Genomic DNA, 576,716 nt, shown 5'->3' on the forward strand with positions numbered 1-576,716 from the left:
GAGGCGGCAAAGCCAAGAGACACTCCAGAGTGGGGACCCCTGGGCTGTGGCCCACCTGCCTCCCTAAGGGTCCTGTGGGTCGCCCATACCTTCCCTTCTCCCCATCCCCACCCCAGCCTCCTCTGTCCACCTCAATGTTTTCAAACTGGTCCCTTCTCTCTTCAGAACTGAAGAGAATGTTGTTTTCTCCTTTCACCAGACAGACTGCTTCAGGGGTGGGGACAGCCACCCCCAAGGCTAGCCAGGGCTGGAAGCATTTCACGGGAGGCCATGCAGCCCCCTCCGCGGCCTTGTCACGCTGCCCTTGACACCCACTTCTCATGTCCACGTTGGGGGCCTCGGTGTTTTCAAACATTTCATTTTGCAGTCAGACTTATAGTAAAGTTTTGGAAATAATACAAAGAATCCGTGTGTACTCTTCACCCACTTATTCTCACACATGTTACTTCTTTTCCCGAAACATTTGAGAGTAAATTCCAGGCATGCTACTCTCCTTTCCCCTAATAGCTCAGCTTGTATTTCCTAAAAACAAGGACATTCTCTTACATAACCACAGTTCAGTGATCAAAATCAGGAAATTGACATCAATACAGTGACACGATCTAATTTACAGACCTCACTTCGATTTTGCCAGGCTTCCTTTTTAGGTTTCCTCGCCTCAAATGTTCTTTTTAACAAAAGAGAAATAAATTCGAACCCAGGATCGAATCTGTGATCACAAGCTGCTTTAGTTAACGTGTATCTTCAGATGAGTACAAACCATTTATTTTGTAGAACATTCCCCAGCTTGGGTTTGTTCTCTTGTAATTAAATCCCGGCTGCGCATTTTCTGCAAGAATAGTGATGCCGTGGCCTTCTCAGGGAATCATACTGGAGGCCCCTGATGGCTGCTGCACCCTTCATTCCAGGTGATGTTAACTTTGATCAGCTGGTTAAGTGATGTCTGCCACGTTCCTCTGCTGTAAAATCAGCAGCTCGGCTTGTGTAATTTATAAGTCTCCTGTGGGGCAGGGGGGCGGGGATCTCTGAGACTACGCGAATACTGTTTCCTGTCTACCTCTCACCCACTAGTTACAGCATACGTTGGTGATTTGGCACACGCCATTTAAACCCTTGGTCCTGTGCTATGTTCGCTCTACCCTCTTTCACCAGCTCAGTTCTGGGAGAGAGATGAGAAAAGGAGACTGTTCGCCTCTTGTCCTCGGGGCCTTCAGCTGGGGAGGGAGCCCGCCACTCACAGGGCCAGTGAAGTGGAGCCCCCAGAGCGGATGGACCCTGCAGTGAGGACAGGGAGAGTTGGAATGGTCAGAATCTAGAATAATATGAGAATCTGTTTCCATGGGCCATTTTTGAGGGCCCTATCAGACCCTGTCCCAAATGTTTGTCATCCAAGGAAGCCTCAGGGTACTGAGAAGACTGTTCAGATCCCAGGTCAGGGGCAAGGGGGTGCAGAGGGCCTTTGCTGAGAGCGTGCTGGGCCTGGGGTGCTTCAGAAAGGGCTCCTGGGAAGCATTCCGAAGCTCCTTTTGTTCATTCAGCACACATTATTGAGCACCTACTATGTACCAGGCATTGAGTTCAGTGCTGAAGGCACAAATGCTCCTAGTTCTTGGTTCAGTGGGAATGCGTTGGGCCCAGAGGCCCCTTCAGGTCGCCCAGCTCTCAGGCAAGACAGCCAGTGTCCTCTGCCCCCGTGAAGGTGGAAGGAAGGGGTGGGTGAAGCACAGCTGCGTTCTCTCATCCAGGGCACTCTCATCTGGAGTGCTAGGCGGACGGTATCCCTCCGGCTTCTCCCACCTCCACTGCCTTTCCCGGCACTGAGCAGTGAGTCCCCGGGCACGCTCCAGCTGGGCCAAATCTGCAAGACCCAGGGTGCCTGCTCACTCTACAAGGAAGGAAACCAGCAAAGAGGCCTGTGCCTCTCCAGGACAGTCCTATCTCCACTCTGGCCTGTGGTCAGACTGTGTGTCTTTGAGGCTTGAAAAGAGAGTCAGGGAAGAGGCTTCCGAGTGAAGAGGCATTCTACATGACCACCCCTTCCACTGTAATACAGTGGTTACAGGCATGGAACCTGCCATCGAGGGACCTGGGCTCAAACCCCAGCTCTGCCGCACCTCGTGACTTCCAGCACGCCCCTTCAGCTGGTCTATAGAACAGGGTCCAGTGTCGTTGGGGGGGTTAACCGAGATGCTGTGAGTGTCTGGGTGGTCAGTAAGTGGGCCATTTTTAAATGAGACCAGTGTCTTCCTGAGCTTATTCCCTGCCTACCTAAGACATCTGGGGTTCTTCCAAAGGTCTGGGGTCCCTTCTTCCCCCATGCCCCCTTCCCTCAGGCTCTGTTTAGCCCATTCACCCTCCAGTACTTGGCCCTCGTGTCTCCTCGCCCCCAGTCTGGGTTTCGTTGCCTCCCTTGCCAGGGTGTTCCTGGGCCCCCTGCCTAGTTCCACCGCGTGATCCTGTGGTGGTCTTCTGCTTATCGGGGAACTTCTTTTTTTTTTTAATTGAATTTGTTGGGGTGACATTGACATTGGTTAATGAAATTATATAGGTTTCAGTGTGTCTATAATCAGGGAACTTCATATGGCGAATGGGTACAGTTTTAATCTGGGCTCCATTACTTCCTTGCAGTGTGACTTTGGGCAAGTTACTGACCATCCCAAGTCTCTGACTGTTCCTTGCAGAATTACTTCGAGGACTGGAGATAATACCTGCAAGGTACCTGGGGTTGTGTCTGGAAGTTGGCTGCTTGGGCACTGCCTTGGTCACTCCACCCACATCCTCAGCACGTGGCCTGTGCACTCTAAATGTTGGTTGAGCAGCTTAGGGAATACTTATACTCACTCTCCTGGGGTAATTTTCATTAAAAAGCAGAACTAGGTGAGGCCCAAGCCTAACCCAAAGAAAAAGTCCTGACAGCGGGACCCAAGGCCCCAAGCAGGACTGGAGTGCAGTGGGCAGGTGTGTTGGGTTAGCACCGTGGCCCTTGCGTTAGTGCCCGGGGGCTGCCCATGGAGCCAATGTCCTGCAGGGAGAGAGTAAACCAGTGAAGGTGACTACCTTACTCTGCAGCTCTTCTATGGACCCCAAGAGCAGGAGTGGAAGGTTGGCAGCACCTGGGCCCACCGGATGTCCTGCCATCCCAGTGCCCCTAACCCCCTGAGCTGGGCCCCTGGAGGAGGTCGGGAGAGAGGGCCAATGGTGATGATGATTCCATGAAGACTCGAGATGAGGGGAACCTCCATAGCTCACTTGGAGGGGTAACCTTCAGAAATGGTTAGAACTGCCCCTTGGTTTTGGTGATGGAGAACCAGTTTGCAGACCTTAAGAATTTGCTTATAGCTTTCTCCAGATTTCAGTGTTCTGGGGAAACAGAGCTGACACAGCTTGAAAGGTTTGTGAACTTCAGGTAGCTGCATAAAATGTTAATAAGTATTACATTTATTTCCACTGAATTTCCTCTCCTCATTAATAATAAAAGCTAAGCGGGTCTTTGGGTTGCTTCTCTCTCCTTGCATCATCTCCCTTCTGTCCCTATCCCCAGCAGGAGCTACCAGGCAGGGGGAATCCGGGACTCATTAGAAATGAGTTTTGTAACTTGTCACTCACCTTGGAGAAGTTCATTTTCAGCCCAGATGATCAAGGAGAGAAGGGAAGAAAAGGACTGGTACCTAAGTCATATTGGTGATGCCGTTTCTTAAAGGTAAAATTGGAATTGTGCAGAAAAAAAATGTGAGGTGGAGAAGGGAAGGGAAATGGGAGATCTGAGAGAAGGGCTGGAGGGGGCAGCTGTGCTGAGAGCGCACGACCAAGGGGCACAGCGGGTAGAGACGAAGAGCACAGCTCTGCCGCAGCGCTGGGCTGGAGCCGACTCCGTCATCCCAGCAAAGGCTTAACCTCTCCGAGCCTGCTGCCTCATCTGTAAAATCAGATGACGCCTGCCTCAGGCAATTAGTTGAGATTATACTCAAGCAGCTGTCAGCACAGTGTCTAGCTCAGAGCAGGCACCCCATAAGTGACAGCTACCCCCATGCTGATAAGAAAAGAGTCCCAGTGATAAGAGTGTGATGGGAAGGGCCCGATTCCTCTATCCATCCTGTGGGGTCCTGAGCATCCCCGGGCCTGGGCTCATCTCTGGGACCCCCGTGGTCCAGCTGTGGGAGCCTGGGAACGCCACTGCCTGGTGCTGGGTCGCCCTGTTGAAAAAGGATAATGGCTGAGCTCTTCACACCAGCGTACCCTGCATCTGCACATGACAGACCAGGGTAAACAGAACAATGGATAACACACTGGAATGGGTGGCTGGATTTGGAGCTAGAAGAGTTTTTGTTGTACACTTTATCATAGTTTTTGAATTTGGAAATACATGGATATGTTACCTATTCCAAAAAATAGATAACATTTTAAAAATGGGAAGACCACATTGATATGCAACCAGAAGCCATATTGAACCAAGAGGAAGGTGGCTGCAGGCGGTCACAGCCACAGCGGTGCCGGGAATGCTCTTGGGAAAAAGAAATGGCCACGTGAGAGGAAGGGGCATAGGAACATCAGCTAATTGGGGTCCCTGCGAAAGAGTGTGAGCAGTGAGAGACAGGCCTGTGCACCTGCACATGACAGGAATTCTCTGGGAGACTTCCTTAAGTCCACAAGCTGACTGGACTTAAGGAAATGACTTGAAGTGGTCTGGTGTCAAGTTCAAGCTTGCTTCAGTAGGGATGTGAATTGTCAATGGGACGGAACTAAGGAAAGGGAAGAAGGAGGGGACCAGGGCCGGGACTATTCATTCAGAGCATCTGTACTATAAAGGAATTTATAATTCACACAGCCCTTGGGGTGGCATGTAGTTGTATGTGGCTGTATCTGATTTACTCCTCACAACTCTTGGGGTGTGTCTGTGTGTGTGTTATTGTCCTCATTTTAGAGAGAAGGAAACCAAGGCTCAGAGAGGTTAAGTGACTTTTCTGAAGTAGCACAGAAGGTATTTGGGAGCACTCAGATTTGCATCCCAGTCTGCCATCAAAGCCCATGCCTTTTTCTCTCTGATGCACTCATCTCCAGCCTCCTCCTGGTCTGGGCAAATCCTGGTTAGAGCTTCACAGAGGGAGTGAGAGGGTCAAGGTTCCCTGCAGAGATGAGGAGTTAGGCTAGCCTAAGGAAAGGGGAATTGCGGTGACAAGGAGGGAGGGCCCTGGGGTTCCTGTGCTGGCTCTCCAGCCTTCCACCCCCTTACTAGCCAGGCCTGGGGGCATGTGGTGGTGGTGAAGAGCAGGGACTGCGGTGGGGGAGAAGGGCAGGTAACAAGAGGGAGGACGGCTTAGAGAAATAGAGTGACGGGCAGTAGAGACAGGAAGGTGTGCACCTGTTCCGAATGTGCTATTATTACTTCAAAAGCATTTTCAGAAGACCTACCTCTTTGGAACGTGCCTTCAGTTGTCTGTAATTTGTTCTGTCCTTCCTGCCTTAACCCGTTCAGGCAGGCAGTGAACCAGCCCTGACCGAGGATCTGACTGTCAGGGGTGAACAGTCTGTCAGAGGTGGGACATCAGTGGTGACAAATGTTTATTTGGGGTGGATTCCATTTAGGGAGACAGACAAATGGTGTTCACAAGCAAGTCTGATGCTGTCACCTTGGGCAGGGCGGGGCCCCTGAGCTCACTGCCCAGACATCACTCATCCTTACCCCAGGGAGAATGCTCATTGAGGCTCGATCCAGGCGTAATTCCCACGATGGCCCTGCAGACCCCACGTCAGGAGGAGTGCGGAACTGCCTGCAAGGACTTGGGGCCACTCCTGTGTGTGGCGAAGCCCTGGGACAACTGTCTTGCTCCACTGCTGCTCTGGGTGTGGGAGTGACATCCAGCTCAGGATAGGGGAAAAGCCAGACCTTCAGAGAAACCGAGGAGATGGGAGCTATTAACTGAAAGGTCTCCGTAAACAGTTTCTTTTCAGGTGAGCGTCACAGAGGAAGCAGGGGAGAAGGGAGAGGAGAAGAACATGAGAGAAGATGAGCGTGCAAAGGGGGCAGTCGAAAAGCAGAAAGGCCTTTCAAAGTGCCACCCTACGCCAGGCTGGAGGGAACCGGGGCCAGGGCCCACCCTCGGGTAAGGCTGGGAGAGGCTGCAGCTCTCCCGACACTGCCACAGTGAGGGGGCAGCCGCCCCAAGGCCAGAGCCAGCCTGCGGACATCCGTGCGGCAACGAGGCCTTGGAGGGAGACCGAGGTATCTGCCCACGGAATGCCTTCATGCCTGGGATGTGCTTGGGAGGTGCTCATGAGCTGATGATGTGTGTTGACAGTAGGCGGTGAGTACACAAGTTCTGTATGCAAGTATCTCTACTTTTCATTAAGTTTGAGATAAAAGGTTTATGATAAAAAGTCTTTTGAAAATAGGGGAGCTATAAAGAAATTACAGACTGCAGGTAGAGTCACAGCAGAGGGATCTAAGCCATAGAATATAAGCAGAAGTTAATGAGAATTGTGTCTTGGGTTTTCTTAACACTACAAACCAGGGATTCTTAACCCAGGGATGATGGATGAGCCGTGGGGTCCCCTCTCGCCCTGCGACAGTGTGCAGACTAACCTGATGTTTTCCAACAAGTTTTTGAGGAATCTGTGGCTTCCCTCCAGAGGTTATAAGTTGTCTTCTCTCTTAATTGTGCCATGCCTCCATTTGTTATTTTGAATGTGGTTTTTAAATAGAGCATCTATTTTCTAGAACTGACTTAGTCCTGTCTGGGCCCTGTGTTTTCATCCCTTCTCTCAGTCAGCCATGCCTGGATCAAAGCAGAATTTGGTTGACCTGCTTTGCAGCCCGGGCCCCTGGGGGCAGCTCCAGGGACACTGGTGTTGTCCCTGTGCCAGAGGGAACGGTCCACCATGGGGAGGCGAAAACCAAAAACCTGGGGCTGTCTGGGGAGGCCACCGAGGCTCCCTAGGGTCTGGGACAGTGACAGGAGGAGGAGCTGTTGAGGTTGTTATCCTTTGGCAGACTCATTGCCTTTTGGACGCAAATGTCCAATAGGAACCTCAGTTTTGAATAGTAGGAGGCTTAAAACTCAAAAGATTCCTTAAAAAACACCTTTCCATTCCTCACATGGTAGCATGACCCCCAGTCTGACCTCCAGCCCTTTGCAGTGAAATCCTCCAAAAAGTCCAGAGCCGCACAGGCTCCCAGGACGGCGGAGCAGGCTGTCACCTCGGCTTGCTGCCGGGGCCGGGAGGAGTGTGGGCTAGTTTAGGGGACAGGGAGACTCTCACACGCAAACCACCTCCACATTCAAGTCCTGGCTTGAAGGCCGGCCCCATTCCCTGTGAAGGCCTTCTCTGCCCAGGCTAACATTTCACAGGCTAGTGTGAGAAACACGGACTTGGGCCCGGCCCTGGGAAGAGAGGAAAGACGGGACACAGGGCTCCAGGTGTTGCTCTGTAGCTGGGGCTCTGAGCTCAGCTCTCTATCACTCTCCCTCAGAGAAGACAGGTGAGGGCAGAAGCCAGTCCCCACTCTCCCTCGGAAGGGGGCACAGACAGACAGGCAGACAAAGACCTTTGTCTCCCCAACCAGGCGTCTGAAACCACAGGGCTTCCCTGCCCCCTACACAGAGGGAGATGGAGACCCTGGGTGGGAGTCTGCCCATGCCTAGACCAGGCTGCAGGGCTGCAGGCTGGGGGTGGGGAGGGGGTGAGATGGGCCAGGATGGGGCCTGAAGCCGGCTTGTGGCTTCTGTGCATCACCTCCAAAGACGCCATTCCTTCTCCTCCACCTCCCCTCCCCCAGTCCAAGTTCATGACCTTCCTCATCTAGAGCCCCTCATGCTGCATTACCTTCCTTCTCAAACCTCCTCTGGCGTCAGGGTTTGGACATTCTGTCCTGATAGAGAGGTGGGCAGCACCCCAGAAACCTACCTCCTCTGCACTCCCTCCCATCAGAGCCCCAACCCTGTGGGTACCATCCGGAATCCTGGGTTTCCTCTAGCCACACAAACTGGCAACCCAGTGGGAGGTGAGGACCAAAAGCAAAGTGCTTGGTGGCAAGTTTTGGGTCGTGTCCTCATCCTTCTTCCTTAACTGTGGTCCCTGCCTCCACTGCCTCCCTTCCCAATGCCTCCCAGTGCTTTGCCTCCACCTGCCTTCAGGTCAGGTGGCCTCGGTTTCCTCCTGTGAGTGAGGAAAGGTGGACCCTCTGTTGTGTCTGGGCCTTTTGGCCATCCCTGCCAGGGAGCCAAACACATGGGTTTGCTGTGAAGACTTTCAAAGGCACGTCAGTGGAGAGAAATGTTTCTGGAGTGTGGGACAGGACCTCCTCGGATGGCCCCCATCACCCCCCGGGGAAGCCCTCCACATCGCCTGGGCTGGAACCGTGGGTGACAGACAGATTCCACGAAGAGTGGGGCCAAAGCTACTTCCTCGGCCCGCCGTGGCGAGGCACAGCCGGCGAGATTCCCAGAAGCACAGACCACTGAAAAGGAGTCGTCTTCTTTTTTTTTTTTAAACTGTGCTTTATTTAGGGCTAAGCTGGAGAAAGCGTCATCCAATAGTTACAGAAGGTTACAAGGAGTTTTAGGGAGTCGAGTGTGAAAAGAGCAGTTGTACTGAACTGCAGCTGTTGTTTTTTGTTTTTTTTTTACAACATCTGGACATCCTAAAAGGAGCCAAGAGAAAGAAAAAGAAAAATTTTTAAATAATGAACCAACAAACCAGAAAGAAAGGAAAGTCAGGAGGCCTGAGAGGAACCAGGTCATTGTTTTTCTAAAACAAAAAAGGGAAAAAATGGCAGGTCCGCGAGCCCTCTGGCCTCCAGACGAACCGGACCTCAGCGAGAGGAGGGTACCGAGGCAGAACGCCAAAGCAAGTCTTCCCAACGGTGCAAATAAATTATAATAAATATGTTATACTTTAAAATATATGTGTTCTTAAATAAATCAGTGTTTTTTTCTGATTCTGAGTTTTTTTAAGCAATGTCTTTTTTAACTGCTCTAAAGTCATTTACCAAAGATAAATATCGTGCTTTCATTAAATAGTTTTCCTTGTTTTTTTCTCTATCATTACAATTAAAAGTCCTACAAAATATGCAAATTTATTTACAGAAAAACAGAGCCGGCATCATTTAAACATCCCTGTTTTTCAAAATTCCTTGTAAACAGTTTCAGAAATTCTTCAAAGATTGTTTATTTTTCTCTCTCTTGTTTAAGGTTTTTGTGTGTGTGTGTTGTTTCGTTGTTTTAAGATGAAAGTTCCCAGGTCTCCCTTGCCCGGAAAGTCTCTGGAGCAAGCATGGAAGGCGAGTGAAGCAGGAGGTGTCCAGGGCTTGCGGAGAGCGGCGAGCACGCGGCTCCGGAGCGAAGCGAGGCGAGGGCAGCTGCTGCTGCGGCTGCGGCTGCGGCTGGCGGGCCTTCCTGCCCGGGGCGGGGCCTCCAGAGGCGGGGGCAGCCAGGAGCCCGCCGGTCTGGCCGGTCAGCCTGGCCCTCAGGGTCAACGGTGTCGCCATCCCACAGCACTCGCGGGGAGAAGGGATCGATGCTCAGTCTAAACTCTACGAAAGTACAGTCCTACAACATCTGGGATTTTAGCAGTAACGCTAACTTCTATAAGTTTTTTTTTCCTTTTTTATTTTTTTATTTTTTGCTTTCCTCTAATTTTTCTTCTATGATATAGGTATTTTAAACTTCTCCTTTTTAAAATTCTGTACAACTATTATGTTTTTAAGAGGGGGGGAAGAGTTAGAAGCATTTACAGACTTTTCACAACAATTCTCTTGCCTCGTGAGTCCTTTTTTCCCCTCTGTTTTCTCACACTTCAAGGTTAGTGAGTTTTAATATTTTTGTTGCTTTCCCCCAATATCCACCAATTTGTTCGTCTTAACAGCTCCCTCCAGACATACAATACAGAAAACCGTAGGAAAGTGTCTTAGACTTGAATGAGGGTAATCAAAGCGCCTCTCGAAGTATCAAAGAACTATTATCTTGCTGTTTTAAAAGCATTTAAGCATTTTTCTTTTTTTCTGTGTTTTTGTAGTAATTTTTTATTACATTTTTCATAGAATCGCTCTAAGCTGTTTCAAGAACAGCCAGGAGGCAGGAAGGAGGTTCCCCTCCATCCCCCTCTATGTGACGTAGAGCTACACATCTGCAATAAAAAGTTTGGTCCTTTGGTCCCTAAATAGCTAAAGGAATGACAGATAGAGATGCTCAGCGGCGGCTCCCAGCCGCAACCTGGGGACCAGGTCCCGCCACACCGCTGGCCCCAGCCTGCCTCAGGCGCCCACGGGCTGGAAAAGCCCCGGGATCGGATCAGTAAGCAGCGTCTCTTCCAGTTCCCAGCCCTTCAGCCTCCCCATCTGGTCTCAAGTTATTTTGTTTTAAAAGTTGCCTTTTTTGTGTGTTTTTTTCTCATTTTTCTTCATCTTCTTCTTTAAGTCATATGTGTTTTCCCCCAAACACGTGCCCTCTGAACTCCACAGACGCTATACTTTCCTTGAAGAAATGTTACAGTCACCGAGTGTCTGGAGTCCTCAGCTTGATTGATATTGGCTGATATGTCAAAGGTGTCATCCAACAGTTCTCATTTATAAATAGAGAGAGAGAGAGGTTTGTTTTTTAATGTAGCCCGTTCAGCATCCTGCCCTAAAATGAAGAAAATCAGGGCTGATTAAGCCAAGAGAGGAAACACAAAATGCATCCAAACACCAAAAGGAACCTGCCTGGGGGTCGGGGGTGGGGAGCTCTGGGGGATGGTGGGAGGGAGGGGAGAGACCAGTATGAGAATTAGTCATGATCATGATACATAAAGAAGAAATCGACTCTTCTGTTCAGAGTGAGAAACCTCTGGGAGGTCTAGTGGCGGTGGTTGTTGGCTGAGGCTTAGCGCTTGGGAGAGGGGTCTCGATTTGGGTTCCTTTAGAGTTCTGAATTGGGGGATGGCTCGGTCTAGGGGGAGAATTTGGGACTGTGGCATATGAATTCATAATTAAACTGATCTCTGAGGGACTAGCCCAGATACAATATGTATACAGAAGCCTAGCAAACGAGACAGCAAATATCTAGCAACCTGGCCCACCCCTCCCCCACTGAGCAAAAAGAAGAAAGATCCCTGACGTGAATTTTGCTGAATCCTTGCCCGGTTTCCAGCCAACCACTTCTTTCCCAAAGTCAGTAACTATTTGCGAGGCTATGTATATATATGTATATCTGGATATATGTGTAGAATATATTCACCTGCACATATGTGAACACACATGGATATGTGTGTATGTATATGCATAGATACACACATACACACACACACACACAATATTTTTCTCATACATGCCAGGGAATTTAGAGGAAATTCAGAACTTCAAGGGGGAGGACGGGAGATCCTAACAGAAGTTAGAACGGATTTAATCATCAGACTTAGTTCTCGATTTTCTTTTGAATGGTGTCTTTTTGGTGTTTCATTTTGCTTTTAAGGAAAAAAAATCATGATCTGACTAGAATCAGAAGGAGAATGCTTAATCATTGTGAATTAACAAATGAGACTCATCTCCATTCTAGCAAGCAGCTTCCACTTATACATGGGGGTGACTGGTTACACCAAGAGAGTTAGAACTGCCAAGCCCCCAGTCGAGGGGACAACGTCATGCGTATATCAATCCATGCTGGCAGGTTTTTCACACTGTTGATTCAACAAACAGCAAACCGTACACAGCAGTCTAAACAATTACAACACCAAAGAAAATAATAATAAAATCAAAAAACACTTGTCAAGGACCCTTTTTCAGTTGTAAACAAAAAAGTGCATTTTGCTTTTGTCAGGACTGTTTTTTCCAAACCAACCAAAAAACCCTCCCAAAACCCCGGCCCCGGCCTCCCCACCCCATGTTGAATTTAGCAGAAGTGGCTACAATACAAACCTCACAATTGATACCAGGCTCTCTCTCAGAGGCCTCTGGCTTTGTACTCTACTTTTTTGATTTAGAATTTTTTTTATCATTCTGTTACTGTACAGATTTTGTTTTTGTTTTTTGTTTTTGTTTTTCCTTTTGAAGTGAGATTGAAAATGGCCTAACTGGAAAAAGACCAGACCCAGGAAAGTGTCAATTGAAAAAGGCCCCCAAATTTCTAGAAAAAAATAAAATCACAATATTTTCAAGTGCAAGTAAATCAACCACGCATTTTTTAAGATGTTTTCGTTACTTTTAAGAAAAAAAAATAATGGTTTGCACAGTTAAATGATCCCATGTTCGATAATTTAGGAATTCATCTTTATTTTTACTGTTTTTTTTGTGCTTTCGTTTTGTTTTTTTTTTCTCTATGTGACATCTAGAGAAGCATAAAAAACGCTGAACAAGAAAAACCAAACAACAGAAAGTAAAACCACTGCAAGCACCAAGAACGAAACAAAAATGAGCACAGCAAAAAAGGTCGTGGCAGCACAAAGGTCAAGAGAATGCACGTGTGATCATGACTGGCCAATCATCGACTGATACAACATCCAAGAAAAACGCTCCAATCACAGCACCTCCACGAAACTTGACGGCAATTGTCATGCAACCGATTCTTAGCCTTGTTACATGACGCCATCATGTCACACTGTGAACTTTGAGTTGATTTGAACTTACGGATGGGGGACTGTTTTCTCCACTCTCATGTGATTACGTGAACTTTATTCCTAGCTCAGCGCGAGACTGTGGTGGATTTGACTGGCCCTGGTTGGGTTGTTGGAATTTGATTGAATGACAAAAGAAGAAAAGATTTATATATATATTTATATATGTAGAGAGAGAGAAAGAGAGAGAGAGGACAAGAGTGTGGGCAAGGGGGGAGGAAGAGGCGAGGCAGGGCAGGGCGGAGGGGAGAGGGGAGTGTGGGAGGGCAGGGGGAGTTGGGTAGAGGGTAAAGAAGGGCAAGGAAGAAGTTAAAACAAAATTAAAAGGAAAAATACTTATACAGCACCAGACCACAGCATCAATCTAAAAGCTCTGATGAGAGAACAGCAGTCAAATCATAAGAGAACTGAAAAGAACTCAAAGGATGGAGGAAGCCGGCAGACAAACGACATGGGCACATCAACACACACACACGTACACGCACAGCTGTTTATGCAGACACGTGGTACACTGTGAACAGTAGCAGAACCTCACACAGGGCCACTAAGGGCATCCATCATGCGTTGGGGAGGGGGGGGCGTGGGCGGTTTGGCGAGGGGGCCAGAAAAAAATGGAACAGCCCCTCGAACCACCTTGGCCAGCAAGCAGATCAGGGAGCACATCTCTGCTTTTTGTCACCCTTGATTCTTTCTCTCTCCCCTGGGCGCCGAGCTCTCCTCACCTCCCCAGCCTCCTGTGGCTTCAGCCTGTGGACCAGCAGGTGGGGGCTGTCAGGGTGACCCTGATTTGCCAGGTAGGTCAGAGGCTGGCTAAGGTGACTGCTGGATCCATGAGGTCCATCCATGAGGCACTTTGCTGTCACAGTACAGTCCTCACTGGCAGCAACACAGCCCTCCCACCCTTCGGGTCCCTCTTAGCCACTGTCCCCAGAGAAGGGTGTCTCCACTCCAAGAGAACCCACTGCACGATGTTATGATTGTCTGCCCTTTCGCTCTGCCTCAACCCTCTTTCCTCAGAACCTTCAGCAAATGAACATATTTGGCTTTCAGATTTCGAGGAAATCACATCAATGTTCCTAGAAATCTACAAACATGCTCTGGTACTATAGATTTCAATTCACGGTCACCTCATACCCTCTGCTTTGCTCCCAAGGTGGCCCGTGTAGACCAAGTGAGGCTGCTTCTGGGCACATGGGGCCCATAGAGGGCTCTGCAGCGGTGACCCACGGTTAGGTCATACGGAAGACTGCGGGCACCCTGCAGGGTAGGCAAGACAAACCAGGACAGCCCCCCAGAGGGGAGTGCTATGGCCCTGGGTCTCCAGTCTCTGCTGCTGCCACCTTTGCTCTGCTGACCTCCCCTATTCCACCTTCTCCCTCTCCATTCCCCACAGCCCTCCACGTACAGCTTTCTAGGCTGACCCATCTCACAGGCCCTGGCTGCCTTCTTTAATGGTGCAGCGCTAGGTGGCCGAGGCTAGATTCCCTTCTCTATCAAGCATCATCAAATAATCCCACTTTGAGTGGTCTTCTGCACTCCTCACAACTTTACAGTCCTTAGCCCCCAGCCAGGGATCTGGGTGGAGGCAGGCCCCCAGGCCTATCCCCTTGTCAAGGTTGCCCTTGACCTTGCTCCCCTCCCCTTCCACTGCAGCCTTCAGGCACCAGGTTTATCTGCAGGGCTTCCTGGCCTCCAGGCTTCCACATGCAGCTGCAGCCAACTTCCACTCTCAGCTTTGTTTTCCTTCAAGGGAAGGTGGCAGGGAAGCCCAGGATGCTGAAGTGTCAGTGTGGATAAGCTGCAAAGTAGCTGAGAGGTGACTATTTTAAGCCCAAACCCGGCCTCCAGCTCTGCCTTCACAGAAGAGCTCCCAGCCCCTCTTCCTCCCCACACCCCTGCCTGACCTGCCTGGCCAAGCCGGGCCCTCACTCTTCCAGCAGCAGCCCCTGCCTCATGCAGACCAGGGCCCACTGCATGCCCACCGAGTCCTGACATGCCTCCCTCCCCTGCTTTACCAACCCCCCGGAACACAGCCCTTAGACCCACCCAGGATATCCAATTGGCAGGGCCCTTTGGGTGGGAGAAGAGGCCTCAGAATGGAGGAGGGCAGTGCCATCAGGTGTCGGCTATGGCAAGTACAACTAAGGGACTGCTGGGGACCCATCCTTCACCCTCCTCCCAGTCCCGAGCACCTCACAGGCACCCACTCCTCCCCACTCTGCTGTGCTCCTCTGCCTGCCCCCAGCTGTCCCCCACCTGCCCTTCAGTGCCTGGCACTGTGGGTGCTGGGGAGTCTAGCCTGCCTTCCACACAGCCCTTCCTTAACGTTCAACCCAGGAAACTTTCTCATACACTCATCTCTCACACTCACTTGGTCCCAACACACAAACACACTCTCACACTCATTCAACTCACCCCTAGGGAGCCTCCCCGGAGTTCCTTATGTAAACAGCTGACTACTCTCTTCACTGGGGAACAGATGTGCCTCTTCCTGCTGGGGGACCCCTTCCTGGCTACCCTCCTGAAGAGCCTCACAGAGCACAGCCCTGCGGTGGGTCACTGACCGGCATGGGGGAGCCTGAATCAGGCCTGGGACGCTCCAGCTCATGGCCTGGGTGAGGACATGCTGGCCAGGCTGACCCAATTCAGATCCCAGGTCGGGACAAGGGACTTGGGTGTTCTGGCTGATGGCTGTGTAGCCCTGGCCGTGTCCACCATTTGGCCATTTCTCCTGTCTCTGTTTCCTTCCTCTTGGATTTCTGGTAAAGATTTTTTGGAGAAACTCCCACTTAGCACAAAATAATGAGCTCCAGCAACCTGAGGGCCAGGGGCAGCAGGAAGGCCAGGAACCCAAAGGGGAAGGAGATCTACACTCCCCGGAGACCCAACCCCATTCCACCCACCAGAGCCTCACTTCAGGGAACCACAGCCGGACCACACCCCCCCACAGCTACCCAGCTGGGGCTCCCCTCCTTCCCCAGAACCGCCCCATTCTCACTCTGACTTGGCCCCGGGGACCAGGCCTGCTGCACCTTCTGCCTTCCCCACTGCGGCGGCCGACCCTGGCCCGGAAATCTTGACCCTGTCTCCTCTTCACTCTTAGTGAGAGCGCACCCCTTGGTCCCCACTCAGGCCAGCCCTGCCCTTCTGAGCACCTAGGATTTATCATTTGTAAATACCCCTTTCATTAACCTGTAAAATTGTGCAGTTTTTAGCTGCCTTTGCAGCTGTTCCCTCCCTCACTGGCAACTGGACAGCAGTCACTTCCCGCTGGAATCCCTAAGCCTGCCCCCTATCTTAGCCCCCTCCTTCTGTGCCAGCCTCTGACTGCCTTGGGGTGGGAAGCCCAAAAGCACCATGTTAAATGCCATCTACATGGAAATTAAAGGCCCACTTTATTATAGAGTTAGTAGGGAGGAGGTAGTCAGGTGGCTGACCCCTGAGAAGTGGGATGTCTCAACACGTCCCTCTGACATTCAGGACACTCTGTGGTGGGAGGCTGGGGTGACGACAGCAGTGGGGGTTACCATTCTTTCCTTGAAGGGACTAAGAGCACAGCCTCTGGAACGAGGCCCCCCAGCTTCAAATCACGGTGCTACCGCTCAGTAGCTGATGGGAAGGTGACTTCCAGTGATCTCTCTGTAAAGTGGGACTAATAACACTATGTACCTTCTAGATGGTTGCAGCTATAATCTTGTATCTTACAGTTATTCCCTATAGGAATGGAGCCTCATGTGTGATAAGAACCATGGGAAAGTCTGTGGTTCTCACTTTTCTATTCTCTGGTGAAAGAACCCACTTTGCTGTTTTAAGCTACTCTATCCCAAGTATGACTGTCAGCTGGCTCTACCTTGAAGGCCACTTCCGACCTCATGTCCCAAATAACAAATCTGCTTTCCTCATCCCTTCCTCTGGGAATTTCTCCCACCTAAAGGCTCTACTCTTTTTTTTTTTTAAGATTTTATTTATTTATTTTTAGAGAGGGAAGGGAGGGAGAAAGAGAGAGAGAGAAACATCAATGTGTGGTTGCTGGGGGTCATGGCCTGCAACCCAGGCATGTACCCTGACTGGGAATTGAACCTGCGACACTTTGGTTCCCAGCCCGCGCTCAATCCACTGAGCTACGCCAGCCAGGGCAAAGCTCTACTCTTGTTTGGGTTTTTGTTAAATGGAGGTCTAGGAGGCTAAAACAGGCTGCTTTTGGAGAGCCCAGAGGCCCGTCACAACCTTGGGGCACTACCCTAAAGCACACCCCCTCTTTAAAACTCTCTGATGATTCCAAATCCTTGCTTTCATTCCAAGAGGGGAAGCGCCCTGACCCAAGTCATGCCTTAGACTTAGAAAGGGCTGCTTTCTCTGAGCCGCACCGCCCCTCCTCTCCTATGGAAATGCACCCATCTGCTGGCTGTGTCCTGAAGTCTGCATGTGCACAGAGCCAGAGGCTCCTTGTGGGCAGGATGGTGACCCAGCATGGTGCCCAGTGCCTGGCACAGGGAGAGGCCCCCACTCTGAGTGAACATGAGTATCTGTGTCTTCACACAAGCCAGAGATGGGCAGGGAGTGGGAACTCAAGAGGCAAGAGGCGGGTTTGGTTTTCCAGCCTGCAGAGGGTAGAGGCCCAGCCACCCCCTGCAGTAGAAGCTGAGTACTGGTGGCTGCTCCTGGCTGGATGAAGAGTGTGCTGCTGTCAGTGGTGGGATCTGAGGGGAGAATGGGAAACTGCAGGCCTCTAGCTCCAGACTCAGAACCTCCCCTGAAATGTTTAACCCTCACACACCTGATTTGTCTCCCAACCCCTCTTCATTTCCAGGCACGACAACCTGCTCTTTCAGTCACTTGGGCCTAAAGCCAGGTGTCATCCTTGACTCCTCTTTCTCTCACACCCACCCTTCATTCATTACAAACAGCATCCTCGGCTCTGCTTTCCAAGCATGTCTACAACTCGGCTCCCTGTACCACATCAACTGCTGCCTGCTGGGCTGAGCGGTCCAGGCACTAGACCTCTGCTTTGGGCCCTGCAATCTATTAATGCAGCAGTGAGCAGTCCTGCTGAAATGCAGGTTAATCACATCACTCTCCACTCAGAGCTCTCCAGTGGCCCCCCTCCCCCCAGCCCCCCATTTCCGAGGACAGGACTAAATCCATACAGTGGCCTGTGGAATCTCCATGAGGTGGCCCTCCTGACCTCTGGGGCCTACTCTCTCACTGTGCCCCTGTAATTACTCCCCTCCCGCCTGCTGCTGCTCCTTGAACCCACTGCCCTGCCCTCACCAGGCTGGGCCCTCAAAGGGAGGATGCACTCCTGCAGACACTGACAGGGCTCCACGCTTCACGTCTTGAAGTCTTTGCTTGAATGTCTCTTTCTCAACAAGGCCTACCCTAACTCCCTGATTTTAACTGTAGCCAGCAACACCTTGCACAATTTACTCTTTGATCATATGTCATTGTTTATTCTCTCTCTCCCCTGCTTAGGACAAGGATTCTTACTGGTCTGACTCCAGGCTGAGTCCCGAGTACCTGCCTGTACCTGGTGCACAGCACACTGAAGGAATGGAGGGACAGAGGGCTGGGCAGCCTGTCTCTGGCCTGAGAATGAGCTAACCTTGCAGGAGCTCACAGTAGGCTGGAAGTGGACTTCTGATATCCTGGCACAGCTCCCCCCTCCCCGCTTCTTCAGGGAGCCACTTCCCCCAGGGGAACAGGTGGCCTGGAAATCCGGCTGCCAGGCAGGACCCAGACTGAGCACAAGGGGTGATGACTGCCCACTCATCATGGCCTCTGTAGAGCAGGCAGGGTGAGTGGCCCCGGTGCTACACCTTCACCATGCTCTGCTTCTATCCTAGCCAGTTTTGTTCTTTGGTAAGTTTCCCTTTGAAAAGTCCTGTCCTTCCTCTCCAAACTGAGCTATGAGGAACTGGAGAGGTGAGGGAATCAAGTGTCTGAAGACCACCAGCCCTCCCAGCAGGAGAGCTGGGGAAGGGAGAGAGGGATTCTGGGAGAAGGCCCCAGCAGAGGGCTACAGCTTTCTGCAGGGTCTATTCTGCTGCTCCCCAACTCTCCCAGCCCTGAGCTTGCCACCTGGCAAAGAGGATTGCCAATGTGGACCTCGGAGACGCAGGCCCATGCCTAGCCCCACTTTCTTAGAACGCTTCCCTCCAGCTCCTTTTGGCTCTGCAGCCAGGGGATAGCCATGCCCATGTCTCCGGGATGACCACAGCTCTGCACCTGTTCCTAGGCACTGGGAGATGAGTGGGTGGAGACGCGCGCAGCGGGTCCAAGGCACAAGCCCCGAGGCTCCAGCCCACGGAGGTCAGGGAGGCGGCGGGTCCGTGCGGTGTCCCCTCCCTCACCCCCCCCACCCCGTCCCCGCGCCCCGGCCGCCCCCGGTTACCTGTGCGAGTCCTAGTCTCCCCCGGGGGACGCTCCCGCCGGCGCTCAGTACGGGCGATTGGCGTCTTTGGGCCGCTTCAGCTGCACCTTGAGCCTCTTCATGCCGATCTGGAAGCCGTTCATGGCCTGGATGGCGGTCTGCGCGCTGGCCGGGTTGTCGAAGCTCACGAAGCCTGGCGAGACACGAGGGACGAGGGCCTGGGTTTCCACTGGGCCGCGGGGGCCGGGAGGGGTGGGTGGGGAGAAGGTCTGCGGGCCGAGGGCGGCCCCTCCCTGCCCCCACGCCCGCCTGCGGGCAGAGCCGGGGCTCGAAGCTCCGCCCCCAGGGCCCCGCCCCGGCCGACCTCCCCCCTACCCCCTCCAGCCTGCGTGCGCGCGGCCCCTCCCGGGGTGGGAGCTTCCGAGGCTCCGGGCCTCGCCGCCCCGCGGGGCCCGAGTCAGGCCTCCCGGCTCCGCCTCGACTTCGGCGGCGCCCTCTCCCGCGAGCGGGGAGCCCGCGACGCGGCGGGGCTCGGACAGGCGCCCGCCCCCCACCCCGGCCGGCCCCGGCACCTCAGCCCTCTCCGGCGGTGGGGTGGGAGAGGGCGGACACACCTGAGGGTGGAGTTTATTGGACACTGTCCTCCCTGACAGGAGGGGGCCTGGCAGCGGGAGGGCACAGGGTGCCGGCCTGGGGAGAGAGAGGCGTGCGAGGGGGCGGGAGGGAGGCACCGCCGACAGACCTGTTTGGGGCCGCCCCCTTCGCGAGTGCCGCCCGGCGCGGGGGAGGGCGGAGGCGGGCAGTCCTCGCGGCCCCCCTCCCCGCTCCCGGTCCTGGCCGAGGCTGTTCCCCGTCGGGTTCCTGGGGGACAACTGGGGTTCAAGCCAGACCGACTCGAGTTAACCCACCACCTCCTACCCAGGGGCTGTCGGCATCTCCCTCTTGTTGAGCACAATTCCAAGCCCAGGGAGCAGGTGCTCTTGCCCTGGACTAAGCATACGCCAATTATGTGTCCCCTATAATCCCCCCATAACTATAATAATAGCATTATAACAATAATAGTACAAATTAACACTATTAGTAAAAAATCAGTGGAGAACCTGCAGAAGTTTTTTTCACCCTTTCATTCCTCCCAACATTCCAGGATGGGACATAGAGCCATCCGTGGCTCCTGGGCACCTTCTGAAACACCAAGTTTCTGAATGGAGATGGAACAGGTTCCCAGCGTTCATTTAGAAGTCACCTTTCTGAAACTCTGAATGCGTCTCCTCGGAGACTACAAGTTACATCAGCATTTCCCAGAATGGCCCTAGTAGCTGCTCCTTGAGAAAGGGGCTTCCGTGGTCAGGTAAGCTTATAGCCAGGCCCCTCTGGGACAGTTCAAGGCACACATAAAAACACCTACCTCCCACCCCAACTTCTCCAACAAATAAAACTTTATCTCTTTGTTTAACTTAGTATTTCCTGGAATTTATTTGACTTAGAGGCCTTTTCTCCTGTAAAATCTGCCTTTTATTTATTTCTCCTGTAAAATCTCCTTGCAAAATATATGAAACTAAGCTTGGCAAAGTTCCCAGGCCATCCTGCAAACCTGCCTCATTTGGGGTGCTTGTCCCAGAATAGCAGTGGACACATAAGGGATAACCCACCGAAGTAGAAGCTGTCTCCTTGGTTAATTGTCCCTGGTACCTCCCTCACTTTCCCCTGTGGTGGCTGCTTCTCCCTGTTGACCTTGCCCCAGACACTTCCCCATGTGGCTTCTTTTCTCCTCCTTTTGCCTCCTTCCAGCATTTGCTCATATTTGCTCTTGCAGCACCGCACCATCAGAGACGGGGGAGGGGGGGTGTGCACATGCATATGAGTGTACTTGAGAGCGGGTGAGCTCAGATGGAACTGGTCCGAGCTGGTCCCAAAGCAACATAACCAACATCTGTATGAGTCCATATGCCAACATAGATAGGAGAGATTTAGGATTATCCGTAGTTGAAGATTAGTGTGAATAATCCTCCCACCTTCTCTCCTCACCCCCTCCTGGCCCATCTCCTCTGATGGCTAGTCAAGTCTTAGCAGAGCAGACCAGTTTTCAGATGTGTGAAACGTGTCTGTTATACTGCTCTCCCAAACAAAGGAGGGTGGTTGAACTACAGACTCTCTCCCTGAGCGGAGAGGATAGCCTAACTGTGGGTGGCAGTTTACACCCCTCCCTCCTCCTCTGGCCCACCAGCATGACCAGCTGTGACCCTGCCTTGATACCTGATACCCGCACTCGATGGCTGTTTTTGCTGGGGTGGAGACAGGAGAAGGACAAAGGGGGCTGGAGGTGCTGTGGTGTACAGGGAGGGGCAGCCACGGAGTGGGGAAGAAGGGGCACAGGGGTCCTGGAGGAGGGAAGGCCAGACTTGGTGGAAGAATCTAGAGTCTCCAGAGGCCCAGGGATTGGGAAGGACTCCAGGCTCGAGGGAACCTTTCTTCCTCAACTAATTTTGTTAACTGGCCAGCATCTGGGCAGGGAGCTTGCCCATGACTGGCAGGGCCCTTTCCCAGGGTTACTGTCTGCCTTCCCCGGAGTCCCTTCCCCATTCCTCCCACCTTGAGAAAGTGCCTGCCTCCCAGACCATGGGTAGGAGTTCCTCTTGGTGTCTGCGCCCAGCCCTTCTTCATCTTAGCAACAATTTGTGCTGCGCATGTGCTCACAAAAGCCTCGGGAAGATTCCATTTATGTGTATAAAAAGCAAGTGGGAACTTCGAAGGGTTCACTTGAACATAGGACCACATTTACAACAACACGGCCCATCTTTGGGGGAATAGAGAGAGATCTAGCACTTCTTGAGGGTCCACTCTGGCCAAGCCCATCACACACACCACCTCATAGAACTCAGAACTTTCCCCAGGGAAGATGGCTAAGACCCCTGTGTCTCACACTCGGGGACAATGCAGCTCAGAGAGTGACACGACCTGCCTGTGAGTGAGTGCTGGAGTTGGTTCTCACACAAAAGGCCTCTGGGAGAGTTGCCGAAGGCTCAGGTGCAAACCAGAACCCGAGGGGCTTAAGGAGAAACCTCTGGGCTGGGCAAGCATGGTGGATGTATAGCACCAGAAGCTCGTTCAGGAAGAGAGAAGAGAGCCAGAGTAGAGGTATTCAGAAGATTATTTTTTTTTTAAAGCAGGGAAATCCTTGGTCCTGGACAATTTAAATGGGCTAATGGCCAGGTAGTGTTTGGGGAGGCTCGAAGGAAATGCCTTTGAAAAGCTGGGTTGCTCTGACCCAGGGGCAGCCGGGGCAGCACAGATGCACCAAGGGTGTGGCGAGAGAGCAAGCCTGCTCTGCCCTTGGTGCCAGTGCTTTGTGGGCTCGTAGGGGTCTCCTTTGATTTCATGTACCATCGCAGGCTTACTTAAAGAGCAAATGCAAGGATCTCCAGCTTGTTGTTTTTACATACATAATTATGATTCGTCAGAAGAAATACTTCTCAAGCAGGGGGCAGGGGGCAGCCCTGTCGTTTTCTTTGGCTTTGTTTTCCCAATACTCAAAGAGAAATGAGCTACTGAGGCAACTGTATGCCACTGAAGTGCCACAAATTTCCAGGGGAAGGGACAGCGGAGCAAAGATGCTGCCTGACTGCTCTGTCAGACACGCTCTAAGACCTCAAGCCCTTCGTGGTTCTGGCAAGTTGGTCCCCAAATTGGAATTTCCTCAACATGCTCTCCCTGATGCTCCTATGCCCTCACACCTTCTCCCTCCGCCATGTGACCTGGGTTCCCTGGCCAGCACAGGCTCCTGTTCTGTCCTCACAGCCCCTGACTCCAGGGGTCAACCTGGAGGTACTGAGCTCCTGGCAGACTCGGGCTCCATGGGCGGCTCTCTGGGGACCGGACTCCTCACCCGTTGGTGAATCGTGAGTGGCTCGGACCCCAGAAGGAAGGGCTGATGGGGGTGGAAGAGGAGGTGAGAGAGGGACTAAGGAGGAATGGAGGGGGGAGCTGTGGGGCTGAGGTGGGACTTCTGGCCTGAAGCAAATCAAAACACAGGGTGCCCAGTTAAACAGGAATTTTAGATAAACAGTGAATATTTGTTTAGCATAAGTATATCCCAAACAATGTTTGGGCCATATTGACTGTAACACCTGGGACATACGTATACTAAAAATGCATCATTGTTTACCTGAAATTCCAGTATAACTGGGCATCCTGCATTTTATCTGACAACCATAGTCCAAGTCCTCCCAAGTCTTCCCAGCCCCATCTAATACCCTGCCACCAGGAAAATTTCCTGAAGCTGTTTCCTTCTCTTCCTCTCAGCTCAAGGACCTCCCACCATCTCCCACTGCCTGCCACACCACATGAAGCATCATCATCTGAACGGTCAAAACCCTCCCCAGTGCAGACCCTCCCTCGCAGGTGGTCTCCCCTGAGCCCTCCTTTCTGCCCAAAGCCTCCAGCTTCCCCACTCGCTGACCGTGACTTGTCTCATCCCAGCCCCATGCCCTTGTCCATTCCTTCCTTCCTTGATAGCCACCTGCCTTTTTCATTACTCCATTACTTGGTGCCTTGCAGATTTCACTGCTGTTGAGTAGGTGTGATTTCCATCTAAGCTAAGATCTGAGGCTTCCTGAGGGCAGGGACCATTCCTCTTCCTGACTCTTCAACAATGTGGCTCTGGTGGCCTGAGAGGGGTGGGTGGGGGAAAGGCAGTTCATTGGATGGCAGGAGGGGAGCAAAGAGCAGGGTAGACAGAGAAGGGGGGTGGGGGCAGGACACGGAGATGGACGGAGGAAGCCAAGGGGAAGGCAGGGTAGCAGCCTCGGCTGGGCAGCCTTCATCCCCAAGGATCATGGATCGCGCCCAGCGTTCACTCAGGGGCCACTCTGACAGTGGGAGGAGAAGGGCTGCTGGTGGACTCTGCGTGCTGCCCCCTCCCACCGCTGCCCAAGGTGGCTCCTCCCCCTCCTCAGTGGGTGGGAATTAAGACCTGGAGCAGGGAGCAGAACCTATCTCTCGGACTGGGAGGTGGGGGATGGGGTGCGGGGAGCTGGGCGGGGAGTGAGCAGGGAAAGCCAAGAAGCCAGAAGTGGAAGAGAAAGTGAGAGATGGCGGCTGGGGGCTGGGGCGCAGGGAGCACCTGGGCGCGGAGAGCTGTGTGGAGGAGCAGGTTAAAAGCAGTTGGACACCGGTAAGTTGGTGCGAGCACCGCCCTGTCCTAGGTGAAGCTAGTTGGTTTGTTATCTTTACCCACCAAAGCATTTACTTTGGTTAGTCGCCCGATCCACAAACACTTTCGAGGAGATGACATTACCGAAAGGGAGGAACATCTGCATCAGCTCAGCGTCCCCAAACTCCTGGGGCAGATGGTAGATGAACAGGTTACAGCCCTCGGGCCCTGCGGTGAGGGGAGGGGGTGGGGCGGGGAGGAGGGATGGCAGGGTGGGGGAAGAGAGAGACAGAGGAGAGGTGAGCGAGTTAGGCAGCGGCAGCAGGGAGGGGTGGGGGCGAGGTTAGGAAGGGGGGTCTCATCCAAGATCCGAGAAGAGTGGGGGTTGCTGAGCCCAGGGTCTGAGCTCTGGTCTCTGCTCTGCCCTTGGGCAAGTCACTGAACCTCTCTGTGCCTCAGTCGCCTTTTCTGCAAAATGGATCTCTAACAAAGTGCCTGCCCGGTAACTCTGGGCTCCAGGGGCAGAAGTGATGAGTCAAAGCGGCAAACATAGGCCTGATCAGCAATGGAAATCAGCTGCTGAGGAGGGGCGGTGGCAGGGAGAGCTAAGAGGATCTGCTGAGCCTCCCTCCTGCCCAGCCCCCACTCAGGAGAGGAAAGAGGGATTGGGCCAGGGGCAGCCACGCCAGGGATGCTGGTTCAGGTGGGTGAGAAGCTTCACTTCATCTCCTGCACCCACGGGTGGCAGTTCAGCCTGCCCTTCTCCCTGGCCTACAGCCACTCCTTCCCATCTGGTTCCCAATGCCCTCACCTTCCCCTGCCTCAGACTTCTAACTCAGCCCTGGTCTTGAAGGTAGAAATTAAGATTTATCCTGCCTCCTCCAGTGGGCTAGGTGGGCAGGAGGGTCTTCACAGCAGGGCTCCACGATTAGCCAGGGTGCCCATGAGCTTCGTTAAATGAAAGGCTCCCCACTTCATTGCAACAACAGCCCCGCCACTTCTATAGCTTGTCCTCTCCACTTCACAGATGAGAAAACTGAGGCCCAGAGAGGTTAAATCACCTGACAAAAGTCACACAGCTAGTAGGGGGTGGAGCCAGGATACAGACCCAGGCCATCTGACTCTAGCGTCTGTGCTTTCCTCTCTCTCTCCCTCTCTGTCATAAATCTCAGTGCCCCGGAAACTCTGAACACAGCTGAGGACTTTGGGCTCCTGAAATTTCCAAGTAGCTAAAGATTTACATTTTTCTTCTTAAATAACCCAAATGCTCAATTTTAACTCTTTGAGATGGAAATCTCTCCAAGATACTTCATGTTTTCTGCCACCTTAAGCATAGTATGCCACATATGAGTTAACCTTTTAAAGTGTGGTCATTGGAATGGTTTCCAACCCATGAAGGACGTGCAAAGGAATAGCTTCATTTGTCAGATTCGTGTAAGAACTGAGGTTCTCTGATCAGAGGCTGGTGGAAACTAAGCATGAGCTCAAAAGTGAAGGCTGTAAGGCACCGACGTGGTCTGATATGTGGCTTGCAGGGCCGGAACCAACCGTGCTGGTTCTCTGGGAAGGGCCCCGCTGCCAGATAGCCCCGCCCTGGACCAGAGAGCTTTCTCTGGAGTCTCTCTGCCTTCTCTCCCTTCCTCTTTCCTCCCACCTTTCTCCTTCCTCCCTCCCAAGGCTCCTCTGACCACCAAAGCAGCCCTCTGAGCCATGGACCTCCTCGGTCCCTGTCCCCACCCTCACCCCCAGACTGCTGGCTCCCAGGCAGACTGCCAGCTGACGGCGCGTTCAGAACCAGGACCGGCGCGAGCGTGCTCCCTCACCCACTTCCAGAGTTCTGGGTGCAGGACCTCCCAAGCCCTGGTCACCCTCTCCTCGCCCGTTCCCTCTACCCATGTGTGTTCACTAGTTCATGCCCTATGCATGTGTTCCTAGATGGTCCCCAGCTAGATGTGGAGAGTCCCCTGGGGGCAGGAACCAGTTTGAAGGGCCAATCTAAGCCACACCTCCTCTAGGATTCCCACCCAGATACTCCCCACACCCTCTCCCCCTCAGTGCTCCCTGAGTCCATACTCCATACTGTTCAGTCTGAGGCTCTTTTTCCCTTGTGCCCGGTAGGTTTCCTCTCCAGCCAGAGGGGGCACTCTCTAGAGACAGGGCATTTGCCTTCTCCTGTCCTCCTACGGACCTCCTACCACCACCCCCACCTCAACCCCAGTACATGCCTTCTCTTCTCTGCCCTTCCCCATTCTTCAGGGTTTCCCTCTCTACTCCACCCATGCTGACACTTGCTTTGAACTTGGGGCCCGTGCTCCAAGTTCAAGTTCTGCAAGCTGCCTTATGTAGATGTTATGTCTGCTGTCTTTAAAGAGACAAGGAGCCTTTGAGGGCCAGGCACGTAGACTGAGTTCCATCAGCACGCGTGCAGCTGAGCCCTGCCAGTCTCCTGCCCCTTACCCTCGACAGGCAGCCTATGCCTTGTCTTACTCCAGCTGCCCCCGGGCCCTCACTTTAGTCCCTTATTCACAGATCCACAGCCAGCAGGACTTTGGAGATCACTCTGCAGCCCAGCCTTCTGAGAAATGGTGAAATGGAGCTCCAGAGACAGAAAGGGACTACCCCTGGCCACCCAGTGGCTCCTGGCAGAGGCAGGAATGGACCAGCCCTGAGAGTAACCTTGGCCTGTCCATTGGGCAGACAGCCTCTGGGGACTCAGGCCTCTGCTGGTTTTCAGGCTCAGATCAAAGACAAGAAGCTGGAAGGAAAGTCCTCCCCAGCAAACAGTGTGTCCTGGTATTTCAGTGGCATTACACAGGGGTGGTGACCATAATGTGAAGGGGCCATGGCTAGAGGGACACGGCTTTCATTTTCAGCCATGCCTCCTGCAACACTGTGGACACCATTGTGGTCTGGCCCAACCCACCCTCAGCCCGCCCACCCCACATCTCCAGGCTCATCTCATCCTCTGCAACACCTTTGGCTTTGCACCTGCTGTTCCCCCGCCTGGAATGCCTGTCTCCCCATCTCTGCGTGCTGAAGACCTCATGCTTCAGGGCCCCCTAAAGCCTTCCCTGACACCCCTGCCTCCAGCGCCATGAGCTCGCCCTCATATGTAGCATGGCTCTGTTGGTACGTGGGCTTACGTCTTACCCCTCTGCCTGCCCTGCTCCCCAGGGTCGCTTGTCCTGTGCACCACATTCAGGGAGAATTGGGACTATAGTGGTATATCCATTCCCCAAAGGGGAGGCTGCAGTGGTGAATGACTGCAGGAGGTCTGGTGTAGGGAACGAGGCATGGCAGTGGGGAACTGAAGCTGCTCAGATACAGAGAAGGTATGAGAAGGAGTTCAGAGCTAGACATGGAAGGTGGTGTACAGTGTGAGGTGGGTGGGGGCAGGGCAGAGCAGGGGACAGATGGAGGGCCTGAGTTTTATTAGGTCAGTGGCAGGGGCTGCCCTGTGCATTGGTCAGAACAACACCAACCTGCAGCTGTGTGTGTGTTGGTGGGGGATGAGCTTTAGAGACCTCTGAGCCCACAGACCAGAGAGATGCAGGGTGCTGACCACAGGGTGGCAGTGCAGTGACAAAGGCAGTGGTGCCTGTGGGCACAGTTCTCTGTTCTGGGTAACCTATAGCCCACAACCCCGGGACGGTCTGCTGCAAGGGCTCCATGCCAGCCATTTGGAGACCGGTGGAACACCCTGGCCATGTAGGCTGCTGGGGCAGATGTGGCTTTTCATGAGGGTGGGGAGGACAGGACCTTGCTAGGTCTGGGCAGGAAGCACTGAGACTGCTGGACCCCACCCCTTGGAGCTCTGATCTAACTTGGAGTGGTGGGAGGAGAGCAGGGGCATGTAGACTTCAGGGCTACAGCCCAGTGAGGGGACCCCATGGGATAGGCAGGGCTGATGGATGACCCTCCACCCCCACTTCACCGATGATGGCCCCTGTGTCATTCAGGCATGGGCCGGCGGCTTCACTATGGAGGACAACAAGTCTGAGAGGGGAGAGGCTGGCTGAGCTGGAAGTCAGACCAGATGAGTTTGCTTCCAAGACTAAGCTCTCTGTGGTTCAGGCTCTGGGGCCTGGTCAGGGCCGTCCAACCAAAGGGCTTTGGACCAGCAGATCCCCAGGGTCCTTCCCAGGACTAACCTATAGCCCACAACCCCGGGACGGTCTGCTGCAAGGGCTCCGTGCCAGCCATTTGGAGACCAGTGGAACACCCTGGCCATGTAGGCTGCTGGGGCAGATGTGGCTTTTCATGAGGGTGGGGAGGACAGGACCTTGCTAGTGTTCTTGCCCAGCAAACTAGCTCTCGCAAGCCCATGGAATCCCCAAGAGTGGGCCAGTTCATCCAGCCTCTATTGGTCTCTAAGCTCTGGAATGAGAGGACACTGGGGGTCTTCATGAGCCCCAGCCTCCCTGGGCCCAGTGGCCTTGCCTGGCCCACCCTGTTCACACCAGGGCCCCTGGATCTGCCTTTCTAGCGTCTCTTCTGAGACTAGGCCTGCACTGAAGCACCCCCATCCCCTCCCTGCCCACGGACTCCCACCTGCCCTGGGAGCTCTGACTGGCTCTCCCAGTCCCCCAGAGGGTGCAACCTTGGTCCATGAGGAACTGGCCTCCCTATGAGCATTACTACTACCCCCTCTTTCCCCTGGGGCAGAGGGGATTCTTGGACCCTCCCGCCACCGGGGTTTGCAGAGCTGCCCACCAGAAGCCCGCACCCCCCAGCTTGGATTGGAGAGTGCCACATCTCATAACCCTGCCCTCTTCCCTCATACTCAACACGACACACAAACATGGCTGTCTTTCCAACAGAGCACCCAGCCAAAGGCCCAAGAGAGCCTCTTTGGGAAGAGAAAGGGGCAGGGAGGGGCCTGGGAGCCCGCTTGCAGACTCACCTTCTCTCTGTTGCTGGGGGATCATTGGAGGTGGTTGAGGAAAGGCCTGGCTTATCTGACCATAGGCAGCAGGGTAGGCAGCTGCTGGAGAGCCAAAGAGGAGAGGCGAGAGCAAGACACGGTGACAGTGACACGGAGAAAGACAGGGTGAGAGGCAGGAAGAAAGAGAAATTTCAGTGTTGAGCAGTAAAAGCAGACCAGCCAAAAAGTGCATTTCAGCTCAGCCACTTAAGGTAAAGCCAGCTTTCAGGAGAAAGGGTGAAACGGCACAGCAAAGATCAGTGTGTGTTTGTGTGTATGGGTGTGTTTGGGGTGTGTGTGTGTGTCTGTGTGTGTGTGTGTGTGTATTGCCCAGCCCAGGGGTAGGAGTGAGAGGAGCATGACTGACAGCTTGCCTTGGGCTTCCTACAGTGGCTTCCCATTCAGTGACCCAAGGCCACCTACTGGACCTAGGGCTGCCTCTTGTCGCCCCTCCTTTTTTCTGCCTCTGGCTGCCTACCCTCCCTTGTTCCCCGTCATCCTTGCTCACGCCAACTCCTGCTACCTGTGTATCCTGGGGAAGGGGTGCGGGGAGGTGGAAGGTTGGAACTGCTTTCCTTCCAGGGTCGTTCCTTGCCTTGAACCCAGGCATCTAAGCTCCCAGGGCCAGTGACTGTGGACTGCGGTGGGCGGCACCCCAGCTCCAGCCCCACCCCCAGTGCTGCTCTGTGGTTTGGTGCTCCTGGACAAACAGGCTTGGCAGCCCCACAGGAAGAGACATCTAGCCTCAGAGATGAGTAACTGTGTGGCAAGGTCAATGCTTCAGCCTGGCTCACCAACTTGCCTGAAGTTCTGACTGCCTACCACTGCAAGGGCACCCATGGGAAATTCTGCCTGACTGCTAGGGGGCCTGCAGAGGGGAAGGCAACCTGGAGTAGGGGTCTCTGGGAGCAGAGCCCTCCCTCCTTTCAGCAAAGCTCCCCACTACCCCCTTCCCCCTGCTGCCCCCCACACACAGTGCTGGGCCCCAGCCTGGGGTGGGGAGGTTGCCCTGGTGCCCAGGCAGGCGTGGGGAGATGGGCAAAGCTGGGGGAGAGCCACGGGGACGCGCGGGTACTAACGACCTGCATACTGCTGCACTCCGGCGTAGGCCTGCTGCAGGGGGTCCGCGGCGGTGGGGCTCTGCGCTGCAGGGGAGCCAAGGGGGCAGATGTCAGTGATGCCCACCCAAACCAGCCCCTCCCCAACCACCCACATGGAGAAAACACTGTGGCTTTATAGCCCTTCTCAGCCACGGTGGTGTCTGCCCTGGGGCAGATCATCAGAGAGGAACCCTGAGTGCCTGGACCCTGTTGGAGTGCCCCGTTCCCCAGGCCAGGGCCCTTAGTAGGGTGAGGGTTGCCCACCCTGCCTGAGGCACGCAGGCTGCAGTAGGGTGATATGGATGCTTCATGCAGAAGGCTGGGAAGAGCTGGGAAGGAGATGCCGGAGGAAGCTTGGCCAGCAGGGGCTTTGTGGGGACACATGAGGGACTTAGCCCAAGAGAAGTGCTATGGAAAAGTGGGCAAGGGGGCCAGAAGCTGTCAGGAGGGTGGTCTGGTCCTCACTATCCCCAGCATAGTTGGGGCAGAACACAGCTGGGTAAGAGAAAGGGCACAGGAGGCCTCCCACTGCCACTCTGTCCTCCTGAGCCACCCATGCCTACTCAGACAGAGGGAGTTTGCACAGGGCATAGGGGCTTCCATTCCTAGGACTGGCCACACAGGTGAGATCCCATGGGCTAAGAGAGGTGGAGTGCCCACAGCCCCTGGAGAACCAGCACACCAAGGGTCTTCCTCCGACCCAAGTTTGAGACTCTTGGATGCCTGCTGCCCGGTGCAAAAAGAGGACCCTCATGCTGAAACCTCGGCAAGAAACTGGGGCCAGCTGGATTGGGGGAAGTCTTGGTTTCTGCTGTGTCTTCAGAAGCTCAGGCAAAAGCCTGGTGCATGGGCCAAGATGGGCACTGCCTTTAGTGACCATGGCTTGTGGGAGTGGGCTGACCTGGGAGGCCCAGGGAGGTGAGCGGGCACAGATCTAGCCACAGTATATTTAGAGCAAACTGGATAACACAGGGAGGAAGCAAGAAAAGCATCTGAGCTTATCTGCCCGGTGACGTAGGCCAGCCAAGCTAACTGGCAGTGCCAGCCTTAGGGGCCTTGTAGACCAAGAGTTCCCAAAATTCCTTTCTGAGCTGTTGTTCCTGAACCTCAGCAACAGTCCACTAGAACCACAGCCTCTGGGCCTCCAGGGGGCCGAGGGAAATCCTGGGGCAGAGACCCTTACAGGCAGGGTGGGCTGCCGCAGGGGAGCTGGGCCGGGGCACTGCTCGAGAGGGGGGCTGAAGATGGGCCCCCGTCCTATCCCTGTCCTTCTCTCTCCCCCATGGTGGTGGTGAGCAGGACCAGGGGCTCTCAGGGCTGAGGACATGGTATGGGGGCTTGGAGGGGTGTCCTCTCCTTCCTCCTGCTGCTCTCTCTCCTGACCCTCCACCAGCCTCAGCTCTCTGGAGGGAAACCCTCATCCATTCTGTCCCCTTGGTCTCCCCAGCTGCTCCACCACATAGTGCCTTTATGCAAACTGGGAAAAGGTGTCTCTGGGCACATAGTTTGGTGTCCGTGTAAAATAAAACCTACACAACTTACATGACAGTCACCTCCCTGCAACCACCACACAGTGCCAGGATCATAGCAAGTGCTGAGTAAATACCGTGACATAGGAAAGAATGAATGGTATAGCATGTAAAAAAACACCCTTTCAAGGGTGTTATGTGGCAGTAAAGGCCATATTGTGTGTTTCCAACATGATCTTGATGAGCAAGAATGGAGAAAAGAGGAGGCACCTGGGGCTTGGAAGTGGAGAAAAGCTTTCTGAGACCCCTCTCTGCTTCTCTGCGTAATGACCTCATTAGTAACTGCCAAAGAGTGAACATTTTGAAGGATCTCGCTCATTACAGCAGCTTCAAACTCCGCATTTAAAGATGGTAAATTAATTTTTTTAATGCACTACTTTTCTCCTTTCCTTCCCTCCATCCCTCCCTACTGCTCTGGCAGGGAATTGTTTATGTGATGTGGCAGATTGTTACAAATAGGGGAGAGAAACATTTCCAAATTCCACAAGGGAAATAGCTCACAGATGCTGGTGGGGGTGGGGAACAAACAGGTTCGTCAAAATCCACAGCTCCAGATGGGCCTGTGGGCATGGAGGAGGGGGGAGTGAAACCACCCAGATGTGCTGGGGACTGTATCTCCCAGCCCATGAGCCTGAGGCAGGAGGAGCCCAGGAACCTGAGATTGGTGGGCTCTCTCCCACCTCCAGCTTGTCAAGCCCCCACCCTGCCTCCCTTGCCAGCCTAGAGTCTTCATCCTGAAACAACACTCCAGACCCTCTGGGCCCTGCTGCTTCTCTCTCTAGGCTTTCCTGGCCTCTTCTCTATGCACTGAGAGGTGAATTGAGGGGCAAGCACTAGGACAAGACTAAGGACAACTCCAAGTTCAAAGTCAGGACATTCTCCCCTGTTTTTCTCTAGCACAGTAACCTTGTACTCTGCTGCTGCTGCTGCTGCTGGAACTTTTATATTCTCTGAATGTCTGGGCCTCACTCCAGACACTGAAACCACAATCTCTGAGCTTCTGTGGTTTCACAAAGCCACACAGTGGGTTCTGATGGGCAACCAGAGTGGGAAGTATTACTCTGCCCCCCACTGCCAATCTACTCGAGGCTGAACTCTTCTGCCCTAGTTAGGCTAACTTCACCATCCCTGGCCCCTGCGGGCAGGCACCGTCTTCCCGCTGGGCCTCCAGGATAGCTGCTGCATGAAATGCACTCCTTGTTTGTCCTCTCCTCTCCAATGCCTTCCCATTGTTGAAGTCCAACCTGAGCCTCCTGTCAGGACAGCTCCATTGGGATTCTTCAGCCTACAAAACTCTCCCTTTATTTGAATCCTTTAGCACCTCATATTGGAGAACATTCACTCTTGATCACACTCCATTCTGCTTATTGTTTCAACATTCTGTCGATGTCTATTGTGCTCCTGATGGGACATTGACCTCCCAGTTGATACGTTTACATCCTGCCATCTTTCTGGGCCCCCTTTCATCCAGCACAGATTGGGCACTTGTACTTATGGGGACTCTGTAACCTTGACACCTGCCCTCTAGGAAGGAAGACAGCACTCTTCACATCTCTGACACATTGCCTCTTTCTAGTCTACTCTAGGGCTTCGGGTCCAGCTCTCCTGTCCTGTCCATCCTCAAGACCAGAGACAAAATTTGCTTCAAGTCTATTGGACAGTCCCACCATGGAAGAAGTGCTAAGTTTGAGAGAAACGAAGTTAATCAGAAACGGGTCTCCTGGATGTTCTGTGTACCAGAATTCACGAAAGCAGGACCTGGGAGCTGTCCGAGGTTCTGATCCTCTGTCCGAAGTGCTGACCAGGGTTTTGCATGCACAAAGGAACCGAACAGGTATGTACTAGCCATAATGTCAATCTATATATCTGCCCTTCCTTCCTAAAAGACTCTTTTCTTACTTAATACTAAATGTAACTATTCTTTTAGCTTCTATCCCCTTACTTTTTATAGGTCAAATTCACTCTCAATTAATTGGCAGTTACTAGCCTGTACCTGGTTGTACAATTATACCTACTCTTTCTCTCTCTCCCTTTTTGTTTTTACCCTGTAGGAGCCCCAGGAATGCAGTTCCTTCTCACCTCTGGGACTGGTACTTCCAAAAAGATGGGAATTTAGTATCTCCCACCAGAGGTTCCCTGAGGGAAGGCAGGAGGCTGTTCTCCCTGATCAGCTTTGGGGTTCCACCAAGGAGCAGATGGAGGGCAGGAGCCACACATTCCCTGTTATAACAGCAAGGGCAGGGACAGAATGGATGAGGAGTGTGATGCATGGGTAAGAAAGGGCTGCTATATGTGCTTACCTGGATAGGGGTGGATGCCATTGGCAAACACAGCTTCTGCAGCAGGTTGCCCATTGGCCTGTGGGGGGAGCCCAGTGAAGCCATTCACCCCAATGGGGGATGGGATGCTAGGCACAGCTGGTGCAGTGATGCCCGGAGGGGTGCTGCCACCTGGTTTCAGAGATGGAGAGGGGTAGAGGAGGAGGGAAGGCAAGCAGAACAAAGGTGAGGGAGGCCAACCCATGGAGCTCCATCTCCTGTCTTCAAGGTCCTGGGCACAGACTTGGAACTCACACACCAACTCAATCCTATCTGTGAATTACACCTTGGATTATCTCCATGCCTGGAGTGTTCCACTCATCCCAACTGTATTCATCCTTCAAGGCAGAGTCCAAATCCCACCTCCCCCCAAAAGATTTCCCTGACCACTGACCAATCAACCTTGGAACTGCAGCACATAGACTATTCTCAGTGCCCTCGACTTTCATCATACTTGTTCTTCCTTTAGTCTTTTTCTGTGGTCTTGCTCACCCTAGTTAAGTCAGGATGGGCTAGTCCTTGTTTAACCACCACCAGGCTTCTAAGTTGCTGGCTCTGCCTTCTTGTCTGGGTCACTGAGGGGCTCATCTGCCTCCCCAGGAAGGAGTTTTGCTACTCGGATGGAGGAGGTCTTAATTCTGGAATTCCCCTGCAATGAGGGAGAGAGGACTGTGCAGAGTCCAGAATCAGGCCTGTTCACACACAGTTGCCACCTTGGCCTCCTCCAGTTGAGATAATGGTGAGGCTCACTATGGCAAGGGTAAAGCTGGGGTCAGATGATAGTACGCTGTGCCCTCTCTGTGCCAAGTGGGTGCAACCCAAGATGTGGCTGGCACAGTGGTTGTACTGAGGGCTCAAAACTGGGAAGGGCTTTCCTCTTCATGTGGGAATGAGGGTCTCTCTGTGGATGAGAACCTGAGGCTGGCCTGGGCTCAGGAGTGTCTCTAAGTAGGGGTAGTGCTCAAGTTGGGCACAGAGATGGCTCAGACTTTTATGGATATTATCTGGGAAAAGAATAGCTCCTGGGTGTAAGGAAGGCTGCTGCTATGACTCGAGTGTGGAGAGCCAAGGAAGCCTGGTGAATGAAAGCTTGGGCTGTTGGGCCAGCCTTGGGACTAGACAGAGTTTTCTCAACTTTGACACTGTTGTCATTTGTGGTCAGACATTTGCTTGTTGTGGGGCTGTCCTTTGCATTTTTGGATATATAGCAGCATCCCTGGCCTCTTCCTACTAGGACAGAGTGTCACCCCCTTCCCCAAGTTGTGACAACCAAAAAGGTCTCAAGACATTGCCAGATATCCCCAGGTTAGGGGTGGGACATAAGAGTATTGCCCCAGTTGAGAATCACTGAACCAGATAATAACCAAGATTTAATTAAAAACACACTTTGTGAGCTGGGCCGTCTGCAACCCCCTGTCTTGTAATAACTCTGTGGTTCTCCTGCATGTTGTGTAGTTCTCTCAGGAGAAGCCAGTGAGCCTCTGTTGGGTTAAAAGGAAATTTAAAAATCAGCTCCTTCTGTGCTTGGGCCAAGGACCAAACAAGGCCACAGCATGGGCAGGGTTCCTCTCCCCTACGACCTTCAAAGGGAGATGTGTTCATGCCAATTTCTTCCCAAAACAACTTGAGTGAAATTCCTACCACCCTGAAATCACACCATGGACTCCATGAGGCCCACAGCCCATCTTCCCTTGGGTCCCAGGGATTAGAACATTTTCAAGACAAACTGCCAGAGGATGAGGCCTGCTTGGGCCCAGATTCCATGTACTGTTTGCCACAGGATGGCCCTGTGGTGGTAGCTGCTGGCTCACCTGAGGTTGGGGTCATGGGTGCGGCTGCCAAGCCGTTCATGTTGAGGGCCGCCATCTGCTGCATCTGGGCGGCGGCAAAGGCAGCCATGGGGTTCAGGTAGCCACCCTGTGCGACTGATGCCATTAGTGCCGCCTGCTGCTGCATCAGCTGGGGCAGAGGGAGGGGAAAAAATATCATGCGCTTCCAGAGGGGGGCAGCCCTCCCCACCAGGGGTCTCAGTTCCTAGACACAAAATTCCTAGGCCCTGAACCCCACCCCATCCCAAAGAACCCTGATGTCTCCCCCATTCCTGCTCTAGTTCTCAATGGCTATTAGAAACCACTCCCTAAGAGGTGTCTATTCAAAGGTAATGGTAAAGTCTTGCAGACTCTAAACTTGTTGTAAAGGGTAGGGGAAGGGACTGCCCCATGGGTGTTGTTCAGCCCTGTGGGGGCCTGTCATTCACGGAGATGTGACACCCAAAGCTCTAGAAACATGCTGGATGAGGCTTTGTAGAATTAACTTGGAGTGGATTTCTGTCCAGACGTTCTCACAGAGGTGAGTGGAGACTGGGGAGGTTGGTACAACTGGCCAAATGCCAACACTGCTGACGAGTGAGGAGGGGAGCTTGTGTCATTAGAACCAGAACCTGGACTGCCTCAGTGCCGCCCATGTGGGGGTTGTGGCTATGAGCCTGGGGGGCAGCTTGGGAGAGATGCTGGCAGCGGAGGCCCCAAGGTGGAAGACAGAAGTTGGTGGGCCTGGGGCTTGGTGGGGACTGCAGCGGAAGTATTGGTGTGATAGGTTTTGGGGAACCTGACAGACCTCTGCCAGGAGTGACCTGAGGCCTAAGCACACCCTTCCCTGAGTAGGGGTGGGGTAGTGACAACCAAATACCTGACTCTCTCTCACCCCTTCCATTTGGTGCTTTCTGAAATTTGACTAGCAGGGGAGCTTGCTGCCCTGCCTAGAAGCCTTCTCTCCATCTCCTCCCCTTAAGAACCTACCACCTCTTTCTGGCAGTCCCCCTGGACTGAACCAGACTTCTCTCATCCCCCTGTATGTCCTGGATTCATTTCCGACCACTCCTCACTCCCCAAGCTGGAGCAGTAATTTTTGACCAGGAACAGGGCTCCCCTCAGCAAAGTTAGGTGCCCCAGCTCTGGGGCTCTGAGCAGAGTTAGCTGGAGAACCGTTTTTGCAACCTCCCCACCCCCCTCTGCGCCCCCACTTACTGCCTGTGCGTAGGCGCCGTAGGCTCCGAACGGGATGGCCATGGGGTTGAACATGCCCATCTGGCCAGCCATCTGCTGCATTCGCCGCATCGTGCGCTCCTTGTCAGTGTCGGCGAACTTGACCACCAGACTGGATGAGGCTCCCTGCAGCCGGGACTGCACGTGAGGCCCACCTGCCCTAGCTGCTCGCTCCCAGCTGTCCAGCTGTCCATGCCCCTGACCTAGGCCCTCCCTCTCCTCTCCACGAGGCACTACTGTGGGCTGGGGGGTGAATGAGCACAGGTACATGTCCAGGAGTCTGGGGTCTTAACACAACTGCGGGCATTGTCTCTCTGGGAGATTGTGGGCCAGTTCCTTAGACCTCTGGGCCTCAGTGTTCTTGTCTGGGACGTGGGGACAGTGGTAATGCCTTCCAATCTCATAGGGAGGCAGTGAACGTGGCAAGTGTTTCGCCCTGTATGGACTGAGTGCAAGGGTGCGCAGGGGCCCTGCGGTGCTCTGGGTTCACAGGGGTGTCGCCCTTCCTCTGCCCAGGGGTGGCCACACTCACCGGCATGGTCTGGCTGCCATGCAGCGCGTTGATGGCAGCTTGCGCCTCAGCGTGGGAAGAGTACTTCACAAAGGCGCACCCTGCGGGGGACAGGAAAGGCTGAGCCAGGGCCCAGAGAAGGCCAGAGAAACAAGAGGACTGACAGGCGGGGCATAGGAGGGGTCCAGGGGACAACGCGCATCCAAGAAGACAGCAGAATGGGTGTGATAATAAAGACCGAGAGAAAAAGAGAGACACTATGAAACGCACACAAAAGAGAAAGACCTCGTCCCACCTCCACAGTTCCGAGCATCCCTCCCAGGCTTGCCAGTCCCACCAGCTCCCGGTGGGTCAGAACTCCGCCCTCCAGTGGGCGTGGGCCGATGGCCCCGCCCCGACCAGCCCTGCCCCGCCCCACCCAGCCCACCCCCGGCTCACCTTTGCTGTTGCCGTCCGGCCCGCGCAGGATGGTGCACTCTTCAATGTTCCCGAAGGCCTCGAAGAGGCGGCGCACGTCGTCCTCAGACTGCTGCTTGTTGAGCATGCCCACAAAGAGTTTTCTATCTTCTGGAACAAAATTAGGAGATGCTTACCCGGGCCAGGGGCCGGGCGGCATGGGGGCGGGCCCGGGGGAACAGGGCTGGGCCTGCCCGGAGGAGAAGGGTTTCGGGAGAGAGGGAGAAGCTGGGCAGAAGCGCGGGCGGGCGAGGGCTCAGACCCGGAGGGGGAGAAAGGTAGCAGGGAGAGGGCGGGATGGGGTTGGTCTTAGCTAGCTGGGCAGGGACGATTGCGTGATGGGGCCAGGGGGAGAGGGTGGGCGTAGCCAGAGGGGAAGATGCAGGAGGAGGAGTTGGCGTAGGGAGGGAGCTGGATTGCAGCGACTCTGCCCCCTCCTGCCTAAAGGGCAGGCCACAAAGTGAGGGAGCGAGGCCATTGGTCTGGCTGCTCACCCACAGCACAAGGGTCATTCATGCAACTCTTCGATCCCTTCTTCCCTCCTCTTAGACACAAATTATATTCTTCTTCCACCTTCCGTCACAGAGGCCAGAATTAACTCACGACAAACAAGTCTACCTCGGGGCCTTTGCCTGTGCTGTCCCCTCTGCCCAAAACACCCTCCACATCACGAGGCTGATGCCTTCTCTTCCTCTCCCAGCTCTCAGTTTAAATATTACTTCCTCATCAAGGCCCCTCCTTCCACCTCCCCTTTATTCTGTCTCAGCCCCTGGCTCTCATGGTCTGAATTTCAAAGGACAGTTATTTGCTGTGTTGCCTGTATAGTTGGTTTCTGCCTAGCTCCCTGCCACTGACCCCCCTCACCCACCCCATTATCCTCCTGGGGAAGAGAGCAGGCCTCTACTGGGGCAGCAGTACCCGACACATAGTAGGCTCTCGGGACAGAGCGATGGGATGAGTGAGTGCTCTGTGCCATTCCCAGGGACACATCTCCCTTCAACCTCACATGTTTTTTTCCCTCCTTGGTCCGAGCCTTCCTATCTGTTCATGGTGCAAAATTCAGCCTTGCGCACTTTTGGACAGCCTGTTTCTGAGGACTGGGCTCCCTCCACAGCTCCCCTACACTTGCATTGAGTACCAAGGGGCTTATTGACGTAACTCAGCTGTGTGCTTAGGCTGAAAGAGATGACACGGAGTTGTGTGGATCTGTATCAACTGTGGCTTCAAAAAGATCTCCCACCTCACAGGCTCTTACGTCAATGTGACTTCATGCCTCTTGCTGAGAGGTGGGGTCTACATTCCCTTCCCTTGAATCTAGATGGGGCTTCTGACTGCTCTAACCAATCAAGAGGAGCTGAAGTGATGCCAGCTGACTTCCATGTCCAGGTCGTAAAAGAAATCAGCTTCCACTCAGTTCTCTTTTGGGGAGGCTTGCCCTGTAGAAGCCAGACACTATGTTGTGAAGAACACCTGAGGGGCCCGCACTGTCAGTGCATGAAGCAAGGGACCCAGGCCCCCCAGCTGACAGCCAACATAAACCACCAGACAAGGACATGAATGAGTCCTCAGATAATGCCAGCCCCCAGCCTTTGAGTTTTCCAGCTGAGGTCCTGACATCCTGGAGCAGAGACAGGCCTTCCATGCTATACCCTGTCTGAATTCCTGACCCATGGAATCTGAGAGCATAATAAGGATTGTACTACACCCCTCACTTCGGGGCTAAGTTGTTATGCAGCCACAGTCGCTGGAACAGGGCCGTGTGGTGACAGCACACAGCAGGCACTCACTAGATGTGTGCCGACTGAAGGACTGGCACACACAGGCACACACAGCTAAGGCTGCAGAAATGCACCCCCCACCCCAAGCTTCTACCAGTCATGTGTTTATGGTTTACTCTGAAGGCAGGGGTACTCTGGGGGCATGTCCCTCTGTATTCAAGGCCGGTGGTACCTCCTGCCCCAGAGAGTCCCCCTAGCCCACACTGCCAGGAGAGTTCACATAGGGCTGAGGGGCTGTCCTGGTGTCTGGAGCAAAGCAGAGGAAAGCTCCGGGCCCCTGCACTCCTTCAGAAGCCACCCCAGAGTCTTCCTCTTCAGGAAGCCCTAACTGCTGCTCTGCTGGTGCCCCTCACCAGAGCACCCTGCACTGGGCAGGTTAGCAGTGATGAGGCGGCCCTGGGGGCCGACTCCTCCCATACCCTGCAGGACATCGTTGCCAGTTCCTGCTACCAGTTCTGGGTCAGGGCACACCAGCTTGGACCTCCACCACTAGTGGGCGTCGGCCAAGCTCTGGGCCTGGAGGCCTGCCCCTGCCCCTGCCGCCTGCCCCAGCCTGTGCTGCTCAACCAGGCTAGCCAGACAGTGGCTGGGCTGGACACACCCCTGCCTTCTCGCCAGGGCTCACCAACCCCAGGCTCTGGGCTGAGGGAGCACGGACTGGGAAACCACAAGAGAGACCGTGGAACAGGGTGAAGCTGAGGGGGGAGGCAGGAGACAGAGTTAGGAGCAGAGAGGGAGGGGAGATGATGAAGATGGACAGAGTGAAAAGAATTCGAAACAGAAAGAGCAAAGAGACCAGCAGAAGAAGAGAGCGGAGATGGAGGAGAGAAGGTGGGAGGGCTTGTTTAACTCCCAGAAGCAACAACAACACTTTATGTGAAGTGGACTGGGAGCTTTTAAAGCCTTTAGCAGAGTAGTTCAAACTCCTCCCTAGGCCCAGAACAGGGTTCCCCCGCCCCAAACACCACCCCCAGTGCCTTTTAAAGGCTCCCATTCAGAAAGACAAAAAAGTGAAAACCGCCCCCTGCTAATACCAGGCCCTCCAGCTTACAAATTGTTCCTCGGAAGGAAGACGGAGGGGAAGAGAAGGCCCCTCCTAGCCCGAGCCTCATTTACATGCTGGGACTGCAGCGGGGGCCTTCTTCCCTGATGTCGGAATATATTCCTTTATTATCATTATGACAGCTTTCTGATTGCATTAAAATTCATCCACATGTGTCTTTCTATCCACCACTTCCCTTTCGCTAGGTTCCCCGCCTCCCAGTTCCCTCTTCCCCTCCCCTGAAGTCTCCCTTTACTGTGCCGTTCTCAGTTCCAGGCCTGAGCCCTTCCTTCTGGAAACCTTTCTAGGTGAAGCAGGCCAGGCTCCCCCACTCCCTGCCTGGCCGGATTTCCCTAGGGAAACCACAGCCGCCCTTCCTTCCAGGAAGTTTCCAGGCTGCTGGGAACCCCAGAAACCGGGCACTGGCCTCACTTCTTCCAGGTGTTCTTCGATGACCCCACCCAATGCACAGATTGGTTTGTTTCTAGAATCCTCAAATGAATTCATTTTGCGCCCTCTTCATTTCCAGTTGGCTTTTGTCACTGGGTGGGTGATGCCAAGCCCTGTCTTTCAGACCAGGTGCTGGAAGGACTCTGAGTCCAAGGGCGGATGCCCTCCTCCTGGCCCAGGCGCCCTGCCTCAGACCCCAGCAGCCCTGCGTTCCAGCTGTACAGCGGCTCCCCACCCCGGGTTTAGGTCTATAAAACGAGAAAAATTAGGGCCTCCTCATGTGGTGGATGCATGCCTTTTAGGAAATGCTGCAGGGACGGAGCCTGGCCAGCAGTAATGACAATGGTGACAACCATTACTCAGGGTTCTGTATTTGCCCTGCCCTGAATTGAGAAGGAGACAGAGGTCCGAGGACCCACATCTGTCACGGGGTGGAGATAGCACTAGAAGTAACAGGTTGGACCAGACTCAGTCTGTGGCTGACCAGCGGAGATGGGCCCCCTGTGCCCTCCTCCCCCTCTGGCCATGTTCCCGAGGGGCTGTCCCCAAGCTGTGTCAGATGAGCAGTGGCACCATTTGGCTGGTGTGTTGGACCTGATGCCAACCTAGCGAGAGTCTCAGAGAATGACTCAGTTTCCTCAGCCGGTTCCCACTCCCTCCAACATGGACACAGACCCCGCCCTCCTGGGACGGGCTGAGCAGTCTCTGAGCACAGCCCCCCTGCCTGAGTGACAGGTGTCCCTGGGTGATGGTGAGGCTACGGTGCTGCCCCCCTCCCCCGTGAGCCCTCTGCCTGAGCCGAGGGTGTGAGTGTGTCGCTGCTTCTCCCAGGAGGTGTTCAGGCAGATGCTGGTGGAACTGGGCCATGCAGGCCACCTTGAAGGGAGGTGAGGACAGGAGAGATCTCAGAGCCAGCGTTGAAGATCCCCCTGGGGGGGCAGGTTGCTGAGGCCTCTCGGGGCCCAGACATGTGGTGAGCAAGTGGAGGCTGGTTTAAAGCCCCGTATCCTCCCTCAGCAGAGCCCAGCTTAGGGCAAACGGCTGCACTGTGCTCGGTTTCCGACTCCCGGGCCCGAGCCCAGCGGCTGGCCGAGGAAAGCATTGGCTGTCAGGCTGTTGCAGTCATTCAGCAACTATTTGCTGAGTACCTTCTCTGTCCAGACACCATGCTGAGCCTTGTGTCTAAGGCGGTAACAAGGATGGTGATTCTGCTCACTGGACCTGACATCCGGATGGGGAGACGGGCCGCCCACAAGAAACAAGTTCCCGAACAAGACGAAGGCCAGCAGCGCCGCCAGCCACTCGGTGGCTCCCAGGACTGGTGTGCCCTCCCCAGGGGGGATGAGGCCACAGAACGACAGAGTTGGGCAGGACCCCAGAAAACACCAATGGCCGCATCCTTTTAAATAAGTTGGGGCAGGAAGGGAGCTCCAGGATGCACCTCTGGGATTCAGGCTAAGCCTGGTCTCCTAGGGTCTCTCAACTCCCTGATCCTATTACCCCGTGCTGCTGCCTTCCTGCTCCTTTAAAATGTGAGTGCCTGTGTCTGCAGGGCTGAGGGAACATCTGGGGTTCTGGGGAGCAGGAGTGTGATGCCCCAGAGGGCTGGGCAACAGAAGGCACACACTAGTCCCAGCCCTGCCTGAACACAGAGGGCAACTGAGCTCCCTGGGCCCAGATGTCCCGCCACCACTGCTAGGGAGTGGGCATAGCCTACACTCCCCCCACCATCCCCCCACTCACTAAGGAGCTGTGGATGGGGGAAGACAATAAAATAACGGGTGAAAAAATACCCAGTTATGTCAGGTGAAGGTGTTTATAGCTACCTGAGGGGGACTGGACCAAGCACCTGCCACCCCTCCTGGGTCTGCCCTCTGGTCAACCTTCAGCATTTATTGAGCACTTACTGTGTGCCTGGGACTTGGCTGAACAGAGTCTGAGATGTTTCTTAGGGGCCCTTCTGGGTTTTCTTCTTGTGGGAGAGGAGTTACTCTTTCAATGGACGTGTGTGTGGGGTGCAGTGCACGGTTCTCAGATCCCTGGAGAGTCCAGTCTTTGGCCCCAGAGCCTCTGCCACAGAGCCTCCCACCCCCTTCCTAGGATGGAACACAGCCAGGCCTGGTTGTCACATGCAAAAGCTCTGGACTACAGGCCAGAAGGGGCCAGAGAGGGAGGGGACATGGGTTTCCCAGAGGAGTTAGGCTGGAGTTATAGTATCCAGGGGACAGGTGCTGGGGCCTCCAGGCCCACAACAGCATTAGCACACAGTTCCAAAGGTGGAAGGGCCCCTTCAGCTGCTCTTTCCACCTGCTCCTCACCAGCCCCCGCCTGTGGCAGAGCTTGCAAGAGGGGTTCTTGCAGAAGTTCACCTTTGCTTCTCCAGCTCCCCCTCCCAGCCTTTTGCCAGCTCCCTCTCCCACCAACATACACATATCTCGTTCCTCTGGCATCCACTCTTTCATTTTCCCAGAACCTCAATCGAGCTCTGAGATTCAGTTTCCCAATCTCTAAATAGCATTGGGTGCCACCACCCGGGGAGCCATAGGCACTTATGACAGGCAGTGGGATCTACTCTCTCTAAGGAGAAAGATTCCTGCGCTCCCTCACTCAGGCTGTGGGGCAGAACGGCTCTGGCTGCAAGGATTTGCATTTTACAAAGGTGGCTCAGCTAGCTGTCCAGAGCCTCGCCCCAGACACCGAAAGGCTGTAGGCTGGATCCCTGGCCAGGGCATATACATAGGTAGTGGATTCAATCCCTGATCCCCAGTTGAGGTGTACATGGGAGGCAACCAATCAATGTTTCTCTCTCACATCAAAATTCCTCTCTCTCTAAAATCAATAAACACATCCTTGGGTGAGGATTTAAAACAATAAAGGAAAATGAGAGCCCAGAAAACAGAGAAGCAGGGTCCCCTGTAGGTTTAGGACGGGCCCTCTGAGGGAAACCTCAGGGTGGTGGCGCTTTAGGTTCCCCCACCTCAGACCCACCTCTGACCCACCCCCGCCACGGGCGGGCGGGGCGGGGAGCATCCTGAGGGCGGCACCGTGTGAGCAGGCCCCTGAGAGGAGCAGGCGGGGGCGCAGCAGCACTACTTGACTTGCCAAATGCCAGCGCCCTGGCGCTAATGCTCAAATTCCGGTTTAATTTCCAAAATTTGATTCGCTCATTACCATCGGCATTAAACAATATTTCCTGCTTAAGGATAGACGGCTGCTGGGGCACTGTGGACGAGTGCTCAGATGGTTAATGCCTTTTATTGCTGCAATAGACTTTTACTGTTCTCTCCCCTCCAGCTGCTGAGGGAGGATGTGGGGGTGGGGGGAGCTGAGCGAGTGAGAACCCGGAGGCCAGGGACCAGGATGGGGAATAAATGGCTTTGAGGGCTGTGGCTTCTCTCCTGCTTTCGAGCTTTTGGCCTCTGGGGTGGGCAGAACAGGACCTGAGCCCAGAGCCCCAGCGCCCCGTGCACCTCTGCTCCTCCACTGCTGGCAGAGTCTGCGGCCCAGAGTGGTGGCCTCGCAGGGCCCTTGGGCGTGTCTTAGGGGACTTCCCAGGGCACCTCCTGGATCCAGGGACCATCTCCTCTCCCTGGAGATGACCTTGGCGTCCCAGGGCCCACAGACAGTGAGCCTGACCAGGGAGAACCTGTTCCTTCTTGGTAACTTCACTGTGGCTCAGAAGGAACCTTCAACCGAAGGGGATGAGAGGCACACCGACGGGGCAGGAGGGGCAGGGGGTTGGGGGAGGCGGGTGGCATCTTACAATCAGTAACTGAGGCTTTTTGTCAAATCTGTAAAAGGGGAGGAGAGTCACACACCCCTCTTAGGGCTGTTGAGGGATTAAGCGAGTTGAGGTATGTAAGGTTTTCACAATTACTGTGCTGGTTACAGATATTCATTCCTACTGTTCGCCCATAGGGGCGCCAGCTGGTAGGTGCAGGCCCCCGGCCCCCAGGGGGTGGCGAGGACACCCAGGGACACTGAGCTGAACAAAGCCATGCCCATCCCAGGCCATCCTGAGAAGCCAAGCTTTCCTTTGTGCCCCTCCCCTACCAAATGACAGCCTTCCGGGGACCACTGAGATGCTCCCCACCCCCCTCCAGGAGGTCTACCTGGATTGATCCAAAGCAAGAGACATTTCCCCTGAAGTCACTGAGCTCTAGCAAGTGCCATTTCCCACACATTGTCCATGATCCAGACCCATCAAGCACCCACGGCTCCTAAGGGCCCAGCAGGGATCAAACTGATCATCTGAATTTACATCTGTGCCATTTTCCACATTGCTGACCCTCCCACCCCTAGTCTGGAGCCTTCCTCCACATGCTCCATGCCCTGCCTTACTTCCCAGGTGGGCAGCACAGTCTCAGGCCTACCTTTCAAGCAGGGGAGCGGTGGAAGGGGCCAGGGGGACACAGGCCCCACCCCTCGAGTCTGGGAACCAGACACTGGCTCACTGTCCGGTTGGTCTGGGCAGTCTCCAGCGTTTTCCTCCACACCAGGGTAAAGGGCTTGGATTCAGGCCCCTCCACAGCTCGGTGGTCAGGCCAGCTCCCTTTCTGAGAGCATTCCCTTCACCTGGGACATGGGTCACAAAGCTGACCAGTAAGTGCAGGAGTGACATCTGCACTTTGTCCCCACAACACACTGTCTCAGAGCCAGGACCCAAGCCAGGACCAGAGCCGGAGCCAGCGGCACAGCAGGGACAGAAGCCTTCCTGCCTGGGAAGAAGGCTGAAGGAGACATCAAACCAGATCAAAGGCTGCTGGGGTGGGGAGGCATTGGGGGGTTGAGACGGGGCTCCCTCTCCACCAGGAATGCAAATGAGGACCCTCAGCTGCTCTGGCCCTCAGGGGAGGCGGGGCAGCCTTGATCGGCAGAGCTCCCCGCAGACAGTCTGTTTGAAGTTGGGGGTGGGAGGGGGCAGGAGGCTGGAGGACACATCTAGTCCCCTGGTAGGACTAGATGTGTTTTTCCCCTCACTTGCTTTCTTGCAGCCAGCTCTGCCTTCCAAACGCTTCAGGGTTGGTCCCAGGCCCTGAGAGTTGCCTCCTCACTGTCTCCTGACACCCACCCAGGCTCCTGCTCTCTGCTCTCCATCCAGAAGCCAGAAGGGTCAGTTAAATCCAAGGTAGGTTTTACCTATCTCCTGCTCAGACTCCACAGTGGCTCCCGTCTCGCTGGGAACAAGCCCGTCTTCTAAGGACCGGCAGGGGGTTACATAGGCACCCAGCACTCCACTCTGCCAATCCCTCCATCCCTCCCCTCCACATGGGTAGGCCTCCCTGCTCTCTCAGGAAGACTCAGTGCACACCACTGCCCCAGGGCATTTTCACTTGCTCTTCCTCCCCTCGTCTCAGAGATCCTGTCTTAGACATCTGCAGGGCACTGGACTGCAGAAATCCTCAGAAAGTAGAAAAGGAGTGTCCCCTGGAGATGAGGAGCCATCAGCCACAGTGTGGGCAGAGAGCCTGGAGTGACAAGCTCCATGGGCACGGGGGGAGGGGGGGGTGGGGGGTGGGGGGGGAGGTGGCGGGGTGAGGTGGAGGGGTCTAAAGGCTTGAGCTGGACCCTGAGGAATGAAGGGCAGGGTTTGCCAGGTGGGGACGGCAAGGGGCAGGCGTCTCAGGTCAGAGAGCAGTGTGTGCAAGAGCAGGGAGTGTGAAAGGGCAAGTGGTGTGAAGGGCGCACACACACACACACACACACACACACCTTTCCTCTTTCTTCTTCTACTCACCACATTCTAAACACATCCCTCAAGGTCCAAGGCTTGGACCCTCGCCTTTGACCGCTGGCAGCGTGGCCTGGGACTCAGACCCTGAGTCCAGACTCCTCCCCTGTGCCCATTCTGACTGCCCATCCTGCCTTCCCTTGGTGCAGCCCAGCTCCCTGATTCCTAGCCCCAGCCCACGCTGTCTCAGTGTCACCCCAGCCCCTTCTTAACAACAGCTGGTGGGACACAGCTCCCATATCATAGAATCTCTGCTGCCCCTAGATGGCACTGGTCAGACTGACTCCCACCCTGGGTTCTGACTTGCTTACTCCAGGAGCGGGTAACAACAGGAATAATAAAAACCATCATGATTCTCATTTATGGAACACTTACTGGAACCTGGTCACCAAGGCAAGCACTTTACAGGGATAGTGGCTACTTTATTCTTTTCACTGTATAAATGAAGAAACTGAGGCTCAGAAGTTAAGTACCTTTCCAGAGAACACACACCTCATCACTGGAGAAGCCAGGGTTCGCCCCTGGGGGGTGAAGCAAGCTGAGCTCTCAGGTCACCCTTCTTCCAGGTGGAAGATGGCGCTGCCCGGAGACCTCGTGCACTCTCTCATCCCTCCACCCCTGCAGCCCAGCACAGACCACTGGCAAAGGCCTGATAACGCCATTGCTCTGCAAGGGCCAGGGTTTGGTTCAGAGCTCTGCAGGGGGAATGGCTGGGGCTACCTGGCCCCTGTGGAGTCCTGCGTGCCCAGGGAGCCCAGGTGCACCTCATAGGCCCCCTCCAGTCTCGCTCACTCCCCTACCCAAAAACCCAGCTGTCTTGCAGTCCCCTGGGTGACCAACAAAGCTCTTTCTTGATGAGTCCCCAGGCCTTCCTTTCCCCAGGGCCTAGTCAGCAACATCATCTCTCCTCACTACACTGGAAGTCGGACCTGCTGGCAGAATCCCCTGTAAGACCTGTCCCTGCCCTTGCAGCGCCCTGCTGGCTTCCCAGGGCATAGGGGTAGCTTCAAGCCCCCAGGAGCCTGCAGCATGTTGGGGAAGACAGGACTGGCACTGTTACCACCTTGGGGGCCATGCATGGCGCCTGTACCCTCATCTCATGCGCTCTGCAGGCACGCAGGCCCTGAGCTGGGCAAGAGCTGAGCCCTGGAGGCTCAGTATCAGTGAGGGGTCTGGAGAGGCCACACCCACACCCCTGTCCACCTCTCTCTTTGGCCCTCTGACCCTCACGCTGGTGAATCTGTACCAGGCCTCCCAGGTGGAGCCTGGGATGCAGCTGTGGCTCTAGTAGAAGTCACCATTTGCAGGGCCAGTGGTGCTTTGCTGACTCTCCAGGTAACTGATTATACGTGTGATCTGCTGCATTGTCCTTACCAGGTGCACGGCGCACGGAGTTCTGTGGGGACTTCTCAGCAGCCGAACCCTGCTGTCTAGTGGGGTTTCTGCACACTCCAGTTGTTCACCCATCACAGGATAATTTATAGCATAATGGAGCATTTTTTCCTTTATATTATGCAGGAGCATAAATTATGGCCAGTTTGTCCTCGGCTCTCAAGGAGACAGGCAAAGCAGAGCTTTATTCTGCAGGGTGGTCCACTGTGGTGGGCAGGGGTGGGGAGCAAGAGGAGGAGAGACCAGAGAATGCCATGAAGCACATCTCACTGACAGAGCAGAAAATCTAGTCAAGGTGGCCACAGTACTGGGGAAGAAATAGAAGACCCAGTTAGAGCAGCTTGTCTCTATTAACCATAGATCGAGGGCTTCTGAGCTGAGTGGTGGAGCTGCAGAGTTATGGTTGTAAGGATCTACCCACAGCAAATGACCCAGCCACAAACCAAACTCTAGTGCTAGCCACAGACTGACCCTCATGTGAACTGAAGATCCTCTCAGCTGTGGCCCAACTTCCCACAGCCTCATGGAGAGAGAGTGGGTGGTCACGGGTCAGAGACAGGGTGCAGTGCCAGGGAGCCAGGCAGGCCTCCTGCCCCGCTGACCCGTGGCCCCTTTTTAACACTGGGGGTGGGCAGTGGTAGACTTTTCTTCTTGTGAGACCAGGGTGGAGAGTGGCACGCCAGCTTCTAACAGCCTGCTGCCCATCGACCTGGGGAAGCCCAAGCTCCTTGGGGCCAACATTGCTAGTCTATCACCGCAGGAGTCACACTTGAACGCAGAGGCTGCAGCTACCAAGCCCATTCCCAACTCAGACACTGGTGAGGATTTCTGGGGACCCTGGGGTGAGGTCTTCAAAGGTCACCTGGCTCAGCTTCCCTCAGTATGACCCAAGGTGGGGATGACACTTACTGAACACCCTGGAAGAAGTCTCACTAGCCTCCAGGGAAACACAAGGAAGTGGCCTCAGGGGCCCCCTGGAGAGCTCAGCCCTGTCCAGAGCCTAAGTCCTGCCCTAACACACAAAAGGTTGCTTCTTCTTTCTTGGAACTCCATCTGAGAGCAACAGCAGATGACTTGGATCTTGTAAGAGGGTGGCCCTGGGTCCTGGCTGCTATTAAAATCGCCTGAGGGCTTCTAAAAATACAGACGCCAAGGGCTGGCCCCTGGCATACCAACTGGTCAGCAGCTCAGCCACCAGTGTTTTGGGTTTTTTTTAAAAGACTTCATTTATTTATTTTTAGAGAAGGAAGGGAGGGAGACAGAGAGAGAGAGAAACATCAATGTGTGGTTGCTGGGGGTCATGGCCTGCAACCCAGGCATGTACCCTGACTGGGAATGTTTTTTTATTTTTTGAAAGCTATTTGGGTGATACCAACACACAGCCAGGGCTGGGAACAGCCGTGATGGGTCCTCTCGGGCAGCGTCTCTCTGGCCCTCAGCCTGTCCACAGAAGCCTTCACGCTGCCGGATTCTGTACCCACCTTCTCTGCCCTGACATTGAGCCTGGACAGGCCTCCATCTCTCCAGGGTCATTCTGGAAAGACATCGTCCTGATGTGGAGAGGTGCCTGGGGAGGAACTGTCTAGGTCAGTACAGGGCTCACCCCTCGAATGGCATTGCAGGCCTCCTCCTCTTCCTCCTCTCTCTTGTCCTCTCTCCCTTCCATCCATTGGGCCAGCCCTGCTCTGAGAGAAGAGTCCCAGGCTCCTCTTTCTTCAGCCCTCCAGTTTCTTTCCTATCTATCTTTGTTCCAGCCACCCCAGGCCTCCTGGAGTCACTGCTGCCCCCACCCCTTCCACAGGGAACTCAGACAGCCCACGCTTAAGTACACACTGTATTAACTCACGACTGATAAGGGAGTACAGATAGACGCAGAGATAGATGGATGGCAGACATGATTAATAGATGCTAGATATCCAGATTAAATGTTGGATGATAGATACACAGATGAGAGAAAAATGATGGCAGAAAGCAGATAGATTTATGATCAATGGTACATAAATAGTGATAGGTGAGTGTGGATGGATGGATGGCCAAGATGTTTCTGAGGACTTCAGATACCTGATGTCTGAATACAAAAGGTCAGAAAACTAGTTGCAGCCTCCCACTCCTGTTGGGGCACTGGCTCTCAGAAGAACAAGGAACCCTGCTCTGCTCAACACCTATCTTAAACCCACTTCTCTTTTGACTCAGGTCCCCGAACACCCACACGTCTGGTGGGTTGTGGTTAATGTAGGAGGTACAGTGGGGCTGGTTTGTGTGGACTCACGAAGCTTCTCTCTGATGTTTCCCTGAGCCTGCAGGCAGGTCAGGATGCCTTCCGAGCCCCAACTCTGCCAGTTGAGGACCCCCCTTCCTGGGAGGAGCTCTGCCCGTCTCCCCGGTAGGTGCATGCTCTTCAGTGGCCAGGCCATACGCTCCAGCCCCACAGAGCAGGCTGGTTCTGGGAGTGGGACAGGCTGGGCTGGCCCCTGCAGTCAAATGGCAGGTGTCAGCCCATATGGCACACACAGAGTCATCCGTTCACTCCCTCTGCTGGGGTCCACACCCTCAGAGAGGACAGTGCGAGCTGACTCATCCTGAGCACTCGCCACAGGATACGCACTGCTCAGAGCACTGTGATTTCATGAGGTGAGCACTGCTGTCACTCCCATTTTACAGATGAAGAAACCGAGGCACAGAGAGGTTTGCCAACTTGCTGGAGGTCCCAGAGCTAATCGCAGCAGGGCTAGGACTTGAACCCAGGTGGCCTGGCTTCTGAGCTCTCCTCCACCATTTAGAAGGTACCCCCTGCTTTGCTCACCAGACCAGATGGTCTCGAGGCTCTTGTGAGCTCAAGAGAGTGCACGGCTCTGGGAACTGGAAGGGACTGCCCAATTTGCAAGATGTTATTATTTCAAATGACTAATGAGATTGCGAGGGGAGTGTCCTTTTCCCCGAGAGAACAAACTGTTTTGCAGGGTAGCAGCATATTAACTGTTGGTGTGTGGCTGGCATTGCTAACGACCGACCCGACCGGAGAGCCTGCTCTTGTCATTCAAAGGGGTTGGCAGTATTTGGTTACCATGAAGTTCAGTTTACAGAGTGGCAGCAAGAGGCAAATTCCGTGTTTCAGAAACCTTCCTGCCAACTCTGTACCCCTATTATTCACTGATCGGCCATGCACTTGGTCAACAAACTATGTGCCAGGTATAGGGTTGGGAGATACAAAGAGTAGACCTGACGCCTGAGTAACGGGGCTTCCGAACTGTGGCTGGAGTGGCCCCACTGTGGAGGGGCGGAGCAGGCTGGGCCTGTCGGCGGGCGGGGGTGGGGGGGTGGGGGGTGGGGGAGGGTGTGGAGCAGGAAGTGTGTGCCCTGGTAGGGCCTCATGAGAGCGGGGGACACAGGCTCTGAGAATGTGTTGTCCTGCCTTCTTTTCTAGGAAGATTTGGGCAGGGAGGGATGGGGAACAGGAAGGAATGTGGGGTGGGAGACAGAGGAAATGCAAAGAATGTAACTCAACATAGGTGCCTGTGTGCAAGGAGTTAGAGTCTCGCTGAACAGCAAGGAACACCCTCCCACCACCTGGAGAGGGGTGGATGGAGAGACCACACACACGGGGCCCACTCTGCCTGGAGTGGGCATGCGGGGGAGTGAAGGAGGAGACCCCACTGGCTGGCTGTTGTGCTCCTGCCGGTCCTCCTTGCCCTGGGGCAGCCAGACGATTTGGCAGGGGATGGTGCTGGCTGCCCTCCTTTCGGATGTCCTGCCTGTCAGTTCTGTGCCAGCAGAACACTTCCACACGCTCTGCGCACTTCTCACTGCCACGTTTCAATAGAACACGATTGTACCCCCATTTGACGGATCAGTTAACTGAGGCTCAGAGAAACTGAGTGATGGGCTCCAGTAAGCAGTGCAGTGGGATTAATGCTGGTATCTAGCTGGCTCTGTCACACCTGCTCAGCTGTACAAAGTAACCTATGACTCATCTGTCCTGCCCTCGGGCCTTGAATTCCATCCTCTGGGTTCTAGGCCTTTGGACTCAGCATTGCCCTCTTCCAGGTGGCCTTTGAAATGTGGTAGTTCCTGTCACCTCAACAGGACTGATTTTGCCAGAAAAAGTCTTCCGTGATCAAAGGGAAGAGATAAGCTTTTGGGCCTTCGGTGCCTGAGGCTGGAAAAGGAGCCACTGGGCTGGGAAGGGATGAGAGGCTGAGGGGGGAGGGGGGAGGCTTGGAGTGGGGGAGGAGTCTGGGGGAGGGGCTGGGCTGAAGCTGAGCTGGGAAGCCACAGAGAGGGGGGCTGGGGGGGGTTGTTGTAATGGTAACAGGACATATGGGGCCAGGTGTGATAGGCTGTGAGGAGTGTGGGCTGCTGCAGCCATCCCCCTGCGGGGAGCCCGCCCCTTTTCCCTCTCTGTGTACAGCAGGTAGATAGCCCATGGTGCCATCTGACCCCAGGGTTCCCGGCACCTCAAGCTCTGTCTGCTGACTGCGTCAGAACCACTTCACTCCTAGGCAGATGTGACTATTTTTCAAATGCATGTTGTGATTTTAAAAGTAGCAATTCATTTAAAAGCACTGCTGAATTCCAGGTAGCTTATTGCCATTTTGCATTCTCTCAAACAATGGACACTCGAAGTAAAACATCTACGGGGAAGGGTGGTGCTGATGAAGTTTTGATGTTAAAAATGGCTCTTAACCTTGAGAAGCCTGGGCATGCTGGCTCCAGTGGGGCAGCGGGAGCCCGAGGAGCAGGACCCGCCCTGGCGAATCCTAGGCCTGGTGCCATCTCACCTGCAAGGCCAGTGTCACCTACCAGGGGGAGGACCATGGGAGGGGGAGCAGGGAGCACCCTGACCCGCAATGAGGAAACTGCTTCTAATTCTGAGTCCCCCCAGACTTCGACCTGGTCCTGGTGCCTGCCCTTCTCTGAGCCTGGTCCTCATGCTCGTCGTCCTTGGACGAGGCCAGGAGAGCAAGAGTCGTTGAGTCCCACAACAGTACCCAGTTAAAAAACGAGAGTTGGTGTCTCTGTGGAGGCCAGGAAAGGAGCTTGCTGTTTTTCCGCTGTTGGGGGTGCCTAGCGGGGTGCCTAGCGGACTGCCTGCTATGTAACGCATGCGCAGTAAGTGCTGTTTGAATGAATCATCACAGTAACCCACGTATTAAGGAGGAGGTTTCATCTGAGAACACTCAAGTTTGGGAAGGGAGCCTGGATCTGCAGATGCGTCTGTCTCCACCCTACACTTTTGTGTGGTTAGGGTCTACCTTCAGCAAAGGTAAAATGGGATCCCGGCTTGGCCTTCCTGGTGGGGGGCTGTGACCCACTCTATGACTGGAGCAAGGGGCTCAACCTGGTGTCACCACGGCTGTTGGGCAATGGGACACTTGAGCCTGTAGCTGCGGGCTGACCTGAGGACAGGTGGGTGAGGCCATGGGGATTTGGAATTGCTTTGAATTATGGGTGGCTAACAGGGCAGCTGCCTCTACTCACCCATCTCTCCCACCCCAGCACACGGGAGCCAGCCCTCCCAGGTCTCCACGGTCCACAGGCGTCCCTGAGAATATCCTGTTTTGGCCAGCTCCATTCAGTCAGCAGCCACCATTAGGTCCAGTCCTCTTTCTAACCTTTGTAAAAACCGACCAGTCCCTTGGACCAACAAGGCAAGGGGACCACTATGCTCCCTTTGGATGCCTAGTGGGTCCTAGAGCACTGACTGTGGATACTGACTGAGCCAATGAGGTTCTCTTTCCAGGCCAGGCACATTTTAACAAGGTCCTTGACCCAGAGGCATGATGTAAGTGGTGACAACCTCCTTTCCTGGCCTCCTCTGACAGCGGTGGGGGGCTGGGGGGAGCAGTGAGACCTTCCTGAGAACTTCAAGCCTGGGAAGTGCCCACTTCTGCCTTGGGCGGGGCTGGCTTCTGGAACTGCCTGCCTTTCTTCCCTTCCTGCTGCCCGGAAGTGGCCCACACAGGCCAAGTACTTAGCATGTTCCCTGGGATGGAGGAAAGGTGCTTAGTTATTAGTGGTGCCTAATGATATTTGCATAGATTAACAGACTTTAATACAATCATGAATGCTACAATCCTGAGGAAATAATGAAGAAATCCATTACAAAGTCACAAAGTAACTAAGTCAATACAGTAATAATTTGATCCTATATTAGTAATAATTTCATCTCCTGCTGCAAGGCGACTTTACAATGTGCACCATTTCGGGACACCTTTATAAATTTCACCTTTGTTTGAGAAAATTAATTAGCAAAATAAAAAATATACTACTGGTATTTTATACAACGAATTAGTCATTAGTCTAAACTGGCAGGCTGTAATAAAACTTATTAAGATGGATGTTTTGGGATTTCTAACTTCTCTTCAAGTGGCCTGTGACTCTCTCGCCGGCAAAACCCAGGGGCTACCTGGTGGCGGTGGCTCAGGTGGGGAGTCAGGGTGGGCAGTAGCCCAGGAAGTGCGGGAAGGGGTGGAGGCCCAGACCCGGCCCTCCCTGGAGGTCCTCCCTGACCGCTCCAGCCCACACCAACGCCGCACTCAAGGGACAGCCCCTGACTCAGGCCCCATCCTCAGTCCAGCATAATTTTTGAAAGGGAGTCTTTCTTTAGTCAGTCTGAGCGGGGTTGGGGTTCTGGGACTGGGAAGTCCATTGTGGATGGCAGAGCCCCTCCACCCCCAGCCAAGGACTGAGTAGGGAGCAGGATCCCCTCCCACCTTTTCTCACAGACCCACAGGCCTCTTCTGAGCAGGGTGAGAAACACCGGATTGAAACGGGACCCTGTAAGAGCTCTGACCTGTGACCAGAAATCAACTAGGGTGGTATCAACAGCCAGGGGGAGAGAAGAGGGGAGCAGGGGAATCAAAGACCAGCCTGGTGGAGGCTGGGGTGGGAAGAAAGGGGGTGGAACAATGGAGAAGTAGCTGGAAGGGGAGGGATAATTATAAACCTTTCTTTCTCTCTCAGCCTCTCTGCCCACCATGCTCACAGAGCAGATCACCTGTGAGGTGTGATGTGTAGGCCAGGGTGCTGGGAGGCCCCTGCCCTCTGGCTACCAAGGGGTCTTGAGTCCCACCACTACAGCATCACCTCTTTGGGGTGAGTATGCTGTCTTTAGTATTCTCTTTGAAAATGCAAACTTCATTCCTGTAGTGAACCTCTAACAATTCAATATGCATCCCTTTATCCAACATGTTCCTCCTGCCTGCAGGGGCCTCAGAGCATTTGACGAGGGTGGGGGAACTAGTCTTCCCACTGAGACAGGGAGCTGACCCCTTCTAGTTCAGGGCACACTGTCCTTCTGAGGTCTAATTTCATAAAAGATGCTATTTACCAATAGTGAAATGTATACAACTTAAGTGTATAATGTAATATACATCCCCATGTACCCCAGGCCCCTATCAAGTTATCAAATATTGCCACCTTCCCAGAAGGTTCTCTCATGACCCTTTCCAGGCAGCATTCCAACCCCCTCCAAGGCACCCAGGGCTCTGACTTTGTTGAGCACGGGTTGTTCTAGCCTGCTCTAGAACCTCATAGATAGATAACACACTCATTTACACCTGGCTTCTCTTCATCAGCACAATGTCTGTGAGTTTCATGGAAGCTGCCTGGGGTGCCCAGGGGCCCTCTGGCTCCTCCATGCCCCGGCTGCCTTCTCCAGGCGCTCAGCGGAGCCTGTGGGGTGTAGGGTGCAGGCACTGCCACCCACGTCAGTGGCTCTATTGCTACCTGTCCTCCTTTGGGGGGAGCAGGGAAGGGTGGCTGGCCTGCACTGGGATCAAGGGAGCTGCTTGCCTCAGCCCCTCAGAGGAGCCAAGAAGTAGAGGTGTCCACTGTAGCTAGGGTGAGGTGCCAAGAGGGTGGGCTCTGAATCCAGGACCATAGGACCTTGGGGGACTGTGGCTGCCTAGTTGAGAATGTACATGAAATGACCCAAATGCATGCAAATGCTCTCTTTTCCAAGGACCATAGTTTTCCTCATCATGGTCTGAGCCACATCCGTCTCTCCTTTGTCACTGCAGTGGCCTCCTCGCTGTCCCTCGTCCCCACCTCATCCTCTACAGTCTGTCTCCACGCAGCAGCCAGAGCGAGCAGAGCCTGACCCTGCTTAGCTCAGAGCCTGCCAGTGGCTCCCTGGTTGACTCTGAATGAAGTCCAGAGTCTTTAAAATGGTCTACAAGGTCTCACACAGGACCTGTGCCCATCCTTTCTTCACGCACCCCTTCCATCCCTTCACAAGTCTCACTGCAGCCACCCGGGCCCTGTCCTGACCTCAAACACCAGCTGACATGCGGGAGCTTTTGATTGGGTTCTTGCTTCCTGTCTGCCCCCCTCCCTAACTTGTAAGTTCTGGGAGGGCAGGGACCACCTGACACTCATTAACCTTCCGTGGCACAATTGAATGGATGAAATGAAAAGCTTTCTTCAGTTTCTGGACCGGGTCTGTGACCCAGAAAGTTTAAAATCCTTTAGGCAGGACCAGAGCAGGTAGGTCAGTTCAGGCCAGACAGAGAGGGGAGCTCCCTCTGGGCCCCCAAGCAATCTCCGAGCCCTGGAAGAGCGCTGTGGGAAGAGACCGGAGGGAGGTGGCCCTGACCAAGGGCAGATCAGAGCAGGCACAGTGGAGAGGAAGGGGCCGGCCCTGAGTTGGCAATCTAGGCTGTAAGTTCCTTAAGGCAAAATATCTGGGTCTCTTAAACCTGCTGGTTGCAAAGACTTTCTTGATGTACATGCTGATTTACTGAACCCATCCCTTAGCAGTGACATGGATGGGGATGGGGTGCAGGAGAGGATGGCCAGGGGCTGGGTCACCTCTGGGCTGGGAAGCTTGCGGGAGTGAGGGTCCAAGGGTCCCAGTGTGGGGACCAGGGGTGAAGCAGAACTGGGACAGAAAGAAAGTTTAGGGGATCTGTTGGAACCCTCCTACTCACAGCTCATGCGAGCAAGGAAGAGCGAGTGAGAGGTAAAAGGAAGAGGACCCAGGTCAGACACTCTGGGAGGAAGGGGGAGGCTGGCGGGCTCTGGCTGAGGATGAAAGACGCCAGCAGATGTGGCCAGCTCCCACAGTGAGACTGCTGCCTCCCGCTCCCTCACTCGATCCCCTGTGTCACTTAATGTTTGCAGTTAAGTATTTACAGATATGTTCCCATGGCAACCAAGCCTTCAAAGTTAGTCTACAATTCTGTTTTCTCAAATGTGTTTCTCTGGTTGATTGCACAGAGTTTTCTGGAAGTGGGCCAGGGTGAGTGAGTTGCATTTCCAGCCCTGTGCAGTCTCCTTCCCCGCTCTCCTTCTAAACACAACCCCCTGTGTCCCATCCTCCCAGGATGCTGGGGCTTGGTCTGGCTGTCCCAGGGCCCAGAGCTGGCAGCCTGCTCTCCTCCACCACCTGGAGCCTCCAGTTTAATGGATCCATTGCCAGCTCCCTCTCCACCAAGAAACCTCTCCCAGCTTCCCAGTCCACAAGGAAGACCTGAGCCCACAAGGGCTTCCTCTGTGCTTCTGGAGATTCCTCAAAGGTGGGGCCTTCCTCCTTCACCTCTGACCCTGGGGAGCTGGCCCTGGGCCTGGTATATATAACCCTGGCATTGCAGACATTTACACTGCTCACATCCGAGCTCTGGCACAGCACTGCTCCTGTGGGTCCCTGTTCCGTTCACTTAGCCATTCACTTCCCAAGCCTCTGCTCTGGGCCAGGCACTGTGCAAGGTATGGAGACACAGAGAGGAATACATACAGAATCTCATCTGCATGGAGCTCTTCTTTTAAGTGGGGAGAGTTGGATGACAAATAAGAAGCAATCAGGGAATGGTCTGTCCCATGAATAAAAGAAAACAAGGTTGCTGATGGTGCGGCTGGGACTACCTTAGTTGGAAAGTCAGGACAGGGCTGGGTGGGAGGGATGTGTAAGCTGAGATGTGATGAGTGGTGGAATGTGGGGGGAGGCACTGGCAGAGGGAAGAGCTAGTGCAAAGGCGAGAGCAGGGGTGTTTGGACAGTAGCCATGAGGCGAGGGGCTACAGCAAAGGATGGAGAGATAGGAGGGGGTGTCATGGAAGCAGCAGGACCAGGGTTGGTAAGGACCTTGGACTTCCCCCTGAGTGAGATGACCAGAAACCTCCAGAGAGTTATGCAGTAGAGAGACCCGCTCTGATGGGGCCACCGTGCCAAAGTGAACTGAGGGGGCACAGAGGTGGAGACATGGAAAAGAAGGGGCATGGAGAGAGAGGAGGCTCAGAGGGGGTGGGGGGTGGAGGAAAATTGCCCCGGCTAGAGCAAGGGGCCACTGCAGGGGCTCCCACAGGCCCCTGAGTCCACACACTCTTGTCTCTGCCTGATCTTTTTAAAAAATATCCATCCCCCTTTCCCTCTGGTAATAATCACCATAATGTTGTCTGTGTCTATGAGTTTGTTTTTTTTTTCTTTGCTCAATCCCTTCACTGTTTTCACTCAGCCCCCCAACCTCCCTCCACTCTGACAGCTCTCAGTCTGTTCACGGGGTCTACGAGTCTGTTTCTGTTTGGCTTGTTAGTATATTTTGTTCATTCGATTCCACATATAAATGGAGTCATATGGTATTTGTCTTACTCTAGCTTATTTCACTTAGCATAATGTTATCCAGGTCGATCCATGGTGTCACTAAAGGTGAAATTTTCTTCTTTTACTATCGAGTGGTATTCCATTGTGCAAACATACTACAGGGTTTTTATCCACTCATCCACTGATGGGCACTTGGACTGCTTTAAATCTTGGCTACTGTAAACCATGCTACAATGAACATAGGGATGCATATATTCTTTTGAACTAATGTTTCAGGTTTCTTTAGATACATGCCCAGAAGAGGACTTGCTGGGTCAACTCTAATTTTTAATTTTTTGAGGAAATTCATACTGCTTTCCACAGTGGCTGCACCAGTCTGCATTCCCACCAGCAGTGCACGAGGGTTCCCTTTTCTCCACAGCTTCGACAACACATGTTTATTGATTTATTGACGATAGCCATTATGACCAGTGTGAGGTGATACCTCATTGTGGTTTTAATTTGCATTTCTCTGATGATTAGTGACATTGAACATCTTTACATATGTCTATTGACCATCTATCTGTATATCCTCTTTGGAGAAGAATCTATTCAGATCCTTGCCCCACTTCTTAATTGGATTGTTTGTTAAATTCTTTATAAACTTTCTATATTAACCCCTTATCAGATGTATCATTGGCAAATATGTTCTCCCATTCAGTGGGCTGTCTTTTCATTTTGTTGGTGGTTGCCTTTGCTGTGTAAAAACTTACTAGTTTGATGTAGTCTCATTTGTTTATTTTGTTGTTGTTGCCCAAGGCAATATATCAGAAAAAACATTGCTATGAGCAATGTCCAAGATTTTACTGCCTATGTTTTCTTCTAGGGTCTTTATAGTTTCAAGTCTAACATTTAAGTCTTTAATCCTTTTTGAGTTTATTCTTGTCTATGATGTCAGAAGGTGGTCTAATTTCACTTTTTTTCTGCAGGTATCTGTCCAATTTTCCCAACACCATTTATTGAATAGACTATCTTTATTTCATTGTATGTTTTTGCCTCCTTTGTCAAATATTAATTGACCAGAAAGATGTGAATTTATTTCTGGGATGTCTGTTCTGTTCCATTGATCTATAAGTTTTTATGCCAGTGCCGTGTTGTTTTAATTACTATGGCCTTGTAGTATAGTTAGATATCAGGTAGTGTGATTCCTCCAACTTTTACTCTTCTTTCTTAAGATTGTTGTTATTAACAGTCTTTTGTGGTTCCATATAAAATTTTGGTATATTTGTTCTAGTTCTGTGAAATATGCCATTGTTATCCTGATAGGAATTGTGTTGAATCTAAATAGAATTTGGTAGTATGGATATTTTAATGATGTTAATTCTTCCTATCCATGGAGTTGGTGTATATTTCCACCTTTTGTATTTTCTTCATTTTCTTTCTTCAGTGTCTTACAATTTTCTGAGTACAGATCTTTTATATCCTTGTATAATTTATTCCTAGGTATTTTATATTTTTCTGATGCAATTATAAATTGGAACTGTTTTTTTAGTTTCAGTTTTTATTTATTAAATTATTTATTTTTGTGATAGTTTACTCATTTTGTTGATAGTTTATTATTGGTGTTAAAAATGCAACTAATTCCTAGATACTTATTTTTTTTCCTGATACTTTACTGAATTCATTCATCAGTGCTAGTTGATTTTTTGGTGAAATCTTTAGAGTTTTCTATATAGAGTATCATGTCATATGCAAATAATGCCAGTATTGCTTCTTCTATTCCAATTTGTATGCCTTTTATTTTTTCTTCTTGTCTGATTGCTGTGGCTACAACTTCCAGTGCTATGTTGAATAAGAGTAGTGAAAGCAGACATCCCTCTGTTGTTCCCAATCTTAAGGAAAATGCTTTTAGTTTTTGCCCCTTGAGTATAATGTTGGCTGTGGCTTTGTCTTTCATGGTCTTTATTATGTTGAGGTATGTTCCCTGTATTCCACTTTGTTGAGAGTTTTTATCACAAATGGATGCTGGATTTTTTAAATGCTTTTTCTTCATCTTTTGTTACAATCATGTGGTTTTTATCCTTCATATTGTTTATGTAGTGTATCACATTCATTGATTTGCAGATACTGTACCAACCTTGTATCCCTGGGATAAATTCCATTTTATCATGATATATGGTCTTTTTAATGTGTTGCTGGATCTGGTTTGCTAATATTTTGTTGAATATTTTAGCATCTATGTTCATTAGAGATATTGGCCTGTAATTTTCTTTCTTGTAGTGTCTATCTGGTTTTGGAATTAGGATAATGCTGGTCTCATAAAATGAGCTTGGGAGTCTCCTCTGTTCTTGAACTTTTTGGAATAGTTTGAGAAGGATAGGTGTTATATCTTCTTTGAATGTGTGGTAAAATTCATCTGTAAAACTATATTGTCTAGGACATTTGTTTGCCGGGAGTTTTTTTATTACTGTTTCAATTTTGTTACTTGTAATCAGTCTATTCAATCAGTCTATTCAGTCTTTTCTTACAATCCTTTGTATTTCTTTGGTGTAGGTTGTTACTTCTTTTTCATTTCTGATTTTATTTATTTAGATCCTCTCTTCTTGATGAGTGGGGTTAAAGGTTTGTCCATCTTGTTTATCTTTTCAAAGAACAAGCTCTTGGTTTCGCTTATCTTTTCTATTACTTCTTTAGAATCTACTTTATTTCTGATCTTTATTTCCTTCCCTCTATGCACTTTGAGCTTTGTTTGTTGTTCTTTTTCTAGTTCCTTTAAGGGTAAAGTTAGACTGCTTATTTGAGATTTTTCTTGTTTCTTGAGGTAGGACTGTAATTCTGTGAATTTCCTTCTTAGGACTGCTTTGCTGTGTCCCATAGATTTGGGACTGTTGTGTTCTCATTTTCATTTGTTTCAAGGTATCTTTTGATTTCTTCCTTGATCTCATTGTCAATCCATTCATTGTTTAGTAAAATGTTATTTAGCCTCCATGCCTTTGTGTGTTTTTCAGTGTTCTTCTTGTGATTGATTTCATGTCATTGTGGTCAGAGAAGAGGCTTGATCTGATCCCAATCTTCTTAAATTTATTGAGACTTGTTTTGTGGCCTAACATGTGTTCTACCCTAGAAAATGTTCCATGTGCACTTGAAAAGAATGTATATTCTGCTTCTTTGGGATGACATGCTCTGAAGATATCAATTAAATCCATCTGATCTAATGTGTCATTAAAGACCACTGTTTCCTCTTTGACTTTCTGTCTGGAAGATCTATCCATTGATGTTAATGAGATATTAAAATCCTGTAATATGACTATCATTGTCAGTCTCTCTCTTTATGTCCACCAAGATTTGCTTTATATATTTAGTTGCTCATTTGTTGGGTGCATAAATGCTTACAAGAGTTATAGTCTCTTCTTGGATAGCTCCTTGGATATGCTTCTTTGTCTCTTACTACTTTGTTTTAAAATCTATTTTGTCAGAAATAAATATGGTGACCCCAGCTATTTTTCATTTCTTTAAAAAAATTTTTTAAAAGATTTTATTTATTTTTAGAGAGAGGGGAAGAGAGGGAGAGAAACATCAATGTGTGGTTGCCTCTCATGCGGCCCCCACTGGGGACCTGGCTTGCAACCCAGGCATGTGCCCTGACTGGGAATTGAACTAGCAACCCTTTGGTTCACAGCCATGATCAATCCACTGAGCTACACCAGTCAGGGCTGTTTTTCATTTCTTTTTGCATTAAGTATCTCTTTCCATCCCATTACTTTTATTCTATATGCCTCTTTCATTCTGAGGTAGGTGTCCTGTAGACAACATTTATATGGGTCTTATTTTCATATCCATTCAGCTACCCTATACATTTGATTAGAGCAATTAGGCCATTTGCATTTAAAGTGATTATTGATAAGTACATATTTATTGCCATTTTATTCTTTTAACTATATGTCCCTCCCCTATCCTCATCTTCCTCCACCTCCTCCTTCTTCTCCTTCTCCTTCTCCTTCTTCTTCTTCTTCTTCTTCGTCTTCGTCTTCATCTTCTTCTTCTTCAAGAAGACCCTTTAACATTTCTTGTAATATTGATTTGGTGGTAAAAAACTCCTTTAGGTTTTTCTTGTCTGAGAAGTTCTTTATTTCTCCTTCAACTCTAAATGATAGCCATGCTGGATAAAGTAGTTTTGGTTGTATGTAGGTCCTTCCTTTTCATCACTTTAAATATGTTATGTTAGACCTGTATTCAGAAAACTACATAACACTCAGGAAAGAAATCAAGGAAGACACAAACAAATGGAAACATATACCGTGTTCATGGATTGGAAGAATTAATATCATAAAAATGTCCATACTACCCAAAGCAATTTACACATTCAATGCAATTCCTATTAAAGTACCAATGGCATATTTCACAGACATAGAACAAACAATTCAAAGACTTATATGGAATCATAAATAACCCCGAATAGCTGCTGCAATTTTGAGAAAGAAGAGTAAAGTAGGAGGGATCACAATACCTGACACTAAACTATACTACAAGGCCACTGTAATCAAAACAGCCTGGTACTGGCATAAAAACAGGCACATAGACCAATGGAACAGAACAGAGAGCCCAGAAATAAACCCAAGTCTCTATGGTCAATTAATATTTGACAAAGGAGGCAGTAATATAAAATGGAGTAAAAATAGCCTCTTCAACAAATGGTGTTGGGAGAACTGGACAGCCATGTGCAAAAAAATGAAACTTGAACACCAACTTACACCATATACAAAAATAAATTCAAGGTGGATAAAAGACTTAAATATAAAACGTGATACCATTAAAGTCCTAGAGGAGAACGTAGGTAGGAAAATCTCATATTTCACTCAGAAACTTTTTTACTGACTTGTCCCCTAGAGCAAGGGACATAAAGGAAAGAATAAACAAATGGGACCTCATCAAAATTAAAAGCTTCTGCACAGCTAAAGAAAACAGTATCAAAATTAAAAGAGAACCAACTGTATGGGAAAACATATTTGCCAATGATACCTCAGACAAGGGTTTAATCTCCAAAATATATAAAGAACTTACATGACTGCACTCTAAGAAGACAAGGAATCCAATTAAAAAATGGGCAAAGGACTTGAACAGATACTTCTCCAAGGAGGACATACAGAAAATCTAAAGACACATGAAACGATGTTCAATATCGCTAGCTATCAGAGAGATGCAAATTAAAACCACAATGAGATACCACTTCACACCAGTCAGAATGACCATCATAAACAAAGCAACAAACAACAAGTGTTGGGAGGTTGTGGAGAAAGGAGGTCCCTAGTGCACTGTTGGTGGGACTGTAGACTGGTACAACCACTATGGAAAGCAGTATGGAACTTCCTCAGAAAACTAAAAATGGATCCGCATTTTGACCCTGCAATTCCACTGCTGGGACTATATCCTAAGAATACTAAAACACCAATCCAAAAGAACCTATGCATACCAATGTTCATAGCAGCACAATTTACAATAGCTAGATGCTGGAAGCAACCAAGATGCCCATCAGTAAATGAATGGATCCCAAAACTATGGTACATTTACACAATGGAATTCTATGCAGCAGAAAGAAAGAAGGAGCTCCTACCCTTTGCAACAGCTTGGATGGAGCTGGACAGCATTATGCTAAGTGAAACAAGCCAGGCAGTGAAAGACAAATACCATATGATCTCACCTTTAACAGGAACCTAAACAACAAAACAAAGAAAGAAGCAAAATATAACCAAAGACACTGAAATAGAGGTCAGGCTGACAGTGCCCACAGAAGAGAGTAGAGGGAATTTCAGGGGACAGTGGGAAGGGTTCACAGGAACAAACTTAAAGGACACACGGTCATAAACTAAGGGGAGGGTGGTAATGGGAGGGAAGTGGGGAGAGTTGGGAGGGGGGGCTGGATTGGGAGTAAAAGGGAGAAAACTGTATTTGAACAATGATTAAAATAAAATTTTAAAAAATGTTATGTTAGTCCCTTCTGGCCTGAACTGTTTCTGTTGAGAAATCAGCTTACAGTCTTACAAGAGCTTCCTTGTGGTTAACTAACCATCTTTCTGTTGCTGTTTTTAATACTCTCCCTTTGTTTTTAACCTTTGCCATTTTAATTATGATATGTTTTGGTGTGGACCTCTTTGGATTCATCTTGTTGGGGGCTTCCTGGACTTCCTGGACTTGAGTGTCTTTTTTCTTTCTCCAGGTTTGGGAAGTTTTCAGTCATTTCTTCAAATAGGTTCTCGACCCCTTGCTCTCTCTCTTCTCCTTCTGGTAACCATATGATGCACATATTGTTATGCTTCATGTTGTCCAAAAGGTCCCTTAAGCTATCCTCACTTTTTACAATTATTTTTTCTTTTTGCTGCTCTGATGGGTGTTTTCTGCTACCTTGTCTTCCAAATCACTGATCTGATCTTCTGCTTCATCCAATCTACTGTTGATTCTTTCTAGTATAGTCTTCATTTCAGGAATTGTGTTCTTCATTTTTTACGGGTCCTTTTTAATGGTTTCTATGTCCTTTTTTATGCTCACTCTCTCTTTGTTGAAGTGCTCACTAAGTTCCTTGAGCAACCTTATAATCATTGTTTTGAAATCTGTATCTGGTAAATTGCTTGCCTCTATTTCATTTAATTCTTTTTTCTGGATATTTCTCCTGTGCTTTGATTTGGGGCATATTTCTTTGTCACTCCACCTTGGTTGCCCCTTTGTGTTTGTTTCTATGTATTAGGTAGATCTTCTATGACTTCCAGTCTTGGTAGGATGCCCTTATGTAATGGGTGTACTGTGAGAGCCAGTGGCACAGTTTCCTTGGTCACCTGAGCTGGGTACTTGAGGAATGTTTCTCATGTGGGTTATCTGTACCCCCCTGTTGTAGTTGAGTCTTGATTTATATTGGCTTGTTTGTACATGGGGTTGACCCTCAGGCTGGCTGGCTGTGAAGATCGACCCATACCTCAGTTTATGAGCTGCTGTGCACACATGCTGTACGAAGTGGAATTCACCTTAGCAGGGTCTGGTTCCTTTCAAGATCTCCCTTTGTATATGCTGCTTGTGAAGCTCATTGGCTCCTGCTCTGCTGTTGTCTGAAGATGGCTACTTGGTATGTTGGTTCTGGGTCCTCTTGGGAGGGACTCTGGTGCAGACCAATATCAGATGCTGCCTGTGACTTGCCCTGGGCAATCTGTTTGGAGCTACAAATCAATCCACAGATTGTGGATGCCTCTGTTGGGCCTGGCTGTGTGTGGGAAGGACCAAGCTGCACACCAAGGCCAGCTTTTATTAGTACTGTGGCTGCGGTCAGGTTAGCAAATTTCCAAGGCATCCTAAGATCTGACTCTGCCTGCTTCTGCCTGTTGGCTACCTGTTAGGTTCTGCCACTTAAAGAGCTTCTGGTGATAGTCAAGTTGCATGAAGTAGGTTCTCAGTGAGTCACCATGTAGGGACAAGTGGTGTTTACCAGACTGATACAGGTTCAAACTTGATACCAGTCCTGGGTCTGAGGCTCCTTGGCAAGTGTCCCAGGGTATATCAAGTCTCGCTGCCACTCACTGGGTCCTCACACACCTTTTGGTAGGCTGAAGTCTCAGGGAGTCATCAGGGTGAGGCCAGCGGAGTTTATTAAGCCCAAACAGATCAAGATTTGGCCATGTAAAGGGAGAGTTCTGCATTGGTTGGGTGTGTGAAAGAAAAATGGCCCTTGTCCTAGAGCCACACAACTCAGTCTCTCCCAGATTCTGCCAGGAGCCCTATCTCAGCAGGGCTGGACCGATGGGAGTCAGGAGAATGGGGCTAGTGGATCTCCTATGGGGTAAGGTGCCAGTCAGGCTTGGGATACTGTGGAGGGAGTGTCCCCTGTCTCAGAGCTGTACAACTCAGTCTGTCTTGGATTCTGCCCAGACCTTGGCAGGGCAGAGCCACTAGGATTCAGGAGGGTAGGGCCACTGGGAGCCCAGAAAATGGGGCTAGCAGATCTCCCATGAAGAGTAGGTGTCAGTCAAGTTCATGAGAAAGGGGGTGGGGGGAGTGCCCCCTGCCTTCAAGCCACACAACTCAGTCACTGGTGCCCCCTGAGTCTGCTCAGACCTCTACACTCTGACCCAGGCATCTGACTCCTCAGCAGGGTGCAAGCTCCATAGGGTGGGGCTACAGGGAGTCCAGGGCTCTGCCTGATTCTTCCTCTCTGTCCTCCATCAGACTTGATTCCACAAGAAGGCAGAGACAGGCACTGTTTCCTTGCACTTGTAGATGTGCGTTGATTGCCTGCTGCATTTGATCCTGCACCCCAGCACAGCATTCCCAGAGGGCAAAGATGGCTGTCTCCCACAACCCCCAGGACCAGCATTGGAAAGAGCCCTGAGGACAGGCATTCTTGCTCCATTTCAGTACACTGTAGGCTGCCTCATGTAGGGTAGGGAGTTGGACCAAATGACCACATGGTTTCTCTCAGCTCAGCCTCGCCTGAGTTGCACCTCCTGGGTGGGGGATGGGTTCCGGAGAATGACATGCTCCTGCTCTGTGCCACCCCTCCTCCCATCCATCCCTCTCTGTCAGACCCTGCTAAGAGTGAGAAGTTGCTGACTCTGCTAATGGTTCATTGAGTGGCTGTATCTCTATTATAAATGATTTAAGTCACGAGCATTTAATTGATATTATAAATATGACTTTTATGACAGTATGGGAAATGGTGCACACTCTGTTACTATACATCGTGGAGCATGTATGTCTCTGGAGTGGCATGCCCTCCACCTTCCACCTTCTTCCTGTTCTGCTGGCCTTCCCACCACAGTTCAGACCTCCTGCCTGCTCCAGGCCGTGGCAGGCAGAGTTGGAGGCAGGCTGTTGGTATAGGAATGTGGACCTGCCCTGGTCCCTCTACAAGGGCCTGCTTCTGGGGAAGACCTGCAGGAAGGTGTGTGAGCTGGGTCTACTCTCTGACCCTCAGGGAACTTATGACCTTATTGAGGAGTGCACACACACACATACTCACACGCACAAAAACGATTGTGCAGAAGCTAGGAGAGGACAGGCAGGGCTGATGCAGTCCAGGGAGGCTTTCTGGAGGAGGAAGGCTTTAAGCTGGGCTTGATGGCTAGGCAGGATTTAGAGAAAGAATGAAGAAAGGAGGGGCTAAAATCCAAGATCTCAGAGTCACATCTGGGTTCTAATTTAGGTATTACCGTTTAATTTTTGTGTGACTGTGGGCAAGTGAATTAGTCCTTTTGAACCTCAAGTCCCTCATTTGTAAATTGGACATGTGATATTTTCAGTACAAGTAGAACATTCACCTCTATTCTGGACACAAGGTAGATTGCATTAGAACTCTTCATACTGGCAGTTCCTAAGTAACCCTATGCCCACCCTGTCCTCATGATAGAGGGAATGGACAGCTGCGGCTAGACTGAGCAGACTCTAGAAAGGCAGTCAAGAGAAATAGGAAGACATTGTGGATTCCTGAGCTTGGGTATAGAGTATCAGGTTGGTCTGAGGAATGCCTTGGCCAGGATGGTGGCCTGTGTCCCCACCCCACACTGCTCCTTGCTGTGTCCCTCTAGCACTTCATTCTCTGCAGAAGTCTCATCATTTCACTCTGGTCTCATCCACCTGCCACCATCCACCTTTCTCAGGACCCTGCCAGGCAGCAGCAAGGGCTCTGATACTGAACTTGAGCTCATGGCTAGGTCATGGATGCCACCTCATTGCACCATCCCTGTGGCCCCCTCTTCTTAGCTCTGGGAGCCCTTATCCCGTCTCCCCTCCCTCATGCCCTGAGCTCTTTTGTGGGAAGCCAGGGAGCTGCTATATCCCAAACCTCAATCAAGGTCGGGCAGCACAGGGTCCTGGTTTCCATGGCTCAGGGCAGGGGTCTTTCAAAACTATGGACACTCTAAAAACTCAGATGATCCAAAGGGTTGGACAGTGCCTGTATCGTTTTGACTGTGGAATGTATGTTGACTTTCACAGTGAACAAGTTGGATATTATGGGAATTTGGCCATTGTAAGAAGAGTCCCAAGAAGACACTGGAAGAGGTATCTGATGCTCACTGGCCACTCCTTCCTGGATGGCATTACCCACCTAACGCCCCTACGATATCAGTACCCCTCCCCCAGCCCTGTTTCTACCACTCCTGCTGCTGGGGGTGGCTAAGTCCCCAGCGCAGAGGGAGAGTGCAGTTCCTGTCAGTATCAGTATCAGTGACAGGACTGGAGCCCCCCAAAAGTAACCCCTTGTGTAAGGGGCCAGAGGGCCTTACACTACCTCTGTTGTCTTGTCACTGAGACAGGCAGCCACCCTGTGATCACCCAGGTTAGCAGCCAATGACAAGCACAAACCTCTGGGAGCCCCTTCTAATGGGGAGGCGAGCTGAACAAAGGGCAGGCAGCTGTGAGGACACCTCCGAGGGAGGACACAGTCGAAGACCACGTCGGGAGAGTGCTGCGGTGTCACTGGGCAGCACAGGACTCCCCAGCCCAGGTCTCCTGGAGGGGGTGAGTGGGAGGGTAGGACACGGCAGAGAGGGACAAGCCGTTCCAGACGGGAGGTGCAGCAGAACTCCCTAGAGGTTGTGGGTAGAGACGTGCAGTGTGGCCTCAGGTTCGACCTTTGGGAGAATAGGGCTGGGGGCAGCTGTGGCCAAGAGCAAACCACCCTCTTCTACCTAATCTATTCTCCTATGGGATGGTCGCTGTCATGCAGTGGTCAGAAGCAGCAAGGGGCACAGGATGTCTGAAGGACAGGGCACAGCAGCCAGGTCAGGGCAAAGGGGCCCTGAAATGGAGGTGTGGGGGAGCAGAGTGGGCAGGAGGCTTGTCCTGCAGGAACAGTGTGCCCTAGAGGGTGCTGAGCAAGCCAGGAACTGGATATCGTGTGGCACTGGGAGTCTGGAAGGAGACCAGACAGGGAAGCAAAGCTGGGGGAGAAGGGCTATGAGGAACAGGCCCAGACTGGCATGGTATCCTTAGTACTTCCTCTTATTGGTCACCCTGGGGTGAAGGCATTGAAGGGTGGGGGCTGGGGACAGAGGCATGGGCAGGCATCAGCAGAGCCTGAGGCTCCCAGGCACTGAGGCTACGAGGAAAGGCTGGTGCTGCTCTGTCCTGTGTCCTCTCCCCCCACCCTCCCTAGGCCCCCTGCAGGGCACCACCTGGGCCTGCTCCGCCTTCTCTGTCACAGGGAGGGATAAACATTTGAAATCTACTCCGAGGGCCCTCCTCCCTCCCCACTCCTCATCGCACCCACCCCCAAAGGAAAACAGTCATTGAAATTGAAAAATGGTGCTCAGTGAAGGGTTTAAAGACATTTTGAATTTAAAATATATTTAAAAGGTCATTTTCAGCAGTAATTATATTATAATGGTGGGGCTCTTAGAGAAGGCAGAGCCCCATAGTAATGTTAGGCCAAATGGGAGTGGGGAGCGCTTTGGTCTGCTGGAGCCTCAGGACAGGGTGCGGTGGGGCAGGGGTGGGGCAGTGGAGGGGATGCGGCACATTTTCCCTCCAGAGCCGGCGTCAGGCTCACCATTGGGTCCCCAGGAACAGGGAACTACACAATAAATATGGCCCTGGCACAGAGGTTTCTCTAAGACCTCTCCTGGAGCCCTGTAGACACAGGCTTTGGGGGTTCACAGGACCCTCCCGTGCAGCAGAGACTGGTGTCTGGCCTCCGGCCTATAGGGCATCCTACCTTCCTATGGCCCATCCCTCCCACAGGCACACCCTCTCCTTCTGCTTCCAGACACTCGCTCTGGGGCGTCCTGGCGGCAGGCACCCAACCCATCCCAGAGAGCCAGCTCCCCTGGCCCACAGCCCACCCTGCCAGACCTGGACCCTCCGCCTCCTCAGCTGTGGCCTGAACTTGCAAGGAGCCTGTCTCTCTGCACTTCTTGACCCTGACTGTGGTCTACATTTTAGGGAACAGATTGAGGACATGACTACACTGGCTGCCTATTCACACCTCAATGACTTCTGATATCCCAGCGAGCAAACCCGCCCACCCCTTGGCCCACTTTTCTCCCTTTCAGGAAGTGCGGGGTGCTTTGCAGAAGCCTCACCCACATAGAGGCACAAGCTTTTTTGAAGTAAGCCACTGTATGAGAACCTACTGTTAATCAATCCTGGGATATTCTAGAAGGGCTGGCCGGGCCCCAGGGGGTTCCATGAAAAGGCAGGCTGGCAGGCCGTGGGGAGAAACGACAGAGGCCAGAGGACAGTGGAGAAGGGGTGTGTCTGGGCATGTAGAAGGAGTTTGAAGAAGGCGCTAAAAGTAACCTGGGAGGGCTTCATGCAGGAGGGGTGTGGTGCCCAGGGCCAAACAAACAAAAGAATGAGGAGCCAGGGGCCCGACTAAAGAAGGAAGCCGAGGTCACTGTCAGCCCAACTACCGAGAGGTGAGTTCAGTTACCCAGGCCTCTGTAGGGTCCCACAAAGCAGCAGAGCCCCTGTGATCGGATGAGGGTTGCAGAGCCAGGGCTTGGAGACAGTGGTTTCTACACCTCGCCCAGTCTTCAGCAGCCCAGTTCCTGTGGGTTTCCTTTGGGGAAGGATCAATCCCTCCGCTGGGGTCCCCTCTTCCCCTAGGCCTTGAGGCGGATAGAGCTGTGGTGGGAGCACGTGAGTCCCTTAGAGGCATGGACACGGTTTGACTGCGCTGCCGGGACAAACGGCACGGGGCACAGGTGGTCCCCAGGTTCCGGGTGGAGCCAGAGGGACAAGGGGAGGGATGTGGAGATCAGAGCCCTGGAGGTGGCTGTAGGGTGGAGGGAGGCAGGAGAAAAGAAAGAGGCGAAATATAAAAATATCTGGGAGAAGCGCAGCACCAGGCCACAGTGTTATTAACTAAAGCATTTCATAAAACTCTAGCCATTAATAACAGGCTGCCGCCACGTCGGGGTAATTTATTCAAATTGCGGGTCCCGGACGGAGGAGCAGATGTTTCAGAGCTGCTGGTGTCACGGAACGAATTCCAAAGGATGAGGGGGTGGCGCCACGTTCCTGGCGGGCGGGGAAGGGCCCTTCGCCACATAGCAGGTCCCTCATTCCACATGGAAGTGGGGACCTCACCACCGCTGCTGCGGGCTGACGGAGGAGGGCGGAGGGGTCGGGCGCAGGACAGCTAATTTATTTCAGTAAGTGCTAGATCGAAAAACAGTGTGATGATAGGCAGGCACGTCCTGCTTCCCAGAATTTTGCTGCCCCACCGTACCTAATTGAGATGCCTTCTCTTACTCAAAGTCCCCTGTGGTTTTTCCAGACGCACAGCCTGGTGCTGGGAATCAGAAGGGCCCAGGTTTCTTTCCAGATGCACCCACTGCCACCAGTGGGTGACCCCAGCTAGTTGACCTCTGCACCTCAGTTGCTCCATCTATACGTGATGTCTAAGTCATGGAGCCAGGAAAGAAACACAGGGACCCCCAGAAGGACCTGGCCCTCGCAGGGGGCCTTTAAGGTCAGTCGATTTCCTGTACTACACCTTATGGCCCTCAGTCGTGGTTAACTCAGTGCTTTGATTCGAGGTCTTTTCCTGCTTTCCAATGGCTGCGTTGCTTTCACTCCAGCCCCAGACAGACTGGACTCCCCTCCAGCCAAGAATCATGACAGTATGCCCATAAGTTCTGAGTGTGGAGTGCTCCGTCAACACGTAGGATGCCTGTGGCTTTCTTCTCTCCTGGGGAAGGGTCCACAAAGCTTCCATGGGCCTTGCCTTGGACTCTGTTACCCCTCAGCACAGCCTCCTGGGTCATGGCCAAATCCAGGTTGGGTCCCAGTGGAGGTCAGATCTCAGAGTCTGGCCACCGTTTCCAGGACAGGGAAGTCGGTTGGCTCCTGGACTGGGGCCAAGACCTGGGGACTTGGAACCTCTGTAAATGAAAGCCGTCTTGACTGATTTTGCCTTTTTGGCAAATCAAACATCTCCTTCATGACGCAGTTTCTGGCTCTAATTTACTCCCCTCCTGGGAGTGTCTAATGTGGGGGGGGGGGTGTCGTGACACTCTCAGCTGATATCTTCATGCTGTGAGTCTGAATCCCCGCTGGGGTGTGTGCGCGCGCTGGGGCGGTGGACCAGATACGGCAGGGCTCGGTGAAGCCTGGGTGCTCTGTCACCGTTTCAAATATATAAAGAGAGATTTTCTCCTCTTTCCTGTGTTTCGTAGATCTGGATGCCTGCTTATTGAGTGGGTTTAAAGTGGGGCTCAGCCGAACCCGGGGATGTTCTGTAACGCCCCCTTGGTCTCCCAGGCTCACGCTTGGGTCCCGTGCCCACTGCCTACCGAAGGCCTCCAGTGGCCCCTGACGGCATGTCGTGGTGAGCTGTGGGTGGAGACAAGGGTGACACTCTGGGAACGTTCCAACTGGAGGCAGACATGTCTCTTCCCACAGGCCCAGCCCTGATGGTGCCACCGTTAACATGATGAGCAGAGAATGAGGTGGCCCTCCTGTCTCCCACGCAGCTCTGACGTGAAATGACACCCCTAGAGTGATATTCTGTTAGGGAAAGATTGTTTAAGCAAACTCCACCCTCAGCAAGACAGGCTCAGGGCATTTATCAGATGCCGAGGCCCAGGGACCAGGCAGAGAGGCCCCCTTTGTCATCCCTGTGGTCTGGCCTAAGGACCGCCCTGGAGGCAACACTGTGGGAGCCACCAATAACCCGTGCCCCCGGAGAGGTTATGGGCTATGAGGGCAGAAGAGAGCTTGCTCTCCCAACTCCCGCCCTGGTCCTTCCCCAAAGTCCTCCCCGCCCACCTGGCTGGGAGGTCAGTGGCAGCGGCCTGCCCCATGCCTCCGCTCTGGGCCAACGGGACCTGCTCCTAGCTCAAGGTTCATTCCAAATGAAGGAGAAAGCATAGCCCCACACTGGCGGGGCAGTCAGCGCACTCCATGATGAATGGAGCCTGTGTCACTCAGTGAAAATGAATATTTCTTTGCGATAATGGCCAGATGGTAGCAACTCTCCGATCCAAATTAAAACATGCATGATAAATGCCAGGAAAACAGAGGAAGACAAAACCCCAACCTGGAGTGAATTCTCTCTATAAATCTTCCCCCTGTGCCCCCCTCCCCCACCACCACTGCGGCCCTGCTAATAGCCATTAAATTATTAAGATGCGCTGCAAGGAGAATGCCAATGTCAGTGGCACCCTCCCTGCTGCCCACCGCCACCCCCTGCCTGTGTGCCTGACTTTGGAGGGGTTGGGGAGACAAAAGAGGGGGCTGTTGGTAGGCCGGCAGAGAGCTGGGGCAGTGGAGAAGGTTCCCACTTAGACACAGAAGTGGGAGGCTGGACTTACGGTGCCAACACTGAGGGAGGGCCTGGGGCCCGGCCAGGGTCTGTGGAGGGCTGCATGCCTGCCCCAAAGAAGGGTGTAGTCTCTTGAAGAGATGAGAAACTGATAGCAACCGCCTAACTTCAGGGTTCAGACGGAGAGCAGGAAGGAGCTTCTGAGCCGGGAAGACCAGGGAGGAGCCGCGGGAGAAAGCATGCCCGCAGGGTGGACCCTAACGAGGGCTCTGACCACATGGAGCTGGGCAGCTGGAAAGGGTCAGAGAGGACCGTCCAAGGGTAGGCTGTGTCTGAAAGTGGCCATGTACTTGGAGGTGTGAAGGCAGCAAGGATCAGGCAGAGCAGGGATGGTTTGGGGCTTTGTACTTCATGGTGACAATAGGGTTCTTGAGTTTATGGTTTAATTCCCGTGGTCCCTGCCCATCCTCTCACAGCTGGAGGCTGCAGAGGTCTCTCCTTGGTCTCCATGACACCCTGTTCCATCTTCCTTGCCAGGGCGGGGGGCAGCCTTCGCAGGCAGGTTCAGCTCCCATCACACACCAGCCTCCTCCACAGTCCCCAGGACTCCCCATCGTCTTCCAGAAAACCACCGACTCTGTAGCCAGGCACTCTTTGGAACTCTGTCCTCAGGCCAGCTGGTCTCCTCATCTTCCCCGGAGAGGCTCTGTGCCGTGGGTTCTGCTTTCCTCATCTCACCGGCCTCTCGGGTGGAATCTACGCCAACAGGCAGCTTCCTCTAGAAAGCCTTCCCTGTCTGCCCTGGCCTGCGTGGCTCTCCCCGCTGCCAGCTGCGGCTCCCTGTCTCCACTGCTCAGGTGGTACTCCTGAGGCCGTAACCCGACCTCCTCACCAGACTGGGAGCTTCTCTAGGCTGGAAGGTCAACAAAGGTTTAAAGACATCCTCCTGGAAGCCCATGCATATCTCTCTCCTGGTCAGCTCTCTGCAGTTCCGAGTCCCTTCAATTGGCCAGCTATGTCTCAGCCTTAAGTTTCCTAAGACACCTGGGCTAGGTGCCTAGTGCTGGGATGTGGTGTCTGTGATGTTGGGGCCGTGGGTCTGTGCCTGATATGGTGCCGCTGCCCCCGCCCAAAAAAAACAACTCCCAGAAGAAAAACAAAAACCCATGCTGGTTGGTGCCTGCTAACCTCTAGCCTTTGCAAAGCCTTCCTCCTTCCCAGGCTCAGACAGACAAGGCCCTGAGCACCCAGGCTGGCTCTCCTCTGCTGGGCAGACAGGGACTTTTTCCACCTGCTCCTCCCAGCTGACCCTACACAGTCAGGCGGACCACAGATAGGCGCATCCTGGGTCCCCCATCTACCCTCCTCTCCATTTTCAAAGGGCCCAGGCGAGGAGCTGAGAGCCCATCCTGAAGTCTGATGGGAGGTGGCGACACTGGGGAGAACTTTCTCTGCGCACCAGCACCCCAGCACAGACCTGTGGGGAGGCAGCAAGGCCTAGAGGTCTGCAGAGGGGCTGAGGTGCGGGCTGACTACTGGCTGTATGGTCTTGGGCAGGTTTCCTCCTCTCTTGCTTCTCTCTCCCTCCAGTGGGGTTGCTGCTTGGCCAACATTGCAGGGCTGTCCCTGGGCTCGAGGCTCTCTTACTGTAGGCTCCGGGTGACTTCACGGAAGGATTGAGGGCCTACAGTCTCTATCCCTCTTCCTTCCAGAGCCCTAGCTTGGTTTTAGCAGTCGCTGCTGCAGCATTGCGTAGATGCCATGTGCACTGTGCTGGGCTGGGAGGGGCAAGGAGCAGGGTTCCCTAATGGCAGGAATGGCAGTGGGAAGGCTGGGCAGCAGCACACGGAACCAGACTCTGGGGCAGGCCTGGTGAACTTGGACTGAAGGGTGAGAAGAGACAAGATACCCCAGACTCAAACATTGTGTGCGCAGGTGTGCATGCCCTGGGATTTGAGGAGCAAAGAGACCCAAGTGCACCTAATCTGAGTCTTCCAGAGAGTGGACCCTCCTCGCCAACCAAATCAATTCTTCTACATTATTTGAAAAGCATTTAAGATGCCGCACATTTGCCTTTCTTGTCTCTGTTTTCATGTCTTTGCCTGTGACACTTAGCCCAGATGCTACCTCTTGGTAAACCTGTCATTCCAATAATCACTTCCTCCAGGAAGCCTTCCTTGTCCTGCCTAATGCACATGCTCAATACAGTTCTGGCAGTATGATTTTCATTTGCACATTGTTGGTCACACCTTGTCAGAGGTCCTCACCCCTGTCATCTCTATTTGTCCATGGACTGCATTCGAAGAATAAAATAACTGCAGCAGCTGTCAGCAGGGAGGACTCCATCGTTCCCCGACTGCGTTCTACCTCCACAGCTCCAAAGGGGGTGTCATCATCCCCTCTGCAGCAGGAGGTGGCAAGCATCACTGTGGAAAGGGCAGCATGCTTGTGGTTGGAGCACCTGGGGGTGACCCAGAGCTGTCCCTGCTGGCCTGCTCTGGCTCCCTCCCCCCTCACTGAGCATCCCTAGACACTGCTTCCAAATTGCCACTCTTATGTCTCTCCCTGCCCCAAAGCCTTAGAAGGCTTCCCTTGGCTTAAATGCATCAACTTAAAGCACCTTTAGGAAATTAGCGCTTCCATATCTTACCCTCACCTCACTCAAAGTACACCCTTTGTTCTGGCCTCTTGGGACCCTCCCAACTTGCCTTGGCTCAGGCTGCTTTCCCACCGGGGAAGCTTGACCCTCCTGCTCTCAAACTCTTTCCCCTCTGAAGGCCAAGCAGGTGTTGCCTGCTCTGAGCTCCCTGATTTGCGCTGTGTCTCCCAGCCTCCCCCGACGCTCCCTGCACAGCCTCACAACTCCCGGGTTGTCTTCGGGCTGTTCCAAGTGAGGTGCGGTGCGTGGGGACCAGCGGGGCACCGGAGACACGGCGCCCTCGTCAGGCCTCACTCAGCACAGCGCCAAGCGTGCTCGCGCTCGTCCTGCCCATCTCCCGAGGAAGCGGGGCTCTTCCTCCTGCACGCCCACAGCGCCCGCAACGGGACGTCACGGGAGCGGCGACTGGGTGGGAGCCAGAGGGCCACGGTCCCCTCTCTCTGTCATTCCTATTCCTGTCATCAGCTCCTTCAGCCTGGGCACACAGGAGGCAGCTCTTAAATATCATCTAGGAGCCCATTTGCAATGATTAATATCCCATTTCCCCTGAAACAATCCTTTGCTAAATTAGCCGGGGCCGGAGGGAATTTGGCAAGGAGCGGAGGATCTCAACTTAACTTGCCGAATGGATTTTAAAAACCTCAAAAACAAAATGCAGATCAATCAACACCCCCTTCCCCCAGCTGAGAACGGAAAGTCCATTTAAACTCAGCAGGTTTGCAGTTAATTATAATTTCGCACCTATGGCAGGAGTTATGAGCTATTTATAATGTGTCTGCCCCATGAGCGCCTCCACCGGGCTCCCTAGGGTCCCTTCCCACCAGCCACCTCCTTCCTGCCACGAAGACCTGTCTTCACGCAGCTGTTGTTTCAGTGCAGTTGTGTAACCTACAGGAGCTTCGTGGATTAAAAAAAAAATTTTTTTAAACAGAGATTGGGAAAGAAAAGAGACACAGATGCTTTTAAGTTTTAAGTCAGAAAGAACATGGATTGTGGAGAATAAAGCCCTCAGGGCAGGGGACCCTGGCACCAGGATCTCGGGAACCTAACGGATGCAAATGCCTAAACAAAAGCAGGAGGGATGGTGCTCAGAAATGTGGTAGGACTTCCCACCCCTTGGAAAAGTCAAGAAGCCCTGGGTGAGCCACTCAGCCTGCTGATGAGTGGTCTGGCCCTTCAGCCCCTCCCACCCCTCCCACCCCTCCCTAAACTAGATCGCCTGCCTGGGGCCTAGCCTGGCCCTCAGCCGCCCCTGCCCCAGGCTGCTCTCTGAGCACCTGCTTCCTCCGGGCTGTGCTGCCTTCTGTCTGACTCGGACTTCCCAAGCTGAATGCTAGGTAAGGGCTTTTCTTACAGATTGGTCCCAAACAAAGCAGGGATTCACATACACAGAAGATCTGCCCCGACACTGGCTTTGGGGCTGGTGTTCAGGGGAAAACATTACAATCTGCAGCTTGAGAAATCCCAGTGGGAATAGGGAAGGGCAGGTTGACAAACAGGGTTCCCAGGTCTGAAGAAGGAGGTGGGGAGAGGCTGTGGAGTTGCTTTTCTTCTTGATAGTTTTTAAGAACAGGAGGGACTGGGTGAGAGGCCCGTTCATGGGGGAGGGGGGGCATGATGGGGCCTGGGGCCGCCCCTGGCTGATGGGGTGCCACATCCTGGCCCAGAGGGCAGTTAGCTACGCTGCAGCCAAAGGTTGGCCATGGCCTCTTGCCGGGGCCCCTGGGGCCCGCCACAGCTGTGGGAAGGGAGGATGGGGATGTCGTTGTCTGGATGAGTTGAGGGTGCTGGGGGTCTGCAAGCTCTGATCGGAGGTGAAGTGGAAATGCACCCCAACACATACACATTCACACAGGTGCCCACAGTGGAGTATGCACAGTACCCGGCTTCCAGGGGCTTCTGTGGGGACACAGAAGGAGGGGCGGGTGATGGCGGGGTATTTCCTGCTCTGAGAGGAAGACTCCTTCCCCTTTAGGCAGCTGCTTTGGGGCCGCAGTCACTGGACCCCTTCTCAGCCCAGGGTCGCACCCTCTGCACTGGGAGGGGGTTAGCGCTGCTCTTCTGGAGTCTCCAGGGGCGAAACTAGGGCGAGGAGTGGTTGAACTCCTGAAGTGGAATTGGGTTGGAGGGACAAACGAGTCTGCTCTTTGGGCCTGAGCCCCTGCCCACCCACACCCCACGGGCCAGGGGAACCTCGCCCAGGGCATCCTGCAGGGAGTGCACACTTGCCCTTCACGCCTTTCCTCATGCCTTCCCCACCCTTCTCCCTGCGCTGGTCTCAGTCAAAGTAGCCCTTAATGCCTGCTGTCCAGTGTCATTTCAGATTTCGCTTCCCAGGGTCATTTCAGATTACTCAGCCCAGGGTCGCAGACTCGTGGTCTTCAGCTTTCTGTTTTGTGTACCCCTCCCACCGGGCTCAGGGCTTCCTAGCTGGGCCTGAGGGCTTCCTGTTCACCCAGGAGCTTTTGTGAAGTGAGTCATTTGTTGCCTTTTAAGAGAGGAAAATTGAAAGTTCTGTATATTGAATTTTCATAACATGGGATTGGACTGCACATCCATTTCATCTAAATGCTAGCTCACTAAATTGCCTCCCTAGAGTATGGGACTAAAAAGCTAGAAAAGTCCAGAAGTGGGAGACCCAGCATCTGGGGTGAAGAGTGTGACCACAGGGCTCCTGGGTCCCCAGGACATGGTAGGAGCAGGGAGCTGCCCCCCCGGGGCCCAAACCCATCAGCGGGTCCCCAGCAGCCCCTGGGAGGCCTCCCAGACAGCGCCTTGCCTGTGCCTGCAAATAAAACAATGCTCGGAGAAGAAATAAGGAACTTAATAGGATTTAAAAAGCTGCAGGAACCAATGGGGCTACAGATGGTGGAGGGGCCGGGAGGACGGAATCCGCCACGGTTTTATGGCGAAGAATGTGGCCTCAGGAGGGCCTCGGAGCCACGGTCACAGGCACTGTGTCCAACCTCATTAGCTAGCCCAGCGGGACTCTGCTGCCACACTAGTGCTGGCCACTGTGAGGGGGGACAGGTGCCCTGAAGATGCCATTAAATGAGCGGGGCAGCAAAAGGCTGCAAGGACGCTGCTTGGCTAAGTGACTGGGCCTGCACTTGCCTCCCGGACCCACATGGAAAGGAATGACTCACACCTGCCCCCAGCCGTCCCAGGTCTTCCCGACCCTGCCCAGGTCCTGCCAGAGATAGAGAGGAGGGCACGAGCAGGGGCTGGTGGGGAGGAGTCCCAGGTCTGGAATGGATGGCAGCAGGGAATGGAAGCCCTAGGTAATTTTGAAGGACTTCGGGAGACACAAAAGAGTTTTCTCCTGCCTCCAGAAGCTTCTCTAGCTGTCCCCAGAGAGTAGCTTACTGCAGCTATCTCTCCAGGGCCCCCTGCATGGCTGGAGCTCTGGGTTGCTCCCCTTGACCTCTCCTGGGCCTCCCCGGGGCCCGGCAGCCAGCATGGGAGCAACAGGGGCTTGCCCTCCCGCCGTGGAGTCTGGCTGAGGCCCTTCTGCCATCTCGGGCCTGCACCCAGCGGCTCCTGCTAGTGCAGCCTGGGCCGGCCATCCCCTTTGCCTCTCTTCCCTCTGCCTGACCGAAGTCTCCTCAGGAAGGCGCACCTGGATGGGCTGGGGAGGGAGTTTGAAGGCCCTGCATCGCATCGCGGAGAGGCCAGGACCTCTCCCCCAGCTCAGGCCTCAGGTGTCCCAGCCGAAGGCCCCCAGGCCCTGGAGTGGGCTGGGGTGTGCCTGTGCGGTTTCCAGTGTTGGGTCCCTCGGGGGCTGAAGGCCGTGGCGCAGACCCTGGAAGACTGTTTCTCTCCAGTGTCACGCCTGCCCCTTCCAGTGGGGCGACCCCTTGGCAATCCCGAATCCCCTCTTTCCCCATACTCCTTCCTAAGCCATCTTGGTTTCTAACTTCAACTCCTAAGCCAGCCATATTGCTGGGTTTGTTTTTTTTTCCCTATCCTTTCATGGTGATGAGGTAAATCCTGGTGGTCCTGATCTGTGCCCCACCCCCAGCCACTGTGTCCCCAGGGAGCACATTTACCAGGAGTGTGTGTGAGGTTGGGTGTGTGTCTGTGCGTGCCTTTGTCAGTGTGGGTGTCAGCCTGTGGGTGAGGGTGATGGTGGTATGAAAGGTGTTTGACTGCAGAGACGAGGCAAGCGGAGACGAGGCAAGGCCAACCCTCCTAGCGCGGAGCTGGTCACAGGAAGAGGAAGGGCGTGGTTCCCTTGGGGTCAGGGGAGGCAGCCCGCTCCTGCTGCTTCTGCTGCTGTGGGTCTGGCCCTGCTGGGGGTGGGGCCAGGTGGGATCTCCTGAGTCTGCTGCCTCTGGCCTGGCCTCTGCCAGTCCGTCCCTCCTCAAGGTCTCCTACCTGTCTGTTGACATTTTGGGGCCCTTTGAGGCAGGTGGCCACACTCCCCAGCCCCCGCCTTTTCCAGCTCGGCCCAGGGGGACCCCAAACATTTGGAGTCTGTCTCCCTGAAAGGAGCCCACACGACCTGCTGTGGGAGCCTCATCTGGTGGGGGCCTTGTCCAGACACCAGGGAGGATGGCGGGGGGGTCAGGCCTGCAGGACAGCACCTGTGGGCAAGCACCCAGGGTGAAACCGCGAGGCTGCAGGGCCCCTGCTGCCACGGAGAGCCAATTCAAGTGCTGACCGTGAACCAGTTCTTGGGGCTGGTACCTCTGCCTTTGGAGGCAAAGGACACCACGGTGCATGCCCCAGGGGGTGTCCTCACCTCTGAGATGGCTGGGGCAGGGCGCACCTTCAGTCCTCCTCTGGCTGTCTTTCAGTCCCCAGCCTGCCTCACGCCCCTGGCTAGTGGACTGGGTTGCTTATTTGGGGGTGACTCTGAGTTTAAATACGACTTGCTCCCACGAGCTCTGTGAAATTGACTGGGTCCTCCTTGCAGAGGGAGGCTCTTTCTCTTTCGATTTTCTTTCCCTACCTAGCTGGAGCCTTGGCTCTTCGTGGTGGTCACAGGGGCCGTCTCCTCTCTTCCTGCCTGAGGACATTACAGCTGGGATACCCTGTCTTGTCCCCCGCTCCACCCCCAATCAGGATCAGTGGCTCCTGTTTCTGATGGAGGCATGCCCAACCCCCAGCCTTGTGTAGAATGCCCTATTTTTACTAGCCCTCACTGTCTCCAGCCAAGTCTACACCTTTTGGTCCAATTCACACTTCCTCCAGGAAGCCCTCCCTGCCTATTCCAGGCCAAAATGAGGTATCCCTTCTCTGATCTCCTTGTCTAGCCTGGTCTTGCCTCCCTCATCTAAGACCCTGCTCCTCTACCTTCAGTTGCCTTTAAAATAGGCCTGGAGGCATGCCAAATGCCTGTGGTGTTTTCCCAGTGCCCCCTGAGTCAGAGTGACTCTCCCAGGAGCCAGAAATATAGAACCTGATGAGGGTGACTGACAGGCAAGGGTTTGCATTCTGGCTCTGCCGTCCTCTCGCTGTGTGAGTTAGAACAAGTTAGGTAGCCTCCTGTGCCTTGGTTTGCACCTTTAAGTGGGGCCAATAACTTCCACTTCCCAAAGTTCTTCTATGGACTGAACATTTTGTTTAAAACCTTAGCCCTCAGTGGGCGCTCTGGAAACAGCAGCTTTACTGGATAGCGCCCCGCCCATCCCTGGACAAGGAGTGGGGGCTCCGAGGGGATACCAGGCAGAGACAGGACCGGAAGCCCAGACCAGCCCAAGACCTGCTGTCCTGCAGTCTTTCTGGGGAGCCCCCGCCAAGCACCCAGCCTGCCCCTCTCCCTTACGTTCAGCGCATTACAAATCCCTCATCTCTACTCCATCCTCTCTGGCAGTAAGGTTGGAGCCAAGCCCACCCCAGAGAAAAAAGAACTGAACCCCCCATACCATTCTGGATAGGATGGCAGCCTGTTGGCATCAGCTTGCAATTCATGAGAAACCACAGCCCTGAGAGTCAGAGTGCTGCCCCCTCCACCCCCCACAGAACTCCTGCCAACACACCCCACGCCCATCTGTCCCAGACCGCTCCTGTGTGTCTGTGGGCTGGTGTGGCCATGGGAGCTTCTAGAAGCATGAGATTTGGAACAAGAAGCTGGAATCCTGATGTGACATCAGTGGGCCGTGGCCTCCCTCGGTGGTGGACAAGGCCGGGAGTCACCTTTGTCCTCCCCCAGCCCAAGGTCCCAACCTGCACCCCAAATCCCAAGCAGAACACACATCTCTTTGTGCTGCTCTTGAGCACTTAGGTGTGGGCACTTAGAGTGTGGCTGGTGAACAGTCCTAAAGACACATGTGTCCCAGGGCCTTTGGGACACTGTGCAGCCTCTGTAACAGGTGCTGGAGCTGGGGTGAGGGGAGCCGGCGTGGGGCAAACCCCCCTCTCCCTCCGGGCCACGTACTTTTCCCACCTCCCCCTTCCTCCTCCCAGCTGTGCCCCCAGTGCCCTCCCATCATCCCCAACCCCCTTTCTTCCCGTTCTCTTACCTCCTCCCTCCTCCTGCCCCCTTTCCCTTCAGTGTCCCCACAGCGTTCCTCCTCGTCCCGCTCCCACCCCTGCCTTCCAGACCCTTCTCCTGCTCCCATCCCTTTCCTCTCTCTTAACGCTCACCTCTTCCCCAGCCCCTCCACCCAGATGAAGTATTTAATGGATATTAAATTATTTTAAACTGACTTTCGCTTTTTTAAAAAACTAGCTTGGTGATAGTGCTGACTCAGGATCATTGCACTGTTTAATATTGAATATGCAATTAATAGATAGATGTTTAGGTTTGGCTCTGCTTCCCCCCTTTCTACCGCAGGAAGAATAAAAGAGCTGATTAATCGGGTTTGGGGCAAGTGTCAGTGGCAGGAGATGTATGGGAGAAAGGAGATGAGGTTAGCAACTTGGAGTCAGAGAGCTATTGCCTCGGAGGCAAGGGAAGGGAGAGCGGGTTTGAGTTAGAGCTCAGTGTGGCCTCGCTGGGCGGCGGGGTTCCCGCCACCCTGCTCCGCTTCTGCAGAAAACTGGCTGGAGTTTGAGCTGTCTTCTCTGCACGCTGGGTGGGGGGCTCTCCTGGGGCTGACTTCTCATCCCAGGTGTGGAATCTCCCCTCCTTCAAAGCTACTTCCTCCCAGGCCTCTGGCGGCCCCTGCCTGAGGGGGCCCCTGTCTGGGGCAGCAGGCGGCACTTACTCTACCTGCCTGGAATGGGGTTCTTGGCTGCGTCCCGATCCTACTACACGAACAGGTGTTGCAGGTGAGTCATTGCATGATGGGGTGACAGGGGCCGAGGCCCTACTGGGCCCACCTCCCAAAGGTGGCCTTCAGAAGAAGCCCCAGCTCTGCCCCGTGCCACCGAGGAGAAGCCCTGCAGGAGGCCCTGGCCAGACAGCGCCCCTCCCCCCGGCAGGGCTGGGGCGCCTGGCCCTGGGTGTTGGAGCAGCTCTGTGTATGGACAAAACCAAAACAACTGGACACCCAGGAAAGGGGCAGGAGCAGCAGCGTGAACCAGGTGGGCCCTGCTGGTCAGGCCCTTCATGCCCAAACCATCTCGACTCCTGAACTTACCCATCTCCACTAGCAGGATGGGCAGCTCTCAGTGGGCCTGAGGGAGGCGCGTCTGTGCCATGGGACATGGACCCCTTGGGGGGCAGGAACAAGACACCGGCTGGGCCCTGGTGGGTGGGACTCGAGGCCTGGTTGAGCCCCTGTGTGCGTAGGGGTGCCCCCCGCAGTGGAAGGGACAGTCTCCTCGAGGAGAACGGGGCCTGGTGTTTAGTGTGAGGCTGTGCGCTGCTGCTCTGCCCCCTTTCAGGCATCTACCCCTGAATCGAGCTCCAGGACCTTGCCCTCAGCAGTCCAACACCCCGTGGGAGCCTGTCTCAGACTTGCTTTCTCTGGCCTGAACCCTCCCATTTCCCACCGCCATTGCCTACCTCCCGACCCAGCACCCTTTCACGGGTCAAGTTCAGTTACAGTGGGGCTTTCCTTGGTGACACAGAAGTGGGAGGAGCACCTTTTCAGCGTCCTAAAGGCGGCAGAAGAGTGGCCTTTAGGACACGCTAGTGGTTACTCACTCACGGAAAGGACTGAACCCCACCATCCAGCAGACCCTGTGAAGGGAAGTCACTCTCCCTTCCCTTCACTGTCTCCCCCACACCAGTCACCCAGAGCTCCAAAACCCCATCCCAACTCTGAGGGGGGGAGGACAGGAGGAGGCTGCGGGAGTCGCTGCATTGCTGCATTGCTGCGTTGGGGAGCGGGAGGCAGGAAGTGGGAGGAGGGGGCAGAGACAAGTGGGCCCTCACGTGAAGGGGGCTGGCGCAGGCAGCTACTACCTCCTCGGCTCTCGCTGTCCGCAGGCTTCACCTGGATCGGCCGGTTCATCTGCAACAGAGCACAGGGGGGCAGTGTCAGAGCAGGCGTGGGGGTGGGAGGCAGACACACCCACACCCAAAGGTTCACAGGTATGCAGGCACACAGACCACACCGACTGATACATGCAAGTGGACACCCATGCAGCTGCAAACCTGAACTTCTTCTCTAAACCACACCCATTTCCCTTCGCCTGCATGGTCCCTGGGGCAGGAGGGTTTCTGTGGATTGGAGACTGTGTGGTGTCCCTGTCCCAGTTTGAGCAGCTCTTATTGGCCTGTGACATCAGAGTCTGAGGTGGCCCCGCAGCGCACCTCTGGCTGACCCCGGGTCACAGCTGGCTTTGCCGAAAGGAGCTGGTTGGTCTCTCGCTGAAGACTGTTCCCTGCCCGGGCCAGGGCACGGCAGCAGGTTTTACCTGACCGCATGCCATCTCAAAGATGTAGGCTGTGAGTCCTGGGTGCCTGAGCTTCTGGGCCACCCAGCTCCTGGTGGATGCAGAGCTCAGGGCTGGGGCTCCTGCCTGCAGCTGGGGCTGCCCCCTTGGGGGTGTGTGAGGAGCTGGCACAGTTACTTGACTCATGTGGTGTCTGGGTGGATACCAGGGCTCAGCCCGAGTCCCCAAGGCTCCAGGACCCTTGCCTCTCTGGGATCCATCTCCATGCCCTGTTCAGGCCACTAGAGGGCTCTGAACTCCAAGCATCCCAGCCTCGCAGGGATGCAAGACAGGCTGTCTTGCATCCTTCCTGATGCTGACCGCACCGGGGTGGGCTCTACAGCCCTGAAGTCCCAAGATATTTCAAGCAATAAAAACAATAGGAATCACACAAATGGAATTGCATTCTATGTGTCTGCCAGTGCTTTTGCCTGCCACGCACCCTTCTTATCCCTTATCCATTTGCATATCTGTCTCAACAAAGTCCTGCAAGGTAGACAGAGCAGGTACTAACACCCCCATTTTATAGATGGAGAAGCAGAGGCAGGACCACCCATGGCAGGGTGAGCCTGGAAACCCGGGTTGCCGGGGCTATTTTGGGGATTCTGTCCTGCACTGGGTGACTTTTTGTTACCAATTCTCCTCATGTCCAGAGGCTGGGCTAGCCAGTCACAAGCTTCCTCAGGCCTTCTGGTCTCTGATTCGAAGTGAGTTTTGGCTGCGTCACGACAACTGGGTGGGGGAGTGCGGGTGCTGGTGAGTCAGCAAGGTGACAACAAGGAAGGGCAGACTCACCGCTGGGAAGGACAGAGGCAGAAGGCAGGGCACAGAACAGAGGAAAAGGAGCCAGGTGGCCAGGGGGACAAGACAGGACACTGGGGGCCAGTCCACTGAGAGGGGGCAGGGTCCCACTGTTTGCCCATGGTCCCCACTTGGCAGGCCTGTGGAGCTGAGGGGAAGAGAGGTGTTGTGTGTGTAAGCTCGGCCAGCAGAGGAAACTGTCACATTAGGGAGAACTCCAATCACAGAGAGAAGGAAGAGGGACATGATGAAGTTCCCGACTTCACCTAGGGTGCCCCTGGCTCCCCCATAAACTACCTCTGTTCCAGTTTCTGAGTGAAGGGTCCCGATGGCTTGGGAGCAGGCATCTGGTTGGGAGAAGGGCTCCGGGAGGGTGCCAGGGCACCCCTGGTCTCCTGCAGTGCTTCCGGGGACTCAGCACTCAAGCCTTTCCTAGACCGTCCCTCCCTCCCTCCTAGATCACCCCTTTCTCCTCATCTCCCCCAAATCTGCTATGTTTTCCTATGGAAAAGCTGACCCGGACCCAGGTCTGGCCATCATCTTCCCTTGGGCACAGTTCTGCACGCAGCTCCCCTGCGTGTGTAATTAGCACACTTCCCCGAGGTGGGGGTATTGTCTCTCCGGTGCCAATGACAAGCCGGAGCCATGTGCAGTGGCAGGTCAGGGATTCAGCTGGGAAGGGGGGGGGCACGGTGTTAACAACGCAAAGGTGCCTCAGCCTGCCCGTATTCGATCTTATTGGACCCCAGTTACTCTGGGAGGAAGTCAGTGAGGACAATGTCCATCTGGCAAGGGGAGTCTGGGGCCAGGTTCCTTGGGCCATCAAATCCCACACAACCTCTTCAGCCAGGCCCCTCACCTCTGGCCTCGGCCACCTCTTGTGTCTCTCCATTCCCTACACCCAAGCACCTTCCTCCTCTAAGTCCACTCCCTTGATTTGCAAGCTTCTCTCCCACACCCCCACTAGCTTCTTCCTCTTGACCTTGAAGCCCCCCTGATACTCTACACAAAAGGTTCCTGAAAAATTCTCTGTTTCATATAGAAGGTACCCTCAAGCCTGGGAACTGAGTGGCAAGAAGAGGAACTCAGGTCCCACACAACACTGCTACACCTGCAAGAGGGACATGAGTGGCTGCTACACACATTACATTGTTGGATTATCGTAACTTCCCCTAGGAGCATGCGACTAGATTGTCCTTAACTTTAAGCAAGGAAATGGAGTTTCAAGAGGTTAAGAAACTAGCCCGAGGTCACACACATGGTAAATGGTGATAGCAAAATGAACTTGAACTCTTGACACCTGACTACATGTCCAGGAGATGCTGGGAACCAGGCGTGATAGGGTTGGGGATGGTCCAGGGGAGGTCAAAGCAGAAGAGGGGCGAGCAGGGGGCCAGGTGGGGGGTTCAGGCTTTCCCGGCAGGAAAAGGGGAAAGCACAGCTGAGGAGGGGCAGGTGGAGGTGTGGGAACCGGAGCCGGCTGGGTGTCCCCAAGATGTCCCTTTCAGGTGGACACTGCACTCTGAGCCCACTCCATGGTGACTGTCCCTTCCCCCACTGCTGCTCCTCTGTCTGGTGTCCCCCTGGCCACTGTAACACCCTTCCAGGAGGGCCTGGGGCTGGGGGCGGGTGGGGGCTGGCTGTGGTACAGGCGCGACTGATTCTCCTGCTAAGGTGTCATCAGTGTCCCCATGTCCCCCGTGGCTTTCAGCCTGGGCCATGCCTCCAGGGGCCTGAGTGGGGTTTGGTGACCCAGGATGCCCTTCCGTGGGTCAGACCTCAGGGGACAGATCACTGACTCTTGCCCACCGTGTTGCTGGTTCTGCAGGGTGGAGAGCCAGTGGTCCTGGCCCAGGATCTGGGCCCCTCCGCTCCCAACCACAGCAGAAGGTTGGCGGCGCCTGCCCTCCCAGGCCCCTTCTGTTCGGGTTCTGGCGCCCCGCCCCAGCCCACTCCTGCCACTTTTTGCATCAACACATACCCATGCATTAAACAAGACATTCCATTAATTTCTTCATCATCATAACTTAAGCTGGGACATACCCTTTAAATATTCATTCAGCTATGAAAACTGGGCATTAAAATTTTAATAATGTCAAGCTCATTTGAACCAGGCTCCTTGGGGACGATTACGATACAATTAGAATAAATACGATGATTGAGCTGGTCCAGTGGCTTCACCTGGCCATGCAGCGCAGCTCCCCGAGGAAGGCGAGGCCTGTGGCCAGTGGGCAGACAAACTGACAGACAGGCCAGCCCCGCTCTTAGATTGGATTTCCCCCTCCCTCCCACACTCTGTCCCTTCCCTCTGTTCCCAGCCAGCCACACCTGCCTCCCACAGGTGTCTGCAGGTCGCTGTGAGCCAGGCTGCAGGAGTGTGCCGCCCCCCTCTGGGGAGATGGTCCTGATTCATAGGCACTTCCTGTTACTCCTTTCCCCATCCTCCAGGGACCACCTGGGCTGTGCTCCTGGGCTTGCTCTTCTGTGAGAGCCCTTTCCCTGTCTGTCTCCCCTTCCTCCCCTTCTGTCTGTGGGGCTCCCAGAGGCTGGAACAGGCACCTCACCAGAGCAGGGCCAGCTGCAGAGGGGCTCGCTGGCCCTTGAGAGCCCAGATGCGCCCTGTCACCCAATCAGGTAGGGACTGCCTTCACTAGCTCCTCTCCTGCTGCTACCATCTTCCTGAGGGCTGGGCAGGGAGCGGGGTGGGCAGAGTGCTGCTCTGTCCCTCTGCCTGATGCCAGCCTCCACCAGCGCTGGGGAGAGCTCCTGGACGCCTGCTCCAGAACTCACTCGCTTCACTTGGGGCAGCCCTCCCCGCCCGCAGGGCCACTCGGGGTCCTCCTCCACCTGTCCTCTCAGCTTTGCACCGGCCTGTGTCACCAACCCAGAGCTGTCTCTGAAGTAAAAGGACCTGGAAAGTTCCCTGTTGCTCCTCACTGGCCATCCAAACCCAGCTCTTCCTCAATGAGACTCTCCTGGTTATCTCTCGGCCCTGCAGTTTTCTCTCTCTCTGCATCTCTCTCGTGTGGGTGTAGGCACGCAAACACATGTGCGTGCTTAGAGAGTACTTGTGTGACATCACAGACACATTTAAAAAAATCATGTAGGCTGGGGACTGAAGGAGATAAGGGGGGAAACTATGCAGTGCCTGCTGCGTAGTAGGCTCTCAACCAGCATCAGCCTCCACATTGCTGTCCAATCTGTGTTCCAGAAATGCCCTGGGGAGATCTGGGCCAGGGAGGGGAGTGCTGGGCGGGGGGACAGCCAGAGGGCTCTCCAGCCAGCAGCGGAGCCCCCAGATATAATTCCAGGGTGATGTCCAAACCTCAACGCCTACGGTCCTTTCTGGCTTCTTTTGGGATGCGTGAGTGCCTGGTGATGCCTAGCTCCCTCCTTACCAGAAGGACTTGCATATTCTCAAGTCACGAAGTCATGTGGTGATGAGGATTTCTCTCCAGTCCAAACCTGCAGCCTCCAGTGGAGGCAGCTTTCATCTTTGTGCCCGCCCACCCACGCCTGGGTGTGCTTGTGAGGAGCCTGGCTTCTAGTCTTCATCCATCCCCGCTGCTGGTTTTCATCACCCCCGACCTGAAGAACTCCCGTCTTAGGTTGTCTGCCCCCCACCCCCGCTCACAGGATGGGGGTAGGAACGTGAAGCGGCAGACCCCGTGTGCTGGGGCTCACTGGGGTGTCTGAGCCCCGGTCCCAGCAGCATTGCTGCTGTGGGAAGAGAGACATAATTTGCAAGCCTTTTTGTTGGAAAAGCAAGGAAAAAAGCACCATTAAATCACTAAGATATAAAGCTTTCGCTTTCTTTCACAATCTCTCTCTTGACATGTCATGGTATTTTTATTTGCTGTTTGATGTCGTTTAAAGTAAAGAAAAATATAAATTTTAAATTATTAGCATGGATTCTACCATTCATCTTTATTTTGTGCAATGCCAGTTTTAAATGCAAATATCAGAACATTTAAGTCCTATGCAGAGTCATCAAAATTGCACAATTTGTTTTTCATGGCATGTACCTGGAGGGTGTCTTGAGCTGGCCAGAGGAGACAAAGGCTGGCCGGACCCAGGAAGATTAAGGAGGAAGAGAGGATCTCCTCTGGCATGGAGACCCCTCACATGTACCCAGAGCCCCACCCTGGAACATCGGGGGGCAGGTTGGGCCAGAGGACTGCTGGGTTGCCCTGCCACTGCCCACAGACTGACATGTTGCATCTCGGCTGAGGAGGAAGCCTGACTTCACCTCTGCTCCTGGCAGCCCCACAGTGAGCAGGAAGCTCTCAAGGGTGTTGTAAATGCTATGCCAGGAACTCTCTAGGTCCCGGGGCAAGAGGACGACCCCACTGAGACATGACCTCTGTGGGCCAGCCAGACACACCACAACGCTGCAGGCTGCACCGCGGTTAAGCAGACCCAGCCCTCCCAAAGCTGCACCCACGCCACTGCTGGCTGGCCTCAAAGGCAGAGTGACTGCAGGTGGGACCCAGGTGTGCATGGATTGGGCGAGTGGTGAGAGGTGGGGCTGTGCATGAGCAGAGGCCCCATGACCCCTGCATGTGCTCCTTTGTCCTGTGACTTCACTTAGAAAACACAAGTTCAAAGACAAAATTTTATAAATTTCAAGATGGTGACTGCAGAGCAGTAAGCCCTGAGCACCAGACGCCTCTGAGCGTGGGGCCCTGTGGGACACACAGGTTGCAAGTCTGTGAAGCTGCCTCATTGAATACGGTGTCTTCCTGGGTCCCCATCACCCTGGATGTTTCTCCTGCCCACCAACTCCAGAGATCGGGCGTGCTCAGCATTGCTCAGGGCCCCGTGTACATGCTCCTGCCACAGAAAGATCGCTCCTTAAGACTTATCTTTTAAAGATGTACTTTGGAGAGTTTTGGGAAAACAGACTGAGAGTTTCCAGCCTGTGGTGGAAAAGGCTGGTGGTGAGGACACAATCTCCAAGCTGGACTCACTGGAGAGCTCACCATTGAGGCTCCAGGAGGGGCGGCTCTCCAGCAGCTCTGCCCTCTGTCTGGACTCTGCACTTAGCAAATTGTAATTAACAGATTAATTAATAGAGATATTATTTGTTCAAAGCCCCAGGAGAGCAGATTCTGCTCCTGTGCCCTGCTGGAGTCCCAGTGCTGTGCATAGTAGGCTCTCTGCAAGTGTGGAAGGAGGGGATGAACCCTTGCCCCAGGCCCCTGATGAGAAGGGACCGCAGGGGAATGGCAAAAGCAGTGCACATTATTTGTAGCTTGTTGTAAATATATTGACGTTTTAATTACCTCCTTAATAAACCACATATGGTTCATTCCATAGAGAAGGGTTAGAAATTCAAGGAGGCCAGCCTGTTGCCATCATGAAGTTCTGACTCAAGGACACGCCCAGTGGTCATTGCAGAGTGACAGCTGCCTTTGCTGGAGCCCTCTGACCACAGTCCACCCTGGCCAGGACAGCGGGTGGCACCCATCCCAGGGCGTGAGGGGCGGATCCCCGGGCTGCCTATGGGTGCAGCAGCTTTGGCTCCCTTTTCTGCCTGGCAACCTCTCAAGCTGCCTCAGCTCTCTGCTTCCCCAGGGGCCTTGCCATTTAAATTAGGTGTCCCATCAACTTCCCATTCTTTGCTTCATTGTGTTGCCACCACCTGGGACAATAGGGTTCATATGGCCCCACATTTGTGGATTTATTTGTTCAATGCTTGCCTCCTTTTTATGAGGAACGGCCCAGCCCATTTTGTTCCTGGGGTACACCCAGGCCTGACGTGACGCCCGGCACACAGTAGGTGTTCAATAAATGCCCACTGACCAAATGGATGACTGCATCCTCTGTTGTGCCCCTTCCCCACATTGGTCAGCTCCTGCCTCAGACACTCGCCTGTGGCTGAAGTGCCCAGAGGCTGGAAGCAGCCGGGCAGACAGCCCTGTTTCCGGCCAAAAGAGCGAAGCCCTTTAATCCTCCCTCCTCCAGCAAAGTGGCTTTGTTGTACCTTCGGATTAGGAAGGGTTTATTGAAGCAGCGATCACCGCTTAAGAGAGGAGACAGCCTGTGAGCACAGACCAGACAGAAGAACCCAAGGTTCCTGTTAAAATATGCAAGCCCACAGCCCATTGAAATGCAAACCCTCCAGATAAGATTTTTAAATAACCCTGGGTCTGCTCCCACTGCCCTCTTTGCGGAAGCCATCTGATGCTCACGGGTCGGACAGGTGCCAGCGTGTAGGCCCTGTCCGCTCTTCACCCCTCTCCTCACTCAGGGCGCCCCGCTGCCACTGGCTGGGGCTGGCCTCCAGCCAGGGTGCTCCGTCGGTCCCTCGGCCAAATACTTGAGATTGCTTCCGAGTCACCCATGGCATCGTCTGCCCCCCTCCCCGTGCTGGCCGCCAGGCCCTCTCCCTTCCCCGTCTTACCCTCATCTTCACCTCCTCTCTCATCTGTCTAAAGAGTACAGCCCTAGCCTGCGTGTTTCCCTCCAGCAAGCCTTCTGTGGCTGGGTCCTCCCTAGTCACACAAGTCTCTCTGTGAGTCATCATTGCCCCTGCACTCATTTTGGCCTACTGCTGTCAAAGTGGCCTCCAGGGGAGGGCGGGGAGGGGGCTGAGAAGCAGCACAGGCCCCGGGCTGCCTTAACAACACAGCCGTGGCCCTGGCCTGAGCCTTCTGGCTCTGAGTCAGGGCCGGAGGGTGTGGACCTGCACCGGCTGTGGCCCTGTGTCTGCATGGGGTGGGGGGGGTGGGAGTGGGAAGTATGGGACTGGCAAGCGACAGTGATCGAGTTCTCCCTAAGCCCCAGACTTTACACTGACCACGTGATGTGGCTTTTGTCCCTTTGGTCTCTCAGAAGCCAAATTAGCCAGGTGAGCAAACTCATGGGTGAATAGGATGTGGCGGCGGGGGTGGGGCTGGGGCAGGTGGGGGTAGGGCACATTCAGGGGCAGGAGGCCTGGGTGAGATGAGGGAAGGACCAGCAGCGGGCCAAAGAGGGTGAGGAGAGTCTCCTCCTGTGAGTGAGCAGGCAGGTCAGCTGGAGGCAGGGCACCCGTGTGACCTCAGGAGGGTCTGAGCTTGTGCTGTGTACCCTGGCACCCCAGTCAGTTCTTGGCAGGGACAGCGTTCCACGAGGGCACACTCAGAAAGAGCAAGGGCTCAGGGACATGCACAGTGACACCAGGTTAGAGGTGCCTGAGAAATGCTAGTGAGCATTTAGATCAGGGGCATCTAGTGTCATCTTGGTTCCCGGTCCCCTCCTCATCTGCGGGGAGACAGAAGTCCGAGGCTTGTGCATAGGATGTGCTCAGTGGGTCGAAGTAAAATCTCCCCAGTTTGGCCTTCATTCTTGACTCTAGACTGACCCCGGGTCCCAGCCCAAGCCTGGCCTTGTGTGCCCTTCACTCGGAAGGGGATCTGGAGGAAAGGGTGACCAAATCCCAGCATGCTAAATGGTGGAGGTTGAGAGGACACCCTCTCGAGGTGCGTGGAACCTGAGCTGACTGTCACCCAAGGCACAGTGGGGCATCAAGTTCTGTGTGTGTGGTGAGGAGGCAGGTGGGTCACGGAGCCTCATCCTGGCAGCCCGCCAGCCTCCGTGGTCGAACCCCCACCAACAGGCCCCTGGCAGTTGCTATGCAACAGGCTGCTCTGCTCTGCAGTGTCCAGCAACAGCGAAGGCTGGACGGAGCCTATTGGTGGGGCTGTCTGGGGCTGCCCCTCCCCTTCTCCCTGCCTTTCTCTCTCTTATTCCTCTCCAGTCTCCACCCTGTCCTTGCTTTCTGCAATCTAAGTTTACGGAACAGGTTTCCCCTCACCCACAGGGCAAGGATGGGTTGGCACAAACAAAGGAGGCACCCCCCATCCCAGGGGTGTCAGTCAAAGGTCTCTTCTGCTGGCTTCCAGAGGGACGGACTCCCGTTCAGCGTGTTGGTTTCCCTTGCCCCTCCCTCCCTGCCTTCCTCCCCATTGCCACGGAGTTGGGGTTGGGGTTGGGGTCACCTGCGTGGGTAGATGCTTCCTGGGGCTGCGGCAGGTGAGGTCGACGGGACGACACAGTGAGAAGTCGCTAAGGCAGTGCAGTTGGCCCACACACCTCTACCTCCCAGGCAGGGCTCCCTTGGGTCCACACGGCCAAGGGCAGCTTCCCTCTTTGTCTTTTGGCCCATGTCTGTCTCCCTCGCTCCCACCAACACATCAGGGCTGCCTTGGCCAGGGTGGGAGGACCCTTGTGGTCCTAATTACAGCCTGCTTCCGTGGAAACCAAGCTTTTTAGCCGGCACGGCCAGCCTGAGTTGCCGACCCTCTTCAGGGTGGGCGGTGTATGATATATATATATATTTTTAAAAACAGCAGTGGATAGATAATTCTGGGTGAAACAAGCCCAGATTTAGTTGGGAGGCCTGGATTTCAGTCCTGGCTCTGCTGTACACTTGCTTGTATGAGCTGGGGCAGTTCCTTGACCCCTTAGAGTCACCCCTTCCTGGGTGTGCAGGGAGTGGAATGCGGTAGCTCAGGTAACGCCCTTCGCACGGGGCCCAGCCCTGGTCAGTACCTGTTTACTAAATGAGCGACAGCCGTGCTCTCCTCCTCTGCCCCCACTTCCTCCCCCCCACTCCTCTCCTCCTCCTCTCTTAGCATTTCCACCGTTTTTGAGAAAATACCTAACATCTGATAGTTTCCCTTCCCACCCCCTGTCACTGGGACTCTCTTTTGGACTCTACTGGACTGAAAGGACTGGGAAGCCTCTGGGGAAGAGCAAGGCCTGGAGGGGGCCGCTGGGGGCGTCCATGTTCCACTGAGGCAAGCACGCCCTGAGCTCAGGGACTTGTGGCTCCCCGTTTCCCCAAAGCTGCTCCTCCATCGGCACCAGCTCTGCCCCCTCTGCCTGGCCCACCAGTACTGGAGGAGCTTATTGCTTTGATGGGGCACAAAGTTCTTTCATTCATTCATTCATTCATTCAGCTATCCAATGCTTGATGAACACCTTCGTGGGCCAGGCCCTGTTCTCTGGCACAAGGAGGGCACAGTGAACCTGAATGGCTGGCCCTTCCCTCCGGGAGCTCCCCACCCAGTCTGCGGATCAGCCTTGCTGATGTGTTCAAGTCTATGCTTCCTGGGCCCCGGTCACGCACTGAGTCTGCCGCCCTCAGTGCAGCAGAGAAACCGATTCCCTAAAGCCCAGCCACACAGGCCTGCACTTGTTGGGACCAGCTACCCACTCCTGTGGAAGTCCCTTCCTTAGCTCTGGAGGGTGGCTCTTCAGGAGTTGCCCACACATTTCAGGGTGGGGTGGGGGCTGCTTCCTGAACAGGGTGTCCTATATCCACACTGGTCAGCTCCAGTAACCATCTCGCCTCATTGTCCCTCATCTGCCAGAGCCCCACAGGGCCAGTCAAGCCCATCTTCCACAGCTGCCCTCCGCTACGCAGACTTAAGAATCAGTCTCTCCCATGAAAGCATGCCCACAGCCCTCCCTTCACGACAGGGTTCTGGCCCTTGCCCTGAGAACACACACCTGACTGGGTCCTGACTATGGGCATCATGGGTTGCGGGGAGGGCTCTCCAGTTCTGACTTTGCTCAGCCCACAGTGGGACCACTGCCTTCCTGATTTAGACTCAGAGCCTCTTGACAAGCTGAGCGGCTGGGACCGAGAAGAGGAGTGGACAGCCCGGCCCTGAGGTTGAACGGAGATCCTGGCCTTCGTTACCCACAGCCCACTGTCCCTTCTGCTCCTCCTTGTGTCCCTTCAGCTTGTCCCTGAGTCAGATTCTCTGAACCCTCCCCCAGAGCCCCACCAGGCTGCCCTGGGACTGTGGACCCTGTTGCCGTGACCGGGAGGGGCCCGCCTCCTTCCACCCCTTCTCACACAACCCAGGACCCTTCTTCCCCACCTCACTGGGGCTCAGCACCAGGCCTGGCAAGAGTCCCGGGGGAACCTTAAAGGAAAAAACAAAGCCCATACCAAGTAAATGACAAATCTGGAGGAAATTGCTCTTAATCCTCACACCGTAGCCGGATGATGCCGGCCAAACGCAAATCTGAGTCATCCTAGAAATGGCCTCGACATTTGCTTTTTGGAATTTGTTTTGTCTCTGGGCTTTAGATTTAATCATTCTTTCTCTCTTTCTCTCTCTTTCTCTCTCTCTCTCTCTCTCCCTCGCCCCCCCCACCCCTTTCTCCCTCTCCCTCTCTCTGCCCCTTGCTCTCCATTTTTTAATGTGAGGCTGCACCGCCAGCTCGTCCGAGTCTGTTTTCCTGGCATTAATTAACACAGCTCTCCAGCCTCCAACAGGCTAAATGATGAATCAGGTTAAATTCCAGACAACAGCCGCACACCGCCATCAATTAGCCATCTCCTGGGCAGCTTCATTAATAAGCATCGATCATGGCCCTCCTCCCGGAACACGCCAGGGTCTCTGAGTCACACTGCCCACATGTGTGTCAGGCTTAGGTGTGAGTGCGATGTGTGTGTGTGTGTGTGTGTGTGTGTGTGTGTTGCGTACAGGGCGTGGTGCGTGTGGGCTGGAGCGTTGGAGTGCATGGGCTGGCTCTCTGTGCTGGGCGCCCTCCTTGTCCCCGCCGTCTGCTTTTCCTCCAAGTCACCTGCCCTTTCCTGCTCGCCTATCGCTGTGCCCGGAGCACCAGGCTCTCCCGGGGGCGGCTGACCTCTCTCCCCCTCTCCCCCTGGGGACTTCACCCAGTTCCTTCTCTTCCATTTGCAGTCCCTGAAAGCAACCCCCAAACTCACATCTCCACCTCTACCCTCTTTCCCCGCCACATTCTGGATCCTCTTCATCATTCCCCTCGACTGCCCCACAGGTGTGCATGACCGCCAGCCCCAAGCCCGGCTCTCTCTGTGGGTTACCTGGCTTTAGGAACATCACTGCCACTGCCCAGTGGCCGGGCTTACACCTGCCAGTACCTTCTGCGTCCGCAGGTTGGAATCTAACCCCATTCAGGGCGTTGCTGTCCTGTGCCTCGGTTGCCTCCTCATCCTGCTTGGTCCCACACTAGTTGATGGAAGCGGGAGGCTTCTGAACCATTCCCCATTGGGAACCCCTCAGGGTCTCCTGCCCACATGCTGAAGAGGAGGTGCCCCCTCAGTCTGGTGGCCACCGCCACCCCTCTGGCTGCATCCACTTCACTCCCCTGGACCTCTGGGGGCCTTGTTCAGCCCCCTCGACCTCCGCCTGGAGGGCTCCTGACGGATTTTGCCCCCTAACCTGGGGCAGATGGCTGCGCTCCTCCCTCTTTCCTTCCCTCTGTCCTGTGCGGTTCACGGCACTGCTGCCCCTCCCATGCGCTGGCCTGGAGTAGCGCCTCGGTGGGGACCGGTGCACCAGAGCGTTGTGGAAAAGCCGCTTTAAAGGCAGTGGCTGGAGTCACCCTCAGACTCTCTCCCCGGCCGCCCGAGGGCCCTGGCTTGACACGCAAAGGGGGATGGACGTGGCCTTGGAGGCGGCCACCACCAGCCGATCATCTCCTTAAACGTTAATTAGGAATCTGAAGCGGACGTCGTGGTGCCGCCGGTGACGGCGGACGCGGCGTCTCTCCAGACCATTAAACACTAATTAGGTTTGGAAAGTCTATCCAGCTCCTCAGGTCTCATCAGGGCAGGCGCTGGCCCCCTGGTGCCCTTCGAAATGCCAGAGCTGTCACCCCCGCCCCCAGCCGACCCGCCAGACCGCCCAGTGACCCCGAAGCTTCCTCGGAGTCTGCTACATTTCTCCCACCTCGTGCCTCTCCCTCGCCCCTGGCTGCGTCACTGCTCCCTGCCCTTCCGATGGGGCGGTCGCTGGCCCTGGGTCCGATGTCCTCCTCCTCTTTCCTGCATCCCTTTCCACCCCCAGCACCATCGCCTCTGTCTCCATGTCCACCTCAGTGGCTCAGAGGTGCTGATTAAGGGTACCTGCAGGAGCCCTGGGCTACTGGAGGGAAGCTGACCGCAGATGCGGCGCTGCCCGCCGCCCCCACGCCCCGTCCCACTGTCCCCCTGGGACCAGTGTCAGCGGAGGCTGGGAGGCTGGGAGGCTGGGAGGATGTGGCAGAGAGACTGGGGGGCCCCACGCCCCCTCCTCGGGATTCTCCCCGCCTTCAAGGCTGAATTAAGGCTCCTTGCCGAGATGTCCAGGCTCAGAGCTTCCCCTGGGGCTGAACTCTGCTTAAGCTCCTCTGCGTCAGCCTCTGTTTCCCGAGACGGCTCTCCTGCTGGGCCGCCCTCACCAGGGGCTGATTTCCTTTCCTGCTGGTGACTTCGCGGAGTGCATCCACTCGCCCCTTCACGCATGTCGTCACACCTCCGGCGGATGGAAACCCGCCTCGCTCTGAGGGGAGATGCGGAGAAAACGCCCCTGCAAGGAGGCTCCCTCGGTTACTGCGGCTTTACCCCCAGGTGGGTGGGAGCTCGGGCAGCAGGACTTTGGAAGTCATTTTCCCATCACCATTTCCCCACCTTGAGCACAAATGGCTTGTCATGGGGTGAAGGGATTGCCCACTCCGTGAGGAAAGACTGCTTGTGTCCACATCTACAAGGAGGAGAGGCTGCTCCACCGCTTCTGGGTCTCTCGGGCCACAATGCAGAATTCTTGCCTCATTCATCTAGAAAAATTTGTACTGTAGAGATAAGTTTATCTCCAGTACGCCTGACAATGCCTGTCTGTATTTTGCTTTGACTCCCTGCCCTATGTTAGTGACAAACATGTCTGAAAAACCATCACCACTGTGACCACCACCACTGTCACCATCACTGTCACCCACCATTGTTACCACCACTGTTATTGTCACCACCACCACTACCACCACCACCACATTTCACAAACTACATGAGATATGACTTAACTCAAAGGGAAATGGCCAGTGGTAGAACTCTGGATGCTGGGACAGGCAAGGGGGATGTTTCGGGTGCGGTGGATCCTTCTTGGGGGTCCCTCACACCACATGACCGGGGCAGCCCCCTACAGCGTTTCTACACCTGCAGCAAACTGTGTGGTACCATGGGAACAGAACAGCTGGCTCTGCTATGACTAGCTGTGTGACCCTAACTTAGTCACTTAACCTCTCTGTGCTGCAGTTTAATGGACTTGAAAATGCAGGAAAGAATTGTCTCCCTTCACAGGTAGCGTGGCGAGCAGAACAAGTCCTGTTGTCAGAAATGCCCAAGACCCTGCTTGATTTAGGTTAATTTGCTTCCTTTCATCTTCCTCTTCAGATAATGCTCTGCACCCTGACCCCTCACAGAAGCCTAGGAAAGGAGATGGGCAGTGTCCTGATCATTTGGGTCCCTCTACCCACCCCGGCTCCAGCTCCCAGGGTCCCCCGAATCCTCTGACAGGCAGGGCTGAAGTGGGCCTGTGGGCACTGAAGGCGCAGCCCAATTTTACAAGCACAGAGTATGATGATTGCATTGATTTCCATCATAAATCATATTTCCTATCTTCTGCCTCGTTCTCCCACGTGCCCCAAGTTAAGCCTTGGTATTTTCTTTAGCTGCTGCCACTGTCAAGCCTGGAGATGATATTAGGATAATGATGATAAATTTTACCCTGCTGCCAAGCCACTCCCTCAGTGTGGGGAGGGGAGTGCTTGTCCCCCAGCTGCATCCTGTTACTGGAGAGCGAGGACTTCCGCCGGCCGGGGGCGGACGCTCGCCTCGGCCGTGCGGGTCCTTGTGCCCAGGCCTGTGGACGCACGTGTGCCCATGCATGGAGCCACGTGAGTGCAAAGGCTTGGGGGCCTTCTTCCCGGGGGGCATTTTGTGTGGCCACGCAGTTATGCTCCTGCCAGGGAAGGAACACAGGGCAGGAAGGAGCAGGGGGAGCCTGAGGGAGAAGGGCTGTGCCGAGCCTCCCCAGGTGCCTGTCCCCAGGCCTGGCGTTGCCTGGGACCTGTGTGTCCCATTGTTCCCCACACAATGCATCCCTCCTTGGCCCTCAGGCTGGCCCCTGGGGTCGCATGGTGGGTGTCAGCACACGTGTGTGTTCTTGCCGACCCCAGGCTCAGGGAATTGTTCTGACCCCAGAAATGTTGCATTCATTTGGGGGGTGGAGCTGGTTTATGGCTCTCTGAGCTCTTGGGCATATGCCTCTGCCAGCTGGTGACAAAGATACTGGGTCCCTGGTGCAACATCAGAGCATTTCTTGTGAGGCTTTTGGCTGTGTCCCATAGGGTGGGGAGTCCCTGGTGGGGAGCCCGTGGCTTCTCTGAGTTAGGAACTAGTCCCTACACGGGCAGAGGATGTCTTGTGACTGACCGTTCATTCATTCACTTATTCATTCATTCAGCAAGTATTCCTGAGCCCAGTGGGTCCTGTCCCCCAGTCCCACAGGCCTGAGGGTGGACCCCAGGGGCCTTCTGGTCTCTTACACCAGGGACCACCAGACTCAGAGCCCTGAGCAGGTCTGTCAAGTTTCCTCAGATGGGCGTGATAAACATGCCTTGTTCTTGAACAATATGTTCATGCTGACGGAGATGACAGTGACAGTGAATCACAGATTGAATGCCTCCCGTGATGGGGTGCTCACTCCACTCATGAGTCAGATGTCTCCATTAGACACACTCTCACTGATATCAAGCTGCAGGCTGAGACACTTGCCACTTCTACCCCTTTGCACCCTTGTATTCACATCAGAAATGCCCTATTTCTCTTCCTTTGGACAATGGGTTAAAGTGGGGATGGTGGTGAGCATGGTGCTCACCGGGGTGGTCCCGGTGGGTGGGGACTCCCTGGGTGGGGACTCTCTGGGTGGGGTCTCGGTGGGATGAGGCAGGCTAGGAAGCTAGGTTCTGGAGATTTGACTGTAGCCTGCAGGAAGCGGATCCACGGGTGTGAATAACCACGGCTGTGTGTCCTGCAGGGGGTCCCGGCTGGGATCGCAGCCTGGCCTCTCTCTGGAAGATCACCAGCCCTGGAGATCCTAGAGGACAGAAGGGGAAGTGAGCGCCCACTCGTGCATCTGGCTCCGGATTCCAACTGCTGCTGACAGGAGGGGAAGTCTGGGCCACAGCCCACGCGGGGATGCCACGTTTCGGTGGAAATATGCATGGTAATCAGACAGAGGATAAGAAATGCATTTGGACCCCCTTTTCAGGGGTGTGTGTCTGGAAGCCACCTTACGTGGAGCGCAGGAGCAGGGGTCCTGTCTCCAAAGGGCTGGAAAGCAGGGCTTGGTGGCTGTGAGGGTCTGCACCCAGCTCTGGGGTCAGGACAAAGGCCCAGGCCGCCTTGTCCCGTGGGGACTGACACCTGTCCTGTGAGGGCGCTCCAGCAGGACGAGGCACTGCCGTCTTCCTGCAGGCTCTGTAAGGCTGACAACCACTGAGATTCTTTCTGACACTGGGATTGTAGGACGGTGAAAGCAAGTGCTCCTAAGAGCCAGGAAGTCCTAGGTTTCCGTCATAGCTCTGCCACTTACCAGCTGTGTGACCTTGAATAGGTGACTGGACTTTGCTGAGTGTCAGTTTCCTCATCCATAAAAAGGAAAATGATAATTCTTGCAAGTAAGGGTTGATACTATGAGTATTAAACAAGATATTCACATGAAGCTGCTAACAGTGCTTGCCTCATAGCCAGCACTTGTCTCTCTAATGAATTTCTGAAGCACTAGACTCAACCCTCCTCCTCCAGGAAGTCTGCCCTGATTAATGCTATGCCTCTCTGCCTGATCTGGGCCTCTCTGCTGGGATTCACACACTGTCCTTGTTTGTGGTCTACCGTAAATGGATGTCTGCAGTCTGCATTATCCGTGGGGCTCTGTGTGTGTGTGTGCGTGTATGTGTGTTCCAGTATCGAAGGATGGAGGGACATTTGGAGCTCATCCTAGGTGCCACCTCCAGCCTCTTTCCTCCTCCAGCCCCCTCTACCTAGCCTTCTAGAGCAATCCCTGGTTATTCTGTCCTGGAAGGGTGGTGGCCATTTTGCATCCATATAGGAATGTAGACTGGGGAAGAAATAACAGTTGTGCACACGCAAACACAGACACAGACAGAGAGGCACATGGCAGCCTCTCTGCCTCCTCCCACGTCCTCCTGCTTCCTGCCAGCCGTCCCTGGGGCCCCTCAAAGACAGCAACCTTCTCTGAGCAGCTTTGGCTTGAGGACCACAAGGGCCAGCCCCTGGCTGGCTCCAGGGGCGGCCTTCACCTGTCACAGAATAACTGACCCCAGTTCTGTTTCCTGTTGTGGCAGCCTTGGTGGGGAAGGGCCCCTCCTTGACTTCTAGAGCTGGGGAGGCCTCTGGGAGGCAGTGAAGAGCAGGACTGAGGAGTGGGCATCCATGTTGCTCCATGCTCTGCAGCCACACTCTGCCCCACTCCAGGGACTGGCAATGTCATCTGTGGGCCTCTGCTCTGCAGGCAGCCCCTGCTGTCCCCAGGGAGTAGAGACCAGAGCACAGGGGAGGGAAGCCGGGGTCCCTGCAGCCAGCTCCTGGTTGTCACCCTGGGTGAGTTAACCTCTCTGAATCTCAGAGCCTTCATCTGGGAGATAATGGAGGGGAGTAAGAACTGGTGTTGGAGCTCATGTACGTAAAGATGTGTTGTGAGCCTCATGAGACAAACCAGCTCAGGGAGTGTGTTTAATTTCACCGTTCCTATTAGTGTGAGGAAGCCCCTTGGGTTGCAGCATGTGATGGACTATGTGATGGGCCCCCAGTGTACTGTCCTCAGTGTGGTCCCTGGTGTGTGCGTGTGTGTGTGTGTGTGTGAGCACGCACACCAGTGGGGGCTGCCTGCAGAACCATCCCAGTTCTCACATTGAAAGAGAAGGTCCTAAAACCACATCAGCTTGAAGCTGTGCAGGATGACCACGAGAGAGGATGAGAGGCGTATGGAAACAGAGCAAGGCCGAGCGGGGAGACACAGGAGATGCTCACTGTGGCGGTGTTTGTGCTGGGCTTCCAAGAGTGTTTTCTGCCCTTATTTCCTATACATTTTCTTTGGTGAGAGGAGGTAAATGTAGTGTAAATGGGAATGACCAGATCTGGGTCCATGTGTGTCTGCTGCAGTTTCCTTGTGAGGCTCTGTATGCATTTGGGTTGGGGTTGTTGTGTCATGACTGGCCAGTGATGGTTCTGTGTGTGCGCGCGAGGACGAGGGATGTCACTTCTCAGTGTGACATCCCAAAGGCTCCTGGAAGCCTGAAACCTCAGAGGCGCAGTGCTCCAAACAACCACCAGATGGCGCCCAGGTGCAGTCTAAGGGTTGAAAGCTGTGGGTAGTCTAACTAGGCAGGCTTTGTGTTCAGCCTGCCCCAGCCCATGAAGGTGGGGAGTGTGTGTGTGTGTGTGTGTGTGTGTGTGTGTGAGAGAGAGAGAGAGAGAGAGAGAGAGAGAGAGAGAGAGAGAGAGAGAGAGAGAGAGAGAGATACCACCTGGGCACTGCCCATACTCCATGCCTTGCAAACTGCAAACCCTGGTGCTCCCGGACTATGTGCAAACAAGCTGGTGGGTGTGTGTGCTGAAGCAGACCCCACCAAGCCTCCCCACTCCCCAGGCCCCCACTTATCACTTCTGCCAGGCTGCCCCTCGCGGTGGCTTCTCCTCCCCGCTGCTTTACCCATGCCGTTCCCCTGACAGGAACGGTCTCCCTCCAACCCGACTCTTACCCATTCTTCCAAGACTTCTAAGAGCGCCCCCTTCTCTAGAAAGCCCATTATATCTCCCCAGCACCAACCGCTTAACCCCTGCTTCCCATTTTGTTCTTTCTCTGACCACTCACTGCTCAGGACTGTCTGTCGGGCCACAATGTTTAGCAGCTGCCTGCTTGAAATGGTTCATTCCCCAATTTCCCCCGAGAGGCTGAACCCCACAAAGACCAGGGGACATCCAGCCCGGGGCCAGGCACCCAGAGTAAGTGCCAGGTAAAAGCCAGGTAATTGAGGAGCACATTTACCCCCCTGCCTGTCCCACAGCATCCCAGGGAGCCAGTGCCAAGGGCAGGCTGTTGGACTCCACCCTGCAGGCAGCCCCCAGGACAGAGGACAAGTGACTTCCTGGAGGCCCAGCAGGCTGTGGCTGAGCCCTGGGGGTGCTGAGGGGCAGAGGGAAAATGAGGTAATGCTGAGCATGGTGGCTCCCAGGGGTCTGTTTTTAAGACCCAAATGTGGGCCATCTGCTTCCCAGCTAGGTGTGGAAAAGAGGCACTATTACTCCTTGGCTGCAGCAGGATGTACTACAGTTAGACTTTGGCAGAACTCGCCCTTGCAGAGACAAGGAGAGGGTCTGGAGGGAAGCATGAGAACTCTCTCCATGGGAGCTCATAGCAGCCACAATCGCTGTGCACATTTGCACGGCTTTCTGTTTTCTCCATTGTGTCTGCTCTGCATGCACTAACTCCGTGTCACACATTGACAAACAGGCACGCAGCCGCTCCTGAGCCTGAAGACAGGAGCTGTCACCATCCTGCTTGACTGACGAGGACACGCAGCTGCAGGGGCAGGGGTTCACCCTGGCGGCCCAGCCTGCGAGTGTCCTTGTGACCCCCTGGGTTTCACCCCCAGGGATGCAGACAAGAGTTCTCCCCCCACTTTGGAGACTCCCTGAGAGGGGAGTGTGACCCTCCTAGTCCATCAGCGCCCACGGCCCCAGATCCCACGTTACCCTCTGGGACCCTCCTCTTTTTGTCGAGTCTACAGAGGTGCATGTGTACAGGATATAGGACATGGTGGGGGACCAGGGAAAATTGAAACCAGGGGGTGGAGAGAGGCCAAGCGGTGTGAGCCCCCATGGTGGCTCTGGAGGGGCTGATGTCCCAGGACTGTGGCGCTCCTATAAGGACCAGTTTAATTAAAGCATCATTAGGCTGGACCAGACCTGCATTTCAGTGGGGGATGCCCCCCTGCCCATTCCCCAAACGGGAATTGCAAGAAAGCATGGAAGCTGCCTTTCTCAGATGTTAATCATTCTGTAAAAGACCCTAAGTGGGAGATAAGATGGGGGAGCAGGAGAGAGATGAAGAGACAGCACAGAGAAAGAGAGAATGAGAGGGAGAGGCATGGATGCCAGGGGTAGAGGAGAGAATCACACCTGAGAGCAGGTGTGACTCGGCAGCTGGTCACCCCCAGCCCGACTGTAACCTGGTGTGAGGGTGGGGAGGGGGGACTGTGGGCTCCCTGAGGAGGCTGCAGCAGCCAGCACCTAGCAGAGGGCCCACAGATGTTTAAATTAACAAAGTGTTTTGGTGTAGAATGGGCTGGTGTTGTTTTGCTCTGGGGAGTGGTGGCCTGGGGAATGCTAGCAGGACTCCTTTGGGAGTGGCAGGGCTCCTGGGGAGCTGGAAGGGAAAATAAGGAGGGCGGGAAGCCCCTGCAAGCACCTGCCTTTTGGAGTGGGACTCAGGCAGGCATCTTGCTGCTCCAGGCTGAAGGAAAAATGGACATGGCCCCCTGGGGACCCCTGAGACAGACGTGCAGGCAGCCCACCGGGCAGATGAGGTTTCTGCAGCAGCTCCCCTGCCTCTCTGGCACTTGGGGGCTCGCACTCACTCCCCTCTGCACCAGCGTGGGCTCTGCCTCTCCCAGCATGTGCCTGACCCCCGGGGCCCCCAGGAGTTCTGTCCCAGTTCCTGGAGTGGCAGCTGGGCAGGTTACACACATTTAATTACTAGTAATTAAAAAACTGATTGCTCCAAATGGTGCCTTCCTGGGGAGAGGCATGCTGTGCCTGTCCTCCTGGCCCACCGTGGAGGCCATGCCTGGGGTGTGGAGCAGGGGCGTCCCAGTCACCTCCTACGTGTGACTGAATGGTGCCCACATCCTGCAACTGGCCCACCAGTGCCCAATATCGCACCCGTGGACCATGGTGCTACTGGATGAGTCCCAGTGTCCTCTCAGGCCCCCTCCTGAAAGCACTCCCCTTGGAGGGCGACATGCTCAGAACGTGAAGCAGAAGGAAGACCCCAGTGGGGAGGCCCAGGAGGGATGGGTCTCTGGGGCTACAGGGAGGAGGCAGGAGATGAACTCAGACCAGGAAACGTGTGACAAAGTCGCACTGATTCCGGAACGGGCATCCTGGAACTGACTCGCTCTAGTCATCATGTGACCGAGGTTTAGTGAGCGCCTGCTGGGCGCTCTGTGCTGATGGACCACTGAGCCAGGGACAGGAGGCAGACACTGTGCATATCAGCAAACCATGCATGAATGACGAGTGACTGTGAAAAGTCTGCAGGGGCAGGGACAGAGGGGCAGGAGGGGACTGTCCAGTTCAGAAAGAGCAGCGGAGAAGGCATCCCTGAGGAGGATCCTGGGGGTGAGGTGGAGAGAGTCCTCGGGGCAATGGGGGCTGCTTGTGCAAAGGTCCTGGGGTGGGCACGAGGTGGGATGGGGTGGAGGGGGCAGGAGTGAGTTGCTTCGGGAAGGCTGGGGTGGCTGTGGAGGGCAGGCACAGGTGTGGGCTGGGCTGGGGGTGTCAGCAGGGCCCCGGGACCCCACACACTGAATTGATGGGTTTGAAGGAGGGAGTGCCTGCCCTGAGCGGTGGCGGACACAGCAGAGGGAAGGAGGGAAGAGGGGTAAGGGGGTGAGAGGTGACTGGAAATGGGGCCTGCAGGACCTGCTGACGGTGGGGTTATGGGAGGTGGGGCTGCGGGAGGTGGGGCCGCGGGAGGTGGGGTGAAGCCTGAGGGAGCTGTCTACAGGTGCAGCAAGAGGCTGTGGAGGCAACTCCAGGGGAACCTACTAGGTATGGGGGGCTGCAGGGATACCTGTGGGCTCTGAGAACTGCTGGGAAGAAAGGAGCCCCAGAGCACTAAGGGGTGCCCTGGGAATCCCCAGGATCTCCCGTCACTCCCCATGGAGGGTGCTGGTAATAGCAGCCACGCACAGAAGGTTTATCCGTGGCCTCACATGGAATACCCAGCCACACTGCTATGTCAATTACTCATTTATTAAGAAGGAGTTTGGGAGAACCTAACCCACCCACCACTGGTCTGCTTTTATCCTGGGAAGTCTCCCACAGAGGCTCTCCCTGCCCTCTCCACCTGGGTGGGCCTCCTCTCCCCACCCCACCCCACCACACAAAAACAGCCGCACACCCTCTGCTCAAGGCTCCTCCCTGGCCCCGCCCCACCGCCCTCCCACCTGGGCACCAGTGGGGGAGTCGGGGCCAGGCCTGTGCCTGGGGGGTTCCCTGGCTCTGCTGGGAGGGAGATTCAATAGGAGTACAAAGAAACAGACTGGTCTGTCTGGAGGAGTTGGGGCACATGGTGTATGTATGGTGCCCGACTCTGGTGTGGGGTGGGGGCTGGAAGAGTTTGACAGAGAGAGTTGGGCCCTGCTCAGCCTGCCCTCTGTGGCCTGGCCTGGAGAGCTCCCTTCTTCCGGCTCATTCAAATCCTCTTGGCTTAGGTCCAGTCTCAGCTCAGGGGTGCTGGGGGAGAGGCTGGAGGTCCTGCAGTGGCTGGGGCGGGGGTGCCCGAGCTCAAACCGGCAGCTTCTCCCCCAGCCTCCTGCCTGCCCCTGCGCACCCCACTCCATGCTCTGGGTCTCCAGTCTCCTCTCCTCCTCACTCCCTCTGCCTTCTGCTGGGTTCTTCCCTCTGGATCCCCACGTCTTTCCTTCTCTGAACAGCTCTGCAGAAAGAGTGCAAAATTCCACTGGCGTTTGACCCCTCTTAGCCTCAGTTTCCTTGTTTGCTAAGCCAGGTCAAACGTCTTGTACCTGGGTGAAGGGAGGCTCAGCTGCAACGCACACACAAGCCTCCTGAGAACCGACCTGTGTGGGACCCCTCCCAGCTCACCCTGGCTTCTTTCCATCTCTCCTGCATCTACCCCCAGAGCCCCCACTCCTGCTAAGCACGTGCCTGCACCACACTTGCTCCTGACACTGCATCCTCTGCTCCCCACAGCACAGCAGGGGCTTGGGGCACAGCCCTCCCTAATCCTCCCCCATGCACCCCATCCCACAGGCCTTGGGGTCCACAGGTCGATCTCCCTTTTGCCATTTGCCTGGACTTGTGGCTCAAGGGACAGATCCCAGGACTTTGAAAGTCTGGGCAAAATTTGTTACTCTTTGCCTTGGTCTTTGTGGATTCTCTCAGCCAACTAAACAGTCCAGCACCATCCCTAGTCTCCCCCTCCTTCATTCCTTCCTCACTCCTTCCTTTTTTTTTCTTCCTCGAGGAAGCTTTACCATCACACACCTGGTATAAGGTGAGGCCCTTCCCTCTGCACTGGGAAGAGCTGGGGGCGGTCACTCCCCGGGCCAGGGGTGGGGAGGTAAAGGATTGGAGTGACACTGGGAGGAGAGAGTTTCAGTGGGCGGGGCTCTGAGACACCCACCCCTGAAGGATGATGAGTGCCCAGCTGACCCATGCTGACCTCTCCACGGGGGACCAAGGGAAGAAATCACAAGGTATGTCTGTGGCATGTGAAGAGAGCCCCGGGAGAAAACTGCCATGCTGTCATGGGGTGACAAGAAGCCAGAGGGCAATGCTGGCCATGGTCAGAGGGTAACTCACTTCTTGGGACTCAAGTCAGAAAGTGCCAGGGCGGGGCATCTGTTCTTACCCCCTTCCCTGAGCCTAAATCAAGGACAGGGACGGCCCTGGCCCTCCTCTGCGGAGTCTGTGTAGGATCCCACAGGGGCAGACTGGAGGTGGTGGAGAACCTGGGAGGTGTCAAGGTCAGGGGCCTGGGAGGCCTGTCGGGGTGGAGATGCAGCTGCTGACCATGGTTTATGGAGGAAGGGACAACCGGCAGAGGACACCAGGGCCTACATTGAAGCAGAAGCCATTACCGTGGGCCTAAGGGAACAAAATACCTCTTCTTTTTCTAACCTGAAAGGCAGTGGAAAGATGGATGCATTCACTCCACACATGCGGACCAGCCGCTGAGCAAACACCGAAGTTGCACTTGGAAGAAGACAGGCCCTGCCTGGGAGCAAACGGTGCAGGGGAGCTCTCGGTTTGGGCCAGGCCCTCGGCGCCACAGGGACCTGCTCGAGGGTGGCTGGTGAGGCTGGTCCCTAAAGGGCAGACAAGGGTTGCCAGGAGCATGGGCTGAGAAGGGCATCTGGGTAGAAGGACAGAGCACAAAGGCTCAGAGACAGAGAACCGTGTGAGTGGCATAGGGGGTGGGGGACTGCTCGATGGGTGGGGGTCAGAGGTGCCACCACTGTTCCCCTCATGGGCATGGGGAGAGAGGGGGTGGACACCTGGAAGGTGTGAAATGCCCTGTTCTGAGCTTTCAGGTTTCTCTCACCCAAGACCCTGGGGTTCTGGGATCCCCAGTCCCAGGGTTCATGGTGTGTCTGACCCGAGTCCTGAGGGTCACCAGGGGAGGGAAGACGAGTCAGGACACCCTCCCAGCATGGCTGTAGGCCTGGAGCTCTGCCCAGGCTGGTCTTCGGGGCCTCCTTACGACCTCCTCCAGGGAGCCCTCCATCCAGAGGGTGTCTCCATACTGTGTTTAAGGTGACCCAAGTCTGCTGTCCGTCACAGCTGTACCCATTTCCCCCCTTCTTCTTTTAAGGTTTTATTTTTGGCCAGGTAATTAGCATAGCTCTTCCCATTAATATTATATTTAAAAAAAAGGTGATGGAGGGGACGGGGTTGGAAGGGAGGGGCTGCATGTGCCAGTAATTGTCTTGACAGCCGGGGATCCTGGTACAATGACAGTCTACTTTAAGTGGCCCAATTAGCATAAGAAACGGCTCGCCAAAAGTTCTGAAGGCATCGTGTTGATTAATGCAATTTATCTTGCAAACCAGCGGCAGACAGCTGAATCGCTGCTAATGATTATTATATACATTTATACACATTATGTACATGCGGCCTCCTCTCCGAGAACCGCACCTCTCCCCTCCCCGCCTGCCTGCGCCCCTGCCCAGGACAGCCCGCAGGCTCCACCCACCCCGAACCTCCTGCCCAGGCTTCTAAAGGTTCACCTGTGTCTTCCACTCCCATTGTCCTCCACTCCCTTGTTTGCCAGAATGGGCTGCCTTTGATACAGAAGGGCCAACTTTCCCTGAGATTGAGTTGATGTCTAGGAAAAAATCATTTCAAGGGTAATGCTCACTGCCCAGGCAAAGCTCCAGGAGGCTCTGGGAGCGGCCGGCAGGTGAGTCCAGACAGTGAAGACTGGGCATATGACGGGGTTCTAGGTGCTCGGCTAACAGCTGCCGTTTAAACCAGCGGTGTGTGCAGTGTGAGGCCGGCAGCATCCCTTTCCTTCTGTTCAAACATCCAGCTGTGAACTCTTATCCTGGGTTCAACACCAGGGTCCTGGCGGCTGCGAGGGCAGGGGCCCAGGCGCTGCAGGCAAGACCAGGGCAAGAGCACCGAGCAAGTCACCAGGCAGCTCCCGGTTCTGGGTGTTCGTCTTGAGCTGGGACCATCCTCAGAGCTGACACACAACCACCCCACCTGTGCTCCAGGTCACCTCTTCCCCATTCTACACAGAAGAATTGTGCCTGGTCCGACACCTGGGCAACTTGGGCCCAGTGCTGGTGCCCCCTTGTTGCCATTCTCAGCAACCAAATTCAGGTGCGAGTCTGGAAGGTGAGTCAGAGGCAGGTGATTACTGGCTCAGATGGTGGGAGCTTCCACTTGGAGGTGGGTGGGGAGGGACAGGTAGGAAAGGAACAGAGCGGGTGCTGGATTTGGAGAGGGGGAGGCACCAGGGAATGCAGGGAAAGAGAGAAAACGAGGCACAGAGGTGGAGTGACAGCACCATGCCACTGGTGTGGCAATGTGCCAGGGGCTGGGGTAACAAGGATATGTCAGAGAAGACTCTTTCTTGAGAGTCTGAGGGGTCATGGGTCAACTAGATCACACATATGAGTTCTGTCTGGGAAAAGTCCAGCCATGGTTAATACAATGAGAATGGTTTGCGCTATATCAATGTAACTTGGCAGCCAAGGAGGGTGGACCAGAATGTGCATGAGTGAACAATGACGACTTCACTGTAATAGTCAGTCAGTGGGGGCCATAGCTGCTGCTGAGTGAGCATGTGTACTGTGTGGTTGTCACATTCAAAATGACTGAGCTAGTACAGCAACAAATCTACATCAAATTTTGCGTTAAGCTTGAACATTCCTCTGTGGAAGCTATTTGGACGATTCAGAAGGCCACAGCTATGGGCCTCTTGTGCCTGGCAACTTCATCAGGACAGTGTGCCTGCTCATGCATCACGTCTCGTGCAGTGTGGTGAAATATCAAATCACCCAGGTGACTCAGCCCCCCTACCACCCCAATTTGGCACCCTGTGACTTCTGGCTTTTCCCAAAACTAAAATCACCTTTGAAAAGGAAGACATTTCAGATCATCAGTGAGACTCAGGAAAATATGTCGGGGTAGCTGAAGGAGACTAGGAGAACTGTGTGAGGTCCCGAGGTGCCTACTTTGAAGGGGACTGAGGTGTCATTGTCCTGTGTACAAAGTGTCTTGTATCTTGTATCTTCTTCAATAAGTGTCTCTATTTTGCATATGACATGGCTGGATACCTTCTGGACAGGCCTTGCACAGTTTTATAGGTGGAGTAAAACTCCTAGGGTCGGGGGGGGGGGCAGGCAGGTTGAGGAATCCGAGGGCACAGAAGTGGAGTGACAAGTTTGCCTCTAGGGGCTGGGTCTGAGGTGCTGGCGTAGAGCATGAGGAGAGCCGGCTGGATGTTCCCGCACAGCAGGCTGGCGGTGACGGGGCGGGGGGAGGACCACGGGGCTCAGGTCGGCATGTAGGAGGGACCAGGGCCTTTCAAGGGGGCTCTATGGCAGCGATGCCATTGACAGTAACAAGGAAGTCGGTGGGGGTGGTGAACTAGGGGGGACCCGTGGAATGGTGGCAACTGCTCCTTAGGGTGAAGGTGTGGTATTTTATTCTTAGGACTTAGACTCAGGGGAGGAATCGAACTTTGTTGAGTACCTACTATGTTCTAGGAAGTGCACCAGGAGCTCCTGTTTTCTCCCAACAGCTGTAAGAGGAAGTACTATCATCCCATTTTACAAATGGTCAAAATGAGGCTGGGTGAATAACCTCCCAAGGTCATGCAGAGTAATGGAGAACAAGGCTAGCCTCACCCCGCTGCTGCCTGGCCTCTGAGTTCTCCATCAGAGGAAACGGGGAACCACAGATTGAAGAGCAGATGCAGAGGGTCTAGATATTTCCATCCTAATTGGGTACCTGGAAGAACTTCAGGACACCTCCATTAGGATGCTTCTGTGAGCCCACAGGTGACTACATACACATGGAAGCTTGGAGACCCTGGTCCCTATGGGTGGGTAAGAGTGAACCTGTTCTCTCAGCAAACCCCTGGTCCACTGCGGGTGAGGTTCTGAAATTGGAGAACTCAGGAACTAAGGGGTCCTGTTTTTGGCTTCTGTTCCCCTGGCTCCTAGCCCTGTGGCCCATGAGAGGTTTGCGGGGGTGGGTTCTTGATGGGATGAGCGGAGGCCCAGGGCCAGGGGCTCCAGGAGAGACAGGGCCTGCTCGGGGCTTGCCTCCGTCCCTTCTCTCCAGCCCTCCCATCCTCTGAGGGTTCACCGATGAGCCCCTTATAAAGGTTCTAACCGCCTGCCCTGCTGGTCAGCTGGTCGGCTGGTCGGCTGGTCGCCTCTCCCTCCGCCAGCACAGGCATCTAGCCCCAGCCCAGGGCCTCTCTGGAAGGGCTGCGATGGGTGTGCTGAGATGCCCTTATTTTCTGATCAGGTGGCTTTGGAGACACTCCCACCTTCCTACTTTCTATCACAGAGCACTGCCCAGTGGACAAAACCCCCTGGGGGCCATCCAAGCTGCTCCGTCTAGGTTTTGCTATTTAATATGAAAATAGAGTATGGCACTCATGTACTTTAAAAATGAAAAACAGGGAAAATAAGACTTGATTTAATATGTATAACAAATAGTAAAATATGCTTCTGTTCTGTGTTGGGGTCACTAAAAGGAGGGTGACTGAAAGGTAGTGAGGCAGCCAAGGGAAAGAGAAAGGGGTCTGGCGTGGGGAGCAGGGGCCAGAGGCCTCTGAGCGAGAGAAGGTCATGGAAGGAGGAGCTGGGAAGGACGGCGGCATGGAGGGAAAGGAGAGAGGCAGAGACAGAGCCTGGCTCTCAGGTACCCAGATGAGCCCAGTGTCTGGACTCGTGGATGGGCCCTGTGCACCAGCAGCGGCTGCGTATTTTATGCCTGTTCTCACCAAATCCTCTCAGTAATCCTGCACAATATTATTATAGAGAAAAATATGGAAGGCAGTGAGCTTTGGCGACTCGCCCAGGTCCCCAGCTAAGCCACCATGCTGACCTTGGTCTCGCTGACCTCAACCCAGCAGAGGTTCTGGTTCATGTCAGGCACTCGGTGCCTGGCCCTGCACCTCTGCTCTGGACCCCTGGGCCTCTGTCTGAGCTTGGCCTTGCCACACTGCTCACTCCAGGGGCCACGGCAGCCTCCACACAGGCCTTCCTGCTGCTACTCTTCTGCTCTGGCTGGCCTGCACACTGCTCTCATGCAGGGCTTGGGCCCTCTCTGCCCCAGCCCCTCTCACCCATTCTTCTACCTGCCTGTGTTCCAGCCACTTGGCTCTCTCCACCACATTGTGCACTTTCATGGTCTACAGTCTTTTGCGTCTGAAATGCCCTTGAGGACCAGGGAGGTGTGTGCAAAGCCCAGTAGGAGCATCCAGGGAGGGTCTGGGGGTGTCTGTGAAGTTTTGCACAGGAGCCCAGGTCTGTACTTGGAGCCTGCGGGCAGATGAAGGTCTATGGGTGGCCAAAGTAGAAGAAACAGCAAGTGCAAAGGTGGGGAGGGCGAGGGACTGTGTGCAACAGGCAGGAGCAGAATAGGGGCACAGAGAGGGGCTGGGGTGAGCCCCGTCACCCCAAGTGATCCTGTCTTGTTTGTGCTCTTCTCAGTCAGCCCAGGTATGCTTCACACTTGCCTGTGAATCCTGGTTGAACATGGTTTGGTGGTGCCATGCAGGTGTGTGGGTTGTAGGCTGCAGGCCCTTCCTCAGGTCCACTGCCTGATGATCTTGCAGGCTGTGGTGAGTCAGCTCACAGCTTCTGTGTGGACCATAGGCTCCAGGAGGGCACAGTGTGCCTGACCTGTTCCTTGTGGCCTGACCCATAGTAGGAGCTCAATAAGAGCCTTTCGAGTGAATAAAGAAAGGGAGGGTGGCCCTCAAGGAGAAAGCAAAAGTCTGGCCAGGCCAGGTACCCTGTAGATGTGGCCCATGTGGGAGGGTCTCAGGAGTGCCTGGGAGGGTTAGTGGGGGGCCAGCTCTGCCTGGACCTGAGCAGCCTGGGGCTGTCTGGACCCCAGTACTGTGCCTCCCCAAGACCCCTGCCCAATCTCTAGGCACTGCCACCCAGGCTCTTCACCTCTGACCCAGAGATGGAGCCTCTGGGGACTTCAGGCTAGCGTCATGTCATCACTGCTGGGCCAGGGACCTCACCCTGACTCTGACACCCACCAGCTGCACAGTGGCCGGCCTGCACTGAGCAGAGTCTACGACCAAGGCATTCTGCGGAGCCCTTCCAGTGGAGAAACCACAGAGAAACCGCTGAGCTGTGTGGTTTCACATCAATGCTGTGAGCAAGCACTTACTGGGTGCCGGCCTTGCTCTAAACACTTCACATAACAAGCGGGGTGGGACCCCTGATAACTTCCCCACTGGACAGACAAGGAAACTGAGGTCCAGACAGGTGCAATTACTTGCCCAAAGAGTACAGCTAGTCAGGAGGCAGACAGTCCTGTTGCAGCTCCATGCTTTTAGTGACCCCAGTGTCCTTCCAGAGAGGGAAGGTTCCCTGCTGGCTTGACCCCTGGGTTCTGGACGGGCATCTGCAGGGCTGTGGGTAAGTTCTGGGGGAGCACCAGAGGATGGACTGGGGCCTGCCTGGGCTTTGCAGCCAGTCGGGCCTGAGGTTGAATCTTAGTTCCAATCACAGAGCTAGCTGTGTGACTGTGAGAATACTACCTGCCCTAGCTCGGTCTCCATGGGGTCTCCACGGGATGGGAGTGGTTGGGGGTGAGCCTCCGTAAAGGCACATGCTATAAAATAGGGCCTAGCCCAGGCTTGGCTCATTGCTGGTGCTCCCTAAATTCTAGTTATTATTATCAGCCTCCCACTGGACCACCAGCCTTGAGCAATTCGACTTGAGAAGACCGTGCCTACAGGACAGCGAGTTGTGGCTCCTGCAGGCACATTTGCGTCTCCACAGGGGCGTTGATCTTCAGGAGTGTTGCACTCCTGCCCTAGGTCTGGCTCAGCAAGCACATCTACCTAAAGGGTAGAGTTCAACCAGACTTGACATTGCTAAGTGGGCTTCCTAGTTGTGGTCCGAGGACTGTAACCCCTCAAACCCCTCATTCCATTGCAGCTGCCCCAACTGGCCCAGGCTGTCTGCAGGCTGGCAAGCCCAAGGGAAATGCAGAGTTCCAGTGAGGTTATTTAGACTCTTGTGTTAATGACTTCCAATGAAGTCATGTGTTAATGACTTCCACTCTTCCTGCATATGCAAATCAAACCATGAGGACTTGTGAAAGAAGCCTGCTTAGCTTACAATCACACCCCTACTTGCCTCTGAGGAGGTGCAGGAAAGATGCCTGTGCCCCACCTGCAGGCCCAAGGGAGTGTGGAGTGGGGTGAGGAAGGCTTGCCCTGTGGCTCCCCACAGCTCCAAGCTTGATTCCAGCCTTTTTCCTCCTGAACGGTCACTCCCTCTCATCAAGGACATTTTAAGTGGCTTTTAAAGCCTTTGCTCAAGTCTCAATGCAAAGACTCCCCTTGGAGATGCCCAGCTGGGGAGCTACCTGGCCCATTAGAGCTGTTCTAGTGGCAGCCCTGGCGGGGAGGACTAGCTCAGGGGGAGGGTGAAGGGGGCTGGGGAAGAAAAGCGGGGGGGCGGGGGGGGGACAAGAGGGAATCTTTAGAAGGTGGTCTATGTGAACCCTGAAGTCCTGAGGCATGAAGGCCAGGCCAGGCCAGGCCATGTGCTTTGGGAGCAGGAAGCCAGAGGATCAGGCAAGCCCTGCGGTCAGACCCCCTGGACTAGTCATCTGAGAAAAACCTGCGTGTCGTGTGTGCACCTGACGGGCACTGTTCCTCAGTCTTGGTGAAATGAGCAAGGAGCTCAAGGCAGAGCTGGGCCAGGCGGCCCCTGAGGGAGGAAGAAGTTCTGGCCATACCCCTTTGGCCCTCATCACCACTTTGAACCCTAGGCACCAGAAAGACTTTTAATTGGGCATCTGCTGAGCAGGCTCCTCCTCCCAGACACTGCTCTAGATCCAGCTCAGACCATGTTTGTTCCAGCTCTATTGCTGCTCCTCCTCCTCACACCAAATGGCATGTAAATGTTAAGTCAGGGTTGCCTAGCTGTGCTCCCCAGCTCCCCAGCGGCTACTGAAGGTCAAGACCAGGCCTGAGAACAGTCCCACCTGGTCAGGGATTGCGATTCTTCAGATCCTGTTCACCCAGGGCCTGCAGCCAGCCAGGCTCTGGGCTCACGGGAAGAGGCACTGTGAGGATGGGTGGGGGTCTGATGGGTGGGGGTCCGGGACTCAGGGCTGAGGTATGGGAAGCGAGCACAGGGCACACTGCCCACACAGGGAGGACTACAGGGCTGCCTCAGCCTGGAGCCGATTTGCCCTGGACCTATCTGAGCGTCCCATGGGTCAGAGCTAGACTTTTGGACCCCTCCTCTCCTCGCGGCCATCGCTGAGTTCTCTGAACTGCCCCTCCTTGTCCTCCATCTCCTGCCTATCACCTGCTTGTTCTCCATTCACCTGCCTTCCTGGGCCCTCCTCCTGTCTCATTCTGACAAACCTCTGTGCATTTAAACACACCAGCTTGGGGTTCAGGTGTGGCTTGGGCAGCTTCCCTGTCTGGATGATAAAGAGTGATATTTGCACATGGGCCTGTGGGGGATTATAGGAGAAGGTGCCCAGGAGACAGCCTGGCACAGAGTAGGCCCTCTCTAGATCCCCTGGTTTCTTCCTCCATGTTCTCCTCAATTCTCTCCGAAACTATCACTCCTCTCCACGTCTGCACAGAGAGGAACCCCACCTCTCAGCAACTGCCTGAAGGGCTTCTCATGCAGAGCTGCACAGGCCCCCCCCGCCCCAGCCTTTGTGAGGGGGGTGTTCTGGGCATGTGCTTGGGTAGGTATGGCAGGAGGGGATGGAAGGCTGGGTGAGGTTACAAGATGCTGAGCATGCTTTTGTGACTCAAAAAAAAAAGCCATTAGTAGCCTCGCAAAAGGAAGAGAACTTCCCACCCAGGCAATATTTTCATGTGCAGGAATTTATCACCTACCAGAACATAGACAAGAAATAGGAGAGGAGGAAACATTTTTCCAGGTACCCAAATCAACATAAAGAAAATAAGTACAAACATTTTTCATATCATAGATCTCAGGCTCTCTCTTACAGTGTTATAACTCTTACTTTAGGGAGAATCGTAACAGTATTGATATTCCGGGTTCAGAGCACACAAGAGCTTGGGAAGGGCATTAGGAGGGGTGGTGAGTGTTCCTGGAGCTCCAGTACGTGTGGGAACAGTCTGCTGGCAGACGCTTTACAGGGCGGATCTTGGAAAGGACTGTTAGGCCTTAGTGTAAACCGGGTGTGAGTTATCAGGGATCTGAGTTAATCTGTGGTCATTCAAAGTAAATTCCTTCCCAGACTTCTGATAATGGAGGTGTCAGGCCCTGAGGCTGTCCCTGGGAACCCCCCTGGAGGTTGCCCAGCCTGTTTGTACACGCTGACCCCTCCCACCCCTGTGTATTTCCCAGGCTTCCACTCAGGGCCGGGCCTCATGCCCTCAGCCTCCCCATTCAGTGCTTGCTCCCCAGGCTGCCTCTCTGATTGTCAAGGTGGGGACCGCATGTGACCTCTGTCTCCAGGAACACACAGCTTCTCAAACCCCTCCAGGTGAGGAAAGTGAGAAGGGGGTTAGAGGGAGTGGCCTCTTGGCCCAGTGCAGGTTTCTTTGTTGTATGAAATTCTACATGTTGATTCTACTCAATAGGCTTTTTTTTTTTTTTTCCCAGGGGCTTTGCTTTGGGAAGATTTGCAGAGCCTCCCCTCACACTCAGCCCTGGGGAGCCTGGTCACTGGGCACCTGCCTCCCTGTGGCCAGCCTCCCTCTCCCTCCGGCTTCCTGTCTCCTCTCTCCGGCCCTTCCCTACAGCCAGCATTTCCACAAACACACTGTTCTCGGTTTTGGCTGTTTCACAACAGGGGTCCCTTTCTTGGGGCAGGAGAAATGACAAATGTCCTCTCACTTTTCTCTGGCAGCCACTCTGAGAATTAGCCTCAACCCGACCTGGGGTCCAGGACCCACCCTGAAGTGTCAGATACCCAGGCCACAGCTGGGGCGGACAGCAGGGTCCCATCTGAGGGAGTAGTTGAGGGATGGAGCTTTGGGATGGAGCTCTGGGATGGAGCTACGGCCCTGGTCCAGAAGCTGCGGGCTGCGACTCCAGGCCCACATGGCATTGCTCTTGGGGTGCTGTTGCCCTTGGGCAGTCCTCAGCGGCATGCACTGTGCCTCAGCCCCAGGTGTCTGTGCGTCTGCAGGGAGGAAGTGCTGAAACCCTGATGCAGTCTCATTTCTGGTTGGGTCTAAGTAACTGGGAATAAGGAAGAGGAGCAAATGGAGCACTCACAGCAGAACAAGTCTCAAATGCCCTCATAAAGTAGTCCCAAGTGAAGGACAGGTGACTGTGCCTCTCAGCCCCTGGGCCCAGGAAGACCAGATGAAATAGGAGGCGGGGCCTCCGCCCCAGCAGGCCGGGGTGAGGGGGGTGCAGGAGGAGACTGTAGCAGTGACAGAAAGCAGAGGACAGTCAGATAACAGGTGCCTGAGGAGGCGGGAGAAGAGGAAGGCCAGTGAGGATGGAGCAGTCGCTCAGTCTTCCAGGTCCTAAAGGATGGGGGGCGCTGGGGAGATGGTGGCAATGCGGGAAGGAGGCTTCTGAAGGCGTGATTTGGGGGGTTGGGTGGGAGAGAACAGAGAACTGTCACCCTAGAGTAGGGTGTGGACCTGTGCAAAAGGGACCTAAGAGAGAGGAAGAGCCAGGAGACCAAGGACCACCGCAAAGGCTCAACCCTCAAGGCGGCAGGGTGTGGAGCAAGGGCGCAGCCCGAAGAGGATGGGAGGAGGCAGCTCTGTTACCCTGAAGTTGGGAGGCAGAGGGTGGCTGACCTCTTCCTGACCCACCCCTCTCCCACCCTCACCTCTGGGGCGGGAACCGGCACTAGAAGGGGGCACCATATCCCCTGCCCCACGAGTGAGATGGAGCCAAGGGCTCGGGAGGGCACAAGAGAGAGGAATTCCCTCACAGCCTCTGAAGAGGGGCAGGATGAATTTAAAACTAAGTCAGCAGCTGGACGCACCACACCTGAAGAATGACACTTGACACACACAATAGTGCAATCCTCCCTCTGTGTCAAGGTAACCAATTCAGTGATCAGGACCGAGGGCCCCTTCTTGACAGTGATTTATAGGAGCACGACGTGGACATTCTGGTCAGAATTGAGAGGGAAACAGGCTCAGCCTAAAGAAGAACTTTCTAACCCTTAAGACTGCCTGACCTAGGAAGAGAGCATCTTGAAAAGGCCGTGTGCTCCCTGTCCCTGGAGATACTTGAGAAGGAGAGGCCTTGGTGGGGGGTGGGGGAAGGGGGGCATTATCCGTCACTGTGTTTTCTAGCTGTTGGCCCTGTTGAGGAGGACGGTCTCTGTTTTCCCCAAACAGATCTTGAGGTGCCTGACAGAATACGGCTTGGACAGGAACACCACGGAGAGGACCCAGAGAAGTGCTTACAGCAGACAGCACCAGCCTGGCCAGTCTTCATTGTCACCATGGTTGTTAAGAACACCCACAAGGGCACCCGAGTCTCGCCCAGATGTCAGCTCAGCTGGCTCTCCAGCCCTCTGCTCCTGCCGTCCACCTGCTAGCTCAAACCCCCATACGGGGTTTCGGGGTAGGTTGGTCTCTATCTCTTTTTGCAAACCAAGAACAAGGCTCAGAGGTGGGTAGCTCACATGGGAGTGAAGGGGACTGCAGTGGGCATGACCCTGATCCTGTCTTCCCCACACTCCTGTCCAGGTCTCTTGCCTGGTCCTCTCTTGGCTCAGTGGGATGTGAAGCTCAGTTGCCGTGGAGATGGAGCCAGTGGGAGGATGCATGGACATTCCCAGAGGAAGACCAGGAGGCTGAGTTTGGAGAGGGAAATAGTATCCTTGAGGTCTCTGAACCCTTGCCCTGCCCACCTCCCATGCCCTGATCTTCCTGCTGTGGCAAATCCTCTCTGTCTGAGATGAATCTGGTGCCCAACTCCCATCCCACCATCTCCCATTCGCCATGGAGCTTTTCTGGGTAGCTCCGTACTGGTTTCCCACTTAAGAGCTATCTACTGAAAACCCAGTGAAAATACTAAGTGCTGCAGAATCCAGGAACATGGGGCGGGGGGTGGTGCTGGGATCCTGGCCTCTCAGAAGCTTTAGCCTGGATTTGGAGACACGGTCTGGGGGAGGAGGCCTGGGAGACCTGGGAGGCCGTCCACTGGCAGAGGGGGTGTCCCAGGGTGGAGGTGCCGGGGCATTTGCACCAGGAAGTGAGGGAAATGGGGCTCAGGTAGTAGTGATGGGGGGCTTCCTGGAGGAGGTGTGACCTGAGAGTTGAAGAGGATGAAACAGGTTGAGAGGAAGGAAGCAGTGTAGTCAAAGGGAGTGGAAATGATAGGGGAGGAGAGTCTGACAGGAGGCAGATGTGGGAAGGAGAGAGGGAGCTGGGGAGGCTGGGGACAGCCCCTGTCAGCCCCTGAGCTTGATTGAGTCTTCCAGCCTCAAGGCTGGAAGGGGGCTGCAGAGGGGCCCTGAGCTGGGGTGGGGGTGGGTGCAGGGAAAGAAAGGATGCTCTGGGGATGTCGCCTTGTCCTGCATGAGACACTTGGTTCAAAAGGGACAGGGGAGCCATATCCGACTTTTCCCGGAGGAGCTGTGGTGTTGGCTGCCCAGCAGGTATATGGCCCAGGACTGTCTCCATCTTCCCTGCACTAGGAACAGGGAAGCAGAGGAAGGAAAAATGGAAATTGGATCAGGGAGAATGTTTTTTTTTTTCCTTGAGAGAGAAAAAGAAGGAGAGCACAAGTGACATTTGAAGCCATAATACCTTAAAGTCAATATCATTACCTCTGATATTTACTGTCAGCTCCGAGGCGCCAGCAAAGTGGGAAAGTTCATCCATCTCTCCCTACACCAACCGTGGTGTTGCCAGGAGCCTCCCCCTCCCACCCCTCTGTGCAATTTCAGTTAATTGTTTGGCTGTGTTAACACCCCCCCACCAGCTGGGCTTCCAGCAGGGTCAGGGGAGGGTGGGCTTGCTGAGGAGGCGGCAGATGGGTGGTGGGCTGAGAACCCAGGGGCAGGGGCTGGGGATTCCCGGAGCCAGGCTCCAGCCCCACCTTAACACAGCCCTTGGGTCTTTTGTGTCTCGGGGGTTCCATCTGTGACCTGGGTACGGAGACACTAGACGTGTCCCATGATACAGACATCACTCACCGATTCATCAACCCGTTAGATGAGAACTGAACCTTCTTCTGCCCCCCGCTCCCTGCCAGCCTCCTCCCCTCCTCCCTGCTGGTTCCTTCCTCCTGACCTTACAGCCTCATACTCATGTCTGCAGAAACTTCTCTTTCAGATCTGGCTGCACGCCTGGCCCTGGCATCTTGATCCTTCTCCCAATAGTAAGACAGTGGGGGGACCTGGCTCTCTGGGGGTGGGAGGGGAGGGCACTGTCTCCCCCCTTGGGTGGCCTGTCCTCTCTCTGTCCATCCTGACCACTGCCGTCTCTGACCAGCCCTTTTCCCAGGCCCCTGGTTTGATTTCAAATCTAATTTTCTGCCACAAAACTTCCTCTTTCTCTGTCTTGGCAGGCAGCATCTGTCACTGTCAGCCAGCAAAGCCATTTTTCTAGCCTGACCCTGACCCCAGGGTTTGGGGCCACCTTGGTGTGGAGGGAGCAGGTAGCTGCGCCCTTCCACCCCCACCCAAGCACTTGGGGTCAGGCCTGTGCATCTGCTATGTCCTTGTGGGGCAGCCACACACACACACACACACACACATACACACACACACAGTTGAGTTGCCCGTGCACACCTGTGGAGTCTGGGCCTTGTGCTGTGCACCATCTGTGTGCAAGCATGAGCAGGTGCCTGAGGACCCAGGGTAACACCTGGGTGCCCATGTATGGGTGGACGTGCCTGTTCCTGCTGTACACGAGCTTGCACATGTGAGCCCGTACACGTGAGCCTGTGAGTGCTGCAAACCTCAGCAGTGTCTGCCTTCTGGGAGCTGTGTACCTATTTGGGTAGCACTAAGGGGGATTCCAGAATGGAGAGGAGAGGAAGGAGCTGGCTGGGGCTCACTTAGCGATGCTTCCACGGAGAGATGCCAGCCTCCTGCACCCCAGTCCCTCCCAGCTGCTGAGTCTCCCCCTGGTCTGCAGCCTCTACCATGGGGCCACCAGCACCCCAAAGAAACACATAAACATGCAACTGTCTCCCAGAATACTGCCCTGCATGAGGGGGCAGTGGGGGGGCTGGGCTGGGTCCCAGGGTTTGGTGGGGCCCAAACCCTCACCCAGCCATTGCCCAAGGGCTGTGCCCACCCCTAGAAGCCTCCTTGCCCCAGTTTACCACAGTTCCAGTATCTCCTGGAGGGCTGGCTCTCTGGGCCTTGCAAAGAGCCTACAAGCACCTCTGGGGACTGTGGGGGAGGGACATGGGGGAGGGACGTAGAGGAGGTCCCCCCGCCTCACAGTGTGTGTGTACTGGGTTGGCCAGAAAGTCCATTATGTTTTTTCCATAAAATAAAAGACACATTTTTCATTATCACTAATAACTTTACTGACTTGGGTATTTTGAGTATGTTGGCTACCTCCCACTATTAGCTTCTAGTGGGTAGAGGCCAGGGCTGCTGCTAAACATCTTCCAGTGCATCAGACAGCCCCACAGCAAAGAACTATTTGGTTGAAATGTTGCTAGTACCAAGAAACTTCACAAACCACCTTTGACACATTCTATCAGTCACAGCACCTTCTCCATACACTGCACAAATCATTTTTTTGTGTTTCAGTTGTGTTTTTACCTTTCTTGAAATAATAAAGCATAATACATTGAAAATGTTGTATATTTTCTTTCATCTTCAATATTAAAATGGCTGCACAGAAATTCACAAAAATGAAGTTTTTTTTTAAGTGTATGCTGATATGACAGCTGTCACCAAACAATCTAACAAAACTGTTTCACAAAAAATTAAAGACAACTAAGCACTATTGGAGCCATCATATGGGGAGAAAAATACATGACAGACGTTTTGGCCAACCCTGCACTTACCCTTGGTATTCTGTCTCCATTCCCTCTCCTTGCTGTGCTCGAGGGCCAGGCAGTTCTTTAAATGCTCTGGAAGTGCTTCCCCTTGCTCTCTGGTCTCACTGTTGCTGCCTTAGTTCCACTCCTTATTGCCCCATGCCTCTGCCTGATTCTGCTCAATGGCTCGAAGACATGCTATGGCTCCCTAGTGCCAAAGGACTACCTCTAAATACTTTAGTCTGGCATTCATGGTCCTCCGAGATCTGGTCCCAGTGCTCTTGCAGGCTCACTGCTTCCTCTAGCCCTATTCCCACCTCCTGCTCCAGCCAGACCAGGCCATGGACCCACACCCTCTGGGGACACAGCCACCACAGCGTAGTTGGAGAGACACTGCCCAGGGAACACACCGGTGCACTGCGTCCCTTGCATGAAGCCCTTTTCGGTTTCCACTGTGCCCTGGGGCCCTGGGCTGTGCGGCTGCAGGAAGATTCCTATGAGTGGTGTTTAGCAAAGTGTTTGTTCTCTTTCCTCAGAGCCTCACCTGATGCCTGGGTTTGTCTCAATCAAGTGTTCCCCCAAAGCAGAAGCACCTACTGCCTGAAACCAGAGGGGCAAGGACAGAGAAAACCAGCAAACAAGAGACACCCCGACCCTGACTTCCACAGCCTACAAGCTGAGGGTCCACTGCAGAGCCCAGCCCCCAGTCCGGTAGGCTCCTCTGGAAGCACAGAGCCCTTCATCCCTCCTCTGGGAGAGGATGCAAGGGGAATGCGCTGCCCCACTTGGCTGAGCCCAAGGCAAAAGCAGAAGAGGGCTGCCCCTTGTCAGGGTGGGGCCATCTTCCCTGGGTTATATCATGAATGGTTTGTCCTGCTGCTCAGAAGCAGGGGCAAGGTACCACATTCCCACCAGCCCCGCCTATCTTGGCCTTGGACATCATTGGACCCGTTGCACTTCGGATGTACACGGCACGGTGGAGGTGCCCTGGGGGTGCTCCACATTCAGTAGGGACCATGGAACCCAGAAGCATTTGTACAGGAACTTCAAGGCCATCTAGCCTCTCCATGACTTGACCATGAATTCCCCATTAAATGACCCCAGTTCATCTATATACAGTAGCTTAAAGCCACCACAGTCCCCGCACATCCTCTGTACAGCGGTGAGAGTTAGCCTGCTTTCACCATTTACCTGAAACCTGGCCTCTGGCCCTTTCCCTTCGTGGCCCCGACTTCCTTCTTTGGAGCCACGGGAAATAAGCCCATTGCTTGGGGCCACCCTTGAACGGGCATTGTCCCAGTTGGTCCTCCCGCCCTCAAATCATGTCATGTGTCACACATGTAAAGTCTTCCATATTCTGTCACACACACTGGGGGACACCAGTGGTGACCAGCCTCCCTCTGGGTCCCGGACCTGGTTCAATGCACAGAGCCGAGGGTGCCAGTACTTCCTCTTTCTAGACACGGCACACGCCTCCATCCTGTGTATGGTGCAGTCAGGTGCCAGGGCTGCTGTATCACACTGGAGACTCTGATTGAGCCGTCAGCAGCTGCTGCAAGCCACACCTCTGTTCTGCGCATCTGCAGCCAGAATATCCACCCCAAGTGAAAGGCCCCAGATTTCTCCCTATTGAACTTCACCTTGTCAGAGTCAACGTATAGCTTTCATATGCTGAGATATTTTTGCATCCCTATTCTGTCACCTAATAGATGTCCCATTCCTCTCAGTTTTAAGCCACCTGAGAATTTGGTCAGTCTGACTGACATATCTGTAGTCGAGTCTTGATAGCAATGCAGGGTAGGGCAGGGGCAAGGTCAGAGCATGCTTCTTGATCCTGGGGACTCCTCCCTGGGTGATGTTCTCCTAATTGCCCTAACGCCTTAGGAACAAGTCTGCAACCAATTACGGACCTGGTTATTCTGTCATCCAGGCCTTTCTTTCTCTCCTGTCTACAAGATACTCGTGGAAACCTGCTGAGGGTCAGCCAACTCAGACTGACCATCAGCGAAGGAAACCAGTGGTCCGGCTTAGCGTCTTGGGGTGTCCTGGGTAGCCCTGAGGAGCACCTCCCATTAAGCACCCACATGCCATGTGCTCTAGGGTAGTGATGACCGAGATATTCACCTGATTTGGGGCCCCAGGGAGAACTAGACGCTGGGGCTAGGGTCAGCAACACTGGCCTGGGGAGGGCAGAATGCAGACACTCACAAGCATGCTTTCTTGTTTGTTTGTTTTTCTTTCCTTCTTGTTCAGTGTGCAGGGGCAGCGTGGTAAAAACAGTGTAGATAATAGAGCCTTGGAAAAGAAGTGTCCTCTTCAAGGGCTGGGCTCTGTTAGGCAAGCCCCAGGTGTGGCCTGTTACCGGCTGGGGCAAGGGATGCACTGGGGGACCTGGAGCCCCCACTGCCGACGGTTTCCACCTCGGAGACAGGATCCGACCACAAACACCCTTGACACTCCCTTCACCTGCTCGCTCTCCGAGGGTCCATTCACGGACGCTGTCACTTCTCCACCTCACAACAGGTGAGGAAGACCCAAGGGGCAAGGTTGTTCCCATTTCACAGGGATGCCACAGCGACCCAGAGAGACCACAGCCCGGAGGGAGCACACTTGGGAAGTGATGGCAGAGCCACATGGAAGGGGAACGGCTGGGCTCTGTGCACCCCGACCACAGACCCACCGACCACAGACCCCGCCCCTTGACACGGCAGAGCTACGTGCACGGGACAGAGTCTCCAACACCTTGAGGAACGAAGTCGGGACACAGAGCCCTGAGATAGCAATGGCGATGGATAGCATTCCTGGTGATCAGCAGATCTGTGTGCCTACTCACTGGGTTTTCACCGCCACTCTGTGAGAGTGCCACTGAGTCACCACTTCACAGATGAGGAAACTGAGGCACAGTGGCATGCCCAAGCCCACCCAGCCTCAGAGCTGTCCCAACACCTCCCCGCCCGGGGTGAAAGCCTGGTTCGGCCTCCAAGGGCAGAGCCATCTCTGGGAGGAGGAGGAAATGTCAGAATGGGTAGGAGGTGGGGAGCGGACAGGAGCTGAGCAGGCCTGCCAGGTGGCACCCCGCCAGCAGGTGCGGAGGGGGTGCAGGTGTCCTGGGCATGTGTGCTCCTGCCAGTCTTCCGTGGACGTGAGCAGCCCAGGTGGGCAGGTCCCTCCCAGCCCCGCAGCCTGAGGCGAGCTGCCCGTGGGATCCCAGACGGGCAGAAGATCTATAGCAGCAGATGAGGTGAAAGGCCTGCTTTAATTGAACAATAATATTGGGGAGCAAGGAGCCACCATACATCAGCTCCCGCCAAATGAAAAATTCGAGGCAAGAACGTGGGAAGTGAGCAATGAACTGGGAGTGTGCATTTTACCCAAGTCTACAGCAATTTATAGGCTGGAGAGACAGCTGCTCCCACCGCTGAGCCGCCAGCTCCCCGCGCAGCTCGGCCCAGGAGCTCCCGCAGGCCCGCCTCGCGCCTCCCACGCCCCCAGCCAGCCCCTCGCGGGCTCGGCAAGACTAATTTTTTTCTTTCCTTATTTAAATTTTTGTTTTAAGTTCCCTAATGGCAGGGTTTTATTTTATTTTTAAATCTAAAAACTGTGGCGAAATACACATAACATAAAACTTACCATCTGAGGCATTTTTACGTGTCTAGTTCAGCGAACCAGCCTTGGAAGCAGGTGGCCGGGCTGTGAACCCTCTGCCCAGCCAGGCAGGGGCCTGTGCCGCCCTGCACAGGTGACAGAGGCACGGCCCTGGCTGTCTGTCTCATCATCGCATCTGTCGCACTTTGGCCTCCAGCCCCTACCTCCCATGGCTGGGGGTGGTGCCCACATTCCCTGCCCCGCAGAAGGCTGACCCTTGCCCTCACGGATCTCTACCCTCTCTGGCCACCATGGAGCTCCCTGCCTGTTAGGGGCTGCTCAGGTCTGAGGCCTGACCTTGACAGGCCAGTGTACAGAAGTTGGCTCTCCCTGGCTCTTGCCCCTACATGTCCACAGGGCGGCCGTTCTCCCACCAGGTGCTCCCAAGTCTTGGTGTGGGAACGATTGCTCTGATCCAATCCCGATGGACAAGACTTAGAAAAGCCCCCCTGACCCTCTTGCCTGGTCTCCTCTCCTGCAGAGGCCAACCCCCTCACTGGAGGAAGGCACAGAGTGAAGAATGTAGTCTTTGCCCAGCGCTGACCCCAAACCTGCCTCTTCTTCTCACTGGCCGGGCAGCCCTGGGTCCCACCCTGTCTCTCCGAGCCTCAGCCTCTCCTCTGCGGGGTGGAGATGGAGTGAGCTGTGGTGGCTGCTTGGAGCTGGTGGCACGGGGCCAGCTCGGCAGATGACGGTTGCATGTGGGTGTACCGTGTGTCTGTGGTGTGGGCCTGTTCAGCCTTGGACGCGTGTTTCTAGGTTGAGTGTCTGCATGGGTGGCCATCACTCAGCCACTGGCTACAGCTGGTGGCCTGGGCAGGGGGAGGGGGGCGGCACAAGGACTGTGTGTGTGTGTGTGTGTGACCTCCAAACCCTCCTTGCCGCAGAGCATAAATATTTATACGGATACCTGCCGTAAATCTGCCCGCCTGGCAAACAAATGGATTGCAAAGGTAACTTTGGCGGGGGGGTTTGCAAAAGTGCTCAGCAGTGCGGGTGAGGAATGAAGGAAAGGAGCATTAACATGACGAAGCCCTCGGGTCCGGTCCCAGGGCAGCATCTAAACTCCGGGCCTTCAGGGCTGGTCCCCTCAGCAAGGAGGGAGGGACATGCCCCATGGAGCCACCCCTGCCCCCACCGCAGACTACACCTGAGGGACACCTGCATGAACTGGATGCACGAACGCCCCATCATGAGCGAGCCGTCGCCGAGCTCCAGCCCTGGACAAAGAGTTCGACTCCCAATCGCTTACACACTCCTCCTCATCCCTGAGGTGCAGAGAGGGAAGCGGCTTCCTAGGTGGTGGACTCGGGCAAGCGGCAAACCTGAGTCTGAGTGAGGCCAGACCTGGCTGCAGCCGGCACCCAGAGCTGCTGCCTGAGGCCGGGCAGGGACTGGAGGTCTGCGTGTGCGGATGGGGCCAGGGCTGCTTCAAGCTTCCCTACTCTTTCACCCCAGACATCGGCTTCTGGTGACCCTCCCAGGCTCCCAGGTCCTAGGCTGTGGCCTGGCGGAGTCTGCCCCATCCAGACCCTCCCCACGAGCTGGACTCTTTAATTGGGTCCACAAGAACTTTATTACCTGATAGCTAGTTCCTTTGCTTTTCCTGTAACAAATTATCCTAACGACGTGACCCGGGACCAGATGTTAATTGCAATGGAAAGTAATCAATTTTCTTTACTGAGCCCAGATTTGGGGGCAGGTTATTCAGGAGCAGAGACGAGGTTCTTAATGAGGAGTGTACCTGAAGCCTCCAGAACACCCCCATTTCTACCTCTGCCTCCTCTTCCTCCCCCAGTGCTCAGCTCTTCCTGCAAGGACAGCCCAGCCCAGCCCAGCCCGTCCCTGGCCTGGCAGCCTCCAAATTCTCCAGGCCATGTCCCTCTCAGGGCCACCGACCTCTCAGGAGCTCCTGTGGCTCTCTGACCCCCGTGCCATCAGCTCAGCCCTCCTTCCTCTGCAATCTTCCCCAAGCCCCTTCCTGGCCTGGTTGTCCTTCCCTCTCCAGCTGTGCCCACCTCTTGCCGCCCAAGCTGGGCTTGCAAACCCCGTACCCCTCCTTCCTCTCGCTGTCTCCTGCAACTCTGCCCTGCTTTGGTGTGCTTCCCGCTTCTCCACCCTCTGCCGGAACACAGTCTTCAAGGCTTCCATGTGTCTTGTGCTAGGAACTGGAGAATTCCAGGAAGGCCACGAGGAAGACTTGGCTGTGATAGAGCCCCTCCCCACTCCTGTTTTTCATGACTTATCATCCCTGGGAACTGGGGGCTCTGGGTTGAAGACCAGGCATCTTGGGGCCTGACTTTGCCTTGTTTGAAAATGGGCTAGGCCCCCGGGGCCCCTGCAAAGCAGGCAACAGTGGCCTGGCTCACCTCCCAGGATGCAGAGGAAGGACAGGCCCAGCCTCCCTTGGCGGCCATAACCTGGACTTCAGTGCGTGGTGGTGGACATGGAAATTTGAAAGCAGCAGACAGGGCCTGCCTACCTCATGGGTGCCCCTGTGGTTTTATACTAAGCATTTGCTCCCGGCACAGTATGCAGTGGGGAGGGCCAGAGGAGGAGGGAGGGGGGACAAAAGGCTGTCCTGAGAAGCAGGAAGGCAGAGCAGTCCAGGTGGGAACAGCAGGGCTGGGAGAACAAGGGGCGCATGGCTGCTGGCCCCAGGGTGGGCATGGGCAGCATTCCGCCAACAGCCCATCAACTGACTGAGTCTCCAGGAGCTGCTCCCCGCGCCTGCCCTGGGCCCGGCCACTGAAGGTCCTGAGGTCTGTCTACACCGCACAAAGGACTGTCTCAGTGGGCTCCAGCCTGACTACACTGAGAACCACCAGGGAGCTTCAAGAAAAGAAAAAAGAAAGAAAAAGAGAAACACCCACTCCAGAAGACTTCAGTGGAAATCTGTATGTGGGACCGTGGCATGGGGTGTGTTTTAGCTCCTCCATGATTCCAGCATGCTAGCACGGGATGCGGGGGTGGGTAGGTGGGTCCCAGCTGAAGGGCCCTTTCTGAAGGGATTAGAGGTGGCGGGGAGGCACCATGAAAACAGCTGAGAGAGCAAATGGAGAAAATGATGTGAATGTTCACAGACGGGCTCGGGAACTGGGCTGTCAGAAGATAGGGGTGCTCGGGGGCTCTGTTAGAGGCAGGCCCATTAGAGAGGGTGCCTGGTCGGGGTCGGGGGGTGGACAGCGCAGAAAGGGAGACCAGGCCGTGTGCCCAGGAGAGGGAGTGGAGGGGCAGGAAGGACAGCGGGGAGCTCGGAGGGCTGGGGGAGAGGAGGGGTGACAGGCAGCCACGGGCAGATGGAAATGCGGAGCCAGGGAGGGCAACGCTAAGGCCATGGGTAGGATGGCAGAGGTCTGGGAGGGAGCAGCGCCCCTCCTCTGCATACCCCAAGTATGGGCAGGCTGGGCTTGCCGGAGCCTTGCACGGGGTAGGGGAGACAGCCACAACCTGTACAGACCTCAAGAAACTAGAGAGGTCAGCGGCCACTCCCCCTGCCCCTGGTGGGGCAAGGCTGGCACTGGAATTTCCCCTGTATGCCCTGCTTTCCCCAGAACATGAGCCCTCCTCCTCCTGGCTTTGAGCAAAGACCCCTCAGAAAGCTCACCCCTCCCCTAGGAGTGAAAGGCCTTGCGTTCTTGGCCATCCCTTGCTTGTATCTCAGAAGGTGGGGTCTGGCTTCAGTGGCTCTCCTGGGCTGTGGCGGCCAGACAGGAGGCACAGGGAGTCCAGGGAAGGGGGGTAGGTAGGTACTGGCAGGCCAGAGGGGTGGCCAAGGACAAACTCCCCTGACTTTACAATTTCCCTGTGAGTCTACAATTCTATTAAATAGGATAATGGATTTTAAAATGCCCCGAAAAGCAGAGAGTGCTGTAAGCTGGGCGGCATTATTGTTATTAACAACCGCATCCTTCTCAGAGCATCCAGAGGAAATAAATCAGACAGTGCTCGCAAGGAGCCAGTCCCTTGGAAGCATTCGTTTCCGTGAAATAAACACGTATATATTATAAACCCCAAATTAAAGGGAAACAGCACTTGGGGGTTAGCCGTGCTTTTATGTTTTAGGGTCTTACGAAAACCCACAGATGCTGGGAAGATCTGCAAGGGTCCTGAAACCACCGCTGGGCGTGCTCAGGTTTGATGCAAATGTGGGTGCACTGGACCCAGAGTCAACACGGTGGGGGGGCAACATGAGGGGTCACAGATGGCCCCAGGCAGCCAGCACCTCCTATGCCCCTAATTTCATGGCATCAGCTCGTCCTTTGCACTCTCAAGGCTGACTTCTGTCCTCCAAAAAGTCCCCCACTATTCCCACCCTAACTAACCCACTGCTCCCCTTCCTGCTCCTTGGTCTTCCTGTCTTTGTGTTCAACCAGGCCACCCTGTCCTCCATCAGCTGGTGGCCTGTCCTAGCCATGAGACACATCTCCTGCCAGACTTCAGTAACTGGTGCCACTGAGGAAGTGTGGTGGAAGCCGGGGTGTAGTGACCATCCTAAAAGGGACCACGGATATTATTTTTCTCTCTCTTACCTCATTAAGCTTAGCTTCCAATTACCTGTTAATGATGCTGGCTGCCTTTTGTAGGCTGGAGTTTACGGCAGTGTCTTTAAATTTAATCACCTGCATAATGGCCAGCTCTGGCACAGCAAATAAGAGGCCAAGAGAGAGAGAGAGAGAGAGGGAGAGAGAGAGAGAGAGAGAGAGAGAGAGAGAGAGAGAGAGAGAGAGAGAGAGAGAGAGAGAGAGAGAGAGAGAGAGAGAGAGAGAGAGAGAGAGAGAGAGAGGCAGTCCTTGGCTCCTAAATGAACTGGCAAGATCTGGGGCCATGGAGGTCAGAAAATCCTTTCAATGCCCCCTCATCCTAGTGAAGGTCTAGAAAATTCTGAGAACTGTTTTCTAGGGTCTCCAATTGGACTCCCTCTGCTTCTTTATCTATAATCACCGAGCAGGATGGAAGTCAGACTCAGGGAAGGACTTCCTGCCTATGCTGGGACATGCACACAGCTGGAAAGGCTTCTCCCGTGAGAAGGCATTCACGGGAGATCCATTGGTCCCTGCGGGCCCTCCTCTACTCTTCCCCTTTGGTGTAAGGCACATGGTACTGGAGAGAGGCAGAGGGGCAGATTCAACGTCAGGCCCTCCAGGAGCCTCAGCAAGGGAGGCTAAACTGCCATTCTGCTCTGAGGCCCCTCCCCCTGGACCCACCCTCCCACTCAAAGAGCTGAGGAGCCCTGGGGCTCTGTGGACTCAGGACTAGGCCTCAAGTTCACAGTTTCCACATTAGTGTGCACTTGAGGTTCCTTTCGGCTTGGGTCGTTGCCTCCATCCTCCTGCCGGTCCTGTATTTGTTTGATCCCAAGGGTGACAGGATTGGCCCTCCCAAAACTGTTGTGAGTTTGATGCAGAGAGAAAATCCCCTGACCTTACCCCCTTCTCAGACCAGCTGCGCTCCCTCCCACAACCTGCCAAACACCGCTCCCCGCACTCCCCACTTTCTCTGCCACTGTCCTTCTGGGGAACATTCTGTCTTCCACAGTGCCCTGTGGGGCTGTGGTCTCTTCTCCTGGGCTTCAGGCTGAAGGTCTACGTACAAGCTCCCTCTCCGTACTGTTCCCACCAAGTGAATCCCCACAATGTCCTTGCCCAATCCCACACTCATGTCCTCTGCGCTGCCCTGGCCTCTGCTTCTCCTGCCACTCATCTACAAGTGATTTACTCATTTTTCCTCCACTCGCCATCCATTCATCCATTTCAGTCACCTGTCAACCCATCCATCTGTCCATGCTCCCATATATCCATCCAGCGTTCACCCAGTCATCCATCTCCCCACCATCCATCCATCCATCCATCCACCCACCCATCCATCCATCCAATAACCACTATTGAGAACCTACTTCACCACACCCCCTGCACTGGTGTTGGGGTAAGGGCCAGTCTTGTTCTTCAAGGAGCCATATTGGAGTAAAGAATGCAGGCAGTGTATCAGGCAATTGTGTCACAAAATCTGGGAAGGCTTCGTGGGGAGGGTGAGCTCTAAAGAACAGCTGGATAAAGTCCTCATCCTCCGTCTGGGCTCATCCCTTAGGTGGGAGCCTTGCAGGTGCCCCAGGGTTGGGGCTGAACCCTCCCTCACGTGAGCACTCCCTTAGAATGGGAGGAGCAGCAGCACCTTGCTCTGCCATTTGAATTTGTCTTCCCCATGGCACGGGTGGCACCCTCCACTCCTCCTCATCTCTTCCTACTGCTCAAGCCAGAGCTGAAGTTTGTAAATGGAACTCAGAGGGTGTCCTGTAGCTCATTTGCTGACCTCCAGCTGCCAGCTGGGTTAAGGCTCAGCTTCCTGTTGGCCCCTGCCCTCCCTCCTGCTTGGCCTTCTTCTTGCATCTACAGAGAATTCATAGCAACACCCTGTCCTGTCCCAGCCGGAGCCTGAGCTCGCTACCTCTCATCAGCACTGACCAAATATTTACTGATGGGCCCACTGGGGCAAGGAGGGAAGAGGAGGGGCAGCCCAGGGACTTGTACAGGAGGCCTCCCCCTGCTCCTCAGAGCAGGAGTCTCAGGCTTGGGAGGTAGCCCAAAGGTAATAACTAGCACTGAAGGACCACTGTTTTTTAAAAAAATATTTTATTTATTTATTTTTAGACAGAGGGGATGGGAGGGAGAGAAACATCAATGTGTGGTTGCCTCTCATGCACCCACAACTGGGGACCTGGCCCGCAATCCAGGCATGTGCCCTGACTGGGAATCGAACCAGCAAGCCTTTGGTTCACAGACCGGTACTTAATTCACTGAGCCACATCAGCCAGGGCTGAGGTGAGGGATCACTCTTCACATGAAGGCTTGTGATCCTTAAAATGACCTGATAAGGAAGTGAAAGCAAAAGTAAAAGCAGCCAATATTTACTTAGAGTTTATCATGTGCTATCACTGACTGTTCTAAGCACTTGGCATCTGTTGCAGGTTATCCTCACGACAATGAGACGGGGGGGGGGGGTCTTATCAGCCCATTGTACAGGTGGAAAAGCTGAGGCTCAGAGAGGCGAGACAGCTTGCACAGGCCCACAGAGCTGCTATGAGCAGTCGAGCCTGTGTGATCTGACTTGTGAGAATGCTCTAAGCACTCTTCTGCTCTGTCTCCCTTGGAAGAAGCTTTTTGCAGAGAATGGGAAATGCAGATCCAGGGAGGTTCAGGCCACCCTCCCCACAGGCTGGTCCAGAACTCATCTAGGCTCCATCTCGTGCATGGCACCCGCAGACTTGGGGCTCCTCTCCCTCCCTCCAGTTCCAGGGACGAGAGAAGCCGTGGGGCCTGCTGGCCCCCTGCTTCCTGAAGTCTGTTCATTCCTTCCAGCTGGCAAAGATCCAGTGAATTTACACACAAACACGTGTGCACACACATGTGCATGCACACACACATAATGACTTTCCCATCTGTAACACAACTCACTAGCAAGCAAGATTCCTTACTCTTCCAAACACAAGCGAACCAGGAAGTAGGTCATAAGAGCCCCTAAGGTTTATTAATCCCTTCATTGATTCGACAAATGTAAAATATTTACAGTCCATGTATTAAAACTCCGCGCACTTTGCTTGTAGAAAACCCGCTCTAGGGCTATTAACTGCTGGTGTGCAAACACTGTGGACCAGTACTCCCTGCTCCCCTCCTCAGAAGTGTGAGCGCCCCGATCCCGCCACTACTATTTCCTGTGCCAGGAACAGAGTCTGGCACACACATACTCCTGCGTGACCGAGTGAAGCTTAGTGATTCCGGTTTATGTCACCAAAGCTGATTGGCCACTGACTTCATCGAGAGTACCGAGATGCAAAACAGAGCCACCACCACTGGGAGCAGCAAGACCTGGAGAACTCAGCAGCAGAGGGTGCCCACAGCCCGCGCACCACACAGCTTCCCCTCTGGCATTCTTGATGCCCCACCCTGCAAAAGACAGCTCAGGTCAGGGGACGACTTTCGGTGATGTTTTTACCCTGAATAAGAAAGCAGGGCATTGGAATGCATTTTAGAAAGATGTTCCCTCCAAGCAGTTGAAATGGAAGTTTAAAAGTTTTGATGCTTGAAGGAAGCAATCCTCAGCCAGCTGAAAACTCTATTATACATAATCCTTAATTTCCAGATGGTTCATGTATAATACAGAAGTCTGTAATACACAGCCCCAGCATTTTTTTCTCCCATGCCAAATGCCATGTGGCATCTGTAAACCCCGCCTTTCTTTTCAAAGCACGTCTGCATCCTTTATCTGGTTTGATTCCCGAGATAGTCCTGGGATGTGAGGGGCCAGGTATTAACCCTATTATTTTACAGAACAGCAAATAAAGGCCCGTGTTGATGCTAGCTCTTGTGTGAGTTATGGCTGAGCCCTGCACACAGCCCGGGGTCCTGGCACCCAGTCCAGTGCTCACGCTGCCTCCAAAGCCCCTCTCCTCACTGGCGAAGAAGTCTGGGACCCTCAGAGTCTCTGGAAAGAATGGATCCTCTCTCAGCCCACCATGCCTGTCCTGTTTGGGGGTAGAGACAGACACCCTCCTCTGGCAGACTTTCCTGATACCCTGGCCACACTGGATGTACCCCGGCTGCCCTGCACCCCCGTTCCTGCTTCCAAACTTGTCCTGCCCCCTCTGTGGCTAACTGTGAGACTGGGCAGAGATGCTGGAGGTGGGGCGCAGGGCAGGGGTAGGTGACACTGGGGTAGGTAGGTAGATGGATAAACTGACTGCCTGATAGATTGATGGTAGGAATATGTGCAGGTTGGGTGATGGGAAGGGGGACAAATTTGGTTTCTCAAGTCTTATTATCTTGCTTATGGGAGTGGGGGAGGGGAGACTCTCTGTCCTTCCTGAGCTGCTAAATGCTGTCACAAAAACATTTATTAATATGCAAATTCTAAGTGGCAATCTGGACCCAGTCGGGTTGTGCTAATTTGCACATTAATATCTGTCTTCAGGCAGGCCTCAGCTCTGGAGAGGGAGGGAGTAGGACTGGGAATGGGGACTGGGGAGGGGGAGCAGGTGGGGCAGGGTGGAGGGGGCCCTGCAAGGGGCCTATGGCTCCTCCCAACAAAGGCAGGCAGGAGACGAAACCAGCCTGCAGTGGGGGACTGGAAAGCAATGAAGCTCAGCAGGTTCAGTCTATGGTCAAGACACACGGGGACACTGGTCCTGGCCCGCACTGGTGTGGGAGGCCCCCAGAACCATGTTGGGAGTCCTGAGAAGAAAGGGAGGCTGTGGAAGCCTTAGGCCAGACAGGGTGCCGGTGCTGACAGACAACGGAGTGAGGGTGCTAGGGGAATAACAGGACACCACGGGGCACTTTGGCTGGACGGAGTGGCTGCTGTTGCCCCCTGCCCCACAGTAGCAGCAGCTTTGGGGTGGAGGAATGGCTAAGGAGCCCCTCCTCATTTACTTGCTCTGTCCCGGATTAGGGCCTATTCTCCACACCCATACAGGTGGTCTCCTCTCTCTGCCTGTCCCCCAGCCACCGGCCCTCCTTGGTGGACTCAGACCCCCCATTCTGCACTAAGAAGTGCAGAGCTACACACCTCAGATTCACTGGGTCAGCCCCCATTCAACCTTCTCGTCCTTTGTCCCCATGAATGCAGTTATATTTGTCAGACCTGTGTCTGATTATTTGTTTAGAAGATATGATCACCTCTAACAGGTTCAGCAGTGGTGATAGTAGCTGTGATGGATGTCAAGAGAAGAGCGAGCCTTACCTCAGCTGGTCCACACCCTCGAATAAGCAGACAGGCCATTAGCAATGAGAAGCAATGTACCCTTTCCCCTCAGCCCACAACAGCTTCCTGCTGGCTGGTTATGTGCTAATTAGATTCATTATTCAAACCCTGCCCTGAGTATCAAGCCCTCCCTGACATCCTGTCCGGAATGCTTTTTCTGTCAAACACTGTGCAATCCACCTGCAGTTCTGAATGTTTCTCTGATTGTCTCACGTGTGAATCTTGTTTCCCTAGCTACATAGGGAGCTCTCTCCTCCATGGTACTTGGCAGGGACAGATGTGGCTTGATTTCATCAAATACTTACCAATTTTCCAAAGTAACCTGATCAGCTAACACCTTTTGCTGTTATTTCCAGATACTAGGCTCATAGTGCTCAACTGTGACATATATTGTTGGTTCATACATTCAGATTTAGGGATTCATTCAGTTAATCAAAAATAAACTAAACTTGCAATTCTGAAGATGGCCACCAGGTGGTGATATGTGCCTTGGTACAATGTATATCTTTTTGGCTTTAAGCATGTTTTCCAGAGATGGTGAATTAATGTATTTATTTTTCTTACATTTCTACTATTTTAAGCTATGTGCTCCTGTGTTCCAGGCACATCCTCCCCGGCTCCTTTTAAAAGAGTGTCTGCTCTGGTGAACTGATAGATGCACAGAGGATAACAGACAATGTCACGTGATGTGTGTCGTAACAAACCGATGCTCTGAACGCTCAGAGAAAGAAGTAATTAGCTTGAAGAAGGGGAAGCCGTCACGGAGGTGGGAAAAGAGGAAGGAAGTAAGGAGAGAACAAGAGTTTGCCAGGATTGTGAGCCTCCATGGGCAGGGAGGGGCTCTCCACAGAAAGAGAAGAGAAGGCACAGAGGTAACAACAGGGGAGGGAGGAAAGGGGATGTGGCAGCGAATCTCCAGAACAGGAGGAGCCGAGGTACTTTGGGGGCACCGGGGCGGATCGCAATGGGCCTGAAACAGCTTTCTTTCATTTCTCTTGGGCAGGAAGGGTGGGGAGGGGGAGGGCGTAGAGAGACCTGCAGGAGTGTTTGGTGTCTGGGGCCGGGCTGAGAGGGCAGAGTGCTGGCCTTCGGAGGTGAGGAGCTGAGCTGGAGCACTGCAGCGTCAGGATGGCAGGGAGAGAGGGAGGATGGTGACGCAGACGGCCGGGAGGGAGGCCTGGCTGATGAGAGAAGGCATGGGTGGGGCAGATTCCGCACCAATGATGAGCCATCCTGATCAGGAGACAGTGCAGGTGATGAAGCCATTAACCAAAAGAGGACACACGTGTTCCCACTAATTATCCTTAGTAAAAGTCAAAATAGAACTTTTGATTGAATTAAATTAACTTGAACATGGTGCCATTAAACAGGAGATTGGAAAGTCTTATAAAACAAGCCTATAAAGAAAACACCACATAAGTACAATTCAGTCCCTTTCTCAATAATCTTTAACTGTTATGGTCCTAAATAGTTTCTATTTTCCTAAATAGTTACCCCTCCAGGATTTCACAGAAGAAACCCTTGACTACACGCTCACCTCCTTACTTTGCTCTCGCACCTCAGGCTGGGTACAGAGTTGGGTTCTGTGAATTCTCTTCACTTTGGGAAGGTTTTATTGCCTCCTATAAGTCTGCACTCTCTTGCAGTGACCTGAAGAAGAAACTACCACAGAGAAAAAAAAGGAAGAAAGAAAAATGCATCTCTCATCTGGGACTTTCTCAGCTCCAAGTGGTAGCCCCAGAGACAGGGTTCACGGGGCTGCGTCTGCAGCGACTGGGGCTCCCCAACTCCTGCTGGCCTCACTTTGGGATGTGCAGGTATTTCTTTGAACTTTGCCCAAGGCTCAGGTCCTAGCAGCTCAAGGAGAGAGATAACCCCAAGTTCCTCTGGGTCCTTGTGTGGTGTTTGTGCTTAAGGCTCTTCAGCAGAAACTTGGACACTGCCCCTACTTTCCTGTGTGTTGGTTTCCATTTTGCCAGAAGCTGGGGGGACTCAGAGGGTGGCTTCCTCAGGGAAGCTGAACCCATACCTTTGCACCAGGCCCTGCTTCCCAGCCGGCAATGGGGCTCTCAGAACCTGCTTTTGGGCCGTGGCTGGCCTCTGCCCTGTGGTCTGAGCCCAGGCTGCCTGGAACCACAGCCAGCCAGCCAGCTGCTTCCTTCACCTCCAAGTTGTGGCTTGTGTCCAATCCTGGAGGTCTAGGACGTGTAGCTTCCCTAGTGTGGGACTTAGAACTGAGCCAGGCTAGACTCCACGCCCAGGGGACCAGATTCATTTGCTCCTTCTGAACCTATTTGGAAAGACCTAGAGACTGACTAGAAACCCGAAGACCCTGAACTGGGTCCTTTTCTGGCCTCGAGAGGCTGGTGGAAGAGTCCAGGCCTCACCAAAGCTCTAGGTTCTTCTTGCATCTGGCTGCTTCCCTGGGCTGAGGCTGGTTTCAGCAATATCCTGAGCAGATCATCAGTATAATGTGCTTTTCCATCCCAATCCTTTGCTCCTTCTGCTTCCAATCTTCACAGATCTGTGCTGGCCCATACACCCCATCTCCTTAAAGCCAAGGCCTGGCAGTGGAGTCCTGCGCAGTGAAGGGCACCGGCACCCACAGCCCAGCAGAGCCAGGCTCTAGTGGTGGCCAGCCTGGGGCTCCCCCATGATGTCCACCCACATCCTTGTCTTTCCCACCAGCTGGTGACACTCTGCCTCCCAAAATGGCCTTCACTGTCCTTGTCCCTGCTATAATGCAACACCCCCTGGGAGGCACAGCAGTGTGAGTTAGAGAAGTCCTTTCCTTGGGGAAGATTTTATTAAGGGGAAAGGGGAGAAGGACCCAGCTGGGGTGGGAGAGGGGGCTTCTCTGAAGGAGCAGAAAGGTGAGCATGAGGGTCAAGGCCAACCTTGGCACATTTATCAGCCTTGATTCTAAGGAGCTGGAGGCTATACACAAAGAGACAGGGAGGGAATACTGTCCCTCTCCCCTAACTGGTCATCCGTGGGCCTCTGACAGCCTCTCTGGCTTTTTCCTGTCCTTTCTGCCCTTCTCCTCCTCCTCTTCCTCCCCCATCCCTTCCCCTCCACCTCAGCCTCCTCCCCTCTCACCCTTCTCTCCTTCCCAGGCACCAGCACTGCCCCAGCCCAGACTTGACCCTAGACTGTTCTCTCTACCACTTTCCTGTTGCATCTGGTCCTCTCCTTGGTTACTAATGAGCTCAAGGTGGCAATACACACCCATTGAAGTCTGTTGCTGTAATTCATTAGCATAATGGGCCATACAATGAGCAGTTATTGCCATAAATGCTAGTGGGAGGGAGGAGCAGCCAATTCCCCCTACGTGGGAGTGGGGACCTTTTCCGGGCCTCCGCAGGACACCCGAAGGCCCCCTTCTCCAGCCCCCTCCCCACCCTCTGCTTCTGCCTGAGCACCTCTGCTCTCACCATCCTGGCCCCTCTCTCCTCAGGAGACCTTTCCCAGTGACCTGGAGGGTGACCAGTGTCCGTTCTGTCAAAGGACAGGGTTTTCCTGCTGTGTGCAGGTGCTGTGGCTCCCTCCCAGTGGGTCTTCCTTAGCTTCCGCTGCAGCAGGGGTGGGGGCTGCTCGCTGACCCACTCTCCCATGGGGCAGTCAGCACCTCAGGAACAGGCCTGGCAGCCTGTGCTGGCAAAACAGGGTGGGGCCCAGCCCCCCGAAGTCCTGATGGTCGGATTAAAGTGAGAAGAAATGAAGGGAGAGGGGTCAACAGGTTGAGAGTTGGGGACATACCTGAAACACTAGACTGGAACCAGTAGCAGCCCTAAAGCTGGTGCCGTCTGGCTCAGAAGTGGCAGGGACACCAACAGGGTGTGGCACGGGGGAGGAGCTTCCAGTCCCTCACGCAGCCCAGCCCTGCTCCCAGATCTGACGGGAGCCCCCATCCGCAGGATGGCCAGTCCAGCTGCCGAGCACCACAGGCCACAGGAATGCAGGGCCCCTAAAATTTATGGCTAGACTTTATGACAATGGAAATATTTTTTTAATTGAGGTTTGCACCACCATTACACTGCTAATTTAATTATTCCCTATATTTCATCCATCACCATCTGATCCTCAGGAAGCAAATAGCTTGTCTTCTTGACAAGAAAGCACCGAATTGATTAAAAGAGTGTGAGGGAGGGGGAGTCGAGCTGACGCGCTCACTACGGCAGGACCTCTGAGTGTCCAGGGGAGCGGGGAGCAGGGGGAAACGGAGAGCAGGTGTCAGCTAAGCTCGGTCGCCTCCCATGAACCTGGGAGCCTGAATGCCACAGCCACACCATTGCACCGGAACGTCACACGCTCACGCGTGTGTGTAGACATGGCCTCAAGTATACCAGCTGAGTATTCCGCCCCATCTGGCCCTAATCTGTCACGCAGGGCCATGCGCAGTGACTCTGCACTGGTCCCAAACACACGCAGCCACACCTCGCAGAGAGACACCCCCGGCCGTCTCACAGAAGACAGTGTCAGGAAATGGTCATGATCTGCGGGTCCTTCGGGTGGGCCCCTGCTGGGTTCTGGGGACCCAGGCTCACTTCTGGCTTCCAGGACTCAAGGCTTCCAGCCTGCCGGGTCCCGCCCAGGAGGGAGGAAACAGCAGCTCTCCCTTGGGCAGCCCCCTCCTGACCTGCCGGCCTCAGCACATCCTCCGAGGGCTGCTACCCAGCTCCGCCTTGCATGCAGGGGGCATGTGTGGGAGCCCATGATGTGGGGTTTTGGAGGTGCCCCCACCTGTCACTCACACTGTGTCTTGGCCCACATCTCCTACCCAGACTTGGCTTGTTTTTCTAATGGTTTGGGGCAGGTGGGTCTTTTCACCTCACCTAGAAGGCAACTCTTTAAGGGCAGTCTCTGTGCTTTCTCCTCTGTCTTCCTCTGCTGGGTACACAGGGCCTGATGGCCAGTTAAAAGTGAGAAGGGGGCCTTTCTAAGTCAGGCCGTGTTGGCGGGGCCGATCCCACTGCCACACGAGTGAGAGCACCTGGAGCTACTGGGGAGGATGAGCCTGGCCAAGTGCGGGGAGCAGTTTCAGCTAGGGGTGGGGACGGAGCAGAAGTACCTAAGGAATGAATGAAGGGAGGGAGGGAGGGAGGAATGAAGGAAGGAAGGAAGGAAGGAAGAGCTAGAACAAGAGCCATGGAGGGAGGGAACTGGACATGGGCTGAGGGAGAGGAGCTGGATGGATGTGAGGGCCGGTGGAGGGAGTGGTGCCGCCGTGGTGGCACTGCCATCAGTCATCCTGAAAGCTCCAGGAGCCGGGTGCAGGCCCAGTGGACCCCTGACCCAGCCTGATCAATCCTAATGGAATGGAGCAGAGGGGCAGCTGCTGGAGGGAGCGGGCCACCCGTCCTCCCTGACGCCCGTCCTTGTAACGTTGTCAGCTGTCACAGAAGTCTGGAGTGAGGAGGCTGCCTGCCTCAGTCATGTCTGGTCTGGTCTAGCCGGGCCGGGCTGCCACTGGACAGAGGACAGGGGAAGGAGAAAGCAGCGGCTGGATGGCCTGGGGAGCGGGCACCAAATCGTAGCCTGCATGTAGGTGGCCAGACATAAAAGCAGAAGGAGCAGACAGGGAGAGAGGCTTGTGGGCAAAAGACACCTGTGCTTTAATTCCCATTTGTTTCCCGAGTGGGGCAGAGGGCCAGAGACCCCCAAACCTTCCCTAATTATGTAGGGCACAGGGACGCACCCTCAGGCAAATCTGCCCTCTTCACGGTGCAGCACCCACACCCACAACCGTGGGATGCACCCTGGAGTCCCTCGCCCAACAGCTCTCTCCTCTCTGAAGCCCCACAGCAGCTGCTGCCTGTCCCGCTTGCTCTGACCTCAGGGGCACCTCCTGCCTCTAAGTTACGCTTGACAAAGTCCCTTGTTCCAGAACATTCTTTGTGTTTGAGTGGCCCTGTCTTCCGGGCTGGGAGGCCTGGAATGTTTCTGGCGTCGTCGCTGTGGTCTGCTTAGCAGTCTGTCTGCCCCGCCCCATCACGGGTCCCTCAGTTCTCCCTCTCAGCGCTGCAACTCCCAGCTCAGTGAGCAGACCCTAACTGATGCTTCATCGACATTGGCTTCGTGGATTCTCTCCTGAGTCCGCCTCGGGTCCCTGCACAGGGCCAGCCGCACGGAAGGGCTTGTGTACCGAGTCTCAGAGAAGGAGGGTGCCGGGAGCAGTGGGCAGGGCACCCAGGGATGGGGCAGGAGAGAGGGGGAAGAGGTGGGGAGAGGCAGAGCGGGGCTGGGTGGGCCATGCTGAGCACAGACAGGAGGCAGGCAGTGAGGTGGGCACTGTCAGCTGCCGTGTCTGCCTGCCATCCCCACCCCGAGAGCCCAGATCCAGGGCACAATTGGTCCCTGGGCGGCTTTTCGTGTGTGGAGTTGAGAGTGCGGACGGTTGAATGATGCTGCCTGCAACTGGGTCACAGGAACCGAATTCAGACCCCAGGGGCTGTGGGCTCTCTGCTCCCCTTCAACCAGGATTACTTCAGTGGTAAAGATCCAGCTCCCCGTGTGCGCATCTGCTTATTACCTCTGTGGCGGGCGAAGCAGAGAAAGAAAGGTGGTCTCCGAAGAACAGGCTGCAAGCTGAGTCCAATGCAAGTCTCTCACCTATGTCAGGACCCCCATCCGTGTGGCCCGCAGGCCCACACCCCAGGGGACCCACATGAAAGTGCTCTAGAACGCCACTCTTGTTTTAGCTGCCAGGTTTGCACTTGACCATCTGTTTTTGCATAAGGGGCACCCCTTGGACACACCATTGAGAAGCTTCCTATTTCGGTGCACAGCCTGCGAGCGATGTGAACTACGACGCAGCGAGGTCCCCTCTGCTCTGCACACGTCACGTTGGATCCGACTGCTGACCACACTGACCGCTAAGAGCCCAACTAAGTTGAGAAAAGAGAGGAGGAGAGACCATTGCGAGGCCAGGCTCTGCTTTTCTCAAAATAACAGACTGTTTCCTGCACTTGGAAAATTCCTTTGTGCTCACAGGCAGGCTGGAGAAGTTACCGAGGGCAGGTGGGCAGCCATTGCTAGTGGGCCATTCTCCAGAAATCCCTGGTCCCCAGAGCACTGGGCCTGAATGCACAAATACAATTCACAAACTCACGCTGATTTTTGTCTGTTCCAGTGATGCGCGTGCGCGCGCGCGCGCGCACACACACACACACACACACACACACACAGTCTCTCTCTCTCTCTCTGCATCTGCTGCCAGAGAGAACTGGGTCTCTGTTCTCACACATCTGAGAGACCTTCTGAAGAAGGAAAGAGCAAGGTTCAAAGAGGTGAGGAAGGTAATTAGGAGGTAATTAGGTTCAGATGAGGGTGTGAGGGTCTGGCCCCATGATGGGCTTCCTGCCCTATAAGAGACCCGGGAGAGCTTGCTTCTCATTCTCCCCGACACCTGAGGACACAGGAAGAAGGGGCTGTGTGCGTCCCAGAAAGAGAGCCCTCACCAGGGAACCAACCCTACTAGCCACCTTGATCTTGAAGTTTCATCAGCTTCTATAATTGTGAGAGATGAATTTCTGTTGTTGAAGCCACCCAGACTGTGGGTTTCGGCTGTAGCAGCCTGGGCTGACTGGGAAAAGCACTATGTCTGCAGTGGACAGTGGGGTTGGGGGAATGGAGCAGAGGCTCGGCTCTAGTCTTCTTGGGAAGACCCCGGTGCCCTCCCACCCACTCCTGCCTGGGCAGGGGATGACAATTGTGGCCTGGCCTCCAGCAGGGAGGGCCCACCCAGACCACAGTCCTCCCCAGCGAACAGGTCTGGGACTTGCGCAAAGCCACTCAGAGCCATGGAAAGAAATCTCACCTGGGGTAAATGTTACGAACGAACGGACATTCTTTGCTAGAAGGGATTCACTAAAGTCCCTTCTGGGGACTGGCTGTCTCCCTGCCTTCTGTGGTAACCTGATACAAAATGACCTTCTGGGGCCCAGCTTACACCACCAGGAAGGGCTGTCCAAAGACACATGGACAGCGTGCGCCGGATCTTCAGGGACCAGCGCCCTGGATGCTCAGGCCCAGGTGAGTGTGGGCAGGACAGGACGGTGGCTGCTGGGAGTCCCAGGGAAACACATTCCCATGGACTGCAGGCTTTGGCATCAGGCCGAGGCCCCATACCCCCTTCCCCAAAACTCCTCAAAGGGACAAGCCCAGGAGAGGCATGTGCTGAGGTGAGGGTAGGGGGTTCTACTCTTAGGGGTTTGGCTTTGGAGTTGGGCTTCAGGGCCCCAGCCCAGGTGCCTGGGTCTGTCCTCGCAATGGGAGTGTCCCTCTAGACAGTTCCTTCACCGCCTGATCAATGGCCCCCACCCCAACCTTGGCAACCTCTGATGTGAGAGCACATTGGGGAGCTATAAACGCCAAGTGCAAATGAAATTAAGTGAGTCATATTTTTACCTGCCTTATACAATTTTTTAAAAAGCAACGCTAACAATTGCAACCACAAAGGCTAAGGGAAGAAAAAAATAAAGCAAAAACACCCCACCTCCTCAGAGCGCAGCGCCAGTGCGGGCTCTGGGATTTGCATGACAAAAGCACTCAACAAACAACAACAAATTGCCAGCTTGTCGGGGGCCGCGGGGCACGCGCGACAACTGGCGCGCTCCTCTCCTTGGGGCAGCTCTGGCTCCCGGGCCCCGCAGGAGGGGCCTGCGGCAGCAGATGCTGGGGACCCGCGGGCGGGGCGGAGCGGGGAAGTGGGCGGGGCCGGCCTCTATACCAACCCAGCCATGACAGTGGTCGGAGCCCGCTTGCCAACCGCTGCCACCCACTCGGGACCAGGCAAGAAGGGCAGGATGGAGGGCGCGTGGTGAATGGCCAGCAAGGGGAAGGATGGGGGGGCGGGAATTGGGCCGCTTTCCCCCCCTCCGGCTCACACATCACTGCCTTGCCTCTAGACCTAGCCTAGATCCTGGGGCACACTACAGGGTCACCGCGGGCCTCTGCCCCATGCAGGCCCTGGGACCCTCTGAACAACAGGACACCCTCAGTCCAGTGTCCCTACCTGATGGGTCGCCTCCTGGCAATGTGTCCAGCCCAAAGGCTGGGCTGGGAGGGGAGAGCGTGCAGGCATCTCCCTGCAGCATCTGGCTCCCCCCACGTGAGGCCGGGACAGATGGCTGGCCAGAGCTAAATTGATTCATAATGATTTGTGTCTTCCCCTGCCCGGCAACGGGTAACTTTTCATTAGAGACACAGATGTCTTAATAACTCTATGCCAGGGTCCTCCTATGGCAGCCTCTCCACTCCACTGTAGATTGGGGGGGGGTGCAGAGGGGTGAAGGGGTGGGGGGACTGAAAAGCCCACCCCATGCCAGCCCAGCAAAGTATGCTATCCCCAGACCCCAAAATATCTTCTGCCCACCTCCCACGGTGGAACTCCTGACCTGCCTGTGTTCCAGCCACTGGGGCCACCTCCCAGCCTCCGAGCCCTGTGTGAGTGCCCCCAGCTTTACTTCCTCTCCCACGACCCCTCCAGTGGCCCCTTGCTCCTTCTCAGCCTCCTTGCCATTCCCATGGTGCAACCCTAAGTGAGTCCCATCACTGTTCCCAGGGTCTCCACTCCTCCTTCCCAGTAATCCCAAACTCCAGTCCCCAGTACCCTTCATGGTGAGTATTCTCCACAGTGGAAAATGGCCCTCCAGCCCCAGGGCCACAGGGTTACGACATCTGCCTGGTCTCACCCACTATCTGTCTAAATAGGCCCCCACTGCGTCACCTCCCCTAGGGAACCTCTACCCTTCCCAGCAGCTCCTAGTGCCAGGGGAGTGGGCTCACTCCCTCCTGTAACCAGCCTCCAGCTGCCTTTCTGCTGCAGCATTTACAGCCGTGCCTTGGCTGGAGTGGGTCTGGCTCACACCTGCCACAGTTTCCTCTCCCACACCTCCGTTCAGTGGAGGACCCCCACACCCGCCGCGGGCTGGGCTGCGTGCGAAGGACCAGACACCTTCAGTCCTCTCGCTTACATCTTGCGAGTCAGAGCCCGGGCTGATGTCTCTGCACCCTGCCCCGTCACTGCGCCCCACACTTTGTGCACGCCAGGGGCTCACTGCAGATTTGTTGAGAGAATGAGTGACAGTGTCTTGGTTTTCCCCACTAGCAATTCATCATTTCAAAATTAGTAGTCCCTCTCTGGGCCACCCTTGTAAAACATCAAGCTCCCTGAGATGCCAGGTCAGGGAGGGGTGAATGCCAAGGTCCCCTCCTCCAAGCATGACTATGTTACCTGGAGGTTTCCAGCCTGGGGGTAAGACTCCTTCAGTGAGTAGGGGTGCTGAAGCCTACCCAACGGACCTCTAGCGAGGCTGGGACGAGCTCTGCCTGCCAGATTAGAAGGGCTCCAGGTAGCTCACCCCAGTACCAGACCCCATTCTGAAGCCCGCGTGTGGGGCTGGCACTGGGGCACTCTGTCTTCAGTGCTCCCACCGCCCACGGTGTCCAGTGTGCACTCCCAGCTTGAAGTCCAAGGCCCCCAACACCAACCTACCTCCTGCTCTCCTGTTGCCCCATTCCTTTCATGGACCCAGCAATCTCCTCTCACTCCTCCTCAGACTCTTTGCTCATCATAATTCCACCTTCTGACACCTCTCCTGGCTCTTGTCTGTCTAGGTAAATCCGGCCCATGGTCCGAGGCCAGGCTCTTATTATTTGTGAGGACCTTATCCTCACAGATAAGATGTGAGGGTAAGACCTTTCTCTCCACCTAGCCCGAAAGTGCAGAACGTCTGACTTCTTACATTTCCCTAGGGACTCAGCAGAGGCACATTTACATGAACTTAGGGCATGCTCCTGGGCTCACCCCACTCACCACCCCCAACTCCACAAACCCCCTGGACACCACCAGGACTCCTGGCCTCAGGTGCCCTTGTGCAGCCCCCGTGGGTGCAGCCCGTCAGCCCCATGCCCATACAGTGAGTGCTACGAGCCTCCAAGAGCTGGTGGCTCCAAGGCTGGAGTCCAAATTCTTGTCCTAGCTGTGCTGCCCTTTTCCCATCTGTAAATTTTGGCTATTGAGAATATTCCTCAAGATGGTGGATGTGACTAGGCTTTGAAGAGGATTAGAAACAGACAAACACAAACAAACGAAAGAGAGGATGAGTCACGTCTGAAGGCACTGAGTGTCCTCTGCACCGAGCTGCAGCTTAGTAGGTGCTCAGCAAACAGTGACCGAGGGGGTGCAGCGGCCCTGTCACGCCGGCGTCCCTGCGAGAGACAGCGTGGATGAAGCAGGGGGCTGCACAGAGCTCGGTCACTCGGAGGCTGTGGTTGGGGTCAGTCTGGGACAAGGAATTTGGGTTCTTTTCCTTGCTTGTGGGGTGTGAACCCGTGACCTCAGCCTCGCCGGCAGCACAGCCAAACTGCTAAGCGCGCCTCGCAGACAGCCCTCCTGGAGGAAGCCAAGAGCCATCCTTTCCACCTCCCCCGGGCATCTCCCCGGCAGGCTTCCCTGCTCATGTCTTTTGTTTTTCTTAATTAAAGTAGCAAGAGCCAGGATTCCGTCTCAGAAGGTACAGCCTTGAGTCTGGATGTCTTCATTGTGGTTATGCCATTGGTGTGCCCATTTGCGTTACAGCTGGACACTGGGCCTCATGGGGCTTGCTGGGGAGGAGAGCAAGGGAGACCTGACCCACTGAAGCTCACCCACATGTGTCCCCACTGCCCTGTCACCCCCAGCTTCCCACCAGCCCTCTCCCTCCCAAACCTCACAAGGCCTGCAGGTCTCCCCTCTGTGAAATGCAGCAGCTGTTCAGGGCTCAACCCCTGGCTGTGGCCCTAGATTTCGTAACCCCTGCAACGCCTGCACGTCCAGCCCCTCTCTCCTCCATTTAGAGAGCCTGGGTGCATCTGTGCACAGAGAGCCTTGGCCGTCCCTTCGTCTATTCAGGGAGATTTGCTGGGCTCTGTGGTCAGTTCGGTGCTGGACTGGACAACTGCTGCCCTCTTGGAGCTTCCAGTCTAAATTGGAGAGGGGGAGGGCATTGGAGGCCTGAGGCAGGACAGCTGAGGCAGAGTGGCTCTGGGAGGGCCTCTTGCCTTCTCTAGGCTTCTGTTTCTGCACTTGGAGCTTGAAGGCATTGTTTGGGATCTGCACATGGTGCGCTGAGGAGCCCTGGGGAGTGTGTGTGTGTGTGTGTGTGTGTGTGTGTTCAGCATGGCCTGGACTCTGAGCCCCTTCTGACCATTTCCTCTTGAGCGGCATAGCTCATGCTGTCCAGAAACCGGGCCCAGCGTGGGCAGTCACTGCCTGGTCCAGGAACACATCCTGGTTTATGGCTCTCTCTGTATTTGTAAGTAATGACTGCCCAAGAACCCTGTGAGGCAGGTACCGCTGGCTTTTTATCAGGGCAGAAGTCCAGTCCCAGCTCTGCAGAGCCCCGCTGGGATGGGGACCACCGGGGCTGGAACGGAGGTGTGTTTCTGAGCCCTGCCCCTCCTAGGAGTCCTGTGCCGGACATGGGGGCTCCTTGGGTGTGCTTTGCTCCCACACAAGGTTGGCTCTGCCCTGTGAGGCGGGGCATCCTCCCGCCCTCTGTCCTGATTCTGCGCTGTGTCCTCTCTCCTGGCCCTCCCTGCCCAGGCCTGGTCCAGGCTGCAGGGTCGTAAAGGGGCCCTGGGCCCATCCAGAGTGTGAAGGGCAGGTGCTTCAGGGAGGACGTGTGTGTGCCAGGTGGGGGCAGGCACTGCCAGCCCCCGCTGCTGGGAGGCAGGGAGAGCTTTTATAGCCTATGAGGCCTGCTTCCCCTTCCCTTTCAATAACAGTCTGGCCACATTTCTTCCTCCTGTAAAGTTCTGGAGTGTGGAGGCTAGGAGGGAGTGGGGGCCGGGAAATGTGGGCCGAAGACGGGGGAACGACAGTGAAAAAATCCTGTCCTGGGCGGACAGCTTGGTGCACTGTGGAGCAAGGGGAAGAGCGCTCTGTCTGGGATGATGACCTTTGCTGGGAAGGAGTCCTCCCTGCTCGGCCAGGGCCCCACACCCATGGCTGCTCCACGGCCTGGCTCTGGACTGTGCGGGGCGGCGGGAAGCAGACCTACTGCTGCCTGTCTTGGGGAAGAAGCCGGCCCAGGGTGGGTGGGAGGAGGCCTCTTGCTGTGGCCCAGCACTGGGCAGCTGGCTCCCCAAAGGGCCTCTCACGGAGGCAAGGCTGCACCAGCTCCCTGCATCTCCCCCTCCGCCCTGGCTCTCTGGGGTCTTCCTCCTAAGGACACTGGTAGGTGTAGGGGTCCAGGAACCAGCTCCAGCCATGGACACTGCGTGGGGTCCCTGGCCTTGGTCTCCAAGGTGTGGGATTCTTGAGAGGGGTGGGCTTGGCGGGCAGAGCACCGTGCTTGCCGTCGCCTGAGCTTCAGCCGTGAAGCCCGGAGAGCCACCCTCTCAGAGGATGGCTCCCTTCTTCTGCCAGTTCCCCAGAGCTCTTCAACCACGTCACTTCCGGGGACTGAGAGGGTTAACAGAGACTGCAGCACGGGCTTGCAGACTGCTCAGCCTCCACACGCGTGTGCTTTGTCACGGGTGTGACTGTCCCACCATGTTAGACCTGCCCCCTCTTTCAAATCAGTGTCTATGGGGCCCCATCTCTGCCAGATGACAGGGCACCAAGCTGATGAGTGCGCAGGAGAACAGTTCACGGCTGTTAATTAGAAATACTTGATCACCGATGGGATGCTATGTATTCAGGGTGGGGGGAGGCTTTTACCAACAACTGAGCGATGATCAGTCCAGAAGCCCCCAAAGAACAGGAACACAAGGTGCCCAAGACCCACCAGTCATGGTCCACTTGCCCACAGTTGGCTTGTAACAAAGCCACATGCCTGTGGAGCACTTGCTGCGTCCCGTGCCTTCCAAAGCACGTGGCCCCGCCCAGGGTCAAAGGCAGGCATAGTGCTGGGTTCAGGTGGCTGGTGAGAATAGTGTGGTCCTGACTCCTGAACACACCTGCCCAGCCACCAGCCACCTAACTAACTAACCTGCCCAACTAACTAGCTGTGTGACCTTGGGAAAACCAGTTCAGCCTCTTGGCTTCAATTTCCCCAGTCACATCCTCCCTGGGGCCGCAGCACTCCAGGCTCAGACATTCCCAATGCTTTGCTTTCTGCTTGTGCAGGTGAGTCTCACTGATTCAGGCTGGTTGGCGGCCAAGCCACCAAAGGCAAAGTAAACACCAAGGTAAACCTGGAGACATGGCTTATTTTGTACATCTGCGGGCGAGGCTACAGCACCCAGCTAGTCAATGAAATGCTAATCTAGGTGTGGCTGTGACATTCTGAAGATGTGGTTAACTGACTTTAAGTAAAGGGGATGATTCCTGATTATGTGGGTGGGCCTCATCCAATCAGTTGAAGGGCCTTACACACAAATGGAGGCTCCCCTGAGGAGGAAGAAATTCTGCCTCGATTCGCAGCATCAGCATCTGCCTGAGCGCTTCCAGCCGCTGGCCTGCCCCACAGGTTTCAGACCTACCTGCCCCTCACAACCTCATGGGGCAGTTCCTCGAAATACAGCTTTTACTGTGTATTAATATATATCATGCATATATTTAATATCTATAAATATAGATGCCATGTATTTGAATGTCTTAGTGTGTCTGCATGTCTAGGTGCATCTCCTGTGGTCCCATGTCTCCAGAGAAGTCCCATACTCCTGGGCTTAAGAACGTTTCCAAAGAAACGTGTTTGTTGCTTTCACGTCCTTTCGGCAAACACTACTTAGAAACAAATCATGCAGCCGACTTCTGTAAACGGGGACTCCTTCGATGTTAGGTGCATCCATCGGTCTTAAACACGTTCCCTCTCCTGCACTGAGCCGCCTGCCCAGCCCCCGACACTCAGGTCTGGCTCGCTGTGCAGTCTGCATCGTCTGCCCAGACTCACAAAAGGCAACTCGGACCCCTGGGTCTCAGACCCCAAGTGGATGAGGTGCACTGGGCTATATATTTTTTAAAAAAATTTGACTGGTGTCTATTTCACTGTTCTGAGCAGACGATGTTCTTTGTTTATGAGAGAAATTAGGCCAAATTCAACTTTTCCACAGATGGAGAAGCCTGAATTATTTATCAGAGGCTCATGAATTTGGTTCTGGCAAATGGCAGGGCCGAGGGCGGCTGATTTGTGCTTCATTGTTGGAACAGCTTGATCCCAGCAGGTCCCGGGCCATCCTGACGCAGCACAGGGCCTGGCGGGGGTCCCGGGGCGGGCTCAGGGCAGGAGGAAGTGGTGGGGACCCTTTCCCAGTTGCTTCTACTGGGCTCCACTGGTTCCCGAGGTCGTGGGGAGGAGGCTCTGACTCAGACTTTGATTGGCTGCTGGGATGGGTGGGTCTTCTCCACTCAGAAAAGAAATAAATGAAAATGGCAAAGGTGGTCATTGTCACTTGCTTTCTCCCACTAGGCCATTCTTTCCTTCCAAATTGAACTGCAAGGCCATCGGTTAATGCTTTTGTGTGGTTGGCTGTGTCTGGCAGCTCACAGCTCAGGAAGCACCTACGAGGTGAAAGCCTCATCCAGGACTCCTGCCAGGTACAGCAGCATCATGGAGAGCACAGTGGGCTCTGCGTTTGTCGGGGAGGACTCAGGGGAATGTCTTTCAGTGGAGTCTGGGCCATCGCAGGTACTAACCTGAACTCATGTGGACTGACCACTGATCACGGGTCACGTGCTGTCCAGGCCTGAACTCAGTTGGTCCTCAGACAGCCCAGTTCAGGACGTGGTCCTGACCCTACATGACACAAAGCTGGGGGTTCCCTGGCACCAGCTGTGGCTCAGAAAGTCCCCAGCCTTGAAGGCACTTGTAGTTGATGGGGTGTTACTGATGGTGACAGTCCAGCATCCTTCTCACCCAACCTCACTCACACAGGCTACCTCTTCCCTCCCTGGGGTGAGAGCTGTTACCCAGCCTGGTGAAGATGTGAGAACGTTGTCCTTCAAGAGCTGACTTGGCCTCACTGGGGACCTGCAGTGACCACAGCTCTTTCTGCCTGTCCAGGGGTGTCATTCCCTGGCCATGCCCTGCTGCCTCCCTGGGGCTGTCTGGCCTTCAAACCTAACTCTGTATGTGCCACTAGTTTCCTGGTGGCTGGGACAAATCACTGTCCTGCTGGGCCTCGTCTCTACCCAGTCCCTGGTCATCTGGACTCCTTGTGTCTGGACTTCCCTTTCCTTTTCATTTCCATTGGAGGGGACCACCTGGGATAAATGATTTAGTGGGAATGGGTAAGGAGGCCGCAGAAGTGAGTTTTTAAGTGTTTGGTGTGAGCCATTTTAATTTGCATTTAAGTTTAACTACCATTGTCTTTAATGTTGCCCACGTGGGAAAAGAGGCATTTGGGCCCCAGGATGCTCGCTCCTGTTTCCAAATGTTTCTTCTATTGTACTTGCCCTGGGGTGTATGCCCCGTGACCTGCCCCTCCCGACCCCTGCCCTGGCCGCCACAGCCTGTCCTTCTCTTCCGTGCTCCCAGGAGGGCCCCCTTCCCACAGATGGGTTGTGGATGTGGGACAGGGTGGGGGGAGAAGGTCTTTGTCATTCGTTATTTCAGCAAAGAGCCAGGGTCTGGGTGGCAGAAAGGTGAGGAAGAAAGACAATAAATAAGTGAGAAAGTAAATCAAAGTTCAAGTTGAAGGGAACTTGTAAAATTCAAAACAGTCTTCCTTGCTTCTAACGGAACTCCCTTATCATCCCCCCCATCCCCACCCTGACGCACGCACACACATACTCAGCTTTTTCCACTCTGGGGACTCCTAACGCTGCTCCTCCTCTGGTAGGTGGTGGAAGGACACCAGGCTGCCCTTCTACCACTTACCAAGTTCAAGGTCTGTTTCAGGCCTAGCTCAAGACCTTCTCCTCGGTGGAGCTTTCCCCAGCTCCACCCCCCATCGCAAACTCACGCTGGCCTCCCTCCCTCCATGTGTACACAGGACTGTGCAGGGCTGGCTTCTTCCCTCACTGGGCTTGCTCACCGTCTCCCAGGGGAGGCGGCACTGGGAGGCATTGGGGTACCCAGGAAAGAAGGAGGAGGGTAGAGAGAGATGCTTGGGCTGAGACGGCCAGAGTGAGGCTAGAGAGACAGGCGGGAGGCAGGAGAAGAAGAAGGTGACGGAGGAGGAGGGCGGGGCAAGCCAGCCAGCAGTGCTTATTGGACTAAATACAGTCCTGGGACAGCAAGTAATTCGGGTCTGAGTCAGCAAGTTTCACCCATAAATTCTTAAGCATCTGTCAGGCCACTGCTCCCCACCCCCCGCCGTTAGGAGCAGCCGCTTCAAAGGGAGCCTGAGTGAAAGCCTCATTTAGCAAATGAGGGGAAGGTTTAAAAATAACACCAGGAGTCACCCTCCATGAAGGCGAGGCCACCCCTTCTCCTGCTGCTCTACACAACCCTCCCCCAGTCCAGCAAGGCCCACAAGCAAGGCTGGGGACAAATGACTAGAGTGGAGGAATGGGGTAACAGTGTTTGCATGTGACAGTGTGTGACACTGTGTGACCGGGGATGGTGGTGGTGAGGGAGGGTCGGGTGCTGCTGGGACAGCCCGAACCTGCTGTGCAGGTGTGTGGTGGTGCAGAGGACTGAGGCCTGGCCCTGCCTTCTGGATGTGGGCCTGAGCGATGGAGCTTGTGACAGACAGCATGTGACCTCACAGACGGGGGTGGCGGGTAATATCCTGTGTGTTCCGATCTGGCAGAGGGCAGGTATTGGGCAGAAGTGTGAATGACACATGTCAGCATTTCCCTAAATGCAATTCAAGTGATGTGTGCTGGGCCCTGTGTGCGAGAGAGACAGACTACGGCAGAGACAGAGCACGTGGACCTTCTGGGCTGGGGCTGCTCTCAAGAAGGAGGCCATCGTCTCATCCTCTGAGATGTTCTCAGCAGCAGACTGCCCCAGCTTCGGCCTCAGTTCTCACTTCCTGTCCTCAGAGGCCACTCCCCCACTGCAGCCCAGATGCCAATGGCTGGCCTTGCCCTGGTCTTGCCCCTGCCATGAGGCCATCTGTCCAGGAGGCAGAACCCTCACCAGGCAGCCAGGGTGGTTCACAGCCAACATCTTCCACCTGAGGTGGGATCTAGACCACCCTCCACTCCTTCCTTGTTCCCTCCCAAAGCCTGGCTAGGTGTCTGCGTGCCTCCTGTCGTTACCCCCCACAAAAGCCTATGACCAGGTGTAATCAGCTGTATTTTGTGGATAAGACGGCTACTGCTGCAACTGTGGTACACCATGCGGACCCACCTCACTTCTGCCCAGCTCGTGACCTGTCCACTAGGTCTCAGAGAAGCAGAGGGTCCCAGTCACATGGTGGGTGGGAGATGTCTCGGCTCTTGGGACCACACTCCACAGAGGAGGAGCCCTTTTTTTCCCAAGGCTCCTTTGAGTAGGGTGCCTCTAGATTGATTTAAGTTTTTGTTTTCAGATTATTAACTCGCCGACCAAGAGGCTGGATGGGGCCTGGGGTGTGGAGATGCGGAAGTGCAACTGGAAAGCAGGAGTCCAGGCCTGACCCAACGGGGCATGCGCACACCTGGCTGCCCAGCAGGGCCTCTCACACCTGGGTGGTACCTTCACCTCAGCATCGTTTGGCCCTGCTTCCCCACATGCTCTAGTTCTTGGTGAGTTAGGCTCACAGAAGAATTGGAGGTTTCCTGAAAAGGCTCAGAGAACTAGGATGGCCAAGGCCAATGAGGAGAACTGATACCTTAACACCTGCAAGTTTTGCTACTAAGACAGGGTACTATCTTCCCTGTGAGTCTGACTTGGTGACTGATATACCACCATTAGCATTTAATTTTGGGGTTAAGCACTGCCCATCTCTTGCACGGTGTTTTTTCTTGCCTCAGCATTTTTATTCATTCTGCTCCATCTAAAATGTATTCTATTCGTCCCACCAAATGCACCCTCCTTGACCTCACCATCCATTTTCACCATTGAATATCTAGTCATTTTATAGTGTTGCCTACAAATCCCACAGGATTAAGTCTCCCAGTGTGGGGGGATTCACTCAGGCGGGGGCATGTTCCACAACATGATCTCACACCCTTTGCTAGTTCAGATCTCTGCGCACAGGCAGGCTTGCTGAGCCTGAAGTCCAAATGCTAGGTGAGTTCCTACATTCCTCAAACCCCCATCCATCCCTGTCCTTCCCTTTCACGCATCATTTCCATTGCTTTAGGCCAGGCATGGGTTGTGTGAGGGTTGGGGGGGGGGGGTTTTGGCCCTCCTCCAGCTGGGAACAGAAAAATCCATCACGCACCTAACATATATTTTAAAATAACTTACACGCATAACACCCCCACGCTGTCATTTCTGCGTCTCAGATCTGATTATCTGCAGCTCTCTCTCTCTCTTTTTTAATAAAAAATTGCTATAAATCTTTTTGTCACAGAAGATATAAGATGCAGGTTTGCTGGAGAAACTGCCTGGCTGAGTTGTTTGGTAGGTGTTTTGGTGCCCTGCTCTGTTTTTATTTTTAAACTCCCCTACAGCTCAAGCTGAATTTCCAAGAAGATGAGAGTAAAGGAGAGCGGTCCCTGGTTGGCGTTAAATAAGGCAAAGAAGTCCCAGGTGTGACAGTGCTCATCCCATCTCTACCCCAAGGTATCCCATGCATGCTTCCTACACGCTCGAATCTGTGCTCGGTTGGTGGGACCGAGGGGAGGGAGGGGAGTTGTACCATATAAGCCCACGCGATAGTGCATTAAAAACACCTATTCCGGTTGGAATCCTTTGCCTTCCATCTATGTCCCCATCCTTCCAGCCTAGGCTGACCATCATGTGCTATGGGCCTGCTGGGAATGGGAGGGAGAGAGGGATGGACACTGGGGAGCCTGTCAGTGGGGCCATCAGGGATCTGGATGATAAATAATTCCCAGGTAAACCACTTGGAAGGTGACTGTTTGCTGGGAAATTGACCCAACTCATCTGACCCCCTTGTTACCTAGGTCACAAAGCACTGTGAAAGGAAACAATATCCCCTCAGAAGCTCCACTGGAGGTCAGGGTGGAAGAAAAGGAAAAGCCACTGATGCATGTGGACTGCGGCCCTCTGTGTGCAGGGCCCTCCAGGCCTCGTATTCAGCAGGTGCGCGGCAGGAGGACCTCTGGAGCTGCAGGCTGGGGAGGAGAGGTCTAAAGCGTGCCTTTGGAAGAGAGGTTAGGCAAGGTGTCGTGGGAAGGGAGAGTGGTGTGAGCTGGGGAGTCTGGGGAGTGGTGAGAGCCCAGTCTGAACAAAACAGAAACTTGGAGGAGCGGCTACTAGTCTGCATTTCAGTCCAGCCAGCCATGAAAAGCGGAATGCCAGGCCTCACACTGGTCCACCTCAGGGAAGGTATATGGTTTAGTGCAAAGAACAGGACTCTTAGGGTTAGAGAGATCTGCCACTGACTACTCTTTGGGCCTGGGCCATTTTCCTAACATCTTTGGGCCTCATTTTCCTCACCTGCAAGATGGGGATGACGATATCGTTTTTGCAGTTGCTATGGGGATCAGAGGCATGGGGTCTATATAAAGCTGGTTTCACAGCGGGGGACTCTCAGCAGATGGTGGCCTGCTTCCCAGCGTTACTCCACAGAGGGCGCTGCAGGGTGCCTGCTCCAGTCCCGCCAGGCCCTCTTTACAACCAGGCGGGTTTTGCCAACACAGCATAAGGGAGCAAGACACAATGCTGCCCAGCCCTCATGGTCTCCAGGGCGGCTGCCAGAGGAGATGCATTTATTTGTATTTAATAAAATTCCGTAGCATGGCAGTTTATGAATTACAGTGTAATGCAGAGAATGGATACCAGATAAATGTATATGCATGTGTGTGCGTGTGTGCATATCTGTATATACATGCATGCACAAGTTTATTGGTATTTTGAGGCCCACTGTGTTATTAATCTGATTCAAAGCCTGCAGCCCAGTTTAATATATTAAGTGAAATGGCAAGTCTTTATCCATCTTCCTCTCCTACCGCTCCCTACCTTCTGTCTGCTCTCCAGGACAACACTATGCACATGCCATATTAGATTCCATTTTGGTCCTGTTCTGATAAGCAGGAGATTAAATAATGAATGAGATTCCCATTAGCTCAATTTTTTTTTTGGCATATTTCAGGCAACCTTTTCCCTTTTTAATTAAATCGGCTCTGTACCGCAGAATATTTTTACATTGATTTGGAAGAAAAGGATTTTTTAAAGACCTGGTTATACTGACACCCCTGTGTGTACCAGACTGGCCCGGCACAGAGTACCGGTGAGGGAAAGGGGCTGGGGTGCAGCTGAATTTGCTTCACAGAATTTGGTGAAGACCCTGACCTCCCTCGCCCCACCCCAGTCCTTCTCTCTCCTGCTTCAGGGTCTCTGCTCTCAGACTGAGGGGCTTGCAGAGACACGTGGCTCTGTTGTTTTTATTAGAAAGCAGGACTATTCATCGAAACGTTAGCTCACACAAGGTAAGAATCGTGAGGAAGTTGCCCATGAGCTGCGAGGCTTCCCACGCTGAACGCAGGCAGCCGCCCTTCTCCGAGGAAGACCGGAGACCGCACTTCGCCCTCCCAAAGGGCAGCACGAGGGACTCGGAGCCCAAACTCCCTAAGAATCTCAACCCTCAACATGCCCTCTTCACACAGGCTGCTCCTCTTCTGCCCTGATTCTAATGGAAAACTCAAAAAAGGTGCTTTTTTTTTCCAGGGGGCTGCACATGAGAGGAAAGGCTCAGAGATTCCAGATAGGTTTGGAGAATCTGGAGGCTTCTTCACACTTCACTTTATGATTCCTTCCTTTTCCTAGACGTGGAGGCAGAGTTTGGAAGGCCCGATTCCAGACTCCTTTCCCCTTGGGCTCTTCCTTCTGGCTCCTCTCTACTGAGTCTCAGTGACGCATGAGGCAGTGTGATAGGTAACACAGTGTGAACCCTCTCAGCTACGCTTCAGGCAGGTAGCATCAGCGTTCCCACCCAAGGAACCGGGGGGCTGGGGCTCGGCACACCTGAGTCACCTGTCCACAGGCCATAGTGAACAGGTACGAGTCTGGACAGGCCCCCAACAAATCTGGGGTGCACACACTCTTCCCCTGACACAGGCCTTGCTGGGGGCATACCATAGTCTAGGTCCCCATTGCTCCTTGCCCTGTGGTACTTGGGGGTATCTCTGTCCCCTGCTCCATTCCACACCCCTCAGCTCTGGGCTCAGCTGAGTGCACAAATGGATGCAGTAGATGAATGGAGGTGGCTGGGGCTGGTGGTGTGCAGTGGGGGGCAGGGTGAGGGGCGTCTCTGGAAGCTGCAGTAGTCATGTTCTAGTCCTGCGTGGGCCCCTCTAGACAGCCGGGGGAGAGGTCTGTCTGATTCCCCATGGGACCCCTGCACCCACTGCCCGGTACACATGGGCCGACTGACTGTAAGTGAAGGCTGAGGGGGGCTGGGGTGGTGGCTGGCCTGCGGACTGGACTGTCCTCAGATACCCGAGGGGCAGCCATGCCGAAGGAACCAGAACCTGACCTACATATCTCATGTCGGGGAATGTGGCTTTCCCCAGAGGTGTGATATCCCATGTGAACAAACACTTTCCCACAGGCTTCCAGAGGTGACTGAACAAGCCCGGAATGGCGTTAGCACCTCTTTCTCCCAGGCTGAGTGCCCCCAGGAGCTGGGGTGGTGGGTGTGCAGGGGTGGTTGGGGGGAGGGTCCTCACCTAATGTGACACTTTGATTCCCACTGAGGGGCATGCTGGGTTCTGGAGACAACTCTCCAAGGGTTAGATTTGGGAGGAATCTTGGGGTTATCAAAGTCCCCTTGGGGAAGCATCTGGGGCTGGGAGCTCCTGGTCCCTGCACCGGAGGCTGCCTGTGTCATGAGACAATCTGGCTACTAGGAAGCTCTTCACACTGAGCCAAGTCTGCCTGCTAATATCTCCTGCACCCTGGTTCACTCTGGGATACCCTGGCAACGGGCCTGGCAGACCCCCGCCCCAAGCCTGTCGTTGAGGGTCAGCAAGTCTGGGATGGGGCTGCACCCAGGGAAGCCAGATGTGGAGGGCTACATCAACCAACCCTGGGTAGCCAGGCCCTCCCGGCCTTCCCTACCCTGTGAAAGTTCACAGCTGGTCACACAGAGGAGGGTAGCAGGGGACAGAAGGAGCAGGCACTGGGGCTCTACGCCTGAGCCCTACCTCAGGGGATGTGATGCCGTTTACATAATTTCCTCTTGCTTTTTGTTGCCCAGGTCTAACACCTTCCATCCCCAGCTCCCTCTGGGCAACCGAGACAGAGTGTGCTTTAGAGAGCGACCCTTCACACCCAGTGTGTCAGGGTCCTGCACACCACTGGGCAGAGACAGTGGCTTGGGCCCAGCCTGAGAGTCGTTCCCTCTCTAAGCTTTTGGTTGGTTGTTAGTACTGGGGATGAGGAAGCCTGACGAGGGTGTTGGGGGCAGGGACGACCTCAGGGCCATTTTCAAGGGTCGGTAGGACAAAGAGGCTGCCCCTGCCTGTGAAGACATGTGTGAGGTCCTTGGGAGAGTGTGACAAGTGAAGGACAGAAGGAGGCGATAAGAGAAGTGAGTGGTGCCCCCGCACCCCCTGCTTCCCCGGCAGCCCGGACTTACACAATCCCTGGCTCCTGTTCCAGGTCCAATTAATCTACTCTCTCTCCTGTCTCCTTCCTTCTCCTGCTCCCGAAGACAAGGGGAGAGTGTGCCCTTTTGGCTGATGCCTCCGCTGAATTATTTGAGAGACGAGACTTTAAATTGATGTTTAAAGGGCCAGAGGCCCAGGCCTTGGTGTCTGGTCACAGGAAGGTCTGGGCCTGCAGGTATGTGTAGGCAGCCCCTGTCCTCTGCCCATCCCCAGCGTGCTCGTGGGCGAGTGTGGGCATCCCACAGATGTTTGTGCCATCACGTCTCTGCACACAGGCCCATACACAGCTTGGGCGTGTGTGTACATGTTGGGGAGGGAGGGATGTGGCATGTGAAAGCTCCGTGTGTGCCTAGCAATTGCCTTTTGTGTGCTTGTGTGGGCACAACTTTGCAATTAGGGTGTGCATGAGTTTGCACTCTTGCATGCTCCCTGACATGAGCAGAAAGGAGGAGCATGTGCAGGTGGCCAGAAATGGGCATGTGCCCGTGAAGGCCCCAGTCAGGGGAGTGGCCTCTTGGCGTGACAGAGGCTGGCCTGCAGGAGTTGCTGCTCCCTCGTTCCTGGACACCCAGAGGCAAAGAAAGGGGCTGCTTTACCAGAGGCAGAAACCCAAGTTGCCGGAATTTCAAGGAAAGAGCCTTGAAATTTATTCCAAGTTCAGAATCTAGAAGAGAGTGAGAGATATGTGCGAGTTTTTGTGTGTGTGTAACCGCACATGTGAGACTGTGAGTTTGGGGGATCCCAATGCCTGTTGGCCACTGGCTCCTGGCTGTGTGTGTGTTGAGAAGGAGGGAAATGGTGGTCCAGCTTTAGTCAAACCATCTCCAGGAGACAAGGCTATGGGGCAACTTGTCCGTGTAGGTTGCTGCTGCTCCTTTCTTCTCATGCTAACCCTTGTGGTAGGGGGTGGACTTTGGGAATTGATGGGCATTGGAGACATGTAACATTCCTGAAATCCTATAGTGCCCACCAAGTCCAGCGAGACCGAAGGTGTCTGAAGCCCAGGAGAACAGCCACTACTGAGGCAGAGCTCTCCCCAGAATCAGAGATGAGCACCTTATCGAGAAGCATGGCCAGAGGGGCAGAAGGAGCCTGGGGTTGCCTGAGGAGCTGGCACAGCTTCTTGTGTGTCTGGGTTGCCGCCCTCAGGATTAGTTCAGTAGTGGTGACTGCCTCACTCTCAGCCAGGAGCAATGCCCATGGCTCCCCCCCTGAACCACTGTTTCTCCATGTTCCAGTGGCCAGGAGCGATGAGAGAGCACCTCCTCCACGGAGCATGTCCTGCCCACTCAGCACCCTTTTCTATTCTGTATGCTGGTATTTTTAACCTACGATCTCATTCCTTACTACTGATCAACCATGAGCACTGCATGCCAGCCAGGTGCAGGGGCATGAATGAAGGCAAAACCACATAAAACCTCAGGGTCTTCCCTGTGAACTCCAAGTCAACCCTGTACAAGTTCTTCAGGCATTCATTGAGCACCTACTGTGGGTTACGTGCTGAGGGCCCATTGCTGGATGATGCCTTCCTGCAGAGAACTTATAGCCTGGTGGGGGTGATTGCTAACAATGTGGTTATAAACCTACTTGTCTGGTGCTGTCTGGAGATACAGAAGGGATGGTTGAAACACAGGGAAGGTCTCCAGGCTGGAGTTCACTGAGACATATGTCCTACCCCAATCAGAGTAGAAACTTCTGGGGTGGGGACAGGGAGAGCACTTTTCTCCTTGCCATCACCTCCATAGCCCTTAGTTCAGGTCTGTTTGGGTTTTCATAGAATAGAGAAACATGGATGTAAGGATGAATGTTTGCAGGGGTGGAAGGATGGATGGATACATGGATGTCACTCCTTCTATCACACTCTGATCTCTTACTTTGGAAGCCTAGATTGGTCAAATGAGTCAGGACTCAGTGCTGAGGGTTAGCGGTGACACTCAGTGCTGCCCACGGCTTGTCTCAGGCCATGGGGGATGGGCAAAGGAGGCTCCCCTCCCAGCCCTGGCTTTGCACACACAGTATTGGCTCGCTCCTCAATCATGCCTTTTCCAGCTAGCTGCTCCTGTCACAGCACATCTTGTTAGCCCTGGAGGCTCAATGAAATGGAAATTCATGTTTAAATTTAAAAACAACATATTGACCCTGGGAGCCAGTGATGTCTACATTTTTAATAACTTACTCAGAATGAAGGCTTGGATGAGCGGGTGTGTTTCCTCATGTCTGTTTGTCACATGTGTGTGTTTTATGGGGTGCATTTCTGCATTTGTTTATACTGGTGTCTACAGCAGTTCCACCTGCGTCAGGGAGCATCTCTGTGTACGTGGGCGTGGAGCATCAGCGTTTGTTCTGGAGCGCTGTGTGTTTCTCTTTGTGGTTCCGGCTGTGTTGGGTGTGTTGGAAAGCTTTCATTTGATCAGGATATGTTCAGATAAAGGGACTGGAGACAGGCGGACATGACAGGTGAAAAAAGATAATCCTTGCTCCTGCTCCTTCATGCCCCTCTAGCTCTGTGACATCTGATCTGGGGGTCTCCCTCTTCTGCAGCCCCTCTTTTTAATGTTTAAATGGCTGTGTTTGACAACTTTTATTTACATTTTTTTAATTTATAAAAGTTTTTGTCCCACCACCATTTTTTAATTTCCATCCCCACACCCATTGCAGTCCCTCTTGTTTAGGCCCCCCATCCAGAGGACCTCAGGGGAAAGGCATAGGAGCAATCCCCTTCAGCTGAGGCTCCTCAGAGAGACCTTCACCCCATTCCCTGCCTTGGAAGAATCAGCATAACTCCTTGAGACAAGTGTTTCCTTCCCACTCTAGTCCCACAGCTTACCAGAACCGCATCCTCCTCTCTAAAGGGCCCGCCATCCTCCCTTCTGTGTGCTGCCCTCTGGTGTGAAGGAGAAACCACAGTCTGCTGGTCTGGAGGCCCAGGAGCTGACCCTGTATAACCAGCTATGTAGTCCAGCGAAATGCTTAAGCTCTCTGCACCCCAGGTCTCCTTGCAGGGCGAGGGGCCACAGTAAAGCCTCCAGAAGGCCCATCCTAAGGGTCTGTCAGCTGTCATGCTGTGATTTCCATACTCCACTCCAGTCTGATCGAAGTAATCTTATTTCAGGCACACTCAGTGTCAGGTCATTGGCATTTCTGCTTTCCAACCTGATGCAGCAGAGAGAAACAGGAAGACAAGGTGCACAGCAGGCACCCAGCAAACACTGGCTCATAGGCTGAAAACAGCATGATGCCAGTTGCAAGTTTCTTGTTTCTCCATCCATCCATCCATCCATCCATTCTTCCATCCATTTGTCTGTTCATCTGCACACTCTTGCATCTATCTACCTATTTCCTGTCCACCCACCCACCATCTGTCCATCTGTCAATCCATCTATATACCTAGCTATCCATCCACCCTTGTGGCTATCCATCCATCCACGTATCAATGGATTCACTGTACAAATATCTCTTCCTTTCCTATTGTATTAAAAGATATAGACAACACCTTCCATTCTTGGGATGTTTGTGGTATACTAGGAAGATGTGAAGAGAAGAGCCATGTAAAAAAGGGCCAGAGTACTCTGGGGAGGGCTTACAGGAAGAGAGACCAGGTCTGTCTGGTAGTATCAGGAATTGGGACAGGTTTCAAGAGTGAGGTGTTAGCTGAGACGAGTCCAGAAGGCTGAATGGGTCACATAGTGCAGGAGGAAGACCAGAAGGGGTCCTCTCAGTGGCAGGCACCTGGAAGGCCTGTTTAGAGAAGGTGAACTACCTGACTTGTCTGGCATGCAGTGAATAAGTCAGGGGCAGTAGTAGAGAAAATTTAGCCCAACTACCTGCCAGTGGCCCAGAGCACTTTCTTTCCTACAGCCCTGCGATTCTCATGGCCCCCAGGACAAGAGCACGGAGGGGCTATCAGCTCCCTCTGGGAGATGGGTGCCTTGATGCAGGACATTGGATGTGTGGCTCAAAGTCACACAGCACGCATGTGGCAAAGCAGTGACCATGACTCAAGGTTCTGAACTCCTTCATCTGGGGGTCCTTTTTCCAACAATGGGACAAAGAGCCCGTCCTAAAAGTTTTTAAAAAGTCTCATTTTTTTTTGACTTCAAGAGAAGTGGGAAGGGGTCTGGAAGCACTTTGTTTCTATTACCTATTGAAATTTGACATAATGTCTGGCAGTTCCCCCTTAATATTCTGTTGTATATGGAGCCTGACGATTTCCACCATTGAATGTGACAGGTTGGGAAGATTAAAAAGAGGAGCTAAACTAGCAGCAGTTGGAGATGAGGAAAAGTAGCACATTTATGAATAATTTCAGCTGAATCCTCACAACACGACACTCCCTGGACAGAACACATTCATTATCTTATTCACCACGACTACTGCAATATTAGTGATTTGTTACCGAATCAATTATTAATTCATACAGGAGAACGAGACTCTGTCACTTAACTCTTCTCTGAACGTTGGGCGCAGAGTGGGCAGGGAGGGGGAAGAAGCCAGATTTAACCTCATCCCCCTGTTTTGTCTCTTCTAGAATGTGGGAGGACAGGTTAACGGTGGTGGTAAGTGGGTAACGGGTCGAGTGAGGGGGAGTGTGTCATGCCCCTCAAAGCCCTAGCCTGAAAACACAGATTCCCAATACACCAGAGTAATGCACAGCCCGGCAATCTGTGGGGGCCAACTGAGGCCATCCATCCATCCATCCAATTTATTGCCTGCCATTTGAAGTGTCTGACTCGAATAATTTGCTCTTGCGTGTAATCCTCCCCCACCTCTGACAACCCATGCAGATCCTCTCAACTGTCAGAGCCCGGCTCAAAGGTTCCACCTCCAGGGCCCTTTGCTCCTGTGCTCCAGCTCCCACCCTAAAATTCCCTAGCCCTCAGCTGGAGGTGAGTTCACGATTGACCGAACACAATTTTCATGTGAGTGCCTTGTCTCCTTAGCCTAAGATTCCTCAAAGTGTCTTGGGACCTGTTTCATATCACCTGCTCTGCTCTTTAAAAACGTGGATGCTGGAGCCCCACCACAGACATACTGAATCAACTCTGGGGCTGGGGTCTTGGACTAGCCTGTTAAAAAAGAACCCAGGGGCTCCTGGGGCATACTGCCAAGCCATCATGGGAGGCCCCTCTGTGTTCTAATGCATCAAACCTGGGGCTGAGCCCTCGAGGAGGTGCGGGGCTGTGGAACTCCAGCGTGTCTACAGTGGCCTTTCCCTCATGCTCCCTCCTCACTTCGCACATCCCCTGTTGCACATGAGCTGAGGAGGCGGAAACACAGAGTTCTGAAATCAGGTAGGCTCAGAAGCAAGGCAGGTAGAAATGCTAGGGACAGCAGGGTCTCCCTGGGGAATAAGAGAGAGAGGAAGGGAGGAAAGATAAGGGGAAAGAGGAGGCTAGGAAAGGGGATGAGAAGGAATGGGAAGAGAAGAAAGGCGGAAAGAGAGGTGAAAGGAAAGGAGAAAGCAAGGAGGAAGTGAGTGAAAAAAAATCAATGGAAGAAAGAAAGGAAGGCAGCAAAGAGGGTTGGAAGGAGAGAAAGAAAAGTGGAAAGGAAGAGAGATACAAGATAAAGAGGCCTCTTCTTGTTACATGAGGCTGCCCTCGATCCCTGGGGGATTAATGGAGCCTGCAGCATTCCAGCTTTCTCCAGGTCACTCTGGACAGAGAACCTGCAGGCTGGGTTCTGGGGGAGGAGGCCGGGCTGTCTGGGGGCTGGTTCTGGGAGTGAACAGCCCATCCACAGGGGTGGCTCATGACGAGTGGGGATGGGGGAGCAGGCTGCCATGTCCACTGCTCCCTTCTCCATGGCCGCAGCTCCTTTACAGTCAAGTGGCCCAGAGACAAAGCACTAGATTTCCCCCTACATTTCCATGCTTCTTCCTGCCTATTTCTATGACTTGACCTATGGGCAATTCTCCTTTTCCCCAGGGCCAGTTCCCTCCCCACATCTTCCGAGGGCCCCACCCAGCAAAGTGCAGCAAGCCAGTGGAGACCTGGGGGTGGGTCCCACAGTTGTCTCGTGAGGTGCTTCTTGCAAGGCCTGACCAGGAGCTGGAGTCCCCTCTCAGGAAAATGTCCTGCCCTGGAGCCGCCAGGACAAAAAGGAGAGAGGTAAAGCCAGTAGGATAGGGTTACAAAGCCATCTTCACAATGACCAAAATGCCTGATCTGATCCTAACCTTGGCCACCCCTGGACAACCCCACCCTACGTCCTGTAGCCCTTGTCAGGCCCTCTGGGCCTCCCATTCCCCCTCAGAGCCACGTCCCACAGGGGGCGGGGTCAGAAATGCCACCTGGTCACACGAGCTGTGTGGCTGATAGGACTGAGAACAGTCTGAATCATGTTTGGGGGACTACTGAGCCCCAGGTTCCTGCACCTTTGAACTCCGCAGTTCAAAGGTTGGCCCCTGTCCGCACCCTCGGTATGCCTGAACGCATGCAGGTACCACCGGTGAGGACATCATGGACATTCTCTTCTCTTTTCCTTGGAGGCAAAGTGGTCTGACCAAAGGACCCAGTTGTGCCCCTCCTGACTTCTCCTTCTGTCCCCTTCCCATGGAGCGGGAATGCAGAATGGTCACCATGCAGTTGGGGAAGGCAAGCAGTCCCAGTGCCCAGCTCCGCTGGCGGTAATTACCACTGGATAAATAAACCAGAGGGGGAACGTTGTCGAAAAATCTAATTACTGTGCCCTGTGGAGGTTTCAACCTTGCTCAAGTACGGGCAGGTCTGATTTACGGGGAGTCATAAACCCTGAGTGTTCAGCCCGTCCTTCCCTGACCGCACACTCTTGGGGGCTCGTTTTCTCTTCCCTGTGACCACCAGCCCCCTTGGAGCCTCCGACTGTAGTTCCTGAGTTTCCAGATCGGGCTCTCTGTGCACTCCCTGACGCAACCCCTTTGAGTCATAGAATTTTCAAAGTGAAAGACTTTAAAGACCATCAAACCGACACTGGAAAGAGCAGCGAAGGTTGAGGTCTGCTCCAGTCTTCCCATTGTGTGACCCTTTGCTTCTCGTACATTTCCCTCATTTCCAAAGCCTAATGTGGGATAGTAGCATATGTCCTGCCTGTCTCATAGGGTTGCTGTGAGGATAATTAAACAATATTGCAACACACCCTCCAACAGGAAGAAGATGACTGAACAGTCCTTTTAGAGGAGAATTAATGCCCAGAGAGATTCAGTAGCTCGACAAAGGCACACAGCCTCTCAGATTACTGAACGGGCGCCCACTCTTAGTGAGTACGTGGGTTTCCTGAGAGCCAGGCTTTCTGAGCAAAGGGTGGGTGCACTTGACAATTCCTTCTGGAAGACTCAGCTGGCTTTTCATGCTAACCTCATGTCTAACGTAGAGCTGACGCCCCATAGAGCAGAGGGGCGGATGGGAGGGACCCGCTGGAGTCCTTTGACATGGCTGCAGCTCCTTTGACAGGGGTCTGGCAGTGAGTCCCTAGGATGCAGGGTCCCACTGTCCCCAAGGGTGGACATTGCCCTGTTCCTTTCATTTCCTCAGTCCCTAGTACAAGGCTAGCACCCAGGAGGGGCTCAATCAATGTGATGGAACATACAGGCTAATTGCTAATCAATATTGGTTTTACTTTTCTGTGTTTGATTACATGGGTTTACAAATAAATTGCACTTTTAAGTGATGAAACTGCATTTCTTTAAAATGATTCCAGAAGTATCTTCATGGCTGAAACACAAGAAGGATGTACTGGGGAGGGGGTCAGTCTTGCTGGAATGTTCTGTTTGGGAACCACAGGCTCTCTATGAATCAGGACGAGAGGCGGGGAGGATGGGCCAGGGTTGAGGTCTGTGAGCCCAGAGAAACCTCCTACCCAGGGCCTCTGCCTCGGGACTCCTGGGAGCTAGAATGGATGCCAAGTCTGGGAAGGACTCACCAAATCCTGAAAGATAGCTAGAGTCTACTGTCCTACCCTTCCTGTGGGGGGAGGAGTCTGGGAGAGATAGCTTGGTGTCCTCACTGGTGAGACAGCCAAGGAGCTGCCTTGGGGTGTGGTCAGGATAGGGAGGTGGCCACATGGCCTGGAATACATAGGTCCCACCCCTGCTGGTTAGGAAGTCTGCCTGGCCCCCCTCTCCCTGGCAGGGTGGATCTGGTGGAGGGAAGACAATAAAACCCTCCGGTACTAACAGTGGAGGACTCAGGGGGAGAGAGGGGTCCACTCTATATGGGGAGAATCCTCACAGGATTGTTTTAAGGACAAGGAGAACAACTGTTGTGTTGGGGTTCCTGGGCCCATGTGTTCCTCCCCTTGAACCCCTCAGCCTCAGGCACAGCTAGTTAGTTTATAGGAAGGATCCTGGGAGGAGTCAGCCCTGTGGCGGCACAGGGTCAGAAGGAGGCCTGTCCTCTGTGAAGGACTCACAAACTGGCCGCTTCAGGAGCTGCGTCTCATGCTCCTGTGAGCCGTCTGCTCTTCTGATCCAGAAGCACACCGGCCCACCAGCTTTCTGCACCCGGCTGGGAGGCTTGGAGTGGATGGGTGGGAGGGCACACTGACGACATCCAAGCCCTGTCCTTGCCTGAAAGAGGCCAGCCGTAAGCGAGGGGACACTGGCCCTCATTTAGGAGCTGCAGCGGCTAATTTGGGGTCAAGCCTGTTGGCAGGCAGTGATGCAAAAGACAGTGTGGCCTCATAGCTAGGGTGCAGACCCTGCTGCCAGATGGGTGGGGTTGAGATACTGGCTCCACCCCTCAGTAGCCCCATGACTCTGGGATGTTACTTCACTTCTTGGCACCTCAGTTTCCGTGTCTGGTAAAAGGGGTGACAGCACTTACTTCACAGGGCTGTCAGGAGGAGTGAATGGAAGCATGAGTGTGATGTGCTGAGAGTGTAAGTGCCGGGCGAAGGCTGGCTGTGATGGGAATCCTCAGGGGAGGCTTGTGTAGGAGGTGGGACTCGAACTGGATGATGAGAAAGGGAAGCGTATGGGACTGTGTGAGCAGAGCGTGGAGGTGGGACAATGCTGGAAACACGGTGGCGGGTTCTGTGTGTTCCTCCTCCCCCCCACAGTGAATGTGACGTGAAGATGCTCTGTCCAGCAGGACAGGAGCCGGGATGGTGCAGGGTCCTCTAGCTCCTGGCAGAGAGCAGGGGACAAATGCTTGCTCCCTGGGCCTGAGGGCCGGGGTCTGCCTAGTGGTGTAATTATTTTAGCAAACAGGTAGAAGTTTTGTGAACCCCACGAAGTGAACTTCCTGAGCACAAACGGCCAGATAGGGGGATCCATCACTGACCCTGAAAAGTGCTCTCTAGTGCCCCCAGTGGACAAGAGGCTCCCATCTTCCAGGGCTCTCCCTCCTGTGCTACCTCAACTGTCTGGAAGACTGTGAGGGACCCAAAGGCCTTGCCTCTCCCCAGGAAGAGCCTGGTGCCCTGCCTTATTGCCCTGTTCTGGTCCTACTCGACTAAGCATGTGGTTTGAATTGAAGATACTCCACGTCTCCTTGACCAAGTGTCCCCCTCCCCCAACTCACTCTTTTTTCTTTTTCTTCTTTCTCACCATTTGATCCAAGTGTAGGATCTACGGGATCTTTGGCCCTGACTCTCCCACCTCTGACCCCATCTTCTCCCTCCCACTTCTCTCAGGCCCACTCACATTCTACCAAGAGTCTCCCAGCCTGACGCGGGGTGGCAGGATCTCCAGACTCTCTGTTAGCAGAGGAGGAAACTGAACTTGGGTGAAGGAACACAAAGTGAAATCAACAAAGCTATAACCAGAATACAGATCTCTGGCTCCCAGGCCAAAGCTCTTCCCGTGCAGCCTGCCTGCTTTACCCTGCTGGGCTCTGGCTGGCCAGCCTCCGGGGAGACAGGGTCTCTGCCCCTGAAATATAGGGGCCTCATCACGGTCACCCTGGGCCCACACAAAGCTTTCTTCGCTAACCATGTCATCTCACCCGCATCTCCGCCTGTGATGGAGCAGGCAGCCCCTGGAGTCCAACCCTACCTCTCCTGCTCTGATTGATGGCTGCCCCCTGCTCTCCATTGTGTCATGTGTGTGAGTCATGTCTCCCCGGCCAGACAGCGGCCTGGCTGCCTGCCGCCTCGGCCATGCGCTCCCTTCTCCAGAAGCCCCACAGCCTGAGCGCACAGTGGGGACACAGTGGGACCTACGGACTGACGCATGGCTTGGAGACTCAGGTGCGAGGGTGACGGAGGCTGACCTTTGCTCAGTCTGTAGACAAAGGGGCTCGTGGAGCAAAGTCACCATCAGGCCACCCCAGGACAGCCAGGCGCAGCCTATGAAATGCGAGCGGTAAAGCGTGTGATGTGAACGTAAGCCTTCCTCAGTCAGTGCGGATTAGCATGGCCTGGTTCTCTCCGGGAAGGCAATCCTCACACCTCCCTCTGGTCACCCACGCTGGTGTCTTTTTAGAAAGTGGCAGAGTGTGAGCAAACACGGAGAAAAGATATTCCTGGATCCTTGCCTTTAAGAACTCCCATTTTCAGAAGCCAGTCCTTCCTGTCTAACTCATATCCCTCTGCTCCAAGAGATGCCATTCAGTTGCTATACTGTGGGCGACAAATTGTCACCCTGAGACAGGTGGGGAAACTGAGTCTACACGGCAGGTGATCTCCCCCAAGAGCAGACTGGGTTAGTGCCTGAGCAGAGGCCAGACTCCAGGTCACATTGGGCACTTGCAGCATCCCCTTGTCCATCTGGGAGTGAAGCAGGGTGGGAGGGATGGTGGCCTCCCTCACTCCTGGGACAGCCAGGCAGTGGCAGCCCTTGTGGCCCATTAGAAAAGAAAGCTGCCTTCTCCCCACACTGGCCAGGTGGGCAGTGAAACAAACACAATATTCACTGAGGAGAAAAAAGCAGCTCTTGGCTCCCAGCGGCCCCTGCCCTCCTACTCCTTGCAGTTTTGATTCCAGACCCAGCCCTTATGAAGTGCGCCACTCGAAGGGAAAGTCATTCCTGCGAATGTCAGGAATAAGTGGGGGCCCAGAGAGCAGACCGAAGCTGGGAGGAGGGAGCAGCTGCACCTGGAGAAGAACATGAGAGGGGATGTGTGTATGCTGTGTGTGGGAGCGAGCAAGTGTGAGCGTGAGTGTGATTGTGCGTGGGCGCACGCATGATTGGGAGTGAGGAAGGGCCTCGTGTCCAAGGGACGCTGCCTTTGACAGTTGCTCTGGTGATAATCACGGCCACAATGAAGCCTACCATGGTTTGCCATGGAAACTGTCCAGAGACCACCCCCACACCTGATTTTCTCAATGGAAAAGCCTCTTAAGTCCTCCCTTGCATTAATTCTCCAGAGGAAATGACCCACAAACGCTCCTGCTCTTCTTAGCTTCTGCAGGGAGCCCTGCCCAAACCTCTCCTCGGCTCTTCACAGGTCACACAGGGCCTCTGTGTTGTTTTCCCAAGCCACTTTCTCTGCCGCTTGCTGGGGCTGGAAAAGGTATAGGAGCAGCCATGCTTCCTAAACAGAGCGTGGGTCCTGCCATAGGAAAGGATCTCCCTAACACATATAAGCCCATGAAACACCCTGGTGCAGTGCTGAGAGTTCCAGAAGGTGGGCTGGGGGCCAAGGAAGCAGACAGGCGTGGGCCCTGTCCTCAGCTCAGCCAGGTCCTGCTGGGCTGGGGGCATCTCCTTTTGGAATAAATGGACTAAGTATTTAACTGGGAGTCCTAGGTCTTGTGAGGTGCTGACTCAGTGGGGACTGGCTTATACAGGCAAGGGGGTCCCTTTCGGGCAAGAATGGGATGGGAAGGCTGCCTGGAAGAGGTGGGGCTGGAGGTAAGTTTGCAATGGAGTTAGGAGACAATGCTGGCAGAAGATGGGGCCCAACTGTGGCACCCGTGAACTCACTCCTGGCAGGGAGTAGGATGACTGCCTCTGTATGCTCCTCATGTCACTGGCACAAGCTTCCCTGAGCCAGTGGCCTCATCATCCTTCTCCAAGCCCTAGCCCCAGGGGCAAACCCAGGGATGGGAGGATGGGTGGGGCAGTGGAGGTACCCAAAGCCTCAGCAGGAACCATGGCCTTGGTCTCCTGAGGCCACCCCTCTCCCTCATCCCCAAGCCCCATGGAACAGGGGCAGAGGGCTGCCGGCCCTCCTTGCTGTGTGTCTCCACTAAAACTTGCAGGAGAACGGCTTTGGGAAGCTCCAGGGGGAGTGACCATGGCTGAGACACACACAGATCTTTCACCAGACTTCATCGTGCTAGCCCTCCTGGCCCCCAATAAGGTGTGGATCCGTGGCCAGATGCCAGACTGGCCACAAACAATGCCTCCTTGCCTGAACAATGGCTGGAAGGGTAGAAGGCATGTTGGCAGTTACAAACAGCGGCTTCTGGAGTCGACGCAGGACACAGCCCTTGCCCTGGAGGGAATGCGATCCCAACTCTCGCTATGGGCCTGACCCCAACAGCAGAGGATGGCACCTCAGCTCTCGGCTGGACCTGCCCCCAGGCACAGGTCCTGGCTACAAGCATGGGGAGGTGGGCACTCAGCCCCTCACCTGGCTGCCAGGCCATCTCTTCTTCCCACCCCCGGATCTGACCCCATGGTTCTACTATGGGAGAGCTGTGACGTGTGCTAGCAGGTGACAGCCCAGACTGCCATTTTCAGTGTCCCCAGAAGAGGGGGAGTGGACAGAGAACTGAGCAGGAGATAGAATATCAGGACACCCATCCTCTGCCTGCCACAGACGCTCAAGGGGATGTGGGGGAGTCAAGTTCCCTCTCTGGGCATCAGTTTCCCCTTATATAAAAGGAATGTGCTGGCCTGGATGCCTGCCTTTCTAGCCCCCAACTCTGGTCCTCGGGTTTGGTGGTGGGTTGGAGAGCTGGGCAGGCCATCATCTATTGACAGAGACTTAAAGAGGGGCTCAGGGCCACATGGGGCCTTACTGGTGACCACATGGCACTGAGCCATGGGAGAGCCCCTGGGGGAAGCCACATCAGCCCACAAAGCCACTAACAAACCTGCAGAAAATTGAGGGGGACGAGCGCCTTTCCTGAGTGGGCCGAGCGAGGGCGGGCTTGGTGGTTTCCAGGGAGTCAGCCTCTTTCCTCCTTCAGAGAGGCCCCCGGACCTCTGGGCTAGGGCCACTGAGAAAGGAGGCTCCAGGGTGCGGAGGGCTGGGGGTGGGGCACCCCTTCTGGGGATCCTGTTTCCTTAGGAGTCTCATTAGGACATGTGGAAAACAATTTGCCAAGCCACGTTGCGTCGCCACCCTGTGCGGTTTGCTGCACATGAAATTCATTATTTTAACAGGTCAATGCCTCTGACAGATACTCATTTGTGGGAGGTGAGCACGGCTGCTTCTTTAATCCCCATGGATTACTTGGCTCTCCCGAAAAGCAAAACGATACTAGCAGTTTGAAGAGACTTTAATCCCAATCACTCCAGACTGTTTACAAGGAGGAAAAGAAAGCCTGCCTGCATGGAGCAGAGGACCCGCCTCCCAGTCCTCTCCCAGCCTGGCCCACTCTGCTCCCAGAGGCTCGGCCTTGGCAGGCACTGGCAGCGGTGGGGATATGGGCACATGAGGAAGCTGGGACCCCCCACCCCCAGGTGAGGCCACAGTCCCAGCAGCCCAGAGAAGCTGGTCTGGAGAAGATCCTTATTCTGGAAGCTGGTCTCACCCCCTCCAACCCAAGGTGGCCGTGCAGGATCATGGGCCAGGGTGGGAGATGAGGGTGCTGGGGTGGCATTCTGAACACATTACTGTTGTTTTTAAAGGTCTCAGTAGCCTGAGGTGGGAATTAGCACAGGGAACCACGTTTGTGAGCGACGGGCTTTCGTCCTGTCTTCAACGGCAGACCCTTAACTCCCCAGACCCAGCTCCTGCTGGGGCTGCATGGGGATCTGCTCTGTGGATGGCACAAGACCGGGATGGATCTGCCAATGTCTCCAGCTGGGTCCCTCTGTGGAGCTGAGTGCCTCACACAGTTGCCTTCCCCGTTGGAGAGAAGCCAACCTGGACCTGATGCTGGACGCCTCCAGGGTCAGGCTTCTACGGGCCTGGCTCCTCCTTCTCCACAGCCCCTCCTCTTGCCTGCGGCTTCCTTGGTGTGCTGACATCTCTCCCTTAGTTGGGCCTTTGAGGGTCTCCCTTCCTTCTCAAGGTCCTGGGTTACTAGCTCCAGCTGCCATCCTTGAGAACTTCCTCAGCTCTGGGCATCTCTGCTCAGTGTTGTTGCTCCCCGGGCACAGAAGGGAGAGCAAAGAGAGCCCCAGTTCTGCAGGGTTGTTGGCGTGACAACAATGGGGGCTGGTGTGGTCCCAAGGACCACATATGCGATGCCTTGCTTTTCTCCCAGCCTCCCAACTGAAGCCCAGACACACTCTACTCGGCTTGACTTCCCCTGGGGAAAATGTCCAATGTGTGTGCATGTGTGTGCACACATGCATGCATGTGCTCACGTGTGCCCATGTGCATCTGCTGTCTATGAGGCTTCACCTACCTGTGAGGATGTCCATCCATGTTCTAGGGGCAGTGGCTACCTGTCCAGTGCATGAGTAATTAATTGGTGGGTGATAAAGCAATTAGCCCCAGAGCTTTCGAAAAATAATGAATGAGGGTCCTGTAGATGTCAATATTTGAAAATACTAATTTAAGGCCTATTAGCTGAAACAAATTTTAATTAAACAGGGAATAATCAGGGTGATGAGAGGAAAATAAAAGCTTGGGCCAGTGGCTGTGTCCTCGTGAATGCAGAGTGAGGGGAAGGAGAGGGGTGGTGTGGATCTGGATCTCGGGCCTGGCCAGTCATCGCTTGGATGATGAGCCAACACGGTGGCCAGGGGATGGGTAAAGGAGGCGATGTCACCTGCACAGTGAGAGGAGAGGCCTGCCGTTGTTCTCAGGCAGACTTCTGATGGGCAGGAAGGAGGTGCTGGGCACAAGGGCTGAGCAGAGGTTTTCTCTGTGAGTGCTTCCCTCCGGGTGTGGCTGCGTACAAGGTGTCGCCCCACCCTAGCTGGGACAGTGCCTGTGCACCCAAAGGAGCTTGGCCAACTCCAGCCCAGTTGATGGGACACAAAGCCTTTGGAAGGACTCATTTTAGTTTTCCCAGACAGGACCGTCTAATTCCCTAAAGTCTCGGCTTTGTAGGAATTTAAATCTGCACCCCAGGGAAGACCTGCTGCCAGCAGAGGTTGCTTGGGACAAGGGGTCAGACTTCAGGGGTGGCAACCCTCTGAGTATCTGCTCGAAACGGTACTCCCTACCCTGCCACACGCTTTCTCAGGGAGAGCACATGCATTCGCATTCCCAGGCCCCACTCTCTAATTCTACTTCTCTTGGGGGAAGGACAGGACCACGGGTGTGGCCAGCCACAGAGGGAAGCCTGGGGGCCAGCAAGGTGTGTGAGTGTGTGTGTGTGCCTGTCTTGTCTCCACTTGTGTCCACACGTATATTTGTGTGTGCAGATCTGTGTGCACGTGTGCCCATGTGTATCTGTGCCTTTGACTATCTACATGCACGTTTGAGTGTGTCTGTGTGCAGTTGCCATATGTGTATGCTGGGGTCCTGGAACTTGTTTCAAGCAGGCAGTGCTGCCCCCCATGGGACTGCTCTCCTCCCAGGGACAGCGCTAGCAGGTGGAAGAAAGAACTTCAGCTCACACCACTGCCTCTTTGTTTGGTTATTTATTTATAAGCCAGCACGTTCCACAAATGGTCGGAGGTGAAGATCTCGGCTAGCCTGGGGCTCCCCTCTGGCTGTGCGCGGAGGCTGTCCTCTAAGGTTCACTTCAGCAACCCGGAGTGACCTCATCTGCTCTTCGGACTGAACTCGAAGATGCCACACTCGGGGCGCATCCTCTTCCCCTCTGTCACCTGAGTCAGCACCCACCTGCAGTTCCTGCTTCCCCCTTAGGTGCCAGCCTCCCCGTTCAGTCCCTCTGTCTCCCAACTCTAAAACCGAAAGTCCAGGGCAGCTGGTTCCTCCCACGATGGTGCCCTTCCCTAGGGCACCTCCTCCTTTAGCATCTCTCTCCATGCCCCTGGCTCTTTATGCCCACTCCCCTTCTGGCCACTCCTCACAGGAAGTGAACTTTGGCTGCACCCTGCCCCTAGCCACTTGGCCTCAGCTTAAGTTGGCTTAGTGGGCAGGAACCACATGGCCTCCTGCCCAGTCCCCTGTTCCCCACTTTGCAGCTGAGCACGGGCAGGGGACCCCATGCACTCAGTCAACGCTGCTGGAATTGAAAGTTGCATAATAACCTGGGGCCCCTTGGAAACTTTTCATTTCAACACGGAGACTGATTAAATAGCAACAAAAATAAATTATGTATACACAGGGTTGTAAAAGCACCCAGAGACGGGAGACTGGGGGTCTGTGCCTCATATAAATGCAAATACTGTAATAGCATTGCAGTGGGTCCCCACTGCCACCCCACACACACCTGGGGTGGGGAGGCTCAGAGCCAGGGAGGATGGAGGATGGTGTACATTACAGCAGACAACAAGCTCAAGCCCACGGGGGCTTTAAATAAGACCTAAAGCCAGACTCAAAACCCAAGCCAGTGCAGAAACTGACCCAGGACACTATGGTTTAGGCCTAGTGTGCAAACAAAAGGCGAGAGAAGCAGTTTGTGTATCAAGAGTCTGCTGGGCAGGGGGTGGGGGAAGAATTCCAGAAATGGTGTGATAAAGAAGCAGGGAGTGCGGGGTGGCTGGGACATTGCCTCCTGGTCTTGGCCCCCTCCCAGTGGGTAAGGGGGTGGCGTGTCAGGCCGGCTTTAGCAAAGGGCTTCCCAGGGCTGAGCCCAAGTGCCCACCCCCTTCAGGTTGCCCAGCCCATGTGCTCCCCTCTCTGCCCCACCCCTCAGGGGAGGTGTGCACTGCTTCCCCTCACCCCCTGGGGATCTTGGCAGGGCGCTCACATCAGCAGCTCTCACTTGGTCTGCAGGTGGGGGCAGGAGCTTTTTATAGCTGCAGGTGTCTCTGGGTAGGGCCACCTCCCCCCCATACACCCTCCATTGCCAGCCTCCTCCCTCAGCCTGGGTTCTGGGGAACACATGCCTGTGCTTGGCTGCTGGGGGCCTGTGCAGCTGCATGTGGCTGGGGTCCTGGCAGGAGCAAAGAAAGGAAAGGACTCCAGACCCCATCTGCTTTGTCTGGGCATCCTGGGTGTGCCAGGAGTGGCATGGGCGATGGAGGCCTCTCCGTGCTCTTATCTCAGCACCGCTCCCTCCCAGGACTGTGCCTTATCTGTCATCACCTGCCCACCATCTCACTCATTCTCTGGCATAAAGTAGGCACAGGGTTAAACGTGGCCAACTGATTGATAAAAAGCTATTATGCCAAGGGCCAGTGCATCTTTTCCTAGCGGGCTCTCAGGTCTTCCTATTCTTTGTTTTTGTTCTGTTATTATGTAGCCACTCTCTCGCCCTTCAGTTATGTGAAACCTGGGGAAAACGGTCACCACAATAAGCTTAAAGTGCTAACTTCCCTGGCAGGTGAGCACAGCCTGCTATGCCTTTCAAAGTGCTGTCTTATTCATTCTCTCATCTGAACCTCCTAACACATCTGCACGGCTGTCCAGCAGGTACCATCATGCCCAATCTACAGATTGGGAAACTGTGGCCCCTCGGGGCAGCTGGTGCATGCTCATAGAAGTAGGCCTCCTGAGTCCTGGGCTTCTGTTCTGTGAAAAGCTGTAAAAGCATGAAATAGGTCTCCCACCTTGAACATTTAATTTTCCACTGATTGCAAGTAACGAGGGCATGAAGAATGCCTGTCTGTCGCTGTGTCTGGGCCGGAGCTGGGAGGCTAGGGGGCTAGGAGACTAGCCACTTCGCCTTGGGTCCCACCTGGTCCTTTCGTTGGGTCCTCTCCTGCTGGTCCCCGACCTTCAGATCACAGTGGCCGAGGAGCAGCCAGCACTGCAGGACACTGGCCCTCAGTGGACACCACCTTCTTGTCTGTGCATTTCATCTCAGACGGGGGATGCACAGGGTGGGGACCTGCTGGTGTGGAGACACAGCCTCAGAGTCCCCCTGACTGGCCCCATCCCAGGAAAGTCTCCCCCCACCCCTACTTATCCCACTTAAGCCCAGAATGGGGAAGTGGGAGGTGGGGTGGGGAAAAGCGTGTTTGTTCTTCTGCAACTTATCTGAAAAGTCCAAATTAGAGAAAGAAGAGAACCATCAATAATGTCAAGCCACGTCATCCTCCAACTTTATAAACAACGACAAACCAGGGGCAATGGAGGCTGCCTGTGGGCCAGATAACAGGAAATCCAGCACGGAGGGACTGGGGAGAGCTGTAACGTGCTATGTAAGTGTGTTTAGGATGGAAAATGCTAGAAGACAGCTCACTGTCACTTACAGTTTGGTAAAAATGTCTGTACAAAGAGTGCCTCTATGGGTCAGTGCCACACCTGGAAACGAGGGGCCACTTACCCTCAGTGCTTCAGGGTTAGTGGCATTATTTGAGGCAAGACCTGGACGCCCCCTGGAATGCCCACCCTCGGAGGATGCAGCGCGTGTGGTGCTGCCACCTTGGTGAGGCCCCCCATGGAGAGACTGGCTCTTCTGTCCCTGAGACATGGCCACGCCCCCCACTTGCTGCTTCCTGCCCTCCCCGTCATTCTCCTCCTATAGGAAGTCTTCTTGGATCGACCTTCTGCTTCTGGTGATTTTCTTACTATGTCCTCTAAGAACCTGCGTAGTCTTCATATTTTATGTTCTTTTGGTCTGTTCCTGGTTAGCAGTGAGCTCGCAAGTAGTGCCAAGCTTCTTACTAATACCCAGTTCCTGTCCCAACCCACGAGAGACACAACACAGGAATCCTACTGCCAGGTGTGAGTATTTCTGACGCTCTGGGAAACCAGGTGACGGAGTGGGTGAACTGGATGAGCTGCCTGTTGGAAGTGGGGAGTGATGTAGAGTGTGGCTGGGGTGTGTCCCACTGCGGTGCCACCCCTCTCCCCTGCCATGTTCAATGCCTCCCAAGCTGATCCCTCCCTGAGAAGTGATTGTGCTCTCAGGAATACAAGGGCCAGAGGGGCTTGAGAGACCATCTGGGCCTGCCCCTTCTTTCTATAGGTGAAGAGACTTTCTATAGGAAAGGAGCCACATCAGGCCACCCAGCATGGGGATGAGACCTAGAGACGGCGTGGCCAGCAGTCCCGTGCTCTGGTCTTGCTAACACAATGTAGCAGTTAATGCTTTTTCTCTTCTGTGGGGGCCATTTCTAACCACTGGCCCCAAACTAGAGCAGATACTGCTTGAGGCAAGAATCACATCTCCCACCCTGCCTGTGCCATGAGGGTGACCAGCAGAGCACAGCACACGCAGTAGGCAACTGATACTGCTATTAACATCAGAACCATTTTTGCTCAAAACTTTGGTCTTAGAAATGATCTCAGAATGCCACATTGTGGCTGTGACTATCCTTGTGTTGACTAGAAACATCTAGTAAGCACCGACCAACCACAGAATAGGCCACCTGGCAAGTGGGAGTTCCCTGTTGACTATTGTGTGCGAGCAAAGACCACGAGACTACTCATGAGATGTGTCGGGGAGAGGATTCCAGGAGTGGGTAGGAGGATGGACCACATGATTTCCAAGTTTCATTCTCTCTCACAGGTTTTATGACTCCGTCACTCTGAGGATGAAAGGAGAGATGGGGCTCTGAGAGGCTACAGCTTGCTTTGTAGAAAACCGTCTTTGAAATGGGCCAGCTCCTTTAGGATTGGGAATGCCTGCCAGAGGCAGAGGTTGGGAGGCGTAAAAGAGAGGAACATTAGTTGAGTGCTCATTCCGTGAAAGGCATTATTTAGGGTGCTGGGTGCCAAGGGTAGGACAGAGAAAAATCAGGCCTGGTGTCTGACTTCACCGAGCTTAGAGTTTTGTTGGAGAGAAAGGAAGCTGCACATAAACTCTAAAACCATAAAAAGTAAATTAATAAGACCCGAGTTAACTAATAGTTCTGAATAAATAGAGAAGTGGTGTTTTAAGGCCACACACTATTAGCTGCCCAATGATGGATACAGACAACAAGGCCTTGGGTTGCTCGGGGAGGAGGGAGCACCCACTTCAGGCTGCAGGGCTCATGGAGAGGTCTGGAGGCTGGTTTCGGGAATTGTGGTCTATTAACTGCAGGTGTGATTGTTGGGACTTGACTTCCAATGACCATCCGAGGGAACCCACGTGGTCAGAAGCCCAGAGTCTCTCCTCCTGTTCATCCAGGGGAGGGGGTGCTGTCACCCATCATCTTCATTGTGTGTGGTGGGGGTGGGGAAGGCTCCTGTGTGGCTCTTGTCCCCAAGGGCAGAACAGACTGACCAAACAGAGGCTTTGCCCTGTCTCTCCCTGCCCTTCCCACCAGCAGGTCTGTTGATGGCAGGGGACCATAGCTGCGATCAACAAACATCTACTGGCACCAACCTGTCCCAGGGCAGGGAGTGGAGAAGCGACTCTGGTCTCTGCACCCAGTTCCGCAGATGCCCCCAACACCTGCTTTGGGAGGCAGCTCCCTAAGTCCACCCTTGAACACCCTACCCCTGCCCCCAGCTGAAGCCTTGAGCAGGGAAGATGGACACCTTAACCCTTTGCTGCCTTTTGTCTTCCCTGGGGGAAGGTGGCAGCTTGGTGGTGTTGGTGAGGACGCAGATCTCCGGACCACTTCCTCCCAAACTCCAGGGTAGGAGGAATGGCAAGTCCACGGTGGTGGTGAAGGTAGGGAGGGGACCCTAGGAGATGTGGTGAGGGCCCACAGAGGGGCCCTGCCCTGTTGTAACGGCTCCTGCCCCTCCCAACCCTTGTTAGGCTTCCCTTGGGCCCACTCTGGGGGCTGGGGCTGGGGGGCCGCTGCCCCTCACCACATTCCACATTTCAGGACTCAGACCGTCAGCATCTGGGCTGCCTTGGACAAACCCCGCTTTTAGCTGAGCTGAGACAAGGGCAATTTTTCCAGCTGAACTTTCTCCAAGAGAAGGACATGAGCATCTAGCAGCCACAGGGATGGCGCATCTGGCAGGAGGCCCAGGGCCTGTTTGGTGCCCCCTTCCCGCCACAGCCAGCGGCAGCTCCTGCTTGCCTCTTGTCTGATCTCAGCTCCCTCGGCCACTAGTTTTCTCTCCCTGAGGAAGGTCTCCAGTCCTCAATTTTCCTTGCAGAGCTGCGACAACTGACAGGTTTTGAACTTAACAAATGATCAAACTCATTGCAGCTCAGGATCCCAGCGACACCCACTTGCCTGGGTTCTCTGCAGTGATTCATAACTCAGGTGTCACCCTGTGCCCCCTCCTCATCACACACCTACCATGTCCCAGTTCACAGAGGCTCCCAGCCGTGGCCTTTGGTTCAGCCTCATTTGACACCCTGGTCCTCCCAAGGGGCAGAACCCAAGAGGACCCCGATCTCCCAGGCAGATCTTCCACCCCAACCTCAAAAGTGCCTACAGGGAGGGGAGAGAAACTGGTGCATATGAAGACACAGAGCCAGGGGGCCAGGGAGTGGGGTCGTGCCAAGGGCACAGAGTGGAGGGGCGGCAGGTGGGTGGGGCGTCCAGGGTGCTCCAGGACCCTCAGGCTGCAGCCCGCTTGCCTCTCGCTGACCTCTCCCCTGGGCTGGAGCAGGCATGAGGAGTGAGCTGGAGGCAGCGGGAGTGACTTCACATCTTTGTTGCTGTAGCTGCTGGGCCGAAAATAGTCCTCTCTTGGGCAGGCTGGCTCGGGGTGTGAAAAGCTTCGCTCCCAGGGAGCAGCAGGAACCAGCCAGGAGAAAAAACTAACCACGGTCTCTGAGCTTGCTAGCTTAGCTGAAGAACACGGGCATCAGCGCAACCCTATTTACCACTACATTTGTTTAAGACAGGTTAACTGCAGACTCACCCTGAGGGGTCAGTGTAAATCAAATGCTCCCACGTTCAGAGCTGAGTCCGCACCACCTCGGCTCCCCAGGGCCTCCTGCCCATGAGCACTGGGCTAAAAGTTGCACACCTTACAGCATCGAATCCTCTGGCCACGCTGGACACAGGTAGTTAGCACCCTCATTTTAGAGTTGTGGAAACTGAGGCTCAGAGAAGTTAAGTAGGCTGCCTGAGGTCACACAGCAATGAGGTGGGGTCTTGAGTCAGGGCTGTCCGACCCAGGCCCTCTAGGGAACGTTCTCTTAGTCCCATGTAATTGTTGGGGCCCCCCAAAACCCTAGCAAACACTTCAGGCTGTAAAGAGTCTCCAGCTCCCATTCCTTGTCTCGCAGGCTGCTGCCTGCTTCCTGTGCAGCAGCACAAGTGATAGGAAAGGCTGTGTTCTGCTTGCCCCTGAGGGCAGCGATTTTCAACCGGGTGCTGCAGGAGTTTTAAAACATGCAACACCGGACTATTTAGTCAGGGCACTGACCTCTTTGCCCTTAGACAAATAAAAAATGACAACAGCCAACACAACAACAGTCATCCGGTGTGAATGAATCAAAGTTATACCTATTTTTTTTGTCAGATCGGCAAAACTGTAATTTATTTTTTGGTGTGCCGCAGAATTTTAGTCATCAGGTTATGAGTGCCGTGAGAGGAAAAGGCTGGAGGTTGCTGCCAGAGGGCATGGTTGGGAGCACAGGCCCCTGCCCCAGCTGGGGGCGGTTCCTGGGCGAGAAGCAGTGGGCACTTCCCTGCCTCTGTCCAGGCCTGGCACCTACGTGTCTGTCGCAGCGTGAATGCCAGCGACTTCGTCTATTCCCAGCACGACCCCCAACCTTCGTTTCCACCCTAAAGTATACCAGATAATTAAGTCTCTCTCAGGCCTCCTCAGTATAATGCAGATTAATTTATTATTTAAATCTGAATGGAATATTAGCTCATTGTCTTAATAGTTCTGATAAATGCTTGGGGGGTGGGTACAGGATGGAACTCCTCCCACTCGCCCCGTTCCCTCAGCAGATTACAAAGACCCCTCAGGCCTGGCGAGCAGCTGGTGGGGTGGGTGCACACCACGGGGCTGGGGATCTGCACTGGGGACCCCAGGGCGTGCACAGGTGGGCGTGAGCACATGTGGGGCCAGGCAGGTCCCGGAATAGGCTCTCTCAATGCGGCCCCCTCCTGCCCAAGACGGAAAGAAGAAGGTGGGGAAAACAGAACCAGAGAACAATTTCTCAAGCTGGAGGCTTCGGTGCCCGGGGAGGAGGCCCCCCTCCCTGCTTTCAGGATGGGGGCCAGTGCTCTGGGGCCGGTTTCTGAGCACCCACAGACATGACTATGGGGTCTGAGAGCTGGGAACGTCTCGGCACCTGTCTGCCCTTCTCGGAAGTCATCCTGGGATACAGACGTCCTCACCAAATGATCCGGTGGGAGCTTTTAGTGGGTTGGTTGTTGGGGAGGTCCCACAGAAACCAGGGGCATGGGGTGCAAATGGCACCCTAAGGTGGGAATGGTTGGTTTGGGGTCATGTTTACCCTGGTGCCCCCCCCCCCCACCCCCCGCCTCCAGGTCTGGAGTGAAGCAGGAGCCCTTGGCACAGAAGGTATTGAACCCAGCCAGGAAAATATATGGGACACGTCGCATGGCTGTGGTTTCTTCACACCATCCAGTCGTACAGCTGGCAATTAATTTCCCCTATAAATGAAACACCTTTCATATCACTTTATCTGGAGAGCTTGAATTGACAGCAGCGGGTGTAATTTATACATACTTTTTACCCATCTGTTAGCATTCAGGCTTCAGGCTGCTTGCGTTTTTTTCTTCAATTCTCTCCCCAAATTGAAAGGATTAGGTTAGGATTAGGTGAGTGTTTTAACCAGATATTCACAAAGATGGATGGCAGTGTTTCCAGACGGCCGATGCCCAGGGGAGGCCCTCGCACAATGGTGGCCAGGTGGGGCTCAGTGATCTGGGAAATTGCCTCCACCTGAGAGCCCGGCAGCCCCTGCTGTTCGGATGCTGAAGCTGCAGAGGGCCTGAGGGACGCTCCAGTCCCGCCCTTCACTTTCCAGATGAGAAAACTGAGGCTCGGAGAAGCAAAGGAACTTGTGCAAGGTTGAGTGGCTGGCTGGAGGCTGAGCTAGAGCTGAACCGGGGTCTGGAGGCAGGAAGCACGGGAGGGAGAATAGCTCTGTTTTACCTTGAGAGGGGTGGGGCGGGGGCATAGACGGGACCTGGAAGTACTTGGCTGGCCTGGGGACAGTCCCTCCTGTCCCTTGGTGTCCATGGAAGGAGGGTTTCCATAAACTCGAAGAAGGACCAAGTTGGGGCAATTTCTGGAGGCCTTTTTCTAATCATGCGTGCATCTGTGTGTGCACATGTGTGTATGTGCACATGTGTGCATGTGTATGTAATAACCGGGAGCCTGCAAGGGCTGCACCACTCCCCTGTGGACACCCACGGCCCGGTGATAGTGTCCCATCGGATGTATTTTCTCTGGTGTCCTGTGCTATCTTCCCTCAAGGAGTCTTTCCTTCTGATCATTACATGAGCCTTGGGGGCTAGGGCCATGCTGGCGACTTAGGGACCTCCCCCCATCTTCACAGGCTTTGCCAGGAAGCTTTCCCCAACCAGATCCCCCATCCCCCAAATCCCTGAAGGTCCCAAGTCAGGGTACAAATGAAGCCCTTCGGGCAGGTCTGGGAGGCAGGGCTGTTTGGCCAGGCAGAACCGTGTCATTCCTGACCTGTGCTGAGGGCCTGGTGGAAGGTATATGTCCATCTCTGCATGTCACTAGGGAATATCTGCTCCCAAGACCGCTGAATTTTAAGCACAGAGGCCCAGTTCATTCACACATTCCTTCAGCCACTGTGTAGTAAATGCCTGCTACTCGTAAGACCCTGCCTCAGGGTCCCGAGACGGAGAGAGGAGCCTTCAGAGGCCATGTGCAGACCCTTGGCCCTGGGAATGACCCTCCTCTGCCACTCAAGGCCGGAGCGAGGTCTCAGTGGCCACCACCTCTTTCCATGCCTCCTACCTGCCTGGCTGGGGCCTGGAGCCACTGGCAGTGTGACTCTGTCAGGTTAGAAACAGTAAGATAGTTTGGTATTAACATTGGGCCTGAGGAGATTTGGCCATTAAATGTTACATTAGACCCGAGGTGTCCTGTACACGCTCCCGGTGCAGTTCTGCAGGCAGCCTTGGCTGGGGGGCCTTGGTGAGGGGGAACATGCTGGAACTAACAGCCGGGTGGAGAGGAGGGATGCTGGGCTGTGCATGCCCCCCACCATGCCCCGGAGCTCCGAGGACATCCTACAGAACCGTGGAGGAAGGACAGGCGTGTCCTTGCCTCCTGTTCAGCCCCAGCAGGCCCTGCTGACCGTGGCTAGGTGCCCAGTTTGTCCAGGACCCCGTGGGGCAGTAACCAAGCTCACCTTGCAGGCTGGGGGCAGCTCCGATTTCACTTCTCCTACCGTCTAAGGAGCATTTCCTCCTCATCAGACCAGATGTCCTGAGCGTTAGCTCTAAAAATACAGTCACGGGAGTGATCAGAGAGACAGAGGAGAAGCTGGTTCCTCTTCCAGGGAGGAGGTGAGGCCCTGGGGGAATAATTAGTGAACTGCACTGGCTTAATTTAAAACACAACTAACTGCATCCTATGGGGCAGGTGACTATTGCCCTGATCAGGAGGCCTGAAGGGGAGACATGGGTACTGGCCTTTCTGTCAACCTGATCACCTGACTCACCCACCTAATCACCTTCCTCGCACCCTTCAGTACCCACCCACCCACCTAATTCTCCACCCACCCAACTGGCCAACTAGCCCTCTGTTGCTGAGGATAAGCAAAGGGCCTTGGGCAAACCATGCCAACTCTGGGAGCCTTGGTTTCCCTGTTGCAAGTAGAGATAAGATTCTCCCCGATCTCCTCCTTAGCTTGTTTAGAGGATCTGATGAAGCTGAAGATGATTTGTAGAGTGGTACAAGGAGTACGAATACCACATGGTGGGTATATTATTATTGTTGTCACATTACCGCCACACTGCACGTATCTAAACCCTTCCCGACCTAAGATATTTTTTGACTTTCCCCTTCCTTGGATCAGTGACTTCACATCCACAGGAGGAAGAGCTGAGGTTTGTTCTTTAAGATTCCCTCCCAGCCCTGGAGGGTGGGGCAGATCCTGGAGGCAGCTCAGGCGGCCCAGTCCCCTCCCTGTTTTCCTGCAGCTTCAGACGCCTTACACAGAGCTGGCTTCTCCTCACCTCCCTGAACTCAAGCAACCGGAGGAGGAAGAGACCCGGGAGGGTCGGGGGGAGGGGCAGGCTGTGAGAGCATCACTGGCTGGGCCGTTTGCAGGGAGACCGCAGGCAGATGCCGGATGTGTTTGTGTTCCCAGCGTCAGGGCCTCAGAACCAGAAAAAACAAACTGGGAGCTTCAAAACCAGGAGGCTAATTGATCGGATGGGAAGATATTATTTACAGTAATGGGGCAATTAGGAAGGAAAGGGTAGAATGAGCCAGGGTGGTTTGGCCGGGCAATGCCGTCCACCCAATATAGATGATGGAGCAGCTAGGGGGCCAGTATCTTGAGCCGGACTATCTGCCTTGTAGCCACCTGCTGTCTCACAGGAAGGTGCACATCAGACAGAAGGGGACACCTACTAACCCAGTGGCTCCTGGGGTGACACCCAGCTCACCCCCCTACCCACCACTCTGTGTTGGCCCCGGGGAGCCTTTTGTTCTTCCCAGCTCGGCCCCCCTCCCTGGGAAGCCCTCCTGACTATTGCAAGTCACACCCCTGCTCCCTCCGGAACTCCCGGAATCTCCAAGGCTGCACTGCAGAGAGAGAGAGAGAGAGAGAGAGAGAGAGAGAGAGACCCTTGACCACACAGCACCCTCCACCTGGAGCTTCTCCTTGGCGGGGCTCCACTGTGCCAAGCTGGGGGCCCAACCAGACTGAGGAAGCGAGACTGAACTGCACAGGGACTGTGGGAAAATGGATGGAGGGGGAGGCATAAAAACTAGCAGCAGCAGTTCAGTTTACGAAACAAATGAGAGCACTAGCAACACGGCCTTGGTGGGGCCCCGAGCCTCAGGTTCCTCATGTGTCTGCCAGCCCACTTGGTCTGGTCATAAAGAAATAAAGATGGAAGTTGAGAATCCACACTCAACATGAACCAAACTCTCAGATCTCAGATTGATTTTGGCTAGTCATTTGAGAATACTTAAAAACTGCAGATCTCAGGGAAAGAAAAAAAAAATCTTCCCTTTGAAGCAGAAAATGGCCCATTTGCAAATTAATGGCTGGGTGGGCCAAGGCCCCTCTCGGAAGGGAGAAGGGATGGCCTCGTCGATATCTCAGGGAGGGCGGTAGAGGGGAGGCCCGGGTGATGGTCATGGCCGGCACTGCCGAGCGAGGCTTGACCCAGACAGCACTGTGAGCTGCGAGAAGGCCCCGTGGTGACTCTGGGGAGAAGGAAACTAGACACAGGCGGCTTCCAGTCGAGAGAGCGTGTTTCCAAATACCAGGAAACGGACCGTGATGTACTTCTCCTCTGGACGTTAGGAAGTGGTTGTTGCATAGCCGGCTGCATGGCTGCAGGGCGGTGGGAACCACATGCGTAGGAATGGAGGCTATTCGGAATCTGACTTCTCCAAGGAGCATCCAGCCAGGGCTCCATAATCTCCCCTCTCTGTTCTGCCGAGTCTCCTGCTCTCCCGCACAATGCCTGCTGCCAACGACACTGCCTTCTCTGTCCCCTGACGCACTGAGTTAGTTAATACCTCTGTCCTTGTCCTGCCCATGCTCCAAAATTCTGCCTGACCCATAAGGCCTCCCTGACTTGCACTGTGCATGTGGCAAACGCTGGGTGTGCTTCTGTTTCCAGGGAGCAGCTCTCGTCTTCCCTAAAGTGAACCCCTAGGGGGTGAGAACCCTGCTTCTCTGTGACACCCTGCGACCCTTGGGCAGCCTGGTGGGTTGTGAGGCCCCCTCTCCTGTGAATTAGTGCCAGACTGTAGGGCTTTGCAGGGGGCAAAGCCCCTGCTTGTCTCTGCTTCTAGGCCTCCTGGGATTTCTTTCCTCTCCTTCCTTTCCTTAGAAAATCGAAGGAAGAAATGAAAGGCACCATCATTCCGCTTGTTTAAAAGTACATGCATGAGACAGGCTCTGGGTTAGCAAAAGAGATGAGGAAGTGTCTCCTGACACCACCACTGCCCCGCCCTGCCCCGCCCCGCCCCACCCCACCCCATCCAGATCCCAGCACCTGGCGTTGTCACGGTGGTGGAGAGAGGCTGCCACGCTCGGTCTCTCAGGAAGACGACCAGGCTCCCTGCTCCTGTAGTCATGAGTGCAGGAGACTAAGGGACAGAACCCTGGTCCTTGGCTTCCTCTCCCCCGCCATGGGGGTCACCAACGTGGAGTAAGCCTCTTACTGAACTCACAAGCTCAATCTCTTTTGGGCCCAGTTCATCCAGCTTCATCTACCAGATATTTACTGCCCACCACAAAATGCCTAGAAGGCGTCAATGCAACAAATACAGATGGCCCTGACCTTAGGATAGGGTTACGTGCAGATAAACCCATCATAAGTTGAAAATGTATCTGATGCACCTAACCTACCAAATACCATAGCTTAGTCTAGTCTACCTTAAATGTGCTCAGAACATTTAAATTAGCCAACAGTTGGACAAAATCATCTAACACAAAGCCTATTTTATAATAAAGTGTTGATCACATAATCTATTATGTGTATCACTTTCACAATTTTGTTGAACCATTGTAAGTGGGAGACGTCTGAATTGATTCCGTGTGCCTATTCTGAGTAAGAGCTGTAAAACAGATGCTAAAACTTAGAGGCTCATGTAATTGAATTCAGGCCCAATGATACATCTCACGTGTGTCTGTGAGGTCCCCCTTGTGATCTGCAAAGCCAGCCTGGAATCAGAACACTGCCATGTACTGCTGGTGTGACCTGGGGCCAGTTAACTTCTCCCTGCCTCGATGTTCTCATCCCTAACATGGGTCGTGGTGATGATGAGATGGATTAACATATGTAAGGGCTTAGATCGGAACCAACTGCACTGTTATTTCCTGAGTCCCTCCTCTGTGTGGGGCTCAGGTGAGATGCTGAGCCAAAGCCCCCTGAACCCCACCCTGCTTCCCCTGCACTCTGCGCCCTCACCCCATACAGACCGGCTGTGTGGGCATGGAGCACATTTAGGCATGGAGGAGACCAGAGCCCAGGGCTGGTTTGGGGACACTGTGGGCAGTCAGCCAGTCAGGAGCTGCTGCTTGAGGCTCTGATGGACTCCCCGAGAGAGAGGCGATGGTGAGAGGAGGCAGACCACATCATCGATGAGTCTTTCAGGGGCGCTGGAGTCCATTTGTGACGAGGTCACTTATGAATATTAAATTCTTCGCTCCAGGCTCCAAAGAGTCCTACTGCCCTGCTCTACCCAAAAGTCAAGGTTACAGCTGTAATAAACAAAGCTGCCCTTCTCCAGAAGAAATGTGCACACACAGGCACACGCGCACGCAGTGGCAGAGGGAGAAGGAAGTGCGGGGGTGGGCTTGCAGGAGCAGTTTCCATGCCTGGCTTCCTGGGTGTCGGGTGCTTCTCTGCACTGCCTGTGACCACACTCGGCTCACAGCCCCTCACAGGCTCAGGATGGCCCCTCCAGGGGAGGCCCTGCCCCTTCTTCCTCCCCTCACTTCTCTCCCTTGCTCAGCTCTCAGAGACACTGGTACAGTCAACAAAAGCAATGGGAATTTGACTCTCCAAAAACAGAGCTTCCAGGAGAGGGTGCTGTTGGAACATCCTGTGAATGGGACACCGGCTCCTGGATGTGCGGACTGCAGTGGGCACTCAGCCTGCCGTGAAGCAGAGGCCTGGGCTGGGGCCTGTCACGTTGGGAAGAGGCAGGGGCCACACAATTCTAACTTTGGTGCACTGGTTACAATGCAGTGAGCCTGAGGGTGGGACCTTGGGCACCTGGAACCTGTCTTCCAACCAGTACCTCCAATGCTGGCTGATGCAGGCAGTGGCTGATGACAGGCTGAGAGAGGTTGGGTGAGACAGTAGGATGGCGCAGTCTCCCCTCACTCCCCCCACTGAACCTGAGGCCCCAGGGTCTGGTCTGACCTCAGCAAATAGGCTGCCTTGCCCCAGAGAGTGCACCCGAGGCTGCTTCTCCATCACACACCATCCCTCCTAGACAGGAATAGAGCCAGGAAGGGTCTACCGGCGTTTCAGAAGGCTGAGTCCCAGAGGGGAGCTTGGGGCCTGTTGAGAAGGGGTCCACGGTCTGGCAGTTACCGTGCTGGCATCCAAAGGTGTGTGTGACTCAGGGTTGTCACCTCATGGGGTGTTGCTACCGCCAGACATCCAGGGCTGAGTTACAAGGACACAATGATTAAGATGATTAAGCAAAGGAGAGAGAGTGGGGGGGTGGTGCGGCAGAAGGGAGCAAGAAATGCACACAGCCCTGCCGAGGGGGTGACAGACACAGGAAAAGAGAACAGAGAGAGGGACAGAGGGACAGAGAGATGAGGAAGTGGGGCAGACACAAGGACAAGACCTAAGAAAGAAGGGGATTTGGGAGTACAGGGAGGGATGGGTCTGGTTCATTTCAAATCTCCCACAGAGCTTCTCCTGAGGATCTGAATGAGGAGAGACATGCAGAGCCCACAGACACACAGTGGGGCAGAGGCTGGGAGCCTCGGTGGCCTGCTGGCCTCCAGGTCCCTCTCCATCCTGTCGCCACCACCACCATTGTCTTGCTCATCATTATCTGCCCCATGAGTGACTACACCATGCCAGGCAGGCACCACACGCACACCAGCGGCCGTCCCCCTAAGAGCCCTCATGGCAGGTCTCCACAGGAAGCACAAAAGGGGACAGGGAGGCCCAGAATGGAGACCACCAGCATTCTGGCCGATGACTGCTTAGCGCCGTCTTCCCCTCACACTTGCTGCTGCTGCTGATCCAGAGAAGCTTCCAGGCACGCAAGGTTTGCTTCCGCAGGAAGAGACCACCCTGGGCTGTGAGGCTCTGTCCAGATGGGCTGGGACTGGGGGGCTGTGTGTGTGAGATGAGGAGGGGGCTGGGGACTCTACAGATACTACAGCCATCTGCCACTTTGAACCCTCACTATGGACAGCGAGGACCTTGTACTGTAGGCCAGGGGCTCCCCAGGAAAGTGAGAAGTAGGGTGAGTGAGGCAGCATCTGCCCACTCCAGCCCCAGCCGGGAAGGGGCAGGCAAGGCTAATGCCAGCTCTTCAGGGTCCTCTCCTGGAGGTGCTCCCCTAGGAAGACATGGCCAAGAAGCCAGGTGGAACTGAGATCAGAAGATGTCTCGTCACTCCCAAATGCAGGCTGTAGGTGCCTGCTGCCAGGCTCCCGCATGATGAAGGGCAGGGAAACCTTGGGCTGCTGATACCTTAGGGTCAAGTTTGAGTCTTGAATCACCACGAGGGAGCTATGTGCTCTTGGATAAGGTCCCTCCCCTGCTTGTGACAGCTTCACCACCTGTGAAACGGTTCTGGCCTCCGAGGCATGCCAACAAATGAGAATCTATGTAAACTACCCAGCACAGCTCCTGGCACAGAGCAAGTACTTGGTAAATATTCACTGACTTTTCTTTAATCATTGACATAATGATTTATTCTCCTTTAACTGCTCCCCCTTCCTTTCTCCCCATCCCTCCCCTGCTCCTTAGTCCCAGCCCGTCTCCTCAAACAATCGAGCCTGTTCTCAGAGGGTCTCCTAGGGGTCACATCTCTACTAGGCCGGGAGCCAGTATGGAACGACCATGGCGTTGCTGGAGTGCGGGTCACCACTCCTGGGCATTTTCTCACTGCAAGCCCTGTGGTCAGCACAAGACGCATCAGCTTTTCTTTTCCCTTCAAGGAGCTTCCGCCACATGGAAGAAGCACGTCAAGTACACAAGTGACCTCATTCACTCACTCACTCACTCACTCACCCACCATTAACAGTTCCTGCACCGGCTACCCCGCCGTGTGGGATCAGTGGCAGCAGTGAAGAAATACTGCATAATCCTGCCATGGCACTAAACGCAGGGTTTAAGTAGAAAGATCCAAGTCCCATTATTGTGAGGCTGATGACATGACCCGGGAGCTGCCTGTGCAGCCAGCTGGCAAGGGGCTCTGGAGCCCAGGAACCAATCGCCAGGCAGGCTGAGTCGGAGCTTACACAACCCTGAGAGTGTTGTGAGCGGTTTCGCCCTGACTATACCCCACACCCTCCTGGTTGAAGCTTGTGAAGGGCTTTGTGTGTGTCTTTTCTCGGCACCCTCTTGACAGCCCTGCCGCCCCACCCGGGAGCCAGGCTGGGGCTGAGGCCCCAATGTCACAACAGATATGGCGCGGGGAAAGAAGCAACTCCCTGCATTCTCCCTGTACTGACTGTCCCGGCTGACTGACCAGAGCCCCAGCCTCACCCGCACCAAGGGGCTCCCTTCAGGCCCCGTCGTGCCCACCCGGGGCCTTCTGCTCTAGCTGCTGGATCGAAGAAGCTGCTTTTGTTTTTCTCAATGTGTGGGCTCGTCCCCCAGCCCCAGGAGCTCTGAGCAGCGCTGGCCCACCCAGCACGTCCTTGGGGCCTGTCAAGTAAGCCCTTGGGTAGGGGGTGGTATCAGCAACCTCCACTCCCCTGGGCTTTGCATCTACCCCAGTTTCAGGGTTGGGCCAATGCTCCTGACTTCTTCTTGACTGATTGTCTTTTGGGGGAACTCTCCTTCACTTCTTCAGCCCCTTGTTCTACCACTGTCCACTCACAAGCTGACTGAATACCTGAGGGCCCGCACCAGGGCCGTGTGTACCCCTCGGCTCTGCACATAAGCACCTTACGTCCCCCCCAGAATACACCAGCAGAACCCTATCTGCTGCCAGGAGCAGGTCTCCTCTCCGACCCACCCTGGGGAGGGCTGAGTCTCAGCACACGGTGGAATTCAGCGCTTCCCACATTAAAATTAGCCAGAACCGCAAGGTGGTCAAATGGCTAGTTGCGCAGAACATGGCTTGGTTGGTACAGATAACTTCATTCATCTAAATGGAATCATAGCCCATCTACTTCCGGCCTTGAACCCAGAGACAGTGCGTTTCTCATCTCCAGAGACCCTGGGATCCATGGTGGCCCTCGGAGCCCCAGGCCTGGGCAGGTCTTGAGGATCCTCTCTTTTTCCCCTGGGAGGTCACAGGTTCTTCTCAGGAGGATGGGACAATGCTCTAGCCAACCTCCCCCTGGAAGCCTCCCTGACCACCATAGCCCCAGCCATGGCTGACCCTGCCTCCTGCAGACGGCCCCACGTGGTCGCCTCAGAGCTGAGTGGGTCTCTTATTTCCCCGACTCTGTCCTCAGTGCCCACGCGGAGGGACGTCCAGTGAAGAGGCATTTGTTGAGCAGCCAGGATGGGAGTGGCCACCATCCCCATGCCCTTTCTCTCCCGCTCTGGCTGTGGGAGCAGGCGCTGGCCCCCAACAGTGCTCCAGCATCTGGGAGGCTGGCGGGAACTGCCACCAGCCGCTCTGACCGCCTTCAAGGGCACTGCCAGGAATAGATGCGGCCACCCCGCCGCCTGCATGGGTCTGGCAGCCCCAGCATGCCCTTTCTCCAGACTCTCTGTGCACGTCACAAGGAGCGCTCAGCCCCGGCTGCTGGTGCCGTAGTGGTGAAAGCTCAGTTTGGCCCCTGGTTGTGGCTCCTTAGAATGTGTCAGCCACCGTCCCACAACTGGGCCCAGCAGACGCTGCCCTGCCCACCCCTTGGCCAACAAACTTCCGCCCCTGGTCAGTCTACTGGATGCAGAGACAACTGATTGCGCAACAACAGCACAACACAGGCTAACGAGCCCCCCAAAGCATCTGTCCAAATGGGAGCCCTCAGAGTCTTATCCCTTTGCTCTGTAGCCAGGAAACCACCAAGGTGATGAGGTGACTTGCCCAGAGTCATAATTTGCTAGCAGCAGAACCAGGCCACCGACCTGCACTTCCTCACCCCAGCCACTAGCCCAGCTGCCCACAGGAAAAGACGGCTCCAGAGTTAGAGGAGGGAGAGTTTCAGGTAGAAGGAGACACCTAAACCCTGTGGGACAGGTGGCATTCAGGTCCTAAGAGCAGAGGAAGGACGTCATCCCAAGACACGGAGGAGAATGGGTTACTTTTAAGTGGCAGTGCATAGATCAGTGTGACCTGGACAGAGGGCTCGTGGGGGACAGGAAAGACAGAGGGCCAAACAGTCTGTGACCATGTGGAACTGGAGAAAAGGGACATTGGGACACCGGGTGCTCAATCTCAACTCTGCTGTGAGGTTGACTGTGTGAGTTCAGGCCAGTTGGATAAATTCTGTCACCTACTGATTTAGTCTTGCAGGGTTCACTGAGTGGGCCCTTGGCACCGTGTGACAGGTCCTTCCCGGGATCTGGGGATAGGGCAGTGAACAAGGTCCTTGCCCTTATGACACACACAGTCCCGTGGAGAGGAGAACAGCAATGAACACACAAGTCAGGGCATAATGGGTTGGGCGGCGACGGAAACAGTGAAGCCGTGTGAGGGAGAGAGGATGCCAGCTCTGGGGCCTGGGGGTAATTATTTCATACAGAAGGACTTCTCTGAACAAGGTGACATCCAAGACGAGACCTGAGGGCCGTGAGGAAAGGAACCAAGTGAGCAGGAGGAAGAAGCATGCTCCAGACCGAGGGGTAGCACGTGCAGGGCTCCTGAGGCAGGGTGTGCTGGGCCGGCTGGAGGAACAGCCATTCACAACCCACAGGAGGAAGGAGACCCCTGGAGTTTCTCAGCTCACCTCCTAAGACGGCCTGCTCAAGTGTGTATGGCCCCTTCCTGTGCCTGGTGCCCAGTGGGTAGGGTTCTTCTCTCCACCAGGAGGAGAGCTGGGTCACCTTTGCCAAAAGATGATACAAAGATGAAGTTTGGAATCTGTGACCCAGCCAGGAATGGAAGAGAAAAGGCCCTGTTTTCCTAACCTCAAGGTGTGTCCCTAAATTAGTGTTAGGTTCTTGTCTCTGAGGTTCGTTCTGTCACACACAGGCCCTGAGCAGGGACCCTGTGCCAGCCCCAAGCAGTGAGAAATGGGGTGAGGGGGTGGTGAAGTCCCTGCCTCAGGTGGTGGGGGGCCTGGGAAAGGCATGAAGGCTCCTTAGAGGAGGAATCCAAGGAGTGTAGGCCTTTGGAGTGACTGAGGCAGGACTAGAGAGAAGCCGAGGCTTGTAGGCTGTGTGTGTGTGTGTGTGTGTGTGTGTGTGTTGGGAGGAAGAGGGAGGCCGAGAGACCCCACTGTGGCTGGGAAAATTTCTGAGTGTGGGAGAGGAGGAGAGGGGTTGTGAGGTTCTGGCCGTGTGTCTGCTTCCAAGTTAGGAGTTGAGTTTGTTGTCTTTTTGCTTCTCTGTGTGTGTGTCTGTGTGTCTGCCCGAGTCTCTCTGTCTGTCAGTCTGTGTGTCTGTGGGAATGCCTCTCTGTCTCTGCCTCCTACTGTTGGTCTCTCCGAGTCTCTGCCTCTCTCCGTGTCTCACCCTCAGCTACCCCTTCTCTCTCTGCCCCCTCGGGCTGTGTCTCTTTCGGTCTCCCTCCTCCCCGCCCCCTCTCCTCCCTCACAACAGGAAGAGGCCTGCGAAGGACTGCGATTTGCCTTCCTCCCCACCCTTTTCCCTCCCCAGGTTTTTTTCTCTCACTCCTTATTCAAGGCAGATAAAGTGCGCACAGCTGCTCCCAGCTGAAACGGGCCTTAATTGCACCCCCGTTGCCATGGCGATCCCTGATGATCTCCGTGGCTGGAATGATGCCCTCCGAACTCCCTGCTGGGGCCTCGGGCTGCATAGCCTCGCTGGCCCTGGAGCTGACCTCACGCAGCACCCTGGCAGGGCGGCAGGGGCAGGAGCCACCTCACCACACCTCACAGAACCCCCCACCTCCCGTGCCTCTCCCCTCCCCCACCCTGCCTCTCCCACTCCTTGGGACATCCCAGGGTGCACTGGAATAATGCACAGGCTCCTAGGCAGGGACAAAGCATTCCTCTGTCACAGGCCTAGGGCCAGGTTTTGGGAGTGGGAAGGAGGGGACCCAGGTCAGAGCTCTGTGCTTTGGGCCACCTCCCCTCATCTGTGGACCTGCCACAGCCACACCCACCATGGGTGTGAGAGGCTTATCAATGAAAAACAGCCCATTTGTGGCAGTTTCTATTTGAACAAGCCCTGGGCACAGGGAGGAGGTGGGCATTGTAGAGGGAGGGGCTCCAAGACGCCCCCAGGGTGCCCCAGTTCTCCAAGAGACCACCGCAGAACCAGGCTGCCTCCAGCCCCACTGCAAAAGGTGGCAGAATGGCAGGGAAGGAGGGTGCAGACCCCAAGGGGCACCTCAGGAGAGGGACACTGAGGAAACCCCAGCGGGGACCTGCTTCCTGGTGCCTGGAGGGCCCAGGCAGGGTCCACTGTGGTCCAGGGACATGAGCCTGACCCAGGCAGCTGGGGAGGCTGTGCGTGTGTGTTGGTGTGGTCTGTCCCACACCCCTGCTTCACAATCCCCTCCACAGCCCCCTCCCATGGACCCGAGCTGGGCCACATTAGAGCATATGTTCACAGCTCAGTGGGTCCTGACAGGGGTCTCGGGGAGGGCAGCGTACTTAGCACCCCAGTCAGCATACCCCGAGGAGCCATCAGGCGAGAAGCGGGCTGGCTCTGAGCTTCCTAAGGCCTGTCGCTGGCTCTGCTCCCTTGCCATCCCCCACACCTGCTGAGTGACCCAATCCCGGCTCCTGCATCTAGTGGGGCCCGCAGTGGAGTGGGGGCTTCCCAGGCCCCTCCCAGTCCAAGAGAAACTGGGGGCAAGGCGGGTGGTTCTAACATTTTCTGTCCACCACTTTGCTCAGCATCCGAGCCCTCCTCTCGCCAGGCAGGCAGGCGGTGGAAAGGAAGGGAAGCAAGGCTCTGCCCTCTGACCTGTGCCCAAGTCCAGGACTCTGCCTCCGCCGGCCCTTTCTGGGCTGGTATGTGCTGCCTGGCCATGGCCAGTAGGTGGGACTGTGGGATGTGGGGCAGGATCTCCTGGGTTGGAGTATATTTGAGAGCCCTGCTCTCCACCAGCAGTTGAGTGCACACTACCCTGAGCCACACTTGGTAATACAATAATAGTAATAATAGCAGTTTAGTAGTAACAGCTATTGCTTATCAGGGGACTGGCATGGCTAGAGCCCTACACATACTGTGGTGTAGTTCTCTCTCTGCGTTTGAGGTCAGAACTGCGAACTTTGCACAGATGGGGAAACCGGTGTCTTCTCCCCAGCCAAGGGCACTCCACTCTTGGTGGCCATGCTCATGGGACTCTGGGGTGGACCCAGAGGCCCTGGTGAGCAGTTTGCTGGGGGGCTGGTGGGCTCTCAGGCCCCAGCACCTCCTGCAGTAGTGAGGCCACAGGTCCCAGGGGCTAAATGCCACCTTCTGCAGTGTGTTGGAAGCAGAGCGACTGCTGCTGGGGAAGGTGTTCTGCATGGAAGTCTGCCAGTGGTGCCCCGTTGTTGAGATACCCGTCTCACTGTTTCCCCCGAGTCCACTGGACATAGCTCGGGGGATCAGCCTTGCTCTCTCACAGACCCCCCATTAGTGGGCTTTCCATAAACATTTGCTACATCAGTAAACAAGTCAAGAGAAACATTTCTTAACTTGATGTGTGGCCTCCCCTGACTTCCCCTTTTCTCAACCCCAAAATGCTACAGAATTCCACCTCCTTCCCTTCTGCAAGGCAGAGACCACGCCATTGTCCGTAGCCAGGTCCCTGCTGCATTGAGCCCCTTCCTCGTCCCCACAGCCTGAGGGCGTCTGAAACTGGGCTGGTGCATCACCTGTCTGTGCACGTGTCCTCTGGCCTGAACAGCCACGTCGCCTTCCGGCCGGCAGAGGAGGACTGACCCCTAGCCTCCTCTCTGATACCCCCTCCAGTTTCCTAAATACACTTCCTGTACCTGACCTGGATGCTTCCTCTACCTGGACTGCCTTCCCTCCTTTTCTCTGCCCACAGAAATCATCTTCCTTTTTGGTCTGACTTATTTGTCGCTACCTTCTACTGCGCTCACTTTACTAAGCCGACCACGCTATGCTGTGAGCTATTGCTGTTTGCTGAATGAACCGATGGACAGCAAGGGGCAGTTCAGAGAAAACAGGCTGCAATTCTGGGGCACTCTGAACCCTTAGCCCAATGCTAATACCCACGAATGTTCTCTCACCAGCCCCCAGTCAGCCTACGAGGAGGGGATTCTTGGTGGAGACAGCACCTCTCCTCTGAGCTGCTGGGTACCACTCCGCAGACAGGAACCGGTCCCTGCTAGAGCCTGCACTTGGGCTGGAGGGTGCTGTCCAGACTTTTAGGGCTACAGGATTTCAGACAAGGGCTTAGTGAAGGGGCTGACACTTGAACAAAGAAAGATTTGGATGGAGAAGGACATTCCCAGGGGAGGGGCCTCAGCAACGACAGCATGAAGGGGAACTGCGTGTGCATCAGGGACCACTAGCGAGGGGGCTGGCCGGCCCGGGAGCAGGCTGCGGGCAGGACGCACAGACCAAAGAGAGCTTCAAGGCAGCCTGGGAACATTATCTTCAAATAAAATGCCGAGAGTAGCTTCTGCCCCTCCTTTTCTCCTAATGATAAATAAGGTAAAAGAGCGATGCTTATTTCCCTAGAAGGAATCATGGAGTCTCCGAAGACAAGGGCTGGTTTTCTCCCCCATCCTGTCCTCTTTCCACCGGTGTCTGGTCTAACCCAGGTTCCGTCATGCAGGCTGACTTTGGGATCTTGCCTGAAGCTGGGCTGGGGAGACTCAGAAGGCAGCATCTCCCCACCTCATACCCGCCCCCCCCCCCCATTCTTTCCTGGCCCTTCTTCTGTTTTTCTAGCCCCAAGCCTATTTCCTTACCATCTGATAAACCTATCACCTTAGGAAAGGAAAAGTCGCAATTCAGACAAAACAACAACTATAAGAAACACACACATACACACATACACACAAAGCAAACAAACAAAACCCCAAAAGCACACAGATGGAAACAGCTTTGTGAAGATCTGTCTGTTGGGAAGTGGAAAAGCAAACCCCACCCACTTTGCATGCCATCAGGTGGGAAGGAGCTTCTCACTGCCCCTAAAGGTGCTGCCACCACAGAGGAGCCTTGCGGTTTCAGTCTCCACCCATTCCAATGCTCCCAGTCAGAACACCTGACCTGACTCCCTTGGTGACCCCTTTGGTTGGATGGGGAGCAGCAGTGCTCAGCTGGCCTCATTCCTGCACGCTTCGCGCCTGCACGAGAACAGTTAGCTCCTCACGTGCTCTCCCTGGTTCTCACTAGTGTGTTCTCTGCCCTTGCCCTCCTTGAAGGCAGGGTGGTGGCTTAATCTTCCCTGCTTCTGGCCACATCCTTGCTCACACCCCAGCAACGTGCAAGGTGTTCGGAAGAACCACAGAGATACGAGTCAGGGTTGTATTGTGGGCAGCTGTCAATGTGGAGATGACTGTCAGGAAGAAGAAAGAGAAATGGAACCAGCCTGCAAGTGGTGGCTTTTCTCTTAACGTCATGCTTTAATTAACTGTCTCCACTGGGGCTGTCCACACACTAAAAGATGTTTTTAAAAATCACATGATTAATCTTGGGAATGAACGAGTCAACTAAACACACTGTCTCCGTCTTATCAGGCCCAGGAAATAGGCTCTAGATGTGCTAAGGCCCTTAATGAGGAGAGCGGCCATCAGTTAACTAACGGCCATGGCCCCTTCCTCGCTGTGGCTGCACTGGTTGGGCGCAGGAACCGGTCCCTGGACTCGGCCCGGCCCCGCCCCGGCTGGGGAGAGCATTCTCCAGGGCTGCCCAGGTTCTGCATCGCCAAGTGGTACTTTGGGAGAAAAAGAAAACCACATTCATGTATATTTTTCTCTCTCCCCACTCAAAATCTCTGGGCTTTTTCATATGAGAGCCTTTTATTTCCTTAAAACAGCAGCTGCTTTCATTTAGTTTGATGGATTTAATCATTTAGAGGCGGGAGGAGCAGGTGGAAAGCAGAGGATTTCTCAGACCTACCTGCTCACACCGTCCAAAGGGTGAAGGTGCCGGGTGTGCAGCATCCCGCACCTGGGGCGGGGAATCCTCCCTTCCTTTGTCTTAAGGTTTAAGATTTAACTCGTTCTGAGGGCGCTTGTCAACGAGATTCCCCTTGTTAAAATTTCTCTGCCTCTTCTTCTCCCTCCCCTCCTCCTCAGTTCCAGCACTTGCCCTTCACCACCCCCCTGCCCCCACCTCCTCATCTCATCCTGGGGGAGCATAGCCCAGACCTGGCGTCCTCACTGCCACTGTCCTAGTGGGATGGAACGTGCGTGGGGGTCCCCAAAGGCTGAGAACACCTCCCTTTCAAGATCCATAACCAGAGCTGGCAGGTCTGAGGTCACAGAGCTCTGTCCCCATCCCATGGAATCAGAGCTGTGGGCAGAGTCTCAGAATTTCTAACTAGATGATGGCAGTGATGGGTGGATTGTGAGTCCTTGTGCAGACCCAGACTCGTGTGACGCAGGATCTCAGGTCATAGGTAGGGTCCTCGCAGGGGGTGTTCCCCAGAGAGTGGCAGACCACGAACTCAGAGCTCAAGAGGGCTGCCTCACTGCCCAGGGCTCTGAGCAGGGACCTCCCCAGACCGCTCCTGATACCGTGTTCGCTCTTGTATTTCCAGGGCCACGAATCACAAGGAGGGAGTGCTTGTGGGCGATTCCAGGCCCTGCGGCTCCTGCTCTTGTCCTGGAGGTCTCCAGAGTGTCCATGACCTCCCGTGGGGACCTGTGGCAGAGGGGACCCCAGAGCCTTGGTCCTGCCTCTGTGCCAGCACCATCCAGCCCTCAGCTGCCCCTGGGCTTTTTGCATATGGAGTTGTCCCTGGGCCTTCCTCCTCCTTCCCCAGGGCACACACCCCAGCCTTTCCTTTCCTTTCTGAGGCCTCATCTCCATCTCTATATTCTGAAACTCACCCTCCATCATGGTGCTTGGTAAGGACTCAAGAAGGGGCCTCAGTGGGGGTGGGCCCTGTAGTGCAGCTTTTTGGAAAGAACAAGTCTGCTTCCACTAGCCCAGGGCTCTGCCCGCCATGGACACCCTGAGGAGGTGGCTGAGGCTCTGGCTCTACAGCCGCAGGCCCCGGATTAGTGACTGGCCCTGTCCTGCCATGGCCTGCCTACACTCTGAGAAAGCATGTGGTCTCTAAGGGAACCCTCTCGGAGGGCTCAGGGCCACCCAGCTCCTTGATGAGCGTGACTCTGCTACCCACAGGGCTGCATGCTGCTCAGAGGGCTTCTGCTGCTATCTTCTGATTGGATTCTCTTGGGTCAAAGGCAGGGTGGGTCTTCTTGGCCCCCACTGACAGCTGGGGAAACTGAGGCCTGGGTGATCATGTGACACACAGCCTTGAATGGCAGAACCAGGACTGTGCCCCACAGTGGGTTCTCACTCCAGGGCTTGTTCCTGAGGCACCACAGACAGCTATGCCCTGGTGGGAGGCAGAGACCCACGTCCACTCTCCGGGCTGCCAGTCTAGCGACTGCTTTCAGCAGGCAAAGGGTGTGGCCTGAGACCAGACCTGGGGGGTCTTCTCCGCCCCCAGGGCTCCATGTTTGGGCATCCAGGCTTCGTCCCATTTCTCTGTTCTCTTCCTCACCCATGGATGCAACAGTGCCCCATCCTTAGAGGATTGTGGAGTGAGCCTGGCTCACAGACCTCCCTCTCCAAGATCTTCTGTCTTTGGTCCTTTCTGGGAATATCCCTCCCTGGGTGGTGGCATCTCTCCTGAGGGAACTGCTGGCACCAGCCCCCATCCCAAAGGTGCAGTGTGATTGCGTGGGGTCTGGATCCATTGCAGGAGGCAGGCTGTCTCCCGAGGAACAGAAGGGCCTCTGAGTGCTCGTGGTTTTCCTCGTGGGGTCAGGAGCTGGCTTTATGTGACGTTGGTCACCTACACAGTCTGCCTCCAGCAGACAACCAATGGTGGCTCCTAGCTGCAACCTGGGCCACTGCTGAAAGTACCTTCTTCCTCTTCTGAGGGGTCTTCTATCCTAAAAGCCCTCTCACTCTGACAGCTCTTTCTGGGACCCTCACACCCTGAGACCCAGGGCTGAGTCCTGTTAGGCTTCTGGCAGTGTGCAGAAAACTTGGAGAGGGGTGGGGAGGAGGCTTCCCTAACCCACCTCCCAGGCAGTCACTGAACAAATCCAGGGAGTTAATAGGAGCCACACAAAGCCCTTGATTTGCTCCAGAGATCAAGGGTCAGCCTGAATAACTCATTAATTAACCGAGCAAGGCTTCCTGCTATTGACAAGGTCTGGGAGCTCGGCCTGGGAGCAGACCTCATATCCTGCAGCCAGAAGACCATGCTCGGCTCGCCCCTCCCCTTCTTTTCTCCTACTAGGCAGGCACTGACCTGGGAGATGCCAGGTGTCTCAGATGACCAACTGACCTCAACTTCCCCAGGAGGATCTGGCCTAGGAGGATTGTGTAACCTTGACCTTCTGCTTTCAAGTCTGACCTACCCGTTATCTTCTTGCTCCACCACTACCCCTCCCTCACTCGCATAACATCTGATGCTCTAAGGATCCAGGCATGTGCTGGCTCCCACACACCTTCCGATGCTGCTCTTGGATGTCTGTCACCAGGGAGGGACATGACAAGCTGATTCACACTGAGGTGGCAGGATGAGGGTGTTAGGAGAGTGGGTGGGTGGGTGGAGATATCATTTTAACAAGGGTCATGCTTTGACTTGAGTAGTGTAAGCTCTCATGGTGGGGTTTTTAGGCATCGGAGATAAGCTAGGTGGCAGGATTATTTTGGTCAAGACTCCTTCCCAGTGACCACTAAGGTTATGGAGTAGGCGATGGCCACCTTCTGTGCCCATGGCTAGGGCTGCTCTGTCCTAAGCAGCGTTTCCTCCTGTTAGCGTCCAGCTTCTTCCCCAAGAGTATGAATGTCTAAACACCTCCGTACCCATCCCTGGCACCACCTCTGAGTTTTCAAAGTGCATGCTGGAACTCCCACATCTGGGGGTGTCCTTTGCCCTAGGATGCACCACTACAGCAGACTTCTCCATGGAGGAGACTGGCCATCCCACCTAAGTGTTGCTGGAAAGAGAACCCTGTGGGCCTACACGAAAAGAGCACTGCGTGACCAGGAATGGATGGAGCTCTCTTGGCACGAACAGGACTTCCCTGAGCCTGCTATTTCTGGAGACTAAGACGTGGAAAACCTGGATGCAGTTCATAGGACCTGTGGTATTACTTGCCCAGCTCATTCCTGCCAAATGACATTTGCAGAGCCTAATGCTGCTTACAGGGTCAGCTGTTTCTGCAAGGTCTCGTCACTGGCTTTAGAGCCTGTTGCTGTTTGTAGAGTCTGTTATTAGCAGAATCTGGCACTGCACGAGAACTCATCATTAGCCACAAAGCTTGCTTCTACCTGTAAAGTTTCTTGGGGTTGCAGATCCTGGTATTATTTGCAAAGCTCATTAAAGTTTGCAGAGCCCATAACAGTTTGTGGAGGCTGTTGTTTGCAGGGTCAGTCCTTGTTTGCAGAGTTTTTTCAGTGGCCTTAGAATCAGGTACTCTTTGTTGAATCTATTGTCTTTAGATGATGCTGACTCTGTAGGCTGAGCTCACCAGTACCCACCAAGCTTATTGCTGTCTGCAGAGCTTGGCTCTGCTTGTTGAACCTTCAGTGCTTACAAAGCTCCTCTTGGTCAGAGAACCTGGGCTGTTTGCAAGTCTGACATTGCTTGCAGTGTTCATCACTGATGATGGAGTCCTTGGACACTTTCTGATTCTACTGGGTTATCTGCCTTGAAGTGAGTTTTTAAGGATGTGTGTCCCCACCATCGGGTTTTGAAGTGTTTTCTTGCATGTATGGGTTTGGATTCTCTCCAAGATAGCTGCCGAGTGAAGTCTCCACATCGTTCCCTCTGGTCCCTGTGTGCCCCCATGGTGCTGGCTCCATGCTTAGACTCAGTTTCCTCTCTAAAGCCAAGATGCTCTACGTTCTTGCCTTCCCAGTACTAACAGTGCGTCCCACTAACAGCCAAACTTCCCATTGCCTTTGCTCAGTGTTCTTGAACTTCTAGTCAGGAACCTGGGTTCTCTTCACCTTTGGCTCAGTATGAGCTTATGTCCTTTGGTCAACTTGTGTCCTTAGGTTTCTGTATGCACAGATACTTACAGAATTTGTGGACTGATGTCCTGCCAGGAGAGGAGTGAGGACTAGACAGGAGAGGGGTATTTATATCACAGGTGAGTCCTAACTTCTGCCCTGTGGAGCCATGGAATCTTGGCCTCAGAGTGTGAACAGACTCATGACTATCTTTGTCAGCTCTGCCTTGTGGGCCTTTGTGCCCCACGAGGACTGGTGTGGGTCTTGGCATTTGTTGCGCAAGGCTGTCCTTGGCCACACCTGGCACACCCTGATTAATCCAGGTTACCTTTGGACGCATTTGGTTCCTAACACCACACCAATTCAGGAACCCTGTGCTGTGTGTGTGTGTGTGTGTGTGTGTGTGTGTGTGTGTGTGTGTGTACCCAGTCGTCTAAATACATATAACTTTAAAAGACAGGGTTTGGATGGCATGATTCCGGGTACTTCTTACAAAATTCTAGCAGTTCAATTCTAAATGGACAAACAGTATTGGTCAAGAGGGACAGAGAGGAAGGAATCACCCCAGATGTCACCAGTGCTTTTTTAGAAATTTTCTTAAGTATCACTACCACCCAGGGCTTGACATGTCTTAACACAAGTGGGCCCGTGTAGAGATCTTAACCCGAAGTGTTGCTGCTCTCAGTATGTCTGTGCGGTGAGAACTCAAGGCAGGAGGTGATCACTAAACTGCAAATAACTCCTCAGATACATTTAAAATGGAACATGCTCCTCTCCACAGCCCAATTAGGAATCCAGCTTAAGCTGGGCTGAGGGCTCCTGAACTGTCTTCATTTCTTCCCCAGGAAGACCAGGGAGGTCCCAGCTGAGGACCTGGTCTGGACCAATGTTGAACAGTGATGAGGTCTGGACCTTCCTAACCTTTTCTGCCTTCATGCCTCGGGATGGCCTGGAGTTCAGCATATGGGAGTGAGTGTAGGGAGTGAGCTTGAGGCACAATCTTCCCTTCCTTAAAACCATTTTCTGTTCTTTGTTCTTAAAAGAAATTGAGCTCTAGATGCCTTTCACTGTTGGCTTTGTCCACAGGGCCCGAGGCAAGTGCTGCTGCTCAGGAGATAATTCAGAGTGCTAATGGCATACAGATGCATGCTAATTCATGTGCACACACACAAATTAGGCTGCAATTATCACAGGAACTATTTGCTAATGCTGGTTACCATTTGAACCATTATTCAGCATTGGTTACCACAGCCGGCTGGTCAATATGGCTCAGCATGAGGCCTGCCTCTCAGGCAGTCTTGGAAACTAACAGAACCTTAAGTCGACATCAAGTAACAGCCATGTGTTTCTTCAGTGTGGGAGCTGGGTATCCCAAGGCTGGCTGTGGGAATGGGATAAGCCTGATGGAGAATGACATTGAGATCCCATTGAGGGAAGAAAAAAACAGCAACAAATACCATACAATACAATACATTCTATGTATGGAAGACCAAGAGTGTAGACACAAGGTATGAACATTCCATTCAACATCTCCTCCTTGGCTCTCTACCATGTGTCTGGGTGCATGGGACTCAAGGATGGAGATGTAGGCTAGTAAGTGGCTTGTAAGACAAGAGCCACCCACAGAAGTGGCCAGTTAACCCAACAGGCATGGAGGCTGATTCACTGTTGAGTCCTGTAGGAGTTCATTGGGCCCCCTGGACGAGTCAGGGGTTGAGGTTTGTTGTCAAGGATGGGTGGGTTTTAGCGTAGGTGAGAAGAGCAGTATCTCTGGCAGCCAGAACTGCTCCATCAAGCCATGTTATTGTACATCAGAGTAGTCACGCATCACAGTAGCCACTTCTACTTGAGAGGGGCTGCCCTCACCACCTACTCTCCACAGCCCTTCCACAGAAGGCTTTGTTGTGTATGTTTTGCAGGAAAGGAGACAGAAACCCAGAGCACTGAGGAGATTGGCCCCAAGGCCACATAGTTGGTTTGGCTGGGCTGGAATTAGAACCCAGGTATGTCTGACTGTGGGTGAGAACACTCAGGACAAGGCAGAACTGGGGGTGATGGAGAGGGGGCGGTGACAGTGTTACTGCTGAAAGAGCTCCTGGGAGGACCAAATTCATTCCACCAGCGTAGGAAATGTGGCCAAGGAACACTAAGTGATACAATGTTTGGTCCACAGAGAGTGGACAACAGAGCAAGACAGGTGATGAGCTGCAGTGTTTCCATGAACACTCGATCCCTGAAACTCCCCCGCACCCCAGCTCCCAGCCTAGCAGAGGTGGGAGTGGATCTGGGTGTTACCCTTGTACCCCTTTGACCACCCCTGTCCCAGAAAGGCTTCTCTGGTATTGCCTGGAGGTTTTAGGCAGGAAAAGGAAGAAATGAGGGTCGCTCATCTCTTGGGGGTATCCTGCTTCCCTTGTGGCAGAAAGCTGGGGCTCTCGCTGCTGGCCCTGGTGCCACACCCCCTCTCCCACCCTCCCCTGTGCTCCCCTGGAGGCCTTCCTGTCTGGCTAGCTGTCCTCAGGCCCTGCAGGCATCATCTGCCTTCTCTGCTAATCCCTCCCCTGTGGACGTGCGGAGATCTCTGAGCTGCCAGCCTGGCGGGCTCCTGGCCACCAGAGATTGGAGTCGACAGCGAGGCTGTCAGTGTCCAGAAGCCAATGCTGAGGCAGGCGCTGACATCCACCCTTCTCTGCTGAGGTGGGAACTGGGGCTCTCAGGTTTGCTGGGGCAGGGGAGTGGATGGCTGGAAGATACTTGCCAGGCCCCTTAAGGGGAAGGAAAACAGGCAGCGTGCACAAATAGATGGCCCGATGTGACTCATCTTGGACAGCATGGGGTGTACATTGTGCGAAAACTAAGTAAAATGCTGGAGGACTTCACAGAGCCCAGCCTGCACTCTGGGGACAAGTCCAGAAGACCCAACCCTTATCCTTAGGGAGCTCCTCTTCCAGGAGACACCGTGAACGCACAGGAAGACCCTAGAGTGTGTCAAACTCATTTTCACCAGGGGCCACATCAGCCTTTTGGTTGCCTTCAAAGGGCCGAATGCAATTTTAGGCCTGTGTAAGTGTAACTACTCCTTAACAGTTAAGTGAGAGCTCGGTGCTGCCGCCAGGTAGAAACAAGGTGCCGGGCTGGATAAAACAAGATGGAGGGCCAGACTCGGTCTGTGGGCCTTGTGTTTGCCACCTGTGCCTTAGACGACATCCTTGATGAATACAGGGTCCATGTGAGACTCAGTGGTTCCCACAGGACTGGTCACATAATCTGTAGGTACAGGTTGAAAAAGTTCAAAAATTAAGAATTTCAAGATGGTGACGTAGCATAGCATGAAAGCCAGTGCTAGGCCTTCTGAGCATAGGGCTTTGTGTGACTGAGCTGCACAGGCCCATGAATCCAGCCTGGCTACAGCAGGTCAGCTTCCAAGCCCTGTCTGCCCTATTCCCTCTGGACCCTTAGACACTGCCCTCCAGGACTACAGTGGGATCACCCACTGGGGCTGGGGTCCTTCCTTGGAGAGAGCTGCTCGGGGTGGTGATCTCTCCATTTCTCACAGACCTCTCCAAGACCAGACTGGCCCAGCACTCCCCTGGAGATCAGGGAGGGAGGGTCCCAACTGCTGCTCTGCACAGCACCCATGCTCACTGAGCATTCCTGCCAACCTAGAACTTCTTTACTTTTGTGGGCCATTTTCTACTCCAACTCCACGCCAACTGACTGTGCCATTTCACAGTTAGATTCCTGCCTCCCTCCTGGCCAGGCCATCCGGGCCTATAATGAGGTCTCCTCTAGTTGATGTTGATGGAGCCTTTTGTCCCATCCCCCACATCAGCCACTCTAAGACACCCAGGTCCCTCCTCCTGACCCCTGGGTTACCCTCCCTGATAGGCCCCCAGCCCTGTGGCATATTTACAGAAATGCCACTCAGCAGAACAACCCAAATCAAATGAACGTTAACGGGAAAGCTGCTAGCTTCCAAATTAGCGGTGCATAATTAGTTTCATGCATAAACCTCTCGAAAGCACCGGGCAGGCGCAGGCTGGTGAGAGAGACAATTAGTTTTTTCTGAGGATGAAAAGGAAGAGCAGGGAAGGAGTGGGGGAAGTCAGGGAGGGGTGGTGGGAGAGGGGCGTGGGTTGAGTGAAATACAGATTGTGTTTGTATAGCTCACCCCCCCACACACGGCCTGAGTGCAGGGCCTTGCTGGTGCCTCCAGTGCTACAGCTCCAGGCTAACAGAAACCCCTCCCCACTGATGCCCAGCCCCACTCTCCCCACCCCCACCCCAGACACTCAGGAGGACCTTTCCAGGGCCCTAGCTGCGGCTGCTGCATGAAGAGCCACTGACGGCACTGGGCCCTTAGGGGAGATATCTGAGCTTTGCCCATGTCTGACTCACAACTCAGGACTCTGCCTGGCATGTTCTGGGTGTGGAGGTGCGTTTTGCAGATGGGCTGGCTGAGAATCACAGCCCCTTGTGAATTTCAGAGCTCCTGGCACTCCCTGATCTCAGCAGTCCCATAAGGGGAGGTGTCTAACAGATGGGGAGTATTGAAGGCCCTGTCTGCAGCTTGCCCTGGCTGGTTAACAGGGAGCCAGAGCTTACAGTGTGACCTCAGACTCCAAACTTCAGCTCACTCAGCCCATTCCACATCGGGAAACTGCCCAGAGGGGGGCCCTGACCTAATAATACTCTTCCATGACTTGGAAGTTATGTGCACCTCCAAGTGCTTCAGGACACAGGGAAACCCCACCCCCTAGGACCTCTCTAGCCACTCAGCTATACTCTCTCTGACCCCACACCACAGAGGGCCTGCGTTTGCCTTGGTGGATTCACAGCCGTGCCCTGTCCTCAGCCATAGCTCCATAGCTCCTGCCCAGACCCAGGTCTCCACTTTCTCCCTCTGTCCACCCCACCCCCCACAGCCTCCCCAGGCCTAACAATGGTGGTAATCTCTCACTGACTCAATTTTATCCTTGAGATGGAAGAATGGCTTGGGGGAGGGGGAGCTCCGGCATGACGATGAGTGGGGAGAGGCCGCACTGTGGGTGTTTACTTTTCTCTCTCACTTGAGAGTTGAGTCTGAGTTTACCCTGGGGAGGATGGCCACACCAGCCTCATGCCCTTGATCGGCCTATGAAAGGTTAAGAGGCATAAGGAGGAACAATGGGATCCTAGTTTGGCTGCCTCTCCCTGCAGATCTGGGAAGGTCTCTCAACCTCCATGGGCCTCACCTTGTTTCTTCACCTTTCAACTGGAGATAATAATACCTGCCCCTTGCTTCCTCAAGGTTCTGTGAGGACCAATGGCAGCAGAGACTTGGAGGTTTTCTGTCAATGCAGGCGCTGATGCTCATCAGAGTTATGACGGAAGCACCTGGAATCTGAAGCTCACCTCCTGGTGAACCCAGCCAGTACTATACTTGGGACGGCTGGTGTGTCCCTGACTGGGGTTCTGCTGGTCTCCAGGCTCGGCCTTGAGGAGACGCTGCGGTCTGCTCGAGGGGAGCTCCTTACATGGAGGCGTGTGGTCATTATTGCTTATTATATATTATTTATTTAGTCTGAATTTATAATTGCATGATTGCCAGAGGATCTTAGTGCCATAGGGACAGAAATGTGCTGCCCGGTCCTCAATAAAGAATGCTTTTCCTGCCATAAATAAACAGAATATCCAATCAACTACCCATCAAATTGCCTGGCCCTGGCACAAACAGAATGCTGCTAATGAGACACAACACGCATTAGCTTAATGCTCTACCAGGGGAGGCAAGCTGGCCTCTGAGTGCCAGCCTGGACCATGGCGGGGGCCCAGGATGGGGGGGGCTCCTCCTGCCGGCACCCGGATGCCAACAGGCACCCTCGGGTGGTGGGGCTCATCTCAGTGGGGTCACTGCTGTCAATCCACTTTGCTTTAGGCTTCTTGGAGGAGAGAGGTGTGAGCTCCCTTTCTGAGGACAAGCAAGACATGGGGGATGGTTCCTTCAGACGAGAGGCACAACATGGACACGGCAGCAGGAGGAAGGATGAGACAGAGTGGAGGTAGCAGAGATGAGGGCCCAGGAGCTAGAGCAGATGCGGAGGCTAGGAAAGACAGCGGGACACTGAAGGTGGGGACCTGGGTCTGGGCAGGAGCTATGGAGCTATGGCTGAGGACAGGGCACGACTATGAATCCACCGTCGTCAGGGACTGGGGTTGGAACCTGGGTTTGTTTGGTAGCACCAGGGAGTCACGGAGGTCCTAAAGTTCTGGGAAGGTCCATATAAATAGTCAAAGGCCACTGCAGACTTCATTTTACAGGGTTCCTTCCCCAATTCTCCTCTACCATCCCCCTTCCCAGTCTGGCGGGGACTGGGCTTCGGGGAGGCCCGACACGCCTCACTCTTGCTCTGTCTGCTCTTAGTCACTGTCAGCTGCTTAAAGCCAAGCCTGCAATGGCCATCCTCCCCAGCAGAGCTGAGCTCCCAGAAGATAAGGCGAATGTCTGCAGGCCACAAAGCTGAGATGTTCTGGAGGAAGTGGAAGAGGAGGAAGAAGGAATAAACACCTGTCACATTAATAAGAGTTTGGGAGAAGTGAGGGGCTGAAGCCAGGAGTCTCCAGATGGTGTTTAGTGAAATGACAGTTTGATGCTTAAGAGAAAAATGGAACTGTGGTATGCTGGAAGCTTCGATCTTCACGGGGTGGGGGTGAGGGGTGTGGGCACATGAGGCCTGGTATGAGGCCTGTACTCACATAGGCTTGACCATAGTCTGTCCTAGGTGCCAGAAGAGAGGGCAGAATACTTCCAGAATGTCCACTGAGGAGCCCCACAAAGCGGCTCTGGGCCCAAGTAGGTGCACACCCACATACATGTAGCAGCCCGTTCTTGCAGGGTCCACAGGGTGGATCTGCCCTCCAAGAGTGTGTAGTCAGGGGGAGTGGCTGACTGATAGGTCACATTCAACTCTGGCGACTGAGGCAAACTCCGGAACACAGAAGGAGCATCCTAACCAGCTGTCAGATTGAGGAGGGCTTCCTGGAGTATGTGACGTCTAGGCTGAGTTTGGAATGTTACCAGGGACTGGACTGGCAAAGAGCTTGGATGTAGGAGAAGGCTAGGCAAGGGGAAGCAATGAAGCAAAGCAGGAGGTGTGAGGCTGCACAGAAGGGAGAGTCAGGCAGGCTGAGTGGTTCTGGATCCTGGTGTCAGGTGGGAGTGGTGGAGAGAACTGGACTAATAGTCGGGGATAGGTGGGGAGGACTCGGATGTCACCTGGTGGTGTAGAGAATCAGTGTGGTGTGTTTACAAGGAGGGTGCATGCATGAATCTCCCCTGAGCCTGTTCCCTTGTCCATAGATGGTGTCATCAGGGGTGTCAGAAAGTGTCTGCCTGACCTGACTGCTACGGTGTCTGAAATTCTAACCCTTCCTTGGGGTCAAATAGAGAGCATGCTTGCAGCATTCGTCCTTAATGAGGCAGGTACTTTCTCTGCTCTCCCCAGTGGGGAGAGCTCTGGAGCCAGTAGGCCTTGTGGGGCACTGGGAAACAGTGGGGCCAGCTGGTGGGAGGCCATTCTTCCAATGCACTGGGGTAGTAGCTCCACTGGGGGAACTTAGGATAGAGCCAGAAGGGCGGCGGCTTTGTTTGTTAGCACTGGGCAGCCATGGTGCTCTTGGAGGACCAGTGTGGCAGAGCCGAAGCCACTGTGGCCCAGGCTGTGGACGAGAGTGCAGAGAGGATGGAGTTTGTGGAGGTGGTGGGGGGCAGCCAAGGGAGGGGAGCGGAAAGACAAAGGAGAGAGCCAGGCAAGGAGAGTCAAAGAGTTCCAGGCTTCTGAATACATTCTGTTTCGATTTCCCCCCAAGTCACACAGCTGCCAGGGTTCAGACAGATGCTGTGATTAGCATTTTAATGCATTTCAGAGGACCTTGTCCGAACTGCTCTGGAAATCAGAAATCAAGAGTTTATCTTCAGCTGTCCCTGTAGAGCTACATTCTCTTTCAATTCCAGAGGAGCCTGAGGAAGAATGTGCGTGCATGGGTGCGTATGTGTGTGTGCCCATGTGTGGGCATGTCATGCATACCTGTGTGTGCACACATCTTCCTATGTGTGCACACATGTCTTCCTATATGTGTATGTGAACATATGTACACATACATGCCATGTAACCTTGGTGTGAGCGTGTGTGTTTGAGTGTTAAATATGCGTGCACAGCTGCATCTATGTGTGCACAGGTACATTTTGCACGTGTGTGTTTCTTTTACACGTGCCTTTATGAGTGCGACTTCATCCAGGATCGTTCATGTGGAAGGGAGAGAGCCTGACGCAGGCTGAAAACAGGTCAGTGCTGAGTGACTCAGGCTGTCAGGACGTCTGGGCCTCAGGTAATGGGAAATGCATTTCAAATGCGGGCGGCTGTCTGGCTCGATGCCAAAACCGTGTTTCCAAACAATACAGGCTAGCGGGATTTTCAGGATTTTCGAACAATGTGGAATTTCTGGAGTTAGAATTCCACACCCCTGGACAGTGCTGGCACCGTGGGCCCAGCTCTGAGAGGTTTCTGAAGCATCCAGTGGGAGGCGGGGCAGCTCCTTGTGGGTTGGGCAAAGGGTGGGGTTGGGAACCAGGAGCCCCTAGTGACACAGCCTGTGTGTGGGGGGCAGTCTTCGTGTCCGCTCTACCTGCCTCCCAAGGTTCTCCTGCCACCCACTGTGGCCGCAGGCAACATCTGTCCAGGCTGCCCCGCTTCCGGCTGGATGTCACTATCCATCCCACTAGCTTCAGATGGAAGGATTTCCTTCTCCTTCCCTTGTCACCTCCCTGGACATGCCCACCCCTCCACACCAGGTGTTGTAGCTCTCAGCCTAAACGAAGATTTCTGGGACAATATTTCCAGCTTAGAGGCAGTGGACGCATAACTTGCCTTCCTTAGGGGAGGAGCCTGTTCAACTCTGAAGACTGCACCAGCTTTAAGGACCTGGGCGATGTTGCTGGCCACAGGGCTTCAACCCCCGCCAGACCAGCTCCCCTTAGTGTCATACTGCAGGGGATCTACTTAGGGCTTCAGGGGGCCCCTCAGGGTGGCCCTGGACTCAGCCTGAATGGCATAGACTGTGACATGGGTTGGGGGGATGGGGAAGCAGCAGACTGTTGTTCCTTGTGAATGTGTTTAATGTAAATATTAATACATCCTCTATTTATCTTTGGCTGTTAATAAATTTATGCATTATTAGAAAATCCCTCATACCAGCAGACCCGCTGTGCTAGATCAGCCCGTTTTAAGAGATTTCCTGTTGGCAGGATTCAAAGCCCACACCTGCAGCCGGCCTGGGCATAAGGATTTAACTGAACGCTACAGATAATTAGATAAGTTAACCTCACAAATTAAAACAAGCACATCGTATTAGCTCAGTTTATCCTAAAAGAAAATATTAAGTTCACCCAGATAAATCGTTTAATAAGAATACAGGAAGATGGCATACACTGTCTTCCCAGAACCTCAGGGCAGGAGCGGGGATGGATTGGGTTCTTGCCTGGTGATCGAACAGGGGTGGGAAGTGTCTGACGAATCCCAGGCAGGGTGTGGGCTGAAGCGCACGAAGCAACACAAAGCCACATGGGGTCTGAGGGGAGGGAGGGCTGTCGGAGGGATTGAGCCTATTCTGCCACCACATAATACAGGACAAGCCCCAGGTCACCCTGTGGGTATGTTAGAGAACGGGGTTCACTCCCTCAAGGGAGGCTTTGTGAAGGGGCTGTGACCCACTGTGAAGTTCCCTCCATCTGTGAGATGCTTACTACTGAAGGAGGTGGTTGAATTCTGTAAGTTTCGAACCCAGCGAGTGAGAGGAGAAGGTAATTTGGACTTACAGAGAAGTCAGACTTGGCAAAATCTATGGCACGAAAATTAGGATCAGCAGATAAGCAGTGTAGACAACATTACCATCTGCAGGAATTTGTTGCCTACCTAAGAGGAGACAGCGTTTGCAAGTGGCTCACGACTTCTGTTACACCACCACTGTGCTGATTGCACGTGCTTTGTATCTGTTCATTAAAGCAGCTTGGCAGGACATTAACTTGGAAGCGCTGTTGAACTGTCTACTCAAAAATAATAAAACCGCACTGAGCACACCCCATAATATGGATGCTAATGGAAATGGGTGTCCTCCCCAGCTCTTCTGAACTAGATTTCTCAGTCAAGGAGCCTCTTTGAGAGAAAGGCCATGTTTGCAAATGAGAAAGGACCCTAATGTGCACCTTGGTAGAGCTGTGCCCAACGTCTGAGCACCTTCACAGGCTGTGTCCTCTTTGGGTTTCTGTGTCTCCCTTGCAAAATTGGGGGTGTAGAGCAGGTGATGCTAAGGCCCTGTCCCACTCTAATTTCTGAGGTTCTCTGGCCCTTGGGGGAGCAGGGGAGGCATGAAGGCAGAGAAGAGTCTCATTTGTGGATCAAACTCCTCTAGCCCAAGAGAAGGAATCAGGGTTTCCTGACATCACTGGACAGAGAGTGGGGTTTTCTGGGGTCCTGGAGCTGAAGGAGTACTGACATCACCCGGGGAGCATTTGTGACGGGGGTTCCAGGGCTACAGCCTGTCTTCATGCCTCTGTGTGTGTGTGTGTGTGTGTGTGTGTGTGTGTGTGTGTGAGAGAGAGAGAGAGAGAGAGAGAGAGAGAGAGACAGAGAGAGAGAGAGAGAGACAGAGACTGAACATCTGCCTTTCTTTGCATGTGCTACAAATCTGAATGCCTTAGAGCAGGGGTCTCCAACCTCTAGGCCGTGGACATGTACCAGTCCAGGCCTGTTAGGAACTGGGCCACACAGCAGGTGAACTTGAATGCAATGCCCTTGAATCAACCTGAAACCATCCCCCACCCGCTGGTCTGGGGAAATCTTTTCTTCCATGAAACCAGTCCCTGGTGCCCAAAAGGTTGGGAACTGCTGTCTTAGAGTGTCTCTGATGTGCAATAAGGTGGTTTAAGAGCTTCTCCAGGATCCTCCTCTGGATGGGAATAGTCCTCCCAGTAGTTAGGGGAGGGGGATGCCAAGTTCCCCTCACCAGTTGCAGCATCCCAGATGGAGCCAATTTCCCCCTGAACCCTCTTTCGGCAGCTTTCCCAAGAGTGAGCAGGCTCTGCCAGCCCATGCCCCAGGTGTGCCAGCTCTGTCCACTGAGGCTGCTCAGTGAAGGAAGATTCCAGGAGCCTCTCCACTCTCTGCCATTCCCATTCCCGATGGCTTCTCGCTGGGGCTGACACAGACCTTCCCCCGGCCACCCACGTCCTGCCCATCCTTCCAAGGGCAGTGCCCCTGGTGTCCTTCGTGATGCGCTCATGGAAGGCACTCGGTGAACACTTGCTGCCTTGCTGCTCCCACACTTCTCAGACCTCTCAGTTTCAGTCCAAAGTCTCAACCCATTTTCCTCTATGCTTGGTATGTACATCTCTTCTTCTCTGCAGGAGGGAAAGCCCCAAGGGCAGCAGGGTTCTTGGCCTCTCCTGGCTTCCACCTGTCAGCCAGCACCTAGCACAGGACCATGCTCCTGGTGGGAGCTCAGGAAACACTTTCCAATTGAATTAAAAACCTTCTCTCAGGCTCCAAGCAGTCCCAGCTGTTGGCTGCCAGCTGTCAGGGCTGCTGGGAGAGGCTGAAAGCATATTCACTTCAGATCCCTGGGTCGCCCTGCCTTGAAGGACCTCCTGGACCGCCCCAAAATGAATGGGCGCTAGGGCATGACTTGGCTTCTGCTCTCACAGGTTAGAGTTTTAAATTTCCTGGGCTCCCCTCACCTGGCACCCAGAACTCGGGGTCAGTGAACGTGAAGTGGAGAGGGAGGTATGAAAGTCTCATGAGGGGACTGTGCAAACCATTTGGACAAACTTAGCCAACACCCCTTGTGGGGGTATGCAGTGGTGATCTCAAGCCACCCTCCTTAAGCACAGCCAGACTTGGGCAGGGAGAGGACCAACGACCTCTAGGGATGTTCCTGCCAAGCCCATACTTGGCTTCCATTCAGCCAAGTTCAGTTGTCTGTTCCCCCATGTGGCCAGCTCCGGGCTTGGCCATGCAGCTGGAGGGTTTGCTGTTGTGCTGCCTTGGTCCATTGTTCTTCAGACCAGGGCAGACGGGGCCGGGGGTGGATCAGAAGGGGCCGGACAGGAGGACTTGCTCCTCTGGGGAGAGAAAGAATGGCTCAAGCAACAGCAGTAGGAGTGGAGAGACCATTGCCCATTTCCGACGAGTACCCAGGGTGCTCAGCATTGCGCATGCATCACCTCATGCTGTGTGCAAGCAGCCCTGGCTAAAGGCACTATTGGCATCCAGGGTCAAGAAGAGGAAACTAAGGCACAGAGAGGTGGAGTGATTTTCCCGAGGTCATGCAGTTTGGGCTGGTGGAGTTGGGTTGGCTGAAGCTGTGGCCTGAACCTGCCCAGTAGCATGGCGGGTTTGGTCTCTATGTCCTGAGGGTCTTCACAGAAGGGAGAGGATCAGGGAGGGTTGGTGTGGTCCAGGACTTCCTCCTGTGTCAAGGCTGCAGAATGCAGGGCAGCTGAGTTTGGGGGAGGGGGGTGCTGATAATTTGGATTGGTTTTGCAGGGCTTTTTATTTGAAGAAACAAGTAAAATGTGGATAAAATCGTGGGATCTTGGCTCAACTCCTGGAAGCGACTTGGTCCAATGGAGGAACTAGCTGTGCTGTCCTCAGCCCTACCCCCAAGTGACGCAGACTCTGCTCCAGCACTTCTGTGACCAGAGGCTGAGTGCCTCCCCAGGGCAGCCGATGCTGCTGCGGGGTGGGAGGGCTTGCTGGGCCTGGGGAGCGGAGGAGAACCCAGGCCAGCCCTGGGGCCATCTCTGACCTTTTCCTTCCTGGCTCTAGGTCCAGCCAAGCTGAAGTTTTCAGGGCCAGGTCTCATTTCTCAGACAGGCTTTACACACAGCACACACCTCACTTCACACCCCCCTCCCCAGGCCAGAAGTGTTGTGTTCAGTCTCTGAGAAATAAATTTGTCACCATGTTGCTGGCCCTGAAAATGGGCTGGGGCACTTTCAGAAGGTACGCACCCCCACTGCACTGGTCCCCAAAAAGCGAGTGGGGGAATGGCCATGCAATGCCTGTGATATGGGACAGCTGTCTGTTGCCACAGTGGCCTCTGATTCTTTAGTATTTAAGCCACATGCAGAGGCACAGAAGGACAGAAGTTTCAAGACAGATACAGATGATAAAAATTCATCCCCCCACTATGAATCCCATGGAGTTAGCAACCATGTCAGTAGTTGGATAAATGTGCTGAGCTAGCAGCTGAAGAAACTTCTCTGTGAAACTACTCTTTCTGACTCAGCCTCCTCATACAAGCATCGGGTCATGATCTGAGCTGAAGGGAAGCAGGGTGTGCGTGTGGGGGCAGGGCTGCTGCTCTGCCGGCCTGCTCTTCTGTGACCCCGGCCCCTCTCTGTGAGGCTGGCGGGGCAGAATGTACGGCTCCGACCCATCATCTGTCCCCACTTCTCCTTCACTAACCGGAGCACAGTTTTGATCATGACAGATATGTGTCTCATCTTTGGCAACATATCCCCTTCCCCAGCCTCCCTTACAGCTAGGGTGGTCATGTGACACCGTTCTAGCCAATGAGGCACACACAGACGTCTCCTGGGGAGGGCCTGGGGGAAACTTTTTTGCATTGCTGATGAAGCTGGACTTACTCCGCTTGAATGCAGAGGTAATGCGTGGAGCCCAGGCAGCCATTTTATAACCACAGGGTGGAGACTCTGGTGCTGACAGGACATGGTCATGCTGTCGAAGAAACATCAGGCCCCAGACTCTCTGATATGCAAAAAACCAAAGCCCTATTTGTCACAAATCAATGCAGCTGAAAGTATTTCTAAATGGCAGGGTAGCTACTGAGACAGGTTCAGAGAGGTTAAGTGGCTTCCCAAGGGCACACAGTAAGGCTTCAGGAAGAGCTGCAGCTGGTATCTGACTCTGCTGTCCCTGCAGGATGAGGTGGGTCTGCTGTGCGGTGACACCTGTAGGGCCCCCTGGCTGTCCTGCTGGAGTCTCCTATGGGAGTAGCCTGGTCTTGGCCTTGGGGTGACAGGGACTGGGGAAGACGACACCATTCCTGCCCTTGTGAAGCTCGGGTTTTCCAAGGGTTGGTGCCACAGGATGCAGTGGAGGGAGCGCAGGCCCTGGAGCCAGACTTCTCCTGGCCATGTGGCTTTGAGCAAGCACCTTCACCTTAGTGTCCTCTTCCCCAGGACGGCGCTGGAGATGTCTCCTTGGGAGCACCTGTGCAATGCTGCCTTGACAAATAAATAATAGTTGTGCAGTGTCTGGCCTGCAGCGCTACTCGGTGAATGGTAGTTGTCATCATGGCTGGAGGGACAGGCTTTCTGTTAACTGACCTCCCTCCCATTTGGGAATCTAGAGGCAGGAGTCAGAGTAGATCTGGAGCAGGTGTAGGTAGAGCTCTACCCATATCCCCTTGCTCTCCTCACAGCAGTGACGGTGGCCTGACTTCCAACTGCCAGCACCTGCACTTGTTGCTTGAGGGCATTCTCTGGCTTGGAGCCCATTTTGCCAATCATGCCCAAACCATAAGAGCTGGGAAATGAATGATCCCTGCACACTCCCTCAACCAAAGACTGGTGGGAACTGGTGAGCAAATACCCCAGCTCCTTTGCCCTTGAGTAGATGCTGACTCTGGGGCCTGTGACCCACATGGCTCTAGAGTCATCAGTAGGGTTAAGTGCCACTCAGAGAGGAGGCTGGTCTGCTCAATAACACAGCTTTTATTCATTTCTTTCTGCCCTATTGCGCCTTTTCCACCATCTCCTCATGTCTCCTGGGTCACCACCCAAAGAAGCCACTTGTACTCAAATGCTTCTGGGATCACTCAAACTAAAGCAATACTTTTTGAAGCCTAATCTTAGGCCAGTGGCCATCAAACAGTTTTGTGAACATGAATTTCCCAGGGATCTTATTAAAGTGCAGTGGGTGAGTCTGAGTGCCATGACTCAGACCATCAGAGGTGGGGCCCAAGACTGCATTTCTAATAAACACTCTGGTGACGGTGCAGTGCCAGGTCCCCATGTTCACCAGTGTTTGGACCTCCGGTGCTGCTGACCTTGCTCAGACAAGGGGAGACGAATGTGGGTTAGAGCAGCTTGGGAGAGCTTCATGGAGGAAGATGTGGACTTGGAGTGAAGTCTAGAAGCTCAGGGAGGACTGTGGTGGTTGGGCAGTGAAAGGCAGGCCTTACCAGTGAGGAGGGAAGCTGGGGATTCCTGGGGTCTGAAGCCACGCCCAGAGTGAGCAGGAGGTCGGTGACTCACCTGCCTGGAGTTGGCGATGGCCTGCAGGCTGCACGGGGTGGCAGGTTCTGAAGGGCGGCAGTGCGAAAAAGGCCTGCTTCATCCTCCAACTGCATCTGCCCTGTTCTCATCCTTAATGCTGGGGGGGAAATTCAGACTTTCACGGCTCTCTCCTTATTACCTGTCGAATTTCCTCTCTTTTACACACATCTGGACTCTGTCCCCCCCACTACAGAGCCCTTTCTGGTCATTCTGGCTCACAGTCATCTCCCTGTTCTGCAATGTAGTGGGACATGTCGTCCAAACTGCATGTTTGATCATTTTGTATTTTTATTGTGCTGTGATTATTTCATGTATGAATTAGGAGTCAGCAGATTTTACTGTGGCAAAGGACCCCGAGGTCATCCACACTCACATCATTGTTTTGTCATTCATAATAATACCTGGGTTATTTATAGCACTCCACAGCATATTTGGGATTTACATATAAGGTTTCCATTATAGACTTAAGAAACCGGTCCTAAAAGGTCAGGTGGCTTGTCCCAAGTCATCTAGATAGTTGGTGTCCTCCCTGGACAAGGAGCATTTGGTATCATTTTGCCTCTTCTGTCCTGGGCACAGAGTCGGGCACACCAGGCTCATCAGGAGATGAGTTCATGAGCCCTAACCCTAACCCTAACCCTCCTGCCTGGCACCCCCAGGGGTCTCATCAAGCATACCATCAAATGCCTTTGTCCAAAGCACACCCTGCAACCACAATAATCTGGGGCCCTAACATTCTCCTGAACTCTAGCCCTTTTCTTTGCAACAACTATTTTCATAAAGAATTGAAGGCTAAAGAACCATACCGCTTTCTGCCATCATCGCCCAGGGTGGCCTGTCATTGGTGGGGCACGACAGCTGGCCATTCAGGAACGACGCAGGCCAGCAACACAGATGCCTGGCTCTCCGCTTGCCCAGGCACACACTCTTTAGAAGAAACGCCTCCAATCCTAAAACACATCCATCCGGGAGCAGGAGCTCACACAGACATTCCACTTCCCAGCCTTGTATTCTGGCAAAATGTCAACAGACCCTTTAGAAGCCTCGCCTGCACTCATGAAGCCATGTCCACTTAGAGAGCCTAGGATACCCCCTCTGGCTGATGCACACGTGCAAGAAAGCTCCCCTTACTCCTGTCACTGCCCACCAAGATATCCCCCTGGGCCAGCTGTGACAGCCCAGGCCAAAACACCTTCCACACAGTTTCCTTTCTACAGGCGTAACTGCAAAGTGAGACCTCGTCTTCCCAAATGTAACCCTGCACCATGAACTTAGCTGAAAACTTTGTAAAAGGGCCTGGGGCTATTGTGGATGGGATCGGAGCCGTGAGAATGGATCTGATGTAATGCCACTGAGAGGTGACAAGGCCAGTGAGGTCGATGAGCAGAAAGAGAAGCCACTGCCACCAGCTGCCCTCCCCGCCTCCACCAGCTCTGAATAGCTGCAGACACAGGAGCAGGTACAGCAAAACCCTGGGGTCAGGGACACTGCAAGGTGAAAAGTAGACTTAACCAGCGCAGCGTGGGGCCAAGGGGCTGCGCCAGGTGCCACGGGGAATTGGAATGCTTTTGGAGGGGGCCAGAGAATATTTAAAGAGAAAGTGATATTGGACTCGGGCCTCCAAGGATGATTGGAAACTCTGCAGGCGGAGGGAATGACATGAAAAAAGAGGAGCCCGAAGGAGCGTGACGTGCAGGCTCCGTGGGTTCGGAGAGTTTGTGCCAGGAGAGGGAGTGCGCCACCCAGTCGATTCTTAGTGGGGACGGGAAGCCTGCAGGGCGTTCAGGTGGTCAGATCTTCATGACCACCTTGGGCACCCTATGAAGAACGCGTCAGAGGGGTGAGGGGCTGGAAGCGGGGTCCCCGTGGTGGTGTGGGCGCCTCCAGGACACTTGAGTTTGTCACGAGGTCTCTCTCATCTGAACTCCCGGGAACTCCCATCACTACCCTTTTTCAGCACCGAAAGATATTTCTGGATTATGAGCTGTCTTCACACTCTCCTCCCAAACCTGACTGTAAGCTCCTTCAGCAACGAGCTGTCTCGCCCATTTTTGTCTGATGCCAGACACCCCACCTCCCACAAAAGAACTCTACAGGGGTCAGGTAATTCACAAACACTGTTGCTGCTGGTGGGGGTGACGGCAGCTGTGATCCAAACCACACCAGGACAAGTGCTGAAGAGTGCTGCGGAGCGTCTGCCCGGTTCTATCAGAAAGAGACTTGAGCCGAGGGCAGGAGAGAGGCTCAGTCGAGGGGCAGGGGTGGACGTGCCATGGGGGGTCCGGTCCTTCACAGCAGCCCTGCCCCGTGACTGGTGCTCAGGGGCCAGCAGCAGTCTGGCTGGCCTGCGTCACGGGGAGACAGAGCTGATGGGTGCTCCGCTGTGCTGGTTACAGATGGAGTCGGGCAGTGGAGAGCAGGAGACACTCTTCCTCACCCTCCCACTTTCCCCTCGTCTCTCTGTCATCTTAAGTAATGTGAGTGATGCCAAGTCTATTATTCTTAGAACTTTCAAGAACGTCAGAGCTAGAAGGAACTCCAGAGGCAATCTGCACCACCGCCTCCTTTCACCACCTAGAAGGAGAAGGCCCAGGGAGGTTCCAAGCTGCGTGCTTTACCCAGGACACGTCTTATCTGGGGCTGGACCTGGAGCCCAGGTTCCCTGACCCTTAGCCAAGCTCTGTCTATGATCTCACACGACCTCTTATTTCTTTCTTTCAAGTTAGATATGATGGCTGTGGACACAGGGGCTCATATCCTGAGTCTTTCAGACAAGTCAGTCAGTGGGTCTTACTGAGTACAGGCCATGGCCAGGCCTATGCTCTGTCCTGGGGGCCGCAGAGAGGATGTGGTTCCTGTGGGAGTTGAGAGTCTTGCTTGAAAAATGGGGACACCTTCCCACCCGGCCAGGGTAGGTGGGGGCAGGGAAGAGGAGAGGAAAGATCTGACGGTGTCCCACATGTAGTCTCTGTACCCATGTGGCCCTTGGTCTCTGGATTTAAAACATTTCTGACTTCCCTCTTGGAACCTTGGTGTTCCCTTCTGTATAATGGGCCCAGCAGGGGTCCCTGCGCGCTCAACCCGAGCCCTCCCGTCCATGGCATGTTCTAAATCACTTGTTGAGGGACTGCCAGACTGGACACATGCCTGCCAGTTGCCTTTCCTGTCAGGATGGGAACTCTTCTGAAGGGAGGGACTGAAAACCCCACACGTGGGCTGGCTATGGACGCCTTGGCTCTGGTCCCTGCTCTGTCACAAGCAAATTCTCAGCTTATTTCACTAGGATCAGATCCCATGTGGGTAAACTGAGAGAAGTGAGCTGTAAGTCAGTGCTGAAACTAGAAGCCCTTGGTCCAATTCTGGCCCACAGATATGAGGGTGTGTGACTGGCCAACAGGAATGGTTTCTATTGCCTGGAGATGGGCTCTGCTCCCTTCTGCTGCCCAGGGTCTCCGGGGGCCTTTTCCATCTACTCTTGGCCTTAGCATAGGGTTTCTTCACTTCGGCACCGTTGACATTTTGGGCCAGACAATTCTCTGCTGCGGCTCTCTTGTGCAGCGTAGGATGTATAATGGCATCCTGGTCTCTACCTACCAGATGCCAGTAGTGTCTTCAGATGTCAAATGTCCACTGGGAGGCAAAATTACTCTCTGTTCTAAAAGGACAGATAAATAGTTCTCTTTAGGGCATATGGGAGAATAAGAAAGGTAGTTCAGTTATTTCCCCAAGAGAGGAAAAAAGAAGCATGTGGCCAGGGGAGGGATCTGGAGAAAGGGCTGGTGGGACTGCTTTTCCTCACCCTACCACCCTACCCTGGGGACTCAAACACCATTGAAAACTTTTTCCCTCCATGCCATGGAAGAGCAATAGGGCTGCCCATTTCTCACTGTTATGGGTTCAATTGTGTTTCCCCCCAAAGCAGTTGAAGTCCTAACTCCTGGTATAGTGTCTTTGCAGATGGTCGAATTAAGATGATGTTACTAGAGGAAAGTCCTTATCAAAAGGGGAAATCTGGACACAGAGACAGACATGCTTGCAGGGAAGACGTTATGACAACATAAAAACACCATCTATGCACCAAGGAATGCCGGAGGTTACCAGAAATGAAGAGAAAGGTGGGAAACAGAGTCTCCCTCATAGCCCTCAGTAGGAACCAATCTGCCTAACACCCTGATCTGAGACTTTTAGCCGGAGAACTGTGAGGCAATAAATTCTTGTTATCTAAGCCCCCTTCCCAGTTTGTGGTACTTGGTTACGGCAGACCCCAAAATAATACACTCAGCAAGAAGAAAAACAGCACAACCAGAGTGTAGGAAGTGGGTCTGGTTTGGTGTATGACTCCACTATATGAAGCAGAAACTCAGAAGGTGGCAGGCGCCGGGAGAGAGGATGCACTACTGATGGGACCCAGGTTTGCCATATAGAGACAAAAGCCAGCACTATGCCTACAGGACAGACAAGTGGAAAGACAGCACATCTCCAATCACTAGAAGTTGGAAAACTACCCCGAAGAATTAACAGCTTCCGTACGTACATGCTAACTATATCCATCATAAATTCGCCTTTAGTTTCTGTTATCATACCACTGTCTCTGGGGACCCCTGTCTTGTCATCATTTGCCCTTTATAATTTATTCATCTTGTTCTTGCCTGCATCCTTTCTACTTATCATTCATCTTTACAAGTTGTACATAAAATTAGATGGATCCTTCCATGGCAGGGCTGTCAGGAAGGAGATGGGCTTCATCAGGGAAGCCCCGGGATAGCTGCTGGAGGTCGCCCTCGAGTCCCTGTGGGTGCCAAATTAGAGGTGGTGTGGACAGGAGAGAGGGAGAGTGGAGGGAAGGAGGAGGAGAGGAGACAGAAAAAGCAGGTGAAAAGGATAAAAGAAGAAAGGGTAGAACATGAGAAAGGAAAAGCAGAAGCAGAAAATGACCAGAAGGGAGAGAAAAGCAGCATAAAGAGAAAAGGGAGACAAGGAGAAAGAAAGGAAGACAAAATAGGATGCAAGAATACGGAAGTGAGAGGAAGGGGGACAAAGACAGACAGCCAGACATCCTCAGACAGCCAGAAATTCAATTGAGTTTTTTTTTTTTTAATGTTCCAGTTTAACATCTTTCCTGGTAAACTCAAAGAAGGTCACATTGAATTTCCATGGAAATGACCCGTCCTGAGTTGCAGCGACCTGAGTCAGGAGGTGTGATGGCAGCGATGTTGCCTGCGTACTGGGCTGCACAGAGGGGGTGGGGCAGGAGATGGCCCAGAGGAGTGTGTAGGTTTGTTTTGTATTCTCAGGTTGCCAGAGTGAGGGCACAAAAGCCAATCTTTAACTACTGAATTGGAACTTTAATGTTTACCAAGCAGATACATCTCCCACTTCCCCCCTCTCCCCCGCTTCTCCCCTCTCCTCTGCCAGCTCCCTCTTCTGCTTCCAGGCCGCCTGCTAACGGGGCCCAGACCTTTCTCTCAGCAGCCCTGGTGAGGAGCCCTTCCTGCTGCCAGGGGCACAGAATGCTGGTCACTGCTGGCCATGTCTCCCAGTTTTCTCTAATCAGAGTCTTTCCCATGAGACCCTACTTTCCTAACTTCGGAAGCAGATGGGTTCTTCCTGGAAGACAATTCCCTGCAAAGCCCCAGAGGTAGGGAGAGCTGAGACTAAGCAGCAGGGACCTATTTTAAGGAACAGAATTTTTCCAAGAGTCTTCCTGTGTACAGCCAGCCCCAGGGAGTTCTCAGTGGATATCTGCTGCCCGGCTCACAGCTCCTGCCCTGCCATGTGTGACTTGTCTCTAGGCTGGTTCTCAGGCCAGCACTCCTATCTGATAGACCCATCTTCCTCCCAACTTCCTATTTCTACCTTGCCAATGTCCTGAACAAAACCTTTGAAAAACGCCTGCACCCTACAGTTATCCGTGTCCTCTCTAAAGCAACTGGTGGCACTAGAAAAGAGAAATGGGCATCCTGGGTTTTCATAGTAGACCTGATGTTGGTCCTAGCTTGGCAATTTATTAATTGCATGACCTTGGGCACATTGTTTAATCTCGCCTAACCTGGGTCTCCTTGTGTATGAGAGATAATCATGATATCTCCCTCATAGGGTGGTTGTGAGGATAAAATGAGACAATGGAAGTAGTATGTTTGTATCATGCCTGCCAAGTAGGAAATGCTTAATAAATATTATTAAGAGGGGTGGAGGATGCGTTTTTTTAAAAAAAACCTCTGTGTCTGCCAGGTCTCTGTGCAGAGTGCCCAGTACACACTAAGAAATTACTTGTTGATGGATTGAGAACTGCCCCATGTTGGCTGTACCGTATAAATAGTGGAACAAACATTAGGAATGAAAGAGAGTAGGCTGGAAAGGGGCAGGGGCAGGAGAGAGTGAGAGACTGAGAGTGTGAGAAAGAGATAAAGACAGAGAGTAGAGAGAAATGTGCAGTCACTCTGCCTAGATGCTGGTGGAAAACACTGGTCAAAAGGACCCGGGTGGCGGTTTGTGGTTTACTAATTTCATTCCACTGAAGTCATGCTAAACTCAAAAACAAGAATCCATTTGTGACACTGGTCCAGGGATGACTCTACCAGCCATCCAAGGGACGTGGGCTAGGCTGGTTCCCAGGCACACTGCCCTCTGAATTGTAACAACAGCCACTGTGGTCTGGTTGCTGAGCTTCCACTTATCCCAAGAGAAATGTCAGCTGCCTCTCATCCCCCAAATGAGAACACATGTGAGAGGTGCCTCTAGTTCTTTGTTGATGTTTGGGTTGTGGTAGTGTGTCCATGCATAACAACAACAGCATTGTTTTCCTTGCTGCCAACAGGATGCTGGCTCTGTAACTTGCTGGGAAAGAAGCAGAGTGGGCTGCCTGCACTATCTTCTCTCCTCAATGAGAAAGTAGAGAGCTGATTTTTAATGGATAGACTTTAATGGATTTTGAAGCCTGGAAAAGTGCCTAAATTGCTGAGGTTACCAGTTTTCCAGTTCTTTTTTCATTTCTTTCTCCTTACTCAGACATAGGGTGAGCTCACTGGGGCACCTACTGGGGTCTGCCCCTGCCTCAGCTAGCAGGAACACCTATTACTTGGTTGGTTTGGAGCGTTTTGCTTGGCCCTGTCCTTGCATTTGCTAGTGGCACACATTCTCTGATCTCAAAGGAGAGAACCAACCAACAATAACTACACCAGTTCTGCTTTCTGGAATCCAAAATGGCTCCATCTTAAAGCATTTTTTTTTCATCTTATTTTTCATTTGTCTCCGTGTGAGTTTGTGCAGGGACAGTATGCCCTGGGAAGTTTGAGCTGCAATGCTGTCTCTTCTCCTTGTCCCTCCCGCTGTGGGCTGTGCCGGCCCTGAGAATTGTGAGGAGGTCTTTGAGGCCATGAGTCTCCCCGTGAGGCCTTTGAAGGAAGGACGGCATTTCAGGCACCTCAAGGGAACTCTAGGCTATGTTTTAGCTCTGCTGTTGAACTCTCTCCTCGCCCCTCCCATCTCCCAACATACATTCGCATTTCTTTCTGCTCTTTCTTCCAAACTTGCCCAACTCATCTTTGCGATTTCAGAAAAATGCCACTGGATCTCCCAGTATGAAGGATTAGTACAGATTATGGGGAACAGTGTTAATTATTGGTGGAAGGGGGGCTGGCGCGTCGCTCCAATGTGCTCCTGATTTCCCCTGGGCCTTTCTGCCTGGTAATAAGCCTTCTTTAATCTGGCAGGCCCCTTAGTGAAATCAGCACCATGGACAGTGGTATTGATTGCTTCTGAGAAACCATCACAGCTGCTCAACCAAATTACCTTTGATATGTGACCTTTAATGTAATTACTGCAACATCAAAGTATTTCTATAAATTATTAAAGAACTAATACACTCCATCATTTAGCTATTCTGTTGTATGTAAAATAAACAACCACAAGTTAATGTTAGATCCCGAACAATCCACACTTGCTACTGAAATTCCCCCAGTCCTGGGCCTCTCCCCCTTCAAAACCCTAAGCCTCCCCCTCCCACTTTCTCTTTCTGTTTCCCCATCTAATTCCAGGCTTTTAGCCATCATGAAACTCCCCAGCAATCTCTCTCAAGCTGATGAAGGGCCTCCCATAACAATGTGGTATTTTCTATTCCATTCGGGTGGCTCTAAAATATCTATCACAATCTCCCCCAAAACAAAGTACCATAAACAGTTTATTAATCAGCACAAACCTTTCTCAGAAGCTTTGATTATCTTACAATATGGCTTTATGCTTCACATATAACATGGGGCGATGTGGAGCATATTTCTGCCATCTTACAGAGGGCACCCAGAAAGTAATTACTATAATATATGTGCATGTAGCTGTGCCACTAAAAACCAACTGGGGAATGGCCACCGTGCCAGAGCTGGGCTCCACATAAAAAAAACCCTGTGTGTTGTACCATTTCCATACATTTGCATGCGTGGGTATATTAGTAAGATGATTCAGGCCCGTGCTTTGCAATCACAAATAGCAAAATACAATACAAAGGCTGTCTTAATAGAAGGCCCTCCCCACCCCGAAACAGGAAAGGAAGGATCTTTGATACAAAGAAAAGGCTGCCCCTGCTGGAGTTGCTTTTCTCTCTGTCTACCTGGTTAACCTTTCCCGCTGTGGGGCAGAAACGGATACGTGTGTTTACATACTATTGGCTTGGTAAGAATGTAAACATGCATGTGTAAACATTGCCGAGCATACATACAGAACACACGAACTTCCCTGCAGTGTCCATTGTATAATACAGCTTAAACATGGTATATTTATAAATTCTTTAAATTATGCCCACAAACACGCACATATTTCCATTTATCTTTTAGATACTCAGTGAGCTGTATATCTTAGCTCCCATTCCACGCCCCACCCCCCATTTCTCTGAACCCACAGGAGACGCGGCACAGACCCTTGACCTGAGGAACACTTCTTATTTTATGGTGATGAACTAGCCTCGATAATAGCCATGGCTGATATCACACCCAGTTAGGGGGGACATAAATAATTCTCTTCTCCCCAGCACAGAAGCAATAAACCAGGGCTGAGGCGCGATAGTTTATCAAAGACGAGGGCTGGCTCCTTAAATAAACGCGGTGATCTCACTCGGGCGCGGAGCCTGGATGGTGAGGCGCCCCTCCTGCCCCGGACCCCTCCCCTGGAACAGCCAGTGTCAGACGCTGATCCACTGGTGTTCTGGCAGCCCCGCCAAGGAGAGCCCCGCGGGGCAGGCAACTCCCGGCTCGGGGGCCCTGGACACCCGGCGTGCCTGCCTCGGGCAGCCTGTACAGGCAGTGCACGGTGGAGACACCCGATCAGCAGGGAAGGAGCCCCGCCCAAGATTGTGGCCGCGGCCAAGTTCGCCCCTCTCCGGAATTCCACTGGGCCTGGACGGCGGAATGTGGGGCCGTTTTGCGAGGTCTGAGCTCGGCGCCCACGAGTCTCAGCCGCCGCTCAGCGCCTAGCATCTTCCAGGAGCGCTAGGGCAGGCGCGAGCTCCCGAGCCGAGGCAAGCGGCACGCCCGGCCCGGTATCCGCCCCCACGCCCGCCGCCTCGCAGTCGGGTCTCCCGAAGTCGCCCCCTGTCGGCGCGTCCGTCGCTCGCGCCTCGGCGGGCGCCACTTACCCCGGGCAGGGTCTTCTGCTCGTGCAGCGCGCTCTGGGCCTTCAGCGCTGACTCACGCTCGCAGTAGGTGAGGAAAGCGCAGCCTGGGGAGGGAAGCAAGCGGCGAGAGGGTCAGTGGGGCGCCCCCGGGCCGCCGACGCGCCTTCCCGCCGCCCTCCAGTCTCCAGCCCCTCCCTGCTCTTGGTCCCTCTCCCCACCTCTCTTTCACTCCTGTGCTCTCTATACTCCAGCCTTCCTGCCTCTGCGTTTTCCTGTCTGTCTGCTTCTCGTCCCTCGCGTTGCTGTTCGGTTTTGCTCCTTCGGCAAAATCTCCCCACCCTGCACCGCCCCTCTCTGGATGCCCCCTCTCCCCAAGGGTCTCTTCCTGTCCCCATCCCCTGGGGCCTCATGTGCCTCTGCCCTTTCCCTTCCAACATCTCTTTCACCCTCCCTTCATCCCTCCCTCTGGGCGCTGTTCTGTTTCAGCTCCAGCCCCAGTACCTCCCAAGGGCAGCTTTCACCCATCACTCCCAGCACCTCTAGTCACACTTGACCATGAATTTTTGTTCTGGCCTCCCTTAGGAATGCTGCGGGCTGCTTAATCAAGGATGATGGAAGGACCCTCCTGGCCTTCCAAATAAAGGCTCCATCTGTAAGGAGGACCCCAGGCCAGGTTGGCCTAATAAAATAAATGGGGCTCCATGCATCCCTGCCCTAGCCCATTGCCACATTTGCAGTGAGATCTTCACACCCCTCCCAGTCAGAGGGCTTCCTGGCTCACCCAGCCCATCAGTGAGCAAACTTAGGCCTGAGGCTGACCCTTGCTCTGCCTCTAATTCCTGGGTGACCCCTGCAAATCACATCTCCTATCCTGCCTCAGTCTCCGTGTGTATCAACTGAGAGTTTTGACCCATTGGTCTCTAAGGCTCAGTCTAGTTTTCCCCTTGAGTGATTCTGACAGTGCTTCACCAGGAAATTTGGGTTTTAAGAGCACTGTGTCTAACTCAAGGGGTGACTTTTTAATGCTGGCTTTTCAGGCACAATGACAAGGTAAAGAGAATGCTTGCTGGCGGGGGAGTCTTTCTGAAAGGCCCTTCACACTGCCCAGTGTCAGGGGCCTCTTCCTCTGCCCACAGACATGGCTGATTGTGACTTGAGAAGCCTGTAAAACTTGGGACCACAGGGAAAGTAAAAAAGCGAACTCTGGCCAGCAGTAGGTTTGACTCCTAGGGGAAGTGGCCTCAGACTTTCCAGTACCACCCATGACCCCAGGGAAGGCATCCTGCAGGCTGGCTACTTCCCTAGTTTCACTGTTTTTTTCCCCTCCCTTGTTTCACTTTCTTTCTTATTATCTTATCTGACCTCCCAACCACCTGTATTCACTGCCTCCCCCACTTTCCTTTGTTCTCACAGTCTCCTCACTTGGGATGCCTCTCTGCCCATTTTCACCTTCCCCCATCTCATCCATCTTTCAAGAATTGGACCAAGGTCCACCTTCTCCAGGCAGCCCTCCTTGACTGGTTTAGTCCATTTCAAGCCAACCTCCTTCCTTAACTGTCCAGAGCTGACCATTTAGTAATTCTTATGGCCATTTATCAACTGTTTCCTGAGTGCCCATTGCAGTCATATTCTGTGCCAGGCCCGGTGGCCCAGGCCCTCTTTTCATGAGGTCTGTAGGCTGGTGGTGCCAGTCTGGTGCCAATACCAGCACTTGTCATCAGGCTTGCTCCGGTCTCTTATTTCCCCAGACGGAGAGCTCCCAATGTCCTCTCCACTTTTGGACCCCACCACCACGCAGTGAAACCCCTTTCCTGCTCTTCCAATATAGAAATTGGTCCTGCCTCCCTTCCTAGCTTCAGAGAGGATTTTGGAAGGGAATATATGTGTGATGGAGACATAGAAATGGGAGGACAGAGCAGGGAGACAGAAACCCTCAGCTCCCTGTGGGCTCTCTGCCCTTCCTACCTCCAACTCCTGCCCACGGCCGGGAGGGGCTGTGAGTGCCAAGGAGTGTGGAGCCTCGCTCTGCTCCGTCTCATCCCTCCCCATCCAGACCCCACATCACCCCTCCTCCTTCTCCTCCCTGTTTCTCCCTCCTGGTCATGGCAGACGGTTATTGATGGAGACACATGGGGGACTGAAATGAATAGCGGTCAGAGGCCCCCGTGACGTCTTCCCTCGTGCTGCTCCCTGCCTCTCTGGGGGCCTTTTTCCTCCCGTCCCCTCGCTGGCCTCATCCTCTGCCTGCGCCTGCCTGCAACCGGGAGGCGGCCACTGTCTAGCTGCATACAGGCAAGCCAGCTCGGGACAAGGTCAGGGGCAGGTTTGGAGAGGGAGGAGGAGGGAGGAAGAGGCTGAGAGAATGACCACATTGTTTCCATGGCCCAGGATAACAAGAAAAGGACTCCAGAAAAAAGATAAATAGAATCTGTTGCTTTTGCCTGGCTTTCAGGAATTTCTGTCACAGTTTTTGTTTGTTTGTTTGTTTATTTGTTTGTTTTGTGGAGAGAGCTCACAGCTGCATTTTGAACTAGAATCTTTAAGGGACCCCCAGACCCTGTGTAACTTCTCCTTGACCCCACCTCCTTTCATTCTGCTCCTTGCTCACCCCCTGGCCTCCTTCCTGTTTCTCAGCCCTGCCAGGCACACTGTCTCAGGACATTTGCACTGGTTGTGTCCTCCTCCCAGAATGCCCTCCCCAACTATCTGCATGGCTTGCTCCTTCAGTCCCCTCAGGTTTCTGCTCAGATGAGACCTCCACAGAGATACTTCTCCTGACTGCCTCATTTAACACAGTAACCTGCCGCCAACACATACGCTCTGGCCCCTTGTCACATCGACTCTACTCATTAGCGCCCTCACCCCTGACATATTAATATTGTATATTTGTTCCTTGATTAGCTGTCTCCCTACGCTCAGATGAGGTTTTGTTCATGCTTCATTCTCAGTACCCAGAACAGGGGCAGGAACTCAACCCATATTTGCCTAGAGCACTGAATCCTGAACACCTCAGCTGCTTTGGAGGGGACCAGTACAGGGGGTGGGGGGAACACAGAAGTGGTGCTCTGAGGCTGTTGGGAGCTGACTACGGCTCTGAGGACACAGAGGTACAACGGACTTCCAGAGCGGTAGGGGACAGAGGTTGCTGTGAGAGTTGATAAGTGACATGGGCTGGGAGGGTTCTTGTCCCCAAGGCTTCCTTCAGCCCAGAAATTCTTGCAGTGCCTGCCAGTGCAGTTACTGTCACTCCTTGCTCTCTCCTTGAGGTGACTGTCCCCTGAACAGGCTGACATGCGATTCTAGACAGGAAGCTGTGCCCAGGCAGACACTTACTAGCCAGGCGCCACTTACTGATTCCTCTCTGTGCACCCAGTTTCCTCATCTATAAGTGGGTACAGTCATTTCCCTTGGTGGCATGTGGTAGATGTATTTGCAAATGAGTATTAACAACCTCCGCAGAGCTCTCTAATCGCAGAGTGCAGTGTACACACAAATTCAGTCTTGTGCAGGGGGAGGTCAGCGAGGCAAAATCCCTCCTTGTCTCCCCTGCCAGGAGAGACCAGCCCTACACAGGGACCATGTGGGGCAAACCCACCCTGGCCTTTTCAAACCGCCTCTTCAGCCAGTGTGATGTTGCATCTGACAGTGTACCTGAGAGATGAGTTGTCTCACTAGGGCTCTTTAAAAAGGCAGATACGGATAAGCCGTTACTATCTGCTGACTCCCAGATGCATGGAGGGACTCCATCTGCTCCCTTGCTGAGGCAGAGCCCGGGGGGAATGGCAGCTTGGTGGGGAGGGGGTAGCTTCACAGGGAGAGTTTGCCATCACGGGGTGTTTCAGAGCATGGTGGGCTGGGGGTGAAGGCCAAGGTGGAGGCTCAGGGTATCCAGGGGACAGAGAGTGACCAGGCTTCCCCCATTGGGCTCTCACTGGCTTTTCATGTCGGGACAGTGGGTAGTACACACAGAGCTCCACCCAGATAAACTAGCTTTGACTTCCTGTTGCTCACTGCTGTTCCTCGCAGGGGCTGAGGAGGGGCTTTGAGCCGTGAGGGTGGTGCAGCGGCCACAGCTGAGCAGTCACTGACTCTGTCAAGCTCACCCTCCTATGGACGTGCTGAGGTGTCTCTAGAGACATGCCTGGTAAGGCCCCTCGGGAACTCACTGTCTGGCTGGGAAATGGATTCTCCCAGGGAGCAGCTGCATACCTGTGCGAGACTGTGTGGAAGATAAGGCTGGCTCAGGCCCTGAGGCTGAAGTTCCGAGGAGGTCTCAGAAGGAAGCATCCTTTCTGAGGATGGGGCTCATGGCACAGAAATCTCTCCCTTCCTTCGGGCCCCACGGTTTTCTGCCAAGGCCTGGCCCTACAGGTATTTTCTCATCCTTGTGCCCACAGAGGAGAGAGCAAAGGTCCACTGTAGCTGTTTGGAATAGCCAAACTTGAAAACCACCTAAAGGTCCCTCAGCACAAGGGTGCTTTTCATATTGTAGCAGTTTAAAAGGTGAAATGGTCCTACATGTGCCGACAGGAAAAGACACATTGTCTAAAGGGAAAAGCAGACTGTGAGATCACATATGACATGTATACAATGGAGACACAGTCTAAGAGTTCTAGATGTTATCAACTCTGGATTTCCACCATAGCACAGTCTAGGAGGGTCATCCCAAGCTGAAAACAGGGAGTATAGGGGCTGGGGGATGTCTCCCATGGCTAACTCTTTTTTGTTTTATTTGACACATCTGGACGTAGAACATATTCACGTATCACTTGCATAATTAAAGATAAAAATATCTTTGCTGAAAGAGGAGGCTGGAATAAAAAGGGGATGGGTGAAAACAGGTGAGCCAGCCAGGAGGCAGGACCCATAGTTAGTTTTGAACAGACAAAGCTTCCTGGCAATTTCTTCATGAGGGAAATTGTCATGGGTGGGTCATACTGTGCCCTTGTTTCAAAGCTTCCTTTGAGCTCTGAGAGTTGAAGCAGGTTCTCTCTGCCCAGTAAGCTGTAAATGGCATTCATTTTGGTCCATGGTCCAAAGCTCCAGAAACTGATGTTTGGGGAATGGATTCACAGTGGCTCACAGAGCCTCCCTATCTCTGTGCTCCCATTCTCCTTGGGCCCTGCCAGCTGTGGGACACTGAGGGCAGGATCTGAGGGGAGAAGCTGCAGAAATGGCTCAGGAAAGTCTGGGTAAGGAATGACCTTGTCCCTGAGCTCCCACCTCTTTCTTCCCTCTGTCCTGGTGGTTCTCCCCAGCTTATCACCTGAATCTCCCAGCCCTCACAGCCAGTGCTTTTTATCTCAACCCCTTCTGAATCATGGACTTGAACAGAATCGAACTGCAGCCTGGTGGGGCAAGAATGGATTTAAAAATGATTGGGGGTGGGACTGGGGGATGAAGGATGTCGGACTCCAAATGAAGTTGTACCACAGTGCTGCCATCAGCAGCTGATGCATTCAACTCTATATTTGCACCCGGGCTCCCTGCACACTCCCAGAGGCAGACTCCCATGCTCACCCCTCTGGCCCACACAGGCCTACCTTTTCTCTGCTACTCAGTTCTGCATATGCACTGAACACTGGCCTGCACTCACATTTCCTTGCACTGCCATTTAACCTTTTTCACTCATCAGCCTTGTTCCTCCTATTTATCAGTTTCATGTCTTGGGTCTCTGAACAAACCATCAACTTCATGAGAGCAGAGATGGTGCTTTGTAAATGGAGAGCTGAGCTTCTAGCTCAGGTACCCGAGGGCTGGGAGAACAAGAGAATCCAGTGGGACTAGGGGAAGAAGACCTACAATTGGGGAGCTGAAGAGAGAGCAGGAAGCACTGAGTGCAGAGAAGGGAGGGAGGGGAGAGGTGGGTGTGGCCAGGAAAGGTTAAGAGTGGCTGTTGACAGGCTAGGGTGTGGGTGGGCGGCAGACACCCTTCTCCAGCAGGGTAGCCTACAGATGCTGGTGCAAGGGGCGCTGCTGATTCCTGAGAACGTGGGTGGGCGCCCTCTCTCACGTAGGGGAGAACAGAGCACAGCAGCAGAATTAATTGCACAGAGATGGCAGTAATTTACAAAGCCCTGTGTGCGGGTATAAAAGGCCCTTGTCATTGTGAAGTGAAGGAAGTACAATTTCCTGCCCAGCTCTGAACAGGGCTGAAGCCTGGGGTGTAATCACGGAGGGGAAGGCTTCCCATATGCTCCCTCCTCCCACCCCAGACAGGCCTTGGCTTCCTACTAATTGAATTACAGAATTAGCCAAAGGAAGGTGGCTCTAGAATGCGGAGATCTGGACTTTAATAAAACATCAGATCCTTCAAGCCAGATCCAGGCCAGTCACTTTTCCGGTCCTAAGGAAGTGGGAGGAAGCTGGGGCGTGGGGGCGAGGGGGCAGGGAAGGGAGCAGGGAACCTACCACCCAGCCAGACCCATGGGTCCAAGGGGGCTCCCTGTTTGGTGTGGTCTCCTTAGAGGGTCCAGGAAGGCCTCCCTGTGCCCCAAATCTCCACCCATTGACCTACCGTGGTGCCTTAAATTCCACCCTCAGAGCATCTTTCCTGATTGGCTCTCACCCCAGGCTGTACCTGAGAATCACCTGAGGACTTAAAAGACATATTTGGGCCACTGCAGAGAAATGGAGGCAGAATCTGGGTGTATGTAGGGAGAGGTGTGGGCAGAGAGGGGGAGAAACAGAGGGAGCTCTGCCAGCCCCCCTGGAAAAAGGGTTACTGGTGTTCTAAGGCCATGTCTGTCCCCTCATCCAGCTTCTGTCCCCGTGGTCTGGGTGGTCACGGACAGCCTCCTTGGTTCTTCTAGAGCAGATGTCCCTTCCACACATGTGCGGGTAGAACAGCTGCAGAGGACTTCTTCATGTCACGCCCTTCCTCTGGGAATGTCTTCTCAGCGCCTCGCCTGTCTGGGGTCTGCACCTCCTTCAAGACCTGCTCTTCAGTGAGGCCCAAGCAACTTCCTCAGCCATTTTGGTCTCACTTTCTGTGGATTCCTATGGGGGCCATGCCCTTGTCCACTGCCCTGAGTCTGCCCCAAGGGTGAACCTAGTTTCCACTTCTAATCTGTGAGCTTCTTGAGAATGGGCCCTTGCAACAAGCAGAGAAGAAACCCACGGGGCCCTGCCCCTGTTTCTGCCACTCTTCCCCAGTGCCCAGACACTGGGTGATCCCCCTGCCATCTTCCCAGGATCCATCCTGGCCACACCAGCCCCCTAGTCCTTTCTACCTGGACCTTACTCCCCCTCTCCTCCCTTTTCCCATGAGCGCGCCCTGCTGGCATTCCATCCCTAGGAGAGGGGCAACGATCACCCATCCATAGCACACGACTCCGACTTCCTTTTTATCCTCCTTCTCCATGGGGGAGCCCAAGCCTAAGAACAGCAGCCTTTCCCCTGCTGCCTTCGCTGAACTTCCCTCCTCTGGAGCCCTCACGACCTTCTAGGAGTGACTAAGCCCCCCTTCCTCCAGAAAGCCTTCCCTGACTACACCAACCCCAAAATCTCTTAAAGCCCTTAGCAATCGCCACTCTCACCTGGCAGTTGGAATACACATCGTTGTCTACCTCACATTTGCGTGTGCTTGCCCAAGTGAAAATACTCTACTACGATAGCTGCTAACTCCAGGGAACCCCTTTTCCCTCCCAGTGACAGACACCATTGAGTGCAGTGGTTGCTAACTGCATTCTGCCCCTGGCTGGGTGACAGTGAGCTGAGTGTCTGGGGAGGGGCTGCTGGCTCCAGGGCCATCAGGGTTTGTGGAGAGGGTCTGGGATGTCCACCATGGGCTTACATCCCCGGTGGTGGCAGGAGCCATCCGTCTTCCCGGAGGAGGCCTGTGGTGCGGAGACCCTGGGGCTGCCAGCAGGAGGGGGTGACGGGTGGCACCCTCAGCCAGTGAATTGGGACTGCTGCCCTGCTCACCTCCTCAGGGTGCTCCAGGGCTGAAACCCCACCCTTGGCCAGCATCTTGCTTTGGGCTCAGCACTGACCTCCTGTGTCACCTCTCTTTAAACCAGAAATTCCGGAGAAGCTTTTCTCAGAGTTAAAGCAGGGTGTAGGAAATGGGAACCTGGACCCAGCTCACTGTGACTCTAATGTGTCTCAACCTCTCTTAGCCCTTGTGTTCATTGTGGCCACAAGACAGAGGTGGGCACAAAGGCAGGGGTCTAGATCTGCCCTGACCTAGACTGGAAACCCCTTGGATACAGCCCTGTTGCTCTTTTCCTGCTGGGCGTAGGGCAGGGCCCAGTTAGTTCAGACCGAGGGGTAGGCAGTGCACCTGAAAAATGAAAGGACCTGTGGGCAGGCTTTTGCCGAGTGTCTGTCCCTGCCAGTTGCCCTTGTTTACACCCTCGGCACTGGAGAGTTACATGCCTGGGGTGCGCTGCAACACCGTGACGGCACTGTGCAAAAGGACAAAAAGTGGACATGACACACTGACGGCCTCTCCCCTTTCTCAGCGAAGAGCTTTTGGTCTGCGGCGGCAGGAGCTGACAGGCCCACGAGGCGCAGGGAAAGTGTCAGCCTCTCTGAGGCCCAGCCCACGGGAGAAGTCAAACCTGTTCGGCTGACATGTGTGCTGGGCTTTGTTCCCACGGCCAAGGGGCTGGCCCTGCCTCCTCTGGGCCGGAAGCTCTGCTGGTCCCCAGGACGGCGGGAAGCACTGCCTTCAATTGTGCAGAGGATTTTTACTTGTCCAAGTGCTGTCGTGCCCGCAAGCTCATCATTCTTTTACCTCAGAGTAGGCCAGGGGCACATCGTCAGTGCCTGACAACTGCAAGAGCCTGTGTGACTTGCCTCGGTGGTGGAGCAGACACCTGGAGCCCCTGGATGGCTAGTTTGGGGCTCATTTCCCTCAGCCTCCTCTAGAAGCCCTGGGGAAGCGTCTCAGCGAAGTGCTGGGGCCCCTGGGTGGGAGATGCTCTCCCTCTACACCCCCACCCTGTGGCCTGCACTTGTGTTCAGGGTCTCAGGAATGACCTCATTCTTGTCCTACACGAACCCAGGGGGAGTCAGCTGAGGTCCCCGGGGCCACAGGCACCTGACCTCCCTCTACCCCCGTGCCCTGTCCAATGTCAGTCAAAGTCAGGCTTCTCCACAGAGGGCTCTGAGTATCCAGGTTGAATTTAAAATGCATGTGGGCATTCTCCACTCACACGAGTGCTGGGATAAATGCTAGAGCCGAGAAACTGAACTGTGTTCCCTTTTAATTAACCTGGTCTGGGAGTTTAGATCTTCCTATTTTGAATTTTCTCAGAACAGGGTGCACCTGCTGAGAAGCCAGGGGAGGGAGAGTGTGGCAAGATGGGGGGAGGGGGTTCGGCGGGGAGGGTGTGACTCCATTGGAATGGACCTGGGCTCACTGATTGCCACAGTGGAAGGGGCAGTTGGGGGCTCCCTTGGTGTAGCCTCACTCATTGCTAAACTGTGGGAAATGGGGAACAGGCATTGTCTCTGAGAAATCAGGGACGTCTTAGCTTCTGGGAGGGAGCCCATCTCCCGCCCTCTGGCTTGGCCATCTCTTCCCCTGTCGGCTTGGAACTGCAGAGCCTGGCTGGCTGACTTCGGCCACACTGCCGATCCCCAGTCAGACATGCCAAGCTCCTCGACTTATGGGAATGGCACGGCGAGGTTGTGTGTCTTCCTTATGCCCGCAGAGGGAGCTCAGTAAATGCTTGAGTTACATAGAATTCCCCTGGTTGGAGCTTTTCATGGTGGCAGGTCTGGCTGAATTGCGGTTGGGTCATTTTCCCTGTAGGATCCCTTTCCCTAAGTAGTGGGAAGTGTGATGGGGCCCTTCCTGGGCATGCCCCCGTAGGCTGCACCCCCAGCCAGAAACTGTCCCCACCAGAGCCACAGGGACTGCCCTCAGGAGGGTGGGGGATCTGCCTCTCTGGCTCCTTTCTCCCATGGCAGGAGAGGATGTCACACCCGCAAGACAGGGGACTGAAATGTCTTTTTGTCCGTGTTTCAGTCACACTGAGTCACACTCTCCCACTGCGCGCATTTCCACGCCACTTTGCTCAGGTTCCTCCCGGGGAGGCCTTCCCTGCTCCCGGGTCCTCTTCTGGATCCTCCCTCCGGGAGAGCCCTCCCCAGCGCCCCAGCCCTCACTGATTCCCTTCCAAAAAGTCCTTCCAGTTCAAGGGCCTGAAACATACAAATAAGCCCTTGGTTAAACAGACTTTTCTGTTGGTTTTCACAGATGGGAGCTGTGTGTCCCTGGCTGGACTACAGCCTGTGGGCTGTGCCTCCCTCTGGCATCCTGACCAAGCCCCAGCGAGGCCCCATGGGAGATGCTGAGATGCTCAGAATTGGGGGGCAGGGGCACGTGCTCCCCTTTGATTGCACCCGGACATTCAGGACCTACCAGGTGAGGCGAATTAATCTCATGCCTCTCTTCTGGCTCCTTTCTTACAGGCCCTAACTCACTTAAAGAACAACAACAAAAAAATAAAATAAAAAATAGAAGCACACCAACCAAGAAATTCCAACCTCAGCATCCAAGACAGGTTATTTTGAAAAGACCAATAGCCAGGAGTCCTATATTACAGGATCAATGTTTGGAAAATGTGATTTTCTTTTTAAAAGCAGAAAAACAATCTCACACAGCCCTGGCAGGCCACGGTTCAGCTCTCATGGAGGGTGTCTTTCCCTCATGATCTTGGCCACTTACAGCACTCTTCTGGCTGGGCTTTGGGCTTCACCCAACATCAATAAGATAGGTTCAATCACAGGCATTTAGCAATATTTAACCTGAGGGCTGCCGCAAAGAAGTAGTCAGCAAAGGTGATGGGCTGCTCACCTCTGGGAGGTAGGCCCTGCAGCTCCCCCGCCCTATAGGAAGTATCAGGTATCGGTCACATTTTAGGAGTGGTAGGGGCTCTGGCCTTTTAGAGTCCCCATCCTGGGCAAGGCCAGAGCCACTCATAGTCACCATTCCTAGCTGACCTTGGGAGTGTCCCAGGTCGCTGAGGGGCAGTTGGCTAATGAGGAGGGTGACCTATTGGGTAGGGGACAGAGCCCAGCATTCAACTCGGTTTTTTCTCTTCCCAGAGACCCACCCACATGCCCCCAGAGCCCACCCAGAAGACTGAACTAATTAATTCATTGACTGGTACACAAGACTCAAACTATGTGAATGGGATTAGATGGAGAACCGTTAACTGTGGATGAAGTGGAAGGTGCTTCATTCATTTGTCCATTTACTCATTCATAACCATTTATAGGTAGTTCACCATTTGCTCCCTGCTTTAAAGGAGACCCTATGTAAACACACTTGCAAGGCCAGGTGATCTGCATGCAACAAGCATACCTACGAAGCTCAAGTTTGTGCAGGGCTCATCAGTGGCACAAATGACAACAGCAAACACCACTGATGTTTGGCTATAGGTTGGGTATTTTTCTAACTGCTGTACATGTATTAAATCACTTAATACAATAACTCTATAAAGTAGGACTATTATCATCCCCATTTTACAGGTGAGGAAGCTGAGGCACTCAGAGATGGAAGTCTTGCCCAAGACTTGTGGCCCTGACCTTGTGGCCAGGTCCATGGTAAGGCTGGGCTGTGAATCGGGGCAGGCTGCCTGCAGAGTCTATGACCTTAACCATGGGCTCTGTGTCCTGATGGTGGAGAAGTCTCAACTCTTCCCAGGGAGAGAACCAGTGTGGGCCCCCTGAATGAGTCTTGAACCTAGAGCGGCAACAAAGGAAGGACTGTTGGGGAAAGGGCTCTGCCCGTGCAAAGGCGAAGAGCCATGGGGGCTGCAGGGCGAGTTCAGGTTCAGAGGCTGGAGCCCATTCCCGTCCCCTCCAGAGCGCCTGCAGACACTTCCTCGACACCTTGCCTTGCCTCTCTTCCCCGTCTGTTCTTCCTCTGCTCTTCTTTCTGCTCCTCTTCTCCTTTCTCTCCCCTTCTGTCACTGCTTCATTCCTTCCCCCTTTCCCTCCTTTCTTTCCTTACTTTCTTCCTCTCTCTCTCCTTCCTTTCTCCTTCCTTTCCTTCTTTGTCTCAGGGCTGGAATGCCATATTCTTTCTTGTCCACCTACTTCAGTCCCACCCCAATGGCTCCAGGATGCGCTGTTTTCTCCATCCCTAAACAAGGGTCACATCCAACCCCCTGGTTTTTGACACCAGCCAGCTGGTGCCTCTGGGAGAGCCATTTAAGTCTGTGTCCTCATTGTTCAAATCAGCCGGATGTCTGGAGTCCTAGAAAAGGGCCGCCCCCTGGGGGGGCAGAGTGGCTCTGGTTCTGCAGTAGCCTCTGCCTTGTTGTGGAAGCACCTGGGTAGTTTGGCTTTACATAACCCTCAGGATCCTTACCCAGGAAATGGGGATAAGGACACTTACCTCTGGGGTCATGGGCATCCAGCAGGATGCCTGCCATATAATTAATGGGAGGATTACTGTTGCTGTCGTTGTCAGTACGGCAGTTGTAATGTGACGCTAAAGGTTCCCTACGGTGTGAAAAATAGCTTTGGCATTTATACTCTCTGGTGTTGTCTGCTTCCCTAGCATGGGACCTGCACATTTACTTGATTACACCCACCCCCATCCATTACCACATGGATAGGGACCCTGTCTGCGCTTCCTGCCCTAGCACAGGCCAGCACACTGGGGCCTCAGAGCCACTGGGGGTCTGCATTGAGAGTCAAGGATGCAACTGTGTTTTGTTTACCTTGTGTATCTAATATGCTAATGACAGGAGGCAGTAATGGGCTGGCAGGGACCTGAGTGACAAAGAGCTGTCTTCATGCTTCCTCTAAGAGGCACCTCTGTGTCAATTGTTTCTTTCGTGAGGGGAATCATCAAGGCCTGGAGATACGGGCTGGGAGGGTGGGGGAAAGGAAAGCTAGGGGTGCCTCACCCTGTAGCAGCACAGGTCCCTGGCAGCACTACAGTGGGACAGCCTGGGAGGGAGGGACAGGGGCCACAAGGGTGGGGAGGGAAGGGATGTGGACTGAGCGCTCTGACCCATGTCACTCACTGACTCCTCAAGAGGACACTGCCAGCTCTGAGATGGCAGGGCCAGCCCCATCTGCCCTGGACCCTGGAACGCCCTGCTCCTGACACAGCCTGGAGTGCTGGCAGAAAGACCGGTTGGAGGGTGGGGACAATGTTTGGCATTAGAATGCCGACTGAAGGCAATCTCTAGACAGGCAAACCACAGCTTCCAGCAAATCAACAGGTCCCTCTGGACCCCAGTTTCGTTTTCTGTGAAATGGCTTTGATTTCCCTGCCTATGAGTCTGTGTCCCCAGCATAGCCCTGGCACAATGTGGATGAGCTGCGGGAGGTAGGGAGTGGGAGATGTACACTGTGCTTTTCCAGAGGAGCAAAGGGACATGTCTGCAGGTCAAGGTGATGCAATCGCTGCAAGAGCACAGAGCTGGTCAGTGAGAGAACTAGAGTTTGGATCCACTGCCTCGCCTTCTGGGTTGAGTGAGAGAAAGTCTTGGAGAGAGCCAGGGAGCGTGGCGCAGCCTGAGTAGGAGAGAGCAAGCAGGTGCCGGGTGGTCAGATGGAGGCCCCGAATGGGATGTGCAGGAAGCAGACTGAGGCAGCAGATGCAGGTGCGTTTCCATACCTTTGCACCGAATGGAAGGGACCAGGGAGACCACCTTCACTTGAGCAGGTGGGGGCCAAGTCCATAAGTCCATTCAGTGCTCCTGCCCCTGCCCATGAAGATGATGGTCAGTGGGCAGGGCCGGGGTGGGGGGCGTAGAGGGAGGGACAGGTCTGAAAGGCTCGTGTATCCTAAAGGTGTGTATGGTTCTAGTCTCTGTTCTCACTGCCCTTGAGAGGGTTTGGGGTGGGAAGGAGTGGGCTGAGACAGGATGCTGTGGGAACCCAAGGCCAGGACTCACTGAAATGTGCTGGGTGGACAACCCGCAGCCTGACACTCTCACCTCCATGATGGGCCTGCCTCGCACAGTTGGCCATGTCTTTCTTGTATCCTCAAATTTTACCATTTCTCTCCACTTCATAGACATTTCCTTTAGACCCTTGCTTTCTCTTGGCTGAGCTTACTGTGCTGCATGGCTAAGAAGTTCAGCTGGGAGAAATAAGGCCCGTCAGGGAAAGCTGGGGCTGAGGATGGACAGGCATGGCTGCCAGGCCTCCTCCTTGGCATTTCCACTCCCAGGCAGTGGTGGCCCTCATCTGCAGCTGAGCAGGGGCCCCTCCCCTGGCTTTACACACCCGTGAAGTATGGGGTTGACCTCGGAGGTCCCCAGTGGTTTGAAGGGCCAGGCAATCTGTGAGCAGGGGGTCCAGCACTGGAGTAAACAGATGGCAGGGGTGACAGGAATGTAGACAGAGGGAGACCCTAGCTGCAAAGGCCCCACGGCATGGTAGTGTGAAAATGTACTGGGCTGGAGCAGCAAGTTGGATCAGAGGCCAGGACAGGGACCTTCCGGCAAGCCCCTGGCCTTCTGGGGAAACTGGCTTCCTTGTCTGTAAAATCCTAACCTAAGCAGAAGTTTGGTGCTGGCAAAATCCCTGGGGAAGAAAACGGGAGGAAAGATTCAGAGTTTGGATTTTAATCCTGCTTCTACTTGTTCCTCCTTCAGCTGGAAATCTCAGGTGGGACGTGGTAGCATCCCCCTGCTCCTGCAGGCCTCTGAGGCTGCTGCTCCCCTCAGCTCTTTCACCAAGTGTCCAGGTACCTGCTCTTTGCTCAGGCCTGGCCTGGGGAGGGAGGGAAGGACAGGAGAGGAGATGGTACAATGAACCTCAGGACCACCCAGCCTGGAGCAGAAGGACACTTTGGGCTGGAGAAGCAGGGACAGAATGGGTGATAGGTGCCCTTAAGGAGTCAGAGTGTCCCCTGGGGCCTTGACAGAGAGGAGGAGGGGCAAGAAGCAGGGGAGTTCGTTTCTTGAGGTTGGAGTGACCTTGCTCTGTGTGGGACCCTAGCGGGCATCTACAGTCAGACTGTGTTCTCTACAAGTGCACTCCAGCATCAGCTAGCATGGGGCCGGCCCCTCCTTCTCTCCCCATTTCCCTGTCCCCTCTCCTTTCCTTTCCTCCCTCTCCAAGTTTCTGTTTGGGGAAAGCTGGGGTGGGGAGGGGAGGAGATGCCCAGGGTGCAGTGGACAGCAGGCTGCCTCTGCCTCCCACGACCAGCTCCCCCATGGACTTTGAGCCACGGCACTGCCTGTTTTCATCTGTGGGTCTATATATAGCGACTGCGAGGCACACTCTGGAATTGGATTCCATGTAGCCCTCTGGACTCACGCTAACTTTTGGGGAGTAGCTTTCTTGGGAGCCTGCCAGTCCAGTTCCTCCCTCATGAACACTAATTACTGCACAGACCTTCTCCATGAAATCGGTGCTGAAGCCATTTCCATCCAGGCGGCTCTCCAAGATGAAATTTTTCTACTGGGAACCGACAGCCGCAAATAAACCTACCATCTACTTAGCAACAGAGAGCAAGGGAGGTGGGGAGGAGGGGAGGCGCGTGGGGAGTGGGAGGAAGGGAGGGGGAGGAGGAGAGGGCTTGGCTTCTTTTCTTCCTTCTTTATTTTGCAGAAAGGGTGTAATCAGCTTTCTTGGGAAAGGTGGTACAGGGTGTCACATAAGACGGTGGTGCAGGGGCCCAGGAAGAGGGTCCAGGCCACCTCCAAGGTTAGTACCTGTTCTTGTCTGCTTGAGGTTGGCCAGAGCCCCCGCTGCAGTTCTGGGCACTGCTGGGAGACTAAGGCAGAGCTCCCTGGCCTCTCTGGGTTTTATTCACCCTTCACCACCCTGGCCTTCTTCATGGCCCTGCAGGCCCATGCCTAGCTCACCCCGTCTGGCCTCACTGAGTAGGACCTCTTTCCACCTCTCTGCCTGGAGAATCCCCAGTTCTCAGGCAGGGACTGGGGAAGCACCCACCTCTGCCAGGTAGCATCTCCTGAACTCTCTAGGCAGCACTGGTCCCTCCACTCTGAACTCCAGAGGCCTGAGCCAGCGACCCCGCAATGGGGCCTGCTCTGTCCCCTTGCCTCCTGGGAGTCGGCTTATCAGTAGCCAAAGAAGGGCTGGGCACTTTCTGATCAGGGCCTCATGGCACTAGGTCCCCCATCGTGTACACCTGTGAGGTAGGTGCCCTCTCTTCCATTTCGCTGAGGACAAGCCTGAGCTTAGAGAGATCAGGCAAGATGTTCATGGCCACTTGCTACCTAGGACGAGGCAGGGCTGAAATTTAAACACATAGGTCTGCGTCCAAAGGCCAGACACTGGGTGTGCTCCCTCCTGGCTCCTCTGGGATGGGTATGGACGGTGCCTGCTTCTGCCCACCTCTGCCCCAAAGGTCACTCAGCCTCCATTCTAGCCATGCTTGCATCTGGAGGGAAGGAGAATTTCCTCCTATGTTTCTCAAGGCACAGGGCAGGCTCAGCAAGTGCTTATGACCACTGGCCATTGGCCAGATTCTGGCACTCCAGCCCATAAAGCCCTCAGAGCCTGCTGAGGGTCACAATATGCTGTATGAACCTTGTGTCAGCGGCAGAAGCTCTGCTCCCTCCCTTCGGAGACCCCTGCTGCATCCTGTGCCTATCTGTGTGCCCAGGGACACCCCACGCCAGGACCCCAGCTCAAACTCACCTTGCCTGAATACCTCAACATCAGCTTTCTGAGACCCATGCCCCAGGACAGGGCACTTTCCTAAAGCTGGTAAAAGGGGTCTAGCGCCATTTCTGCCACAAAGACTTGAGAGTCCTTTTACCTCTTTGGGTCTCAGTTTCTCCCTCCATCAAATGGGCACTATGCCCCAACTCTGCTACCTGAGTGGGTGGTGCAGGCATCAAAGGAGACAGCAGCAGGAAGTCAGCTGTCTCTCTAGAGGCCCCTGTTCTAGGCACCCAGCTCCATGCCCACCCTGGAATCTGCTGTGCTCACCCCGGACTCTGCTGTGCCCACCCCCCTGCAGGGTGGATGAGTAAGGCCAGAGCTTAGCTTTCCTCTCCAGCGAGGAGCACCCAGACTTGGGGAGGCTCCCATCAGGGCCGAGAGAGTGGCTTCCAGAGGCAAAGAGCGAGGAGCCCACGGAACAGCCCTCTCTCAAAGGAGAAATCAAGAATATAGGTTTATGCCCAGGGTCAAGCCACCTTCCTGATTGGGCACTTGCGGCCTTATTTGCAGGGAGGGGAGCGGTGCTAGATGAACTGATCCCTGCAGCCCCTTCAATTTTAGGCGGTGCAGGGTGGAGGGTAAGAATGGAGCGGGCACACTGCTTGGCTTTTAGCTGTGTGACTTGTGGCAGGTTTCTTAATCTCTTTCTCCCTTGGTTTTCTGACCTGCAAAACGGGAGACTAACAGCAGCACTTACCTCGCTGTGCTGATGAGGTTAAATGAGAGCAGACATGCCAGGTGCTCGAACAGCGCCTGGTTGTAGGAAGGGTGGGCTCAGTCAGTGTTAGCTCCTAGTAAATAGGTAACACTAGTCACCGTCAGCGTGACGGACCACTACCTCTGTGCCAGGGACTCTGCTGAGCACCTTGCATGCATTTTCTCACTTAGTCCACTTATTCTACGTGTGTGTGTGTGTGTGTGTGTGTGTGAGAGAGAGAGAGAGAGAGAGAGAGACAGACAGACAGACAGACAGACAGACAGACAGACATGTGGAGAGTCTTGAGAGGTGATGCCAGAGTGTTGCCTAGAACTACAGGTGTCATTTGGTGTCCACTGAGTAAGTGCCAGCTCCTAGCTCCTGGCTGGTGTGAGGGGCTTCCTCACAGAGGACAGGCCTGAGCTACAGACACCTTGAGGGCAAGTGAGTCTGGTCACCTGCAGGCCAGGGGCCTGGCAGGAGCACCCGTCCTCAGGCAGCTGAGGGCTACCCAGGCTGAGCCTGGTGAGGTGAGGGGAGGAGCCAACTGTGTCCTCACAGGAAGTCGGATCCTCACTTAGTCAGTGCCAGATCTATCAGCAGTTTAAGTCAGAGTGGCTTCTCCTGGCTGAGACCCTTGGGCCTGGTGACAGGGGCAGCCAGTCTGATTCACAGACTCAGGGAAGGCCCCTGGGCCCTGCACACCCTTCCTTTCAATAGCTCCTGTATTTTCTAGTATTGCTCCCCTGCCTGAATTCCTGGTTAATCTACCTTGGTAAAAGTCCAACCTCTCTTCAGCAGAGCTAAGCTGAAAGGGGCACATCCATCATGAGGGCTACCTGAGGTTGGCGGGGGGGGGGGGGTGGCCATGGGCACATCTGTCTGGCTGGAGCTAAGGCACAGTGGGTTTTTGGGGGCCAGGCCCTCCTCCCAGGAAAGCACCTGCTGGGAGCATTCTTGGCAACAAAGAGGGCCCAGTAGCAGGCAGGGGAACAGGGCAATTAGAGGTGTGGACTTTGGCATCAGAGAAACCTGGGTTCCCCTTGGCTCCATCATTTCCTGGCTGTGTGATCTCAGGTGCACTCCTTAACCTCTCTGAGTCCCACTTTCCAACCTGTTTGATGGAATCAGCGCAGGCTTGTTGTGACACATGTGAGGATTCCACTGCAGCGCCAGGCTCCACATGTGTCCCTTTTGTGAGACCGCTGGGAAAATGTGTCCTCTGGGTAGCATGGCCCTCCCAGAGCCACCCTAGGACATGCCCTTTCCATGGGTCAGAAGGGCAGTGGCCTTGGCCGCATTGTCAGATGTCCTCTCAAAGCCTCAGCCCACATCTGTGTGCCCCCCCCCCCACACTGCACCTGGTGCCGCCCCCTGTCTTTCAGTGTTCCCTGTTCCTTCTCTCAGGCAGGCGGCTGAGCAGAAAAACAAATCAAACTTGCTTGCATGTCTTGGAGCCCATGATGCTCCTGCGAAGTGATCCCTTGCTTCCCATTACCCACCCCAATAACTCTTGTATATGGAGTGTGAAATAATTAGCAGTGGCAAAAATAATTTAGGAAACAAGAAGAAACTAATTGTATAAGCTTGTTTGGGGAAAATGCAGCCGACCAAGAAAACCCACTGTGTATGGAGATGTGGACAGACTGACCAGCTCCCTTGAGGGCACGGCCCCCTCTCTCAGGACCGCCTTCCTCTACCCACTCCTCCGAGAGGGGCCGACATGTGCTGTTGCCAGGACAAGCCTCCCTGCTGGGCCCAGGGGCGGCTTTCCTAAATGCATCTGTACCCCTACCTCAGGCCATACATAGCATGGAGGCAGGTGGGGAGGGAGGCTGAGACACCTGGCTCAGCCTCGTGTGGTCACATGGGCCTGGTAGCCTCCCTGAACTTGAAGTAGGGCCTGCCAGGTGGCATCCTGGGCCCTGCAGGCCTGTAATGTTTCTCTGCCTTCCGCGCCTGCCTCTGCCACTCAGACTCCCCAGCCCCAACAGACGCCCACTGCACGTCATTGTGCAGCCAGTGGCGCGTTCACTGCGATGCAGAGCTTCCCTGAGAAATGGGGAAAACATCCAGTGCCTCCCATTCTATGGTCCTTTTCACTTTGAAAAGTTTGCTTCCTCCTTGATCACTTTTCCAGTTCCTAAAGTCCCTCCCATTGTCCTCACTTTCTGGAAGGTGGAGGTCGGACACACTTGTTTCCAGATGACAGATGAAAAGGAGTGAGGAAACTGCCACATTCCTGGACAGTTGGAAGGAAAGGGAGTGAGGGAACAGAGTGGTGAAATAATCTGCCCGTGGTCGCGGTCACAGTCACTGTCACCAGCAAGGCAGCTCAGGGTCTGACGCTGGGCAGCTGCTCCTCACATTACCCGGCTAGACAACCGGCTTGGCTGCTGAAGGCATCCAGGTGGCTCCCTGTTGAGCACAGAGGCCTCCTCTGTTCCCTGGGCCCAGGCCTGAGGTCTCTGAGACCCCAGACTCTCAGTTGAATGAGAGCTGGGTCCAGGGGCAGAGGAGGCCTCCGTGGCCCCGTACCCCTCCCACTTAGGTGAAGTGTGTTTACATGCACTAAAACAGGTTTACAAGGTTATTGGTAAGGACAGAAATCTTTCCTCTTTCCCTGGAAGCTCCTGCCTGCTATCTCCTCACCCATCTTCTCTTGGCTGAGCCATTACAATGCCTCCTGATTTGTCCCTTGGCCTCCAGTGTCTCAGTCCCTGGCCAGCACAGAGACTGTCCTAAGGAAAGGTTTGCATCTGTCACTTCCTTGCTTTGAAACCTCCTGTGACTTTCTATTCCCTCTAAATCAGCACATACTTCTCAGCTTTGAGACACTGGTCTTCATCATGCCCCTTCCTTGAAATCTTGGCTCCCTGGTGAGAAGGCACCTCATTGAGAGCCTACCTGCATGCACACTTGGTTGTCCCTCCCCTCACAGCTTTCACCTGGAATCACAGTGGCTCCCATGTGGCCCTTAAGCCACAGTGGCTGAGTGTCCATCTCCCTGACACATCACTACCAGCTACACATTGTACCTAGAGGGCTCCTCATGTCTTACATTCAACCCAGGCAAAGGGGCACCCATGACTTTGACTTTGCCCACGCCTGCCTGTTCCCCTGGGTTCTCCAACACTGGTGATTGGAGCGATCATGCCAGAAACATGAGAGTTCTCCATCCTGCTTCTCCATCCTTGCCCACCCTATAACGATCTCCTGCGTGTATCCAGGCTCTGCCATCACGGGCTGAGTGTGTCTCCTGCAGCTCCTAAGAGCCGCTACTCCTCCCCACTGTTCCCAGGCAGCCCTCATGGGGCCTCTCCTTTCTTCCACTTCTTTTCTCTGATTTGGTTGAAATCTGGTGCTGAGTTGCACTGGCAGATGAGAGAGGGTGGGCTAGACTGAGACACCTCAAAGCCCAGCCTAAGACATCAGAGGATGTGGAGCCAGTGGAGACTCTGGCTGGTAAGCACCAGGCTGCCTGCACCATCAGTCTGGAATCAGCACCTGGGAGGAGCCAGGGGAAAGCATTTGGAGTCAGGAGGGCGACTCCCATGAGGCAGGCCTCTCTGGGCCCATTTGCTGTGCTAATTGCCTGACAGAATTACAGGGCAGGTGTCCAGGACTTGGGTTGTGGTCTTGTCACAAACTCAGCAGCTGAGGTCTTTGGTGGGGTGGGGGTCGGGTGGAGTGCTAGGGAGATAACTGTGGAGTGGCGGCCCCCTGCCACCTCCTGCTGGGCTGATGGATGGCACTAGGTATGCATAGGTAGGGCATGCCTGTTCTCCAGGCTGACAAATGCCACAGGTGCAGCCGCAGGGGACACAAGCCAGCTGCTCCCATCACATCTGCATGTCTGCTGTTCAAGGTCATGCTGTGAGCTCAAATGGTCTGGTAGGCTGGGGGCTTAGAGCCCCATCACTGCCACGGGTTGGTCCCCTTAGCTGACCACCTCTTCCTGGCTGGGGAAGCAAGGGTGGGACATGGGGAGGGTCCTTTCTCTCTGAGCTAAGCCATCTCAGCTGTGCACATGCCAACAGCAACCCTGAGATTAGAGTCTCTGTTCTTGGGGAGAGAACAGCCATCAGTGAATGTGTCTGTAGCTCATCTGCCCTTAGGGTCACCTCTTCTGCTGCCCCTACCCATTCTTTGGCCCCCTGAGACTTCTGCTTACACTGCTCCTTCCCCGATGTGGTCTCTTTTCCCCAAAGCCCCATCTTGACTTTTCTGGGATACACAAGTCTCCCTCCCACTGATTGGCCTTAAGGGTTCAGCCATCAAAATGGACTACAGCTGTCTTTGTCCAAGTCACTTAAACAAAATGAACTTAATGGAAGAATGTTATCAATCTTACGTTCTTCCCTCCAAATGAAAAAAAAAATAGCACCTGCAACTGCTTGTCTATCATGGAATCTGGAGGAGATAGATTTCACATGGAATTAAATATGTAGATATCTTGAGTTCTGCAAAGAGCACTGTGAAGCTGGGACATCCAGGCACTGGGTGTCCCGGCTACATGGGAGAGCCATGTGTACAGTGGTGGGAAAACCCAGAAAGTGGCATCTGAGTTTCTGTTACTTCTCAGTTGATTGACCCGAGACCTGATGTATCTGAACCTCAGCTTTGTCTTCTGTAAAATGTGGATAGAACTTTTCAGACAGGGTAGCTCCTAAGATTAGTCAGGCCATGATGCATAGGATACTCATTACACAATGAGTTCATCTGAATCAAGTGAAAGACCTTGAGACACACCCATCAGCTCAGAAATTTACAAAAAGGCACCGGCCACATGATCCAGCAATTCCCGTCAGCTACATGCCCTGAAGAACTGAAGACAGGTATTCAAATAAATGCTTATCCACACATATTCACAGCAACACTATTCACAATGGTCTCAAAGTGGAAACAACCTGAATTTATATCAGCAGATGAATGAATAAACAAAATGTGAGATAGCCACACAATAGAATATTATTCAGCCATAAAAAGGAAGGAAATTCTGATTCATGCTACAATGTGGATGAATCTTGAAAACATTATGCTCAGTGAAAGAAGCCAGACACAAAAGGCCAAGTATTGCATGAGTCCATTTTTATGAAGCATCCAGAATACACAGTCCACGGAGACAGGAAATCAGCGGTTGCCAGGGCCCGGGAGGAGGTGGGAGTGGGGACTGCTTCGTGCAGATGGAGCTTACCTTGGGGGTGATGAAAATGCCTTGAAACTTGATAGGGGTGAGGGCTATACAACACAGTGATTGTACTAAATGCCACTGAATTGTACACTTTAAAATGGTTAATGGGTAATTAAAAAAAGAAGAGAAAAGAAAAGGAAGTATCAGGGGGAAATTAAGCGCACTAAAGCACATAAGCGTTGCCCTCCCGGCTCCCACAGGATCCGACTATCCCAGCCAGGAGTCTCAGAGCACACTCCTCAGTGCACGCCCGGCATGTCCTTGCCCCAACCTGACACTGCATTGCTGAGGCCCAGCTGGCCAGACTACTGCAGGGACACTGGCCTTCTCGCCCAGAAGCTGGCATGAATCCACCATCCAGGGATGCATCCTGGGCACTTGGGGTGCGTCAGCTCTGGGGCTCTCCTACTCCCCCAGACTTCCTGGGTGACTCCAGCAAGCCTCTGTCAGCCACAGGGCAAGCTCTGGCAAAAAAGGTATTCCCCACTTCTTCGGGGGCCTCCCTTATGAGCTGCCCCGCTCTCTGCCCCGAGAGGATGCTCTGAAGCCCCAGGATTCACTGGGTGATGATGGCGGCTCTCCCCTCACAGACTTCTGTTTGCTCTGTGCTCCGAGGGCAGACTTCACATTGCCACGATCCCCCTCTGCGGGATCACATGACAGTGGTTTCTCCTTCCTGGGCCCATTTCTGTTTGGGCCCATAGGGCTCCTCCTTCAAAATGTCCTCCCTCATTCTCTAGGTGCTCCCACCTGACCTGTGTGTGTGTGTGACCCCGCTAATTACATCACTGAAACAGCCAGGAAGACTTGTCAGCAGTCAGCAGGCTGGGGGGCTATGCCTGAGAGTACGATGGGGCAGCCCCCTGGAGACGGCTCTGCGTTCCAGGACAGTCTCTGCTTTCCGTTCCCTTCACTTGGAGCAAATAGTGTATTGAAGCCTTTGCCCAGTGGCACCACTTCACCACTTACCACTCACCATTCTGCCTCCTGGGCATAGAGGGTTCCCTCCAGGGTCCCCAGGCCCCAGGTAGTACACTGTAACTCTTTGTAGAATGAGTGAGTGAGAAATTAAAAAAAACAACGGGTGTTCGCCAACCTCTCCCTTCCCTGAAGTCCTCACGCATCGAAGCTGGAGCCACGAGCTTCCCTAGTCACTCGCTCACCCATCTTTCCCACAGACAGGCGTCAGCTACCCTCTGCAGGCCAGGCACTGTGTGGGCCCGGCCCCACTGTGAGCCGCCCAGCAGAGGGGCGCACGCGTCCGGACTCCCCGGGCACACAGCGCTGCCTGGGGTGAGGCACGTCTCCCCTTCCGGGGCCCTGCACAGAGCTCTAGCCCATCACTCTCAACCCTGAAGGCCTTGCCTGCTCCGTGCTCGCCTCCCCCTGCACCCTGCTGGCCCTTCTCTGACTCAGCCCGTGACACAGTTGGTCTCACATACCCACTGGACACCTCTCACACTCCTCCCACTGCCTCTGGCCACCCACGCGTGAGCCTCCCCAAACTGCGAACCCTCAGAGGACAGGAGCGAGGCTCCAGTCATCTCCATGTCCATGGCTGTCCTGAGCACTCGACTGTCTCTGGCTTCTAAGGAAGGAGAGTTGCTTCAGAGATGAATTGCTGGATTACCCCTTTCCTGGCGGCACTCTGCCTTTTTTCTTTCTTTCTTTTTTTAACCTGGAGGGAATACAACTTCAGCATCTCCACCCACTTTATAAATACTTTGACAAATGGTTGCTCTCCCGCCATGCTTACCCCAAGCGGGGGTATCTGTCATTCTGGAAGGCAACTGTTTATAGCCCTCCGACCTCGAATGCAGAGTCAGCGCTTAGGGGTGGGGGTGAAGGAGGGGCAGCCAGGCCAACACAGTTCATCAGGCCCAGAATTTTAAAAAAGAAGGAAAGAAAGCAGGAAAAAAAAATCCCTACACCACAATGGAGTTGGTAACTGTGGTCTCCTTGGCAACAAAGCAGCAGTCTGGAGCCCTGTGCTCCGCCATCCCTCCCAGGGCTGGGCAGGCAGGACAGCCAGGAGGGAGTGTTTCCCACTCTCCTGGGGCGTTCCAGAGCAGCTGGTTTCAAGCTGCTCCTCAGCCACCGGTAGCATGTCCCATTGGCCTCTCAGCTGCAGTTCATAATGTTCAGACCAATGTCCTGGGCAGAAAGAGCCAGACGCCTCTGTGGGCAGCATGGATGGGTACATTGTGGAGAGGGTGTGAGGTCCTAGACGACTTCCCACCGAGTCATGGCACCCTCTGCGACAGCCCCATCATGGGAGCTCCATTTAAGGAGGCTGCTGTTTCCGTCTTCCTCCTCCTCCTCTCTGCCTTGTCTTCTCAGGATCTGCCCTTCTCCCTGGAGCTCTGCAGAAGAAGCGCTGTCTCTTGGGGCCTATGGGTGTGTACTGTGGGAGCAGGGAGCTGAGGGACTGGGAGTTCTGAGGTATGTGGGGGTTGGAGGCTGGGACAGGTACAGTTTGATTTCACTGGCACAGGGACCTGGGCAAAAGCGAAAAAAAAATGTCTCCCCTAAAAGTTCTGCAGGAAAGGAGAAAAGTTCTACCTTCCCCACACCCACTAGCTGCCTGGACTGGCTGTGTGTGGTCCTGTTGTGGACTGGGAATGGAACAGACGCCTTTCCTTCCCTGCTCCAATCAGGTCTCTTCATCCTCCAAGGACAAGTTCTGTTCTTCCCTCCTCCAAGAAGCCTTCCCGGGTTGCACCAACTCTAACACAGGCATGTCCTTCTCTGCTGCCTGCCAGGCCCACTCATTCAGTGCCTGTCTCATCTGGGAAGTGGAGTGGCGCCCCCCACAGGCTGAGAGCAGCCTGAGAGTGGGAGCAAGACTCATGCTTATGAGCTCCTTTGTGGTCTTGTAGGTGTTGAGCAAATGAGTGTTCGTGGATGGGCAGTAGGGTAGGCTTCAGCCAGTAGGAACTCTGTGTCCCAAAGAGATTCATCAAGCAGGGCACAGACCATCCCTACACTCGCTCCAGGCCCTTCCTAACCTGGACCCACCTTCTCTCTTCAGTTCTTTAACTGAGGTATGACTGACATACAACATTATATGAATTTCAGGTATACAAAATAATGATTCGATATTTGTGCATACCATTGGGAAAGGACCAAAATAAGTCTAGTTAACATCTGTTTCACTCCCCAGTTTTATCTGCTAGGCGCTGCTGAGCAGCTCCTCTTACTCTTCCTGAGACCGTCCTGCTCATCCCCATCACGAGGCCAGTGCTCGTGCTGATCCCAGCCCCTGGAATACCCTCCCCAGTCCTTGTGCTTATCTTTATCCGACCTGCGCTTTCAGGTCAAGTTCCAAGGCCTCCTCCTCCACAGAGCCTCCCTAAGTGGTCATGAACTTTCCTATTCATTTTCTTGTTATAGCAGTTACATCCCTAACCACCTCTTAGTGTGTCCTCTGATTGGTTCATGAGGACCTAAGCTTGTCCCACTCCCTTGCATTTGGGTAGTGTATGTGTGCATGTGCGTGCACACCTTGGGACAGGTATAGAGTGGGAAACCTCTGAGATTATGGCTCTGTGAGCTCACAAACGTAAGAGATGCTCGGGGCAAGTCCCTGGAGAGATGGTGACATCAATCTCTCTAGCTTACAGCACCCCTGGTACCAATGTTTCTGGCCCTGGTGTTCAAGATAATCCGTCTTTGCTCCTCTTCCTCTCATCTGATTGGTCCTTGACTGAGAAGTGAAAACATGACCCCCTCTCCACTCCCACCCAGGAAGAGGGCATTTCCTGTTACTGTAGCTATGTTTTCTGGCCTAGGGTCTCCACTTATTTGGTGGGTCCTCCACAATATAGTACAAAACTAGCAAACATTTATTGAGCACCTGCTGGATGCATAGCACGGTGCTAGATGCTAAGGAGAAGGGAAGGATGATTTCTTCCTTGGGCATGGATGGCATCGCCCTCAGGGAGCCCAGCGTTCACTTGAAGAGCAAGGCCGATGACGCACGCATGGAAAGACAAATCATAGGAGAAAGTGGGGAAGGGAAATGCCGTGGCCACTCGTCTGAAATCCATCCACTGAGCTCCTGGTCCCCAGCCCAAGGAGCCCCCTGTGGAAAACAAACAGCTTAAGGGAAGCAAAGGGAATTAGAATTTTAAAAACCTTCCGGTGGTAATAAAATCTGGGGTGCAAAATGGGTTAGGAAATTTATTTTTTCAATATATGATTTTTCCCCCCTCTCCTCTAAAATCCACATATCTATTCTGCTTCAGGTTGGGGCTCTTTTAAACGGTTTTATTAAAAAAATCATTTACTGTGGGCTTTTCAGTTCAACTTTAACTGGACCGGGTGGAAATTAAAAAAAGGATATTTTAAAAATAAATTATATAAATTACAGCCCTAATTATAAAGAAAGTTTTAAAAATGTATCCAAGCATTAAAAGAAAATATTTTTTTTTAAAATGCACCATTTTCCTGTTCCATTGCAGGAGCATAATTTAGATACTTTTAACAAATCCTCATCTTTTCGAAGAAGCCGGCTCTCCAGGCCCATTTGCCTGTGTCTCTTTCTGCGTGCTATTATTATTTGATAACTTTGGGCTTAAATCTGCACAAGAGCCAATTATCTCTCTTTGTCATCGAGCAGGCTTGCTGTTTGGCAGTGGTTTTTATAGTACAGTAAAAGCCTTACGGAGCCTGGAGAGGTGGATTTGCAGTTTGGATTACGCTCCATCTTGCCTCCCCCATGACTTCCCTTATTCCTTTTCCCTTTTTGCATTTCATCATCCTCTGATGCAACAAGTTTCCCTCCCCCAGATGTGCACCTCTGTCTGCCCCCCAACCCTTCTCCCCAGCCTGGCCTCCTTCCTTGATCCTTCCACGCTATTATGGTCTTTCTCCCTTCTCCTCACCCCTTGCAGACCAAGGCTTCCTGCGCTGTGGTTGTAGGAATTGGCATGGCTGGACCCACCCTCCAGTGGGGCCTAAAGCAGGGTCACCCTCTCCTTTCCTCGCACCTAGTAGAGGTAGGAGGGTGAGCACGGTGCTGGAGGGAGGCAGGGTTTCCTCCTTTGTGGAGCTCACAGTCTGACCAGGAGGTGGAGCAGACCCGCCTGGGGACGTGGTAGGGAAGACAGGCGCTGGGTCAGGACCTCAGCGGTAAACTGAGGGTGTTAGAAGTGGTCGTGCTGCCCTGAAGCTTCCCAGAGGGGTTGGGGGACCCCAGCCCGCCCCTGAAAGACTGGACTGGGTGGAGAAAAGAAAAGGCATTCTGGGATGGTGGGGGGAGGAGCAGCCTGAGCAGAGACAGGACCCAGACTGGTTGAGGGAACAGCATCCCTTGGGAAAGCAGGGGCTTGGCCTGCTTCCTTCACTGCTGTGTTCCCGCCACCCTCCAGGGCTAGGCCCCTGGAGGCACCTGATGCGCTTTCATGGAGTGAGTGAGTGAGTGAATGAATGATGAGGGTATGAAGGGAAAAGGGTAGAGAGGCTGGAGATGCATTAGGAGATTTAGGGTATCATACCTCTTTAGTTCCAGAAGGCAAACCGCCCCTTCCAGCAATCAATCAATCAATCAATATCAATCATTTTCTGAATTTCCATAATCCTCAGCACAGAGCCCCCTGGCCCATACTCAGTCCCTGCTTGCCCTCTGTCCTGTTCCAGGCCCCGCTGTCCCTTCTGCTGGGGTGGCTCTGTCTGCGTCCACCTACCACTTTCAGACATCACTTCCTCCTCAAATTCTTTCCTGACCCCAAAGTCCAAGGCAGGTCCCCTGATTACTCTAGTTCTCACTAAGTCTTCTTTCTCCACACCAACCCTGACCTGGTTCTTGGCCAGCAAAGGGGCACTCAGAGAAGGCAGAACCCTAACCCTGGCCACAGACTGAAACTTACCTCCGTTTGGACATTTCACACAAAGTGTAAATCACTTTTAACAGTGGCTAGAATTAACTATACGAGAATTTGGCACTGTGGTCAGCATTTCATATAAGTTATGGCATCATTCTTCATGCCAAGATCGGAGACAGTGAATGACTTACTCAAGGCCAAACACAACACCGTGGACGTGGCAGAAAGCCGATTTTGAACCAGGCAGGTCTGGCTCTGAAGTTCCAGCCATTTCCATGACACTCCTGGCCGTGAGGGCCTTGGGCACAGAGGGGGTGGCATGGGCGGCCAGCTCCTGCCAGCTGCACTCCTTTCCCGACAGTTCAGCATCGGGGGCCATGCTGGGGTTCTCCACTTCTTTCTCCTCCTGACCCATCTTTCCTCCCCCAGGAGCTATGCTAGGACAATAACATGGCCTGTGTTGTCTTGGTGTGAGACTGAGGGACGGTAGGGACTGTGCCTTCTACTCCGGGCATTACATACCCTCACATACATGTGCACACACACATACCTCAGCTAGCATGGGGATTGGTGAGGGCAGCTGGCTCTGTAGGCCTCTGCCTTCATCTTAGCCCTGAGAGAACCGAGAATGCGGTGGGGACCAGTCTTTCCCTCTCCTTGCCCTGGACGGAAGGCTGGCGTTGGAGACTCAGCGCCCTGCCCGTCTCCCTGCTCACAGAGTGCCTGAGCCCTCACCGTTGCAGCAAGTGGCCAGCAGTCTGCATTTGGAATTGGGGTGCCAGCGGGTACGTTCCTAATGAGGGCATTTATTTTATTTTCAAAAGAATGTCTTCCTAGAAGGTGATGGGAAACGCCAAGGCTTTTTGCAGGAGTTGTTTGGCTGGAAGTGGCGTTGCCCCAGAGTGGCTGCCAGGCAGGGGCAGGCACACCTCCCGGGAGCTGCCTAGTAGACATGAGTTCCACCTGCCTTCTCTGCCACTCAGTGGCCACCTGGGCTCTTCCCTCAGTTGCACTCATCTGTTGCAGTTTCAGCATAGAAGGTCACGTGCCCAGGAAACCTCTCGGTCCCAGGAAAACCAGGACTGTTGGTCACCCACCTCATCTAACAGATTTCTCTAACTTTCTCCAAGGTGTAGCTACTCAGTTTGGCTGTGGGAGCACCCCTCTCCCCACCTTCTCCTCCTCCCTCACTGTGGGGTCTCATGCGGGAATGGCTCTTGGTGGGTGCCTGATGGAGCATGGCTGGGCGATGGAGATGGCTCCAGCTGTGGTTAGGGGGTGCAGCATGTAGCAACACCTTGCTGTGTGGAACCTCCTGGGGCCAGGGAAGGCACCTTCAAGTCCCAGGTGTGGGGCCTTCACCCTTGCACAGGATTCCCTGCAGCAGGTCGCCTGTGTTTTCCTAGAGGCGCTGGGGGATGGGTGGGGGTGGGGTGGGGGCTGGTGCCTGAGGTGATTGCACAGGCACCCTGTAGCTGGGGCAGAGGTGAGTCTGTAATGGTGCAAGAGATAATGCCAGGACTGTGGGGTCTCCCTCCCCCCGCAAGCCTCAAAGCCATGGCTACCATAGCCGGCTGGCTGGGGACTGGTCCCAGCGGGCCCTCTGCTAACCCTTGCCTGGCCACCCAGCCCTAGATTCAGTGCTAGCCATGCCTAGGAACTCTGCAGCCCCAGGGAGGGCCTTCTGGTGGCTGCTCCCTGGCCTCCCACTGCTGGCTGGCAGGCAGGCGGGTGGGCGGGCAGGCGGAATATTACCCTTAAGATAAATGAAGAAGCGTTTCAACCCTTATTGGATTATAGTTTTTATTGAACTTTATAAATTCCAATTAGCAGACCCCTGGGCAATAAGCGACACTCAGCCCGTGGCTCACTTTATGGCGTGATTATGACCCTGTTTATCCTCCCCTGAACGAGAAGTATTAATGGAGGAAACGAAAGAAAGGAGACCCGAGAATACATAAAAACAGATATTGGTGACACAGAGATAAGCAGACAGGGTCAGAGAGAGACAACAACCTCCTGGCTGGCAACAGGGGACAGGGAACCAGAAATTCGGAGAACCCAGGTGCTCAGAGACACACTAGCTTGGACACCCTCCTGTCCTCCCTTCCAGTGCAGAGATTCCCCTGGTCCCCGATGGCTGCCTGGCCTGGAGAACATCCCCTGCCTCCCCACCTTCCCCAGGCAATCTGGATGGAGTCTGGTTTCCTAAGCACAGGGTTCTGGGCCATGCGCTCGGCAGCTGAGCAGCTGGCAGGGCAGCCTAGTGGCTCATTCCTGAATGCTTCACAGGAGCCTCTTGCCCCCTGGGAATCTGACGGACACTAAAGGCATCCTTCCTAGAACAATGTCCCCAGTGCATGCACATGCCTGATGCACCCACACGCACACATATACACACAGGCAATTTTACATACAATTTCAGGGGGCATCGGATCCCTGAAAACTGGTCTAGGGTCCTGCCTCTCCCCCAGGAGACTGAGAGCATTAGGCTGAGATTCCTGGAGTTTGGACAGGACTAAGACCTGTCTCCTGTCACTTCCCCCTGGAGGGGCTCAGAGCCCACAGAGAGGTGAAGGCTTCCAAAGGCCTGGCCACAGGGGGCGCCCTTCTGGCCCCACCTGAGTTTCCTTCCTTCCTGGGCACTTGGGTTTGTTCCCACCCACCCAGCTTTAAACCTTTAAAGGCTGGCAGGCAGAGCAGCACCTGGGAGGAAGCCACATCTGAGGGAGGTGTGAGGGGAGCCTGCAGGTCTCTGAGCTGGCAGCGCCAGGGAGGGCCACGCTCTCCTGACGGAACAGCTCCACGACTGGCTGCGTTTCCCTGGGGAGCGCAGCAGGCTGAAGGATGGCGTGCCCTCCTCATTTCGCCGGGCTTTGTTTGTACCTTCCTCCCCCTTCCGTGGGTCATCTTTCTCAGAGGCTTTGGTGAAAGATTAAATAAGAAAAAAAAATTCCTCCTATCAGCATTTTGCCATTGTTCGGAAGGAAGCACTAACACAGAAGTACCTGAGGAGGCTTTTGTAGTTTGAATAGGATGAAAAATGCTTCAGGTGTTTGGCAGTCTGCAGCAGTATGTAAATAAGATGCCGAGATCTGTGGGCAGCCGAGCGCACGGTTCTGTCTGTCTGGGCCCACTGGGGCCATGGAGGAGCCCCAGCAGCAGGCGCCCCCACCAAGTGGTCAGGGCCTTGCCTACCTCTGTGATTTATGGAGCCCTGACAGGCCTTGTCTTACTCAGGTAAGAAGTGTGGCTGCATATGAGCTCCGTGGTCATGAGCTCTCCCAGCCAGGACTTGCCTGATTCCTGTTCTCCAGAGGGAGAGCGAGCAAGAGAGCCAGGGGGCTTAAGCAGGGATGGGGGGCAACAGATTCTTGGGCAGGCAGACTAGTGTGAGACCAGATGTTCTGTTGAGGCCCGGGAAACCCCCGGGAGAAAGTCACGGTGGACACTCGGACACCAGGGTGTTGCTGCCTCCATTGCCCTGGGTGAGACTAGGGCTTCCAGAGAGAGGGAGGCCTCCGAGGAGGGAGGGGCCTCCTGGTCATAGATACTGTCCCTCTTGTCCCTGGGTCTGTATTCTCTCACCCCAGGCCCTGGACACCCAAGTTAGCTGAGCCTGACCCCAGAAGAACAGGTGCCCCTGACCCTTGGCCCAAGTCTCTGGGAGCAATCCTTCCTTTCTGCCCACATCCTGGACCCTTGGGCAAGGCCAGTAGCTGGTGGAGGGAGGGTGAAAGACTTCGAGTGGCTGTATGGAAAATAAAGTTGTTTTTTCCCTGAATAGTTGAAGCAAGCTGGAGGTGCATGGGGGTTGTGGTGGGGGTAGTAAGGGGGATAGTAGGGCTCCCAGCTCTGACAGCAGAGCAGGGAGCCCAGAGGCTATTGGTGCTCCCTGTTCAGCTCCACTGAGCCCATTTCAAACCCCTTGGGGGCCACTTAGTGCTGCTAGCACCACCTTGGGGTAGGGCAGAGGCTTTAGCCCAGGCCCAGAAGTGTCTTTAGGATTATCCCTTCCCACCCAGAGGAACAGGCTTATGATGTCATGCATTTCTGGCGGTCACTCATACCGCCATCCCTATAGTAGATGTTTAGTCCATGGCTTAAGCGAGCAGAGTGCCAGTGTCAGACCTCAAGCACTGGAACACAGGTGGGGTAAGAAGTGGGGGCTCTGGGGCTTTTCTAGACCTCTACGGTCACCAGGAAAGCCCCTCTGCACATCACCAAAGCCCCTGGTCATGGGGAGAAGTCCTTCACATCAGGGGGGCCCTGGCATCTTTGAAACAGATGAGGAAGCCCTCTGCCCTGGCAGTCTCCTGTCAGTGGGGATGAGAGGGAGGATAGGCGTGTATCAGGGAGCCTGGGAGGCGTGGTGCCGAGTGGGGAGAGAGGCAGGGCTGGCCTCCCCGGAGCCTGGGCTCTAGGCTCACCTTTGTTACCAATTAGGAGTGACTGTGACCCTGTCACTCGCCTCTCTGGGCCTTCCTTGTCTCATAGCAAAGTGGAAGAGTTGGCACAGGCAATCTCTGAGGTCCGTGCCAAGTCTAAAACCCTCAGATTCCCCCTCTGATGTTTCAGGCATGAACACAAATTAGCACGCATAGAGAACTGTGGCAAGTGGTAATGGCCCTCCCTCCCCCGCCCCCAGCACACACACGCTCTTTTCTCTCTTCGTGCCCCTGTAATAGATCATACGGGATGGATTACATTAATTTTCTATAAACTATATCAACTTGAGTGACATGTCCTTAAGGGTTGGCTGATTGATATCTACAATGCGGTCTTATAATCTAAAATCATATTAATATTAATATTAAAGATTTTCTGTCCTTTACGCGCACCATTAAATCCAGAGTATAAGGTGAAATTGACAACATACATTTTGACAGCTTATCTATAATAAATATGCAAATCTTGATGCCCACATGTCATCACAGATGCACCGAGGCTCTCTGAAGATCAGAGCGTGCCTGTCTTCCGCGTGACATTTTCAGCGGAGGATCAGAGCACCCGTCTAGGTGGCAGGAGCAGCGCTGGGTGCGCCATTGCCTGCGGTGACCCTGGCCTCTGCCGTCTGCTTGTGAAAGCCTGTCCTTCATCCTGCCAAGCAGGCAGGAGGGCTTGAGGAGTGAGTCTCAGAGAGCAGTCAACGCCATTCCACGTAACCTCTAGAACACAGGAAAATCCGGCTTCCCTCTTTATTTTTCTTAAGTCACAAAGGGACTTTTGCTGTCCTCTCCACCCACCTGGTTATAGCACGTTATTATCACTTAGCACCCAGTGAGTTTAAGAGTTGGGGCTTCTGAGTTAATAGCTCTGGGGTCAAACCCCATCTCTTCCACTAGTCTCTGCTCTTAACCTTCCGTCCCCTCTTCTGTATCTCTATGTGAAGGAGATAAATGGCACCTCCCTCCTGGTAGAAATGTGAGGACTGAATGAGATCACAGAAGCCAGGTGCCTGGCACAGGCAGTGATACCTCAGAAAAAGGGCAGTGCTTAGGTTCTTTTCTGAATGAGTCTCACTTCCTCTGACCTCTGCAACTCCTGCCTGTCCCTAAACCTCTGTCCTTGCCATACAGAATCTACCAATCAGCATCGCAACCATCTCGATTCTTCTCTGCTTCTGGCCTGTGCAAAATGTGAGCTCCAGACAGCAGGAACCACCACACATCTCCCTGGGTGCCCAGCCCTGACCTAGGACACAGGTGCAGCTAACATGGGGAATGGTCTAAGATTGGGATTCAGGAATCAGCCTCAAGGGGAAATCTAGTTGTTTCTCCCCTGAGAATCTGCCAGGTCTGACAACATAGTTGTGTGTGTGTGTGTGTGTGGTATGTGTGTGTGTGTGTTGGAGTGGGGCAATGAATTGACCCTGTAAAATGCATTCTCCTCCTGCCCTAGCTGGTGAGACTCAGTGGACTGAGTGCTGGCCTGTGAACTAATGGGTCTCTGGTCCGATTCCCAGTCAGGGCACATGCCTGGGTTGCAGGCCAGATCCCCAGTAGGGAGTGCATAGAAGGCAACCACACATTGACGTTTCTCTCCCTCTCTTTCTCCTTTCCCCTCTCTCTAAAAATAAATAAATAAAATCTTTTAAAAACTCTGCAATGTAAGGAGGCATTGTCCTCTGTACATTAGCAGAGGTTGAGAGAAGGACTGAGGGAGGGGCATGGATGGATTTCCAACAGGTGCAGGATTGCTTGTTTGAGAAAGCTCCAGCCATCCTGGTGGTCCCAGTCTCCTTTACACCTGCTGACCAGGGGCCAGGGCCTGACAGATGCCCTGGTGCCACATCTCTGATCACTGGCTTCTTTCCAGCCTCTCTGAGCCCACTCCGCTGGGCAGTGTGTCTCCCAGGTTTCCCCATCGGTTTGTTGTGTCTCGAGTTTCTGGCATTGCGCTCACCCCTTCCCTGTCCACCTCCCTTCACGAACCCATCCCATCCGCCCAGCAACATGGAGCGCCTCCCTCTATGAACTCTGCGGGACTTCCGGTGTGAAGAACCACAGGACCACGTTCTTTGTCACACCTCCTCGCGCTGTGCTGTCATTGCTTGGCAGTGGGCAGGGCTATTCTCCATGACTAGATTGAGACTGCTCTGCTACCTCTTTCTGTTTTTTTTTTTTTTTCTTCAGAATTCTGCATTAGAGTAGGAGCGGATGTGGGGACCCCACGGACCTGGAGAAGTCTTAAGAGGTTTAGTTGTTGAGCATCTCTTGAAAGCTGAGAGCTGACCTGGATCCACTCTCATGCTCCTCTAGGTCTCTGTTAGGACTCCATTCATACCTCTTAGTTCCTCGGCAGGAGTGGTCGGTGTCCCCCAGGAAGCTCTACTCTTTACCACCTATGCCTGCCAGATGTCCCCACTCCTGGCTGCCCCCAGCTCTGGGATCCTGCAGTCCTGACCATGGGTAAGAAGTTTGGTGACTCAAGCTGGGGAGACAGGCTTATTGGGGGAATACCACTGGTGGGAAGGCCAGCCAGTTCTGGAGAAGCCCAGGCTCAGTTCTGAAAAGGCCCGTCACGGGATGTCCATCAGCTGACTCCTGCAGCTCAGGCTGTGAGTGAAATGGGTCTGGGGAGAGATGCTGAGACCCTAAGGCCTGCTGAGAAGAGCCCCACTTACAGGGATTCTCTTGGCTCCCTTGCCCTTTGTCTCACAAATCTTTTGCCAACAATTCCCTCTGTTCCTTCACCCCATTGTGAAACTTGAGTCTTTACACTGTCTTTAATAAAGAACCGCCGATCAATCATCTACAATTAATCAGTCAAGAAGAGGTGGGGATGGGAGGAGGAGGAACGGTGGAAAGAGTGTGTGGTTTTGGGCAACAGATTCAGACTGGCTGAGCAGCCATGTCTGCCCTCCCCATGCTACACCTTTCATTTGTACCTTCATTCCACCTTTCAACAGATTGTTACTGTGTATGAGCCACCGCCTGGGCGGGGTGCTGCCAAGGGGGCTGTGGATGGGGGCTGGGGCAGCAGACCCTGCCCGGCATCGACGAGCCCATCTTCTGAGACTATGGAGGAGGTTAAATGAGCTAATACTTGATTATCACCTGGCACAGTGCCTGGCATGCAGCAATACCTCCATAAATGTTAAGTGAGTCACATCTGGTTGGAATGAAAGGCCACTTAAAGTAGGACCAGGTTATATTATGGGGCAAGGAGACATAAGGAAATGGGTCAGGCTGCTGGGGTGCCTGTGCTAGTGGTGTTGGTGGCTGCAGGGTGACAAGGTGGATGGGAAGAAGGAAAACGGCCTATTACAGATGGCTTCCAATGCCAACTCCAGGAGTTAGAATTCCATGGGCTTTACAAATCCCTCCTTCCAACTCATTTATCTCCTCCCTTTCTTGTCTCACTTTGCTTCCTCCTTGACTCTCCTCCTCCTTCCTGCAATTAACCCCAGACTGTCCTGACTCCTCCCCACCTGCCTTGTTGACGATTTTCTCTCCCCTTCCCCATACCCCCTCCACTTTTTTTTGTGTGTGTGTGTGTTGACTTGACTTGACAAGCCCTAATCCCTGACTCAGCTCCCACTTCTTGTTAAACCAGAGGTAAATTCTTGGCTGGCGTGCCGGTCAGGAGGAGGATCTGACCGCCGAGCAGCCGCGGGAAATATTGATATTAGCGGATCTCGGGCGCCCGCCGCCCGCGGTGAAAATAGGACGCAGGGCCAATCAATTACGGAGCCATTAAGGGCAGGGCGCCGGGCAGGAGCGGAAAAAGACTGTGCTCCCAGCGCGGGGCATCGCCCCCTGGGGGTGCGGAGCTGCGACCCCCCTCCGCTCCCCGGGCGTTCGTCCCACGGCCTCGGCGGTTGGTATCAGTGACCTCATCCACGTGACCCGGAGCCCCAGGGGGCCCGCGCGCGGGGGCGCTTGGAGTCTCGGCGCTCCGGCCCCTCCGGTGTTCTGCTTCTTGCGCTTTGTCTGCACCTTCCCTCCTCTCCCCCGGGCTTTCCAGCCTTCTCTCTCTATCCTGCCCTCCTCCTCTTTCTCTTTGTTACAAGCTCTCTTTCCTGGGTGCCTGCCTCTTGTTGTTGGACAACCTTTCTGTTGCGTTTTCTGTCTCTCCTGTCCTGACTGGCCACAGGGTGGCTGCCCACTCCCATCCGGGGTGGGGGCTGCTCTGAGGGCTGCGGCCTGGCCCCTGCCACCGTCCCTCCCTTCGGATTGCATGCCCATTAGCCTGTCTTCAACTACAGGAAACAATATCAGGCCTTTTTGATTCGGGGTTAATGACTTCTAGAACTCTTTTCATGTTTAATTTGCTCTTTCTAACTCAGACAATAGCCCCATGTTAGGAGAGAACCCCCACATCTAGACCGGGACCCTGCTGTGCTCCTGCCACTGGGTTTCAGGCTGGTGTGGAGTGGAGTGGGAGCAACCGTGCCTGCGTGTGGGGGTGGGTTCTGGGTATCTGTGACCAGCTTTGTGCAGCCAGCTGGAGGTAGGGGGCTGGGGCAGACAGGTTGTGGACGTAAGCAAATACTTAAGAGGTTCTCTTTTTTCTGGAGAGCCTTCTGGTTTCTGGAGCTGACATTCTCAGGGGGTAGGGAGAATTGAGGGCTCCGTTTGGTGACTGGCCAATTGGTCTATAACATTTTCTAAAACTTCCATAGACAAGCAAATGGGATTTATGAAAGCTTACATTTCTCAGATATGGTGCTGGAGGGAATAAATGGTACTTTCTCCACTTTAAAGAAAGATCCTGTATTTGACAAAATTTAAAATAATAACAATCCCTTTAACAATTTCTCTGGATCACAGTTCTCAAAGTCCCCAGACAGACAGGGGGTGGGGGTGGGTGGGGGTGGGGGGGGCGTGCCCTGGTGATCACCTGGGAATCCTTAGAAATGCAAATTATTGGGCCTTACCCCCCTATTGAGTCGGAAACTCTGAGGAGGGGCTCTGCCATCTGTTTAACAAGCCCTCAAGGGGAGTCTGAAGAACACTCAGGTTTGAGCACCACTGACCTCAATTATCCCAGCTGCTCTGGGAGGTGGTGGAGGTGGGGAAATCAGTGTATCTTCTTTTCACCTCTGAAGGAGCCGTGGTGGAGAACCTCAGTGGCCAAATGGTAGCAGGACCAGGTCTAGGACTAGTTCCTGGCCTGTGAGGGTGTTAGAGGGTGTGTTTTATTTCATCCCACAAACACCCCATAATTGGGTAAATATTTTGTCTGCAGAGGTTCCTGGCACTTGCTTGTCTGTGCGTCTGCCTAGGACCTGTAGGGGTTGGAAACGCTCTGGCACTGTGAGGCTGTGCTGGAGAGTGCTCAGCACTGGGCAGGGTGGTGACTTGGGGCATAGCCATTTGCACGAAAAGCAGGTTGATTCCTTAAGACTGATTTTCTAAATTGGACCCCTGGAAGCACTTTTTGTAGGGTAGCCCCTTTCACACCAAGAGCCTTCCTCAGGGTCATGTCAGGTGCCCTTTAAAATACAGACTCCAAAGACAGTTTTCAAAGCCAGGGAGGAGGTGCTTCAAGGGCCTTGGAACCCTCCAGGGAGAAGCTCTGGTGTCCAGTGGGTATAGTTCGAACCTGCTCTCTGCTCCTGTGGGGCTGTGCAAGTTACGTAGCCCATCTGTCTGGAAGGAGCCCCATTTGTAGGGTATGGCTGTCACCCTGGTTATCTGAGAGTTCAGAAACAAGCCGCCCCTCTTCTCTGGGCTTCAGTTTCCTTATCTATCAAGTGAGCAGTTAAACTAGGCACCTCTCTGGTGGCGACAAGCTGTGGCTGATACAGTTAACGTATGTAAGCCCCAAATAGCATAACATCAGTTTAGCAGAACGCTCAACCCACAGCAATATCCCCATACCCTTTTCAGGAAGATGAGCCAAACTGCCTGTGTATGAGCACAATTGTCAAGAAGAAAACAGCAAACCCTGTGCTTTGTAGAGCTGTCCAACCTCCAGAAAATGACGCCCGAGCTCCCTGACATCAGCTTCCTCAGCTCCAGTTCAACCTGTGACCTTCTGGCTACAGGAAGCCTTGCCTGTGAGGTGGCCCAGTGTGCAGATCCCACGTGGGCCTGGGCTGACCCACACCAGTAAGGAGCTCGAGCCTCCCCCAAACCCTTTGACCCTCCATTACCCGGAAAACAGAATTCATCAGAATCCTCTGTTTTCTGAGAACTCGGGTTAATCAAGGTTTCTATGTAGCACTTTGTATTCTCCCAGAACAGCAGACTGAACTGATGTTTCCGAAAGTACACAACACTTAGGGAAACGGCTGGGATGGGAACTGATCCTCACTGAACTGGAACGTCAAACCGTGCGCTGAGACAAACCTGATGTTTCACTCGGTTTCAATCCGTGGTGAGAAAACAAGCAGGCGTTGTGGGGGCTGGGGGAGAGAGGATGCCGGCTGACTTTCCAGGCTCTGGGGGGGTGGGGTGGGAGGAATGTTTCCCACTGTCATTTCCAATCGAACACCTCTGTGCATTTTCCTGCTCGCTCCCTGCAAGCTCTGCCTCCTGTAAGGAGCTAAAAGGGCCACGGCCCCTGTGATCACTTGTGACCTTCTTTCTATAAGCCCACAGATGAAACCGCACAACTTTGCACTTGATTTCAGACTGAGTTGCTCCTTAAATCTTCTCTGAGTGTGCTCCACTCCTCAGCCGGATTTTAAGTTTCTTTAGGCTGGGAGAACTCACGGGCCTCAGCACAATTTTAACACAGCAGGTGCTTGGTAGATACTTAAAAATCACAGACAGATAGCACTAAAAGGACCCTTACAGGTCAGGCAGGCTAACCTTCGGTTCACAGGTGAGGAAACGGAGGCCTAGAGTCCTGAGTGACTTGTTCGAGGCCTCCCAGCTAGTGAGTGGCAGGGCAGGAGCGGAAACCCAAGTGTTGGGAGACAGTAAATATTTCCTTACCGCAGGCGTGTTGTGATTTCATTCCATACCACCTCAGTAAAGCCAGCTGTAATCTTTTGCTGGTGGAGGGCCTTGCCTTCAATTTGTAAGAATACAGTAAAGCGAGGCACAATAAAATGAGGTATGCCTGTATACACGATATGAGTAAGGAGCTGGGCAAAAGAGCAATTAAAAAATGTAGTGAGAGTTTAAATTTATACAATGTCTTTAGAAGCAAATACCAATCAAAATATAGAATGCTCAACTCTACTGAAATAATTTCGCTTGTAAGAATTTATTCTATAGGTGGAATCACACATGTGTGCAATGGATATGTAAGTACTAAATAGAATGAAGTAGGCACACCGATTTGGAAAGATCCAAGATATGCTGTAAAGTCAAAAATCAAGGTGAAGTGGACTGAGCACCGGCCTGTGAACCAAAAGGGTTGCCGGTTTGATTCCTAGTCAGGGCACATGCCTGAGTTGGGGCCAGGTCCCCAGTAGGGGGTATGTGAGAGGCAACCACACATTGATATTTCTCTCCCTCCCTTTCCCCTCTCTTTAAAATTAATCTTTTTAAAAAACCAAGGTGCACATTAGTGTGGGGAGCACATTCCAATGTCCACAACAGAAAGTGTCTGTGGGTATGTTTGCATGTGCCTATCTGTACTTGGCATATTTCTAGAAAAATACACAGGAAACTGCTCCTGCTGGCGAGTGGGATGGGGTTTGGAGTGGGAGGGAGAATCACACTTCACTGCATACCCCCTTGCACTTTTTACCACGTGCATATGTTATTTTTATAATTAAAAACATTAACACTGCAGTCTGTCAGTTGAGCATTTTCTCCCACTGTACCAAGCCACTTCTCTTGCTTTTATTCTCCTCTAAATTGGTAACTTGGAGTCTAACTGTCATAATTTCAAGTAAGTAATAAACAAAAAACAAGCCACATGCTCTTAGCTCATCCTGTACTTTCTTCAACCCCCCAAGCTGCTGCTTTCCCAGGGGATGGAGGCTCCAGGGCGGGACACCGCAGGTGGAGGCGGTAGAATAGAGAGCTAAGAACCAGGCTCCCAAGTCCAGTATTTACAAGGCAAGTCCCTCAAAAGTGCTCTGTGCCTCCCTTCATCTGCAAAATGGGGATAGTAATAGTTCTAGCTTCCTAGTATTTGTGGGAGAACAAATACTGACATAAGGCATGTGCCTGGTCCTCAGAAAGTCCCCGATGGGGACTTCTTCCTCTGGTCCAACGAGCCTGCTCCAGGCCCTAGAGGTGAGCAGGACATGTCTGTCCAGTGCTCTGTTCCAGACAATGTGGGCAGATACTGAGCCAGCAGATACCGTCTCTGACCTCAGGCAACCCAGACCTGGCACAGCAGACCCACCGCATGAGGGGGACCTAAGGAGAAGCAGATAAACAGGATGCATCCAAATAGCTGGCACCAGCTCTTACATTGAGAAGGAATGGAGACAGGGTGACTGGAAGGAGAAAAGGAGGCTCCAATAGGTGAGATAGCTGCTGGCTCGCCTTCCTGCAGGCATGGACGCCAGCCGTTTTGCATCTGCTTTTGCAAGCAGCTGCACTTTTTGGAAACTGTGGTGTGGTATGGGTTGCAGGACAGGAACCTCAATTCTATTCCCCAGGGGGACCAGCACCTCGCTGCCAGCCAGTAGCCACAGGAGCTTGGGCAGGACTCTGCCAGTGCCTGGTCCTCACCCCAGGACCCTGATTCTGTCAGTTCAGAGTGGGGCCTGGAGGGGGCTGAGGTCTGCAGCCTGAGTTGCCAGGGGCTGCAATGGGAGGGTTAAAGCGAAGAGATGAGCGAGGTCCTGCCGGTTTGCCATGTGGTTCACTCACAGAGTGGCTGACAGTCACCGCACAGATACCGGTGCTTTGGGTGGCATCGGTGTTGACAAGATAAATGCTTTTGTATTGTCCTTGAAGACTGCACCCCACCCCTCCAGCTTGCAAAGAGAACATTGGTCTACACTCTTCCTCAACTTTGGATAAATGTGTAGTGATAATTATTTATTAATAATAAGACTAACACTTGGGTTCTTCATAAAGATTACCTCATGGAAGTCTCACAATGACCCTTTAAGTGCTTACAATTATTGTGTCTGTTTGACAGAAAAGGAAACTGAGGCAGAGAGCCATTAAAATCTAAGGTCTCTGGTGGATCACCTAGCCCCTGGGGACCCTGCTGGCTCCAGCAGAACCATGGTCCCTAGTATTGACTGGGCCTGGGCTGTGACCCCAGGACTGCCTTCTCTGGCGGGTGTCTCCCGGCAGGGGTCCAACTTTCCCTGGCCCCTGAGAAGATGGACACCCTCCCTGCCTGGCCAAGCAGGTGCCCTGAGAATGGAGAAGGGCCGGTGGGAGGCTGCTGTGGCCATCACCACTGTCACCACTGTCTCCCCACTCCACCTGAATTCCCACCTCCCAGGGAGGGAGGTGGGTGAGAAGTTGAGGTTGGAGGCTCCTCCTCCGCCAGATGGCCCAGGGACCGCATCTGCTTGCTGGGGCTGCCGCTGCGGTTTGTTTCACTTCCTTTGTTCCTGTCTCTCCTCCTGCTGGTGAGGTGGTCACCTTCCCAGGAGATAATGCCCCAGTGGCTCTGTCCTGACAACCCCTTTCGGCCCTATCTCTAATCTTCTCTGGGTTTAGGATTAATAGACTTTTTCCTCATTTCGGATCAATAAGTACAGAGAGAGGGGAAAAAAAGGAAGGAAAAAAGTCAGCAGGCTTAAAAAAAAAGGACTGATAAGGATCTGGTGGGTAGTAGAACCTTGATGGTGCTGTGGCATCTTGAAGCTGGAGGGTGGTGCAGGCTGGGGGCTCGCGGGAGGTTTCCTGTCTGCTGCGTTGGGAGCTGGGGTGGGGGCTGCCTGTGGCAGAGCGGGAATGGGGTGAAGTCACAGGCTTGCGGGAGGGCCCTAGGGATCCTGTCCATATCCTGGGCTGCCTGTCCTGACATCCGCCCGGGTGCTGGAAGACCCTTGTCTCTCAGCAGCCTGTCCCCACTGAGCAGGAGCCCGGCCCTCAAACTGCTTCCTTCCAGGCCCCCAGGATCCCTCGAGGGTGTGGACTGTTTCGCTGAGCTTGCCAACTCGGAGTCCCAGAACCCGAGCTCTTTCTCAGTATTTCACGGAGCCTAATGGAAATCGCACATGTCCCCTTGATGAGGCTGCACGGGGAAAACAAAAATAGCACCTCGCTGCTTTTAGCAAGAATTATATCCACTCCGTGTGGCTAACACTGGTTGCCGCATGCCGATCTGCAGCTCTGATTAGCCTTTGATTAATAAAAAATGGGAAAGGGAATCAATTATTTATTTAATAACAGCAGTTTGTTTTAAAGGCAAACCCTTTAAGAAAGTGGTGGACTCAGGTGGGGTGGGGTGGGGTGGGGGGGAACCCACTGAGGATCTCGGGAGTGAGAAGTTTGGGAAGGGAGGGTTCCCATGGTGGAGTTGGTGCTCTATGCCCTGGCTTTCAGGGTGCAGAATGCAGCCCTGAGTGGGGAGGGGCATGCAGGCCGAAGCGCCCTGGATTCCAGAGCGGCTGGAGTCCTCGCGTGCAGGGCAGCGAGAGGTCGGGAGGGCAGGGCACTGCTGTGCTTCGGTCACTGCTAGTGGGCGCGTGAGGGAGGCCCACTCCCAGCTTTCCTCAGGACCTTCCTGTCTCCTTTGGTCTTAGTCTCTGGTGTGCCAACCCTGGGAAATCCCCTCACGCAAGGACCAGGCTTCCAGGCCCTTGACCTCTCACACCATCTTCCCTCTCCTGCCCCTGTGGGGGCCTGGGCCCTGCCCAGCCAGGCAGGGCTCCTCTCCCCAGCCCCTCTCCACCGTTACTCAAACTGCTTTCTCCTTGCAGAGGGCACTTCTGCTGATCTTTGCATTTCACAATCATATCCATTCATCAAGGCCAAGATCGAAGGACACCCCGCGCAGCAGCTCCCCAAGTGATCCCCTCAGGACACAGCCTTTCTTCTTCTGAATGTTGCCAGCACTTTGAATGCGTATTCCCGCGGCAGTTTGGGAAAACGCAGCTTTGTGCTTTGTTTCTTTGTAGGTATTTTGAGGGCAGGGACTGGGTCTCAGCCACTTTTGTAACCCCTGTCCAGTGGGTGGAGTAACGGATGGAGAGAGAGAGAGAGATGCTGCCATTGGGGGACACTGTACCCCGGTTACATCTGAAACAGCCTTCAGAGTAAAGAACATGTCTTTAAGGAAAACGACAATAGCCTCTCTGAGGGACGCAGAGGAAATGGGTGCTTTTGCACGTAAGATAAACCGATTAGAGCAGTGCACGGGTCAGGAGTCTGACTTTTTATTATCTGGAAGATAAAGCAGGAAATAAAAAAGAAGTCGAGTTAATTTTCTGAACCTAACATTTTGTCTTATTGAAATAACTAGCCTCCTTCCTTGACAACAGTGTGCAAACTCGGTTTTCTCATCTGCCACCTGGGATAATAATTCCCGCCTCACTGCACTCATAGGGCAGGCACAAATCTTGCACGAGAGAAAGCGAAGAGACAACTGTAAAAGGAGAAAGTGCTCTGTAGACAGGTGTGTATTACCTGTTTAGATAGTTATCCGTCACCTGAAGTTATTGTTTCAGTGCATTCTCGGGAAAGAGGGGCGCTGCAGAATTATTCAAGCGCCAAGTCTTTCTTCCCATCTCCATTATCTGGCTATCTCCCTTGTAAGTTCAATTTCCCAGAATTATCGGGGTGGTTGCCCTTACTTTCCTCTGAGCTCGCTGGTGTGGGTGGCCACTGCCGGCTGCGGCGCCTGCTAGCAGGCTGGCCCCACGGCTCCCAGACACCCTGCCTTCAGCCCTGGGCGGGGCTGGTGGCTGCAGGTTCCAGGCAGACCTACGCGTTTGCTTGTGCACAGACGTGTCTTCCGATTGGTGGAGTGCTTGGGATTTGAGAAATGTCTGCTTTCGCAGACATTATCCTGTGAGCTCATCCCCACTTTCTCGGATGGGAGTCAGGGAACCTCAGAGAGGGGGCTGGCTTTGCTGAGCCACACAGAGCCTGTGGGGTGTTTTTCTGCCTGCAGTAGGGCAGGTGAGAAGATTGGGACTCGAGGATTTCTATCATGAAGTTGATGTTCCTGCTCCCAACCTCCCCAGCCACTGTCCTCTACAGGAGGAGGATGACGCGAGGGGGGGTGGTTTCTGATTCAGAGAATAAATCACCTGGTAATTCAGCAGGTGGCATTAAGAAATGTGGTTCTGTGGGACCCCTGAGCTCATGAGCCAGAAGAATTAAAGGGTGACTATTCACACAGCAGAGGACTCTTTCATTTCTAAACGGATTCCTTATAAGGCTCTTCTGATGAACAAACACAGCACATTTCAAATAGGATTCATTGTAAAAAAAAAAGATGACAAAAAAGAAGATAACAATTTGCATTCACTATTTCAGGAGCAGCTCTTGTGAGACGAGTAAGGCCCACCTGTTTCCCATCCAAGCTCCTGCAAGTCCCTCTCCTGGAGAAAGTGGGGAGCTGCAGAGACAGGGAGAAATTCGGGGGACAGAGTTGAAGGCGTTGCCAAGATCAAATCCATCCTTCTCTGACTTGGGAGGAAACCTTGTTATCTCCCCATATCAGGGAGCAGGGAGTAGAGATGCCCTAGGAGGTGGGGGCTTGGTCTGGCCCGCTCCCCCCTGAGCTGGCTCCCGGGGGCGTGTGCGGAGTCACTCCACAGCCTCCAAGCACAAACGCTGCACAGACAGAGCCGCTGACCCAGCCAGGACCATGGGCCTGGCCGTGGGCCCTGATAGACTCCTCCTCTCTCATTCGTTACCAGCGGGCTCCTGGCTTTGGCAATATTTGCCTTATGGCATCAGTGCAGCATTTCCCGTATTCACAGAGTTAAATTAGTTAGCTGGATAGAAACCTCAGAGATGATGTATCTAGTTGTCAGTCGTGACTTGGTGCTAATGGCACTACAATTTGGTTACAGCCCTTGCCGTCATTAATCATAGGCCCCCAGCCGGCTGCGTAACAGGGGTGCTGGGGACAGGGGAGGGCGGGGCTGGCTTGGGCAGAGAGGTGCCCAGCACCCAGACTGGGCGTCTCCCTCTTCCTCTGGGCCCTGCTCAGGCTCAGCCACTGGGCAGGCTGCTGTCCCTTGGTCCCCACCACCACCAGCGCCACCAGCGCCACACACCTCTATTTATTAGCATCATGCTACTTATGCTAATAGCAGACCGTACACTATTTCTGAGCATTAACATCTGCTCCAAGCAGCCGACTTTCACTTACAGAAACTGATTTCAGCTCAGTCAAGCAGATAAACAGAGAAATCAAAGCAGGTGGCTGAAAGTGAAGGAGGAATTCTCAATTCCTGCATTCAACCGATGAACTTCACTAAAGCCATAATTAATATTCAGATAACTATATTCCGACACATAGAATAAACAAGATCATTTAAAGGATGCAAAATACATCCCCAGGGCCAGAGGGGAAGGAGAGGGAGGGGAAGAGAGGGAAAGAAGGCAGAGGACTGAATATGAATGCAGACACTTCCCGAGCTGGCCTATTGTCTGCAGGGTTTCGGTCCTGGAGACAGGGGACATGCCTCACAGAGCGGGCACGCCGGGTGTTTGCCGAGCCCCTTCTCGCAGGGGCTGAGGCCGCTCAGGGCAACACTGGACAAAACCAGGGGAGCCTGAGGCGCGGCATCTGGGACCCCCGCTGCTCCGGCCTGCCTCCCTGCACCCAGCTTCTCCTTCCGTAGAACAAACACCCTGCTGGACACCCTGCCTGCCTGCAGCGGACAATTCTAGAATGAAAAACAACGTCTCTGTGATTTGGATGAGACCAAGTCCGATACTTTCCACTCAAAGCTGTAGGAGAGCATAATAACCCTTACTGGGTTTATTTACCTCTCAGGCTGTTTTTCCTGGTCAGTAATTTCAGAAATGTTAAAATAGGACTAATGCTGCCACCTGCACCAAATTCTGAAGGCAACCATTCCTATTCTCCAAAGAGTTTAGGTCCCGTGGCTCTGAGGTGCGGTTCCCAACCAGGGGACAGTCCCCTGTGACTCGAGGCTGCATGGGGCAAGATCCTGAACCCAGCTCACTTTGTCCTGTTAGCACAGAAGCATGGTGAGAGTGACAGGAAAAGTTAACGGGCCCCTTCACCCATGATGCTGCACACTTGTGTTTGTGTGCATGTGTAGGTTACAGAAAAATGATCTACACACATGTACTGTGTAAGTGCATCTATGCACCGTGAGCTCTGAGGGAACAGGGAGTAACAGGTCCTGTGTGTGAGATCCAAACCAACCCTGCATCCCGTTGTAGAGCGGGGCAGCCACCCGGACAGGAGGACCCAGCAGAGCCAGCTCCGGTGTGCCCTGGCCTTGCAGGGTTCAGCACGGGGCCCCATCTGAGTCCCTCCTGGCCAGGCCAAGCAAGCAGGCAGATTCATCCCTGGCGAAAGGCCCTACTAACTTCTTCTTTGCTCTTTCTGGTTCCTTGAGCTGCAAGGGCCCCATGGCTAAACACCACCAACAACAGAATGTCATTGATAACTTTAATTTCCACTTTGGGGAACCATTCATCTCCCTCCCCATGCCCCTGCACATATGTCCTGTTTATGTCCCTTCCTCTGAGAACGATTTTGACAACGCTGGGAGCCCCAAGCTGTGTCCTGGGTGCCATCAATGCTCCTCTGGAACCACTTGCTTTGTGGTTGAAATTTCCCCTGACGCCTGGAAAAAAAATTTTTTTTTTGGTTTCCTTGGAAATGACTCTCTCTGAATCACAGCTGTTTGCAGCAATGAGGGGAGGTGGGAGGATACTCCCTGGAGGGGTGTTGGGAGGAGTCTGGGTGGGGCAAACAGGGTTACCCAGGGAAACCGAGCCCTGCACAAGCCCCCAGGGCTATGGGGTGAGCCTGGCAGTCTTCAGGATTCCTTGGGGACAAGTTTTGGGACAAGATGTAGGTTGCAGACTGAACAAGTGGAAGGGAACTCTTTCTTCCCTAGAGTCTCTCTTCTAGGTACTTTCTGGCCTGCCCACTCCTTCTCTAAAAGACCTGGCTGGGCGACAGCTGTCTTCGTGGCTAGGTGTTTGTAGCTACAGGTCTATGCTGGGCACCTGTGTGGTTCGAATGCCTTCCCTATACTTCCTTGCCTAAGCTGAGTGTCACAACATCTGTGGGAGGTAAGCAAGGCAGGGGTTACTATTTGCATTTTCAGAGGCAGATATGGAGCCCTAAGAAATTTTGACACACCCGAGACGGTGGTGTGAGTTCATGAATGGTGGAGACAGGAGCAAACCCCGGAGCCCCACTCAGCCCAAGCCTGGCAGCTCCTTGCCACCTCCGCACGACCTGCAGTTGTGCACATCAGCCTCACAAGGCCACAGGTGCATGCAGACAGCTCGCTGCCCGGCTCGCTGCATCTCGCACCACATTCCTGCCTGCAAAACTCCCAGGTCTGGAGGAAGACGAGGATGACACCTCCTGGCTGGCAGGAGCTGTGGGCTATCAGGGGCAGGAGGAGGCAGCCCACCTTGCCAGGGTGCTCTGGCTGGCTGACTTCACATGATTCATGCACATGCAACTGAGGACAGACGTGACCTGATGTGGCACGGTGTGGCCACACTTTGATGTGGCATTGCTTGTCTGCTACTGCCTCACAGCAGGACTGGCTGATGCAGCTGGTCACACACATCAGCTTGATGTTCCCCAGCCCTTCTGGTCACCCGGCACTCACCTGTGCTTCCTTCCCCCCTCCTGTCATTTTCTCCTCTGCACCTACCTGCTCTATGCTCCATCAGCACCACCTTCACCATTACTGTCATCTGAGTCCTCAATTGTCATCTCCCAAACCAGGAGGCATATGCTCAGACTCTGAGCAAGAAGAAAAACTGCATTTCAGGGAGTTTGGGAAATCTCACCCGGGCTGGACAGAAGTGGGCCTGTGCGTGCTCTGAGGAGCTGGGCTGCTTGGCCCAAAGGGGGCCTCTGTTCAAGAGCAAGAGTCCCGGGAAGCCCCTAGGGGGTGTCTTTGTGAGAAGAGAAACCCAAGTGCCCACTGAGAGGGGCCATGGTCATTAGGGCAGGAAGGCCATGCTTCTCTATGAAAGGTCACGTGTCTGCAAAAGGACATGAAAACTGCAGTTCTTTGGGGACTGTTTCAGGATGCTCTCTCCATCCAGACTCCACACGCATGGCCTTTCAGCAGCTCTTTCCATGCCATTGGTTGGCTGGGGGTGAACCCCATAGGTGATGATAGAGGGAGAGTTCCCTCCCTTTGCCTCCTCTGAATGGGACTACAGAAAACACACCCTTTTCATGTCACAACTGGGAGCAGGCTCACCCTGGGAAAAATCGCTTTCACTGAACTCCAGGTGCAGATGTGCCTGCTTCTGGGAGGGCCGAGATTTCTTTTCCCCACCCAGGTGTGCACCTGTGAGCCCCACCCTCCACATGGCAGCTGGCCTGGTAGCTCTCCCATCTGGTGTCCCACAACAAGCGCACCCCATCCAGGTGTGTGAGTGTGCACAAGTCTGTGCCTCTGGGCCCCAGGCTCTGCATCCAGAACCAGGGGCGGCTGTGCAGTGGTCCTGGTGCCCTCTGCTGGCCATGTCTGAAAACACAGGCAGCTTGTAGCCTGCAGCTGGGTGGGACCTTTGGGGAGCCTTCCAGGACAGACAGGGCTGGCAGAGTAGGGGATGACTCTCCTTCCTCCCCTTGTGTACCTCTGAGCGCCCACTGTCTGTACTGTCTGAGTGGGAATCCATCCTCTTTCCCTCACCTCCCCGAGGTGGAAGGACCTCATGCCTGGTTCTAGTCTTTACTAGCTCTGCGGCCCTGGGCAAGCTGCCTGACCGACCTCTATGGACCTCAAATTGTTCTCCATAAGGTCTTACCCACCCCTTAAAGCACATTTTCAATGCCAGTTCCTACTTAACAAGCTTTCCCACACAGAACCCCACCTGCCCAGGAATGTCAGTCTAGCCGTTGGCTGTCAAGGCCTTGGGCCTCTTTCTCAGGCTCACAACCCCTGGAGAGCAGAGACTCATTCATAACTTTTCTCTCTCTCTTTTTTTGAATCCCCTGTAAGGCTGTCTTTATAGCAACAAATACCTGTTGAATTGATTTGTGTTAAAATGGCTGCCTTGGACTAGAAATTCCCTCAGGTGCCTCCCCGGTTCTGATTCTTTTTCATTCCAATTGTCGCTTGTGGGCTGGTCTCATCTCCCAGGTGAGACTTTAGATCCCAGAGGGCAAGGTGTGAGCGAATCACTGTCCTGATGCTTTACTGAATTGAAAAAGCAATTTTGACATTGTAAAACAGTTATGTGCATGGTTCTCTTTCTCTCCCTCACGAAGCAGTGCATTTTCAGGGCAAGACAGAAGATGTAAGCTATAAAGAACACGCCAGGGCCCAACTCCTCCTCCATTTCTAACCCTGGCTCTCCCTGCGCAGCTGCCCTCATCTGCTCTCCCCACCCCGGCTCCCGTCTCTGTCCCACAGCGTCTCTCTGCCCCGTGCCCTTTCCTGGGCGGGATGTTCCCTGCGGCTTCTCACCCACCCTTTCCCAGCCCCTGAACATCCGGCTGGGGCACGAGGCAATCCTCCTGTCTTATCAGAGTTCTCAGCGCACTCCTTTACATGATTCCTCCAAGGCTGCCCCAGCACAGCAAACACGTTGCCTCCTGGAAACATCGGTAAGAGCTAACGTTTATTAATAGCTCACAATGTGCCGGAAGCCACGCTGAGAGCTTTGCGCGTATTGTCTCATGGAATGCTCCTAACAACACTCTGCCAAGGCTCTATTATTACCGTCATTTTACGAAGAGCGAGCTGAAGTTCAGGGGAGCGAGGCCACCTGTGTAAGGTCACACAGCTCGAGACTGGGAGAGCCAGGATTTGAACCCAGGCAGTTTGAATCTGGAGCCCTTGTTCATCCCATTCCTCTGGGCAGCAGGGTGTCTGGGGTGGTGGACAAGGATTAGGCACTTCTCAGACACCCCCCACCCCCCATTCGTGGCTCATGTGCTAGGTACAACTGAATCTCCAATGAAGCCCACAGCTGCGCACGGCACAGTTCCACACTAAGGAGAGTGTGTGCACGCACGATGCTCTCAGCGCCTTACTGGCCCGCAGTTTCTCAGAGCACTAATGCTGTCTAATGGGATTCTGTGACGAAAGCAATACTCTAAATCTGCACCGTCGAACATGGTAGCCACTAGATAGATACCTGTGGCTCTTGAATACTTGTACCATGGCCGTAAGACTGAGGAACTGCATTTTTAATTACATCAAAATAAAGTTAACTGCACATGTAAATAGCTACACGGGGCTGGCAGCTGCCCAGCTGGCCACGACACGGGACGGTGGTGAGGACAGAGCATGGCAGTGCAGCCCTGTGGGCGGAGCAGCCCGGCCTGTCAGAGAACTCAACAGCAGGTGCACTTTCACTATTACTGCCCGGTCTGTGGTAGGGCACGTGCGTCTGTCTGCGTGTGTGTCGTCTCCCTATCTGTCCTTCCATCCTTCTCCCCATCACTCTTTACAGAGGGGCCTTTGGAAGATCATCTGCTCTCCTGGCAGTGGCTCTGACCCAGGCATCTCCAAGGTGGTGACAAGGAAGCAGCCTTGGCTCTGGGGTGTCTAGACAGAGCAGTTTGGGTGCTGCAGGTTGTCCTGTGGGCCCTGGTGGTGGGCATTTCGCCTACAGGCTCCCTTGCCCCAGCCCAGCCTGCTGGAGTCTCCCAGGTGCCTGGGTGAACGATTTCAGCTCCAATTTGTAAGTAAAGCATCAGCTTATTTCATTGTGTGTTTTTATTAGTTTTAACTTGAAAAGAGAGAAAAAAGGGCCAGCAGTCAGCCCCAGGCATTTGGTGGTGGTTCTGGTGGCCAGATAGAAGTCCCTGCAGGGCACTCCTCTTCTAGGGGTTCAGAGAAGCCTCGGGCGAGGTCAGGCTGGCAGGGCAGCTGGGTAGGGGTGTGCAGGCCGCAAGGACCTGGGCAGTGGGGCAGGCAGGGTGGGGAGGCCGCAGCCGCTGCAGAGCAGGGAGGAGGAAGCTCAGCGACCTACATCTCCGCTGTGAATCTGGCTGACTCACCCCTGGACAGTTCCCACTCTCCCTTCTGGGCGGAATATAACCTTGGCATCCTGGGAAAGAGATGCTCCAAGGAAGGACAGTGGTGCTGGCAAAAGCCGGAGGGAATGAAACTATAGCATGAGAGACTCAGGTGGGAGCCCGGGAAGGACAGAACCAAGTTAAGCTCTGGGAGATGGTGTGAGGTGGAATCCAGGTGGGAGGAATAGCCTCCTTTGCTACATTTCCTAATGACGAAATGAGGGTCAGTGGTGGCCAGCGTCAGTGAGCGCCTGCCTTAAGGTGGGGGCGGTGACATGGGAGGGGAGGGCCTCCAGGACCCTGCCTCATGCTTCATGCCTGCCTGACTCATAGTGCATCGCAGTCTCGGACCTAACTGATGCTCAGACCACACTAGGAAGAAAAATAATCGCATCTATGAAGGCTTGTTTCATTTGTTCTATTATAAACGACTGTTAATTCCATGACACGCGAATGCCTCTCACATTTATACCTCCAGCCCAGGTCTGCACTCAGCTCCACAGGCATATATCCACCTGCCTTCTTCATGTCTCCACTCAGGTGTCTACCTGGCATCCTGCACTCAGAATGGCCAAAAACGGGATTTTGATCTGTTCCCATAAAACATGCTCCTTCCCAGAAAACGGCACCACATGCCCCTGACTGGCTCAGATCTTCCTGGACTCCCCTCTTTCCCTTCACATCCAATCAGTCAACAAGTCCTGGGACCCCTTCTCGCCCCAGCACATCCTGAGCCCATTTCTTTCTTGCTCCTTCACTGCCCACCCAAATCCCATCACCGCTCCCCTGGCCGCCTGCCTCTGCACCTGCGCTCCACACAGCGGCCAGACAGGCTGTGTGACATGTAAGAGACTACCCCCTTCCGGTTTCCCACTGTACTTAGAATACGATCCAGCAACGGCCTTGACCTTTTGGGCTTGACACAATCTGCCCCCACCATCCTCCTTCCACCCCCCCCCCCCCATAACCCCCTACAATGTTCCTGTCACACCGGATTTGCTCCTGTCTCTTGAACAGGACCTGCCACAGGACCTTTGCACCCACTGTTTCCTCTGCCCAAAGTGCTCTCTCCCTGCATCTCTGCTTCCAGTTTGGATCTCAGCTCCCTGCTCACACAGCACACAGAGCAGCCCCAGTCACTCAGTGCCTCATCCGTGTGTTTTCTCCCTCAGCATAGCACTTACTATCAGGCACTTAATTTTTATTTTTAATTTATCATCTAATTCTGCTCATGAAAATGGAAGCTCCAGGAGAGAGGCTGGAGTTCATCTTCTGTGGTCATTGTTGTATCTCAGCAACTGTCCTTGTGCCTGGCCCAGAGTGGGTGATTGATAACTATTTGTGAATGAGTGAGTTATTTAACCCTGGTGGGGTTTGTCTGAGAAGGCTTTTGCCTGGGGTAGAAGTGTGAGTTCATGAATGTGTTTCCTGGACTGGCTCTTGTGTACGAATTGCAAGACTAATTAAACTCATACATATTTGTGGAAATGCAAATATAATTTTATTTACCAATGACTGTAATAAAGGTAAATGCTCCTTACTTAAACAAACAATTCACTTTGGGAATAAAGCTGTAAACAGAAGCAATAAATAAACACTCGTTATTGAGTGCTTACTGTGTATCCACCGAGTTTCAGGAGCCGGCTGTTCCGATCTTCTGTCACGGTGTTCACACACAGGGAGACCCCCTCTCGCCCAGACGCGGGGCTCAGCCACGGCGGGCACGGGCACTCTTCCCCGAGCCCAGGGCTCTTGGGGGCAGGCACTGCTCGGGGTCCTGGCTCTGCCATTTCCTTACTGTGTGATCTTGGAGGTTCCTCAGACTCTGTGAGCCTCTGTTCCTTTGTTTGCAAAACAGAGGTAGAAACTGAACCCTCCTCCCAGGTGAATGGGGAGTTTTAAATGAGATAGCACATGAGAATCTTGGTATTGAGCATGTGGTAAATGGTAAAGACGGGGTAACCATTTTTCTCTTACTGTTATGGTCATTACCATCACACAAGCCTATTCTAGACGTTTTACGTATTCTCATTTAATTGCCACAACAGCCCATGACGTCGGTGTTGATAGTCTGATTTATGGGCTGAGAGCTCAGAGCTCAGGGACCAAGATGTCCGTGGGCATGGCCCAGGTCTCGGGTGTTAAAACTCAGGCCTGTGGCCTCCAGATCCAGTGCTCTCCCCAAGGCACCCCTGCTGCCTCCCTTGTTCTTGGGGGGAATTCAGTGCTGACAAGGGCCACCCTTCAAACTCCACTTTAATTTTCACCCATGAGCAGCCCTAGTCACAGACTCCTCAATACCAACTCGGACGCGCTATTCCTGGTTACTTCTGACCCTGACCGTGGTCTCTGAGTAGCTCCTCAAATCTTCCCATGCCCGCCCCAGCCTCCAGGAGTCCCTAATTGTGCCACCCTGGACTCTAAATCCAGCACAAACTTCACATCAGAGGGTGACAGACTGTGAAACAGTAAGCATTCTTGGAGGTGATCAATTTCATCTCCATCCCCAGGTGGGAAAATGCAGATCTAGAGAAGCTCAGTGACTTATTCAGGTGGGCCTGAGGCCCTGTGGGGGGAGGTTCGAGCTCTGGGGAACTCGGAGGAGATGAGGCTGCCGCCACCGTTGGAGGCTCCCTGGAGGAGCAGACTCTGGTCTGGGGGAAGCGGAAGGGAAGAGGGCGTACCAGGCAGGGGCCAGAGCAGAGGCGCGGGGATGCGGCTGACCTCGCAGGCAGGGAAGCATGAGGAGAAGGGCAGCGAGGCCAGAGGGGTCTGGAGGCGAAGGCTTTTGACTTCTTTATCTTTCCCATTTGTTCTGTAGCTGCAATTTATTGCAGGCTTACCACATTCCAGGCACGATGCCAAGTGCTTTGCCTAGATTACTATATTTCATACTCAAAATTCACCCACTTAGGCAGTTTATATATTCCACTTGCTAGACAAGAAAACTGAGGCTTGCCCCGAAGGTAAAGTGACTTGCCCAAGGTCACATAGCTTGTTGGTAGAAAGACTGGGGTTCAACCTCAGCACTGCCCAGCAGCCTCTGTGCTGCATCCAGGGCCCTCCACCTCCCCTCCCACTGAACGGCTCTGGGAGGCCTGGGGGGGCACGGAAGGGGCTGGGCAGGGCAATGACTCCAGGGAGCTGGGAAGAGAATGGCCTAAACCATGTGACAAAGAGCTTGCATATAGTGTATTACCAGGCGGGTTGGTTGGGTATAGGTGTGGGTGCACAATTCTGTGTCTGAGTGTATCAGGGTGTGAGTGCATGTGTGTCTGTGTGTCTCTGCGTGTGAGTGCATCTGTATGGCTGTGTGTGTGTGAGAGCATCAGTGTCTGTGTATGTGAGTGTGTCGGTGTATCCATGTGTGAGTGCATCTGTGTATGTGAGTGCATCTGTGTGTTGGTGCAACTCTGTGTGTGTCTATGTGACTGTATTGTGTGTGTGTGTGTGTGTGTTCAAATGAAGTGTGTGAGGGCAGGAATGTGAGGTCAGGAGACCAGGACCCACTTCTCACCGGTAGGGAAGACATGTCCCTTCTGGCAGTTACAGAGACAGCCTAGAGAAGGGTTTTATGGTGTAAACGCATGGTCCTGGTAGTCTGGGAGGTCATTCCCCTAGGGACAAAGACTGAGCCTTGGGGGCCATGAGGCAGGCACAGGAAGCTATGGCACACTGGTAGGGCGTCCAGCTCTGAGGCAGGGGGAAGCCGCAGAATTCTTACAATCTGGACTGGACACTGACCATGTGGCCGGGGCAGCTGTGAGGGAGCTCTGGGAACCAGGTGTTGGCGTGCGTGGGGGCCCCTAAGGTTGTTCCCTAACTGCAGAGTCCCCGGTCCATCTTCAGCAAATTCTAAGGTCTGGGGCAGAGGCCAGGACCTGCATTTCTCACCAGATTTCCAGGATCCTGACACAGGTGCCCTGGGAATGTCTAGGGAGCATCAGGGTCCAGCTGAGGCTGCAGGGAGACAAGCAGGCTTCACCTAAGGGCTCTGTGTGCCTGTGGAGTCCCTGCTGAGGACTTCCAGGCAAAGCACAAGCGACAACCCGGGTTTGAGCAGAGGGTGCTGACCTTGGGGGCCAGCACAGCAGAGCCTGCCGGTGAGCGAAGGAGGTAAATGCTAGATCTGTGCCTGAGACCCCATGACCCCTGGGGGCAGGTAGGACTGGCTTTCCTCCTGCCTCCACCAAGGAACAAAGTGAGCTCAAGCTGGGCTGGGCTGAGAGAGGGCCTGCCTTTTGTGCCCGCACCCAGGAGCTGCATCAGCCTCCCAGTGGCCCGGAGAGGAGGCAAAGGAACGGGGCACCTGTAGCTAGATGTGTGGGCTGGGCTTGGGGGTTCTGTGTGCCTGGACAGACCCAGTCAGCCAGAGAGCATTTCCTGGGGGCCCCCTTTGCACCGTCCTTCCCTCAAGACATGCTGCTTCCAAGAGCTGCCTCTGGCCTTGCTGGTCAGGTTGGAGCACCAACTGCTCCCACCCAGATGGAGACAGTGGCAAGTGGGGGGCTCTCTTTTCCCATAGCCGCTGCCCTCCAGGTCCCTCTGTCTCTGCCTCAGTCTCTCTATATCACACACACACACACACACACACACACACACACACACACTCTCACACACATGGCTCTGCACTTTCCGTTGTCTCCAAAGGGAGCTGGGTGTTCAGGGCTCCCTTCCGGGAAGTCGAGGAGCGCCGACCCGACCCCCTCTTCTTCCAGTCTCCCAGGGGAATCTGTGGGCAGAATGTGAGAAAATGCCACAGATGGCTCAGCTGCGCACATAGGAAAGCAGGAGGTGTCTGGAGGACACCGTCTCACTCAGTGTCCCCCTCCACTAGGCTGCCCCCAACCACACGTGTGTGGAACCCTCTCTTCTTACAGACCTTTCCCACACTCCTCTCCCATACCTGGCCAGAGGCCCTTCAAAAAGACCTACACTCCACACACTGGCAGAGAACTGCAGGAGTGCCCACCCAGGGCGTTGGACCCATTTTTCTGCTGTTTTACACAAGCACTTGGTAGAAAATCTAGTCATAGATGTACACACAATCTGTCACTTAAAAACTGGCCCACGGGAGCCCATTACAGCTCCCACACGGCTGCCTGCATTCAGCATGTATGAGCACACACATCCACCCCTCTCGCTCCCCGAGCCTCACCAGCTGAGATATCCGTGTGCTCACGTGGAGGTGGTATGTGTGTGCACATGCACACACACTATGCACAGACACATGCACTGCTCTCAGGGCAGCCGCAGAGAGGCACCCCACATCCTGGGCTCTGCTCAGACCCAGAGCTTTAGGACAGGGGCAGAGCTTTAGGAAAAGGGTGTGAGAGAAAGGGCGGGCTCACCTGGACAGCAAGTCCCAGATGAGGGCGCTTTGAAGCCTCCGGGAAACAGAGAGCCCTCACTGTGCCTGCTTCCCCTTTCCAGAACCAGAGCAGAACCACACAGCTCTCCTACAGCTGACACACACACATGAGCCCCACAACACCAACACACTCATGCATGTTCACTGGAGACTCACAGGACATGTGTGAATGCAAAACATAAGGAGATAACATGCATCCACATGCCACATGCCGGAAGCAGAAGCCAAACACAGTCGCTCATAGCCCTCTGTCTGCCACAGTCCCCAGCGCTGCCCATGAAGCCGCACCCCTCACAGCCCATCAACACCGCATGCGTGGGGGATGGGCAACAGGCACCCCAGTGGCACCCCATAGCATCTCCTGCCCGGGGCCCAGGGCTCAAATCCACGCATGACAATGCAGGCTTGCCCCGTTTTCCCAGAAAGCATCAACCTCCAAATGGTCTGCTCAGCCTTCAGGTGGTGGGCGTTTAGTGAACTCATTCCCAGGTCCTCAGGACTTTATTCCAGAGAAAAGAAAACCCTAGGTCTCCTGTTCTCTGATGAGCTTTTTGCCATTGCTAACACTTTCTTCATTGCATGTGTGTGTTTTCTCTTAAAACACATGTACAGGGCCGCTTTCTGTGCCAAGCCTGAGCCAAGTGCGATCCCACGGGCCGCAGGGGCCCCACAGGCTGGGGGCAGGCTTGGGTGGACGGCAGGGGACGCAGTGTGCAAAGACATTTTTGCTCTGAGCCACAGAGTGAGGCAGTCTGAGCGCCAGCCTCCAGGACAGATTCTGGCCGTAACCCTCCAAGTCTCCTCTCCCTCCTCCCTTCCCGTCGCCCCTTCCTGGAGGCACCTCTTCTGCTCACAGGTCTGGCTTTACCTATAAGAGACCTGGACGTAGCCAATGCGTGGGACTGAGTGGCCCCTGAAAGGCCTGCCCGAGATTTCTCCAGGACCTGCCTTCGGTTTTGGTCAGATGAGCAGAAATTTGGCCAGGATCCTGTGGGTTGACGCAGAAGGGAGATTGCAGAGGGAGCATTCTCAGCAAACACCTTCTGTTTATTTGTTTATATCTAACGAGATTTGGCCTTGGCCGTTACGGGGCTCGGGCCAAACAAGTGTGAGCGATAGGACTTTTGGCCTTTGGCCTAGGACTGGAAGGTGAGTTGAGGGACTCCCTGTGGCCCCTCCATGCCTCCACGCTCGGTCCCTGTCATCCTTTTCTCCAAAGCAGCTGGTCTGCCTTCTCCTTCTAAAGAGTTTTGTGGCTAAATTGTGTCTATGGCCTTGTGGTTATTTAAGCCTTGTTAAGGAGTGGTGTGTGAGTGAGTGTGCATCTGTGTGAGTTTATGCCTCTACGTTTGTGTGTGCATCTCTATGTGTGTCTACACGTAGTACTATGTGTCTATAAATTGTGTTTGTGTATATCTGTATTTTTGACTGTGTGTGGCTTGTGTATAAGGGTATCTGTATGAATGTCCATGTTTGAGTGTGTTCCCATGTATATCTATGAGTGTGTACTGATTTGTGAGTGTCCATGTGTGTCTGTGTACATGCACATCTGTATGTGAGTGTGTCTGTGAGTTATTTTTGTGTCTGTAGTGTGTGTATATGTGTGTCCGTGTTTTCAGAGCCTTCATAAAAGACAGTGTGGAATGATTTAAGAGAACATTAGGCTATAATGTTGCAGGACCTGAGTTTCCCCATTTGTAACATGAAAGAGATGGAAGAGACAACCTTTTTATTTACTCCCATAAAGGGAGCTGCAGCCATGGACTTGGGGTGGGCTTGAGAAATGACAAATTGTGGTGCAAATTCTGGCTCAGTGTCTCCCCTGCATGTAACCCTCATCGAGTCACTGCTCCAAGAGTTTCCAATCCCTTGGCATTCCAAGGCACCCTGGGACATCTCTGTCACGGTTTTGTCCTGAGGATTTGCTGTGATACAGAAAGTGTGAGCCCTGTGTGTGCTGTGCAGGAGGTGCTTTGTCAGTGTTTCCACCTGTCCATCCTTGAGCCCGAATGCCCCGCGCGTCCTATTTCTTAGGGAGCAGGACTGTCAGAGCTCCCTGTGGTCTGTTGGGGGTGCTGGCAGTTAATACATGACCATGACCCTGGAGAGTTTAACCTTTACACCGTGTTTTCCTTCCTCTCAGCTAGTGATGTCCCACAATGACCCTAAGGGGGGGACGAGCAGGTGTCACTGCAGTGATTTGGAGAGGAGAAAGCTGAGACTGGGAGTCGGGCGGCGGTGTGGGGCAAGGACCCACTTCAACTTTGAATGAGATGCAGCGCATCCTTGGTGTGCTAGCTGCCGCTGTAGCAGACAGTGTCCAGGGGGCTAAACATTGCCCACTCTGAGAGGCCCCTGTGAGGATCCACACCCCCTAGAACTGCCAGGCCCAAACTGGAGGAGCCCTCCCATGCCCCCCAGATGCATGCAGACCATCCCCTGAACAGATGCGTAAAATCAGCTCTTAGCACAGGAATTGGAAGAGTAATTTCACAAAGGTGCCCAGCCACTCCCAGAGCCGGCTCTGATCCCTCTGCAAGAAGCACTTGCCTCCTTCCCCCAAAGAGTCCAGGGTTTGGACACAAAAAGCCAGATTCCTTAGCCTCATCACCCACTTTATTTATAGCATTTGACTCTGAGTAGCGCTTGCCGGTTTCCCCAAATCCAAACCACTGCGGAGCAGTGCGACCTGGCCTCCGGTCAGGAGAGGGGAAGACAGTCTCGCGGTACCGAGCGGGTCCGGTCCCCGGGGGATGGCTTGCACGGGGGTGTGCTCAGTTTCACGTTTGCTTTGCACAGGTTTGTGGGGGGAAACCTCCAAACAAACCATTTCTTAAATTATGGTTGCCCTTTGGTCCGGGGCTGCCCAGCAGGCCAAGTCCCAGGAATCTGTTCGTCTGGTGAGCGGCCAGGGCTCTGACCCTCGGATGCGTCCACGGGCGCTCCGGCGCCCAGTCCGAGTCTGAGCTGCTGCTCTCTTGTATCCTGGCAGGATCGGACCAGGTTGTAATTTTCCTTCATGATCCTTTTTCCATTTTTCTTTACAAAAAAGGAATCAACTGTACCTGGTTGCAATAGGGATAAAAGTGGCCATATACAAGAAAGCACTTTACAGATTAAAATGCTGTGTAAATGGAAGGCATACTATAATACAAACGAACAGATAAATAACATCTGTGATACAGTATAGAAGACACATGGCTTGACTTTAAATGACCCACACACCTTGGTTCATGGTTTATATAGGTGTGGTATGTAATATGACTTCACTGGATACATAATGTGGTGTGTAGTATGCACTGTGATCCACAGAATTATGTAATATCTTACGACATATCATATTCCTAGCACAGAGGGAAGTAGAATAAAAATCAGTCAACATTAGGCTATTTTGGCATTCGAAACACAAGCTCCAGATTTGTGATTTTAACAGCTGAAGCTGGGAGGGAGAGACTAAAAATACGTGCGAATGGGGACGATATCTCCATCGACCAGCAATGCGGCCCGCTGGGCGGGGGGATCGTGGGAAGGCAGCACTCCCAAGAATAGGTCTGGGGAAGGGGAGCGGCGGGGGGAGGCCTCTCGGGAGGGGGTGTCGCACTCCGCAGTGATTGTCCCTACTATTTATGAAGCCAGATGAGGAGCTATAGGGCTTGCGGTGGCCCCGTGTCTGCTGATTAGCTAGAGATTATATTGATGATGTAATAAAAATTCACTTTGTCTATTAAGTTTCACCAGAACAATCAAGAGAGATTAGATAAAAATCAGAGGAAATGAATAATAGAAAGGAGGAGGAAAACCACGAGCCTCACTCCCCGCCACGGTCCCCGTCTGCCTCCCCTCTTCCCGCCCACGCTGGGGCACAGACCAAGAAGCCCCTACCCCAGCACCCGCGCGACGCTGACCTGGAAACGTCCCCTGCGCTGGGCTGCTCTCAGGGAGGAACTTGGCACTTCAGATACGATGCTGGGTTAAGTTTACCGACCATGTTTAATATTTGATTAGACCTTTGGCACGGCCACCTCCCGGGTGTGCCGGCCATGCGGGGAGATGGGCAGGGTGGCCAGGCACTGGGCTGCCTGGGTTCCTCTGGTCCTGCAGCTTGGGAGGCTGAGTTCCATGTCCGCAGTGGCAGAGATTTAGACCAGGCAGGCCTGCGGCCCCCTGGGTAGCCAGAGGCCTCCCAGCCCCACGGTGTCTCCTTCTGGCTTCACTGTGCTGGAAATTCCTCTATCAGAGATGTTTCTTCAGGTTACAGCCTGGGCTCTAAAAGGTCCCCGTACGAGGCACGTGCCACCAGAAATGGTAACACATTTATGTCCATTAGCCACCAGGGACACATCTGCCCAGTTTGATTTGTCAGATCAGCAAGGGACAGGGCTTTGAAAGGAAAGGAAAAGGAGGTCACGATGTTGGGGGCCATTGTCCTGGGAAGGCTGGGAGCTCTGGGAGCATGGGGGCTTAGGGTTTGGGGCCTGAGGACAGGGGGTGGGGTGGGAGAGTAGAGGAGGCTGGGTGACTGAGCTGGGAGGGTCAGGGACCCCCTCCCGCCCAGGAGTGCAGTCACTCCAGCACCCCCACAGCCCAGTGCTGCTCCACCCTGGAGAAAGCCCGGGCCGAGAAGATGCCAGGGGTCAAGCTCTGTGGAAGGCCGAGAAGAAGGGAGTTCCCTCCTCTACTGAGTCAGCCACAAATAATCCTGTGTTTGCGGCCCCGAAATTCAGCTCATCTCTTACTGTTCCTCTGGGCTGGGTTTCTCTCCCAGGTATGGCAGAGGCGCCTCGACTGCTCCCCTGCAGTAAATGGGCTGCCCAGGGGCCTGGCAACCTTGCCAGGGTGCGCTGTCCACACTGGGAGCGGTTCTTCCTAGGATCTGCCAAGATTCTTCCAGCTGCAAGACCAGTGTCACCCTAGGCAACACTACTCCGGCTTCATCCCCACTGCCTGGCTGCCTCCAGCCACTCCTGAGCTGGGGGCCGGCACAGAGGAAGGGCGAAGGGTATGGGGAGATTCTAATGTCCAGAACCCCACAGTTTATCACTCGGGACATTCAGCTGAGTGAGCCTGTGGGGATAATACGGATGCCTGCCTTGGTGACAGGCAGCACGGACACAGGTTTAAATATTCTGTGAGTAATTTCTTCAGCCCAAGTGGGCTGCAGCTGGGACAGCTGAAGGACACTGCAGCCCCAGAGCAGGGGAGGCCAGCCCTGGCTGGTTCTGTGCCACTGACTTCCTTGGCCATATCTGCAGCCCATTCACCTACCCCGACCCCACCTCTTCTCAGCCAGGCTGGTGGTGGGTCCAGATTTATTCAGAGTTAGGAATTCCTTTGTCCACCAGCCTGGGAATAAGACTTCACTGCAGTGGGACAAGACAAAACATGATGGAATGAAACGAAACAAAACAACCGGGCTTGTCAGCATTCCAGCCTCCCTGTGCTCTTTCCCACGTGCCCGCTTTGGCTCCCGCCCCTGCCTCCCCAGCCTGCCCGTTCTCTGGGAGCCTGCATCCCTCTCTGAGTACTCCAATTTTGGGGTTCCTTCATTCCCCACATGGGACATCTGCATGGAATAGTTTTATATTTGTGGGTTTGCTGCTGTCTGTCACAGGCAGTTATTTCATGGTGGTGAGGGTGTCACCTTCCGAGGAAAGAGCTCGCACACGAATCTGGGACCCCTTGAGGGAGGTCCCTATCTGCCCTGTCACACCCAGGGCTTCCCAGTGAGTGGGGGGACACAGTGCAGCTCCCCCACAAAACTGTAATGCCCTATGTTCTCTGCTTTGCAGAAACCTGCCCTGCACATGGGGGTGAGTGTGGGGCTCTGCTCTCTGTGTAGGGTGGTGGGGAGGGTGTCCCAGAAGCCAGCTGCGGCTGGGTTGACGCCGCCCTGCTGCTCTTGGAGCAGCTCAGCAGGCTTCTCCGCCTGCCTCTGCCTGCCATGGGGATGCTCTCCTCCTTGGTGTGTGGCCTCTACTGGGCACCAGCCTTGTAAGCATTGGCTCAGCTGAGATAAGTCAGAGCATTTCGAGTTAATGTTTTGCTGAGAAACTTGAGCAACTAGGGAGAAACAACCAAAGTGTCGGAAACAGACAAGGGGTGGGGGACTGTGAGAGCTCCCATGTGGGGCCGGGGGCCCTGCTCCTGCTGGCTTCCTTCCCAGCTTGCCACTGTGACCTGGTCTGCCAAGTGGTCACTCGCTGCAGCCTAAGGGCATGCTCCCCCTGCGCTGAGACACTCCCTGCAGTGTGGACTCCTCTCCTTTCTCTGGGGACCCACCCCGCTGCTTGGTCCCTGGCCTCACTTTTTACCCTTCATCCCAGTGGATTTTTCAAACTTGCCCAACACGATTATAACAGAGTTCACTCTAAAATAAATCTAATAATTTACTTATTGAAATAAGATGAGAGTAAAGAGGAAGGTCTTATGTTTTAATTAAAAATTTTTTAATTGGAAGTAAAAATGAAGCCTTGAAAGAAGCCAGCGGTGGCTCTCCTGCTCTGTGTCTCTCTTCCTGAAGACTGGCTGGATTTAGGTCGCTGCCCTGAGGCCTCGGCGTGGACTGGGGGGTGGGTGTGCCAATCTGTCACTAACCGATCAATCCTCAGCCCAGGTCTGTTTCACCAGGCACAGGGTTGTAGGTATGGAAGATTTTGGTGCCCCAATATATGGAATTAAGAATAAAATGCATACTAAATCATACACTGGTTATTCATTTTTGGAACAAAACAAAACTCACAGGTGTACTGCAACTACAATACAGTCTGGATTTTCTGATTCTCATTGCTTGTTTTGTGGGTCTCTGCTGGTGGCCCAGGCACAGGGTGACTTGTCCAGTGAGGGGTGTGGCCCAGGGTCCTATGCTGCCCACTCAAGTGGGGCAGGTGGGGGGGCAGGGGGCTCCCATGAAGAGGAGGAGTGAACTGCCCTGACCCCTGGGGGTACGGGAGAGGTTCGGTCGGCAGCTCCTGGACGCCTACCTTAGGCGGCAGCAGGAGCGGCATTTGGGCCGTCAGGGGCCCTGGCTTGAGTGCAGGAAGTTCCCCCTGTCACCGTCAGAGGGCAGGCGATAGCCCTCCCACACTCCCTGTCTGGGGTAGGAAAAGGTCTAGAGGAAGGGCCTGGCTTCTGGGCTGCTCTAGTGTTCCTTACACCCAGATTTGGGGCTGAGGAGGGGACGTGGCACTGTGGAGGGAGGATGGCCTCAGCACTGGATGTGCCCTCCCCATGTGCCCTCTGTGGCCATGCCCAGCCTATGAAGCAAATTCTGAGATCTGAGAACTGTCCCAGGTGGTCACAGGGGCTGGGGCTCAGCTGGGAAGACTGAGCCTTTGTCATTCCAGAGGGAGTACAGCAAGTGGCCCAGACCCTTGGCCCGAGGGCTGCATGTAAGCCCCTGCGGGGAGCTCTGAGTGTGTGTGAATCGTGTGGTGTGAATCGAAGGGACAAGCTTGCTCCTTGGCAGCCCTGGGGTGGGAGGTTGGGGGTTGGGGGAGGCAGATCAGGTTAAGAAAGGATCACAGATGGACTGTTTGCTGAGGCCTAAGTGCTCCCTATGGGAAGGGGATCCCTCAGCCCTGAGAAGCCTCATCTCACATGCCAGCCAGAGGCAGCATTTCCTTGCCCTCCTTCACAGTCAAAGGCATCTCCCTTGCACCTTAGCAGCCCCTCTCCTATCATCCATCATCATCCCACCATGGGATCTGGTCTCCAAGGCAGGCTCCCTTCCAGCTGCCTTAACAACAAGCTCTGAGAACAGAGAAAAGGAATGATTCAAAAGCTTACTGAGCTTTCCTGGCCAGCCCTGTTCCCTCTCTCCCTCTCTGAGTAAGCCCCCAGCCACTGGGGTTCTCTCCTCTCCTCTCCTTCCTCAGAACAGCTCGCCAGGTGTTGCCCAGGCTGCCAAAGAGGCTCGGGAACATCTGGAGCTGAGTCTTCAGAGGGTAAGGGAGGGAAGGATCAGGGGTGTGCCTGGAGGGAATTCCAAGGCCAAGGACCCAGGGCCTTCCCTTTCCTTCCCACTCACTGTGACTGGAGGTGAGCCTCAGTGAGCAATAGTTTTCTGAAGTCCAGAATATTCCTGCTCCCACCAGCAATGATGATGGGGCAGTGTCCTGAGGGGCTGCCTCTGCTGGTCCCAAGAACCCAATCATGGTGGTTGATTTGATTAGATGCTTCTCCTCCTAGGACCCCTAAGTTTTAGAGTACACACTGGCATCTCCTGGGGCCAGACTCTTATCACATAACTAAGCATGTTGCTTCAGGTTTATACCGCCTGCTTGGAGATAGACCTCGTCACACAGCGGGTACAAGGATGCTCTCTGTGCCTCATCCGGTGAGACCAAACCAAGCCAAGTATTGATTTGAGAGAGAGATCTGGATATGTCGGGTGGATAATGGTTAGGGGATCCTGTTTCTTTCTTTTCCTGTTCAGAGAACACCTCTCCTCCGCCTCACCCCACTGGGAAGCAGAGACCGGATGAGGAAGAGTGTTGTCATCGGTCACCCAGGCACACCTCCGTCCCCCTGGTCTCCTTCCAGGAGCTCAAGACCATGAAGCCCCTGGGAACAAGGTCCCCCTCTCCCACCACAGCAAGCACTCCCAACATCTTCGCCTCTCCGTATATTCTTAGAACCAGTCAATATGATTAATTTTACATGGGCATAATTTCCTGCTGTTGCCACGGAGTCCTCCCTGCCTCACCCATCAGCAGCGACAAGATACAGTTTCTGGTTATATTGGTCAACCAAGATATTGATATTATTAATAATGGATATCTGTATGCTGACCTTTGTCCACACAACTGAATCACTCTGGGCTGGCTGTCACATTTCTTTAAGAGGTATTGATAAGCCCATTACTGGAAGGGCATGTATAATCTTAGGTGTGTGCTTTTCACTCACCTTCAAGCACCTCCTGTGAAAATCTACCCCGGTTGGTTGAGCTAGCATGGGCACAGTGGTGAGTGCAAGAGAAAGCCTGTGTGCAAGTGCTTGTGTGGTGACTGTGTGTGCATGGGTGTGTGTGTGAATACATGCTAGGGGAGTGTGCGTATAAATGTGTTTGTGTGAGTCTGTCCTGAACACCAGCCCTTTTAGAGCTGATCAAATAGTCAATTAGAGCATTATAGGGAGGTAGCAGAATCAGAGTTCCTACAAATACACTGTGATGTAGTGTTTGATCTTTAGATGCCTCTTGTCTCCTAGGACTTGCGCAGGAGGCTTGGCTTTATAAGGATATTATTAGGTTGATGCCTCGTTCTCTCAATGTACCTGCCAGGCAAGAGACAGTACTTCCTGGGAGCAGTCTGACCAGAGCTGGCCATGGGGAGGTGTGCTGAAGGCCATGCTGCAAACTTGTCTTTGGGGGCATGCTGCTCCCAGCCTCGGTGTCTCTCTGCATAGTGGCAGCGGTAAACCCTGCTCTGTTTTCTTAAGGCCACAGAGGGGAGGTTGACTCAGCTCACCTCTCAACCTTCTGCATAGAAACTCGCCATTGTGAGAATGCTTGCCACTCTGCAAGCCCCTGTCATTTATTACACTTGGGGGTGTGACCCGTTGCCTCTTAGTAGGGTTCTGTGGGCAAATGAACACTTTGTGTGTTCACATGTGTGTGTTGCATAGGCATAGAGGCATCATTGCTGCATCTCTGTGACTGCTGCCTACCTGTGTGGACGGTGGTGTCAGGGACAGTGCTTCTATCAAATTGGTCCACAGTAATCCACTCCTGTTTGGACTGAGACACGCTTCCTTGTCGGGGGAGACTCCTCATTGGCCTTGTAAAAGGAAGCCAGCTAGCTAGAGAGATCTTTTGGATCCTCAGACATAGTGTATGAATAAACCAGACATGGATTAATTAGGTGTGACTGCATCATTAAATTAGAATAATGAACAAACAGCCACGTATGGCATTCAAATCTGCCTAGAATGACTCCAAGGGTTGCTTTCAAGTAAGTCACCTGTCAGTTTGTAGGTTTTGGGGACTTTGGAGAGTGAGGTTCCTGTCATACCGTAAGAAGTGGATTCGTTAGGCACCACCCACCCCAGGTGAGAACCATCCTTCATTGGGCACTCAGACTCCACAACTAAATCCAAACAATAACCTGGTTCAGTACAGCATTATCTATGCACACTTCAGCTGCAAGCCTTTCTCAGGGTGAAATACGACAGTAGCACAGGTGCTCAAGAAATAGGAGGGGGAAGTTGAGAGGTGCCGGCAGTGGATGTGAAATGTATTGATCCATAATATTTATGTGGATGTGCACATTGGTGCTTGTGCACGCGCACACACACAAACGCATTGACACAAACACCGTTTGCATTTCCATGAATGCTTTTTTCTTTCGTTGACACTCCCCATTTCAGTAAGATAGATTTGAAGGTGAACCAAGTCCCAGTCATGGAATTTTAGAAAGAGCTGCTGAATGGCAGCCCCTTGCCCTAAGCAGACGACACCCCTCCCAATCCCCACCCTAGGACAGAACAGCTATGCAGAAAGAATTGTTTGTCTTTAGCAAAGAGGAGGATGCCAACAGCTTAGAGAGAGGAAAGAAAATGGGAAGAAAGGTCACTTGCTGGGCCAGGGAGCTGTGGGATAGCCTAATGCACGGAGCGGGGGTTTTGTTAGTAAGATTGGTTAAGTATCTAGAAACCTTTGATCTGGAGATGCTCTTAACGAAGGTGATAATTAATTAAAGCTGAATGTATTGCAATAAAGTGACATCATGTGAGTTGATGTGCTGTCCAGAACTGGTGTTTGGAAGTGTCGGTCATTTAAACTCTTGGAGGACAGCTCATTATCAATTTTTCCCCCTGAGCTTTGATCAATATTCTTAGCTGTTCCATCCTCACGGAACCAGAACTACATCTGTCTCCAGGAGAGCACCCATTTATTTACATCTTGCAGTTGGCCACGTAGGATGTGTTCCTGAGCTGAGCTGCTGGGAATCGCTCCATGTGAGATTGTTCGTCAGCTCATGATGGAGGGAAGATACAGGGGAGAACAAGAGAAGCCAAATGTGGAGCAGGTGGAAGGGGAGAAGCCCTGTGAATGTGTGGTCCTGCAAACATCCCCTTCTATGCGCAGAGGGACTCAGAAAGGAGGCCAGTTACCCCGGGCCTGCTCACCTGGCTGCTTTGTTGCTTTCTGTGGGCAGGGCTGCGGCTCGGGCTTTATACCCATCCAGGGCCACTGAAAACTGAATGAGCAGAGAAGTGTGCCCTTAGGGCAAGCACATCAAGTCTGAAAATTCCTCTGCCACCATTTCTGCCCCATCATTGTCTTTCTGCCCTGGCATCTTTAACTGCACCCCTGTGTTGCCAAGCGGAACATAGACCTTCCTCATCAATTCTCACTCTGGGTTTGTGAGGGTACTTAATGGCAAGAGGGAGGAAAAGAGGGAGATGCAGGATGATAAAATGGTACAACTAAGTTGGGTGGCTCTGTTCCCCTCCCCTAGGTTATTTGGGTAAGATTGGATGCTTTCCATGACTCTTGGAGTGTCTGTGTATTTAAAGGCAGAAAAGGCAAAGGTAAAGGGTGTGGGATGTGGGGTGTGGGAGCTTTTCTGGTAGAGAGTCCAAAATGTGGGAAGCGGGATCCCTGCCACACCTTTTTGCCTTTAGGGGAAATGCAGCATCCTGCTTGGAGGGCTCACCTCAACTGACTTGTATGTGTGTGTGTGTGTGTGTGTGTGTGTGTGTGTGTGTGTGTATGTGTAAACACTATAACAGAAAAGTAGGGCTGGCATATCAAGGGGCAGCTGTGGGGGAAGGGAAAGCAGTGGGTGGAGGGAATCATTTCTGCAGAGAGCTGGGCTCTGTGGCTTACCACTCATTCCTGGATGGGAGGTCAGTTCTAAAATGAGTCCATAGGTGGGCAGAAACAAACAAACCTTTGAAAGGTTATGGGGGGAGGGGAGGTAGAACCCTCCTCAAACTTGGAGTTTTGGGTGAAGATATCAGACAGATAAACAAGAGCACATCTCTGCACTGGAACTGAGATTATTGACAAGTCCAAGCCAGGAGTTCTGTGGTGGAGTGAGTGTAGAATCACAAGGACAACGTCATTGTCCCCAGATTCTCTCCTTTTCTCCATCAACCATCCTCCTGATCATGCATAGAGACTTCAGGATGAAATTACCCCTAACATCATCTCCATGCCACTTGGATTTGTCATCTCTTCTGTACAGACACACACACACACACACACACACACACACTCTCACACTCACACCAACACCCACACAGGCTGCAGCATCTTCCCTTCCTCAGTCCTCCAGTACCCACAGAAACACACAGATTTTCACACTCCCTAGCTCTTCTCTCTGCATGTCACATGGGATTTCCCTTCCAAGTTCAGAAGCTGCTGCAGTTCCAGCCACTGTCGACCAATGCTCCCAGCATCCAGCTGGCATTTTGGCCCTACAACTCTCAGTTTTCCTTTCTTTCCCCATGATGTCGGGCCTCATTCTCTGTTGCATCTCCCTCTCTTATACAGCCTGCTTACTCCAAATTCTGTTTAGTGAGGTCCATCTTTGGTCAGTTTGGAACCGACCACATTCTGATGACGTGGAAGGTGTGAGTTATGCAGTGTTTTCCTCAATCCATCAGAGGCAAGTAAGACCAGCTCTCAACCAAGGAGGTTGTGTCTTGCATATCTTCTAAGGCATCACTCAGAAGCCCCTCTCCCATCCTGGTATATAACTTACAATGATGAGGATGCTGCTGCTAATCATAGTGACAGTGATGGCCATGTTCAAGTTGCTGGAGTGTGCAGAGATCACCAGGCATCAAGAATGCCCCTGGAAACCAGCGCTTTGAAAACACTTCGATAACTCTACAACATGCCTGTGCGGGGGGCATATCTATGGCATACATTTTTGTAACCGTTTTTCTTTCAGTTGCTTTCAAGCTATGACTTCATTCAAGAAAAGCTTCTCTTTTTGTTTTGTTTTGTTGTGTGTTTGGGAAGCCACGAACATCCAGCCAATTGGAGCAGGTGGAGAGAGTGAAAGTATGCCAAGGGGGTTCTTTCAACCCAATCTAGAATTCCCATTAAAGCTGGGGTGGGGGGAAAGACAGTTAACATCTCCCTGTTGAATTGCAGGGAAATCTAGGCCAGCCCTGGTTTCCATATGTGTGGGTTGCGCTTAGTCATGCTTGTACATGGGTGCATATATGTGCTCATGTGCATATCAGTTTATCTGTGTGCTGGTTCTGAGGAAGTCTGTTTAAAAGGTACATGAAATCATGCACAAGCAGCAAATAACCACAAGTCTCTTAAATAAAGCAATCATTTCCCAATAATTTTTCCTTTGCTCTTAAGTAGGATACTTATCCATACCTGGGACTTGAAGGGTTTTAATATGGGGCTGTTGGTTTTGTTTACTTTAGCTTTGTAATGATTACCATTTCTTATTTTCTTTAGCGAAACATTTTTTTAAGAACATTTGTCTTCCTTTCTTATTACAGCTATCCCATTTTCTGTATCTCTTTCTCACAAGGCATATCTTTCTTTTAAAAACTATAGGTGTGTGCCCAGCCATTCTACCAGTCTTTCCCTGGACAGAAATAAATTCGTATTTTTCAAAGTAATTTTTTAAAAGAGAAGTTTATCTTAATTGAACTGATACCCATGCGGATACTTCAGCTTCACTGTCTCGTAGATTCATTTGAAAACGGAAATCAGATAGAACCTCACTGCCTTTAATTCACCTATCTCAGGAAAAAAAAATAATGAGCCCTCTCAGCTAAAGCCAAGCAGTGGAAACTCAATGTCCTCAGAATTGTTACATCTTACATGAAAATACAAGACATAATTCTATGAAGATGTCACAAATCACCAAAACATAGTTATAATCCTTGCCCTTTCCCTTTTGTCCAGCTATACCCCAAATCATGGGGCTCCAGGCCTTTCCTAGTCAGATACTGTTGAACTGAGAGACTGTGCATGTGGAGATGAGTATGTTTTAAAATAATATTCTCTCCAGAGTTCAGCCCACAGAAGGTTCTGTTACTTTGTCCCCACCCTCCCACTGGGTGCAGTGTGAAAGTATGAGGGGCTAAAGTTCTTGCAGCTGTGGCTCTGAGGTTGCGAGCCCCCGGGACTGCCAGTAGACTATAGTTTCCTCCCTGTAGCAGGGGAAAATCTCGATGCAGAGGGGTTACTCAGGCCACAGATGTGTTCTGACTGGTTAAAAGAGGGACTGTGATGTGGACTTGGCTGTTTAAAACTAAAATGCACTGCAGGCTCCAGGAACAAGCACACATCAGTAGTAAGGGCTGTTTAAACCATTGGGGACAGTCCTATGTTTAGATTACATTAATTCATAAATATTATACTAAATACCACTTAGACTTAAATGACTTCAAAGATAACGCATTATAATATGGCTATCCAGAGAGCACTAGTCTTTATGTCTCCTAGTAACTCAGTCTTTGCTGTTTTTTTTCCTGCTAGACAAGACCAAACTTATGAATGGATTGTGGGCTTCATCATGTGTGATCTGGTGTGTATATGTGTGTGTTAGAAGTCGTGTGTATTTGTGTGCATGCATGTATATTCAGCCACTGACTCTGTTTGTTCTCCAGGAAATAAAAAGAAGAAGCTAGAAATGAATAAAAAGTGAGCGAAGGGAAAAATTAGACTAGTGGGTGACACGTTCCTTCCTTCAAGGGAGAAAAATTCTATGGGAAGGAGCAAAGTTGGTCCTGAGCTCACTTCTGCTGCTACCCCAGGAGTTTGCCTCTCTCCTCTTTAAATCAATAGTACAGTGTCTTTCTTTTTAGAGTCTGGAAAAGCCATCTTTCTCAAAGTGCTTCTAATGGGGGAAAAAGAAGACTTAGAGTTCGCCATGAGAGTTTGCATTAAACTGGGATTTCTTTGGGTGTTGTTTCTTCAAATTATAATCCTGGGCTTTCCCCCTCTTTTATCTCTCAGCCTAACACCCAGATCTCCCCCTGCCCAATTGCTTTCTGGTCTCCAGGGGCTAAATTTACCTTCACAGTAATCACCCCAGTTCACAACTGCTATTTGCTGCCGCCCAGCCCAACAACGTTTCTCTGATACCGCGGGTTTGCTCCACAACACCCACCCACTCCCTCCTCCACAGACTCCCAATTTGACTGGAGTAATTGCCTTTTAAGGTTCACTCTACGCATGGCAGGTATTCCATTAACCCTTAGAACTCCATCCTTCTTTAGTTACCTGAAATGGCAGGTGGCCAACAAATGGATATCCATCTGAAATCGCATGCATTTAATTTTTACTTCTTTTTTCTTTTCTTTTTTTTTGTTTAACCAATAAACTACATATGCCATCCACACTAGAGGCCACTATCCTGTGATGTTTCTCAATTTTATCCCACTACAATTCATTAAAAGTTAGAATTCAAGAAGGGGAGAGAAAGAGCCACAAATATGCCCTGAAACCAGGCTTAACAAAGGCATGTTTCTATCCCTAGCCTCACGTTGTCAATTTAGAGTTGGGGAAAATCTAGAAACTGAATGGATCCCCTCTTCTTCAAGCCTCATCATGCTTTTTGACTTAACAGTAATTAATGACCAATGGCAAGCGAGTAATTTTTTAAGGTGGCCGGAGGCTTATTTTATCAGGATTAGCTAATAAATCAAGCTGTATCACTGAAGGAGGAGTTCAAACTCTTCTAGGACTGAATAAAACAGACCTCAGAAACTGTCTCATTTATTCAGCTCTTCCGGAGCTCCCAGGCACTGTTAGGGATATTGTGGCCCATCCTTGCCTGTAAAAATCTGAGGGAAAGAGAGGCAGGAAGTTTCACAGGAAAAAATATGTGCTCAGGCTCGGAAGGGTGAGCTGCGACAACGAGGCACCCAGCACGCCGGAGCCAGCGGGCCTGCCTGCCATGGGCTGAGTCAGTTTAGGGGAAGAATTATTTAGAAAAAGAAGTTTTGCTCATCCTAGGAATCCTGGCCAGATATATGTATGAATATATCTGATATGATATAACTATATCATAACCTTCTCTACCTTCCTGATGCAAATGATGATAATTCCACTTCTTTGCTACAATACAAAGGAGTCCAAACAACATTAGAAACAGTGATGATACTAGCAAGAAGGGATCACGAGAAGAAAGCAAGGACTATTGTTAAAGTTTATCTTCATTTGAAATAAAGCAGCAAATAAAGTGCCCCAAACCACATCTCACAGGAAGCTCAGCTCTTTACAACTGTCATTTGCCTCTAGTGGGTTCTTATTTTTTTTCTAAATTTAAAATCTCAAATAGTCACAAGAACTCATCATTAAGAAGGGTAAAGGATTTCCCTACTCATGCCTTTTAATTTTTATTCTTGCAATTTTTAAATCTGAAGACATATTAGAGTGACAAAAATACAAACATTGATTAGTTTCTAGGGAGCTTGATTGGAAAGGGAAAACTACAAAGATATGGTTGATTTGCAGCGGAGGAGGGGATATTATTTTAAACACTGCCTCCCTGTTCCACCTTTCCAGTTTCTTTTCTGAACATTTTCTCCATATTGGATAAAGGTTGGTTTCTCTCTCCATTACAGCCCCTACCCTCACCCCACCCCAACAAACCCAGTATATTTCCATTCTGCTGTTTTTGTGCTACTCAACATGCCATTAACTTTAAGATTTACTCCTCAGCAGGCAAGCTGGAAGATGCTAAAGCCAATAAAAACTGCTCTCTGGGACTCCAACTATCAAGAGTTTGGAGCTGTGCTTAGTATTCGGGTGAAGGGAGGGCTGGAGAAGGAGGGAGGTTGTGATAGTGAAAACCACTGCTGCTTAGAGAGCCAGACAGCTCTGCGCTCTGCACCTAATGTGCCGGAGGATCAGCTCTGTTCATAGCCCATTTGTGGCCAAGGATGAGGCTGTTCTCTGTGTGTGGGTGGGTGTGCGTGTGCATGTGCGCGTGTGTGTTTTCATCATTAAAACCACCAGCTCTAACACAGCATCTTCAGTGGCTCTCCACACTACTGTTTATGAAAAACAGAATGTCCATACACATCCCTTACAAGTTCCTTAGACTGGTGCTTCTTCCATGCCTGACGATCAATCTCTCTCAGAAAGCATTTAACTTGCCCACACAGCTCCAGCCCTGATTAATCCCCACTGCACATCCTATACATTACTGTTAGAGAGCAGAGCACTGGGCTAATTTCATCACCCACCAGCCACCCACACACATTCTACAACTGAACACATTTGGGGTTCTGCCTTGAAGATAATAAAACAAGGAGAAAACAGGCAGGCTGCAGACAATTCTCATGCCCACTTTCCTAAAAAGTTGCTGGGTTTTAATTCTTTGATTATTCTGTCTCCCCTCCCCCAAGCACTCACTAGCAATGATTGTTTCAAGGGAGAGAAATAATGTAGTATAAGCCTCTCTGCATGGTGAGTTTGGGATAATTTAGGCTACACCCTTTAAAATGCATTATCTTGCACACACAGATTTTTTTCCCCACAGCCCCACTTTTCTGAGAAGGGGGGACCATCCAGGCTTCCCCACTCCACCCAGGGGGTGGCTGCTTTCTTGCTAATTCTTGCCTTAGGTTTTGTCCCTTCTTCCTTCAAATATCCACCTTCCTCACCACACTACTCACACCACAGCGGAATTGTTGAGGTACACTGCTAGACAGGGAGAGTTTACTGTTAAATTGATAGCGAAATAAAAATATCTCTGAATTTGTCACCTCTCTCCTTTTTAGACGGCTGCGCTCCTGCTACACTGGCCCGGAGCGGAGGAGGAGACCACTGAATCTCATCTTAGTATTTTCAGCACCACGGCGATGGACAGCACCCTCGGTCCCCGGCCGGCTGCGCGCCTGCCAGTCTGCTGCTCAGCGTCCCGGGCTTGGCTGGTGCAGCTGTCCCCATCCCAATCATTCAAGTCGCTGTACCCAAAAATGCAAGCCCCGTTTCCCCTCGGTCCTCTCTCTTTCTCTTCATCTTCTGCTTCCGCTGCTCTCCCCACGGTAAGGCTTCTATCAGCTCCTTTCCTAAAACCCAGCCTTGCCCCAGCAAACAGCTCCGCACGCACCCCAGTCCTGGTCTCTGCTGCCCGAGCGCCTCCTTCCTCGGCGTCCGCCCGAGGCTCCCTCTCGCGCCGTCTCCGGTCGTCCGTCGCCGCCGGCCAGCCCGCCCGCCCGCTCGCTCGCTCCTTCTCCCGGGCAAAGTTGGGAGGGTAAGGTGCACTCACCTTTGTGCATGCCTGTGAACCTGTCCTTCAGAACCGTAAGCTCGTAGATTTTGCCGAACTCCTCGAAGAGGGGCTTGAGATCCTTCTCATCCAGGTTGCGGGGGATCTGCCCAATGAACAGCTTGATGGCATCGTGGTCCTTCATGGGAATGGTCGACGGGTTCCCCGGGCTGTGGCTTAATCCGTTCATGTGCCCGGCGCTGCCCGGACTGCTGCCGAGCCCGTTGGTACTGAGGCTCGCGTTGTCAGCCTGTCCGTTTGCTAACGTGGCCATCTTTATATACATAGAGAAAATCTTCTTTCCTTTTATTCTTTCTCGCTCGCACTCTCTTGCTCCTCTCCCTCGCAAGCTCGCTCGCGCTCACACACGCACACGCATACACACACTCGGGTTCTCTCCCCCTCGGTTTCTCTGTACCTCGCTCTCTGCTCTCTCTCTCTCTCTCTCTCTCTCTCTCTCTCTCTCTCTCTCTCTCTCTCTCTCTCTCTCTCGCTCGCGCTCGCGCTCTCTCTCCCCTCTCCCCCCTCTCTCTCTTCTCTCTCTTTCGGTCTGATCTGATTTTTACATTGAACAGACAGGATCTCTGTCCTTTCCGTTTAAACAGGCTGGACCGGTTCAAGTTCCCAGTCAGACCAGGGGTGGGGGCGGTGAGTGTGCGCTCAAGAAGGAGGGGGACGCGGGCCCCGAGAGGGAGCTATGGGAGGAGGGACTCCCGCGCAGCGGCGGGCGGTGGCCCGGAGCAGGGCGGCGTGGGGCGGTGCCGCCCCGCGCGCCTCCCCCCGTCGGCGGCCCCGGAGAGCAGCGGTGGTACAGTCCGAGACGGCCCCCGGCTATAAATAGCGCCAGGCGCATGGCTCTTCGGGAGGCGCTGAGATTCCGGCGCGGCGGCCGCGGGGAGCGGGTTCCTGTTAGAAATAGGGCTGCTGGCCTCTTCTTTACCTTTTTGGGGTTCTTTTTGTAATAGCAGCAGGTGCTACTTTTTTGTATTTTAAAAAACATAGGTTTTTCACTTTCGTGTGGGTATGTAGGGGGTCTTTATCCGCCGAGCTGTGCTCTATTAAGGCGCCAGACGGGCGAAGCAAAGGCAGGGATGGCGGGCGGGGCGGCAGCGAAGGTGGAATGGGCGCTTTTCTCTCCCATCTGGTTCCGTTTATTTATTTAAACTAGAAAAAGCCAGCCGGCTTGGAGGGAGTCCGCCCAGAGATCCGAGTGTTCATTGATCAGTGTCGAGAGAAAAAAAAGCTACATAAATATATATTATGTGGATAAATCTATAGACAAGAGCTCTCTTTCGCGCGCGCGCGCGCTGTCTCTCCGTCTCCGCTTTTTTCCTTCTCGCATTCCCAACCTGCCAGAGCAGCCCCAAATCTTCGCCCTCCCGCACGGCGTCTACCGCCACCTGAGCCACCTGGGAGGACGGGACTGGGGAGCAGTTGGGCCGCTCTGGGGGGACGAGGCGTAGAGATTCGGGGCCCGACCCTCGTTCCAGCCCGCCTGCGAATGCTGGGGGTGGGTGTTTCCGTCCGGGACGGCCTCTCCCTCCCCGAAGAGCGGCGGCTGGTCCGGCAGGAGGCTGGCGGGAAGAAGGTAGGAGCCGGGTGCCTCGGCCCGCTCCGGGGACGGTAGAAGGCTCTGGGCGCGGTGGTCAGTGAGGCAGAGCGAGGGACCAGCTTGATTTTGCCCTCGTCTGCTTAACTGGTTCAAATTGAAAAACAAAAAAAAAATGTTTTTTCTTAATCGACCATCAAAGAAATAAAGCCCCTGAGTCGCTCTTCTGGTCGAGGCTGGACCCAGACTCGCGCACCGTGCGCTACCCCCACAGGCTTCGTTTGTGGCTCCTTCCGCTCCAGAGTGCGAGGCTGGGAGTCGCGTCTGCGGGCGAGATCCAAGGGTCCGGCAGCCCAGCCTGGACTCCGCCGGGTTCCCCGCCAGGCCCGCCGGGGACAACATCGGCTGCGCGGGAGAGGGAGTGGCTGGCGCTGAAGCAGGTCCAAGCAGTCCCGCCTCTGGGGGTAAATGCTGGTGGTGAACTTGGGTTGGGAGAGCAGATTTTCATTTTAATGATATTAACCTGCACCCCACCCTCTCCCACAGTTGCTTTTCCAGGACACTATCTTCTGGGCTTCAGAAGCTGGGCAAATTAAAATAATGCGCCGCTCCCCTGCGGGGTTGCGGGGCAGAGCTGCTGGCCTGATCCTGGCCTGGCCCCCACCACTCCTTTTGGATGTTCTGGGTTTCTCTTTTCTTGCCTTACATGACGGTTACTAGACGATATGTTTGAAATTTTATTTAAAGAAATGAGACCCCAACTGCCGGAAAACCGAGACCAAGCCCAGTTGGTACAACCACAACGCAGAGCTCTCCAGCGCCAGGAGGAGGCCTGAGGAGGCCCCGAGGTTTGCAGCCCCAGGCCCAGAGCCCACCTGGGACGCCTCTCCTGGAGGATCCTGGGCCCAAACCGCACAGCAAGTACCATTCTGTAACTGTGGAACTTCATCTTTTCATTTAAGATTTTCCTGCCTTTGCTTGATGTAATCGTGTGTAAGTATAGTTGATTCATAACTCGGTTCCCAGGCTTACATTATCCAGTGTTATATAATGGCCTAAGAATCATCCAAGTTGATGGAATCAAACAGAAACTCACACAGAGAGCCTCTCTGCCATGTGGCTGTGTGCTTGGTGTGCCTGTGACGTGCTGTGATGAGGAGCGTGTCCCTGGTAGGCCCACGGAGGGTCCGAGTGTGTGGCTTGGAGGTATGTCCTTATGCATTGTCAGGGCTCCGGGTGCTTGTGTGGACGTAGTGGGCATGTGTACATGAGCCCTGCTTGTAGCCATACCCTGTTCCTGTGTGTGTACACACCAGGCTGAGACCTTCTCATCCCCTTTCTTTCAGGACAGATCAGCGGCCAATAACTTTGCCTAAAATACCTCCTCCAACATTACCTTGTGGCAGTGGTGTTTACCACCCAGGATCTCACAACAGGAGTGAAATATATTTTCTGCCATAACAAGAGTTTAGGAGAATAACTCCTACTTGAGGTCTGTCTCTCCCTGCCCCCCTACCTCCTCAAAGTGAAGCAGGAACAAGGGGAAGTGAAGAGAGCCAGCTGAGTAGGGCTGAGAAAGGAGGGACCTGCACAGAGAGCGATGGCTGAGGTTCACCCTTCACTCTTTCTGCTTCCACTTCAGGCCCCCTTTTAAGTAAATTATTCACAGGTGTTTCATTATTCATATTATTATTAATAATAATAGCCAATACATAAATAAAAGCAGTCCCTGGGCAGAAGTGGGTGAGAGTGCAGTTGTTAATGAAAGGGGGCACCTGGTTATTTCAGATGCCTGTGCAAACTCCGTATGGCATAGGGCCAGCCCCCTCCAGGACTATGCCTCTGCCCCTGCACTGTGGCCCAGTCCCTGCCTCTCCACATGGGGATGGAAAGCTGTGGAGAGCCCCTTTCTCCTTAAGCAAATGTTCCTCACCCTTCCATCTGTCCCACCTGAGGATGGCTTATTTCGGATTTGGGCTATCTCTCCTTAGGGGTAACATTCCTAACCTCTCAAGTCACTGGCAGGTGCTTGGTAAAATGCCCCACCTCCCCCTAGATTGCTGGGGCAGAGGCAACCAGGACGCCAGGCCCCGTGTAACTGAGCTACCTTGTGTAAACAGCAGCAGAAACAGCTTCTGCCAAGGCATTGATCCCTTAAAGGTACAGAGCTGAATGTTTTAAGCTACCACTTCTCTGTCACGGCAGAGTCTTGGTGATAAAATAATACACACAGGTGACTCAAACTAATGCAATAAAGAAGCAGGACCCCTGAGAAAACTGGAAGACACATGAGTTAGGTTGATTCTTTGGTATTCTTGCCCTTGATATTCTAGAAAGACTTGAGGGTTTTTCTTTTTAACCTTAGATCATCAAACAAATGTAATTAGGGAAAGATGGGGGCAAAGTACTACTGTGACATTTAGACAGATTTAAAACTTCTCCAAGTGCCATTTCAGGGCCACAGTTATTCCATTCACTGAGAGGGAGAAGGTTGGCAAATGGAAGTGGGAGCTGGAAACAATTGCTTCTCATTTTCTCTCTGTGTTTGGGGTTTACATTTTGTTGCCGATTCATTTTTTGGGGGGGTGGTTGGGAAGCCCTGTGTGGTGTGGATCTTGGCTCAGCTGGTGTAGTTATGCAGCCCTCGCCGTTGCCTCCTGCTCCTCAGTGGGAGAGGGAGCCCTCTTTGTCCTCTGTTTCCCTCCAGCCGAGCCACCATCACGCTCCCCTGTCTGCACCCACTGAGACATATTCCACAGCCCTGGCTGTGGCCACACACCCTCAGACTTGCTCTGGCTCTCCTGCCTGTGAATTGTTTCTCCATCTAGATTGTGCACTGGCAGGGGGCAGGAACCTAGTAATCAGGCCCCTCCTCCTCCTCTGCAGTCCCTCTTGACGGGCAAGCACACACAGTAGGTCTTCAAGATGGAGTTTCTAGACACCAGAGGCTAATCTGACTTTGTGGGGTGGGAGTGGGCAATGCTGTATTCATTCGTCTGGACCCTAAGGATGGGGAGCTGCAGGGCGTGAGGCCGACTCTGTGCCAAGAGTTCAGAACTCGGGATGAGAGCAAGCAGTTTAGGACACAGTGCAGTTTAGCTTCTCAAGGCTGCGTGGCTTGGCTTGGATGAATGCAGTCATTCTTACATTCATCCAGCCCTTTCAGTCTCCTGCTGGAAGCAGCAAAGGACAGGCCTGGGAAGAGCCCGCTGTTTAGTTAGAGAGACCAAAGTCATACCAAGTGAAAAACCCCAGAACAGCAAACGGCAACAGATGGTTAAATGTCTTCCAGGCCTGAGGAGTTCTACATTTGAGAGAACAGAAAACCATCCAAGTTTTGTGTAATGATCTGTGATGGGGGTAGCAGCCTTGAGGAGAGAGACATCTATGTGAAGCCAGGATGCAAAAGGTGGTAGATGGCTGGAGAGCTGGGTGATGGCCTGGCCTTAGGGCTAGGAGGTCAAGAAGCAGCTGGTCCTCCAAGGTTATGTGTGTTGAGAACAAGCTGAAAATAGAGCTGAGACCAGACCTCCAGATAAACAACATTTCTATGGTCTCTATGGAGTGATTGCTCTGTCCAGACCTGCAGAGGGCAGTGAGGGTAGGCTGGAGAGAGGGAGGCTCACTTGCTCTCTTTAGAGAGCTCAAACATTGGGTAGAGAGACTGGCCCAGAGAGCTCAGTAACCACACAAAGGCATGACCCAACCAAGTGAAAGGTGCTGTTGATGTATGCCAGGGACCCTGGAGAAAGTGGAGCTCGTGATGGTAGAGGTACCCAGGGAAGGCTTTCTGGTGAGAGAGTTGGCCCTGTAGGAAGGAGTGGGTCAGCTTGGGAGAGAAGAGAGCAGTTGAGGCAGTGGGTGGAGTTGCCAGGCCTGGAGGAGCCAATGGGCTCTGGGTTCCTGAGTGATGGTAAGAAGATGGAGGCTCCTGGGAGGGTTACCTGTGTGGAGGTAGGCTGGGTGTGTAAGATAGGACTTTGAAGGAAGCCTCAGAAGTCTTTTCCTACTGTTCTCCACAAGCTTAGGGCTTCTCTGTCCTTAAATAATTTGGGGAGGTTTAGTGATATAAAGAGCAATTATTGAGGTAGAAAGGAACAGGAGAACTCATTTAACATTAACAGCTTCTTGCCACCCAGAGTAGATGATCGAAGGGCTCCTCTGCCCTGTTCTGGGTCCACAGCAGTCCTGCCCATGGGAGCAAACACCGGGAGGGAGAAGAGAATTCGAGGTAGGATGCTGTGTGTTTGGGGAAACCCAGGGGCTCCCTAGGAGTGACTATGTTGCCTTGGAATTCAGACAAGTCCTCACCAGGGTAGGCGAAGGAGGGGCCTCTGGGCTTCTTTTCTGGCTGGCTAAGCCCCGGGACACATGGCCTTGGACTTGTGGTGGCTCCTGGGCCAGGGCAGCAGTGGGAAATGCTCCTGTGAGTCTCTGGGCACTCGGTTCACTAGGGACCGGCTGCCCATTGTCCTCTTTTAGGCTTCCATGTCAACCCAGGGCTTGCCTCACTCTTGCTGAGGGTGGGCAGGAAATGCAAAGGCAACACTCAAGGCAGAATGAAGGGACTGGAAGTCATGGACCAGAAATCGTGCAGCCCAGCATCCTGTGTGGTGGGCATCCGAGAGCCAGAACTTGGTGGTAGAGACACGCGTTGTCGCTCTCCTGAGCCTCAGTTTTTCCTTCTGTAAAGTGGAAACTGCGGGCCGTTTTTCTGCCTCCTTTCCTTCCTCACATCACATCGAAGAAGGGGAACCAGTGGCTTTTCTGTGAGACGACTGACTCACGATTCTCGTGTAAAAAATTAAGGTGAAAGTGGGGACTCAGGATGCAAAGGGGCTGCAGAATAGTGCAGATAAAGATGACTGGTCTGCACTGAAGGGTTAGGGACTTACCCATTCTTTTTCCCGAGGAGTTTACATTCTTTCCAACAGAAGCAGGTGATTACAGCTGCATTTAGGTAAAGCAGGCTGAGCCAGACCCCCTGGCTTCAAGTCCCGCCTCTCCCACTTCCTGCCTCTGACCTTGGATGGGCTGTTTCATCTCTTTGTGGCTCAGTTTCCTATTTGTAAAATAGGAAGAGGACCAGAAACTACCTCATAAAGTTGTTGTGAGGATTAAATGCAAGTAAAGTGCTTAGATCAATGTCTGGCCAGCCAATATTATCGGAGCATCACTGATGAGCCATTGGAGGCTGAGAGCTTGCCAAGGACCCCACCCCTTCATTCTACAGAGAAGGAGGGGCTGCGCCCTGTGGCTGGGGCCTGACTTGGATGTGCAGTGGGCGTCCTTGCTGCTTGACTGTTTCTCAAGGTGTTCCTGGGGGTGGGGTGGAAAACATTCTGGAGGGCATGGCTCACACCACTGCCTCTTTTGGGGCCCGGCCTTGGGTAGGAGCTGCTGGCACTCCTTGGCCCCTTCTTACCTGAGAGGTGTTGCTGCAGCAAGTCCTTTTTGTTGTGATGTTTTACTAGTTAGTTTTTAATTATGCTAATTTATTGTACATGAGCCCTGAGGTTTTCAGACACTGGGCTCACTTTAGAAACTGGGATAGTAAGTTGTATTTATTACACACACATTACTGTGAGTAAATGTCACTTTCTCATGGCCACTACTTCTCTGATAATGTTCCTAGATCTACAGCTACCACCTCAGTTCTCTCATCTTTCTCCCCACCACTGTCAGGCCCCCACAATCTAGAACACAGTCTTTCTAATAGGGGGTTAAGAAATTCGATGTCCACAGGTTCTGCCGATGACATGAATGACTGAGGCGACTGGGTGGGGATAGGGAGGCCACAGTGGAACATTTACACCAGCTCAGATCTTCAGAGGGTTGTTATTCAGGGATCTGAGACTCACCCATCAGGGTTGGGGGGTATTTCCTGCTCACTCATCCAGCAGCCGGTGTTGACAAGAGCTTGGTAAGGAGGCTGCAGCTATGGAGACTCGGGGAAGGGAAGGGGAGGCAGGTGATGAGGATGGAGAGGGCCTGTGGGCAGTCAAGATGCGCACTGAAGGCCATGGAAGGATGTAGGCTTGCATTCCAGGGGTGGCAGGTGACCATGGGGTGGGGGGTTTGCAGCGGGGCCTGCTCTTAGGGTGGGGACTCACCAACCACATACTGATGGCTGCTGAGAACACAGAAGAGTGTAATCAATGGCACAAGATTGCCATTGCTGGGACAGAGAAGGTGCATGGGTATTTATGATGGATGAGTGACAAGAGAGAAATCACCCTTGGCCCAACACACTTAGTGGGAGGGGCACCAAACTGGGCCCATTTTATATGGATCGTTTCTATATATAAAGGATGAAGGTTTGATACCACTAGGAATATTTAAAGAAGATATTTTCCTCAAATAATTTACAGATTGCAGCCTTCATTTAATAAGTTTAAAATCTTCCAAAGTATATGTGTAAAGTTGTATATGTAAATTCTGGTCTCTTACTAAACAGACACATTAATATAAATTTTGTTCAAGGAGTAAAATTTAAATATAGTCTTTATACTGCTTAAAATATGTATATAAAACTTAAAGCACTGATATATATTGATACACGCACACATATACACACACATATGTATTTTCATGCATTGTGTATAGAAAGAATTTGGACTTTGGAACCAGACAGATCTTAACTTACCAGCCAGGTAAATCATGCTCTCAGAGCCTCAGTTTCCCCTCTGAAACATGGACATAGTAACACTGCATGTGATTGTCAGGAAGAGGTAATAAATTAATAAAAGGTAATAAATATTTAGTGCCTGCCATATAGTAGGTGCCCAATAAATGTTATCTATAATTTTATGAGTGTATTCATTAAAAAGTAAACTAATCTCCTTTTCAGGTATAAACATAAGCAGAAAATAGCATTTAGAATACATGTGACAGAACGTGGGAGATTTTCTAAGAAAGAGGACAGTTGGACTTTTTCCTCAGTGGTCCTCCCAGTGTCTTGGGAAGATAAGAGGCATCTAATTCCCTAGTTGTGGGCGCAGTGTTGTGTGAGTGGGCTGGGGGCATACAGCCCATGTGAGAGAGGAGCTCTGTGAGTTTCTCCCAACACAGCAGCTCAGTGATGCTCACCTGCATTCAGATTTAGGAAGGGGCCCACACCACAGCACACACCTGGCATCTTCTGCCCTCTGTGTCAGGGAGCCTGCATCCACATGTCTGCATGCCCTGGCATGCATGGGAGGCTCCCACACAGGCCTACGTGACCCACCTCCTTCCCGGGGAAGAGGAAGGGTAGGCAAACTCCGTGACTCACTGCCTGGCTCTGTGCCCGCTCGCTGAGTCACAGTGTAATTGATCTCTCCCTGCGCCAGGTTTCTGCTCTCATGTGACCCAAAGCAGGGTCGTTTCCAGACCGGGGCTGGGGAGGCCTGGCTGTGGAGAGGCAATACCAGGAGGGAGGGGAGGCAGTGGGAACCTGAGGGTGGCACTGAGCTGATGATCCTGGATGTCTGCCAAAGTGCTATGTTTGGAGCAGTTGGGGGTTGGTCTGCCAGCCACCAACATGTAAATTCCTTCATTGGCCTCCATTGGTATGTCCCCAGCAGGACAGAGCTGTCTCTGTGAAAGTGGCCTCTAGGAAACAGGGAAGAAACTGGTTTGGTCTTGAAGATGCTCATGGTGTTTGTGCTTCAGGATCAGGGTACCTCATCCTTATTTCCAAATTGAGTCATGGGTTTGGAGGAGCTGAGGCCTGGGAGGCAGGAGGTTGGGGTGTGTGATCCACTCATCTTATGAAGGCAGTGTGACCCCCTTGGGTCTCAATGTCATGCCATCGTTGGCCCCAAAAGAGAAGAACCACCTCTTGCTGAAATGGGAAACTCTAGCCAGAAGGAATAAAACCTCAGTCCTCCTAGCCTGGTGGTAGAGGGTGGAGTAAGGGTCCCCTCTGCCAAGGTCTTCTCCAATAGACAGATCACGGGTGTAGTCTACAGGCCCTTAGAACAGCAGTTGTCACAAGGCCCTGCAATTGGCAGCATTGCTACCTGGGACAGGTCGTGTAACTTCTGTTTGTTCTCATCTATAAAAGAGGCATGGAATCCTTCTATCCCAGCGAGTTCTCTAATGAATATATAAAGCTCTAAGAAATAACCCAGTGTATTGTTACAAACCTGCCCCCTCCCACATTTCACTGTTCCGTGTCCTTATCCTGGCTAATGAGCTGGTGTCCACACAGTGAGATCTGTGTCCCCATTGGGTCTTGCTGACTGCTTCCAGTGCCAGGTCTGAGGTGCTTCCTGCTCACCTTGCCCCACCAAGCAGAGAGCCAGGTCTTGATGGAATTTCATGCCTGCCACTTCTGTGGCCATCAAACAACAAAGGCGGCCAAGCAGCTCTGATGGAACCCAGGCAAGACTTGCTGTGTGTCCTTGGGTCACATACTTTCCCTCTCTGGATGTCATTCTCTGATTTATGAGATAAGGACAGTAATCCTTGCTCTTAAGACCTTGTTGGGTGAGGGAGGAACAGAGGCCAGGGTGGGATTGCTTCCTGGAGTGCAAGGTTCGTATGTTATAGATGGGTTCCTTTCTCCACCCACTCTCTCCCTGCGTCTGCCCAACTCTGGCCTCATAAGCAGTCCGTGAACAGAGAGAGCAACCTGGTTCTCACATCCACCCTCCTCCTTCTGATTATTTCTCCCAATCATGCTTAATAGCTGCCTGGTTTTTGGCTGCAGCCCGGTATATAATAACCTGCAATTATTGTCCACTTAAGCTGTCCCCAGGGCCTTGTCTGTTGCACTGCCCAGGCCCGCACCACTGGCCTGCTGATTCTCCTGTCAGAGTCATGGCCAATGGGAAGAAAGCCCCCGAAGGGCTGGACTGACAACCTGTTGGGCAGAACTGCCACCTCCACAGCTGCAGCTTCCTTGGAGATGGTGCTGCAGAGGCGGCTCCTGACACCCACAGCTTCATCCAGCCTGGGTGTCCCACCTTTCTGGGCCTGGCCCTCTGGGCTGTCCATAGCCACTCTTGTTCTCTGGTCCTTGCTGTCCTCATTTCAGCCTCTGTGCCTTTGTTTACCCTTGCCCACACACTGCTAGCTACTTACTATAGCCAAGCCCCTTTACAGGCTTAGTTCCTTTTCTCTGCAGACTTATAAGGGAGGCATTGGCATTTTACATACCAGGCTACTGAGGATTAGAGAGGTTAGGTATCCTTCCTAGGGTCACACAGCCAGGAAATAAAATTCAAAATCAGGTGAGCTCATTCCATAGCTTACCTATTTCATCCTTATGCTGTGCTGTCAAGCTCTTTTCATAACAAGTCCTGCCCTGCCTTGATGGCTCTGCTCAGTGCTGCCTCCTTTGGAAGGCTGTCCCCACCACTGCAGTAGCACTGGTCTTCACCACCGTGCACCCTTATAGCTCTCGGGCTGGAACCAGGTTCTCCCAGCCCTATGTGGGCAGGGCATGAGTTCTCCTGCTCCACCCTCCTCTGCCATGTGGATGCACAAGTGTTTCTTGTGTGCAGGTGGGATACAACTGGGCTTTTGTCATTGTCTGAGTTTCTTCTTCCTCACTGTGACTCGTATCCTCGTGGGCGTCTCTCCTAGAGTCTGATCTTTGCTGCTCCACACTCACCTTCAGGGTAAAGAGCTCTGATGGTGCGGATGGTGATGTGGATGGTAAGGACAGAGATCAATTTCTAGGCTGCAGAAGCACACGCAGATCTCGTGCCACCTTTGGGAGATGGCGGAGCCCGAGGGTGTCAGTATTTTCACATCACTTAGAATCTATTAATGAAATGGCCAGAGACAAAAGAGGATGTCCAGACTGCAAGCCAGGACCTTTACCCTGCATGCTGGTTGTCTTGGCCTGTGTCTGTCTGTCAAAGGTGCCCGTGTGTGTGTTCCTGCACGTGGTCTAGAGTGTGGTGGCGACAATGGCTGTGGAGGCTGCCCAGGCCTGAGGTGAACAGCCAGGAGTCTCTTGACCATCAGGACAGAAGGACCTGGGGGCTGAGAGCTTAAAGAGGCTGTGAAGGCGACTGTGTGCAGAGGGTCCTCCTGGCTGCTGTCTTATTGGCAGTCACATTGGGCTGGCTCTGGGCTGTGAGGGAAGGAGGTCTAGGAGGCCCGTGGCCAGTTTTGTTGGCTTCACCCTCCTTTGCAGGCCCCAGGCATAATTCTGCCCAGCCCTGCCCAGGGGACACTCACTCCCTTACTCCTTCCAGACTCACTTACCCTTTGTCTGAACCTTCCTCACAGGCTCTTGCATTTTTCAGCCCTTTGTCTTGAAAGCAAGAAGACTGTGCTGAGACAGTTTGGGGGTGGCCTGAGGCTTCTCTGGCCCCTCAATCTTATAGGTTAAGGCCGAGGCTGGCCCGAGGGGTAACTGCCCTGAGGGTTGTGTGATGCTTGAGGGAGGAGGCAGCCTCCCCCTGCTTTGCCACCATAGATTCATAGCCTCTGAGGAAGGCAGTGGGCTTTCGGCATTGGCCTCCGTCCAGCTGTGCCAGTGCTCACCCCCTCCCTGTGCACCCCCTCCCTGCCCCCACAGTGGTGCTGCATCTCTGGCCTCTCTCAGCCCTGCCCTGCCTCTAAGGCTGGCCTTTTGCCCTGGGGTGAGACCTCTCAGGAAGGGCAGGGAAAGGATCCTTGGGAAAGGATCCTTAGGAAAGGGCAGTACAGGTGAGGGTGGGCCAGAATCGGCCATGCCAGCTACCACCTGCAGCAGCACTGGCAACTTTATACGGAGGGGGTGAAGACCCAGTGTCTTTTTTTTCTTATTTTACTCTCCTGTCCCAGGGCCCAGCCTCTGTCATGCCAGGGGGAAAGAATGACTTAAAGTGTGCTAGTTAAAGGACACTCACTCTTCTTTCAGGGTAATCTAGTCTTGTATGGGAAAATCTTTCATCTTTGGAGGTTTTTCTCTTGCTCTTCCCTCTAGCCAAGATGGCATCTGAGGTAGGGGAAGCTTACACACTCTGTGGTGTGGAGAGGGCCTTGGGTTTTCTTTGTACTGTCATCTGGGGCCTTAGTGGGCTCCTTGTGGCGTGGCAGCCATGATCTCTATCCCGGGGGCCCCGGACTGGGAGCTGGCAGGATTTCCTCCCACAAGGCCCTGGCCGGCACCTCCTACACCCAGCTACGATCTCTTACCCTCACCCAGCGGCTGGGTAGACCCCAGCTTCCCTGCGTATCCTATCCTCGTGGGCAACCAGATAGCTTCTGGAATTCTCACACACATCAGGCAAGCAGGATGAAATCTGTTTAAACTCATTTTTCTGCCTAAACCCACTCTCCTTTTATCCTTCTGGGTGGTAGCCCCAGGTTACCCAGAGCCACCCAAACAGGAGGTGTAGCCCAGTCCCCAGCTTTCAGCTTCCTTTGAAAATGTGCCTTTTTCTCCCTCGCCCCCATCCCAGCTTAAGGTCCAGCCCTGGGGCTGGAGGAATGTGCTGTGCAGTGAGAACTCGTGCCCTTCCTTGACTTCACTCCTGGCTCTTCTCCCCAAATCAGGAAGGCTTCTGTGGTCAGTCCCCCTGCCCCTGGCCTGGGGACACTGGAGGATGGTCCTATAGCCTAGGATGAGCCTAGTCACTTTGTGAGTGCAGCCTGGGTACAGCGTGTGGCACTCTATATTGAAAGAGCAGCAGGACGACCCGGGCCATGGAGAACCTACAGTGGAGTCAGGTTTGGCAGAGTTTGCTTCAAGCATTTGTAATACAAGAAAAACCCCTACAAATATTCCCCTCTGGGGTGGCTTTTAGAACTAGTTTTTATCATTTGAAGAGTAAATCCTTAGCTACTTAGAAAGCTTGACAATCTAAAATGATTCATTTGTCAAATATTTAGGTTAGTTGAGATTTAGCATTTACATATTATGTAGAAGAGGCGTGACTGTAAATTGATCAGACACATTTGATGTGTAATGGTATATTTAGTGTATTCTACTTCCATCACTTATAGACACACCCTTCAACATAGCAGCCACCCTTCCTGTGTGTGCACACGTGGGTGTGCACATGTGCACGTGTTTGTCAGGGCACACACATGTGAGCACATCGTCCTCATTGGGGTTTATTGTATTTTCTTCGTGCTGCTAATGCTTTTGGCCTCTGGGGGTGCTATATATATACAGATGCAGAGTTTAAGAAACAACGGATTTTCAACCTCAAAGGAAACTTAGGAGCCTTGTAATCCACTTTTCTCGTTTTACACATCCAAGGAGACAAGTGATTTGCTTGAGGGTCAGATGTAAAATCCAGTTGTCTGTCTCTCTGTTTCTTTCTCACTGTCATGCCCACACTCACTCATTTTAATAATAATAGATGGCTATTTCCTCTTTGCTCAGCATTTCTTTGTTTTGTTTTGTTTTTCTCTCCACCCTTGTGTTTCCTTATCACCACACCATTTGTCTGTCTGTCTTCCTCCCTTCCGGCTCCATGTTCTCGGGCGGGGAGCTGAGGCAGGGGAGGCGCTGGGTCCCAGGAAGGTTGCCTCAGCAGCTGGCCAGGCCCGGGTCCAGTGAGTGCTGGGGAAAGTGAAGGCAACTGTGTGTTCCCTGCTTCCCTATTAGCTAGGAGCCTGGGGAGCAATGCTTGAGTCCTAGGGGAAGAGGCACAGAGGCAGGAGCGTGGGTTGGCCCCACGGTTATAAGATCTGTTTTCAGACTGATCCTCTTTCCCTGGTTTGCCCCTGGGGGAGTTGACATTCTTTTAGGAGGAGGGAACAGCGTTATCTCCTTGCCATTCCTCCCTCCTGAGTCCTTTTTTCTGGCCCAAGCTGCATGACCCCCAGTTCAGTTACCACTTTCTGAAAGAGGTACATGCTCCTTGCTTCATATCCAGGAGGCAGAGTAAAGTGCTCCTCTTCAAATCCTGCTTTCCCGATGCTGAAGTTCGGCTCCCTGTCCTAAACAGACTGTGGAAGTGACTGGTTTGGTGAGCCTCATTTCCAGAGGGGACTGGAATCTCAGATTTGGAATGTAGCATAGAGGTCATCTCATTTATTCCCACACCCACTGGAAGAATCCATCTTTGGGCATCCCTGAAGTTGCTCCAGCCTGCCTGACCACCTCCAGCCACCCCACATTCCTCTCAAGGCAGCCCATGTCTCCTTCCTTTCCCTGCCAAAGGTCTTGAAGTAGGGGGTCACTGCTGCTTTCTCTACTCCTTTGTTTCTCATTTGTTCTGTAAATCTGGCGTTGCCTCTCCCACTTTACCAGAATTATTCTTACTGAAGTCATCAGTGGCTTCATGGGCCAATCCAGTAGCTACTTATTTAGTTTTCAACTTCAGGCTATTAATCTCTTCTTTGAAATATCTTCTTTTTCTTTCAAGAAATATTATACATTGTTCTATCCTTGTGCACCCACTATTTCCAAATATTCTCTTTGACTGGGTCCATTCTTTGACTAGCCTTTAGATACTGGAGTTACCTAGGCCTCATCCTTGAATTGTTCTTCTTTTTATGCTTCATGGTTTCCTGGGGCCGCCACATTCCTCCACAGGATAATAATTCCCTGTCATACCCTGATTGTCCCAATTGAACATGTCCAGTCCCCTCTGCCCTGCTGACCTTCAGGCCCTTATTTACAACTTCTAGAAGTTTTCATTGGAAGACCTTCAGACTCAGGTGCTCTCCCCAAGAGAGAAAAAACTCTCCCACTTGAAGTCCTGTTTTGGTTGGTGGCCCCATGATTTATTTACTCAGTTGTCTCAGCCAGAACGTGAGTCATTCCCACTACATCCTCTTACTCACTCTGCAGATGCCCTTGGTCACCAAGTCCTGCCCGCTCCACCACATCTACACCTTCTCCCCACCAAGCCCTCATCCTCTCTTACTTGCACCATTGCCATAGTCTACCAACTGATCTTTTTGCTGTTGGCCTCCCTGTCTCTGACCCACCTGCACACAGTACACAGGACACAGAATGCATTTTTTAAAACATAGATGCTAACCATGTTAGCATGGTCATGCTAACGCCCTCCTTAAAAGCCTTTGATGGCTCCCTATTAACTTTAGTATAGAGCCCAATCTTGTTGACTTGGTATTCCAGGAATCCTTATAACTCACCGTTGTCTTCTTGTCCTAGTTTCTGTCACCTCTCCCTTCCCCCTCTCCTGGGTCCTTAGCCCTAGCTATTACCTGTCTCATCCACACTCTCCCTGCTCCCACCAAGTTCTGCAGGTCCCCGCCATCTCTCTTACTTGGGGTCTGTGTGCACACTGCTCCCCATCCTGCAGTTCTCATCCCCTTTCCTTTCCTAGCTAAATGCTGCTCAGTTTTTACATCTCTCCTTGAACATCACCACTTCAGGGAGGCCTTCCTTGCTGGACCTTACAGACTAAGGTGGGTGAGGCATTGTGCATTCCCAAGGTACTCCACTTTTTATAGCCATCTGCCTGATTGCCATTATTTAATTAATTACTGGTTGATTCCTCCCTGTTCCTCCTGCCCCAATAGACTATAAGCTCCTCAAGGGCATGCCTTCGCCTTTCTTGTCAATTCTCCACCCTAGCTCCTGCCACCCTGTGTGCACAATAAATACCTGTCTGAGTGGGTACTAGAGAGCTTCCTGTATGTCAGTCTGTGTAGGATCTTGATCCTGTAAGGGGGCAATAGGGTCAGAAGGTTTTCCCCACTGTGATGGCGACTTGTTGAGATTTTGAGTTGCAGGAAGATTGGCTAGGGAACTTCATGCAGGAAGGCAGGCGGTATCAGGGACCAGGGGACTGGCAGCAGTATTGGTGTGAAGTGTGGGTCTAAAATGAATGACTTCTCTCATGTCCCATATGCTTCCAATGGAGAGTCCAGGAGATGGAGTCAATTCGTGCATAATTGAAACTGAATAGAATCCAGGAATGGGCTTATAATAAACTCAGCATGTAACTGTGAAATGACCTTACCTTATTCTGGGAAGGTTTCCTCTCCCTTTCTGCTCTTTCTAAATTTGTTCTTATTTCATCCCTCGTTCCCCATCTCCTCCTCTTCCAAGGGTGAAATCCAGAAGAAGCTGTTCTCTGTCTGGAATAATGTTCCAATCTGATTGGCTGCTAATTTGTTAATATTACTCTCATTTTCCACAATACATATGCAACTTTCAGATATTGCATCTGGAGGCTTCTACCCCAGAGAAAACTAAAATTGCAGTTGGAAGAATCCGGAAAGTGGCTGCCATTCTGAGGTTCAGACCAGCTAATTTGGTAGCTTTTGCAAGCTCTAGTGTCTGTGATAGGAGCAAGGAGCACCCTCCACAGCTCTTGCTCCCCTGGCCTGTGCTCTCTAGCCCAGTGACAAGTTAGGAGGCTGCTTTTTCTTCTCTTTGTCATAATAGTTTCTGCCCCCATCTTTCTAAAGCAATCTTATAAATCATTGATGAGAATATTTCTATTTTTGTCTTAAATATCCTAGCCAAGAAAGCCTTATGAATACTTTCCAAATCAAATGCTGGCATTGCACGATGTTTCCTCATTGATGGCAGCCCCGTTTCATTGTTTTTTTTTTTCCCTTTTTTTTTTAACTTCCTGGCTCTGCCATCCATGTCAGCAATGCCAAGTTTTAGCTTGGGCGTCAGGCCTGACCCCGGTGCACAACTCTCTGTGTACTCCCTTTCTTGGGCAGGAGCTCCTTTCCTTCTTTTTTCCCCATCTCAAACCTCCACCTCAAACCTTTAAACTTTGAAATGGTACCAATCATGACTGGTATTTATTCTCAGTAAGGTTTTCTGCTGCTGTCCATCCTGCCCCTGAACCACCGCCCCTCCATCACAATCATTATTCATCTTGTGCCTAGGAATTCAACTGACTTGAATATCAACTTACATTTGAAGGCATGAAGTTCCAAGATAAAAAAGATTCTTTCCTGTAGTGTATTCTAAATTTCATTAGTTCATAAAGACCATGCCTTTCTCCTTCACCACCATATTCTGGGCATCAGTACAGGGCCTGGCACACTCAACAGATATTTGTTGAATGACAAATTGGGGAATACATGAATAAAAGAAAGGCCTAAAGGATTAAATGCCCTACACAGTTGATTTAGTCTATCACCCAGAACCATCTGGACTTGATACCCTAAGATGGTTAATACAGTATTCTCTGAAACTCAATATTCCTCTCTACTGACGAAGTAAGACAGTTCAAATGCATCTCTCCTGATTACCTTCAACTTGTTTAAATTTTTCTTTTACTTTGATTTTCCTCAGCTTTCATGTAAATAATTTACATTACCTATTCCTTGTTTATGCATTGTTCGTCTTGGTGCTTTCATATGGCTAAGCCTTGCGTTCCTGACCAGAGCAGAAATGTCTGGAGTGGGGAACTATGTCCATTCACTGGTACTTTGTAGTTCAATATTTGATGTAGTGGGTGTTTAATACATGGTTTCCAACTAGCTGATGGAATGAATGGGTCTCAAGCCTGAAATCACTTTTGTTTTTAACATTAGAGGTTGGAATCTAAGCCCAACAGGAATGTAAAGTGTATTTTTGATCCTCTTTATCATGACTTGCGTAGCGTCTCTGGCTAATAGCATAGAGTGTTATGGACTGACATAGTCTATCTGATTGTGTAGGTACATAATAAAAAAGTTAGGTAAATTAAAATTATCTAGGACACTGGGCAATTCCTATTACGTTTTTGCACTAGTTAGATGTGTCAGATAATTCATTCCTTGATATCTTGATTATGGTTTCAATAACATACATTCTTTGTTGTGGTTTATGTGTCAAGTGGGGAAAGATGCTCCAGGAACATTGGAGCTGCCCATTAGTCCAAATCAGACTGGATTGATGACCAACGGTAGGGCTTGCTGCCATCAGTGCCATCCTCCCTGCCTCTAAGGAGCTTGCAGGGCTGGGAGAGGCAGATGTATACCTGTGGCTTAAGGCCAAATGTAAATATTTGAGCGTATAGGGAAGGACGAGGTTACTTCTCATCAGGAGACTGATGAACACCGCCTGCAGAAGTCATCATTTGCACTAAGTGTTGAAGGAGAAATCTGATTTTACAAGCCAGGACTGTACCTAATTCCTGGTAGGTGCTCCACAAATGTTTGTTGGCAGCCTGAGAGAAGGCAGTGATATTCTGGGATGAGAGAAAGGGTGAGAAACAGTAGGGTGGGAGAGCAAGGCTCATTTGTGATGCAGTAAGTCATGTTCTGGGCCTGAAGCTGATTCCTGGGGTGTCTGAGTCAGTAACTGGAGCCAAGTCTGGTTGGTTGGTTGAAGGCTGTATATGAAAGTCCTTGAGTGGAGCTGAGGATTTTAGACTTCAGTCAGAAGAAAGAAATTGAGGAGGATACAAATAAATGGAAGTAATGTATAGATTCAGTGCAATTCCTATTAAAATATCAGTGGCATATTTCATAGATCTAGAACAAATACTTTGAAAATTTATAGGGAACCACAAAAAAGACCCGGAATAACTATAGCAATTTTGAGAAAGAAGAACAAAGTTGGAGGGATCAAAATATCTAATATCAAACAATAGAACAAGTCCACTATAATCAAAACAGTCTGGTCCTGGCAGAAAAACAGACACATAGATCAATGGAACAGAATAGAGAGCCCAGAAATAAACCCATGTCTCTATGGTCAATTAATATTTGATAAAGGGGGCATGAGCATAAAGTGGGGTAAAAATAGCCTCTTCAACAAATGGTGTTAGGAGAACTGGACTTCTACATGCAAAAACTATGAAATGAGACCATCAACATATACGATACACCAGAAAAAACTCAAAATGGGTAAATGTCTTAAATGTAAGTTGTGATACTATCAAAGTCCTAGAGGGAAACATAGGCAGTAAAATTTCAGATATCTCACGTAGCAATATTTTTGACAATATATATCCTAGGACAAAGGAAATAAAGGAAAAAATAAACAAATGGAACTACATCAAATTAAAAAGCTTTTACACAGCTAAAGAAACCATCATCAAAATGAAAAGGGAACCAACTATGGGAGAACATATTTGCCAAAGATACTGACAAGGGTTAAATCTCCAAAATATATAAAGAACTCACATTGCTCAATACCAGGAAAGCAAACAATCCAGTGAAAAAATGGGCATAGGACCTGAATAGATACTTCTCCAAAGAGGACGTACAGAGGGTCCATGAACATATGAAAAGATGTTCAACATCAGTAACCATCAGAGAAATGCAGATTAAAACCACAATAAGATATCATCTCACACCTGTCAGAATGGCTATCATTAATAAATCAGCAAACAACAAGTGCTGGTGAGGTTGTGGAGGAAAGGGAACCCTAAGTGCACTGTGGGTGAGAATGCAGACTGGTGCAGCCACTGTGGAAAACAGTGTGGAATTTTTTCAAAAAAAAAAAAAAGGAACTGCCCTTTGACCCAGCAATTCCACTGATGGGAATATACCCTAAGAATCCTGAAACACCAGGTCAAAACAATTATGCACCCCTGTGCCCATAGCAGCACTATTTACAATAGCCAAATGTTGGAAACAGCCCAAGTGCCCATCGGTAGATAAGTAGATTAAAAAAAACTGGTACATTTACACAATGGAATACTATGCAGCAGAAAGAAAGAAGGAATTCCCACCCACTGCAACAGCATGAATGGAACTGGAGACTATTAGGCTAAGTGAAATAAGCCAGTCAGTAAAAGACGAATACCATATGATCTCACTTATAAGAGGAATCTAATGAATAAACTAATGAGCCAAACAGAACCAGGGACATTGAAACGGAATAGTCAAACAGCTGCTAGAGGAAAGGGGGATGGGGGAGAATGAGAGAAAGCAGCAGAAGACCCATGTATGAATGACCCACGGACATAGACAATGGTGTGGAGATGGACTGTGGCAGTGGGATGGAGGAGGGCAAAGAGGGAAAAATTGGGACAACTGTAATGGAATAAACAAGAATAAACAAATCATAAAGAAAAAAAAAAGAATGGGAGTCCCCGCCTGGGTTTGAGCAGATTTGACCTGTGCTTCAATGAGGTCAGGCCGCCCTGATGAGAGGGCTGCGTTGGGATGGAAGGGGCACGAAGCAGGGGAGTTCTTGTTAGGCAATTGCAGGTGACTGGGTGGAGGGTAAGCAGGGACGTGAACCCCAGCAGTAGCTGTGGGTGGCAGAGGGGCTTTGTGAAGACAGGATCTGCAGGACTGGGACTTGCCTGCGTGGGCAGCTTGTCCTTGCAGCCTCTCCTCTCCTCCCATCACCCTCTCATCCCATAATGTCATCTCCAGGAGTCTGGCACCTGCATCTCCCACCTCACAGGGAGGCTCACACTCATGGGAGGAATTGACTTTAGGCAGGTGTGTATGGATGTGAATTTATTAAGATCTCTATTTATTTAAATTAGTTATTTAATGCCTTCTGATGGCCCAAAGGGATTTGAGGAAGATGATGTTAATGTACATAAACATGTTTTCCCACCAAATGGGACCTGCAGTTTCAGCTTGATTTCTTGTTCAACAGCACAGTTGTAAGAGCTTTGGGGTAGATGAGTGGGTTTAAATCCCAACTCTCCCAGGGGCCAGCTGCATGACTGTCAGCAAAATACTTTTCTGCCCTGAATGTCAGCTTCTTTGCTTGAGGAGTCGGGATAAACATACCTATCTCCGAGTTTTGTTGGATGAATGAAATGAGATCAGACATGTCAGATGTTCCGTGTGCAACCTGAGCAACAGGATGCACTCAAGTGGACAGTCAGTATCACAAGACTTTGTGGCTATTTCTCCTTGGGGGATTGGTGGTCAGGTTGGGAGGGTCTCTCCCTGTGGGTATCCTGCCTTGCCTAAGCCCTTGCCAGTTTACCCTGTCTGTGGCCACCTACCTCATTGATGAGATAAAGAAGTACAAGCCCATATGCTCTTCCAAGGCACAACTTCCTGTCTGGTTCCTCATATTCTCCTGCTTCAAATCCTGCTCATATAGACAAACTGGCGCAGGGGAAATACCAGGAGGTGATAAAGACATTTTTATTTAGGATTTATTTATTAGGGATACTCTAAAGATGCGGAATACAGAATGAGATACGACCTCTGTCCTATGGAGGGAGTGGAGGCACAGGCATCTTCACAGATGATTAAAGAACAATGAAACAGGTGATAGAGAGGTGGATGCAGTGCTGTGGGAGTAGCCCATGCTAGGTGTGAGCTGGGTTAAGAAAGAGCAAGAGTCCACTTGGCAGACAAGGCACAGAGGCATTCTGGCCAGCAGGGAAATTGGTGATATGGAGAGCATGGAGTGTTGGGGACTGTGGGGGAAACGCTGAGCAGCTCAGTGAAATAGGACTGTGGAGTTTCTCCTTGAGAAGACAAGAGATAAGTGTGGATGAGGATGTGGAGAAAAGGGACCCCTTGTGCACTGTTGGTGGGAATGCAAATTGGTGCAGCCACTATGGAAAACAGTATCAGTGTCTCTCAAAAAATTAAAAATAAAATGATCATATGATTCAGCAATCCCACTTCTGTGTGTATACCCAAAGGAAATGAAAACAGCATATTGAAGAGATACCTGTACTCCTATGTTTACTGTAGCATTATTCACAATAGTCAAGATCTGGAAACAACATAAATGCCCCTTAATAGATGAGTGGATAAAGCAGGTGTGGAATGTGTTACACACACACACACACACACACACACACACGTAATGAATATTCAGCCATGAGAAAGAACATCCTGCCATTTGTGACAACATACATGGAACTTGAGGACATTTTGCTAAATCAGGTAAGTCATACACAGAAAGACAAAAACTATGTGATGTCTCTTGTATGTGGAATCTAGAACAGCCAAACTTGTAAAAGAGAGAGAGAGAGAGAGAGAGAGAGAGAGAGAGAGAGAGAGAGAGAGAGAGAGAAAGAGAAATGGTGGTTAGTAGGGATTGGGGGTGGGGGAATAGGAGAGGTGTTGTTTAAGAGCACAGACGTACAACTAGTAGAGAAGTAAGTCCTGGAAATCTAATGCACAGTATGGTCAATATAGACAACAATATTGTATTATAATCAGTAAACTTGCTAAGAGACTAGATCTCGATTATTTCCACCACAAAAATAAATGGTGATTATGTGTCATGCCAGAGTTGCTAACTCTCTCTACAGCAGCAGTCATATTACGGTATATCATTGTATCAGATCACTGTGTTGTACACCTTAAATTCACGTACAATGTCACATGTCAAATATATTTTAATAAAGAATAAAATAAATGATATCAATCCTAAAAAAAGACTGTGGAGTTTCTGATGGGCACTATGTATCAGTCAGGGTTTAAAAATGGAAAAAAGGCATGAGGGCGGGTGTACTGGGGAGACTTTTAATGGGCCATCTAGGCGTTCCTCAGATCACTCCCAGATCATTACCACTTTCTCCTACAACTGGTCTTTACACTCAAACTTGTACCATGTTTCCTGGTGTGAAAGTAAAATGTAAAATGAATAACTTCTTTTATTTTACCGGACTTAGACTCAATGTCTTAATTTTCTTTTATTCCCTTTTATTCTGGAGAGGGGTATTCAGTGTCAAAGGGTTTCTGGCTTTATTAGCTCAGGGCATCACCTCCAGCCCCATCTCCTAGCTACTGTTGGCTTGTAAGCAGCTGTTGGAGTGAGTCTGGAGCCTGCCCAGACAGAGCCTTGGGTCCAACAGTAGGCCTTGGTGCCGTCTAGGTCTAGGGGTAGGTCTTTGTTTAGTTTTTTTTGTTTGTTGGATTTCCCATCTAGCTTATGTTTCTTCCCATTCATGCTAAATGCCAGAGGGCTAAGGGGGTTTCCCCTGGGGAGTGAGTGAATGGGTCATCTTGTTCTTCAGAGTGTTCAAGCCCTATGGGGTCTGTATCTGCTGGCCCCCCAGTGTCATTTTTCTGACCCCCCAATTCAAACCCATGCCATGGTCAGGCAGTGTTCATTGTGTCATTTCCTACTGGGCTCCTTTGAGCCTGCAGCTCTTGCCTCTGCCTGTGATGGCCCCCTGCCCCTCATCATGCACCCGTCCCAGTTTGCTCATTCTTGGAGGCCCAGGCCCAGGGTCTGACCTCCTGTGAAAGCTCTTCTTGGTTTTTGTGCCCTCACTTCTTTTCAGAGATCTGAACTGGGAGCCCTAAGAGCATTGAAAGGTGTAAGAACTCAGATGGGAACCTCCCTACTGATTCAAGTTTATGCACATAATAACTTCCCAAACTAATCTCCCAGCTCCCAAATGGTGGGGACTTTTGCACTTCCTGTCTTCTCAGAGATAGCCAGCAGAGGACAGGCTGCAGGAATTGTAGTTAGTAAATGGCACTCAGCAGTGTGCTGCTCTTTGGTGTTCTGTGGACTTTCCCCCATTCAAAGGGAGCATTCTCATTTACAGAGAATCAAATTTGAAATGTCAGCCTTTGAGCTTGAGGGGTGCTGGGCACACTTGCTACATTCTGACCTCTGGGAAGGGGTATGCCCAACCCTCGGAGAAGATTCCCACAAGCCCCCTTTTGGTAGCCTTTGCTGTCTGCCCCCACTCTGGAAGTGTATTTGGCAGAATACACTTCTAGGGACTCTTCTGTATGTTTGACCACAACCTCTTCCCTGGAGGGCCCAGTGTGCAGCCTGCTCTGTGCCAGGCTCTGGGGTTAGATGGGAAAAATGGAAGAGTCAGACTCTGCCTTTGGAAGCTGGGAATGTGGCTTCCATCCTGAGGACAGTGCTAGACAGCAGGAGGTGTAGACAGGCCAGGAAGGAGGCTGTGGGTGCCATTCCCAATGTGGGAGAGGGGCCAAGGCTAAGTGAGGCCTATTTCCTTTTGACTCTAGCATGATTCCTTTGTGACCTCTTCTCTCCGGGCCTCTGTTTTCTCCTCTGTCCTATGGGTGTAACCAGCTGTTGACTGGCCCACAGGATTGTGCGAAGATGACCTCAGGTAATGGGAGGGTTCAGAAATGCACTTTGGAGGAGGAGGGCAGCATTTGCATGAGGAGTAAGTTCCTCGTCACCCTTTGCATGAAGTCAGGGCTGTTTCACTCTATTTTAAACTTCAGATCACCAGCTTTACCATCTTCATTTTCATAGATTGTTAATGAGTGGATTGTGGTTCTATTTTTTTAAAAAAGCTTCTTTCAAAACCAGTTGTGGAGTGAGTGGTTTTATAGTTAATGCATTGTTTTATCATGCAGCTATACCAGTTCATCATAACAGGATGCCTTCCCTGTGTGTGTGTGTGTGTGTGTGTGTGTGTGTGTGTGTGTTGGGGGAGGTCACACTACAGGGGTTTCTCTTGCCTGAAAAGGAAACTGGAGATGGTTGAGATACATCAATCAGGAGGTTCGGGGCTCTTTAGGGCATCACTTTTAAAATCTGCTATGAATAAGACAGAACTTGAAGGGAGGTGCCCTAGAGGACTTAAAGGTTTAAACCAGGGCAAGGTTTAATTTGGGAAATAGGTGTTTGTTCTTAAACACCACATTGTGCTCAGGCAAAGCTACTTTCCAGGGCTGAGGAACAAAAGGCTGTCCTCGGGCTGGAGGGCAGAAAGGGAACCCTGCGAAAGGGCCTGCATTTGGCACCGAGTCCTTTGGAACCAGATCAGAGGTGTCTTTGGATGATGGCATTTGAGGCTCAGTCCTGCTCTTGACAGTTTTACTGGGATGCTTAAGACCAGAGTATGAGCTTTGGGAACTTGACTGTTTTTGCTGGCTTGATTGATTGATTAATTAATTAATTAAGTGCTCTGGCCTGCAGACAGACATAGTTTTAATTAGTTGCCAAGATTTAAAAAGTCAGAGACTTCAGAAGGTCTGGACCCATTAGGCTGTTACTCCTGCTCCTGAGCAGAGAGAGTGTCGTGTGCTCTTGAGTTGCACCCCACTGCCCAGCTGCCTTCTCACTTTAGACCACCTGCCTGGGCCTCTGAGCACTTGAGTGTACAGCCCTGAGCTGGTCAGATGCATCAGTGGGTCTCTGTGGGTGCAGTTATGTTAACGGGCTAGAGGTATTGTATGTACTTCAAATTATTGCCTAAGTTTATCACAACCAGCTTTGTGAACCCAAAGCAGCCATTTACCACCCACTGTGAACTCCTAGAGTTTCTCCACTTTATTTCCAAGTATGGGTGTTATGGACTGAAGTTTGTGTCTCCCCAAGTTCATGTGCTGGAATTCCACTCTCAATGTGATAGTATTGGGAGGTAGGGCCTTTGGAGGTGAGTGGGTGATGAGGGTGGAACTCTCATGAATGATATTAATGCCCTCATAAAAGAGACCCCAGAGAGATCCCTCACCCACTCTGCTATGTGAGGACACAGCGAGAAGGTGGCCGTCAGTGAACCAGGAGTGAGCCCTCACCAGACACTGAATCTGCTGGCACTTTGATCTTGGACTTCCAGCCTCCAGAAGTATGAGAAATAAATGTTTGTTGTTAAGCTCCCAGTTTATGGTATTTTTGTTATAGCAGCCCTGACAGACTAGGTGAGGCACTAGGTATGATCCAGCAGCCAGTGGGCTTGGGCAGGGGAGAGGGCAGGGCTTGTACTTGGCTGAATCAGTGAAGCAGTCAGCAGGTGGGTAGAGTTGGGGGATGGCTGGTACAGATCAGTCCTGGCTGGGACTTTACAGGGAGATATGGTGAGCTTTCTGTATTTGAAACCCCATTTGGCTCTTTAGATATAAATTCTCTAGAAATTTTGCCCCTGTGGGGAAACACTTTTCCCCCGACAGCATAAGGAACTTGAGAGAAATGAAAATATATGTAATCCCATTTTTAATATTTTTCAATAATATTGTCACTAAAAATTTATGAAGGTAAACACTTATAATTACAAATTGTTGATAGTAGATGCATAGAGATGTAAAAATGTAGAGCAAAGTCTTAGGCTTTTAGTAGAAAATGAAGAGATCTTTATTTAAAAAGCTGTGTCTTTCCTAGGATGTGGCACATCCGTTTTAGATACTCAGGGAACTAGACTGGGGGCCTCCTCAGGCCCTGCAGCTCCGAAGTTCTGTGGAAATATATTCCCCATTTCCCATCTAGTCAAATGGTTAAACAATTCTGTAAAACTCTGTTCATTGGTTATGCCATCTCTAGCTGTGCTCTAACTAACATCGTGTTAAGAATTGCATTTTTCTCTCTCCCGACTCAGATTTAAATCTTGCAATCACCGCTGGGAAGTGAGTTGTATCATCTTGAGAAATCAGACCACAGAGATGAGCCTGCAGCTGGCAGGCTGGGTCATCTTTAATCGCTTAACCCTTCATATCAAAGGATGGGTTGTAGCAGCAGATTCCTCCTCAAGAATTTGCCGTGGCAGATTTTCTCAAAGTAAAGCAGGGAGTTAAAAATGAAACAGAGTATGTGTAGCAAAAACCTTGCCTTGTAAATTGACTTTTGTGCTTATATACATGACTAGTTTTATGTGTATCTCCATGTATCTCTCTCGGGGGCATGTGTCCATGCCAGGGGGCATGTATGGTGATGATATGTATGCACATGTGCTTTTATGTGAGAATATGCAGTGAGCCTTCATGAGCATGTGTGGATGTGAATGTGTGTGGATATGTTGTGTGTCTAAGGAAAATTCTTCCCTGTCTAATAAAAGGAGATCCAGGCTAGTCAAGGCTGGTATAGTAGATTATTTGAAACACTGGCTACAATCATTTCCTTTTTGTATTATACCCTTGAGTAGTGCCCTCCTAAAATGATCCTGGAGTTGGCCATGTGCTTTTCTTTTGTCAATGGGACATTAACAAATGAGATGCAAACAGAAGATGGAAAAACAATTGCACATCAAAGTCGTCTTCTCCTGCTGCTCTTGGGGATGCTCAACCAGCCCAATGTCTGTCATTGAACTGGGGCAAGCCTGCCAGAGCCATATGGCCCACTGACCCGCTACCCCGGCTGCCAGCCAGCATACTCCCAAGCATGTGAATGAGGCCATCCTGGACCAAGTAGCCCCCATCCCACCTGTGAGCTCTACACAGCCCTGTGGCTGAAACCAGGGGAGACCAGCAGAACCACCCTGCTGAACCCATCTCAGATTGCCCACCCACATAATCATCAGTTAATACCAAATGATTACTATTTTAAATCACTAAGTTTTGGAGTGGTTTGTTACACAAAAACACCTAAGGGATCTAGATAGTAATAAAGGGAAAAGCCTGTCCATTGGAGGAAGGGGTATTTGGCAAGAACTGTGGGCATGAATCATAGGAAGACATGTAATTCCATGTTTAAACATTTTTTAATGGTCCTGTTCTTACTTTATGACTTTAAAAACATAAAAAGATGAACTCTTATTGGAGGACCTACCATTAATTCTCACGCATAAAGGTGCATTAACAAGACGAGCATGGACACGGGATGACAGTGCTGGCATGCTCCGACAGTACTTACTGGGGCCTTGGGACGAAGCCAGAGAGAAGCAAACCTGGGTGAATGCTGTGCTGCAGAATCCACGCCAAGGCTACAACTTGCTCTTTGGAAGTAAAAAGATTCATCTCTTCCAGGCTCCCAGCCTGTCTCCATGAGGTGGGCATCACTTTAGCATCTATTACCCAGGAGCTCACCCCAGGCATCTTGACTCCTTGAAGAGCAGCGCCTATAAAATGATTCTCTGAGAGAAACAAGATTCTCTTCCCTGCCTGAGGCCTGCCTTTTGGGAACCTGCCACCTCTTTGGATAATTGACTCTGGGGATGATTATCCCTCTCAAGGGAGACCATGTGTACTTCCAGGTACAAGACCTTTGCCCTGTAGACCACAACAGGGTATCAGGATATAGTAAACAGTCTTTTCTAGGTGGCTCTACTCGTGTATAGAAGCATAGGTCGGGTGAGAAAAGTGTGTGTGTAAATGCAGGAATATTGGCTCAGAAGTCAGCGCACCAATGTGACTTCAGCAGTTCCAGCTCCGGTCCTACTTTATAAGAAATTCCTATTTGTGCGATTTGAGAGAGTTTAGGAAATCTGCCATCAATATCAGTACTTTTGGTCTGAAAGATATTTTATTTTTAAGAATATATGCTTAAAACTCAGAAATACAAACACCTTGTTGTCGGCTAACACCTATGCAGGAAATAGCAGAGGGTAAGTGCTTTGGATCTGTCAGGGAACTCTAGTGGATGTGTAGGTACCGAGTACTTAACTACATTTATACTTTAAGTTTTATCCAGGTTTGAACCTACATGCCCAGCCTTCTCATAAATAAATACATGTCATACACTGCTGAAAAAGCATGTGTTAAATCAACAGGGTCAAAGTTTACTTATTTTTTTTCAGGGGCGGGGGGTAGATTTTGGGACATTATGTGTAAGCAAGGAAAAAGGATTGGATTAAATATATTATCATTAACATAAAAGTAACCAACTTTATTAAGTATTAGCCATTACCAAGCCTATAGGATGCCCTTTACCCATAGGCGTATGTTATTACTGCTCTAATTTTCCAGGTGGGGAAACTGAGCTCCTCAACTAGAAAGCTCCAGTGTATCTTCTGTAGCTGCTGGTAAGTATAGGAACTGAAGCTTGAGTAGAGCAGGCCTGTCTGATGTTAAAGCACCACTCTTCTTTCCATTCAAACTTTCTATAAGATATTTCAACCACAAAGCAAACCTCAGAGAACAGCACAACAAACACTCATGTGCCTCATCACCCAATTTTATTAGATCTTAATATTCTGCTGTGTTTGCTTTATATTTATGGTAGTTTTTAAATGTGTGATATTTATCTTTTAAACATTTATATGAATTCTTTGTGGAGTCTGGATATTAATTCTGTGGACTGCAACTATATTTATGATGAGATTTAGCAAACAGAACATTTCATTTATTGAAATTTAATCAAATGTTTCATGGTGAGCTTTTTCACCTCTTTAGGGTATTTTTGTGGCTAGTGACTTGTGGGTCCTATTGTTGAGATATTGTCCCTTGTTATCATCAAGATAGCCCCTTATTTTCAATTTCAGAGTTTCCTCTCACTTAGGTGGCACATCTATCTGATATTTACTGTCTGTGCATGGACTGAGGTAGAGACCTACTTTTATTCTTCCCAAATGGAGAATGACTTACCCCAGGACCCTTCTCTCACAAATCCAGGCTTCACCCTCGTCCACCTGCTTCTGTGCCCCAGGAAAGCTGTCTCTGAGCTCTGCGTTTTCTCATTGTTCTGCGGTCTGTTGCTGTGCCAGCACCATGCTACTACTTTACTGTGAAACTCGGCATGGGCGGGGCACATCTCCTGGTTCTGTTCTTCCGTTTTGTCCTTAGACAATGTTGGTCTCTTAATCATGCATTTTAAGATCAGCCCATGTAGCCCAAAGCCTGGTCAGATTTGGGTTATAATTGCTTTGAACTTATAGATTATTTTGGGGTTGACATTGTACCTTTTGAGTCTTCTCAACCATGCAAATGGTATCTCTTTGCATTTATTTGTTTCTTTTATGATTTCAGTAATGTCTTGAATATTTTCTCTATAAAATTCTTACCCACAGTTTTTTAGTTTTAGTCTTAGGAATCTTACAGTATGTTTTGCTATTGTGAATGCAATTTTTTAATTATTCAAATTAGTGTACAGAAAGACCATTCTTTAAGGATTATCTGTTGTACATTAGGATTGCTTAACTTTCTTATTCTAATATTTGATAGATATTTTCAAATTTTCTTTTTTTAAAAAATTTTATTTTTAAAATTAAAAAAAGATTTTACTTATTTATTTTTAGAGAAAAGGGAAGGAAGGGAGAAAGAAAGGGAGAGAAACATTGATGTGGGAGAGATACATTGATCAGTTGACTCTTGCACGCCCCCAGTTGGGAACCTGGCCCACAACCCAGGCATGTGTCCTGACTGGGAATTGAACTGGTGAATTTTGGTTGTGCAGGTCAGCACTCACTCCACTGAGTCATACCATACAGTCCTGATTCTTTTAATTTTGATATTATTACTTGGTTAGGATATCTAAAACAAATATTTTTTTGTGTCCATTGAGAAATTTATATGGTATTTATGCCTTATCTTTATATTAAGGCATCCTTATATTCCTTTGATAAAAGTCTGGTCAGACTTTGAAAAATATACTGCTGAAGTTTGTTTGCTTGTATTTTATTTAGGGTTTTTGTATCTGTGTTCAAAAGAATAGTTTATAATTTGATTACATGTACTGGCCTGAATACATTTTGGTATCAACAAGATGGGTAACTCTCCCTTATTTTTACTTTCTCTCAAACATTTTATACAAGATATGAAGGGATTGGCCAAAGAACATATGTGTGTAACCCACAGACACAGACAACGGTGTGGGGATGTCCAGAGGGAAGGGGGTGGTGAGTGCAGGGGTGGGGAGGGGGCAAGGTGGAGGGAATGGGGTCATCTGTAATAGCATAAACAATAAAAATAAAGTGAAAAATATGATTTGTATATTTCTTGTAGATTTACTATTTACGTTTAAAACTGTATCTAGTGGGTTTTAGGGGAGCAGATTTTGATACTTTCATTCACATAAATATTGTGGTTGCCTCCTACTGGGTTCATGTGCTGGGGCTCCGGGTCTGGGTGGGTGTCACAGTTTCTCACATCCGGTCATAGAATCTGTGGTTGTATAGCCTCACTTCCTGACAATAGTTTATGACTTGTTTTTTCCCGCCAGTTTCACTGTTCAATATCTTAACAAACCTATTGGCCCTGGCAGCAGGCTACCATTTTCCCCAGCCTCCTTTCACATATTTGAGAGCTCTGCCCAGCCAAACTTCACGAAGTGATCCTAGGTGGTTTTCTGTCTAACTTGGGTCTCTTTGGGTCTTTGTTAACCTACAGAAACCAAACTCTAAGGCTCCTGCTTCATGGGGCCCAGGAGACCCATGAGTCTAATCAATCTGTTGATTTTCTGTCCTTTTTCTGGTCCACAGCAATTGTTACCTTGTTTTTTTAGCTTGGCTATGGTTTTATTGGTTTTCTCTTTTAAGATTTTAACTCCTTGCAGCAGAGAGGCTTGTTAGAGTGGGAATTCATTGAGTTACTGTGATTAGAAGTTTCCTAGCACCTGCTTTTAACCACAGACTATGGTACCTCTTTAATTAATCACACTTTAGGCAATATCCAGTCATCCAGCCAAGAAATTGATGACTTGTTCACGTTTTCTGCTCCCTGCACTGAAGCCAGTGAATCCCCTTTGCTGAGATTCTTCTTCTTATCTAGAATGTAAATAGGAAAGGAGGTCATGAAATTGGTCTCTGAGGATCTTTAGATGTCATCAGTCCACTGGCCCCTCCTCCTCACCCCTGACACCCTCCATTTTAGGGATAAAATTATTGGATCAAAATTTCTGTAGCTAATAGAAGACATGGGACTAGAACATCCAGGTAACCTCATTCCAAGCCTAACGTTTTCCCCACGGGATTAGTTGTTCTCAGCTTTGGTAACACATTAGTAACACTGGGACTTTTAAAAACATTCTGATATTAGCCTGAATTAGATGAATGGATTTTAGAATTTCAGAGGGTTGGGTTCAGACATCTGTATTTTCTCAAAACTCACCCACTGCTTTTTTGAGGCAATTGAGATTGAGGAGTACCACACTGGATGATGTCTCCTCGTTTGCTTCAGCCTTCCTGCACCCTCTGCGGCTTTCCTTTCCAGGAAAACCTTTACACTGCAGGTAGGTCACACAGGCTGGGTCATTATTGCTCTCTCTGTCTTTGTCAGATTCATCTAGGTTTCTCCTCTCTCACTTCTGTTTTGATGACCAGAATTTTCAGCATAGGATGTCTGTTTTGCTGCTGCTTCATCTTTATTATAACAGTAGATTACTTTTAATTATCTATTTAAAAATAACTCACACTTTCTTCTGGTGAGTGTGTGATGAAATAGATACATAAATATGCATCAAGGAGACCTGAACACTAAATAATCACATAATATTTTCAGTGCTTAGAGTCGGATTAATCTTTGGTCCCTGACACACTGCTGTCATTGCCTGTATAGCTTTATATAGCCTCCTTTTGGCACGTGTGTGTGTGTGTGTGTGTGTGTGTGTGTGTGTGGTCATAGACACCCAAGAGTGCATTTCTGTCACAGGAACCAGCACCTGTGTGACTTGCCCACTCTTCGGTGTGGCTTTTCTAGCTCATTGCTTGCTTCTCCCAAAGCGAGCTAGTCACTTTTCTGAATCTTGTGCTTATCTTTCTCTTTAACATCATTTTGCTACATATGTACATTCCTAAGATTATATTGCTTCGTTTGTTATTTTTAATTTTTTAGGAAAAGAAGTCATGTTGCTTGTAGTATCCTGGAACCAACTTTTTTTCACCAATATCGTAATGCCGAGAGTCAGCCATGTCGTTGTGTGCAGCTGCGTTCATTGGTTTGGAGCACCTCACAGCACTGCATGGTGCAGTGCTCTAGAACTCACTTATCCATTTGGAATGGTTCCTGATTTTGGCTTCCAAGAATAGTACTGCTACGAATACTTTTGTACACCTTTCCTGGTGCACATATGTATACGTCCCTCTTGAGTACATGCCCAGAAATGGAATTTGGGGTTGCAGGATATATGACTACTTAACTTTGTAAGATAATGCCAATTTTTTTCCAATGATGTTCTACTAATTTCCTCTCCCCCAGCAATCCTGTGTGTCTGTATCACATGTAACTATTGATATTGCCATCCTTCTTAATTTTGCCAACCAGATGGGTATCAAGAGCATCTCATTATGCATTTTCTTGATGTTTCCTCAAATGTGTATTGGCCATGTGTATTTTTTTTTCTGTGAGATGATTGTTCACATTTCTGTTCCTTTCTACCATTTTGTTTGTTCCATATGGTTTTGAGTAGATATTTGTATATTCTCAATGCTAATTCTTTGTTGGAAGTATGTGTGGCAAATATATTTTTCCAACTTGTGACTTATCTTTTCCTATGTTGAGTGTGTAAAAGTCACATTTGGGTGCCTTTTACCTTCTTTTCACACTATCAAGTATCCTTAAAACAAAACTAACACTTGACATAGTCTTATGTTATATTCCTTAATGTATCTGCATTTTGGTTTCCATGATTTTAAATAACTATATGTTAAATATTTGTTGGGATTGCAGTGGAGGAGAAATATCCCCAGGGTGTTTATTTGCACTTAAATAGGGGTGGGTCTAAGGCCCAGGATTGTGACTTGGAAGAGATATTTCTGGCCAGAGGGATCACCATCTCTCAACTCATACCTGTCTCTACCTACAGCTCCACGGACAGCTGAAGTGTGTTCAGGATTCTCATCTTATAGAACTCTTCTGAAATATAATTTCCCAGAAAGCTTTCCTTTTTGTCCAAGTAGTAAAACTCCCACTTTCTGATAGTTACAGAGATAGGTTTTGTTGTCATAATGCTTTCTCTGTGTGCTGCTTTGCAATCAGAGTTTTCACCACTCAATGGATCCATCACCAAGCAGCACATTACGGCAAGCGCATATCCGTTTGCCTCTATTATTGTCATAATCAAAAGGCGGGGCTACACTGAAATATTTGCTTCGTGCATGCATATCTGTTATCCGAAGGGCCCTTTAACCTAAATGGTGTGCTTTCTGTAATGTCTTCGGTTAATGAATGGGTCTGTGAGGGCCTCAGAGCGGTGCAATGTGGGAAGAATGCTATAATTTCTTTTTAACATGCAGGAATTCTGAATACGAGAAAATGCATGCCAAATTTTATTGCTTCTAAATCTGAATAATTGTATTTCTGGGCTGTGCATCTGGGTAGATAATAAAGCCACAAAACAATTTAATGAAACATATAAAAAATAAAATGACATTACTAAATATTATAATATGAAGAAACTATTTTTTGCATATTGTCACCTAATCTTTCAGCCATATAGCAACAAATAATGCAACCATAATTGAAAGTTTTATTATCCATCTGAGTAAATTGAGCTCAAATTTACCTTGTCCTCGTTAGTTGGTGGGCAAGCCTATTGGGGTTACTGACAAGATTTCATTTTTTTGTGGTGGATTATTTTTCCCCCTTTCTATGGAATGTAAGGTGGTCAATAAATAGCCCTGCTGTTTAATCGATTCTGAAACCAGCGCTTCAGAAAGCCACTCCTCAGCCCCGTGACCCATGCTGGCAGCTAGCCCTGTGTCTGCTGAGTTTCAGAAACTGGCTCCACATTCCATGAGCCTTCCTGGTCCTAAAGCCCCACAAACATACCTGGGAGCCCAGTGCTTTTTCTCTCTGTTGGCTGCATGCCATATTTCCTTATTCCACTCATACAGCTCTGGAGGGGATGCTCCATTTGCTATGGGAAGAATTTGAGTGGATTTATGGGATGGAGATTGGGGATTTGTTGATTTGTGTTGCCTACCTAAAAGATTTCCCACTCTGCTTTGTTGTAAAAGGTCCACAGACTGCCTCCATGATGCATGGTAGGGTGGAGGCTGTGCTGTAGGAAAACGGCCACCGGCATTTCTGATTTTGAGACCCATGTGTTCTCAGGGTGGGCCATGGGGTTTGGGGGATGTCAAGCCTCAGGAAAAGTTGGCACATCTTTCTGAGGAATCTGAAGGGTTGTTGGAAAAGCACTTGTGATTTCAATCGTAATTTAGTTTATTCTTATTATAAAATGTTCAGGCTTTTTCTGTAGTCTTGGTTTGGAGAATCAGTTACCTGGCTGTTTCTCTGTTTCCAAGTTCACCACAGTGGGCCTCTTGAGTTTGCCTGGTCATGAGAAAGGATGCTTCTCCTTCAAGCAAGCCCTGGGGCACCTCACAGCAAGAAAACCCAGGCTCACATGTCTCTTTCTCACACCCAGGAAGCCGCCCCCCCGCCCCCCACACACACACTACAATGTTTGTACCAGGAAAGAAGGGGTTAGCAGGCAGGACTAGTACCAGTCAAGTAACCCTTCAGAACCACCCTCCCCTGGGAGAGCACTGGAATGAAGTGTGGCCTCTACTTTTTGAAAGGGCCTTGCTCTCTTTTCCTGCCATCCTGCTTAGATCAGGCCTCCTCCAGTCCATCTGGTGTATTTCAATAACTTCATGCTTCAAGGAGGAGGGGTTGGGCTTTTGCAGATGAACCCAGACCCTTACCCTTAACCCCCAGCTGCAAATGCAAAAAGGTGAGTGGGGATAGTAGATCCAGCACCTCACTGCTGCTGGGGACTGCTGACCAGTCAAAGGTTTCCTTCACAGAATTCTCCTCCCCACCCAGAGCAAATCTGTGGTGACCTTCAGTTGTGCTTTCTACCAGCATCCAAGTCCCTCAGCTTCAAAGATCGTGAACTCTCATGACAGATGTGGCAGGATTAAGATCTCACCACCAATAAATCCCACACCCATTGACAGCAACGTCATGGTGATTTTGAAGAAACTTTGTTGAAATTAGACATCTGAGAAATGTGCTGCTGGTTCTGTGTCAGGCCTCCTGGCTCCTCCCCAGTCCCCCTCCCCGGGTGATGGAGAGGAGGAGCTGGGTGGTGGTGGTGGAGGACGCTGAGCTCAGGCTTTGCTCTCCCTGTGGTGGGAGGCAGCCTGTCTGCAGGATCCCGGCTCCTGTCTTCTCCACCATGACGTGCAGAGCAGGAGAAGCCCGAGGTGGTTCAGCTGTGGGGACTGTCATTTAGGGGTGAAGGACTGACTGGCCAGGTCACTTGGCCACACAGACGAAGCTATGCTCTCCAAACAGCTCTTATCTGCAGTAGAGCTGAGCATTTGTTCCCCTTTCATTGGACTTCCATATCTGTCCCTCAGTTGGCTCTTGGGGGACAGGGAGGGAAGGCTGTTACTGATGTACCTAAGTTAAAATAGAGAAGAGAATGATTCCAGATTGACTTTTGGAAGCAAAGCTGAAGAGCTTTTAGAAACATTTTCTTCAGTTGCATTAACAAATTTTTAAACTGTGGTAAAATACACATAACATGAAATTTACCATCTTAGCCATTTTTAAAGGTACAGTTCAGTAGTGCTCCATACATTCCCATCGCTGTATAACCAGTCTCCAGTGATCTTTTCATATTGCAAAACTGAAACTCTGTAACTAACCAAACAACTCCCACCTCCCTCTCCCTTCATCCCCTGCCATCGCCTATTTCTACTTTCTGTCTCTACAAATTGGAGTCTGCTAGAAACTGCACGGAAGTGACATTATAGTGCATTTGTTTTGTGACTGGCTTTTTTTACTTAGCAGAATTTCTTCCAGGTTCCTCTATGTTGTGGCATGTATCAGAGTTTCCTTTTTTTCAGGCCAAATAATATTCCAATGCTTATTCTTTTGTTTATACATTCATCTATCAAAGGACACTTGAGTTGCCTCCACCTTTTGGCTCTTGTAAACAATGCTGCTATTAACATGAGTGTGTAAATATTTTCTGAAGATTGTGCTTTCAATTATTTTGATTATATACCCAAATGGAATTTCTGGATAATATGGTAATTCTGTGCTTAATTTTTTGAGGAACCACCACCCCGTTTTTCCATAGCAGCTGCATTGTTTTGCATTGCCAGCACTGCACAAGGTTCACATTTCTCCACATTCTTGCCACCGCTTGTTATTTTCTGTCTTTGGCAGTGACCATTCTAATGGTGGGAGGTAATATCTCATTGTGGTTTTAATTCACATTTCCCTGATGGTCAGTGTTAGTTATCATCTTTTCATGTGTTTCTTGGCTGTTTGTGTGTCTTCTCTGGAGAAATGTCCGCTCAAGCCCTTTGTTCATTTTTAATCAAGTGGGTTTTTTTTTTTAGTTGCATGAGTTCTTTATATATTATGAATGCTATCCCCTTATCAGATAGGTGATTTTCAAGTATTTTTCCCTTCTGTGAGTTGCCTTTATACTTTGTTGATTGTATCCTTTGATGCACTGAAATGTAAAACTTTGATATAGTTCAATTTATTTACTTCTGCTTCTGTTGCTTGTGCTTTTGTTGTCATATCCCAGAAATTTGTGCCAGATGCAGTGTCATGAAATGTTTTTTCTATGTTTTCTTCTCGTAGTTTTTGTTTTAATCTCAGATGTTCACTATTTTGAGTTATTTTATATACGGTAGAAGGTGAGGGTTCACATTCATGTTTTTGCACTTGGATATCCCGTTTTCTTAGCACCATTTGTTGAAAAGGCTGCCCTCTCCCCTTTCCGTGTTCTTGGCACGCTTGTTGAAAATCATTTGGCCGTATGTGTGAAAGTTTGTTTCTGAGCTCTCTATTCTATTACACTTGTCTATGTATTTGTATTTATACCAGCACGACACTGTTTTTGTTACTGTACATTTGTAGTAAGTTTTGAAATAGGGGAGTGTGAGACCTTGAACTTTGTTCTTTTTCAAGATTGTATTGGCTTTGGGGTCCCTTGAGATTTCCTACAAATTTTAAGATATATTTGACTATTTCTGCAAAAAAACCCCCCACTATTGTAATTTTGGTAGAGGTTATGTTATATCCACAGATTGTTTTGGGTAATATGGACGTCTTAACAACATTGTCTTCCAACCCATAAACACAGGGTGTCTTTTCCATTAGTTTGTAACTTTTTTTTGTAGGAACATTTTGTAGTTTTCAGAGTACAAGTCTTTAGTCTCCCTGGATAAGTTTATTTCTAAGTATTTTATACTTTTTGATGGTTTTGTAAGTGGAATTATTTTTTATTCTGTTTTTTGGATTGTTTATTGTTAGTGTATAGAAATGCAGTTGATTTTAGTGTCCTGCAACTTTGATGAATTTGTTTATTAGCTCTATTTGTGCATGTGTATATGTACTATTTAGGGTTTCCTACATATAAGACTATTTTTCTATTAAGATATTAAACAAATATTTCCCAAGTGAATCCTCTTAATTCTTCAGGGGGGTTTCTTCTAGGGAAGAGAGAGAGGGGTTTTCTTCAAGGGGAGAAAGAGAGAGAGAGAAACATCAACCGGCTGCCTATCTTATGCACCCTGTCCGGGGACTGATCGCACAACCCAGGCATGTACCCTGACTGGGAGTGGAACCCGCAGCCTTCCAGTTTACTGGGTGATGCTCCAACCAACTGAGCCACACCAGGCAGGGACCCTTTGACTTTTTCCTCTGGTGTCTGCTTCTGCTCCCATTGGACTATCTGGTCATGTTTTCTCTGGTTAATCTGTTTCAGTGACTTTATTGCCTTTCTGGTAACCTCAGGGCAATGCCTGAATTCCTTAATGAGGCTTAGAAGGCCCTTTGGGATCTGACCCTGCCTACAGAGACCCTGAACTACTCCAGTTCTCTGAACATGCTCTGCTTGCCTCAGAACCTCTGCACTGCTCCCTCTGCCTGAATGACTACTCCCCAACCCTTAGCTTTGGCACACCCCATGTGTCAGGAGGGCTTTTTTGCCTAGTATAACTGTGCTAGGAGACTGGAGTCTATGTCCCATAGGACCCTGTGCTTTATTTCATGGTATATTCACATAGTATTTTGGTTGTCTATTTCTGTATGTCCCCTGCCAGACTGTGGTGTCTGCATACATAGGACTGTGACTACCTCCTTAATGTCTCCTCAGGGCCCAGCATAATTATAGGCAAGAAGAAGTGCTTGGAAAGGACACATGATGTGCAGTTTTGGAGAGGAAGTACCTTTCCCCGAGGGAAAGGAAGCGGCATGCTCAGGAAGTCAGGGGAGCTGTGGAGGACGCAGATCTCCCCTTCTGATCTACTAAAGTGGATAACTGCTTCATATAGTTCACATAGGAAAACCAAATTCTATGCAAAAAAAATGTTTATCGAGCATCGCTACCATTTTCTTCCTGTGGGCACACCAAGATGGAAATGGGATGAGATAAGGAGCAGTATTTGCCTGGAAATTGATTAGGGTGAAACATCCTGGGGAAGAATGCAAAGTACTAAAAGAATTCAATATACAAAGGATACAACAAATGGTGAGGAGAGGGGGTAGAAAGAGCAAATGGAGATGGAAGTAGTTTGCCAGGGCACAGAGGAAGGCCAGGACCCACTGTTGTGGGGTGTGTTGACTCTAATGAAGGCTACAGAGTGCTTAGGGCTTGGGCACAAACCCCCAAACAGACAGGAATCCTGCTCTGTGATCTAGGATTTTCTCTAGGAGGAAACTACTGGGGAGAGCAAGCAGCCCTATTCATCAGCCCAAACATTTTGGTCTCAGCTGTTACGTGGAGTTAGGACCAGAGCCTCAAGAAGGGACAGGATGTGATGCTGTGGTTTGTTGAGCTGCTCTTGTGTGCCAGGCATGGCACTGGCCTACGCACATCACTCAGTGGCTGTCTTCATCATTTTCTTCCAATACCATCTGACAGCACCAGGCCATGTGACGGGTGAGCAACTGAAGGTGTAGACTTGACGACTTTGCAGTGATAATTACTTCTGGTAAGAGTTGCATGGACCCCATAAAATATTATAAAGATACTTGGGGACTTAATAACCAGGTTGGGACTGGAGGCCACTTTTAAAAAATGGTTTTTTGAAACTAGAGAAACTGTTGAAATTATAATTTCAAAGACCTCTATCTCCTTATTGTTAATATGTTAAAAACCAGATAAAAATATCTTCTGCTCCCCTGCTGTGTACACCACGCTCTGTTCAGTACCTGGAGAGCCAGGAGAGAAGAAGCGGGAGTGAGTCCTGCCATGGCTCAGCATTACAGACCTGATGGTGAATGCTCTATCCCATGTGATTTTAAGGTCTGAGATTGCTAGGGCTTTGGCTTTTGTTCACAACTGCATTCTTAGAGCCAAGACAAGTGCTCAGTACATAGTCAGTAGATACCCAATAATATTTGTCGAGTGAATCAATTAATAAGTGAAAGTTCAATCACAAGAAACAGTCAAAAACCATGCAGAATGACATGTAATCCAGCAACAGGATGTGTCGCCTGTTGCCTGTTTTGAACAGTTGAGGTTCAAAAAAACTGTAAAATATTCAGGGTATTTCTACACTGACCAAAAAAAAAAAAAAAAGAAGGACAGTTCACAATTAGGAGAGTGATCTGACAGCATGATCAGACAGTGTCGCCTGATACTTAAAAGCAAGGGGTCATCGAAAGACAAAGTGATGACTATCAGCTGCCATTACTGGAGATATAAGGGGCTGCCATTTGCTCTTCTTGGAGTGGACTTGGACTTGGGTGTTGGAGGATGAACAAGTGGCTAGGAGTAGAAAGAACAGTTCAGGGTATGAGAGAGGTCTGAGTCATTGGGAGGATGCTGAGTACAGCGCAGCAAACCAAGGCTTCAAGAGCGGGAGGGCCCTGCCCAGGATGTAGCACTTGGGGATGCGTACATGTGAATCCAGGCAGTCTGGCTGCAGAGCTTGTCCGCATTTCTCTGGTAAATCTGGATGATGGACAGGAGGAGAGAGATTGTGGGGAGCTGTTCCAATGGCAGGGAGTAGCTGGGAGGTGGGATTTTCACTTACGTTCCAACCATGGAGGTCTTCCCATTGCTTCCTTTCCACCACTTGGAAAGTGGGGACAAAGTTTACATGGCCATTTCTAAGTAGGTGAGTATTAATGAGAGCCACTTGGAAATTCCTGGGTGAGAAGTAGTGCACAAAGACATAGCATTTCTGTACCAGCAAGTGGTGGAAAATAATGGGCATTTCAAAGAATATTATCATACAACTTGATTTTTGCATAGAGAATTCAGACAGACTGCTTTTGCAGACTTAAATAATCCCAGGATGAAAGGTACTATATAAATGCAAAGTATTATTATTATTATCCAGTGGTAGAAAAGAAGGGCATTTCAAAGAATGTTTCAGTACAATACAATTTTATTTTGCACAGAGAGTTCAAGGGAAAAAGCTTTATTTTATAGACTTAAATAATATCGTTATGGAGCTACAGTAAAATAAATAATACAGATATGGTGTTAAAATAAATAATACAGTTAGAAGGCTTAAATAAATAATGGTGGAGAGAGAAGAGAAATTAAGAGTCCTGGGAGAAGGCGGGGTAGATGCAATTTTGAATTATAAGTAGTGGAGAATTGAGGTTCAAAAAAACCGTAAAATATTCAGGGTATTTCTACACTGACCAAAAAAAAAAAAAAGGACAGTTCACAATTAGGAGAGTGATCTGACAGCATTGTTATTATTTAGTGATAGACTTTCCCTATTATTCAATGAATGAAGCATTAAAACTTTTGGCTGAAAAGTTAAAAATAACCATTTTATGGCTTTTACACAGAACTACTTCCTAACCCTCCTTCCCTAATTCTTATTCCTTAATCTGTTCCTCATTTCCTTTGTCTAATTATATAAAAAATTACTTCATTTTCTACCAATTTCAGAGCTGCCCTCTTTAAGAAGCCCATTTCATCCTGTGCCCCACTGTCCACCTTTCTCCCCAGTGGATGGGGGTACTCTTTGCATTTTGTGGTTCTGATGTTTCTTTAGTGCCTGGATTCTACCTTTTTATACAGACAGGGTTGCAACATTCCAGGCAGAATAGCTGAACCTCTTCTTTAGCCATAAACTTGACCTGGGAGATTTTAGACCTGGATTCTGAGACAAATGAGATGGGTGTTCTGGGGAAGGAGTAGGTACGGGGCTGCCATTAGCCCTGTGGATGGTTCTGAGCTTGAGAGGGGAACCAGAATCAGGCCCCTGTGGGTGGGAGAATTGGAGCGGGAAGGGGACCAGGGAGTCAGAGAGCTGAAGGCGAGGGGAGACTTTATCCTCCCTAGGAGAGTGTGAGATTCTGAATTCTCTAGGCTGTGGGAGGAGGGAATAGACCTTGAAGTGGAAAAGCCAGGAAATATTCAGACTTGTGCTTGGAGGACAGAGAAATTCCCAAAAGGTCATCCCCTTGATGTCTGGGGCATCTTGACCTGGGAGAAGGAAGGGGTTAGGCTGTAGATGCAGGATTTTAGGATGGGCTAGAGGGCCACATGCATTTCATTCTCAGTCCAGATTTTGGCAAGCTGGGTCTTCCCTTTGCTTGAGGGACTTTTTAAGATCTTAGGGCAATGGGGAGGAAGTTCTTGCTCAGGAGATCAGTTCCCTGCTGGGGACTCATGCCAGAGCATCGCCTTTTCATTTTCCACCCAGATACACTTCTTAAATGCAGAGGTGTCTCTGTGTTTGCCAAGAACCTGGCCATCAAAACCTAGCTTTAGGTCACAGCTTCTTTTAACTCGACCTTGGTCCCCTTCAGCCCAGCTCCTCATGTTTGGGTAGGTTAGAGTAGTTACCTTGTCACTTATCATATATTTTCTTTTCTTTTGATGAGTCTGTCTCACTGTGTGGGTCTTATTTCAGGAACCACACAATGAATTCCCATCTTCTCTCACTTCTTACAGCTCATCTTGCTCAGGCCTAGGCACACGGGTCATTGTTCAGTGGAGAGAGGCAGGACTCTGTGGCTAGGAATGCAGTTGGGAAGAATAGGAGAATTGAAAAAGCCCCAACCCCAAGCCTCCTGTGTACAGGATGCTTGATGCCCCTTTGAATTTCCTCCTTGGCACTTGAGGTTTCCTGTTTATTTGGACAACCCCCTGGGGAGGGAGTCTGGAAAACCTGGGGGTGCAGGGCACTGTTTCCCTGGGAGCAAGGAGGTGACGAATTGGATGTGATGCTATGTAACTTTGAGGGGAAAGAAAAAGCAAAACAAACGAAATAGAAAGGCATGGAAAATATAAATAAAAAGAAGTGCAAAGTTTTATTGTCAACTGCTGCTGTCACCTCCCGAAACTACAGTCATATCTAAGAAATATGTGACATACTAATAGGAAGTAATTTACCCAAGGATGTTTTTGTGCCTTGAATTGCCTTCCCTGCTCAGCTGTGGGAACTTTGCAAGTGTATATGCATGAGAGCCGGCGCGATGCTTCAGAAACTTCCCAATTTGTGCACAATGTGACTTTTATAAGGCCATTAAACTCATCTTGGGGAAAAGTGCTCTGGAAAACAGTGATACATGGGGTCTCAAGGAGCCCGTGAAGGCAGACAGAAATGGCAAAATGATGACCAAACCCTCTTGGGTAAAGTGACTTTGAGGGGGTGCTGTTCTCTGCTCACTCTTGTGCCCACTCCTGATTTCTTCCTCTTTCTCTGCCCTTAGGGTTCTGCCAGTGGCTGGCTGGGCCTTCATCTGCTTCAGCTTTGATCCAAAGAGCGCTTCACTTTTTCTTGCTGTGATTGGGTGGGCCCTCTGGGACCTGAGGTTGGGACCCAGGCATTTGGGGTTTAGCTCTCAGCCCAGAGACAGTCGCAGAGCCATTGTGACCCCAGGGAGCTGGCGGTGGAGCTCTATCACTGCCTCAGTGAGGCTCCACAGAGGCCACAGCCACGGACGGGAATACTGGCTTTTCACCAGCGTGAGCATCCCAAGTCCTTGTTGGGTGGGGCAGAGAGAAAAAGGGCTAGGGAAAGAAGAGTAAAGAAAGAGGCAGGAGGAGAGAAGCTGGAAAGCTTCTGGCAATGGCAAGAGAGTGGAAAGAGAGAGAAGGAATACAGATGAGAAGAGCCTAGCATAGGGAGAAAAGGAAGATGGGGAGGGGAAGGAAGAGGGAAAGGAACAGGAGACTGTCCTGCTTATGTTTTCTCTTCAAGTGCCTTCCTATTAAGCAGAGGCAGGGCCATGATCAGAATATAGAAACCATGAAGTAATGAATAACACCAAAGACAAGAGAGCTGCCTATCAGTGTGGGTATCACCCACGGGAGAGCAGGTAGCCACTCGAGTGTTTCCTGCAAGCTTCTTCTTCAAAGTGCAGCCCCCTTGGGAGAGGGACTGTGCAGTCTTCAGCATGCTGAAGGAGCTGGTAAGGTGATCTCTTCGCTGAGTGGGGGAGCCGGAGGTCTTGAGCTTCCAGTGTGGTTGGGGGGATTACCGAGTTAAGAAGTCAAGGGATGGGTGGTGGAGGTGGCTGGGGAGGGGTGAAAGTGTACCTCTCCAGCCTCATGACTTGACCAGAGGGCAGATTCTGGGTGCAGAGCCCCCAGGAAGAGGACCTGAGGGTGCTCACTGGGTGCAGACAACTAGGCGGGGACAGGGGTAGGGAAGGAAGTGGGGTGCCTTTAATTTGTACTCTGGCCTGTATATCTCTCCCTGTGTCCTAGCCTGGGAAAAAAGAAATGAGCCCTTTATCAATTTTTAATAAATTGAAATGACAAATAATCCATTTAATAAATTATTAACTGAGAAAATTACTGAAAACTGAAATATCAAACAATCGTGAGCAAATGCTCGAAGCAGCGTGTTTATTAATAACAAGTCCTGCTGCAGGAGAGCACTGAGGCTGTGGTTCTGACACAGCCACTGCAGCCCAGCGCGTCAGGGGGACCCGGGGTCGAGACGTTCTCAGGGCCATGCCTGGGTGCCGGTGTGAGGACAAAGACAAACGGAGCCGTTTCCTTAGCCCTTGGAACCTGCAGCTTGACAGCTCACAGCTAGCTCTTGGGTAGGTGGTACCGGGATATGACACTCTGACGGCACCAAGGTGAAGTCCCCAGATTCTGCCCTCATGGTTCTGGAAGGTGTCCAGAAATAATCTCATCCCTGGGATTTAGTTCTTTAAATCAAGAGCTTTGTGTTCAGAAAAAAATTTGTGTGTGTGTGCATGCGTGCACGTGCATGAAATTTTGTATATATAAAGGGTGACGTCATCCTCCAATCTGCTTGGTGTGATTATCAGCTGAGCTGGCTGCCCCACAGCAGCCTCACAGGCCACAATGGGAGGCCTGAGATGCTTTGTGACAGGCAGCAGAAGGCCTGGTATGAGGGCCCTGGCTGGCGATGGCTCCCGCACTGTGTGGACAGGGGACTGTGAGCAATTTCAGGGGTCCTTTCACACAGTGCCCCTGGTCAGACTCCTCTATTGCTCCTGCAAGACTTTTGGAGGTCATGGAATCCTCACCATCATTTACACTGAGAAATGGAGATTTAGAGAGAGGAGGGACTAGCCTGCTGTGTCAGGGGTAGAGGTGGAGTGGCGGCTGCTGTCCAGGGCCCAGGTTTCTGGTCAAATGCCCTTTGCATGGTGCTCTAGATCCTCAGGCCCGTCCTAACCTGCTGCTTCTCCAAGAAGCCCCCTTCTGACTCCATAGCCTCCCGTTTCCCCTCTCAGAACTTCTGCCTTTGAATGTTGTCACACAATTCTATCCAGCGTACTGGGTGAGGAGGCCTCCTATCATGTTGCCGGCTGGGGTCCTTTCTGTGTTGGCCGTGGCCCGTGGCAGGAGACAGCAGGCATCGTCTCCCCCAAAGTGCTTGCTTTCTCTAGAAGCAGAACAAGCCAGCCTGCCTGCCTTTGCTCTCCCAGGGCTGCGTTAACCTGCAAACACATCTTCTCCATCATAGTACCGCTGTAAAGCGTAGGGCTGGTCAGGTGACCTCCCGTGTCCTAGTTCCTTTATCTGTAAAATGGGGATAATAATAAACAGGATAATTTGATGACTGGGATTGAAAGAGTCTCATTATAAAAATACAATGCAGCACTTGGGGATGACAGGCTGTAGGCTTGAAGATGGTGCTGCAATGGGTATTTTTAGGAAGAAGGGAAGCAGAGAGGGAGGAGGTGGTTTATAAATGTTTGTTGCATTAAAAAATGTGCTAGTTTGAATTGTGCAGAACAGAGTATCATTTGTTTCTAGAAAAATTCACTGCTGTGGAAATGAATTAGTTTACATTGAATATGTGATGGTTCAGAGAAAGGGATATTAACCCAATTTGCATTTCTCTGAACTGAAATAAATTACTGCCGTGTTTGCAGTTGGTTGGGTCAACTGGATATGACTGGGTAGACCCGTGGTAGGGAGGGCTTCCCTGGGCTCAGAGGGTTACAGTAGATAGGGTCAATGTGTGCAGATCAGCAAGTTTCCTCCAAATCAGGGTTTACTAACATTTTAAGGGGACTGTGGGCCCATTTTGGGGTCTGTTGAAAGCAGCTCACACCCACCCCACATGGTTGTGTATGGCTCTCGGCACTGTCTAAGTCTCTCAGGCTGCAGTGGTCCAGGTGTGAAGGCCTCCTGTCCCAAAGGAGCAGTGCCCCTTGTCTCACGCCTTGATCACAGCACTGATCGATCAGAGTCCAATTTCTAAGGCCCCTTCCATCCGTGGAAACAAAACAGATCTTTGCTTCTGAAGAGGGGGTTAGCCAAAGATAAGGCCATGTATGTGCTCAGAGCTGGTGGCTGTGGACATTTCAGACCTATTCAAAACACGGTCCCAGCTGTGAGAAGGGCCTGGCTATACCACCTGCAACCCTGTCAACTTGGAATTGCTTTGGTGGGTCCATCTGGCAAGCCACAGCCCCTTTCTTCCTCTCTTCTCTTTGCTCATGCCTGCTGAAATCACATGCTGAGCCAAACTGAGTGCTCCCCAAGGTCAAGGAGGTGCTAGTGTCTGGGATCCTCCAAACCTGGCCTTGGCCTGGCCTCCAGGAGTTCCCCATTAGTGTGGGAAGAGCACAGAGCTGTTAAGCTCTTTAATGCCCAACAAATGGGGCATTATCCAGAGGCAGGCAGTTAGTAAACTCTGATAGCATATAGGAATAGCAGGTGGCTATTGTAGATGGACGCCAAATGTAAAGGTAAGTCCTGAAGAAATGGAAGCTGGAAGTATTCAGAGAAATGTGCCTGGAATGTGTTGTTGTTACCTTTCGTACTGAAAGAGCTTCAGCTTCTCGGAGTTAGGGAGAGAGCACAGGATAGAGGGTGCAGAAAATCATCTTACCTTTCACCCAGTGGAAGGTGGCAAAACTAGCTAATCAGCACCCCATGGCCAGAGAGACCCTCCTCACTTTTATTGGAAAGAGGCAACTACACAACCACAGGATGATAAGCAAGGGTTTAATTTAAACAATAATTTCAGGGGGGAATCCCTCCCATATCACCTCTCTGCTTAAAACCCATCAAGAGTGCTTCAGCAGTTTCAGGAGGATGCCCATACCCCTGAACTCAGTATACAACCCACGTCACCCTACTTGACCAGAGGTACTGAATTTCCTGAAGGTGTCGTGTTCTCTTTTATCCCCAAACCTTTATTTCTGCTGCTCTGTCAACTTGGGGTACTCTACACTCCTCCTTATGAATGTCGTGTCCTCTGAACAAATTTTTCTGGCCCATAGAAAAATGTTTGGGCTTCTGTGATAAGGCCAATAGGGACCAGCCAGCCAGAGTGCTCCTGAGGGCAGAGACATGCCTGAATGACTGCTGGTTTTCTGTGGCCAGCCAGCCATACTGGAGGAGCTTGGTAAATGCAGCTCGAATGCATGTATTCACAAAGTAATGACTGAATGAAGGACACGGCAGTCTCATTGTCCTGCATTCCATCCAACCCGTTGATTACCTCTACCGCACACAATATGACTTGTGTTCACTAAGCCTCTCTTACCTACAAGGTGGGGATAATACTGTCCACCCGATGACTTTTGTGAGGAAGAAATGAGTTAATATGCATAAAAAGCAATGCCTGCCACTCAGTAAGTGCTCAGTGAATATTAGGTATTATTGTTCTCCACAAATAAGTTGAGACAGACCAAACCTAGTACTTCCTGGACACAAGAAACTTCACTTTCCTTAGTGGTTAGAATCCCAATTAGCAACTAGTTCATGGGAATGCTTCTAGAGAGTGACCTCTGGGACACAGTCAGATTCAGACCTGGGACCAGGAATCAGACTTTTGGAGACCATCAGGACCCAAGAAGGCTGGCAGTGTTGCCAGGTGTTGAGGTGGGTTTGGGGAATGGTGGTCAGGCAGGGATGGAAGAAACTCCTAGCAGAGCTGGTGCCAATCTCTGGCTAGGCTTTACTTAAGTTAGGAGAAGGAATTCATGCTGGGTAAATGAGGTAATGAATGTGCAAGTGCTTTGCAAACTGCAAAGTGCTATACAAATGTGAAGCATTATTGCACTCATGTATTCCTTTTCTTTGTACTCCCAGGGATTCCTAATGAGGGCTCCTTTTGAAAGTCCTAAACTGGCTTTAGATTAACTAAAGGGAAAGGGTGTGTGCAGTGTGGTAGGTAGATGTATCCTGAGCACAGCAGAAGTACTGACTAGGAAAGGAGGGACTTGCTGGCCATAGGAACCGGAACATGAAAAGGCTGAATATTGTGTGGCAATGAATCCCTCCCAACCTGAACCACTTCCCAGGTCCAGAGCCATTCTGGAGCTGTTCAGACATTCGAGGGAGACAAAATGGCCGGTGCTGAGAAGGGTGAGAGCAAAACTGAGGACTCTCGTGGCTGTGAATAAGGGTGGAGTATCCCTAGTTCTTGAGTCTGTGCTTCTCAGACTCAAGTTGCCCAGTCTGGCCCAGGCCAGCACTAACCATTTCCAGCCGCTTTGTGCAAGGGACACAGACTGGCCTGGAAGAGAGAAGAATTCTGACCCCCTAATGCCCTTGATGGTCTCAGCAGCAGGGATTCACCAGGCTGATTTGCTTCTACCTGTGTCCAGCATACTCTAGGGCCTTCTCCCCCACCTCACAGCCATGGTAACCAGGCAAACACATGATACGGCTCTGTATCAGCAAGGTCTGGCCAGCCTGGACAGGGGAGCCAAGGCAAATATTCTTGAGCTTACAGTTAAATTCAACTTGCTTATGTATACAGTCATACCTCAGAGATGTTGTGGGTTCAGTTCCAAACTACTGCAATAAACGAGTATTGCAATAAAGTGAGTTGTAACCTTTTTGCCGGTGAAAGGTCGTGCCTTCAGTTTGTAAAAAATGCAACATCTGTGAAGCACAATAAAGTGAAGCACAATAAAAAGAGATATGCCTATGTACTTGTAGTTTGCCAGGGACAGAGTAGCCCCACCTAGAGAGAGTCACATGAAATCTCAGTCTCATATCCCAACTAGGGTGTGAGAACAAAACCTTGGATGATTGAATGGATAATCATCAGGATAATGTCTGTGATTTTTCATGAGAGTTGTGTCTTAAACTCTTGGGAGCTATCTACACCATCGACTTCCTAAAGCACTAAGCTGGAAACTGCAAATAACTCTTAAGCAATGAGGCTTAAACGTGAAGCAAGGATCGTGTCCCCAGATCTGTTTGTTCACTGCTCCTACCCAGCACCTCGCACAGTTCCTGGTAGGGAGGGGTCAAATATATTTGCCTAAGGAGTGAATCAATGAATATGAGTGGAATGTCCCATAGCAAATTTCAGTGGTTTTAGCCAGACAGTATTGAGGCAGGTTCTTTGTCCAAATGTTAGCTGATTTTCACATGATTAACCATATTCAATCATTTCCCCAAACAAATGGCTATGATTTGAAGAGGCTGTTGAGGACACAGAGGGCAATGTAGGTGGCTGAAGAATTTCATAAAGCAAGGAAAAGGGCAGGGAGTGACCGTGGCAGGCTCAGTGGACAGTGAAGATGAGAGGGATCGGATGTTTAACTCGCACTATTTTAGCCACTTGTTTTGTACAAGACTTTCTGAGTTTTAAGAAAACCACATTTATTTATCACTCCCACTACCCAAAGGGGCATTTAAAAACTGCACTTGGAATTAAACAAACAAACAAACAAACAAACAACTTTTTAATTGAATTTATTGGGGGTTATGTTGGGCACTAAAATTATGTAGGTTACAGGTGTACACTGCCATAATACATCATCTATGTATTGTACTGTGTGTTCACCACCCCAAGTCAAGTCTCCTTCTACCACCAATTATCCCTGCTATGGACTTGGAATCAAGGAAGGAAAGGACGTCAGCCATTGTCTGGTCCTGCTGTTCTGAATTTTCAGAGCATATCAAGATCATCTGTGAAATTTTAGGAACTACAGCTGTCCAGGCTCCATTGTAAACCTACTCAATCCCAACTTCCAAAAGTAGAGCCCGGGGTGTCGAGTTGTTAAACCTTCACAGATGATTTTGATGCTCTGAGAATGAATAGCAGCAGGGTTTTATATTTTATCCAAGCCATGGAGTACTTCTGCAACATAAAAAGAATTCCTTATTTACATGGCACATCCTAGTTTCTCGGGTTTCTTAGAATGTGTCCCCAAAGTGGTTTCCATATCCCACATGCCCTCTAATCAAGCTAGAGAGTAGAGGGTCCCACAAAGAGCAGCATGACCATTGGCCTTGGCTTTTTGGGGCTGGTTATACTGCTGAAAGCATGGGCACAGCACAAGCAAGTTTTTAGATGGGGGTGGAAAAAAGGTAGAGCACAGAGCTTTGGCCAGAGGGGCTGCTCAGAGTAGAATGCCTGTAACAGTTCTCTGAAAGTGTCTGTTGCAGTGTTTGGGACCTCATTTATTCTTTCACCCATTTATTTCCCCTTCATTCATCAGTCGCTTGCTGAGTGCCTACGACAAGCTCTAGGCACTGCAGACACCACAGTGCGCCTGGCAGCCAAGTCTCTGCCTCACGGAACTGATAGTCTGGGGTGGGGCAGAGAGGTAGAGGTAATGTCAGCAAATAAATAACATTTATACAGATTTCAGTAAGAACGACAATCAATAGAGAAATCTTCAGACTTCTATTCACACTGTTTTGACTTCACCCAACCTTCTATTAAGTCAGTGGAAGTGGCCTTTTGTGTTCCGTGATGCACGGGCCAATCGTGCCTTGTTCCTGCCCAGAAACCCCCTCCCGTGAGCTCTCCATCCTCCTCCATCTCTCTCACCTTCTCTGTATCATTCACACTTAATAATTGGTAATGCTGAGTGTTTTACAGACGGGCAGCTGCGGTCTGAACCAACCTGTCCTGTAGCAGAGGACCAGTGGGTGGGGCTGACGGGCTGGATGTCAGGCTCTGAACGGGCCTTGTCCGTCTCCCTCAAGGCTCCCCCCACCTTGGCCTCTCGTGAGCCCCAGGGAAGCTTGCCTCAGTTCCTCCTCTTTCTTTTTTATTTTCTTTATTATAGTCAAGACTTCAATTAACTTTTCTCTGTAGAACGACTATATTAGGCAAAAGTTTGTGCAGAATCCAATAAAACGTCAGATGATATTGAGCATACGTCAGGCGAAGCCCGCAGCCCAATAAGTTATTGTGTGTAAACGCTACAACTTTATTTTGGGAAGAATACATGTGTACTATCAAGCTGTTTTATGGATACGCAGAGTGATTGATTACAGCACGCGGAGCTGTCGTAACAAGATAAACTCAGATAGAATAATCTGTGGATATTTAGGCTTCAGCAATTTGTTATCCAAAGACGACTCTAGAAGTGATCATTCCTTTCATTTCAGCGATTTCTCTATGCCACACCCAATAAAAAGCCACTTCCACAGAGCTGACTTGTGATGTGGGGGGTCTTTTTCAGACTAGTGTCTCCCTTTCCAGTTGCTCGGTAGTGAGCGATGGAAAGTTGTGTTTGCCATCGAAGCATAACTGCAGCTGGGACTTGGCCCAGAGTGGGCAGGTGTTGGGGTTGGGAGCTGGGGTTGCTGCCTTTGAACAGCCTCTGCTTCTAAGCTAACAAACAAACATGAAAAAAAAATAGCCATGATTTGTTTAGTGCATAAAATAGTTTGGGGAAAATGGATTACATCAAATAGCAGACTATTTTGCAGATCAGCCCCAAGCAACTTGTTGCTAAAAAAAAATAAATGAATGGAATTTATCAGCAACTTTTCAAATAACCATTTGTTTGCAAAACAGAGTTGGTTGAATGAATTAAATCAAGTTTAAGCCCCAGGCCTCTTCCTTGAAGCCATCGCTGTCTACATGGGGATACAGTGACCTTCTCTTGGCTTCTCTAGAGTCTGGGGCCACTCTTTTCATAATAACTCACCAATGTGCATTCCCTTGGATTCCTGTCTTGAGTTATGACACTTCTTTCATTGCAGCAGAACTTTTCATGTGTGTAGAGAAGACGCCTGGCTCAGTGGAGGGGAACTCTTGATCTGGAGGGTAAAGCCCTGTGTTGGCATCTTGGCTGTGCCTCCCACAAGCTCCATGGCCCCAGGCAAGAAATTTCCCCTGATCCGCAGTCCTATCATCTGAAAAGCAGAGACAGTGGTACCTGTGCCACTCACCTTGCACAGTTGTTGTGAGAAGCAAATAAAATGTTTCAAAACACTTTACACACTGTGTGATTCTATTCGAGAAATACTTATGAAGCCACGAAGCCACTTCATTTGTTTTGGGTGGGGATATGGTGACTTCTTTTTTATTTTTCTCATTAGTCACTTCAATAAGACCTCAACTGCTCATATGATTAGGAAGTACGTTTCCTTATTTCCCATTCCCCACCAGCAGATTGTCCCAAAAGCAGAGAGAGTGAAAATTGAAAGCTCTGTCTCTTCACAACACTGCTTCTTGGAGGGTGCTGGTGTCTTAGCTGAATTCTGGTCCACGGGTTCTATTCTGTCTGTGAGTTCCTGCCCGGCACCCTGCTGATGCCCTCTTGGGTCCAGATCCCCACACCCGCAACCATCTATGGAGTTTTCCGTACTTCGGTCCTTGTTCTCACATGCCGAGCCACTGTTTCTTCAAAGTGCTTCTCCCGAGTGCCTGGGCCCTGAGGCATTGCCAGTTTTAACTCCGTCCTGTGCCAAAATCACCTTGTCCCTATGCAACCCTGTAGGCCATAGGACTGATTCTGGGTCATGAATTCACGTCACCCCTTTCCTCTTAAGTGGTCCCCTTTGAGGCTCCAGTCATCATTCCTTGCCAGAGGACTTGGCAGAGAGGCATGCTGAGTAAGGTCAAGGACTCTGGAGGCTGGCCTGCCTCATACCAAATTCCGGCTTCACCACTTCCCAGCACTGTGACTTGGGGAGAATTACTTAGCATCTGTGTATCTTAGTTTTCTAATCTGTAAAGTGGAAATAAAACTGGTCCCATCTCATAGAGCTGCTTTGAAACATAAATGGGGTAACAGATATAAAGCCCATAGTAGACTGTCTTGGCATGAAGTAAGCACTACGAAAGTGTATTAGCCATTATCTATCCCGACTGATCACAGTACTCACATGTTCCCTCATCTGCAGCTCGTGCTGCCAGGATCAGAATATGGGTTGTGTTCCCTTCAAAAGGCTCTTAGGCTGCCAACACAGCTAATCCTGCTTGGTGCATGCCCTTTGCCTCCTGTGATGCTTGCCAAGAATTTGACCTGCTAAAGTTAAACAAAAAGGGAATGAGGAGAAGCTCTATCAAGTAGCTTTTGCTGCATAACAAATCACCACAACATGCCATGGTTTACACGGCCACCATTTAGTCTGTGCTGCTATGGTTTGCCTAGGCAGGCTGTCTGTGCTAGACTGGTTCAGCTGATCTCCACTGGATTCTCTCATGTGTCCGTGGTCACTGGTGGGTTGGCTGGCTGGTGACTTCATGATCTAGGGTGATCTCACCCACACGTCTGGATGTGGACAGGCTATTGCCCAGGAATTGGCCAACTCTTGGCTGGGTTACTGTGGTTCTTCTCAGTGGGGGCTCTCCACTTCCTGCAGGCTAATGCACAGGGCTGTCTCAGGCTTCCAAAGGAGGCAAGATAAGAGCTACAAGGCCTCTGAGGCCTAGGTTTGGATGTCATACATTCTAGTCATCAAATTTACTTCTTGATGGAATATGTTTTATTGCCAAGAATTTGTGGTTACTTGCAATTAATCACAGTAGTTAAACCCTTTGCTTAGAGCAGTGGGCGCTTCCATAGTTTCCATTTGCATTCTAAGAGGGCTGGTGACTTCACCTTTCCTAAGAGTACACACACACACTTTCTCTCTCTCTCTCTCTTATAAATTTTAATTTATCAAACACTCACTCTTTGCCAGGCACACTGGGCTACACAAAGATAGAGCACTCATAGAGTACTCATGGAGGTGATGGGAGAGAGGCTGGCAGTGCTGTGCTCCTGTCTGACAGGCTCTTTAGCCTGGTCTAGGGAAAAGAGGAAGAACTTCCTGAGAAAGCAAAGGTAAGGCCGAGTCTTGAGGATGACAGGAGATAGCACTGTGTGGGGGTGGAGCGAGTAGAATGCAAAGACAGAAATGAAAGCTATAGAAAAAGATCACCCAGTCCTGCTCCTTCAGTTACAAGTGAGAACAATGAGACTGGAGAATCTCCTCATTGCACCCACATTTAGTGGAAAAGCAGGAACCCAGGCCTCCTGACTGTCCTGTCTTGATTTATCCAGGAATTAGGTCACCAAAAAGTAATCTCCGTCAAGGCCACCTTCGAAAGTCTACTCACAAACTTAATTGTGTTTCCCCTTCAGGTGTCTGATTCCACTCTCCCTTATGAGAAGGTCCACGTTCCCTTTCACTCCTGGCTTCCATATCCCATATATCTGTAAAAGTGAAGATCTGCTCTAGGATAGGCTGGTGAGTAATCTGAATAGATTCTCTACTCAGAGCTGGCTGTGTGGCCTGTATACTCATGTGGCCAACTTGGCATCTTCAAGCAATTATGGGCCATGCTGTGCCACCAACTCAACATTCATGCTGCATGCAACACGTCAGAAGATACAACCACGCAGAAAGTTTCATCAGATACTATTCCGTTGCAAAAAGGTTCAAGAGACCATAAATCAATCATTATGCTTCTGGAACACTTGGCCCTTGGATCTTGCCTTGATCAGAGATTCACTTCACTGAAGGGTACTATCTCTCCTGGCCATAATTCCCAGCTGAGAACCTGGGCTATCCCCAGTCAGACAAGTCAACCATGATCCCCATCCCTGGCCATTGCACAATGCTCTCCTTTATAGCCTTCAAAGCATTCTCAAGTTTGCCATCTCATGGAATTCTCCCAAAACACTATCAGGGAACCAGAAAGAAAAGTTCTAATTTAGGGGGTGCAGAAATGGAGACACAAAGGTGTTAAGAACCTTGCTCAAAGCCTGCTAGTAGTGAGGGGCTGATCTAGGACAGAAGGCCAGATCTTAGGCCTGCAAGTGCAGAAATTGCATTGAGAAATACAGGGCAAACAACCTCTGGTTTAGCATCAGACAGAACCCTTACGGTCTCTTGTGCCCTGGTACAGGTCTTATCCAAACCAGCAAGCCTAGGTGATGGTACTTTTTTGGTCCATTCTCTTTGATTTGACTTCCATGCACATGGACTGGTGCCTGACGACAACACCCAGGTTAGCCTTTCAACCACACCTGGCCTTGTGTGTGCCAGAATGCTTTGCTGGTGGGCAGCAGAGACTGCAGAGCTGCTACTGAAGATCATAGATGCCGTGCAACTTCTACCCTACTACTGGCCATTCTCTGGGGGGAAGGCCAGGAATCCTGAAGCCATGGCTTATTTAGCCAAATCAACGCACACATATTGCGCAGCCATTAGGCATGGAGGGAGGGCCACTAGAGCTCCAAGGGAGAGCAGGGCTGGCTTAGAATGTTTGACAAGGGGATGGTGATTAGACTCCCTTTGTGTTGTTGAGAGCAGAACTAGGGCAAACTGCTGTGAGTGTTGGGAAGCAAATTTTAATCCGCTGTGAGGAAGAACTTTCTACCCCTTTAGAGCTGTTCAGAAGGAGAAGATTTTGTCATAAAATAAAACGGTGGTTTATCTGTCATTCATGGGAGTTGCCAGTCCCATTGCTGAAGAGCAAGAACTGACAGAAGAGGCTTTTTCAGTCAAACTGGAGCCCATCAATTTTTTCTTTATTAGGCCCAACCATTGGTCCTAATTTTAGATTCTGGAGCGGCATCAAATAAAGCTAATCACTCTTGCACATTTTACAAGAGGGGCTTATAAATGAGTTTCTAATTGGTGGAATTTCAGGCATGGTTATAAAGTGAAATGAAGAATTTCAGGCCAGTGGGGAGATATTTTGGTGCAGTGTGGTCTTTTCAGAGCCCTTAACTCATGCTGCAAAGCTGACCAGCTATCATCCTGGGTTGGATGAATGTATGAGAAATTCATTTAGCTTTTAGTTACTAAAGGCCCTTTTGGTGGAAACACAGTGGAATCAGTAGGGGCTTAGAAGTTTCCTCTGAGTCTTTGGTAAATGCCCTTTGTCTTTTAGATGCAGAATATGAAGTTGAGGCCTCTGATTCAGGAAATGATTATGCTGGATAGGGCAGGGGAGGAGGGGGCCATAAATGATTCCTGCATCTTCTTGTTCCATTTTCTGGGGGATCTTTGTGGAAAGAATGCTTAAGCTTTGCTGATTGCACCCACAAGCTGGACCTGAGAAGAGTTCCACCACTTCACCAAGCCTGTGGTACTGGACATGGCATGTCTGCCTGGCTCCTTCCTTTGTGGTCACTGCTAGCTGAGAGCAACATTCCACAGCACCCAAGAGCTAGTTGAGCTTCCCACTGGAAGTCACAATCAAAGGGAAGTACCACTGACAGCAAGGAGTATCTTAGTGTCTCTGGCTCCTCTTTCTATATCACTTCCCTCCTTTCTGCCTTCTGTGTGCACTGTTTGGACCACACTGGGTCCCAAGTACTGTGGAAGCAATAATGTAGTACTTTAGTTCCCACTGAGTGCTAATGGCTCACTCTGTGTAGCCTCTGTACCTAGCCTAGTGAGGGTGGGCCAATCAATTCCTTGGGTACTTCCTGTTCTCTCAGTCTTCTTTCCATCTAGTCTACTAACGCAACCAATATTTCTTTCTTTTGAATGGTAACAAGGAAACACAACCTGGCCCTCTAGACATGCATTCACATGTCCATCCATCAACCCACCCACCCACCCACACATCCATCCATCTGTACATGCCTTTATTTGATAAGCACTTACTGAGCTTTGCCATAGAGTCAGACACTGTGCTAGGCATCAGCGACACACTCAGGGTAAAATGAAGTCCTCCCATGACTAGCTGAGAGGACTGCAGATACACATGTTCAGTATGAGATAGTTGGTGCAATGGAGGTTTGCACAAAGGTCAGTAGGACCCAGGGGAGGCCTGGCTGCAGGGAAGTGGGGTAGAGCGGGAATCTAGGAAGGTATGAAAGGAACCTGGGTAATTTAATCAATGTCTTTCATACAAACAAGTGGTCAGGAACAGCTGTGTGCAGGGAAGCTCTGTCCATAGGTAAGGGACCGCACACTATGTATAAAGAGAGGTTCCAAGAGGGTGGGGTCTGTGCCTGCTTTTGTTCCTTGCTGTGCATGTGCTCACAGTGGACTATTGCTCTTTCTAGAATATACAACTATGCATACAGCATTAAGTTTATACACCTGAATTAAATCTTTACTTTCTATCAAACTACTACATGTGCATGATCATAGAATTTAAATTGGTGACAAGACTTTAAAAAAGCCCAGTCCTACCTTGGCCTACCCATCCTTACTCCTGAGTCTTACTCCCTAGAAACACCATTTTCAACATTTTAAGCTCTTATTGTTGGCATTTACCTTCATATTTCTAAATAATATTATTATATTGCTCTATCTTTGGGACATTATTTTTTCACTTCCATCTGCAGAATGGTAGGCTTTCCCCCTTTGAGCTGACACACCGCGCTTGCTTTTTCTTCCATTCTCCCAGTACAGTTATATTGCAATTTTCTGTTAAGTGAATTTTTAGGATTTTCATATTTATATCTATGAAGATACTCACAAAGGAATGAAAATATGATTATTTCCTTTCTTTTCCCCCAGTTTTATTGAGATATAATTGACATACAGCACTGTGTAAGTTTAAGATGTACGGCATAATTACTTGACTTACAAATATAGTTATCTCTCTTTATCTGTGGGGGATACATTCCAGGACCCCCAGTGGATGCCTGAAACCATGGATAGTAATAAACCCTATATATACTGTTGTTTTCCTATAAATGCATACCTATGATAAATTTTAATTTATAAATTAGGAACAGTAAGAGATCAACAATAACTAATAAAATAGAATGATTATAACAATACACTGTAATAAAAGTTTTGTGAATGTGTTTTCTCTCTCAAAATACTTTTTAAAAAAAGATTTTATTTGTGTATTTTTTAGAGAGAGGGGGAGGGAGGGAAAAAGAAGAGGGAGAGAAAACATCGATCAGTTGCCTCTCGCAGGCCTCCAACTGGGGGTCTGCTCCGTAACCCAGGCTTGTACCCTGACTGGGAATAGAACCAGTGACCTTTAGGTTTGCAGGACGACACCTAACCCACTGAGCCACAGCAGCCAAGGCTCAAAACTCAAAATGTCTTATTGAACTGTACTTACGTTTTCACTTAAAGGAAGTGCCTTATGGGTTAGTTTTTTTTTTTTTTGACATATTCAAATTGGCAACATCACTACTCTTGTTCTTTGGGGCCAATGTTAAGTAAAATAAAGGTTACTTGAACAAAAGCACTGCCATTCTACAATAGTTGATCTGATAACCAAGATGTTACTAATTGACTAACTGGCAGGTAGTGTATACAGGGTGGATATGCTGGACAAAGGGATGATTCATGTCCTAGGAAGGAGCAGGACAATGAAAAATTTCATCATGCTACTCAGAACAGAATGCAATTTAAAACTTATGAATAGTTTATTTCTGGAATTTTCCATCTGATATTTTCAGACCTTGATCGACCATGGGCAACTGAAGGCATGGAAAGTGAAACCGTGGATAGAGGGGGACCATTGCATTGTGAAAGGATTCCATAATAAATTTAGTAAATATCCATCATCTCACACAAATAAAAAATTCTTTTCCTTGTAAAAATAATGGAACACTTTGCGAATTTGAATGGCATCCTTGCACAGAGACCATGCTAATCTATTCTGTATCTTGCCGATTTTAGTATATGTGCTGCCGAAGCGAGCACTTATTTCCTTTCTTAAACAACTTTTTGTTTTTCCAAGAACTAAAAGTTGTAAGACTTTATAGTTTGCCTAGATTTCTATATACATACCATTGATTCTTCCTCAAACTTTCTGATGGTGCTACTAAGATACCCTGGAGTTTACGGGTGTCAAACTCATTTTCACCAGGGGCCACATCAGCCTTGTGGTTGCCTTCAAAGGGTTGAATGTAATTTTAGGACTGTGTAAATGTAACCACTCCTTAAGTAGGGACAAGGAGCTTGGCACTGCTGCTGGGTAGAAACAAGGTGCCAGGCCATATAAAGCAAGGTGGAGGGTGGGATTCGGCCTGAGGGCCTTGTGTTTGCCACCTGTGTCCTAGACAGTCACGCCTATTGGGTGGCTGAGCAGTATTGTTTTTTTTTTCTTGAAACTATCCCTCTGGGGGCCCCGACCCCCAGCTCTATGTGACTTAGATGGGCTCTCTGTAGGTACGCGGCACCTCTGGCCTCTCAGTGTCCCCTGCACTGCTCTCCTCTCATGATCTCCTCCTTCCTGGATCTCATGTCCTTTTTGTTTTACTCTCTTGCTTTGGTGAAAATCCTCTTAGGAACTCTCATGAAAACAAATGTGGGGTAAAATTTTAGAGTGCTTGCCTATCTCAATATGTCTTCATCCTCTCTTCATATTTGACTTACCACTTGGCTAGACACAGATTTCCAGTATGGAAATACATTGCTCCACTGCAGCGGTTTTCAACCTTTTTCACTTCATGGCACACATAAACTAATTATTAAAATTCCTTGGCACACCCCAAAATATATGCATTTTGTTGATCTGACAAAAAATAGGTATAATTTTGATTTATTTACACCAGATAGCTATTGTTGTGTTGGCTGTTGTCAGTTTTTGATTTTACAACCAAAGGGAATAGAGGTCAGTGCCCCTGACTAGACGAAATAATAGGGGATTGCATGTTTTAAAAGTTCCTAAAGCCCCCCAGTGGACTGCGGCACACTGGCTGCAAACTGCAGCTGCACTGTGGTCTAGGTTCTGGTGTTGCTGACGAGAAGTCAGATGCTTTCCTGACTCCTAGCCTCGCGTGTTGACCTTGTTTTCGCCCCTTCTGAAAGTTTTTATGTCTAGTTTTATGCCTTAGATTCACGATGATATATCTAAGTGTACATCTTTTTTCATTCATGATATTTGACCTTTTGATGAATCCTTCACATCTGGAATTTCACTTCTTTAGTTATAGAAATCTTAGCATTTATTCTTTGTAATTGCCTCCTTGTTCTGTCTGAGCTCTTTCACTGAAATTCCTGTTAAGAGACTACAGGACCTCCTTGATGGATGCTCTAATATTTCTATTATTTCCTTTCTTTATTGCATCTATTGTCCTTTGTCTACTTCTAAGAGTTTTTTTACATAAATCTTCTAGAAATCTATTTAATTTTTTATTAAGATTATTTCATATTTAATACTCATGCACTCTTTTAAATTTTCTGGCTGTTCTTTTACAATAGCTTTCTGTTCTTGTTGCATGGGTACCTATCTTATTTTTCTGAAGATATTAGTAGTTCCTTTTTAAAGATAATTCTTTTTCTTCCTGTTTTGCCTTTTTTTCTCTAAGCATTTTATTTCAATTTTTGTTTTGTGTTAGTTAGACTTTGTCTTCAATGTCTGCTGATCCGTGGCCCCCTGTTCTCATTCAGGGTGAGGGACCGTGTTACTGACTGGAATCATGTGGTTGTGGGTTGTCCTTTTTGAATGGTGGCCTTCGGTGTGAAGTGACTAGGGTCCTGGACACTTTCTTGGCTGACTTACCGATGTCAAACTCTCTAGAGACACACCCTGTCACTGTTTGTCTTTTTGTCAGTCACCTGGGGGCCCAGTAGGTGAAGGAAGGGGAAAGAGCTTCACCATTCAGTCTGTAGACTTCACTTTATGTAGCTGCTAGTTCTCAAGGAGACAGGTCTTGGGCCTGTCCCTTAGACCACCCACATGTAGGAAAGAGGAGGAGGGTACAGTTATTGAAGGGAGCAGAGGAGCAGTCAGAATGTCAGGAAGAGACCGGGAAGGGAGAGATGATCAATGGCATTGACCATAGCCCAATCAGTCAGCGTTAGGCACTGCTGAAGATCTTCCATGTTACAGTGGAGGCAGAACCCTGCTTGTGGGAGAAAGGGGAAACCAAACGGCCCTGTGGAGACCAAACTCTCCTTCTCCCTCAAACCTTGCTCCTTCCATGTGTACTGCGACCTTCGGTTCCACTTCTCCCAAAGGTTCTGAGTATATCCCAGAGAAACGGGACACAGACACACCAGCCATCAGTAGTGATTGACAGAAGACAAGAGGAATTATTAAATGTATGAAAGTAAAACAAATACTTTATTTAAGGAAAAGGAAACTTGGGGGAAAAAGCCTAATAAATAACTCAGTACAGCTGGCTTAAGCACTTTAAAGCCAGTGTCTGTGATAAGCAATGAAAACATTAATATAAAATGCTTCACCATAAATGAGTACCATTCAGCCTGATGTATTGCAGCTGAGCTGGCTGTCGGATGACATGCTTTTAAAGTGATGTTTACAATCAGTATTTTTTTTCCTTTGGTAACTAGAAGGCGGCTAGAAGCTCTGCCAGGGTACGGCTCTGAGCCTTGAAAAGGTGGGTGCCCTGCCAGACAGCTGGCATTCCGCTATGGCCCCATTCCCAGCCAGCTCGAGACGGGCAGGAAGGAACCCCAGAGCAGGGTGACAAAGGATCTGAGTAGAGGGCTCAGGGCCTGGGTCCAATCAGTGGCCACTTGTGAGGTCTGGAGACAGTGGGTCAGGATTTCTGGGCTCTTTCTGTCCCCAGCCAGGCCTGGAGATGATAGACAGTGTCTCCCAGGTGCTCCGAGCCCATTGTCCTCACCACCCTGCTGAGTCTCCTCCTTGTCTGCCCCAGGCTCTCTTGACAATGGTGCCCACTGAGCTCCTCAACCCCAAAGATCAATCAAAACAAGTGTGTTTTTCACTTTGACATTTAAAAATCTATAAAACGCCAAAACGCCACCTGTCCTGTCATATCAACATGGTGAATCAGATAAATAATAATCATATAAAAGAATGTAAAGCCTACTTTTTTAATGTGTGGGTAACCTGATCATCATCATTTAAAGGACATCTTTGGTATTAAGCAACAACAATAGTAACAGCAGCACACATTGGCCGTGTGCCAACTTCACGCCAGGACCGAGCTGAGCACAGAGGTTTCCCTCCAGGGGATGCACCCACGGCTCCCTGTGGGCCCTGGCTCTGTGCCTGCGTGGACACCCTCCTCTTGGCCTTCAAAGGCACTTTCTTGCTCCCTCTCTCAGGGCTCCATCAGGATTACGCTTCTCCCCTGTTGCCAGCACTGTTCTTCTCTCCCAGGTCCCTGGCAGTCCTGCTGGCTGACGAGGGAATGGGAGCTGTTTTGTTTCATTTTGTTTCATTATCATTATTGTCCATGAAACAAATCACTAGGCCCTTTTCTGAAAGTGTTCAACTGTCAGTCACTGTGGGGGAGAATAAACAAAACAGTATAGATGGTGCAGGGGTCAAAGATGCAAAGTCCTCTTGGTGGCTGTCACTCGCTAGTGGTTCCTGAATCCGTTTTTACATAATGACTCCATAGTTCCTCAAAAGGGGCCGAGAGCCTCTCTTGCTGTGTCTTGGGTCTCACTGCCAGCCCTGATGACTTAGGAGTGAACCCAGGCTGTGCAGACTGCCTGAAAGCCGTCGGCTGCCTTGAGGGGCTGGATGTGCCTCACTCCTCCCAGTGCCCCCTCAGGCGAGGAGTCGGGCTGCTTCTCTGGGCCCCACAGAGTTTCTCCCTGGATTTAGAAAACCTTAAACTGTTTCCTATTAGTTTTCTATAGCTTCCTTCACAAATAACCACAAGCTTAGTGGCTTAAAACAACACACATTTGTTATCTTACAATTCTGGAGGTCCGAAGTCTGGCGCAGGTCACAGCAGGCTAAAATCTGCATGTTGGCAGGGCTGCATTCTTTCTGGAGTCTCCTGGGGAGAATCTGTCTTCCATGCTGCCTTTTCGTAGCTTCTAGAGGTCACCCACATTCCTGGGCTCCTGGTGCCCCTTCATCTGCAAAGCCAACAATGGCTGGTCGAGTCCTCACATCCCCTCATTGTGACGCTGATACTCCTGCCTCCCTCACTCATCTTTCTGAAACCTTTGTGATGCCATCGGGCCCACCTGAGTAACCCAGGGAAATTTTCCTGTTTAAGGTCAGCTGTCATCAGCCTCTATTTCCATTAGCTACGTTCCTCACCTTCTGCCATGCAAGGGAGCATGTTCCCAGGGTCCGGGGATTAGGACACGGACACCTTTGGGGAAGGAGGGCTGATGGGCACTGTCCTGTCCACCACAACTCTCTGCAGTCGGCTTCTGCTCCTGGAACTTCTCCCCTTCTCCTCAATGTGAAAAAAGATCAGCTGTACAGACTGCTTCTACTCCCAGGACACTCCCAAGTGTCCATCTAGCGACCTCCCATCACCTGAGGTCCCTAGATGGACACTCACCCCAATTTCTCCTGAGGCCCCGTGGTAGGCAGGCACCGACTCTCCAGGAGACTCCATCACCCAGCAACCAGGACCCTCTCCTGGGGCTTCACAGACCCTCTGTCCCTTTTAGGCCTCACTGTCAACTCACACTCTGGTCTGGAGGAGCCTCTGTTCACAGCACAGGGGTGAAGCTGAGGGGATGATGTGCCCTGAGTATTGCAAAGGGACCTGCTGCCACCTCCACGCCCCCCTTGAGGGTTTTATGATAATGCACTCCAGTGTTCCACTCCTGGGGAGGGCCTCTTAGGGATATCATTACATGCCATCTAAAAAGTGTTTGAATAATCAGAAACAAGAAATATTATATATTTATATACTACATACATGTATCTATATACATACGTGTGTGTGTATTTCTCTAAGGAGAGGGGTCATTTTGCCAGCCCCCTATTATCAGGAAGGCCAGGGCTCACCCTGCATGTTCACGTCACCATTGTCCTCAAAGGATAGTCAGGCAGCTCTAGGACTATGTTCTGGATCCACCACTATGTCACCTTGGACAAGCGACTTCATCTCTTTGAGCCTCAGTTTTCTTGTTCCCTGAATGGAAAGGTCTGATGCAAAAAGTGAGGAAAAAATGTACCAGATGTATAATTCGGGACTCCTTCCTTCTGCTGCCTGCTGCGCCCTGCTCTCTTTCTAACTCAGCTCTCCACTCTTATCTCTCATTGTCTTTATCATACTTCATTTATTTCTAAAGGGCCCTGGAGTAACATTGCTGTTTTTAGGTCCTCCCCTTCCTCATCCCCAACACATGCACACACTAGACAAAGATGTGGAGATGGTCTGGAGATACCTCAGACTTTCTGTGTCAGGCATGGTTTGCAGACGAAGAAGAGCTAACCCCACAGTGAGGACACAGTGGGGCTTAGGCAGAAGGGATTATGGGTGGAAGAGAGGAAGACCATTGGGTCCAGAATCATCTAAATTAACACCCACTCAGCTCTCCAGTATAAGAGCCCCTTCCCAGGCCCAGCACTGTGTTTTCCCATGCTCTTTCTCTTTTTCTATAAGGGATGTGAGAACTAAGCAAGGATCTTAGGTCAGGGGTGCAGCAGTGGGTTTGTTGGGGGCTGAAGCCACCCCCTCAACTCCTTTCCCTACCAGGAAAACCTAAGCAGAAAGTCCCAGGCCAACTCAGCTCTTCTGTGGCCCCGATCGCCACTACGCTCCTTTTCAGGCCCCAATTACAAATTTGAACTGAACAGATGTGTTATACAGAAATGCTTTAAAATATCATTAGGAACAACTCTTGCATTAATGGTAATAAATCCATACTTGCAGTCACTTCTGATTTCTGCCTAACTGTTTGATAACTTGAAAAATGTAAATTCTGATCTGGTATAAATTTGGGTAATGGATTGGAGGATTCCTTCCTTCACTGTTCTGCTCCTCTCCCTCCCAGTCCACTTGCCTCCCTCCCCAGGCCAGCCCCACAGCACCATTTAGGGGTGGAGAGGAGGGAGGAAAGTGGGGAGCTCAAATCTCCAGTCGCTGAGTCTGACCTGAAATCTGCTGTATGATCTCGAAGCACTTAGGTACATTCGGTGCCCCTCGTAGAGGCTGTTTCTCAAATGGCTCCCAAGGATTCCTGCCTCCTGGTGCTCATACCCTCTGTGTGGGCTGGCTCTAGTGACTTGCTTCTAAGGAACAGGACACTGCAAGAGTCATGGGGTATCACTGCTGAGATTAGGTTATACAAAGCTCTGATTCTTAACTTGCTGGTCTTCTCTCTTCTTGGTTTTCTGGCTTTGATGAAGCAAGCTGCCATGGTGGAGAGACCAACATGGCAAAGACCTGAGGGTAGCTTCTGGTTAAATGCCGTGAGAAACGGAGGCCCTCAGTTTAATGGCCTGTGAATGCTCGAGTCCTGCCGCTAACTGCTCTCTGAGTCTGGAAGCAGATCCGGCCCCTTGGAACCGTGAGATGACTCGCTGCAGCGGACACCTGGAGGACAGCCTGCGAGAGAACCTGAAACAGGAGACCCAGCCAAGTCTTTCTCAGACTTCTGATTCACAGAACATGGAAAACCATAGAAATGATAAATAATAAATGTTCATTGCTTCAAGTTGCTAAGTTTTAGAGTAATTTGTTATGCGCCATAGATAACTAACAAACCCCTAATGTCACTAATCTGTAAAATGGAACCATTCCCACCAGTCCGCCTAAGGATAGCAGGAAGAATGGGGCATTAAGTCACATTCTAACACTGAAACCTTATTCTGGTCACATCAATAATAGTCAGTCATTGATTTATTCCATAAATACTTACTGAGCACCAATTATGGTTAGATGCTGTACTGCGAACATAGGCTACAACAATGAATAAAACATCCTTGTTTTCTTCGATGAGGTCATGGTCTTTATGAGGGGAGTGATATATAGTACAGAAACAGAGTGAAATATAATATATTAAATGTTTTGAAATACCCTCAAAATGGTTTGGAAGCCCAGATGCCAAATTCAACTTCATATGATAGAATTGCTCACTAAAGTAGTGAGAATTCTTGAAAATATCTAGGCATTCCCAACTCCCTCTTTTCCAGTGAGAACACCAACAAGAATGGATGGATTTAAGGAGAACAGAAGACTTAGAATTTGATGAGACCCTTGGGTACAATCTCAACATGTGGATGAGATGCGCTCTGGTATTTTGAACTCAAATCCTGGGACATAATTTCAATAGAGACCCCCATTCAACCTCACCTCTCCAGTCATGTGCTTGGAACTGGCCCCACAACATATTTCATTAGCAGAGCCCCTGTCCTTGAACACGAATCCTGATCCTTGCCAAATTTGTTGTGACTTCTCCCCTCCCATCTGACCTCTAAGAGCCCCTGGAATGCTCCCTGCAGACTCCAGCCCCAGACTCTGGTTTGTGGCATGTATATTGCTTGTTAACCAGTTCACTCCTGTATTCAACCAAAAGAAAATGAAGGCTTCAGTTCCTCCTAGAGGTGGCTGGGCTAGAGAGATTTGTTGAAAGCCTGTTTAAGGAGCACCCAGCTTCACACCAAGACAGGAGACGGAAAGTTTTGTCTCTGCATAAATTGAACCAGAGGCCCAAGTTCTGCATCACTGGCCACAACAGAAGGTGTGGTGTGGTGCCTTAGTGAAAACAGCAATTAAGTTAAGACTATGCATAGCCTGTGCCATAGCTTCCTTGCTTCCATTTGGATGAGACTTGGTTGGTTATCTTTACCTCTGACCACTCAGCGATCCAGATGAACTGCCTGCAGAATGGCTCTGCTTGGAAATTTCAGCACTGCTGCACTCACAACCATGCAGACTCTCTCGGCATCATTTTGGTCCCTACCTGTCCAGGCATAAAGTGTCTCGGGCCTTTGCACTAGCTACTCTCTGCCAGGAATGCTCTTGCTGCGGATTGGCAAGGCTTACTCACTCTTCCACTTCAAATCCTTGATCAGACTTCACCTTCCTATGAATCTTCCTCTGATATTCTGATTTAAACTTGCAAACCTCCCCTCTCCCCCAACCTGGAGTACTGCTTGACTTGTAGTCATCTCTCAATATTACGTGGTTTTGGAATGAAGGGGAGAGTTGAGCAGAGGTGGGAAGCCCATACATTATTGTTGTCTGTGGTAAAATATACATGCCATAAAAGTTGCCATTTTAACTATTTTAAGGGTATAGGTCCATGCCAGTAAATGCATTCATATTGGTGGGCAGCCATCACCACTCTCCATTTCCATCACCTCAAACGGAAACTCTGAACCATTTAAATGAGAACTGCCCAGCTCCTCTCCCTCCCCCATACCCAGAGAACCACTGTTCTACTTTCTGTCCCTATGAATTTGACTATGCTAGCTACTTCATATAAATGGATGCACACAATATTAGCCCTTTTACAACTGGCTTATTTCACTTTGCATAACATTTTCAAGGTTCATCCATGTTGTAGCAAGTGTTAGAATTTCCTTCCCTTTTTAAAAAATATTTTTTATTTTTTTTATTTTTTAAAACAATTTTTTTTAAAGATTTTTATTTATTTATTTTAGAGAGGGAAGGGAGGGAGAAAGAGAGAGAGAGAGAAACATCAATGTGTGGTTGCTGGGGACCATGGCCTGCAACCCAGGCATGTGCCCCAACTAGGAATTGAACCTGCGATGCTTTGGTTCACAGCCCGTGCTCAATCCACTGAGCTATGCCAGCCAGGGCTCCTTTTTTAAAAAAAATTTATTTATTTATTTTTAGAGAGATGGGGAAGGGAGGGAGAAAGAGAAGGAGTGAAACATCGATGTACAGTTGCCTCTAGCACACTCCATACTGGGGATATGGCCTGCAACCCAGGCATTGCCCTGACTGGGAATCAAACCGGTGATGCTTTGGCTTGCAGGACTGTGCTCAATCCACTAAGTTACACCAGCCAGGGCTTCTTCCTTTTTTAAAGCAGAATAATAATAGTTCTTCACAAGTGAATATTACATTTTGTTTACCCCTTCGTCTGTTGATGGTAGAAGCCTGTATTTTTTGTCAGAGATGATTCCTACTGTAGATTTTGCGAGAGAACAGGTCCGCTCAGTCACCCCTTGTGTTTCTCCTGAGGTGTAAGAGGCACAAGTTGTTTCTCCCTCAGCTTTGTGGAGCTCACTCAGCAAGGAAAGGAAATCCTGGACAATTAGAAGTAGTCCCAAAACTTTGGGTGTGAAAACATTCTTCTTTCTGTAGCACTACAGGGGAAGTTGGAGATAGAATTTAATGACAGCTGTGAAGATGAGTTATCTACGTTGTGGTCATAAATAATGGAAAAATGGACTCTATTTCTCCAAACATTATTTATATAAATTCTTCATTGAATAGGTGACTTCAGGCTACATGCTAAAAACCAAACAAAACCCGAAATTAAAAATAAAAAACTATAGTCAGGAACAATGGAGAAATCACCTTGTTGGAGAGCACTTCTGTTCAGGTCTGGGGTGAGGTGCCAGAGCTGCCAGGGGCTGGCAGAACCCCGGGGACATGCTGGATGTATCTGGTGCCCTGGGAGGGGACTCACACTCAGTCAGACATGGCACCTCCTCTCTCACCCTTTCTTGTTTTGCGGTGTTCTGTTTCTCACCTAATAATGTACTCAGGGATGCTTGTCATTTTAAAGGGACACATACAGTTTTATGTTTTGAACTTGAGCCCCCATATATAGTGTGTTTTTTCTTGGATGTGTTTGGTGCAGTTCTGGGCACTTAGGATGCCTTCTGAGACAACAAAGTGAGTCTTAAGCACCCTCCCACCTACCTGCCTTGGGCCTCCTTGTCTCTTTCTACTACCTACCTAAGCCTGATCGAGCATACAAGGGTAGCCACCTGCCTCCTCCCAGGTGAGGTCTTCCTCCATCTTTCTCCCTCCCTGAAGGCAGGACAACCTGCCTGGATGTCTAACTGATGCTTTTCACTGTGGTGTTTTAGGGAAGAACATTGAACTGTTAACAATATTTAACTGTTTCCTTCTGTGGAAGTAAAGGGGAAGGCTGGTGAATTCCAGGGGTGGGGTTTGGAACTTGCAGGATCCATCTCTCTGAGCACCTGGGGACATCCTGTGACCACTCCTACAAGAAGCAGGGCAGATTTGGAGGGGAGGAATCCCCAGTTAGGACTCTCCATGTGCTCTCCCATAGAAACATATCCGAGTTTAGGGTACAATTAGGACACAATTGCACTCCAGGTACATGGGGCTTTAATAGGCTTCTGAGGGCTGCCAGGGCGCCTAACCCCCATGTGCAACACAGTTTCTGTGGGAAAATACATTTTGAGTACCAGGAAACTGACATTCACTCAAACTTTTGGAACAGAGCCCACTCTTAAGTAGGAAACTACTTGAATGCCATATTCACAGCTAAATTATATACATAGGCCTATTTTTAAGACATATGCGTATTTCCAAGATACTCCGTTTATGTAACAATGGGAATTGGAAGGAAGAATTGATAGAAGTAGAAATCATGTTCTCGGTGGGGGGTGGGGGGTAGATGTGAACGTTCACTGTGTGGAGCACATTTAATTTTACACAGAAGAAGAGTAGAAGACGCAGAGAGAATGCCTAAAATAGTCCTTAGGTTTGTGTGATTTGCTCCACATGGGCTTTCCTTTCAGCAGCTCCATCTGCATACAGTTCTTAATTTTGAGACCAACAACTGAATTCTACAGTCACAGAGAAGACTGAATTAAATTAAGAGGTTAGGGTATAGTCAAGACCTGCATTTCATAGGATTTGCCCAAGTTGTGAGGCGCCTTCAGATTCCTGTCTCTCCTTGATCTGTGTATGATGTGTGGTGAGCTTCCTGAAGGCAGACCTAGAATTCCGTTCCCTACAGGGGCCTCACCTGCAGGTGCTGGTGGGAGCTTTGCCCAGCATCGTGTCTTGATGCCAGTTTTCCAGAGCTCTCAGTTGCTCAAGGCCCACATCCGTATCCATTGGTCACCAACCCCGTGTTAAAAGCCCTGGTTACTCTGAGTCTAAAAGTGAACTAACCTACATTCACTTCAATTTACTTTACTTCAAATAACTGTACTCAACCCAGTAATTCATGGAGTTAAATGAATTCACTTCAGTGTAACTCCTTTAAATCGATAGCTCAAATCAGCTCCAGTAAGAACTGAATTCAGTACCCCAAACATTGATTACACCACTAGCTGGCTGGCAGTATGTTCTTAACTATGGAAAGTCACGAAGACGGTTCAGTTGGACTTGGGGTTGGCAGAGAGCTGTGGGATGAACAGGCTCCTCCTCTCCAACTGTGTATGTTTTATTCATAGACTGCCCTTGTATTCTAGATAAAAATAACAAATGTAAATGCTGTTGTTTTTCAGTTATGAATTTAAGAAACAGAGTTTTTGTTCTGATTCATGCATCGTGTTTGGAATACAGTAGTTGGTGTCTCACGACAGCAAGAATGATAGGGAGGAAGAGGATGGGCTGGCGCCTGAATTCCCGGGGGACAGCTGGCACTTCCCCATGCTCGCAGGGGCATTCGCAGCCATTCCCCACGTCTCAGTGAGAAGGTGGCTTCCCCATGCAGGAAGGGAACGCTCACACAATGTGTGCAGCTTCTCCACGCCTGGCCTTCTCATTAGCACAGGTCTGTTACCTGAGGACCGAGGACCGCTTGCCCAATTCTAGAAGGATAGATATGTGTGCTGATAGGAGGGGGCCCTGAGGGAAGGAAGCAGGTAGGTGTGGATGCTTTTGTGTATCCTGCTCCTTATCGGGGTGAAGGAACTCCAGCAGAATGGCAAGAGCACTAGGCTCTGGGTTAGGGAACCTCAACTTTGGTTCTTGCTCTGTTACAAACCAGATGGGTGATCTGGTGCAGATCACTGACCTTGATGTTTCCTTACACTTAACACTAACCTGCTTTCTCCAGTTGCTGCAGTCCATCCATTTTGGATGAGCACAATGATCACCAGCTTGTACGGGCAAGCTGGTTGCTAATGTGCCTTTTAACTCTACAGTCTGAGCCAGTGGTGGCACCTGTGGGAAGAGAGATTGAGCTGCCTGTGTCCCCAAGCCTAGCTTCTGCCAGCTCCACCAGTGGACAACTGGAGCCGGTGCAGGCTTCAGCCTACAGCTATTAGGCACCTCTGTCCTGTGAGTCAATCAAATCTGAAAGAGATGGTGTGGCTGTAGCCCCAAATGTCATTGTTAAAAGTTTTCCTTCAATACCAGTAGCCTCATCTCTAGCATCAGCACCATCACCATAGTATGAATATGAGCCAGGCTCTGTATTAATCACTTCTCATTTATTACCTCACTTAGACTCACAACAGCTCCATAGGGAGTTACTTTCCACATTTTTCACATGAAGAGCAGGCTGGATTCCAGCCCACATCTACCTGATTCTGAAACTTGTCCTCTTCAGGCCCAGTGACACACATTCAGGGTGATTTTCTGTCACTGTTTTCTACCTTGCCATCAGTTGTTTGGAAGAGACAGAATGTTGTCTTAAAGTCCAGGCCATCTGAGTTTAGCCTTGACTCTCTGGCAAGTTTTTGCCTAGACTTGGTGGACTGGGACCCTATTCCTTGTCTCCCAAGCTGGTGGCCAGCTTCTGGCTTAGACACCCTCACGTCAGGATGCTGCCCATACCTGAATTTTGTAATACCTGCCATCTGGATAGTCCTGCTGTCCAGATCATTTCCAGCCTCTGAGCTGTAGTTCTGGGGCTCTCAGGGCCTGCTGGAGCCAATGCTTGCACTGCCACAACTCTTCAGGGCTCTTGGTCACTGATTTGAAGTTGGTCCTATAGTTCTCAAAATTTCCTTAGCCTTCCTCTGGGTATCCTTCCCTTTGCCACCTGCCCTTCTGCTGAGCTCTCAGTACCATTCCACCTGAGTTCACTTGGCTCACGGCATCTGGGCCCTGTGGGAAAGAACATAGTGGACCACAGTGACCCAGCCCCAGACTGGAAGATGAGCCCTGTGCTCAAGCCAGGAGGGGGCAGTAGAGGGTGTACCCAACAGAGCTCCATAAATAATACCTCTTGTTTTATTCATGTGTTTCCACTTTCACTGATTTCTTTGCTTGTGGAGAGCACTTGAGCACAGAGCCACAGGGGAGAGAGGCCTTTTCACCTAGGCAGCCCAGGCTTGTTCTGCCTCTGCTCCTCTCAGGATTTGGTTGTTTTCCATCTTAATTATGCTCCTTGCATCAGTGGCTGGCAGGCACACAACCTTTAAAGGAGTTTATCTTAACAACCCACTCTCTCCTCAGAGAAACAGTTCTATGAGGAATGGTAAGACCTCCAGGGATGGTTGTGTGTGTGTGTGTGTGTGTGTGTGTGTGTGTGTGTGTGTGTGTGCAGGCAGTGTGAGGGCATGGTGGTTATTGCTTTCTCACCACCATAACCTTGGGCAAGTCAGAGCTTGCTAGCATGAATGAGGGATACTTATATGCCTCCTAGCCTTGAGTCTCATCAAACATGCAGGCTTCTCATGATACCATTATTGAATCAACTGGGGGCAGTGATGATATTGTGAAAGGGAGCCAGAACTTGTCAGTGGGTTAAATGGGTGAAAACACCATGAATTTAGGTTACATTTGTCTAACTTAATGACTAACTATAACATATTTCTTTGGGGTAAGACTCTGGAGATCCCTGACTGAATGCAAATGTCATCCTGCAGAAATAACCATTTATAAAGATCAACCATTTACATTTTAGTATGAATTAACTTTTACATGGCTCAGTTATCAAGTGCAAGGTCTTCCCATTTCTAGGAGAACTATTAGATGATACATGCATTTACGCTTTGAGGCACACATTTGAGATTTTTTAAAAGCTTCAACTGTGTACTCTGTCCTACACAGAGAGACCAAGAGAAGGAGAAGAACTGGTCCCTTGGAGAAATAGTTAGGGACCAAGAATTCCTCACAGGAAACAACAGAGCATGTTAAAAATAAATTATAGTTAGGAGCTAGACAAGGTCATAGATATAGCTGCACACTGATATTGAATGAAGCAGGGTTAGGTGGGGCTGAGATTAGCTCCAAGGAGGAACTGAGATCTACACTGGATTTTTACTCTTGAAATTGTCCAGATGAGGTTTACTAATTAAATTCAGACAAATTGTATAGAATCAACATTGCAGAATGAAAAAATGGATGGACTGCTGGAACTGGAGAAAGCAGAAGGTGTGCATTAAGTGTAAGGAAACATCAACTTTGATTATGTGATGGTGGTGCAAAAAGAAAGCCTTGCTTCTTCTTTCCCTACCCAACTGCCTGACTTCTGTCTTTCTAGCAATGTTCATCTCTGGCTTGAGTTTTCTAGTTCCCACTCAATTTCCCCATCAGTTTTGTGGACAGGTATAATTCTCTGCCTACACGTAGTAGAGGCTTGATAAACGTATTGAATCAGCCAACAAGTCAATCATAAATAGACAGTCTTGAGCATATCTGCTGAGCTGAACTTTTTCAGAGGCCTTGGTTTTGATTTTTCTGGATGAAAGCTGGTTTATCTTAAATCTGAAACTGGAAAGAAAGGGGTATTTTAACAACAAATGCTACATTTGCCTCATGGGTCAATGTTCCCATTCTCTGTCTCGCATGATCATTCACATAGCCTCACTCAAATTCATCAGACACAGCAATTATTTTGCCATTTATGTGGCTCGATGCTATGGAACAACCAAACTAAAAAGGCGTCACCCTCACTTCCTGGGAACTCAAAATTAGTCATTAATTTTATATGGTGAGCAGTGAGGAATTTCCTCAGGAAGAAATAAATTATAGATCTATAAATGTCACCCCAAAGGTATACCATTTTTATTTCTTTACTTAATATCACTGTCGTGGTACCTCCTTAGGTTGTAGCTTTCAGAGGACAAACCATTTGAGAAAGAGGGTTAGGTATTCCCGACATCTGTGTAATAGTCTCTTTGACCATGATCCCTCCATTCAGCCAAAGGCCAGGCCAAGGATGGGCCCCTAACACAGCAAAGACGCCAGGCTATCCTGGAGGAATGCAGTGACTCAGTGTCCTCTTTGGATTCCATGGGCTCAATCTGGTCACTGCATCCTAAAACTCCAGGATGTGACTGAATGTGCAGTCCCACAGCTCCTACAAAAGGCCCCATCAGTGGGGCCTCAGCCTCCAGAGGAGTTTTCTGTTCTGCTCTGGGGTCCAGCCATTTCTTGGATCAGGGGCCCTACACCTCAACTCAGTTCCCAGTCATGCACAAGGAATCTGGGACCGTGACCAATGCTAAGATGGTTTTGTAATGTACTTTTTTTCTTGTTTCTCACCAACTAGGAAGGTGGATTATTTAGATTCTGCCAAACTTTCAAGAAGTTGACCTTTGAATCTGTACTGTCATTGGCTCAGGTCTTTTCCTGCCCACCCAATGGTCATGCCAGGTGTCTGGACTGACTGTCACCATTGTTCTAGGAGAAGGTGGATGACTGCTTCCCATACACCGTGATGATGACAACTGTACTATCCCTCTGGTATGCTCTATCTGGGTGATTATAAGGACAATAAAGCAGATAGCACCGAGTTTTGTTATGGCTTTATAATTCAGTAAATTTCCAGTGTAACCACATTGGAGGTAGTAAGTTTTGTTTTGGAGAAACAATGGACAAAATCAGATCCAGCCCCAGAGGTGAGGGCAGTCACACTACTGCTGGACAGAAGATGCTCAGGTGGAGTGGGACAGCTTCCAGGGCTGGAACAGCATGGAGCTCAAACCAGAAGAGGCAGGAGGAAAGAGGACAGCTGGACATAATTCTCACAGATGAAATTTTGCCAGGTAAGCCCTTCCCAGTCATATTATAGGGCTGATAAAGTGCAGGGACTTTCTATCAAGTCCTGTTGCTGTGGGGAGGTAGCTTTCCTGGGCTAGAATCCCAGCTTTCTCTTTCCCCCAAGAATGAGAGTCATGGTTGAACCAGGGTTAGCAGTTAGGATTCAGGGTGAGGGCTGGGTCTACACTATACCCCACTACTTCCTGTCCTGGGCTGAGCCCCAGCCCATCCCTGCTGAGCCACTTCTCAGGCCTCCTTCTCATAGCAAGTCATGCCCACTGGCTGCACCCTCACCCCATTTGTCTCCACCTGATCTTCCTGTATCCCCATCATGATCCAGACAGCATCACTGGGGCTTGGATTAATTAGTGATTATTCTGTAGGTGACTCTGATTTCCTCATTATGGATAGTATTTGCCTTCTTTTGTATTTTTTTTTTGATGGTGATTTTGGGGCTGGCCCATAGCAGATCCTCTGTCATGTTTGTTGATTGATGACTCAATGTTTCCTCTCCATCCCACACCACTCATGCACCTCCCCCAGCCCAACAATTTCTCATGACGGTTGCAGGGTATGGTGCGGTTAAACTAGAATTTTCTGTCTTCCATTAAAACTCTGCTTTAGTGTTGATTTTCCAAGCTGTCTCTTTGGTCAGCCTGAACCAACTCCAATGTATCAAAAATGCCAATAGTACCTTGCAGCTCCTGGGTGTAGAATTGGTTTTATCTGTGTATCATGTTTGTAATCTCCTTTGGGTTATTTTTCTGTTAGTAGCATATTTGAAGACTTACCCAGGCATGGGCTCAGACCATCAGGATGAGGAAGATCTGATATGAATAGGATTCAAGGCTGCCCATGGAAGGAATGAGAACAGAGGTTCAGAGGGACTGAGCTACCTCAAGGGAAGTTCCAGACAGAGATTCAAGCCTGTGATAAAACCCAGTGCCCCACTGGTATAATAGTTGCAGGCCACATTTCAGTAACAGGGGCTGAGTCAGCAGCAGGGTACTGGGGCAAGTAGCATGTATATAGGTGGAAAGTGTCTCAAGGCACAGACAGGGACAGCTGACAGCAAGGGACAAGCCCTTTGGCATTTGAAAGTGGTATGCCAAGAGCCACAAAGTACCCCATCCTAGGAGGGACTGGAATGGTTTGTTTTCTTCTATTTCTTATTCACTTTCTTCATCAAAAAATTAGTGAACATTCCATTAACTCTGCTGGGTCCTGGGACAATCTGGTGTACAAACAGATGCCACTCTTTCTTGAAGCTTGGAGGGGAACAGACGAAAACTAATAAACAAATACATGAAATAATTTTAAGTTATGAAAAGATCTACAAAGAAAACAGTGCTTAGAGAGCAAATATGTCGTTGCTCTCTTATGTGCCCCCTCTTTGGTGGGGGCTGTTTGAGAACCACCTAAAGTATGGAGAACAAAGTTTAGCATGATGGTCAAGAAAGCCAAGACTTGAAGGATGAGATGGAGCTGGCCAGTTTCAGAACATAGAAGATAGAAACCCAGTAGAGACAACAGCATATGCGAAGGTCCCAAGGCAGAAAAACCTTGGCTTGTTGAAGGAACAAAAAAGGGCTCAAAATGGTCAGAGAATGAGCAATGGGGAGAGAAACAGGTCACTGAAGCAGGCGTAGCAATGGGAACTCTATTGGTTAGATTTTTCAAGCAAACAACACTAACATTTAGTGTCTGAAAACAGTAGTGATTTATTATTTCTCATGATTCTGTGGAGTTCTTCTTATCTGGGCATGTAGCTGGGACTGCAATGTCTAGAATAGACTCACAAACTAGGGCCTCAGCAATGGTGGTGATGGCCAGGCTTTCCTCTTCATGGGCTTCTCATCCTTCTATAGGAATATTCAGGCTTGTTTACATGGTGATTGCAAGATTCTTAGCATCAAGAGAGGCAAGGTTCATTGAGCAAGAGCTTTCCAAGGCTCTGATGGGATCATATTTGCTATAATGTTCCACTGAGCAAAGAAAGTCACACAGCCAAGTCCTGATGGAAAGGCCAGAAAAAATCCACCTCTTGATGGCAGGAACTACTATTACATTGAAAAAATATTCAAATTTTTCAATGTAATCTCAGGAATGAAAACAGAAGCTTTGTTATTAATTGGGTACCTGGTCTGGGCTGGGCTTCATTCAATTCCCTCCCTCCCTCCCTCCCTCCCTCCCTTCCTTTGTTCCTTTGTTCCTTTTTTATTTTTTAAATAATCTACTGTGCTTCAGGCACTGTCTCAGATCTGCTGAGTAAGACATGGATCTTACCATCAAGTAGTTCACATGACAGCACCAGAGATACACAAACAACTGCTTACATTTTGGGGGGGTCAGAATTTCAGAGAAGGTGTGACTAATGAGAGACAGAAGAGGCCGACCCAACAAGTCGGTCACGGAAGGAGGGTTTTGATGCCTGAGCTGAGTCCTAAGGAATAAGAAAGTGAAGATGGGCACTCAGGAAGTGGAAGCAGAGCCAGGCAGACATCTGAGGCCAGCATTAATGGGATGCTGAGCCTGAAAATGCGGAACTGTTCCTTTGTTAGTCCCTTCTGCTTCAAGCCGTGCTTGGTCCTGAGCTTGACCTGATGGTTAGGGCTGGGCTTGAATGCACAGTGGTGGTGGCAATAGGAATCAAGGGACCCTAGCAGTGGGGAGGAGTTAGGAGGAGGCTGGGTCTAACAGTGACAGCAGGTGGTCCCCATGTATGCGCCTGCACCCTGCATCCAAGGCTCTGCAGCTTGTGCCACCCATCTCCCATCAGACTGCAGACCCCTGAGTCACTGAGTCAATGCCGGCTGATGAGGCAGCAGAGCCCCAGGGCCTCCTTGCTAGAAAGAGGGCCTCAATTCCCCCTGCACAGGTCGTGTGGCCTGAAGGGGCCAAGGGTGTGGGTGTGTCATTTGCTTCTCGCTCTCTCCATGTGCTGGGGGTAGAGGTGGGGCAAAAAAGAAAGAGTCTCAGGAAGTGTGTAAATTTATCCTGGGCTCGCCTTAAGAAAACCCAGCCACCACCGATCCATCAAAAATGAATTTGAGTTTGGATAACATTAGCGTTTAAGGCAATGCTCTTCTCTTGTATTGATTCTCTGTGGGTTGAAATGGAAACACTTTTAGAAATGTCGTCTTAGGTTTCCTTAATCTGCGTGGCTCAGGGAGGAAAAGGCTGTTGTCACTCGTGCTAATAACCACGAGGAACATGATTCTAAAGTGCTTAGCTGGAAAATGAATTCCAGAAGCCAGCCCTGGTCAGGCCTCCAGGGAAGTTATTTCCTCAAAATTCAGTCTTTTTCTTTCCTTCAAGGGAGTTGCCTCAGGTGCAGAATCTCTTGGGAAATAAAAACTAACAAGTAGAATTGAGGATTCCCAGGAAGGGAGGAGTCAGCTTGGGATGGGGTCCTCATTGGCAATGTCAGGGTGAGGGAAGAGTTGCTTGTGCAGTTGGCTTTGGAAACCCAACAGAGAACCCTGCCTCCCTTCATCCAGAATTAATATCAGCTTGGCATTCTTTTATGAGACACTTCCCCTTTAGATTAAGGTACCTTTTCAAATGTGTATGACATTTGAATGACTTAGCAGGAAATACATGTCAGGTTAGCATTAGTCACCTCTCAGGGCCCCGAGGTGAGGAATAAGTTGGGTGGGAAACAGAGAAGGGAGAAGAAAGGTTTGTGGCACTGCTCAGGGAAGCGAGAGCAGGATGGAGCCAGCAAGGGACAGCGAGAGAGAAGTCACGGAGTATCTAGGTTTGGCATCTAAATGCAAGGAGGCTGGCTGCCCTTAAAAGGGACCTCCAATCCTGCTAAAGTTTTTGTGTCTGTTTGTAGTTGGGGCTGAGATTCCTGAAGGCCCAACAGTTGAACCCTTTTGTCCTAACCCTTTGACTGTGGGAAAGAAAGGTAAGGAGGTCAAAATTAGAGTGAGAATGGAAATCAGATGCCCTCTTCCCTTAGAACTTGCTTTGTTGCCTCTGGCTACTAAGAGAGCCCTTGTGGGTATTTGTGTAAATTTGAGCTATATTTGCATGAAGTGTTGGCACAGTTTGCAGTGTCCCCCAGAGGAGCAATCTGTCCCCTGGCCTTTTCCTGTTTGTCACCTGAGGGTTGTCACTTTGTACCTCTCTTCCTTCTTACCACCCACTTGTCCTGACCCAGATATGGGGGGCCAGAGTGTGGGAGTGTGGTGACAGATGGATGGACCTTTCTTCCCAGCCACTAAGGAGGGTCCAAATTCTGCCTGGCTTGGGGAATGCCTTCCCTTTCCTCTTCCCAGGCCTCTAACAGCTTCTCTGGCAGCCATATGCCTCCAGAGAAACACCTTATTTTCACCACAAGTAATTTGGTTTTAACAATTAAGATCCACATCTCCATCCACAGTCTGCTTTGGGGCACAGCCTGTGCGCGTGGTGGACTCAGATCTCAGGAGGTGGACAGGATGGCCTCTTCCCATCCTCACCAGGCAGCTGGAGATCTGAGTGGGCCTCTCTTGTTGCATTGTTCAGACTCTTTAATGGAGATGTAAGATGCTCAGTGCACATCAAGAATTGGGGTTTACATCAGGTGTGGCCATGCAGGCACATGCTGAACCTGCAAGGACAGGAATTTAGGAGAGAAGAGCCATGCTGAGGCTGTGATGGGTTGGGCATGGGAGTCTTTCAGATTCCAGGTCAGCTCTAGTGTCATCTATCTACTTGTTGTGCTGAGGAAACCTTACTTGGTCCTCTGCTTCTAGCACTGTAGACTTGTCTTGGCTTGTCTATTTGTCCCAGTGGCTTAGGGCTCTGATGTCTTGTGTAATGCCTGGCACATCCTCAATAACTAGTAACTATTTGTGCAATAAATAAGTGTTTACTGCCTAGGTTACCATGAAAATATCTCTTTTCCACCCATCTAGATTGTAAGCATATTTAGCATAGGAACCTAATTTTAAAAAGTCTTGAATACCTAAGGACCAACTAGATAGTTGGAGAAGATTAAATACTTATACTGTGTGGTAAATAAATTGAGAAAGAGAACAGAGTTATCAGAGGGTATAGCCTCCCAGCCTTCCTAATGGGGACTTTGAAGGACTTTAGGTTAACTTGTCCAATAGGAAATAAACATTTGAGTGAGGAAACTGAGCAGGTGGGATAAGGGACTAAAGAAGCAAAACAGTGTCTTATTCCAGGAACCTTATGGGTAGCACATAGGCCCATTTGACTGTAAGGAGAAAAACAGCCCTCTTAAATCTCATTAAAACTCTACTAATTTAGAGTAAGCAATCACTCAGGCTCACAGGGCTTAATTTTGTTTTTGCGGTTTGAAAAGGGTGTCTATAAAGTTAGTGAGCAGTGGCAGAAAGAAAGCAGGAAGTGGAGATGGGGAAAGAATCCAGCTGACTGCTGACTGCCAAGTACAATCCCAGTGCCAGTGTTCAAAATGCTCTCCTTGACTTCTTGTTTCATAGAGACTCAGGCCCCCCTGCTGCCCCCGCCCCCGCCCCCATGCATGCTTCCTTCCATCACAGCCCTTAGCACAATGCAACAACTAGGAAACTCTGGAGGACAATGCCCCATGTCCCTTTTCTCTGTATCCCCAGTTCAGAGCCAGCTGAAGTAAATGCTTGTTGGTAAGTAAATAAAGCAAAGCTCCCACTGAAGTCTTTACATAAAAATGACACTGTGTTTATTTTAAACAGTTATTATTATAGGAATAAGTTTTCATACTTTTTGTCTATGTCCTGCACAAATTGTTCTCCCAAACCTGGTATTACCAGTATAGAGTCAAAACTGAAAAAGCAACTTGATGGTAAGATTAAAGACAATAGCTTTTGAGTAGTTAACCTTTTACTAATTAGACACTTAATGTTATGTTTTACTTTCTAACAAAGGTGCCTACCCCCTCTCACTATGAGATCCAGGTCATGAAGCAAATGAGTGAGTGAGTGAATGAATGAATGAATGCTGTACAGTGTCCCTCATTGTGGTTCAAGTCTTTGACCTCATGTCATAGCCAGGTTACCTCCTGGTGGGGTTGGTTACACAGAGGGAAGCTATGATGGGATTTAGTGTCCCAGACAGGCTCCATTGGAACTGGATCCCAACTAGATGGAGGACAGTTCTGTATGGGTGTTTGTCTATCCCTAATGGCAGGGGGAGGTGGAGGGCCAGCTTTGCAAGAGAGACTCTTCGAGTGAAGTCCTGACACAGAGTCTCAGGGAAGTCCTAAAAAGAGCAGGAGGAAGGATCATGTGTCAGCTACCAACAACCTGGCCAGCAGGAACATTGGTAGGTCTCAGGGTCCTGACCTTATTATAATCACAGAGCTGCTATAGTTCAAGGCTAGGAATGCAGTCCTAGAGATATAGAGAGCAGAGAATGCCTTTAGGTACAAAGAAAAGGACACTGATGAGCTTGCCTGAATCAAGGTAGGTATTATTTGGTCTCAAGAATAAGACAGTAGCCCAGGTATTAGTACTGAGACATGAAGCTAAGGCTGGATTGGTGCAGAGGTGACTTGGAGTTGAGTCCCTGGGTAACAATCTACAGTTCTTTCAGTTCCCTTTGGGAGTAACATATCTTCAGAGAAGGGGTGAATGTGAGCAGAAGTTTCTCTGGAGTCAGAGTGCAGTATAGAATTTCTAGATGTCAGATGTAGGATAGTGCCAGAACTGGTAAACTAGTTAATTTGGACAAACCCTCCTGCTGAGGACTAGGAAAGATGAACAAAAGTAACAAAAAGGAGCAGTTTTAAGACATTGGAAAGCTAACAAAGTAGTGAAGAATTTCTCAGGAAAAGATCAAAATCCAGAGATGTAGCACTGGTAAGTTACCCTCAACTTGGGTTGGGACTTTGAAAGGGTATACTTAGAAATACAAGTGACTAAAAATAAGAGAACCCTCTCAAAACTCCAGTGTAGCTTAAGCTAATGGATGGTCCAGAAATTCTTGATACTTGTAACTAGGCTAAGGTAATCCAAGATTATTATTGTCCTCAAGTGTATGGCAAAAGTGAGTAGAAATCTACATTAGGCACAGACTTTAAATAATTATATTTTCTATTTTCAAGCAATTAAAACAGGTTGGAAAATTTTGGAGAGAATGAGCAACTATAAAATTGATACAATGTATTTTAGAACTTAGTTATATAGAAGTTGTAGAAAAAGTTAAGAACTTTATGGAATGGTTTACTTGAAGATTAGATATAATTGAAAAGAGATTAGTTAACTGGATTATTAATCAGAAGAAAATATCCAGAATGAAGTCTAGTCATATAAAAAGTAAAAAACAAACAAACAAACAAACAAACAAACCAGAAAAGAGGGCAAGAGACATAAGAAAAAGAGTGATATGTTCTATCTATGTTTAATTGAATCCCCAGAAATAGAAGAGAGAATGGAGGAGAAAAAATATTTCAAGAAATAATATCTGAAAAATTTCCATCATTTTTAAAAAACATTAAGCCAAAGTTTTAAAATGCTATGAACCACAAATAAACAAACAAAATAAATAAAAATCTAACATAGCTCATCATTTAAAAATTGCAGAAAACCAAAAACAAAAGAAACTTTTACAAGCAGTCATGGGTGGAAGATAGATTACTTTCAAAGTGCAACAAAAGGAAAAGGAAAGGAAGAAAGCCAAAAGACAATCTAATAATATTTCCAATGTCCTGAAAGAAAGTAACTGCCAATCGAGACTGTTATTCTCTGAGATGTTATGTTTCAGGAATAAAGGTAAAATAAAGACCTTTTCAGGCAAACAAAGGGAACTTGTCATCAGCAATTTAACAATAAATGAAAAGCTAAGGACATTCTTCAGGTGGAAGTAAAAGGAGCTCAAATGGAAGAATAAGGATATAAGAAGGAATGAATAGTAAAAAGCAAAGTAAATATATGAACAAATATAAATGAGTTTTGATTATATAAAAATGATAATTTTGCATTATGCAGTTTAAAATTAATGTGGAGTTAAAATAGATGAAAAAGTTGCCAGGCTGGGTGTCTCGGTGGGGTGGAGTGTCATCCTGTACACAAAAAGTTTGTGGGTTCAATTTCTGGTCAGGGCACATACCTAGGTTGTGTGTTCAATTCCTGGTAGGGTCCTGTATGGAAAGCAATAGATCAATGTTTCTCTTTCACATCCATGTTTCTCTCTCCCTCCTTCCCTTCCTCTCTCTCTAAAATCAGTAAACATAAATATATCCTTGGGCGAGGATTAAAAAAAAGTGGCATATTAGGAGAGTATAAATAAAATAATCATGCTCCAAGGTCTTGTTTCTGTCCAGGAAAAGGGTAAAGTTTCCAATTAACATTAGACTTTGGTAAGTTATAGGCACAAATCATAGTTTCTAGTTCAACCAAGAGAACAGAAGAATAAAAGGCTCTCAAAGGCAGTGTGGAAGGCTTGTGCTGAGTGCTGTTTCTTTCTGACAATGTAGCTGCTGAAGCATGTGCCATGGTCAGGTAAGAACAACCCCAGAATCCTGTTGTGGAGAGATTACATACTCCTGGCTCTTCTGGAAGAGAAGGGAAAGGAAGTCTGGTATTTCTTTTCTCAGCTCCCTGAGCCAGCCCCATTAGACACAACTTAACCCCTTTTGGATCTCAACATTTCCCTGCACCTGTCCCACCCAGCCTTCCCTCTGCAGGACTCCTGATGCCTGGGATCAAGAATCACACATTTTTCTTCTCTTCCTTCCCCACAGGGCAGGCCACAAAGCTTTTCCTTTCTTCTCCTCCCAACTCAGCCCTCCTTGCCCCCTAAACTCACTTGAATCCTCTTCAGGGAAGCATTTGTCATCCCCATGGTACTTGTTGTGTGAACTCATGACACAGGGTCTGCATTGTTGTCTGATTGTCTGTGTATCTTGTCCCTCCATTGGACAGGGAGCTCCTCTAGGAATGTGCTTTATCTTTGCTGGATGGTCCAGCACCTGACAGGGCCTCTTCTGGACATGAGAAACTTCAAATGAAAAACTCAGGGGGTCATAATCAAAACTGACAATTACCTTTGGAGTCTGGTTGGGAGAATGACATGAGGAGAAACCCCTAGGTTTAAAATTAGCAAAACTAATTTTAGGGGAAGATAGTATCATTTTTAACAAGAGGCGCTTGTAGAGCATGTGGAATGTGCAGGTAGAGAGTCCCACACCAGATGGGGCTGAAGATGCGGAAGTCACCATCATAGGATGAAGGTTTTTACTCTTATTAACACATATTTACTCAGCATAGCATTGGGCCACTCTTGAAACAGTTGGGAACATTTATCAGTCTAAAAGCTCTCCTCAGAGAATAGCTAATCTCCCCAGAAGATGAAACATTGATGTGCTAAACAATAACCTAAGGTAACATAAATAAAAGTCTAAGATGACAGGAGTGATGCGTGGCCCAGTGCATAATTAGTTGACAGGTAAAAGATACAAGCAGTAAGTTCTATTTGTTCCAAAGAAGGAGAAAACATTTTAGATTGGGGAAATCCAAGGTACAGAGTTTTGCTGAATCTTTAAAAATGGGAGCAAAGAGTAGAAAATCTCAGGTGAGTGCAATTCATTAACAAAATGTTAAGATGGGGTGTGCAAGTCAACTTTGGACATATTCAGAAATGTCCAGGAGGTTTCAGGTACAAGGAGGTTCCAGAATAAGGCCATAATCACTCAGGGAGCCTCATCTGTCTGACTTTAACATATCTTTGCAAGAAGTGGTGTGACAGAGGCAAAGGTGCCTGGACTAGAAGGCATGGGCTGGGCTCTAATCCTGCTTCACCACTGCTAGTGGTATGACCTTGAACAAGACATTTAATCTTCCCAAGTACCTGTTTCCCATCTGTAAAACCAATTCCTGTCTATGTTAAAGGACTTTTGTGAAGATCCAAAGAGAAAACATTTGTAAAAGTCCTCTAAACACAGTAGTTCAAGGATGTTGGTTATTATCACTATTTTTTCCCTCTTTAATATATACAGTGTCTTATCTATTCTTTGAATTCCTAAAGCCACCTAATGTTTGTATCATTAATTTTGATTACCCTATAGCACATGTCATGATCTCTTAATTGCTTAGTGAGTTTTTAGGAACTTCTTAATTAGATAAAAATCTCATTGTGGGCAAGGATTTTGTCTTAGACCTTCACTGAATGCTCAGAATACTGTGGGCACATACTAGGTGATCAAAATATTGTTTCAATGATTGATATTTATATCCATGATTACCAAAATAATCCCAAAAGAGCTCCCAGGGGAAGTAGACCTTGGGGTTGACATTGATGGATGGGTAAGTAACGACAGGTAATGTTCAAGGGGCAGGATGCCCGGTGAGGGGAATGGTGTGAGCATAGTGGAAGATTTTTTAAAAAACTTTTCCGGATGCCTGATTCCTCTGGAACATTCCATCAGGTTTTGAAGTCATTTATCACCCTGGTGCTTTGTGAGAAAACCAAGTGAAACAAAACCAAAAGGGAAAATATCCATTCAGCAGCTGGACAGCTCAGTTATTTTTAGGGACAGGAGAAGAAGCCAGCGCTTGGGACTCAGCAAAACATCCCACTCTGTTTGGGGTTGACCCAGGCCCTGGAAATGCACAGGTCTAAGCATTTCCTCAGTTATAACTCTAGCATTTGTGTATTTGAAGGGAAACTTTATCCATCTGTTTCTAATTCATTTACATTGAACTCATCAAAAAAAACTGTTGATGTGTCCTTTGCCTGACCAAGTTTTTCACGGTTTTCAGGAAATCCAGTACATTGTTGAGTTCTTTCTGGTGTCCCGAGGTTGTTGTGTTTTGTCTTCACTGGGAATCCAGGGCGGGTGGAGAATGCTCTGACTTGGCCCTATCCCAAACTTGTAAAGCTTTGCTATCCCCTCACGGAGTCTCAGTGGCTCCTAGAGTCTGACCAGCTTGGCGTGGGAACAAAGTAGAAGTCATCCCCAAGGTCTCAGATCTTCTCTCCTTGCTCCTAGCAGAGCCTGAGCATAGCCCAGGAGAGGGAGAAAAGTGCTTTGGAGGCAAGTTAGCCATTAGACTAATTACAGGATAAAGAGAGTTTTAATTCTGGATACTGTGTGACCTTGGGCAAAGAAGTTCCTTTTCTGTTCTATATTTCCCCAAAATATAGCAGGAGAGTGAGACTGCAATTTCTGAATCATCTAGAGATGGATTGTGTGGTTGGTGTGTGGTTTTTGACTTAGGAAATAAAAAATCACAGTAAGAAATTATTGTTTTCCAGGTACCCAGGCAGCAGCCCTGACCCTTTTGAGTAGAGTATGTTTTGCATATCCCATCTCTAGTGCTGGTCATGGATAATATGGATTGTCCATCCTCATTCTTTCTTAGGCTTAATGAGGGAACCAGCTTCAGTGTGTAAGCTAAGTCCTGATTGATGCTGCTGACTCACAAAAGGGTTGGACTGTTGATAGGTGAGTCCCCAATCCTCTTCATTTAATAAACACACTTGGGAAGACATGGAAGGAGATTTGTGTCCCTGTCAACACAGACATAGCTAATACCCTATTGGTGGGGGTAAACATGCACACTCTCCAGAGAATTGAAAGCTGCAAAGAAACTTGGGAGCTCACAACCCTCTTTATGTTTAAGTGTGAGGAACACTGGGCTCCATAAGACAAGATAATGTGCCTAGTAGTTATTGGACATTGATTTTATGCCAGTCCTATGCTAAGTGTAGTCATATTTAGCAGCAGTAAATGGAAATTATTATTATCCCCATTTTGCAAATGAAGCAATTGGGGTGCAAAAGAGGCTGATAACTGGCCAAACTAACTCAGCAAGTTATGACCTAGAATTTGAATTCAGCTCTTTTACCTTCAAAGGTCAATTGACACCCAACTAGCTAATAAGAAACCATAACATGGAACCCTGGAGTTTCCAGTCAAAAAATATTCTGAAATGTAAAAGTTGGGTTGTAACTCCAGCTTGCATGACTAGCCTCTGCTGCAGGCACCTCCCACTGCTTGGTTGATTCACCCAGGAATTAGCTGCTTGGGGAGAAGAGCCCAGTGGCAGGGGTAGAGAGGGTGATGGGAGGATAAAACAGGGAGACACGAAGCTGAATCTTCCACCTGAGGAGACTGGGAAGGGCAGGCCCTGTGAGTGACCTTCAGAGACTCTATGTGGCCACCACAAGAGAACAAATGAGCCAAGGTTTAGAAGCTAGCATACAGCAGTGGCTAGTCAATTTGAAGAAGGACCACTAGAGCACCATAGTTGTAGAAGACACTTTATATCTTTTCTATTTATCCTTTTTGACCCAACACACCAAGGGTAGGTGGTGGAGTAGGAGATGTCTAAAGAGCAGACCAAGCTCCCCCTCTCATCTGCTCATCCTTGGGGCCAAAGCCTGACCAGTGCTGGGGGAAGGGAACAGATGATGCCTTATTGGATGTATGATAGAATTCTTAACAAGGCTCAGCCCATTTGTGTTGTTTAACAATTGGTAGTGTTTAGCCAGCAACAAGATATGTGTGGATTGTTGTTATGTTTGTGAAAGGGGATTTGACAAAGCCTGTTTGAAAACAGGGACTGGGGGAAAAGCAAATCATTTCATGTCTGTGTCCCATGAGTTCCAACTGTTCAGTGGGCTGATTATCTCCTTCTCTTTTTTCATCTATCTAATGGAGAAAATATTGAAATGGAGTGTGTTCTTAGATAAGATACCTCCTGTCCTTCTGAGCACATTTTGCTTGTGTCTGCATGCCCTGCTTTTGGCCAGAAGAACAAGATTCAGATACTGCCAGGTCGGCTCTTCTTTCCAGATGAGCCAGATGAGCTATTCAGGACCAGAGTGTCCACACGTGGAGGGAGGAATGGAGAGAGAGAGAGAGAGAGAGAGAGAGAGAGAGAGAGAGAGAGGGAGAGGGAGAATATATGCCAGAAGAGAGAAGAGGTGAAGAGGTGAGATATGCAGCCAAGGGCAGAGAAAGGGGTGGAAAGAGTAGAAGGATCAGTAGTAAGAGAGGCAGGGAGAGACTGGAGTGAAAGGTTAAAAAGGGGCTGGGGCAAGAGGTGTGGGTTTTGGGGTCAAAGCTGGAGCAGCTTCCTGCCAGGCCTGCTGCCCAGCCAGCTGCTGGAACATCTGCATCCTGGTGGGGGTGTTTCCAAATGGAGCTGCCTCTTCCCTGGACTTCTGCTCCACACATTTGCACGCCTGCTCAGTTATGCCCATGCCAAAGTGCTTGCTTTTCCTCTTACTAATCAACCACTGGTGCCCAAATAGCTAAATCAGCTCTGGACATGGCCAATGGGTTAGCTATTCAAGCAACCCTGGGGTCAGCCAAGGGCAGAAGTATTTGCTCGTGAACATCCTGATACCAGGCACAAGAGAGGCTGACTGGCTGCACCAACACTGCCCTGACCTCCTCTTGAATAACTGAGTTTATAGGAAGGGCTGGAAAATGAGAGTCAAGGTCTGGGGCACAGATTCACTGTGTGGTCTTGGTGAGCTGTGAGTCTTCCTGAGTGTCAGTCCTATCATTGACAAAGTAAGGGCTGAAGTCCTTCCTGAGGACTTGGAATCTTAGTTTAGCATTCTTTGCTATCTTGTTCCTACATTTGGATAAAGAGAGTTAAGTTGAAAGTTGAAAGCTGTTATCTTCTGCTCAATGCCTTTCATATTTCTGCATCATCGCAAGCCTGTGGTGCAGTCCCACTAGAGGGGCCCCTGCAGTGATACCCTTCCTGGTGGTGCCAGATGATTTCCAGTGTCAGAGCCAACCTTCAGCCCTGATAAGGAGGAAAAGCTTGTCCTCTGGGCATTCCTGGCTTCTATGCTGTCCTTTTAGTCTCTTCCAGGGCCCCTCATCCCAGGGTGTCACACTCAAGCATCCACCCCACTCTACCCCTTAGCTGACAGATAATTAATCTCTGCTAAGCTGCTACAAGACCTGGAAGATTCCAAGTGCTAATTTGATGAAAAGAGTTTCTTGTTTAGCTCTTCCCTGAGAAGTCTCACTTAAAGGCCATCCTGCTCTTTCTCCAGATGGCTGTTCTCCTGGTTCTTCCTTTTCCTCTTCTGCCTTCTTCTTTTCCCTGATCCTGAAGTACTCGAGGAAGATATCTTCAAGGATGAGAATCCTGGGCAGTGGAGCCTCACTGTGTGGGCTGGGAGGTGATCTCAGGGGACCTGCTCAGTCCCATGCTTGTCTAATGGGGGAAACCTCACAGGGGGAACAATGCCCCAACCTCAGCTTCTGTTGTTGGTCTGACCCTAGAGGAGCCCCAGTAAGTGGCCTTCCAAGGTTAGCCACAGCCAAACTGCTAGTGAAGTCATAGCTGAAGGCCTAGCCAGTCCTTCCTGAATGTTCCTGCCCTTGTTGGGAGCCCTCTGTCTCTTGGGTTTTTTGGTCTCATCTACCTGGCCAAGATCCTCTCAGCAGTGAGTGGGGTTGGGGGAAGGGGTGGGCAGTGATGGGCAGGTTTAGAGTTCAGCCCTCCCTGCAGTATTGCACACTATGGGGCCTAAAGCAAGTTGATGAATGTCCCCTCCTGGTCTTTCAGGCTCTATCTCCGCACAGCAGCAGGTTTAGGTTCATGTGGCCTCTTGAAATCACCCATTCTTGTCTCCTTTAGTTTTGGCTTCCTCGAAGCTCTCCAGACCAGGAGTTTATGTCCTCAGATGAGCAGAGGGACTTGGGGGGAGACAGTGAAAGCGTGTGTCTGAACACTGAGGAAGCTCCAGCGATGATCCCTGATAAAGGGAGAAACTGGGATTCATCTCCCTCAAGGGGCAGCGCTGGTAGAGATGTAATTAGATGCCACAGGGATATTTAGGAGTTCAAGGGATATGAATCCCAAATATCAAAGTGCACCTACAAGGTAGGAAGGGGATTGCCATTTGATGAACACCTACTGCTTTCCATTTGATAACTCAGCCACCCTCACAACAATCCTACCAGGTGAGCGTTATGTCCCTTTTACAGATGAGGACACTGGGGCCCAGATTATGAAAATAAGCTTAAGATCACGCCACAGCAAGTGGCAGAGCTGAGGTTATGAGCCTGGGATTTTAAGGGGGAACTTGCAATGTTTGGCTCCTGACTGCCTGGGGTAGTGAGACAAGGGGAGCTGCCTGGCACTGCCTGTCCTTGGCTCCCAGTGTGTCCCCCCATTACTCGCAAGTTGAATTCTTGTTGCTTTTCAAAGGCAGCTCGAGACTCAGCCCTTCTGAGAAGACTACCCATTCTTCCTTTTCACATCCTTCCCTTTCCACCACTGTCTTCAACTATTGCAGTGTGCGCAGGAGGAACCAAGTGAGTCTGTTCTTCACATGGGGCTCCTTCCTCTGTCAGGAGCTCCTGGCTGGCACAGGCAGGGCTTTCAAGGTGTCACTCCCTGACCACTCTTGCTAAGGTCCATGCCGATGGAGAAACTGAGCATACTTAAGCCCCAGGGATTTCTCCTGGGTTCTTGTTTGCCTGTCTCTGATCTTAACCAGGTTTTCTAAATGTGGAGAGGTCCTTCATAAAGACACTTAACTGGATCCTCACTGAAGATGGCAAAGTGCAGAGGGACAGTGGATTGCCCCCATGGCCTTATATTATGCTGCCACACAATCCAACATCCCTGTCCTTGACACCAGCAACTTGCTGGCATTCCTTCCTTTGCCCTTATCTATGTGCACTGAACTTCCCCATGACATGGTGCTGGTGGATAAATAGAGTCACATTCACTATGGCCACCTGCTGGTGCTTGCAAACATCCTTCTACCTAGACACTTTGGTATTTTGAATGCACTTGTCTGTAAATCTGGAGAGCACCCCAACCCGTTGGGCATAGCTCTCACTGGTGCTGGGTATCCCTACTTCTGGGCACTGCAGCCTCCTCTGCTTTGAGCCCCAGGTCTCACTTTAGCACTCCTGTCTCACAATCTGCTGCTCAGCACCACTGCTGCTGTGGCTGTCCTCCTCCCATGACCCAGAGGGCACTAGGAACTGAAGCTGTGTAGAGCTAGTGTGTCAAAGGATAGCTCCCTATTCTCCTGTGTGACCTGCATCTTGTGTGGTCACACATAGAAGTCTGGGCTGGCAGCGTTTTTGGTGAAATGGCTTTTTCTGGATTTTACTTGTAGCCCACTTTTCTCCCCATGGCCTGAGATGTGGATAGACAGGGAGAAGCTTGTGAGGGACAAAGACTGTGCTGCCCTCACAATGACCTTTCTCCACCAACCACTATGGTGTACTTCCTGGGCCAGTCTTGGCTTCCTGACTGCTGCTTATTCCAAGAGGGCTTTCTGCCTGACAGGTTCACCTGACCTAGTTTCTAGACCTGTCCGCATTCCACCAAGCTAAAACACGGAGTCTGCTACTCTAACATGTGTGCCTCTTTGTCATCTCCATGCTCATTCTGCCTATAGGGCTACATCGAGCCCTTCCTCCAGCCTGAGTGAGTAAAGATGCATGCCTATGTTGTAAAGTTTGGTGGCACTTCCTTCTGCTACAACCAGCTAAATCCTATTCTCCTTCAAGGCCCATCTAAGCCCAGCCCCCCAACTGTCTTAAGAATCTTCCCTTGATTATTCAATCCTGTACCATATAGCTCCCTTTGTTTAACTCCTATAGTTCTTAGCTGGAACCACCAATATAGTCATGTGACCATTTTATTTGTGCTATAGATGGAATGTTTGTGTCCTACAAATATTCATTTGTTGAAATCTACCCCTATTGTGATGGTTTTTGGAAGTGGCAGGGCATGCCTTGGAAGGTGATTAGGTCATGAGGGTGGAGCCCTCAGGAATGGGATTAGCGACCTCAGAGCAATCTTTTGCCCCTTCTACCCTGTGAGGACACTGCAAGATGTCTATGAACCAGGAAGTGGGCCATCACCAGACACAGATCTACCATGGCTTGACCTTGGACTTCTAGCCTCCAGAACTGTGGGCAATAAATTTCGGTTGTTTATAAGCTACCTAGTTAATGGTAATTTGTTATATCAGCGTGAACGACTGGCAGTTCAGAGTTGTTCTCTGCCTGGTGCCACTTCTTCCCATCTAGACAAGGTGCCCCTTGAGGTCTTGGAGTGTTCAAGTTGCTTCACTTGCTTCTCACAAAGCATTCATCCCTGAACAGGTGCTCAGCAAAACTTTGATGTCTGATTGGGCACAGGCAGGGAAATAGCGGATGTGGAGTTGGAGGTCCCAGGAGCCCAGTGTCCTCTGGTGATTAGCCCCTTTCTCTGTGCTGCCCTAAAATCACAACTTAGTTAATTAAGATGCACTAATAAGTCAGGACAACTGGCATCTTCTGCTTGCAAACCACACTCTGTTCTCATCCTCCTGCACTCGTCCCCTCAGCCACCTGGTCGGCAGCTTTGCAAGTGAAAGTGCTTGCTGATCCCTTCCAGGTGTTGCCTCTCCACCTCTAAGGAGGAGGATTTAGTTGTATAGATTTTGGCAAAGGTATAAAAGCAGCCATAAATAACAAAGAATTCAGTATACCATTCTGCATATTTTATAACTCAGTCTAATAAAGAAATAATCCAAGATGGCACCTGCTAAGAAAACTTAGTTTATTGAAATATGACTGTAATATAGAAAAGATGGCTAATGCACTAGGCTGAGAGATATTAATGCTCTCCACTTCAGCTGGTGTGTTTTAAAAAGTCTCTCATGTATTTTATTTTATTTTATTTTATTTTATTAGGAGCCATATCATTAGCTTTTAAAGACATTGTGTGTGAGAGAGAGAAGAAAAGAGATTTGAACTATTGGAAAAAAAATAAAAACCCTCAGCAACTCAACCTGCCTTTCTCTATAGACAAAAAAAAAAAGAAGAAAAAACAAACCAAAAAAAAGGTTTTTTTTCATAAACATTTTTTTCCAGCTGGGATATTAGGACAGTATATTAAATTCCCCCAAAAGGAGGCCCTAGAACTATTTACATAATAATGTCTCCACTGTGGTTGTGACAGATGGGCTTCACTGACGCAGACATACTGTTAGGGGCTTAGCAATAGATTAAAAAAAACCCACCACAATACTGTGTAACATAATAAAAGTGTATTGTAATGTACATCATAACTTGTGGCCAAGGTTAAATTTGCAGCCGAAGTATGAAAGTCGTATTCCATTATACAAAATAGATGTTACATGGAAAGGCATTAAAGATGAGTTGACTCAACCATTTATTTTTAGTTTATATTTTATTCTATTTTCCTTGGCTCTATTTATGCAATATTTTAAAAATCATGTGAAATGACATCATTATATACTCTTACCCTCACCTCAAAGTGAGGGGCAACAGGGGGGTCTACAGACTTTTGCTCTGTGGATTCATGTTTTCGGCAGCTCTGAGACAGCTCTACTGGAAAGTGGCTGTTTGTGTGTATCTACCTTTGCTTCATTCAAAGCTTATTGGCCTCTGAGAGTGGCCTCCTTTGGTTTATGTGGAGTCTTTGGAGACAAGCTATATTTCCAGGGACTTTCCCCACCCCCCCAAAGAGTGACATGGCCATGAGAGCAGAAACCAATGGGAGCCACCTATGCAGGAGGGACTGTGAACAACATCTTAGGTGATTGTTTCTCTTGTCTAGGTCTTGACCGTGGACCATAGCTCAGTGGTGTTCTCCCTCTGAAGGCACCCTGTGTCCACTAGCATGCACTCCTAGGTGATGGGTAAAAGGGAAGTCATTTCTGGAGTGGGAAATCAGCTGAAGATACGTTATCCTTATCTATTGCCTGAAATCTCCAGGTACCTGTCAGTGCTGACAGAAAGAAAGATTTAGAATTTTTTTTAAATGAAGCACATAGGGTAACAGAATTTTGGAGCCAGAATAAGACATTTGTGCAAAGAATTCATTTTTTTATTTGTAAAATGGGAATAATTTGGTTCCTACTTTATGGGGGCTAGTTATGAAGTTTTAATAAAAGAATATAAAGCACCTAGCACATAGTGAGCACTCAGCAAATGTTAGATATTTCATATCATGATTATAAATATTATCTCACTTAGAGCTGGTATTCTGAAGACTAAAATGGGAAGTTGAAGAGCTGTGTTTTCTTCTTTGTGGACTCTCTCTCTTTTTTCTCTCTTGTTCTTTTTTCTTTGGGTCTCTCTTTCAAGCCAGAGATTGACTCTTCCTTTCATTCTTTATATATATTTTTTGCATTGGTTTTGTTTCAGCCTCTTGCTTTCTACATGTCCAATAGTATGGTATCCATTATTCAAGGCTCCACTGATACCTCTTCCCCTCTCTGGACTAGCAGCTGTTCACTCTTCCAACTTGACAAGCGCTGGCCTCCTCTGAAACTCAGAGCAACTTGTATCTGCTCATCCATTTGGATTCAATTTGCAGGTGGAAGTTAGAGAGGGCAAAATGTCAGCTACTAGGAGAACTTTAAAACAACCAGGTACATTTTGCAAGGAGGGAGCTCTATGTTACAAATGTTTGAAGCAGTGGCTAGTGGGCCTTTGTAGGGATGCTAAAGGGTAGAGTGCAACATACTAGATGGCCAGAATCACAAGCAGTCTAAGAGGTCAAGTAGTCCATGCCTTACCTTTAAAATATGATAGAGGATAGTGAGGCCCAGGGGGACAAGAAGCTGCTCTGCCAACAGTCCCATGGCTCAACAGTGACACAGCTGACTCTGAGCTTCAGCTGGTAGTTGATTCCCCTTCCCACTGTGCCATAGAAGGTGTGTCAGGTGTAGAAATTAACTGGAAGACTTCTAAATTCTAAGATTAAAAGTCTTCTATTATTGCCTTACATTTTTTCTTTTTAGTTGTGAGTATTTAAGTTTTTGCTTATTGAGGAGTGATCTTACTATTACATATTTGATGAGGGCAGGACTATATTAACTGATTCTATGTATATGTCACACCTAATACACAGTAAGACAGATTTTACAAACAGGTGGTCATTCACTATTTGTCGATCCAACTTAATTGGCTCTGAATGAGTCAGAGTTAGTATCTTCACTCTGATCAAAGTCATCAACCTCTTAGGAGACATCACAGATTTGGTAGAGAGTATGACTTCTCGGTACTCCATGGCAGCTTGGAGAATTTTAAAGCATGACAAGCTAGGGGTCCTCCCTGCAGGGTCTGGCCATAATGTGCAGAAATACAGAGGCATTAGGGAGACCACAGCCCAGGTGGTGAGCCAGGCCCAGGGAATTCAGTCTGGGCTCCCTCAGCTGGGGATGCTGAGTGTTTCCGTGGTAGGGCTGGCCATTACCAACCTTGGGAGGCTGGAGAAGCTAACTGCTAGGGGTGCCTTTTGGGATGAAACAAACACCACTTTCTAGAAAGACTGTCCTGAATTCTTATTGTTGCAGATAGTGGGACCTCAAGCGCAATCTGAATACATGGCTACCTGTGTGGAGTTATCTGAAGAGTACTGGAAAAGCCCTATTGTCCACATCAGCACTGTCCAACAGAAATATAATGTGAGCCACAAATGCATCCCACATATGAAATGTAAAATTTACTAGTTTCCATATTAAAAATAAGTTAAGCAGGTGAAATTGATTGCATTAATATATTTTTATTTAATTCAACATACCTAAAATATTCTAATTTCAACATATTGTCATTATAAATTTATTAATTACACATTTTATATCCTTTCTTCATGCTAAGCCTCTGAAATCCCATGTTTTTTGTACTTACAGCATATCTCAATAGGGATCAGCTGCTCCTGAAGGGCTCAGTAGCCCCACACAGCTGATAGCCACCATATTGGACAAAACAGGTTTAAATAATTTCTCTCTTCCAAAATTCTGTCATTTGGGCCAGGGGAGGGGAATGGATTAAGATATTGTTACTGTTCTAACTCAAATCCCCTTGTAAGTGTTCATATTTTAATTCTTTATCAACCTATTAACAACAGAGATCAAATTTCTAAGCCTCTTTCCACTTGGCTTTGGTAGAAATATGACCTAGGATTTAGCCCCACAGGTGGGGTTTTGGATACCAAGGGCAGTTGAAAGGCTGCTGGGGGAACATCATCTAGAAAGCACTGGGTGGGCACAAGGGTTAAGATGAGGACAAGAGTAGCATCAAAGAAACGCCCATCCATTTGTGGTAGTGAGAGGAGCGTAGGATCTGTAGGATCGAGAGACAGGCTGGATTCCCTGGGCTGCCTACCTGGTTTTAGTGTAAATCACAAATCTCTCTGAACTTCACCTTCCTTATCTGTAATGTGGAGATAATAAGCCCATTCCTGGCTTCCTTGTAGGGTATTGTGAGGCTCCAATTATATGCTTCATAGGAAGTGGCTTGGTGTAAACAGTCAAGTCCTCTGCTCATGTAAATCTCAAGCCATCTAATTGAGAGTCTTCTATCAGGGCTGCTACAATTAATTCAAAGGAAGTAAGTTTTGTGAAGGGCCAGGCCTAAGCCAAGGACTCTAGTGGGGGAAGAGGTATCAAAGAAGGCAGCACATTTGCAGTAATCTTGTGCCTCATTGGGAGGGAAAAAACCCAGAGAGAAACAATGAAAAGACACAAAAGGTTCACACAGACAGTCTGAGGGGAGATAGTGGAGAGTTCAAGGTGTGGGCAAAGGACTGGGAAGGGTCAGCTGTGGGGTGGGAGACACTGCAGGCAGGATGTAGAGTTTGAAGTGGCAAAGCAGGAGAGAAGGAGAGTATTCTTGGTGGAAGGGGCACCCCAGCCAAAGGCAGGAGTCAGAATGAAAAGCCATACTCTAGGGCTATTGAGAAATCTCCTGACTAGGACAGAAAAGCAGAGAGAGGTGGCCCCAGGTTCCCTTCCCTGCCAGCATCAGCACCTTCCCTAAGGCAAGGGATGCCAGGCAGAGGCCAAACGTCTAATGCCCAAGTCTTGCTATGAAAGTGGGTCACCCACTGCAGAAAAAACCAGCCCACATGAGATAATATGAAATATGACCACAGCCATGGGAGGGAGCTCTGATCTCAGACCATTTCTGCTTCACATGTTTGTTCCAGGACAAAAGCAAGACAGAGGCCCTGCAAGAAACATAACTGTCCGGTGTTTCCAAAGGTTCTAGGGGCTTCTTATTTTCAAGCCAGTTCCTTAATATCAGTTTAATGTTTAATATGCTTTTCTATGTATTCCTTATATTTAATGCAGAATGGGGTCCAACTTGCTAAGTATAAGATGGATAGATGGATAAACACAAGATTGCTAGTTTACAAAATAATTCCATTTGCCAGTCAAATCTTTATCTTACATCCTGACCCAAGGATCTGGAGTGAAGCTCTGCTTTGGTCTAGAGCAGGCGTGTCAAACTCATTCTCACTGGGGGCCACATCAGCCTCATTGTTGCCTTCAAAGGGCCGAATGTAATTTTAGAACTGTATAAACTACTCCTTAATTAGGGGCAAGTAGCTCAGCACTGCTGCCAGGTAGAAACAAGGTGCTGGGCTGGATAAAACAAGGTGGAGGGTCGGATTTTGCTTGTGGGCCTTGTGTCTGCCACCTGTGGTCTAGAGATCCAACACCAGCCAAAAAATGGCAAACCTAATTCCAAATTCTTAATCCCAGCCATGACTCCCACTGCCATGATGACAGGTAGACTGAGCCATAAGTATCATTGTAGTTTAACTGAAGTGACCTATCAAAGGCAGCTAGATGCAAGTATGGCCCCAATGATGCTAGAAAAATAAAGATGATGGAACACCTGATTAATTGAGAAGCAGAGCATTGTGCCATTACCAATGGAGTTCTCCTGTACCAATTGTGCCAGTACCAATGGATACTCCTGGCTGTTGAGGTCCTCCTACCTTGCTCACCAGCTGATGCATTTCCCAAGAGGAAGGATTAAAGTCTTCCTTCCAGCTTTGACTCAAGGTTGGGTTCCAGGGACTTCTCCAGCCTTGGAAATAAATTTCACTTCCAAAATTAGAGTCTGGTTAGTTTGCACCAAAGTAGGAGGGCTATATAGACCCCGGGGATCCCAGTGACTAGACATTATGACTTCCATCTTCAGGAAGGGAAACCAGACTATACTGGGCACTCTTCACTGACAGATACTGTGTAGGTATTTTCAAATACACTATTTTGCCTAACTCTGATGACAGCTTTACTATTGGGAGTTATTTTAAATGGGACTTAGTTTCCATGAAGTCACTGAGTGTCACACAGGTTGCTATCAAACACCCAAACCTGATGTCTTGTATGAACAGACAGATTTTGAATGGAGAATAGATTAGACTGGCCTGATACAGACTATAGTGGAAAGCACAGGGTGGATAAGACTGCATTTCCACATTTTGTTTTTTTCTCTCCCTGCAGAGGGTCTGGTAAATTCCTCCTATACTGAAGTGGGACAGCCCCGACCAGAGGATTTGCATTTCAAGGGAGGTAAGTGGTTTGAAAGGGAAATAACTCCAATGGTGGGTTGTCAGTCACCTCAAGGAGGGTAAGAAGATGGTGCGAGGCTGGGGTGGAGAGGCCCCGAGGACTTGAGAGGCTGCCCTGAATTTTGACCCTGTACTTAGGGCTCTTTGCTCCTGGTTATCACCTTCCTCTGCCAGGCACCCTTCCCGCTGTCCTTTCTGGTCTGTTTCCTTTGCTTTCTTGCTTTCTTTTCAGGACTCCAAGTTGCTAGGCAACTCCAGACAGGAGCTGAGGTTCTCACTGTGGTGAGCAGCCTCCAGGCAGGGACAGGGAGTTTGATGGAGCCTGTGATTACAGGTGTCTGTGCAGAAAGGAAGACAACAGCAGCAGCCTCCCCTCACCCCATCATCGCCTCCCAGAGACAGAGGAAATGAGAGGTTTGGGCATGGGAACAAAGCTTTGTTTAGGCCATTTACTATCTCATCTTCCTCTTTTCTGCTCCCTTCTCCTATCAGCAAGACTTTCTCCCATATTGGCCCCAGAATGCTCCTGGTGCCCTTGGCCTGTTACTGCTCCACTCAACCCCATAGTAGTACGGATTACCCAGACCCTTACCACCTCTCCCAGAGCTGCCCTCAGCTATCTCCTAGCAGAGGCACCACACTTATGTAAGCAGCTCTCCATGGCTTAACTTCCATAGAGCATAAGTAGCCTCTGATCAGGGATGGGGAGCACAGGGCCCCTCCATGTATCTCCATTGTGTTCAGGTGCCTGAGAAATCCCTGAGACACAGAGGGCAGCAACAGTGCCTGGACTGACTAGGGGTGCTTCACTCTTCAATGGTGCAAGTTTAAACATTTATTGAGTCTGTGCCTTGGGCCAGGTACCACACACTCTTGGTACTGGGGATATCATAGCAAGGAAGCATTCAATTCCTGTCCTCACAGAGCTAATATTTATACCAGAGGGGAAAGCCAGCAAACAACAGACAATTAAATAACAACAACAACCAACAACAAACAACAATGACAATAGTGCTGCTCTGAATGGCGTTTTTGACAGTTCCCTTCCAGACCAAAGGAACTGTCCTGCTCAGAGCAGGTTCTCTTTTAGCAATTTGCACTCTGGGACAAGGCCTAAGGTCCTGGAGCAGCTGGAGCTCATCATTGTGGCATTTCCAGGAATAGTTCCAGGCAGCCCTGGTGGCAGCAATGTTCCTAAGTAGGGGTGTGGTAGGGGAGCTGGTCTTTAAGGATCCTCACTGTGTAGCAGCATCCCCTGTTAAGACCTTTGAAGGCTAGTGGGGAGGGATGATGGTGCTGTTCAGATTGAACTAACCTTCTGATTGAAAGTTGTAGCTGTCAGTCCAATGGAACTGTGGAGAGAGCATGTGAGTTATATCTAGCCAGTCAGAGCTCAGTGATTAGCCTTGAGGGGCATTTTGATGGACAGTTAGCTAGTCAGAGTCCACCCCTGCACTTTGAGTAGGAGGAGCTCTTTTTCTGCTGGAGTTGCTGACTTGGTATGGCATGGGCATGGAGCTGCCCTGGGCAGTCTTGCTTTCCTTGAGGAGGATGCAGCCAACCCACAGGAAATCAGAGCCAGGTAGAGAGGAGAGCCAGGTGGGCCTGAGGCCATGTACCTTTCAACCTTTGGGTTTCATAAGCCAATACATTTTATTTTATTTTCTTATTAATACTTGAGCCAATTTGCATGGATTTTTACTCCTTGGCTCAGTAGGGTTTCTCTGTCCATATAACTTCATCACATCTCCCCTGCCCTGGGTCCCTTTATTGCCCAAAGTATCCAGGGTTATTCTGTAGATTGAGGAGTCTTGCTTTAGTCAAAGCTCAAAGATTCAGGTCAGGGGCTATCTTATTCCTTCTTTTTTTCCTGTCAAAACACTCCTGTCCCGTGTTCCCTCTCCTCAGGGCCCTGCTTTCAGCCAAGGATCGTTTGATTAAGTTATACTAGGCTATTGATGTCTAAAAATTGCTCTGGCAATCAATAATCCTGTGTGGCATTTTTACATTTGGACTGCAATCATTTGCGCCATAATCCATGGACCTGGGCACCTAATGGTGGGAGTTCAGTCACTGCGGCAGGCCCCTGAAGAGACGGTGTCACAGGATGCTGCTCCCAGTGACTCTAAGTTCCTTGGCTGCCTCTTCACTTCTTCTGCCTGTGCCCATGGCTGAGTGCCAACTCTCCTGGCTCACAGTGAAAGGCCTGGGCCTCTACCACTGCAAAGAGGTCACGTCCTTCCCGCAGGAGGGAGAAAGTTCTAAAGGGGAAGCTTTGGGAAACGGGGATCCAGTTTGCTTCTGATGCTGGAGTCAGTGAACCCGGACTAGTCAGTGAACTTGTGGGGTTACTCTTTTTGATGATAAGACTGAGGTGTTCTAAGTCTTCTCCTCACACTGATGGCTTGGCCATGTGTCTCTGACTTTGAGTGACCTGTGGGCCTTCTGTGTTTTAGAGTGAAGGTGTCCCCACAGGACCATGAGCCATATTTAAATGGATGCTTTTCCCAGTCTACTCACATTTTACGTACAATCCATTCATAGTATTCTTGCTCCCCTCTGCTGGGCTCAGGCTCATTTTGTGACTTACTCATGTTCCTGTCACACAGGGAAGTGGGTGGGAGTATAAGTTTAGCCTCAGCAGTTAGGACATCAGGCTTCTAGTCCCAAAGTAGCTGCTATCCAGCAAGCCGAGACCTTGAAAGAGATACCCACTACTCTGGATCTGTCTTTTTCATATGTAAAATGAGAATGAGAATAAGAATGACCACTTTGCTTTGCCCACAGAGTTGGTTGTACTTACGTGGCACATTAAATGAAAATGCAGTGAAGAGATAGAGGCTGTATAAAGACATCAGGAGATGCATCTGAGGTGCATTTGTAGGGAATTGGTACCATGTCTTTTCTTGGCCTCCTGGGCTTGTGTCTAGAGAAGGTTGGCAGTGACATTGTCAAGGAAGCAGGTGTCTGGAAGGGTCTAAGTATTACAGTAGAAATCACATTTAGAACAGACAGACCCAGATTGAGCTGGTAACTTCTGCCTCTGCCCTGATCATCAAAGTCTTCAAGGGCCCACCCAGAGACAGAAAGAAGAGAAGCAGCAGAAAATATTAAGCTCAGTGGAAAACTTTTGATGTCACTGTCAGCATTGCTGGGCAGATGCAACACTGATCTTTAACCAGAGAACTTTCTGGAAACATTAAAGAAATCCTAGGGACTACACAGTCTTAGTGTTGCCATGTTGATGGCCACAGTGTCCGTGATATCATAGATGACATCAGAAGTGTGATGCAGTGAAATGCCCAGCTAATTAAGAACTACAAAGGAAAATGTTTCAAAAAGCCTTATTTGACAACCAGGAGGAGAACAAGCCAACCAGAGGAAAGTGTTTAATTTTGATAATACACATTGGAAAACAGTATTAGTCTTCTGCACCCAGGGAAGCAGGTGGTGCAAAACCCTTTCTCTGACCACAGGATGGGGGCTCAGAGCGGGGAAGATCTCAGGCCCTCAGCACACAGCAAGTCTCGGGACTGGGGTGTGGTGTGCCGGCAGAGCAGGAGGCCCTCTTCTGGACCCCAGTTGGCTTGCTCTCCCTGCTTCCAGGTTAGAGATTCGAATCAGATATGAGGCAAATGCTTAGGCAAGGAGAAAGTGTTTTGCCAGCCTGCTCCACAGGGAGAATCGGTGATACAATACGAAGCCGAAAATAGAGTGCCTCAGGAAAGAACTGTCTTGTGGTGGGTGTGGGGGGCCTCCCCTAGGAAGATGGGAGTTGAAATGAGAAGGCGATGTTGCTCGCTGCCATGTTATACTGCTGAGCACAGACGCTCCGGGCTGGAATTTGGAATCCGTGTCACAAGAAAGCGGTCCCGCTGGAAAGGCTCGTTTAGCAATGCTTTCCTGCTGGGGTCTGTGGAACATCCTGACATAGTCCAGGGCTTGAACAGAGGCCAAGGATTTATCCAGAAACAGCAAGCCCTGTACAAAGACGATCCTGGATTTAGAACAGATGAAAGGTACTTTGAAGGAGTTCAAAGAACGGCCACACGCTCCCTGATGGCTGCTTGCTGGATATTTTGAGAGGTGACTGGGGCATGCTTTCCCTCCCAGCTTCTCCCAGGGGTCTTTCCCACACGGTTTCTCTCCATTAGTGTATGCCAGAGCTCACAGGCTTGGAAGTCTTAATATGGAAATTCCTGCAGTGGTGGGAACAGGCCTTTCCCAGTTGGGGTTTGCTAAGGCCATTATTCTGACGATGTTAATGGTGATTAATTGGCACAGATGATGAGATGGTGACTGCGATGAGGCCAGCCTGATTGGGTGACGGGAAAGATGGAGCATACGGGCACATGGTGAGGGTGGTGATAGTGATGGTGGTGACAGTGGCAGGGAGCTCAGTTTTAGAAATTTGTTGAGAAATCTGGGGAGCAAACTTCAACTTGAAGTTGGTTTTCTTGTCTGGGAAAGTAGATTATTGGCAAAACAAAACGCCTACCCCTGGGGAAGGGAAAAAATAATTTTTGTCTGTGGTCAGTTCTGTGAAACCAAACACTTAGTGTCAAATATATCACACACCGTGACACGAGCTTTCTGGTGGGTCTTGTGGTGAGCCCAGAGCAGGGGATGTTGAGACACAAACTCAAGCTGATATTAGTGGCTGCAAATAAACCAATGACCTCTCAAATGTCAGGTTAATGCAAGAAGGAACCAACCACCCTCGTTTTCCCACTTTGAACAGTGTCGGGAGAAGAGCAATGAGAATATTTAATTATCAAATTCTTCTTCAGGGTCTGAGACGATGTTACTGCCTTTCAAGAACAATTCATGTGAGGCTGTACTTGCAGTAAGTCCTTCCACTTCCCTGTCTCCACCCTTGAGTCAAAACACCCTAGCCCTCCCAACTCTCTGGGTCAGCTGGTGGGGTAACCGCCTCAAGGCAAAGGAACTTAGAGGTCCAGCTGACTCCTGCCCACCGTTGGTGGGGGCCCAACAACAAGGGACAAGGGAAGGCTCTGAGGCCTAATAAAAGAGAGGAGCGGCACTAGTGCCAGGTGATCCCAATTTCACTGATTCCCAAAAACATAAAATAAATGATGAACAAAATTTAATCAGTTACCATCAAGTAGAGAGATTTACTGGCAGCAGACACCAATTTTGGTGAAATTGGGAAACGTGAGAAGCTTGATTTCAGAGTTCCTAGACTTCCCTTTTAAATTTTTTTCTTCTCTGTGGATGTCCTCACCCGCAAACACCTGCCTCAGTGGTGTACAATGAACCAGGAACGAACTCCTGGTTCGAACTCCTGGGAACACAGTCGCTCTGGGACATTAGGGTGGGTTAACAAGGATGATGTTGCTGGTTCTGTCACACGTGCTTCCTTTCTGGAGAGGTTTTTTTTTTTCTTCTTTTAATGAAAGAACCTGGAAAAGAAAATGCTTTCCCCATAAGGGGATCTGAAATGGTGGATTAGCACAGAAAAGGCCCTTTGCGTTTCAAACCACACCACATAAGAGGCCCATGTACTAGGGCTACGCTCAAGAGCAGCCTGGGACCAGGGATTCTGTCTGCCGATTAGAACCATAGTTCTTTAACTTGCATCCTGTTGACTGAGGGTATGAAGATAGCAGCAACACACTGGTTGCCAAAGTGGGCCCACCTTTCCCTAGAAAGTGGCTTGTTCCTCAGAAAAGGGCAAATTCAGAGCAGTCAGTTTCTTCATTGGTCTTCTCGTTTCATCAGCTTTTCTTTTTCAGTGAGTGAAACTTTTGTGTATGTTGGATAGCTAGAGGTGTAACTAAAAAGAATTATGGAGAAAGAAACAAAGTTCAGAATGTAGATAAAAATGATTTATTTTGGGGGTTCTCTTAGATCAGGATGTTCTTAAGAAGACTCATTAGCATACATAAGTTTGGAGCTAAGGAATACAGTGATGGTTAGAACTCTCATTCATTCATTCATTCATTCATTCATATAACAAGTATGCATGGATTAATTTTTATATGGCCAAGGTTTGAGGACTGGAAGTGTTGCAGACAGAAGATCTGTGAAGGAGCAAATGTAAAAAAAGAAAGTATAAGTAAGTTTCACTTATCAATTTCTGTGTGGCAAATCACCCTGAAACTTAATAACTTAAAATATAGCAATAATTTAGCCCTGGCTGGAGTAGCTCAGTGGATTGAGCGTGGGCTGCAAACCATAGTGTCGCAGGTTCGATTCCCAGTCAGGGTACATGCCTGGGTTGCAGGCCATGACCCCCAGCAACCGCACATTGATGTTTCTCTCTCTTTCTCTATCTCCCTCCCTTCCCTTTCTAAAAATAAATAAATAAAATCTTTAAAAAATAGCAATAATTTTATTGTTATCATCTCTCAAAGTTGAGGGACTGACTAGGCTCCGCTAGATGATTCTTGTTTAAGGTCTCTCATGTATTTTCAGGCAGATGGTAGGTGGGACCAGAGTCATCTCAAAGGGTTTCTCACTTGCATATTGGTGGTGGGTTCTGGCTGTTCACTGGAACTTCAGCTGGAACTCTTAGCCTGCTAAACACCTACACGTGGACTCTCCAGGTGGCCTGGGCTTCCTCACAGAATGAGAGCTGATTTCTAAGACATAACATCACAAGATAACTAGGTGGAAGCCATATCTTCTTTTATGTCCTGGTTTCAGAAGTCATGTGGCATCTCTTCTGATGTAGTCAGAGTCTTGCTCAGATTCCAGGCCAGGGAACATAGACTGTACCTTTCATAGGAGGAAGGTCAATGCTGATGTAAGAAGAGCATGTAGGATGGGAGAAATCATTGCAGTTGTCTTGGAAAATACAACCTGCCAAGGGTAAGACAGATCCAGGTATGAGTGGTCTCTGAACAAAATCTTGCTGAAGATTGATACTGTTAAAATTTGGATAATTAGATTGCAACACAGGGAATCGTATGATCAAATGGGTGATTGCATAACGTATATAATAGGGGCTCAAAGAGTGTGAAGGATGAGTAGCTCAGTGAGGCCTGGAGTGGTCAGAGCAGACTACATTGAAGAAGTAGAACTTTGAGCCAATCTTGAAGCCTGGAGAGGATCCATCTGGTCATTTTAACTTATATTCACCATTCACTGCCCTTGCCCACAGAAATGAAAGTAAAATAATAGTTATTGGTAATTCTTTCCTACTGAGATAACTGCTTAAAATTTCCATGCATATCTTCTCCAGGTTTGACCCTCCCAGGGAAAATATTATAAATTTGGAATCCTACCTAATTTTTTTACTTAAAATATTTTGTGACTATTTTCCTAAACTATTAAATATTATTTTAAAATATAGTCTTGAATGCTTTAGCTTGCTATCATGGGAATATGCTACCACTCACTTTCAACTTCTTACTGTTGGAAATTTAAGCAGTTCCATTCTCTTCCCATTGCAAAACACACTATGATGAAAATCTTTATGCAGAAGTCTTGGTGTTCTTCTATCCTTATTCTCTTAGGTGTGATTCCTAAAGGTAGCATTACTGGACAAAAGTTACCCACATTTTGAAAGGCCTGTCGAGAATCTTGTCGTAGTGGCTTCCAGGGCAGGTGTGCTCACTGAGCATCCCGCCAGGGTGAGAGCCCTTGTTCACTTGCGGGTTTGCCACTCACCGCAGAGGACAGTTTTCTGATGGAGACTGAAGTGGAACTTTGGGCTGTTCTTTGATTTTATCTGATTAGTAGAGTCGCACCATCTTCCCATGTATGTTTACTATCTGGGTTTCTTTTTTCGTGATTTGCCAGTTTAAGTCCATTGCCTATTTTTTCCCCCTCCTGTTGATTAGTAACAGCTTTTCATACATCATTAATCTTTTGTTTAGCATATATGATGTAATCGTTTTTTTTCTTCATTTGATTTTTTGCTTTCCGGCTTTATCGTATGTTTATAGATGTAGGTAGGGAGTTTTTATGTTTGTTTGTTTGTTTTTAAATTTTTGTGTTATCAAAGGTAGTAATCTTTTTATTTGTACAGGGTCTGGCAGAAGTAACAACATTGAGTGTGGTTGGCAGGGTACATGAATGTCTCACACAAGGTGGACAGCAATTTGAACATTTCACCTAAAATGTCATATGGTGTGCTTGAGTGTGATATTGTTATGTTACACAATTACATGCTTATGATTTTATAATAAGATATTTTTATGTAATAAAAAGGGTATTATTTGTGCCAGACCCTGTATATATATTTCTTTTGCCCTTTCATTTGAAAACTCTTAGTCACAATAATGACAGATTAATTTTACTTTGTTTTCCATTGTATTCACACAAACATCCACACCCACATCAATATATCCACACACGTATATAAAACCTATACTTTTTGAATCAATCTGAACTATATTTTAAAACATGAGTATGGGTCTCCAAAAGACTGTTTCCTAAATATTTACCCAGGTGTTGGATGAAAGGATTCAGATAATTAGAGGGAGGAGTCCAGCACTCCCGAAAGGGAGAAACAGCCTAAGGAGAGTCTGGCTGAAGCAGTGTGGTTTGTGGGAGTTAGGCTGGGGGAGGGGCAGAGCTGCCAGTGCTGCTGAGCTTTGTCCTATAGAGATGTGGGATTCCAGGCCAAGGGAGGTGCCTTGTAGGCTCTGAGAACTGTTGCAGGTTTGGGAGGAGGAAAAAACTTTTTTTCTGTTTTTTTTTTACATTTCTAAAGGGCTTCCAAGGAGCCCTGTAATTTGGTAAATATACATGATATTTCATTTAATACTCATCACTGCCTATGAGGCAGGTACTGTTATTATCATCCTTTTACAGATGAGATGACTGAGACTTAGTAAGTGATAGAGCTGGGACTGAGTCCAAACCTGGCTGATTCCATAGCCCCATGTTCCACCACTCTGTGGATTCCTTTCTCAGTGCAATTATAGAAGGAGTTTCAGAAAGTTGATCCGGAAACATCGAACAGGTAGAAGGAAGAGGAAAGCGACTGAGGTCAGGAGCATCTGAAATACTGGAGAACACAGTGAAGAGGGCCTAGAAGGTGCTCTTAGGAAATGGACCATGGCAATGAAGCGGGAGGGGGAGAAGCTGGGAGCCAGCAATGCTGGGGGGATGGGAGGGAGCTTGTTGGAGTTAGTATCCCTCCACTGTTGGCTCTGAGTCTAAGTATCTGAGGTCCCCTTCAGGCCTTGCCCATGGTCTTCATCAACTGATTTTAGCAGTTATCACTTCCCTGAGACATAAACAGAAATTTCCAAGGGCTAGGCATTCTTGTGTTAAATTGAGAACAGTAGCAAAATTCTTTTTTTCCCTCCAGCCAGATCCTTGAAGGAAGCCAGTGTGATTAAGATATATTTTTTAAAGGGATAGAACTATATCTCCATCCCTTCAATAAACACTAGTGAAGCATACAGTAGTAGGCTCATGTGTCTGCTGTGTGGGACCCAATGACACAGCAAAACAGACCCTGCCCTCAAGGAGATTAAAGTTGGGCAGAAGTAACTTGCACATGTATAAACCTTGTACAAAGTAGGAAGTGCCAAATCCCCCCAAAGAAGCATAGTTACTGGGTTATGGTGGGGGCTGAGAAGAGAGAACTATTCCTATTGGGAGGGCCAGGAGCAGATAGAATCATGAACTAATAACTGGTTTCTATGTCAGAGTCATGCTGGGCTTGCTAGAAGGAACAGATAGGAATCTTGTGTAATGAGAACTTTCATTCTTTGTTTGCAAGCCCTGTGACCTGCCCTCCTACAGGCATGGGTGACTCCCTTGGCGTTTGTCCCTCCTTTTCCCAGTCCCTGAGGTGGTTCACTCCTCAATCATGGTGGTGTCATGCTGTAATTACAGTAATAGAAGCGGCTCAGTTGTTTTCTTTCTTTATGCATCTAAGATGTTCTAAGGAAGAGGACAAAAGCGGACGGATAAGAAATAAACTGCAGCTCAGTGCACAGAACATGCATCTTTATCAAAAGAATTACAGAATGGGAGAATAAAAGTGCTGCTTTTATTCTCCACCCAGGCACAAACTGAAGTCCTAACTCTATTTCAAAGTCTCCTCTAATAATTCAAACTGCATAGATCATCCACAGCCCTTGTATTTATAACCCCAATTTGGTCTTGTGGTTCTTGGTAACTGAGCAATCATAAATAGACTTAGGTCTGCAAGAACACCCTATAGGATGCCTGCTGAAGACAGTTGCCCTGCCAGACAGGCCCACTAACAGGAAGAGAAGGACCCTAGCTGCTTAAGAGGCCCTGGGTTTGAGTTTCTGCCTATAGTTTTTAGCTGTCAATCTCTCTAAGCACCAATTCATTAATCAAGGAAAAGGGGATAAATAACAGTCTCACTTCATAAGGATGTTATGAGGATTGTAGGAGGTTTTGAAGTAAGTATTCAATACACATGTGGGATTTATGCAGATGAGGACAGCCAGAGGTGCCAGCTGGGTGCAACTCAGTGTATTTCATTGAGCTCTACTGGTGCAGAACCATTTCCCATTGGGTCGGAAGTCCCCATTCCATGGTTGCTTCATCAGAGTGCTTGGAATGGGCCCTTCCCACTTTGTTACAGGGTGAGTACATCCTGGTGAATATCTTCTTTGAATTGTCATTTGGAATTTCTTCTGAGATTTTGACTAGTGCTTTGGGTTTAGGAAGCATAAGTCTGAAACTGCAAACTGTTGAACATTCCTCTTCCATGGTTTATAGATCAACAGAGCCCATGGGTCACTGTGTCATGACGGTCTGTCTTCCTTGTCTATGCCCTTGACTGGACTGTGAGCTCCAGGATGGAGGGGATGGGTCCATTCTGTGTATCCTGGCATTCCCATAGCATAAGCCTGGCACTTGGTAGACATTCACTAAATACTTATTGAATGAATAGCACAATGCCCTATCCATGCCCAAGAATTGGTGCCAAACATCTTTTTGGGCCCTTTAGTGTTTAACTTACCTAAACTTCACCATGACTTTATGAACTAGGTATTATTGTTTCTAATTCATTAATACCGAAACAGAGATTCAAATAGGTTTGCCAGCTCACCCAAGATGAAAGAATGGCCTGCTTCCTTCCTCTAGCCATTGTCTCTGCTTATCCTTAAATACTCTAGTTCTCATTTGGATTATGCCACTTATTAACCACGTGGCACCAGGCAAGTCACAAACATTTATAAAGAATCACATTTTCTTACAATGAAAACTGCCTTGCTGTCTTGGGAATGTTTTACTATTTTCTGGATACTCACAATCCTGAACAAATAAGTGACCCATCATGATATTGTTTCGCTGAAGCCTGAAAATGGCTGGCCTATTTTTAACGTTGAGTGGCAGTAACTAATATTAGTTCCTCTTATTCTACTCCAAGGGGAGAGGGAAGCAAAAGATCATGGGGCTAAGGAGTATCTGTAAGGAGGGAGGGTTGCATTCCGCTCTGCACAGCACCCAGGATAGAACTCACTTAGTTATCTCAAGCACCTTGCCCTCAAGCTATATACCCCAAGCCATATCAAGGTCTACTTTCCGGGAACCTTTACAACAATTGTCACCAACACCATCTACTTTGTAATTGTTCTCAGTTTGTTTGGACACATCTCTCTCTAGCTACACTCTTTTGTGTTTACTCCCTTTCTGGTACATTTCTTTGTACATAATTCAGGTTCTATCTTAGTATTTCCAGCAACTTTTGAGTTATAGGCACAGTATTTTTGATACTCAATCACTTTTTAATTTATATTTTTTAAAAATATGGATGAGTGAATAAATAAATGCATTTGGTGAGGAATTGAGAATGTGTCTAAGCAATGTGTGGTGCAAAGAACAGAAAGGCCAGAGGGAGTAGGTAGTGCTGCCTAGTGGTCAGTGTGCAGGCCCTGGGGGCTATAGGCCTCAGCAGCCATGAGATCCTGAGTGGGTTACTCACCTTAGCTAAGTCTCAGTTTCCTCATCTTTAAAATGGGAGCCGTGGTGATATATCTATCACTTTACTATTGTTGTGTAACAAACCACCCCAAAGTTCAGTAGTTTAACCATTTTTTACTGCTTATGTGGCTAAGGGTCAGTAAGCACTATCTGGTATAGGCTGGGTGTCACTCAGATGGCTTCATGTTCCTCATCTTTCTCTAGTACCAGTGGGTCAGCCTGGGCATATTCTCATGGGGATGGCAGAAGTGCAAGAAGACAAGAGGAAACATGCAAGCCCTCTTAGGCCCTACATTTGGAATTGACATTATCATTTTCACACATGTTATTGGCCAAAACAAGTCACATGGCCATACCCAAAGTTAAAGGGAGAGGGAATATACCCTGTTCACCATAACGGCACCCAAATGGTATGGATACTGCAGGTGGGGTGGGGGTGAGATCCCGTAATGCCTTTTACTGTCCTACCTGATTGAACTATTGGAAAAAAGATAAAGATGATCCTTGTTAAGAGTTTAGCATGGTGCCCGGTATATTGTGAGCATTTTGCTTGTGGTTGGCAGGTTGAGTATACTTGTAATCAATGCATAAATTGTAGCTACTGTAGATGTTATGACTATTATTTTCAGAAATGCAAACACTTGTTATCTGAAAGAACGACTCATAGAGACCATGGCCAGACTAACAGGATGAAGCAGGTTGTGTTGTGTAGTAAAAGGGAAATTTACTTATGCAACAAATATTAATTGAACACCTCTGTGCCAGGCACCACCATAAGCCCTTGAGATACATTCAAGAATGAAACAAAGATTTCTGTCCATGTGGAGCTCTCATTTCACCAGGGCAAGATACATGGATAGAAAAACACGAAACAAATAAATGATACAGTATGTTGATGCTATGGAAGAGTGTAGAAGAGAGTAAGGGGATTGGGCATGGTGCTATGGGGGCAGGTGAGAGGATTAAATAGGGTGACTGCATGGGACTTGTTGAGAAAGTGAGAGCAAAGACTTCGAAGGAGGTGATGGAGTGAGCCAAGCAGTCATGGGGGAAAGAATGTTCTAGTCAGGGGAGCTCCAGAGCAGAGGGCCTGAGGTAAGGATGCAAAGTGTGTTTGAGAAACAGCATGAAGGACAGCATGGCTGGAGACTGAGTGAGGGGAAGAGTAACAGGAGCTGAGGCTGGAGAGATGATTGTGACGAAGGGCCTTGTGGGGCATTGTGAGAGCTTCTGTTTATTCTTAGTGACATGGGGTGCCATTATAAGATTTTGAACAGACACATGACATGATTCTTATGTCAAATGTCATGAAACTTATGTTTTAAAGAACCCTGTTGGCTATTGTGTTAACAATACCTCCAAGGAGGCAGGGAGGTTATGAGAATCATCAAGGAATGAGGCAATAGTCATGGGCTGGGTGATGACAGCAGAAGTGGTGAGATCTGGGGTTTGGATATGTTTTAAAGATAGAGCTAACCGAATCTACTGGCAGATTAGACATGGTTGTGACAAAAAAGGAGTCAAGGATGATATTCTGTGGTTTTTTCATCAAAGTGACTGAGATAGGAAGGTTGTGTGTGTACAATAGGAATGGCATAGGAGGGAAAATATCAGGTGTTCAGTTTTGGACATGATCAGTTTGAAAGGGTTCTTGGACATTCAAGTGGAGATTGTCATAGTCAGTTGAAGACACATGTGTAGAAATCAGGAGCAAAATCTGCACTGGAGAGACGAAGTTGGAATTCATTAGCCTACAGTGGTTTTTGAAATCATGGGCCTGGTCATATCAGGAAGGGGTTGAATATTGGAAGAAAAGAAAACCAAGGAGCTGCTCCTGAGTACTCAACATGTAGAGAGAGTGTGGAGTCCTGGGCGTAGACAGTGTTGTTGAATGCTGCTGGTAGGGCAAGTGTGATAAAGATTGGGAATTGACAAGCGGGTACACCAATGTGGAGGTCACTAAGAATCATGATAAAAACAGTTTTAGCTGAGAGGTGTTTGAGAAAGGGAGGAGAGGAATTTGAGAGAGAATAAATAACCCTTGGCCTCTGTACCAGTCTGTTGCAGAGGCAAAGAAATGAGTCCGTGGTTAGAGAAGTGGGGTCAAGAGAGTTTTATTTTAATGGCAGACATAATGGCATGTTTATGTGCTGTTGGTAATAATCCAGTAGACAGTGAAAAACTGATAATGCAGGAGAGAATAGGAGAAGGGATAGTGATATGGAAACCACCAAAGGAACTGCTCTAGCTTTTCCGGCTTTTTACTCCTGGTATTCCTTACCCCAACAGGGATATTTATTACATTATTATGATTCTCTCCTGTCCAATTATTGCATCAAGTCCCATTGGTAGTCTCAATCCCGCCATTAGCATTAGTGTTTCCTCTGTTGTCATCTATTATCCCTCCACTCAAGGCACAGCATTAGCAGGGCCTTTTTTATTTTCTAAATATGGAATCCTGAACCATTTTCCATGTTTTCTTTTGCTGCGCAGATAGGACCATGAGAAAGCAGATTTGGGCTCCCTAACCTTAGTCCATGAGGCAATACAGACAAACTCTAATTTAAAACACCAAGATCCTATTGAGACAAACCAGGATTGACAGCTTTGGAGATTTTAATGGGGCAGGTGAGAAATAGGTCAGGTGAGGGCTGTCCCACCCAGAAGTACTGCGGAGGCAGTGGTATTGGGAAGGGTGGGGTTTCTAGTGTCTGTGGCTTCCCATTAAAGAGTCTTACTTTTTTCCTTAACTTTATGGACCTGGCATTCAAATTCCACTCTGCAGCCTTTCTCCATCCCCTCTCATTTTACATCAATGTCTATGTTTCTTCTCCAGCATCATTTGGGTTGTGAGCTTTGTGAAACCAAACACTGTACTTCCCTGGAATAGGGTAGCAGATTGGTTCATACTTGGTAATTTGCACCTGAAGGTTTATAGGGGTGAATTAGGAGCAAAGCCTATGAACTAGAAGAGGTTTTGGCCTCATCTTTAAGTCAGCTGGAAGAGCAGAGTGGGTCTGATGGGGAGATTTGATCCCTACCTTCTATATCATATTTAATATATGGAGGCTGGAATCTGATCTTCCTGATCTATGATGATCCCAGTAGGGGTTAGTGCTCTCTCTTCTGCCCAGTCAGCTGACACCTGCAGCATGGTGGTCAGCCTCTCTGAGAGGCCATGAGCTCTCCCTCACTGGGGACAACGTATTGGAGGCTGATAAATGACAGGGGTGCTGTGGATGGGCCTCTTGCATTGCTGCAGATGTTCTCTAAGGACTGTTGGTTTTCTGTGATGCGTCCAGCCTAGCCTGGATGGGTTCCCACTGCTTACTCCATTGCCATCCCATATCCCTTAGTACTACCTACCCTCTTACCATGTAATCCTATGGCTGCTACTTAACTATCCCAAGTCTGCAGTAAACTTTTGCATTCCAGGCTACACACTCCCATTAACCTACCTGAGGCCTGGGGCACAGGGAGTAGTATCAGAAACAAGACAAACTGAAATGCTTTTTTGGCTATTTCTATGTGCAAGAGGGAGTCTGTGTTCTAAACACCAAATGGATCCTACGTGTCACCTGAATGGAAGGTCACCAGTGGTGCTTGTGTCTATCCCTCCTTCCAGTATCATCTCTGAATATTGGCTGATGCCTGCCTTCCCTCTGTGAGAACATAAGGTTTTGAACATCACTAAAATGCACATACCACAGGAAGAAATAGAGATTTATGTTTAATTATTACATGTCTGACTAAGTGTGACTAAATATAGGTCGGAATCCTGAGGGTGCTACGATGGAGGAATGGGATCCTGAAAGGTGTGGGGTCCTCCTAAGGACAGAAGAGGGAGGGCGAGGGAAGAGTTCAGACAGTGTATTTGGGGTATCCCCAAAATAAATTTTTCCATCTCCACCATTCTGTGGATGGTGAGTTCTGTGCACTTGTTGCTCCCTTAGTTTCCACCCCTCCCTCATACAGCAACTCCAAAAAGGCCTTCGGTCTCCAAATGACACCCTTGTCAATAAGCTTGCATTGCAAAACCACATTTTGACAGCACATTTCCCAAATTTAGTCCCCTAATCCACTCCCAGAATATATTATGCTTTGCACCCAACAGATGGATTAAAAGCTTAAATCTTCTGCTTGTTCGGAAACCAACCAGAAACCAAAAATACAAACACTCACACCCCTGCAGGTGTGAGTGTAATAGAGTGGGTGAGGGGAGAAGCATGGCTATATGCAAAGACCGGAGAGTGTATACTTTGGGGAAGAGAGAGCTGTGGCAGGGAATGGGGGGGAGATTGGGCTGTGAGCGGGCTGAGGGGCCACCAGTTAATTTCCATAAATCCTCCTCAGCTCCCTATATTTAGGCCTCTGTGTACCAGACAAGAGTGTATGCTAGCATGAGGTCCAAGGCACAAGTCTGAATCCCAGAGTGTGGGGTTTGGTGGGACCTCAGTCAAGCTCTCCCCTGCACAAATGCAGAGACAGAGGCCTGAGCAGGGGATCCAAGCCCCCAGCCTGCCCTGGCACCAGACTCAGAACCAGGTGCTGGATTCCAGCTCAGGGCTTATTCCTGTCTACCAGCTTCTACAGGAGCCTTGGGGGCTTTGAAGGTTTTTCTCTCCCTATTTTTTGGGGGGGAATCTCAAGTTTCATCATGTCAGAGACCACATCTCATCTCCCCTCTGTGTATAAAATCTGCTGAAATCTCTGCAAATGGAGTTTGTTATTTGGAAGGCTGTTGGGGGAGGGGGAAAAAGGGGAAGGGGTGCCAGGGAGCACTTTGGGAAATGCAAGGGGGCACTCCAGGAGCTGGGGTCATCAGGGGATTAGAGAAGATCACTGAGAGTCCCTGAGAAATTCCCAAATCCTGTCCCCACTGTTTTGCTTTCTCCTTATCATTGAAAAATTGCTCAGAATGCAATAAAAACAAGGTGTTCTAATTAAACAGATTTGTTTACATGTTGCAGCACAAAACCTAATTCAATCTGATATACTGTACATTCCTGCTATACTTTTTCTTCCTCTCTTTATATAAAACTGCCCATTTTTAAATAGTATTGTACTTAAGCATCTTAAAGAGTGTCCTTGATTAAAAGAAGATGAGCAATCTTCTACTTCCCATGGATTTCAAAGGGTTGTGCCCACAGGGTGGGAAGGAGAATGGGATGGAGTGGGGTGCTCTGTGGCATCCCACCTGGCATTTTTCATGATAGCCCTGGCCACTTAATGTTCCCAAACATGTGCTATGTATGCTGCAAAGTGGAGCCTTAGATGGGCTTTCCATTGCGACTAAACAGAGAGGCCAAGGGGACCGGGAGTAAGTTGTGGCCTGATCTACAGTCCCTAAGCCTGAGGAAAAGTCGAGGCCATCAACGCAGGTCTTGCCCAGGAGGAGGGCCCAAGCACACTTGTAGAGTTCCATGGCGTTCTGGGAAAGAGTCCACAGAGAGGAGTAAGTGTGGAGAAACTGAGGTACATTCATAACAACAATGATGATGATTGTGATAACAAAAACATTTTGTGGGAACAACTGGGATGATTCAAGTTATTATAGAAAAAGTTTCTATCAATTATCCAGTTATCCAAGAGAGGATCAAGATGATCCTATGTCATCTTCTATATGGGGATGTCTGAGCAGAAGCCAACCTACCTGCCTTCCACAGTTCTCTGAAAAAAATATTTGTTTGGCATAAGAGGACTGGCTCATTTGTTGACACTCCTTGATTCTTAGAGCTGGTAACAACCTGGCAGTTTCTGGAGAGCAGTCTTTCTGAACTTCAATTCCCTGTGCCTTAGGCAGCTCTGTATGTGTGTGTGTGCATGTGTGTGTCAATATTTGTAGATGTGAATTGGGAGCATCTGATCTGGACACATACCATGTTTGTTCTGACCTCCTTGCCTTTATCCAAGCTGTTTCTTCCACCTGGGAAATCGTCCTTCAGCCACTCATCCTGTCAGAATGGCACCAGTCTTCTGAGCCCTTCAGACCAATGTCCCCCTGACCTGTGTATTCCATGCATTCAGTTTTTACGTTTATGGTCAGCTCCATGTAACCCAGCCTGGCATTTAATGGTTCTACAATACTTGGTGAATGCCTTTTGAAAGAGTCTTGTCCCCTAACTCAACTGTGCCTCATTTCCTGCCGTTCATCAGTACACGGCAGGTGAGACACGAGTGGCAGTAAGGATATCCTTGCTGATGGGTTAGTGGGAGTAGCCGTTTGAGAATTCTATCCTCCCTCCCTGCCCACCTCCTTCACTTCTACTTTGTTCACTCCGAGTATTGAATGGACATATCAGCATAAGGGCCCATGGTGTCTCACACATGAACAGGGTAGGATACCTCTACATTGTTATGTTATTTGTGGAGAGCCTAGCCCTAACTGGGTGTTAATTTGGAGCATGGAGAGAGGAAGCCATTCAGTTAAGTCCACCTTCAGATCGTGGTCTGGAGACCTTGCCTCCCTCCTTGCTCTTTGCTCTGTGGCACCTTTCATCACCCAGAAACCCTCCCCCTGCTCCAGTAATTTTAATGTGAATGTCTTGGGTTAGTGCTCAAGATAAATGGGGTGAAAAACCTAGGATTAGACTCCCTTTGAAGGAAATGTGTCTCTCTGGGTTCTCACTGGCTATATCTGCCCAGTGGGACAGTGATTTCACAAATAAAGGCCAGAAGAGGAAAAGGTATGAAAGGCAGAAAGCCTGTCCTCCTAGCTTGCCTGCAATAGCTTCTATCCATGCATGTGGGATCTGGGGGGGGGGGTCCCTCTGTGGTATCCCAGCTTCTCATACCTGCATATTTAATGGTTGTGCTGATTTATTTCTTCAGAAAGATTTATTGAGATCCTCCTATATGCAGGGCACCACATGGAATGTTCAGACGATCTAACCCATAAGTCAGAACATTTGGCCTAAGCTCAAGCCCCACTCTTTTACCAGCCCAACTGAGCCAGATTTTTTACTACTCAGTGTCTTCTAGTAATTTCAGACCTTCATTCTGCCTTCAAACACTGGCTCCCTCAGTGGGATACTCTCTTCTCCTGACCTACTTAGACAGAGCTCTCCAGGCTGCATATCTCCTATTGGCCCTCCAGATCCACTCCTTACCTGCCCTTTGCCCTGCAGGGTGCCCTGTATTAATTATATCAAACAGGCATGTGAACCCTCTGGCTTCTGATTGGTCAGGCCAATAAGGGGTAACTGATATGAGGTCAAGGTATCTCCTTCCCTCTTCAATCCTGTGGGGTCTTGTCATCTGTCACTGTAAGGTTCCTGCTCCTCTCAATTGCCTGCTCTACACAAGGCTCTCTCCCTTTCAGTGCCTGTGACCTCTCCCTCTCCCCATCCCTTTAGCCTGAGGAATGGTCATACCTCCACTGCTGCTTTCCTGGGTTCCCCTACTGGCCCTTTTTTGCTTCCTTTTCACCCTGCCTGCCCCATTGTAATAAATGCTCTGCAAAGAAACCCTCCTAATTTGAGTGTCCCATCCTTTCCTGGTGGGTCCCTGACATGCATCCCCCATATCTATTTCTTAGGCATTATTCCTTTTTCTCATTTTGAGACTTCTATAGGCCTTCTTAAATCCGGCACACATCTAAGAATGTTTTCTGTACTCATTGAAATATATAATTATAATTCTGATATTTCCCTTGTCTCTCCTGCCAGATTGTGAATTCTTAAGAATAAGGCCTTGGTATTTTTTTCGTTACATCTTTTCTAGGAGTGAGGAGAAAGTAGGTGCTGTAACAAGTGCCTCTTTATGGACACATGAATCATTACACTAACAAGGTCAAGGTGGAGGGTCATGGGCTTAAAGTTAAATTTCAAATTCAAAGATAGGGTTCAAACTTGTTCTTCTAGGGGGCTGTGCCACCTTGGCCAAGTCACTGCTATTAGATTCTTAACTTGCAAAATTTAGATGATACAAGCTATTGCACCTTTCCATTTCATTTCCATTGTTTAAAAAAGAATAGTTGTAGTAGTGATTTTGCAAGTATTCCATAAAGTATGATGTGAGAACATTTCTTACTCTTTTCATTTGAATTAAATTTGGAGATACAATTTGTGGCCAAACATTGAAAACATCCAAGTTGATTATAAATATTAAAAGTGTACATACATACATATATATACACTCACACACACACACACACACACACACACACACTACCATTGCCTATAGAGTATTATGTATAAGAGTTTTATAAATATTTTCTCATCTAATTTTATGCAATAGTTACCCATAACCCCATTTTACAGGAGAGGAAACTAGTTTTAGAGGTTAAAGAACTTATTTGAAATCTCAAAATGAGGAAGTAGCAGAGTCCAAATTACACTCACGGTATTGCACCCTCATCAGGGCTTCTGACTCTAGCTGTGTGATTTGCCTCAATGGGGCTTAGCCAGAGCCTTCAACCAAGTGTATCTCCAGGAAGTCACCTGCCACCTTCCATATGTGCTGTGTTCTTGCTTCTCCCATGCTATCTCCAGGAGGGAGGTTTCTCATATGGAGCTTTCCTCCAGAGCCCTTAGGGCTGGGAGGCATGGAGAACTGAGTGGAAGAGGGAGGAAAGGTTCCATCCTTTTGTACAGCCTCATCCTCCAATTGAACTCCGGGTTTTTGTTCTAAGCTATAGAAGGGAATTCCAATAAAATTTTGAGGGTATAGACAAGTCAAGCCAGTGGTATATATACATGGGAGAAGTGACCTGGTGGGATATACAGGGAGTTTTTTTTTAAATTTTATTTTAATCATTGTTCAAGTACAGTTTTCTGCCTTTTACCAGAGAGGTTTTTTTTTTTTTTTAAACAAAGAGAATCACCAAAGTATCTAGGTCCCAATGTAAGGATATCAGGAATTTTATAGTAGGAGCTTCATTTTACTAGTAACAGACGGACTCTCACAAAAATACAACTCCCTAGGGGCAGGCTGAGCCAGTAATAATGTTGTCATTATTTGTTCACCTTAATCTGCTTGGTGCTCAGCATCTGAGTGGCACTGTTGGGGACAGCAGATCACAAAGCCAGACTAGGCCACAAGACAAAACTTTATTTAGTCAAGAACTCATTTTTGTTGAGAAGTTGACCAGTATAAACCAAGGTCCAGGGACTGGTCAGGCTTTGGACAAGTTCTTTGGAGTTTAGAATAACACCAGTCTACATCTCAAGCAAAATTAGGCACCAGCAGAACCCAACAGCCTGACTGTCCTGGATCCGGGGGTGCAACAGGGCAAGAGGGAAAGGGAAGTGTGAACTTAAAAGTAGGATCCTCCATAACTCACATCAAGAGATGTAGGTTTAAATAGGGTACTGGGACAAGCATTCACAACAAGCACAAGGAGGGCATTAAAATGGGTCTTAGGGAGAGGTACAGTTTCCCTCTGCCCTGTGTTTTAGTACCTGTGTCATGGATGCTGATCCATAGGAACAACATGGGGTTATAGCTACTCTGAGGCATGCTCACAGACTGAATACCATTCTTGGAGGGTAGACATTAGAATGAAGGAGCAGTCCTATTTGTGACCCTCCAACTGAGAGAAGAAGGAAGGATAAGGTGAACAGATACATGCATTCATCACACAATGGTCTGTAATAGCCGACTGTTGGTCTGGAATGGCTGTTAAGCATGTAACTCTGGAATTAGATTGCTGTCATTCAATTTTTACCAGCCAGTCTGATTGTCTATTGCAGGGAAGCATAAGAAATAAATCATTATTTTATTGGTTTGGTAGATTGACTGGGCTCAGCTGGTGCTTCTTGGTTGGGCTCTCTTTTGTCATTGTCGTCAGATGGTGGCTGGTGTTGGAGTCAACTGAAGGCTCGGGTGGGCTGTATGTCTGAGATGGAGTTTCTACTTGCATGCCTGGTCCATCAGGGGTTATGGTTACAATAGCTGAGGAATGTCAGCATCTTCTTTTGCTACATAGCCTCTCCACGGGGCTTGCTTGGGCTTCTTCATAGCATAGCAGGCTCAGGGTGGCTGGAGTTCTTCCACAGTTGCTGGCTTCCCCCAGAGGAAGTTCTCTAAGGGGCCAGGCAGACACCATAAGGCTTCTTATGATCTAGTCACAGAAGTCACACAGCACTGCTTCTGCAATACTCTTGATGGTCAAAAGCGAGTCATAAAAACCAGGTTTAATAGCATGAGTCCACACAGTGATGTGAATGTCAGGGTGTATGGTTCATTGTGGGTACATTTTTGAAGAGAGTTAAAGCATATTTTTCCAGCTGTGTGAATGTAGACGAAGTATAGTGAATTCAGTGCCTCAGTTTCTTCACCTGTGGACTGGGAAGGGAAACTATAATGCCTACTTCCCAGAGTTACTTCTATATTAATACACATGAAAAGCGAGTCCCACAGTGACTAGCAACCGTAGTTGGAATTCATTAGTTATGCATTGCTTTGGTGGAGGCACTTGAATCGATCCCTGATATTTTAATATGTCTTTGTCTTGTCTTTCTAGTCAGTCTGTAAGCTCCTTGAGGTCAAAGGTTATCCTATTCGTTTCTCTTTAAGTTTCTTTTAGTTGCCCTCGACAAATGTGAACTGAAAGAAATTGAAAAGGAAAAAGAGATAAGGGAATTGGGACCATGCCAACAAGCTTGGGCATCTTCATCATTTTCTCTGGGCTTAGCATAGCACCCCAGCTCCTGGAGACCTAACCTTTGCTTTTTCTGGAAAAAACTAATAAGTTAGCCTAGATTGTAAAAAGGGGCATTATTAATCTAGTTAATAGATTGCACTGTTTTTATGAGGACTTTAGCCCATTAATTGTTTCCATGCAAATGCATGCCGTTAATTACAAATTAATCTTATCTTTTTGTTAAGGCAGGACCATCAGGACCTCTACTTGGCAATACTTGTTGGCACTTGATATGAATCAATGCTTATACTTGAAAGTAATAAAACTGCATTTCTTTAAAGATAGTTAATAAATCAGATCTTCATTAATGCAGATAGGCCAGACCCCCTACTTGTCTAATTTAATGAGGTTCTAATTCATTACTATGATTCATGTGTCTCCCTGGGGATGGTGGCCAGCAGGTCAGGGCACATAGTAGGCAGTTAATAAATCCTTTATTTTCTGGGTTCTTCCACAGTGGGAGACTGTCCACCAGTCTTTCTCTTCATCATAAAGCATTATTTAGGCCCTCAGCCTTTGTGCCATTTTTCCATGTGGTCATGCAGGACCCCAAAGAAGAAACATAACCCTCTAGCAAAGTCAGTTGCTTTTATGCCACATCTATGCTGGGAGCTCAAGTGTCTGCAATTGAGAAACTAAGGGTGTGGGACATCAGAAGCACTGTTGGGGTCAGAGTGGTGGCTTGTTTAACTGGCCTTTGGACTCTGTTTATTGGGTGAGGCAGTTGGATGGGGACTGTCCTCCCTGTGTCATCTACCTAAGCATGATGTACAAATGGGCAATGGGATCTACATTTTTCCTTGGGACTCATTAGCGATCCATTTTCCAGTGATATCTCTAAACCATTTCTTATCCTGTTCTCTTTTCCAGGCATGTTTCCCTTTATGGGGAGCTAGGTTCTCCTCATCATATTTATTGCCACCCTGGGACTGGGCTTCCACCTACCTTCTTCTAGCCACCGGGATCTCATGAGCCAAGCCCTGGTTTCCTCTGTTTAAGGAACAAGTACAGACCCAGAGGCAGGGGCCTTGACTATTCCTCTCTATTCCAACCACCAGCCTTGTGCACCAGGAAGGGGTCCAGATGCACCACCAAAACACGGAGTGGGGTGTGTGAGAAGGGCTGGGGAAGAGGAAACATGGCTTCTTTTTTAGAGTTGGGGATCCGGCAGTGTGATGAAACGTTTCCCTCCGTGCCACTGAATTCATTTCTCTAAAGTTCCACTGTGCACAGAACCATTTGTTTCCACATTGTTTTTATTAAACAAGAAAGGCGAGCTTTATTACTGCGCAAATGAAAGCAGCCGGCAAAGACAGATACTTCCCAGATTCTTATTAATCTCCAAGAGTTATGGGGCCTCTGAAGTCCCACAGAAATTAACATACTCCACAGAATTCTCTTAGCAAGTCACCCGGCACTGTTCCTCTCCCCTGCAGGCAGTGATCACTGCTCTGTCAGCTCCGGGGGGACTCTCTGTGCCTGTCCAGGACTATCACCCCATCATAGGACCCCCACCTTCTTTTGAGTTGCATATGCTCTAACTTCATGCTTCAATGCACAGTCCTGGATTTATCTGTACACTGATTCTGGGCATTGTCTGGAAATGTGGATTTAGGTGTTGTTCAATTCACTTTCATATGCAATTAAATATGTATGGATTATTTACTATTTTAGTATGGGAAAATCTTGGCATCTGGGAGATTATATCCTGAGGCCTTTGTGAATCTCAAATGCATGAAAAACAGTCATGTATAATTCCCTTTTCTACAAATGCAGGACAGCGACCAGTCATTTATCTCACAAACATTTCCTCAGTTGCCTCCAGGAGTTGATCACAGCACTGTCTGCCCTCAGAGAGCCCTGGGCATGATGGGAAGGGTGGGGAGACATGGGGGAGTTTGAATGAAGGGATGACAGAACTTCCCTTATGATTTTCAAGGACACTAGTTGCTGTGTGAAGGACATATCATCAGGGACAGGACTAGATAGGAGGGTGTTGTCATAGGCCAAGGGAGAAGAGAAAGACCAGGATGAGCAGGTGGTGGCATGAAGAGGAATTCAAGACATGATATGAAGATATGGATGGCACAAATACAAACTGCCATTGCTCCTTCAGCTTCCTAATGAGAGGTGTGGGGTGCCTGCCAACAGGGGAGGCCTACTGCACTTGGGGTGGAAAGGATGGTGGGCAGTCAGTGAGGCTCACTCACGAGGCACACAGCTAACCTGGCCTGATGGGCTCCTGAAGGAAATCAGATCCCAGAAAACTGGTGACCTCCTGTTATGTTATGGGATTATGGGGTCTCTGCAAGCAGTCAAAGATGGGGTAGTAGAATCTGTGAATGCCAGAATCTGTGGTACATAAGGTTTGAAGAGCATGTATTAGTTTAAAGCATTTTACAGCTGATTTTCTATTAAAGAAGTATAGTGGTTCAAGTGTCAAGAGGAGAAAGCAAATGCTCAGAGAATTTAAGTGAATTTTCCCAATTCATAAGATAATTGTGTTCAAGAGTAAAGCCTGGGTTTCCTACAACCTGGTCTCTAAATGTTGGCTTTTGCTGCATGTACCTGGATCCTTTACTGTGCACCTGGCTCTGCCTTGGGATGAAAGGGGTTGGTGGGAAGGAAAAGTGATGTCCAGAAGATCCGGTTCGTGTCCTAGAGGAGCTAATGGTTTCTTTGCAGGTAAGACTCATATACACATACAACTCTTAAGAAGGAGTGTGCTCTAGAATAGCACTATTTAAAGTTTAAAATAGTGTCTGATCAGGTGCAAGGGCCAGGGTTCTGACTATAAGTGCATCTAGCCCTTAAGTTCATCCCCATGGAATATTCTGTGATGCAGCCAAGGCCCCAAGGCAAATACAGTTGGTGATCAATATTTTGGGGCAGTTCTTACTTTCTCATATTATGTCCCCTCCTTCCCTTGCAAACCCTTTGGCTCAAGCAAAACAAGTGGTCCCAGGTCATTCTGCCATCAATGACTTTGCTTACCCTGGTCCCTGGCTTCCCTTTTGAGGGAAATCTCTTGTCCTCCAACCACCTGGGTAAATCCCACCTTCTTTCCAGGGAGGTTCTAGCCTAATTGTTCTAAAAGTGTCATCTAGTGGAAACTCTATGAAATACTCTCTTAATAGTCCATAGCTCTAGCATATTGCAAGGAATCTTCTAGCTGCCCACTGAATTGATATGAATGCAATAAAAATCATAATAGCAACATATGACATTGGTATAAGCCAGGCACTATTCTAAGTATTTTACATATATCACTCCATCCAGTTCCCATAGGATCCCTCTATGGTAAATACCATGATTAGCTCCATCATACAAATGAGGATACCAAGTCAAAGGGAGGTGGAATAATTTGATTAGAGTCACATATGTAAAAATGATAAAGCTGGGTTTGAACCCAGGCAGTCTGTTTGTGTATCCATGCAGGATAGAGAGAGGTTCCTACTAGAATATGAGGAGACGTTAGGTATGACTGGAAGGACAGATTCCCTATAATGGAAAAATCCTGGTGGGCTTTGAGGAAAAACCTCTTTTTCAAAGGAGACATCCCTCTAACAATTTATGCAATTTCTACAAATAGGAATATTCCTAAAATAGACCATTCCTTTATATGCTTTGCTTATATCAACCTTGTTTCATTTTTAGAACTTTAGGTAATCTTTACTGCTGTTAATTGTCTATGTTTTAAATTCTCTCTGAAACTCTAAGTTCACTCCTCTTTTTTGGCCCACCAAAACCTGTTATGCTGAAGGCAACAGGAAGAAAGCCTGAGTAACATGGCTGCCATCAAGCCACTGTTGGCCTCCTTTCCATAAGAATTAATTACATGTACTCAAATTAGGCTGTGAGGGATGTGGGGACTGGCCCTATTCACCCTACATCTACCATAGCTCTCAGCTCAGGGTCTGGTATATGGTTGATGTTTGATCCTCACAATTTATTCATTATAGGCTCACAGAGAGAAGAAATGGCCTCTGCCTGGAGCCCTCTCCAAGTTAGGTTTCGTTCATGGGCAAGTCTTAGGTTTGCTCAGGGACCAGCGTTAGTGGACTCTGAAGTGAAATTCTCAGCTTAAGCTTTTTGTGCAATTTTCTTCATTAAGGATGACGCTACTTCCAGAAAACAAAAGACCTTTCAGCCGATTGCATTTGTTATCAAACATTCTATCACTTGGAACACCAAGAGAAGATGTGTTTTCTCAGCTGTAGGAATGTTGTCTTAGGGGAGAAGTTCCACATAACAGAAGTTCAGGAAAGCCAGTGAATATGACTTAGAAGCAATTCACTAGGTCAGAGACACTGTTAAATCAGAAATGTGGCAAGAGCAGAGGAGGAAAATCGGGAACAGTTACTGATTCTGTGTATAAATCAAGGGCATGGTAAACTTCCTTACTTTTAACTTGTATTGAAACAATGACCATAAACAATGTGCAATGCTAAAAACTAATTAAACGGACACTCTAAATCAACAAAAAAGGGTAAATTAAATTTTAAGTAACATTTGCTCCTGTGAAATGTGTGTGGGGTAACATGAGGGGAAACGTGTTTTTTTTTTTTTGTGGCCTCTCCCAATACTGACACATCTGTGAGTTAGGCTTGATTAGTAAGTTCACCAGCCTGTCCTTATTATCTCTGCTGGCTTTATTTTTCACTAAGTACTCCACTCATTGTTTCATCATCATCATCAATATCGTCATCATGTCTCCCTTCAAGCAGCTCATCCAGTTAAAATATTCTCTTTTTTTCTCTGCTTATCTAAGTTCTATTCACCCTCACAGTGTTCTCAGTTCTTCCATTCAGTCTACCCAACAGTTCTCCAGTACTCCTGCCAGTTAATGAATGCATCAAAGGTCATTTGTACCACTTACTGGCAACTCATTACATCTAGCTTCATGAAAGTTACTCATTCAATTTTTATTTTTATCAATTTTATAGTCTCTCTGCTAACCAGGTAGGGCTAAGTTATACAGGAACAAAAATTTCCAAATACCAGTGGCTCTGCAGTACCAAGTTTTAGGTCTTTGTTTAAGGATCCACGTTAAGTGGGCCTGCTCCATCCAGTAACTGTATCTTGGCATTCGGGGCCTCTGGTCACTGTCATAGGGGTAGATAGTCCTTTTCATGGACTCATCTGGTTGTGGCCCTTATCATTCTTGCTCACATTTCACTGGACAATTAGTCACGCAACTGCCCATCTTCAAGGCAATTGAAAAGTACAATTTTCCATGATGTTTTAGGTAAAATCAGGTCTCAACAAATGCTTATTGAATAAATGATATCTTCAATTAACCTTAATGATGCATTAATTTGTGACAAGGTGTATACAAGGAATAAACAGAGTGAGATAAAGAACTGTAATTAAGGTTTGGCATATGGGATCATTCATTCATTCATGCATTCATTCACTAATTCAGCCTTATATATTCCAGGCACTTTTCTAAGCATTTGTGAACAATGTACTGACCATTGTCTTTGCACAGCTTATATTCTAAAGAAGGAAACAGAGGACACACAATACATATAACAAGTAAGGAAACTAAATAGTATGATAGCATGTGACGTGTTGTGGAAATAAGGGGAAAATGTAGAGCACAGCAAGGAATATAGTGACTTTTAGGGTCGGGGTGAAAGTTATTTTAAGTGGAGAGGTCATAGCAGACTTCATTGAAATGCTATCGAAAAGGAAGTAGGTATGGTAGTGAACAATAACAGGAATTTGAAGGAAAAGCATTTAGAAAGAAGAAACAGCCTATACTAAAACCTTAAGGTGTGGCATGTTTGAGGAATAGCAGAGTTTTGTATGGCTGGAGTGAGATCATGTGAACCAGTAGGAGGTGAGTTCAGAGAGTTGTTGGGGGCCACACCAGGAAGTCTCAGAGGCCATTGTAAGATTTTATGTTTTTTCTTTGAGTGAAATGAGAAGTACTACTGAAAAATTCTGATGCTTAATAATACATGATTATATGTGTATTACATACATGTGTATTTGAATTCAGAGGAAAGTTTAGCTTTATGTCTCATTTGCATATGAAGATACATTTCTTGGCCTTTATTATAGTACCTTATATATGCCTTTATAGAGAAGTTTTCTTATGTATTGTGTCACAAAAGAACAATTATAAAGATTGGAGGAGCTGGTGCTATTATCATCTCTCTTCCATATGTCACCTTTATGGAGATGATCACTGGTATAGAGTCTAGGTGGAAATTGTGCCTAGAGTTCTTACCAGGGGATGGGGCTTTTGGGGACTGGCTCCTTCTTTACCAGCCTCCCAAGTGTTCATACTGCAAGGTCTTAGAGAAACTTAATCAACAGAATCAAATGGGTGGTGAGATGAGTTCCACATAATCCCCATTCTCATTGAATCTGAGAATCTCTTAATAAAATTCACAGTTGTTGTGGGGAAGGGAGATGAAACTCCAGTTACTCCAGCCTGCTGAGCCACCACCTGCTCCCAGCAGGGGCTGCACTGTTAATCCCTTGAGCATCATTGCTTATTTCCCATCCTGCTTTCCCTTCCAGGAAGAAAATAACCACTGGCTTGCGAGCTACGACAAAGTCTCTTTCCCAGTGCCATCAGAGCCTCTGTGGCCATGGTCTGCATTATGCTGCCAGTAATTCTGGAGTGACGACCACTCTCCCCTTAGCATTCCTACAGGCTTTTCTCTTTAATTCTCTGACACCCACTCAAGCCTTCCAAAGTTAGGGCTGCTTCCCTTTTCTGGGTCACGCCTCAGTTTATTTTTTTAAATTAATTTATTGCTGTGTGATGGTGATTTTCAGATATGAGACCAAGACTGGAAAAGAGGGTTTCCCTTAACTTGCAATTAGACTCAGGGTCATGAAATCCCCACATTCAGCTGGCACTGTTCCTACTCTGTCTGGGTGGGCTCAGCTCGGTTTTTCTGATGAGTTCCCAGTGAATACTAATCAAACATTTAGTCACCTATAGACAGTACCACCTATAGATTCGCTGTCCAGCCCTTTGTGAGAATATTAACTCTTTGTCTGAAGGATATTTTGCACATATTCCCTCATTTGGCTCTTGGTCTTGTTAAATGTGCTGGTTATACTCCATCTGATACTCCACCACATCCTTGTCTGCCCTTTACTGTCCTGCTTGCTGCCCTGGGATGTTGACCCCACACACTGCCTCCTCCAGACTTCCTTGCAGCCCTCTGTCTGTATTCCTGTTGGTGTCAGCAGTGAGGAGCACTGGCAGGATACTGAGGGTCGGGTGGGAAGAAGAGTGAGGTCAGGGTGTTTCTGCTCTGCTCTCTCCCCACTTTGGACAGTTCTGGCTATAGCTGTTTCTGTGTACCTGCAGCTCCTATCAGGTGGGCCCTCTTCTAGGACTTCAACTCTCCAGGGTTTTTATAACATTACTTCTTCCCTCCCCTATTCCCTTTGGGCCTAGTATGGCAACAACCCCTTCTGTTCTAATCTTTGTGTGACTTGACATCTCTTGTTGGCTTCCTTAAACTTGTCTCTTGACTTCTGGTCAAGATAGAGGTATAAGTAAACATAGCTTGCCACAGCAAAAAGTACAACTTGAGTATATGACAAACATGACCCAGAACCATCAGAAAATTGAGCTCTATGGAAGTCTGAAGAAAAAAAAAGGAATTAAATAAGCCACATTCATCCAGGCAGGTAGAAAGGGTGGAAACATGGAGATGCACAGAGAGGAGTGGAGATGCAGAGATGTAGAACAGGCAGTACCTCACCCATGTGTGGTGGATAAAAATCAGGAGGGATACCTTGGGAGTGAGGGATCCCAGCCCCACACCAGACCATCTAGTCCAGGGCTCCAGTGCTGGGAAGATAAGTGCCTATAACTTCTGTCTATAAAAACCAGTGGGGGGTAAGGTGGCAGAAGAAACTGCAGGATTCTCAGGAGTTTCCTCTTAAAAGGCCCACAGTGGACTTAGGACTTATGCAGACTCACTCCCTTTGAGCTTCAGCACTGGGACAGCAGCTGGAAGGGCACCAGTGGCATACAGGGAGAAATTAAAGTGTAGGGCATCAGGCCAAGTACCAGGGGACAGTGTCCTCCCAGATAAAACTTGAGAGACCAGGCAGTGGCATTGCTACCTTTATGAACTCTCCTCCACACAAAGCCACAGAGCAGTTACACCATATTAGAGACTCCATCAACCTGGTTCACATGGGTTGTCCCACCCTGGTGATTATCTAAGGCACCTCCTCACTCAACTTACCAGTGTGCTTTTCTACATTAGGCCATGCTACTATGATAGGGAGTCAAAGCAACTCTACTTAATACATAGAAACAAAAACAGGGAGGCTGCTAAAATGAGGAGACAAAGAAATATGGCACAAATGGAAGAATAGAACAGAACTCCAGAAAAAGAACAAAACATGTAGATAAGCAATCTATCAGATGCAGAGTTCAAACCACTGGTTATTAAGATGCTCAAGGAACTCATTGAGTACTTCCACAGCATAAAAAAAGACCCAGGCAGAAATGAAGGTTATACTAAGTGAAATAAAGAAAAATTTACATGGAACCAATAGTGGAGTGGATGAAAGGAAGAATCAAATCAATGATATGAAACATAAAGAAAAAAAAACATTCAATCAAAATAGCAAGAAGAAAGGAGAATAAAAAATGAGGATGACTACAGAGCTTCTGGGACATCTTCAAATGTGTCAGCATTTGAATCATACGGGTGCTGGGAGGAAAAGAGAAAGAGCAAGAAATTGAAAACTTATTTGAAAAAATAATGAAAGGAAACTTCTCTAGTTTGGTGAAGGAAATAGACACACAAGTCCAGGAAGCACAAAGAGTCTCCAACAAAATGGACACAAAGAGGACCACACCAAGACACATAATAATTAAAGTGCCAAAGGTTAAAGATAAAGAAAGAATCTTAAAAGCATCAGGAGAAAGTTATTTGCAAAGGAGTTCCTATAAGACTGTCAGCTGATTTCTAAAAAAAACAAACAACAACAACAACAACAACAACAAAACTTTGCAAGCCAGAAGGAACTGGCAAGAAGCATTCAAAATAATGAAAAGTGAGGACCTACACCTTAAATTACTCTATTCTGCAAAGCTATTATTTAGAATTGAAGGGCAGATAAAATGCTTCCCAGTAAAGCTAAAGGAATTCATCATTATTAAGCCATGGTTATATGAAATGTTAAAGGGACTTATTTAAGAAAAAAAAAGATGAAAACTATGAACAATTCTATCAACAAAACTATCAACAATTGAATCTAAAAAACAAACTAAGTAAACAAGCAGAACAGAAACAGAATCATATATATGGGGATCATTTGGAGGGTTATTAGCTGGGAAGGGGGAAGGGGGAGACTGAGGGAAAAGGGGCAGGGATTAAGAAGTACAAATCAGCAGGAACAGAATAGACAGGGGGATACTGAGAACAGTATAGAAAATGGAGTAGCCAAAGAACAAGAGGGGGATGTTGCTGGAGAGAATGGAGGTTACTGGGTGCAGGAGACAAAAGAGGGAAAATTGGGACAACTGTAATAGCATAATCAATAAAATATATTTACAAAATAAATAAAAAATGTTTAAAACAAAAGCCTGCCTCTAGTCCCATCACTAAATTCTTTTCAAAACCCCAGTCTGAGTGCCTTTCATTTCCTCATGGGCCCTCACTGATACACTGATGAACAATTTTCTTTGAAGACAGGGACAAGATTTGGCTCTCAATGTTCTCATCTCCCAGTTTTTATCCTCATCGTTTTCTGCTAGACTGTTTGGTTGGGTGACTTCAACTGTAGCCACACACAAGGGCACCCTGCTGTGGGCTTAGGCTAGTAGGAGAAGGGTTGAAGTGAGAAAGTGTGTTCATTTCCTTTCAGGGAGTCCAAACTGGCTGGGGATATAAGAAATCACATACCATCAAAACAGTATTAATGATGATTGTGAAAAAATGACAGTTACTATTTATCGAACATTTACTATGTGTCAGAAATCGGAGCATATAGTAGACTCTATAAATTACCTCCAATTCTCATACTAACCTTGCAATGTCAGTATTGTGACTTCCACTTTACTGATAGAAACTTGAGTCCCAAGAAACCAAGTGACCTGCCAGAAGCCGTTCAATCTAGTCTAGCGCGGAAATTTAAAACCAGGTCTCTCTGGCTCCAATCCATGATTGTTTTTTCAGTTATGTCACATTGACCCATGGGATAGAAAAATCATACAGTCTAATGTATGCAATCCAGGGCTCGAATGGAATGTAGCTCACACTCTGTATGATGGAATGATGGAAGGTCAGCCCAGGGAACATCTGTGTGGGCTGGAGGGGACATGAGAGATTTCATTGAGGAAGTAAGATTTGACCTACATCTGAAGGAAAGAAATTAGGATATTGGAGAAAGAGAAAAAAGGAAATGAGGACAGAAATGCCAGTGCTATAGTAAAAAACAATGGCTGCTGAACTTAAGGAATTTAGGAAGAGGCTGCCCTGTGATTCTTCCTAAGAACCTGGGCTCCAGTGGCTCCTCTGTGCTGGGATTTAGGGCATAGCTGTGGAGTTTAGCTTTCCTAGGGCATAGCCACCTGCACTTAAAAGCTGTTCACAACTCTTCATAAGCTTATACCACTTGGGTTACCTGTTCAGAAAGAGGGCCATGAGTTTCTGCTTTGCCTTACTCCTTGCTTTATGTTGGTCTGATGGGGACAGGTACTCTTAGCTCCACACTCAGGAACTTGTCATCTGTCTATCAAGCCACCCATTTCTGTATTCATTTACTTAATTAGATTGATTCAACTGTCTCCTTTATTCTTTAGCCACTCTAGCCCTATTACACAAAATCCTTCTGCAGATCCTCAGCTGAGGACCCAGTTGTATACTTGTACTCAAGCTGGTGGGCACACCTGGAGAAAATCCCAGGACACCCATGCCAATTGTGGGTCCAAAACCTCACTGTGTGTAGCTGCTTTGCATGCCCACATATCCTTATTCCTAAAGATTATCATTCCATACCCACTTCATTCTTCTTTAGATATTTACTGTCCACTCCTACTTCTGACTCACTCACCTCTCCATACCCCTCAGATATCCTGACTGCCTTCTTGATCTCTCCTCAACTTTGATGCCTTGATGCCTCTGTATGCTCAGAATAAGAATAGTTTATATCTCTTCCTTTACATTACCTATCACTCTGAGGATTGTCACCTCTTTTATTATTTCTGTTTTACCTAATACCCTGAAGTCTCTCTATAAAGATTCATGGAAATAAATATGTGTGAATTCTCCAATGACCTACAGAGGGCTGAACCTAAAGGACTTTTTTGGTTCTTATCTTGCATTTTGCAGCATATGACATTGATGTTCTTTCTGCAATGTCTTGGTAAACATCATTCCTTTTGTGACCTCTAGGGCTGCACTCTCTTTGCAGTCTTCTCTGTTCTCTGTAAGCATGTGCTACATCGCTTTCACTCTCTGTTCTTCCTCTTCTCCTTCCCTAACTCAGCTCCTAAACCCAGACTTATTATCTTTCTCTATCACAGAGCAAGCTGGTGCAAGGATTAGAAGCATGGACTCTAGTTGATGTGGGCTTGAGCATTTGAATCTTGGACCTACCACTTCCTAATTGAGCAATTTATCATGCTTTCTGTGCCTTCACATTAGACTAGAGCCCAACACATATTAGTGCATAATAAACATCAATTATTGTCTATCCAATTGTTCACACACCAACCTAGAGGTCATCCCAGACTTCTTCCTCACTCTCTCATCTAATATAACAGCAAAGATATTGATCTTCTGATTGCCTCTAGGAACAAGCCTTCCCCCCCCCCCAGAAGTATTGTACTTCATGGACTTACGTGGGGTTTGATTTTTAACTATTATATTTATTTCCAGGTTTACTTGCTTTGATTCAACTTTGGAAGCAAAATATTTTTTTTAAGAATTATAAACTCACCCATGCTTAAAATCTTACTGGGATTGCTACCACTGCCTTTAGGATTGTGACCAAATGCCTTGGCAGGGAGTAGAAGGCCCCTATAGATCTGCTTTCTTCTCTCTTCTAGTCATATTTCCTACCTCCTGCAAGTTTTCCCATATCTATTCCATGCCCTCACCATCTAATTTCCTAAAGCTGTTCATTAGACATGGGTCCAGACCTGTTGGATGAGACTCACTGGTGGTGAATGTCCCCAAAATTTGTGTACTTAAGTTTCTCCATGTGTGTCTGATGCACTTCAAAAATTGGAAACCACTGCTTTAGAAAATACAGCAAAAGAGTGCACAGTCCTTGCCTTTCACAAGAGGTCAAATGAAATTAGTCAATGACTGGATGATGTAATCCTGGCTGTAAATGCCATAGGAAGGAGGTTATAGGAAGGTGGCATCTTTCGGCATCTTTGCCTACTTTTTGCCCTCTATTTATTTCATCACTCGCCATGTCGATTTTCTCCCTGTTGGATAGCCGTGTGCCTTTACGCATGCTTTTGTGAAATGCAGAAGGAAAGAATTACTGTATTTATTCTCAGGGGATACTAAGATCTGTCCTCATCACCATGCCTGAACCAAGATGCATGTCCTCACAAAATAAACAAGTTTTATTAAATAGTGGGTATCTTTTGCATGTATCTCAGTTGGATCGGGGAATAAGCTTTGTGGAAGGAACCCCACCTGAGGGAAAATGAGGTAAAATAATGATTAGTATTGTAGTCACAATTCCTGGGAGCTAACTCAAGTAAATCAGCATATCCTTAGAGCAAGTCACTGATCCTTTGGGCATCACATTGGCATCTTTAAAATGGGTTGGGGAAAATGATTATCAAATTAGTAGCATTTGTGTACCTTCTTCATAGGACCAATATGAGAATTCAATAGGATAAGAGCTGTGATAACACCTTTCAATATTAAATACCATTATGCAAAAATGGATTACTGAAGTTTGAAATATCTGACCCTCCAGTTGTTAAATGTTTATAATTGATACTCTACTGAAAATATGATGTGGATCTTGGGTGTGGGTGGCAGTTAAGGTGGAAGAATTGGTGCCTGAAGAGGGATACAAAGGACCCATGTTTTGAAATGAATGTTAAGAGCATGAAAAATCTATTCTACTAACCATTTTCTCAGTGTTTCTTCCTTATAAATGTCTCACTACTTGTCCTTATCTGCCTTTTCTGCTTTCTTTTAGAGCAAATTGAGCTCCTATAAATCTTAGAATTAATCACCTTTGAAAACACCACATTTAATACTTGCAGAAAAGTCTCCAGTGGAGACCTTCCCCACCTTTGTTCCTGTCTACTCTCAAACTTAAACTTTCACTGGTCCATCTCCATTATAGCCCAACTGCTCTGATCACTCTTGCATCTCAGTGCATTAGGTACTGTGTTCAGTGCATGCAGACATGTGGTAGGAAACATTCAATACACATGTCTTTGGAGGTAAAGTATATCACTTTTCTAGACTCAAAGAATTCCTTTTGAGTAATGTCATAGTACCAGTTTGGAATGTTGAATCCAAGGTGGTCAAATTAGACACCAGTTGAAATCCAATGAGAGCGCTGCTTCTGGTCAACAAAATTTATGCAAAGTTGGCCAGTTTTTGTTGCATCTCTTGGTAATCCTCAGTTCTCTTTCTCCCTTTTGGCCTTACACAATGATCAGGGCTTGGTTTTATTCCATCAAACTTGGGCAACAATAGATATGATTGTCAGCCTCCTTTGAGCTGGCCAGGTTTTTATGAAATTAGACATATTTGTCTTGATGTTTAGGAGAGTGCATGAAATTCAAATCTGTGTGTTGGCATTCTGCAGGCTGGGCCTTTAATATTCAATGACATAACTTCATTGCAGTTTTGACAACACTATATAGAAGTTGTGCTTACCATTGAAAATTAAAGCCACTGAAAGCGTTGACAACAGCAAAATTGTGAATGCTTCCCAGGTCCTGAAGTGATTGCTATTCCAGTTTGTCTAGAAGTGCTTATTGTGTTTGTAATGCCGTCAGTTCTACTTAAAGACGACTTGAAGTCAATGCCACACAGGTAAGTTCCAAAGAAATCCCCATCTCCTTTCCTCTTTCCACTCCTCTTATCTCCTCCCACACAATTTTTCTGCTGGGGGTCTATTTGCCTTTGGTTATAGAGCCCAATTCTTCAACTTCTGAGCCAATTGATTGTATTGCTCGTTCAAGTTCTCAGGTAACCAGACTGTCATTTTTGTTGTTGTTGTTGTTTTTGGCCATTTGCCCTTTATTCTTTTATTTTTTTTCCCCTAAATGAGCATCAGGGAGGTTACAGTAACTGACCGCACAATTTCCCTGAGCACCAGAATCACCTCCTCTTGTGTGTAAAGCAACTCTTGAATGGGAGAGGTGAGGAAGACTTGGTATCTGAGAAAGGATTACAGAAACCAACCAACCAACCAACCAATCAACCAACCAACAAGAACTAGTCTTTGAAACTAATGCTAAGAGTAGGGAGAAAATGTTAACTGTGACTTCAGGTTGGGTCAAAAATGGTAAAAATGAAACTTAAAAATAATTATTTAATGATGGTTTATTTTGCTGTTGGTGGTGATATTAAAGCAGATGAACTAGCAGAGAATTCTGACAGCCTCTTTCTTAGGTTGGTTGCTTGGTTTGGTCTTTGAAAGAGATTTCCCTCCCCTGTCATAAGTTGAGATAGAATGATTTTGTCAGAAAAAATTCTTTATAGAAGCGTTTCATCCCCAAGCAAGCTGAGACCCTTGAAATGTAAAACTCAACACAAACAGGAGAGCTAAGAGGACAGAGAACAGTCTGGGGCACTGAGAGCAGTGGTCCTGGAGGGCCCCTTGTGGCAGACATCTGTAGGAAGAGTCCGTCATGAGCAAGCGGCTCTATGGGCACCCACATCGACAGTTGTGGGGGCAGTTAGACACCCAATTGTTCATTCTGTAGATAGATATATTCAATATATAAATGTGTATACCATGTGTCACCTTACTTAAGACTCTCTTATAGGCATTGTGGGAGAAGTGCAGTCTCTCAGGTAGCTCAGGAGATGAGAGGCATATACCCCAAAACTATAGTCACTACTGGAGATAGTGTAACCACCCATCTGAGTGTGAGCACAGGGCATACCTGGTCACTTCAGTAGGAGAAATACCTTCCTGCTGCCATAGTCCAGGGAACCTCACCAGAAGGTTGGAGCCAGTTGTGTATCAACCCAGACTTCACCACCCAACCAAGTGCTGGTTTCCGGGCTGTGCACAGTCATGGCCTCTGGGCTCCTTGAATGCACAGGTATTAACTATATTTATTGCTGGCAAAGACTTTGACTGGGCCCCTGACTCACCATTCCCTGCATTCAAGGAGTCCATCCCTTTCAGAATTTCCTTTATGCTGTGCTTAATAAGTACCTAGTATATTTTCCTGGCACATAGTACATCTACTGTAAGTTTCTGTGGGTGATTGAGTGAGAACTTGAGAGGTACCTTTTGGGGTCATGCTGTTGTAAGGTAGCTCCTGCTTTGACCCTGATTGTGATGGGCTCTAGAGGCTGCATTGGGAAAGGCAAGGTCACTCCTCTGGGCGTGGCCCCAGTAGAACAGAGATGCTCCTCAAGAACTTCTGTCCTTTGACCATTTCTCTCCACCTTCCCATTTCTTTCCCAGGTATCGGCCTGGTGTCTCCCTTGGAGGATTTGTTACATAGAGTTTCTCCCTCTGGAGGGGAATGACTGTTATTTTTTTAATTTTTTATTTATTTATCTTTAGAGGGGAAGGGAAGGAGAGAGGGAGAGAAATATCAATGTATGGTTGCCTCTCTTGCATCCCTCACTGGGAACTGGCCGGCAACCCAGGCATGTGCCCTGACTGGGAATCGAACCATGATCTTTTGGTTCGAAGGCCTGCACTCAATCCACTGAGCTACACCAGTCATGGCCTGTTATTTGTTTTAAACCCCCCACAAAGTTGCCAGTAGGAGCACTTAATTGAGGTAGCTTTGGGGATGGAGTGGCAGAGAACTCCCAGGTTCCCACAGCCTCAGTTCTTCATTGTGAGAAAATTCCACTTTACGTGTTGACTAACTTTCTCTACCTGGAACTGAGGGTCATTTTCTCCATTTCTCCTTCTGGGAGGGCTTCAGAGTGTGCTCTAGGCTGAACCAGGAAGTTCTCATTGGGATCCTGCTTCCCCTCACTGTGACCTTCCTCACAAGGGTGCTAACGTACACCCTTCCCTTGGAATCAGCCAGTGAAATTCAGGGTAAGTGGAGGATACTTTCTATCTGCATTCACCTCTGTTTGTATAAGGACATGATTTGCCATCATCAGATATTGGGAGCCTCATGTGAGCAGCTGGAGGACACACAGGTCCCTGCATTCACATCAATGACTTCCTAGTGCACCCATGCCTGAGAGCCGCAAAGCAATGAACCTCCACACTGGACGGACTTGGCTTCCTTTCCTCCTTCCACCGGCCTAGAGGCTTCTGAGGTTACAGACTGAATCTACTGTTTAATTTCTAACCTCCCATGGCTCTCAATTTAGGGCTCGCCTTTGGGGTCCAACTACTCAATTAGGGCAGGCATTAAAGGGTGGCTGCTTTGACAGTGTGTTGTGGGAGGCAGAAACATGTCCCCAATCCAGGAGCCCTTTATTTCTCTGTGACAGCCTTCTTCAGGATTTCTTCATTAGATAGCACCTTGGTTGTCAGCTGATGCCACAGAAGACAGCATATAACATTGACCTGAGAGCAACACAAGGACATGGGCTAGGATTGCGGGGTGGGGAAATGGGACAGTTATGGGGGAAGGGCATCAGGATGGAGGAAGGGAAGCTAATGATAGAATCGAAGACCACAAATAAATTCTTCCCTAGTTTTGACATTTTGCCAAAGGTAACCTCTGCAGTCCATCACCATCCCTTCTGCAGGATATTAAGCCACCCGCTCTAATTTTCTAAAAACACGTGTAGCTACTCTTTGTGGAGCACCTAACTTTTGAGACAGGATATTTTTTATTCCTTCTTTAAAAACGAATGAGTGGAGACTCAGAGAGGTTAATAATCTTCCCAAGGTGGCACAGCCAAAGGAGAATGGAGCTGGTATTAAATTGAAGCTTGTTCCCAAAACTGTTCTGTCCCCCAGTCATTCTGTCATTGCTGAACTCTCACAGCTGTGCTCTAACTCTTTCTGGTATGAACTTGGCACTGACGTCAGTTTTAAGATAGCTTGAGAACACTGATTTGCCTGGACCATTCATTTACTTCAGTTAAGAGTCAGGAAGGAAGAGCACAGAGAGAGCCAGGATGTAGTCTGGTATACATTTTACAAAAGACCTACAGGTTTTACACCCTGATTTTATTTACTCTTTCCTCTCCCTCCTGTTCTTGGCAACTGTCCCTTAAGCCCGTCTGTTCTCTACCTCTAATATGTTATGCTGATATTTTATTACCAAACAATTACATCCACTAATTTGAAAAGGAAACGAGCAGGAAATTGCAATTATAAGAGTAAAAGCAATGCTCTTTTATTTCTCCCCTTTATGCATATGAAATATGGTTTGTCATTGCAGCAAAACAGGCTTTCCCCCTCATCTATGGCTCTTCACTGCCTTGTCTTTAATAATTGAGCAGAAACAAGAGTCATAATTAGATTTCTGATAACAGAGGAGATATCTATGGGTTTGCAGATGTGGAGACTCAGCTTGGAGCCATGGGGCTGCCACTGTGCCTCTGTGGGAGAAAGCATACTTCATGATGTTTCACTCGAGTACATTTCAAAGTATTCTGTACATTGATGGTCTTCTGTGTAGATTAATTATTGTTCACAATTATTGTTTTTGTTCTGCCCTAACCCACTAGCTTTGGGTATGGTCAACACTTGATTTGGTTGATTGAACATGGGTAGATGTAGCATACACATCCTTTAACTGAGCAGAAGCTTTCAGTGTGCTTTCTTATCTTGGCTCTGCCTCCCCTGAGAGACCGTCGGGATGGGGACTGCTCCATCTAGGTCCCTGAGTGCACAGAAATGCCCTGCTGACTCCTGATGGATGTGTGGCGAGAGCAAGAAATAAACATTTGCTGTTTTAAGCCACTGAGATTTAGAGCTGTTTTTAAATCACAGCATAGCCCAGCCCACCCTACTGACACATCTGTGATCTCATTTGGCTCATTATATCCATGGGATAAAGAAAAGGCTTATCACACTGGGTGGTGTGGGGGAAAGAGTGTGATGTGGAATCAAAAGGCCCTGGCTCAGAATGCTTTTTCCATCACTGCTGGCTGTGCAAGCTTAGCCAAGAGGCCCAGTGTCTCTGAAATCTTGTTTCTTTATCTGAAAAAAGGGAATAATAATACTTACCTTGAAGGTTCCTGAGAATCAGGGTCAATGTATAATGCCCATCACAGAATAAACGCCTAGTAAAAGATAGCTGTTTTAGCAAGTGTTGCTTTAAAATCCCTTTTTGACATTATCTCCATTGAATAGATGAGGATGCTCAGGCTAATTTGGCTCCTGGGACCTGCCCAAGCTAATTTCATAAAGAGCTGGCACGTGAGCTTCCGCTTCCGGACTCTGAGCCCAGAACTCTCTCCCTGGACTAATACTCACTGGATTCCATGCCTGGAATTGTGCTTAGGGGTCTGGGGTGGGGGCAGGGGGCAAAGGTGTCAAGAAGTGAAAACACTGCTCTTTTATGAAATGCATTCTACCTGGTGAGATGAGCTAGATAGCAGAGTTAGCTCCAAAGAAGCAACTCATTTATCTGAGGCACACAGTATTCTAAAATTCTAATTCTGGGTGCATAAGAATCACCTGAGTAGCTTATTAAACTACATATTCCCTGTTCCTACTCCTAGACTTTCTACCTTAATGTTGTTCTGCATAGTTAGAGAGAGTAGAGCATAGTGGGCTTTCACGTCAAGTTCCCTGGGTCCATATCCATTCTCCAACACCTACAAATTAATTATACAATCTTGGGCAAGTTACCTAACTTTTTGTGTCTCAGTTTCATCATCTGTGATGTGAGATGGGGCTAATATTAATAGCTATCTTATAAATTAGAGTGAAGATTAAGTTTGGTAATATGTGTAAAGCACATAGAATTTAGTAAGCAACTAAACAACTCAATAAGTGTTATGCATTATAATATTCTGATGCAAGGGTTCTAAAAACCACTAGTCTAGAAACTTCTCTAAGGCAACCCCTTCCTCTGGCGTCCTAGCAGAGTACTGTTTTATGGGGCTTCTTGAGACAATGGCTTCCACCCTTATAGGGTCTACGGTAGGGTATCCAATCATGGAAACTTTCAATGTGGGGCATATTTGGGTGAAGCAGTGCTTTGTAGTGACTCTTAAATAGTAGGTGTGCTGCCCCTGTTCACCATGTAGAGGTTTGCTTCTGAAAGAGGAACTGCATTAACAAATTTTGTTTGGGCACCACTGGCTGGCAGGTGGGCAGCAATCCGAGAAGTTCCTGGTGCTTGGTTGCCTGAGGCTGGAGTCAGCCCTGGATTTTTCTCAACTGAAACATTTCACTTATTTTTCTCACCCTGTGCCAAATGCTTCATTTACCCCTTGTTAATCACCAGATATTAGAGTCCATAAGAGTCACATTTACTACAAGAGAGGTTTTCTTCTTCTTCTTTAATTTGTCTGAATAATTCATGTCCAATTTAGAAGGATTAAATATGATGTGATCTCCTACTCCATCAAGAACTGCAGGTGAAAATCTGGTTCCTCAGAGGAGACACAGGCCAGGCTTTGGGCGCCTTCCAGGCCCCTAGACCCTCTCTGCTACCATAAGCTGTTTAATGCAGGGCCTTTGGACTGTCCCTCCCCTTTGTCTTATTTGCCTGTGTTGGGTCTCCACATTTTCTTACTCTTCAAAGTCCACCCCTCAGCAAGCTATCCTCCCATTGTGAGGTGCCCTGGTCCTGAGAAGGCAGACTGGGTCTCCTCTGGGGAGAGTTGGGGCCCAAGCTGGGAAGGTTTCCCCGTCCCTGGGCCCAGGAGGCTGCTGCCACAGATGTTCTTCCATGAGCGAAGAGAAACTATAGGGCATGCAGAGCAGGGCTCCTCCAACCAGAATGACTGGTAATGCTCAAATTTCACCTCTACAGCTACTGTGGGTGGTGACATAGGCAGTACTTAATCTCTTATTGCTTTAGCACTTTTACCTACAGGAAAGATGAGAAGCATGCCTCCTCATCATGTTGTTCTGTGGATAAAAGTTAAAACATAGGAAATATACCAACATACAAGAATAGGAGGCACACATAGATATCACTTAGAACTGGGCTGGCATTTAATCATTTCTCAATGAACTTTTGTAGTTTTCATTATGTTCCCCTTAGATCAGAAATTGAAGTTTATGATGAGGTATAGGTTTTATTGTACTTTATTTATTCAATTAAAATTAATTTACCTACATAGGGGACTTATGACTGTATCTTCCTTGTAAAAAATTAAAACATTACAGTGAAAACTATATTCTATTTTGACTGCCCCCATTTCCAGCTCCTCCCCAGCATTTTTGGTTTTTAGTTTGGTATGCAGCCTTTTAGGATATTTAAAAAGATATTTATGCACACATATGCACTTGTAGAAAATAATAGAGCATATGTACTCCCTATCTATCTAATCTAGCATAAATGGTATCATACCTATATGTCTTTTTCACTCAAAATGTGTCTTAGAAATTATTTTATTTCAGGATATAGAGATGTACCACATTCATTTTAACAATTCTGTACTATTTTCTATTGTGAGGATACCACATTTAATTTAGTCATTGTTTAAAATTTCCTCTAACTAGAGACAGTGCTAAAATACACATCCTTGTATGTATATACCATAACCTTTTCTCAAAGGTTGTCATTTTTCTCTCCAAAATGGTTGTGAAAACTTACACTCCCATCAATTGTGTACACATTATGTGTTTTCACACCATTTCATTATCCTTTTGCATTACCTAACTTTAACTTTGTCAACTAAGCAATGCAAAAGGAATCAGAATTTTATTGATGTTTTAATTACAACTTTCCTTATTCCTAATCCAGTTGAGCCACTATAGATATATTTATTGACTGTATTTTCTCTTTTGTGGATTTACCTGTTGTGTTCATTGCCTGCTGTTTTATTGAGTTATTTTTCTTTTTCTTAATTATTTTTGAAGATCTTTTAAAGCATATTTCTGATAAGCATTATTCTTCCTGTATTACATGTGGTGTATTACATTATTCTTCCTGTATTACATGTGTAATGTATTACATTACATTTTACTTCCTGTAAAATATGTGGTGACAATATTTTTCTCCCATCCATTGTTTTCTTCTTGTTCTATCCATGTGCTTAATTTTGATTTAGTCCATTTATATCACTCTGTTCTTTAATTACTTGCTTTTTTGTATGCTGTTTATAAGTAGACTTCCCTTATCCTCAACAGCAAAAACACATTTTTCAATATTTTCTTCCATTTTTTATAAGTACCAAGTCTTTCATTCATCTGGGCTTCATTTGGTAAGTGATGTAAAGAAAGATGTAAGTTCACGCACTAGGCATGGGGCTAAGAGCTTCACATGCGTGATCCCAGTCATTAAAGCTATCTGACAAGTTAGTTCTTCTGACACCCGTCTTGCGGATGAGGACATAAGCAGTAACTTGCCCAAGATCCCAAAGGCCAATGCAGAGCAGCCATCTGAAGTGACATCTATCTGTGGATTACACAGGTCTTTGCTTGTCCAAATGCTTCCCCCAGAGCTCCTTGCAGGCTAGCATTGGCTGGTCATACTAAGAAGAGGAATTTAGATCAGGTAGGACAGTTTATGTAGGGCCAGAAATTACTGAACAGCCCCAAAGGCCAGGAAGACAGGCACCAAAGGGCCAGCAGAATGGGATGAAGTATCTCACAGTCTCAGCAACACTGCTTCTGGCTTTGGGAAGCACTACTTTGCAGGATAGAGGCGGATCTCAGTGGACACCCAACCCAGGTAGGTCCTGTCTCTCATTTGTAGGACTTCATTCCAGACATAGTCCTTCTCTCTTTATAGCAGGAAGGGTCCAGGAAGCTGAGAGTATAAGCCTTCCTTCGATATCCGTTTCTACTGTGTCCCTGATGTAAGGATGCTGAACGTGGGGTGGGGGTCACAAGAGGAGCAAAGAAAAGAGGAGAGAAAAAGCTCTTTCTGGTTTTACCCTGCAAACCTCATAGCCCCCTCCACTCACCTGTATGGGCTGTAAGTCTGGCTCAGTCGTTCTATCTCTCCCCAAAGAGCTGTGAACCACACACTTAGCAATGCAGAGAGATGGCTCCAGGCACCCTCAGCATTTATTATAAATCATGGAGACAGGAAAGATATGAGTCTCCACCTGCGAATCACTGAAGCAGCAACTGTGGGCATATCTTACCTAAAGATGATTTCCCAGCTTTCTCCGTAGCACATGGGACTTGGCAGGCCAAACTCAGAAGGGCTGTTCCCTGGGGCAACATTCTCAAGTCCTGGGAAAGTTTTCTTGACATGATCCTCACATCAAAACACTCTTAAATGCTGACATTTTCTGACCTCCCTTGAAACTGCCTCTGCTTGAAAGTGTCCCCTCCATGCCACCCCTTCATATCCTACAGTGTTTTCACATTCAGGCCTGCTTTATAATACATTTTATCTTCTACCTACTAATAGATTTTAAGTTTTGTACATGAAAGAGTGGTCTTTCTTGGAGATCAAGAAAGAATATTTAATTTCTTTTAAAAGAAGGATAGAAAAAAACTCCATTCTTCTTTTTCCTGTGAAAAACAAGCTGATCTCTCCTCTTTCCCCAGAAGGCAAGGCAATCATTCCCCATTCTAAGCCTTTGTTCATGAGGTTCTCACACCTGTGCTGCTCTCTCTTCTATGTCCAAGTGGACATTTAGACTCTCAGTTGTGTTCATCAAGCTTCCTTGATATGTTTATTTTAACCATTTACATGCTGTAAATGGGAGGGAGGGGTGAATGGGTCCTCCTTGTGTGATTTGCCCCCTCATTTCCCCCTTGGCCCTGGAGCCCAGCCTGTGTGTCTCAGCTGTAGGGGAGGCTGTGCAAAGCTGTTCATCAGGCAGGCCTGGCCTATGGTCTGGACCAGCTGGTGCTGCCCTTTGCTATTCAGATCAAATCCCATCATCATCAGGCGGGGACACCCTCCAGATGGCCCCTTGCATGCACAGATGCTACTGGAAAGGAGTGGGGAGGCTCCTTGGGCCTAGACCGTTAACATACCAGCCAGAATCAGTTTACCAGACTAACTAGTACATTCTATTGGCTCTGTCACTTCTTGGTGGGAAGTTTCCTGTTCACATACCTCAGCTTCCCTTTCTTGAACTCAAACTCACATGGTAGAGCTTGTTCATAATTAATTTGGATTTTTAGTGGTCATCTCTATTTCCTTTACTGAAAGTTACTGAGTTAAGAAAAGATTATGATACCCTCCACCTTCTTCAATGAAAGTGTCTTCTCCTTAGATAAATGTTGGGCTCACTGATTATTTAAATTTTTTTAAAAAAAGATTTTATTTATTTTAAGAGAAAGGGGAAAAGAAAGAGAGAGGGAGAGAAACATCAATGTGTGGTTACCTCTCATGCGCCCCCTACTGGGGACCTGGCCTGCAACCCAGGCATGTGCCCTGACTGGGAATCGAACCAGTGACCCTTGGGTTTGCAGGCCCGTGCTCAATCCACTGAGCTACACCAGCCAGGGCTCATTGATTATTATATTGTGTATGGTGGTCCCTTGAGGTCATAGGTCAAAGCCACACTCTGGATGCTTTTTGCAGGGCATCCTGCAATAATTTTCAGAGTTGACTGCAGAGTAGTGAATCCTTTGCAGGATCAGAAACTTCAGTTGGAGTACAGTGGGCTGGGCTTCTCTGGCCTTGCGCTCTTGACTGTGGAGAATATGAGAGTCTCTGTGCACTTAAATTCATCCATGTGTGGAGGGAGTACAGACAGCCTCCCAATCCTGGCTGCACTGCCCCCACCATCACCATCTTGGTTTGCCAGACTATTTAGATGCACAGCATCTTGTTTCTTTCCTTTATGTAATCCATGAGTCTTGTTGTCTTCCCATCTGGGCAGAGTAAAGGTAAGACTTATGTGCCCAGCTGAGCTGTGGAGGTGATGGGTGATGAAGATGAGTTTCTGGAGGACTAGCTGACTCAGGGGTAGGTGCTAGTGTGCAAGAGCCAGCTTCTCCCTGTGCCCTGTGGGAGGCTCCAACCTTGCCAACCCTCAGGGCTGGGGTGTGTGTCAGAGGGAGAAGATGGTTTCCCTATCAGTTGCCTCTAGGATTGCTTCGGTCAGGGGTCTCTCTTGCTACAAAGACTCCATTTAGTTCCCCAACCTGTATGAATGATCTCATGGAAAAATCTGGCATAGACTGTAGTTTTGGAACAAGGCAGGGTGAGACAAACTCTGCTGGGGAAATCCAGGGAGACTTCAGGTGTTTGAGAGGTTTGGCAATGAATCAGACATTGTTAAGGAAACAGCAGGAAGATCACTTACACTTTGAGAGTTGGGACTTGGAGATCCTACATATTGTCACCAGAACAGATCCTAGGAGGGCCAGGAGTTAGGGTGGGTGAGGTAGGGCAGGGTTATCTGGGGAACAGATGGGAATTGGCAGAAATGAGAGGCCATCAGCCTCCAGTGGCATGCAAAGCCTTGAGTGTGACTAGGAACTTGTATTTCAATCTCTGTGTAGAAGGGAGAGCACTTCTGAAACACTATAGGCTGGTTTCACTTAGAAAAGCCACTTTGCACATGGCTTTTGGGCAACAGAATTATGGCATAAATGGGAGTCTGGCTGCACAGTGATGATTTCCTCAGTTGCCTCTGGTTCAGATTGAGGGAGGGTCTGTGGTGGTCAAGGGCCAAAGGCCAGTGCTCTCATTTCAGAAGTGGCCCAGAGAAGAAGTCTTTAGGAAATGAATTACAGCTATAATTCAAGTAGGGCCAAGCGGAACTTTCAAAGTACACGATGAGTCCAGCGTACCCTCCTTCTGAGGGCTCAGAGGAAGCAGCACAGACTCTGTGCCTACCTTGGGGACCCATCCTCTGTGTAAGGGAATCAACTTCAAATACCCAACATTTTAATGATCAAGGTTGCAGGGGTGGTTGCTCAGACTCACAGGCAGTGCTGTGGTGGAAGGGAATAGGAAACTCTCTGGGTCACTAATTCCATTCATGAGGGCTCTATCCTCAGGACCTAATGGCTTCCCCAAGGCCCCAGCTCCAAATACTAACACATTAGAAATTAGGTTTAAATACATGAATTTGGGGGAGATACCAACATTCGGTTAACAGCAATGATGGAATAAAACAAAAAAGAAACAAGGATCACCAATTTCATTAGTTTTCTAATTTTATAGCAAGATTCTGTGTCTGAGCATGGCCACCATAAACACAATCTCTTGCTGGCAGCAAGATTTGTATATCTAAGAGCTGGAGAACTAACTGCTGAAGGAATTCCTCCTCAGAGTCCCTTCCTAGTAGATCCATATATCCCACAACCCAGAGAAAGCCAGTCTTCAAATGGGATGATGGAATAGATGACCCAATTAGCCTTATCTCAGTCAACTCAGAAAACTCAGCCTTGAAAAGCACTATATACAACTTTGGGGGTAGGGACCTAAATGTATGCAATAGCCCCATTTCAGGGGAAACAAGATTTCTTTTTGCTATAAACTTCCATTGTGATTTTAAAGATATTTTATAAAAGTATTAAACTTCAAGCTTTCTTGGGAAGAAAAGACAGTACACGTTTTTCATTGTATATTCTCACATGCAGTATGGTTTTTGGCATGAGTATGGTAAGTGCTCAGTACATGATTTTGGGGTGATATGTTTTATATTCAGTGCTGTTTAATCTGTAGTAACTTAGGTGGGACTGTGGGCAGGAGTTGGGAGTAAGCCCTGAATTGGATTGGCCTAATTGATATGGCAGATACTGGTGGGAGTTCAGTCCAGTAGATAGAAACTGTGATACTCATTGGCTTGGGTGCTCAGCAATGGGACTGTCCCAGTGGGCAAGATACCTAGGAGGAAGCAAGCAGTCCAAGAGTGTTTTTGTGCATCAGACCCAGTTCTCAGCAATCTATGTGCTAACTCCTATTCCCCTTCACAGCCAACCTGTGAGACTGGTAATATTGTGCTTCCTTTTACAGATGAGAAAGTAGAGTCAGAGTGAGGCAGAGACATTTACCAGCATTCTTGACTGCTGGTAAATGGTACCAGGCCTCCATCCCAGGCTAGCTCACTGGATTGTATGCTCTTTACAGCTTCCCTCTACTATTTCTCTGCAGTGGGGCCCTGGGGCTAGGAGCTTAAAACTGACGAAATCAGCAGTCAGCCAATTTAGGCCAAGTCAGCAAGCAAGTATGGGGTTAGTCAATAGCAGGGCTATCCCTGTGGGTGGCAGCTGGGATCTAGTGTGGCATATCCTGGAGTGGCATGACACTCTGTTGATGATAGGGACTGGGATTCACACACAGGAACAAGGCAATAAGGCAGTGACCAGTATCAGGTAAGAAAGCTCCCTGGCTCAAGGGCTGGTATAGTAACTAAAGTTAATAGTGCTGAGCCCAAGATATTGTGAAGAACCACTGAAATACTGCCTCTCCGGGCTTGGTGTTGGCCAAGTACTAGGGCAAGGCCAAATGTCAGTCTTAGAATGTTTTGTTAAAGTGGTAACTACCTGAACAAGGGAGTGGAAGAAAGCAGAAACCATCCAGCTTTATCTAATGCACAGACTTGCTTGATTTCCTTATGGTAGATACTTTCCTTTAGGCCCATTCTGCTTTTTTTCAGGCCATACAAGTGAAGCCAGTGCTTTTTTCCAAGGTTGTGTTATATGATGGGGAAAGTTCTCTGGAGAAAAATTCTGGGGTTCATTAACCAGTGGGTAGAAGAGAAGAAGAGAATGAGGGAGGGAAGTAAAGAGAGCATTATAGCAGGATGATGTGTTCTTTTTCTTGTGGTAAAGAACCTAAAATGATGGCATCTCCTGTTTACAGCATTATTATTTTCCACATTTGATTCATGTTTATGCAAAGCAATGGGTTAGGAGAGTGCATTTTTTAGAGGAGACTCTTCCTATGAAATGTATGGTTGTGCCCACATGATTTTTAGATCGTTGAGGAAATTAGTTAGAAATCAAAATTTACTTACCACCAATTATTGACCAGAAGTCCCTTTTACTGGCCCCCTGCCTTTGTGTTTTAAACACTCTGTACTTATGATTTTTATTTGGGCAAATCAATTGTTCTCCGTTTGAATGTAACTGGAGAAACTTAGGAATGCCCATCCAAGTTTGTTTAATATAAGACCAGTTTGAGAAACTCTCCCTGTTTATTTGCTGGAGGAATTTTTGTGAAGTAAGAAAGGCAGTGGTGGCCAATATTTTGAGCAGGCAGCCTCTGTAGACAGCAGACTTTCTATAAATCTCTTTTTCTTTTAAGTGGCCAAGGCCTAATTCTCTCCTAATCATCATTAATGAAACCTGCTCATAGGATACAACTTCACACTGACCTCAAAGTATAATGGCTTTGTTCCTTCATTTCTTTGGCGGTGGCATTGTAACAGAGGCCTTGACTAATACAACAAGGATATCCTGGATGGTTGAACTGTAGGCAATGGCCACAAGCTGGTAGTGTGGATTGTTTTGGGCAGGCTGGCTTTCCTTAAACTCTTTGAATAGCACCACTGCGCCACATAAAAAAGAACTTCCCTTATAAATGTCCTCTTATCCATCTCCACGATTTCACTAGGAATGGGCCCAAGGGGCTCGCTGTTCTGGAAGGACTTTGATGAACTGTGTCTTTACTGGTGGACTGGAAAGGAAGGGTAGGACGACACCAGGGAACCGCTCTGCAGAATGGCTCTCACAACTTTTTCACAGGGATGGGCGTTTGCTAAGTTCTGTCCTGTGGTATTTGAGTCTGGAAGGAGAAGGAGCCTTTGAAAGGGCTTATGAACTCTGGTCTCTGCAGGAAATGGAGGAAAGAGACAGAGAGAGACAGTGAGAGAAGGCAGAGGGGTTTGGGTTGGAATTTATTTCCTCACAGTTCTGGAAGCTGGATGTCTGAGATCAAGGTGTCACCAGGGTTTGTTTCTCCTGAGGCTTCTCTCTTTGCCTTGTAGATGCCCATCTTCTCCCTGTGTCCTCACATGGTCTTCCTCTGCATGTGTCTATGCCCTGATCTTCTCTTCTATAAGGACACCAGAGGTATTGGATTAGGGTCATGACCTCATTTTAACTTTTTCATCTTTTTAAAGATCCTGTCTTCAAATACAGTCACATTTTGAGGTACTGGGGGTTAGGTTTCAACTTATGAATTTTGGGGGAGAGAGACATAATTCAGCCCATAAAAAGGGGTGAATTTGGAGGGGCTTCTGTTACTGCAAGTCACTTTGGTTTTTCTAATACAGAGGGGCCAGGTCTTGGTTACAAACTATTAATTATTAGAAAACTAGTACTTAGATAGTAGAAATCAATCTAGAATGGGTCCAAATAGCCATATTTAATTTATTGGTGCTTCAACTCAGCTGCCCTCTAAAATCACCAGGAAGTTTTTTAAAACACTGATGCCCAGAATCCCACATTTTGAGATCCTGATTCAATTGATATGAGGTGGGAACCAGAGTTGGGTAATGTTTAAAAACCTCTCAGGAGATTTTAATGTACAACAGTGGTTATAACCACTGATACCATCCACATCCTGATTCTACAGATAAAGAAGTAATAGCTAGAGAGTCCTATGACTTACCCAAGATCAGAAAACACATATGAACAAGTGCACAGGGATCCTATGGCTCTTGTGCTAGTACATTTCTTTCCATTTCCTTACTACTGATACTCCATTAAGGTTAATGTTGCTGGTGTCTCAGGTCCCCTATCCAACACTGGCGCTCTCCTTCCCCCAGCTGCTGGGAGTGTTGGTGCCCTGGACCAGCCCTCATGCAGAGACTGGTGGATGATGGAGTAGAAAGATGGGATAGGGATAACTCTGAAGGGTGCTTTCAGCTCCAGAACTCCTGTAGTGATTGTATTGCAGTTCAACTCCTCCCTCTGCCCAATCCTACTTTTTATACTGGCACATGGGTGTGAGTCCCAAAGATATCCCAATACACCTCCTGTCTGCCAATTTTCATCTCAGAGTCTTATTTCTGGTAAAATCAACCTATGATGGGTCCTCCCTGTGTTTATATTTCTCTCATCAGTACTAACTGAATGCTTACCATGTTGGGGTCGTGCTAAGTACCTGGAAGATGAAGAGGAATAAGATCCAGTTTCTAGTCAAGCTGCTTGCCATTTACCAGAGGTGCTCATGGTCAACAGACGACTCCAATGCCCTGCCTGAGGCACTGTAATAGCAGGATGATAAAAGTGATGTCAGAGCACCCAAGGAAGGGATCTTGTTTCTCTGACTGGAGAAGTCTTCCCAGGCCACTCTGCTCTATACTTCCTAACCCTTCTAAGCAGTCTGTCTAGGAGATTGAGCACCTTCTTGAAGCAGTGAGTGCTCTTGCTTATCTTCATAACCTTGCCTCTTCTAGATATTCCTTATTACCCTTTGGGTGGGTGGTAGGGAGGAAGCTTGTCAGTGGAGGAGAGAGAAGAAAGAAATGCATGAACTAGGGCAGGCAGAACATAGTGTGAGGGTTCAGTTTGGGCCTCCACCTGTTACTTAGTCTTCCTTCCCTGAAGGTCATTTCCCTAAACCGTCACCAAGATTAGGCTCTCAGAGCTCTTGTGCTCAACCCTTTCCTAGAAGGGGTGCTAGAATCAGGCACTTACCTGTTAGAGGGAATAAAGTCAGAGTTAGCACATCTACTTCCAAGGGAGACTTGCACTCTGTATTTTACCCAGAGTGATGGAAGAGAAAGGAGCATCAACGAATAGGTGGGCAAGGTTTAGAAACATCCAAGGGCTCTCCCAAGTACTTCTGAAAGTGGACCCATGTGGACACAGGGTCATGTGGCATTGTGCCTCCAGAGCTAGTTATGGAACACAACCTGGACTGGGGTCTTGTGGCAACTGTCCTGTATGCAGTGGCTGAAAAGAGGACTGGACAGCACACCAGCACTTAGGGGGAGGGAGTCCATAATTTTCCTGAGTTCAGAAAGTCTTATGTTTCTTATGGAGTATCTGCAGTGTGCTGAGCCCTGAACTGGTCCTAGTAAAAGAGAAGTGAAGGTCCAAGCCTCAGAGAAGACTTCAGCTTACATGGCACACCATCACCAGGTGTCTCAAGTTTGGTGGAAGACAAACAGTCAGCACCATTAGGGAGCCCCCAGATTGCCTGACGTAGTTTGAAAGATGTGGCATCTGCGGTAGGCCAGTATTTAGGACATACATACATACATACTTAAAGTGCCCAAGAAAAGACACAAATAAGACATTAACACATGCAAATGGGTACAGCCAACAAGCCAGAGCCAAGGGACTAGACCGAGAGTCAGAGCCAAGAGCAGGGTGTCCCAAACAAGTGGGGTCAGCCCGTTAGCGCCTAGTCAGGTCAGATGGCAATGGTGGCAGGAGGAGCTGTAGGTAGCACCGGGTACACTGTAAATACTAGTTGGCAGAAAACTCAGTGTATTTCCTTATGGAAGGAAGAAGGCCAGGCTGAAAGTGAATATTGCCCAATTGTGTGTACAAATATATAAAAGCATGAACATTAGCGTATTTGAGGGGCCTCTAATAGCATCACCTGAGTGGTTTGCATGCCCAAGTTTATGATTTGTGAACATATTTATGTGTGTGTAGTGTATGCACATTTGCATGCGTGTGCACATATTTGTAGGGGCTTCCTTTACACTGGGGTGAGGTTAGAGATGCTAATATAGATATCCTATTCATTCTCTCTTCTTCCAGGAAGCTTTCCATCTTAACCAGGCAGCCAACTCCCTAGGCTTGCCAGTTTCCCTGTGGGATCTCAGGCCCAGCTCTAGACTCTTTCTTGCTTTCAGGCATGAAGATGAGAAACTTGACCATCATAAACAAAGCAACAAACAAGTGTTGGAGAGGTTGTGGTGAAAAGGGAACCCTAGTGCACTGTTGGTGGGACTGCAGACTGGTACAACCACTGTGGAAAACAGTATGGAACTTCCTCAGAAAACTGAAAATGGATCTGCCTTTTGACCCAGCAATTCTGCTGCTAGGATTATATCCTAAGAACCCTAAAACACCAGTCTAAAAGAACCTATGCACTCCAATGTTCACAGCAGCACAATTTACAATAACCAAGTGTTGGAAGCAACCTAGATGCCCATCAGTAAATGAATGGATCAAAAAACTAAGGTACATTTACACAATGGAATTCTATGCAGCAGAAAGAAAGAAGGAGCTCCTACCCTTTGCAACAGCATGGATGCATCTGGAAAGTATTATGCTAAGCAAAATAAACCAGTCAGTGAAAGACAAATACCATATGATCTCACCTTTGACAGGAACCTAAACAACAAAACAAAGAAACAAGCAAAATATAACCAAAGACACTGAAATAAAGAACAGACTGACAGAGTTCAGAGGGGAGAGGACAGAGAATTTCAGGGGAATTTCAGGGGAAGGGTTTACAGGAACGAGTATAAGGACACATGGATAAAAACTGGGGGGGGGGTGGAAATGGGAGGGAGGAGGGGTGGGTTGGGTGGGTGGGTTGGGATGGGAGTAAAAGATAGAAAATTGTACTGCAACAACAATTTAAATAAATTAAAATAATTAAATAAATAAATAAAAATCTAAAAGAAAAGATGAGAAACTTTATACCAGCTGATAGGTGTTAGGGAACACTGCAGACAGGGTGTGATTTGCCCAAGCTGGAACCCAGATTCTTTGGGTAGAAGGTAAATTATCTACAAAATAAGCAGAATCTGGAGAAAGTGGGTCTGTTGAGCAAACTTTTAAAGCACGTAAGAGGGAAAGTTGGAGAGACAAGACACCTTCACTTACAGAGGGACTGGGAGATGACCTTAATTAAGAAAGCACCTTAATTTGGGGCAGAGAGGGGTTTACAGAAAGTTGGCTGGAAAGAGTAGAGCTTAAAGTGGAGCTAATTTCCTGAATTCTTGGGTTAAAGACTCCCCATGGCATCCCTCCCATAAGCAGATAGAAGTTAAAGGAGGGGTTCAATTCAGGGCGGCTGGTGGTCTGGTTGCACAGTGAGCAAAGTGACCTGGGTCCTGGAAAGCACACTAGGTGGCCCTTTGCTAATGGGGTTAGGGAGGGAGGGAGGAAACAACAGCCCTGCATGCTCAGGCCTACGTCCCTGGTCATTTAAGGTGTGTGAAGCCCAGGTGAGACAGCAGGCTGTGGGAGACATAGTCAGCCTTGGCTTCTTCCTGCCTTCACACAACCCTTTGCTTTGATTCTCTCTGGTGGCCCCCAACACATAGGCAGGGATCCTGGATCCTCCCCCTCTTCAGCCTGTCGCCACTGATCCTCACTGCCCCAGCTCCATTCCAGTGTTTGTGTGCACTTTTACATCCACTTGAAATGCCCTTTACTGCTCTACACTGATATAAATTCTACCCAGTCTCCAGGGCTTGGCCTCAGTACCACTTACTCCAGAAAGCCTTTTATGATTATTTTAGCCCATAGTGCTCTGATTCTGTACTCTTCCAAGTTTCCACCTACCTCACTGCTCACATCTTGCTCATCTATATTGGTTCTTCTGACTCACCCGAATGCTGAAGTGCTTGGGGCATCATCCTGGGTGCTCTTTTCTTCTTTAATTGCATTATATGTTTTTTTTTCAGAGCAACTTCTTCACCTTAATTACTAACCTTATGTCAATAACTGAAAAATTCAAATACGTAGGCCTGGCTTTTTCCATGATCTCGAGGCTCACGTATCTAGCAGTCTTCTCATCTCCACTTAGATGTCTAATAGGAATTTCTGACCTCAAACATCCAGAAAGGAAGCTTTTGATTTCCTCCGTTAACTTCCCTTTTCCTGATCTTCATAATTGACACCACCTTGTATCCAGTTGCTGAAGCCAAGCAGAGGTCCAATCCTAATTTAGCTTGCTCCTTTATTCCCTGGATGTCTTTGCAGAAACCTCATTCCAATTTAACTCACTCATTTAGTCCCTGGATGCTTTCACTGGCAAATCCTACTGGCTGCTTAAGATCACATTCTATATCTGTGAAATTTCCTCTCTCCACCTGAGGCAGGTCACAGTCTTCACAGTGGGGAATATTGCAACAACTTTACCCTAACTCACCTCCTTGCTTCCACCTCTCAGTTAAATCCATTCTTCACAAAACTAATGATAGTTTTAGAACATAAATCAAATCATGCACTCTTCTGCCTAAACCTTCCAGTATCATTCTGTCACATTGAGACAAAGATGCAAACTCCTTATCCTAGCCTTCAAGGTCATCATATAGTTGGCTTCATGGGACCTATCCTTGCCCAGTTCTTTCATGTCACCTTTTCCCCTCTCTTTTGGCTCATCTGACTCTCCTTCTTCTGCCCGTACTGTTTTTCAGAAGTTCCCAGATTGTCCTTGCCTCCTGTCCTTGGTGCTGGTTTTTCCTCTGCCTGGATGTTCTTCTGCATGTTCATGAGGCTGCCTCCTCCATGTCAGGCAGGTCTGAGGTTCAATGTGGCCTCTTTCAAGAGGCCTTTCTTGATACCTAATTTAAAGCAGCTCTTCAGTTGTCCTCTATTATACCACCCTTTTAAATTTCTTCATAGTACTCATCACAACTTGACACTGTGTTACTTGTTTATCTGATCTAGTTTATATGGTATGTCTCCCCCCACTAGAAGGTGAACTGCATGAGAATAGAAAGCTCTGACTCCCACCTCCTGCCACTATATCCCAGCTTCAAAGCCATACCTGGCACAGAGAGCTACTCGGAGAGTCTTTTGTCAATGACTCAATCAATGAAGGCACCCCAAAGAGAAACTATTGAGTTTGGAATGCTTTGGTTTTCTTCTTTGAGAATGAGTTCTAGGAGAAAATAATTTTTATCCTGTAGAATTTGGTCTGTATATTTTACCCAAATGACATATGTTGAGTTTTCCTTAAAATTTTGTCATAGCTATTACTATTACTTATTTATTTGCTATTGAAGAGATTGACCATATCTGGTCTTTGGTGTTTTGGTGACAGCTGTAAAGTGCAGGGAGATGTGTGTCCAGCATGCCCCTCAAGCCTCAGTGGGCCGGTGAGGCAGTGCTGTGCTGGGGAGGGAGCATTGCGGCAGGACTCCAGGGTGGGGAGGACCATGCTGGTTTTGTCACCAACGAGTCACAGCCCACAGGGAAAGTTAGAGATCCAGACCTTTTTTTCTACTTTATAAAGTGAGCTTAATAATTGCAGTCCATCTGGCCTTATGATGCTATTGAGAGATGAAAGAGATAGCAAACATGTATATTTAAAGGGGAGGTGGCTGTCACTCCTGATTTATTTTTTTCACTCATTCATCCATTTAATATTTCAGAGCAAACACTGGACTAGCTACTACGTGGCTAAAAGGATGTGGGATGTGGGCCCTACACCCCCTCATGCATCTATGATGGTGGCCAGAAAGGACCAGCTGCAGCAGCGTGCTGTGGGATTCAGAGGCAGGGCTGTAATACAGGTGAGGAGGCTCCTGACACTTGGGAAGGTGGCATCTTGAAAAAGTTGGACCTTACCAAAACCAGCCCTTGGGTCTGCAGAGTAACTGACTCAGTGGCCAGCGCAGCTCCAGCAGGTCACAGAGAGTGAGGTGACAGCTCCCATTCAAGGCCATCAGTGACCCTGTTAGTCTCTTCAGTGGTGAAGCTTGAATCAGCCTGACTGGCAAGTCCTGAGGCTCCGGAGCAAATATTCCTCCTCTTCTAAAGACTTTAAGATTCACAGAGAGAGGGAAGAAAAAAAAATACAGGCATTTATTTCTTCATATTTGCTGTCAATTGAGTCATTTTGAGCTTCTTTTGCCTTGCCTCAATGAGGATTCAGTCTCATCTTCCCCAGGGTATATGTGTAGGGGAGGGGGTGGCGGGGCACAGGCTGGAGTCAGGCCCTGAGAGTGTCACAGGGTTCCTTGCATCTAAACTTGCCTAGAGCTACTATTTCCAGTTGGCAAAATCTTTTGCTCCAATTAGCACTGTCTCTGCCACAGCCAGTTCCCTCTGCCCTGTTTCCTTGGGTGAAGCTCCCCTGGCATGGAGCAGACAAGGGCTCTGAGCCCAGGACCCTTCTGGAGTTGCTAGGGGAAGAGCATTACATGGGAGGCAGCTCAGGGGGTGCTGGCAGTGGCGCCTAAGTTCTATCATCATTCAGTGCCCACAGAAAGCAAGGGTGCCCTGCATCCCCTCCATTACAGACTGGAGGGCCTGAGACAGTTTACTGCCCAGGAAGAGGGGTCTGGATACAAAAAGTTTATGTCATTCGCAGGATTGCAGGGGCCTGTGTGGGGGGTGGGAATGAGTTGGTGATGAGGAGTGCTCATACAGGCCCCAAGTAGATGAGTAGTCAAGGTCAGGGCACAGTCACCCAGGGGCCCAGGGAGTCCTTAAGGGCTCCTGAGTGCAGTCAGTAAACTTCATCTTGGTTCACTTACTTTTGAGGGGATGGTTCTCCGAATAAATGAAAGAAATGCAGATTTTCTCCAAGGTTCCTAGGGGAAGTTACCTATTTCTTGGAAGAAGAGATGAAGATGGAAACCTCGGCTTTGCATGGTTGGTCTGTGTTGGCAGACAGTGGTGCTGCATGCAGTAAGTGGGAAGTCTGGTGGACAGCTTGCTTTCTGTTCTCCTGGATGCACCTTAGAGAATGAGGCTGGCATGTGACTGAGACACCCCACACCCAGGCAAGCAGGATGAAGTAAGGGATGACCTTAAGGGTTGGAACTCACAGTTCAGATCTTGAGGTAGCCATGTATATGAGATGGCAACACTCAGCATGCCTACTCAGGGGAAAAAAGAAAACATCCAGATTGCTTGGGGTTTATCCCCAGTCTATAGTCACTGTGAACCTCTGACTGGCTGCTCCAGGAAGGAAAGGAAGAAAGGGAGGGGCTAACATATATGGAGCGTCTAATGTGCCAGGTGCTTTGTAGGTTGTTTTTCATATATTATTTATTTATTCTTGAGAGCTACCTGTATGGAAGATATTTTATCTCCTTTTTAAAAAGAAGCTCAGGGAGGTTAGGTAGCTTATCTCAGGTCACTCTGCTAGCAGGTGGCAGAGCTGGGATTTGAATCACGACTCTTCGAGTACCACTCCTTCTTATTACCCCACCTTGCCTGTGAACACCTTTGCCAGTAGAGCATGAATTGCAAACCATGAGCACATTAGTTTTCATCATTTTAAATGTTTCTCTGAGATGATTATGAAAATTCCTGATGCAGAAGAGATTCGATGCTATATTTTCAAATTTCCCAAGATGGGATTCAGCAAATCTGAGTTCTAGACTTAGTTGTTTATCCCTTAGGTCATCAGTGTCCTCATCTGGAAAACAAAGTAGTTGGCACAGATGTGGCCTAACCCCTTTGCAGGTTAGCCTCTGACTCAGATAGAGGCTTTGTCTCATCTACAAGTTTCCTTAGGGTCTTGTATCCAGCACTGAGCTGGATACAAGGTGGGCATTCACAGATACACTAAATCCGTAATAGAGTTAGTGTGGTTAACTCACAGTAATTTCCTACCAACAAATGAAAAAACACTAATACCCAAAATGCAAATTAGCAAATACTTACTAATATTTCCTGAGCTCTTATTAGGTGTCAGGCATTCTTAGAAGAATGACATGGACAGTAACATAACTAGTGTGCTCAGTAACTTGCTAATTTAACCTCTGTGGGAGAAAGGAAGCCAATGGACCCTGCAAACCTGCTGAAAACCACCACAAACACATTGTAGTCAACATCAATTTTTCAATGTATTATTGATTCTAAGAGGCATTAATTTCAAAACAAAAAATGGTTTTCTTTAGTAATTTCCATGTTGTGGATAAAACTGTCATTTTTGCTGACCTGCCTGTTGTCAGATATTATTGACTGCCTATAGAATAAGGGAACTTATTTTATGGTTGCCCTTATTGAACTGAACTAAGAGAAGGGTACAAGGAATTATAAATGAGAGAAATGTTAATAATTATTCCTCATCCACACACTGCCATTCTGCCAACTCCATATAAGACTTCTGTACCTATGGCTCATAATTTCCCTTCAATTATGTGCTGTTAATTTCTCCCCTCATATTGTCAACATCTATACACATATCAATTGTATTCCCCTGTAGTTTCTATTTTATTTTTTTTGGTATTGGAAAAGCTTAGCGATGCTGATATGACTTAGGACTTGTCTGGAGGCATTCATTCATTCATCAAGAATGTTCAGAGAAGTGTGGGTATGAATGGGAAGCATCAAGGTTGAGGTCAAGGTCCAGTTGGTAAACTGAAGGAGGGATTGACCCTAGGGTTAGCCCTATGTCCTGCTGGATGGGATAGGCCCCAGGGGCAGGTTTTGCTCATGTCCCCAGGGATAGAAATTTGTAGTTACCATGTGACCTCCTCCTGCTTCTCCTTCAGCTCTCTTCTTCTCATTTTGCCTTTCCCGTTTGGTAGTCCCATCCCTTTACAGCTTCTACAACTTCTAGTTATCACTGTACTGACAACTTGTAAATATATGCTCCAATTATAAACACACACACACACACACACACACACACACACACACACACACACACACACATAACCATTTCATTTGTCCTCTTGAAGTTAGACTGCATGTCTTGCCTTGCAGATACCTCAAACTCAACTTCTCTAAACCAACCTCTCCTCCCTAGCCCTCCTCCCAAATTCTCTACTGTGTCCTCTATGCACACACCCACTAATAAAACTTGGACATTGCCCTACAGTCTGATTTTTTTCTCACATCCACATCATATCAATGAAGGGCTGAAAAAGGAAAATGATACCTCTCTTTTATAGTAACTAAAACAATTTTTTTAATCAGTAAATTTTTATTAAAATAACATACTTGCAAAAGACTATTATAAGTGTATAACATGATGGGATTTTCAAAAAAGTAAATATATCTGTGTAACCACCACCCAAATAAAAAAAAACAGAACTTCACCAGAGTAAAAGTACCCTCTTGCCACCTTCCAGGTACTGCCTCCAAGGGCAACCATTCCCATGACTTCTAACACCCATGACAAGTCTCATCTGGTTTTGAACTTTATGTAAATGAATTTATTTATTATGTGTCTTTTGTATCTGGCTTCTTTCACTCAACATTATGCTGGCGGGATGAACCTAAGCTATGATAAGTCATCAATTCTTTATTTCTCAGTGCCATGGAGTACTCTTACTTCATAGCAAGAAAGTTTTATTATAAAGTTGGTGTCTTCCCTGAATAAAGTCAAGTCATGGGAAGTTTCCTTAGAGTGTATGTCTTTGAAAGCAGGACATGCCTGTTTGTGATATGTGAAGTAGATCGATAAGGAAGGTGAGTTTCTCTGGAGAGGACCTGACAGTCAAAGAGCTGGGAAAAGTAGAAGTGAAACTTCTTCCATTTCCCCAAGTTTGTGCTCTTTGTTGTAGTTTTGAAAGAAAAGTCATGCTTCAATTAATAACAGACAACAGAGTCAATATGATGGGAGCAGAGACAATGATGTGATCAAATGCCAGGAAATGACTGACGGCTGAAAAAATATCATGTGAGCCAAAGCAATTTCTCTTGACTTCTAACTTTATTTATCCAACGAATAACATTTCATCACAGTTTTATCAATGAAATGCAATTCCACCCAGATCATTCTGTCAACAACAAGAAACAGCATCAAATCATTTTGTCCACACACATAAATCAATCATTGATTATTATTTTCTCCCATTTGGGAACCAAGTATGAGGACCAGAAGTCTTGAGGAAAACAAAGGAAAACAGAAAAAAAAGTGGTTTCTATGTTAACAAATCCATTGGGTAAGTGCAATTTATGGAATTTTTTTGACACATGCTGATGTGAGGAGGGATAAACAGGTTTTAAATTTAGAGCAGAGACAAACTGTAATAAACACAGGGGAAGAGAACACAAGCATTTATTGTTCTTTACAGATACAATAGAATTTCAAGTTCTTCACTTTCACTTATGTAGTTTTCCTTACTAGGATCTTTCCCCAGGCTCTGAATGTATGATTAAGTTTTGAGAAAAATTAAATCACAAGAGTTTCCAGAATCAGAAAGGGGGAGGTCTCATCCTAAATGATAGGCATTGAATGGTCTTTTCCTCTAAGTCCAGTTTCTCTCATTTGATGCTGTTGAAAACCCTTCCTCCAGAGTCCTTAGTTGACAGTCCTCTTCTGGATGGGGTGAAATTTGTTTTGTTTTACAAATTTTAGTTCATATTCATGCTATATGTAATAAAGTTGTATATCAGTCTTTTTCACTTAATAAATTGCAGTGAACTGAATGTTTGTGTCCCCCCAGACTCATATGTTGAAATAGTAATCACCAATGTGATGGTATTAGGAGATGGGGCCCTTGAAAGGTAATTAAGTCTTGAGGGTGGAACCTTCATGAGGGCAGTTAGTGCCCTGATAAAAGGGATTCCAGAGAGCTCTCTTACCCTCCTTCTACCATGTGAGGATACACTGAGAAGTTGGCTGTCCCCAACTGGGAAGAGGTCCCTCATCAGAACACGACCATGTTGGCCCTGAGCTGGACTTCTGAACTCCAGAACTGTGAGCAATAAATTTCTTTTGTTTAAAAGCCACTCTCACCCTGGCTGGTGTGGCTTAGTGGATTGAGTGTTGGACTGTGAACCAAAGGGTCACCGGTTCAATTCCCAGTCAGGCACATTCGTGGGTTGTGGGCCGGGTCCCCAGTTGGGGACATGTGAGAGGCAATCAATCAATGTGTCTCTCACACATTGGTGTTTCTCTCCTTCTCTTTCTCCCTCCTTCCCCTCTCTCTAAAAATAAAAATAAATAAATAATGTTTTTCAAAAAGCTACCCAGTCTATAGTACTTTGTTACAGTAGTCTGTGATATGTTATGTTATATGAATTATATATTATATATCTTTGTCATATTTGCCCTGGGAGGGAAGAAGACTCTCACCAGGATCTTGTATGGAGAATAGTTTGCTCCCTGGGGCCAATTAAGTCAAGCTTAACCCTTGCTGCAGTTCCTGGGACACAGTTCTCTCTCTTAACTTTCCAAGGAAGATGAAGACTACTTCTAGCCCAGAAAAGAAAAATAAGATAAATACACATTGAATGGAACATCAAGTTCCACATACAAGGCCAAACTGGGCATCAAATTCCTTCAAGTTGGTGAATTTATTATACATCTGTGTCTCCTGTACATACCATCAGCCTGAAATAAAGATGGGCTTAGCAAAGGTGTCTTTATGAAGATAAAGATGGTGCTGATTATTTATGGGTACAACATTCAAGGCATAAATGGAGTTCAAGGGGATTTGACTCTACAAATACTTCACCTAAATAAGGGATATGATGCAAACAATCACTATTTTTAAAACAAAACCCTTTTTCTAATATTAAAAACAATGCTTATTCATAAATGAAAAAATCAAACACCTAGGAAGATAATAAGAAAACGGAACACATCTATATTCTTGCCTCTTAGCTAACATTTGGTGTGTTTGTTTTCCCTCTCACTCTCATGTTCTGTTGTTCTTTCTCTCTCTCATCTACCTTTGTTTTGTTTTGCAAATTTAATTTCATATTCATGCTATACATGATAAAGTTACTCAGACTTTTTTACTTAATACATTATATCATGAGCACCTTTTTCAAATTTTTGGAAACATATTTTACTGACGTCCTCCTTTGAAAGCATGAAGGTTTTTCTTTATTACTTTTTAAAATTAGAAACAAAGCATTTGTGGACACATTTATACACTTGGGGGCAAATCTCAAATGATTGCCTTAGGAAATATTGCTAAAAGTAGATTTTTTTTCTTTTTGAAAAAATAAGAGTTTGATACCTATTGATGTATTGTCTTCCAGAAAGTCTGAACCAGTTTAGATTCCCATTAATAATATTTAAAAATACATATTTCCAATGCAATCTTGTCAGCATTGAAGCATGCAATTTAAAAAAGGGAAGAGTATTATTTTTATAAAAATATAGGCAAAAAAAGAAATCACATTGTTGTTTTAATTTGCATGAATTACTGAATACTTTCTTTTTTTTTGTTTCCCTTTTGTAATACTACTTATTTTTGGTTTCCCTTTTGTAAATTGCCTGCTCATATTCTTTGCCCATTTTCTACTGATCTGTAAACACTTCATCTTATTTCTTTGTAGAGTTCTAATATATAATATAAATATTTCCCCAATATTTGCTTACATTTAGAAATTACATAGTGATTCTCTATCCCTCATCAGAAGTTCCTGGTACTTATGAATTAAAATGTAGCTATCCTTTTCTTTAACCATGTTTTTCTTTGTTTTTAGGTTTATACCACATTTTAAAATTATACACATTTACTTCTGTTTTATATTCCTTCTGTCTCCCTCCCTCCCTTCTTCCCTCTCTTCCTCCCTTTCATTTTATAATTAATGGGTCAATACCTCTGGGGTATGGTATAGGGCAGACATCTAACATTTTCTTTTAAAATATGTAATCAGTTGTCTAAGAGCCATTTATTAAATATTCTCTTCTTTCTCCCTTGATTAAAAGTGTGATCTTGGTCAAATGCTGAACTTTAATTAGTATTAGAGTCTATTTCTAGAACTGTATCTCAGTGCCATTGATTCATTTGACAATTCTTGTTCCAGCACCACATTGCTTTAATTACTGAGTTTTATGATGTAGTAATGTTATTATCTGGTGGTGTTAGTCTCCTTTCATTACTCTCTTTTTAGGGGGCTTTCTTTTTTTTCTGGATGGATGGTTATATTACCTTTCCATGCCATTTGTGCATTTTGATTGAAATGAACTGAAATTTATCAATTCTTTTTGGAAGAAATGTGATACATATTATTTTAAAAGATATTTTTTATTCAGGAATACTATTCATTTTTAACTTATTTAAGACCATTTTATGCACCTCAGTAAAGTATAATAGTTTTCTTCATCAAATGCTCTTTTTCCCCCACATTTATTGTTAGATATTTCATATATTTGCTGATTTTTTTTTGCAGAAAACTATTACGTGGTGTATGCATATGAATGTGTGTGTACAACAAGTGTGTTTTGTATTTGTCCACGAATATTTTGATTGCTTTCCTTGAGTTTTTCTTTTGCCCCCTTTATTCAAACACATAATTCATTTCTTTTTCTTATTGTATGACATTGACTACATCTTCTAAAGTATTATGTATAAGCAGTAGCATCTGCTATTCTTTGTACTGCTGCACACTCTAATGCAGATTCCTTCAGTGTTTCATCATTTCACCATGTGTCCACAACTGTTTTAAGACATCTTTTTTTAAAAGAAAGAAAGCTTTGTATCTTTCTATATAAGAAATATTAATTTTTCCTAAAAAATGATATGTTGGTAGATTATTGAAATCATAGCAATCTTTAAATTTCTTGGATCAGGCTTATGACTTTAATTTGTGTTGACATTTTATTTGGGATTTTTGCATTTGTATTGTCAGAAAGTAGCACCTGCAGATGTTTGTGTGTGGTTGTTGGTGGGATGTGTGGGTATGTAAGTGTGTGCTTTCTCTTTCAACTTTGAGTATCAGGATTGCACAAAACAAACTGGAAATGTTTCATTAAAATTAAACTATAGAATACTTTATATAGGATGGAAATTTTTTGTTTCCCAAGCACTTTAAAGAAGTCATTTTTCCTGTGCCACTTAGGAGGTAATAAATATTTAATTTTGAGATGTTTCTCTTTGTTTTTTTATCAGTTCAGCTATTCTCTCTCTTCATGATTGTTTTGGTTCACTTGTATTTTCCTAGAAAACTACCCATTTCATCATTCTTTATTACTTTTTTAAAAAGCTTATGAATAGGATTTCCTGTCAAGATGGTAATGTAGGCAGACATGGCTCACCTCCTTGCACAACTGTATCAAAATTACGTCTAAAATATAGGACAACTATCACAGAGAACCATCAGAAATTGAGTTGAGTGGATGTCTGACAACTATGGAATTAAAGCAACTATGTCCATCCCCACTGGTAGGAGGGGTGCAGAAGCAGAAAGGACTAGTCCCACACCCCTGTATGGTAGATAAAAATTTGGGAGGCATATCTTGGGAGCAAGGGGTCCCAGCCCTACACCAGGTCCCCCAGCTCAAGGTTTCAGTGCTAAGAATATAAATCCCCACAACTTTTGCCTGCAAAACCCAGTGGTGATTGAGTAGGTGGAAGAAACTGCTGGAATCCCAAGCAATTCCTTTTTAAGAACCAACACATGGACTCACCTACTTAGACTCACTTCCTCTGAGCTCCAGCACCAGGGAAGCAGCTTGAAAGGCACCAGCAGCATATAGAGATGAACTGAAGTTTTTGGCATCAAGGTAAGTAGAGGCCATCATCCCTTCTCTAATCTCCCATTCCAATACACACACACAGAGCTACAGAACCAGGAGGCTGATGCCATATCTGAGACTCCATCAACCTGGCTAACACTGTTTGTCCCATCTTGGAAATCACCAGAGACTCCACCCCACACAGCTTATGGGCCTCCCAGGTGTTTTTCCATTTGAATGGCTGGCTAGTCTTGGCTCAAGACTTCATCTAAATCCTCTGTAAAAAGCAACAGCAAGCCTCAGTGAGCCTCCAGCCCCTGTACCTCTTGCAAAGTCACCCCAGGCTTCCACTAGCAGCAGCCAGCCTAAATTCACAGCTTGGCTTTGCCTGAGAATCTCCAAGCTCAACATAAGTCGCAGCCAGCTCAGATTGCTTTATAGCTCAGGCAAGATAGCCCTGGGCAAAACACAGGTCAGAGCTGACTTTGGCCTCCACCATCTGTAAACCCCAGAGCCTGTGCACTCAGTGGACAGCTACAGGCCACATCAGAGCACTGCCTCCCTGCCCCTACACAGCTGATCCTCCACAGAGTGCCAAGGTTGGTGGTCAGTGGTCACAGCCACTCCTTGAGGCTGACTGGCCTGGATAAGTCCCTCCCATTGACCTGCCAACAGCAATCAATGCTCAACAGCAAGAAGAGGGTATACTCAGCCCACATGAAGGGCACACCTCAAATATTCAGCTTGGGTGATAGGGGAGGCTGTGCCACTGGACCCTACAGGACACCTACTACATTAGGCCATGCTCCCAAGACATGGAATCAAAGCAGCTCTACCTAACACATAGAAACACACAGGAAGGCTGCCAAAATGAGGAGACAAAGAAACGTGGCTCGAATAAAAGAATGGATCAAAACTCCAGAAAAAGAACTAAATGAAATGAAGATAAGCAATCTGGCAGATACAGAGTTCAAAACACTGGTAATAAGGATGCTCAAGAAACTTAGTGGGGACCTCAGCTGCATAAAAGAGAGCCAGTCGGAAACAAAGGATTCACTAATTGAAATAAAGAACAATTTAAGGGAAACAACAGTAGAGTGGATGAAGCTGAGAGTCAAATCAATGCTTTGAAAGGTAAGGAAGCGAAAAAACCCAAGCATTCAGAACAACAAAAAGAAAAAAGAATCTGAAAAAAATGAAGATAGTATAAGCAGCTTCTGGGACATTTTCAAGCAGTCCCACACTCACATTACAGGGGTGCCAGAAGGAGCAGAGAAAGAGAAAGGAATTGGAAATCTATTTGAAAAATAATGAAAGAAAACTTCCCTAATTTGGTGAAGGAAATAGATAGGCAAATCTAGAAGCACAGAGTCCCAATTATGATGGATATAAAGAGGTCCACTCCAAGACACAATAATTAAAATGCCAAAGGTTAAAGATACAGAGAGAATTTTAGAAGCAGCAAGAGAAAAGCAGAAAGTTACCTGAAGAGGAATTCCCATAAGACTGTCAGAGGATTTCTCAAAAGAAACTGCAGGCCAGAAGGGATTGGCAAGAAAGTCATGAAAAGCCGGGACCTACAGCCAAAATTGCTTTACCCAGCACGACTATCATTTAGAATCAAAGGGCAGATAAAAGAGCTTCCTAGACAAGAGAAAACTAAAGGAGTTCATCATCACAAAACCATTATTATATGAAATAGTAAAGGGACTTATTTAAGAAAAAGAAGAATATCAAACTATGAACAATAAAATGGCAATAAATACATATCTATCAATTATTGAATCTAAAAAAGCAAACTAAGCAAACAAGAACAGAGGCAGAATCATGGATACGGAAAGGGTTTTGATGGTTGCCAGATGGGAGGGGAGTGTGGAGGAATGGGTGAAGAGGTGAGGGGATTAAACAGTAGAAACGAGTAGTTACAGAATAGCCATGGGGGGGGATGTAAAGTACAATATAGGAAATGGAAGAGCTGAAGAATCTATACGCATGATCCATGCACATGAACAATGGTGTGGGAATTGCCTGAGGGTGTGAAGGATGCTGGGTGGAGGGGGACAAAGGGAGAAAAATTGGGACAACTGTAATAGCATAATCAATAAAAAATAATTAAAACGTAAAAATAAAAAGCTTATGAATATATTTACTTTTTCATTTCTAATGTTTTATTTTGTATCTTCTTTATTATTTACTTGAATATACTTGCTAGATATTTGCTTAGTTATTTGGATTTTCCTTTTAAAAATCTATTTTTAGGGTTTATTACTTTTCTTATTTATCATTCATTATTTTAAATGATTTTTTAAAATTTCTGCTTTCTTAAATTTATATTTACTTCTCATAACTAATGTGGATGTGTTGTTCTTTATTTTCATATTTTACTTTTAATTTTATAGGTATTTAAGGCTACATATTTGTCACTGAAAAATTTTTATTGTAACAAGCTTTTATATATAATTTTCCATTTATTATAATTTTCTAAGTAGGCATTTAAAAATATAGTTTTAGTGTGATTTAGGAATACTTTTTCATTTTCCATTGTATATTATTCCTGTTCTTTGCTATTTATTTGCAAAATCTTTCCTCTTTGCAATTTATTTAGATTTTATTATGGTTAATGTAGAAAGCATTTTTGTAGTGCCTCATGTACATTTGAAAATGTGTTGTGCTCTCTTTTGGTAGCACATAGAGTTAGGTACATGTCATTATGGGATTCCCAAGATGAAATTTAGTCCGAAGAGTTTTGTAAACATAATAGACAGAAGGTAAATGTTATCTGGTATCACTAATGAGACCATACTACATACAGCCATTGAAGAGAATGATTCAGTCTGAATCTAACTGACCTTCCCATGGTCATTTAATGCATGGAATAGGGGTTTAGCCTGAGGGTGGTCAAGCCCTCAGCTTGGGGAGGTGGAGCTTAGCCTGGGAGATATATAGAGCACAGCTAGACAGGAAGGTGAATCTCAGGGAGGGAAGCTGGCCAGAACTTCTGGGAGTAGGTGTATCTGTTGTCAAGATCTCTGAGTAAATCCTTGCTAAAGGTTGTAGTGTGCTGTCAACCGTGGGTCTTAAAAGAAAGGTCTTTTCTACACTGTGTGTAAAGGGAAATGGAAATGGCCTTGCAAGATGGATGGGTAACTAAGCTGACCCTCACCAGGCTCAACTACAAATAAGATGGATTCTGGGCAGTGGTGGAGGAAGGCAGAGCAGATGAGTATGAGGGCTGGATCTCTGGTATTGATGAGATGGCTCTGGGGGCTGAAAGGATTTGAGGGACTGTCAGGGACCACAAGGGAGCAATTCAGGGGTGTTTTTGCTGCCCTGGTGCATGGTGCTTACAGTTGTCATAACTGGAGGTGTAGATTTAATTTTATTTTTGGCCTGCCTAATGTGGTTATAAGATATTTAAATTAGAAATATTTAAATACACATTGGTATTTGGGACCCTCCACTCTTTTCTGACTATAAAATCAGCTCAAACCTGGGAGAAACATGTCCAACTCTCTTCTGATTTATTGTATGACTCTTAAGCTTCTTGATGCTATAATATATAGGTCTGTCCAGAAGGTATCCAGCCATGTAATATGAAAAATAGAGACATTTATTGAGGTCTCCTCTCCTTGGCTACCAGGTTACATCGATGTCACACAAACAGTTCTTGTTATATCAACAATGGCTGGACTTTTTCCAGGCAGACCTCATATAATGTGAGATAAAGACATGAGTTTGTTGTGTCCTCATTGTGGGTTACAACTGTAATCAGTTGAAAATGCCCCTCTTGGACTCCCTAATGCTTTGCTTGCAATTTCTATCCCTGTTTCCTTTTTGTGTACATACATCTTGGTTAAGTGTTTAACCTTTATTTCTGACCTTATTCAGGTTACATCTTGTGTATTTTGACCAAATATAAAAAGCTTTTGTCTATTAATGAGTGAGTTGATTAGATTGATAGTTATTTTTAAAACTGATATATATGGTGGACATTGCTATCCCCTGCCCAGCATGTTCTCTTGTTTTTTTGTGTGTCCTTTGGGAGCCCCGATATTTCCAGGAGTGCACCTGTCAAGTTCTAGGGGAACCTGACTCCACCCCAGCTCCAAGGTGGGCCTGATTGGTCCAAATGTGATCCTGTCCTATGCCAGTGTCTGGCTCAGGAATGGGCACTCGATTCTGACCAAGATATTGAGAAAGCAAATGGGCTGAGGGGGGCTTTCTGGAAAAGATTTCTTTGCTCCTAAGAAAGCTATGGGAAAGGGCAGTATCTCTTCTGTTGCTAGGCCTCATCATGTTTGGATGCCACACTTGGACCTGCTGCAGAGCGTGGAGCGTCATCTTGCTGCTCAGTTTAAGGTGAGGTCCTCACATGGGTGGCAAAGCAGAGATAGAAAGAACCTAGGTTCTTGTAGGCATCCCGGAGTTTCTGAATGAATGGCCCTATTGCTGTCCTACATCTTGCATTCCTGTTATATTGTATAAAATTAGGCAGTTCTTTATTACTCTTTGAGCCACTTTAGATGAAGGTTTCTGCTACTGATGGCCAGGAGTACCTAGCTGACACAGTGTGGTTTTAATTTTTTTCCTTTATTTCATGCTTTTATTATTTCTCTCTCTTTTAGGTTTTCTGTTATTCATATATAGGTTCTATTTTATTTGCTCTTGTATTCTCTTGTGAGTTGGTAAGCATGCATCTGTTTTTTAATTCTAGTAAAAATTGAGTAGTTTAACATATACTTACCTCTACATATTTAGAAGCATCAAAACCAATATAATAATGATAATTATATTATTATTACAGCTGTTTATTGAGTTCTTAATATATGCCATGCACTGCGCTAAACAATGTGTGTGTATATATTCATTTTGTCCTCACTGCAGGAAACACAGAAAATATAAGTCATTTCCCTAAATGAAGCAGTAATTGTCAACTGCTCCCTCTGCAGATGAGGAAAACAGTGCAGTTTCACTTCATGTCATGTTTTAGATTTTCATTCACTTCTCTTTTTTTGTGGTTACCAGGGAATCTCAGAACTGGAATATTAATAATTCATCATTTTTATATTATATATATTCTTTCAATTATAAAATGTTTTATTTTGTTTGAATATACATTTCCTACAACCATATAGACTCAGTTCTACATGTCAATGATTTTAATACCACCATCTCTGCTGAACCCCAATCTTTTATTTTAAGTTATTAACACAATTTATGACTGGACTAACTGATAGGTTTTGAGCAATTCCATTTAGAAGGTATGTTATTTTCATATAGTTTTAATAGAATAAACACTTAGTTGGTTGTAGTATTTCCCCAGAAACTCCATGTGTGTTTTTGTATTTTGTGCTGTGTGGAAGTTTGAGCCTGTTCTTCATTTCCCCCCGTGTAGTCAATCCTGTTTATTTCTATCCAGATGCTAGTGGTATGTGTGTGATTTTGCACAATTAAGTTTCATTGCACAAAAAATTCTTGAAATATTCATCTACCAAATATTAAGATCTTACATCAAAAATGATAAAAACCTATTAGACCACTTTTTGCTCCATTCAAGTCCTTCCCCTGAGGTAACTACAGTAAGTTTTCACTTACCATTGTTGATTCTGCCACTTTAAGCCAGAAGACCTGTACTGAAGCCAACTTGCCATAGGCTAATCGATGTAAGCAAGAGTCAAGTTCCCATGCATCTCATCAGCATTATAACAAAATGTTGACTGAAACAGTGTTATTTGATGGCCTGCTGTACTGTCAGCATTTTTGTGTGAATCCTTTCAGAAAGTTTTCTATGAATTTACATACATGTTTCTGTAGCTATGGACAACATATCGTATTACTCTAGAAATACACTACTCTGAGAATGCATGTTGAAGGCTTCAGTGAGGGTTTTGTTGTGGGATGGAGTGGAAGTTCAGAGCAACATCAGAAAGAAAACCCCTCTCTGTGACAGTGGGCTCATTGCCCAGTGTCTGCTGAGGTAGATCATAGACCTCCAATTAAATGTTCATTCCACAGGGAAAAGCAAGGCCAGCTCTGCAAACCTGTGGCCTTGTTTTCTAGGTTAAAAATCTTATTGTCAAATTAATCTGCATCTCAGCTCCAGAGCTCATGTAATTAGTGGAGATTCTCCCCAGGTTCTGACCAAGGTGTATTTATTAGCACAATTAACTTTTCTCATTTTCTCATGTGACTTCAATAGGATTTGAAACAGTGAAGTCCCAAAGTTAGCTAGCTAGAGATCACTTTGGGAAGAAAGCAGGCCAAATTGCTATGAATGAGCAGGTTGTCTGGAACTATAGGAAAGAATGATGCAAATTAGAAACTCTTCACGAGTGTACCTCTAACCTCTTGATTAGAAAAGAGGGAGGCCTCTTTTCATGAGAAATCAACTTGTCCAGTGAGGGTAGTGCTATGATGACTGACCTAGAGAGAACCAGGGAATGCACTTGGGCTCTGCCTGGTTTGAGCACCAGAGAAACAATTCCCAGACTTTTTCCCACCAAGTAAACCTACTGTACCCAGCTCCTTATGGATATCATTAGATTTGTTTTCCAAGTGAACCAATTTAGTGAAAGCATGTTTTCCCATTCTAAGCACTCCCATAGCTTCTGAAGAGCATGCAATACTCCAGATTACCACACCGAGCTGCTGCCTTCCTGGCAACGGCAAAGGAGACTGTCTGATGAGCCCAAGGAGCTTGCAGTAGACAACCTGGGCCAGGCTTTTAGAAGTTTTGAAGGCAGAGCAATTTACCACCTTTCTATGGCATATGATTTGGTGTTATTCATGTCCATAAAAAAGGAACAGCCAGACAGTCTGCTAAGTGCTGATTTGTGTATCTGTTGGGTCTGGCAGTTCTTAGCCTTGAGTTAGGCAATTAGTGTCTTCTAGAACTGCTCAATCTAATCATCCTCTCCCCACCTATGTCCCTTTTTATCTTGCCATCTACTTTATTTTCTTAGAACACTTACTATGGTCTGAACTATCCGGTTATGTACTTAATGCTTGTCCATCTGCCCCTCTGAAATGTGTGCTCCATGAGAGCAGAACTCTTGATTTTCTCAGGTACTGCATAGTGCCAGTTAGGAGAACACGGCTCTATTGCCATAGAGCAGGTACTCAACAAACATGCATCATACTTGTTGAGTGAACTCATAAGTTAAATTCCTAATGGTGGAAGTTTGGACACTGGAGTCCCTAGTGGGGAAAGAAAACATGAGGCAAGATGACCCCAATGGCATGAGGATCTTGTTTATGATAGAAAAGCTTCCAGCCTCTGTGTGCAGTCAAGTCCTGTGACTTGTGGCCAAGGGAGAGTCCTTTCTTTTTTAGTCACAATAGATGATATATTGAATGTTGAAACAATGCAAAAGAAGATAAACATGAATACAGTCAAAATTAGAAGTTGCAGAAAAATAAGATGGGGAGATACTTGCCTGACAACAACTTATGGGAAAAATGTGTTTTGTGTAACTCATCTTTTGTGAATGAACAGTGTGAATAGCTGTTAAAAATTTCACACAATTAATGGAATATCATGTCTAAGAATACAAATAACCAATTTAATTTAATTTAATTTAATTTTAACATTCATTGTAGCCACCATTTATTTTGTACTAACCATGTACCAGGAACTGCACTTAATGCTATTTATACAACGTTATTGTTATGCCCATTTTATGGATGGATGATCTTAGGTTCTGAATATTAACTTGTACCAGGACACAGAGCTAGGGCAAGGTGGAGCCAAGAGTACCCGATTGCACAAGCTGTTTTTCTTAACTAGTTATTGCTTCATTGCTCTATGTGGCTCTGAGCACATCTGGGCATTTGGACTCAGCTCTAGTAGATGTATTTTAAGATAGACCATAACCAAAACAGTGGCTTCACAGGGAGGTTACTGGCCTGGCAAAGGGTCTAAAGCCACAGCATTCAGGAAGATTCAAAGAGAAGGAGGATGTTTAGTGCAGTGGAGAGATGATAGGAGGCGGGAGTCAGGAATGAATGAATGTCAAATGGAAAAGAACAAACCTGTCCTGCTTGGCTCTAAATGGTAGAACTGGAACAGCAGATGGAAGTTATAGTGAAGCAGATTTCAGTTTAACATGAGAACTTTCTAAAGATTAAAGATGTGGGATGCAGCTCTTGAACTCATTCCTTTCTACCCTCCAAAACTGTATAGCCATCTGTCAAAGATGCTGGATTTCAGGAAGGAGTCCCTTTCACTTTTCAGAGCCTGGGATTTTCTAGATGGGTTTAAATTTTATTTAAAAGAAAGGTAAAGACCATTTGAACTAATTTAAGGTGAATATTGACTAGGAGCAGAAGGATTATGTTACTCTCTGAATCTCTTTAAGCCTTTTGAGCATGTAACTTCCACCAGGGGCTATAAGTAGGGCACATTTAAAACCAAAAGAGGGGACTTGTATTTGTTCTGAACCTAAATTTTCTTTAAAACAATAATTCTTGCATGGTACTCTTGTATTCAATTCATTTCAAAGAAACTTTCTTACGTATTTATTTTGTATTCAGCTCTGGGTAGGTGCTAAGTTTTTTAAATTAAATTAAAGTTTTTAGCATTATTTATCTCCCCTCTACCCTCTTCTACTTCAACTCATCCACAACACTCCTTACTCCATTCCCTTTAGTCCCATTCTCTGTTAAAGTTGTGCCCTATTCTGCCTCTTGTGGCTGCTCTAACACCTCCTATGCCTAGGCACCTACAGAATCTATGCACATAAAAATTACTCATGTTTGTGATTCATGAAACCCAAAGAGAAGTGGAGAGATAAAGAAATAAATTCTATATGATCACAAGAAAGGAGAGTGGCAAAGCCAGCTCTAGTGCTTTTTTTGTTAAGATTTTAATTAATTTATTTATTTTTAGAGGGGAAGGGAGGGAGAAAGAATAGGAGAGAAACATCAATGTGAAAGAAAAACATCGATTGGTTGCCTCTTGCTCACACCCCAACTGGGGACTGGGCCTGCCAGGCATGTGCCTGACTGGGAATCGAACCTGGCAACTTCTGTTTGTGGAATGACACCCAACCAACTGAACCACACCAGTCAGGGCTCTAGGTGAATTTCTATAAGCCAGTGTAGGATGAATTTTCTCTGGAGGAAGTATGCTTATTTGTGGTTTCTCGCCAGCCTCTTGGTGCAGACAACACCTACAAAGCTTTATGCAATGGGCTTGTGTGTGATTTCACAAGTTATTCAAGGGGGATAGAGAATCTTGGGGTGAGATTTGAAGGCCCAGCTGCTAAAATTGTCCTTCTATAGGTCTAAAATTTTACAATTCAAGTACTGCTTTTCTGAGTGAAGCATTTCCCTAGGCATTCTTCTAGAAGCAGTTCTCCTGGGAGATTTAATGCCTTGGCTCCTGATGTCATCATCAGGAAGGGAGTCCCACAGGCGGTTATACAATAGCTTACTGCTCCCTTGGTTCATACCAGGTATGATCCTAAGCCCATGGCATGTTTATCTAATTTAATATTCATGAAAGCGCTGTAATTCTATGCTATTAATATCTGCATTATACACATGAAGAAACTGATCCTTAGAAAATTTAAATACTTTGTCAAAGTTTACATGTGATAGCTATAGACAGAATGTTTGTGCTCACTGCCCTCTCCATTCACATGTTGAAGCCTATGGATGGCATTTGGAGGTGGGAGCCATTGGAAGATGATTAGATCATGAGGGGGGAGGTCTCGTGAATGGGATTAGTGCCTTTTATAAGAGAGACCTCAGAGAGGACTTGACCCCTTGTACCATGTGGGAACACTGTGAGAAGATGACCATCTGTGACTCAGGAAGCAGGCCTCACCAGACATCAAATCTGCCAATTCCTTGATTTGGAATTTCCCAGCCTGTGAACAGTTAGAAATAATCCCTGTTGTTTATGAGCTATCCAGTGCATGGTATTTTTGTTATAGCAACTCCAACTCAGACAAGAAAAGACACTGGATTTGACTGCAGAGCCTATACTTTTTTTTTTTTTGAATCCTCACCCAAGGGTGTGTTTATTGCTTTTTTTTTTTTTTGAGAGAGAGAGAGAGAAGAGAGATGTGAGACAGAAATATTGATCATGCAACCTTTTGATGTAAGGGACAGTGCTCCAAATGAATGAGCCACTTGGTTGGGCCAAAGTCTATACTCTTAACTAGTACATAATACTGTTGTTAGCACCCTAGATCCAGTAATTATGTGCCTCTCAGAAATAGGAGAGAGCTCATCATAAGAACACTGTGGTTATGTATGTGCTTGTGGGAGGGTGGTGGGGAAGTGTTTATTGTGAATTAACTCCAATCCTAACCCTAGGTACATTACTAATCTAGAATTTATCTAAAATTATTAATGTAGTTTTGACTTCTGATTTGGTAAAGTTATTATTAGCATTTTATTTTTCTCAAAGCTAATTGAAGGTACATATCAGGACAGAATTCCTTACTGACTAACCCAGCTACATTTGCACCTCCCTCTCTTCTTGCTTCTTTCTTTTGTTCTCAAGTATTCAATTATTTCTGAGTATTTGCTTTGTACCTGGCACTGTGCTATACACCAGGGGCGCAAAGATGAGTGAGTCTCAGTATATCTTTTGGAACCTCACAGCCTGGAAGGAAAATTTAAAAATAATTACTATCCAACATGGCAATGGTTAGAAAGCAGCAGACTTTCCAGATCTTCTTTTAAGGAACACTCTTTGGCAAAATGTTAAGTAAAGGTACCATGAACAAGAAGTATTTTAAGTTAAAATAAGTTTAAGAAATGCTGGGTTAAATAAAATTAAGCAAGTTTTTTTTTATACTGGAGAATTTTCAGACCATTTAAATTGCTAATGTGTACTGTGAATCTCCAAGAAGGGAAGAGAACATGTTTTCCAAACCTATTAGAACTCAGAACCCTTCTTTGTTCATGGAACACTTAATATTTATTTATTCTTCCAACTCTTCCTCCATCATACACACATCTATCCATTTATTTCTCCATTCTTTTTAAAATTTTTTAAAAATAATATTTTTGAATAGTGATTTATAGCTTTCAAAGCACTTTAATGTGTATTACCTGTTTTGATCTTTTTTTAAAGATTTTATTTATTTATTCTTAGAGAGGGAAGGGAGGGAGATAGAGAGAAACATCAATGTGCGGTTGCTGGGGGTTATGGCCTGCAACCCAGGCATGTACCCTGGCTGGGAATCCAACCTGCAACACTTTGGTTCGCAGCCCACGCTCAATCCACTGAGCTACACCAGCCAGGGCTATTCCTTCATTCATCCATCCACTCATGCATCCATACATTCACCCATCCATTCTTTTATCTAATCTTCCTTCCATCCATCCTATGTTTCTTGAATACCCTCTATGTGCCAGTCACTGTGCTACATCCTAGGAGCTCATCAATGAACAAATAGGTAGAATTAGTATTTTAACTGGGGAAATAAACATCAATCAAGCAAATGAATATATAAAATTATCAGAGTGTGGTAAGATGCACATAGGAAATAATCATGGTTTTAATGCGAGAAAGAAAAAAAAATCAGAATGATTTACTTAAATAGAAATTAAAATCAAGTACCTGGAGGAAGAGAATGAGCCAGCTTTGCAAAGAGCAAAAGGAAGAGCCATCCAGGAAGAGGAAACAGCAAGTGCCAAAACCCTGGAAAACAGAATGTCTTGGCAACCTCCAGGAATTGAGTTTCCTCCAGGAGTGCAGGTCTGCTTAAAGGCAGAAGGCTGAACCTGACACATTTTTAAGAATTAGAATCTTATCTTCATGATATCATGGTGTTGGAGGAGACCCTGCCACTATCTATTCCAAGTTCCTATCCAAGAGGACCCTGTCTTCTAAGATAGAGACTGCCTATTCTGCTTGAGTCTGTTTATAAGGTTTTTCTCTTTAGGTGGAAGAAAACTTTTAGCCCCAGAATGTGCCTGGAGAGAGTGTTGCTTGTAACATTCCTCTTCATATGAAAGGAGGACCAGTGAGGATTGAACAAATTACTGTGTTTTTAAGGCGAAAACTCTTAGAGGTGCAAATCCCAATACAAGTAATCATGGTTGATAACCTTCATTCATCCTAGAAATAAGAAACAAGACTGAAGGGGAAATTGACAAAGAAACTAGTTGGTATACTTGACTCAGTGGCCAAGGAGGGGAATGAGAATAACTCTGATTCTTGAAGCCTGAGTACCCCGCTCCCGAAGCTTTTATCTTTCAATTCTCCCTGCAAGATTAAGCATCCCCAAACACTGCTTTTATGGTCTCTGCCTTGGTTCAAGGAGTTACAATGGATCTTCTTTACTGTCAAGTCAACTGAAAAGCTCTCTGCTAGACATTCAGGACTGCTGATATCATCATTTTCTTCTGGCTGACCCTCTGCCTTCTTGCTCCTTCCCCAACACACACACACACACACACACACACACACAGAATTTGTTTTGCTGTACAATCAGGGCCACAGAAATAATTAAGATTTTGGGGTCACAACCCTGAGTTTGATCATCTGCTTCTTGCTGGCTGTCTGTGTCTCTTGCAGAACTTTAGCTTCCTCATCTGCATTAACAGGTAGTAACAATAATAATAACAATACTTACCATACACAGGAACTTACATAGGGACGTTGTTATCTGAACTCAGTTGTCTTAGTATCTTCCCTCCTATGGGCTGCCTTCTCAGACACTCAGTTCTTTCATCTTGTTTGCTCTCTGCTGGTGCCCTGGCTCTTTGTTTCTTCCATCCTCATTTGGACTTCATGGTTAGCTAAGTGGACTGGCACCTGGATCAACTGAGGCCAAGATCAGGGGTTCAATTTACTAATGAACCATTTTATCCATGATCTCTTGAATGGCCATAGGTTCTAGACCACTTAGTATTGGTTTCTTTCAGTGGAGAGACCCATTCTTGCTTCAGGTCAAAGGACTGCAACTTGTGCCACAGAGGTGAGTCAGGAGCATTGTTCTAAATCAAGGCACCACATTCTCTTTATGTGTTTCTTGAGTAGTTTGCATCTGGGCCCCCAGGATTAGAATACAGTGCTAATGAAGCAAACTTTCTGTATCATTCTGGAGATCCAAATATCTCTTCCTTATTATGTAGTCACAGATTAAACAGTTATACTGGCCACTCCAGTCACAGACACCCTTTAACTCCAGATACAAAGGATCCCTTAGTCAGGTCACTCTGATACCCTAACCCAGTGGTTTTCACCAAAGCCAAGGCTCTGACCACAGTTCCTGAATCACTACACTTAAGCTAGGGATTCGGCATTGGTACTTTTGTGTCTCCCTCCTCCCTCCCCCATAGGTGACTCTAACACACAGCCCAGAGTGTGAAACCACCTCCCAACCCAATGAAGAAACTGAACCATAGACTCCTTAACCCCCTTCACAAACTCTCTCCCAAATCAGTCACAGCTGGCCCTGACCTCAACTTCCAGGTGTCAATCACTGAGCTCATGTCATGCTAGATCCAATATGCCATCCACCCCACACCATCCCCAGAGAGAATATTTACAAATTCCTCTCTGTTTGTCCACAACTTTGAATTTTAGCTCTGGAAATAGATAATTCCCTAATTGAATGTGTAGACCATCTTCAACTCCAGACAGAATGACCTTCTATTTTGGCTACAGACTGATTCTTTTTAATTCCAGCTTCCTACTAAGCTGGTCACAGACTGGTCCTAAGCCCAGATCCAAAGTTATCCCATAATCATGACCACACAGTCCCTACCTCATTCTGACCACTCCTGGACTCTTACTTCGGTCGTATTTTGCTCCATACCTGACAAGTTGTAGATAATAACCCTAGCCACACATGGAACCCAAGACTCTAGTCTCAGTGCAACCCTGCCACAGAAAGACCTCTGACCTGGGTGACTGCAAATCATAGCCATCATCATTTTTAATGAAAAAAGTATATGCAGATGCCAAGAAACTAGATATTAAACCCTGGGTACTTAATCTCCCAGCTCCAACAACTATCAGTGCTTAGCCATTTTTGTTTCATTCATGTCTTCACCTACTCTCCTTTTCATTCTCTCCTGGATTATTGTGAAAGAAATATAGACATCATAATAGCCTATTCCCTGTGTGTATTTTGATTGGTACCTATAAAATGTAAGGGCTCTTTTGAAAAAGATAAACAAGTTATAACCGTGATATACTGATCATACCTAAAACTTAACCACAACAAAAAATCCTTATGGATATATATATATATCCATATACTTATATATATATAAAATAAGTATTTATATTCTCTGATTGTTTTATATACATTCAATACATTAAGTTAATATATCTTACACCTATATATATTTTCAGTTTGCTATAAATAAGGTCTATACTGTTATTGGTTCATATGTCTCTTTGTCTCTTCTATTCTGTGTGTTTTCTCTCTATCATCTTTACTGCATTTTTTGTTGTTGCTGTTGAAGGAACTTTCCATTGCTAAGCTCTAAATATGGGGACATGTTTACCATTAGTTCTGGCCACCAGTGCACCAGCACAAACTGTCCCACAGAATGGAGACTCTAATCATGAGGGGCACAAGCCAAGGAATAGGAGGGGCTGTCCCTCAGTATAGCCACTAACTGTGTTACTAGATAAAGCTTCTGCCCTCCAGTTAGTGACAAACGTGTTACTTTTATATCAAATTATGGTCATGTCTTGTGTTTTTCATCATCATTCTGTCTTCTCACTGCTGTTTTCTGACACAGGGTCATGTAGCAAAGATGCAATCAAACAGCCCATGTACACATATTGAAAACCTAAAATTGCATGCACAGAAATGGCTCACTGTCTCTGCCCACCATTGGTCTGGTTATGGCAATAAGATTCACAGAAGACAGAACTCACAGTGCAAAGCTGTGGTCATTAAGATGGGCTATTAAGGTGCCAGTGTCATCACTTCTGAGAGTTTAGCAAAGAGAAGTGAGTCCAACTAAGGAATCACTTCTGGGGAATGGATGGAGAAACAGCCAGACAGCCTCCCATTCTGAAGAGAAAGGGCCTTAATCTCAAATGGCCAGAATTTGGCTGTGAAGACTTGACTGTAAGAACAGCAAGTTCACATTGGCGTGCTGGGATTTTTGAAGCATTTGGTATGATTAGTGTTGAATGACGTTGCACAAAACAGCATTTTCAGCAACTCTGAATTGCCCTCAGAGGAATGATGCTCAAACTTCTTGGCTGATATTCAAGTCTCTGCCCATCATTTCCTAGCCTATTTTGACAGCCATAGCTCCCTCTTTTCTCCTACTGGAATCTTCTCCAGTCAGACCGACTCCTTACTGCTTCTCAAATAGGCTGTGTATCTTCCTATTTCTGTGCATCTGCTTATGTTGTTCCCTCCTCCTGGCAAGCCCCTCCCACATTCTGGACATGCTATCCAGAATGCAGGACAATAACCCTAACACCAAACAAGAACTGTTAAGCAGTAAAAGATGGACTCAGCTTGAATACAAAGTAAAGGAAGACTTGTTTAAAGTGATCTAGAGCTTGGTACCAGAAGGTTCCTAGGCAATAGAAGAGCCTGAGCCAGGCGAAATGTCTCTCCAGCCTGGTGTCCCCCCTACGGCTCCACTCATCCAAAAGGAAAGCTTGATAAAAACATGTGGAGCAAAATTATACACGCTCATTTCTTAATACAGCTTTCAGATGTAATCGCAGGGAACGTTTGTTTTGGTTTGAATTTCTCTACGTTTCAGATACCATTTTCTTTCCCAAACTAGGTCATTTGAATTATCTGCTGATAGTTCAAATCTGTAGATAATTTGCTTTTACTCACATTCCTAAGAACTAATTACCTGTACATATAAAATGATGAAATCTCATTATATTTTCTTTTAAAACTCTGACATGCATTTAATTGCATTAGTCAATTATTACTGTACATGCTGAGGATTTGCTATTGACCAGCTCGTGCTGGAATATTTACTGCACAGATGTGTTACTTTAATTAAACAAATGTGATTACACACATATCAATTTTTATTTGGTTTCAAAGCCCAGAATCCAAAAGTGACGCAGTTGGCAGAGCGGTGTGGTGCGGTGCTGGCTCGCAGGATGCAGTGAGAGGCTCTTCACGGAGGGAACGCGGGGTATCTGCAACTCTGAGAGGGAAACTTCAGCCACAAGTGGGTTTTTGTTGGTGTGTAAGTGCCACTGCATGAACCGGAGAAGGGAACAAACAAACCAGCCCTGTATCTTCCTGGAACATCTTCAGATTTGTTCTCTTATATAGAGAGAAATGAGGGACTATTCTTGGAGAACCTACAGGAAAACTAATCTAAAAGTTGATCCATCTCAGAGTGGGGATTGCTTGGAATTGGTCCTTTCTTGAATAGGTGGGCTGGTATTTATCTTTAAAATCAGGGGTGAATTGGCACAACATTGGAACATTGGACTTGGTCTCTTGGGTCTCCTTCCTGTCATAAGCTACTGAATACCCCTAAACCATGAGATTAGCATCAAGAAAGATGACCATCTCCTATGGCTTAGGCCTAATCAAGCAGTTTTGAGTAATAATATGAAGAATTAGGAATTGGAATGTGCTTTATGAACTGGAGTAATATAAAATTCTCTACAATTCCTGGAATAATGATTGCACATATCAGGTACTTAGTAAATAGTCCTGATGGTAATAAAAGCAGTAAGTCAATCCATTAATCAATGAACACTTACAAAGCACTCTATGAACTGTTTGCTGGTGGTCTCTGATAGAAAGACAGGAACTCTGTCCACAGAGTGCAGATTAAGCTTTTTGCCTTAGTCTCACACATGCCGGTTTTCAAAGGTGTCTGACTGGATTTCATGGGCATGGCACTTGAAGAACCCTCCCAGTGGGTCATCCACCAAAAGTTCTGCTGCAGCTATCTGTTTCCAGGTCTTCGGGATACAGAATGCATCTCTGAAGGTGAGGTTGAGAAGCAAATGAGGCGGCAGATGCCCGAGTCCCAAACCCACCCTAAGCATGGAGGACTCACTGAAATGCAGAAAAAGGTGCCATCAACTCTAGGTGCAGAGAGGGATCTGCTAATGGAGAGGTAGCAAGTTGTTGCACAAAAACCAAAAATCATTTTTGATTGATACAGAGTGGGTACCCAGTTTAGGCAAAACATTGGGCTATGTGGATTTGATCCCTTGTGATAATTTTTCTCACCTATGGTGATAATGAAACTAATAGTGTTGTTACAGTGATTATAAACCATACATGTGTGATGCCCAAAACTTAGTAGTTTCTAAAAAAATTGTGGTTGGAGATTTTGAGGGTGAAAGAGTCAGTGCAGATCAGCTGGGAAAAGTTGGTTGCTGGAAAAGTTTGTTTTCGGTCACTGCCTATACCCTTATGTCTTTTAGCACGTTGCATACCATTGGTCCATTCCCAGCTCAAGGTCTATGATAAATACATGTACAGTTTTAAGAGCAGGAAGGTTACCTTGTTCAGTTTCATGCAAGTGAGTTGCATAAGGCCTTTCAGCTATTAAGTGTCAGAGTTAGGATTCAAACCCAGATCTTACTTTAAGATAAATAAAAGCTTTCTACATCATGTTTCTCTGTGGAATGAATGTTGTACACCAACCACAGAGTTATGCATTTAGGAAGAGGCATTAACTAATAGTGGCATTTCAGGCACTTCTACCTCACCCAGGGAGACACTGTTGGGATATATCTGCCTTCCTGGTAGCTCTCAGATTACCTATACAAGGGACCCACATTCTTCCTATGAATTAGACTTGAGTTTTCCAGTCCACCTGGCTTGAAATATTGATCCTCTCACCTAGCCGGGGGTTGGGAAAACATGTTCCAGGCTCCAAACCCCTCTCCTTCATCCCAGGGTACCATACAATGTTATCATTTCCATGGAATAAGCATGAGAGCATGAACCTAACTGGACTATCTGGTTCAGAAGGCATAGCTTCAGGCTGCAATTTGCCTCTGAATATCTAAATAATCCTAACATACCAAAATATTTGAGCCTCTGTTTCTTCTTTAGCAAAATGGGTGTAACTTTATCTTGCAGTTTTGCTGTAAGGATTTCAGTGAGACTGTCCAGTATAGTGTCTAAAATATCATAAATGACCAATAACAGATTGTGCTACTTTTTTTTTCCAGTTTATAATTTGATTTGTTAAAGTAGAGAGTACAACTTCTGGCTCTCCATTCCTCACAGCTTCATAGATAGAGTCAGGAGATAACTTAGTTATTCAAGCTTTGGGCTTTGGCTGTGATCTGCCCCTGCCTCATCTCAAGTCCCATTTAGTGTATCAGCAGAGGTTCTGGTCACTGCTGGCCCCACCTCCCAGAGGGGACCCATCTCAGGCGCAGCCCTGCACCCCCCACCCACCCAGTACTCGGATGCTTATCTCATCCTTCTGTCAGGGCTAATTATACTTAAAACCAGATTTGTAGGAAGCAGCACGCGTGCACACACAGCCAAAGCCTGGAATTGCTTACCCAAAAACAAGTTCCCTCCTCCTTCTGCTCCAGTTCTCCAGCTTTACTGAAGCAGGAGAGTGGGGTGGGAGAAGAGATGGGGTTTGCATTGAGTGTGCTGAGGCAAGACAATTCCAGAGTCACCCTCCACCTTGTGGGTTCTGGACTGGTTTAGGCCAGCAGCCACAGTCACTCTAGTGGAGTGCAGCCCAGCAGGGCACTCAGCCTCTCCTCCCTGGGAGTTGGTCACTGTGGGTTGAACCCAGCACTGCAGGGGGTGAGGGCTGGGCTGTTCGCCCATTGTACCTCATTATGTATTCCTTCATTGTTTCCTATGCAAATTAAGTTAATGAGAATTAGGAACATAATGGAGCCCATTCACCGTTCTAGTCGCTGGAAAATGGGTTTGACTACCAATTTTCCATTACAGCTGTTTTGTAATTACCGTGGAATACTCTGAATTCTAATGGAGACGCGCTGGAGCTGCCTGACAGCCTCTTGAGTATTTTTTTTAAAGGAAGGTTTTTAAAAAAAGGAACCCAAGCCCTATAACATAAAGCCTTTCTAACATAGTGCTTCCAGTTTAGCTTCTGCTATGAAAATCTCCTCTGCTATTGTAGGACTTGTTTCCATCAGTGGGGGTTCCTGACCTTTGCAGGGTTAGATTAACTATCTGGGAATACTGAAGTGATCCTTTGCCTTGAAAGCCAGCAAAGCAGAGTTTAGAGTCATGGTCAATCAGGAGCTGCCCTTCAAGGTGGTCAGAGCAGCCCAGGGCTAACATGCACTGCTCCCTGCTTGATTTGATCTTCTTCCCACCCTCCCCACCCAGGTCCGTGGACCACAGACACCCCTTTTCTCACCTGTTGCTAAGCTCTGGACACTTATAGTGATAAAAACTCCCTCTTTTTAGCCACCAAAGACTCTAGGAGAAAGGACATGTTAAAAGTCCAAGCAGCTCAAAATTGACCAATAGTTCAAAATTACTGAAACACAAGATGTAAGGGAATGAGGGTGGGACCGATGACAGTGAGCATGGAGGGATAAGAGCAGCAGGCTGTGTATATACAAGGAGAAGCTAAAATATCAAGATTTCATTTCTATGGCTTATTAAACAGGGGAGAGGCATGAAAGTTCTAGTTTAGAAGGGTATCGTTGTTACAGTGCAGAGAAGAGCTTTGGACATAAGCATATTGGGATGGGCTTGTTTTGGTTACAGAATACAAAAAACCTAGGTAAGGGGCAATGGCAGGTATACACTGGGTCTGATCATTGCGGGAATCAAAAGGCTTGAGCTAAAGGGGTGACAATTGGGATGGAGAGAAGTGGATGGATTCTGAAGGTGCTCAGAATCAATGTGGTTTATTTTTAAAGATTTTATTTATTTATTTTTAGAGAGGGAAAAGAGTGAGAAAGAGAGAGAGAGAAACATCAATGTGCGGTTCCTGGAGGTCATGGCCTGCAACCCAGGCATGTACCCTGACTGGGAATCGAACCTGAGACACTTTGGTTTGCAGCCCTCGCTCGATCCACTGAGCTATGCCAGCCAGGGCTCAGAATCAATGTTCGATGATTAACTGAATATATGTGTATTGAGGGGCAATAGGGGACTTAAAGTGTTTCTCCTAGGACTTTTGTGTGATACAATTCACGAAGATATAATACTAAGAGCTAAAATTTATGGTGAGTGTAATATGTCTCAGGCACTATTTTGTTTTACATGTAGAGCTCATTTTATCTTCACAATAACCTAATGAGGGAAGAACTGTTATTGACCTCAAATCATAAGTGACATAGTTGAGACATAGGGAAGTTAAAAAATACTTGTCCAAGGTATCATTGTCAGGAAATGGTAGAGACAGGACTCAGATGCAGGTGGTCTAGTTCCATACCAGGTGGTAACTCTTGAGAAAGTTTGCTTTGGGGTGTGTGTGTGTCTATGTGTGTGTGAGAGAGAGATAGAGATAGAGAGAGAGATAGAGATAGATAGAGAGATAGAGAGAGAGAGAGAGAGAGAGAGAGAGAGAGAGAGAAATTGGATACATAGGCTGCAGTTTTGAAACACAAGTTTATGAGGTCAGTGTGCAAATTGACATTTGATGGCATGGAATGATACAAAATCTCCTAAGGTTGCTAAGTGTAGATCTTAGACAACCCGCATTTTTCCTAATGGACTTGAGAAAAGGATGTTATAGAAGGGGCTGGGATAGAATAGCCCAAGAGCAGGGAGAAAGCCAGGAGAAGGTGATGGCACACAGTTTGGGAAACGGTGTGGTTAAGCTTCAAATCCCTGGAATTTAGAAAAAAATAAGGATGCATTTTAGGATTATTCTCCAAGAATTAGACCCTGAAACAAGAAATTTCTAAGCGGTGATTCAGGAAGCTCCAGAAAGGGAGTAGCTTTATATTTAGAGAAAACGTCATCTTTGCCAAGTTTCCCTGATGGTGCTCAGAAGTCATTTCTTAATTTCAGCATCTTTTGCCACCTGGAGAGGTTGAGAAGTTTCAAACCCACCAAGTCCTGATTTCTTTTTATTTAACAGTTCTTCCCTTAATTTATCTCTCTCCTCTCACATTTTACTGTAGGCAGCAGGGAGAAACCTGGCAGTGCCTTCAATACTTTGTTTGGAAATCGCCTTAGCTAGATAACCAGGTCCATTCCTTACACGTTCTGCTTTCCCTGTACAGCAGATGGCAATTGTGCTAAGCTTTCTGCTACTACATCACAAGATCCCCCTGCCTCCAGTTTCCAGTTCAACATGTTCTGCACTTCCTTCTGAGCCCTAATTGGCAGTTCCTTGTTGGCCATATTTCTACTCACAGTCTGCAAGGCAATTTAGGCATTCCCTATCACGCTCTTCAAAACTCTTCCAGACTCTATCTACTGCCTGTTCCCAAAGCCACGCCCACATTTTTAGGTGGATGTTACAGCAGCACCCCACTTTTGGTGCCAAATTATGTATTGATGGGTTTAACCAGAGAAAGAGATTCAGTACACACACACACACACACACACACACAAAAGTATCTGTTATTGACTTCCACAGTTGTGGGAGCTGGTTCATTCTCTATAAAGCGATAGTCTCCTCATCTGACACAGAAGATTAAGATCTGAAAGCAGGTAGTTAGGAAAGGAAGATCATGAACAGGTTGCAACCCACACACACATGCCAAGACCCATGAACATGGCCTGAAATCTGTGTCTCTGTTTATTGCCTCTGACCTTGGGGATGAGTTTTACCTGTAGAAGCCAGGGCCTCCCATTAAAGAACAAAACACATAATTGTCCCAGGAGCTAGAGAAGTTGAAGAAGGATCCAAGGGAAGTTGGAGAAATCGCTCATTCAGCTGGTGATTCATGCCATTGTGGTAAATCAGCAAATCAACAACTAGGTGTTAGTTATAAAATGGCTATGGATTCATTCCTGCCAAATTGTCAGGAATGTCCCTTGTGACTTACCCTAACCAGAAATATATAAAAAAGGAAATGATGGGAAATGGACTTCAACCTACCAAGTTGACAGAGTACAAAGCCATCATACCTTTGCTCCAGTTACCCCAAAATCTCCTACCTCTGCTTAAATCTGTGCCTCAGCCCTCACAGTACCTCCACCATGACTAGTCTTAGTATGTCCCCACAGTAACTGATACTTTCATTATGGCACCAGTTACAGTGTGGGATTTTTATTTATTTATTTGTTTATCTCCCACACTGGACTCTAAGCTCCTTAAAGTAATATGCCATATTTCCCTTATCTCCTTAAATGCTATTATTGCCTAGCACATAGTAAGCACTTACTAAGTTTGAATGAACAAAGGAAGTTACAATGTCTCTAATCTTTAGTGTTTTTCAGATGAAATAATATTGCCACTCATGAAGCTATTATGAAGATGACACGTAGTAATGAATGTGCAAGTGCGGTTCATAGTAGGTTATTGGGGAAGGTCCCAAATTCTCTGCTTGGGTCTAATCCTATGGTGTGGCAGATGGTCACTGATGGCCCCTCAGGCTTTGACACTGCCCTGTCAAAGTTGTCTTTCTGGAACCACCCAGGTCAGGGAGGTGGTGAACTCTTGAAGAGTGCTATGTGTTTGCATGCTCACAAAGGAGGGGCAGGGATGAAATTCTCTCTTTGAGGGGAGAAACATATGTACAAGGATTTCCCAGGTAGCTTCAGATAAAATGACCCCAGTCTTGGGGAGACCACGGCCATAGAGATGTGTTGTCTCTGGACGTGAAGAGTGAGTGTGTCACTTGACCTGGATTTCAGCCAGCATAGTGAGCAGGTCAGGTTCAGATCCAGGTAAGCAAGGTGTCATCTATTAAGCTACCTATTTGTTTATTCAACACAAATTTGTTGAGGATATACAATTTTACTAGTGCTGCATTAATGCTAAGGATATGGAGGAATTAATATATATGAAGTATTTAGAATAGTGCTTTGTGCCACATATTTGCTGACATTGTAAGTGATGCAGATAGTTCTCAATTTATGCTTTATCTTTGTGGGCATTATCTGTTCTCTTTCTCTGTTGGTTTCCATGATGTGTCATCTAGATCTAGACTGATGATCTAGATGACCTGATGATTGAACTAATTGGTATAATTTGAGTACTGACATATCAGGAACTGTGCTAGCTACCTTAATTCCACCAGAGTTATGATTAAATTTAGTTGCATATAACATAAAAACTCATGTGATTTCTTTTTATCATGTAAAAGATGCCTGGAGCTAATATTCAGGACTAGTGCATTGTTCTACCATATCATTAGGAAACCAGGATTTAAAGAAAAATCTTTTTGTTTCACTAGTTACAAGGGAAGCTGGGAAATGTAGTCTTTTAGCTGGCAGACACTATTGCCTTGGATAAAAATTGGACTGTATTGCCAAGGGAGATGGGGAAAATGGATATTGGGCGGCATCAGACTCTCAGAGCCAAGCACCTGATTCTATCAGAAGTCCAAAGACAACCTCTTTTCCGCTTCCCAGGTTCTTGTGAGCATGAGGGAGAGGACAGATGTCTACAGGAATATAAAGGCCAAATCTTTGTTCAAATGTGACTTAGAGGAGAGGATGGATGACTCTCAGACCAGTAGTAGGGAGTTTGGCAAGATGGTATCCCTGTCCAGGAATGAACTTTGAAGGCTGACTCTGAGAAATTTCATGTGTCTAAGGATGTTGTCTAAGGAAACAGACCTAATATTTCTGTTTACCTATGTTCCAGCCACTGAGGGAGAAAATTTCTGCTCTGTGTCAAAAGGAAGACAGATGTCATTTGAAAAGGAAAGAGGCAGAGGGCCAGTAGCCACCTCTCACCAGGACCTAATTCACACTCAGGGAACATTTGATCCTCTGGGCTCTGAGGGAAGTTTAATTGAAATGCAAAAACCAAAGGTCAAAACCATGTAAAATTTAAAGGCCATTTTTACTATTTGACAAGGAACAAATTGTAACTTTATATTGCTTTTAGATGCAATTTTGTTCAGCGAAATTAGATTATGCTCAACTAAAGCACCTTCTTTAGAGCTTTTAGATTAAATATTAGAACTTATTAGAAGGACCTTGATTTCGTCAGTAAATACCAAGGAAAATATTTGGTGGGAAATGCAGCTGCTTAATTTGCATTAATACAAACGAGAACTATTAAGCTTAGTTGATTAGCATATTCATATGTACTGTAGTCCCTGCGTGTTTAAAATAGATTCTTCTAGATTCTGATTACAAACTCAATGTATGTACAACGCCATGAACAAGAGCCTTGGCCATATACTGTGCCATTGACTGAGGGTGCTGACGCCAGTAGGAGGTGATTTTTTAACAGAGTACTCCTCTCAAGACTGCCTCCATAATCTGGTACCAAGCAGAGCCTGCCCCATCCTGAAGGCTCAGAGAAGCAGATAAAGAGAGATGATACTGAAGCATACTGAGAGATAATATCCCAGAATAGAGCCTAGGTAACTGGGGAGCAAGATATGTTCGAAAAGTGTGTATGAGTATGTGTGTGTGTTTCATTAATTTACTTGCTTCTTCCTTCATTTGCTCAACACATTTTTTTTTTAATGTACCCATCACATTCTTGGTGCTGTGCTGGTACTGGTGCTGGAGTGACTGCTGAGAACAAGGACCACCCTAGTAAAAGGGTTCATTTCCTCCGGGAGCTCCTTGAGGAAATGAATACTACTAGCTTGCCAAATCTGGAGCTGATCTTCTGACTTCTGCCTGATTCGGTGACCTGGTACTTTCATAGCTGGGAGTATGTTTCTCTGTGGAAGGTGTCTCCCATCATGGGGAGCCAGGAGCAGGCAGTGGGGTGTAGGCTAGAGCTACACAGCTGCTCTTGCTCTCAAGGAGGCTATGATGATGCCCAAGGTACTAAGTGCCCCCAGGGGAAAGGCCCTGCCAGAGAAAGCTGGAGAGGGGCCACTTGAACCTGGGCCTTAAGGGATGAACAGAATTCTGAAAGTCACTTGGTGAGTATTAGGAAGACCCTGAGCACAGACATGGGGGGAGAGCACAGAGTCTGGGGTGGCTGCCGTCCACCACATTGAAGGAGGAACTGGAAAATGCAGGGAAGCACCTGCTGGTGCTATAGATTGGCCTGTTTACCTTCCTGCCAGCTTTCTAACTCTGCTGTCTGAATCAGTGACTTGGAAATCAGTTTATTGTTCTTGAAAAACTTTTGTGTAAACTGATTTTTTTCTGATTAATTCTGAGATCATTTAATTTTATTTCCGATAGATCTTTTAAAACCTCTGTCCTGTTAACTTCCCTCCACTCCATACCCAGTAGCTACTGTGTATGCATATGTAATATTTTATAAATAATGATAATATTTTATAAATAAATAAAGTCTTCCATTCCCCAGCATGGGATTTGTATTGGTTTCTGAGCGTGGGGAACCAGGCAGGCCTCCGGGAACCCTAGGATGGGGGTGTTTGTGACATGCGTGGGCATCACAGGCACCTCCTGTGCTGGCCTGTTTCCCATGACATGTCTGTGTCCCCAGGAAGGGCACTTTATGTTCTCTGCTCCTTCACATGCATTTTTTTAAGTTTCCTGTTTTCAGGGCTACAACTTGAGGTGGAAGGAGTTGGTTAGTGAGTGGCAAACACACTTGAATGGTTTGATGCATATAGTTTATGAAGAAGGTTGATGCCCTTAATACATAAATTTCAGTGCCCTCTGGGGAGGGACAGAACACCAAGGGACATTGACCTTTCCTTGTCCACATGCTTTCCTGGTCCCAGAGCTTCCAGAGTAGATGCCTGTTGGGTCACGTCTGTCGAGATGGTGGGTGATGCTGGGTGACCCCACAGGGTAAGAAGGCAGTAAATTACTCACTCTTCTGGTGATCCCATTTATTTTCTTTGTTTTTTATAACATCACCTCTCTGGTATCCAAAATATGGAATCTTGGAATTTTAATTCTGGAAGCCGTTGGAAATATTACTTTATTCTAAAAATAAAGAAGCTCAGGGGAGTGCTGAGATGTGCCTCAGTGACTCAGTCTGTCACACATCTCATCCTCTGAACCTCAGAGAGGTGTGTGAGTTACTGAGCATGGTTCCTAATGTTTACTGCGGTGTACATTGATCCAAGCTGCAACTAGATGTAGCAGGTTTTAAAGCATTTGCTTGGAGGAGAAAAACTCCTCCTCCTGTTTTGTGACTTTTATTGAACTTGGACATTTAGTCATCTGTTCATTCATTCTTCTAGCAAATACTGACTGAGCACCTTCCAGGTTCAAGGAGCTGTTCTAGGTCCTGGAGATGAAGCCAGGAGCAGAAGACAAAGCCCTGGGCTCAGGAGCTTACCTTCTAGTATGGGAAGACAATGAAAATATAGCTGCTAGGTGAGGATACCTGTTCTGAGAAGGATCCGGCAGGGTAAGGTGTGTGGGGGGCGGGTGTTGGAGTGTGACCAGGCCATTTTCCTGAGAGGGACAGTGGGGAGGCATTATTAAGGTGAGAAAACGTGACATTTGAGCATCCCAAGAAAATAAGGAAAGAGAGATCACTTTCTGGGGAGAGAGTGTTGTAGGTAGGGGCAGAAGACACAGCAGGTGTTGGGGAGAGACACCATGGCCCAAGGAGGGGAGAGAAGCAGGACGAAGGACACAGAGGATTGTGGCCCCGGTCATGCATGTGCACATGGGGAGGACAGCACACAATTTCTTATCCAGTCAGTGCCTTTTGGTGGCGAAAGGACATGCTGCTTGCAGTCACACCAGGACAGATGTGAATGACAGAGTCCAGGCAGGTAGGGGTGCAGGGCCTTTTGCTATGAAGGTCAGTGGGAGGTGCTGGCTCTTACTATGGGTGGGTGGGGAGCTCCCTTAACAATGGGCTGAGGAGGGGTGAAGGCAAAGGCAGGGGGACAAACCAGGAGGCAATGGCAGTGACCCAGGTGGGAGAGGTCAGGCTGGCGGTGGGCAGGGGCAGAGGACGTGGGAGGATTTTATATTCACATAGACTGTGGGACTGACAGGATTCGCTGGAACACTGGATGGAGAGTGGGGGAGGAAAGCGGGGTCAGGGGTGACTCCCTGGCCTAAGCAGCGGGAAGACACAGTTGCCTCTACTGAGATGCAGGAGACTGTCTAGAATTCAGGTTTGGGGAGAAATGAATAGTTTGGTTTTGTCCAATGCAACAGACTGCATGTTTATGTCCCCACTGCCCTCCACCTGAAATTTGTATGTTGAAATGCTATTCAATGTGATAGTCTTAGGAGATAGAGTCTTTGAGGGGTGATTAGGTCATGAGAGTGAACCCCTTATTGAATGGGACTGGTATTCTTGTAAGACAGACCCAGAAAGCCCCTTTGCCCATTTTACCATGTGGGGACAGAGAGAAAGATGACTGACTCTCTGTGAACCAGGAGGAGAGCCCTTACTAGTCACAGAATCTGCCTGCACCTCAGTCTTGCAGCCTCTGGAACTATGAGCAACACTTTTTTGTTGTTTATAAACCACTCTGTTGTAGTGGCCCAAATGAACTGAGACATACATGTTACCTGTGGCATTCTTACTTGCCATCAAGTGACGATGTCATATGTAGTAGAAATAGGAGTCATCAGGATATATATTTGGTATCGGAAGTCCCCAGGGTTAGAAGACATTCCCAAGTGTGAGCATAAAAAGAGAAGAGAGCAAGGACTGGGCCTAGACCCTGCCAAGTTTATAGGTTAGGAGAACCAGAAGCCCCAGAAGAGAAGGGTGAGAAGGAACAGGCAGAGGGATGGGAGGGAAGCAAGGAGTGTGGCATCTCAAAGTCGAGTGCGTAGGACAGTGCCAGGCTCTACCATAACCTGTTCACTACATTTCACCAGGCCAGGACTTGAAGCAGGATTTAGTGGGAGGAGGGAAGCCAGGTGACTTTAGGCCTCAGTCCTGAGCCCTGCTGGTTCTGTGAGGACAGTGACTGCTATGTTGCTAGCCGCGTGTGCATGGGGGTGGGAGGAGGTGGGAACCAAGGAACAGGGGAAAATCTTTGCTTGGCGGGTGTGGAGGGGACCTCAGGGGGAGAAAGGGAGGTGATCTCTGATAAGATCACTTCCAGTGCAAGGATGGCCGTCACGGGGAAGTGAGGCTTTATATTTACACATAGCACTGTGGCTGTTAACAGGTTGCATGCACATTGCCCCATTAAAGACGACTGGCATGAGTGTGCCCTGCTGAAGAGCCTGCCGATGGGAATAACGGGGACCTTCCTCAGAGGACATCTAGTTCATTCCCCCCTTCTCAAGAGGGTCATCTAGATGCACAATCTCCTTCCTTCTCTCCTGATGCCACCTGAGGCAGACTGTGTCAGGCGACAGTGCTGTGACAGCCATCCCACATGTCTGCTCCCTGTGGTCGGGCCATGTCCGGAAGATGTGTGTTTGGTTAGAAGACTGCACCCAGCCCTCTGTGGCCTCTGTCACTAACCCTCCCCCAAATCCTTAGGGCTGCCCTCTGATACCAGCAGGGTCACTGAGGAATGGGATAACCAAGGCGAGGCTCTGACTCCAGAAGGCTCAAGTAGGAGCATCGGCCTGCCCAAATGCCCAGCTCAGGGCCGTGTGCATGGGGGTACAGGGTACAGAGTGGCAGTGTTTCACTGTGGGGCAGGGGGACGGGCTTGGTGGCGGACACGACCACAAGTGTGGTATTGCCTAAGAAGTGAAGGGAAGGTCAGGCAGGACAGGCGTGCATCAGTGGGGCCTGGGTCGGCTGCTGAAGCTGGTTTTCTCCCACCAGGGCCAGCCTTACAGATGGAAGACCCCTGATGTGTAGGGGGTTGTTTAGCTTCCCCACCCCCTCCCCCTGAGCTGGCCACTATGAGCCTGCAGTGTGCTCTTTCAGGGCTGGCCTTTTAACCCTTTTTAGTGAAGAATTCTACATGGACTCACTCTTGTATGTACCAAGGTCTCAAGGGTCAGTTCAACTCTTCCAGTTCCAGAGGTGACAGGCTTGTCTCTCTCACCAGCCCTTGCCCACTGTGCTGCTCCCAGCAAGGGCCTGGCTCGGGGTGCAGAGGCATTGAGGGACATGAGACCATTAAGCAAAGTGGTGATGCTCTCCAGTGAGCACCAGAGATTAGCTGTGTGTATGTGGGGGGCATTTCAGGCCCCACAATGTCAGAGATCGCTTATGTGGCTCCCTCTCTAAGCCACATTTTTGGCTCAGCTGTTCTCTCTTTGCTCAGAGGCTGGATAAAGCCCAACAGGGAAAGAGACTCTTCACCTTCCCACATTAGACCACCAGGGGGCAGTGGAACACACTCACAGGCTGCCTGTAGCGGCACGATGGGAAAAACCAGGCAAAAGCTTCTGAGGAAGGGGAAACAGCCAGGGTACCCTAGGATCAGAAACATCCTCAGAGCATCCTGCCCCCTCTCCAACAATGGGAGAACTGTCCTTAACTTCAAATCAACCAGCTTCTAGTTTACACAGAAACTGCCCAACCTTAACAGTCTCATCATCATTTTGTTCTGGACCATTACTCTTATTTCCCTGGCAGGAAGAGCCCAGAGAGGTCATGCAACTACCCCGAAGACACACAGCTGCAAAACTGGTCAAGCACTTAATTTTTCATGGTGGGATTCTGACCCCAAGGACCTTTCTCATTGCTCTACAAGGAAGAATCTGGTTCTCACCTGGGAAGCAGGTGTCCAGGCCTCACGTTACACCTTTATCAGGATCTCCTGGAGGAGAGAAGGGTCTTGCCTGGGATCTGCATGTTTAACAAGCTTTGCATGATTCTGATGAACATGCTGAATGGGGACCCTACCCTTGAGGGAGAATCTGACCTGAATCAAATAGTAAAGGAAGTGAATTTTTCCTTTAGTCTCTGGACCACCCCACCCAGCTGTGCAGGCCGTCCCGCCACCCTGCCCCCCCCCCACCATGGCTGCCCACTGCTCACCTCCAAAATCCCCCTCGGGCAAGGATTTCCCTCCATCACCCCTGGCTTCCCCACTCCTCACCCTGACAGAATGACACGGGGCTGCCCCTTACCACTGTACCTTCCAAAGTGACATGTTAATCTGATTAGATAAATCAATTCTAGTGGGATTAAGATAGAGAGTTGCCCCAACAATTGGGCAATCCCAGGTCATAGGAATTTAAAGCAAGGCTTTCTGGACATAGCATCACAGGCTCAGCTTTTAATCCAGAACAGCTGGATTAAATACAATAAGACAATAAGGATGGGGATTTCAGAGAAGAATGAGGAATGCATTTTGAAAGATAGAAATACTTGGTTGTGGGTCAGGTTTGGAAGGCTGTTTACTTATACTGTGGAGGTGATGGATGCCAGTCTTAGGTTTTGGTTTTTATTGGGAAGAACATATATTTTCCCTTGGGTTATAGAGATAATATATCTGAATGCAAAGCATCAAACATATAGAAAATTATAAAGGTAAAATTAAAAACACAACAGTTCCTACCACCCAGCTGGATTAATATGTCAGATAACATCTGTCTAGACACATCTCTATGAATATGACAATGATGAGCAATTGCTACACTTGATAGAGCACCTACTATGTGCTAGACACTATGCTGTGTGCTTCTCATGCATTCTGCCATTCAATTTTCACATGGCCCTTGGGAGGGAGGTGACAGTTTTCTAATGGATAAAGAAACTAGAAAGAGAGGAGATGAATAATTTGTACAGGGTGAACTACTGTGGCAGCAACCCAGGTTTCTTTCACTCCAGAGCCCAGGTTCTTATTCCCCTACTGGCTGCATTTGCAGCCACAGGTACATCCCATCGAGACACACACAGAACTCACACATACCCTGCAGACACATACTCTCTGCAGACACATGCCCACCACAGACAAAGAACTCATATGCAAATATACCACAAATGTACACACAGAACTCATATGCCTCACGGACATACCCCCTAGACTCACACACCCCACAAATACATGCATAGCACAGATGCACACAGAAGTCACAGGCACACTGCAGACACAAACAGAATTTACACACAGATATGCCGAACACATACAGAACTCACATGCACCAAAGAAACACACACATGCACACACTGCAGACACATGCAGATCTCATATACATATACTGAAAATGTGAGCATGGAACTCACATGCACATACTGCAATCACAGAAAACTTACACATGCACACCAGACTGACATACACATTGCAGATATACACATAGCACAGACACACATGATCATACACACAGAACCATAGAATGACACATACACTGGCTCCTCTGAAATTTGTTTTTTTCTAAATTCAATATGTATATAAAGCTAGTATTCTCTTAAAAGCTTGAACAGTATTCAGTTGCATAGATCTATAACAATGTTTCTGACTAAAGCCTATTGATGGCTATCTCAGTTTATGAAAAATATTTGAGTTACAATAAAATGGAAATAATGGAAAGTTACTGAGTTTTCATTATTTGCCAGGTTACATGCATCATACCATGTAATCTTACATCAGCCCTGTGTGTAACCCCATTTTGCAGATGCAAAAACTGAGGTTGAGAGGCTATTTGAACTCCTAAACAATAGGAACCAGAGCCAGAAAATGTCTGGCAGACTCAGTATGAACTGGCTTTCAACGAACATCCCTGACCATGAATGTCCCTGTTGGGAAAATTCCTAGAGAGGTGTTCCAAGTCTGGGGTTGTCTGCATTCTCCATTTTATACATATCGCTTAACTGGCCTTCAGAGACATGGACCCATGACTACACACACTTGGTGCATGTGTGAATGCCTTACTTCTTTTCAAATTTGCCAGGATTGGGTATTTTTATCTTTGCCTATTTGTGAGGTGAGAACTTCTATCTAAGTATCAGACAAATCCCTGTAGGGGGTCAGGTTTTCAATGGCGCGGTCAGAGGAGGGCGTGTGGGGGAGGAACACGGTGATGTTGAAGTATGGGTCGGTTGACCTCGGTGGAGGATATTTTATCTTCAGGCAGGGCCCGTGGAGTTAACCAATGTTCTGAGGTTCTCAGTGGCATCAGGGTTTCTAACCTGTCGGGTTGCACGCAGAAGCTCTTGAGGCTTGCTTGTCACAATGACACTCTGTCCTGAGACTTGGTGTTTGGAAGTTTGGCTTCCTGTGGACGATGACATGGTGTAGTCTTTGCAGGTGGAGGGGAGTGTGTGAAGGAGCAGCCTACCCTTGCCTGTGAAGCCTCCTCAGCAGGACCGTCTCCTGGACACACGCAGGATGACATAAGGGGCCATGTCAGAAGCACATTGGTGGCGATTTTGGACTCTGTGTGCAGACTATTTGCCCTTGGCTGCTTCCGGGTCCCCTGTGCAAGGGTGGCATCTCCAGAGCAGCTCTCGGGTGCCAGCTGCTTTTGCCCTCCTGCCTGAGGTGGCTGTCGCTAGAGGATTTGGTCTTGCTGTGTGTTTTAGGCCTAGATCTCACACGGGTAGCTGCTTGTTGCCTTACAAATGGTGGCTCTCCAGGTTCATGTCTGATTGGATCTTGATAGAATGGTGCAGGCAGCTCCGGAGGTAGGAGTGGGCCTGTGTCAAATCCCCAGCCTGCCCCTTGCCTCCTGGTCAGAAGCTGCCTGCGCCAGTCCTGCCCTGTCTGCGTCGCCACCTGCCAACCTCTTTAGCTCAGCTCAGCACCCCTAGAGCTGGGCAGCAGCAGCAGGCAGCTCCCGGAGATCGCTCAGCCGTTGCGGATTTGACACACGATCAAAATTGCAGCCATTCCTTTCTCAAATTTTACCTTCCTGAGCTTTTCTTAGCAGCTTTTTCTTCCAGCTTTTTTTTTTCTGCCTGAGAGATTGGATTTCTAGTTCTGTTGTAAATTTACTTCTAAGTGAGCTCCTTTGGTATGGTGGAAGAGAGCAAGAAAAGAAAAATGCCATGGGGAACAGTTCCTTCTGTAGTCCGTGTGGCATGAATATTTCCATTTCTACGGAGAGACGTTTTGTCCCCAGAGCTGGGACTCTAGAAAAGAAGCTGAATTAGAGCCAGGAGAGTAAATCTGGAATCTTTCTCCAACTGTCTGAATACAAGTATGTTGAGGCCTAAAGAACAGCATGCAGCAGAAGTCCATAAAATAGCTAAGTTGCCTTTCTCCTTGGACTTGTGTGTCAGGGACTTCGTGGCCCTTGATGCTGGGGGATGATCGTGTTTTCACTTTGTCTAGCCTGGGTGCTGAGAGCACACAGCAGATGGGGAGCTGGCCTGCCTGTTCTCCATGCCCAGTGTACTTCCGGCCACCCCAGTAATCCCATCTACACGAGGGCCCAGGGAGTACAGAGTGAACTTCTGGGAAATACGACAGACTCTGTTCATTCACATGAATGTCATCCCCCATTTCTCTCTCATGTCCTTTGTATTATTTTTATTGTACATTTTACGTTTACGTATACTATAAACAATACACTGCTACTATTTTTGCTTTAGACAGTTATTTTTTAGAGCCCTTGAGATAAGAATAAAGAAAACGTTATTTTTTCTTTAAATATATATTCTGTTTTCATCTCTCTTTTCTCGGTGTGTGTGTAGCTTCCAGTTTTGGTTTGACAACATATTCTTCTGCCTTTGAAACTTTTTTTGATCTTTCTTTAAATCCTGGTCTTCTGACAATGCATTCTCTCATTTTTTTTTGAGAAAGTATGTCTCATTCATATTGAAGGACTTTTTTTTCATTGAGTATAACAAATTGATAGGGGTTTCTAAAAAATACTTTAAATTTTATCTTTTATTTCCTTCTCATTTGCATTATTTCTGATGAGGAGTCCCTTATAGTTCTTGTCTTCATTTCTCTATAGGTAAGATGTCATTTTTCTCTGGCTGCCTTCAAGATTTTTCTTTGTCTTTGGTTTCTAGTAGTTTTTATATGGCATACCTAATTTTGTTTTATTTTCTGTCCTTGCTTGGTGTCATAACCATCATTAATTTTGGAAAATTCTCAGCCTATTATAATAAAAGGCTTTCCATGCATTTCTTATGACCCATTATCTCTCTCTCTATTCACTCTCTGAGAGTCAGTTATATATATATATGTTATACTTTTCGATTGTGTCTTATATCTTTTCTGTTCTTAGTATTATTATTATTAGTAGTATGACTATTTTATTCTTTTCTGTTTCAGTTTGGGTAATTTCTATAATTTCTTGATTCTTTCATCAGCTGTGTTGATTCAGCTGATGAGCTCATAAAAGTCTTTCTTCTTGTCTGTCATAATCTTTTCATTTCCAGCTGAGTTTTTTTTTGTTTTCTGCTAACATAGCCTATCCAATATTTCATGTTGTCCATCTTTTTATTAGAGCCTTTAACATATTAATTATAGTTATTTAAAATTTTCTAATAGTTCTAGCACCTGTGTTATATGTGTATCTAGTTCTGTTGACTGCGCTGTCTCAACAGTTTTCTCTTTTCTTTTTTTTTGAGAGAGGTATACCTTATGAGTTTTTGTTGTCAGAGGCATCTTGTGCAGGACACTTGAGGCTGAAGTAAGTAGCTTATATGCTTGAAGATGGATACACTTTCCTTCTGTTAGAACTTTAGTTTGGGGATTTGCATGAATGTATTAGGAGCTGAACAAGATTTATGATTCATTGTTGCTATGGTTACCTTCAATGTATCACATGCTTCAAATTCTTCAAGCACCACCCTGTCTTGAGGTTGGGTTTTTGTTTGCCAGAGAGTTTTTCTCAATGTCTAATTCACTCTTAACTTTAGGCTTTCCCCTTATGCTATGTTTCAGAAAAAGAGCACTTCTTCTCTGCTTTTGTCCCTCTACCCACAGCATGCTAAAATCACTTGTGATGTGCGCCTTTTAGCCTATGGTGGGGAGCAGGTGTATCCTCTGTTCTTATCATTAAACTTCAGTCCGATACAGACAGCGGGTCTCTGGGCCTAAGGGCTGTGGTCTTTTCAGTGCTCCTGCCCCTCTCCTGGGTGCAATTCTTGGCCTGGTTGCTCCCTGGGACATTTCTGGTCCTTGTTCGACTCCTGGCGTCGGAGTTCTATTTTCTCTGTTTTCTTCCCTGAGATTCAGGGGCCTCTCACTGTTGCCCTAGGTGTGAAAGTGTGCATTGCCTTCTTCCAGCAGTTTAAGGCTTTTATTATGCACAGGCCATAGGCATGGGAATCAGGATGGCATGTCAGGCCCCTCTGGCTGCAGCTGCTTTAGGTTCTCCCCACAAGGAGACACTTCTTCAAAACCCTCACCCGTCTGTTTGTGACTATAAGGTAGGTGCATAGAGAAGGACCTGTGGGTGGGAGAGGGTTTCGATTCTATCTGCATCCTCAGGATTCTGTATCCTCTTGATATCCATCATTTGGCCTTAGCAGTTCAATTATTATTTTAGCTAAATTCTTACCAATGTCTGGAAGCATCTGCCCCAGGTAAACAAGTGTGCATGTCTATCTTTCCTCGTACACATTTGCATTTACTGATATTTTAGATTGCTTCTTTGTTCTGCATGCTCGGATTACTGACAAATTCAAGCAGAATTATGAATTTGTAGATTGTGCAGCATTTCTGTTGAAGGAGTGGGAGTTACACTCTTTCTAGCTTTCTACATCTCAAGCAGAAGCCAGAAGTAGCACTATTCTTAATGCTCCCAAACTGGAAACTACAAAAATGCCCATTAACAGTCAGATGGATAGATATATTGTGGTACATTCACCCAAAGGACTACTATGTAGCAATGAGAATGAATGCACTGTAACTACATAAAGCAATGCAGACATAACTCATAAATATAATGTTGAGCTAAGGAAGCCAGTCACACAAGAGTACATGCTGGATAATTCCATTTATATAAACCATGAAGCTAATCCGTGCTCTTAAAAATCAGGGGAGCGATTGCCCTTGGAGGGCCAGAGGCTAGAATGGAGGACAAGGGGCCCTTCTGAGATGCCAGCGGTGTTCTGTTTCTTGAGATGCTTGTTATTTTTATGGCTTTATATTTCTAAAAATAGGAGATAGAAATGTATAATACCCACTTCTCTGTATGTATATTGTACTTCATCAAAATTTTTTAAAAAAACTGTACATTAATGTAATTAAAACACAGATACATAACTTTCTAGGTAGTTAAAAAATAAAAGCAGCTAAAGACAAAAAAATTAAGGGAATGCCGATGAATCTTAGAAAATAAAGGGTTAAAGCCTAAGGACACCAATTGTGGCAATAATTATAAATGCTTAAAAATGTTCCCCATTAAAAGATAATAAAATATGATAAAGCTCATGTACGTTTTTAATGATGTGCAAATGTTAAAGGACAATAGGGGAGCACTTTTCCCCCTATTTCTCTCCTCTTCTTAAGTTGTATTTATGCTATCACCATCATCTTCTTGAGACAAAGCAGCTAATTTATTAAATAGTAGGTGGGGTAAGGATGTTTGAAGGCAGGTAGGAAAGTGTAGGTTCACGAGGGTGATAATTTGGGGTATATAAAACACGTTTAATACCTGTAAACCGAGCTGATTCTGAGCTAGACAACCCTCTGAATGTCTAGGGTTAGTTGTTTTGTTACTTTAGTATCAATATCCAAATCTCCTAACCCTCCCCTCAACTGTCTACATCACAGAACCCTACCCCCATGACCCTCAGAGAAGTCTAGTTCCACCAGTGAGACTGGGCATCAGAAGACAATGCCACCCTTTCCTGAACCCCAGGAAGGAAACATTTTGTAGTATGGCCACTATGTAAGAGACGTGTAGGGGGAGAAATTGAGAGATCAGGCATAGATGATTTGGCTAGAGGAGGATGGAGGCATATAAGGCAATTAAATAGGAGAATTTCTGTCCTATTTGTATATCTGAGGGAGCCCATGCACGTGGACAGAGAAACTGTTCCTCTCAACAACTGTTCTGTGATGACAGTATGGGTTTGGTGTGTGCTTCCTCACAGGAATTGTTCAAAGACATTCCCAGAAATGGAGCCCTATAGACAAGGCTTTGAATAATATATACATCTTAGAATTCAACTACTTAATTTTTAAAATAAGACAAAAAGTCATTGGAGAACTTTTTTTCAAGACTTATGAGAACACCTTACTTTTAAAAATAGTTTATTATAACTTTCTAGAAAATTCTACCTCCATTGTCTAATTGAATCTCCTGTTTAGAAATATACAAAACAATATGTGCTTAAGATTTGTCTTAAATTATCTTATTGCTATTCAGCAAATATATTTGAGATGCTGACTATATGTTATATACTATATAAGACACTTATAACAATATTTAGTCTCTATTGTCAAGAAGTTCAAAATCTAGTGACAGTTATGGGGATAACAAGAACTCAGCATTATACTGTGATTGCAGAATGTTCAATGTGTTGGAAGACACTTCTCAGTGAATTTCTCAAATTTCTGCCCATCTTTTAAGTGAGGTATTAACTGTCCTTTATTTTGGATTATGTTTTCAAGGATACTGGTATGACAAACAGTCGTAGAAGACAGAGAATCATTTCCTGTGGGGAAAAGAGCTGGTGGGTTTACTGCTTATTATAAAATATTTGACTTCCCTAAACCGAGACTTCCAGTCCTATAACATCACTCACTATGCCAGTGACCTCTGGCCCCTTTTGAGTTGCCCTGTAGGAATGGGAAACTAGAGAAAATGCTGGTACTTTTGCTACTGCAATGCTATGAGTAATAAATTGTTCCTTATTTCTGGCTCAAGAGTCTTATGTTCCCCTATTAGTATCCATGAAACTATGGCAGGCTAACTCATTAGTTTGCAGGTAAGATAAAACTTCAGACTTTTTTTTTTTAAAATATTTTATTTATTTATTTTTTAGAGAGGGAAGGGTGGGAGATAGAGAGAGAGAGAGAGAAACATCAATGTGCAGTTTCTGGGGGTTATGGCCTGCAACCCAGGCATGTACCCTGGCTGGGAATCGAACCTGGGACACTTTGGTTCCCAGCCCGCACTCAATCCACTGAGCTACGCCAGCCAGGGCCTAAAACTCCAGACTTTTCACAGCTCTTGGCACATGCAACTGTGGGAATATGAAGAAGGTATACATATTTTAGCTAATAGAGTAGTAATGATGTAGGAGGAGATGAAGAGTGTCAGGATGTGGGTGAGAAAAGTCAGAGGGTGGTAAGGAAGAAAGGTGGAGATTCATGTAGAGGAAATGGTATAAGCAAGGACCAATTTGTGAGGATAGGGATAGTGAGGAGTGTTTCACTGTTAACCAAGAATGTGGCTATTTTCAGGAAGGTAATGCAATTGAGGGATATTAAGTAGAGAACGATATCATCAAATTTAAGTTTTACGAATGACATTTTTGTGATTGTGGAGAATGAGTTGGCAGGGCCAAGATGGAGGCAGGGAGCTTAGGCCTGGAGATAGGCCAATCAGGAACCATTGGAATAATCCAGATGAAGCAAGGTAAAATTCTAAAGTAGGGAAAGAGGATAAAGAAGAGGAGTATTTGGCAAAATATGGAAGGGGGATCAACTGGTTGTGTTGAAAGAGTAGATTTTGGGACTTCCCTTGGCTGGACCTGTCTTCAGTGCTTCAGTAAATAGTGGCAATATTTATCCTGAAAGGTGGTGGAAGAATAAAGGGCCATAGTATTCATGAGGGTACTTGGCCTTAACATGTGTATGTAGGTATTTGATTTAGCAAGAATGAGCAGTCTAGATGAGCAGGGTAGATATTACTCTTATTTGACAGTTAATGAAATTGTGTTCCTGAGGGTAGAGTGGATTGCTGGGGGTTATTTGGTCAGTGAGTTAGTAGTTGGGCCTGGATAAAATGAGTAAACTAGTGACCTTGTTATTCTGTTTATTAATGTCAATTGTAAGAACTGTCACAGACCTCTTATCCATTCCCAAAGAATCTTACCTTTACCTGGGAGATGAAGGAAGCAGAAGGGAGAGGAAATCAAGGAGCTATATATTTTTCTTTCATTTGACAGGTACATTGGACCTCTTAGTTCATTGCTACAAGAACAGGGATAGAGGATTTGTGTTTGAAAATGTGGACCAAGGAGAGTCTGTGTTGTTCATAAAATAGCTCCAAAAAGTTTATTCTTAGGAGCACTGATGATATTAGATGACCCAAGAAGAAATGTGTTCTGCCAAAAGGCAGATGCTCATCTTTGAACATACGATCATTAGGCTAAACTTGTTTAGAATAGCGCAAGGCTAGAGCACAGGCTACATAATCTTAAAACATCCCATCAACCAGTTCAGTGAAAACAGTGAAAAGCTACACAAGTCAGTTTCCTCATTTGAATTGTGCTGTTATGGACAGAAATTCTATTACTAGTACCAAAATGAAGTTGTGGTATTATCTCAGAAAGTCAGTTATTCTTTCTTGGTCTCAGTTTGGTGCTTGAAACACAGTATGGTCTCAAATAATTTCCAAAGAATGATAAGGTCTTTTATCAATTCTAACACTCTGAGAGTGGTTGAGAGTTCCAGGAAAGAGTATGTAAAAAGTATAGATGAAGACCAAGGTCAGAACATTAAAGAAATCTACATTTAGAGACTAAGATGACAAAGGAAGCTTAAAAAAAAAAGAACCAGTAAAGGGGATGGGAAAGGAACATTTGAAAAGGGCATTTCTGACTTTTTTTCCTAAAGGACAGTTTACTCCTAGGAATCAGTTGAACTCAATGAATTGGTTGGTGGTGAGCTACTTTCTATGTCTGTAGGAAACAGACTGTAGAGGGCTCCATGAAAGACAATTAAACCCTGGGAAATCTGAGTTGGGTATAGAAAATTAAATTTCTGTTTAATGCAAGATGAATGGGAAGTTGTAACCCCAACTTTTTCCATATTAAATCACTAAAAAATAATTTCCCACTCTGTGGAATATTATCTGTCTTGGAATTTCTTTGGCCTGGTTGTGTCCCTCTCATATTGGCTGTGTTTTCATTACTGGGTGTCTTTTATTTTTCCAATCAAGTCATCAATTTTTCAAGAGCATAGTTCCAGCACACATGGGATGAACTATAAATGTATTTTAACTTCCTTGTTTAGAAAATTTTCTGTTTTCTTTAGAGTGATGGAGTCAAACTTGGGAGTTGAAGACTCAAGAAGAGTGGACATGTTTAGAGTTCACTTGACTAAAGGCAAAGTGCTTTAAGTGGACCTGAGATTCCAGAGTCTCAGCTTGCTGTCTGAACTGCCCGTTATTACCCTTTTGCCCTCTTCACATCAGTACCTCTGAGAGAGGCAGCCTGCTTTTTCGCCTTGTAGGAAACACAGCCTCAGAAAACAGCTGCACTCAACTGTTGGATCCTAATGGTACATATTACTCTCGGTCTTTGGCAGAAGATATTCTTGGATCCCAAAATAACCTTAACCACAGGGTTAAGGTTTTCCCATAATTGAAGAGTACTGAGAGAAAGAATCAAATGAATGAGGGCTGATAGACATTTAATCCATCCCACTGTACTCCACAATTTGGGATTCTTTTGTAGTCACGTTGGTAATGGCAGCCAAGGCTTAATCTCTTGGGATCCAGGCTCCCACAGTAGGGTGATGAGGAGTGCTGCAGAGAGCTGTCACTTTGCGATAGTCTCAGCTAGTGATGGAGAGAAGTCGCACGGCAGGATGTCTGAGCAAAACCTTTTTATTTGCTTCATAAGATATAGCTGTAAGCTGTGCTATCCCAGTAAATCAACTTTCAGGGTTAACTGGAGCAAGACTCTCGTGTCAGTGAATGACTTTAACATCTGCTTGCTTCCTGCTCCCAGATCCCTTTTGGACAATTCCCCTCACTCTTCTTGGGCATTTTGTAACTTATACTCTCTCCCTACTTCAAAACCTACGTCATTTGTTTTTCTATCTTAGGAACACATGCCTGGAGAATATTGTATAGCACAGCTCCATGTGTATTTTTGTATTTTAATAAGAAGTAAAAGCTTTGAGCAAATAAATGCATTGGCCTTTGGTGGAGTATTTGTTGTCAGAGAGCTGAGCAGGACATGTTGGGTAGGGGGACTTCGCAAGTGTGTAGTAACTTACCTTCTTAGTTCTTGTTTTGTTTTTGTTTGTTATTTTCCTAAAGGTATCTGATGAATCAGGCTTCCAGGCTTCTGTGTTTATGCTGCAACTGTTGCTTTGGAGAGCTATTCTAGCATCGGTAACTCCAAATTACACCTTCAAAGCTAGTCCGTTTAACCGATCTCACCTCAGATGCTACCACGAATGATTTTTGAGTTTCTACACTTGTATTACCTCATTTTTTTCTTTTAATTTCCTCACTAGTGAGTTACTCTCTCAGGATGTGCATCCCTTTCTACCTACTAATTCAGTGGTTGGCATTGTTATTTTGTTGTATGTCACTCACTGAGTCCAATACTGTTTGGCATATAGAAACTTTTTTCACTTTTTTGGTAAAATTATTATCAAGCCTAATATGCCAGGTATTGTACTAGATGCTTTCAAACCCCTAGTCAACAAATCTGTGTTGATTTGGGTTGAATTATTTTTTATCACATTCTTTATCATTGGGAAACTTAATTTGAATAAACCACATGTTTGCATTTATGTTCAGTTCAATGTTCATGCATTGTGATAATGGTCAAATGAATGTATACATTGGTCAAAACCTATTGAATTTTACACTCAAAATGGGTGCCTTATGTTATGGGTAAATTATACCTTAATAAAGTTGCTTTTAAAAGTGGAGGCAAACCCTTTCTCTGTTGAGGCTGACTTGTCAAAGACCAGGAGGTCATGTCCTCCTGAGAGTCTGCTCACCAGCCACCCATGCAGGGGACGTGCACGTCCTGACTTGGCGATGGGGGAACAAAATTTTGCAGAATAGGTGTCTGCCTGAGAAAGCTTAGAAACAGCCTGGAGACAAAACAAAACAAAACAAAACAAAAAACCAAACACACACAAACCACACACAAACAAACAAAAACATACAACAACAACAACAACAACAAGACAAAATAAAACAAAATAAAACCCAAGGTTTAATTGTTAGCTAAATCATGTGTTTGTTTTTATAATAGAACTCTTTTCATTTATAATATTGATTCTATATTATATATAATAATTATAGTTACAACAACTTAATTTTATTGTAGTAGGACAATGAAATATAAATCATCTGTTTTACTAAGGATAATTAAAATTATAAAAATAATTTATTATTACAGTATATGGATTCCCCACATTCTAACCATTGCATTATCATTTGAAACTCAGATTATATTTCTCCACAGAAACAAAGTCCCAGTCCAGAACAACCTAAGTGCTAACCATTGGAGCCCTGCTCAGGGTCTCTGTTCCCCCCTCATCTGGGCCATTCTCCCTGGGGTCATCCTCCCATTGGCCATCTGGGGCAGTCTAAGGCCACTACACCTTGAGGAGCCCCTGACATCTTTGCTACTCCCCTATGGCAGTATCTGCTGACTGCCCTCCTATTGACCTGCTAGATGCTGCAGGCATCCAGACTTCCCAACCTCCAGCTTCCTGTCCAAATTCCTTCTCTCATTGCTCACTTTTACAAGGTGAGCCCCAACCACCTGCCTGTTCTGACTTATTTTCTCAACTTCCATTTCCCATCTCTCCCACTCAACTTATTCCAAAACGACCAACATCCTGATTGAACTCCAATTTGAAATAATGCAACTTCCTCATTCTGTTGACTCCAGATATTTTCTTGGTAAAAACAATCCTAGCACTGTCATTATCAGCTGTGTAGATGTGAGCAAATTACCTAACCTCACTGGTGATGATTATATTAGCTCTCTCTCTCCAAGGTTTATTGTGAAGATTAAGTGAATTGATCTTTGTAAAGCAGTTAAAAGTGCCTGGCACCTTGGAAGTGTTATATAAGTCTTTGCTGGTATTATTATTATTATTAGATTCAGTATTAAAAAACATACACAAAACATACAGCTCACCTGTGGGATGATTAATAAAAATTGGCTTTCACTAGATAGCTCTTGATGCCCATCCAAGGTTGGCTATGAGAAGGTTTTGGGAATCCTTAGAAGCCAGAAAGAAAGAGATGACTTTGGAGAACAGGCAATGAGAAAGGGTACAGACAGAGGTGATACCACAGGGGAGGGAGAGGGCACACATATTTTATGGTTTTGTTTAAGGTTTTAACTTCAGTTATTTCTTATGTCACTGAGACTAATTTTTCTTATCACCAAGTAGCCTTTGGACTGATGCCAGAGGCCTCCCTTGATTTTTGTATTAAAAGATCCCCCCATCAAATTCTGTCCTTGGTCCTGAAGGGCCAAACTGGGCCTGATTGTCAACCACAACAGAAAGATGTAAAAAGGAGGAATTCAAGGGATCAGGCTTTGGTTGGTGTGAGCAAATTCATACATGTTATGTAAAATGCAAACCAGAGCTCTGAACAAAAGCCACAGCAAAAGATGTCAAGGAGAAGGGGAGGGAGGTCAGTGCCAGGAGAGACTTGCTGGGTTGAAAGATACTTCAGCCAGCTCAACCATGTTTATTGTATCCTTAGAAGAGGATGCATGTCCTGGGAAGATTGTATTGCCCTTCTTGGGGTGACATCAACCTGCAGGTTGGGGGTATGACTCATGATGTTTCTCAGTCACCAGCAGTCCCTTCAGGAAAAAAAAAGTAAAGGCAAGTACCTACTGGCAAAGATATTTGGATACAATCCAGTGTCTACCACTTAATAATGATCTGCTAAGTGTGGCTTGGTCTGTGGCACTGAAGAGAGGCGAAAGCATGTCTTCTGCCCCGGAAGCTGTCATCTTATTGGGAGCCAAGACTCCTGTGTATTAACAAGGATAGAATGCAGGCACCTGGTGGGCATTTACTAATCCAGACTCCATGGGTTCTATGGGAGAAGAACCAAGTTCAGCTGGTTCCTCTGAAGTGAAGAAGCTTAATTTATTGGTGACAGAACTGGAAAAACAGGGGTGGTTGTCCTTAGGGACTCATGAGATGCATACAGTTCTCTCTCTGCCTCCCATGTGTTGTCTTCAGTCTGTTCTGATCAGATGGGCTAAGTGTATGCAGTGGGGGTGGCCACCACAGTCTCAGATTGGTATCATGCCACCTTAGTGACATTGGAGGAAAGAGCTTTCTCTCAGAGTTCACGTATAAAATTCCAGAGAATGACCCATATTGGAGTGGCTTGGGCCATGTACTCATTCTTGACTAATAACTGTAGTGAGAAGTTTAAGCTATTATGATAGGCAGGTCCGGGGCATGCCACAACTCTTAGGCACTAGAATGAGGAGACCTGCCTCATGAGAGCCACATGAAGTGAGAGAAGGACCACTCTCTAAAATAAAGATAAGATGTCACTTGCTAAGGGAAGGGACAAAGAAATCTGGGACATCCTGAAACAGTGGGTGCTCTGTCCACGGGTGAGGGTTGCTCTGCCCAGAAGTTAAAGGCCGTGAAGGCTCAGCAAAAGGGACCAGGCTGTGACCAGCAAGAGCAAGATGGCTCTCGGTGAAAAGCGGAACCTGAAAGGGGGGTGCTTTTGGAGGGGAAGTTGCATTCCTCCTGCCATGCAGGCAGGGCAGAGGCAGAGCAGAGTACTCTGCTTTGCTCCTCTTTCCCACCACCCCCTCAGTAGTGAGTGGTGGTTACCTAAAAGGGGCCCCCGATGAAGCCACTTAGGGACACTCATGCTAAGGGGTGGTGACCTCCCTCCCCAGGGCCCGGGTGCTCCAGCAAAGGCAGCCTGTCACCACCCACAGTATAATTTGTCAGGGACATGAAGGTTAACATTTTTCTTCACATACACAAAAAACATCTTTAATGACCATCGGCAATCAGGACCTCCGTCTCATTTGAAAGCTTTTAATGCTTTCAGAGGGATAGATGGGGTGACCTAGTAGGTCTTTTCCATCTCTGATTTTCTATGATTAATGAAGTTCAATTGTGCAGAATAAAATGGTGAGTTTCTTGGTGTCAGTTCAGCTATATTCCTTTTCCCCTCCCTCTTTCTTTCCCCATTTTTTAGACAGATGATAATCATGCACACTTCTCTTAATGCTTCAAGAAAAAAAAAAAAGGACTTTTTCTTCTGGGCCAGCTATTAAAAATGCCAAGGTGGGTGTTTTTATTCATGTTGTAAATTGTTGCCAAATGCCACAAACCACTCCTCATTTTCTCACCCCCAGGATGGATGGGGCACCTGCACTAATGGCAGCATGAGCATTGTAAATGTGAACACATTTGGTGTTTGTAGAGTTCACTATACTTTTCTTCTAAGTACCTTCATAAGCTACATTTGTTTAATAACATTCTGATGACTTCTTGTTTTCTGGGGGAGATGTGATGGATTTCATTACCTTCTTTCATCTGAAGGGAAACTGAGGCCCGGAGCCATGATGGGGCTGAGTCAGAGCTGCCCACTGGGCGTTGGGAAGGTGCATGCCCACGCTTGCTGGACTCCACTTGGCTGAATGTGAGGATCAGAGTGCAATTATTGAAGCATCTCTTGAGAAAAATTCCGGAGGAATTCAGTGAGTCTTGTTTTCCCCTTGTTGGCCTGAAGATGTTCCTAGGTTGAAAGTCCTCTGAATTATGAAAAAGCAGACTTTGAGAGAACTGTCTTGGGAGTGAGAGGTTTTTCACCCTCACACTCAGTTTGAATTTGTAAGGGAAAGGCTTCTGGAGTGGGATTTCCTTGGGTTTTTAGCTTCTTGGGATAAAGAGCACAGATTGGCTCCTCTGAATTCCTGGCAGTAAAAGGACCTCAGACAGAATTCTCTCCTGGGAGGAGCCGAGACTCACCAGCAAACAATTCTGTTGCCCAGGAGTCCCAGGTTGGTACCAGATAGAAACCACATTTTAATCTGTAAAAAAAAAAATCTATCTAGTTAATAAAATACCCCAAATGACTGAATTAGACTATATTCTTGTTTCTAATACCCCAGAAAAACACAAGAGAAAAAATAATTTCTAACATTCTCATTAGTAAAGACACTCTGGCCTGAATTGCTGCAGATTCTAAGTACACAGAGCACATGTTATGATTTTCCATCATAACTTTCTCTAACACCCTATCTGAGAGAAACACGCTTGACACGGACCGACGCAGGGTTGGTCCTGCAGCTGGCCTACGACCTGGCGTTCGCGCTTCTCTTCCTCGACGCTGGTGTAAAGGCCTCTTTTGGGTCCATATTTTGGAGAGTAGTCAGTCAACTTGTCTGTACTCAGCGCTCACTCCTGTGTTCCGTGGGTTTGGAGTCACCCCTGTGTGAGCAGCATGTAGGTGGAGCTCATCTCTGCAGCTCTGTCTCCTCATGGCTTGGAGCCCCTGGGTTTAGGAATGAAGTAAGTATTGCAACTTGAGGCTGCATAATAGGGTAGGTCTCATTTTCAGTTGGAAACTGACTCAAAGGTGCACCAGGGGGGTGGTCCCCTGGTGGGTGAGGTCCACTGAATGGAGCCCAGTGTCCATGGAGAGCCTCAGTGAATACTTTCTAACTGAGAAATTAGGCAGAGGAAAAACGTGAGGACCATTTCTAGGGAGATAGTTATGTTGGGGGATTTTCTTGCCACATTCTAGGTCTAGTTCAAGAAGTAGTTCAAATGTGCTATTTCTGCAAACCGTGCTTGAGAATCCCAGTCTATGATGAGTGTTCTTTTGATAATAGCCATCCTAATTGTGTGAAATAGTATCTTGTTCTGGTTTTTATCTGCATTTTCCTAATGATTAGTGATGTTGGGCATTTTCCCTGGGATTGTTCAGGAGTTTTGACTATGCCTTCTAGCTTAATGTTTCTCCATACTGGTTAAATGTTAGGATCTCCCTTAGGATTGTTTTTTAAACATGGCGATGACCAGGACCCAACAATTAAATCAGAATCTTGTGGAATGAGGCCCAGATGTCAGCATTTTTCGCAAGTGGGGTTGGGGTGCTCTGGGTCTCAAAGCACGGGACCTGAGTGAAGTCGGGGCCTCCCAACCAGTATTGAACTAGTTTGAGCAGACACTTTTTTACCATCTTTATTATAAAATATAACAATAATACCTACCTAGCAAGATGATTTTAGGTATAAATGACATAATAATATAACATAACAATAAAGAGCATTTTTCTAAGCAGAGGCACATTGTGGGAGGAGAGGGAAGGGGACAGCAGTACTGTTCTCTGCGCTCTGACAATAACCCAGAGAAGCACACTTGCCCTGCAGGAGAGACCTAGACAGGACGAGCCCAAAAAGGCCAGGAGCTGTGGTTCTCTGCCCTGGCTGCACATTCAAATCACCTGGGGATTCTGAACTACCTGTGGAGTCGCTCATCAACCTGCTTGCCACAGAGGTCTCGAGTTGCTGGTCTGGGCCAGTCACCATGGCCCAGGCCTGATGAGGGGGGGCTCACATCCTCTGCTGTCATAGGAAGTGGATCTAACTGCAGGACCACGGGGGACAGAGAGGTTGCGTCAGCTCCAAGGGCCTCCACTTCAAAATAACCCCAAATAGTATGAAGGACACACAGTGCTGGGTCCTCTCTAATTCTGCTTGGCTTTACGGTGTGTCAGTAATAAAGCATGTAAATAATTGATTTAAACACATGATTTCTCACTTGATACAATATCCCTTCATTTTCCAATTCCTATCCTGAAATCCTGGCTCATATTATTGGGACCATACAATTATTATTATTCGTTAGTCTTCTAATGTGACAAAGACCAAATGGCCTGATTTAATAAAAAATTAAGTTTAGGGTTTTTTTTCTTTTAGGTTTTTTTTCTTTTTGTCTATCACATGCATTTAGGGAGGATTTCCTTTGATCTACTGAGGCAATTATTGAATTTTAATTAAATGAAGGTGATTATTAATAATGTTTGGGGTAATAACATTTGGAGTTTATCCCTCAGTTTTACAAATCTTAAAACATCTGCAACAACTTTTTTGGCACACACAGCATTTTACACCCAACCAATGGAGAGACTCTTTCACACACATATCTACAGATCTCTACATCTATCTCTTATCTATCTATCTATCTATCTATCTATCTATCTATCCACATGTCTATCCATCTATCATGGACAGCTAATTAGCATTAATCAAGGAGAAGTGTGTTCCAAACTCTTTTCTCATGTACCTTTCTTTGTCTCCTTTCTGTATTAAAAAATATCTGTGTGCATGGATTTGGGTCAGAAAGACTTTGGAGATGGAAGCTGTGCCCAAGAACAACTGTTGACAAAATTAGAAAATGTGCCTTATTGGCCTTGACCAAACTCAACCAAAGTCAACCTCCAGCATTCTCCCTCATTCCTTGTTACCCATTCTAGACTCAAAGGGCTCTAATTAGTGGTTTGCTGTTAAATCACTTAAAAAAAAGCAATCCCCAATTTAAGGCATTTGCTGCTTTCTCTTGTGTCAGTATTTGTATACCAGGGCTGATTTCAAGCTACCAACTTGACTTCACTGTGGAACTGGAAAGGGACATGCATGTTTGACTCTGGCAATATGATCCTATAGGAGCTGGCTGGGGCATACCACTGTCCCTAATGCTATCAGCTTCTTCTGCCATCTAGATCAAAACTCAATAGCTGAAAAGGATTGTGTATCCATCATTTACATCTTAGTATGAATCTCAGGCCTTCATTCCCTGTTTCAGGAGAGAGAAAGAGATCTTTCCCCATTAATGAGAAGACTAGCTTTCCAAAACACATATCCATGTTGTGGGGAGAAAAGAATACAAAAAAAGAGGTCAGACTTTCTCTGTTTTCATGGCTGAGTAATATCCCATTGTATATGTGCACCACATCTTTATTCAATTGTCTACTGATGGGCACTTGTCTTGGCCATTGTGAAAAGGTGAAGGGATTAAGCAGTGCAAATTGGTAGAAAATAGTCAAGTTCAGCATAGGGAGTATAGTCAATAATATTGTAATAACTCTGTATGGTGCCAGGAGGGTACAAATAATAAATAACACTGAATATCAACTGTAATTGAAAAAATATTTCAGAAAGGCTGGGTTCTTGTTCTGAGCCTCTTGCCTGTGTGCCCTTGGGTAAGGCATGCCTCTGCTTTGGGCCTCAGGTTTCCCATGAGGCTGTGAACCAGCTGGCCTCCAAGGGCTCTCCCAACATAAGTGACTACTCCAGATAGCATCTGATCCTACCCATGCTTAATCACAAAGCTGGTAACTGTGGCAAGGGCACCAACCAGATTATTTCATTGTGTTTGTATAAACAATTGAATTTTTTTGATATGAAGAAAAGTAAAGAAATGTATGAGGGAGTAAATAAGAAACTCTACAAACTTTATAATATTGTTAGCCTGTCACTAGCATTTGTTAATGCTCAGAGAATCTATTGCTTGTAATCAAATAGCACACATTTATCATATAATCGTTACCTTATTAAGCTGTAATAAATGCCTAGTTAAGTGCGTACAGGCCGTTTCTGTTGCAATTTAATTACGAGCACAGCTAATTAGGCAATATACTCCATCACCGTTTTTATTCAAAGGGTCTCCTCACTTTATTAAACAGTTTTGAGGAAGGCCTGGTGGAACCAAAAGCTTTGGTTAAGAAAGGTAGAGAAAACCATTAACCACTGTCCCCATTTATTGAGTGCCTACTGTGTGCCAAAAGCTGCCCCCAAATTTTCACAACTTATTTAAGGACCTTGGGCGTGGACACTGTGTACTAAGCGCTGCATGTAACAGGAGGGCCATGACATACCCTCCTGTTATATGCAGCACCTATGCTAGGGACTACAGGGAGAAGATGCTAATACTTTGTGACCTCACAATTCTGTTACTTAGTGGATACTCTAGAGAAACTCAGACCGTGGTATAGAAACAAATATGCAAAAGGGTGTCTTTTACAACAGCATGAATTGTGGTAGCAGAATACTGGAAACAGTGCACATATCTGTCAATATGAGAGTGATAAATAAATTGTATGTTATGAATTGTTATGTTCACCTAATACATCGAAACATCCACTGCAATGAGTAGACTAGGTGACCTGCATACCTATGGACAATCTGAGACTTTAATATTGTGTAAAGAATGCAGTACACACAGACAGAAAGCTCGCAAATAGTGTATATGTTTTATGGCTCTGCACATGTGGTAACACTAAAGTTATGGAGAGAGTAATGTGGTTACATCTAGGGATACATTCAGGTGAATGGAACTGGAGAAAGTTATAAAGGTAGCTTCAGCTATATATGCAACTATTTTCTCAGAAAAAGAACCATCTGTGGCAAATATGTCAAAATATTAATATCTATTAGATCTGGATGGTGAGAATACAAATGAAATTTTTCTCTGAAATATATCACAATTTGGATAAAGAAGGGGTGAGTGAATAAGTTATGGACATTTTAAAAGAAAAAAAAAACAGTGAAGTGAGGAACATATAAATCCAGATAATCCAGTTCTTGTTTGTGCTTTCTCACAAAGCTTGCTGTCCCTGTGGGATGCCAGGCAGGTACTAAATGGCCCTTTATCACAGATGCTAGAGGAGGAATTCTTGCTTTGGGTGAGCTCATTTTAGATGACCTGGAACTCTCTTTATAAATTTAAAGTGCTAGTAGGTCTTTGACACAATGTATTTGTGGGTATTCCAGATGTGCTTACACAGTGGCAGAGGGCACGGTCCTCTCCAGGGGGCTGTCAGGGCAGCAGCTGGCTCAGTGTGGGCAGGTGTGGGTATGTGGGAGGGGCTGTCAAAATGAATGGGACCACCCAGAAGAAAAGGCTCTGCACTGGTCACCTCCTCTCTTGCTGGTAGTTGATGCCTCTGTCCTCTGTGTTTCCCTCCTTAATATTTTTTGCTGACTCCCATCTCCCCCAGGCCCCTGTATACCCCGAGGCTAGTATTTCCAGGTGTGGGGTTATAAGGCCTGCAGGTGATTCTGTACCAAGACTGTATGTTACCAGGTGAAGGGGTTAAAAGCAGCTGAGTTATAGACAGGAAGCTGTCTGAGTTTCTGAGTCATCAGCACTCTTTGCTTGCAAATGACAGAAAACCACCTCAAATCAGCTTAAGTCAAATATAAAATAAGTGCATGAATGAAGGAGGGGTTCTGCCTCTTTGGGGTCCCTTCACCAAACCAAAGAAAAAGCATGCCTGAAATAGAGCCAGTCTCAAGGATGACTAGACTCAGTGTCATATGCCATCAGAACTCTATCTCCTTTCTTGTATCTGGGTGGTGTCCAAACCAGACTTCTCCAAGGCAAGAATTACAGCTGTAGGCAGATCTTGACTTACACTCTGCCTGCCTCACCCTGGAAGAGGAAGAGAAAGAGGCAAAGAGACCCAAATGGCAGCCTCATGTTGGGCAGTGCAGCCCATGCATCTGTTCTCTCCTTGATCAAGTCTGGAAAAGTCCTGGGAAAGAACTCCAATCAGCCTGGCTTAGGGTGCATACCACATACTGTCAGTCTACCTAATTTCTCTTTGCTTTAATTTCCTTTATAAAGGAACAGTAATAGATGATAATAATAGAATAGCCCTCATAAGGTTATTGGAGTGATCCATGCAATCCTTTAACACTGTGCAGAGCTCAGAGTAAAAGGTGTTTAATAAACAACAACGAACATGCCTTTGGCTGATATTACAAAGCTGGTGAAGAGCTGTGAGTGGCTGAGCCTGGTTAAGATGCCCCACCCCGTGGCTGGGGGCTGTGACCTGTTAGAGGTGGGTGCTGAGCAGGTCCAAAGGATAGCCAAGAGGGCTTACTCAGGGTTTTCCATCTCTTTGGGTAGATATTCTCCCTTGTTTTTAACAAGTTGTCAGAGCCCCAATACTACTTTTTCCTCTGATATCTGCGTGTTTATGAGTGATTTTGGTAGGTCTTCAGGGAGTCTGATGTACCATTGCCCTAAACTCTTTTGCTTTGAGCACATGGCTTGGTGGTTTCCTGCTTCTTACCTACTCACCTCACACAATGGCTACAAATGACCCCTGGATTCCACATCTCTGGCCTGTAAGTCTCCTCTCCGTAGCTCCAGCTCCTAAGGCTTGGCTGCTGAATGTTCCCTCCACCATACGCCGCTGGGAAGATAAAGCAAGGAGAGGGAGGGCATCAATTTTGGCAAATAGCCCAGCTAGACAAGCATTTACGTACTTAACCAGACAAGTACAGGTATTTCTGTGTATTCGTGGTTAAAAGGATTGCAGAAAGATAAAGGGGAAAAGCTGAGACAGGGGAAGAAAAAAAAGGAGAAGGAAACTAATATTTAGTGATCGTTTTCACTGCACCTCATCTTATTTAACTTTACAAACAGCCCATGATGAAAGTAGGTGTAATACCATTTGCTGATGGAGGTATTAAAGTGCAGGGAAGATAGGTAATTTGCTCAAGGTCACACACACACTCTTTGGAGGAGAGAGAGGAGAGGAAAATGAGGATAAAGAAGTATGGTGGTGGCAGTATGGTGTCCTTGACTTCGATTAATTTGTCACTTACTTATGCAGAGTGTGCTGAGTGGTAACTGTGTGCTCAGCCTCGTGCTAGATCATATGGAATATACAAAACTTTTCCTGCTTCAGGGAGCTGACAGTCTATTGTGAAGAGAGTTCACAAAATAAAAAAAGATGGGGGTAGGTTTCAAAGTAACAGATAAAGCAGTGCTTACCGCAGAAAGGACCTTAGGATACCTGGCAATGGTCTCATGTCCAGAGGCTGGCTACCTGTCCCCCAAGGGTCCCATCCAGTGAGTGGCCTTCATGGCAGCATCCACTGTGTTGAACTCTTTGGCTTTGCAGAGATTTCCCTCTCCTGCTCCCTCAAATGTCTATGGGGCTGCAGCCCAGCCAAAGGAAGCCACACAATAGCCCATCTAGGATCCGGAATCCCAGGGAAGAGGGTGGAGCTGGGATAAACTTTCTGTTTTTCACTGAGTCTCAAACTTCTGTTTTGTAAAAACATAGGGCAACTTCCATGGACCAAGGACTATTACTTTGCTGAGAAAGCTGTTCTTAAGACTAAAAGTGCTGACATTCCATGGGGAAGAAAAAGCCCAATTCATGCCTGGAAGCAAATTGGCAAAAAAAAAAAATATGTGTTTGTGTTGCCAAGCTAAGGCAGAATTTTCTCTCATCTCTTCCCTCACCTCTTCCCCACCCCGCCATCCCCTTCACCACAAAGTACTATATTCTTTGGAGAAGAAAGATGTAACTAATCCCAGATTCAATTAATGAAAGGCATATTAAGAAGGAAAGTGACTCATCATTTTTGGTTGAGATATTTCTTTCTTTCTTTAATGTAGCCATGTGATCATGCGTAGACCACGACTACTGTGGAAGTTAGGAGAACACATTCTATGTAATTGCTAATTGACTCTTAAGTTGGGAGAATCATTTTTTTCTCCTGGGCCTCTTGCCTCAGTTTTCCCACATGTCAAGTTTTCAAACCAGGCTCTGCAGAGCCTTCTTAGGGGCCCCCTGAGGGACAGAAGCAAGATACAGAAGGTTAAGTGAATGGGGCTCCAGCCTCCTTCACCCCTAATTACTGCTTTAGGCAGAGCAGATGTGCTTTATCTGCCTGATAAATCTAGGCTTTCTGCTAAAATTCATTTGAATAAAGAATATTTTCTTTCTGTCCCTTCCATTTAACACCCCATGGCTTTAGGTCTTTAAGCTGTGTCTCTGATTTTTGAGTCTGCCACTACTTTGAAACAGATGCTGATCCTTCTCCAGCTGCATCCATCACCAAAGGCTATGTGGGGGCTACAGGCTTAGGTTTCAGAAAAAAGATGCGTCAGTGCTGAGAGCAGTCCTGAAAAACCTAATGGGAGGGGTGGAGATATGACTGCTAGAGCCATTAAGCTGGCTTCCTACTAGGGCCAGCTTAATCACAAATATAGCCTAGGTAGCATGATGTGCGAGACTTTCTGGGATCCACAGGGCCCCAGAAAATGCATCGCCCTGCCCGTATAGGCCCGATAATTGACATGCCACTGGTGGGAGTTGGGCTTATAAATTCAGGTTTTAATCCCACTGAATGAGTTAACAGCCCTGTGGCTGAGTCCCCAGAAAGTGAAGCACAGATGTGTTCTTTTCTGGTTATAGGATAACTGAGAACAGGGCTTTCTAGGGGTACTTGAGCCAGTAGGTACTATGGGGTTTGGGAGAGACCTAAACACAAGATATTGAAAATGGACATTTCCCCAGTTCACTGGTCCCTTCTATACAGCCAAGTTTCAGCAATTGGAGAATTAGGGAATTGCAAACAGAAAGGTCCCTAGGGGCATGTGCTCCAGCCTCTGATTGTGACATGTAGTGACCCTGATTTGCATTCACTCTTGCATGAATGGAACTCACCATCCCACAGCCAAGACCAGGCTCTTTATGGGAAGGGGAAAGTTCTTCCTTATACTGAATTAAAACTTTCAGTATTTCAGTAATTTTCCCCCTTTTCCTGAGAACTATGCAGGATTACTCTACCATTTCTTCCAAGACAGGCTTCCAAGGGTCTCAAAGAAGAATAATTATCAGGTGTCCCTCTGCTATTCTTGTCCATCAATACAGCCTTTTTACTCTAGTTAAACATCTAAGTTTTCTTCTGTTTTCTCTCACCTCCCTGGCCTCATGTCTGGATGTCCTTATTTTTGGTTGTCAGGGTCCTTTCTTAAGTTCCAAGCCCAGAACTGAGCTTAACAACACTGAATGGAAGGAATGCTGGACTGGCTATTTCTCTGCTATGTGGACATTAAAATTATGCTTTCCTAGTCTAAAAGTACATTCTTTTCTGTAGCATCTGTGTCTAGCTGTTGTTAGGCTTGTACTTGAGAGAAATGTCTCATTCTTTATGTGAATAGCTTTTAAATCAGTTTTGTCCAGTGCTGTTCCCAAGGGGTTGGCTTTTAAAATTTAGATGGAAGCTGTAATGGCAAATTTTATGTGTCAACTTGACTGGCACATACAGAGTGATAGAGTGAAGTACCCAGATATTTAGCTGAACTTCATTTATAGGTGTGCCTATGAACACCTTTTTGGAAGAGATTAGCATCTGAGTTTGTGGAATGAGTAGGCTGCCCTCCCCAATGTGGCTGGGCATCACCCAATCTGTTAAAGGCCTGAATAAGACAAAAAGGTAGAGGAAAGTTGGATTAATTCTGCTGGAATTGAGTGCTTGAGCTGAGGCACCTGTCTTCTATCCTTCACATCCCTGGTTCTCAGGCCTTCAGACCCAGACTAGAACCTAAATCACCAGCTCTCAGGCCATCAGACTAGTTTTCCTGAGTCTCCAGCTTGTGGGTAGTCAGTTATAGGACATGAGCCAATATCTTATAATACATTTTTACATCTCCTATTGTTTTCTTTTCTTTGGAGAATGCTAACAAATATAGGGTTCTCTACATTTCCCCCTGCTCATCTTAGTATTATTAAATTGTCAGTCAATGTCTTTAGTTTGGGGTTTTGTTACTCAATCCACTCACTCCTGCTCTGGATTCATTTCAGGCAGATGCCTGAGGAACTCACTTTTTGTGGATCACTGTGGTGGCCACATCCTGCACCCTTAAAGCAGTGTTTGGCTTAGGGCAGGCCCTCAGTAAACAATGGTCAGAGTAATAAACAGGTGAGTGAATGAATGTCTTAAGCCAAGAAGAGTCTTCACAGCCCCCTGCAACAATCTGCAGGTATGGTCCACACAGAAAGCCGTGAATCCCTTCCCTGCATCCCTGGACTATATGCTGTCCCATATTTCTCTACTCTGTCCTCAGGAATATCATGAGCTATTTTGTTAAATTACTTAAAAATTATGACATGTTTGATCTAAGAAGAAAATGAGACTATGTTTACATGGCTTTTAGTTAACTCACATAGGATCTCTGTGATCACTTTCTTACGTGAGAGATTCTAATCACTTTCTCTACCCTGGGGTAGAGTTTCAGTCTGTGTGCAAAGACTTGAACTAATTTAAAGGGACTGAATATGAAAATTCTAATTAGATGCACACATAAGCACATACAGGTACATATAGAATGATAGAGTGATAGAGAAGTATGACTAGTATTTAAAATGTTCAGCACTGAATGGTGGTTTGTGGATGTTTTTTCCCAATTGTTTTATTATGTGTAGGAATTACCCATTTTATAATCAGACATAAGGATTTTTTAAAAGTGGCTAGGTGCTTTACCACCATTTTTTAACTTATATTGGACTTCAAGTCTTTCTTAGCTATGTTATTCTATCTTTCAAGTTAAAGTTTATTAACATTGTCAGAGGAAACAGAACAGAATAGAAAGACAGGAATTGAGGTTTCTCACTACTTTCTCTTCTTAACTTGATAGTATCTTTGCAAAGTGATAGGGTTCTTTCCCTTGTGCATTGTCTTTAAAATCACACTTGCTGATTTTATGGAAATTTAAAATATCTTCACTATGGTCCAAGCTGTAGCCTTCCTGACAGCATTCATACACTTACACGTATATGAAACTGGTCAGGGGAAGTAGTTATGGATCATGTGATCTATTAAGCTCCAGGCTTAGTGAAAATCTAGGAAAAGCTGTGGTCGTTAATCTCAGGAAGTGTCCAGAGTAATTTGGTGATAGGACTTCCATATAGGGAGCCATAGGGAGCCATAGGGAGCCATGGTGAGCCACCCAGCAGTGTACAATTAAGTATGAGGTCTTGTGGGGCAACCTATAAAAATTTTCCCATGAAAGCATGATAAAGGTCAAGGAAAAATATTAAACCACAAGGCCATATCATGAGCAAATTTTGAAGAGGGTTGAGAGTCTTTTACTAATATCCTAATATGATAGAAGGAATAGCTTGATTATTCTGAATCACTATATGAAGGAACTGAGTCACAGAGAAAATATCACAGTTGGTCAAATATTACACACAAGCACACATGGAACTGGAATTCAGGGTTCCCAGGGTAGGACTGTTTCTCTCTCTTTCTCTATGACATGCACACGTGCACGTGCACGCGTGCACACACACACACACACACCCTTTACCCCCACTCCCAGTTCTGCTGTTTCTCCTTCAAGTCCTGTGCCCTCTTGCCAGATGTGGTCACCTGCCTTCCTGCCTTTTCATAGAAGGCCTTGGTAAAGTTACAAGCTGAGCCTGGCAGGCTCCTGCCCCAGGCCAAACAAACAAACAGAAGAGAAATCTTTCAGTCTGGGCACCAGGGAAAAGTGATCTTGATGCCGTCTATGGCATGAGCTGAGGCAATTGATGACTTGGCATTCTGTCCTCGAGTCATCAATCATATAGAATCAATCTCAGCTCCCTCTGGAGCTGGCCCCCGGCTTACATAATTCTCTCTCCCCGCCACCAACCTGAACGGTCTGATCCCAGTGGTGGGAACTGTTTTGTTCTGCGTTCAGCATTGATTCACTTGGCCTTCAGTAGTATTTTCTTCATTCCCCAGAAATGTCACTTAATTTATCCTCTCTGAGGTGGCTAAGTTGCCTGGGCCTCACTGTATCAAATATCGCAAGTGAACAAAGAAACTCATCTGGCTTTTCACATCAATGGCCTGGGCCTGGGGCCCCTAGACCTAGAAATCAGGCCTCCACTCTTTCCTGAGATGGAGCAGGGGCTCAGCATGCAGGCCAGAGCCTGGGGCTTTCATGTCTGATGACCCTGAATTATTTCAATGATGCTGCCACTTCCTAGCTACTTGATCTTGAACATGCTACCTAATCACTTAATGCCTCAATTTCCTCATCTGTTAAATAGTGACAATAACACCTACTGCACAGAGCTGTAGGATTGAACTGGATCAGGGGCATAAGTGCTTAGGACAGTATGGGTCAGATGTAATCAGTCAGCACAAGTTATTAATATTGTAATTATTAAGGCACAATTAAGATGTGTAGGTGTATAATCAAGTTGGTGGCCATGAGGGAAAAGCCTTGAGAAAGTGGCCTGTGCAGAAAGAACTACTCTTCTAACTTGTCTCTGAACACACTATCTGACTGGCACTCACTTCAATAACTCAGAATATGGGTTTGCTGTGGACAGAATGTGTGTTTTGAAACCTAATCCCCAATGTAATTGTATTTGGGGGTGGAGCCTTTGGAAAGTGACTGGGTCATGAGGGTAGAACCCTCGTGAGTGGGATTAGTGCTCTTATAAAAGAAGCCCTAGAGAGCTCTCTCACCCCTTCCACCAAGTGAGGTCACAGCAAGAGACAGACTTCTATGAATCAGGAAGATAGCTCTCATCAGACACTGAGTCTGTCAGCACCTTGATCTTGGATATCCCAGGTTCCAGAACTGTCAGTAATAAACTGAAGTTGTTCGTGAGCCACCCAGTCTATGGTATTTTATTTTTTAATACATTTTATTGATTATGCTATTACAGTTGTCTGATTCCCCCCTTCACTCCCCTCTACTCTGCATACCCTCTCCCACCCACATTTCACCCCCCTTTAGTTCATGTCCATGTGTCATAAGTTCTTTAGCTTCTATATTTCCCATACTATTCTTGCCCTATTTTCTACCTACCATCTATGCCACTTATTCACAATACCTTTTCCCCCTCTCTCCTTCTCCCACTCCCTTATTGCTAATCCTCCATGTGATCCCCATTTCTGTGGTTCTGTTCCTGTTCTAGTTGTTTGCTTACTTTCTTTTGGTTTTGTTTTAGGTGTGGTTGTTAATAATTGTGAGTTTGCTGTCATTTTACTATACATGTTTTTTTTTATCTTCTTTTTCTTAGATAAGTCCCTTTAACATTTCATAAAATAATGGCTTGGTGATGATGAACTCCTTTAACTTGACCTTGTCTGAGAAGCTCTTTATCTGCCCTTCCATTCTAAATGAAAGCTTTGCTGGATAGAGCAATCTTGGATGTAGGTCCTTGCCTTTCATGACTTGGAATACTTCTTTGCATCCCCTTCTTGCCTGCAAGGCCTCTTTTGAGAAATCAGCTGACAGTCTGATGGGAACTCGTTTGTAGGTTACTGTCTCCTTATCTCTTGCTGCTTCTAGGATTATCTCCTTCATTTTTACCTTTGCTAATGTAATTATGACGTGTCTTGGTGTGTTCCTCCTTGGGTCTAACTTCTTTGGGACTCTCTGAGCTTCCTGGACTTCCTGGAAATCCATTTCCTTTGCCAGAATGGGGAAGTTCTCCTTTATTATTTGTTCTAATAACTTTTCCACTTGTTGTTCTTCCTCTTCTCCTTCTGGTACCCCTATAATTTGGATGTTGGAACATTTAAAGATGTCTTGGAGGTTCCTAAGCCTCTCCTCATTTTTTTTGAATTCTTATTTGTTCATTCTTTTCTGTGTGGTTGTGTTTTTTTTCCTTCTGGTCCACTCCATTGATGTGAGACCCAACTTTCTTTCCATCACTATTGGTTCCCTGTGTATTTTTCTTCATTTCACTTATTGCAGCCTACATTTGTTCATCTAATTTGCAGCCAAAATCAACCAATTCTGTGAGCTTCTCAATCACCAGTGTTTTGAACTGTGCATCTGATAGGTTGGCTATCTCTCGGTCGCTTAAAAGGATGGGTTCTGGGGCTTTTATTTGGTCTTCTGTTTGAGCCATCTCTCTCTCACTCTCGCTCTCTCTTTTTTTTTTTTTTTGGTATGGTTGCACCTGTTACAGTGAGGGGTGGAGCCTTAGGTGTTGGGCTAGGCACCCCAGTCGCTGGGCTGTGACGTTATATGTGGGGGCGGGCCGAGAGGGATCAGTGGTGCTTGCTCCGTTCTCCTTGGGGCTTCAGTCCCTTCTGCTACTTCCCCTGAGCAAACTGGGCCCCTCTGGTGCCAATTCCCATGTGGGTGGGCTTGTGCACACTGTGGGACCCTCCAAGGACCTCTCCTGTGAAGCTGGGTGTCTCTCCATGCACCTCAGATCCCACAGGTGTCCTCAATCAGTGTCCCGAGGCTCTATTTCCCAGTACTGGGATCCTGGGATGCGCACAGTGTCGTGCTTCACAATCACCACCTCACTGGGACTGCCAGTTGCCACCCCTGGGCTGGGGTCTGCCAGCTGCTGCTTGCACACTCAGGGTCCACCCTCTGAGGTCTTGCATGCCTCAGATGCCTTACACGCCCCCAGTTGCCTTACGTGGCAGTCCCAACACTCTCTGCTCTCAGCTCTCTGCACTGCGACCCTCGCCCGGCTGTCCGACTCCACCCTTCCTACCGGTCTGGATGAATGGGCCAATTTCAATTTCTTGGTTGTCCGACTTCCACTCAGATCAATTTTCTGTCAGTTCTGGTTGTTATTCTGTTTCTAAATTGTTGTTGTCCCTATCTTGGGTGTGCGAGGAGGCACTGTACGTCCACCTATGCCTCCATCTTAGGCGGAAGTCTATGGTATTTTATTACAGCAGCCCAAACAGACTAAGACAGAGATCTTCTCCTTCTAAGTAATAGGGATTGGACCCTATAGAAATGGGCTTAACAGTTTGTGGCATGTAGTGAATGGATGGAGGATGTGGAGGATGTTAAAATGAAACTTTGTGAACTTCATGGGTTTTCTGCAGATGAGCTCAAAGGGATATGCATAGATGAAGGAGAGAGTTCTCATTTCCTCTATGCAAAGACCTCTTTATCCCTTTTTGTAAAAGGAGAAAAGGAAGACGGAGTCTTGCTGGTAGGTGATGTGAACCTTGAGGGACCAAGTGGGGAGCAGAAGAAAAGTGGGCGCAAGAGTGGGTCAGACTTAAACCTCTGGAAGGTGGCACAGCCCTGGGAGGGGCTGCAGGGTCCTTCTCTCTCAGGCTTCCTTGTGTCTCCACATCTGTCTGTCTCTGTCTTCTAGCAACTGGAATAGTTTTTTCAAGAGATTCTGAGGGCTGCTTTATTTGTTAGGAGACAAGGAGGCACTAATAAATTCCTCTGTGTGAGGTATTTAATTACATAATAATGTGTACACTAATCAGGGTAAATGTGTTTGTGAAAACACCTTGATATGGGAACAGTTAATCACCCAAGGCATTGCTTCTTAACACACCTTGGAAGTTAACTTAATTAAATTAATTAGAACAATGAAAAAATTGAACTGTTTATTGGTCCACAATGGCCTGAAGAAAAGCTCCCCCTCAAATGCAGGAACATCTCCCACACCACAGACTATTTTCCCCAAGCCCTCAGCCTTATGGTTATGGCTACACCCCAGGAGCTTGCAGCCAGCAAAGCCTCCCCCTGCGCCTCACCTTGGACTCATTTCCTGTTTGAGACAGAAGGAGCCTTGTCCATGTGCCAACATGCATGCATGTGCACATGCATACATGTGTGTACGTATGTACAAACACATTTGCCTTTTGTGCACCAGAAGCTCAGAGATATCAAGAAAGCTTTTACCCAGGATTCCTTGAATGTACATTTTGCAGTCAACCTCAGAGCTGGCAACCTGTGCATTCTAAAGGGAGGAAGAAGAGAATGTTTTCTGAGGGATTATTATAATCACCATCATTGCAATTACCATCATCATTATCTATTAATAATGATGGTGTTAATAATCTAAATTTGCTTAGTGCTTTAAAAAAATCACTAATTTTAAACCCCATCTCATTTCTACTTGAGTTTTGCATAAGGTGACTAATAACTCAAGACACCTGCCTCTGGGGAGCCTATAGGCTATGGCATGTAGTCCTGACAGGAACAAACTTAAAAGCCATTTTGACAACTGAACAAGCATGCAGTAGTGTGCACAGAAAATCAATCAACATAGAGTGATCTTGCATAGCATGGAATCTGAGGTCCTCTTGGGACAAGAGTTTTGTGTGGGGAGAGGAGTGCTCAGAATGATGAGGGTGATGGGACTTCTAGAGATTGTCCCTCAAATATTGGAATAGGAGGCCTTGACCATCTAATGAGATGTGTACTCCACAGTCAGCTTCTCTTTTAAGGACCTTTAGGTCAGCAGTTGCCACTGCTTCATGAGGACAACCTGGACACCCTATAGCAAAACCACCTCCCCAATGGACAGTAGCTAAACATAAAGCTATTTCTGTAGCCTGATTTTTTTCCTATGGAAATAAGAGACTTGAGGAAGTACAGCCTGGATTTACTTTTTACATATATCTTCCCTACCTTTGTTGCAAAAAATTAGAACAGGAATAAATAAAAAAGCTCTCAGGGGTACAGCATAAGCCTTCCTTTCCGAAATTCTTATTAGCTCCAAGATAAGAAAATGGACCAGGGGAGAGTGCACAGAAGAGGTTTCCTCTCACCAAGTACAGAGGGGCAGGGCCTGTGAGTTTTCTTCCTCTGGGATTTTCCATTGTGCCTATCATAAACTCAGTGATGCAGCTTTTCATGACTTTATTTGAGTAGTTAAGATGGAGACTTAAGATTCTGAGCAAATCCATGGAAGCACATCGTCAACTAGCCTAAACACCCAAATATCTCAGCACTTCAGGCACACTCAACAATCAGGCTGATCCTGGATCGAAGCATAAATAGAAAAATCATCATCATTTTTCTCCCTGAACATTCCTTGGGTCAGTGGGACCTTGTGTTCATTTGGGTCCCTGCAGGAAACTGGGACAGGCAGCACCCAAAATGGGGTAGGAGATTGACAGTATTATGGAAAATCAGCAAAAGATGTGGAAGGTCCCCCAGAGCTGGCAAGAGTGGGGGAGGAAGCATCACCAGTATGAGAAACTCAAGGCCTAAAAGGGCAAAGTAGTTGCTGGATCTTGTAGCTACAATTACAGAAAAGATTTTGGTGTAGAAACAGCCACAGCTGACAGGCTGTAGCGGGGGGAGCTGAAGAAATGAGGTCTGACTACCATCTCCTCCCATCCCCCTAATCTCTTGCCAGCACCTGGGGAAGCGAGAGTGCCAGAGAGCCTGGCTGATTTGGTCCGGGGAGGTCAGCCTGGGGCCAAGCAGTGTAAGAGAGGAGAGAGTGGAGCTCAGATCAAGTAATACAAGTAAAAAAAATATTTTGTAAAAGGAAAATAAATTAAAAAACATACATCATGAATTTCATTCAGACATTCATCCTTCATGGAGATCATAAAGTATCTGTTCTATACTCTTGCTTGAACTCTCCATATATTGAAAATGATACTCATGTTTAAGCTACTGCCAGGTCATAACTTTATTTTCACAACTTCTCTCTAAGTAATTCTCTATTCATGGGTATGTTGGGAGGAACTTGCAGATAGAGATTTCCAGTAAGAATGTTGGCCTCAGACCCCAGCCTACAGAAGACTCAGAAACAAAGGAAGAACCTTATTGTTTAGGAGAGGGCACTAAACTGAACGCGCTGTGGTGACGAGCATTTGCCTCCCGTCAGATCTCTGTGTTTCCAGTTTTTGCACTCAGATCAGGTCTGCAAGGAGCAGCCAGACATCCACCTGACAGGCCGGCCAAACAAACCCCTTGTCATTCATTGAAAAAGTTAATTAATCAAACTAACCTGTACAAATTTCTAATCTGGGTGAAGTGCATAACAGGTACATTATGAAGCGTGTAGTCTAGTACGGAATTTAGGTCAGGTTAGTAAATAACCTCAGTTAAGGCAATAGAAGATGCATCCTTGAAAAGCATGAAAACAGCAGGTTATCAGAATTCAGTGGAAATAAGACACTAACTGCTAACTGGGCGAATGAAGAAAATCTCCATGGATGAAGGGTTACTTCAGGAAGTCTCAAACAAGGGAGGTTGTCAAAGGAATTTGTTCTCAGCACCCTCTTCCCTTGCCACACTCACTTCAACTTGTGCCTTTGGTGTGATTATTGTCATTATACTACTAGAGGGACCAGCTCCCTGTCTGCTTTTTGGTGTTCAAGGCCTTAGTGACATTCTACCTATTTCAGGGAATTTTCCCCTATTGTTCCAAGCCACATTGACCTCCCAGATTGGTTACTACCCTCGCCCCCCTCCCCCCATCCCCAGGCTGACTTCTATTCTGACCTCTTCATAGGGTGAGACTTGTTTTTCCCTAACCATGCTATGAGCAGGTGCCACACTTTCTCTATAAGTGGCTCCGAGGTTGACCATCTGTGTTCTGGAGGAGGAAGCTTTCCAAATGGGGCCTGGAAGCACAGATATTTCAGATTGCTGTCATTTTTCTCAGAGACCTGCCCCAGCACCTGGGGAAGCTCATGAACAGGAAAGCCAGAGCTTCTGACAGTGAAAGAGGTGGTCTGGATAAACTCAGCCCAGTTGTGGGGACCCCAAGCTGATGATCTGAGTTTCCAAGCCATTTATCCATCTCCAAGTTAACATTTTTCTCAAAGACGATCATGGAGGAAAGATGCGAACATAAGCAGGAAAGATCCTCTGTGCCTCATGAGTTCAATCCTCCTGTCATTACAGCCCCATCAGACGGGAAGGACAGACATGTTCCTGGAACGTGACTCCTCAGCAATCCTCGTTCATCATCACCTGCACTCTTCGTGCCTGGACTTCTGCCCTTCCGGGCAGCCCCTCCGTCTCTTCTCCGGATCTCACTCTGGTTCCCTTCCTGCTTTCTCCAGGATCTGTCCTCAGGGCCTGAAGCCCCCAGCCCCTCCTTGGAGGCAAGGTAAGAGCCTTAGGGCTGTTCTGGATGTCCTCTCTGTGTTATCGCTGTCCCTTTATTCTTAATAGCTTGAATTCTTGATAGCTTTCCAATGTGTTATGCTTCTCAAGGAGTGCAAAAGGCTAAGGGCCAAAAGAGAGAGAGAGAGAGAGAGAGAGAGAGAGAGAGAGAAATATCTTTTATTTCTTTCATGCACACAGTTGGTTGCCTTTCCCCCTAAAGTTCGTACATAAAACCCAGAACGGCATGTGGTACAGGGAGATAACACATGCCCAGAGGGAGCTGCAGGCCAGCTCGGTGAGGGGCTGACTCCTGTGACCCTAGATTGTTTATCTGGCAGTCACACACCTTTGTACGCCTTCCATGATTACAGCAATTGTTGGCTAGCTCCGAAGTGTCTTTACGACTCTGCACCTCCAACTGCGCCAAAGCTGATCTAAAAGTCTGGAAGTTTCCATCTCTTTAGTTGAATTTGATCCAAGTCTGCTCACTTCTTCATCTTGCAGTTTAGTTCTGTTCATTCCATTCAGTCCTACTCAGTTCAAATATGTGTTCAGGTCTGACCTTAAGAAATTTTCACATGGGTTCACACAAACAGGTTTAGTGTCCCAAGAAGTAGGGCAGCAGTGAAGCTCTCCACCACACAATTTAGTTCTTTTATTCTAGACAGAACTGGAGTCTTGGATTCCTGCCTTTCCTCCTAAGCTAGAGAAGTGGATGAACAGACACAAAGGAATCAAGATCCTTCCCCCTGACCTTTCTCCTTTAAGCCTGCACCTACAGTTGGCCGAGAATTCATTCATTGATTTCCTGTATTGATTAATTAATCAATTGCTTCATTACTCATCACTTCATGGATCTAGTCAACTAACCCTTACTAGTGGTACTCACTGTGCTAAATGCTGGGGGTGTAATGATAAATGCAAACAGATTTTACTTTCATGGAGTTGGGACAAAGCACGGGTTATAAACTGTCCCCTTCTAGCTTTCAAATGGATTTACCAACTCTTTAGCTCCTCCTACTCTCCTGGTTTTTAACTTTCTTAGTCTCCCATGAAGTTGAATGTCATGCTCAGAGGTGTGGAATTTGTCCCTGAGCAGAGGAGCTCTCCCTCTCTCTAACTGAGGATGCAGCCAGTTTCTATTTCTAAATCTTAGTTGATTGATGGCCAGAGAGCATCTTTTCCCTGGGTTGGTTCTTCATACTGGCTTCCTCTTTGTGGGCCTTGATTTGTTGCAGATTGCATGAAAGTTCAATGAGGTACTGAGGCTCTGGGCTTACATCTACTCTTTACTGAGTGTGTCTTACACCAGGTGTCAAGGGAAAAGTGGCTTTGAGCATAAATAGGATCCAGAGTCTGCCTCTAAGAAGTTTATAATTTGGTGGAGGAAACCACAAATACACACCAAATAACTTTTAAACAAAAAAAAGCATTAGTAACATGAGAAGTATAATTGAAATTCTTTGTCACTTTAGAATAAATGGTGAGGCTTTTCAAGACTTTAGAGAAAGAGAATTTGCTCAAACCTTGAGGATAGCATGAAGGAGAGAGTATCTCCATCCTTCCATCCTTTCTTTCATATTGGGCCTGCATGCTTCCACCTGTCCCTTTTTAGCTCTCTTTCTCTTCCCCAACAAAGAAGGAGGAATAGCCCAATGTCATTAATTGAGTCTGGTCCAGTATTTACTAGTGGGCAAGATCCCTGAATTGAAAGGCATTGATCCACATGCTGCTTTTTATCTCTTCCTTGGTATGAAGGTTGGGTGGACTTCCTAGGCAGGAATGGCCCTGGCCACTGTCCTACTAGCCTTTTCTACCTCACTGATGAATGCAGCCAGCAGGGTTAGTTGTGTACCTCCTTACGCTGCAGATCTGTTCTTCATGCTTCCTCTCCTTTCTCCAGCAACTTCTATTATGTTCCCATTCAGAGAGCAATAATTTCTCTTATTGGTGCTGTTTTTACTGGGTGGGGAGGTGGCAACGAGGCCCCCAGAGGTCTTCAGGCCAGAGCTCTTTGCTTCATTGTAGCTTCATAGGCACTTTGCATTGGTGTATGCATCTGGTACACACTGTCTTGTTTGGTAGGCATCTGTAAATACCCTATTTCATCTTTACCCCTGAGTTTGGTCAGAATAATGTTTTATAGTTTGTTTTGTTTGTTTGTTTCCTCCAATACTATATGGTAGAATACAGTAGCAAATGAGTTTTGCTTTTGTTTTTTAATAAATAGAGTATTTAGGAATGGATGATATATGGCCCTTGTTTGCAGCATGCCTTTGATGCCCTCCCTAAATACAGATGCTTTGTGACCTCAGAAAATGGAAACATATTTCCATTCACTTTACTATGCTCCCAGTTATCCACCCCTGTGCATGCTAGGTCATACAAGGCTGACTACCTTTGCTTCTCATTCTACATATAGGGTTAGTCTCTGGGACTTGCAGAATCTTTCTCCTTTTCCCATTTCCACTAGAGCCAGCATGGGACAGACCCTCATGGTGTATTGGTGAAATCCCCTGGTAAGATCTCTGCCTCCAGGTCCCTGTTCCAAGCAGACATGTCCTGCCCTTGGTTTCCAAGTTAATCCTCCTAAAATGGCACATTCAGGTTAGTGCTCTTGGACTCCTCATTTTCTATAGCACTCTCACATTGGAGGTTTGCCAGAATATGAATTTACTGTTTCTTACCCAAGTTCACTTCTCAATATTCCCCAATATAAATGACCAATTCTGGTTGACCTGGTCATGAACATTCTATGAAAATCAAAATACCAGTTGCTAAAAGTCTTCAAAAATTTTCCATACAACACATGCTTTTATAACAAAGACTTAATACCTTTCTTATAATAATTGTGAAATCATTGCTACTAAACAAAGGACATAAAATTCTTCAGCAGAAAGTGATTAAAGCATAATTAAGATGGGTTGTGTACTGAAGTGAAAACTCAGCCAATGAAAGGAAGGTATTATGTGTGGAGTTTGATTATAATGTGGTGTTCACATCATGGTATCGATGATGGGTGAGTCCAGCAGGTAAATGCATGTTGCCACCACCCTGGATCCTTTCCCTATATGGCAGATCCTTCTGTCCCTATATGGCAGAAGTGTGACAGAATATAGATAACAAAACACAGCATGATAGAGGTTATTTTGACTAGTTTGTCTGGTGCTAGAAATCTGGAGATGATGGCCAACAAGGGACAAGACTTAAAGACACAAAAAGTTAGAAGAGATTTTATGGACCTCAAGGGCCTCCCTGAATCCCTTTGTTAATTTAAGATCACTAATTAGCAATAGATCCTGATTGCCTCACTGTGATTAGTACCCATGGTTTGTTACTCCCAGTCTTTGTACGACTTGATTTTGGGGTTAATTCTCATTCCCTTAAATGTTTTTCACCTGTGGGAAGTTAAAAGACAGGGCACTATTTAACACAAAAGAGAAAAGACAAAGTAGACCAGGAAAGCAATAGTGGATATTAGCTGTCAATATAAGGAGGAGAGGTGAGACTGGGTTTTTGAATATATGTGTATATACATATATCTCCCCCAAACTGGAGTTATCTTCTGGAAGGAGGGCCCCTTGTACAGGCTTCTCTCACTAGGTGAGTGTTCTAGGAACCCATCTGTATCAGTGTTCCAGCTGGCATTGTTGTGAGAGGCTGCATTCTGCTTCAGTGAATTTTTTTGAATACTCTTTCAATGTGTTTGCCCATTCATGATGGGTGATTTATGAGCTACCTTCCCACTCTGCTTTGAGTGTTCAGTAGTTTTTGACCAAAAATGTCATGACCCCTGTGTCCCACCCTCCCTGTTCATGCCATCTCACCTCAAGTGACTTTTTGTATTTCCCTGGAAAAAACAAGCCCTCAAACAGAAACATTTTGCTAACGTGGAAGAGATGAAACAAAAGCAGCAGAAGCACTGAAAAGCATTAAAATCAACAAGTCCAAAAACTGTTTTGAGCAGTGGGAAAAAAACGTCTTGACAGTTATTTTGCATTAAATGGAGAGTACTTTGAAGGTGACTAAAGTTTAAGCCTGTAAGAATAAATACACACTTTTCATAAATAAATTCCATTTTTAGAGAGATATGTGTATATGTATATTTATTTATGTATTTATGTATTTATTTAAATTATTTAAAATTCTTTCTCTTCTGGATGGGAAAAACCCACAGCACTTGAAGGAAGTTGTGAGGGGCCATGTAGACACATGTATGGATCCTAGCTATCTGAAAACAACTGGGGCTTTTACTGAAAGAACATTCCTCTGCCACGGATTGCTGGAGCAATGGTTTGCTGCTAGTGTGGAAGGGCTGTGGAAAGGGCATGAGAGTTCTAGAAGGAAGGCTAGAGTTCTGGAGTCCTGAGTCCTTCCAAGCCGCCTAAGTTTGCCATTCCAGGCATCCTTATTGTGTTTTTAGCTCACATGTAGTTGTGTCTGATGCTGAAGTGAGCATACAGTAATAGTTAAAAATTATCATTGGCCGATAATGTGTTTTCAATAAATGTTCAGTTGGATGAATGGATATTGCTGTGTATAAAAGAAAAAAAGAATTGCAAAATATGTAATCTTCCAGTAAAATGATGAAATTTATTCCAGAACTCAGAATAATGACTTTGGGGTTATTTACTCCTATTGAAGAGCCAGAATACCCCTCTTCTAGGGTGCTATTTACCAAAAGGGGTTGTATGTACTGCACTACTATGTGATTTATCTGGGTCGATATTTGCGATGGCATTGTAAAACTGACTGAGTCCTAATCATAATGTTGTGTGGCTGTGTGCCACATGTGGTGCAGTTTGATTACCAGCAGGAGATGGTGTACTAAGCCCCGACACCCCACAATTATTATATATGTGCTGATTTCCTGATAAAGAACATATTATGCATGTGCTTTATCAGGAAAGAAGCACTCACAGTAGGAGAATTCAGAGTCAGAAGATGGTGACGTCATTAGCACAGGATCCTTGGGTGCTCACTGTTGTAGAGCTTTCAGCTTAGAGTTTAGTGGAATGTTCCAAAAGGTTAGTTCAAATCTCAGAACCTGAGCTTGTGGCTATCAGCTTCTGTCCTCTATAGATGGGAAAAATAGTTGCTTTGGGAGGCTCAGGGATTCATTTCATCCCTTAGGGAGGTTATGGCTGTGACAGCGTTCATGTTGCATGGACTGCAAGATGGGGAAGAGCAAGAAGCAAAAAAGACTAAGGGCTATTTTGTGAAGAGGTCTCATGCTGAGTTCACTCCGAGAGGGCAAGGTGGTACACTTCAGCCTCAGCCTGGAGCCTAAAGTTATAACCATATTTATAATATCTCTCTTGAATGTACTAAATATGAAAGATATTGCTCTTTTTTGGCCCCTATGTGCTCTGGTTGGCCCTTGGCAAAATCCACAATGCCCACCCACTTTCTGCCTTTCCCTGAAGACTCCCTTTGTTCCAGATTAAATGCTGGGACCTCATGGAGAAGTCTCTGATTGCCCTGTGGCACACGATCTTTCCTCTGCCATCCCCAGAGCATTGTAGCATTGCTTACATCTTTCTTATTGTTCTCAGACAAACCCCTGTCTGTCGGGGTCCTCTCCTCTGAGAGCTTTCTGGCCTGATGACTAATGAGCATTACCTCCTCTCTGGACGATCAGTTAACAAAGAATAGGGTTTTATCTCTCCCCTGGTATTCTCCTTCAAATCAGAGTTCTCTGGGGAAACCAAGGAGCCTTCAAGACCCATCATAATAAAGTTCTTATGATAGAACACCCAGGAGGAAGTAATTTTTAATGATAGTTTGAATTTTAATGTATAGCTTTAAAATTATTTCCTTTCTTCCTCTACTCTAAAATCAAAAAGCCTACTTGGCTACTTGGCCCTGATCCTTTCCATATCCTTCTGATTTATAAATTCCTTGGGTGGCACTGTGTTTCTCTAGAGACTCTGCTCCAAGTTTTGGAGTCAGCATGAAGTCCCCCTTTTCCCATTAACCAGCCATTTGAAAAGTACTTCCAGTTTTACTTCTTTAGTGAGTCTTCTTTCCCAACTTGCCCGGTATCACCCCCATTTAGCCCACCACCGCTGCCTCAATCTGATCCCTCCCCTACAATGTGTTGTATGAGCTAACACTGCCCTCCTCCTCTGCAAGGCTAACTTGTCTGTGCCCTTCCCTCCTTAGCAATTTGTCCCAGTGCCCACCAAATGCCACAGAATGACCCCTAGTTCTGTAGGTCATGTCCATGTGGGGCTTCCTGAGACTAATCCCATGTCCCAACTTCACTTTCCATTTCTCTGCTTTACTCACATAAACACACACATTATATAAATATATACTTTCACATAAACATGCATGCACCCTTATACACATGTATATACACACATGCACTCACATGCAATTACACACACATACATACACATGTACTCAGGCACACATTGCAGACATAAATTCACTCTCACATAACTTCTTTGAGCCACACACTTTATGCTTACGTGTATTCTCCTGAATCATCTCTTATTTCCCTATCTGCTGGATCTGCCATGGAAGTTCAGTTTAGATGCTACCCACTTCATGAGTCCCCCATTGATTCTCTTTCAGTATAATGCTGCCCCTATTTCCTAAACTCCAAGGGAGAGTTGAAGAAGGGTGGGTTACTGTTTATTGGATATTTGAAAACAGTATATTTGCATATATTTAAAATTAGTTTTTGTCATAGTCCAAGACACACTACTGTGCTCATTTTCCAGATGAGCAAAGAGATTCTAAGCAGTTGGGTCAATTTCTCTTTCTTTCTTAAACATCACTCAGCTTATAAATGTCAGGGACAGGATTAATTATTTAAAATTCAAATTCCCACTTTTCCTCTTTCTCTCTGGGGTCATGCTAAAGCCCCTCTGAAAGATATGTAATGCTGTATTTTTGTCATTCTTATGAAACAAGTCACCTTTCCCCTTGTCTTATTTCCCTTAGCTTTTCCAGTGTGTAAGCTCAGTGACCTGCCCACGGCATAGACTTACGAATCCAAGCTCTTGAGAAGTAACTGAAGTTCATTCAGACAGTATTTCATTTTGTCCCTACATTTTCAAAATGGAGCTAAAATGTGGATTTTTCCAGTCTACTCCAAAGATTACTCTGGGGAGCACCAAAAATGTTCTAAGATGGTGAGCAGAGAAGCATTTCATACACTACCAAGCAGCACACACACCTGGTTAATAAATATTTATTAGGCATTCAATATTTCTGGTGACACAAAAAGGAGACATGATCCCCACTGTCAAAGAGATGACAATCCAGGAAGGGCCAGATATGGAAAAATATCTGACCCTTCAATAATCACACATTATCTGAATATACACTTTCTCAGTCTAGTGTGAAGCCTATGACCACTAAAGTATGACCACATTACAGAGATAGACAAATGGATGGATGGAAGTGAGGGAAGGTGTGTCTGGTGCTGGAAGATGGGTTGGACCCCCAGAACTTTGAAGGAAAGGATGGGAAACCAATGTTCCAGGCAATGCGGTCAGCAGATGCAAGCACAGGGATGGTCCTTCTTTATTGAGGGAGTAAATGAGTTAATGCCTGGAGGGACTCTGACCCATGTAAGGCAGTCCTTAAAGTTACTTACATGAACCCCAGTGATGATTTTCAAGGTCTAGCTAGGAACCATTGTCTCCCAAAACTCACCCTTGACTTGCTCAGTCCTATTCCATGAGTTTTATGTAAAACATTTGGCACTCAGTGCACAACTATTTTTTTTCTTTTTAAAGAAGTTAACAATGATAAATAAGAATTATTTATTACATTTTATTTAAACAACCTTGCAAGGTGGTGGACATCACCATCTTCATTTTAGAGACGAAAATAAGTGAGGATCAGAATGATTAAATAATTGCCACAAAGTGCAACAGCCCGATAGTGTTGGAGCCAGACTTACGTGTACAACAAGGAATGTGCTCTCTGCTTGTGGGCTGAAGCCTGTGACAAGGCAGGAGCTCCAGGTTCAGAAGGAGACTGAAGCAGTGGCCCAGTTGCCTCTGCCTCATGATTAGGATCTACATGGTCAGTAGAAAGGTCAGATAGTTTTGAAGAGTAGCAGCATGTGTTTCTACTTTCTTCTTAAAATAATGGCTTCCAGTGCCTGAGAAGGGTCTTAACCTCATTAACCTCCCGAGTACATCCTATGTCTCATCGCCCTTCCTCCACCTCCAAACACATACAGTTTTCAAGACAGTGAAGCTTAATTTTGGGCTTAAGTATAAGGCAAAAGCATGGATTTACATCTGATTCCTCTTAGATTTCTGTTGGGCCTAGCATAGTGTTGTCATGTAGTAGAGGGCCAATTAAAATTTGATCAATGGATGGATGGATGAATGAATGAATGGACTATAGGTCTCAGCAGCATGGATGGTTTTCTATGAAATCAGCTTCTGCTTGGTCCACAGCTCCCTGTTCTGCATCCCAGAATGCTTCCACGATAACCATGGCATTCAACTCCCAGACCAAAACACTCTCTGAAGGCTTTCTTGGTCAACCCTGGACTTCCTCTTACCTCTCCTGTCTCATTTCTCTGAGACTTGGTTGCCTGGACACTTTCCCTTTTTGCTGCATCCTCCTCTGTTTCCTTTAAATAATTTCTTCCAGTCTTATTGAACTGCTTACTACAAGCTTTCCATGTGTCTTTTGCAGTGCTCCTTTCTAGGCTGAAACACCCTGCTCTGCGCCATTCTTTCCTTCTCACCAGGAAAGTCCTACTTTTCTTTTAGGTTTCCATTTGGAAACCTTCCCTGATCCTCTCATTCCAAGTCTGGGTAAGATGTTCCTAAGCTGAACCCCCAGGACCCAAGGACTTTCTTGCCATTAATTGCCCATTTGTTCCCTCATTTTCCTGTTAAACTTTAGGCATGTTCAGAGCAGGGAGCTTCATTTATGGTCCCAGGAACTAAGACAATGTGTAATATACTCTCAGTACTCAAAACATACCCACTGAAGTAACAGGTGAATGGATAAATGGATGAATACAACCAAACTTTGTATATGTGTGAGTTTGGATGCCACTGTGTGAGAGCAGTGATTTTCAACCTTTTTCTTCTCAGGGCATACATAACATAAACTAATTACTAAAATTCTATAGCACACCAAAAATAATTATTTTGCTGATCTGATAACAAAATAAGTATAATTTTGATTCATTCACACTGGATGGCTATTGTGTTGATTATTGTCATTTTTTTATTTGACAATTTAAAGGAAGAGAGGTTAATGCACATTTTAAAAATTCCTGCGGTACACCAGTGTGTATCTTGTGTCACACTGGTGTGCCTGCTGTGGCACACTAGTTGAAAATCTCTGTGTTGGGGTAACACCTTTTCATGGAAATGCTGCTCTCAAAACATGAAAGTGACTGAGTCAGGAGATATGAGAGATGCTTATGAAGCTCCTATGTAATTTTAATAGGCATTTTATGTATCCTATTTCATTAATAAAGGGAAGAATGGAGTACTCCAGCATCTTTTATCTCCCATCTGTATTCAAATACAACAGAATTTCTCTCCAATAAAATTTCAGGGTAAATTAATGATTTTCATTTTCTCGGAAAACACATTTTTTCCTAAATGGATAGACTGCTAACCCAACACATAAATGTGATTTCCTGTCTAATAATGGGCACTGGATAATGTGGTGCATTGTAAGATGGCCTTTGGTCTTTTCATGAACCTGTGAGCTTTGAGCTGAGTGGAGTCACCCTCTGTAGGGACAGGTGTGGGGCCACAGTGCAGGCGCTCCTGCTTGGGGGTCATCACCTCCATTGTCCAGTCAATTCTTCCTGGCTTTGATGTTCTCAGGGAGCCTCTGGTAGGTGGGGACTCATCTTGACCTGTTGGGGGACTGTCTTCTTTGCTGTCTCTCAGCTGTGGCTAGTCTTGACACATAAATCACTGGCCTTGACAGCATATCTATGTAGGTTTCCATAGCATTTAAACATCCTTGACAGTTTAATGAATGTGCTTCTGGAATCCACAGAGAAATGGGGGAAGTGGATTGAGGAGAGGGTTAGCCATAGATACCTGTGAGGAAAGGGCAAGAGAGAAGGTTGCCTCACGAATGCTGGGTATTCTGGAGACCAGGTCAGAACATATTTTTCCCCCTGGAGGGGATGAGAATTTGTGATAGGTTCACAAGGAAATGCAGCAAAGCTCAGGGCCCCTGGAGGTAGTCAGTGGCCAGGAGAGAAACCATAGCAGGGCCTGTGGAGTGAATCAGCAACCTCTCCATATATTGCAGGGTCTTCATCTTGTTGAACCTTGAGTTTGGAGCTGCATTCAGTGAGGTAGGGTTGAGGCAAAGGGATGGGGACCTATGGCCAAGAGTATTCCACAAACCATACCATCCTGTGGGTAGTAATTTCACTGTTGTTAACACCTAGCAGTTAGGAAATTCCGGATACAGACCAGTTTTACATGTATTCCAGCAGGTAAAAAGTGAAACTAGTTATAAGGTCCATATGTAGAAGGGTGGGGGGATGTAGGGACACCACAGAGGACAGTGCAGTATTCCAGTAGGACAGTTACTACCCTTGGCCTGAAGGAGCAGAGGTAGGTGGCAATTACCAGACTCTGGAAAAAAAGAGCTATCTAGAGGGGCATGTTGATAGTGCCTGTGACCTTTGTTTGAAGGCTGCAGCCAGTCTGAGGTCACCCTGGAGGGAGGGAGCCAGGACAATAATTGCCCTCAAATTGTTGTCCCCTTTGCTAGAACCAATCAAAAGCCAGAAAAGGCAAGGGACCCTATTAATACAATAGTTGATGTAGGTCCGTCTCTTGGGGCACACAGCAAGCAAGACAGAGAAGGATACAAAATGGATCTGGATGGGAAATGGGAATTAATCCAGGTATATGGACACTCTCATTCAACCTTCCCGGAAATCCCACTTAAAAGGTATTATTGTGCCCATTTACAGATGAGGAAACTGTTGCAGAGAGAGGCTAAATAACTTGCCCAAATATACACGGTAAGTGGTAGAACCAGGCTTTGAACATAGTCAGACCTCCTGAGGATCCTGACCACTTAGCCACTACTCTCAGGTAAGAAATCAACAGTTGAAAGTATTCCTTTTTTGTGTGTGTGGAAGGGAGGGACTATGTTTTCTTTTCTTTCATCTGAGGAACAAGCTTTTGAACATGTTGACCTTGTCTTGACTGAGTTTGGGTTAACCTTTATCTGTGTCTGGCTCTCCAAGGGCTGGCGTTGGGTAAGTATGAGTGTGGGAACAGCCCTCTTGGTTTAGAATCCTGGTGGAAATTAGGGTCCTGCACTGCTGGAGTTGAAGTGCATGGTGAGAATAGATACCACAGGTGAGAACAGGTGGAATGAAGAGAACTGGCACTAACGCCTTGAGGTTCCCTAACTTTGGAGTTCACTGACTGGTAGTAACTGGTTATAGTGGATTCTGCTGTGCAGCTGTATTTTCCCCTATAGACTGTGGTAAGCTGGTTTCTAAGGTGATCCTGAAGATTCCCAGCCCTGATGTATACACACCTTCTCTTAGCTATTGAATTAGACATTAATCTAGGTAGTGCTGTGAAGGGATTTTTCAGATGGAATTACATTCTAAATCAGTTCACTTTAGAACATAGAGATTAGCTGGGTGCATCTGGTTGACTCACCTGAGCACTTAGATCTGGGTCTAGAGATTATTGATAGCGGAAGTCAGAGATTCAAAACGTAGGAGAGTCAATTCTAGAGAGATTCTCCACTGCTAGAGGGGGTCTCTAGGAGCTGAGAGCAGCCCCTGGCTGACAGTGGAGGAACAAGGACCTCACTCCTACAACTGCAAGGATCTGAATTCTGGCAACAACCTGAGTGCACCTAGGAGTAGACTCTTCCCGGAGGCTTCAGATAAGAATGCAGGTCAGCTACCACCTCGGTTTCAGCCTTGTGAGACCCTAAGCAGAGAATCCATCCAAACCTGTGTTGGACTTCTGAACTACAGAACTGTGAACTAATAAGCGTCTGCTGTTTCAAGCCTTTAAATTTGTCCATCAGTAACTTTTCATGAACCAGTAGGAACTAATAAAAACAAGGTTGAAATAACTTATTCTCTTGGTTGCCTGGAGTGTTCAGAACCACATCTCTCTCCAGATATCCTGGACTGAAGGAAGCTGCCTTGGTCAAGTTATGTGCCCCCTTGAGGGCAGCCTGCATCTGATGACTGGCTGATAGAGGAATACAAAGCCCTGCACCCCTTGCCTCTGCTTTGGACAACTCTGATGGGCCTTTCCTTATTTCGAGGTGCCTGTGGGATGGTCTGGAGCCTTGTTACATTGTAGCAGTTTAACTTCTCTCTCTGCCTAGTCCTGCTTCCCTTACTCCCTCAGAAATGGTCTTTCTGAGAACATGTTCCATGAAACTTTTGCATACAAATTCCCATTGCAGGCTCTTTCCCCATGGGACTAGATTGAAGACGATGGACTGGATAAATGTAGAGTGGTAGAGAGAAGCAAGATGAGTCTCATCCTATAGGAGTCTAGCTGGGAAGTACAGATTCCTACAAGGAGCAGTAAAATAATATTAGGCACCAAATGGGAAAGGCCCAGCATTTGCAGCCCAGACTTAGAGGGATCATGTGTTTCAGTTATCCCAGGACCTATGGTTTATACCTGTTCCCTGGTGTTTATAATTAATAGTTCCCCATTTGACTCTCAGACGTGTTCCAGTTTGGATGGCAAAGTACAGGTTCAGTGTTCCCAGATTCCATGAGATATGGGAGCACAGAGGATAGAGAGGCCAATGTGGTTGGGGTGGGCTAAGGGGTAGAGAAGTCTGCATATGGGGACCTCTGAGCTAGGCCTTGGGGCATGGACAAGAATTTTGTTACATGGAAGTGCCCAGGTATCCTCAGGTAGGAAAAGGTAGAAAAGCATCAACAGAGAAGGACAGCCAGGAGTACACGTGTGGGGGGACTGGGGACTGGTGGCAGCAGCAGGAGGGGGAGGAAGAGGCTTTCATTGTTGGAATGGCATAAGGAGCTCATTAATGGTTGTCTTTTTATGAATATATAAAACAAGGAAATTGGCACACATTGTCATAGAGGAGATGAGTGCCCACACACAGAACATGTGATGTTTCCTCGTGTCCTGGGGAAAATGAAAAGGAGAAAGCGAACAGATGGCTAGCCTCCCACTGTCTGAGGCCAGACCATTTTGCTTATCTGGGCAGCACTATTCTTTTATCTCTACCCAGTTTGCTTATTTGTCCTGTAAAGATGCCTTTGTGGATTGATGATGAAAATCATGAATCTGATGGTAATGACCATCCCTTACTTTTGCAGCCCTTGAAATGCTTTCAAAGTTTTTGTATGCATTATTTTATTTCATATAATACAAGATTCTCTTTTGTTTTCATCACTGGCCTAGGTAAAAGGCAAGGCAGGTTTTTTTTCTTTTTGTTGTTGTTGTTGTTTTCATTTGACTGAAGAGATACAGTCATTAGCTGAAAAAAATTCTCAAGGGTAATAGGTGTGGAGCTCATACTGGAAGCTGAGTGTGGCGGCTCTCCCATCAGTGGTCTTTCCGCCACACCATGAGAAGATAATGGTGGGTCTTTGTCTAGCCGTGGCCTGATAAACCCACCACTGCAACAATCCCCACTGTGGCTTCCCTTCCTGGGTTTTGGGTGCTCACTAGACTGCATTGAATGGTTCCCTCCATCCCTGCAGCTGCATATAACAGAGTTTACTGAACTGTACACTGAGAGATTTTTCAGGAGATACATAGAGGTTGTATCTCTTCTGTATAAGTGATGCTATTTCATTTCAGAAAAGATAGGAATATTACAGGAGGAATAGTTTTATTTAGTGTCTGCTAAATGCTTTTATCTCCAGTCTGGACCACAACCTTGCAAAAGAAGTGTGTGCAGCTTGCATGAGGAAATTGAACTGACTGTTGCAATTCCTTGCCTAAGGCTGCAGATGGTAATAGTCATACTAGGGAATGAACCTAGTTCTGACTGTGTCCACATTCAATGACATTTCTGCTAAGCCACTCCGGCTGTCTAGAGTTCAGTGGCCTCAGTGGGCATCAGAGTAAGGACCCTTAAAGCTCTGACTCTTTCTGCAGGCCTAAAGTCTTTTGAGTATAAAATATTTTAGTTATAAACCTTCTCCCTGGCAAAATGTACACTTAGCTAACATTTTACATGAAATTTCAGTAGACTAATGGACTGCCAAAGCTGCTCTGTAGTTTTCAGGTCAGGAGTTCTTGCCCTAGGGGAGGTTAAGGCTCAGGAAGACAGAAGCAGAAGAGTTTCAGTAGCTCACATGGCCACCTGGAGCGCCTCATTTTTAAGCTCATCTCTGCTGGGGCTTAAGGGTTTGGGTCTTTGTCTTAATAAAACAGGTTATTACCTAAAAGGCTATTAAAGCAGCAGGAGAGAAGGCTGAGCCAGCTGCTGGGCAGAGTGGCAATCCGCTGTTCTCTCCAGCAAACCCAAGTTCGGGAGAAGTCTCAAATAGGGGCACTAAGGTTTTGTTATTTCGGAGGATAAAATTTGTGACAACAAGGAGTCTTGGACATTTTCTGTGACTCATGCACACTCCCTTTTTGTACCAACTGTCTGCAAGAAGTCAATGTAAAGTCCAGTTTTTCGTGGACGAGTCTTTTGTTTCAATGCTGTGTCAAGATGATGAAATACATCAAGTTAAAAAATAATGGAGAAGGCTTTTGATTGACTTGGATCAATTTTTAAGATGGCCAGAAAGAAAATATATGTGATTACGAAGAATGTGCTAATGTCCAATCACAATTTCATGATCAGAGTTTTGAATATTTAGATAAATATTTATTTAGATAAAATATTTAAATATTTAGATATTTCTATGGGGACTCACTGTTTATTACCTCTTTCTCCAGTGTTATGGACACATCCAGTCTCATCTCAGCCTTTCTACCCCACCTTATCTCCCATGGCTTCTGTACACACATCCTTGTTCCCATTCAGGTCCATTTTTCTACTCTGCTTCTGAAAATGGGATTTCCCAACCACCTCGAGTTCCCCTGTCCCATCTGCCAATCAAGGCCCACACCTGGTCTTGTGAGGTGGTTGAGGGCTGGGATAACCTGTAAGTCTGGTGTGCCTCCTTCTTCACCTTGCTGAGCCGCATTTGTAATAGGGAATGATAGTTCCTGTGTTGTATTATTAAAATTCAGCGAGGTAGCATACATAAAGTAAGTGGCATTTACAGCTACTCTCAACTTCCTTCCTGAAGACCAGAGCAAGTATTGCCTCCTTCAGAAGATTCTCCTGAAAGCTGAATACAGATTTGTATATCTTCCTTTTCTTAGTCTGCCTGAGTTGCCATAACAAAATAACACAAGCTGGGTGGCTTAAACAATAGAAATTTATTTTCTCACAGTTCTGGAGGCTAGAAATTTCAGATCAAGGTCCAACAGGGTCAGCTTTGGTGGAGTTACACCTCTCTTCCTGGCTTGTAGATAGCTCCTTCCCACTATGTCCTCACATGGCCTTTTCTTAGTGAATGAACAAAAAGAGAAAGAATGAATGAGCTCTCTGCTATTTTCTTATTTCACATATTTCTTTTTTGTATTTTATTTAATCTTTATTGTATTTCTTTACATTACCTTTTAGTCCCCCTATACCCCCCTCCCCAGCAATCACCACACTACTGTCCATGTCCATGAGTCCTTTTTGCTGTATCCCTCTACCCCCTAACCTCCACTCCCACTAGCAGTGAAATCTGTTGCATTTTTATATGCCAATAACAAAATAACAGAAAGGGAGATTAAGAAAACAATCCCATTCACAATTGCTTCAAAAACATCTAGGAATAAACCTAGTCAAGGATGCAAAAGATTGTACTTGGAAAATTATAAGACACTGAAGAAAGAAATGAAAGAAGATACAAAGAAGTGGAAGCACATACCATGTTCAGGGATAGGAAGAATTAACATCATTAAAATGCCGGTATCCTTTTTAAAAGGATGCTAATCCTATTGCATCAGGGCCCCACCTTTATGATCTCATTTGATCTCAATTATCTCTTTACTCCAAATACAGCCACTCTTGGGGTTAGGGCTTTAATGTATGAATTTTAAGGAGAACACATACATTTAATCTTTAATACACTCCAATGTAGACCTTCATTGGTACTTATAACAAACACCTGCACATTTTACTAGTTAAATATTTTCCATTGCCTCCATGTTGGTTGTTGTGCCAGAGAGAAGAGTATATTGCAGAGTCTGGCATTAGAAATCAAATGCTCACTGGCCCCATTTCACTGGTCAGCAAGAACTAGCTTAATGACCTCACAACTGCAGAGGTGGGGACAGGAAGTGCAAGCCTGCCATGTGCCCAGAAGGCAGGAAGCTGTAAATATTTGCTTAATATCTTTAATGACCATCACAGTGGACAAATGGATGTTCAGTTTTCCAGAAAGTGGGAAAGTTGACATTCATTTTATAATATTTATCTTTTATACAATCAGAACACTGGTGTTAACATCATCATCATCATCATCATTATTGTTGTTGTTGTTGTTGTTGTTTTTAACCTTCTTCTCTCCCTTTTTCATGCAAAATCAGCCAAGAAATTTCAAAATGTATGTGAAGCCTGGATTGGTAGCTCTGATAGATTCACAGCTTGTTGTGATTGGAGAAAACCTTACTGCCCCTTTAATAAGGAAACTTGTACAGTGACTCTGAGATGATCCGAAGAGTGGTTCCATAAGGATCTATCCAGAGAGGGTTGTAGGAAGGGATTTGGTGACAGCAGGAGAGACCTTTGTTCCTACCTTGACTTTCTGTCTACCCTACATATAGGGCTTCTTTATCAAATATATTTGGAAGACATAAATGGTACTACAGAAAAAAAATAAGAACCACTGTATGTAGTCCAACCACATAGGCAAGACACAGATGATTTTATGATATTGTTTCCAAAACCTGGAGCCAGACCTTATGAACTGAATTGATGCCTGCCTCTGTACTACCTGGCTCAGCTTCTCTCCTTCACTTCAGGAGACTCCCCCTGCTCTTTTTGATGACTGTTGTTGAGCTGGGTTTCAGGGCTATCTTTGTACCTGGAGAGTTGCATTAACTGTGCCTCAGGCTGCCCCCTCCCTCATCAAACTGTGAAGCACTCTATTAGCATTGCAAACAGAAGTGCCTCCTCTCGGTTTAGACTCCAGGCCTTGGCTTGTTTGGACCAATATATCATGCAAATAAACTAAGGAGGAATTACAATATATTTTGTCTGCTGTGTCTCCAAAATCATGAGTCCCAAAATGCTTAAGATTCTTTTAAAGATGTTTTCCTTTTGTTTCTTTAAAAACTCTCTTTCTGAGCAAACTGAGGGCTGATGAACTGTCCCCAAACTGTCCCCAAACTGCAATACTTACATGCAGATATGGGACAGTGACAGAAGCTGTGATTACAGCTTTATTTGCTTTAGCAAGACTCCACAAGCCAGTTAAAGTCACAGAAAATGTGAGTAATGGACTCCAACAAGAAGTGGTGGAGTCAGGGGGGCAAACTGGCAGGCTCTCTGTATAGTCACACCCTCTCTTCCATCAGGCAGCATTGGCTCTAGCTGGTAAAGGACATCCTATTGGTTCCATGTAGACTGTCTCTACACTGAACATCATCCCTTCTCGCTGCCTGAGCTTTGAATACAACTAGAGTTGGTGTTCATCCCTTAGGTTTTGCATTCAGTCCTTCTTTAAATGCCGCTCTCATCAGGAAACCCCCGTGGTCAAGCTGTCATCATGTATGTGTCCTCAGCAAAGATGAGTGTGTGAGAGCACGTGTCCTCCTGTGAGAAGGAGTGGGAATGAGTGAGAGCTCTGAGGGCTTGGTGATGGGGGAGAGGTGGGGGCACTGGGTTGGGAATGGCCTAGCTTGCCCTAGGCAAGAATGAATTCAAAAGGACAACAGAAACTGGGAGAAATCCTTGACTTTGGGGTCACTAGGCCCCATTCTCTTAGTGGGAGAGCAGTAAGTCCCATGGTCTTTTCTTGAAATCTGTTCATGGTCAACTTAGGAACCTTACTGAGTGAAGCCTGGGACTAAAAAACAAGGGGGTATCTGGAGTACTTACCACCAAAGATGTTCATTCATTAAGTTAATTAAATGCATGACCAATAAGCAGCTATTCTTCATGTATCTTCCCCAATGAAAGTATGCAAAACCCACCGCAAGTTCTTTTGATTTATTAAATAAAATTATGCAACTCAATCAGTAAAGGGAAAAGCCTGAGCAGGGAGGAGGGGCACCTTTGCTGCAAGGCAAGACTGGTGCAGCTAGGAAAAGTTAAAATCTGATTCATTAGGCTTAATGTCAGGAAAAGACAGAGCTAAAGGATGGTGACTGAAGACCTAGGGTCTATGGCCAGATCACTTGATTGGCTCTGCTCTCTAGCCCCTTTCGCACTGCCTGGCATGGAACAGGTACTGCTGGTGGTTTTTCTAGGTATGAAAGCACATATATTAATAAATGAACAAGTGAGTGGTGATAATGCTAGCAGGGTGGCATTGTGTCAAAGACTCTTTGATACCCCCCTGCCCAAGTACTGTAGATGCCTCTCTTGCTCTTGATCCTCAGGCTTTACCAGTGCGAGGCCTAAGTTGACCACACATCAATTTTAAGAAAAGAGTTGAGACTTATTTGCTATTCTGATGCAGAATAACTGTCTAGTGACTGTAAAAACTGTATTGCGTACATAGGAGGGTCTCACCTAGTGTTCACCAAAGAGTAGAGTTTGCCTAGCATCATCTATCATGATATTATAAGTATTTCTTTGTCTATAATTTGTCATTGATGAACAGAATCTTTTGGACGTGGAGCCCAGGTTGGGGGTACTGATAAAAAATAGGAGGAGAGGGAGATCTGAGCCACTTTCTGGAGAAGTTGGGTAAGGGGCCACAGGCCAGGTGGCCTCAGGAGAGAGCCGCAGGCCTCAGAGGAAGTCATGTGCCTTTCACAGCCTCTGCAGCCTTGAATTTAGTGATGGACAGAAAGCCTGGTCTTCTCTGGTCCCCTTCTCCTATGAACCATGGGGGCACCTGCATTTTTGTATTAAACTTCAACAGGAAGCTGGCCTCCCCAACATGGTGTAAGTGCCTACAATCCTGATTATTGACAGACCTAGGTAGGCCTAGGAGGAATGGAAAATCACCAGGCAGGAAAACTGTACCATGGGAAATGGTAGTTTGGGAAAATGTTTGCCTGGGAAACTGCCTGCCAACCCTACCCAGGACAAACAGATGCCCAGCTAAGATTGGGGTCTGGGGTTGGCCTGTTTGGCATAACAAGATGCAGCTTTAACTTGAGCCTAACAAGATGTATCAAGGACAATGGTCAACAGAAATGGCACCTAGCAACCAGCTCTAGCCAATCAGACTCTGACACCCCAGTTACCCTTTGTGGGTTTTTGTGGTTAAAAACCCTGCCCTAAAAACAACTGAGTGAGTCTTGACCTCCCTTGGTTGGCTCCCCAGCCTCCCTAGATTGTCTCCACCTTCCCTCCTATTCCTACTAATAAACCCTGCTCCTTAGCTCACTGTGTCTGTCTGGTTTCTTGAGTGACTCCAACCTAACAATTATCATGGGTGTTTATATAACCTTTTGAGTCATGGCAATGTCTTTGGGTCCTAGAGCAGTTTTCCTGGCCTCCTCTAGCCTGTGTGTGATGTGGGATACCAATGCAGTTTATAAGCCAATTCTCCACTGGGTCCAGATCAAATACTTCAATTATAGCTCCAATTTGCAAATATTAAAATTAGCTCAAAATAATTATAAAATAATAATTTCTACAGCTGTTGTCATCTTCTCCCATCTTCTTCCCCCTCCTCCTCCTCATTATTATTATTTCACTGCTGAAGCATGGAGAATTTTTGAAATATCACTTGCTGAGTCCTCCTATCTCTGTTCACTTCCTCAAACATACTCCAGGCCTTTACTCCTAAGCTTTTATTCCTGTTATCTATGCTTTTGAAAGAAGCATTTACTGGGAGCAGGGAGTTTTTATGGCAAATATTTCTATTGCACATTTGATTATACTTTTATGCCCCCATCTTCCCATTGACCATGATTATCCTTTTCTGTCTGGCTTATCTTAGATACCCCTCAATGTATTCCTAACATGATAAAAATAGGAGGTCATCTGTTTTCTCCACTCCCAAATCAGTGGCAGCACCAAGATTGGTCTAGGAGACTAGAGCCTTCCATTATTTTTATAAACTATTCCTAAAGTTATGGAAAGTCAATAAAAATTACATGTGAACACAATATTCTTACAAAGTAATTGGAACTTCAAACAGGATCTTCCAGTATTCCCCTTATTATTGAATTGCCATCCTCAACCCTTACTCCAGTTTCTGTTGCCCTTTATTATGTTTCCTTGTGGGTTTTGATGATATCTGAGATTCTTTGGGACTTACTTTGTAATAAATGTCCTTCAAGAGACATGTTCATTATCACTGGGTAAGGTTCTCTCTCATATTTACTGACACATAACAGGGATTGATTTCCCTTATAAATAATTAGTGGGCAGGCAGCATTGAGAAGGCTTTGGAGAAACCAGACGCAGGACATGCATAGATGATTGGGATGGGAAAGGGAGGAGGCAAAGAGGATGGAGGAAGAAGAGAAGGACATTTATAGAAGTCTGCAGAAGGGGTGAGGGAAGATTTAATAGATCAGGACAGCAGGGAAGAGTCAGGGTGTTCTGAGGAAATGACCAAGATTAGGGGGCTTCATTAAGGCATTCTGTTAGATTGTTCTGAAGATGCCCAAATAAGCAAGACCAGGAGAAATACAGAACCATCAAGTTTCAGACTTGATAGAATCTTAGGGTTCACCTGAAGCCTAAATTATAACCAGAACCACCAAGGTCCAGTCTCTGCTTTAGCACTTCCCTGCATGCAAAAAGTTTTCTTGGGAGAATTAACTAACTCCATTTCAAACATTTCAGAATGGCAGAATTGTCATTCCTGTATTGAAACATATGACTCCACATAATTTCCATCCAGAGGGCTTGCTCTGCCTTTGGAATTGTACCCAATATGCATATGGCCCTTTCCTACATGGCAGGTCTTCAAGTATTTTGGCACAAGTTCTGACACCCCCAGGATCCTCTTGTCAGCCTGAGCACTCTTCCTGAATGCCCTCCAGTCTTTTCCTGTCCTGCAGAATAGCAGTAAATTCTGACCAGCAGTTTAGTGGGGACCTTGATGTCTCTCTTGTTTTAGCATATTTATGCTTTAGCAGTTTAAATAGAATGCAGTTGTATATTTCATATCTTACATTTGTTTAGAACAATTTTTCTATTAGATATCACCTCTTGCTTATTGCTCAATATCAAGAACTTTTTAAGGAAATGTCTTATACCATTCATTCATTCTTTCAAAAGATAGTAATATTTGAGGAACAACTATCTGCCAGGCACTCTTTTATGGGTTGGGTATATGGCAATGAACAAAATGGAGTGCTTTTCTTCTTGAAGCTTGCATTTAAGTGAGAGGAGAGGGATAATGGACAGACTGTAATATATGTCATGAAATAAAACAGACTAGTGAGGGTAGGCAGAGCTGGGCAAGGTTGCTTTTCATATAATGTGTCTCTATCTGTTGTTCTATCAAAAACTGTGTATCTCAGTTTCCATATTTTTTCCATGCATTATGTCATACACAACCTTGGGGAAATGATTTTGTATGCCGGTGATAACAACTATCACCACTGCTAATGCTACCACTGCTCATACTACCAGTACCATGCACTCATATAATCAACCACACAAGACAGAAGCTCTGGAAAGATCTTGGGCTTTATGTGGCCAGTCCTATTGGATCTAAAAGCACTTCTTAGCTGTGTAAATTGACCAAGCCTTTAAAAAAAGTAGGCCTTAGTTATTTGTTCAATGGGGATAAAAATAATACCTTTCAAGGTAGTGGTGAGGATAAAATGAAATACTGCATGTGAAGAAAATTCTAGATAGCCCTTGATGGTATGGCTCAGAGGATTGAATGCCAGCCTACAAACCAAAGGGTCGCTGGTTCAATTCCTAGGGAAGGCACATGTGTGGGTTGTGTGCCAGGTCCCCAGTGAAGGACATATGAGAGGCAGTCACACGTTGATGTTTCTCTCTCTCTTTCTCCTTCTCTCTAAAAATAAATAAATAAAATCTTTTAAAAATTTTCTAGATAATAGCAGACAGGAGGAACTCAGCAAATGTCACCTTTGATCCCTTTCTCTTTTCTATGTCTCCAGCCCAAATGCTGATAAAAATGTCCAACTGAGAAAGGCTGAGACTCAAACCACTAGCAATGTGTCATATTGACCTTACTCAATAGTATGAAGTTTTGGAGCATGGCAGGCAGCTTTGGAGCCCATCTAAGTGCAGTACCAATGCCTCCACACTAATATTTTCCCCCATAAACATACCAGTTCAAGAAGGAGATAAAATTATTGTTATATATGTATGAACTAGCTTGGCAAGGTTGAATTAAATTGTAAAATATAAGATAAGATTGAACAAAATAGTTGTAATCAGAATAGGATATAGGAATAGACAGAAGTGAGATGGGTTAGAATGAAATAGAGTGGGAGGGAGGGAGATGGGTGGGATGATTTGGAATGAAATGGGATCAAGGGAGCAGGATGGTATGAAGGGGAATGGGTTGAGACCAGGTGGACCTGTACAGTAATCAAAGAGCAGAGACATGTTTTAGTTTTTTACTCTTCCACATCCCTTTTTCATAGTGAGCGTCTTGGATTTCTGTGTGTTTTGCACAACTTATGCCAGTGTTGACAGAGACTTCGTGCTGCCATCAAGGGATTTACACTGTCTTTTTAATGTCCCCCTTCTGTGGTGCCTTTATGGCCCTGCTGTCCAGCTTAATATCTGCAGCTTGCTCTTTGGCACATGAGTCTCTCTTTGTCTCAAATGCACGAGGAATGGGAGGGGAGTGAGGCCTTCTGTGTGCAAAGGCTGTATCTGTTTCTAGGCTGGATCTGGGCTGGGACCCAGTGACTAGTCTGCCCTTAGATTTTTAATATTTTCCTCCCTTAATAGGGTTGTTTTTTTCCAAGGAAATACTGTGTGTATTGTCTAGACAAGCTAAAGGATATGTCTCCCAGTCGCTGGAGAGCACAACTTCTCTTGCAAATGTTCTTACTTTCTAAAAATTCATCTATGGAGAGCTAATGCTTTTGCATTCCCTCTGGCTCCAGCAAGGGCTACATCATACCCAAGTGACTGTTGACATGTGAGTGTTTCACGGCACCTCCAGGAGCAGTTCTGGCTGACAGTGATTTATCTATCTTTATTTTTCTGCTCTGTCTTGTCTGAGCATTGTCTGGGATTATGGGCTGGCATGCCATTGGGAGCTGAAATTCCCAGGTCAGAGTTTTCCTGGGAATCATTTCTCCCTATGGGCTCCTAAAGGGATGAATGTGACAGTTGAAAAGCTGGCTGTAGAGAGTGTGTGTGTGGTTTAAGAGAAAGAGAATGGGTTTTAGAGTCTGACAGCTTTGTACCCATGGTCAGGACTAGGGTAAAGAAGGGAATAACTCTTGGGTTCATACAGGTGTAGGGTCAGCAACTGAGGATGAGGACCCACTGAAATCCTTGCACCTTGGGTGCTTTGCGTGCCTTACCCTACTCCCAGCTCTGCATCCAGGGTGCAAATCCTGGTTCAGCCACTTTCTATGTGGGGCATTGGGAGGGTTATTTAACCTCACTGATCCCCATTTTCCTCACCTGTATAATAGGAGCCTGATGCTTATCTCTCAGAATTCCAGCAAGGATAAGATGCCACAAGTAAAATATCAAGTAAAGGAAATGTGTATAGAACAAAATCTCTACCTCTGGCATATATCCATCCCTGAAAAACAACAATAACAAAACAGACAATAAGATAACAACAAAGACCTAAATGTAGTGGTTAAGGGCCATAATTGATTTTCTCATGGAGGCTGTTTTTCACAATTGGAGTTCTAAGAGATCCCTTTGACTTGAGCAGATCTGTCACACATAGTAGGAACCAATGAGCTACAAAATCTGGACTGTCTGGGCCATGCAACCAAGTACCTGGGTTCCCATGCCTTGCTATACTTCCTGAGAAAACCTTCCATCTCTCTGCCTAGAATGAGCAAACAAGGGTATCATGGTAGAAGGCAGAGCAGGTCTGTGATGCTGCCAGCTCTGCCTGTCTTTATTTCCTAAAGCACAGTTTTTGGTGTCCCAAGATGGTATCCAGCCACCACATGTAAACCACTGTGTCTGATAAAGTCATGTATAGTGCAGTTAATGGGCTGGTTTTCCTCACCTGCCATGACACCCTCCATTTCAAAATCTTACCTTCTCTCTGAGGTCCATCTGAGGTTCCTTCTTCTCTTTGAAGTTCTCCTAGCCACTCCAGTTCACCTTTGTTCCTTTGCTCATTCTGTTCTGGGAGATACTCAATTCAAGATGTTCTGGCTCTGGGATTGGAATAGAGTTGGGAACTAAGATGCTTGTGCCAACTGTGGGTCAGCTACTGTGCTGGGTTTTGTTCTCTTCTGATGTCATTGAGGGTGTTCTGGACTTTTCCAACTAGAGCTCCCTCAGTGGAAGTAAAGGGCATCAGACCTTGGGCAAATCTTTAGAAACAAGTGATTCCCCAGGTCACATAACACCTTAATGACAAAATCTAAGCTAGATCCCAGCTGTTCCTAACCAAGCCCTTCTTCCACAATGACTTCATAATCATCACTAATGTGCTTCTGCCTTGCAAAAATTTCTGCTGCAGGACCAAGTAACTGCAGGTCTCCTGCAAATTGCCAGACAGTGATGCACTCCAAGGAGGAGGCTGTGTTAGATCAATACTGTATCCTCATGATGCCCAGCACATCTGGTATACAGAAGTTCCTAAAAAGGCTGCAAACAAAATCCAAAGCCCCCAGATAGAAGCCCCCAGATACTTGCGGATTCGGTTTCACCTGTACTAGAGGCTTTTACATTCTAAAAATAATTCTTGCATGGGCAAGAGTTGTGTTATCTAATGGGATTAATTTTCAAGGTTAGCCACTTTAGAAGTCCCGCTGGGTGGAATATTTTAGGGTCAGAGAGGCCTTTCCCACGTCTTTCATATCTCATAACACAGACAGCTACCCAACCCCCACTGCTGGAGTCTGATGAAATCCAAGTGACTAAAAAAATCTAATTAATATGGTTTTAATTATGGCAGTAATAATACCTTCCTCCCAGCATGAGAAGGTAGGATATCAAGTTAGTAATACTAAATTTCCCAAGAGTGCTAAGACCCTTTAAGTTGAGTTAATTTGAAAGTTACTGATATGATTAGAAAATAGAAAAAGGCATATTTGAAAGGTTTCAAAGGGGTAAGCAAACATCAATATATCAGTCATTTGTGCTATCAATCAATCAGCAATGTAAGACACAATGTTAGGCTCTGGCTGTAAAAAAGTATATGATACTACTGTTTTTATGCCATATATAATGAGGTAAAGCAGATAAAACATAGACCCTGACCCCTCCCATTAGTTTGATGAACTCTCTTTCTTTCCACTTGGTGGAAGATGGGCTTGAAACCTGGTACACCTGGCTGGCATCCTGGCTCTGGACAGCTCAGCAGGGCAACCGTGGGGGGCAGGGGCACACTGCTATCATGAACTTCAGATTTCTCATTGCTTTGGAGAGCTGGCAAAGAGTCAAGGAGACAAGTGTAAAATGTCTGATGCATATCTTATTTAGAGGAGGCAGCAATTATTCTTGCTTTCTCGTGAGTGTGGGCTTATGCCTATGCGTGGCACCTGGGAGATGCCTATACTCAATTGGGGGTCACTGAGGAAGACAACAAGAGCAGGAGAGGACAGTGGTGTAGGCTGGGGACACCGCCATTCCAGGTGTGTCCTGAGCGACAGGGGCAGAACGAGACCCAGGTAGGCTGAGGATGTACGAGTGCTGAGAAACAGGTGGACACCCATGTTTCTGGCTGGAGAGAGGTCAAGGAGGCAACACACTAACAACCAACCACAGGATCTGTCAGAAAAGCCCTGTGAGTGCCCAAAGCAGGGCGGACATCTTCAGGAGAGGGCGTGTGGGGGCAGAAGGAGCAACGGCAGGGAGTGTGTGCTGTGATGTCAAGAAGTGTGGTAGTAAACAGGAGAGGGGTGAACATTTGAACCAAACTAGAACATGAAACAGTATCTTTTTTTTGACATGTTTTTGTTTTTTTCTCTTTTTTGACTTTCTTTTGTTGTTGGTTGTGAACTATTATGGCAAATTTCTATTTGGGAGAGAGAAGCCAGTAGAGAGAGAGGATTGGCAAATGCCATTTAAGTAAGGCATGGTGGCTGAGTGCTATTAGGTTCTGGAGTCTGAGCTCAAACTATGGCTTTGGGTCTGAGCAGCTGTGTGATCTGGAGCAGGTGACTCTAAACCCCGAGCCTGAAGTGAAAAGTGAAGATACAAAGGGCACACCCTCCCCTGGTGCACTGAGAGGCACAAATGAGAGGGCTGGTGAGGCCCTTAGCTGAACTGAACTCTGAGGAAGGAGCTGTTTGGAGATGGCAGGAAGAGACATGGCGTGGCCCCCTGTGTGACAGAAGGCAGCTTGCTTTAGAAAGAAGTATGAGCTTTCTGTTCTGCAAGAGGAGGGATGGAGTTGTGTGGACTGAGGTGAGTTACAGAGGCCGGTTGAAGAGCAGTGGATGAAACTGGGATGGCTGTTGTCTTACCAGTGACATTCAGGTCAGCTGATCTGCAGCCCCGGTGGTTGGGGAGGGCAGGGGTGCCCGGGGATCTCAGGGGCAAGTGAAAGGGATCCTGAGGTGTGAGGAGAAGAAGGAGATTACTGGGAAGGGTCAGCTTCATTTCATGGCAGTCACACAGGGCCCCACAGTTGGAGTTTAATCATCTGCTGTCTCCATCTTGAAATTTTAACAATTCTATCTTTGACTTATGTCCTGTGAGTCCAGCAGAAAAATGGAACATGTGCGGGGGACCTGGAGCCTGGCTCATGTTGCTACATGTTCCAGCTATGCCCCCCTAGCCTCCAGGACGGTGTCTCTGTCCTCATCTCTCCTGCTCCCACCCACCTAACCCTCAGACACAGGAGTTGGGGGAGGGTGCCAAAGTCAGGCATACACACATGCACTGAGATGTGAGGTAAGCCGGGCATCCATGAGGGTCTGCACTCTTCTGGCAGGTATCCTTGCACTGAGGGGAGCATGATATTAGAAAGCCAGTAAGAAGATATAGAAGAAAGAAAAAGACATTTCCCCTGTTTTGTTTTTTTTTTTTCACAAGGGAACTTGCATTTTCACTTTGCATTTGGCCCCACAAATTATGCAGCTGGTCCTGGGGAGGAGAGTCACCTGGAGAAGTAAGATGGTAGCAGAACAGGCTGCAAGAAGCTACTGGACTTGGAGCTTCCCAGTTCCTGGTGGATACAGTAGGACATAATTCTCCAGAGGGTCCATCAACCCAGATAAAGAAGTGTAAGAAAGAGAGGGCAGAAAGTAGTGGAGGATGGATGTGGCAAGGCGAGAATGATGGAACTTTAAGGTTAGGGCAAAGGGAATGTTGGTGCTAATGAAAGAGAAATTCAAATGACCATCGGTTAGACTGGGTAGAGAAAGAATTCTTTCAAACCAGAAGGAAAAATGTGAAATTGGAGGAGATTTGGGAGCCAGGCGCAGAAGAAAGGAGGCGCATGAATGACTTGGCCCGAGAAGGGAATTTGAGAGTTCAGAATTTCCGAAGTAGAATATTTTCAGAGCAAGTTCCTTCACATCTCATTAGTAAAGTTCGTAATTTGCTCTTTTTCCTCTGCATTTGCAAACAAAACATTGCTCTCAGATTCAAGATTTAGACTTCTGAATCATAGTACAACTCATTTTTTTTGTATAAGTAACATATGTTTGGCGTCTTTAAACACAATTACTTTTGTATAATAAAAGTGTTGATTTGATGATGCAACATTTTCTGCAAGTGTGTTTAAGAGAGTTTATGTTTTCATAAGTTGCAATGAAACTCAATTATGTATGTGTAATAAGGCTTCTGATTGTTACACTTAGACTTTTCTGTATAATGAAGCCAGCAATTAGAATTTGCTGGCTCTATGGCTTAGGAAAACACACTTGTTTTGGAGACAAAAGACTCTTAATGAGCCCCCTTTTTGGTTAATTTTTTTGTTGTTGTTAAAAGCCAGTCTATAACTCAAAGATATAATTAGATTTCTTAAAGGTCTGGATTTTTTTGTTGTTGTTATTTTTTTCCCTCTAAATACAAAACAAAGCAAAGAGCAATAACTTTCAGATGCACCGGATTTCAAAACTGTGAATCTTGCCAGGATCTGCAGTTCTACCTTTGAGGTGCCTCCAGTGCAGACAGACATGCCGCTTCGCCGAGGAGGCAGAGGCCTGGGTATGGCAGCTATCTAAGTAGAGAAGTGTACTTTCTAAGCATTGCTTAGGAACTGGTCCGGATGCTGCACCTGGAGTTGGGCACCAGGGCTCTGCTTGCACCTCAGCCTCAGGGTTAGCCCGAGGCCTGGCTCAGGAACAGAGTCCCACGCCCTCCCCGCAGGCTACTACTGTCTTCAGAGGCCCAGTAGTGCTCAGGCGGAGGAACCGTTCCCTGGGCTGACCAAGTGAGTGCTGGCAGCTTTTTCATTGGGCTGAACACCCTTCCTTGCCATCTCCTTCTCCATCTCGTGATCTGCACCCGATGTGGCAGCTGCTCACGGTCTCCTGTGCTCTTGGTCATTCATTTCACTGCTGGCCATTCATGTCACTTCCACAGAAGGCTATTTCTCTCCTGGGTGTCCAGATATGTGGGGAAGGGCAAAACTTGCATAGGTCAAAACTTCCACCATCATATAATAGTTTGAATGAAACCCTTCTACCTTCAGAGATGTTTTCCTTTAAGTCTACTATTAAAAAGTTCCTACTGTTAGACGTGCTGAACTGTTTTGCTGTTATTGATCAGTAGCAGCTTCGTGAAAATTTGTTTTTATAATTTAAAGTATACTGAGAAGGCTTTCAGTGGGGTATCAGTGTTTGGTGAGAAAAACACAGAAAACTTGAGGTATTTCAAGTAAAAGAGGATTTAATACAGACACCTGGTTACCTGTGTGCTAGAATAGCTGGAGGAGAACTGAGCCGGCATTGTTTTTCCCAGAGCACAAAAGCACGCACTTACGCTGAAGTGGCTGGCAGTCGGCAGGTGGATTTTACTGCCATTGGAATCATTGCCCTCCACTGCCCCAGGAACCAAGGAGCTCCCACCCTTGGTGGTCGAATCCCCAACAATATTTATTGCTTGAGGCCTCAGTCCTTGAAATCCTTTATCGTTGCCAAAGTCTGGAGGAAAATGACCTCCCTGACCCTCCTGCCTTCCAGGCTCCAGCGAGTGCCTCTCAGCAGTCGCCTGTGTCTTGGCAAGGATTCTGGGCCCTACAGTTTCCAGGCTTTCACCCTATATGATAAATAGAAAATCAAAGCAGGGTAGAAGTGGGCCTCAGTGTCAGCATACAGTGGGTGGCACATTGGGGGCATATGACAAGAATGGTCTAGAAAAAACAACCTTGTAAATCGCCAGCTGATGTCTCCCAGCAAACCCCAGCCGCAGCTGTGGACTTCATGTTCAATCAACTGTCTGAGCAGTGGAGGAAGGAAAACAGTGTGGGCCATTCTGTTGGGAATTATCAATATAAAGAAAAGACAGGTCAGGTCTGTTTGCTGGAATTAACGATCTCTAAACCCAAGACCTGTTCCATTCAGCCTCTTCTCAGAGGCAGACTTTTAAATTTTAAACAAAGGATCCAATTAAATTTGATCCAATTTAAATCCATTCAGTTCAGAAACCTTTATTAAATATCTACGATGGATTGAGCCCTGGGCTAGATAGTTGCAGGAGTTACAGATTTGTGGCTGGCAGGCGAGAGCTGGGCTGCCACTATAGATCTAAGTTGGAAGAGATTCCTGGTCCCCCAAAACTCGCAGCTTTGGTTTCTTTGTTATTTAATTGCATAGAATATATATCTACTCTGGAGAGGCATTATCACCCCCATGTTTCATATAAAATGCTATTTATAATGAGAATTTCTTATGGGCTAGGTACCGTGCTAACTAAAAAAGCACCATCTCATTAAATTCTACCAGGATCCTGGAACTCAGCTATAACTGTAAACTTTTATTTTTTCCCGCAAATACACAAAGAAACTCAAACTCTGAGAAGTTAAAATGACCTGACCCAGGGAGCCAGCAGGCTGTTGGCAGGATTGCTGTCCTCAAGCCTGTGGTTCCAATTCAGGTGTGCTGTTTCTTAGGTAAGGTTCAGAGTCAACTATCTAGTCAAAGGTGTTCTTGAATTGTCCAGTTCAAATGAATTTGCCACTTGGCTAAACAGACCTGGGGTTCCGTGGACCTGACCTTTACCTTGGCTCTGCCATTCCTGAGCCACACCGCCATCTTTGGCCATCCTCACATTGTAGACTGAGAGGTTGAATGAGAGATATACTTGGTGGCTTTGACTTATGCTGTCCCATTCTCAGTCTCATTTCCCCAGCCATCAAATCTGTCCCCTCACTGCCTGTTTCACAAGTCCTTCTTCCTTCATATTCTCACCACATGATTGTATTTTTGACCCTTCTGCAATATGTTGCCTTTTCTTCCTACTTGCCCAGATTGGACTCATCCCATGAGCCCCACCCACCTCTAGGTAGCCTCCAGCCTAACCTCCAGAATGCACAGTGTTCTCACCCTCTTTTGAGCTCCTGTGGCACATGTGTTTGTCCGAAGTCCACCTGACACACACAAGTGACTGGGCACTATCTTTTCACCTGGGCATTTCTTGTCTCCCCAGGGTCTGACCCTTAGAAGGTAGGGGCAATGCATGTGTCATACTTTTCTTGGGCCCCCACAGTGCCTAAGAGGGAGCTCAGCACATGATGGGTGTTACTATTACCAATTAGTAAAGGAGCTGGTTGGACAATTTACATATGTGTTAATAGATTGGGGGATGGAAAAGCCAATGTGGACTGTAAGGGTTTGGAAGGAGTCCCCTGGGAAGGTGGGCTCAGAGGAGAGTTTTGACATTTGGAGAAGCTTTAGAAAGTTAGGGGTGACTGAGGGTGGAGAGAGTGTAAATGGCAGAGCACAAATAAAAAGGATGCAGGATGCGTGGCTAAAGAAAACAGTATTAAAGTAAAAAGGGAACCAACTGTATAGGAAAACATATTTGCCAATGATACCTCAGACAAGGGTTTAATCTCCAAAATATATAAAGAACTTATACGACTCCACTCTAAGAAGACAAGCAACCCAACTAAAAAATGGGCAAAGGACTTGAACAGACACTTCTCCAAGGAGGACATACAGAGGATCCAAGGACACAATGTTCAATATTGCTAGCTATCAGAAAGATGCAAATTAAAACCACAATGAGATACCACTTCATGCCAGTCAGAATGGTCATCATAAACAAAGCAACAAACAACAAGTGTTGGAGAGGTTGTGGAGTGCACTGTTGGTGCGACTGCAGACTGGTACAACCACTATGGAAAACAGTATGGAACTTCCTCAGAAAACTAAAAATGGATCTGCCTTTTGACCCAGCAATTCCACTGCTGGGATTATATCCTAAGAACCCTAAAACACCAATCCAAAAGAACCTATGCACCGCAATGTTCATAGCAGCACAATTTACAATAGTTAAGTGATAGAAGCAACCAAGGTGCCCATCAGTAAATGAATGGATCAATAAAGTATGGTACATTTACACAATGGAATTCTATGCAGCAGAAAGAAAGAAGGAGCTCCTACCCTTTGCAACAGCATGGATGGAGCTAGAAAGCATTATGCTGAATGAAATAAACCAGGCAGTGAAAGACAAATACCATATGATCTCACCTTTAACAGGAACCTAAACAACAAAACAAACAAACATGCAAAAGATAGCCAAAGACACTGAAATAGAGGACAGTCTGACAGTGACCAGAAGGGAGAGGGGAGGGAATGCCAGGGGAATTTTAGGGGAGAATGGGAAGGGTTTACAGGAACAAATACAAAGGACACATGGATAAAAACTAGGAGGGGTGCAAATGGGAGGGAGGAGGGGAGGGAGGAGGGGGGGAGGGAGGGGTGGGTTGCCCGAGATGGGAGTAAAGGACAGAAAACTGTACTTGAACAATGATTAAAGTAAAATTTAAAAAAAAGGATGCAGGAAAAACCACGTAGTGTTTGGTGTTTGGGAGAGGCCGCAGGGAGAACTGGCTAGTTAAAGCACACAAGCAGATTAGTCTGCGGGTGCATGGGTTCACGATGTGGGGCCCGTGGGAAATAGACTGGCATTGGAGAGTTGGAGGGTGATTGATTTAATCTAGAGAGTTACTCAGCACTTTCCGTGTGCTGAGGAGATGAAACTGAGGAAGAGGTTATCTCTTTTTCATTTTACAGAAGTTTTTAATCAAGGCAGGGGCTGGAGACAAGACCACAGTGAGTCGTCATACCAAGTGGAATATAGTTTATGTCAACAGGAGAGGGGACCCTAAGGCTCAGTAAACCCTGGAGTGTGCAGGTCCTGGACACAGGCCCTGAGGGCAGGGCACTAGGCCTCAGTCTCAGCTTTGGCACTTACTGCCTTGTTGATGGAAGATTCCTTGGTTTTCCTGGGTCTGTTTCATTGTCTGTAAAGCTGGATTAATAGTAGTACCTAATCATAGAGTTATTGTGGAAATTAACATCATGGACATGAAATTAGTACTGTGTAGGCCTATGTATGTACTCTAACATTGTTAGCTACTGTTAAATATGTGTTTAAAAGGAAGAGAAGATGACCTGAGATGGAAAGGGATTGTTATAAACCTCACGAAGGCGCCATGTGGGTAGGGCTTCGAGTAAAGGGTGGGAACTTAGCAGGAGGATACTTGAGACTGGCCGTACCAGGGTGAGCTCAGGTGACTGTGGGAGGTAAAGATGTGCATGACCCCCATGGGGAACAATAGCTAGCCCCATTTTCCAGAAGCAGAGAGTGAGTGACAAAGAGAAGAAGTGATGATTTTGAAAGTCAGGTAAGGATATGCAAAGCCTTACATGCCAGGTGGATAAGCTTATTCTTAGTGGTATAAGCAATGAAATGACTGTAGCAATATGAGCCTAGCATGGCTGTGGGCAGAACTGGGTGGCACCAGGCATGGCCCAGGATGGGATCCAGGACTACCCCTCAGGCCTGCACTGGTTAACCCGTGGAGGCAAATTCACTTTTTCAAAGTCAGTCTCGCAGAGAGACAGCCACGTGAATCCAAATATCCGGGCAGCAATCCCCAGCGGCGCCCAAGGTAATGAAACATCAGTATCTGCCGTTCCTATCTGTTATTGCTGATATTCAGATAATGATGCCAATACCCAGCCTGTGAGGGGGGAGGAAATGCTGCTGGGCCAGCATGTTTGGCTCATCCCCTGGAGGGTGAGAGGAGGGGAGAAGAGACAGGGAAGGAAGAAGGTGACCCCAGAAAACAAATCTTCCTCATTCTGGTTTGGGGTAAAGGCCAAATAAGTTACTCCCTACTACAAAAAGCCACTTGAGAATTCTGGAAGTCTCCCCCTACGCACCAATCAGCTTGGTACTTGGACTAATAACAATTGCACCTCATAGCTGAATAGTGTTTTATAATTTTCCAAGTGCTTTCACATCTAGTATCTTACTAAGTGTTCACCAGGAGAGAAACTAGACTCAGGAGATGCTAGGACTCATGTAGGGAAGTTATCCAAGCCCCATTTTGCCACCTCCAGCTCATCTAGCACATCCTGAGGAACTGGGTCACAGTGGGGAGGGTGGAGGATGGGGATGCTGCATGGGCAGTCTCTGGCGCATCCAGGACCAGAGCTGGGGGGTGAGGAGCCCATCCTCACCTGTGACAGACATTGACCATGGATCAGGATGGGACTTCTGCTCTCCCTGCATTTTGACACTGTCCAGAGCCTCTGCTTGTTCAAGTGTCAATACTTGTGGAATGTTAACATATTAATTTATCATCAGGCCCTGGCACCTTTATGTGACTTCATTTGTGAGATAGCTGTGTGTAAGCACTCAGAGTAATAAATCTGGGACTGAAGAGTTTGTTTATAAGGACTGCAAGGCCTGATGGGAGCATGGAATGACCAGTGGTGGCTTCTCTAGCTGATGTTCAGATTGTTTAGCAATTTCTTGGTAGTGCATATTGACTATCCTAAAGACATCAGAGTCTGAGACCTTGGGCAAATCAACCCTGTTGGGTTCCGTTTCCTCATCTGGAAGACGGGAATAATGACATCTGTCCCTCCCAGTACAGAATAACCATGAGGGTGACAAGCTTCTGCATGTATTTTGTATTTTATAAAGCATTCTACAAATGCAAGGTATGATCTTTTAGCTACATTAAAAGAGACAAACTTTCATTCCTCATGTCAAGTGTACATGCAGGGTAAGGAAAAGAGAGGGGGAGAGAAATTAATATTTATCAGGTTCCCAATTGCTATTCATCTTAAATATATTAGCTCATTTAATTTCCACCACCATCCTGTGAGGTCAGTACTGTTGAGCCCATAGTCTCCCAGATCACACGGTCAGTATTGTTCAGAGACAAGACGTGAACCCAGGTGTATCTGAGCACCCTTCCTACCTCACAATCCAGAGCCTCACCTGCACACACTGGCACTCTTTCCTTTTCTGAATGCTTCCTGCAGAATGAGTTGGGGCTCCAGGTCAAAATGATATAGGTAGGGAATAGGCAGGTGCCCGAGACCAGAACCCCAGCAAACAGGTGGTGTTGGCTGGAAGACCCCCAGGAAATGATTTGGAATATATGGTGAGAAAGTTAGCAACCTCTTCTGAAGGCTTGGGACAGGGTGGGGACAGTGAACTAGGGAAGGGACATAAAGAAGACCTTAGTGCTTAGGTCAGTCGGGACTAGCATGAGGCTAGTGAGTAATTCCCATGGGAGTAAAGACCCAGTCATGGAGAGGCAAGGCTGAGTTCAAGTGGAAGCAGCAGGTGTAGCTGTCAAGGGTGTGAATGTAAATCCTGAGACAAGCTCAAATTCTCCAGATTCTCTGAAAACATTCTAGGCATCTATCCCCTAATCAAGTTGCTTGCTGGCATTGTATAAAAAAATAGATATGCAGTGTGAATACATTCAAACCAAATAATATACGTTCCTTGTAACACTCACCAGCACAGTGGCACAAATAAGTGCAATTATACAAGGCATGTTTAGTTTGGCTTTCATGTGTTTGAGAAGCCGCATGGAAGTTGGAACCCCGTGAGAAAGCACACACACACATTTGCTGTACAGTCGGTGTGGCTGTGTGGGGTTTGATGGCTTGGGGTAAATGACCTAGTAACCTTCATCCCTTCAACCTTTCTGAGGGAGATAGAAACACAAGAGATAATTTTAATGTAACAATTAATTTTTTAGCCTTTTGTATGTTATACCTCGAATCAAGTATCTTTGACATAGTGAAACAAATAATATGAAATGTGTGTGTGTGTGTGTGTGTGTGTGTGTGTGTGGTCTGTCAGAAAAAAGTGAAGCCATTGTTAATTAATGAGAACAGTTTATGTGTCATCCATGTAACCTGGCAGACAAGGAGGGTAGACTAGAATGCCCATGTGTGAACAATGATGACTTCACTGTACTAGTCAGTGGGGGTGGTAGATGCAGTTGAGTGAGCATGTGTAGTATGTGGCCATCACATTTAAAATGACTGAGTGAATAGAGCAATAAATCTGCTTCAAATTTTGCATTAAGCTTGAACATTCCTCCTTGGACACTATTCAGATGATTCAGAATGCTACAGCTATGGGTAACTGCTGATTGGTAGCTTCATCATCACGATGCACACACTCATGCATCGTGTCTCATGCAGAGCTTTTTGGTGAAACATCAAATCACCCAGGTGGCTCAGCCCCACTACAGCCCAGCTTTGGCCCTCTGGAACTTCTGGCTTTTTCCTAAACTAAAACCATCTTTGAAAGGGAAGAGATTTCAGACTGTTGATGAGATTCAGGAAAATATGAGAGGACAGCTGATGGTGACTGAGAGAACTGTGTGAGGTCCCAAAGTGCCTACTTTGAAGAGGACTGAGGTGTCATTGTCCTATGTACAATGTTTCTTATATCTTGTATCTTCTTTGATAAATGTCTCTATTTATCATATTACATGGCTAGATATCTTCTGGACAAACTTCATATATTAGTAAAGCACAACTTCTAGCAAAGGACAAAGCTAGGGGGGAAAAGGCTATAACCAGTGGCAATGGAGCTGTCCCCAGGCCACTGGCCCGTGGTTTTGCTTCACCTGGGAGAGTAAACCCAGAGTCGTTTTCTGAGGAGGAGGGGCACTGAGTCCACTGGACTGCTGTGGCATGGAAGGAGGCATCTGCAGAAACAGCATCTCTTTGGGCTTCTTTACTGATGTGCAAATCTGTGGAGTTGTGCTGCAGGGAAGCTAAGGAAAAAAAAAACATCTCAAAGAATATGGGATGAAAGAAGGAAAAAACAGTGGTACAAATAAGAAAAAGAGATATGAGCATGCCCAGTTAGTAAATTGCACCTCAGCCTGGAAGTTGAGGAGTTGTTATATTATACATAGATGCAGATTTAAAAATAATAGCCTCCAAACTGGTATTCACAGCTCGCCCATGACCATGACCCTGGCAGAGGAAGGCCGAGGTTGCATGGGGCTGCTCAGGGGATCAGAAGATATTTTGATTCCTTTATGGATGAGATCACTAGTCATCAAGAACATGGTTTTAGCTTGTTTTGTGAAGAAATCCCAAGGGATAGAAGCAGGACCCAGAGATGGACATTGCGGAGAGATGTATTTTGACTCAGTATGTGATAGTTCATTCTAACAAATCAGAGTGGTATAAAGATGAAATATTTTGTGTTAGGCTCTTATGTCCCTGGATCTAGAATAGTGTCGCTAGGGACAGAGTTTGCTGAGGTGTTAAGATTGTAGTTTCCAACTTTGGCTGATATTAATTAGGCTTTTCCAGGGAATTTCTTGAAAAATACAGATTCTGGGCCTCCGTTCCTAGAGGTTAGGCTTCAGTAGGTAATGAGTCAGAATAAATAAATATTTTTATTTAATAAGACTCCCATGTGACTCTTGTTCATAAAACAATATCTGAAATAACTTTTAATAAATAATATTAAACTCTTGTTTGTGTGGTTTTACTCAATGTTCTCCAAACCCATTTGCAAACTGAACCCTAACACGATTAGAACCACAGCCTTAAATTCACCCCAAATCTCTAGCTCCTTCTACCTGAGCAAATTAAGTTCTGTGGCTCCCCAACTGTAGTCTCCTCTCTGCCACTTTCATGGTCTCCTGCTAAACTTGACTCACAGCTGTAACTCCTCCCCAGGTCTTTGTCTAGCACATTTCCTTCAAGAGGAAGAGCTTGATTCCATGTAAAAGAAATTCCCAAGCTAGATTAGCCACATGAAAATTTTGGATTTTATATAAAAATGCTATTTATTGAGGAAACACCCATGACAAAAGAGGGTAATAATCTTACTATTTTTATCAGTATTGATAATAATGATTATCAATAATTTTATGAGATAATTTTGCTTTAATTCAAGGAAGCAACTACCCAAGATCTATGTCAGTTTTTAATCCATTTGCCAATCACCTCCTCCATTATGCACAAGTCATTTTAGCTTGCATGTATTTGATGAGATAAGGGAAGAATTCTTTTGCTATCTTATGCATTTAGATAAACAGCAGGAAAAGGAAATGTTCACATCACAATTCAGTTATGCTAGAAATTTCTATTCTTTCTGGATGACCAGAGTTGTCAGAATGTGACTCTGGCACTTGGATAGGATAAGATGCACGGTCGAACAATACCTTATACCCATAGAGGGATTCTGTGTGCTTCGAGAAATGACTTTATATACATCATGTCCTGTTTGGGTCACTTGACCACACCTTCTGGGGGTCAGACATGGGCAAACACAACCTGTTGGTGGTAAGTATTGCCTGACAAAGGCAAATTACAGAGAGGAAAAATGGGACTCTATGAGGGTGGCCAGAATGAGCCATCTGAAGATGTGGGTCTATACCTGTGCCCATTCTGACCCAGCCCTCCAGGGAGACTGATGCTCCCTGTGAGAGGGGCAGCACTGGGCTGCCATATGGTATCTTCTGAAAGAGCTGGTTGTGAGATAAAGTGAGGGTTTCAGAGGTAGGTTCTGAAAGCTTAGGGCCTTCCCACTGGCAGCAGCAATAGTGATGATGGTCAGGGATCTGGGTACTGCAGGCAAATGTCAAACCAGCCTCACATAACAACAGGCAAAACATGGGGTATCCCATCAATATGTAATGTGAGAAATGCCCACTTTCTGCATGCCATTTGGGACATGGGAAGAGCAGAGCAGAGGTCTCCTTCTGAAAGGGAGACATGTTAATTCTGTGACTTTAAAGGCAAGAACAGTACAATGAAACTATGAAGAAATTGTGAGTGACAGGCCCCATGGGACATTCAACGTACACAGGATTTACTCAAATCATTGGGCATGGCACTGGGAAGCTCATGACAACAGTGAGAGAGATATGGTTTGACTTGAGAAGTGAAATGGATTTGGGGAAAAACAGATCACACCAGTCAAAGCATATACTCACCCTTCCTCCTTTCCTTATCGGGAATTCTATAGATCCCAAGTGAAATCAGTTATTAATATCAATGCAGGCACCTTTAAGTGAAACAGCAAATATCAAAAGGTAAGGTTCCAGGTGTTGTACATTAGTTCAGTGAAGCCACATGTTTTCACATTCTGGAGTTGATTTATTTCCACACCCTCCCTCTCTCTTTTCTGGATTGCCTACTGGTTGGCATTCCTATTACACCACTTACCACTTTATGATTTGCATTATAAGTGGTGGTTATTGAGGGAACACCACAGATCCACAGGTGATATTGGTGCCTTGAGGACAACTGGGTGTTTGATTTGTTCTACCCATTTCCCCGCCCCCTCTGCCCTGCACACTGCCTTTCATGTATTGGACAACACGTGCTTCATGAGAATACCCTACCAGGCACTGGGTTATACTGAGGAGCAAGACAGAATCACCACTCTATTGTCTGGTTATTTGAAGAAGCAGTACCTTTTCTGGAAGAACAATCACCACAAGTATTAATAGTAACATGTACTATTACTTCTTTTGTGATATAATATGCAAATAACAGATTAGTTGGAGATATAAGACTGAATATGTTAGACAAGAAACTGTTTAAGCAAGATGGCAGAGAAGGTGGATTTTAGAGATTTCATGGTGGAGGCAAGCAATGAGCTGGTTTTCAGGAGGACTTGTATAAATAAAAGTTAATAGGGTATGTGCTTGGGAGGAATTGCATCCTCAAGCTCTGCAGGGGTTAAATATACAGTTTCTAAATCAGTGGCACTCAGTTGGAATTTTGTTAATCAGTTTAACAATAACCCACAACAACTTCAGTTGAAATTTTGACTCCATTACTATTCTAGGGCAATGGGGTCTTTCAGTCAAGTTGTGACACCTGGAACAGGGGACTTAATCCTTTAATTCTCAGATTTCTCATTTGCAAAGAGGGGTAATAATATTTAACTGATCTTTTGTAAAGACTCAATTAGGTGATATTTCAAAGTAGTAAAGACCCAGGTACTTTGTAATCACTTACCATGGATCAGTCACACTCATTAGGAGCAGTATTGTGTAGTTAGTATTCCTTTTTCAGTTGCAAGTGGTGGCCATGTCATCTCCTAGAGGTCTTTTTTTTTTTCTTGTGGACCTCATAGCTCCCAATGCACAGGTCTAGTAATTCCTTGTCAATTGCTTCTCTTGGTTCTTCTTACACATTCTATGGAATCTCCATGCCTCCTGCTATGCTATTCTGATACAGGTCCCTTCATACCTGTCCACAATTTGTGCAAAGAAAATATAGCAATGAATCTGGTTATAACATTAATTACACATGGTCCATTCAGCGTCTGAAGTGAGTGAACAAAGGAGAATTTGATTACTCCAGGGCATCAGTGTCTTTCAACCAATAATAATTCACTGTATCTATTAAGTATCTCAATGTTCTCTGTAGAGGGGACACTCTATTTTATGAACAAGCAGTACAATCCATTCCTATGAGATCATGTGGCCAGAGTCAAATGCTTGCCACACTGAGTGGATAAAGGGCAAAGTTTTCTTTCCCAATAAGGTCACAGTTTTATTTTTTCTTTTCCAGAGCTGTGGGACAGGGCACACAGGAGGCAGCAGTACACTACAAGGTCCTAGAGAAGGGGATGTACTGAAGCAGGAAAATATTGGCTCCAGGTGCAGAGACTGGAGACTGATGCTAACATTCTGAGATTCTGAACATCAAAGCAAGGTTGTGCATGCATGTATGTGAGTATGAGTATGTGTGTGCTTGTGGCTATGGATGTTTGTGCACACATGATGCTTGTATGCTCATATGTGTGGGAACACAAGGATGTGTGTATTTGTTAACCCTCTTTGTGTTCTGGTTTTCTGTCACCTGGTCCTATGCCCCATTCTCTTCTGCTCCTGCTGGGTTATCTATCTATCTATCTATCTATCTATCTATCTATCTATCTATCTATCTATCTATCTATCATCTATCTTTCTATCAATTTTTATTGAATACCCATACTTTATTGAAAACATTCTATAGCAAGCACCCAGTTCCATGCATCTCTAGCAATCCTCTGAGTTTGCTTTTATAACCACCGATTACCTTGAGGAACCAAGACTTAGGAAGTTGAATAATTTGCCCAAGGTCAACCACCTCATGAGTGGCCCAGCAGGGGATCAAACTAAAGCAGCACAGCTCCATACCTACAGTTCACTTTAAAGCTGCTGCCTTTGTACAGGTGTGTCCTCTCTGCAACACTCTCATGTTTCTCAACATCGCTAGCAAAGCATTATATGCAGAACCCCAGCCACAATCCTCTTGTGGTGGTCTGTCGGGTCAGTGTCCAGGCCTAACATCAGGTCACCTTTCCCCCAGTGCAGCTCAAAGCAGTGGTAAGCACCTACTTCAGAGTAGTAGGCTTCTAATTCCCTGACCTTCTGTAGAGATCATTCCTTTTCAGACCTTGGTTCAAGAACCTTTGAGAGCTTCCACAGCTAGATTACAAAGCATTAAAATCACACATGGGCCAAGGAAGGTCGCCGGAGGGTACACTGACTGTTCAAAGATGGAAGGGGTAAATAGGCTTATGTGACTCAGCTTCCTGCATGATTCGGGGTCATCTTGGTGCCCATAATAGGCCCAGCAGTCCTAGAAGGATCTTTTGAGCACAGAGCCATCCAAACTGAATGTTCATCAACCCCTCCCAAACGACATAAGGAGTGGAGCCTGTTGTGGAGCTTGGGAAATAGGAAGGGTTCCACAGTGTAATGGGAATTTCTTCGGCTTCCACCCAACCAGTTTGGCTTGAAAGTCAGACAAATTCTCTGTACTTCCATGGTTTCTCTCAATGAGCTTCCTTGGAATGTGAAATTCCCACTCTAAGATAAAATATTATCTGGGAGGGCTGATATAGCAAATAGTGGCTATCTAATAGCAGCCTCTTAGGATAAATCAGTTTATTGGAATGGCCTTTGAGGGAAGCAGTGACCTGAGAGGCTGAAACTGAAGACTGGCAAGTCTCTATAGAGCTGAGCTGTCCAGTATGATACCATTAACCATATGCTATTGAGCACTTAACGTGTGGCCAGTCTGAGTTGATATATCAAATAGACACTGGATTTTGAAAATGTAGCATAAAAAATGAATACTACATACCTTGTTAATTACCACTTTATATCGATTGCATGTTGAAATAACATTTTAGATATATTGGGTTAAATAAAATATATTAAAATTAATTTTACCTCTTTATTGTTACTTTTTAAAGTGTAGCTACTAGAAAATTTAAAAATTGCATTATTCATCTTGCCTTTGTAGCTCCTGTTATACTTCTGTTGGAAAGTGCTGCTTTAGAAATACAGTCCAGTGAGGGACTTTGAACTACAAGGGGTGGGGGGGGGCATGGCTTGGGAAATATGGGATGGCTATGTACCAAGTTGATGGTGGGTGCTAGAAATATATCTTACCTACATTCCAGCCTTCCTTTGGGCAGAACCCACCTGCATTAGCTTATGAAACAGATCTCTTCAGGTAAAGCCAATATATATCGTACCTATGCATGACGTGACATTTTCTTCTCCTAAAGACTGAATCAGCCATTCACTTCCAAATCCAACCCATTTTTCTAGGGGATCCATCTTCTGAATCTATCTCCTGTCTGTCTCTAACCTGGTCTACTTCAACAGGTTGGCCTTCTCCTTCTATTGCACTCATTCCATGTTCTTGCTGTCTCTCTCTTATATTGTCTCACTTGTTCTAAACCCCCTGCAAGTCTCATGGACCCTTTCTTGACTGCATGGATCCTGATTTATCTCCCTGCACTGACTTTCTTGGGTGCTTGGTTCCTGAACGTTAGCTTTGATCACACATTGGCCATTGTTTTCTTCTTGCTCTGAGGTCCTGTCTTGAGGTCCTAGTGTATCACCCACTGCGCCAAGCAGAGTAAATGCTTTAACAAATACTCAGTTGCTGGCATCATTGTTTTTGCTCTGCCTTACTGTGTCCTCCTGTTAACTTTGCACCCTTGGGGAGAAGGCACTGATGGCAAGCCACTTGAGGTCAGGTCCTATGCCTTCTGGGTTTAGAGACTCATTTTTAAGCTTGACATTATTCACCCAAAATGTATCCAAGTGTTATAAGCAGAAGGACTTGATGATTTCTGACCTTCCATGACTTGTGGACATTTGACTGGGCTAGCTGCCCTGAATGTGTCCCCTGTGGGCCTGACATGGTGCCTGTGATTCCTTCAGTAGAGGTATGTTTCTGTTTATGACATTGTTTCCTTTGAATATGTGAAATTCCTATGAGAGGGAGTGCTTATTAACTCCCACACCCCAAAAAAGGATGAAGCTGCTGGAAGATATCAGGTGGAAGGGAAGAGAGGTCTGAGAGAGAAAATATTGAGGAAATGTGGGGTGGGGGTAGATAAAAATACACATGGCCTCCTTCCAAATTTTCTGAGAGCTAGCCCTTTACTGGGTCTATAAAGGGTTCACATCTTTGCTCTTTCTTCTATTGCTGCAGAGCTGGACTGGAGGAATAAACCTCACGTCAGTAAATCAACAGAGCTGAGAGATCAGTCAGTCAGTCAATCTTAAGAGCATTCTTGGATTTGTGGATGCCTTGAGAA

At 48.9% G+C, this 576,716-nt stretch overlaps 1 protein-coding gene and 1 non-coding gene across 51 annotated transcripts; both read right to left on the reverse strand.

The window, feature by feature from the left end:
• Window positions 1-10,011: 10,011 nt before the first annotated feature.
• CELF4 (CUGBP Elav-like family member 4) lies at window positions 10,012-305,489 on the reverse strand. 50 transcript variants are annotated; one of them, XM_045849719.1, is made up of 14 exons: window positions 305,043-305,488; window positions 229,649-229,731; window positions 85,100-85,148; window positions 37,966-38,091; window positions 37,549-37,628; window positions 36,999-37,142; window positions 35,784-35,931; window positions 33,955-34,104; window positions 30,108-30,170; window positions 29,005-29,085; window positions 24,246-24,329; window positions 19,567-19,642; window positions 18,974-19,145; window positions 10,012-10,619 (listed from the first exon to the last, which is right to left on the reverse strand). In XM_045849719.1, exons 1-14 carry the CDS (start codon window positions 305,326-305,328, stop codon window positions 10,593-10,595), a joined length of 1,569 nt encoding a protein of 522 aa, XP_045705675.1. In that variant the 5' UTR covers window positions 305,329-305,488; the 3' UTR covers window positions 10,012-10,592. The 50 variants fall into 50 exon arrangements, with proteins under 50 accessions (XP_045705675.1, XP_045705674.1, XP_045705671.1 ...); XM_045849718.1 differs by having other exon boundaries at window positions 30,105-30,170; XM_045849715.1 differs by having other exon boundaries at window positions 29,005-29,088; window positions 30,105-30,170.
• Window positions 305,490-363,977: 58,488 nt separating this feature from the next.
• LOC123826515 lies at window positions 363,978-364,084 on the reverse strand. The gene has a single exon (XR_006787079.1). It is a non-coding gene; the product is annotated as a U6 spliceosomal RNA (small nuclear RNA).
• Between the last annotated feature and the right edge of the window lie 212,632 nt (window positions 364,085-576,716).

This window comes from Phyllostomus hastatus, unplaced genomic scaffold (genome assembly GCF_019186645.2).
Source record: "Phyllostomus hastatus isolate PE091 unplaced genomic scaffold, TTU_PhHast_1.1 phas_contig_80, whole genome shotgun sequence".
Lineage (NCBI taxonomy): Eukaryota > Metazoa > Chordata > Mammalia > Chiroptera > Phyllostomidae > Phyllostomus > Phyllostomus hastatus.

Excerpts from the sequence above, each read along its gene's own strand:
- CELF4 (XM_045849709.1), bottom strand. The coding sequence starts at position 305,328 with ATGTATATAAAGATGGCCACGTTAGCAAACGGACAGGCTGACAACGCG. Across the intron at positions 37,629-37,965 it reads GCCGGACGGCAACAGCAAAG|GGTGCGCCTTTGTGAAGTAC; the intron begins GTGAGCCGGGGG and ends TGTCCCCCGCAG. Across the intron at positions 24,330-29,004 it reads CCCCCAGCAACAGAGAGAAG|GGCCCGAGGGCTGTAACCTG; the intron begins GTGAGTCTGCAA and ends CCCTCACCGCAG.